Here is a 480,487-nt window from a genome sequence, read left to right on the forward strand (position 1 = left end):
AGGAAAGTCATCAGGATGTACCTGGTAACTCAAGCGATGTGGTGGATGCCGTTGCTTTTGATGAATTTGTCAGGGACAAAGCCTTTGTCCTGGCTTCCCTGGTGGCTCAGAGGTAAAGAATCTGCTGCAATGCAAGAGAGGCAGTTTCAGTCCCTGGGTCGGGAAGATCCCCTGGAGGAGGGAATGCAACCCACTCCAGGATTCTTGCCTGGGAAATCCCATGGACAGAGGAGCCTGGTGCGCTACAGTCCATGGGGTGGCAAAAAGACACAACTGAGCAACTAAACAGCAACAATGAGAGCATTTGTCCATTAATCATTAAAAAGTCTAAACCGAGATAACATCTTGGCAGTTAATCACTCAAAATGAGGATCTGGACTTTAGAGTCTGATGTGCCATTCATGTGAAATTACAGAGATCTGTGTCAGAAGACTGCCTACCTTTTGCGGGGAGAGCATCCTCCCATTTTCTCTTCTGAGCCTGTTTTCAGCTCTTGAACTTATCTCCCCAACGCTCTTCACCAGCTGTCTAGAATGTGTGTCCCTGTGTCCTTTCTGATGAAATGTCATGAGCTGCCTTTTGACCTTCAGCATTTCCCAACCTCGGCACCAAAAAGGCTTTCCTTTGTTCAAGGTAACACAGTCGTCTCTTTCCTGAAGTCTGATGTCTGGTTGTCTTCCTCTGAGCCCAGAAAATGTATTTCTCTCACCCCTTCCACTCTGATTTTGAGTTTGTGGACTTGAGAGTGATGTCAGGGCAACCAGCAAAGGAACCAGGAATCAGAAGAAGTGAAAACGCAGAGATGGTCTCCAGGGCAGTTCTGGGCAGGTGGCTGCATTCAGCTTTCCCTCCTATTCCTGAAACTTCCTCATTCCTTTCCGCCTCTCAAACCTCCTAGTGTATCAAGGCCGAGTTCCCTCACTCTCTTATAGGGCTTACGGGAGGTCCCACGTGGACCCTGCTGGGTTAAAATTTCTAAGAACAAAGAGGACACGTTTGGTCTTGTCATCACTTCCCCAGCATCTAGCACTATACCTGGAAATCGTCAGACACAAAAAAATAAAGTCGATGGCTTTGGATGAATGGTTGGATTGGAGGTGCTTTGCCCATCTCAAGCAACTGTGAATCATTATGAACAGCAGAAAGGGAAAGAGTCATTCTCCTCAAAACACACACTGTCTGTACCATGTGCGTAGTCGCTCAGTCGTGTCCAACTCTTTGCGACCCCATGGACTCTAGCCCGCCAAGCTCCTCTGTCCATGGAGATTTTCCAAGCCAGAATACTGGAGTGGGTTGCTATGCCCTCCTCCAGTGGATCCTCCCAACCCAGGGACCGAACCCACATCGCCCCCATTGTAGGCAGATTCTTTATCATCTGGGCCACCAGGGAAGCCCCATCTATACCACATAACTCAGCAATTAAAGCGCACCAAGTGCTCATTTGACAGCGCACAGGATCATCATGCTTGTTTCCATGTCACTTGGATGGAGATTCTAACTCATCTGACTTATTCAGAGGGAAGGATAATTGCAAATGACAGTGTCCGCAATGACCTCACCCAAAGTGTACAGTGGATCTCTGTGTTCTGGAATTAGTGAGCACCGATGTCAGATAAGCTTTCCATTTTCCTTCTCTTGTTTTATGGTTTTAGTAGTAGTATCAGGACTTCCCTGGTGGCACATGGGTAAGAATCCACCTGCCCAGGAGAGGACACCAGTTCGATCCCTGGTCTGGGAAGATTCCACATGCTGGGGAGCAACAGAGCCCTTGTGCAACGACTACTGAGCCTGAGCACTAGAGCCGAGGAGCCACAGCTACTGAGGCCCGTGGCCCCTGGAGCCGGTGCTCCGCAATAGGAGAGACCACTGCAGTGGGAAGCTTGCACACTGCAGTGAACAGTAGCTCTCACTCACCGCAACTAGAGAAAGCCCTAGCAACAGCCACGTGCAACCAACAGTAATACATGAATTACTAAAAAGTTATAACTCTATTATTATTTAAATATATATTATCTGTTGGTCTCCATGGCGTCATCCTGTAAGACCGTGCACGCTGGGTGTGATAGAATAATGATCCCCACCAAAGGCGTCCGCATCCCCAGAACCTGTTCTGTTACGTGGGGATGGGAGAACGAAGGTTGCCGATGGGAGTAAATTGCTAATCAGCTGGCTTTAAGACACAGGAAGTTATTACGGATTACCCCGGTGGCCCAACCTGGTCACTCAGGTCCTTTAAAAGTGGAAGAAGGAGGCAGAAGCCTCAGTGTCCTGGTGGGTCAGTGGAGAGAAGCTTGCCTGGCCAGTGCTGCCTTTGGAGAAGGAAGGGGCCACAAGCCAGGGAGAGTGAGCACCCTCAATAAATCAGAATCGACCAGCAATCAAATTCTCTCCTAGAGCCTCCAGGAGAAACACAGCCCTGCCAACACCTTGACTTTGGCCCAATAAGACACTTTTTGGAGTTTTGATCCCCAGAACTGCAAGAAAATACATCTGTGTTGTAAGCCACTGCGTGTCTGGTCATTTGTTACAGCAGAGCCATGGGACGCTAGCACACTGTGGGTGAATAAGACAGAGAAGAAGGGGCACAGACTTTACCATCTATCAAAACAGGCACAACGAAAGCACTTCTTTTTCTCTTTTTGTCCATTTGTGCGTAGTTTTTCCTCTCCCATCATTCCTCAGCACAGACTGGGAATTAGGATTTTTCAGAATTCAGTACAGAGTGACATCACACGATAGAAAGTAGCCAGGAAACAGTGATGGGCTAGAAACACACCTGCGTGTGCTAAGTCGCTTCAGTCTTGTCCAACTCTGTGACCCCAGGGACTGTAGCCAGCCAGGCTCCCCTGTCCATGGGATTTTTCAGGCATGAATACTGGAATAGGTTGCCATGCCCTCCTCCAGGGGATCTTCCTGACCCAGGGATTGAACCGTCATCTCTAATGTCTCCTGCATTGGCAGATGGCTCCTTACTCCTAGCACCACCTGGGAAACACACGGTGGAAAGCAAACCCATTCTGTTCTTCAGTGAAACAAACTGAACTGGTGTTTTTCCAGGAAATTTTTGATAACAAGGGAAAGCTGGCAACCTGAAATAGAATAATGTAACGATGCTCTCCTGTTGCCTAGCAGTTTGGAGTCAGGAGACCTTGAGGGAGCTTGGGTCTTCAGTGCAGGGCTCATGGCGGGGGTGGGGAGTGCCCTGGACAGGTGCTCCATTAGTTTCCAGCTCTTCGCCCACTGGTCTTCAGCAGAGCTGATAACACGTAACTGAGTCTGACAGATGTGACTTTCTGCTCATCTCTCCTTCTGTTTGCAGATACGTGCAGGAACAGAGGACATCAGAAGGTGGGCAGGGGAGGACAGGGAAGGGAAGTGATAAGCCCAGGCTATTTTAAAACTTTGGTAATTGGTGCTGGGTGGTCAAGAAGAGGCACGCATTTTAGGTAACATCGACACATAAGAGAGACCTTTTTCCCAAAGGGAGAAAGAATTATTAGCAAACTCAGGGTTTCCTGGAAACTTAAACAAGTTTCACTTGTCTTTTCCAAGCATTCGTTCATGAGCCCAGGCCCTTTTTCTGAAATGAAAGCTGATGCAACTCAAACACACTTATGGACACCTATCTGTTCACAACTTTACTGTTAGCGACCACCTGGGGTGGTTGGAAGGGTTACCTGACTTAGTGTCTGCAGAGCGTTCAGACAGTGCCAGGCACATGGAGGCATTGTGAGGGTATTACTGGCCACGATTGTCAAATCAAAGTAAACCGCCTTATTTAGAACCTGAGACAAAAGTAGTGCATGGCTCTTTCTGTCTCTTCCCATCTATGCAGTGACACACCAGGGCTTAAGGAACGCTTTGGAGGGTCCAAGTCAGATTTGTGCAACTTCACAGCCCAAGAGAAGTCACTGGAGCTAAGTAAGCTAAGTCCCTCAAGGAGGTGGGGCAGTGGAGGGTTAGGGTCTCACTGATCAGCCTGGCTCAGCCACTAGTGACGTCACATCCGGGAGCCCGTGGCCAAGGGGGGACTTCCATGCGTGTGTCTCTACAAGGTGCACAGCCTGCAAGGGGGCCGGCTCTGGTCCTGAGAAACATCTGTTGAGTGAATGAGAGAATGAGCAGGGCGAGCAACACACACACACACACACACACACACACACCCAGCCTCCATGCCCCATTCTGGAAAAATAAGAAGAATGAACCTTAATCATTTCTACAGACCATCTCAGTGCCTTCTTACTAATTGCTTTTTAAAAAAAGATCAGTAGTCTTTCAGAGGGAAGGTTATTGAAAATTAATAGGGGAATCTGTGCTTACAGAGTGAAAGCACATGAAAACAAGGTCACCAGCGCCTGTTACTCTCTCGACTGCCTCTTCCTTTAGCTTTCAGACTTTAGGGGACAGCCCGTGACAATGAGTGATGTATTAAAATAATGATGACTATTTTAGGTCAGGCTCCCCCAGGGACAGATCTGAGGTGGAGACGGGCATGTAGGAAGGATTCTGTGCAGTGATCTCAAACCCACACCCAGGGGAGTAAAAAAAGCAGGACTTGGGAGAGGAAGGAGCTGGACTGCGGAGCGGTCAGACAAAGGGCCTGTCCATCCGGAGTCCCCGGCATGACCCCTCCGGCCGGAGGAGGGCCACAGCCTTGGGGGAGGTGGCTTTCCTTGATTGAGGACAGTTGCCAGGCAGGGACCAGCCACCCCCGCAGGGGCTCTGGGAACGAACGTCCGAGTCCTTGTGTTGGTCATCTGAGGCTGCGTGACGCATCACCGCACCTAGCGTGCTAGCCCAGCACACATTCAGTGTCCCCCTGTCTCCAGCCTCCCCGGCTTCTCCGGGAAGGGTCCCACAGGCCTGGGCAGGGCCACGTTTCCACCTGGAGCTCCCCCGGGGAAGAAACCACCGTCAACACCCTGCAAGTCGGTGGCGGAGTTCCCTTCCCCGGAGCTGTACGGCAAAGGGCCTGATTTTCGCTGGCTGTTCTAGAGCCCACCCTCAGTCCTCGAGGCTGCCTGCAGGGCCAAGAGGCGGCCCGGGGTCCTTACCATGGGGGCCCCTCGCACGCTGCCAGGTCCTTCCTGGAGTCTCCAGGGAGCCTCTGCATTCAAGGGCATTAACTTGGTTAAGTTAGCCTCACCCTCTCGGTTAACTCAAAACCTACTGACATGGGAGCTTAATTATATCTCAACATCCCTTGCCTTTTGCTATCCTATGGGCTAGAAGCAAGCTCGAAGGCCCTCCTACACTCCAGGGGAGGGGTGTGTGCGGAGGGCATACAGTTCATGGGGTGGGAGCCCTGGAAACCACCCTGGGGTCTGGCTGCCACAGTCCTGACAGGATGGTTCGCTATTTACCCATTATAAAAACTCACACTGTAGAAGTCCATCAACAAGATTCTCCCAGGGCCAAGTGGCTTCAGAGTTTAGACACAGTTTGCAGGCAGTCTTTGCTCCTAGGGGTCCTTACAGCCCACAGATATGGTCTGGAGGGCTCCGTGGCAGCAGGGGATGATATTAACCAAATCTGTATCTTCCAGTGGGAAAGTTCCACCTGCTTGGGCACTGGTGTAAACCTCAGCACTTTAAGGAATCCCACGCCTGCCTGTGGGGTGACGCTGAGCTGTGTTTACACTGAGAGGGGGACGTTAGACTCCCCAGTCTGAATTTTCCGCTGAGTGTCTAACTACCTCCCAGTGGCCGGCCTGTTGGGGGAAGTCATGGCCAAGTTTGCTTATAAAAGTCAACAGGGATGTGTTCCCTTGGTCAAGTGAAAGTGGCAAGGGATTTCAGAAGAAAAAAAAATCTTCCTTAAACTGTATAAAATCAGAGTTATAAAAATAATTTGTGGGTAGGTTGCATTTACAAGTTTTTATGTTTTAACAGAAGCGGAGTGGAGGGAAACAAAATAATCGATCTGAAGATGCAGGACAGAGCCTGCAGGAACCCTGGCCTACAGCGAGAGCGGCGGGCCCGCCATCCTGGTGTGGGGCCAACCCCAGCCTCCGGCAGACCGAAGTGGAGGAAACCGTTCCAGGTGGGAGGAGAGCTGTGTGCTTAGCTCTCTGTGTATCTCATTGTCACCTCATCATCATTTACTGCTCCCAGCCAAGCGCAATACCTGGTTTCCTGCACAGTGGCCTGTGAGTCTGCAAACCCTGGACTGTAGCCCGCCAGGCTCCTCTGTCCATGGGACTGTTCAGGCAAGAATACTGGAGGGAGTTGCCATTTCCTCCTCCAGGGGATCTTCCCAACCCAAGGATCAAACCCACGTGTCTTATGTCTCCTGCATTGGCAGTGGGTTCTTTACCACTGCACCACCTGGGAAGCCCCCAAAACAACACTTTCTCATCCTCATTTTACAGAGGGGAAAACTATCTTTGCCTTCTTGTGGTTCAAATTTCACTGAAGGCCACAATAATCCAAGAATCTACAGATCTAAGAGGCATGGTGAACTCTAATCAGAAAAACATAAATAAAACTGCACTAAAGCATATCGGAATTGAAATTCTGAAAAACTGTGGGAAAAAAAGACAATTTTAAAGGCTGTCAAAGAAAAAAAAGATGAATTATGGGAAGAGTGAGGAAGAGAAGAATTAAAACAGACGTTTTGTCAGAGGCTGTGCAAATCGGAAGACAATGGGGCGACACCTCTCAAATTCTGGAAGAAAAACCTGTCAAACTAGAATCCTGTATCTAGTGAAAACATTCTTCAAAAATAAAGACAAAATTTTTTCAGACAAAAAACAAAAAAGTAAAGACTGTCACCAGCAGACCTATGATACAAAAAAAAAAAAAAGTTGCAGGAAGTTTCACAGTTTTAGTGCAAGAAAAGGAAGCTTTTCAGGGAGAAGAGAGATGACGCCAGGTGAAAGCTCAGATCCACAAGAAGGAAAGTGCGCCCTAAAGATGGGAAGGTTTGGGGGAACATGAAAGGGCTTTTTTCCTTGTTTTCATGTTTCTTTAAACTCTCTCTGTTCCAGAAAGTGGAGCCAATGCTGTTACTTCTCTTCCCAAGTCTGTCCCACCAGACCAGACCCACTCCGTGCCCCTTGCCTCTCACAGCCTCCCACTATCCTTAAACAACTACTGGACGTCCCTCGTGGTCCAGCAGTTAAGACTGCGAGCTTCCACTGCAGGGGGCGTGGGTTCGATCCCTGGTCAGGGAACTAAGATCCTGCATGCCGAGTGGGGCAGCCAAAACAAAACAAAAACTGTAAAACAAAAGACACTCCCTCCTGATGAGTGTCTGCCTCAACCCAGAGCTTCCCTGGTGGCTCAGACGGTAAAGAATCTGCCTGCAGTGCAGAACCCTGGTTCAGGAGGATCCCCTGGAGAAGGGAATGGCAACCCACCCCAGTATTCTTGCCTGGAGAATGCTGAGGACGGACTATGGGGTCACATGTCTGAGCGACTAACAGTACCCTAACTGCTTTTTCTCCCAGCATTTCCCTGAAACTCTCACCTCCTTAACCGCGTCTGCTCGGACCCCTCTCCAGCCTCAGCTCCCATCCTGGTCTCCTTGTCATCCTTTAAATCATTGCAGCCCTTCGGGTTCCTCGGAAACCCCGAGCCTGTTTCCACCTCCCACGCCTGCTAGTCCTGCACTGGACACTCTTCCCCCAGGTACGTGCCTTCTGATGTGACTGTTGGATTAAGAGAGAGATGGTCTCAACCTTCCCCTCAAAATCAGCGGCTCCTCCCCTGCCTCCATCCCCACCTCCATCACCACCGTCACTTGCTCTTCTGTCACTCTGGTCAGTTTCCCAGGAAGATGGAAACTAGGAGGGAGCTGGTTGCAGTAACAGAGATGTTTGTGTCTTTGTTTTCCAAGAGCCAGGGAGCCATTTAGCACAGAAATGGGGACCTCTGCTTGGGAGGCCAAGGAAGGCCCCGCAGAGAGGAAGTCAAGCGGGCGTTTCTCATGGGGTGACGGGGAGGGTGCAGCCACTGACACCTCTCCTCTGAGAAATGCATTTTATTGGAGACTAGTTGGTTTACACTGTTGTGTTAATTCCTTCTGTACAGCAAAGTGACTCAGTTATACATCTAAATGCTTTCTCATATTCTCTTCTGCCATGTTTTATCCCAGGACATCGAATACAGTTCCCTGCGCTGTGCAGTAGGACCTTGCTGTTTATCCAGCCTGTAGATACTAGCTTGTATCTGCTAACCCCAGACTCCAGCCAAGACAACAGGGAAGGGGCTACAGCTCAGGGCAGCCGTGGGGAGGGGTGAGGGGAGCAGCGTGCGGGAGGACAGACCCCGGGGAGCTGGAAGCCGGGAAGTGTTCTTGACTTGGGAGCACTCTGCTGGGAATCAGGGCAGAACATCCAGGTGAGGGCCCAGGAGACGGTGCCAACACGCTACCAGGACAGCCTCCAGAGATGGAAAAGGTGACAGCCGAGCCAGGTGAGGCAGAAATTCTGGCATGTCCATGGCAGGCGGTGCAGACAAGGTTAAACGCCCAGAGGGGTGGGCGCAGTGGAGTGGATGCACCGTATGAGGCTGAGGGTGGGCTCCACCAGCTGTCCCCACCCCGAGGCCCAGCTGCCCTCGGGGTCAGGGCTGACTCTGCAGAGGACACTGCCGCAGCACTGGGCTCTCCCCCAGGAAAGGGGACGAGAGGACACAGGGACAGCAGAGGCCGCTTTCCAGCATGTCATCTGTAGAAGCGGGTGGAGACAATTATCACGGGGGGGTGGGGTCAGAGAGGAGCTGGAGGGCCTGGCCCATGGGGAGTTAGCAGGATAGTCATGGGCCCTCAGGGAGAAGGAAATGGCAACCCACTCCAGTATTCTTGCCTGGAAAATCCTGTGGACAGAGGAGCCTGGAGGGCTGTTGTCCATGGGGTCGCACAGAGTCGGACACGACTGAAGCAACTTAGCATGCATGCATGCTTTGGAGAAGGAAATGGCAACCCACTCCAGTATTCTTGCCTGGAGAATCCCAGGGACGGCAGAGCCTGGTGGGCTGCTGCCTATGGGGTCTCACAGAGTCAGACACGACTGAAGCGACTTAGCAGCACCAGCAGCATGGGCCTTAGAGGCAAAACAGACGCGTCACATCTGCGTGATCAAAGACACCCGGGGTGGACGCGCTGGAGGTTCAGGGCCAGGCCCCATTCTGCTCTGTTTCCAGAGTGGATCCAGGTTTGGGGTCCAGAGTCCAGGGACTGCAGGAGAGTCTTGGTCCCCAGGAGGAGGAGGGGAAGAGAGGAAGGGAGGAAAGTCTGCAACAGGCGGCAAGTGTAAGGAGATGGCTTCCCAAGTCTTCCCCCAAAGAGCCGCGGTCATTTGCATGGGTGACTGGCCACTGAGCAAAGTCAAATACTCAAACGCTTTGGGGACCATTAGACACGGATCCAAACTGATGTTATAGAGCCACAAATCAATGTCACGTCTATCTGCCTTAATCAGGACTCCAAAAAGGGAGTCCTGGCCTAAGCCCGGCTCACAGTAGGTCTGTGATCACCGCAGATCACCCCTGGTACCCCTTCTCCCCATCTCTGAATGTCTAACTGGGTTGGACATACTTGGAGGCTGTCACACCATCCACATGGGCCCTTGGCCTGTGGGCTAAGAGCTATCACAGCGGATGAAGCCAAGCGGTGCCCCTGACATCACCGCCCCTCCCCTCGCCAAGAGTGCCAGTCTCTATAAAGGGCCGGGCCATAAATGTTTTAGGCTTTGGAGCCAAGAAGCAATGTCCTCAATTCTTCAAGCAACCAGTCTCCCCAAAAACCTAATAGTCTATTTTTCCACTTTACACTTAAAAATGTAAGAATCACTCTTAGATCACAAAACCAGACAGCGGGCGGAAGACACCGGGGTGTGGTGTCTGCCCAGTCCTCCATTTTTAGAGCAAGTTGAGTGGATGGTGAGAGCCCCCAGGAGGTGCAGCGCAGTACAGTTCTTTCTTTGGGTCACGCAGTCCCCAGGACAGTGGATTGTTAAATGTTGGACACCTCTGATCTGTATTTACTTTTTTTTTTCCAAATGAAAGCAGAACAAACCTGTTTAGCCTGGGAATCCAGTTCCTTCCTTAAAGTGCATGCAAAGTTCTGTGTGCATGTGTGTTTTTCTGTGAGAGGCCCAGGAGTGGCTTTCTTCACATGTTCAAGTTTCTGTAAGCCTGATGGTCCGTGTGCTCCACTGCTTGGGCCCCTGCCCCGGGGGTTGGAGGCTGGAAGCTGCCTAGCTATCCCGGCGAGGACCCGCCATCAACAAAAGGCCTCTGGGCTGCCACCAGCTCCGGAGGGCTTCGGGCTTCCGAGGGGTGCAGGGGAAAACCGCCCCAATCGATGGAGTGAATAGTTCAATATCTCATTTTGCTTCTGAGGCAGTAAAATAAATAAATAAGAACCTGGCTGGAAGTTGAAACCGTCTGTGTTCAGTTGCTTCTCGGAGGCCGAGTTGATGGGCTTTAATAGCCTCAGTCGGCACAGGACACAGGCAGACTGGCCCAGCAGTGTGCCCTCTGTTTCCTAGGTAACCGAACTTGAAATAAGATGATGGCTGGAACTGGGTACCGAATCAATTCGCTGGAGGTATAAATGCGGGGAAGGCAAACTTCACATGAAACTGCAGACTGCATTGTTCAATTTACTATCCCTTCAGCTGCTGTATATCTTCCTCTCATTTACCTCCCACCTGGCTCACCTACCCCCTTCCTTTCTGCCTAGACCTTCCCCCTCCAAAGGAAAACCCAAGTTTCAATCTTTCTGTTATCATCAGGATGCTTCTTTTCCAGGCTGTCATTAGGGGAGGATCAGGCGAAAAGAGCTAAAGGCAGAAGCACTTGGGCTAAGTTCTTGTGTGTGATGAGCCTCAGCGGTGGGGTCCCGGCCAAAACAATGATCTAGGAATTGCCCCCATGAGAAGCTGGGTATGAAGACATTGTTCCAGGACGTACTTCACAGGGAGGAAAATTCCCAAGTATTCTGGCAGATGAATCAGCAGTTCTTAGACATTGCCTGGCTTCAGCCTCAGGGACACCAGCTACCACGCTGGCTAGATCAAGGGTGGGGTGAACATCAGGAAGACCCTGCCTGGCACACTGTACCACTGCTCTGTGAGCGTCACCCTAGAGTGTGACTGCCTCATGACTGCTGTGGCCCTTCTATTCAGCCACGGGCTTGGTGAAGCAGCGCATGAGATGCTTGTGAACAAATGAACGAGCGAGTGAGTGAACGGATTTATTCTAACGGAGATCGTGGTGAGAACCCCTCGGCCCACACAGAGTCCTTGGGGTTTTATTTTCTCATCTTTTGTTCACTTTGAGTCCTTACTTCCCAAATTCGCAAAGGAGGGAGAAACTTCCCCCACTCCCAAGCCCAGAGTGCCCCAAGGAGAAAGCCCCCAAGTCTGACACATAATGGCATTCCTTTAGGGCTTGCCAATTAAGCTGCACTGATCATCATGCAAAATAATCAGATGCTATTTTAGAATCAGTTTTAGGCTTCTACTTTTTATACTGTCATTGTAATAATTCAAGAAGCTTTCATTGAGTGTATCAGGATAGGCAGGCATCAGCTAACTTTCTCTCTGCTGCTGCTAAGTCGCTTCAGTCGTGTCAGACTCTGTGCGACCCCGTGGACTGTAGCCCACCAGGCTCCGCCGTCCCTGGGATTCTCCAGGCAAGAGTAGTGGAGTGGGGTGCCATTGCCTTCTCCAACTTTCTCTCTAAAGGGTCAAAGATTAAATAGTAAATATTTTCTGCCTCCTGGGTCATGCAACCTCTGTCAGAACTCTTCCCCAAAGTCACTGCAGCATGAAAGCAGCTGTATGTATGTGTAATGGATGTATATGAATGTGCGAAGCTGTGTTACAATAAAACTTTACTTATAAACACAAGTGGAGGGCCAGATTCAACCCAGGAGCAATCGTTTTCCAAACCAAGAGCTAGGCTGGGTTCTAATAACAAACACCAGCAAATCTCAGAGGCTGAGAACACTGAAAGACTATTTCCTTTCATGTTGCATGTCTAGGATGGGCTGGTGGTGGGGCGGGCTTTGTTGCAAGGTTCCTTTACCCCATCTCAAAACACTTCCATCTCCACGGGGGTGCTTCAGTGTCTTCAGGGCAGAAGAAGTAGGCCTTAGCCAGGAAGGACGTGCATCATCTTTACTCTCACATGCTGCTCTGGAGCTCATCACCCCACCATGCCTGAATTCAAAGGTGTGGAGGACTGCAGTCTGAAATTAGAAAAGAACTGCCTGTTGGAGAATCAGAGTAATACTGACCACACGGTGCATTAGGGATGTGCAAAGCCCTGGTTGAGAGAAGAAAGGGATGACAAGCAGGCCTCTGCCTGACGGTGGGACAGCTATGCCCGCGCACACAGCAGGGAAGCGGGGGTGATGGGGAGAGGGGTCTGCTGTCTCTTTAGCTGAAAACACTATACTCCTCCAGTCTAATGGGCAGCTACACAACATATGACAAGGCTGTCAGGGTGGGTGTTCTAATTACTGACACTTCAGCGCTAAGTCACTTCAGTCATGTCCGACCCTTTACTATCCCACGGAGTGTAGCCCACCAGGCTCCTCTGTCCATGGGATTCTCCGGGCAAGAACACTGGGGTGGGTTGCTGTGCCCTCCTCCAGGGGATCTTTCTGACCCAGGGATGGACCCGCATCTCTTATGTGTTATGTCTTGTGCATTGGCAGGCTGGTTCTTTACCACTGAGCCGCCTGGGAAGACACTTCCAGCGGGCATGGAAAGTTTGGATGATCTAGGGTCTGGCAAAGGATGCCACCCCCACTCCATCAGTGCCTCCAGCCTGTGTCTGGACAGAGAGACGTGGGCCTACAGGGGAGGAGCAGGGAGGACAGGAGAGAAGAAAGCCCACCTAGCCTTCCCCGCAGAAATCATGGTGCAAATTTTAAAAATGATCAAATTAAAAATGACCTGGGAAATTGTAGAAGATTTCAAAGGATAGACATTTAGCCCGAGCAAAGTTTACACGATGTCAGCCACAGGCCCCAGTGAGACCTTCTTTTGATCATCACATGTAAATTTGGGGGGATTGTAGTCCAATTCATTGCCTCAGTCAGGAAAGAGCTAGAACTGGGAAAGTCTGGCGTGAGGCTGTCGGTGAAAAGAGAAGAAAAGAGACAAAAGCGCAGGGCAGGGCCCTGTCCATCGCTGCCTCCAGGCCTGGAGACAGGAGGCCCCACCAGCCTGCCAAGGGCCAGAGAACTCCCGACACCAAGAGCAGCCTGAGCCTCAAGGCAAACGCAGCCTCGAGGCGCGCGGCTTACCTGCCTAGTGAAACAATCCATATTGTCAGCTCCCAAGAATGCTTGCCTGCTCCCCAGAGACTTGCAAGAATTAATTAATACTAAATGCTTGTCAAGCCCTTTGCCAATGTTAAGGATTTGTTTCATGTGAAAGGTTAGAGTAAGCACAAATAGAAGCGTCTGGCTTTATTTTGTAAATACTCTGAGGATGAGCAGAAATGAACTTGCCCGTGGCAAGCAGAAGTGAGAGCCTCTGCTGTACAGAAGGGTCATCTCCACACCACACAGAAGGCAGGTCACACACCTGCCTGGACACAGTCAGGTACCTAATGAGTATATGATATATACTATGGAATTGCATCAACGGGTAGTTGCATGGCTAAAGACAAGGACCTTGTTAATTCCTCCAAGAAACACCTTTGATGTCCACAGTAAGCTCTAAGCGCATGTTGAGAACGACAGAGGGCAGGAGGAGGGGGTGACAGAGAATGAGACGGCTGGATGGCATCATCCACTCAATGGGCCTAAGTTTGAGCAAACTCCAGGAGACAGAGAAGGACAGGGAAGCCTGACGTGCTGCAGTCCATGGAGTCGCAAAAAGTGGGACTCGACTGAGTGACTGAACAACATCAGTTCAGTTCAGTTCAGTTCAGTCGCTCAGTCGTATCTGACTCTTTGCAACCCCATGAACCGCAGCACGCCAGGCCTCCCTGTCCATCACCAACTCCCGGAGTCCAAGCAAAGTCCTGTCCATAGAGTTGGTGATGCCATCCAACCATCTCATCCTCTGTCGTCCCTTTCTCCTCCTGCCTTCAATCTTTCCCAGCATCAGGGTCTTTTCAAATGAGTCAGCTCTTCGCATCAGGTGGCCAAAGTATTGGAGTTTCAGCTTCAACATCAGTCTTTCCAATGAACATTCAAGACTGATTTCCTTTTAGGATGGACTGGTTGGATCTCCTTGCAGTCCAAGGGACTCTCAAGCGTCTTCTCCAACACCACAGTTCAAAAGCATCAATTCTTTGGCACTCAGTTTTCTTTATAGTCCAACTCTCGCATCCATACGTGACTACTGGAAAAACCATAGCCTTCACTAGACAGACCTTTGTTAAGAGCATGTGACCATTTCTTGGGATGACGGTGGAACACCTGGATTGTTAACACAAGGTAATGGAGGGTTGCCTGTTGTCCAGAGGAGGCTCAGGGGCAATGGGGCCTTACCTGGAGCCAGTCAAGCTGCAAGTCTGAGCGAACAGCCCCCAAGTCTTCCCTGGCTTCTGACGCCACCTTCAAGGACAGGAGCTTTCCAAAGCGACCCATACTGTCAACAGGTCACTGGAAGGGCTCACCGCACTCACCAGAAACTGTCACCCTCACAACTACAGTTTGCTGTAGGGAAAAGACTGCAACCAGACAGACACACCCAAGGAAGAGCTGGGGTCCCAAACACAAGGCCTCCACTGTCCTCAGAATTCCCACCCTCTTGTTAACAGCATCAGCATGTGACAGTCTGCATCAGATATCCCAGCCTGGGAAGCTCACCTGTTACGAAGGCAAAAGCAATGGACCAGCGGCGCCCGAGGTTGAACCCCAGTCCAGTTCCCCTCTCTGCGGAGCTGGGGCTGGTATCACTTGGCCTGAGGGTCGTGAGCCACTCGCATGGTCACGTGAGGTCCAAGGAGCTAGCGGTGAACAACAAAGACTCTCTAATCAGGCAGGGAGGTGACCTCCCAGGAGCCAGAGACAAAGGTCAGGTTTCTTTGTGGAGGACCAATTCCTTGCCAACCAGCTCCCAGGGAGAGCAAGGATCTCTGCGTGGGAAGCGTGCTGGGGGCAGAGGTCTAAGCAGCGGGGCCCAAGAAGCCTGAGGGGAAATGATTATGCCCCAGATGGCAAGTCAGGATTGTCCATTTATGCTCTTCATGACTACATCCTCTCTGCGGAACAGACATGGGGCTGGTGGGGAGAGAATGTTCTAGAAAGAAGCCACTGCCAGTCACGTACCCTAATGCTGGAGCACGTTCATGGACCAGCAGGGGAGCCACGGCCATGAAGTGGAGAGAGTGGAAGGGACGGAGGCGGGGAGAGGACGCGGGAAGTCGGAGCTCGGGGATGGCCTCGCCGTCTCCTCCACGCAGGGAGAAGCCGCGCAGGTGTGTGCAGAGGAGCAGCATGAAGTCCAGTTTTCCAAAGGCCACTCTGTGCTGAGTGTTGGGACAGACTCAGGGAAAAGGTTCAGAGAGGGGAGCGCCCCAAGAAAGCTTTGCAATGTTCCACACGTGAGATGAGCGTGCCCTGGGCCAGGGCACAAGCAGAGGCGGAGTTCTGCATCAGCTGTGAAGGTGGGGCTGTCAGAATTTGCCCCTACAGGGGATCCAGGGCTTAAAGACCAAAGGCAAGAAGAGCAGGTCAGTCCAAACTACATGCAGGAGAAATGCGAAGACGTGAGAGAACACTCAGGATGTGTTTCTAAGTGGAAAGGCATGCTGTGGATCAGCAGGCCCAAATGGTTCCATTTTCGGAAAAAGGAAAAGACATGTGTGGATACAAATGCGAGAAGGCTGTCAGCTGAACTGTCCCCTTGAGAGGGCTTATGATAGCGTTTACTTTTCCTTTTCCCTATTTTTAATTTCTACATTTCCCAATATGTACAGACATGGCTCCTTAACTAGGAAAAATAAAGCAAGTCATTTCAATCATTTTATCCCTGCGACCATCACTACAGAACCCTCCTCCAGGTCAATCCTTGACTCTCTCTGTGGTCCTGATGGTAATTAAAGCTACTAAAGGTGCTATAGTTTCAAAGAGAGAAGACGTAAAGAGGTGGAAATCTCTGCTTTATTTCCCAGAAACCATCTCGGGCAGCAGAGGGTCCATGCCTCGTGAACTCAGAGGAAGCAGACGCTCGGGAAAGTGTTAGTGGTAATTCGTACCAAATTGTCTAACACACAGGAAGTGCCCAGAGTGTTATCCAGAATGACCTGGCATGACATCTTCTGTACCCACTTCTCTGTTGACGGACATTTAGATTGCTTTCATGTCCTGGCTACTGTGAATAGTGCTGCTGTGAACACTGGGGCTCATGGATCTTTTTTAATTATGTTTTTTTCTGGATATGTGCCCAGTAGCGGGAGTGCTGGGTCATATGCTAGCTGTATTTTTAGTCGTTTAAGGAAACTCCATACTGTTTTTCATAGTGGCTGTGTCAATTGAGTGCATGAGGGTTCCCTTTTCTCCACCCTCTGCAGTGTTATGGACACCAAGGAGTAAAGGGGAGGGTGGGAGAACTTGGGAGATTGGGATTGACACATGTATACTGTTGGTCCTGTATATAAAGTAGATAAATAATGAGAACCGCTGTATAGCACAGGGAACTCTATTTAATGCTCCGCGGGGACCTGAATGGGAGGGAAGTCCAAGAGCGAGGGGACTCATGTACACGTGTGGCTGACTCGTTTGCTGTGCAGGAGAAATAATTCAGTGCTGCACAGCAACTATACTCCAATAACAATTAATTTGGAAAAGAGTCACTGGGGACACCTATCGGCTCTGGCTTGCTGTTGAGGGTCTGTCTCCTGCGCTGTTAGAAGAGGTAGCACGTACAGGTGGGGAGAAGGAGGAAATGCCGTGTGCAGCTCAGACCCTGAGTGTCTCAGGTGAGCGAGAAGGATGGAAGGACGTGCTGGGATTATGCTGCCTGGAGGTTGCAGAAGCTGACCTCAATCCTAAAAAAAGAAAGGGGCAGGTGAAGGCAGGCACAGAGGAGAGGAGAAAGTTCCAGATTAAACAAAGGGCTTGTTCTCTTTACAGCTGTTCAGTGCACGGCGACAGCTTCTCCGGAGAAACCCCCTGAGGAACACTCAAGCCCCCTCTTCACAGGAAGCTCCATCACTTCTGGTGCTTGGGCGTGGCTCACCCAGCCGCCTCGTCTATGGAAATGTTCCTATCTCCCTAAAATGAAACCTTAATAGAGTTAGGATTATTTAACTAATCCTCTCCTTTGAAATGAATAGTGAAAACGGAAACCTTTAAATGATGTGCTCGAGGTTATTTATGTGTTTAAGAAATGAGTTTCTTCCGCATAATAATTTTAGCCGTGCAGGTCTCACAGTTAATGACTAAATGAATGGCTCCCACTTTCGGTTTTGGTAAATATTCCTCACCCCATCATCGTTTACTCTCTTAGGGGAGCCGTAGGCTGCGCCCTAAACTCAGTGCGGAGAATTGGTTCAAGTTTCTTGGATGCAATATTTAGCAGAAACTGCCTATCACATCCTTTAGAGGAGATCATGGATTTTTCTCCTTTTCTGGAAAGTCTGCAACTATGACAGTCACGAAATGAGCGCTGTATCCTCTGCGCCCGGCTCTACTCCAGTTCTCAAATTGTGCAGATCTAGACATCGCCACGAGGCTGATTCTCTCCCATCCTGTAAATGCCCAGCCTTCATCACCGCCTTCACTAGAGAAGGAAGCGATCCCCTGGTCTAGGACAGGGCACCTCCCCAGGCCTGAGTGGGCGCAGCTGACTGCAAACTGAGTCCGCGCCCCTGACCTGGCAGGTGTGTTGCCAGCTCACAAGGCCTCAATTTCAGACTTCTCCCTCCGCAGCAAAGCGCCGTCTGCAACCACTGCAGAAGTCAGCCCTGGAGTCCACGCTGTGCCCACATGTCCTGGAGGAGGTGCTCTGCTGTGAGTCCTGGAGGGTGGCCGGCACCACAGCTCTTCCCCAAGCTCAAGCTGCCATGATGAGGGGCTTCCCAGGTGGCTCGGGGGCAAGAATCCACCTGCCAACGCAGGGGTGCAGGAGACGCAGGTCGGATCCCTGGGTTTGAAAGATTGCACGTGCCACAGGGCAACGATGCACGTGACACCGAGCCTGAGCTCCAAAGCCCAGGAGCCGCAGCTACTGAAGGCTGCCTGGAGCCTGCGCCCTGCCGCAGGGAAAACCCACTGCAAGGAGAAGCTCACGCGCTGCAACTAGAGAGTGACCCCCACTCAGCACAACTAGAGAAAAGCCCACACAGCAGTGAAGACCCAGCACAGCCAAAAACAAACAAATGGATAAAAATTTTAAAAATAATTCAAAAAGAAAAGTTACATTATTTTAGAAAAGAAAAGACTCTGTGATGGGAAGATTGCACCCTCCCCCGACCCAAATGCCTCCCTCTGGCCCTGGACCGTCTTCTGGATTTTTCCCGAAGCACCCATCTCCCTCTAGTTTACCAAACGTGAGCTTCTTGTGTCTTGCTCCACAACTGTCTCCCTCCCTACAGTGTGAGCTCTGGGGCAGGCGCTTTGCCCTGTTTTGTACTAGCTGGGCAAGTGGACCTCAATAAATACGTAGTGAGGAATAACTCAAGTGCCCCCAGAGTCTAGGAGAGCACCTGGATCATGACAGATACTCGAGAGACCATTGCTGAATGCCCGAGGGGCCTGTGGGTTTACACGCGTCGTGGCAGTTAATCCTACACGACAAAGAAACTGAGACGCCAGAGGTTCTGCAGGTTCCTCGGGGCGCTGTGAGCGGGGAACGGTGGAGAGGGGACGCGCACTTAGCTCTGCGTGCCTGCTAAGTCGCTTCAGTCGTGTCTGACTCTGTGTGATCCCATGGACTGTAGACCACCAGGCTCCTCGGTCTGTGGAATTCTCTAGGCAAGAACACTGGAGTGAGTTGTCATGATCTCCAGGAGATCTTCCTGACCCAGGGGTCGAACCCACCTCTCCTGTGGCTCCTGCATTGCAGGCGGATTCTCTACCACTGAGCCACCGGGGCAGCCCCTAACATAGCTCTATCTAGTGCCAAACCTCTTGCAACGATGCGAAACTGAATAGGATTATTTACTGTGGAAACAGACTATTGAGAATGCAGAGATTTATTGATATAAACATGCACATTTTAATTACAGCTTGTAAAGATGAGTAGCTTAGAGACAAAAAATCTAATATTTGGCCCCAGTTCTCCTTTGGACTTACCTGTTTATCCTTGGATTGCTTCTCCGTTTGCTTCTGCATCATCAACATGTATTTTAAAATATTTATTGTGCATCTATTTTGTGTCGAGCGCTGTTCTATGCATAGAATACACCCAGTGAACAAAAAACCGTCCTGTCCTTGTGAAGTGCACCGCCTTGCAGGGGAGAGAGAGAATATTATGAGTATGAGAAGAAAAGGACATTGCGCAACATGTTAGAAAGGGCTAACTACGGAGAGGAAAATTAAGATGAGCAGGAAAGCGGGGCAAGAGCGCCTGGAAGAGTGTAGGGACCACGGCTCAATGTGCAGGGGAAGCCAAGAGGGAGGGGCCCGCACCAAGGCCTGAAGGGTGGCGCCTGGCACATCCAGGGATGCAGGAGGCCGGGGTGGCTGCTCCAGGGGTCCAGGGCAGCAGTGAGAGATGGGGCCGGAAGTGATCGGGGCCGGATGCGCTAGGGAAGACCTCTGCCTCTTCCCGGGGGCAGCGAGGAGCCCACTGGATGGTTTCAGAAGAGCTGCCCCACCACAGACTTTCGTCTCAATAGGATCCTCTGTGTCTGTGTTGAAAGGAGGCTCCAGGGGACACAGATTGGGGCAGGAAGGTCAGGTCAGAGGCTCCACGTGAACCCAGGCAAGAGCCAATAGTGGCTCGAAATAGACCAGGAGCAATTGAAGTGGAAAGGGCCCTCCGAACTCTCTCTAACATACCAATTATTTGTACCTTCAAGCCTGAAGCCATGCGGCTGCTTCTCTGTCTCTCTTTTTGGTTAACTTTTATTGAAAAGTGTGTAAGTTCTCCGTGTACAGTTTGATAAATCTTCTCAGAAAGAACACACTTACCACCCTGATGGGAATCTCAGAGCCCTCACTGTGTCTCCTCCTAGTTCCCACCTTCTTCTCCAAAAGTAAGCAGCCTTGAACAGTGTAGATAAGGGTTTTTTTGGGGGGGGAAGGGTTGGGAGGTTGATGTGGACCATTTTTAAATTTGTTATTAAATTTGTTACAATATTGCTTCTCTTTTGTGTTTTGGCTTTGGGGCCTTGAGGCATGTGGGATCTTAGCTTCCCCATCAAACCCACACCCCTTGAACTGGAAGGTGAAGTCTTAACCACTGGACTGCCAAGGAAGTCCCCAGTTTTTTGTCTAATTTATATGACTATGGAGGAACTATACGAGTCTCTTATGTCTGGCTTGTTTTTTTCAGTGACATTTCAGTGTACAGCAATGGCTGGTTCATTTCATCAGATTTCTAGCCATTCTATTTTCACCATTGACTATTTTCACCATTTTACTCTATTTTCTTTATTACTAGTCACTGTTATTTAAAATTCACATCTGATGCACTTGCATATCTGCTAGCAGCAGGTCTTTTTCTATTATCTATTTTTGCTCTTTGGGCTGGATACCAGTATTGTGCTTGGAAACTTGTAAGGACTGTGAATGATGTCATTTTTCCTGAAAGGATTTATTTGTGTTTCTTGCAAACAGAGCACTTTAATCTAATCTGTGATTGAGCTGATCCAGAACATGGTTTCAACCTCAGAGGCTGGTTCATTTCTCACTCGCCCTTATTGCTGGGGTTCCACCTGCCAGCCAGGGTGTCCTTCAAGGACCCCTCGTCATGCGTAGACGCTGAATCCAAAGTTCTGTCCTCCCAGTACTACCAGACTGCTGAAATCTCCGTTGAGCTTCTCAGCCTCAGAGTAGCCACTTCCTGCTTATCTTCACAGCTTTTTTACTGCAAATAAATTGGCCAATAGCTCAAGAGAAAAATAGCAGAGCACACCAGGCTCGTCTCCTTGCTGTTCTGAGGGTCTGAGAACCCTGTGGTCACTTCCTCTGTCCCAGGATGCCACCTGGAATGTATAGGCTGAGCAGCTGGCAAGAAGACAGGAAGGAACAAGTGGAAACTCCAGAAGGTGACCCCACACCCTCAGATAAGACAGCAAATCTCTACGGAATGGCTGAGATCAGTGCTACCCTCGGGAGTCTAGTGAACACAGTAAAATTTGCTGTCCTACCCCATTCAATTCATCTGTCATGGTTTCTGCAAAAATCAGATGGATTTTCACGGATGCATACTCAGTTGCTAAGGTGTGTTTGATCCTTTGCAACCCCGTGGACGATAGCCTGTCAGTCTCTTCTGCCCATGTATGGGATTTCCCAGGCAGGAAAACTGGAGTCAGTTGCCACTTCCTTCTTCAGGGGCTCTTCCTGACCCAGGGATCAAACCTAAGTCTCCAGCGGCTCCTGCATTTATTTTTCATAGTTTATGTAATTATTTGTCTAGGCTTTGCCAGCTCTTAGTTGTGGCATGTGGGGTCTAGTTCCCTGACCAGGGATCGAACCCAAGACCCCTGCATCAAGAGCTCACTACCAGGGAAGTCCGAGCAGGTGGGCTATCACTTTATCGCTGAGACCCCAGGGAAGCCCTGGATTTTCATGAATGACGGTAGATTACCAAAAATTTACCCAATGAGTAGTCCCAACTGTAGCTGCTGAATTAGAGCTGGTATCTAATCTAAACCAGAACAGATCAAACACAGCCTTTGGTACTTGGGTTGCGACTATCCATCTGGCAGTGAGTTCTTTTAAAACCTTCCGAGGAGAGACAGCCAAAAGCAGCTGCATTACATCAAAGGACAGAAGTGCAGGCTCACTGCTCTACCCCAAGGGCACACTCACTCTTCTGCCCTCTGTCGTCTTGACAGTCCCCAGAATACCATGCTGGTCTACTGTGCTTCTGGCATCATGCTAATTGGAAGGGCAGACAGGAAGTGGTGAGGGCTTTGGAGGCTAGAGTAAAACACACGTGTGTCAGAACATAACAATTCTTTAAGCTTCCCAAGTCCTGCCATACTGTTGAAGATCTAAGAGGTCGGTGCCTCTTACGGGGATGCCCTCTAAGATAAATGATTACCCCAGATAAAATGGTCCATGGCTTGGGGACACTTTGGATTTAGGGGGCAGCCTGTATTGCACTTGATACTATTTCCTGAGTGCTGGGCTTGAGTGAGGCCCACGGTATAAGGGGCTCTCCAGAAATTCTAGGTTTCAGTGTAGCCTATCCTGCTACTGAGGCCACATTATTGATCAGATCCATCAGTCCCAGACGTATCCAGAGTAGAATAAGATGCTGTCGGGGACCTTAGACAAGCCCTGGGAGGAGATTGGCAGTGCAGAATATCGAGGGTTCTAGACCGAGGTCATGGCCATTCCATTTCAGGGACTATTTACTGTGAAAACACTCCTATTTAAAAACCAGGGAAAAGCCTGGCAGATTCACAACGACAGTTGCTGACTCCGTGTGTTGGCAGGTGGGACCCCCAGGCGGCTGCGGACTGTTTGGGGCCACTCGGGACCAGTTTTCAAAACAGCCTTTCCCTGGACATCTCATCGTCCTACCTCATGTCTCCAGACCTTGAGCAATTATTACAATGGAAGAAGCCAGTTATTTCAAGACACCAAGCAGATGATGTGACCAAAGGAAATCTGCATCATGTTTAACTCCATGTGACTATCCCTGCCACTCCATTTATGCAGACGCTTGGCTTTGGTACTGGAGGAAATGTCTACCTTATGAAAAGATCTCCAAGAGGTTTGTCTCATTCTCCTTGGGCTGTGAAAAAGATCAGTCCTAGATGTAATGATGTTTATCAGAGTATGTATCTAAAGAGACTAACTGATGAAGCTAAGAATTTGAAAAGCCTCAATCATCCAAACATTATAGCTTTCCCTGAAGCTGGTGATGGTTGTCTGTCTTGCTATGGAATATGGAGGTGAAAAGTCTCTGAATGACTTAATAGAAGAACAAAATAAAGATAGCGATAGCCAAGATTCTTTTCCAGCAGCCATAGTTTTAAACGTTGCTTTGAACATGGCAAGACAGTTAAAGCATCCACACCAAGATAAGAAATTGCTCCGTGGATATATAAAGTCTTCAAATGTTGTTATTAAAGGTGACTTTGAAACAATTAAAATCTGTGATGTAGGAGTCTCTCTACCATTGGATGAAAACATGACTGAGACTGCCCCTGAGACCTGTATCATTGGCACTGAGCCTTGGAGACCTAAGGAGGCTCTGGAGGAGGATGGTATTATTACCAATGAGGCAGACATATTTGCCTTTGGCCTTGCTCAGCGGGAAATAATGACTTTGTCTACTCCACATGTCAATCTTCCAGATGATGATGATGATGAAACTTTTGACGATAGTGACTTTGATGATGACACGTACTATGCCCCTTTGGGAACAAGGCCACCTATTATCAGGGAAGAACTGGGTGAAACGTACCGGAGAGGTATTGAGCTCGTCTCCCTGGGCACCAATGAAGATCTACAGGCCGTCCTTCGGCCACGCACACTGTGCAGGCTTCAGAAATGATGTCCTGTGGTCAGCTCATACCCGTGGCTACTGGAGCCGCGAGTATGGCTCACTCACACAGCGGTTCTGTTTACCATGATGCATTTGTGTAGCCATTAGGATGATCCATAATTATTAGATGGAAGTGGCCTATTTCAGGACCATAGATAGCACCTTAGTAACATCTGAACAACTGTTTCTACTACAAAGGTATTTCATGCATGCTTATAATAAGCATTTGAGATTGTAGAGTTTTCTATAAAGTTTAAGAAACTTTCAAAAATTTGAACTTTATGTAGATTTTAAAAGAGTGCTATAAAACTGATTTCTAACATTAATTTGGATCGAGTGACTATTTGATGATCTTTCTCAGATGTTCTCTATTTTAATGGATCTACTGAAATTAGCACTTTGTGTATTACAGAATAAGTCTACGTTTGCTTACCTTTTAAAACAAACCTTTTGCTGGCCTTTCTTGACTGATGTGCATATTAAATACGGTTGCTGAGAACAGAGACCCTGGGATAAGGCTCATAAAAAGTAGTTCCCTGGGTATATCCAAACAGTTTTGGTTACGGCTCATCTTGTTCTAGAGCTTTGGTTTTTGCTTTAATTTGTTGAATGTATGTTCTGTACTGGTATCTTTAATACTTTCATTTACTGATCTGTATCTTAAGCATACCACAGTATTGGTATGAAAGTAAAACCCTAAAAGGACAATACAGAATAAAGGACTTGTCAGTTACCCATTATCCTGTTTTGTACTCCACTGAATTGAGTGTTGTCATTAAACTTACTGAGTGAAAGTTAAAAAAAAATAGAAAACAAAACAGCTCCTGGACTTCCCTGGCAGTTCAGTGGTTAAAACTCCATGCTCCCAAGGCAGTGGGCAGAGGTGGAAGGGTGGGGGGTGGGGGTGGGTGGTGAGGGGGTGTGTGTGTGTGTGTGTGTGTGTGTGTGTGCACAGCTTCAGTTCCTGGTCGGGGAACTCAGATTATGCATACTGTGTGGTACAGCAACAAACATTAATAATAATTATTCATTTTAAAAATTAAGAAATTTTTAATAATAACAATAAAGATAGATTTTGAATTTTAAAAAAATTAAAAGAAACTAGGAAGAACTTGAAAAAAATTTTTTAAATAAAAACCAGCTACTGAAGTGATGATAGATAACAGAAATGAAGCTGAAAATGGAACATCAAGTGCTTATATGACCAGAACTGCTCATCACGAGCAGGACATCATCACATCCACCAAGTCAGGCATCTGATGGAAACAATACATTTAGGATCAGTCCCGAGCAAGTCCAGAGGGCACAGGGGGTCTCAGGGCTCCACATCACCTCCCTGCGTTGTCCTGACACTTCCCTCAGCTTTATTACAATGCGGGGGGCGGGTTCTGCATGATTCACTGGTGAAGGTGGGGAAACACAGCTTCTTCCTGCTTCGCAGATGGATCAGTTCCCATCACAGTGCTGGCTGGCAGTGGACCGCTGGCAACACTGTGGCTTTGTCAGGGGCGGCCCTAGGGACAATAGTGAGGGGAGACCTTTCCAGAAGGTCCTGAGAACATATGTTCACAGTGTCTGTATACACACGCACACACACACATGCACACGCACACACGCACGCACACGCACGCACATGCACACACACGCGCACACACGCACATGCACACACAGGCACACGAACGCAACACACACACACTCACACACACACACACACGCGCACGCACACACGCACATGCACACACACGCACATGCACACACGCACACACACACACTCACGCACACACACGCACACACGCACATGCACACACAGGCACACGAACGCAACACACACACACTCACACACGCACACACACGCGCACGCACACACGCACATGCACACACACGCACACGCACACTCACACACGCACACACACGCACTCACGCACACACACACACACGCACACACACATGCATGCACACAGACACGCACATACACACACACGCACACACATGCGACTATAAGGAAAATATCACTGTAGTCACACAGGAGAAGCTGGCTCTCTGGATCACAAAAAACATTATCAAGACATCCGCGGTGGCTGAGAGACTAGTTACAAGTCAAAGATTAGAGAGGAAAAAGCCTCTGAAGTACATAAATAGCCTGATGAACTCAAACATACTCAATGTCTGGAGAATCACAAGACAGAGTCAGTTTCTTTCTCATCTACAGAGTGAAGGGGTTTGCATGGACGAACCCCATATATGTGCCTTGTGCAACTTCAAGGTTCTGGGAGACAGTTTGAAAGCCTGAGCCAATCCACCTCTTTCTTCCAAAAATGTCTCCAGTCCATCCATCTCTGGCAGGGAAGAACTGTCCACGTTACTAACACCCCCAGAGAAGAGGACCGGTCCAGCTTCCCAGTCACCACGGTGCTCTACCATTTTGACACAAGTGGATATTGCTTTAAGGCTCTCCAGTCCCTTGGACTGAAGGAGATCCAACCAGTCCATTCTAAAGGAGATCAATCCTGGGTGTTCATTGGAAGGACTGACGCTAAAGCTGAAACTGCAATCCTTTGGCCACCTCATGCGACGAGTTGACTCACTGGAAAAGACTCTGATGCTGGGAAAGGTTGGGGGCGGGAGGAGAAGGGGACGACCGAGAATGAGATGGCTGGATGGCATCACCGACTCGATGGACATGAGTTTGAGTGAACTCCGGGAGTTGGTGATGGACAGGGAGGCCTGGTGTGCTGTGATTCATGGGGTCGCGGAGAGTCGGACACGATGAGCGACTGAACTGAACAGAACTGAACTGCAGATGAATCCACATTCTTCTTCTCCTAGCCTCAGGGGAAACAGGAAGAAGTTGCCTTCATTTCACCATGTCCTTTTACATCCCTCAGGGTATAACAGTTTTTATATTCGATTGGGATACGATTAAGGGGAATTAAAAGAGCCTGAGAATACATGTATAGTGCAATTCTTATTTGTGTAAGTTGTTCATTAAATTTGTTTGCCTCCCCAAGTAGATATATAGAACTGAGCAATGATATTTTTTTCTTATTATTAAAGGTTAGATTATGTCCCTCTCCAAAAAATCTGTGTTGGAGTCTGAACCCCGAATGCCTGGGAATGTGACTTTATTTGGACACAGGTAGTGAAGATGAAGTCATAGAGCAGTAGAGTGGGGGGCTACGTCATATTCCAGGATGACTGGTGCCTTTATATCCCACGTGGAGACAGAGGCACACCGGGAGGAGCCATCTGATGATGGAGGCAGAGACGGAAGGTATTCAGCTACAAGTCCAGGGATGCCAAGGAACAGGACAGCCACCGGAAGCTAGAGGAGGCGCCTGCCGGTACCTTGATTCTGGATTTCGAGGCTCCAGAACTGTGAGACGATACGTGTCTTTTTTTAAGCCGTTTGTACGCAGTCCTTTGTTATGGCAGCCCTAGGAAACTAATGCGCTTGTATTAATGGTTTCTCTTTGATCAAGTCTCTAACATGTATTGATCAGAATAAAAGTGTGTCTCCATGATTGACCCATTTCTTCTCTTTTTTGAGAGACTTTGGAAGCTTCTGAATTAAGAGGCTATTTTCAGGAATAGTAACCTAAGTTTCAGTTTTGGCTATATTTAATTCTAATTTATAAATCAGTAGCACTTCTCCCAAAAAGATCTGTCCTAAATCCATCTGAAATTCAAAGGGGCACTGATTTCAAACAACTCACTACCTCCACAGTCCTTAATAGACATACAATTCTCTCTAAGAAAAGCAGAGCATTATTCTAAAATTAAAATCACCACTAAAGCTGGGTGACAGAATTCCTTTATGTGGGCCTCTGCAGGCCTGGCTATGCCAGACTTAATTAAGGGGTTTTATTTGCATCAATAAATTATTATCCAAGGTAAAATAAAAGTTATTCGATTTGTTCACACTCAATTTCGTTTAGGTGTACAATTAGTGGTTTAAGTCTATTGCAAAATAATTCAGCCAAGAAATCAATTTTAGCACCTACCAAAAGCCCAACCAAGCTATAATTACAATCTTCTAAATGCTAATTGTGTACAGTTTGGGATAGGAAGTACAGATATATATCATCTTACTGTTTACCACCAAAAATCATACTTGCATAAAACATGGGAGAATTATCTTTGTGATTTATGACCCTCCATAGGCTAGGGTGTTCATTTTATAGCCGTTTCTGGACTGGTCTGGGTAAATAACCTACTGCTTTCTGTGGCTGTCTGTGTGGCTTTTATTCTTCTTCAGCTGTTGGACGTTAAAGAGGGTTGAAGCAGTGGGGACCGGAGACCACAGTGGGAGCTGGGACCTCAGGGCAGAGTCTGGGTTTATGGGGGCTTCTGCTACCTGGATGCTATTGGATGCTCAATCCAATAAGAGGACAGGCCATCAGCTGGGGGGTGAGGGACTAATGGACAGACTGATGAAAACGAAGCTTGTTGCCTAATGGGAAACTAAATACTGCTCCAGGGAGGCTGCAAGGTGACCACCCCTGACAAAGAACCAGGAAAACGTGTAACAACATTCAACAGGCTGTTCTGAGAGCCTTGGTGGCCTCTAAAGCATTCTGCATCTAAAAATTCTGCATGGGATACTGGGACCAATTGAAGAATGCAAAGGCAGGACACGTCTGAGTTGGGCTGTGCTGTTTTGATCATATTCTCTTCCCATCTGCCAAAACCACAGTCCCTGTGACAAGGACGCTCGCATGCGTCCGGCAGGCCCGACACTGGTCTCCCTCCCTGGGAGGTGGATTAGCAAGTGACTGTCACTGCCACGCCTGCCAGGGAGCTGAAAAAGGACTGAGGGTGGGAGAAGCTGGCTGGTTCAGCCAGGGCCCCACAGCTCCTCCGGTACCACATTCTGACACGACGAATGTTTCGCATTTCACAGAGAATGGCGATGTCACAGCAAACACACGTTCATTTTTCTATTTATTAATAAGAGTTATTTTGTATAGTGCTCATGTCCCACAGTGTCTTCTTGCCTGGGACTGTGGAGGGAAGCCTTTTAATGTCTTAGCATGTAAAGAACTGTTGTCAGGACGCCCCCGGGAGTACAGTGGTTAGGAATCTATCTGCCAGTCCAGGGGACAGATTGAACCCTGGATGGGTTCAGTCCCTGGTCCAGGGAAGGTCCCACATGCTGCAGAGCAACTAAGCCTGTGTACCACAACTACTGTGGGCCACGTGCCCAGAGCCCATGCTCTGCAGCAGCAGAAGCCATGCAATGAGACGCCTTCGCACGGCAGTGAAGACCCAGCACAACTAAAAACAAACAAAAATTAAAAAAAGAACTGTGCTCCTGAGCACAGGGCTGGGGGTGTGCCTGTTCACACAGCCCAGCCTCCCTCTGGAGAAATGGGTGTATGTTCTCTGGGCCACCTTCATTCTAAGAACACCTACGAGACTCTCCAAGGGGCCCAGGTGTTGAAAGTCAAGCAAGGGTTGATTCAGAGAATGATGGTGGGGGAGGTGGAACAGGTGGAGGTGACGAGGCTGGAGGATGTCATCGTCCCCTGACCGTGACTTGCTCACGGAGAAAGCCATATGATGCTGGCATTAAGTTTGAGGGGAGATGGTGACAAATGCGGTGTGTCCAAAGCGGTGGGCAGTTAGGAAAGAGTCCTTGCGAGGAGGTGATGAAGGACCTGGGGGTGGCGACGGTGGATTGAAGAAATCTCGAGGAGGCATCATACCTTGATCCTCCTAGGCCGAGGATCTGTGAAGAAAGAGGCAGACATTTGATGGAAGCGTGGGGCAGAGTGAGATCACTGGAAAAGAATACCAGGCAGGAAAGTTCACCTTGGTTTAAGAAAAATCATCCTAACAATTACAGCGGACAGTGATGATCTATGGAATTTTTTATCCTTGGCTGGAGTTATATAAGCAATGATTGGATAGCTGTCCAAAAGAGCGTCATTTGGCTCAAACAAATGGCCTTGGGTGTCTTCTGGAATCTAAGTGCCTACACCTCTAGGAATAGGGTCTTGGCTCCCTGGTTTCATTATTCCTTGGTATCTGCTAGAGATCTCTCCACAGTACAGTAATCCTTTTTATCTCCTATGATCTCAGGGCCACTTAGAATATCATTTCTTTGGCTAACTCCTTGGCTCTGAAAAGCTATGCCAAAACCCGAAGGAATTGTGATGTGCTATTGGTAAATCTCTATAAATTGCTGATCTATTTCTTATCTTAGTATTTCAGAGTTGGTAGGCATTCAATAGAGTTTTGATGGGTAAATGAATGAATGAATTAATGCATGAGTGTGAGCATTACTTAGCTAACTTTGAAAACAGTATTCCAGGCTTCAAGGACAGAAGAAGAGGGGAAGAGTCCAGATAATCTTTTGAATCTTTTAAAGCAGATGTAAGTTAGAAATTAATTAGTAACAATTGCTCATGACTTAAAAAAAATACTCATAGCATTTTAGTTTTTACTCTTCAGATAGAAAATTTCTTTAAAATGATTTTTTAGTCCATAAAAATATATGCATACATTACACTAAGTGGTGAAATATAAAAGCATTTCCTGTATTTTTTAAAAAAATTTTTGGGGGAGGGCCACATTGCTTGTCACATGAGCTCTTAGTTCCCAAACCTGTGCCCGCTGCAACAGACGAGCAGAGTTGTTGCTCTGCTCAACTGCTGGTTATTGTTCGGTTGCTAAGTTGTGTCTGACTCTTTGTAGCTCCGCTGACTCCAGCACACCAGGCCTCCCTGTCCCATCACCAACTCCCCAACTTTACTCAAACTCATGTCCATTGAGTCAGTGATGCCATCCAACCATCTCATCCTCTGTCACCCCCTTCCCCTCTTGCCTTCAATCTTTTCCAGCAACAGTAATTTAAACTTTCATTTATTGGTCATAAAAAAATCAAACGATAAAAATAGAATAAAAAAACAAATACAGATTTATAACCACCAAAATGATCTCTTCCTACTTTGACCTTGCTAAATCTTTTTTGACTGTCACTGCTCTCATGACTGAACAGCATGTAAACAGAAGTCTTGAGCTCACAGACTCCCTCGTGAGCTCACAGGCCGCCTGGTCAGCTGCCTCCTGGTCAGCTCCATCTGCTCTCAGGGGGCAGGGGTACTTTTGGGAGTTGCACTTCCTCTCCCGTCTTTACACAGAGCTTCCTCCTGGAGAAGCAAAGCAAAGCAAACCTCGCTCTTCTTGGCCATAATCTTCTCTATAACCTCTCTCGTTAAAGACTCAACCTGGGCGAAGCACTGCTGCTAAGTCACTTCAGTTGTGTCCGACTCTGTGTGACCCCATAGACGGCAGCCCAGGAGGCTCCCCCATCCCTGGGATTCTCCAGGAAAGAACACTGGAGTGGGTTGCCATTTACAGTGGATTCTTTTTAATAAAGAATTTAAATCAAATTGAAGCTTTTTATCATGCTTCCCTCAGAGCTCAGTTGGTAAAGAACCCACCTGCAATACAGGAGACCCCAGTTCGATCCCTGGGTTGGGAAGATGCCCTGGAGAAGGGATAGGCTACCCGCTCCAGTATTCTTGGGCTTCGCTGGTGGCTCAGCTGGTAAAGAATCTGCCTGCAATGTGGGAGACCTGGGTTCGATCCTTGTGTTGGTAAGATCCCCTGGAGAAGGGAAAGGCTACCCACTCCAGTATTCTGGCCTGGAGAATTCCATGGACTGTATATTCCATGGGGTCACAAAGAGTCAGACACGACTGAATGACTTCCACTTCACATATTAAATAATTATGAACAAAAATATGTGTGGGGTCAGAAAAGGCATAAATAATAAAATAGGCATATATATACACACACATTTATACAGAATGGACTACTACTCAGCTATAAAAAAGAATTTTAAAAAAGAATGCCATTTGCAGCAACATGGATGGACCCAGTAATTATCATACTAAGTGAAGTCAGAGAGAGAAACACAAATATTGCATGATATCACTTACATGTGGAATCTAAAAAATTATGCAGATGAACTCATATACAAAACAGAAATAGACTCACAGACGTAGTAAATAAACTTATGGTCATCAAAGGGGAAAGATGGGGGAGAGATAAATTAGGAGTTTGGGGTTAACATACACACTTTACAATCTATTTCATAATAGATAACCAACAAGAACCTACCGCATAGCACAGGGAACTCTACTCGATATTTTGTAATAACCTATAATGGAGAAGAATATGAAAAAGGACAGATTATATATAGATATATATGTATAACTGAAGCCTGGCATGCCGCAGTCCATGGGGTCACAGAGTCGGACATGACTGAGCGACTAAACAATAACTGAACCACTTAGCTGTACACCTGAAAAAAACATTGTAAATCAACTATATTGTGGTAAAAAATGAAGACTCAAAATAAAGACAAGTATGACCTATTAAAAAAAAGAAGAAAATAGGCACATCGATTGAGCAGTCTGACAGGTTCAGTCATCCAAGAGCTCCCTGGGTATGTCTGGCACCTTCAACACAGGTGTCAACAAAAGAAAAGTAAAATGTGACTTGAAACCAGTGTAACCAAGGTGAGATATGAAATCGAACGCAGGGAACGTCAGGCTTCCCTGGTGGCTCAGATGGTAAAGCCTCTGCCTGCAATACAGGAGACTCAGGTTCAATCCCTGCATCAGAAAGACCCCCTGGAAAAGGGAATGGCAACCTACTCCAGTATTCTTGCCTGGTAAATCCCATGGACAGGGGAGCCTGGTAGGCTACAGTTCATTGGGTCGAAAAGAGTTGACTAACACACAGAGAATATCTACTATAATTTCATGATTAATATTTCCATACATTTAAAATATATATATATATACGACGTGAAATAGGACTTCAGTTTCTTCTCTGCCATTCTGCAAGGCTGAACCAAGACAAGATAGGTTTCTGACTTTGTAGCATAAGCTGGAAAATGAAAGGGAAAGGGAAGTTTATTTAGTACCAATCCAGAGCCAAAAATCATGCTTCAAATTTTACAGCATCTTCCCAACAACCAAATAAGTATTATTATCCCATTTTATCTATTGTTTTGTTTATCTATTGCTGAATAAACTACTCTAAAACTTAGCTTAAGCCGACAGCTTGCTATTCTTATCCCTCGCCCTTCTGTGGGTCATAAACTTGGATCACAAAAGGCAGGGCAAAGATAAACAGTCTGCACTCTGGTCTGTACTCTGGGGCCTCAGTGGGAATGTCTGGAAGGCCGGGGGCTGTCTGGGCCTCTCTCTCTGTCCCAGCCCCTTCACGGGGGGCTTCTTCCCAACATGATCACCTCAGGCCAGGCGAGTATCTACAAAGGGCTTGGGGGCGCCAAGAGATGAGGCAGCTGCTGCCGCGCCTCTTAGGGCCGAGCTCGGGCCAGCAGAGGACCACCGCCTCAGCCAGGCCGACCTAGGGCTAGCCCACGCTGAGAGCGAGAAAGCAGGAGGCGCCTCACAAGGACCCCGGGCCTGTGGTCCATCCCCAGATGAAAAGGCGAACGGCAGCGGGAGGCAGCGGAGCCAGGACTCAAACAGGATTTCACCAGTTATCACCCCCTGGGGCCCACTCATGATCCCATCTGCGCGTAAGGATCCAAGGGTGTCCTGCAAGGTGACCTCTAAAGCCGTGTTCTTTATGTCTCAGCAACTCTTCCAAGCTCCAGACCTCTATCTCCAAACATGAAGTGCATGTATCCGTTCAAATGCCGCAGCAAAACTCAGACTCAAGTTTTTGTTGTTTGCTGGCTCAGTCGCGTCTGACTCTTTGCGACCCCATAGACAGCAGCATGCGTCCTCCCTGTCCTTCACTATGTCCTGTAGTTTGCTCAAACTCGTGTCCATTGAGTCGGTGATGCCATGCCACCATCTCATCCTCTATTGTCCCCTTCTCCTCCCACCTTCAATCTTTCCCAGAATCAGGGTCTTTTCTAATGAGTCAGCTCTTCGCATCAGGTGGCCAAAGGATTGGCGTTTCAGCTTCAACATCAGTCCTTCCAGTGAACATTCAGAGGTGATCTTCTTTAGGATGGACTGGTAGGATCTCCATGCAGTCCAAGGGACTCTCAGGAGTCTTCTCTAGCACCACAGTTCAAAAGCATCAATTCTCTGGTGCTCAGTCTTCTTTATTGTCTAACTTTCCCATCCATACATGACTACTGAAAAACCATATCTTTGACTAGATGGACCTTTGTTGGCAAAATGAGGTCCCAGATTCAGAAGCAGACATGAATTCTGGCCCCATCACAGGGTCCCCTCCACCCCAAACAAGCAGCCCCTGACGTCCCCCCAGTCTGGCTGGCTCAGCACCTCATGGGGACTCTGTCCCTGCTGTCACTCTTCCCTGGGTCCGCTGTCAGTCACCTGGGTGCCAGCCTTCAAGGCTGCGGGAGGACCTTGCCCACCGGCCTCTCCAGCCTCCCTCCCCACCCCAGGCTCACCCCACCCCTGCCACACTGCCCTGCTGCTCCTCCAAGCCCTATGCCCCGCCTTCAGGTCTCTGCCCAAACACCATCTCCGCAGAGGGCCCGCCCCCTGAGAAGAGCACCTCCGCTCCACCCCAGCTTGTGTCACTCCATCCATCCTTCACTTCCTGATGTGGCAATATCTGTTTATTCGCTTCTTTACTTACTGTCCCTGCTCTTGGCTGGAACAGCGCTGCTCAGTAGAAATACAACATGAGCCTCATACGTAATCTTCCAGTTAACAGTCGCCACACGTCAAAGGGCAGAAGGAAGCAGGTGAGATCAACTTCAGTGATACATTTTATTTAGCCCCAGACACCCAGAATGTTAGATTTCCAACACGTAACCAATAGGGAAAAGTTTTCATGAAGTCCTTTCCAGCTTTGGTCTCTGGTGCATGGACAGTGCTTCTCGTGGAGATGACCCACGTGTCAAGGGCTCCGCAGCCACGTGAGGGCAGCTGGAGGATATGAACAGCACGGAGCAACGCCTTCTTCTCCTGCTCACCTCCCACGTGTCAGCCTGGAAGGCCGACACCTCGCGTGCATTTGCTGATGGCCTGTGCGGATGTGGACATGGGCACAACAGACGGCACACGGCCCTTGCTTTTGACCTTCCTCCCCCTCCCCTGCCCGGTTCCTCCTCACCTCGCGTGTGGCACCCGTCAGCCCCCACAGGTGTGGCCAGCAGCCACTCTTTTCCAGCCTGGGATGCTCTACCCCAATCAGTAGTTCCAGAGGCCAAGAGAAAGAGGCTCTGAAAGTCACAGAGCTGACAGCCAACCACCTGGGAAGCTGCAGGCAAGTTTTCAGACATCTGTGATTATTTTCCTCTCTGTAAAATGGAGTTTATCTGTAACTCTAGCCCCAGCCACTGTCAGAATAAAAATAAAGCAACGTGATTAGAACAATTAAAAAAAAAAAACAGTTAAAGGGCTTGAATAAACATTTCTCCAAAGAAGACATGAAAATAACCAGCAAGTACAAGAGAAGATGCTCGACGTCACTAAACATCAGGAAAATGCAAATCAAGATCACCATGAATTACCACTCACATCCACCAGGAAGGCTTTTATCAGAAAAGATAGAAGGTAGCGGGTGTTGGTGAGGATGTGCCGAGGGCAAACCCTTGTGCAGTGGTGGTAGGAATGTAAAATGGTGCAGGCCGTGGGAAATGGTACAGCAGTCCTTCAAAAAATTAAAATAGAATCACCTACGATTCAACAATGACCCTTCTGGGTACAGACACAAAGGAAGTGAAAGTAGAGCTCTGACTGTTGCACACACATGTCTATAGCAGCATTATTCACAACAGCCAAAAGGTGGACACAACCCGCTGATGGATGGACGGATACACAAAATGTGGTCTGTGTGAACCAGGGTACTTTGTTCAGTTTTGGAAATTCTGGAACATGCTACAAAGTGGATGAAACCAAAGGCATGCTCAGTGCAATGAGCCAATCAGTAAAAGGCCAATATTACGTGAGTTGCCTAAACAGCCAAGCTCATAGAGGCAGGAAGAACAGTGGTTGCCAGGGGCTGAGATTGGGGGAACAGGCGCGAAGTGTTGAATGCAGTCAGAGTTTCCGTTTGAGGCGAGGACAAATGTTTGTGGATGGATGGTGGTGACGGTTGCAGAACAACAAGGATGTCCTTAATTGAGCAGACGTGTGCGCTGAAAAAGGATTAAGATGGAAAACTGTGTCTACTTTATCACGACAACAAAAAGTAAAGCAATGCCAGTGAAAGCGCTCTGTTGGGTGTAATACTTACACAAATGTCAGGTGCATTATCCCTAATGGTCCGCACCCACCTGCTCACCCACACTCCCGGGCATCTCTGAGATCCCAGCAACAGTCGCTAAAGCGACGTGGCGAGCCCCCGCCCCCACGAAGTACTGCGCCTGCTCTGCCTGCCCCCCTGCAGCGGCGCAGAGCCGGCCGTTTCGCCTGAAGATGTCTCTGAAGCTGTGCCAGTCTGAATAGTTTCAACGCGACAGATCGTGGAGCGGGATGCACAAAGCACAGTGCGGAGGCGCGTGCGCTGCGCTCACGGGTTTGTGTTTAGAAGACGACGGTGTTATTTTTAAAGCCGGCAAACGCTGGTTCCACCTGCTGGCTTCTTTGGGCGACCCGGTGTGTGTGCGCCTTCTCTACCTGCTTTGGAGTCGGCGTCCGCGAGCTGCTTGTCCCCCGACCGCCTGCGCACGGCGGATGCGGCGAAAACAGAACCCACAGCACGTAGCCTGCGGGCCCGAAACCCGCGCCCCTCCCCGCCGTGGACGCAGGAGCTGAGCGAAGCAATAAGGCCTAATAACCTCCCCCGTCCTCCTAATTGCTTTCTTCTCCTGACAAAGAACCGCACCAGCAGCTCGGGCAGCCCTCAGGGAAATCTCAGCTTGTTATGAGGCTGGTGGGCAATCCTTTCATCACCGTGAAACGCTGGCAGTTTGTGTCAACAAATCCAATTTCAGTCAATCAATAGACAACCCGCCTCCCGGCTCCGTCCTCCCTGCTGGCGGGGCTGACACAGGCCCCCCGCTCCTTCCACCCCTGCCCCAGGGGCCCCGCAGGAAGGACACCCAGCAGGGTGCCCAGGCAGCCCGCCACAGCCACGGATGGTCCCTCCGTCAGGAGCGCAGCCAAGTGCCAGCTTCACGCAGACGGACCCGGTACCAGCTTGGACTGTGCCACTGCTGGCCGCCCGGCCTTGGACGAGTCTTCACCTCTCTGAACGCTTGTTTCTAAAGTGACATGAGGCCAGGGCTGGACAGTGGGGAGAGGAAGCTTTACGATGCGCACGAGCCACTTAGCCGGCCTCCGGCCTGCAGTAAGTAAAAAGCCAGAGAGGCCTTGATGATCTGCCAGGTCTTTAGCCAAACAGGGCAATAAATGGGAGCTACTGAGGGCTTTACAACCGTCATTAGCACCTTCATCACCACCGCTGTCACCTTGAGGATTGGACGGAAAACAGCTCAGGAACCTCGTGTGGCTCTCCTTCAGCTGTTAGTCAGTGAAGGTTCACTTTGCAAAGATGTTCAGGACGCCGTCAGTGTTTGCAAGAAGAAACAGCCAGACTGCAGTGTCCTCATCAGGGGCCTGGTGTCTGCAGCTAGAGGGGCCTTAAGGCGGCTGCCCCATCACACGGCAGAACACCCGGCAGGACCCAGGTCCTGAGAGCAGGCCCAGCGGGGGCGCCCTGAGATCTCTGCGTCTTCCCTGTGGAGCTGGAGGGAACAAAGGCCTCCCCATGAGGAGCCCTCCCCCTGTAGGGGAGACCCCAAATTTTTAGGTCTTTGGGGACTAGAGGCCCTTGCTGGGCAACAAAGAGTTAATCCCACTCTGTTTCATTTTGTGCCAGGCGGGGTGGCTGTCACACCTCCTAGACTGGGGGTGACACGCCATTGCCTGAGCCCGTGAATTCCTGAGACGAGAAGCCTTCAGAACGAGGTGCAGGGATGGGAACCGACGGGGCTTCCCACGGGGTCCAGGAGCCTGTCATTTCCAACTAACCGGGGAGATGGGCGACCCTCCAGCAGGAAACAGAACAAGTAGCTGGACTGCATCTTGCTGGCGACGCTGCTGCTACTGGTGTGTCTAATTGGGAAGGGAAAGAGTAACTGGAGGCGAGGTTTTCAGCCACAGGATGCCCTGATATTGACAGACTTCCTGCCCCGAGGCAGGCATGGTGAGACTCACGGATCCCTTCCTTTTATGCATCACAATCACCCCGCAAGGCAGGTATATTTACCGCTTTTGTTAAATGAGGATGCTGAGGCCCAGATGTCACCAGAGAGCTCGGGGACCTGGCTCAGAGCAGGTGTCCAGTAACAGGAGTGTGACCGGGGCTTGCCCGGGTCACAGTCGGCAGGGACAGTCAACCGCAGGCTCCAAAGGTCCAAGCCGTTCCTGATGGCATTCTGTTCTTTCCCGACGCGATTGTTCCTGGCAGGGAGGACTTCATTGGGAATGGGTTTGGGCTCCTGGGAAACAGTTCCAGGTGGGGAAACAAAAGCTTTTTCTAGGGAAATCTGCCTTTAGAAGAGCAGCCAGGCCGCTTCATGCAGCCCGAGGGCAGGTCCCTCTGAACACGACAGCAGTCCTGGGTATTGGGAGGAGACAGTCAAAGATACTGAATGAAAGACCCCACGCCAGTAAACTGTGAGTTATGTTTGCTCTGACATTGCACTTTCTCACGCGACAGGGAGTCCTCAAAATGTCTGATTCTTTTCTAAAATTTTCATTATATTGACAGTGAAAAAAAAATTAAAAAACAAGAGACTTCCCTGGAGGTCCAGGGGTTAAGACTCCGCACTTTCACTGCAGGGGGCGTGGGTTCAATCTTTAGTTGGGGACTAAGATCCCACATGCCGCATGGTGCAGCCAAGATGATTAATAAATGAGTGAAGATATTGGGACAATTGGCTATATCCATCATAAATTCCTACTTTAGTACATTTCAAAAATAAGTCTCATATGGATTACAGACAGAAACAAAATCAAAACTAGGTAAGTATTAAAGAAGAGAAAAAGAAACGAGAAAAACCACAGAGCCATGTATGATGGGGAAAGTTTGAGACGGGCACACATGGAGGGAATATTCACAGCGCCTAACAATCTAATTGCTGGAGGGAAACGGACATACAAATCTGGGTTTCCAAGCACACTGCCCCTTGAGTTCAAACGAGCATGTGAAACTACCTCGGAAGCCCTCAGTGAAGCCCCTGAACCATGCACAGCTCAGCAGGCCTGAAACCGGAGGCGCTGTTGGCCACGCCCACCATGGAGAACGTGGCCTGCAGGCTCCTCTTGGGTTGGTGCATCATCGTCCCCACAGCTTCTCCAACCGGACCTGTGGAATTCCCGCCAGACCCCCCTCCCTGGTTTAGCAGGTCGATTCGCTGCTCTGTTGTCCTCTTACCTCCATCACCGCCCCTGGCATCTCTTTATTCTTCTGTGCCAGCTTCTAAACCAACCTCCCTGACTGCAGACTCACCCTCCTCTACCCATCTGTGGGTCCTGGGCGACCTCTCCAAAGCCCAAACTTGACCATGGCATGCCCCTCCTTACCACAGTCCATCACCCACCAGCACTGAAGAATCTGGAGCCTAAGCTCCTTGCACAGTATGAGAACTTGCCTGATCACCAGAGATGGACAACCCGGACCTGCCTCCTGAGACTGCATGGTCTCAGCAAAGAAGCAACACTGTGAGGGTTCACCCTATTGTCAGCTCGGCTAGGGCCGGTGTGTTGGTTTGCTCAGGCTGTCATACAAAGTACCACAGGCTGGCCAGCTTCTAGAGGCTGGGGTCCAAGGTCAAGGTGGCAGCAGGACGGGTTTCTCCTGAGGCTTCTCTCCTTGGGGAGCAGACAGCCACCTTCTGGCTGTGTCCTCACATGCTCACCCCTTTGGACACCTGCTGTCCCTCTGCATGTCCTGATCTCCCCTTCTCCTAAGGACATCAGTCAGACTGGATCAGGATGCATCCTAGCAAGCTCATTTTAACTTCATTACCTCTTTAAAGATACTATTATCAAATGCCATCATATTCTAAGATATTCTAAGAGTTCAATGTAAAAGTTTAGAGGGGACACAACTCAGCCCATAAATGCCATGGTACCCACTGTCGGGTCAAACAACAACCTGGACACTGCTGTGAAGGTATTTTTTAGATGCAGATAAAATTTAAACCAGTGGGCTTTGAGCAAAACATAATACCCTCCATTATATGGGTGGACCTCGTCCAGTCAGTTGAGGGCAGCAAAAGAACAGATTGAGTGTGGTGCCCTGAAGACGTGGGATTTCTGCCTCCAGACTGGCTTTGGACTCGAGCTGCAGCGTCAACTGTTTCCTAGATCTGCAGATTTCAGATTTTTCAGTCTTCACAACTGTGTGAGATAATTCTTTAAAACAAATATCTCTTTACAGATAGATACATACCCTATTAGTTCTATTTCTCTGGAGAACCCTGATTAACACAATCATAAACTCCAAAAGTTACCAAATAACATATAAAAACGTTTGTCCAGAGGAGGCAATTTCAGACTGATACCTGGTTTCCAAAATCATCAGGGACCAGCCTTCTTTATCTTACTATCCCCTAATCCTAGTGTGCTACCTCATGGGTCAAGCTGGCTGCTTGAGTTCCAGATATCACATCTCCATTCTAGCCTGCCAGAGAGTGGAAGGTACATAACAGGGCACACTTCCCTTTAAGAATATTTTCTTGCAGCTGAAGCTGAACTTCCTATTGGCCAGAGCTTACTCATATCTAGCTGGAAGGGGAACTAGGAAGGTAGTCTTTATTCCAGAATACGTGTGCCCAGCTAAAATCAGAAGGTGTTGTATAATGGTAGAAAGCAGGAGTGGATGCTGCATTGCACCACAATACCACATCTGCTGCTGCTGCTAAGTCACTTCAGTCGTGTCCGACTCTGTGTGACCACATCTGCAACAAGTGCCAAATGATGGGTGCCAATACGAATGAGTTACTGAGAAATTGCTGCTGCTTCTGCTAAGTCACTTCAGTCGTGTCCGACTCTGCGTGACCCCATAGACGGAAGCCCACCAGGCTCCCCCGTCCCTGGGATTCTCCAGGCAAGAACACTGGAGTGGGTTGCCATTTCCTTCTCCAGTGTGTGAAAGTGAAAAGTGAAAGTGAAGTCGCTCAGCCACGTCAGACTCGTAGCGACCCCATGGACTGCAACCCACCAGGCTCCCCCGTACATGGGATTTTCTAGGCAAGAGTACTGGAGTGGCTTGCCATTGCCTTCTCCGACTGAGAAATTGCTGCTGCTAAGTCACTTCAGTCGTATCCGACTCTGTGTGACCCCATAGACGGAAGCCCACCAGGCTCCCCCATCCCTGGGATTCTCCAGGCAAGAACACTGGAGTGGGTTGCCATTTCCTAGAGAAATTAGGAGGCGCTTAATGTCAACCTGGGCTGCATAGTGGAAAGGGCTACCTTTGAAGGAAGGGTTAATCCGCCCAAGGAAGAAAACATCGCAGCACCCTTGCCCCAGGGTGAGCATGAAAAATCACCGTGATAGCATGGCAACCCAGGAGTCTGTGATGTGAGGCCAGGGCTGGAAGGCAGGCTCTCTCTGCCACTGGCTTGCAAGCGGCAGCTGCCAGCTAACGATGGCCAGGCTGACAGGCTATCGGGGCCCACGGCCAAGGGCATCGCGACCTTTCCAGCACCCCTGGTCCTCGCTGAAGCCGCGGAAGGCTGGGGCTGAGGGGCGGGGCCAGGCAGCTGCAGCCATCTCCTCAGGCCCAGCCAGCCAATGAGCTGCCTCGCTGATGCTGTAATGCTCCAACTCGGCATTTCATTGGCCGGCTGTCTTTCTGGGGCTCAAACTATTTCTTTTCTTTTTTTTCTTTTTTAGAAATTGAAAGTGGGCATAAACAAAATTACAGAGGAGAGGGGCTGACTTGAGTCCAGATGGGTGGACGGAGTGCAGTGTTGTTTGTGAGGACAGAAGGCTCTGCTCCCAGGCACTCACTTGACTTCTGGGTCGGGGGAGGGATTACTCGCATATTATTTAGGTTTTGGTTTTATACAATTCACATTTCTTACTGTAGCATCGCTCGGAGCTTTTAATACACCAAAAGGCGCTGTGAAGTTTTACAGGGATATGCCTTTCTCACGCTTGGATGGTCTCAGAACCTTTTTTTCCCAGAGCGTGGGGACTCAGCGTTCCACAGACACACTCTAGAAAACGCTCCTACCGGATGGATGCTCCAGAAATCCAGCTTGTCAGGCACGCTCCAGGGTCCCCTCATATGCACCCTGAGGTCTCCTTATCAGTTAATTGAGGGTTAACTCAGTTAATTGGTTAATTGAGGGTTGTGATGTCACAGGAAATCAGCAGCTGCCCTGGTCACCCGTAGCCCCAGCTGGAGGGGGAAGCCTCCCAGCCTGCCCTTTGCGCCCTGATGTGAATCCCAGGTGCCCAGGCTCCCAGTCAGCCCGCAGTGACCGAGGCCCTTCTCAGCACCAGCATCCTTGGGTGAGAAGATAGGTTCTGCCTTCAAAGTGTCTCAGGTGAGAAAACCCGGGCAGAGAATTAAGCAGGTCTCTGCAATACAGCTGCAGGATATAAGGGTGTAAGTCATACCAGGTACGGTGGCGGCTCGAAAGAAGGGAGCGACAGCTTCGCTCTGGGGGAGTGGGGGGGTGGGGGAGGGAGGTGGCACCAAGGAGGAAGGCGGGAGAAGCTGGAGACGCATTTGGCCTTGAGCTTGTCAGATGAAACCCACACACGGCCCAGGGCCTCTAAAGTGTTCTCATCCCAGGGAAGCAGGTCTGGAGTCTGCCAATCAGGCTTGTGGGACAAGGACCTGTCTCACCCTCACCCTGGGAGTTACCGATGCCGTGTCTGGGCAGAGGGTCAGCAAGTCCAGGCTGCTGTCGGTGCCCCAGCCAAGCTCACCCCTGGCCTCCAGACTGCAGCTCCTACTTGATGTCACAGACAGAGTTTCGGTCAGGCGATGGCCACGTGGTCAGAGGCCACCAGGCCCCCAGCCCCAAGCTGGGTTAAGCACATTGCATGGGGCGTGGGGGAGAAGGGTATGGGCGTGGGAGTTGCTAGCGTGTTGGGTATCCCTGCAGCTGCGGTTGGGACGGAAGCGGTCAGAGAAGGTGGAATGCAGATGGGGCCATGAGGAGACAGTGGGGAGAGGAGGAGACAGGAGAGGGCAGCTGGCCCTGGGCCAGGGAGTGCCCTGTGACCGGGGCAGGGGCAGGGGGGAGCTTACATCACGTTCCCAGCTCCCCCTTACTGCCTGCGTGACCTTGGGTGGCATCTCTGCTCCTGACCAGCGCATTTACCTGCAAGAGGAGGTGGGGAGGTTAGCGGTGATCTCAGCGCCCCTCCTCCTCAGAGTCACAGCATCCTCTTTTCTGGATGGTCCTGCACCAACTGCGGCCACTGACCAGGAGTGGGAAGACGGGTGCAGATGGCATGGCAGCGCTGGTGGAGTGGGCAGGGCGACTCCAGAGGGGTGCAGCCGCCCACCCTCCCTCGGGTTGGCCGCCTCCTACCTGCTGAGCCCCCAGGACCCAGAGAGTAATGGAATCGCCTCCTCTGATGCCCAATCGGTCCTGCAGCAGCTTCTGCAGGCGTCCCCCCGCCTCCCCTCCCCGTTCCACCGCTGGCAGCAGTTCAGAGGGAAAATAAGCTCCCTGCCCTCAAGGTGAAGCCAGGCTGCAGCGTCAGCCCAGGACAGCGGCCAGCTGCGTCCTCCAGGTGCGGCAGGTCTGGAGGAAACCTCGATCGTTCCTCCGCCCCGCCGAATCTGAGTAGAAGCTCCAGGAGCAGCCTTTGCTTCTCGTTTGACGCGGTGCCCTGTCCTGCAGTTGTTTCCAAACTGGATTTAGCCGAGAACCCTTTCTTTACATGCAGTCTTACGAGGAAGTGTAAGCAACGCATTATTCAATAATTCTTTATTGAAATAAGGGCACCTTAAGTGCAGTGTTGAGAACGCGGTCCCCACTGAGGTCAAAACAGACTTGCTCCCTGCCTCAGAAGCCCCCCAGGTGGCTGGAGGTACAGCCTTGTACATACCTGCTCTGTGGTCCTTAGTGAAGAGACCTATACATTTGGGGGCAATCAGGAGTTCATAAGCAAGGGCAGATCCAGTCAAAGCCAAGGAGACGGTACATTGAGGCAGAAGAGAGAGGAAGGGCTCCATGTGGTCAGCACAGCGCTGGGACACCCCCTGGGCAGACAGTGCGATCTGAGCACAGATCTTGGGAAATTCCTATTCTTCCATCCAGCAGCTCCCCATCCACAATGTGATAGACTTGCTGAGAAAAGCAAGTCTAACTCAGCTGACAGAGGCCCTCTCTGCTGATTCAAATTTCGTTTTCAGAGAACCTGGCTGCCCACGGACTGAGCCCCGCTCTTGGAACCCTTTAAAGGCCAAGTGTGTGCTGATGAGATGCCGTGAACTTCTCTGAGTCCCCGCACGGCTCAGGGATTCTATTTCACACCAAAGTCTGCGTCTATGATGTTTTCATTTGTGAATGTGAAAACTGAGGTGGAGGTGAATACTGATGTACCCCAAGGCCCCTCTCGGCTACTTAATTCAACAGGGCCTGGGATTCTGGAGATTCTGACGCTCCAGTTTGCCTGAAATTTCAAGTGGTTCCCCAGAAGCTGACCTGAGATGAGGAGGGTGTGACGGTGACTCCTTGGGCAGGGGAGGGGGAAGCATGAAACAGGTGCAGATAGCACGGCCCCGGGCTCGCAGGTGACCGGCTCATCCACCTGAGAGGTGGGGACCAGGAGCCCTCCATCTGCCTGTCGGGAGTGAAGGGCTGTCTCAGATGGAGGAGCATCCCAGGTGTTTCCTGCTCTCCAGACACCCGCCATGTCCTTGACCGTGCTCGGTATCTCGGAGAAGATAGAAGCCACCATTTCTCACCATTCCATCAGCAGTGGGGTCTGATCTTTTGACACCCCAAACCAGCCTTTAAGGGTCATCATCTCCTAGAACTGGCTCCCTGGGGTAATGACGGGGACCATCAATGAGCCATCACGGGCCACAGTTACTTGGAAATGAACGTCTTCTCAGTAACTGTGCTACTGGTAACAGCAACGACAAGGACAACGGCGTGGCTGGGACCGGCCTGCTGCCGCCACGTGCCTGTTCTCCTCCTGGCACACGGCGGTTTTCTATTCCAGCTCCCTTGGATCTCGGAAGGTCCCAGTCCACCACAAGGAATCTGTGTCTGGGTCTAGATAGTGAAAGCAGATATGACATTCCCTTAGATACCTTCAGGCTTCCCTGATGGCTCAGCTGGTAAAGAATCCACCTGCAAGGCAGAAGACCCCAGTTCGATTCCTGAGCTGGGAAGATCCACTGGAGAAAGGATAGGCTACCCACTCCAGTATTGTTGGGCTTCCCTTGTGGCTCAGCTGGTACTCTTGCCTGGAAAATCCCATGGATGGAGGAGCCTGCTGGGCTGTAGTCCATGGGGTCGCTAAGAGTCGGACACGACTGAGCGACTTCCCTTTCACTTTTCACTTCCATGCATTGGAGAAGGAAATGGCAACCCACTCCGGTGTTCTTGCCTGGAGAATCCCAGGGATGGGGGAGCCTGGTGGGCTGCCGTCTATGGGGTCACACAGAGTCAGACACGACTGAAGCGACTTAGCAGCTTAGCAGCAACGTGGGAGATCTGGGTTTGATCCCTGGGTTGGGATGATCCCCTGGATACCTTCAAGGCCGCCAGTTGAAGATCCTGGCGCCACAAAATGGAAGGCCCCGAGGAATCCTTGAGTCCTTGGGTCGCGGGAGAGCTGGCTGAGCAGAGTCATCTACGTTGGACTCTGTGTTGGTGAAAAATAAATGTTTATTAAGGCGAGGTGGTGCTGTTTTAGTTGCTAAGTTGTGACCGACTCTTGCTACCCCATGGACTGTAGCCCGCCAGTCTCCTCTGTCCAAGGGATTTTCCAGGCAAGAATACTGGAGTGGGTTGCCATTCCTTCTCTAGGGGATCTTTCCAGCCCAGAGATACAATCTGCATCTCCTGCATTGCAGGCGGTCTCCTGCGTTGCAGGCATGGAGATGTTCAATTTGTTAGCGGTTAGCTTGACCTCTTACAATGAACAGTGATGACCACAGAAGCAACAGCCCGTTGGGTAGTTATCACTATTTTCATTTTGTAGGTGAGAAAATTGAGGCTCAAAATGGTTCAGCAGTTAGCAAATGGCAGAGCTGGGACTCAAGTCTGTTTTTAGGCCCTCGCCTGGGCTCGTTGTTACGTAAAACTTAGCGTGGACTTTGACGCTTCCCCACTTGCAGGCACTGATGGGACAGAGGGGAGAAGGACTCCCTGGGTCCCTTGGGTGGAATCTGGGTTGGGGAGGAAGGACACAGAACAGGGAGGCCCCCCAGCATCAGGAGCTGAGTTCTGGGCACTCACAACTTTGCTAAGGGCTTCCCCCACCTGCTCATATTGGGTCTGGTCCCCAGCGATCTCACTCTGATAAAGCTGTTTCTTCATTATACACTGGGTTTCCCAGTTGGTAAAGAATCTGCCTGCAATGCAGGAGACCCCAGTTCGATTCCTGGGTGGGGAAGATCCCCTGGAGAAGGGAAAGGCTGCCCACGCCAGTATTCCTGGGCTTCCCTTGTGGCTCAGATGATAAAGAGTCTGCCTGCAATGTGGGAGACCTGGGTTTGATCCCTGGATTGGGAAGACCCCCTGGAGGAGGGAAGGGCTGCCCACGCCAGTATTCTGCACTGGAGACGCCCATGGACGGTAGAGCCCTGGGGTCGCAAAGAGCCAGACACGACTGACTACACTCATTTGTCTCTTGTGACACCAGTGCCTACTTGCTCCTGAAAAGAAGAAATGAGATTCTCAAAGGGGCAAACCCTGAATCCCCAGCCCGTGCCCTCAGCTCCAAGCAGAGCAAGCAGGAACCTCTTGTTCAGTGTGGGCCCCTTGGTTGCCTTCTGTTCTGCCTTAGTAACAAAATCTGATCTTGCTCATCCTCATCCAAGTCCTCTGGGGAAATCTAGACCATCGCCTTTACCAGGGGTGAGAGTCCATGGCCTTGGCTGGAAAGCCAGTGTGTTGGAAGGATCTGTCCCGACAAACGATTGTTTTAGGCTTGAGTGTCGGGTGCCGTTTTGACCAACGGACCTAAGCAGGAAATCCGCTGAGGAAGCCTTTGGGCTTGGAGTCTGTGTATTGTGCCTTACAAGTGTTCCTAAAAGCAGTCTTCTTGGGTCCATCAGGAGAACAATCAATGAGGATAATCCAAAATACTTTGGATGGCAGAGTAGAAAGAAGGAAATAACCTGGGTCGCTGAGACATTGGTGAGCTGGTGAGTTAACCGGCCCCAGAGCGGCTGTCCGCCTGGACTCACCGTGTTAGATGATAAGCCACTTCGCTGTTGAGGTCCTGGTGAATCAGGGTTTCTGTTGCTTGCACCCATCTGCACCTCAGTGGATCCAGCTGATGTCTTGTCACAGACTCCATCCAGAAGAGCGCATGTGAGCTTCTGACTCTCCCAGCCTCTGGCTCAGCGGGCTCTGGGATAGACTGTTAGCTTACATGCCCAACCCTCATCTGTAATGAACTCCTGCCCATTTCCCTTACTCAGGGGTCCACTGGTCTTACCCCCACCTGGTAAACGGAGTCTCTGCTGAATTACAACACGACAGGCCCTCCAGTCCACACCTGGTCACCCAGCCGTCCGTGTGGCTATGAGCAGAAGAAGGACATCGAGAACCATGAGTCCTGACAACGCCGTGTACACGGATGGTGAGTGTTTTCTTGCGTTTCCATAGGTAAGGAACAGGAAGGAAGAGAAAATAGGCTCATTTTTTCTAACATTGATTAATTCACACGAGGTCACATTTTACACCATTTTAATTAACTTTCACTGAGTTCATGTTCAAAATGGGGAAAAGGGTTTATTAAAATAAGTCACAAGAACCCTAGGTATAACAGCATGGGGTATTTAAATAGGATAGGAAATTGGAAATCTTTCCCTTCTGCTCTGATGCAGGGAGGGGTTTTGTGAACTCCTAACTTTTCTCAAATATATCCCCTTTGCAAATGATGGAAAGAAATACACTTACAGGCAGCGACTCCTCCAAGAAGCCCTTCCCAAGGTTTCTCACCCCTGATGGTCCCCTTTCTCAGCCACTGGGTAGGACCCCTTCCTAGTTAACACCCTGGAAACCTCTGTCTCACAGCCTCTACATTATCCTGACATTAATTGTTTACTTCTTTATTTCTCCCACAATACTGTGAGGTTTTTGAGGGTAAGACTTTGTCTTCCAGCAGGACACCTGGCATAGCGTAGGTGCCTAGTACAGGTTTATGAATGAAAGGAAGGAATGAAAACCAAGAAATTTTTCCTGGCCTTCATTTCAGTTCAACAAAGGACAAACGTGTCTATTTTGCACTGTGTAAAATGGAAGTGAAAGGGGCAGGTCCATTCACGTAGTGTCCCGAGGCTGCAGGATCTGCTGGACATGCAGAGGGACCGGTGGGGCGCAGCTGGCGGCCATTCCCTGACAGGGGGCCTCGGGGTGAGTGTGCGTTCGTGTGCTTCACACACCTAGAAATACAGGAGCTGGCCCTAAAGCTGCCCAGTGGCACACCTGTGCTAATCTGGGCCAGGGAAGGGCGTGGTTGCTGCCAGAGATATTTTTGTTCCATGTTTTGGCTCCTTGGCTTCTCCCCAGATTAAGCAAAAGCATGTCTCTTGGCTGGGCTGACACTGACTCTCCAGGCACCTGCCCATCTAACTCAGGAGGCCTCCACCACTCGTCATTTCCCAGGTGACGCTTTATCCCAGGAGTTCTCGTTGAGCGTGTCGTTGTGTCTGGTCACACATCCAGTCCCCGCAGGACTCCACGTCCTCCTTGGTGGCCCCTTTGTGTCCTGTCCCTTTGTCCAGTAGCCTCTGTCCTCTTCATTCCAGCCCCCAGTGGGATGACCATGCCTGTCCTCACTTGGCAAACTAGCATGAAATGAACTGGAGGAAAAGTGACTGTGTTATGATGTTTCAAGAGGAGGCTTTGTAGCTGGGAAGGTTTGAGGCTGAATTTCCCCACGCTTAGACGGACCTCCCTGTTGAAATTTGTAAGTACTTGTGTGACTTCTGAGAAAATCTGATATTCAGATTGCTAAATGTAGAGTCAAACACTACTCATACCACAAAAGGATTCTCCCGTTTTCAAAAGAATTGTTCTCACAGCACTCTTACAAATCAATAATAGAGCAGCCAAACAAAAATGAACAAAACATTTGATCAAGCTTTTCCTTTAAAAGTTTATCTAAGTGGCTGGTAGCATAGAAAAGTATGCTCCATGGCATTAGTCATCATGCAAACACAAATTAAAACCATAATCTAATATCAACAGACACCCACCAGCATGACTAAAACGAAAGGCACAGGGAATAGCAAGTGTTGATGGAGGTACAGAGTGACTGAGATTCCCAGTCGCTGCTCGTGAGATGGGGGATTGGTGTAGCCTCTACAGAAAGCTGACAGCATTTGTAAAACCGAAAGTATGCATAACCTCTGACTCAAAGATTCCACCCAACAGAAATGCACATATATATCCACTGACACGCATATTAGGATGTGCCTGTAAGCGCTATTTGTGGTAGAATAAATCTGGTCATTATAAAAATGCCAGTCAGTGGTTGATACGCAGTGATAGAGTCGCATGATGGAATATTCTACAGCAATGAAAACTAACCCACAACTGCATGCAACAACATGGATGAAATTTACAAACAGAAGGCAAGCCAAAGAAGGCAGACAAAAAGTGTGTAAGTTATACGAATCCCTTCAAATAAGGTGAAACCTGGCCACATTAGCCTGAGTTCCTAGAAGTCAGGACAGAGGTTGTCCTGGGGGGTAAGTGAATGGAGGGTTCATAGGGAGGGCTCTTCGCAGGTGTGGCGTTTGTTATATATGAACTTCTCAGGATGTATATGTGTGCACTCAGTCGTGTCTGACTCTCTGTGACCCCGTGGACTGTAGCCCGCCAGGCTCCTCTGTCCTTGGGATTCTCCAGGCAAGAATACTGGAGTGGGTTGACATGTCTTTCCCCAGGGGATCTTCCTGACCCAGGGATCTAAATCTCTTGCATCTCCTGCCTTGGCAGGTGGATTCTTTACCACTGCACCACTTGGGAAGTTCTTTTTTACACTTTAATTAAAAAAAAAAAAAAAACCTTTCTTGGAGTATGATTCAATTTATAAAATTTCCATGTCACATGGAACTTTCTAGAATCACGTTTCATCCAGTGTGAAATGCACCCCGGATGTGCAGTTGCTTTGAGCATCGTTCCTCCCACCCTGTGTTCACTTACTCACTGTCCCTGCAGGACAGGGAATGAGCTAGGATTCAGGGAGCACTTCCATTTGGGGGCCTTGGATCCTGTGCTTCTCGTATCATCCATGATACAAGATGGCATGTCCACGGCATGTCCGCCGGCTGGGTTTCATACTCCTTCCTCTCCACCGCAGCCCTTCCTCAATGCCCAGCTGACCAGAAGATTCTTCAGAAGATACAGTGCTGAGTTGCAGAGGATTCCTTATCCCTCTGACTCAGTCATGGAACAAGTTCAGAGACCGGTGCCCATCCTGTAGGAAGCAAGCATTTATTATGTGCCTGGAATCGCCTCCACACGCTCCCTCAGCCACACCCATTTTACAGAGGAGGAAACTGAGAAGCGTCACTCAAAAGGCCTCATCCTGTGACGTGATGCACTGGCCTCCAGATCCGGCCGGCCTCCGGCACCTGCACCCTGCCTGCTGTTTCCGAGAGAAGCTTGGCTCTGGGGTTTTCCTTGCCCTGACTGGCTCCCTTCCTTGTGCAAATAACGACAGATCACTGCCAGCCTGCCATCCGTGGGGTGTTCTGTTCTCATCCCCTTCGCCCCCAGGGGCTGGGGACCACTCTCAGGACATGCCTACACCTGCTGGAGGCCCTGTCTCCCCCCAGACCCCGGGGAGGGGGCGCCGAGAGCGGCTCGGCAAGCTCTGGGCCTGCTTGTTCTCTCTCTGCCAGAGAGAGAGGGAGCCCCGGAGCTTGGCCTGCCTCTCTGCAGTGGGTGGAGCAGGCAGCCAGCAGGCGCCTGCCCCGGGGAGGGTCTGCTCTGGGTGCCCAGCCTGCAGATGCTACCAGACTGCCCGGGTCACAGCCCGCGTTGGCTGTCCATGTCCCCCGGGTGGCCCGATGGCAGGGTCCATGGCACAGCCCGGCTGTCCAGAGTGTCCGCCCTGCCTGTCACAGCACCCCCTCTACAGATGTAAAGCCGCCCTGGAATGAACCAGGGGAGCCTCGGTCCTGCCTGGGGATGTGATCACAGCTCAGCTTCAGGGAACGAGCCACCGGCCCTCAGTTCACCCCAAATCCTTCGCTTCAGCCTCGAGCTGGGATTTTCCCAGGCTTGCTCGTCCAGACCCTAGGGGAGCACACTGACCTCCCCACACTGCCCCGGTGTTGTAACGGAAACAGCAAACTGACACGTCTGAGAGGCGCGTGGGCACCCGTGATCTCTGTGCCCGGGGCTCCCCCCAGCCCGTGACCACTTTCTGCACTTGGCATGCCTACCTCATCCTCGGAGGAAAAACTCCCGTGGGATCCCAGCAGGAGTCGCAGAGTTTCAGCTCAAACGGCCGGAACCTCAGAGGCGTCCGCGGCTCATTTTCCCAAAACGAGCCCAGAGAAGCTCAGTGACTAGCCCAGCGTCGCCCAGTCTGGGGTTTCGTCTGGGCGGTCCTGACCCCCCACCTCGCGGATCCGGGAGATGGAGCTCAGCGCCTGCTAGCCTGGGACCCTCAGGGGCCAGAGACCCCTCCCCAGCCCCGCCTCCTCCTGAGCGGACAGGCTTCCCCTCGCCAGGGATGCGCTTGGCCCCTGATGTCCACACAGCGTTGATCATCCAGGGCCTGCTTCTCTGCTCAGAAAAACTGGCCTCTCTGCCAACCCCACCCAGTGGGCCTGGGTTAGGAAGCAGCTCCAGCAAGGGCCACCAACAGAGCAGGTGGGACCAGGGGCTCGGCTTTTCCTGGAGGCACACAGCCCGGGGAAGAGTTGTTCAAACCACAGGGACAACAAGCTCAGGAGGTCACCACTGCAGCCAGCAAAGCCCGTCCTTCACCAACCAGCAGCCTCCCTAAATGGAAGCTCCCCACATTCTGGCCCCCAGAATGGGAGGGAGGCGAGTGGGCCATGATCCGGTGGGAGGGGTCTCCTCTGAGGAGGAGATTCAAGGCGGGTCCAGGAGGGGGTTGGTCCATGTGGAGGGTTCAGTTCAGTTCAGTTCAGTCACTCAGTCGTGTCCGACTCTCTGTGACCCCATGAATCACAGCATGCCAGGCCTCCCTGTCCATCACCAACTCCCGGAGTTCACTCAAACTCATGTCCGCAGAGTCGGTGATGCCATCTAGCCATCTCATTCTCTGTCGTCCCCTTCTCCTCCCGCCCCCAACCTTTCCCAGCATCAGAGTCTTTTCCAGTGAGTCAACTCATCGCATGAGGTGGCCAAAGTATTGCAGTTTCAGCTTTAGCATCAGTCCTTCCAATGAACTCCCAGGATTGATCTCCTTTAGAATGGACTGGTTGGATCTCCTTGCAGTCCAAGGGACTCTCAAGAGTCTTCTCCAACACCACAGTGCAAAAGCATCAATTCTTTGGCACTCAGCTTTCTTCACAGTCCAACTCTCACATCCATACATGACCACGGTACTTACCGTCAAATCCAAACCTGTCAATCTTAGAGGAAATCAGTCCTGAATATTCATTGGAGGGACTGATGCTGAAACTGAAGCTCCAATACTTTGGCCACCTGATGGGAAGAGCTGACTCATTAGAGAAGACCCCAGTGCAGGGAAAGATTGAGGGCAGGAGGAGAAGGGGACGACAGAGGATGAGATGGTTGGATGGCATCACCGACTCAATGGACATGACGTTGAGCAAGCTCTGGGAGATAGATGGTGGAGGACGGGAGTCTGGCGTGCTGCAGTCCCTGGGGTTGCAAAGAGTTGGACACGACTGAGCTACTGAACAACGACAAGTTTTAGGAAGCAAATACAAATATCATCTGGCCTCAAGTGAAGCCAGGCAGGCCTGTGAATCAGCTCAGAGAAATTCTCACGACAAACTCGGGTACCAGTCCCACCCTTCAAACTGGGGCTCAGAGCGCCCTCCCTGGCACCCAGCTCAGGGCCTCCAGCCGCAGAGCCCCCCCACCCCACGCAGGACCGGGTTGACACCTCGAGTGCACCCAAACACTGCAGCTGTTAAATCACCACGGGCCCCGACAGCCCAGTGAGCCCACCCGTGGGAAACTGAGGCCTGGGACGCGGCCACAAAGCCGGGGAGAGGCCGCGGCCAGGGTCCGAGCCTCCCGGCCGAGGCTCAGCCCCGCGGTTCTGACGGCCGAGCGGAACCTCTGCCCGGGCCCCCTGTGCGTCCCGAGTGGCACTGAGGAGCCCTGGAGCCCGCCCCGGCCCGCCGCCCTCACTCCCGCTCAGCTGGTTCAGCAGCTTCGCGCTGCTCCTTTCAGGTTTTAAATTTTTTCCCCCTCCCATTTTTTTTTTTTTTGCTCCCTCTGAGAGGCAAACGTTTGAACAAAGATGTGATGCTGGAATGAGGCATTAATTTCAATAGTCACTTAAAAGAAATTGCCGGGGAAACATCTCATTTTCCCATTAAGAGCCGTGGAGCCCAGGCCTCTGGCGGCTCTGCCCAGCGCCCGCTCCAGGCCCCGACCCCCTCTGCCCTCCCCCCTCCCAGCATCATAACCTGCAGGCGACGTCTCACTCCCTGCCCTGGAAGGACGCCCTGGGCTCCATGTGGCTCCCGACGGCAAATGCTCCTCTGGGGAAGCCTCCCTGGAGGGGGGGCCCCGGCAGACAGACAGGGCGTCTTCCTAGGAGTGCAGAGCAGGCGCTAACTGTCTTCACATCTCGGGGACCACTCAGGGTGGGGGATGCTGGGGGGGCAGCGGGCACACGACTGAGGTCCCTCCTTGACGGTGGGAAGTGGCTGGGGTCAGAAAAGGGTTTCCAGCCTCCCTGCAGCCCCCACACCACAGGGCCAGGAGGAGGACACGCCTTCCCAGACCTTGCCTGGGTGGCGGGTCACCTGTGGTGCCCGAGGTTGATAGGTGTGGTGACATGAGAGAATGATGGTGTGTCTTTCTCTCCAAACCCGGAGGGATGTCTGGAGCCCTCCTCCCGCCACCCTGCAGGCCCGGGACTGCCTGAGGCGGAACCAGAGGCTGAGAAGGGGGTCTGGTCCTCCCTCAGGGTCCCGTCTCCCCACGTGATGACCACCGACCGCTTGCTTCCCCGATGCCCAGCTCTCCCCCAGCTCTATTCCTGCAGGCCCCGTTCTCTGCTGTCAGCTAACCTCCCATCAACAAATACCTGTGAGACACTCCACCCAGGGCTCTTTCTCTCTTATAAAGAGCAATTGTTATTAATTAACAAACTTATCTATACCTATTTTTAATGTTATATAGGGACTTCCCTTGTAGCACAGTTGGTAAAGAATCTGCCTGCAATCCAGGGGGCCTGGGTTCAATTCCTGGGACAGGAAGATCCCCTGGAGAAGGGAATGGCCACCCACTCCAGTGTTCTTGCCTGGAGAATCCCATGGACAGAGGAGCCTAGTGGGCTACAGTCCATGGGGTTCAAGAGTCAGGCACGGCGACTTAGCGACTAAACCACCATCACCACCAATGTTATATAAAAATTATTATGATTAGAAATTAGAGCTGAGGGGTGTGGCGCCCTCCAGTATGTGACCCGTGTCCACAGGCTTGAGTCCGTCTACCACGTGTGGAGACCGTGTGTGGGACCCACCACAGCCCCGGGTTTCAGAGGAAGGGCTGAAGCCCAGAGACTCGGTCCTGTCTCCTGAGGTCCCACAGCCGAGCTCTGAGGATCTGAACCTAGCTTCTCTCCGCCCCAGTGCCCGAACGCTTGACCTGGTGGCCTGGACTGTCCATCCAGCCCTCAAGACTCAAGGGAGTCTATCTCCAGGGAGGGCGCCTGAAGCCTGGCGGGAAGGTGCTCGGGACCGGGGGACCCATGAGGCCCGTGTGGATCTGTGGTTGCGGACCCCGGCGGTCCCCTCTAAGTCTCACCTAAATGAGGAGAGATGAGGGGACCATGGCCACTATGGAAAACGGGACGAAGCGTCCTCAGAAAGTTAAGAATGGAGCTTTTGTGTGTTAACACAAATGCCTGTTCCCTATGCACAGTGAGGTCGAACAGGCCTAAAGGGGGTTTGGAGCAGAGAAAGGTTTATTGCAGGCCTGTGTAAGGAGACAGGTGGGCCAAGCCCTAAAAGGACCCAAACTCCTGGAAGGGTTTCAGCAAAGCACTTCTAAAAGCCAGGTGAGGGGGTCGAGTCACGGGGTCTGTGACCATCTCATACACAAGTCTCTGATGGGCTGATGGCACGTGGCAGGTGGTGTCACAGGGTGAACCGTATCAGTCCTTAGGCTCCAGGACACCTGGGGCTCCGTGCTCAAGGTCAGCAGCTAACAACTTCCGTTTGGTGGTGGTGGTGGGGTTACATCTGCAAAACCGCTCAGCAAATGCGCCTCAAATGCTATTGTCCGGGGGCTTCAGAGAGGTGGTAAAGCAGAGGGTGTGGGGAGGCTCTGCCTCACCCTTTCCCGAAGGTGCCACGGGGGCCCTGCTTGGTTGCAATGGAACATCACTCAGCCTTGAAAAGGGGAGGCTGCTCCCATTTGCAGTAGCTTGAATGAACCTGGAGGACATTACACTTGGTGAAACAAGCAGACACAGAAACACAAAGTGAGGTGTGGGCTCTGACGCGGCCCAACGTACAGAAGCAGAGAAGCTTGGAAACAGGAGCTGGTAAAGGAGACAACACTTCGTTTATGCCGGATGAGCAAGTTCTGGGGATGCAGAGGGCAGCGGGGTGACCTTGGGGAACACAGTGGTGTACTGTGTGCTTGAAGTGTGCCAAGAGGGCAGGTCTCGAGTGTTCTCATCCAAAGAAACAAAGCAAAGGAAACGGTGACCGAGGTCAGGTCATGGGTACGTTAGCTCGTTGACTTGTGGGGATAGCTTGTGTGTTCTGTGTGTGGTCAGTCACTTCAGTGTGTCTGACTCTTTGCGACCCCATGGACGGTAGCCCTCCAGGTTCCTCTGTCCATGGAATTCTCCAGGCAAGAACACTCGAGTGGGTTGCCATGCCCTCCTCCAGGGGATCTTTCTGACCCAGGGATGGAACCCCAGTCTTCCTGCATTGGCAGGAGGATTCTTTACCACTGAGCCATCTGGGAAGCCATAGAAGGGTCCTAAGAACCACAAAACTGCAGGCGAAGGCAGAGGCCATCTATAGCCCCAAGAGATGGGGGAGGGGGAACCCGGCCATTTTCTCCAACATCAGGCCCTATCTCTTTGCTTACTTTCAATATCAGTAAAATAATTTCAGGCTTGCACCCCAGTATGATTTATAAATTCTACAGATGTGCCCCTGAGCTAATGAAAACATCACAAAGCAGACAAGAAGGGCAACATTTTAAAGGAAGAACAGAGAACTCCACCTCGATTTCTGATGCTTTCTCCCTGCATGCCCTGAGGTCCCAGGCTGGCACCTCTGAGGGGGTGGGCACAGCTTATGGACCCTGGTGGGAAACCCCGTGGGGGCCAGCAGGAAGCTGGGGGCTGAGTGCAGGGCGGGAGGGGGGCAGCCCACAAGACAGGCCCTTCCCCGCAGGAGGCTGGAGGGTGAGGCTTCGAAAGCACGGACTTTAGGGTCAGACGGAAGCAGGTTCTGAGCTCAGCTCCACCTCTGAGGAGCCACATGGCCTAGGAGATGACCTTCCTCTCCGAGCCTCGGCTTCCTGACTTAAACGAGGGAGACAGACCTCTGCTCAGAACTGATGAGGCGCTGGCAGCAGGGCATGGCACATGTGGGCACACAGGTGTGCAAGGAGCCCTCTGCCCCACCCTGCATGGGTATCTAGAAATCAGTCCCAAGTGCTCAGTTGCTTCAGTCTTGTCTGACTCTTTGTGACCCCATGGACTGTAGCCTGCCAGGCTCCTCTGTCCAAGGGATTCTCCAGGCAAGAATACTAGAGTAGGTTGCCATTCCCTCCTCCAGGGGATCTTCCCGACCCAGGGCTCGAACCTGCGTCTCTGACGTCTCCTGTAATGACAGGTGGGTTCTTTACCACTAGTGCCACCTGGGAAGCCCAGTCAGTCCTGGGGATGAATCTAAACAGGAGAAGACGGCCTGGGAGCAAAGCCCCCAAGGTTCCCTTTGACTCTTGGGCACACCTTCCTGCGCAACCCCATGAGAGGGGAAGGCTTCCCACAAAGCAGGAGCCCCTCTGGGTGGAAAGAAGTCCGTGAGTACACACGTTGCTTTGGTTTACCTCTTCTTTCGGCATCTTCCCAGTTTTTTTATTTCCACAAGTGCCTGTAAGTCTCTTTGGCAACTTAGAAAGCAGAGTAGACCCAGAAAAACAAGCCAGGAGCAGCAGAAATTAATTTTTGGCCTGAATAGTGCAGTGGAGGTGTGCTGTCTCCAAGTCAAGGCTGTTTCTCCTGATCCACACCAGCCCCCGGGGCCCCAGGCTGCCGCCCCCACCGTGGGGAAGTCATGTGCCCCCTCCTGAAGGAGCAGTGCTGGGGGGTCAGAGCCGCTCACCAGCTGGAATGACCTCTGACCTCTGACCTTGCCCGGAGTGGCCCAGGGACTGTGGCCTGGGACACAGCGTTTCAGGAGAGCACTCCAGGACTCCACAATACCCACTCCAGGACTTGGGTATTGCCAGATACCCAAGCAGGCAGTCCCAGGACTGTCCCCCCTGGGAGAACTGCTTTCCAGCTGGCACCAAATCAAACCTGTATTTCGGCAGGGGATGGGGGGGCGGGGGGAGCTATGGGGCTGTGATGATGGAGAAGGGATGCAGGGGACGCAGCCCAGGCGGAGGAAGGGTGGCTGCTTGGCCTGGACTGCTCCCCAGGAACTGGAGCCCTGTTCTCGCTCCCATCCTCCCCCCCAGAGCTCTCCACGGGCAAGTGTTAGGCTCCGCTGGGCTGTAGCAGGCATACTGACGGGTGACCCAGCAGGCTTCGAGGACGCCTCCCTGGTGCCAGCCTGGACTGCAGAGACCTTAGGGGAGCGGGTGCTGGCCTAGACACCCCTAGTGACCCGTGCTCTCTGCCAGCCGCCTGCAGCGGCCTTTCGCCCCTGCCTTCCTTGCTGCCCACCTGACCCCCACCCCAGCGAAAGGCTCTCAGCCCCCAGTACCATCCTCCTGGCACTTTCAGCCCAAAGTTGCATAAGCTTTTGCTCTCTCCGCCACCCTCCCGCCCCGCTTGGCCTGCCGGCTCTGCTCCAGCCGCTGTGAGGACGGGAGGAATTCATCTGCAGAGGACAAGCTCAAGTCTCTGGTGGAAAACAAATGTATGTACCGCAGTAAATGGGAGCAGCTTAAAAAAAAAAAAAAGAGCACAAAATCCATCGGGGACCCCGTTGCCATAGGAACTGGTGTTACAGCTTGCTTCCGATAATTAATGGAGGGCTTTGCTATTCCGGTCTTCTTGAAACTTCGCTCTCCTGGTGCTGCACTGCAGCGTGTGGCAGCCTCCCCATTCATAAATGTTTCATCGACCCGCGGACATCGCGGCCGCTCTGCTGAATCCCGGGTCGGCTTCTCTCAGCTTCTCTCTCTCCCTCCGCCTCCTGCGTCTGTTTGCCGCCTGGCGTCCTCTGCCTCTAAGCTGGAGGGGCAGCATTCCCGCCCTGGTTTTCAGAGCCCGGCCTCCGCGCCCTGGGCCAGGTCTTCCTCGGGGTCTCCGGCCTCCCTCCCCTGTGGCCTCAGTCAGCTGGGGCCTTGCAGCCGCCTTGCTTTCTCCCTGAGGCCGCCCTGGGGCTCTGGCCCTGCTGTGAGCTGGCTGAGCTCAGGTTTCTGCTCAGTGCGGAGTCCGCCTGCCTTGCAGGGTTTGAGAGAGACCCCTGCCCCCAGCTCTGCTGGCCCAGATATGCTCAGATGTTGGTCCCCTGGGCAGGGGAGCTGGCCCCGGTTTTCATCTGGATGAAATAACATCCAAGGATTTTTCTCCTCCTGGATGCCCTAGACAGCAGTGGGAACTCTCTGGAAGGCGTGGCACAGGGGAGGGCCCTTCACAGGCAAGTGTGGAAGAGGTGGCCCCCCTCCCGGGGACCCCGCAGGGCACTGCTGACCGGAGGAGTCCCGGACTGGAGTCAGGCACACCAGGGTCCGATCACGCACATCACGGGTGGAGACCAGGCTCGGGGTCGCCGTCCCCTCCATCCTGCGCACCCCGGGAGCATAAGGGCCCCATTAGCAGGTGCCTTCAGCTCCACGAGCCCTGCTCGGGAGGAGGAACTGTGCTGGGTGGACGGGGGCCCTGTTCCTCCAGTTCAGGCAGCCACAATGCGGAGACAGAGCCATCCCAGTGGTGACCCGGGGTACTCCCCAGCCTCCCAGGGTTCTAGACTTGGCTCTCGCTCCCCAAGAGGATAAGCCCAGCACCGTCTCTGCCCCTCTGCCCTCAGAACCGCCCTGGGAGCCTTGTTCTTGGAGAGCACCTGCCCTCCAGGCCTGATTTCCACACCTGCCACGTGTCCCCGGTAAATGAGTCATGCACTTGTCTGGTCCAAACCTCCCCTAACAGGGATCCAGCTGGTCACGCCAGTGACAGTGACTGAAAGGGCAGCCGAGGCCCCCCCGGAGGCGGAGGCCGCCTAGCCCTGCAGGGCGTTCACCCTGTGCAAGGCGCGTTCACCCTGTGCAAGGCACGTTCCAGTCGGAGGGCTCTGCACATGGGCACAGGGGGCGGCTCGGAGGGCCTTCCCGGCCCCTGTGCGTGTGAGTGGGACGGCTGGGGTGTGGGCTCAGCTCCTGCCGAAAGCGCTCTTCCCCTCGGAAGGGAACCAGGGCGCTTTCTCCCTGGGGAGTGGTGCAGAGGGCCTCAGGTCTGGATTCAAGTCTTTGCTTCTGGGATTTTTGTCCTTAGACCTCAGCTGCTTCACCTCTTAGCGAATGCAAATTTGGTTGAACATGGACCCCGTTGCCCACACTGGCCAGCGGCAGGTCAGACAATGATTCCTTAAATCCAGAACACTCTATGCAGTTTCCAGGGGTTTCCACCCCGTCACCTGACAACACCCCAGGACACAGACACCCCTTAGCGAATGCAAACGCCTACCGTCTCTGCATCCTGGAGTGTTTTCAGGTCAGACTGGGTGGAAACCCCTGGAAACTGCATAGAGTGTTCTGGATTTAAGGAATCATCGTCTGACCTGCCGCTGGCCAGTGCGGGCAACAGGATTCGTGTTCAACCAAATGCGACTGGCAGAGAAGTCAAGATGCAGGGCGTAAGGACCTACTGTACAGCACAGGGAACTCAACTCTCTGTAATGACCTGGATGGGAAAAGAATCTAAACATATAGACACGTAACTGATTCGCTTTGCTGTAAGAAGAATCTAACACAGCATTATCAATCAGCTATACTCCGACAGAGCTGATTCCTGACCAAGGATGGAACTCATGTCTCCTGCATTGGCAAGAGGATTCTCTACCACTGCACCACCTGGGAAGCCCAAAATGCTGATAAAGATTAATTAAAAAGACACAGGGTGGTTGGTGGCGGCGGCCATCTGTGCCCACCCCCATGTCACAGATGCGGCCATTCTTTGGGGTGGTATGAGGCGTGTCTGAGTGGCTTCCAAAACGACCGATGTTTTGACGTTAAATTTAAATATATAAACTTGTAAGCTTCTCATCAAAGTTCCCCGGGAAAGGGAGCTTTAGTTTTGGTGTCTCTTTGTAGCAGACCATTAATGATGCTATTTAAACCCCTGGGTCTATGGGTGGACCCTCTGGGCTAGAATCCCATGGCATTCATTCCTCAGCAGAGATCCCTGCTTGCTTTGACAGTGCCAGGCTGGCCCAGGGACTGCCTGTGTGTGCGAGAGGAGAGCGGGCCCAGAGGTAGGGGGTGCAGAGCTGCACAGGGCTGCCCCCTCCACGTGGACAACTCTCTTTGCTTCCGCTCCATGCGCCCCTCTCGGCGCCCCCAGACGGCACGCCACAACAGTGCCCCTTCACACACAGGCACCTCCAAGTCGGGGAGTTAACAGTTTGGAGAAACCCGTTAGAAGCAACAGCCAGCGTTGCAAAGCTGGCAACGGGCTAGGGCTCTTTTTTTGCCTTTCCCCGTTTTAACTGTTAAAATCCATCTCCGACATCGCACACGCGGATGAAATCAACAGTCTCTTATCAGATCCCAAATCTGTCAGCCAGAGTCTACCAGCAGCCTGGAGCCAGAAGCCTGTTCACACGTGTGACTTGAGCTGAACAGGGGCTGGGATGACATCGCAGGCAGCTCTGCTCTGGCACCCGCCATCCCCAACACTTGCTCACTTGGAGCCCAGGAGGCAGGCCGCGGGCCTCCGTCTCCTCCCTGGGCTTCCAGGTGCCCGTGGGACCAGCGAACAAACGCATTCCTCCGCTCACGCCCTGTCGCACAAAACCTGGTGTCCTTGATGGTGGGGGCCCGGGGCACTGGAGCCTGACCAGGTAGAGGGGATTCACCCTGCCCAGCCCTGGCCCAGCGATTTCAGGGCAGGGGGCTCTGCTCCCAGGCAGGGTGGGCAGCTCCCAGAGGACCGGGCCCTGGACACATACCACTGCACTTCTGTCCAAGATGTCTGCCCCCACGACATCTGCTGGAAAGAAACAAAAGATTTCACAGAATATAAGTTTCCCGAGGACAGGTTTGCAGTTAATCCATCTACGGATTCCCAGGTCTGGCACAAGACCAATATTAATAAGAACCATTCACTGGGCATCTCCTTAGTGCCAGGCACTTGACATCATCTTGTGAGTGTTAACGTATTTTTTTTAAGCTCATGAAATTAAGAAAACTTCCTGAGATAGCGAAAATGGCAAAGCCCCTGTGTGTTTCCCAGGACTCTTACGACAATGATGGATGAACGGACACGTGGAACGAATGGCTGAAGGGGTGAGTGAAGTCTTTCTTCCTGTTAACCAGTTGCTGCGTCTACCTTTCAGAAGATGAGGGGCGAGCGTGGCACAGGGAGGCGCCCACAGCTGTGTGATGAAGGTGGGGCCACCAGCCCCACCCAGGTGAGGAGGCCGAACCCTCACGGGCACAGGAGCAGAAGCCCCCTCCTCCCTGCAGCCCTCATGCCTGAACCCCAGCCCCCAGCTGCTGAGACTGAGCTGCCCCGGGCTCTGCACCCGCGCCCAGGAAAGCCAGCCTGCGGGCAGGATGGGGTGGCCTGGTCAGGCGGGCAGGGCGAGGCCCGGACCCACGGCCTTTGCGCTCGTCTGGTCTGTAGATGCTGGGACGAGGCCCACCCGCAGGGCGCGCGCGTGCGTAGTCACTGCAGTCGTGTCTGACTCTGTGGCTCCAAGGACTGCAGCCCGTCAGGCTCCTCTGCCCACGGGGCTCTCCAGGCAGGAAGACTGGAGTGGGATGCCATGCCCTCCTCCAGGGGATCTTCTCAACCTAGGGATCAGACCTGCATCTCTTATGTCTCCTGCGTTGGCAGGCGGGTTCTTTACTGGGAAGCCCATTCATATCAGGGGGAGGTGATCTGCTCTACTCAGTCTACCAGTTCAAGGGCAAATCTCATCTAGAAACACCCTCCAGACACACCTAGAATAAGTGACCAACTATCTGGGCCCCCATGCCTCAGTCAGGTTGACTCCACACAGACAATTAGCCACCCCCGATTCACAAGTCCTACAGGCTCCTAGGACTTTGAGTGTCTGCAGCTGGCCTCCACGCCTCCCCTCTGCCTGCCACCCCTTCTCCTGCCAGTCCCCCAAGCGAGGACCAGGCATCACACCTCTCACCCTCAATCCACACGGCTCAGCCTCCGAGCCGCGTGGAGTCCACCTCCGGAAACGCCTTCCGAGTCCTCTCCCAGCCCACCCCCACAGTGCCTGCCTGGCCCTGGGCTCCGTCAGGTGCCTGAGTCTCGCCAGCTGCCTGGTTGTCTTCTCCACCCTCCAGACTTTTCCCCCTTTATGTCCTTCTGAGATGTCGCGCCTGGCCTGGTGCCTATGGTGGTGGTTTACTTGCTGTTCAGTCGCTAAGTGGTGTCCGACTTTCTGCGACCCCATAGACTACAGCATGTCAGGCTTCCCCGTCCTCCACTATCTCCTGGAGTTTCTGGAGTTCACGTCCATTGAGTCAGTGACGCCGTCCAACCATCTCATCCTCTGCCGACCCCTCCTCCTTTGGCCTCCAATCTTTCCCAGCATCAGGGTCTTTTCCAATGAGTTGGCCCGTCACATCTGGTGGCCCAAGTCTTGAAGATTTAGCTTCAGCATCAGTCCTTCCAATGAATATTCAGGGTTGATTTTCTCTCTTTACATATAAACTTACATATTTATATATACATTTAAAGCGTTTCCCCTAAAATCTAGAGTAGATGCATATATGTCCAGCACCACGAATCCTGAAATGACATTTTCCTTTCTCCCAAGATTCTTCTTCATGGATCAAAAATTAACCCAGGCAATAGTCCCAGTTATTGCTTCCTCGTTCACTCACATTTCAATTTCATCACTAATTCAAAACTTATCTGAAGGTGTTGTGAAATATTTAAGATGTACACAATGTATGTAGAATAAACTCAATGCACTACTCTGCATCCACCATCTGATTGAAGAAATAAAACACTGCCTAGACATTTGAACAACCATTCACAGCATCAGCTCCCCATGAACAGGTGACCTGTGAAATCAGACCTTGCAACCAGTGTTCTTTGCTGTATATAGTTACTGCATATACATTCTTCCCTACAGAGGATGTGGTACCACTTTCATGTTTTATTTTTAACATAAATGGATCTCAGTATATGTCATCTCCAGCAACTTGCTTTCCTTATTCAACACTACATTTTTGAAATCCAAGAATGTTAATACATAGCACACTGGCTCTTGCATTTTTCGTGGCTGCATAGTGCTCTGCACCCAAATATATCACAATCTGTGAATCCGTTGTTCTACTGATGAGCGCTTAAAGAAACGCTGCTATGAACCTTCTAGGACAGATCTTCCTCCATCTTTCATTGTGGTCCATCATCTTAACAGATTTTCTAACGTTAAACCAGCTTTGGATTTCTGGGAGAAACCCAACTTGCTCAAAATGTCTTTAGTTTTACAAAGTACTGAATTTGGTAGGAGGCCCTCAGTCAGTCGTAGGTGGCAGGTGAAAAAAAAGTGAAGTGCTAGTTCCATTGTGTCTGACCGTGTGACCTCATGGACTGCAGCCCGCCAGGCTCCTCTGTCCACAGGATTTCCCAGGCAAGAACACTGGAGCGGGTTGCCATGCCCTTCTCCAGGGGACCTTCCTGGGTGGCAGCTGGCCTGTCCCAAAGTCAGGACCATTGCTGTAGGGCCTGGGGTAACTTCGGTGGGCAGCGTGATCGACTCTTCCTGACTGCTCCAGGCACCCGACCTACACCTCCTGCTGAGCTCCCACCTCCTGTGGCTGCACTCCCCCAGTTGCAGGCCCCCAGCCGACGTCTGCTCCCCTTGTGGAGCTGAGTAAGATGGCAGCTGCCAGATGGAGGCCCCGCCCAGCTGGGTCATTGCCAGGTGGTGGGCCTGCCTCTCCTCCTGTCCCTTACCTGAGACTTGGCCATCTGCTCCAAGAGCCTAAATCCACCCAGGGTCCACGCTCACCCCTATGGCAGCAGGAGAGAATGCCACCGACACACCAGGTGGTGGAGGTTAATAGTGGACAATCAGCTTGAGACAGAGACACCGGTCACATATTACTGACAGAGGATGGCACATTGGGTGGGAAGCACAGCTTCTTTATGACGTTGCAAGGCTTTTGTTTTTTGACCTTGCCCTGCAGCAGGTAGGATCTTTGTTTCCCTACCAGGGATCAACCCAGGCCCCCTGCACTGGAAGCGCAGAGTCTCAACCATTGGACTATACAGGAAGCCCCTGATTTTTTTGGCAGCGTCCCCATGGCACGTGGGACCTTAGTTTGCTGGCAGGAGATCAAACACATGTCCCCTCTTGGAAGGGCAAAATCTTAGCCACTGGACCACCAGGGAAGGCTGGAGGATGCTAGGACCTTTAAGGGAGGTAATTTGGTATATATATATTTTTAAGGGAGGTAATTTGGTATATATATATTTTTAAGGGAGGTAATTTGGTATATATATATTTTTTAAGGGAGGTAATTTGGCAGAGGGCTATTTTAAGATGCGGAGAAGGCAATGGCAAGCCACTCCAGTACTCTTGCCTAGAAAATCCCATGGATGGTTGAGCCTGGTGGGCTGCAGTCCATGGGGTCGCTAAGAGTCGGACACGACTGAGCGACTTCACTTTCACTTTTCACTTTCACACACTAGAGAAGGAAATGGCAACCCACTCCAGTGTTCTTGCCTGGAGAATCCCAGGGACTGGGGAGCCTGGTGGGCTTCCGTCTATGGGGTCACACAGAGTCGGACACGACTGAAGTGACTTAGCAGCAGTAGCAGCATTTTAAGATGAGGGGGAAGAGGAGAGAGCTTAGTGGGGAAGGGGTCTCCGGACCTGCCTCTTCAGCGCCTCTGCTTTCTTCAAGCAAGGCAGCAGCCCTCGGGGAAGCATGCGGCGGGGTCTGCCTCGGCCATCGCGGGCGCTCCTTCCGGCTTTGTTATCCGTGGAAACCCCAAACACCCGGGGAGAGGGGATTCCGAGCACCTCGAAGAAACGTAAGTGACCACGCAGGCTTAAGAGAGGGGCCTGCCCACTTCCGCCACCGCCACGCAGGCCGGCCTCTCCGGGAGGGCGACTCCCTGGCTTTGCAGGATCCTCGGGCCCCGGCGCCCCGCCGGGCCTCCGCGCGGCCGGGGTGTGCACGCCCTCGGGCAGGTGGCCGGCTGCTCTCCCGCCGTACACCCGCCGGGAGGGGAGGGCCCGGGGCGGCGCAGCCACACAGCCCGTGCGCCCGCGCGCGAGCTCAGGCTCGGGAAGCACTGGGGACACCGGGACACGGAAGGCCATCCGCTCTGCAGGCACGAGGCGCGCCCGCCACCCCTGGGGGAGCGGCGAGCTCTGCCCTCCGGGCCGTGTCGGCCCACAGCTCCCCGCGGGCTGGGCCGGCGAGCGGCTGCAGACAGCAGGGGACCCCGGGGGAGGCAGCGGCCACCGGAGCGCCTGGCGCACACGCGGCACCTGGAGTCGCAGGACCCCCCAGGCTGCCTCTTAAGGCCGGAAAAGGTCAGCGGCCAGAAGGGTGCCGGGAGCTTCCGAGCTCCCTGCCAGCGGCGGAGCCACGCGCGCCCGGCCCCGAGCATCGCCAGGGGAGCCCGTCCGGCGGCAGCGGGTCATCGCGGGGTCGGACGAGTGGGGTGAGCCTCCTGTTCCCAATTTCTCCCTGGAGTAATCACCGTCCGTCATGCCTGTGTACGCTTCCCATCGGGACAGGGGCATTCGACGCGCCACGGGCCGCATGTCATTAGACGCGGCAGAGCACGCCCGGGGAAAATGGAATAAATTCACCGCAGAGAAAAGATCAAACGGCGAAGTCGCACAGAAACAGGAACGAACCAGAGGGTTCTCTGTGCTGTCCCTGGTGCCGAGTCCTCAGGTTCGCGGTTAAGTTGTCTTTTAGAGACGTTTTCATTTCTCCCCCCTTTTAAACTAGTCCTCTCCAACCATCCAGCACAGATTCAGAACCATTAACCCGGAAAAGAGGCAGGGAAAGGGAAGGTCACCTTATCAACAGCAGCCTTCCAGCGGCTGCCGGCCCCTGCCCAGAGGACCTGATTCCCGCGTTCCTTTACTGCTCAGGGGCCCAGTCAGTCAGCATCCCAGCGGGAGGAAGCTGGAGAAAGACAGCACCAACACCCCTGGCTTCGTGGGGCCATCTCTGCCTGACACAAGCCCTGCTTCTCCCTCAGGATTTCTAAATCCGCTTTTGGTGGTCGGTTGCAAATCTGTGTTCCCCCCGTTTTACCCTCAAGTCTCTGTCTGGATCATCAGAAATGATTTTGTTTATAAAACTGCACCCTTTGACCCAGAAGTTCCCACCTGGGAATCTAGCTGAATGAACTAATCCCCAGGATACAGAAAGCTGTGGACCTGAAGATGTTCACTGCAGCGTGTGTTATACTGGTGGCAGGTGGACAGTGGCTTGTCTGTGAAATAGCCGATGATTAGGCAATGCGTGCTTGCGATGGGATGGTGAGATTCTCTGCGTGTCTTACTTCCTGCTGAAATGGCGCCGTGGTTTCCAATAGGGGTCCCAGGGGATTCCTGGGGTGCCTCAGTGAGGGGCAGTCTGGGAGCTGCTGTGAACACATCACAGAGCGAAGTGAAAATCCCCACATTCCCCCAGTGACGCTGTGAGGGCTATCAAAAATGTTAAGTTCCTTTGCTTTGGGCAGAAATTAAATCAACCCAGGGTGGTAATAAGGGTTATCTCTTGTAGATCAGAGGCTCTGGCTGACAGTTTTGTGTATCTTTGATTAATTTTAAAAATGAGAAAATGAATAAATTATTGCTTGGTAAATGCACTTGTTTGGTAGATGAGAATCTCTTAAAACATGGGGTCCTGGGGGCAAAAAATCACAAATTAGTTTCTTGGTGGTAAAATTCATGAAAGTGTCAGCCTGCTCGGCAAATGAAGTCCCTTCATTCCTCCCATGAAGGAGCGACTTGTCGTGCGGGCCTGGGATTCTGAGGGTTCTCAGATGGGAACCCTCACTGAGGCACCCCCCAGGACCCCTACTGGGATCCATGACCTGGGATTCCGACCCATGATGGTGGGAGGTGAGAGATGCGTGTCTTCCAGGGGAGGCCATGCAGTCCCATCTCTGCCAGCATCTCAGCATCATTGGTGGCAAGAGGCCCTGCAAGCGACAAGGCCCAGGACAGCTGTGTCCCTCCAGGGTCCTCTCCTGCTGTCTTTCCGGCTCACAGATGGATGCCATCATCGGCTGTCTTCATCAGCTGGGCTGGCCAGGCCCCGGGAGCATCCTCTCTCTTTCCAGCCTCCTGTCCATGCAGCCTTGTCCTCCCCACAGCCGGCTCTTGGAAGGACTGTAGCTGGCTCCTCCTGGCAGCCCCCCTCTGCTTCTCTGGCCAGCTTCTCAGGTCACGGATATGTTCTTCTGCACTTTTCCTGCAGAGCTGTGGCCACATCACTCCTTGGCAGTGAAGGCAGCCATGGCTCCTGCCCTTTCAGGTCCATCCCTCACCAGCCTTCTGGAAACCTGGGCCCAGGCATGTGCAGCCTACCCGGTGGGGCTGGCTATGCCCTGCCTCCGAGCCTTTGGGGCTTCCGTAACTGCTTTCCTGACATTTGGCTTGGAAAAGTGACAAAGGGCTTTGTGTTTTGATTTCTGGTGACATGCAGTGCTCCTGACAGCAAACGCGTTAAGTCCCAGGGAACCAGGATGCTGGGTTCCTATGTGGCTTTGAACCAGTACGTCCACCTGTCTGGAAAGCACGGTTGCCATCCACTGAATCATGAATTAGAGACACACAAAAGTGAGTTATCTAGAGGGCTTCCCTGGGAGCTCAGATGGGAAAGAATCTGCCTCCAATATGGGAGACCTGGGTTCAGTCCCTGGGTTAGGAAGATCCTCTGGAGGAGAGCATGGAAACCCACTCTGGTATTCCTGCCTGGAAAATTCCATGAGCAGAGGAGCCTAGACGGCTATAATCCATGGGGCCGCAAAGAATCAGACATGACTGAGCACACACACTCAAAGGACTAAAAAACACCAGAGAAGCAGGCACCCAGCAGTGATAAGAATACTTGGTGAAGAGCCAGCTCCAGAGGGACACGGAGCCCCAGGTCACAAATACCAGCGCCCCTGCCCGATGAATCCACCAGTGCTGTCGCCACCCTTCTGGACAAACATCCAGACAGGAGGTTTGGAGGGGCGGGCCCACCTAGGAGCCCTGGGAACCTCTAAGCTGAGCGGTTTCCTGCATACACAGGGGCGGCCCCGGCTGCCTCTCAGCCTGGCCTCTTAGCGCCCTGCTCAGTGTGGACTCCAGGCTTTAGTATAACTAGTTCTCCGGCAGAGACTAGCTGTCCTTCACCCGGCCCTTCACTACGCACCTCCTAATGCCCTTGCTCAGCAAGAAGGCGGCAACATCCAGGAGGAGACATCTAGAAACGACGCTGGGCCTGGAACCAAGAGAAGTGGATTCTCGGCTGGGCCCTGCGAGCTCTGGTGGCCAAGTAGCTGGCTGACTTTGGGCCAGTCTGGGTGACTCTGTGGTTTGCCTATGAAATACCATCTCCCACTCTCCTTATCTATGTTTATTTATTTTTTGGTAGCATCTTTTTTCCTACAATAGAGGCTAGAAATGACAGACACTTCCTTTCCCAAGTCTTGAAGCTGGACTGTGGACGTGTGACCCAATCCTGGCCAATGAGACTTGAAGGGAAGGCAGTTTTCTCTATGAGAAAAGGAAACTTGCGAAGGGAAACAGATCTCTCGCCGCCTCCATCTCTTCTGTTGGAGGGCGTGTGGAGACGTGCTGCTCCGTGGTCCTGCAGCCATACTGTAACCATGAGGGGACATCGCCCATCTGCTGCAGCTGGCAGAGCAGAAGGAAGAGCGTGGGGTCTCAGTGAAGCACTGGGCCAGTGAACCCGCCCTGCCTCCTCCAGACTCACGGTTCTGTGAGGTAACTGTCTAAGCCAGTCTGCACTGGTCATCCCTCCATGAAGTACAGAAGTCATTTTACTGCTCTGGGCCTCAGCAAGTCATCCTTAAAATGGGGCCACCGGACAAATGATCTCTAAGTTCCCTTTGAGTCTAGATCTTCTAGGATACCGCCCTGTGCCACATTTTCCCAGACCCCGCGGTCACTTTAGTTGGGAGGGTGGCCCTCTCTGAACCCACAGCCGGCTCTTCTTCCACTGTCTGCTTACCCGGCTGCATGCGAACAGCTTCCCATACACGGGGTCACGTCATCCCTACAACACTGAGCGCAGGTTTGCCCCGAGAGATTAAGAGGTTACGGACCCCGTGTTTGAGCTTGCCTCTGCCTGAGGACAAAGCTCACGTTTTCAACCATTGTGCTAAACCACCTGTCTTCTTGAAAACATGCTTGAAGCGACCCCATTCAACAGTATTTTTCAGGCCCCGAGGCCCACACGTGGCATCAGTCCGGGAGTTAACAGGCTCTCCTGGCCTGGGCTGAGCTGAAGCGAGTATCATCGGGAGCCTGCTGGAGGGGCTGGCACAAAGGAGGAGAGGCCGGTCATCTGAGCGCCCGGCCCACCCTGCGCCCGCAGAGCAAGGCCTCAGAGACTCTAGCCCCGAGGCGCCCTGCGGGGAGGCAGCCTGCTTCCCCTCCTGTGCTGCTGGTGGGGCCGGAGGGGCTTCAGGAGCCAGGAGGAGGCTGGGCCGCCCGCCCAGTCTGGCCCAAGAAGGAACCGCCACACAGTGACAGGAGCGCTGACTGCAGTCCTCGCCAGGGAGGGGCCCTTTGCCAGGCGCTGTGCCCTCATCTAAGGGGTCAGCCCGTGAACAGGCCTGGCGTGTTTCCCTCCGGCGAGCCTGTGGCTTCATTCTCATCGTCTGGGTCTGAATTAATCCAGGCAGGAGCGGCCTCTTCCAGAAGGCTGGGCAGGGGGCAGGGAGGGGAGGAGGGAGGGGGAGGCGGGGAGCGGGGTGCAGACGTGGGTGGCTGGTGGTACCGGGCGGCTCAGACACGTGGTCCAGAAGGACCGAGGGATGGGCTGCGGTCCTCACAGCACCCGCTGGAAGCGGCTGATGACAGGCAGGGAGGTTGCCTCATGGGGTCAGATTCTCAGCGGGGCCATGTGTTACCCTCCCCCGTGGGAGAGAGGTGTGCAGGCACCTTGTTGCTCCGGCACCCCCTCCCCTCTCCCCAACTTCCTGGAGAGCTGCGACCCCCGCCTCAAGCGTGACCCTCCCCACAGTCCCAGAGCCCCTCCTACGCCCACCTCTCTGCCTGCCCCCCGGCTCTGAGCTGCCGTCCCCTCGGTGGAGCTGTGGCTGCTCACCCGGTCGTGAGATGCGGCCCGCGTCGGCTGTCTCATCTTCATTGTGGCCTAATGTATCTGTGGCGCAAGGCGCAGATCTTAAAGCATCCAGTCAGAGGAGTTTTGACAAATGCACCGTCTGTGTAACCTGCGTGCCAATCCAGACGGAGACGATTCCCATCACTCAAATCCCCACGGGCCGCCCCCAGTCAGTCTCTCCCCAGCTGCAGGCCGCCTCGGGTCTGCTTTCTGCGGCCATGGACGAGCCCTGTCTGCTCACAGCTTCACAGATGCATTTCCCTGGTGACCAACAACGTTGAGCCTTTCCGTCTTATCGGTCATTTATAAATGTTTCTGTGAAGTGCTTGTTCTTTTTTTATTTTTAGTTTTTTAATTATCAAATTGTAGGAAATCTTTATGCATTTTACAAAAGACTTTTTATAGAAATTATTCCTAAATTGTAGTAAATCTTTGTGTATTCTGGACAAAAATTTCTTTGTTGAATGTATGTGTCACAAATTTTTCTCCCAATCTGTGGGTTTCCTATTCACTTTTTTTTTTAACTCTTCATTTTGTGTTTGAGTAGAGGGACTGATGCTAAAGCTGAAACTCCAATACTTTGGCCACCTCATGCGATGAGTTGACCCACTGGAAAAGACTCTAATGCTGGGAAGGATTGGGGGCAGGAGAAGGGGACGACAGAGGATGAGATGGCTGGATGGCATCACCGACTCGATGGACGTGAGTTTGAGTGAACTCCGGGAGTTGGTGATGGACAGGGAGGCCTGGCGTGCTGTGATTCATGGGGTTGCAGAGAGTCGGACACGACTGAGCGACTGAACTGAACTGAACTGAACTGAGAGCTCATTAACAATGCTGTGATGGTTTCAGGTGAACAGTGAAAAGGCTCGGCCATACACATACATGGAGCCATTCTCCCGCCAACTCCCCTCCTGTCCAGGCCACCACGTAACCTTGAGCAGAGCTCCCTGTGCTGTTCAGGCGGTCCTTGATGGTGACCCATTTTAAACACCGCAGTGTGTGCATGTCCACCCCAAACTCCCTAGCTGTCGCTTCCTGCAGCTCCGCCCTCCTGGTGACTGTAGGCTCGTCCTCTAAGTCTGCGAGCCCGTGTTTTGTAGGTAAGTTCATCTGCGTCGTTTCTTCTTAGACTCCACACATAGGGGGCGTCACAGGGCACCTTTCCTCTGCCCGACTCACCCCACTCAGTATAACACTCTCTAGTCACAGGGCACCTTTCCTCTGCCCGACTCACCCCACTCAGTATGACACTCTCTAGTCACAGGGCGCCTTTCCTCTGCCCGACTCACCCCACTCGGTATGACACTCTCTAGTCACAGGGCGCCTTTCCTCTGCCCGACTCACCCCACTCGGTATGACACTGTCTAGTCACAGGGCGCCTTTCCTCTGCCCGACTCACCCCACTCGGTATGACACTGTCTAGTCACAGGGCGCCTTTCCTCTGCCCGACTCACCCCACTCGGTATGACACTCTCTAGTCACAGGGCGCCTTTCCTCTGCCCGACTCACCCCACTCGGTATGACACTCTCTAGTCACAGGGCGCCTTTCCTCTGCCCGACTCACCCCACTCGGTATGACACTCTCTAGTCACAGGGCGCCTTTCCTCTGCCCGACTCACCCCACTCGGTATGACACTGTCTAGTCACAGGGCGCCTTTCCTCTGCCCGACTCACCCCACTCGGTATGACACTGTCTAGTCACAGGGCGCCTTTCCTCTGCCCGACTCACCCCACTCGGTATGACACTGTCTAGTCACAGGGCGCCTTTCCTCTGCCCGACTCACCCCACTCGGTATGACACTCTCTAGTCACAGGGCGCCTTTCCTCTGCCCGACTCACCCCACTCGGTATGACACTCTCTAGTCACAGGGCGCCTTTTCTCTGCCCGACTCACCCCACTCGGTATGACACTCTCTAGTCACAGGGCGCCTTTCCTCTGCCCGACTCACCCCACTCGGTATGACACTGTCTAGTCACAGGGCGCCTTTCCTCTGCCCGACTCACCCCACTCGGTATGACACTGTCTAGTCACAGGGCGCCTTTCCTCTGCCCGACTCACCCCACTCGGTATGACACTGTCTAGTCACAGGGCGCCTTTCCTCTGCCCGACTCACCCCACTCGGTATGACACTCTCTAGTCACAGGGCGCCTTTCCTCTGCCCGACTCACCCCACTCAGTATGACACTCTCTCGTCACAGGGCGCCTTTCCTCTGCCCGACTCACCCCACTCAGTATGACACTCTCTAGTCACAGGGCGCCTTTCCTCTGCCCGACTCACCCCACTCGGTATGACACTCTCTCGTCACAGGGCGCCTTTCCTCTGCCCGACTCACCCCACTCAGTATGACACTGTCTAGTCACAGGGCGCCTTTCCTCTGCCCGACTCACCCCACTCAGTATGACACTGTCTAGTCACAGGGCGCCTTTCCTCTGCCCGACTCACCCCACTCGGTATGACACTGTCTAGTCACAGGGCGCCTTTCCTCTGCCCGACTCACCCCACTCGGTATGACACTGTCTAGTCACAGGGCGCCTTTCCTCTGCCCGACTCACCCCACTCGGTATGACACTGTCTAGTCACAGGGCGCCTTTCCTCTGCCCGACTCACCCCACTCGGTATGACACTGTCTAGTCACAGGGCGCCTTTCCTCTGCCCGACTCACCCCACTCGGTATGACACTGTCTAGTCACAGGGCGCCTTTCCTCTGCCCGACTCACCCCACTCAGTATGACACTGTCTAGTCACAGGGCGCCTTTCCTCTGCCCGACTCACCCCACTCGGTATGACACTGTCTAGTCACAGGGCGCCTTTCCTCTGCCCGACTCACCCCACTCGGTATGACACTGTCTAGTCACAGGGCGCCTTTCCTCTGCCCGACTCACCCCACTCGGTATGACACTGTCTAGTCACAGGGCGCCTTTCCTCTGCCCGACTCACCCCACTCGGTATGACACTGTCTAGTCACAGGGCGCCTTTCCTCTGCCCGACTCACCCCACTCGGAATGACACTGTCTAGTCACAGGGCGCCTTTCCTCTGCCCGACTCACCCCACTCGGTATGACACTGTCTAGTCACAGGGCGCCTTTCCTCTGCCCGACTCACCCCACTCGGTATGACACTCTCTAGTCACAGGGCGCCTTTCCTCTGCCCGACTCACCCCACTCGGTATGACACTCTCTAGTCACAGGGCGCCTTTCCTCTGCCCGACTCACCCCACTCAGTATGACACTCTCTAGTCACAGGGCGCCTTTCCTCTGCCCGACTCACCCCACTCGGTATGACACTCTCTCGTCACAGGGCGCCTTTCCTCTGCCCGACTCACCCCACTCAGTATGACACTCTCTAGTCACAGGGCGCCTTTCCTCTGCCCGACTCACCCCACTCGGAATGACACTCTCTCGTCACAGGGCGCCTTTCCTCTGCCCGACTCACCCCACTCGGTATGACACTCTCTAGTCACAGGGCGCCTTTCCTCTGCCCGACTCACCCCACTCGGTATGACACTCTCTAGTCACAGGGCGCCTTTCCTCTGCCCGACTCACCCCACTCGGTATGACACTCTCTAGTCACAGGGCGCCTTTCCTCTGCCCGACTCACCCCACTCAGTATGACACTCTCTAGTCACAGGGCGCCTTTCCTCTGCCCGACTCACCCCACTCAGTATGACACTCTCTAGTCACAGGGCGCCTTTCCTCTGCCCGACTCACCCCACTCAGTATGACACTCTCTCGTCACAGGGCGCCTTTCCTCTGCCCGACTCACCCCACTCAGTATGACACTCTCTCGTCACAGGGCGCCTTTCCTCTGCCCGACTCACCCCACTCAGTATGACACTCTCTAGTCACAGGGCGCCTTTCCTCTGCCCGACTCACCCCACTCAGTATGACACTCTCTAGTCACAGGGCGCCTTTCCTCTGCCCGACTCACCCCACTCGGAATGACACTGTCTAGTCACAGGGCGCCTTTCCTCTGCCCGACTCACCCCACTCGGTATGACACTGTCTAGTCACAGGGCGCCTTTCCTCTGCCCGACTCACCCCACTCGGTATGACACTGTCTAGTCACAGGGCGCCTTTCCTCTGCCCGACTCACCCCACTCGGTATGACACTGTCTAGTCACAGGGCGCCTTTCCTCTGCCCGACTCACCCCACTCAGTATGACACTCTCTAGTCACAGGGCGCCTTTCCTCTGCCCGACTCACCCCACTCAGTATGACACTCTCTCGTCACAGGGCGCCTTTCCTCTGCCCGACTCACCCCACTCAGTATGACACTCTCTAGTCACAGGGCGCCTTTCCTCTGCCCGACTCACCCCACTCAGTATGACACTCTCTCGTCACAGGGCGCCTTTCCTCTGCCCGACTCACCCCACTCAGTATGACACTCTCTAGTCACAGGGCGCCTTTCCTCTGCCCGACTCACCCCACTCAGTATGACACTCTCTAGTCACAGGGCGCCTTTCCTCTGCCCGACTCACCCCACTCAGTATGACACTCTCTAGTCACAGGGCGCCTTTCCTCTGCCCGACTCACCCCACTCAGTATGACACTGTCTAGTCACAGGGCGCCTTTCCTCTGCCCGACTCACCCCACTCGGTATGACACTGTCTAGTCACAGGGCGCCTTTCCTCTGCCCGACTCACCCCACTCGGTATGACACTGTCTAGTCACAGGGCGCCTTTCCTCTGCCCGACTCACCCCACTCGGTATGACACTCTCTAGTCACAGGGCGCCTTTCCTCTGCCCGACTCACCCCACTCGGTATGACAGTCTCTAGTCACAGGGAGCCTTTCCTCTGCCCGACTCACCCCACTCAGTATGACAGTCTCTAGTCACAGGGCGCCTTTCCTCTGCCCGACTCACCCCACTCAGTATGACACTGTCTAGTCACAGGGCGCCTTTCCTCTGCCCGACTCACCCCACTCAGTATGACACTCTCTAGTCACAGGGCGCCTTTCCTCTGCCCGACTCACCCCACTCAGTATGACACTCTCTAGTCACAGGGCGCCTTTCCTCTGCCCGACTCACCCCACTCAGTATGACACTCTCTCGTCACAGGGCGCCTTTCCTCTGCCCGACTCACCCCACTCAGTATGACACTCTCTAGTCACAGGGCGCCTTTCCTCTGCCCGACTCACCCCACTCGGTATGACACTGTCTAGTCACAGGGCGCCTTTCCTCTGCCCGACTCACCCCACTCAGTATGACACTCTCTAGTCACAGGGCGCCTTTCCTCTGCCCGACTCACCCCACTCAGTATGACAGTCTCTAGGCCCGTCCATTCCTATTCATTTTCCTAATGACGTATTTCAAACAGTAAATGTTTTAAATCTTGAAAAAGCCCAGCGTATCAGTTTTTTCTTTGCTAGCTCTTTCTGTGACCTCTCTAGGAAGTCACTGCCTACCCAATGTCACAAGAACAATCCCTTACGTTTCCTTCTTTAAGCTCAATGACAAGTTTTTGCCTTTTATATTTAGGCCTATGTTCCATCTTGAATTCATTTTTGTGTGAAGTGTCGAATTGGGCTTGAGATGATTTTCTTTTTAAATAATGTCTTTAAGTTTTTTTTTGAAAATTATTTTTTGGCTGCAGCATGCAGGATTCTAGTTCCTTGACCAGGAATCGAACCTGCAGTGGAAGTGTGGATTCTCAACCACTGGAGCTCCAGGGAAGTCCCCCTTTCTCTTTTTTCTTTTTTTTATCATGGAGAACCAGTTGCTCTCGCAATACCTGTTGAAAAGACTTTCCTTTTTCCATTGACTTGCTTGTCATCCTAGTTGTTTCTTATTAAGCAAAGATGACTTCAAACGAGCCACTCAGTAGACAGAAGCCATTAAAAACACATTTCAAAATGTGCTCTGTAACAGTGCCAGGCTCACATGCCTGCCCATGAAAGCCCTTCCTGTCTGGGAGAAAAAGGCGATGACCCAGCTGAGCCCTGGCCCTGGGTGCCCGTCCTGCCCACGGACGCCAGCAACCCGGGGTACAGCTGGGACCTGGCTGGACGTGTGGCTTTAGAGCGGAGCCTGCTGATTACACCGATCCCCTTCTCTGATGAATCCTTGTGGTTTAGCCAGGTTCACGCGCCCTCCTTGCGGCCTCCTGTCTGGCTCAGTGTGACCTGGTCACCCCGCGTCCTTTGGAAGCACATACACACCAAGCCCTCTTTAAGGCTCGTGTCCAAACAGACAACAGGAGCAAATGCTGGCTTGCACTTGAGCAGCGGAGACCGTGGAGGGCGCACCCCTCATCCTAGGCCTGAGGCTGCAGAGGGCAAGGCGTGGCCACTGCGTTCTCATCCGCTGTCTGGTGTTGACAGACACAGGGCCTGGCGGGAAGACCGCGGGCTTTGGTCTTACAGAGGGGGGCCTGGAGTTCCAGCTCTGCTCCCCGCCGCCCGGAGGACCCTGGGCCTGTCCCTGGCCTCGTGGTCTCAGCTCCCTGGGTGACGCACCATGGTCCCTGCTCTGCGAAGGAGGGGCGGGCCCCCCAGGGGGTGTGGCCATGGCACTGGCAGGTCAGCACGCTGCACGAAGTCATCTGTCCCCAAGGTGCAGATGACGGTCATCTCAGGGATTACCTTTTCTTTCTTCTTTTTCCTTCCTCACAATTCTCCTTTTTCACTCCCATGAAGAAGTCAGCAGCTGGGCGTCCCCCCGTGCCCCTGGTGGGCAGGCCCACCTTTGGCAGGAGCGCTGACACCCTGAGCAGACTGAGGGGATCGCACAAGCTCCCGGGGCTGAGGTCTCGTGGAAACGGGAGCAGAAGGGACCTGGCACCCCATTTTGCTGCAAGTTCTGAATCTGGGGGCAGCAGGCTTGGCTGAGGCCTCCCCCTGCCTGGCGTGTTCCTGGTTAAGGCCCCTCAAAAGAGGGATGACTATGAGATTTGAGAGGAACCTTCAGGAAGCCCTCTGTAAGACCCGCCCGACTCCCTGTCGCCTCAAATGTCAGCCCTCCATGCCCCCGCGCAGTGCCTGGCTGCAGACATCTCTGAGCTCTGGTGGTTAGCCAATGAGCAGCGCCATGTTTTCTGAGCGTTACCCCCTCAGCTGGTTTGGGGGGAGCATTTCCATGAATGCCTAAGTGGTTTAGGGGCTCAAAGGGGTCCCAGGCCGGGTCAGGAATGTCTGCAAGCAAAGGCCCCGGAGGAAAGATCAGCAGCCCCGCAGGGCACTGTGCGCGTCCGCTCCAGGTCCCCGCCCGTGTGTGGCCTGCACTGGATTCCCCTGAAAGTCACGGGAGGTGCCCCCGGACAACAGGGCAAAATGACACTGGGCTGTGCCTCCCGCTGGAGCACCTGCCCGCCCCACCGCCAGCCGCAAACGGGCGCGCTCATCAGATATTTATCAGCCTCCAGCATCACGCCGGGGAGGGAATCTGATTAGGAAAACTGGTCAGGAGTGGGGCAGGCAGACTACAGAAGTGCGTGGAAACGGGGAGATGCCAAAGCGCCACAGTCCCCATAAAGGTTGTCTTGGAAGCAGAGGCTGCCGGTCAGAAAACAAAAGCTCCCGGGCTTCCAGGACGGGTCCCACCAGGTCAGGGCCTCCCAGCCCTCCGGCTTCTCCCTGGGGACAGGAGGCAACTCCACCCAGGCCCTGGGGCCAGAGGCTGGGCTCGAAGCTCTGTGAAAAGGAAAGACAATCCTGTCCTCTCCCTCCGCCTGCCTCCGAGGAGCTCCTGCCCTTTGCGGGAGAGAAGGAGGGAGATGGGCTGGGAGCCGATGCAGGAAAGCTTCCGGGCTCTGCAGTCTGTCCGTCGGTTTGGCTTCACTCACTCCGGGGTGGGAAGAGCCTGTCAGGCAAGAAATCATGTCTGGTGTTTACACTTTAGCGGACGCCAGGGACCGATTAAGCACCCGCGCGCCCACGGGCAAAGCATTTCTAAAAGGAGTGGAAGGGCACTCTCGCCTTTCTGTGCCTCCCCCGCTTCTCCCAAATAAAAGACAAACGTGCACAGGTTCTGAGAGCAATGCTTTATTTTCCGAGAGTCCTGGAACCGACCCGTTTATCGCAGGACGACGATGCCTCAGTCCACAGACGGATCCTCCTCTCCTTCACTCAGACACCCTGGAGCGCCTGGGAAGCACCACACCCAGGAAGCGGGGCCTCAAAACCTGCCCTCGACGCCCAGCTGCCGCACGGCCGCCTCCTGCACGGCCTGGTGGATGCCCCCGACCTCTCTCTGCGACAGCGTGCGCTCCATGTGGCGGTAGGTGATGCGGTAGCAGTGGCTGGTCCTGTGGGTCCTGGAGGCCGGGAGAGAAAGGTGGTGAGCGCGGACCAGTGTGTGAGCGCGGCCGGTGTGAGTGTGTGAGCGCGGGCAGATGTGAGTGTGTGAGTGCAGGCAGGTGTGAGTGTGTAAGTGCAGGCAGGTGTGTGAGCACAGGCAGGTGTGAGTGTGGGCAGGTGTAAATGTGTGAGTGTGGACAGGTGAGTGTGTGAGCGTGGGGAGGTGTGAGTGTGTGAGCTTGGGCAGGTGTGTGAGTGTGGGCAGGTGTGAGTGTGGGAGCGCAGGCAGGTGTGAGTGTGTGAGTGTGGGCAGGTGTGAGTGTGTGAGTGTGGACAGGTGTGAGTGTGTGAGTGTGGGCAGGTGTGAGTGTGGGAGCGTGGGCAGGTATGAGTGTGAGTGTGGACAGGTGTGAGTGTGTGAGCGTGGGGAGGTGTGAGTGTGTGAGCTTGGGCAGGTGTGTGAGTGTGGGCAGGTGTGAGTGTGTGAGTGTGGACAGGTGTGAGAGTGTGGACAGGTGTGAGTGTGTGAGTGTGGGCAGGTGTGAGTGTGGGAGCGTGGGCAGGTATGAGTGTGAGTGTGGACAGGTGTGAGTGTGTGAGCGTGGGGAGGTGTGAGTGTGTGAGCTTGGGCAGGTGTGTGAGCGTGGGCAGGTATGAGTGTGAGTGTGGGCAGGTGTGAGTGTGTGAGCTTGGGCAGGTGTGTGAGCATGGGCAGGTATGAGTGTGAGTGTGGGCAGGTGTGAGTGTGGGAGCGTGGGCAGGTATGAGTGTGAGTGTGGCAGGTGTGAGTGTGGACAGGTGTGAATGTGTGAGTGCAGGCAGGTGTGAGTGTGTGAGTGTGGGCAGGTGTGAGTGTGTGAGTGTGGACAGGTGTGAGTGTGTCAGCGTGGGGAGGTGTGAGTGTGTGAGCTTGGGCAGGTGTGTGAGCATGGGCAGGTATGAGTGTGAGTGTGGGCAGGTGTGAGTGTGGACAGGTGTGAGTGTGTGAGTGCAGGCAGGTGTGAGTGTGTGAGTGCAGGCATGTGTGAGTGTGTGAGTGTGGGCAGGTGTGATTGTGAGTGCAGGCAGGTGTGAGTGTGTGAACGTGGGCAGGTGTGTGAGTGTGGACAGGTGTGTGTGTGAGCGCGGGCAGGTGTGAGTGTGTGAGTGCAGGCAGGTGTGTGTGAGTGCAGGCAGGTGTGTGAGTGTGTGAGTGCAGGCAGGTGTGAGTGTGTGAGTGCGGGCACGTGTGTGAGTGTGGACAGGTGTGAGTGTGGGCAGGCGTGCCACCTGAGGGAGCAGCAGGCTTTCCTGGAGAATGAGTCAGAGCTGGTGGGGCCGGGGTTCCCCGGGGGACTCTGACCAGCAGAGCAGGTTAGGAACCTGCGGGCCATGGGCAGCACACAGCCGATGGTGTCCTCCCCGTGTTGTACAGACAAGTCACCGATCCCTGCCTGCACCAGGCGGCTGCAGGACACCGCGAGGCGGATCGCGAGAGCACGTCTGCAGCGCAGCAGTTGCCGACCCTCGAGTGCCCAACACCTCAGCAGGGAGGCCTGGGCACCAGCTGGCAAGCCTGGGCTTCCCTCCCCTCCCAGGACACCTCTCTCTCCTGAAGCTAAGCCACCAAATCCCTCCTCTTAAGCCCTGGCTGGGCCAGCCCTGCCATCCCCACTGCAGGTGACAAAGCTGGAGTGACGAGTGGCCCTGGGCAGGGCCCGGGGACGTCAGCCCGGCACCACGTCCCACATGCCCTCAGCCCAGACCCTTGAGCCAAGGGCCTCTGGTGGGGTGGCCACTCCACCCCCGGCTGGTGGGGACATCAAATCATGCAGCCGCTGAGTAAAGAGCCAGAGGAACCTCCAAGGGTCACACATCGATGGTCCTTCAAACGCTGAAATGCACTGTCAGCCTACGGTCCAGTGACTCCTCCCTGGGTACATGCTCAAGAGAAACGAAAGCATGTGTCCACACACGAACTTGCGTGTGAATGTTCAGAGCAGCATCAGTCACGCCAGCCCCAAAGTGGAAACGACCCAAGGGCCCTTCATCTGGTGGGTAAACACTCTACCCCCGCGTGGAGTATTACTCAGCCATGAAGAGAGAGAATGTTCTAGCGCTACGAGCCAGACGAACCTGAACACACTGTGCTTTAGTGAAAGACGCCGGGCACGAAGGTCACACGTTATACTATTCCATCTAATGAAATGTCCAGAACAGGCAAGTCCACACGGACGGAAAGCAGATTCCTGACAGCCCCGGGCTCGGGGGTGCAGCTGGGCAATGGAGTGACCACTAAGGGGGTCTGGGTATCTGCTGAGGGTAATGGAATGTCTGGAGTGAGATGGTGGTGACGATTATAAAAACTGCTAAGCTGAACCAGAGAAGGCAATGGCACCCCACCCCAGTACTCTTGCCTGGAGAATCCCATGGATGGAGGAGCCTGGTGGGCTGCAGTCCATGGGATCGCTAAGAGTCAGACACGACTGAGCGACTTCACTTTCACTTTTCACTTTCATGCATTGGAGAAGGAGATGGCAACCCACTCCAGTATTCTTGCCTGGAGAATCCCAGGGACAGAGGAGCCTGTTGGGCTGCCATCTATGGGGTCGCACAGAGTCGGACACGACTGACGCAACTTAGCAGCAGCAGCAACTAAGCTGAACACTTTAAATGGGTGTACGATGTCTGAATCACGTCTTAATAAAGCTGTTCTACCAGAAGCAGAGACTCACCCTGTGGGCCGTGGGCGGACCGGTGCCGATGCTGTGCGCTCCTGGCGGGCTGCACACTCTGCTCTTCTGGTGCCCAGAGTAGTGTCTGGCATACAGCAGGCACTGCATAAAAGCTGCTGAATGAACGCCCGTACAATCACCGGACCCTGGGTCTGCCGTCTGCGTTCAGGCTTCGTGGGGGGCGGGCCAGCCTCGCCCTGCCTGCTCGGTCTCCCTGCCCGAGTTCTTCTCCTCCCTCCTCCCACCCCTGCCTCTAACGGTGATGCTGTCAGCATCCCGAGGGGATGGCAGAGGGGAGGGAGGGTCAACACGGGGCGCCCCAAGCTCTCAGCCCACAGGAGCCTCATCTCCACTGTGCTTCCAGGTTCCTGGAGCACAAAAGCCTTTGCGGAGCCCTCGGGGGACCACAGGCCACAGTACCTGAGGCAGAGGCTGTGTGCGGGCTGCAGGAGGCTCCCGGGCAGGCCTCGCAGTGGGGCTGGAGGGGCAAGGCCCGAACTGCCCGGGTCCCCAAGCAGCCGCGTCCCTGCAGAGGTGGAGCCCAGCTGAGCCCCGCTGGACAGCCTCTCATGGCCGCTGGGGGCTCCTGGGTCCAGGGATCTGAGACACGGGGGGGTTCTAGGGGAGGGTCAGTTAGTTAAGGAGGAGAAAAATGGCAGAGAAACTGCGGGCTGCAAACATTTACTAAAATAGGCATGGCGACGGGACCTGGGCCAAGGCTGTCAGCAGATGGGGCGCCAGCGAGGTCAGAGGACAGTCTCCTGCAGGGAGGTGGGTCTCTGAGGCCTGTGTGGGGCCTGTCTTCCTCCTCCCTCCCCGACCACACAGGCCCCGCAAGCCCGGAGGCCTCGAGCCGGCACCTCGTTTCCAGGCTACGACACACGTCCTGACTCCCAGCTTCTCCTCCATCGACGGGGCAACAGTGGACTCTGACGACCTATCCCGACCGGGCAGAAGGCGCCGGGACCTGGAAACCCTCAAGATTCATGAGCGCAAGGTGGAGGTGTCCTCAGGACACTGTCACTGCATTTTTCCAGGGCTCACGCAGCCTGTCTCAACTGGAATGCACCCACCAGGCTGAGATTCCCCCCAAAGGCAAGTGGGGAGAGTCTCACCTCCTTGCTCCTGAGTGCCTCCAACAAGGCCCCTGTACGGGTTCTTGGGCTTCAAACAGCTTTTATAAAGCACTGTGAGGAGCTGGCTGTAATGAATCATGAACATATGGGTTAATTTTAAAAATTGAAAGAAGCAGTATTTGGCAAAATAGTTGGCGATAATCCAGTAGATTCAACTGAAAACCAACCAGGTTTGCCTTTTCCTAGCGTCACTGCTGAGACAGAGAAAGGAGTGCCTTTTGTCTGTTTCCCAGAGACTTGCATTCGGAGCTTTCAGACGGCGGACGCACCTGGTCCTCCTCTCACTGGCAGGGAGACCTGGGCCTTGTCTGAGTGCAGGACGGAATCTCCCACCCCCGAGGAGTGGTCCAGCCTCGAAGACCACGGAGCTGAAGGGCCTGCACGGCTCGGCGTGGAGCAGTTGAGAAGATGGAGTCCCCAGACAGGGAGGGACGCCTGGAAGGGCCAGCCCCAAAGGTCTGGGTAGGGCCTCTCTGATTCTTCTACATCCTCTTAACGTGGCCTCTTTCAGCCCCAAAGCTTTTCCTAATCTTTCACCCGCCATGGCTCCCCATCAGAGAAACAGAGCAGCAGACACGGATGCAGAGCCTCTTACACACCGGGCGCCGTGCTCAGCCCTTTACATCCACGTCAGCATCACGGCCCCCACGGCCCCACTGGGGAGACCACACCACTGTCCCGACACACAAACAAGGAGGCAGAGAGGGCACAAGTCGCTGGGCCACATCCACACAGTGAGTCAGGGCTGGACGCGAAGCCAGGCAAGGATGCACAACAGGGCAGTGTCTCCTCAACAAGTTAAACAGAACTACCGTGGGACCAAGTACCCAGAACTACCATGGGAGCCGGGTACACAGAGCTACCGTGTGACCCGGGTACACAGAATTACCGTGTGAGCTGGGTACACGGAATTACCAGGTGAGCTGAGTACACAGAGCTGCCATGTGACCCTGGTACCCAGAGCTACCGTGTGAGCTGGGTACACAGAATTACCATGTGAGCTGGGTACACAGAGGTGCCACGTGTACCCCACTCCTGGGTGCACACCCCGGAGAACAGAGGCTCCCAGAGACATACCAGTGGCTCCCAGAGGAGAGGAGGTGGGGAGGGCAAGGCAGAGAAGGGGGATGGAAGGAGTAGACTGCTGGACATAAACAAGCGGGGAGGCTGGAACCTCTGGTACAGGGGAAACAGCCAATATTTTATAATCACTTTGTATGAAGCACGATCTACCAGAAACACTGAACTGCTGTGATGCACCCCTGAAACTAATATCATGTTGTAAATCAACAATCCGTCAGTGGAAAGAAGGCGCCGTGAAGCTCACCGCTGCTCTCCAGGGGACGGTGTGCTGTCCAGGTGGACTCTGAGGAACAGGGTCACCAGGCTTCCCTGGACAGGAAGGACGGTGGGGCAGACCACCTCCATCACCCACCGCGGGGGGGACCCAGCCGCCCACACAGGCTCCAGACTGGAGGTCAAGTCCTTCCGGGATGCAGATGACAGACGAAACGTCTGCCTGTCCGTCGGGGAGGAGGGCAGCTCCTTCACATTCTCGGTGGTGCGCTGGGCGCTGCCCAGAACAGGTCAGCGCACACACGGGGCCCACGGACACCTCCACCTGCAGGGCTGCTCCCACAGTAAGAGGCAGTGTGACCCCAGACTCACTCCTGGCTCAAGTGACGCCGAAGCCCAGCCTGACAGCCACACAGCAGACCCCTCGCCCCACTGGGAGGCTCAGGAGAGGGAACGGTGCGGTGGGAACGGGATCAGGGAGGAGACGGGGCATGAGGCAGAGAGAACCCGGACCTGCAGCTGGAGCCCTGCCTCCGCTCCCTCCCCCCACCCTCTGCGGTCCATGGGATGCGGTGTGACAGTGACACGTGCCTCCTGGGCTGGTCTGCTAGTGTGGGACCCACAAACGCTGAGGAGACCCTGATGGCCCCGGGCAGTCTGCCCCACCCCTGACTCGTGCTGATGGGGAAAGAAGGGCTGACAGGGAGGGGATGGGGCATGATCGCCCCGGGGGCCCAGCTGGAAAGACTGGTGAGGAGTGGGCTGGGAGTCAGGGAGAGACAAGAATTACCGCTTAGGACTGGACACGATTTAAACAAGTGCTCTGCTTGGATTGATCCTTTGATCATTATGTAGTTTCCTTCTTTGTCTCGTTTCACAGCCTTTGTTTTAAAGTCTATTTTATCTGATATGAGTATTGCTACTCCTGCTTTCTTTTGGTCTCTATTTGCATGGACTATCTTTTTCCAGCCCTTCACTTTCAGTCTGTATGCGTCCCTCGTTTTGAGGTGGGTCTCTTGTAGACAACATATATGGGGGTTTTGTTTTTGTATCCATTCAGCCAGCCTTTGTCTTTTGGTTGGGGCATTCAACCCATTTACGTTTAAGGTAATTATTGAAAAGTAGGATCCCGTAGCCATTTTCTTTATTGCTTTGGGTTCAAGTTTATACACTCTTTCTGTGATTCCTGTCTATAGAAGATCCTTTAGCATTTGTTGGAGAGCTGGTTTGGTGATGCTGAATTCCCTCAGCTTTTGCTTGTCTGTAAAGCTTTTGATTTCTCCTTCATATTTAAATGAGATCCTTGCTGGGTATAGTAATCTGGGCTGTAGGTTATTTTCTTTCATCACTTTAAGTATATCTTGCCACTCCCTTCTGGCCTGAAGAGTCTCTGTTGAAAGATCAGCTGTTATCCTTATGGGAATCCCCTTGAGTGTTATTTGCTGCTTTTCCCTTGCTGCTTTTAATATTTGTTCTTTGTGTTTGATCTTTGTTAATTTGATTAATATGTGTCTTGGAGTATTTTGCCTTGGGTTTATCCTGTTGGGGACTCTCTGGATTTCTTGGACTTGGGTGATTATTTCCAAGAAGAAGATATAACAATTATAAATATTTATGCACCTAACATAGGAGCACCGCAATATGTAAGACAATTACTAACAAGTATGAAAGGGGAAATTAACAATAACACAATAATAGTGGGAGATTTTAACACCCCACTTACATCTATGGATAGATCAACTAAACAGAAAATTAACAAGGAAACACAATCTTTAAATGATATAATAGAAGAGTTAGACCTAATAGATATCTATAGGACATTTCATCCCAAAACAATGAATTTCACCTTTTTCTCAAGCGCACACGGAACCTTTTCCAGGATAGATCACATCCTGGGACATAAATCTAGCCTTGGCAAATTCAAAAAAATTGAAATCATTCCAAGCATCTTTTCTGACCACAATGCAGTAAGATTAGATCTCAATTACAGGAGAATAACTGTTAAAAGTGCCAACATATGGAGACTGAACAACACGCTGCTGAATAATGAACTAATCATAGAAGAAATCAAAAGAGACATCAAAATATGCATAGAAATGAATGAAAATGAAAACACAACAACCCAAAACCTCTGGGACACTGTAAAAGCAGTGCTAAGGGGGAAGTTCATAGCAATACAGGCACACCTCAAGAAACAAGAAAAAAGTCAACTAAATAACCCAACTCTACATCTAAAGCAACTAGAAAAGGAAGAAATGAAGAACCCCAGGGTCAGTAGAAGGAAAGAAATCATAAAAATTAGGGCAGAGATAAATGCAAAAGAAACAAAAGAGACCATAGCAAAAATCAACAAAGCCAAAAGCTGGTTCTTTGAGAAGGTGAATAAAATTGACAAACCACTAGCCAGACTCATCAAGAAACAAAGGGAGAAGAACCAAATCAATAAAATTAGAAATGAAAATGGAGAGATCATAACTGACAACACAGAAATACAAAGGATTATTAGAGAATACTATCAGCAATTATATGGCAATAAAATGAATAACCTGGAAGAAATGGACAAATTCCTAGAAAAGTACAACTTTCCAAAACTGAACCAGGAAGAAATAGAAAATCTGAACAAACCCATCACAAGCACGGAAATTGAAACTGTAATCAAAAATCTCCCAGCAAACAAAAGCCCAGGTCCAGACGGCTTCACAGCTGAATTCTACCAAAAATTTAGAGAAGAGCTAACACCTATTCTACTCAAACTCTTCCAGAAAATAGCTGAGGAAGGGAAGCTTCCAAACTCATTCTATGAGGCCACCATCACCCTAATCCCAAAACCTGGTAAAGACCCCACAAAAAAAGAAAACTATAGGCCAATATCACTGATGAACATAGATGCAAAAATCCTTAACAAAATTCTAGCAATCAGAATCCAACAACACATTAAGAAGATCATACATCATGACCAAGTGGGCTTTATCCCAGGAATGCAAGGATTCTTCAATATCCGCAAATCAATCAACGTAATACACCACATTAACAAACTGAAAAATAAAAATCATATGATTATCTCAATAGATGCAGAGAAAGCCTTCGACAAAATTCAACACCCATTTATGATAAAAACCCTCCAGAAAGTGGGAATAAAAGGGACATATCTCAACATAATAAAAGCTATATATGACAAACCCACAGCAAACATTATCCTCAATGGTGAAATACTGAAAGCATTTCCCCTAAAGTCAGGAACAAGACAAGGGTGCCCACTCTCACCACTACTATTCAACATAGTTCTGGAAGTTTTGGCCACAGCAATCAGAGCAGAAAAAGACATAAAAGGAATACAAATTGGAAAAGAAGAAGTAAAGCTTTCACTGTTCGCTGATGACATGATCCTCTACACAGAAAACCCTAAAGACTCTACCAGAAAACTACTAGAGCTAATCAATGATTACAGCAAAGTTGCAGGATATAAAATCAACACACAGAAATCCCTTGCATTCCTATACACTAATAATGAGAAAATAGAAAGAGAAATTAAGGAAACTATTCCATTCACTGTTGCAATGAAAACAATAAAATACTTAGGAATATATCTACCTAAGGAAACAAAAGATTTGTACATAGAAAACTATAAAACACTAGTGAAAGTAATCAAAGAGGACATGAATAGATGGAGAAATATACCGTGTTCGTGGATTGGAAGAATAAATATTGTAAAAATGAGTATACTACCCAAAGTAATTTATACATTCAATGCAATCCCTATCAAGCTACCAACAATATTTTTCACAGAACTAGAACAAATAATCTCACAATTTGTATGGAAATACAAAAAACCTCGAATAGCCAAAGCAATCTTGAGGAAGAAGAATGGAACTGGGGGAATTAACCTGCCGGACTTCAGGCTCTATTACAAAGCCACAGTCATCAAGACAGTATGGTACTGGCATAAAGACAGAAATATAGATCAATGGAACAAAATAGAAAGCCCAGAGATAAACCCACGCTCCTATGGACACCTTATCTTCGACAAAGGAGGCAAGAATATAAAATGGAGAAAAGACAGTCTCTTTAACAAGTGGTGCTGGGAAAACTGGTCAGCCACTTGTAAAAGAATGAAACTAGAACACTTCCTAACACCATACACCAAAATAAACTCAAAATGGATTAAAGATCTAAATGTAAGACCAGAAACTATAAAACTCCTAGAGGAGAACGTAGGCAAAACACTCTCCGACATAAATCACAGCAGGATCCTCCAAGACCCACCTCCCAGAATATTGGAAATAAAAGCAAAAATAAACAAATGGGACCTAATTAAAATCAAAAGCTTCTGCACAGCAAAGGAAACTCTAAGCAAGGTGAGAAGACAACCTTCAGAATGGGAGACAATAATAGCAAATGAAGCAACTGATAAAGGATTAATCTCCAAATTATACAAGCAGCTCCTGCAGCTTAATTCCAGAAAACTAAGTGACCCAATCAAAAAATGGGCCAAAGAACTAAACAGACATTTCTCCAAAGAAGACATAAAGATGGCTAATAAACACATGAAAAAATGCTCAACATCCCTCATCATCAGAGAAATGCAAATCAAAACCACAATGAGATACCATTTCACACCAGTCAGAATGGCTGCTATCCAAAAGTCTACATGCAATAAGTGCTGGAGAGGGTGTGGAGAGAAGGGAACCCTCTTACACTGTTGGTGGGAATGCAAACTAGTACAGCCACTATGGAGAACAGTGTGGAGATTCCTCAGAAAACTGGAAATAGAACTGCCATATGATCCAGCGATCGCACTCCTGGGCATACACACTGAGGAAACCAGAATTGAAAGAGACACATGTACTCCAATGTTCATTGCAGCACTGTTTATAATAGCCAGGACATGGAAGCAACCTAGATGTCCATCTGCAGATGAATGGATAAGAAAGCTTTGGTACATATACACAATGGAGTATTTCTCAGCCATCAAAAAGAATGCATTTGAATCAGTTTTAATGAGGTGGATGAAATTGGAGCCAATTATACAGAGTGAAGTAAGCCAGAAAGAAGAACATCAATACCGTATATTAACGTATATATATGGAATTTAGAAAAATGGTAACCTGAACCCTGTATAAGAGACTGCAAAAGAGACATAGGCATTTAGAACAGTCTTTGGGACTCTGTGGGAGAGGGTGAAGGTGGAATGATTGGAGAGAATGGAATTGTAGCATGTATATTATCATAAGTGACCAGTCCAGGTTCGACGCATAAATTTTCCTCTGTTCAAAAAAAAAATAAATAAATAAACAAGTGCTCTGCACACTAAGCAAACCACAGTCCCCTCCCTGTCTCCCTCTCCGACCTTCACTATATTAAAAAAGCCAAAGGGGAGAGGAGAAATGAAATCCTGGTCACAAGACCTCGGGTCCAGGGACTGTGTGCCTGGCTGCTAATGAACTGCTCTGGGCTTTCTGGGGACAGAGGTTTTGCGGGTTTAATGCAAGAAAGCACCCAGGCCCCCGCCCCGGCCATGTGACCTCCCGGGGGTGGGCTGGACCAAGCGATGGCTGGCTCACCCCGGCTCTGCATCCCAGGGGACAGTGTGGGCAACAGGGCCGTCCTGAGCTCCCGTCCGCCGCTGTCTGCCACGCCTCCCCGCGTCACGGGCTTTGCGTGTCGCTCACGCCTCAGGCTCAGGCGGTTGGGCCTGCTGCTCCCGGGGGCCACTCTGGATGTGCCCCCGTGTTCACATGTGGATGTCACCGCCTTGCATGGCCGCTGCAGTGGCAGTTTCTTCCCACAGGGATTTCTGTTCCTTGGAGTCATTCACCAGAAACCAGCCAGATGGTTCTTCTGACAGTCACTGCCTGGCGAACCAAACTCCACTCCAGGCCCTGATGGAGGCAGGGGGAGCTGGGAGAGAGACTCGCTTCCAGAGCGGCCCCCGCCCCGGGCCCCAGCACCCCCGGCTCCCTGCACGCCAGCAGATGAAGAGGTCCTCGGAGATGTAGGCTTTGCCGGCAAGGCGAGCCGCTTCACATCAGATACTTGTTAAGTCCTCAGGGAGGCGTCAGCTCCCCCTAGTCCCCGCCCACTTTATTCTCAAGGATCCTGGAAACCTCCCTGCATCTTCTGCGGGTGGGGGTGTTGTCTCACGCCACTAGGTCAGGAGGAGGAGACTCTGCCCTGGCCTTCCGGGGTGGGGGCCAGAGTCCTCGGTCTCCACTGCACGTTCTGAAGAAAGCAAGTACTCTGGTGAAGTTTCCTAAGAGCCTCTCTCATCGGGAGGCAGACGGGGGCAGCTCGGCCCAGCCCTTCCGCTCCCCCGGGCTGGGTCTCGGGCCAGCTCATCGCTGATCTAGGCTCTCACTCTAAGACGCAGATCACGGGCTCATGGGGTTTCTGAAGGACCGAATGACGATAATATGTGTCACGTGTTCCGCACGGTTCGGGCCAGCTGACAGCTGGTCTTATTCCTCGTGTGCCCAAAGATTCTGCAGCCTCAGTTGGGGCCACAGAGGAAGGCCGCAAAGACCTCGGACGAGTCACTGGAGCTTCAGCCCCCTCACCTGTACAAACGGATCCTGAGAGGACACGCGCTGCAGCCGGGGGGAGCTGGGAGGCGTTCTGGTCGGTGAAACGGGGCAGACGCAGACGGTCAGAGGCTACACAGCTCCGCTCCCACGAGGTCCCGAAGACTCAGTGTTCAGGGCGGGCAGGGCTCCACTGAGCAAAGGAGGCGGACGGTGGTGACGGCTGCACCAGAGTGTGACGGCGTCAGTGCCACCGAGGCACGGCGACCGGTAACTTTCAGGCTCTGCGATTTCAGCACCACGGACGCTTCCTTCTGAGGAGAGTTGGCCCGACCACCTAGTTGACTATTGCTAGAAGTGGAAATCGGGAACTCAGATTTATACTGAAAACAGATAAATCGAAAACAGTGATGAAAAACCCCACCTGGCCCCCGCTCAGCAGGGGCAGGACCATCCTGAGAGAATGGTGTGCTTGGCGCCCCTGCCCAGGCGGTTCAGCTTCTTTGGCGTCACTAACTTAGCAACCAGGCTGCCCTGCCTCTCGCACAAGTGGTCTCGAAGCTCGCCGTGCCATCACAGAGTTTACCATATTTGAAAAACTCTTTGCGACATTTCTGTTGTCTTCCAAGCCATCCTCCTACATTTCTAACAAACTTGAAGTAACGTCTCATGTGGCACAGATTTCCAAAGCTCCGTGCTCTTCCTTTGTGGGGAAAATTTGGAAGAGGTTTTCTTTTCCTCCCCAGCTGCGTCTGCCCAGCCCAAGTCGACACAGCTAACTTTAACTCCAGGCTGGTACGTCGTGGCTTCCCGAATGAGCTGTCACCCCAGCGGAGGAGTCAGGTCACAAAACAGAAGATCTTTGGTAGGTGACGTACTACATTTTCAACTCAGCTAGTTGACCTGCAGTGATAAACCCTGCGCTGGGGCAGAAACTGCAGGAGATACAGAATGGGGATAGCGCGCTTCATCAACACATAACTGCTCACGCAGTGGCCGTTCTGTGCATGCCACAGCAACAGGTGAGAAGACGCACCCCAAAACAAGGCACACAAGGAGGGAGATTACCACCCGTGTGGGGGCTGAGACGGGGCTGCATGGCGTGGGCGCCCCCAGGACAAGGCTGTGAGCACTGTTAGACGCGTGACACAGGCTGCAGGTGGCTGCGGGGTGAGAACAGACTGGCCGGGAGCTGAACTCACACGCAGATCGTAACCACGGGCGGCATTTGGCAGGTGGAGGCAAGGACCCTCTTCTAGGTGGTGAACGACACACGTGTCACTGGTGGGCGTGTTCACTACGTCTCCTCTTTTGTTTCAACAAGGACGCTGCGTGTATGCTCCAGGTATAAGCGGTCCAACGGGGAGCCGTCCGGAGGCTGCCTGATCTGCGGGGAGGTGGCTTTAAAACTCTGGCTAAGAAGCTTCAGGGCTTCCCTAATGGTTCAGATGGGAAAGAATCTGCCTGCAATGCAGGAGACGTGGGTTTGATCCCTGAGTTGGGAAGCTCTCCTGGAGAAGGAAATGGCAACTCACTCTGGTATTCTTGCCTGGAGCATCCCATGGACAGAGGAGCCTGGCAGGCTCACGGGGTTGCAAAGAATCACATACGACTTGGCAACTAAACAACAAAGAACCCTCAACTGAAAGTATTCAGCAGTCAACTGAAACCAGAGTTCAGGATTGGGTGCCTAAGGAAGCCCATGAAAGGTGGGTGGCTCCTTGCTCCTGGCAGTTTCACCTGCATCTAGAGGTTGTTAAACTAGCTTTTACAGCCCCCCACAACGGAGGGACTAGCTTTTACAGCCCCCAGAAACGGAGGATTCCAGAGGTATAACACTATATAAAAACCACGACACCCGTCTGAATTATGAGCCACCCAACCAAGGAGTGTGTGGTGGAGCTCCCTGTGAGTGTGCATGTCCTACAGCTTTTATTTCTTTAATGAGTCCTGGAGGAAATGGGCTAATTATGTTAAAAAACTCAGTGACTAGTTAATTACAAAGGAAGCACACGTTAGTAAAGAGAAATTTATACATATGTCCGTGATTTATGGTTATTTTGCAAATGCTTTTGAGAAGAGACCCTCTGGGTCCAACAGTCGCGTCATCCCTCGACAAACAGTGAGAGGCCGAGGGTGAGAGCAGCCAGACAGGGCCTCGGCTGGGAGGACAGGCCTCCTCTGGACATAGGCTCTAGGCTGGAATAGGGCAGGGAGGGCTGGTTAAACACCCATCATCTGAGCAGTGTGTTTCATGGGATCACGGGATCCAGCATCAGGGACAGTGGCGGCTTCGTGGTCCAGGGCGGAGTGCTCGCTGCAGACCCTTGTGATGATTGCTTCCGGGGCAGCCCACCCAGGAAGCCACAGCACAGGCTGAGCGGGACCTCGCCCCACGGCGAGCTGGCAAGGGCTCCCTGGCTCTCCTTGCTGGCCCTGCGTCTACCCCAGTCCTTCTCCCCCACGACAGCCCTGCTGGCCCCTCAGCTCACTGTCAGCAGCAAAGCAGTCTGGTGGTCTTGGTGGGGACCAGTGGCGGTCAGAGTGACGAAGGGCCTTGGGGGAAGTGCCTGTGATGTAACCCTCTGCCCGGGAGGTGAGACACTTGTCTGTCTCTCCGCGCCACTCATTCACTCTCTCATTCGTTCAACAAAAGAAATGAACGTCCACCACGTGACATGCATTCTGCTGGGTACTCAAAATGACCACCCCAGACGTCTACTCCCCTGAGACGCTGATAGGAGGAAACACACTGACACAAAGTTGTCCTAGAAGCTTGTATGACTTAGGTATGGAAAAACATTTTAAATTCCAAATATTGACAAGATTGACGAAAGCTCTGGGCCTTGGCATCACATACCTTTTAAAAAACTGCAGGCACTTTGTCAATAGTAACAGTAGCAGCGATGAGAAAGTTGGCAGTTATAAAGCTGTGCAGCTTCTAGAACCTCACGCCCACACGACATCACTGGCTATGACCACGTGGCAGTCCTGAGAGGTGGACACTGTCGCCTCTGCTTGCAGAGCGGGGCCAGGCCTGCAGAGACAGCGCGAGCGGGTGGGGGCCGAGGCTGGAACCCCACCCCCTTCCCCTGCATTAAACTTGGCTCATCTTCCCTCCTAGACGCACTCTGCCGGGCTGTTGACATCCACTGCAGTCACCGCTGGCTGCTTTTCAAAAGGGATATCCCACCAACAGATGAACTACAGGATGCCTTCTGAAATGTGACTAGGACTTTATCACAAAAAGGAAAGAACTGATTTGTTAGTAAATATTATGCAGAGGAGAAAGCGTAGGAAGTACGAAGAAGGAAAGGGCAAAGGAGAAAGAAAAACACTTTGAAGGGAAGAAGGGTCTATTGAGCATACAGTGCTAGGCCCTTGAATATTCCACTCTATCTTTGCCCCGCAGAGCAAATAAGGATTTAAAAAAAGCCAGAATGAGGGAAAGCATACGGTTGACGAAGGCAAAGTCAGACCTGGAAAACACGGAACGCATGAGCAGGTGGTGAGCTGAATGAATGAAGATGTAAATCTGGTTTAGAGCAGCCACGGGGGAAGAGCCTGAGCAGTCCCAAGGTTCTCACTGCCCGAGGGGAGAAGAGATCGCAGCGGTTCGGACAAGGAAATCCACCCCAGAGAAAAGCCTAGGTGGGCTCCATACACGCAGTTTCAGGTGAGTAATCATTAGGATTTCTGGGTGACTTAGCATGCCTGGCTGCAAGATCTCCTTTAATTCTCATCACAGTCCCATCGTAATGGGGATTTCCCCCCCTATTTTGCAGGTGAGAAAACTACAGCTCAGAGAGGCTCCACATGCCTTCCCAGATCGCTGGAGCCGCAGGTGACAGCGGTGGGACTCCAGCTGCCTCCAGAGCTATGCTTTTAGTCCTGGCTCGCCGCCCGACTGTGGCCAGTGTCTCAGCTATGTTGCTCTTTCAAGGCGGCTGTGGGTTTCATGAGCCTATTCCCTTGATGAAACTTCAGAGAGTATCTCTAAAATGTACTTCCAAAAAAAAAAGCAATTTTGTCTGGGGCCATGGAGGTGGGTCCGCTCAAGTGCACAGCATTTTTTTTTTTTTGGTGTTCTGGCCATCTCTGCTACGTGCATAAATCTGTTGACCTCTCCAGCTCTCAATAAAACCAAAGTAATGCTGTTTGCTCCCAACTAGTCCCTCGGTCAGGAAAAATGGAAGTCATGTGAGCAAAGCATGGTCAGCAACTTGGAAGAAAGTACTAATAAAGGAAAAGTCAGAGTCAATAAACCATATCAAAATGTAATTGAGTTGTGGCTGTCCATTTTCAAACTCAAGGGAAAAAAATGTTCTTTTCTTGATATTTTCTTACTTCAAAAGAAGAAAAAAAAAGACATTGAGTTACATTTCTGGTGTACAGGAGAAAAACATACTCCATTTTCCAAGTTGAATTCTGCTCCTTATAAACGTTTAGGTGAGATTCAGTAAGACTGCTCAGGAGTCAATTTCAAAGGCAAAGTGTCAACAAGACACTTCCTTCGTGGGCTTGAGGTCCAATCTGACACTGCCACGCCTTGAGGAAAGTACCGTGTGGGCCGACATCTTCCGGCTCCCTTCCTTCATGCTGAGCTTTTTTTTTACTGGGCAAAGGGCTGAGTGTTGGGCACTGAGGTGGGCACAGTGCTGGCTTTGGACAGATTGCTGGAACAGGTGGTCAGAGAGTTAAGTCTGTCCCTTTCTCTTCCACAATCTGTTCCATGTACGACAATTAGCTTAGAATAAGATAGCACGGAGCCAAGAAGAGTCCAGAATGATGGTGAAATAAGATAAACTAAAGATCCTCCTGCAACATACTCCTAGATTTGCGAATAACACTTAAGAACATCGATAGCTGAGTAGATTATGAAAGCAAGGGGAAATCTCCAGGTACAAAAAATAAAGAAAAAAAAAAAAAGCTGAAATAATACGTGTCTAGAACTTGTGCTGCCCAGAGGAGGGAGCAGAATCAGCTACTGTAACCCAGAGTTCAGATTTTAATGGCTACCTGAGAACGGGAGATGGAGGCTTTGGTCCACATGAAATAAGAAATTGGACTTGAAACCCCCACACAAAGCTGGAACTCTAAAGGGCTGTATCCCTGACATGACAGTAGATGAGGAGATGCTGCAGATCTTCAAGCTGAGCCATCAGCACAAAACTGGTCCTGGAATGATGCTCCCTGTAGGATCCCTAGACTACTTGGCAGAAGACAACGCAGAACAGCCCTGGAAAAAATGGTGGCCACACGGGATCACTTCAGGAAAGGCCCCAGTGACCATAATCTCAGTCGGGAAACACAGAGCACGTGAGGAGACAGCCCAGAACATGCCAGTCACTAGACAAACAACACAGAAGAACTAGTATCCCGAGAGTTTCAAACACAGGAACAGTCCAAAAAGTGTTTCTGGTGATTAAAAGTTAAACATTTAAAAATACTTAAAGACATGCAAGATATGAAAGAGCATTATAAGTAACAGCAGATTTGAAAAAGTCCAACATGATAATAGAAAATGTATAGAATAAAAATATAGGTATAACTGTAACAGGAGTGGAAGGGCGAAACGACAGACTAGATACAACTAAATGCACAATTAAACAGGAAGACGGGTGCGTGGCCTGTTTAGAGCGCAGCAGGGAAGCACAGGGCCTCCCCCGAGGGCTCAGACAGGAAAGAACCCGCCTGCAGCGCGGGAGACCGGGGTTCCATCCCTGGGTTGGGAAGATCCCCTGAGGAGGGCATGGCAGCCCGCTCCAGGATGCGAGCCTGGAGAATCCCATGGACAGAGGAGCCTGGCAGGCTGGAGCGCACGGGGTCGCAGAGTCAGACACCCCGAGCAACTAACCACAGCACAACAGGGAGGGAAGTGAGAAATGAGAATCCCGGCGAACGTAAGGAGATCAGGTGAGTGTGAGTCCCGGAGGGAGAACCGAGGACAAGGACGGGATGTCTGAAAAGACAAGGGCTGGGGAATTTCCAGAAATGATGAACTCCTCAGACTCAGGAAGCACGATGAGTTCCGAATGGGATTAAAAAAAAAATGCCCTAAGCGCACAATAATGCAACTGCAGAACACTCCAGACCAAGAGAGGACCTTCACGGCAACCAGCAAGGAAAGGAGAAAACTCACGCAGGAGCGATTCAAGACACGGGCAGCTTCTCAGTGGCTCCAAAGAAGTCAGGCGGTGATGGAATCACATCAACCAAACCTGGACCCACACAGTCACACCCAGCTAAGCTGTCATTCTGCAGTAACGGCAACAGGAAAGCACTTTCAAAGTGAGGCAGAACGAGAAAAGTTACCACTCAACACCCGCAAGGAAAGCCCTATGAATGGTATCGTCCAGGAAGAAAACCGAACCCAAAAAGAAGTGACGCAAGAAGCCAGCAGCAATCACAGGGTGGCTCAGATCATCGACGAGTGAAAACCAGGTTCACTCTCCGGCAGAACCGCTTACAGGGGCTGGCCTCGGAGGCCCCTCTTTTCCAGGGGTGGTCTCCATCTTGGATGCTGTTCCAGATGCCCTCAGTTGGGGTAAATAACTCAGGAAAGCTGACCTTCGGTTTTGGTTGTTACCATCAGTCCCGGGCTTCCCACAGAACCTTACCACTCACGAAACACGTGGTGAGTCAGGCCCGCAGAGGGACTGAGAGACCCGCTCTCATTCTGGCAAGTTCCTGACTCTCTCTGATCCTAGCGTTTGACACCAAGTAGGGCTAATAAAACACGGGCTTCCCAGGTGGGTCAGTGGTTAAAAAAAAAAAAAAACTGTCTGCCAGTGTAGGAGAAGCCAGAGACGCAGGCTCCATCCCTGGGTTGGGAAGATCCCTTGGAGGAGGAAATGGCCACCCACTCCAGTAGTCCTGCTTGAAGAATCCCATGGACAGAGGAGCCTGGGGGGCTGCAGTCTATGGGGGCGCAAAGAGTCGGACACGACTGGGCGCCTGAGAACCCAACACAAATAGATTTATGAGATAAGAACACAACGTAATGCCTGGTACAAGATGAATACTCAATAAAAGATAGCATTTACTATAGTTAGTATTAGCGTTATAAGCCTTGGTAATTAATTTGTTTATTGAGCAGGGCATACATTTATTTAGGTTAATAAAGTTATGTGTCCCCCAATTTACTTAAAAAGAAAAAAAAACAAACAAGGGCATTGATATTAGCTGTGACGTACTGGGCGCCAGGCACTCAGCCGCGTCCATTCACCCTTGTGCCGTCCCGGTCCGTGAGGACCCCCACCGGCCCACACCTGAGCAGCCTCTCCATCAGCACCGCCAGGGCGTGGGTTCGGTCTGGACCGCCCACTCGTATTCAAACTGTAGGGAAGAGGCTGGTGGGTCTTTCTCTGAAACACTGTGGTGACTGTGCTTGACTTGGAAGACATATCCTGCTTGGTTCTGTTTTTTTAAAAACCACTCTCTGCAGTTATCTCGGGGCACAGGAAAAATCAAAACACGGCAGAGAGAAGTGCCAGGGCCGCGGTGCCCTTCTCGGCAGACGGGACGCAGCCGTGAAATTCACGTGCATGGTAACACGGGGAGGCGGCGCCCAGGTTACGGACGGCCCGTTGCCGTGGCCGATCATTTCACAATTCACTAAAATATGCTCATTCACTCGGCCTGAAGGTGTGGACCCAGGCCTGTTCCAACGACAAAAACAGCAACTCACGAAACACGGGCAAGTGTCCATCAGAAGAGCTGTAGAGGGACCTCGCGCCCGTGGGCAGAGGCGGGCAGCGCTCTGCGCTGGGACGGAGGCCCCAGTGTAATCCTGGGCCCCTGAGCACAGTGCCAGAGGGAGCCCCTTTCTTCCCCCTCAAGAGAGGGCCCCCCCAAAGCAGAGCCACCCGCTTTTTCCAGTGTCTGTGAGAGTGGCCGATTCATAACGTTTTCACGCCTGCGTTTTCTCTCTCTCCTTCCCTCCGGCCAGCCTCCTGTCTCTGAATCAAGACAGAAGAGATTTCGAGTGCTGAGGGTCTCACCAAGGAGACCCTGAGAGCTCAGGGCCAAGTATGGAGTCTGGGAGCCCGAGGGGCTGTATGGCTCTCCGCCTCACTGCCCTGCCAGCTGGAGCAGAGTCTGTAGGGACCATGGCGGGGCTACAAGTGTAGGCCCATAGATGGGTGTCAGGAGACCCGGGTCCCCGAAGCATAACCGTTCCCTAAGTACCCGGGTAACCCCAAGCAAGCAAGCACCTTCTTGTCTCTGGGCCTCGGTTCCTGCCCGGAACCTCTGGCTGCTCTAATCATGAGTGTCCCAGGGCGTTCTGTGTCAATCGCTGGCGGAGGACAGAGAAAAGCAGGGACCCTGGGCCAAACAGGCTCCTAACCCACCAGGGCCCCTGGTCCCCCATGCCGGTGCACGCACGCTGGCCGCGGTAATCAAGGGTGACAAGCGGGCAGACCCCGGCCTGGGCGATGCGGCTGGGGGCGGCGTCTGCAGCCAGACTTGACTACAGCCGCTCGGAGGAAGGAGCTGCAAAGCTGCTAATTGGATTCGGCAAGTTGCTGAGTCACTGTCGGGCGAGATCAAGTACCTCTGCGAAGACAGGAGGCCCGGCCTGTCAGCGGCTGAGAACATCTCCTTCGTGATGAAAAAGAACAGGGGTGTGCAGAGCGGCGCCTGGGAGGAGCTTTCACAATTTACGAGGAGTAATTAAAATCTAACAGGCCACAATTAGAAAGCACCCACCACAACCTTATTTTGCCATTTGTCTTTTAATTAAATACGCCCCGGGACTTAGCTTTAGTGCAGAGATTTCGATGGGGATCGGGTAGAAACCACGGAACTGGAGCCTGATGTGCTGGCTGCCATGTCTTCTTGGAGGAGGAGGGTGGGGAGAAGCAGAAGTGTTTCATGTGAGTCGCAGCCCACCCCCTCCCGGGACCTCTGCACAGCAGAGCGGAGGAATCAGGCGAGCCTGACCCTTCACGAAACCACCTCTTCCCAGATAGGAGTGTGTGTGTGTGTGTGTGCGCGCGTGTGTGTGTGCGCGTGTGCGTTCATGTGTGAGCCCTCGGTCGTATCTGACTCTTTGCAACCCCGTGTCCTGTAGCCCACTGGTCTCTGTTCAGGGATTCTCCAGGCAAGAATACTGCAGTGGGTTGCCATGCCCTCCTCCAGGGGATCTTCCCAACTGAGGGATGGAACCTGCGTCTCCAACATCTCTTGCATTGGCAGGCGGGTTCCTTACCACTAGCGCCACTAGTAGTAACAGTCATGTCTTAAATGATCTTGTCTTCCTTCCAGGCAGGAGAAGGATGTCACCAAGAAGCCCCTCCAGGTGTTCATCAGCAAGCCCACAGCTCCGCCAGTGCTCACAGCATCCCTGCCTCTCTCTTCCATCCTCCCTCCCATCTAAGGCTAAGCCCGGCATGGCGACGGCTGTTCCCCTGCCTTCAAACTCCGGGGACCTTCCCTCTGTGTGCCCCATTCACAAATTCCTACTCATTCCTTGGGTTTCTGCTTGGAAGCTCCTCCCTTGAGAAGCTCTCCCTGGCATCCCTGTGCTGGTGGGCTGTGACACCCATCACTTGTCTGTGCACGCCCCCCAACGCCCCCAGAAGGCAGGGTTCCTTGCCAAGTGCCGGACACTGGCACAAGGCTTGGTCCATGGCAGCAGCTCAGCAGACGCCTGCCGAGTGGCAGAGAGCAGACTCCCTTGGAGGGCGGCAGGGGCGGGCAGGAAGGAGGCCTGCAGCCTCCTGACCACGCCCCAGCCTCACCAGCCAAGTCAGGCTGCTGCCTCGAGGCTGGACCCCTTCCCTGAAGACCCAGGCCTGAGTCGGTGCTATCTGCAAAGAGCTTTGTTTTGAAAAAACTAAGAGCGCTGGGCCACCCACCTTCCTTGGCTGGGGACTCTGAGTGGCCGGAGTTCATGACCAGGACCCAGAAAGCTGCCATCTGGAACCGCACCAAGTGTGCCTGGACGGCCGGCGGGCAGACAAGGACCCGCGCGGTCAAACAGAAACTGGATACCGCTGGTGTGGAAGACGAGTGCGTGTGTGCATGTGTGTGCACGTGTGTGCATGCGTGCGTGCGTGTGTGCATGCGTGCGTGCGTGTGTGTTTCCTTGCCGGTGCCATTGTCTCTGTTTGCAAGGGTGGGCCTGACTTCTAGAAGAACGCCTGCTCGGCTCTGGGCTGCCCTCCGCAGTGAAACAGCCAACTACCTGCTGGCTGCCTGGGAGTTTAAACAGCAAATATTACAGATTACTTAGTAATTAAAATAATGAAAGGAATCATCAGAGCTGAAAGACATTTTTCTTTTTTTTGGTCTGTTTAAACTGAAGACTAAGTAAGGGTTAAAGTCTGAACCAGAGACACACATCCTGACGGATTCGCTCCTAATTGCAGGGCAGGCCAGCTGGAGCCTGGGCCACATCACAGGCTTTGGGGCTCCTTTCAAGGGTGAGCCGCTCCCAGGGTTCCCCTCTGACTCCACCACACAGGGTCACAGAGGGCTCCCTTTGGTATAAAAGACCCCTTGATTTATTTCTTCTCTTATGGCAGCGATGTACATTCTGCGCTTTCTTCAAACAGGTCTTTTTATTCCACTGTCTTTGAGAAAAGCTAATAAAGAATCAATTACAAGAGATACACACAAATAGAAACTGGTATTTATCTAGGCGGGATGTCTGCTGAAAAGTAAAAGAGACCCTTAAACCACAGGCACACACAGTGAAGCGTGTCTACATAAGACCTCCTACCGCAGACGTGAGCACGTCCGCCTCTCAAAGGAAAGGCTCGTCCCTGCCCGACGGAAGGGAAAACGGCAAGGGGCGAGGCTGTGGGTGGGGGGCAGTTATCTCATGGATGACTAAGAGAGACAGCCGTGGACCCACTCCTAACTTAGGATTTCCAGGAAATTGCTGGGGAGGCCATTTTTTTCCCCTAAGAATTTGGCATCACATGAGCTAGAAAGTAGAACAGGGCTAATAATAACTTCATCATCACTGTAGCCTTGATTCAGAACTTTATTATTTTTTTTAATGGTTCTGTTCTAAGGATACCATCTTGTGGGTCTATTTGTGGGTGTTAACTGTGGCATAAACGTTACAGATCATGACATAAACAGCACTGCTTTTCCTGAAGGGTGCCAGACGCTGCAGATGAAGGTAACGGGGTGACCAGGCCGGGGAGAATGACCAAGATCACCATGACCAGTTCTTTGTCACCAACGCCTGAAGGCAAAGGAGAAGGGGGGCGCAGAGGATGAGATGGTTGGATGGCATCGCCGACACGGTGGACGTGGACCTGAGCCGACTCTGGGAGAGGGTGGAGGACAGAGGAGCCTGGCCTGCTGCAGTCCACGGGGCTGCAGAACGTCAGCCACGACTTGGTGACTGCACAGCGTCACCAGCACCAGTGTCCAATGAGCAGATCCAAACAGACCCTGGCTGGGAGGGCTTCTTTGCGGTCGTCCGCCGCACTGCACATTTATGCTGTCACCACTTACTTGTATTTAGCAATAAAAAGGTAAAGCGTTTTCGTGTGCTGCCCCCCTAGAGGGTTCTGTGTGGAAACCACAGCACCCGCCTGGAGCTCCTGGGCCACCTCTGGAGGAGCCACTGAGCACACACGCTGAGCAGAGCACAGATGGAGAGGCTGCTCTCGGCCCTGGAAAGGGAGCGCCTTCCCAACAGAAAGCCCGTCGGGAGCTGGGAGCGGAGGGGGACCCGGGGAAGGAGATCAGGCCGAGGACTTGGACAGAACTGGGTTTGAATCCGAGTTCTGCCACTTCGTGGCCACGTGCCCCGGTGAAGCTACTTAAGCCCCAAAGCCTGTGCATCTCACCTGTTGACAGAGACTCTAAGAGCGGCTCTCACAGAGCACGGCTGTCATGGTGACTCAATGCCACATCGGTCCGGCCTGCCAGGACACGGCTGGCCATGGGGACCACAGTCCCCAGGGCAAAGGGACTCACAGCACACAGCAAGCGCAGGGTCAGGCTGTCCCGGTAAGAGCGGGGTGGGCGAGGCGGCTGGCCCATAGCTGGTCTGGTTTCTCTGCCTCTTGCTCAGCCCTGCTCTCCCTCAGCCCCAGGCTGTGGTCCCCAGGCCAGGGAAGCATTGTCCGGGGTGTCTCTCAGGAGTGTCCCTTCCGCTGCCTGCCACCGTCCCCTGTGGGTTGCGGGCCCCAGGTGGGTCACTGCCCACATGAAGCCGCTTCCTGTCACTGTCGGTGCCGGGAGCTGACTGGTCAGAAGGAAGAGATGAAACGGCCGTCAGCAGCTGAGAGCGGCCGCTGGGTTCAGTGCCCAGATGTAAGCGTGGCAGGATGGCGAGGAGAGATGCGTGCATACACAGGACGCGCCTGGCAGGGATCAGCCCTCGAGGAACGGAGTCCACCATCACTGGCAGTGGCCTACATGACAGATATTTATTAAATGCTTCCTGATAAATACATTGGCTTTTCACTTCCTCAAAGGACAGGGAGACAGCCGGCTTCAGGCTCAGTACAATTTCAGAGGCTGCTTTCCCGGCCTCCGCTCACCTCCTCTCCCAGCTCCTCCAGACCGCAGCATCTACCAACCATGACCCTGACCCAGCCTCCCGAACTCGGAGGCAACCTCAGCACGGCAAGGGTGAGCTTTCGGGCACGGCATTAGAAACACGGTTTTGTTCTGAGCGAGGTCTGTCACTGATGAAACGCTCCCATGAAACTTTGACGGGGTCATTAGAGAGCATGGCTTTCACCTTCTAATATTCAAGCTGTTTGTACAGTGGCGAAGAGACAACAGAGCCAGAGGCATTGATTCAGTGGCCCCGTAAATCAATACCAGCGCCATCGCCTTTCAGCCGCCGTAGGAAAGCTACGCGTGAGCTTGGGCCCATCTGCAGCCCTCTGGGCCTGTGGTCAGTGTCCCCCACAGGGGCCGTCGCTGGGGACTTCGGCATCGGGGTTGGGATGGACGGAAGGAGGCCTCCACAGTTTCCTATGTGGCAGAGCAGTTTGAAGGCTGACTGTCACCAATCAGACGGTCCCGTCAAGAGAGCTTCAGAGATGAGTGACAGGGAGGTTCAGGGGTGCACAAGTGGCGACTGGGCAAGATACTGGATCACTGAGGAACTGCCCTCAGGTTCCCAGAGGCTGCATTATAGCTGGGAGCATCTGCAGAGCTCAGACTAGACCCGGCCTACAGGGCGGCGCACTCAGGGTTCTACTCGTCTCTCGAGTCACATGCCATGTTCCCGCCCTGTAATCTAACACACACCCCCAGCCTGAGCACACACAGACACTCGCACACCTGCAGGCACCTCACGGGACGTCAGGCACAAGCGTGATTTCTCTGTGTAGCTCTGGGACCCATGTCTCTGCAGGATCTGAGCTTCTCTCCGCATCTCCCTCACAGACCGTGACACTTCTGTTTCAAGGAACCTTTATGGGACAGGACGTTTACCTGTTTACAATACTATTCCCAGGTCCCCTTTCCTGGTTTTCAGTACCCTCAAACACATCTTCTTCTTTGCAGACACTTAAAAAGTGACAGGCAAGCAGGGAAGAGAAAGTGGTGAAGGTTACGAAGGGTAAGAAAAGGCCCTCAACCAGCTGAACAAGGCCGGAAACAAAACAAAACAACGAAAGGAAAATTCTGCCAGACAAAAACCAAGAGGAAACTTTGTACCGACAAAAAAAAAAATCTCCAACTCTTCCAAAGGCTTCCACCAGCAAAGTTCACTGAACTTCACGCTTAGATGGTTAGGCATATAATGAGGAAAAGTGAAATGTACTAAATAAAAAACAACCTGCTACAGTTTTTGAGAACTGTCATCTCTTTTCCCCACTCGGCCCTGAGAATAAGTGACTTGGTTCTTCATTAGAAGCTATGTTTAGAATCAAAGGGATGAGAGATCTGGGGAGGCGTCAATGCAGGAAGAAGGAACAAAGTCAGGGACGGGCAATGATTAAAGGCCACACTGCGGGGGGCGGACAGCTGTGCTACCAGGGTCCGCAGGAAAGGAGCCCAGTCGCTCCGTGAGCATTGTGGTAACAGATCCTAGGAGGAGATTCAGGGTTCGGCAGACCTGGAGTTCCAGGCACACTTTGGGGAAAAGCTCACTCCGATGGACCCCTTCATCTTAGACCCAGAAGAGGAGGGGTTGTCTTTCCCAAGGCCGCACGGACACAGAAACTTCAGAGGAACAAGTCGGCAACCAAGGCTGAGTTTAGAAACGGACACAGAGGGGACGTCCCGGGGACCTGGGGATCCGGAGGTCCCTGCGACCAGGGAGAGGTCAGTCCTCAAGGCTGCTGTCTGGGAGGTGAAGGGCAAGGGAGGGAGGGAATGGGGGCCCTGGGGACACCGCTGGGCAGTGTCCAGGCCTCAAGACTTCACCTGTGCGATGAGCCGAGTACTCGGTATAGCTGTTGCGAGGATAAACACAGCTGGAAGTGGCTGAGCCAGAAGTCAGGATTCTTGGGTGTTTCCTTTTTTGATTTGTGCTCAGATCTCAAGGGCATCACGCTGAGTGAGAAGAGCCAATCACGAAAGGTCATATACTGAGTGATTCCACTCCTATAATATTCTTAAAGTGACAAAATGACAGAGATGAAAAATGGCAGCAATACAGAGATGAGCGGGGCAGGGGCAGGGTGGTGGGAGGAGGAGGCGGCGTGACTACAGAGGACACGGGAGCGGGTCTTCACGACGGCATCGTTCGGCAGGAGACCAGGCAGTGCACACACCCGTCTGCACACACACCTCACACGTGTGCACACGCACGCCTGTACCCTCTGCTCGGCTTCCCGGGAGCCGTCGTACAGTCATCCTTCAACAGAATAAAGGCACGTTCAGCAACCTGGATGGGCCTAGAGATTATCATGCTAAGTGCAGTGAGTCAGGCAGAGATAAACACCATATAAGATCACGTATAGGTAGAACCTCATCTACAACTCAGATGAACTTGTCTATGGAACAGAAACAGCTCCACAGACACAGAGAACAGACTTGTGGCTGCCAGTGTGGAGGGGGTGGGGATGGACAGATTGGGAGTTTGGGGCACGCAGATGCAAATTATATGTAGGATGATAAGCAGCAAGGCCCTACTGCAGAGCACAGGGACCTAAATTCCATATCCTATGATAAACCATAGTGGAAAAATATGAAAAAGTATATATGTGTGTGTGAGTACAACTGAGTCACTTTATTATACAGCAGAAACAACACTGTAAGTCAACTATATTTCAATAAAAAATAAATTACAGTGATCTTTCCAACAACCGCAGAGCCCTAACTTCCTCAGCGCTGGAGATTCCTGCGCTAGAGGTAAGGGCTCTCACCCACGTCTCACCGCTCCCTTTTTCGCTGAGGCCATCTTTCACTGCATCTAAATCCGGGGCACCAGAGTGTTTAAAACCACACTAAGCGAGCGCAGAGACGGAACCGGAAGCCACACAGCCCACCCTGCTTCCCAGTGTTAGATTCTGATGGCTCAAGGTTGCCTGCGCTGCAGGTGGTCGCCCCACGCGGCCCACAAGAATGGAGACAGGTCTGAGCATCACACACACAACACTGTCCCCGCAGAGCTCGGGGCTCAGGCCCTGAGACTTTGCACCGAGGACCCGCTCACCTGCGGCTGTGGCTGATGGTGGCTCTATCAGCGCCCACGCCGCACTGGCTGTTCAGTGTTAGAACATGACCCCTAGGTCTCACAAGACTGCAGTGCATATTCTAGAGGATGAGAACAGAAACCAAAAAGCAAAACAAGTGCACGACACTCTGATCAAAGTTTTATACTTTTAGGAGTCTTGAAACTTGAATTTTTTTTTTTCCTAAATGCAGGGACCTGTGATGAGTATTTTGAATTTAACTGTTAGAAAGGAATCTGTGACTAGCTTCGTGACTTGTAAGTAACTCTTCTTGCTGTTACCATATGGTGTTTCCTTTAATAAAAACATTTTGCAGAAATAATGATAAAAAAAATCACTTTAAGCTTTTAAAAAAGTTAGATGTTTCTGGCAATAAAAACATTCCTTGTGATTACGTAGATGACTTTGTATCTGATAAGCAGGAAGGAGTCTGTTCTCCTCCTCACTTTACTTCTAAGTAAAAGTGATGTGCTGCTCTGTGTCATTCATCCTAAGACAGTTTCTGAGCATCTTCTTATTCGGTGGGCTCTCTCCAGATGTTAGGAATGGACACTTGAGGATCCAGTTCTGTTCACGGAGGGTCCATTTCCTTTGCCTGTTCGCAGCAGAACAACATACTCTGTATCTGCAGAGATTGCAGCCTCAACTGTGTGTCAGTTCTGATGAGTTCAGCGTCATGCTGCACGAAAAGCTGACCTGGTCAAGGCATTCAATACTTCCAGAGGCGCAAGGCAAGGGGACAAACCTAGACAGTGTATTATAAAGCACAGACATCACTTTGCCAACAAATGTCTATATATGGTCAAAGCTATGGTCTTTCCAGTAGTCATGTGCGAATGTGAGAGTTGGACCATAGAGAAGGCCGAGCGCCAAAGGATTGATGCTTTAGAAATGTGGTGCTGGAGAAGACTCTTGAGAGTCCCTTGGACTGCAAGGAGATCCAACCAGCCCATCCTAAAGGAAGTCAATCCTGAATATTCATTGGAAGGACTGATGCTGAAGCTCCAATACTTTGGCCACCTGATGTGAAGAGCTGACACTTGGAAAAGACCCTGATGCTGGGAAGGATTGAGGGTGGGAGGAGAAGGGGACAACAGAGGGTGAGATGGTTGGACGGCATCCCTGACTCAACGGACCTGAGTCTGAGCAAACTCCAGGAGACAGTGAAGGACAGGGAGGCCTGGCGAGCTGCAGTCCACGGCGTCACAGAGTCAGACACGACGGAGAGGCTGAACAACCACAAAGGCCTAAGGAGCAGTCAAGGAAGCCAAGGGGTCAGGACCCCTTTTCCTTCGGCCCCACCATCCTTAACAAGTTATCGTCACAAGGTGGGCCCCAGGCCTCACTGCAGACAGAGGGTAGTAAAAGGCCACAGGGGCATACTGGGCAAAAAGCCTTCTGGAAACAGCACCCAGAAACTTCCGCTTATTGTTATTGGTCAGAACTGGTTGACTGGTCACTGCTGGGCCAAGAAGGACAGCCGACCACTCGCACTACCGCAGAAAGGATGAGGGGCTGTCCCCCTCCCTGGAGGGTCTCATCTCCGAAGTGAGGTCTATTTCCTGCTTCCTCCGTGGCCTTCTAGAATCCCTGGGAGACCGCTTCTCAGTGCATGTATAAGAGGCTTTGGTTGCTCAAGTTTCCTTATAAGAAGCTAGTGAATATGTGATCTTCCTTCACATGAGCTTGATTGTATTGCTAATGAGTGGTAGCTAGGAGGTTTGATTTCATTTCCTTACATTAATTCACAGGGCAAAGTGAAAGTGGAGTGGATTTAAATCAATGTCTTCACCCCGAGTCGTCGGGCTTAGTGCGGAAGGAGGGAGGGAGGAAGCAGCCGACGTACTAATGGGAACCATACAGACAGGAAAGAGAAGAGTGAGCCGGGGTACACACTACCGTATTTATACATCACAGAGAGCCAGCAGTGGGTTGCTTTGCTGTGCATTTTACCATCACTCTTTTTAATTTTTTTGCCTCCTCTTACACTCTAATGTGGTGTTGGAGAAGACTCTTGAGAGTCGCTTGGACTGCAAGGAGATCCAACCAGTCCATTCTAAAGGAGATCAGTCCTGGGTGTTCATTGGAAGGACTGATGCTGAAGCTGAAACTGCAATACTTTGGCCACCTCATGCGACAAGTTGACTCACTGGAAAAGACTCTGATGCTGGGAGGGATTGGGGGTGGGAGGAGACGGGGACGACAGAGAATGAGATGGCTGGATGGCATCACCGACTCGATGGACATGAGTTTGAGTGAACTCCGGGAGTTGGTGATGGACAGAGAGGCCTGGCGTGCTGTGATTCATGGGGTTGCAAGGAGTTGGACACGACTGAGTGACTGAACTGAACTGAACTGAACACTGAAAACATAAATCCTAGGTCTTCCTAAGAATGCCTGGGGCCTGTTTTGACAAGGTTCATGTACAAGAAACATAAACAAATGTTCCTGTACCATGGGCTTCATTATGAATTTTACTCATTACAGTCCATGAAAAATCAAATGTCCAAATGGCTGAGCGTGAGGTGGGCAGACAAGCTCTCCTTATACCAGAAAATCTATAAGGAAGAGAAATGGTTATGTCTCAGATAGGCGGATGGTGAGGCATGCCTACTTGTGCTACCTGCTTTACTGAAACTTGAACCCGAGTCATCGCCTCCTGACAAATCTGAACCCTGTGTGGACATAGCTGCGAACCTACCCTACCTGGAGCCTGACGGAAGCTCCATGACCAATCACAGGTGACACCTGGGAGGCAACAGACTCACACAGAGCCCCATCTTTCTGCGCTCACCACCACTCTCAGACCACACTCCCCTCTGGACTGAACGACGGAGATCCCAGCAGCTGTGACGGCTTGAAATGAACAAGAGTTGAATTCATGCTGCGTTATCACTAAGGATCTGTACTCATCTCGGTCACAAATATCCAAGGGTTTGTTCGCTCTCGTTGTTTAGTAGATAAGTCACATCTGACTCTTTGCGACCCCACGGACTTGCAGCCTGCCAGGCTCCTCTGTCCATGGGATTTCCCAGGCAAGAATACTGAAGTAAACAAATAAACCTTGAGGCTAAATTGGCAATATGTTTCTAGCTTTTGTTTCAACACAATTATTATCAGTTGGGCTTTCTGCATTTTAATATAATCCATCAATTATAAAATCCACAGGTCCAGCTGATGAGTCTTGGAATAAATGTGGACTGAATCTTCTATGAAGATGCTTGGCCCACGGGGTTGGCCTTTGTAAAAAGAAAAGTCAGCAGTTGGGAAAAACCCCATGTTTTTGGAACAACACTCCCTCCCCACGTTTTAGGCCATGGTCGTACAAAGGTTAAAGAAAACATGCCAAGAATCTCCCTGCTATAATCTGAAATGGGCCAGGACTCACTTCACTTAAGACTGGAAATTGGAACCCACGTGACCGACACAGCTTCAATTTCCTCTGCTGAAAACCAGATCCCATTTTCACTGGTGGGTATTTCATTCATCTCTGCTTTTTTGGTTTTTTAATTACATCGCAGAAAGTGCTACTATAATTTCCTCCCTCAGTAACGACAGCATTATTCATCAAGAAGCTTTTAATTCTATACAGCAATTGCTGCTCTTCAAAAATCTGATTTCAATCTCTGCAGAGGCAGAAGGGTATGATTTTTTGACCCGAGGGTTAATTATCTGCAAATAAGTTAAAAATCGCACAAAACCTCATCTTGGGAAAAGGGAATCCAGGCATGACCTTTCAGGCTCCCTGTCTTGCTGTTAGAGGGTGTGGTGTGCAACTGGCTGGGCACCCATGCCCGGAGGGTCCCTTGTCTGTCCTGCCAACCTCTGCCCTGCCAGTGAGGGTGGCAGGGCCTCCATCTGGGCTTATCTTCAGAGCCCAGGATCGGCACACAGGAGGAACTTGATAAATGTTAGCAGAAGTGACCTGAATTTAAGGGACAGTGAATATTCATTTAAAAAAAAAAGTGTCTAAAAAGGCCCTATTTCTGGACAAAGATAAGGAGAGAAACAGAGAGGAGACTCACTGGGGACCGTCCGGGGACTGGTGATGGGGCTGAGGGGCCTGGTCGTCCCGCGGGAGGGAAGTGGGACCCGTGAGACCCCGTCTCTCCCCTCCCCACTGGGCCTCCGGGAACGCGCACTCCTACCCCCAGCTTCTCAAGCTCTCTCCCAGGGGTCTCGACACTCACTTATTCCTTTATTTTAATTTGGAAGCTTTTCTGAACACGAGCACACCTGATGCGGGAACTAGGAGGAGCAGGCTGGAGGCAGGCAAGGCCCGCGATAGCTGACGCCGGGGGGCCGGGTACCCCCTCTCGCCTGGCCCGGCAGGAGCCCATCCGACCCCCAGTGCTCCTCGGGGCTGAACTCCGGGTGGTCCCCGCCCTCCGAGGTGCCCGGTGCTGACCGGTGAGCTGTGCTGTTACGTGGCTTCAGGTCCAGCACATGAGACTGGAAGGATGTTCCTGGAGAAGCCATGCAGAGTGGGCGCAGAGGGCATAGTGTGGGTGAGGCTGGAACCCCAGGCACACGCGATTCATGGGCGGACTCTGCCAGCCTGTCTCAGGGATGGGGGCGCAGGACCCCAGGAGGAGGGCAGGAGTGGAGGCGCTGAGGGTCTGTAGGGCCGGGGGACACAGGACCCGGGACACGATCAGTTACGCTGGGGCCCGGAGAAGGGCCAGGTCCCCACCAATGTTAATAAAGGCTGAGGCCCGAGAGGGACCCGGGAAGCCCTTTCTCACGATTTTCAGTTATCAATGAGAAAGGACGTCTGAGAAGCCAGACACCGAACAGTGCGCCCCCGATCGCAAGCTCTCCGGCCTCGGATGGATTTCACTGCAGAGGGGCCGTGAGCTCCAGGTACACGGCATTTCCGGTTCTGCCCCCTGCCCCACCCCAACACAACGTGACCCACGAAGGACGTGCAGGAGATCAAGGGCAGGGAGGGGGAAGCTGGCCCTTAAAAATCAGGCTCCACGTGCGGGAGGACTGAGCTGAGGGCAGGGGGGAAGGGGGCGCACATGGGGTCCGCACACACAGCAGAGAGGGGGCTGCAGGCAGTGGGGCGCAGGATGGGGGAGGGGAACACAGAGAGGGAGCCCCTGCCTCTGAGCGGTGCTCCATCCCACAAGGGCGCTGGCATTCTGGATTTGCTTAAATGTCCCAGGTGTGTCAGCGGGCCGTCTGGCATGGTTAGCCCGCGGGGGCAGGCGAGGGTGGTGTTCTCGGGGCCACCCTGCGGGGATCCAGACCCGCTGAGCAGCTGTGTGATGTGGGCCAAGGGAGTCAGCCTCGCTGGGCTTCCGTTTCCCCCTCCACCTCCGGGGGCTGCGAGATCTGAGTGAAGCTCGGGGACCATAAGCACACGATGAAGGGACTAACTCCACGGTGAGGGGGGTCGGTTACTGGGAACGAGGGAACCGTTCGCTGAGACTGGAAAAGCCGGGGCTGGGCTCCTGACCGCCAAGGCCACCCACCCTGGTCTGACGCGCCCTCTGCAGACAGACTATCACCTCTGCTCCATCCCTGCCTGCCAGGCCCACCTGAGAAGGTACAGCCCACCCACCTTCCGCCCGGACACTTCCTCCTGTCTCTCAGCCACCGGGATGCTGCGTTCTGGGAATCTCACCACCACGTCTCTGACCTGCTGCCTCCTGGGCCCCTCGCCTCCCCGTCCTCCAAGCCCTCACCTGCTCCCACGTCGCCCCGGGCAGGTGAACGAGTGAAAAAGCAACACGCAGATCTAAGAGCCAAGAATGACACTCCTGTTGGAAAGGGGAGGGGGCCACCCTGGCACGGTTCCGGGGGGGCAGTGGTTCCTCCCGGGGGAACGCGTCTGCAGATGCTGCGGGCTGTCCCGGCCTGGTGGGAGGCAGTGTGCAAGGCCCCGGCACCCAGTGGGTGGACACCCTCCAGAGCACCAGCCGGCCCCACAGTAAAGAATGATCTGGTCCAAATGTCAGCACCCCGAGGTGGAGAAGACTGGCTTCAGGCTGGCCAAAGTCAGTCCCTTGGGAAACAGGCGTTTTGAGAGGAAGAGAAGGAAATCAGGGAGTCATTTCATCCTTGGACACTTGTGCTTCAAATACAAGCAGATGAAGATGGGGAAGCCTGGAGCTTAGAAGAGGGAGGACAGAGGCCCCTGTGAGGGACCCAGGCCCCCGCCCCCTGGAGGAAGAACAGGGCTCTGAACCCACAGGAACCCAAGCACCATGGGAGATCCCAAAACGTTCCAAGGAGAAAAAGGAGAAGGAGCACAGACGCCAGCTTTGGAAACACCAAGCGTTGGATGCATGTTGCCTTTTCCGAACAACTGTCTCTGCTGAGACCGCGTGCCTCCCCCGCCTGCCCGCCTTGGGCCCTGAGATGCCCCCGCTAGCCTCCTCGTCCACCCCCGCTCTCTGCCACGTCCAGGCCCAGCCCTGGGGCTGGGCTCTGGGAGCCCTCTGGGCCAGGCTGGAGCTTGGTGGGCTCCACAGGGGCTCAGGCAGCCTGGCCCCCTGCCCTGCCCTCAGGAGGGCCCAGGACAGTGGGGCTCTGGGGGCCCTGTGCTCACCTGCACAGTCCATTCACGAGAGGAAGCCGAGTCGGCACATGCCCCAGACCAAGTCCACCCCAGCCACACAGGCCCGCCCATTCTCGTGGCCAGAAGACTGACGCCACCTGGGACCCCAGGCCCGCTTTGCTTAAGTGCCCTTTGCAGCTGAGCTGTGAGATGCAGGAGTCACCGCCGTCTGCAGCGCAAGTGGGCACCATGGACCTGAGAGCCGTCGCGCCCACCGCCAGCTCCCTGTGCGGCTCGGGCTGGGCGCTGGCTGGGTGCCATCAGAAGCGTGCCACCTGGGGCTACAGACCAAGGGCCCTTTGAACCGCCTTCGGAAGTCAGTGGGGAGAGAGGTGGTGAGCCCAAGTGGGCTCAGGGAGGTTCTGCGTGGGACAGCTTCAGCACAGCAGGCTCAGAACCTCTATGAAGCTGCATGGCAGCCAGGGGAAGTGGAAAATCCTACCAAAAAGCACAACTCCCAGGGGGCGAGCACTTGGTATCTACTGGGGAAACCCACCCACTGGGAGCTCGGAACCTGGACTTGACACCAAGCCTCCGTATCCTTCCTCTGGCTGGGCCTCCCCTCCGGTCCAGGGCGTGCTTTCCGACTGAAGCCACCTCTCTGCCAGCTGCGGCTGTCCATGGCGCACACTGTTTTTCCTGTCACTTTACTGCAGGCAGAGAATCATGTGAGCACAGCCTCAGCTTTGCCAACAGCAAAAAATCATTTTGAAGAAGGCATCCTTTCTAGATGAGCAAAATTATTCTTCCCTCCCCGGCATGAATAAACAGTCATTGCAGCTTTAGCAAACCTTGCTTCAAAAATAGGCATGGAAGGAAAAAAAAAAAAAGCAAACAATCCAATAAAGCTGTAGTGCTCTAAAATCCACAGTCCCCCTCCAAACGTCACGGTGTGAAAGCACCAGGTCCCTTTAAGCACATCAGCAGGCGATACTAGACCATCTCTGCCTCTGAGACTATTGAAACAAACCTGAATTCCTGGGCGGAACTGCCGGCCAGGCATGATTTCTCTATTGACGTTCCTCATGAAGCCACCCCTGTGGCTGGCAACTCCTCCTACTGTGCAGGGCTAATGAAGGAGGCAGGCGCTGCTGATGAAACATCAATGACCAGTGTGCAAACCCCCGAGGGCCCCTTCAGCTCATCAAGGCCCATCAGCCCACCGCTCACCCACCTCCCACTTCAGACGCTTGGTCACTCAGCATCCGTTAAGGGCCCAGCGTGAGCTAAGCTCTGAGCGGGCTTTCACCCACCGTGGGGCCCCTTGGGCAGTCCACGCACCTGATGCCTTTGTCTCTGCTCGGGCAGACCAACCTTGGCCCTAGGGCAGGAAGCTCACCGAGAATCACCCTCTCTGGACGTCCCCCTGTACAACACATCCCAGCGCTGAGGACACAGGGCCACGAGCATCACACAGAAGCAGGGACGAAGCGGGCAGCTGAACGCTTCCACCTGTTCAGAGCCACTTTCTGATCACACGGACAACTGTCCTGCCTTCACCCACGTGGAGCTGGGGACCACGGAGGATGAGGTGAGAGACGCGCGGAGGCCCCCCTCATTCCAGATGACGCCCTGCACTGCGTGCTCCAGACTTGGCTGCAGCCCACGTCACAGAGCCTGACTCCAGAAGGTCCCCGATGCGCTTTCTTCACCATTACCCGAAACCCCCAGGGTAGCATCTCCACCCTTTAGATAGACAGCCCCTGACCTGGTTTTCATTCTGGCTGCTCAGTACTGTGCCATGACCTCTGAAAAGTGATAATGAATACAAATGAAACCACAACCACGGTGAAATAGGTATAAACAAAACATTCCAGGGACCAGGGGGGAGAGAGCGCCCCTGGCAGAGGAGTGGGCCTAAGCTCTGGGGACGGTGGCCGGGGAGCTGACCCCGGGATGCTGGCTCTGTCCAGTGAAACCCCCGATGGTGAACATGACCCCACCGCCCACCAGCTCAGCGGCAGCGGCCCCTGCGTTTACGAGCAACTTCCTGGGTGCCGAGTGCTGGGGTCGTGCTTTTCCTACTACAACAGTCCACCAACCGAGGTCATGTTAGTCCCATTTTCCAGATGGTAAAAATGAGGCTCTAGAAGGCTGAGAGTCTTCCCCAAGGCCACGCCATCCGCACGTGATGGCGGCAGACAGAGCTGGAACGGGCATCGTGCTTGTTTAACCGAGCCCATCACTGAGACCGTCTAGAGGATGCGGCATGTTCATCCCGTGCCCAGTGACCCCGGAAGCCCGCTCTGCCAGGGCCGGAGTCCCCGGGGAGTGCTGTCTGCTGCTGAGAGCTGGTGCGGGAATTTCCAAAGTAGAGAAGGCGCTGTGTTCTGGGGCTGAAGAGAGGGCCGTGGGGTCCCGGGCTTTCTTTTCACTGTCGAGGTTCCCATCCCACCCTGACTGAGGCCTCTGATCTCTCCGGAAACAACAGCTCCCTCATTCTGCTTTAAAACTTTTTAAATGTTGTTTTAAAACTGCAGAAACATCACAGGGAAGCAGCTGGCTCAGACTCCACCTTCGCAGGCGTGCAGCCCTGCGTCTGCCCCTCCCTGTGGCCCGCGCTCATCTGCACTCCCAGTCTTACCGGGGAATGACGGTTCTGTGTGTGCAACCTTAGGTTTGGTTTCATTTAACGTGACTGTCGGAACATTTGCCTTTTTGCTGCTGTCTTCACAGCTATCATCTAGGTGGTGGGCTCCAGCCCTCAACGAGGTGTCCCCGGCACAGGGCCTGCCGGCTCGGGAGGGGACGCTTGAAACTCCTTCCCCAAGTCCACGTGCAAACATCCATGCCACACTGTGACTAAGGGGTTCCAGCGTGATTAACCCAAGTGGGGATTAAGAAAGATTTTAAAAAGAAACAAAAGCCGAGTTTCTATTTGTGTTTCAACTGCAGGGGAGGAGGAGGAGGAGGTGAGAACCTGGAACAGGTGTCACGGGGGATGGTGGGGTGGGGGCACCGGGGGGGTTGCAGACCCAGCCCTTGAGAGGCTGGAGGGCCCTACTGCCCTACTGTGACAGTCACCTAACGGCTCAGACTCACCCACCTTCCTTCTGGTCAGTGTTCCTGAAATAACGACCACGACCGCAATGAACACAAGAGAGCATGGCTACAGTGCTTTTCACACGCCAGGTACTGTTCCAAGAGCTTCACACCATCAACTCATCCAGTCTTCAAAGTTCACAGTATTATTGTTCCTGTTTGACACATGTGGAAACTGAGGCCTGGAGTTAGCCAGGATTGAACCCTGGCAGCAGGAGGAGAGACCTTGCTTGGAGCCAATAAGTGCTTCAAAACTCAGACCTTATTTTCCTCCCCAATCTCTTTTCTCATCTCTTGTCGATCATCAGGTTCAGTCCCGATCGTCGGCCTGGCACGTGTGGCCCCACACAGCTTCCTGGCAAGCTCTGTTCTCCCCACGCGTCCCCTTCAACCTGCCCAACTCTGGGCGTGAGGCCCCGGGGTCACTATTCTCAGGCACCAGTGCTTAGCATCTGTCCCCGGGCGCTGGCCTGGGAGGCCCCCGCCCCCAGTTCCAGCTTTCACCTGCTTTCCTGTTCCAGAAGCTTCCTTCCCAGAAACTCAGCACTCCCAACCCTCGACTCTGAACATTTCTAGTCCATTGGAAACTTGTAAGACAAAGAGAAAACCTCCCTGCCTTGGGCGTGGCCCACCCAGTAAGACAGGCCTCCCTTCAGTCACCTAGGCCCTGCCTTTAGTGTCACTGAAACCATCCACAGAGTCCCCTGACATTCCTCCCTCTCGTCCGTTCCATACACAGCCCATCTCCCCTGCTGCCTCTTGCTCGCAAATCACCTTCGCTCAGCGCCTCCTAAACCCCACCCTCGCACCCTTCTTACCCACGCTGCTGCAGAGGTAGCCTCCCGACGGGGCAAGGTGATGGGTCACCCCAGGAACTGCTGTGCTGGGAGGCGGCTATGGGGCGCCCCAGGTAGGGGGGGTGCTAGGGCCACCCTGGTCTCTGATGGCTCTCAGCCCTGCGCCAACCCCTTCCTTACAGGAGAGATAATCACGATGGTGTGATCACTCACCTGGAGCCAGACAACCTGGAATGTGAAGTCAAGTGGGCCTTAGAGAGCATCACTACGAACAAAGCTAGTGGAGGTGATGGAATTCCAGTTGAGCTATTTCAAATCCTGAAAAATTATGCTGTGAAAGTGCTGCACTCAATATGCCCGCAAATTTGGAAAACTCAGCAGTGGCCACAGGACTGGAAAAGGTCAGTCTTCATTCCAATCCCAAAGAAAGGCAATGCCAAAGAATGCTCAAACTACCGCAGAATTGCACTCGTCTCACACGCTAGTAAAGTCATGCTCAAAATTCTCCAGGCCAGGCTTCAGCAATATGTGAACCGTGAACGTTCAGATGTTCAAGCAGGTTTTAGAAAAGGCAGAGGAACCAGAGATCAAATTGCCAACATCCGCTGGATCATGGAGAAAGCGAGAGAGTTCCAGAAAAACATCTATTTCTGCTTCATTGACTATGCCAAAGCCTTTGACTGTGTGGATCACAATAAACTGTGGAACATTCTGAAAGAGATGGGAATCCCAGACCACCTGACTTGCCTCTTGAGAAACCTGTATGCAGGTCAGGAAGCAACAGTTAGAACTGGACATGGAACAACTGGTTCCAAATAGGAAAAGGAGTACGTCAAGGTTGTATATTGTCACCCTGCTTATTTAACTTCTATGCAGAGTACATCATGAAGAACGCTGGGCTGGAAGAAGCACAAGCTGGAATCAAGATTGCTGGGAGAAATATCAATAACCTCAGATATGCAGATGACACCACCCTTATGGCAGAAAGTGAAGAGGAACTCAAAAGCCTCTTGATGAAAGTGAAAGAGGAGAGTGAAAAGGTTGGCTTGAAGCTCAACATTCAGAAAACAAAGATCATGGCATCTGGTCCCATCACTTCATGGGAAATAGATAGGGAAACAGTGTCAGACTTTATTTTTTTGGGCTCCAAAATCATTGCAGATGCTGATTGCAGCCAGGAAATTAAAAGACGCTTACTCCTTGGAAGGAAGGTTATGACCAACCTAGATAGCATATTGAAAAGCAGAGACATTACTTTGCCAACAAAGGTCCGTCTAGTCAAGGCTATGGTTTTTCCCGTGGTCATGTATGGATATGAGAGTTGGACTGTGAAGAAAGCTGATCGCCGAAGAATTGATGCTTTTGAACTGTGGTGCTGGAGAATACTCTTGAGAGTCCCCTGGACTGCAAGGAGATCCAACCAGTCCATTCTAAAGGAGATCAGTCCTGGGTGTTCATTGGAAGGACTGATGCTAAAGCTGAAACTGCAATACTTTGGCCAACTCATGCGTCGACTTGACTCACTGGAAAAGAGTCTGATGCTAGGAAGAATTGGGGGTGGGAGGAGATGGGGACGACAGAGAATGAGGTGGCTGGATGGCATCACCGACTCGATGGACATGAGTTTGAGTGAACTCCGGGAGTTGGTGATGGACAGGGAGGCCTGGCATGCTGTGATTCATGGGGTCGCAAAGAGTCGGACACGACTGAGCGACTGAACTGAACAGGAGGGTCTTAGTTCTGCAAGCCGCCTGGTTGGGCAGATTCAAAACTCCTATGGGAGAACTGAGGTCGTGCAGTAGCAGAAGACCCCTGAAATTCAACAGGGTGGCCTGGCGCGGTCTGCCAAGCCTCCCACCCCACCCGCCTCTGCCGGCTCCCAGCTGTGCCGGGGCCTGGGCCCCTCACCACTGGGACCATCTGCTGCTGCGGTGGCTGCTAAACTTTGTTTCAAGCCACATCTTGGCCCAAAGCCCAAAGCCTCCTTTCAGGAAGAGAGCATGCAGCTTCCCAATTTCATATATATATGTATATATATATTTTACTGCTTGTTCAAAGAACAATAAGATAAAAATATCACCTCAGGCAAAGAGAATTAAATTCAAACATTCTTAAGAATAGATTCAACAACCTTTTCCTCAAAAAACAAAACAAAATAACAAACATGCTTCATTCTTGGTTTCCCCCAGCTTCATAAAGAACGAACAAAAGGAAAGAAATGGGGAGAATTTATAGGAAAGGGAATTTTTGCACGTCCTTCACAGGTGACTGGGAGCCTGGGAACCAGCACGTCCGCCGTTGTTCTATTCTGCCTCCTTAGTGAGTCTAAGAGAGGGATTCTGCCCCCGGCCCACGTTATGGATGAAGACCCCGACGAGCCTGGAGGGCTGGCGGTGTCTGCCTGGCTGGCAGAGCACAAGGCACGGGTTGGAATCCAGGCAGCCTCAGCCCAGGACCCAGGCTCCTAGCCAGACGCTGTGTCCATTTCTGCACAGCTGTCGTCAGAACTCGAAGCGCTGCCTTTCGGTTTGTAAAGAAAGGAAAGAGGTGTCAGACATGTTTCTTTTCCACGTTCATCTTCCTTTTATATCAAACCCCAGGAGCACACACCTGGGTCAGCTGTGATCCACGGCTCCACGGATTCATGACACACTCTTAGAAGGGTCCACCCGGGGCTGCCCTTAACCTGGGAAGATTCAGATACTTAATACTACTTAATTAAGACTAAGATACCAATACTTTGGCCACCTGATGTGAAGAACCGACTCATTGAAAAAGACGCTGATGTTAGGAAAGACTGAAGGCAGGAGGAGAAGGGGATGACAGAGGATGAGACGGTTGGATGGGATCACCAATAGGATGGACATGACTTTGAGTAAGCTCCGGGAGTTGGTGATGGACAGGGAAGCCTGGCGTGCTGCAGTCCATGGTGTCACAAAGAGTTGGATATGACTGAGCAAATGAACTGAACTGAACCGAACCTGGGAAATCCCATAGACAGAGGAGCCTGGCAGGCTACAGTCCACGGGGTGGCAAAGAGTCGGACGCGAGCGAGCGACTGACCCACCACCACCACCAGACAAGACTGTACACACCCAGGACCCCACCACTCAAGGTCGGAACCGCAACCCTGACGAGCACCCATGTCCCCAGGCGGACTCTAAGCGGCCCTCCTGACCCCCGGGCCGAGGTCATTGTCCCACGGCTTCCTTTTCAGGCAGGCTCATCACAAACTGTAATATTGTTAGAAGCGATTTTTCCCTTTACAGACAGGATCACGCTGTGTGTGATCTGTGGGACTTTTTCCACTCACGTTCAGAGTTTTTACAGCTAGGGTTAGTGTTAGGACTTCAAATCCAGCTGTACTCACGCACCGGTGAAGACGCAACCTCCTGCGGGCGGTACTGGGGCCAGCACCTTGTTTCTGGGCCTGGTGGGCTCTGAGTCCTCCCTGACCCAAGGATACAGTCCTTCTCCTCACCTTGGTTCTAAGGCCCAATCCGCTGGGGCTCCTTGGCCGCATTCCTAACCACCCCCTCCCCAGATGAACTCCTACGCTCACACCGGGTCCTCTGCCTCTTGAACATTCCAGCTTTGGAGGCTGAGTGGACTGTCCCACTCTGCCTGCCGGAAGTTTCAGCCAAAAGGTACCTTCTCTGAGAAGCCTCTTGTAACCGTCCGACCTAAATGAGCCCCTTCGTCACATGGCCCTGCTTTTTGCTGCTGACAGCATGAGTCTCATTTGGGGTTTATTATGTCTTCCTCCTCCACGAAAAAAAGGCCTTGCGGAGGTCAGCTGTGTATCTGGTGCAGACTCTGGGGAGTCCCTGAGACTCTTTCAGGAGCTCACAAGGACAACAAAAAAAGCACTTTCACTGCATGAGACTTTCTACGCGCTTTCTACCGTGCTGACATTTACTGTTTGTTTAGTTTTGGCTGTGGTGGGTCTTCGTTGCTGTTCAGGCTACTCTCTAGTTGCAGTGTATGAGCTTCTCATTTTGGGGGCTTCTCTTGTTGTGAAGCATGGGTCTATAGGGTACATGATAATCACGATGGTATGATTACTCACCTAGAGCCAGATATCCTGGAATGCGAAGTCAAGTGGGCCTTAGGAAGCATCACTACGAACAAAGCTAGTGGAGGTGATGGAACTCCAGTTGAGCTATTTCAAATCCTCAAAGACGATGCTGCGAAAGTGCTGCACTCAATATGCCAGCAAATTTGGAAAACTCAGCAGTGGCCACAGGACTGGAAAAGGTCAGTTTGCATTCCAATCCCAAAGAAAGGCAATGCCAAAGAATGCTCAAACTACCACACAATTGCACTCATCTCACACACTAGTAAAGTAATGCTCAATATTCTCCAAGCCAGGCTTTAGCAATATGTGAACTGTGAACTTCCAGATGTTCAAGCTGATGTTCCTCTGTCAAGAAAAGGCAGAGGAACCAGAGATCAAATCGCCAACATCTGCTGGAACATCAAAAAAGCAAGAGTTCCAGAAAAACATCCACTTCTGCTTTATTGACTATGCCGAAGCCTTTGACTGTGTGGATCACAATAAACTGTGGAACATTCTGAAAGAGATGGGAATACCAGACCTCTTGAGAAGTCTGTATGCAGGTCAGGAAGCAATGGTTAGAACTGGACATGGAACAACAGACCGGTTACAAACAGGGCAAGGAGTACATCAAGGCTGTATACTGTCATCCTGCTTATTTAACTTATATGCAGAGTACATCATGAGGAACCCTGGGCTGGATGAAGCACAAACTGGAATCAAGATTGCCGGGAGAAATATCAATAACCTCAGATATGCAGATGACACCACCCTTATGGCAGAAAGTGAAGAGGAACTAAAAAGCCTCTTGATGAAAGTGAAAGAGGAAAGTGAAAAAGTTGGCTTAAAGCTCAACATTCAGAAAACTAAGATCATGGCATCTGGTCCCATCAGTTTATGGCAAATAGATGGGGAAACAGTGGGAACGGAGACAGACACTATTTTTTTGGGCTTCAAGATCACTGCAGATGGTGACTGCAGCCATGAAATTAAGACACTTACTCCTTGGAAGAAAAGCTAAGACCAACCTAGACAGCATATGAAAAAGCAGAGACGTGACTTTGCCAACAAAGGTCCATCTAGTTAAGGCTATGGTTTTTTTCCAGTAGTCATGTATGGATGTGAGAGTTGGACTATAAAGAAAGCTGAATGCCAAAGAATTGATGCTTTCGAACTGTGGTGTTGGAGAAGACTCTTGAGAGTCCCTTGGACTGCAAAGAGATCCAACCAGTCCATTCTAAAGGAAATCAGTCCTGAATATTCACTGGGAGGACTGATGCTAAAGCTGAAACTCCAACAGTCTGGCCACCTAATGTGAAGAGCTGACTCATTTGAAAAGACCCTGATGCTGAGAAAGACTGAGGGCAGGAGGAGAAGGGGATGACAAAGGATGCGATGGTTGGATGGCATCACCAACTCAATGGACATGAGTTTGAGCAAGCTCCGGGAGTTGGTAATGGACAGGGAGGCCTGGCGTGCTGCAGTCCTTGGGGTTGCAAAGAGTCGGACACGACTGAGTGACTGAACTGAACTGATAGGGTACCTAGCTCAATAGTTGTGGCTCCCGGGCTCTAGAGCACAGGCTCAATAGCTGTGGTGCAAAGTCTTAATTGTGGCATGTGGATCCTCCCAGATCAGGGATCGAACCTGTGTCTCTTGCATCGGCAGATGATTTCTTTACCACTGAGCTACCAGGTAAGCCCGTGTGTAGACATTTAAAACATCGGTGCAAAGGCACATGAGGAGAAGACTCCTTGTGCCTTAACACAGACCCCAGGAGCAGCATCAACTATGCTGGTGTTCACGGAAGGTTTCACCATCTCACACTTGCAGGAAAAACCTCAATCTGGCTCCATGGAAGCTTCACCTTTATTGACTCTGTCCCCCCCGGGCGCACCAGGCTTGTGTACTCTGTGCGACTGTTCGGGGACACGGAGCATTCCTGCTACAAGCTGACGCACATGGGTTGTCTCGAGGAAAAGCACTTCTGTGACTGAGCTGCAGGCACTTTTCTTCCTGGAAAAGCGCTTTCAGGTGAGAGAACTGCAGACAGATGATGGTGGGATTTTCTCAGAAAATGAACGCAGTGAGCCTGCTGCTTCAAGAACTGACTTTTTTTTTTTTTTTTGCCAAAGATAAACTGCAAGCTTGCAAGTGAAAATCTGAATTTTGGATAACTTATTTCTGCCAATGCCTCCCAACACTTAAGATGTTTCTGACGAGATCTGTGGTGATATTAGTGAATGTGATGTTTTTTGATCTTGGATAATGAAAGGTGTCAACTTGGAAGCAGCTGCATAACTCAGTGAACTGATATTTTCCAACTGCCTCTCGTAACTGTCAAAAAGCCATGCGTGGGTGAAAGAGCCATTAGACTGTGAGACAGACTGATGGATTTTAACATAACTAATAAAGAAGTTCCTCGGTAGGGGTTCTGATCCCTCAGTGCAGCTAACTTTTAAGGAACTACTATTGTTGACTTTTGGCGTAATATCAAAGAAGACAATCCATGATTTTTTCAAAAGGAGATTAAAACACATCTCTCTTTTTCAACAGTGTATCTGTGGCAAAGTCGAATCCTTCACATACTTCACCCAAAACAAGTGAGGGCACCAGACTGAATACGGAAGCTGACACAAGAAGCCAGCTCTCTCTGCTAAGGCGGGGACACGAAAGAGATTCGATAAGAATGTAATCCGGGAATCCCCTGGCGGCCCAGCGGTTAGGAATCAGAGCTTCACTGCCGTGGGCCCAGGTTTGATCCCTGGTCAGGGAACGAAGATCCCGTAAGTCCCATGGCTCAGCCAAAAAACAAAACAGAAAAAGAAAATATGTAAACCACTGAGATTCCTTTCATTAAAATTTTCAGTTATTTTTCATACACGTGTGATTTTTGTGAACATGTAATGGTTTAATGATAATGTCTAAATGAATTCAGACATAAATTTAAGAATGTCTTAATTACTTAAAATATGACATTTAAAATTTTAACATGTGTGTGTGCATGTACAACCTTGGCAAGGCATTAACTTCTTTGAACTTCAGTTTTCTTAAATGTAAAACAGGGGTAACTACAGGTTCATATGGATGACATGAGGGCCATACATTTACTGCACAGCACGTGGCGCAGTGCAGGAACATATAAAACACTCAGGAAACAGTGGACTTTTATTCTCAACTACTGCCTGTTTTCCCTTCATATCAGCCCTTTCAGGAGCATCTAGCTCTTCAGCGTCTCCCTCAGAAACCACAGCGATGACGGACACTGAGTAGATGCCCACAGAACCTTCCTGACTTTTCCAGATGCTTCCTCAGCTCTGTCCTTCTTACTCTGAGTATAGAAGAAGAGTGGAGAAGAGACTTGTACGACACTGTATGATATCTCTCACGTGCAATTTAAAAACAACTTAAAAACAATGCAACACAGAAACAAACTCAGGTTTAGGGACTTCCCTGGTGGCTCACTGATAAAGAACCTGCCTGCCAATGCAGGAGATGTGGGTTTGATCCTGGGTCAGGATGATCCCCTGGAGGAGGAAATGGCAACCCACTCCAGTGTTCTTGCCTGGAGAATCCCATGGACAGGGGAGCTTGGCAGGCTACAGTCCATGGGGGTCGCAGAGTCAGACATGGCTTAGCAACTGCACAGATATTGTCTGATTCTCCTTAAGGAGCTTATCCTTCCAAGGGTTCTATTCTCGGTAAGTGAGGGAGTCAGTTTTCTATTTAGCTTCAGGTTACAGAAGAGGATTTAAGAAGAGCAGCTAGAGATGTAAGGAAACCAATTTCAGCTACATCGGTCAACTCCATGCTGGAAGGCTGACCCCCCCACCAGATGGCCACAGTCACGGGGAGAGCAAAGGAGAGAGGCCCCCAGGTGAACCTCCGATCCCTTTCTTGGGAGGTGCCTCTGGTGTTCAGCTGTGCCCAGCCCAGGGGCGGCTGCGTCCCGCTGCTCCCGTTAACCCTGGACTCTTCACCAGCACGGCGTCTGCCCTGGATCCCGCTCCTACGTCCCCGCAAACCACCTCCTAGATCAGCAAAGGGCTCTGGCTCCTTTTCAGTCACAAAGAGCTCTGCATGAACCGAAATCAGTAAAGCTGCGATAAATATTTTATAAATGGCACTCTGGAGCGCCTTTCAGACACACACGCACACAATGGGATTCATCCGCTCACATGCGCTCTCGGCACAGGGTGGCAGCCGTTTTCTCCCATTAGAGTTTGCTCCAAAACAGATCTGAAATTTTTGTTTGGTTGTACTGCGATGTATCAACTGCACGAGGCGATCAGCCAAGGAGAGACTGAAACATGTGGACTCAGCTGCAGGGCTTTGAAAGATAGGGCAGAACAAGACAGAGGTGAGCTCTTATGCTCTGTTCTCTGGGGCTGCCACTCGGCTGGGCAGGAGCCGTGCCCGAACTCTGCACCCTGGGGGGCAGGGCCAAAGGGCTGCCCCGTCTCTGCAGGGCTGACATGCTTTTAAACTCTGATCATCCCATCCATCCCAGGAAGGAGGACCTGGCATTGTGTTTCTCTATGTGTGTATATATATAATTTTATTTATTTATTTGATTTTGGGCTGTGCTGAGTGTTCGCTGCTGTGAGGGCTCTTTTCGAGTAGCAGAGAGCCGGGACTACCCTCGAGCTGTGGTGCTCCTTTCCCATTGCGGAGGCTTCTCTTTCTGCCCGCCATGGGTTCTAGGCGTGCGGGCTTCAGTAGTCACGGCGCGTGGGCTCAGGACTCGGCGGGTCCCCGGCTCTGGAGCACAGGCTCAGTAGTTGCTGCGCACAGGCTTAGTTGTTTTGAGGCACGTGGGATCTTCCTGGACCAGGGATGGAACCCGTATCTCCTGTACTGGCAGGCGGACTCTTTACCACTGAGCCACCAGGGGCGTCCCCTGGCATTGTGTTTTTAAAGCTCCACCAGGGGAGGTGACACAGACCTTCCCAGAGAGGCGGCGAGTGGGCACTGGATCAGAGGTGGGTTACAGGGTCCACTCGGGGAAGCACCAAGGGTCCGAGGACCCTGGGAGCAGGGGAGGCCAAGAGCCCGTGCCTACGGAGCGTCTTCTGGTGTGGAGGGACCTTCCTGGGGGAGCTCAGGGATGCAGGGTGGAATGAACATCCAGAGCGGAAACTTCTAGAGCCTGATGAAGCAGTATCACGCCCAGCTCTGCAGAGTAGACAGCACGCAACACACACCAAGGGTGTTCCATTAAAGCGCAGAACCATGACCAATAAAAAGCTCTTGCTAGAACACTCTAAGCATTCCAGTCAGCCTTTATTTCCTCGTGTTATCTTAAAGCTGACGTCAAGCTAACCGCGCTCTGCTTTTCATTTATCTCACTTAACGACTTTTCTTCCTCATTTCTACTGCTCTTTTAGGGACGGTGCCAGAGGAAATGAGACACCAAAGTCCTGCCAGGACCAGACGTGTCGGGTCTTGACGCCAGTGCTTAAATAACTGTCTGCACAGAAAGAACAGACTTGTCATTGCCAAGGGGGAGGGGGTTGGGAAGGGAAGGATTGGGAGTTTGGGAGGAGCAGATGCAATTATATAAAGGCTGGATAAACAACAAGGTCCTACTGTAGAGCACAGGGAACCATAGTCAGTGTCCTGGAATAAACTGTAGTGGAAAACAGTATGAGAACCAATGTACACATCTGTGTAAAAGAGTCACTCAGCCATACAGCAGAAATAAATACAACATTGTAAATCAACCACATGTCAATAAAATAAAATTTTTTTAAAATGCTGCAAAGAACCCATCATTCTGGTTCCAAAAAGGTCATGAGATGCCTCCATTCTGCATCCCCCACCAGATGCTGCTGTGTGGGCATGCAGTGTCTGGTCCCCAGAGCCCAGCTCGAGGTGCATGCAACTCCACGTTCACAGTCATGCTCCGTATTCACAAGAAGAGGTGACTGACACTAACCCCGGCTTCCCAGGTGGCACTGGTGGTAAAGAATCTGCCTGTCGTGCAGGAGACATGGGAGATATGGGTTCAGTCCCTGGGTCGGGAAGATACCCTGGAGAAGGAAATGGCAACCCCCTCCAGTATTCTTGCCTGGAGAATCCCACGAACAGAGGAGCCTGGAGGGCTACAGCCTATGGGGTCGCAGAGTCGGACACATCTGAGCACACAGCACACACACTAACCCTGGGCCTTCCTAGAGCTGGGAATAGGTGGGCGGGAGCAGGTCACCCTGATGGATGAGAGGACCCCAGGCTCTGGCACCAGGTCCCCCCGGCCAACACCCCCGCAGTTGGCCACAGGCCGGCGGCCCACCTGTCTGCCTCGGCCACCTAGTCCCAGGGAGCCTCCTGGCCTTCACTGCAGGCTTCGCTGCAGGCCTCTCAGGCCCTGGATCTCATTTAACGTTCATGGAAAAAGAGCAATTGCCGCTTGCTGGGCCCATATACGTCTTGTTGAAAATGCACACCTTGCTCAAGCAGAAGCAGGAAGTAGTGTGTTCATCCTCTTCCGAAGCCATTTGAGAAGGAAAACACTCCACCCAGGGGAGTGGGGACTCTACCCATGGGAGGAGCACTCCGCCCATGGGAGCAGGGACCCCGCCCACGGGAGGAGAGACCCCGCCCACAGGAGCAGAGACTCCGCCCACAGGAACGGGGACTCCACCCACGGGAGCGGGGACTCCGCCCATGGGAGCGGGGTCTCTGCCCGGAGCCCCACAGAGGCTGGCGTCAGCGGACCCTGCAGGCGCCTGTGTGTCTGACATCTCACTTCCTTGGGAAGGGTATCAGAAACTTGGAGGGTCTTTATTTGAAAATCTGTGTCCCCCACCACAGGTGCAGTGAGCAGTGGGAATCTTGACAGCAGATTACCATGGCTACTGCAGCAAAAATTTTAAAAAGATCCCTCCGTTTGTAACCCCAAAAGTTAAATAAATGAAATCAAGCACATTCTTTGCATTACCTACTCTAGATCTGACGTTGAGTAAAAAATAGAACAAAGAAGGAAGCAGGGTAAAACAACCTTCTGTCTGGGGACATCAAGTTTGAAATTCTATTAGTCTGGGAAATACTTTACATGTACAGTTTAGTAAATGGGTGGATTTGTATCCCTGTGACTTGCAGTCATGGCATCTTCAAAAGGGAAATTCAGGCGTGGTGCCCTGCGCCCTCTCCAGTAGTGTACAGAGGCCTGGTGACTGCTGGGAGCGGGTGGAAACTGTACTTTCTCAAAAGCACAGGGTACATTTGGGCGTCAGAGGTCAGTCTGGCACAGTTGAGTAGAAGTGGCCCTGGGAAGGTTTGGGGAGGCCCCAAAGGTGGCCGTGAAGGTCACCTGGGTTCCTGCACAGGTGTTCCTGCACATCTGCCGCACAACATGGATACCTGGGAGCTCTAAGAGTCTTGGTGCAAGACCTGCCTCCATACCTGGAAACCTAGCAATTCTTCTTTCAATCTCTCTGGGTAATTCAAATGTGCTACCGAGTGTGAGAACCAGGGCCACGGTTAAGAGCTTTTCAAACTTCAGCGTGCACACGAATCTCCTGGGATTGTGTGAAGATGCGGATTCTGATTCAGTCGGTCTGGGGTTGGGCCTCAGAGCTGCATTTTAACAAGACCCAGGGATGCTGCCCCGGCCGGAGGACTGGTTTACACAGTGGAACCAGAGACGGAAACCACACAAATTTCTGTGTACAGGGGTGACATCATCAAAGCTGAGCTTTGCAAAGATGAACCAAACAGCCCTGGGCATAAGCAGACTCAAAGCGGCGGCAAGGAGTAGGGGATTAGGAAGGAAGCGGCTGAGAGGGGGTCGGACAAGTCAGAATGGATCCTCCAGACAAGGCTCTCCCTGTCTTACTCAGTACCGCCCTGCAGGGGCTGCTGTTCCAGGGTGCACTTGTGAAAAGCTCTACTAGGCACTCAAAGACCACGAAAATCGAGTCTACTTTACTATATTTAAAACAGATAGCCAACAAGGACCTACCGTATAGCACAGGGAATGTGGCTCAATAATGTATAATAACCTGAAGGGGAAAATAATTTGAAAAAAGAACAGATGCTTGTACGGGTATTGAATTATCACTTTGCCATACACCTGTAACTAACACATCATTGGAAATCTAACTATACACCAATATAAAATAAAATTAAAAAATTGAATGCTATTGGTAATATCCCATACTTAGGGGAAAAAAAACAAAGAGTCTACTTCAGTGTGCGGTCCTTCCCCGAGGTCTGAGGAACCAAAACACAGTGTGGGGAGGAGAGCCAGAGTTTCGTGAGCAGACTGTGCTGCCCCGCGCCCACCCCTTCCCCTCTCCTTCCAGGCACGTGGGGGCACTGCTCTGCCCGCCCTCTTGCAGTGACCATGTGTCTGCAATGTGGACAGGCAGACAGGTAGATGGAGTGAGAAATACACTCCTGGTAACTGGTGTTTTGGGGATTATCTGCCAGTGCAGACTTGACCTGGCTAATCTTGACTGATAAGGGGCTTCCCAGGTGGCTCAGTGGTAAAGAAGCCATCTGCCAATGCAGGAGATGCAGGAGGCTTGGGTTCAATCCCTGGGTTGGGAAGATCTCCTGGAGGAGGAAATGGCAACCCATTCCAGTATTCCTGCCTGAGAAATCCCGTGCACAGAGGAGCCTGGCGGGCTACAGTCCATGGGGTCGCAAAGAGTCAGACGTGACTGAGTGACTTGGCATGCACGCAGTCTCGACTGATACACTGACCGATGGCTTTCCTCCCCGGGGACCAGTCTCAGGAGGCTGGTAGAGGTGATCGGAGGCTCCCAGTGGCTGGCGAGCCTGCTGATGAGCTGCCCGAGTTCCAGTGAGGCTGGGAGTGTGGTCCTGGTGACTCGCGGGACCCACGGGGCTTCGGGGGACGCTTCACAAGGCCCACGTCTCAGAAGGGGCTCCTCAGCCCCGGAAGTGCTCCTTGTGACTAAGATGCTTCTATAGGAAGTACTCCTGGCCGGGGGCTGTCTCTTCTCCCTCAGCCCCGCATGGTGGCGGGGCAGGCCCAGACACTGTTACTTGGTTCCCGCCTCTGCTCTCTGCTTCGTCCAGACTCCTTCCAAGCCTCTTTTCCACACCCAGAGTTTTAACTAAAGAGGGTGACACAAATCTGTTGTTAAGAAGGTTCAAATGATATCAGATGATTTTTTAATTAAAAAAATAAGTGTTGCTTTTAAGCTGAGCTGTAGTTGGAGATTCTTCCCCGAACTCTCACTTCACACCCAGCCAAAGACAGTTCAGAGGCCCCCGATGTCACTCGGCCAAGCCTTGCCCGAAATTAGATATTTGAAGGCTGCAAATGAATGTAAAACAGGTCGCACAGTATGAAAATAAAGACCTGAAAGCACTTCAAAGGCCAGTCAACTCCCCGTTTATCTCACGGCTTTGCCTTTGTTTACTGAAAGTCAGACCAGCTTCTCAAGTGAATAATGAGCAGTGTCCTAGGAAAATACTCAGGAAGTAGAAAGAGTACCGCATGGGGCACTCGACAAATATTTTTAAATTCAATTAATGAATAAACGAACCCAGATTTCTCATTTGCAGGATGGACTTAGATGTCTTTTCATCTCTACAGTTTTTGCAATGTTGCTTCAAGACTCCCTCTCGCGGGAAATGTGAGCCTGTCTTGGCTGGAAATTGGAGTACTTTTCAAAGACCGCTTTTAGTTCTTCTCTCAAACAGACACCCTTTAACTCTCTACCCATCAGTCAGCTTCCTTCACCTCTCATGAAAGTTTCAAAAAAATCTCAAGATTCACTCTAATCAGTCTTCAGTCCAGTTTGTTTAGACGTAATCTTGGAATTGTTCTCTGGGTCTAAATTTATAGCCCAAGGGTTTCCCCAATGGCTCAGCAGGTAAAGAATCTGTCTGCAATGCAGGACACACAGCTTCCATCCCTGAGCTGGGAAGAGCCCCTGACGGAGGGAATGGCAGCCCACTCCAATGTTCTTGCCCGGAGAATCCCATGGACAGAGGGGCCTGGTGGGCCACAGTTCATGGGGTCAAAAAAAGTCAGACACGACGGAGCACTGCCTGGTCACAGTAAAAAAGCCTGTGTGCATGCACGCTAAGTCACTTTAGTCGTGTCCAACTCTTTGCAACCCCGTGGACTGTAGACCACCAGGCTCCTCTGTCCTTGGGATTCTCCAGGCAAGAATACTGGAGTGGGATGCCATGCCCTCCTCCGGGAGATCTTCCCAACCCAGGGATCAAACTCATGTCTCTTATTTCTCCTGCATGGCTGGCAGATTCTTTACAGCTGAGCCACCTGGGAAGCCCCAAAATAAAGCCAATGTGAGATTACAGTTTTTTTCTTTGAGTTAACTGGTATTTTCCAAATTTTGACAATAACTGTGCCACTTTAGCTGACAGGAAAACATGGCATTGATGTACACAGATGGTGGAGTCCCTTCCCTGTTCACCAGAAACTATCATCGTATTGTTAATTGGCTATACAAAATAAAAAGTTCCAAAGACAAAATTAAAAATAAAATGCATGGCATTAGATGACAACTCAGAAAGTGTCTTTCCTCCCCAAATCTTTTTTCCTATTTCTACTGGGCTGAAAAACTCATCTAGGCAGAGACTTATCCCCCAAGAGATTCTAGTCAATTCTAAAATTTTTATTACCTTCACTGTTTGCTAAGTCATTGATACCTGTTCTCGATGGTGGGGTAAGTTCTGTCAACAGGGGCTGATCCATTTATATAGGCTGTTTCTGGCAAAGGGAGCCCTAATAAATGAATGTCTTCCACCCTGGGTTTTAAAATTAGTTTTATTATAAAAATAATATATGCTCATAGTAAAAAAAAATTAAATTATACAGAAGGGGGTTATGAACTGAAGAACAGAAGATATCCCCAATTCCAGTGCCCTGCTGCAGAGCCAACACTGGGTTGCAACTTCCTTTGTATCTTTTTAGATGTTTTCGAGGCATAGAGAAGTCTATGAAAGTGAAAGTGTGAAGATGTTAGTCGCTCAGTCATGTCCAACTCCTTGAGACCCCATGGACTGTAGCCCGCCAGGCGCCTCTGTCCATCGATTTCCTAGGCAAGGATACTGGAATGGGTTGCCATTTCCCTCTCCAAGATAAGTATACATTTCTATTCAAAACAGAACATGGGATAATCATCTACAGAATTATGCAAACTTGGTTCTTTCAATACATCCTGGTCATCTCTTCTTATTGGTGGATGAAATAACGATGACTAGCTTTCTGTATAACTCATCAGTCATCCATGGAAGAACACTTTGACGTTAACATGAAACGGCAATACACACGACACAGGCACACATCTTTGAATACTTATATTAAGATATTTATGGGATAGATAAAGTCTGGATCAAAGGGAGTGTGTATTTTAAATTTTGATAGATATTGTGGAACTGCCTTCCAGAAGAACTGTACCAATTTGCATTTCCACAAATAGCACAGATGAAAGCACCTATCACCCCGCGTACATTTGACAGCATGGAGTATTACCAACTTTAAAAAAATCTTTGCCAATGCAACCGACGATAAAGCATAACTTGCAGATATTAACTCGTACTTCTCTAACCATGAGCGAGGCTGGAACACTCGCCCTTGGAGCCATCAGCCGCCTTATGAAGACGTGACAGAGCCGAGGCCACTGGCAAGGCCTGTCCGGCCACACGGAGAGGATGTGTGCCCAAACCCCAGAGATCCCGCGGGAGCCTCTGCCAGACCCCAGAGGTAAGATGCCTCACCGCACCTTCGGTGCATCCTCCCTGACTGCGCCCTGACGCTGTGGGACAGGGACACGGCTGCGCCAACAAGGAGAGCACGCTCAGCAGAGTGGGCTGGGGGCACTCTGCTACACGGCTGTAGATGGCTAGGCGAGCCCGAGATGCCTAGATGGTGATTCTAGGTCCACTGAAAAACGGGCCGTCTTGCAACTTGCTCAGGATAAATGACTCCCCAGGGCGCTGCCGCTCGTCTGCAGGACTGATGCAAACAGACAAGCCACGTTGCCCGGGAATGTCCTGCTAACAGCCTCACCTCACCCCGGAAGCAGCGGTTTCCCTTTCCTCCCAGCCTAAAAGCTGACTGACAAAGCCTTGTAAATCATCAGGCTGCTCAGAGATTAGCGGTGAAGGGGCAGATCTGGCAAGGGCTTTCCAAAAGGAAAATAAAATATTTACATCATCTTGCAAGTCACTCTTCAAAGGCTGCATTTTTCTCTTTCATCGGTTTTTCTCTGACAGCACTTGACAATTGCCTCTGCAGCTGTGAAAGCTTCAACCCATTCATCCTGAGAACGCTGAAGATGAGTGCACACTGGACTGCCGTGTGGAAGGCTAGCAGGCTGTGTGCGAGTGTGTCCAAAGATTGCAACAATGACTGACCATTATCGTTAAAATTTATTTTGCAAAACAAATACAACACTAATTCTCTGATAGAGGGTTCAATGTGGGGATGAGGTTCAGGAGACATAGTACTGATTAACCTGAGTTTCTAAGGATCCTCCTTTCTGGCGGCAAAAGAATGGGGACCACAGGATAAGGCATTAGAATGACCCAACACTTGGGATGGTCAGCAACTAGCTGAGGGGTCTGAGGACAGTATCATCAATGTGGTTTCAGAACAGCGCATTCTGAACACCTGGACCAGAACCCAAGGGAGGGATGCACAAAAGCCACGCACACACCTCACCCTACAGGTTCACCTGGCACAGATTCGGTATGTTGGTACACACACATTTTCACGTCGGCGTCTATTACGTAAACTTGGGAGGAGGTATATTATAAACACAGTTTAGCATTCCTCTCCTAAGGCTGGTTAGCAGTAAATAGAGTCAATTTTCTAACCTTCAAGCATGATGTTTCTGAAGCCCGTTAGCTTCTGCAGGTAGGTTTTACCTCCCTCCCAGGTTTTCAAAAATCTTGCTTTCAAAGTGAATTCTGAACATGACTGCACAACACCCAGCTCAGGGTGTGCTGGCAAGTGAGAGCTTAGCTCCTGTTTTTGATGGCTAGAAAAGGAAAGTGGCTAGTTGCTATTTTAAAAGCTGGAGTTGAGATCGGTTTTAAGTGGGATAAAAGGTTCATGGAAGCCAAGACAGTTCTCACCAGCAAGAGCAAACCTGTGGGGTTTGTGCAGACGTGTCCTGAGGGTCCACTGTGGTCCAGGCATCATGTCACCATTTTCCATGTGAGGGAGCAGAAAGCGGCCCGACCGTCTGCTGGGTGACACGGTGGGGGCTGGATTCTAAGGGTCTGAGACCTAACTAACATCCTGTCTGAATTAGTTTCCATTCTTCTGGCTCTGTTCTGAAGGTTTTCTCACCCAAAACCCAGGAAAATACTGCCAAGATAACTAGACTTGAATAGTAAGAGACGCAATGCAACGCGAGCCTTTTCCGGGCAGCCTTTGGACGCGGCGTCACTCTGGTGCCGGGGACCCCCGTCGAGGCCGGTCCGGGAGAGGGTGCGGCCTCCTGTACTCAGTACAGCCCTGCAACCAGAGCCTCAGACACTCTCTCACTTCAGTCTGAATTTAGAAGGAGCTCCCTGGTCCGGAGAGCCTAAACCTGGTCCTCAGACCTTGTTGGTGTCGTTCAGTTGCTAGGCCGAGTCCGACTCTGTGACCCCATGTCCTCAAACTAAGTTCTTCCTATTCTCTGCAGGGCGGAGTCCACCGAGCTTCGGGAAATGTCTTTCCTTCCGTGGTGCTCACAGGTCAAGGTCAGCTACCTGGGGAGGACAGCCTCCCCATTGCAACAGCGACTTGCAGGATGTCACCGTGAAGCCTGCAGACCTGCAGGGTTACAGTCTGGATGGCTGGGGGGGCGGTCAGATAGGACAGTGTGAAGCTGGCCACTGGCCCTGCAGCCCAGATGGGGACCAGGGATGGAGGAGAGGGCAGGGAGGCGTCTCAGACCCCTCACCTGACTCCCAAGTAATGAATCTTTTATGCAAAAGCAATTATATCCAAGAGGAAACACATTCTTTCTCTGAACTAGCAGAAATGAAGCAACTATTGATTGGCTTTGTCCCTAAATGACAGGACCAGGTCTCCTGTGCTCTCAGCCTCCTTTGTGGGTGAGGGGAAGGTCCACCTCGCTCCACTGTGGCCCTGCCTCCACGTGGCTGGCTGCGGGCACACGCATGTCTTCTTGGGTCACAGACCTCCCTGAATCTCCCGGGATCTAGGTGATGCATTCTGAGTTTCTCCACTTAGGGAAGAAAAATTATAAAAGGAGATTGATCTCCGGTTCCACTTAATCTTTTTCTAACTGCTGCAGGAAAGCACACACGAGTCCCCTCGCTGGCCGGGGACCTGGCAGTCTGAAGGACTGGAAGCTGAATCGAGGACCAGGTGTCAAAGGAACTGCTCTTCATAGAGCCTTTCCGCCGACCTCACAGATTCTCGCTGGCGAGATGGTGTAGATGAGCACCCCCAATGTCCTTTCAGATCCATTCTACCTCTCCATTCTGTGTGTGAGTTGTCTCCTTAGGTGATGAGTCCTGGGCCTGTTTAATATGGCCTTCGAGAGGGAGAAGGACTTCCCTGGTGGCTCAAATGGTAAAGAATCCACCTGCAATGCAGGAGTCCCGGGTTAGATCCCTGGATCGGGAAGATCCCCTCAAGAAGGAAATGGCAACCCACTCTAGTATTCTTGCCTGGAGAATCCCATGGACGGAGGAACCTGGTGGGCTACAGTCCATGGGGTCGCAAAGAGTCGGACATGACTGAGCGACTAACACTTTAACTTTTTGAGAGGAAGCGAGGACAGAAGCCTGCCGACCCGCAGGGGCCAGGAGGGGAGAGGCTGGTGTCCTGTGTCGGCTTCTTGTGTCCCTCAGTCCAGGTGAGTACGGGGGAAGCGTCTCCGGAAACAAGGCTGGCATCGCTGTCCCTGGAGGGCGGTGGTGATGAAGACAACCCAGCCCGAGGTGGCAGGAATCCTTAGAGAACAAAATGCAAACCTGACTTCCGGATCCCCAGGGACTCATGAGATCCGCCTTGCTTTGCTCTCCGAGGGGACCCTGTGCTGGTTCTGAGCGGCAGTGCCTGGCGAGGCTCCTGATGGGAGGATGGCAGGGCTGGCACGGGCCCAGCAGGGCTGCGGGCTGTGCGGGCTCTGCAGCAGAGCTGGCATCGGGGTGACTCTCCAGTGTGTTCCCACACATGCTCTGGGCCACGACTCCAGACACGAGAGCTCACTGCACAGGACAGCGGGGGGAAGGGTGGCACCATTGCCTGCCTGCACTGGATGGGAAGCGGCTCACCACACTCTACAAGGCGGGTGGGGCAGAGCGCAGGAGTCGGCAATTAGGGAGACAGAACCACGTGCCCGGGATGGAACTGCTGCCTCAGAGGACCTGTGGACTAGGCTCGGTTCTCCAGTTGCAGAGCAAGGGCTTAGCTGCCCCGAGGCATGCGGGATCTTCCTCTACCAGGGACTGAACCCACATCACCTGCACTGGAAGGCAGATTCTGAAAGTTCACTGGACGATCAGGAAAGTCCCTCTGGTGACAGATCTGAGGATGAATTCCACCACCCCTACCTTATATTTCTTTAGGAGTCCACATATTATATACCCACATTTAAAAAATGAATACATGGGCCCAGCCCAGTGTCTGGCATATGGTGAGAGCTCAGTAAACATTCACTGCAGAATTAAAGGACTTCCCAGGTGGCGCTGGTGGTAAAGAATCCAGCCTGCCAAGGCAGGAGACATAAACAACTTGGGTTCGATCCCTGGGTCAAAAAGATCCCCTGGAGAAGGGCACAGCAACCTGCTCCAGTATTCTTGCCTGGAGAGCCCCATGGATGGAGGAGCCTGGCGGGCTACAGTCCATAGGGTTGCAAAGAGTTGGACATGGCTGAAGCAACTTAGCATGCACACACAGAGAATTTGAGAAAAAAAAAAAAAACCCTATCATCTGCCATCAAATTAATCATTTTCACTTCTCCACGCTCCCTCTGTTTGCTTTCAATATGAGTAATATGTTTTTACACTGCTGTAACCATAAATAGGTATTAATTTGTTTTCTGCCTTTCACAGCGTGTTTTGATGTTGCAGCCTAGTGTGTGGTGTCTAATGACTGTGTAATATTCCGTCAAGGGGTCTGTCTTCTCTGAATCAAGGTAGGATTGGGTCTGTTATTTGAGCAGAACCCAAACCTCGCCAACCAGGGCAGAGTAAAACCACGCGGTGGGCTGTCTGCAAGCAGCCCGAGCTCTGACTATCGTCTGGGTTGACTACAGCACCCTGTACTGTCCTTGGAAAACTCCAAATCATTTCACAAACTGTTTATGAAAGGATGACGTCAACCACTGACCAGACGTAAGCAGCCTCAGGAAAAAACCACCGACGGAGGGGGAATCAGAGGCAGAGCAAAGGGACAGCTGACATCGACCTGAAAAGACGTTAATAAAGGCACCAGCCAGAAAACAGTCAGTTCTCAGCAGACGGATCAGGCAGTCAGGGGCCGAGCACACGCCGTGTGTCCTAGGATTTTCCCGTCTTGCATTGGTTAAAACGCTTATGAGATGCCACAACCAGAGTGCAGTTTTCTTCTTTTTCCTCCTTAGCTGACTTTTCCTCCCCTGTATACAAGGGAGGAAAAATAATCTGGGAAACAGGGGCAAATGTACAGAAGAAAGTGAAAACTGCCTGCAGTCCTGAGAGCCCGGGACGGCACGGGTGCAGTGTGTTTGCTCACCACCCCCTTCCGCCCATGTTCATACGACGACACTTAGGTCACAGCCCCCCACCCTCAACACCCACAGTTAGACGGTGAACCCCTGCACCCGTGTCGGAAATGATTCTTTAAGATGTTTTCAGTTCAGTTCAGTCGCTCAGTCATGTCCGACTCTTTGCGACCCCGTGAACCACAGCACGCCAGGCCTCCCTGTCACAGTTCACTGTTGGGATTAGAGACGCGTGACCCATTGGTTTCCTCATTGGTAACAGGAGGCTGCCTCATTCAGGGCGCTCCTCGGTTCTCTCTTAGAAGTGACAGGGCCGAAGTCTCTGAGTGTTTCTCAGCTGTATCCACCAGCACAGATCGGAAGCCGCAGAACCGCGGCGTCAGGGTGTGGGCGCCTCAACACTGAGCCACAAGGCAGAACACACTCATTCCTGGAGCTCTACACGCGCGCCCAGCCCTGCACCAGCCTAGTCACATCATTATTGTTTTCATTTGTTTTAACTGTGGGTGAAAAATGAAATCATTATTTTAAATTGCATTTCGTTGATTGCTGGAGAGGCTGAACTTTTAAATTTTGTTTTCCGGCTATACGTTTAGATAAACTGCTAAGTGAACTGTTTTCTACTGAACTGTCCATTTTTCTATTAAAGCTAGAGAATTTTTTTTCACTGGTTGCGCCACTATAATCTTACTTTGTGAAAGCTAAAAAACATTTACATACATTTAAAATGCAACTCTGCAAAAGGAAAAAAAAAAAGCTTGGAAACAAGGTTAGAAGGGAACACAATAAAACGCTAACCGGGCTAGGCATTAGGTGGAAGCAGGACCATCAAAAGAGGACAGTGAGCCATGCTCGGCGCTGACGAAGGCGGTGGACGGGACCGGCGCGCGGGGCCGGAGCTCAGGTGTGTGCGGCCGCACGGGGCGGGGCGTCTCTTTATTCTGATTCACCGCGATCCGCACTTCACGCTCCCTGGACCACCCCCATCCCTGATACAGACACCCACGAGGCACCCTCCGCTATTTGACCCCGGGGATAAAGAACAAAGGCTGGACGACTGCATGACTCAGGGTCACAGTTTTATTTCATCGAATAAATACAACGTCGTGCTACTTTCTGCTGACAGCAAAGCGATTCCGTTTACACACATATACGTCCCCTTTCAGCTGCTTCTCCTCTACAGTTAATCACAGGACAGTGAGCGGAGCTCCCCGCGCTGTGCAGCAGGACCTCGTTTACCCATCCTGCATGGAACCGTCTGCATCTGCCCAGCCTCAGCCCCCACACAAGCCCGCCTTCGGGAACCAGAAGTCCGTTCTCTCTGTGAGCCTGCCTCTGGTCTGTGTGTGCCGTCAGCTCTGTTCTGTAGATAGGTTCATCTCCGTCCTGTGTTAGATTCCACACAGACATGCCGTCATGCCGTATCTGTCTTCCTCCACCTGGCTTCCTTCCCGTGGTATGATCATCTCTGGGTCCAGCTGTGCTGCTGCCAACAGTATTCATTCTTTTCTCACGACTGAGTAACAGTCCACCGTCTGTATGAGCCACATCCTCTTCATCCATTCATCTGCTGGTGGACGTCTACCTTGTTTCCATGTCTTGGTTGTGAAAAGTGTTGCTATGGACGTTGGTGTACACGTATGTTTTTGAATTACAGCAGTTTTGCCTGCATATATACACCCAGGAGCGGGACTGCTGGGATCATGTGGCGATTTTGTATTCCACTTTCTGGTGGTGGTTTAGTCGCTAAGTCCTGTCCAACTCTTTGCGAGCCCATGGACTGTATGTAGACTGCCAGATTTTGCTGTCCACGGGATTCTCCAGCCAAGAACACTGGAGTGGGTTGCCATTTCCTTCTCCAAGGGATCTTCCTGACCCAGGGATCAAACACGGGTCTCGTGGATTCTTTACCAGCTGAACCACGGGAGAAGCCTCCATACTGCTCTTCACAGTGGTCTGGGCCTCTCTTACCGTCAGGGTTGCAGTCCTGACGAAGCATCTCCTTGCCAGAAGGGCAGTGGGCTGCATCCAACTTTGCTATATCAGCAAAACACCCAAGGATACCCTGGTGCTCTGACCACATGGTGGGTTTACAGACATCCCTGGGCCTCAGCAGCAAGCTGCACTTCAACAGAGCTGGCTGAAATTAGATTTTCACTATATAGCAGAAAGAAACAAGGGCTATCAACCTGTACCTGGATGCAGCGATTTCCACATTGGGTTAGCAGATAAAATTTAGCTTTAGAGGCAGAACAACTCTTTAATCTGCAAAACCAGGTGAATGAATTCTTTATGATGAAAAGTGAGGCCCTGAGGATGGGGATGCTGAAGAACAGACAGGGAGGCCGTTCACATGGTGAAGGAAAGGATCCCGCAGGGCTGGAGCGAAGGAAGCGACTTGTGGGGGCTTCCTGGGGTGAGGCCCAAGAGGTGGGTGTTTGGGGAAGAGAGGCCCAGAGCGGGAGCCAGGACACAAGGCTGGGTTTCCCCCAAGGAGACCGGAGCTTCCTAGTGTCACCCAGGAGACAAGACGGGGGTGGCCAGGGACTGACTTGGTCGGCGACTCGCCCTGATGACCTGCCACGACCGCAGGGCCCAGGCTCAGCTTTAGTCTCCTTTCCATCACGTCCCACCTTTTGCACACGTGTTCGTGCCATTGAGGGCGTCCTGGGGAACAGACAGGCACCAAGGCGGGGAAGCAACGGCCTGCAGTGTGGCGGGACAGGGTAGGGGTGACGGAGGGGGCCCAGGAACAAGCGTTCGGGGCTGGAGGAGACGGCAGGACATCACGGCCCTGTGAACCCTGCAGAGACCCTCAGTGGGGCGGCCGGACTTTCGGACTGTGCTTGGACTTTCCTAAAAAAGGGGAGAGAAGGCTCCTGACCTGAGGGCACATTTAGCTCCGAAGACATCAGTTCCTGAGGCCGAGGATCACTCATTTCGAGGTCCTAGGTTTAAAGTCTTACAGGCACAGTGTCTCCAGATCGAGGGTGTCGCCCCTTGCAAAGCATAGCATGAAGGAGCAGGAGGTACAAGGCCCGCCAGTCACCCATTTTCCAGCTTCAACGGAAGGCCAGCGGCCGCCGGGAGTCTCTTCACCAGCGGACGACCCTGTGAGATGGTTTTCTGAGGACAGGCCTCTGGCAGGATAGCCCGGCGCCCAGCTCTCCCTTCCAGCCCCAGAGCCGCGGGTGTCAGACGCTCCTCTGATCAGAAGGGCGTGCTTCTGGGTCGAGGCAAGACCGCAGCTCGAGTCGCCGGGGAGCAGATGCAGCAGACGAACACTTGGGAGCACCTGGCATCGTGCCGTCTGGCAGTTTCAGAGACGCTCTTGGGAGTTCCGTGCAAGAGTGGGGGGACTGGGGCTGGAGGCAGACCCTCCCGACACCCTCTGTGTGGCTCCCAAACCCCAGCGAGCACACCCGCTCCGGCCCCTCACCCCTCTTCACATCTTCTGCGTTTCTCAGGGATCAGGGGACAGATGTGGCTGAGGCTTCAGGGGCCCGAAACGGTGCAGATGGTGTCCAGGCAATGCTTGGGTCACAAACGGTGGCTGGGGTGACGTGACCCAGAGGACATCCAGGCGGGGCTCAGGGTGCCGATTTCCCAGCAGATCTTAAGCAAGAGGGTGCTGCCGAGGCCGAGGGCTGACCCTGCAACCCCCTTTCCGTACCAGCCTCCAGGTTCCCCATCCCACCGCACCCCTCCTCCCGAGTCTACAGAGGACCCTGACCTTCAGAAACAGAGGGAGGCGCTCTTTAAAACAAGTGCATCCGCCCGGGCCTACCAAAGAGGGTTTTTCTGCCAGAAAGTCCTTTATCTGAACAGCGATCTTGGGAAACTGGGTCAGGCGCAGAGAGGGGAGGGGATGTCGCAGGCTGGGAGGGACGCACGTGCAGAGAAGGTGTCTTCAGGAACAAGATTTTTGACACGGTTTCTCCATGTTTATTCACCTTGTCTGAAGGCGTATTTGTCATTGCCCCTCAGGACACTGCTCTGGTGGAGTCCGCATCTCCAGCTCTGCCAATGAGCTCGCCCTCTGCTCAGGCAAGGCCCGACTCCCAGGGCCTCGCGCACCTGTCTCCCAGTTCCCTCCCTGCACATCGCACCGCCCGCTTCTGCCATCTTCACCGCCATCTGAACCCAGACTCACAGCTGCTGCCAGGCTTAGCTGCCTGGCTGACAGGTTCCTTCACTCAGTCACTCTACACACACTTGCTGCACGCCTGCTCTGAGCCGGGAGTGAGAAACAACCCTGCCCCCGGAAACTGCACGATCAAGTGGGTAAAATAAGACGTGCAAACAACCTTTTCAAACGTGTGCGAGGCAAAAGGAGAAAGCAGGAGGAAAGCTTCTTGAAAGGAGCTGGGAGGAGAGGACGCAGGGAAGCTGAACACGGACCTTGCTTTTTGGTTCTCTAATGGACTAGTCCTTTCTAACTACGTTTGTTTGATTCTCAGCACTTATTCCAAGTCTGTATTTAAAAAAAGGAAAGCAGGACACACAGCTTGATAAAGGATTTGTTTTGATTCACAAAATTTTGTAAAGGTTTTACTAAGATACTAATACTTCTAATTGAAAGAATAACAGTTTATGAAGCCAATCATGAACAATCTTAGGTATGTGGGTACTTTAAATATACAGAATGCCTCTGAATTTGAGATGGATTTTTAAAACACTTGCTTGGTCACTCTTAAAGTAAAGCAGGGCAAAACAAACAGTTCTGACAGTAATAACCATCTCTCGGTTGTTCCAGGAATGGCCATACTCTGCGGTTTTCTCAAATGGAATTTTCTCTGTAGGTAGATATTGAGACAACACTTAAGTTGGCACAGATCCGTCTATATTGACTTCGGGAAGCAGCAAATATCACGGGACAACACAAGAGTGAGGGAGGGAACCCTGGAGTCGTGATCCCCAAGGCAAAATGGGGCAGAGCAACACTTAGGATCGACTGTAAGGACTTTCCCTGACTAATATACAATACAAACACAGAAGCTTCCGGTTATTAAGTCTGGGAGCATTTAATACATGAGTAAACAGAATGAGATTTTCATATTCAAAATATGGCTCCATACAAACATTTTCAAACCACTTTGAACCTTTTCTATATAAAACCCTATTTGCAACCGTTTACTGTATTATTACAAAGCACACAACTTACAGTCTACCTCAGTGTGACATTATAGATGTCTTTATGGCTAAATGTTGCTCTCTGCGCTACTTTTATTAGGATGCTATTGAGAATTTAAGCAGGTCGCAAACTAGGGCACCAGGGGCATGTACAATAAAATATGCTGTTAGTCTCATATATAAATGCATGCTTCTATGTTTCCAGTCTGATATGTATGCTGTTGTTTATATTTAACAAATGCAAAATCCAACTGAATGCCTAAGGGCTCCCCTGTTCATCTAATGCTCTGTTCAAGTGGGTAGCCTTGATAACCAAAGCCGACAGACATCTTTAAATACCATCAGGGGGACTTCCCTGGTGGTCCGGTGGTTAAGCATCAGCTTTCCAATGCAGGGGATGTGGGTTTGATCCCTGGTTGGAAAACTAAGATCCCACCTGCCACTAGGCCGCGAAGGCTACAGGCCCACAGCAAGGAGCCAGAGCAGCCAAAATAAATACAGACTCGCCATCAGGGGGTTTTTCGTGTATACTTAGAGGCAGTGTTTAAACGTTCTTTTGTGCAAACTTGAGTCAGGCTGTTTTAACTGCTATTATTTATCTATTAACCAAACTTATTAATAATAGTTATCTCTAATTTGTTCTTTAAGTCACTCCTTTATTCAATAAAGTGGTGGAATTTCCCGAAGGTGGGAGAAAAAGAATGATTTCACCATAGTTTCAGTGTAGCCTATGCCACAGTTATGACCAAGATGTGGCTCCATATGGGCAAGAGGTGATTAAGAAGACATATTCTTGACAGCATAAAGGAAAGGAGAAATTTACCTTTCTGCATGGCACATTAAACCAACAGAAAACACGACGAAAACAAGATACCTTCTGTAGAGCGTTTATGAATTAGTCCACGTTACTTTATTTACCTGTGCCTTTTCACTCTAATTTGTCGAAGGTGAGCTCTTCTTTCAAGGTTTTTTAAGTTACTCTTTCAAAATAAAATAGGAGCAACTTGAGAACACAAATCCAAAACAAAGATGCACGGTGTAATTACTGGGTAATGTTCCTCCTACACATGCTCTATGATTTATCCTCGTTTAACATGTCTCTTTGGCACCGTTTGGTACCTGTGGAGTGTCAGGTAACATATTTTCTGACTAAACGGGTGCTGAAGACAATACTACGCTGATCCCAAAACACCTCGTGCAACTGTGTATGGCCTTCTCACCTAGCAGGTGTGCAGTGAAAAGCAGTATACTTTCTCTGCCTCCTAAAATTGTCACCCCTCCCCAGAGCCTCTTCCTTTTTTAAAGGTTTTACTTTATTTTAGGTGGTGCTGGGTCTTTGCTGCGGCAGAGCCTCTTCCTTTGAAGACAGCCAGGTGGACCAAGGACACATAATAACGTAAATCCTTGTGAAGACAGACAGCAGGCATGCTGGTGCCACTTGCTACCTCGTACCGGTCATCCGTTTGTCCGTCCATCCATCCATCTGTCCGTCCATCCGTTCATCCCTTCGTCCGTCCATCCATCCTCCTACCTACCTACCTATGTGTGTATATACAGATGTGCTATACTATTATGGACTCAATGGGTCAATAAATATGCAAGTTTATTAAACAACGTCTTCATCAAATATTGATTGACCACCTACATTGTGCCAGGTACTGTTTTTCATCACCTGTCACCCCCCCGCCAAACAAGTTAGAAAACACTGCTGCAGTTCTTCATAATAGCTGGAAATCTTAGGTAAAAAGTACCACAAATTAAAAGGAGTAAAAAGAGAGCGGGGCTTTGGCTCCAGCCCCGCCACCAGCTTCTTCCAGGGACTTCGGGCATTTCCCTTTGATGGTGTTGAGTTCAGCTTTTTCTTTTGAATAATGAAGAAACCGAAGCACATGCTCTCTTTTAAAGAATTCCTCGGAGTACAAAATGCCACAAACATGGAAGCATTTTATAATGTTGGAAACAGGAAAAGTAACACTTCTCCCAGAAAAACTTAGGGATACTGATCTCAATTAAGTGAAAATCATTCCAATTTGAGAAAAACATGTATCGTGCCTTCTAACTTCCAGTTAGAATCTCAGCCTAGGTAAAAAGAAGTCAGGCATTCCCAGAGCTCTTGTGAAGAAAACAAGCTTAGATGGCCATAAACGTTTCCTAAGTGCTGCTGCTGCTGCTAAGTCACTTCAGTCGTGTCCGACTCTGTGTGACCCCATAGACAGAAGCCCACCAGGCTCCCCCGTCCCTGGGATTCTCCAGGCAAGAATACTGGAGTGGGTTGCCATTTCCTTCTCCAATGTGTGAAAGTGAAGTCGCTCAGTCGTGTCCGACCCTTAGCAACCCCACGGACTGCAGCCTACCAGGCTCCTCCGTCCACGGGATTTTCTAGGCAAGAGCACTGGAGTGGCGTGCCATTCCTAAGTGCAGCAGGCCATAAAATGCACCTGTGAAGGCATTACTTCTTGCCTGCGGTTGTGGGGTACGTGGAGGGTGAGCAACATTTCCCAGCTCCTAGTCTACTGTCTCAGTGTGTTTGCATGCCCTCCAAGGGGCAACAAACAGTGTTCGCCGTGGTCTGTGGAAGATAATTAGAACCAACATTTGAACAACAGTTGCTGTTCAGTCACTCAGTCATGTCCGACTCTTTGCGAGCCCGTGGACTGCAGCACTCCAGGCCTCCCTGTCCATCACCAACCCCAGGAGCTCACTCAAACTCATGTCCATCAAGTCGGTGATGCCATCCAGCCATCTCATCCTCCGTCACCCCCTTCTTCTCCTGCCCTCAGTCTTTCCCAGCATCAGTCTTTTATCAAGGGACCATTTCTGACCAGTAGGCTTTCTTCTTAACATTTCTATCAAACATAACCTTAATAGGAGGTTAACTTTATGAGAATACCCACAATGGAGAAAATTTGGGCTGTTACCAATGTTAGGTTTAGATGCAAAGAAAATACAATGATCAACACAGAACACTTCCTCTGTTTTGTGAATTCATGACATCTACGTTCCTATTTTTTCTTTCCTTCTTTTGGAAAAGGATGCACTGCCTGAAAATAGTTATCTTTAAACTGACCCAAAAAAGGACATATCTTCAGGATAAATGGTTTCTAACTCAGTGCTGGAATATAACACACAATAGGTCTTTGGCTGGACCACCCACTCTTGAAAAGTCTAACTTCAACATTTCGCTTAGTATTTGGTTGACTAAAAAAAAAAAAAAAAAAAAATCACATGATTGATTCATATAAATGATTTTCAATGAAAATAAATACATAAGGGAAAAAAAAACGTTAAAGGCTACCACAGTCCTATGATCCAGAGACAAGCAGAGTTAACATCTTGTGGTATATCCTTCTACTCTTCTGGAAGGTAGGTGTACATTATATATACATATCTCCATCTATCCCCATAGGCATAATCCATCCCATACTCCCACATATCCAAGTGTCCAGAGAGCTCATGTTGGCACCCCTGACTCTCTGCGCACATCTGTCTACAAGGCACCCTCTTCTGGAAATCTCATCTCCCATAAATCTGAGTTTATTGGCAACAGGCATCGTCGGCACTGCAGTGAAGCCCTTCTGCTTCCTGGAGAGCATCCGAGCTCCTGATCTCTGCTCTCACTTCCCAAGAGCTGGTACAGGTCCAGCCGACAGCAGTGCAGCCGGATTCTGCGCACACGCAGTACAGGGTTCCTTCCTGCCCAAACCCCACTTTGAGAATAAACCACAGCAACTACACTTGGCTGACACAGATCTCCATGCTTCCCCACACCCTCACAACCTTGGGTGGTCTGGCCCAAACCCATGCCCCCGGCAAGGCAGGAAGGAACCAACCATGTGGGGACCCAGTCCTGATGGCAGAAGGGGCAGGCGAGGGCTGCAGGCAGTACAAGCTCTCCTCAAGTCCACAAACTCGCTGACCCTTCAGACACCTGCCCAATGAGCATAGGGCATGGCTCTTGCTTCAAGGAAGCTGGCTGGGAACAGACACACGTGGTTAGAATCGACGTGGGAAGTGCAGGCTGCTGCCTTCATTGGCTCTGTCTCCCCAGGTTCCTCTAGGAGGGTGTGTGCAGGCTAAGTCGCTCAGTTGTGTCCGGCTCTTTGAGACTCTATGGACTGTAGCCCGCCAGGCTCCTCTGTCCATGCGATTCTCCAGGCAAGAATACTGAAGTGGGTTGCCATGCCCTTCTCCAGGGGATCTTCCCAATCCAAGAATCGAACCTGCATCTTTTACGTCTCCTGCATTGGCAGGCAGATTCTTTACCACAAGTGCCACCTGGGAAGCTCTCTCAAGGGTAGGGACCACATGGATTTGATCTTTTGTCTCTCCTCAGTGGGACACTAAGTTTGGGGCTCATGAAAGGTGCTCATGAAACTCCAATATTTTGACCACCTGATGTGAAGAACTGACTCATATGAAAAGACCCTGATGCTGGGAAAGATTGAAGGCAGGAGGAGAAGGGAATGACAGAGGATGAGATGGTTGGATGGTATCACCAACTCAATGCACATGAGTTTTGAGAAAACTCCAGGAGTTGGTGACGGACAGGGAGACTTGGCATGCTGCAGTCCATGGGGTGGCAGAGTCGGACACGACTGAGCGAGTGAACTGAACTGAAAGGTGCTGGGCACTTGGCTGGTGGCCTGGCTTGATATCAGGCTGCAGTGGTGGAGGAAATACACCTGTCCAGCTGTGTTCTCCACAGGTCTTCAGTTATGCTAATTACACACTTTTCCCTAACAAATAGTGAGGAATCCTGTGGGTGGGGCTTTTCAGGCGGCTCGGTGGTAAAGAATGCCATGTCAATGCAGGAGATCTGGGTGTGATCCGTGGGGCAAGATCCCCTGGAGGAGATGGAAACCCACTCCAGGATTCTCGCCTGGGAAATCCCATGGGTAGAGAAGCCTGGTGGGTTACAGTCTGTGGGTCACAAAACAGACACACTTGGGCGACTAAACAACAATTCTGTGGGTGACAGGGGGAAGGTCCCTCTCATCCCATTACTGTCATCATGCAAAAGGGTTTCTACTCCAAAGGCAAAATATGGTGTCGCCAAACTCCAGGGAAGAACAGAGAGGAACACGTTGTCCATGGCAACCAGGCTTAGCCTCCATCATGAATCACTGTGGCCTCATTCTGACAGGTCCAGTTACAGCCTAGCCCCGATCACACCAAGCAGTGACTCAGCTACGATGAGGCTTCAGATGCTATTTTTAAGGAGGAGGGGGAGGCAGGGGGAGGAAGGAGACACAGAAAGGCTTCATGATGCCTTCCTGAATTTTAATAGCCTAAACTAAATCTCCACTTTGACACTTGGAGACATTAACCTGCCCCTGAAGTTATGTAACCTCTACAGTTTACTTTTTATATCACAGCTTGCTCATTCAATTCACAAATGACTGCCATGATGAAAATCTGATTGAAATGGATAAGGGGAGTTTTCAGAAGAGTCGGGGCCTAAGGGAAGCAACTTGTGGTGCAGAGGACGGAGCCCGAGCTGGACGGTCAGACGCTTGGACTTTGGAAGCTGAGTCCGGGGATCTGAAGGGCCCGGATGTGCCCACGGTGGGTGGTGGGGCAGCAGTGCTGGGGGGTCCCAGGGTGAGCATCGGGGCACGGTGAGTGTGTCTGCCCTGCTAACTGTGCACCTGGATTTGGTGACGGAAGCTGTCCCGACCTCGGGGATCCTGTGTCCGACCCCACGGACCTCAGTGCTGTCTGCTCACTCCCGCTCCAGGCCCTGCTCCCCACGGTGGCTTTGCTGCTCCGTAACCACCTTGGAGCAGCCAGGATACCCACTATCAGCTCACCGACACCTCCCTGACTTCTTCCAGCTGCGCTGCCCCTTGAGCTGTTAGAACAGCGCAAGTGTATCCAGAGTAGACACGTGACATTTCTGTGAAAATGCAAGACGGTGCTCTCCTCATGGTCAGAATTTTGTCCCCTCGGCTGTCGGAGTCCCTGGCCACCGGCAGCAATTCTTAACTTTTGTTCTGGACACAGGTCGATGGTCCCCAAGGCCCCTAGCTGACGCTGGAGCGGTTTCTGCTGAGAGGATCCCTCGCCCTCTCTGGTGTGGAGCCAGCGGGCAGCGGGGTGGGGGGGACACCTCTCCTGGGGTCAACTTTGCTCCAGACAGCGCTCACCCGGTGAACATCCTGCAGTGGCCAAACCGACCTCTGAAGACACACGTGCGGCTCTTTAAAGAACGCTTGTTTCCAGGGCAAACCTTCTCCGGGCTGCGAGGCCGGGGAAGACAGCTCCCGGGGTGTGGAGAGGAAAGCAGGACCCGTGCAAGCAGGATTAACCCCGCTACCGGGACCGTCCGACGGCGACCCTGGACGTGGGCTTCTTCCTGCAGCTGGGTGAGGGGGTCTGGACCCAAACGGAGGGCATCCCCGGCCGAGCGGACGTCCCTCTCTGGCCCCTGGCGAGGCCCCGGCCTGGACCGTTCGCCCCCCCGCCCAGCGCGGTCCCGGAAGCGCGGTCCCGGAAGCGCGGACCCGGAAGCGCGGTCCCGGAAGCCTCCACTGCTTTTCCGAGGAGCTCGTGGACGCGGACACTTCCTCCTCATCCTCCTCCTCAGCTGCTGGCCGGCAGCGGGCCCCAAGCTAGTTAAAAGTAACCATAATAGACATGAGGCAAACGAATTATATTTAACTCTCACCGCCACCTCAGGGATTGTCTCGAGACGGGAATAATTTTAGCTTCTGCTCCATAAGTCCCCAGCTGAGGCAGAAAGTAATTACCTCAGGATTCACCATGAGGCGCTCAGTGACACAAGGTATGTATTCCAGTGGGTGAACGTTCAGATTTCTTACACAGTCAGGCACGGAGAATACGGTCCTGGGTGGGCACAACAAGGCCAGGAAAAATAAAGATGTTCCAGCACATACAAATCCAGTGACGTCACCTGACTTTGGGGCTTCGTTAAGAACTAGTGACAGTCATGGAGGGTCCTGGTGGAACTTCGCACTGTCAGGACAGGGCCTGCTGTGCAACGTAAATCCTGAATGTCATATGTCAGACAGTCGGCTTTCCCAGAGAAGAAGCTGCATGGCAACACTTGAAAAGTGTGCTTTAAAAAAAAAAAAAAGTAATTGCCCTTTATTAAAAAGCAGAGACATCGCTTTGTTGACAAAGGTCTGTATAGTCAAAGTTATGGGTTTTCCAGTAGTCATGTACAGATGTGAGAGCTGGACCACAAAGAAGGCTGAGCACTGAAGAATTGATGCTTTCTAACTGTGGTGCTGGAGAAGACTCTTGAGAGTCCCTTGGACTGCAAGGCGATCAAATCAGTCAATTCTAAAGAAAATTAACCCTGAATATTCATTGGAAGGACTGATGCTGAAGCTGAAGCTCCAATATTTCGGCCACCTGATGTGAAGAGCTGACTCAATGGAAAAGACCCTGAGGCTGAGAAAGATTGAAGGCAGGAAAAGAAGGGGAAGACAGAGGATGAGATGGTTAGATAGCATCACCAACTCAATGGACATGAATTTAAGCAAACTCCGGGAGAGAGTGAAGGACAGGGAAGCTGGGAGTGCTGTATAGTCCATGGGGCTGCCAAGAGTCAGACACGACTTAGCAAGTAAACTGCGACAACAAACGGCTTCAGCGCCGGGCATGTGATCAGAAACCAAGCTTATCTGTTAAAGCGGCTGCTTATTCACTCAGCAGCATCTGTGAGCGGGCAGTGTGTGTTTCTGGAAGTACCTACGAGTAATAACAACTTGTCCAAAATGCCGTTCCTCTCAGGCACTCTGAAATTCTACACTCCATTTATTCTGAATACTCTCCCCATGTGCAACACGCTCATTTGGCCACTCGTGCCCTGTGTGTTCATGATGAGTCAGCTGAGGATCCAGCATGGCAGGGATGAAGAGCCTAAGATAGGGCCTCTGCGCTCCGGAAGCGGGTGAGGAGACAGCCCTGACGACTTCCTGCGTCTGGTCTCTGCCCTGATGAGCGAGGGGTGACCTTCCAGCACAACGGCAGCCGTTGGCCCTGGTCTACGTCCTTTGAGGGGAGACGCCTGAACAGGACCTGACAGGTGACTGCACCACCCACTGCTGCCGAACCCCTCAGGCCCTTTGCACACACGTGCTCAGGGCATCACGTCCCGCGGGTGGGCGCCCGCCTCCGCTTCACGCCACAGTTAACTTGGACACAGATCTCTGCTGCTTCGTGGTTTTACATCTCGCCTCGCTCCACAGAGGATTTAGAGAGGCTTACAAAAGAAACTACACCATAAAATAATGCTGAAATATGAAGAAAAATAAAGAATCCATGTGGGGGTGGGATGCGACCGACACGTTCCTCAAGCCAGACTCACTTCTGCCCACTCCTTCCCTGCCACCTTCACAGGAATCTCGCAGGCAGACCAGAGGGCGTGGGCCTGGGGTGAGGTGGCAGCCCCTCTCCCCTTTGCTACCCCAAGCGGGGCTTGGGGTTGTTGGATGCTTTGCCCAGCTGGGTGCCACCCTGGCAGCCCCTCCTGTCCTGTGTGGACCAGGAGCCGTGACGAGCAGGAGTGACAGTTGAAATACCATGAGAGGCAGAGCAACGCGATCTGCTAGGCGCTCTGAGCTGACGCCCACCCATCCATCCATCCGAGATCACAGAGAAGGAGGAGGGGAATTAACGTTTGTGTTTTTTTCAGTGACTGTGCTAAGTACCTTATATTTATTATTTAAAACACAGTTCTCCTGAAAACACTATGCAGTATTACCATCCCCATTTTTACAAGTAAAAACACTGAGGCCAAGAGAAATTAAATAACTTGCTCAAAGTACATAGCAACTGAGAGGTAAAAAAGCTAGAATTCGAACTTGGATTTGTCTTCAAAGCTGTAGATTTTTGCTTCAGCTGTTGCTTCATTTAAAAAAAACAACAAAAAACCGATTAAACATTTTGCCTGAATCAAGCAGCAAAAACCAACCTAAAAAAGTCAACCATTCATTTAAATAAGCTTTAGCAATTCTTTTCCCACTGGTTTCTCTGATCATCTGGCTGAAATGCCTGATTGACCAGCTATTGCAACATCATGGAGAATCCTAACGGTGTGCCAGGCATCTACCTAGCTTTCTCAAAGGTAGACCCAGGCTTGAATCTGTATAATATTATGGATGTTAGCAGCTGCTGTCCAACAGTACAAGAGTGAAAATAAATATTTGCCTATGTGGCTGCATATACAATACATATAAAACAAAATTAAATTCATATATAAGTCATTAGCATTCATAAGTAAAACTCAACATAAGTGAAGCTGCTAATAAACTCCATCTCATTCCTTGGGGTGGGGAGGAGGCCAAATTTAAAAACCTCTCATCTTTTCAGGCTTTCTGTTTATTTTGAGTGTACAGAGACTTCTGGAAGAGTGGAGCTGAGCAGGCAGAATGATGGGCATTGAAGGCACATTGCCATGGATGGTAAAGTGGATGTTGGTGCAGGGGAGGTGGGGCGGCACTGCGAGAAAGCTCAGCACCCCCAGAAACTTGCACAGTGCTGGTGTAATCACCCACTGAGGTCAGAAGTGCTTCTCTGGCTCTAAGCGTTGGTCAGCAGCAGCCGAAGTATTTGAAGATGAGAAAGCATGAGCCTCCACCAACCCAGTCAAGTCCGGTGTGGCCAGAAAGAAAGGGAGACCAGAAGGCCAGCATCTCCCTCTCTGCTCCCTGGGCCTCTGCTTCCCCTTCTAGAGAGATGGTTCTACAAGCTCGTTTGGTGCTGAGATTTTCCATAAATCTGTGGGTTCAGCTGCTGGCGCCACAACTGGTATTGGTAGTTTCCTTTTAAGGGGCTCTCTCTAATGTCAAATGATACCTCTTTCTCTCCCCTGAATTTGGTCTTGTTGGACACAGTCTTAATCACATCTTAATTATTTTGTTTCTTGGTCTATATTTGTATCTCTAGTATCTAGCATTGCATACACCTGGTACATGGCAAATCTGAACTGCACACTAAATATTGATTAAAATTTCCTCTCTTTTCCACTGGCAAGGGTCCTGCAGAGCCTGGTACCATACAGGATAGAATTCCACACTGTTCTTGGGGGTCAGCCTGGTTGCTCTCCTGTGATGAAGGGTCTCACAAAGCGCATACAGATGCCACCTCTTCTAACTCAGCACACATCCCTGCAGTGGCCATGATCAGCCAGTGCTAACTGAGCACATTGATGTGCCCTGCTCTGTATAACAAGCACAGATATTTGAAAATGGTATATCTCTCATAATGGGTCAATATCCAAAAAATATAAAGAAGTCATGCAATTCAATAGCAAAAAACCCCCCAAATAACCTAATTGAAAAGTGGGCAAAGAATCTGAATAGATATTTCTCCAAAGAAGACATATGAAAAGTCAAGAGGCTCGTGAAAGATGCTCAACATCACTGGTCATTAAGTAAATGCAAATTAATATCACAGCGAACTATCAGCTCCCTCCTATGAGAATGGCCATCATCAGACAGGTACTGGAGAACAAACACTGGCATGGGTGTGGAGAACAGTATGGAGGATACTCAAAAAAATTAAAATTAGAACTACCATATGATCCAGCAATTCCGTTTCTGGGAATATATCCAAAGGCAATGAAAACACTAACTCAAAAAGATATTCGCACCCCCATGGTCACTGCAGTGTTATTTATAACAGGCAAGACATGGGAACTACCTAGATGTCCATGATGAATCAATGGGTAAACAGGTATTTGTCGTGTGTGTGTGTGTATAAATATATAATGATACACTAAGGAAATGGTAACCCACTCCAGTATTCTTGCCTGGAGAATCCCATGGACGGAGAAGCCTGGTAGGCTACAGTCCACAGGGTCGCAGAGAGTCAGACACGACTGAGCGACTGAACGGAACAGAACGGATGCTCAGTCACTCAGTCGTGTCTGATTCTGCAACCTCATGGACTGTAGCCCACCAGACTCCACTGTCCATGGAATTTTCCAGGCAAGAATACTGGACTAGGTTGCCATTTCCTATTCCAGGCAATCCTCCTGACCCAGGATTGAACCTATGTCTCCTGCAATGGCGGGCGGATTCTTTACCACTGAATTACCTGGGAAGCCCATAATAATACATTATTCAGCCAAAAAAATGAGAAAATCCTACCATTTGCAACACATGGATGGACTTTGGCGGCATTACATTAAGTGAAATAGTGAGACAGGAAAAGACAAATGCTCTATGATCTAACTCACATATGGTATTAAAAACAACCCCCTCCCCAACAGACAAACGCACAGAAAAAGAGATCAGAATTGCAGTTATTACAGGTGAGGGATGCGGGAGGGGCATTGGAGGAAGGCGGCCAAAAGGAACAAACTTCCAATTAAAGGATAAATAAGTACCTGGGCTGTAATGGACAACGTGACTATAGCTAACACAGCTCTATGATGCATAAGAAAGTCATCAAGAGATTAGATCCCAGGAGTTCTCATCACAAAAAGAACATTTCCCCCCTTCTCTCCTTTATTTTCTTTTTATTGAATCCATAAGAGGAGACGGATGTTAACTGAACCTATTGTGGTCATCATTTCACAGTATGTGTAAATCAAACCCCGTGCTTGTACATCTGAAACTTGGACAGCAATGGATGATACTTATTTAAACAAAGAGCCACCAGTTTTTTTTCCCCCCAGTTATGTTGCTCTTCATAAGAAACATATATTCTAAGCCAGGGAAACTGCTGGACCATTGGTGGAACACACCGTTGCTGTCCCAGGGCCCTGCACCCTGTGGCCACAGGGTGATCTGGGTATCAGGAAGCACCCAGGACTGAGAGCTCAGTTCAGCTCAGGGAGTCAGTAAACTCCAGAGCCTTTTCCAGGACAGCTCCCCAGGCCTTCTGTGGCTACCAACGCCCCCTCCACCCGCAGGCCCAGATACGCCTCTCCACTCTGGGCCTTTTCAGCGCCAACACCGCCACAGCTCCAGCCATCTCCTCTCCCAGTCCCCCTGACTGCCGCATCACCAGCTCCCTCCACTGAGAAGAGTGGAACGCCACGGAAAGAAGGTGGAGGCCAAGACGTCACCTAGAAGTGGGTCTGCGACTAGCCTGTCATTTACACATTTGAGTTCTGCCAGGGTCTGTTTTGTGAAAGCATCAGATAGCCATACGAGACAGGTAAACCTCAAAGGGGATTGTTAAAAGGAAGAGACACAATCTCCACCAGCTTTCCAAATGGCGAAGTGCATTTCAGCCCCTTATGCTCTAGGAAGTGTGTGCAATGTACTTCTCTCTCTCCCAGGTCACTGAGATGCCTGCCCTACACTGTTTCCGGCTCAGACACCCTAATGCAAGGGGAAAATGGATACAATGGAAATGGAACTTGCAGTCTAATCGTCGAGTAGATAGAAGCCACCTCATGCATACATACCCACTCCCCTGTATCTCCTTGATGTCCCTGTCTCAAATCTCTCAGGAGTGTGTGAGGACTAACTCTCCAGGAAATCCTTTCTGCTTTGAAGACAAGCTGTGTTATGTCCTGTCCACCAAGTCTGCCCAGTCAGCACCCTCTGGGCCTTCTCCTCGCTGGGTCCTGGGGGCCTCATGCATCGCAGGGTGCCACCAGCCCCCACCCACCCCTAGAGAGGGCCAAAAGGACCACCACCCCATATACACCCACTACATCTCTCCCATCACACTGCGATGGTGTCCAAGATGGGCCGCTGGTCAGCATCGTAGCCAGCGGAGCCTTGGGCAAGCACAGTCTCTGACCACCCGGCACCTGCTTTTTTCGAGTGGGAAAGGATGACAAGAAATCCTGTCTTAACCAACAGTGAAGATGTCTTTGAAATGATGTGAGGGAAGCTGGAGACCGATGTGGCGTGGCGTTGCACCAGGTCCTGCCCTGCAGCTCTCAAGGAAAGACGTGTCCAGCCCCGTGGTTCACCCTTAGGCCACTTGCTCCGTCACAAACAGCCCCCATCGCTGGAGGCTCTCCGAATGCAGCTGAAATCAACCTTTTGTAACTCTCACAAGAGTCTTAGTCCTGTCTGTGAACAGGCATACTCCCTTTTCATCATGAACCGTCTCTTTAAAACAACATAAAACTAAAAGCCAACAGCGTCATGTGTGCAAGGACACAGGAAGCTGCGGGAGCACAGGCAAGATCAAACTGATACAGCAGCACCTTTGTGAAACCAGCTAAAGTGCTGTGAAAACAAGACCTTGCCAACCTTTTCCCTGTCCACTGGCCCTTGAACTACTGAGGACAGACCGACAGGAATCTCCAGATCAGTTATAAAATTCAACAAGCGTGTATGCAGTAAGTGGCTGCTCGGAGGAAGGTCCTGCGTTAGTGCTAATGGCACAGATGGAGGTTCCCACCCTCGGCATCTCATATTCTAGTGAGAGAAGAAGATGCGTGTAGAGTAACACATAACACAACGTCCATTTCAAAGAGCTCTGTGCTTGGACTCGTGGGTTACTTTGTGCTTTAGTGGCGCCAGTGGTAAAGAAGCTGCCTGCCAGTTCAGGAGACGTAAGAGACGTGGGTTCGATCTCTGGGTCGGGAAGATCCCCCTGGAGAAGGAAATGGCAACCCCGCTCCAGTATTCTTGCCTGGAGAATCCCATGGACTGAAGAGCCTGGTGGGCCACGGTCTGTGGGGTCTCAAAGAGTCGGACACGACTGAAGTGACTCGGCACTCGTGGTTTTGAGATGGCGCTTTTTATGTCTTAATTATTCATTTAAAACAGAAGTGGAGGAAATGCAGGGAAGTCAGTTTTGGGATGTGGATACAGCAGGCGAGTCACTGGTACGAAAGCCCGGAGGAACGAGCAGACTGGTGAAGGTACGAGTCCACGCCCCAGGCCCAGGGCTCAGCTCCAGGTGGGAGAGGAAGAGCTTGGATCCCTCAGCACAAGGCTGGCGGCCTCGAGGGCCGGGCCAGCAGAGGACACCTTCTAGGTGGCGCTGAACTGACGGACTGGCAGGGGGATGGGGGTGGGGTGGGGTGGTCTACTTGGCTCCCAGCCACTCAGAGAGTCTGCTCCCAGCCACTCAGAGAGTCTTTGATTTCCAGCCCTTTCTCTCCTCTTCCTAAGCAGGAGAGCTCCTATTTGCAGCATAAAATTAGCATAGAGATGAAACCGTTTCAGGGGACACAGACTGAATTGACACAGCAGACATTACATTTTTCATTTCTCAAATGAAAAAGTTTTCCTTTTTCTTTAAAGCCCAAGACTGCCGCTTAATTTGTGTTTGGACTGCTGAGCGCGGCTGAAGGAGGCGGGGGAAGCTGGCAGCCCGGGTCTGCCCTGGGCCCTGCAGGGCCCCGCCCGGGCGGCATGGACAGTCCAGGCTCCGCGCCTCCAGCAGACATGCTGGCAGCCTGAGGGTGAACCGCAGTGCTGGACGCATCTTTCCTCGACAGCTGCAGGGCAGGACCTGGTCCAACGCCACGCCACATTGGTCTCCAGCTTCCCTCACATCGTTTCAAAGGCATCTTCACTGTTGGTTAAGACAGGATTTCGTGTCATCCTTTCCCACTCAAAAAAGGGGTTCTGAGTAGCTAGGCTGAGATGGAAGCCAGCCCCGCCCCTTCTTCCATACCAGCTCTGCTCCTTTTTAGGATTTCTCACATCCCTCCGCTCTGCCCTCCCGAGCGCTGCAGTTCTCTCCATTTTTTCTTCAGTGGATTGCTTCTGATCTCATCGGAAAACATTCTCTGAGTCATTAACAGTACAAGACGGTAAAGAAAGCTGTCCGCCGGTGGTCCCAAAGGCAGTCCCTCTTCAGTGTCAGTGTCAAGGCCCTTCAATTAAGAGAGCAGACAGCGGCCCGGAATAATACCGGGTCTCTGCAGCAAACGAGTCCATCCAAACAGACTTGGGAGGAATGTTCTCTTAAAAGTTCAATCATCTGATTCCTCTGTTGAAAAGGGCTGAAAAAGAATGCTTTTATCTGTACCAAGCTGAAAGAAGACACACCCTTGTATTCAAGAGCCCCACCCTCCAGGGGAGAGGGGGTTGTTTTTTATTTTTGAAGTGAACCATTTTTTTAATTTATTGAATTTATTACAATATCACTTCTGCTTTATGTTTTTGGTTTTTTTGCCATGAGGCATGTTGGATCTTATCTCCCTGACCAGGAATTGAACCTGCGCCCTCTACGTTGTCGGGGGTGGGGGGTGGGGGGGGCAGTGAAGTTTTAACCACGGACCACCAGGGAAGTCCCAAGGGAGCTGTTTTCAATGCAAAGGGAACAAGTATTGCTTATTACAAACATGGGAGAAGCGAAATCAACATTCATACCATATACAATCTTACTACTGTGAATTAACATTTAGACATTGTGAAAAACTCTACAATCGCCTACTTTTTGAGGTGCATGTGATGAGCACCGAGTGTCTGCTGAACGAATTGACAGTGGAGGCAGCGACGATCCCAGCCTTCTGAGTGCCCAGTGCAGGAGGGAACACCATCTAATCGCAGCTAGAATCTGCTACGTGCTGACCCTGTGCCATTGTTCTAAGAGCTCTGTGTGAATTAATTCTTTTACTCCTTACGATAATCATGTAAGATGGGTAGGCCTAGGTCTGTTTTATAGAGAAGTAAACCGGGGCGCAGGGAAGTTATAATCTGCCTAAGGCCACACGTGGCAGCAAAGGGCAGGTCCTTCTTATTCCAAGCCAGGAGGCCTGACCCGAGAATCTCCCTCTTGACCACTGCTGCTGCTGCTAAGTCGCTTCAGTCGTGTCCAAACTCTGTGCGACCCCACAGTTGGCAGTCCACCAGGCTCCTCTGTCCCTGGGATTCTCCAGGCAAAAACACTTTGAGTGGGCTGCCATTTCCTTCTCCAATGCATGAAAGTGAAAAGTGAAAATGAAGTCATGTCCAACTCTTAGCAACCCCATGGACTGTAGCCTACCAGGCTCCTCCGTCTGTGGGATTTTCCAGGCAAGAGTACTGGAGTGGGTTGCCATTTCCTTCATGCCAATTATATGTTGCTAGCTTCTCACGGAAGGACCTAAAAAATGACTACTTGGCGTTGCTTACTCAGGCGATTATAATTTCGATGAATAGCTCGAAGGAGAATTGTGTCTCAACCACTGGACCACCGGGCAAGTCCCTGTCTTTTACACACAGGAATTAATCCAGAGATACTTCTCCCGGAGTTAGTTCAAATGGTAAATGCCATAAACGGGTGGGCGAACGCCAGGTCCCTCTCTGCTCCATCCTGGGGAAGCCTGGGAGGCTCCTTCTAGACACGAGAGGCCACGTGCAGCTGCGGGAGCTGGTGGTCTGGGTAGGAACCCCGACACTGGTGTCGGGTGAGCTCAACACACAGCACAAAGGGTGATTGTCATCTTTCATGAGTTACATTCTGCTGTTCACCGGGAAGGCGCCGCAAGACTCAAGTAATAATACGCACAGAGAACAGCGGTAACGACTGTGAGCAGCGCATCGGGAGGATGAGGAAACACAGCACGCGACGAACACAAGCGGCAACAAAGAAGCGGCAGAGCAGAGGAGACTGGGAGACGTCACGAATTCAAAACCCGGCTGAGGCCCGCACGGGAGGAAGTCAACAGAGCTACAATGGCCGAGATTCACGCCAGAGAGAAACCCACACAGGAAAATAAGAGCAAAACAAACAAAAAAAGACCGTCTCCTTTCCTTTCCCTTTCAACGTAACATACCTTTTCGTGTAGGTGAACATACTAATGTCTCAAGGGCTTGGCAGCGGGTTTCCCGGGGAAGGAAGCAGGCTGGGATTGCCAGCACCGGGGGGCCACAAAGGACCTGTGCCCGAGCCCAGCTCCTAGGCACCCCCCTCGGACCACCTGTGCAGCTGCCTGCTCCCACCTCCACACGGTTTCAGATGCTCCCCAGTGTTCTCAGCTCCCCCCGACTCAACCTCCCCATCACTCATCTCAGGACGGTCCTCCCACCTGCGTCACAGAGCAGCTGCTCATTCATGTATATACACACACGCACGCATGTGCACACGGACACGCACATACGCACACACACACATGCACGAGTTGACATTCCAGTCCCCACGTCTCCTCTGAGATTTAGACTTTTCCAGCTCACTCAAGCCTGTGCAACATGCTGACCTCAGCATCTCAGGTGAATCTCAAGGTCAGCGCCCAAACTTCAGCTTTGGCCAGTCCTGTCCTGTCATCCACACCTGCCAACCCTGCACATCGTGGTACACAGGGTACCATCCCCCATAACCTCAGACTCAATCAAGGGGCAGGTTCTGGAGATTCTGGTTCCTATTAATCTTGGGATGTCCACGTCCCTCATTCCCTCGGCCGCAAGCTCGGTTCCCAGCTACGGCAGCCACCTCCTCCCGCCCTGGGGTCCCTCCTCCCCCTGGTCTGGGGTCCCACCTCCTCCTCTTGGCCTGGGGTCCCTCCTCCCCCTGGCCTGGGGTCCCTCCTCCCCCTGGCCTGGGGTCCCTCCTCCCCCTGGTCTGGGGTCCCACCTCCTCCTCCTGGCCCGGGGTCCCTCCTCCCCCTGGCCTGGGGTCCCTCCTCCCCCTGGCCTGGGGTCCCACCTCCTCCTGGTCTGGGGTCCCTCCTCCTCCTCCTGGCCCGGGGTCCCTCCTCCCCCTGGCCTGGGGTCCCTCCTCCTCCTCCTGGCCTGGGGTCCCTCCTTCCCCTGGCCTGCGGTCCCACCTCCTCCTGGCCCTGGGGTCCGTCCTCCTCCCAGTCCTCCCTCTGCAGGGCAGCCTGGGTACTTCCTTCTGAACACGATGACCAATCACCTAGCAGGGTTTGGTTACTTAACAGACTCCAGGCTTTCCTGCTGCTCTCAGACGTGGCTTCCCTCACCACCTCCCCAGCCTTGTTACCACGTCCCCTCTGGTCCAGCCACACGGCCTCCCCGGGGCCCCCGTGTCCCTTCCAGAGCCTTGCTGGAGCTGCCTCAGCTCTGCACGGTCTCCGCCTCCCTCCCCTCGATTCCAGCGCTCAGCTGTGCTTCAAGCACCATGTTGTAACGCTTCTCCCAGCTGTCATGTCACATTCATACGTGTGATTATTTGATTAAAGTCAGCTTCTCCAGCTGATCTAGACCATAAGCTCTTGGAGCACATCAGCCATGTCTGTCTGCTTCCCACAGTCTCTGCAGCGTGTGCGCACAGTAGGCATTCAACTGAACTGGCAAAGGAATGAGCGAACTAGAGGAGCAGAGGGCGGCCGACCGAGCAGCAGCCAGGGCCAGGCTGAGAGGGCGTGCCCTCTCTAGACGGGTCCTTGCAGTTCTGAGCACAGGGCAGGTCCACCAGCCGGCCCTCCTCCAGACCACTCACTCCAGACACGCCTCAACCGAGGAGGAAGAAAGGGAAGGAGAAGGCAGTAAGTCCGACAGGATTTCCAGCCTAGTGTAAGGTGTAACTGCCCCCGAGAGGGAACGTTTTAAAGTCTGCTCCATGAACTAGCGCACGGCACGCCTGTGAACACCTTGGGAGGATTCAGCAGGACTGAAGTGTCCTTGAGGCACTGTGTCATTCTCAGTGACATCACAGCTCCTTAGACACATCTCTGTTCCCGGTTCCTCCACATGCCTGTCTCCTTCAACTAGACGATGAATCACTTGACGGCAAGGACCTGATTTTCCCCCGCGGGCATGTGGCAGCGAAGTGAGGCTGGTGCCCAGCACAGCGCAGGCACCGGGAGTGTTCTTTGACGAATGACAAGGAAGAAACGATTGGGTAAGTGGACAGACGGGAGTGAGAAACAAAGCTGCCTACTCGACAGCTGCGTTGAGGGGCTGAAACAGCATCTACGGGGTGACCGCGTGACCCCGACCCGGGGCACGTCGGTGGAGAGGACGCGGACAGCTCAGTTCTGGAATTACCTGTTTACCTGACCGTCACCTCTCTAAGCTGTGTGCTCCCTGAGGATGGCAGGGCTTTCAGCTTTTGTGCTGAGTAGACGTGATTTTATCTGTCTTTGTGCTGAGTGGCTGTGAGTGATCACAGCCCCTTTAATTTAGTTACTAAATGAATCCAAGTCCAGTCCCAGCTCCTGGACTAACTATCAGGGTTAGTACTGGCTGGAAAAGCCTTATCTTTTGGGCTCTAAGGCCTCAAGGGTAAAACGCTACAGTAGGATGACATGATCGCTCTACCTCGAGCATCTAATGAATCTGTTATCAACTGTCCGAACAAGTGGAGAAGGGCCGGGGACAGCCTGGGCCTAAGCAAGTGTACTGACCACAGTGAATCACAAGCTACTTTAGAAATCTTGCCCACTGCCAATCCTAGTAGGCACTGCTCCCAAGGATCAGGGTAAAAGAACAACTGTACCCTAATATGGGCAATCTGCATGGAAGTCTCCTGATACACTGCAAACCATTATCAGGATCAATTATAAAACAGGGGTGAGCATCGGCGCCAAGTAACTTGGCAGCTCAGGGGGCAGTAATTCAAGTGAAAAAAACCCCGATCTGAAGTTGGATGTGAACATATATAAAATATTGCCATAACCAGCATCTCTGAGAAGGATGAGTAAGCAATGTGACATGAATTTAAAATTATCTAATAACCTGGTTTTATCTTAGGGGAGGAAATGTTTGATTTCTCCCGAAATGCATCTCTTGAAAATTTGTGGCAGAAATTCCAGTCATGTATTTGGCTAACAATGTATCTATCTCAATCTGGAAAAACTGAGCTCTTTAATGCAAAATTCTTGGCAACTTCCCTCCAGTTTATACAATGTAAATGCCACCTTGGCTCTGACAACAAAACATGTACTAAGCACTTGTCAAAGAAGCAAGCGTACAGCAGAGAACTACTGAAGCGAAATGCAGTTAAATGTCTCAGACCCCAGCACAGTGCTCACCCCCTTCAAGTGCCCACCTTTTATGCTTTTTTGGTTTTTAATTACTGGGGACAAAAATCTTTCAAAAATGCATTAATGCTTCCAGTCCCTGCAGAGTAAGAACTTAGCAACAGTAATAATCACCCATGTTTGCGTGCATGGTAAGTCGCTTCAGTCATGTCTGACTCTTTGCCACCCCATGGACTGTAGCCCGCCAGGCTCCTCTGTCAATGGGATTCTCCACGCAAGAATCCTGCAGTGGGTTGCCATGTCGTTCTCCAGGGGATCTTCCCAACCCAGGGATCGAACGCGCGTCTCTTATGTCTCCTGAATTGGCAGGTGGGTTCTTGACCCCTAGCGCCACCTGGGAAGCCCAACCACCCATGTTTACTGAGTGCTTATTTTGTGCCAGGCTCCCTCATAGGTGCTTCCACGTGTTAATCTACGTGACCGTCAGAGCAGCGCTGAGGCAGGCACTGTTGACGTTCATTCCTCATCTCTCAGGTGCAGACGCTGATGCACAGAGATATTCCCGGGGCGCCCCGGCTCGTAAGCAGTGACACGCAGATCTGAGCTCCGGCAGCCCACCTCCAAACCCACCTTCTTAACCACAGTTTGACACGACGCCTGCTGAGCTACTGATCACAAGGTAAACTTTTACTGAACACCAACAGCTATACACAACTGTGAACATCACACTTTGAAAATGGCCATGCTCGCTTTCAGTATTCTCCGGTTTTAAAAAAGGTTAATGCAGTTCAGGCTTCGTGCAGCACCAGAACCTCATTTCCAAGCGCCAAGGACTCTCAAACAACACAACTGCAGGGCCAGCTCTACTGAAGCCACTTATCCGATCTTCATGGTGAAAAGCTCCGGGTCCCAGGGAGCTTCTGTCAGGAGGGCAGATATTGAAAGGGTTCCCACATCCGATCTCCCGCGCCATTGCCTCTTCTGAGCTTGACTGGGAGACCTCACCAGTGCAGCCAAGTGGAAACAGCCTTTCACGGCCCCAGGCAGCCCTGCACTCGTGTGCAGCAGGGGGACCTAAGTTCTGGGCCCTCCTTAGACAAAGGCTCTCATCTCAAAAGATGCATCAGTTCTTCGACCGATTCATCGATATATACACCTTGACATTAGGCTTCCCTGGTGGCTCAGCTGGTAAAGAATCCACCTGCAATTCAGAAGACTCGGGTTTGATCCCTGGGTTGGGAAGGTCCCCTGGAGAAGGACATGGCAACCCACTCTAGTATTCTTGGAGACGGACTATTGTTCATGGGGTCTCAAAGAGTTGGACACGATCGAAGCAACTGAGATGTATGTGGATATACACAGATGCATGCCTGGATTGACTAATAGCAGGCCTTCCCTATCTCTGAAGCAAGAAGAGACAAAAATACAATGCATGTTCAATAAGCGGCATATGGCCTGCTTTATAAATATACATGTTTAGTCTCTCTCCTGCACACACACAAACCTAAACCCTGCCTCTCAGGGTGGTGGCCTCTTGCCCTAGTTTGAGGGGCCCCAACAGAAGCTGTTTGGACCTTCGGGGCCACCATCTCCTTACAGATTGGGGGAAGCCTGTCCATTCCCACCAGTCAGGAAGCACCCTGGACACTAGATCCTCGCATGCAGTGAGGTGTTTTTAACGCCCTTCCCACTGAGGCCAGAGGTTCCTCTAACCATGCCGGCTATACCCTGGGTCCGGCCACCACTGCCCCAGTCCAGATGCCCCATGAGGCCCAAAGGCATTAACAAGCACAGATCGGAAGCCTCTGTCCAGAGTCCCCCACTGTCCTCTTCTTTGCTGGACATCAGTGGCAGACAGTCAAAGGGCTGATGGGTGGCTGGACGACTTGAGGAAAGTAGTCAGTCAACACGGCCATGCAGTGACTTTTATACATGAGGGGAGCCTTGAAAGAAAAAGGAAAATTAACACTTACCGAATTCCTAGGAAGAGGGAACTATTTTATAACAGTCTTGCAGGTCTTCCTTTCTGAAATTTGGTTGTTATTTTTATCTGCACATATTTGAAGTGCCAAATAATTCTGCAGGCTTGTTGTGAAAGGCAGCGGCCCCTAGTTCACTCCTCCGGTGGGTTCCTGGAGTCTGCAGCTCTCATGCTTCATCAGCTCCCAAATTTACATTGCTGACATGTCCCCCACCCCCGCCCCATTCACCTGGTCCTTGATTAATTTATGCCTAAAAGAAAAAAAAACCAAAACCCCCAAACTCTTTACTGTTACTGTCAGAACATCCTGAGAGGTAACCAAGGCTAATGCGTGTGTTCAATCTGCCACCTTCAATCGAAAGTCTATTAACCTTATTTCTTAGGAAAGGTGACTGATGCACCAGGAAAGGGTGAGTCATGTGTGGTTGACGGACCCGGGCCCCTGCAGGAGAGCTCGCCACATCCCCCGAGGAGCACGGGGCCCCTGTGCTCGACACCTGTCCCCTGACATTGGCAGCAGCATGCAGACCGCCAGCCCGGGGAGATCCAGCTGACTCTCTGGTCTCCTGTCACCACTTCCCATTCCACGCCTGGTCCTGAAAGCCCTCACTGTCGCCCCCGCATCCTGCCCACCGCCAGGCTCTGCCCTCTGCCCTCAGTAAGCAGGGGCTGCTAACAGGCAATGGTTCCAATGGTGGGGGCGGGGGACTCGCCGAATAGTAAGGATGCTGACTGTAGCCTCTCCCAGCGATCAAGACTTCTGGGAATTCAAAAAAACGCCTTCTCAGAAAATGCCTGAGAAGACATTTTAATTTTTTTTTTTAACCAAACCAAAAAGGCAGGAGAGGGACACTTTCAGGTCTCATCACCAACGGTCATCACTGATCAACCCCAGACCCCGTGTGATGACCTTGTTCTGCGGGTCTCAAGCAGGTCAAGCCTTTCTCTATGGCAAGTGGCTATGAGCACAGGCTCTAGAGTCACACAGCCTGGTGTTCAGATCTCAGCTCTGTCACTTCTTATTCGTGTGGACTTTGGGCAAGTTATGTAAGTTCTCCAAGCCTGGATTTCTCATCCATAACACGGTACTAGTAACAGTCATGCGTACGCTTTATGGAGATGCTGTTGGTTTAAATGAGACAGTGCATGTTACACGTTAATTATAATATCTAGCAGTGCAAAGTGCATACAGACTAGCTCATATTTTATTTTTCCTGCTATCACCACATTCAAGAGATGTTTATGCACAAGGGGAAAATGTAACTACATATGACAACTGATGTGAACTGGTCTTACTATGGTGAACATTCTACAATATATACCAACATCGGATCATTGTTGTGTTATGCCTGAGACTAACATAATGTTATATGTCAAGTGAAGTGAAGTGAATACCTGCCGGGAGCCAGCGAGGGAAATCCTACCCGTGGCAAAGGTCAATTGGGGAAGAGGCCTGACAGGCAAACGCTAATCAGGACTCGAGGAACCCCCCTGCACTTACCTGAGCATCTACCCCAAAGAAAACCGGAGTCTGACTGCCTTACTATCTTACGCCTCTTACCAAGTCCTCTAATACTTACAGGGGCTTCCCCCCAACCACCTTTCTCTGAAAACATTAATTCAGAGCTGTAGTTTAAAAGTTCTCCTTGGCTTAATAGGAGTGTTCCAATCCAAGCCCCTCTGATAGCTTTCTAACTTGCATGACAAGTTTGTCCGGGCTCTTACAACTATGAGTGTGACTGTTTATAGCCTCCCAGCCATGCAAGGACAGAAAGCCTAATATTCTAAAATATAGGAATCTGTTGAAGAAGTTAAAATCATTAGAATAGTACTAAAAAAGATTTCATTGTTGAATCAATGCTTGCTGCAAAGTTTCCTCTATCTACTGTATCCTTGGAAATATATTAATCACATATAGAGAATATAAGTAGTAGCCTTTGATTTAACCACATCAGATCTTAAGTTAATAAATTCCTTTCTTGTAGCTCACTATACCTTTGCCTTATAGGAATGTAACTTTGTCATGTGTCTAGCACCTGACTTTAGGAAAATCATCTTAAAAGAATATAAGACTTTTTCTAGCTAACTAACCTTTGAAGGCAATGGCAAGCCACTCCAGTACTCTTGCCTAGAAAATCCCATGGATGGAGGAGCCTGGTAGGCTGCAGTCCGTGGGGTCGCTAAGGGTCGGACACGACTGAGCGACTTCACTTTCCCTTTTCACTTTCACACATTGGAGAAGGAAATGGCAACCCACTCCAGTGTTCTTGCCTGGAGAATCCCAGGGACAGGGGAGCCTGGTGGGCTTCCATCTATGGGGTCACACAGAGTCGGACACGACTGAAGTGACTTAGCAGCAGCAGCAACCTTTGTTAGGAGAGAGGGCCATAAACTGTTAGCAGGCCCCCTGGCCAGAAGATGATGTAAACCACCCAAAACTTTTGTATATCACGAGACATACAAAAATGAGCCCTGATCCTCATAAGGGTCAAGACTGCTGACCCCACATGATTTTGGCGTGACTCTATACCTCTCTTTCTCTATTTTTTATGTGCACAACTTAGGGTATAAAAGCAGCACTGGAAAATAAAGTTTTGGGCCTTGCTCACTGAAGCTTGGTCTCCCCGTGTCGTTCTTTCTCTTTTTCCGTCCTTTTCTCTATTCTCCTTTTTCTGGTTGAGATCCTTGGAGCGCTGGGCCCTCTGAGTTTACTTATCTGCCTGGGCTTCTAAGACCCACTCGAGGGGGTGCCCTGGTGGGGTACCTCCAGTGATTCGAGAGGGCGCCTGCGGCCTACGTAAACAGAGCAAACCCCGTGCTGGGGTTTTATTGGTTTCCAGCGTAAACCAAGGAATCATCAGCCCCTGTCTCTCTCTCTCTCTCTCTGACACCAACGCTGTTCATCCCGAGGATACCCTGGGCCATATCGAGGCTAGTCCCCGATAAATACCTCAATTAAAAAAAACATTTATGCCACAAATTTCCTGAAGACTTATCAAAGCATCAGCTACGTTTAGAGTAGAGCTACGCTTTACAAAAAAAAAACTTGTCCGGCTGCACTGGGCCTCAGTTGCAGCACTTGGGCTCTTTAGTTGCAGCATGTGAGATCGAACCCGGGCCCTCTGCATGGAGAACATGGAGTCTTAGCTGCTGGATAGCCAGGGAAGTCCCGAGGGTTGTGTTAGACTTTGTGGAAGATACAAGAATGAGCAAAACTCAGCTCTCTCTTCAAATGGCCAGGTGCCAGGTGGGGTGAACGGCACAGGTATCCCATACGGCGTTAGCCAGGAAGGGAGCTGGGAAGCCGGCAGGCACAGCTCGGGCCCCACAGGGAGTCTCAGGTCCCCGGAGGCTGGCCTTCATGTTCCTAGGCCGTTTCCAACCACTCAAATCTCCCAAATGATGTGTCCTAGGGACAGAAACTTTGGTTATGTAAGAGCATGAGATGATGCAAACCACTTGAAGGATACCGGAGATAAATGATCTATTTATATTTTTATGCTGAAGACATAAATAGAAGAAAAAAAAACACACAGCACCCAAAGAAACATTCCCTAAAATAGATGGAGAGCATGGTTGAGAAATGAATGCACAGAACAAACAGATGCTAACTACATACCTTTCCACATCAGCCAGAGCTCCGCAGGACTTGTTAATTCAAGGAGACTTACCGAGCACCACCGCAACAACAGCAATTGACCCTCTGACAAACTGGGACACGGTGCGCTCTGGCGGTTTTTTAAGACATTTTGTAATAAGGCTGTTTAAACGGAATAATGAGGTGCTCCGAAATCCCAGCCCCAACTATAAACCCACAGACATCATGGATCTATAGCACAGTGTTATTTTATGCAGCACGTATCCCCTCAGCAGGGATGGGCTGGTACCCACTGAGTGCCAGGGGCCGTGTGGGCCCAGGGACAGAGCAGGACAGGACCAAGATCTCATCCCCAAAGTGAGACCTCCGTGTTAGTTTGGACACTAAATGTGCTAATGAAGACCGTTTCCATATAACAACCAACAAAATGCCATAAAGAAAATTTTTAAATGGTAATGGACCTGAATGATACACCTCAAATAGAGTCAGGTAAAGAAAAACCCCAAAATCTAACCTAAAAGGATTTGAATTCTTTGAGGGGCAGAGAGACAGAAAAAAGAGAGAGGGGGCTCGGGGGAAGGGTGAAGTCAAACATTAAGAAAGTATCAGAAGTAGGTGAGGGAGGCCTGGCCCTCGTAAGGCAGGGACCCCCGCTGGCAACCCCAACCCCTGCTCCCGCACTGCAGCCTGTGGATGACCCCCTGACTGGGAGGGAAGGCGGGTCCTGACGCAGAACCCCCCGCCAAGAAGAGCCTCCCCAGACGGCTGTGACCTGAACCCAGGCTGTCTGGCTCCCCATTTCAAGCTCTTAACCATCAGCTCACGAGTTAACTGCAGGAGTGGCTGAAAGGTGGGGGCGGGGGGACCCCGGCAGTCTGTTCGGGTCACACGTGGCTGTCGGGATGCACGGGGCACCGTCCTCAGTGATTCCGTGGAGGCTGGAGCGCACGCCTGTACCCGACACCTCCCCACCCACCCCTCCCACGGGGAAACGTCAGACTTCACCCTGAACCCACTTCTGTTCTGTTGGATTCATGTGTCCTGCCTCAGGTACAGGGACCAGCTTCTCGACCGTTCTGAACGCAGGAGGTGGTGATCTGGGTGAGTGGGACAGAATGGTCCATGTTTCCCACGGTGATACAGAAATCAGAGGTGATCAATCAAGTGCTGAAAGGGCTAACCCTAGTCAGCACGCGCGCAGGCCAGGCTGGTGAACGGACGCACGCTCTGTCTTTCCTACCTGTGACAATTCCATTTTATTTTGAGGATTATGTTAAATTTCAAATACTCTTTCTCATCTTCTTGGTTTACTTTGAACCAAGGCAGTCAACCAATACACTCTGATGATACGGTAAGCGCCAAACACTCTCCTAAGGGTACAAAGATGAATAGTGTCAGTCGCTCGGTGTCCGACTCTTTGCGACCCCATGGACTGTAGCCCGCCAGGCTCCTCTGTCCAGGGGATTCTCCAGGAAAGAATACTGCAGTGGGTTGTCATTCTCTTCTCTCCAGGGGATCCTCCCAACCCAACCTGTGGATCACACCCAGGTCTCCTTCATTGCAGGCAGATTCTTTACTGTCTGAGCTGCCATGGGTGAAGAAGAAGCCCTTGGTCCCGACCAGCAAGGAGGAAAGAAGAGGTGGGACCAGAGTCCTGCTTGAAATGGGATGAGGGTGAAGACCCTCCTGTGTAAAAGAGCAGCTCCCTGTACCCTTCCTACTGTAGGCGGGGAGCAGAGCAAACCAAAGTACGTCGGGGTCCGTGTCTTCACTGTGCGGTGCCTGCCTCTCAAACTGGCCCGCGCCGACCACAAGCAGAGGACATGTGGAGGCTCCCTCGCCTCCCCCAAGGCACCGCTGCGGAACATGTTTACAGGGGCCAGGAACACCGTACCGAGTTTAGTAAACACACTCATAATGCAGCCCCGCCCAGGTATTCTTCTTAAAGACTTCCTCTTTCCTAGAGCAGAGGCACACTGGAAAGGCTCGAGTGGACAGGGAGACAGAAGACCCCACCTCCACTTCAAAGCCAGGGAGTGGGTTCTCAGGGTTCGGGGACGTGTCCAGGGTCACACGCCTGGTGACGGCTGGGCCCCTGCAGCCAGCCATGTCCGTCACTAACCTAAGTCTCCTCGCGACGTTGTAGTCCCCATTTGAAGGGCGGCAGGGGACACATTCTGAGGACAGCAAGAGGCCGTGGGAGGAAGAGTGACATTAAAAGTCAGAATGAAGGGCATCAAGCAACTCCAAGAAAACCTTCCTGCTTTTCCCCCTGTCCCCCCGCCGCTGCTCTACATGAGAACTGCCCCTGAGCTCAGTCTACCAGACCTCGAGTCTTCCACGTGAAACCCCAGGTGGACCTGAGGACAGGACAGCCTCCTTGCACCAACCTATTCCCGACCCTCCTTCAGCTGGCGTAAAAAACGTGCAAAGGTGCCTCACGCTTCAGATGAAGTGTGAACAGATCAAAGACCACGGGGCACTAAAAATGAGAGTGCAGAACAGGCTCTTTGTGGCACTGTGTGGTTTGTTAATCCTACAGCCGACGGTAGCGTATGAGGCCAGGCAATTAATTCCAATATTTCACACGTGCTGATTTTTTCAAGCCTCAGATCAATTCTATGCAGCCCCCTGTGCCAGACGCACATTTGCCGAGACAAAGGGCTGATCTGACTGGACCAAATCCCCCGGGGTCTCAGGGCCCCTCCGACTTGAAAGCCTCCGCGCTTGCCAGCTTCTTTTCTGCTGCAGGCTCACACCCGTGGAGGAGGCGTCAGAGGACGGTGAAGAAGGAAAGTGACCGCCTGGCCCTGAACAAAAGGCGCGTCTGCCGCCCGACTGGGACCCTGGTCCCGCAGGGAAGGACCGGCAAAGCGGGCCGGAGCGAGGGGCCGTGTGGGGTCCCTGGAGGAGCCTGATCCACCCCCCTCCTCCCCTGGGGCTTCCTAATTGCTTTACACGGTCCTCCTCCGAGGTGATATTCAAATCAACCCCACAGCTCAGGTTCCTTTGCTTATGGCTCTAATTGAATAAATCTAACATATCAACAGATGCACTGGCCCAAAGCCTTGGCCAGATTCCTCCTTGGACGCTAACAGCCTATTCTGGCTGTTTCAGCTGAGCCTGCAAGCAGGGAGGGGCACCCCGGGCAGCCCCCGTCTACATGTGTATAGTATGTGTATATATGTGGTTAGAGGGCAGCCCCCATCTACACGTGTATAGTATGTGCATATATGTTATATAGAGGGCAGCACCCTTGTCCTACACCAGAGGCTGAATGACTGCCCTCCGCTGTCTCAGTGGTTGTTAATATTTACTCATGGGTGAAAGGTCTGCAGGAGAATCTGAGAAGAACTGAAGCGTCTTCGAAGGTGGGGAGGGTACCTTAGCCAAGTCGGTTCTTAATGCAAAGATGTTCAGAAAGGGGCTCTTCTGTGCCTAAACATACACTGGTTCAGAATCCAAAGAGCTGAGTCAGTGGAGTCTGTTGAGTCTGTTTTCATTAAGATGACCTGAGTTTGCAGCTATTCCCACTGGTAAACATATTCAGGGAACCACACTAAAATAAACCTGTCATTCATTTGAGCTTCTCTCAGTCCTTTTGCAGAGGGTAAAAATTTTTAAAACTGTATCATTACCTACTGGGAGTAGGAATGCAGGTCATCACGTGAGTAAGCCATTGACGCTGGGTTTAAAACTGGAAGATCAGACCCTGGTGCCTCCAAACTCCTCTCTGGGGAGGATGCTGCCTGGAGAGCGTGCTTTCAAGGGAATCATGTGGCTGAACAGCCAAGATTACAAGGGCCAGCCTGCAACATCCTGCCAGCCATCTGAGAGCAGGGCTAAAGCGCACGGCCGGCCCCTCTCAGGGGAGGGAAGGGGCAGCCACGGGGGGCTGTGCTGTGACCACAGGGCCGAGGGCTCCAGTCTCGCTGACCAACGGGGACAACCTTCTCTCCCCAGGCAACCTTCTCTTCTCGGCCCCATGGTCCGACTCTCGTCATAAAGGTTTCTGTTTCCCCCCGTGTCTGTATTTTCATGATACTTTCCTCACATATCCTTTTTAAATTTTTTTTTATTTGGACCATTTTTTTTAAGTCTTTTATTGAATTTGTTACTATATTGCTTCTGTTTTATAGGTTTTTGATTTTTGGCCATGAGGCCTGTGGGATCTTAGCTTCCCAAACAGGGCTCGAAACCGCACCCCTGCACCGGAAGGGCAAAGTCTTAACCATCAGACCCCAGGGAAGCCCCTCATCACACGTTCTTGAGAGTCTAGGAACTCGTTCCCATGCAGCAAGCACTGGGGTCACAGACCTCCCCTTGCCTGGACAGATCCTCCGGAGCCCTCGCCGCTTCAGTGACCCCGCCACCCGCTGGCCCTCCCCATCTCTTGCTGTGCCCTCCTTTCCCAGGCAGAATCGTTCCTAGTCTTTGACTTCCCTTCCCAGGCCCCTGGGTCCCTTCTTGGACTAACGAAGCCCAGGTTCAACTACTGCGTGGGCTAGAGTCTGCACCTGGCCGTCTGTGCTGAAAACTGAGCCCTGGCCACCAGGGCATGGGGCGAGAAGGGGGCTTAGCGGCCCACGCGCTTGTCTGCTGCCAGGACAAACGCTGTCACTGGAGCCAGCCGGTCGCCCCGCCTTCGCGTGGCAGGGTGCCCCGCGGCCATCTTCCACGCTGCCCCAAAGAGCGGGCATGTGTTCACTGGCAGGGGGGACGGGTGAACGGAGGTCAGCACCCCTACCTGGGGCACGAGCTTATGACACAGCCCTCAACCTGGGCGTTTCAGCGCCTGAGTGAGGTCTTCCCTTCTTACCTTCCTTGTCTGCTCCTCTGATCTCACATCTTGCTTCTAATCAGAGCCCAGAGGGAACACATGTACGGTAATTACTCCTGAGCACGCTGTGGAAGCACCCATTGATTAGAAATCATTTTCAGAGGGAACGCTGTAACACAAGAGTTTTGATCAAAGCCGGATTATTACTTTGGTTCTTTGTCTCACCCATGGACACTTGCTCCCTCCTCCTGGAAGAAAATTTGTGTGTGCGTGAACGTAGATCATAAGGGAGCTGAGAGTTCTTAGAGTGGAGCTATTTGTTTCGCTCATTAGTCTAAAATAAATATTTCTCTAAAAAGCCACTCATCAAGCCTTTTTCCCCTAAAGCCCATGTTCTGAGCTCATAACGGCATTGCCTTCAGTACTATCTCCCTGGGAGGAAGTCAGGCTCAGGTTGAGATGCTCTGTGCTGCAGGGCGAGACCCAAGCAGGGTCAGAGTGAACGCGCTTGTCCAGGCTGCTGAGAGCGACTGTCACAAGGATGCAGAGAGCCCTCTGAAGACGTGACGGAGCCGTGGGGGGTTTGGGGTACCCAGTGCGTTTACCCGTGGGCCCATCTTCCTGTGCTGGCCTCTTCAATGACGAGCACCTGCACGGTCCAGTGCCTTCAAGAACTGGCTTCTTTTAAGTGGTTCACAACTGTGCAAATTTACTCTCTTCTCTTGCCCTGGAGGGCAGGCCTCCAAGGTCGGCAACAGAAGCGGAGGAAGGTGCAAAGGAGGAAGTTCTATTTTTTTTTTTTTTTGACATTTAAAAAATCCTCTTCCATTCTTCCTGAGGTGCTAGGTTAGATTCAACATGCAGGGGCAAAGGCAGGATATATTATAAATCAACTCTCAGTGACTGCTTTAGATGGGGAAGGAATGACTTCAGATATTCCAAAAGGCTTTTAAAGTGAAAATACTTCGTTCAGAGTAAGAGTTTTATCTTGGAGTAAACCATCCTTAGCCCTTACTCCGATTAATCAGAAAGCTTAAACAACGGACAAATTATTTTTTAAAAAGTCATATGAGGGATTTATGTGATTCAGAAGCATATTATACATGGATTGTCCTGGATCAATTATAGCTCCAACTTTAGCCTATACTGTTCTTCATTTACCATTTCCTATACAGGTGTCTAGGAGAAGGCAATGGCAAGCCACTCCAGTACTCTTGCCCAGAAAATCCCATGGATGGAGGAGCCTGGTAGGCTGCAGTCCGTGGGATCGCTAAGGGTCGGACACGACTGAGCGACTTCACTTTCACTTTTCACTTTCACACATTGGAGAAGGAAATGGCAACCCACTCCAGTGTTCTTGCCTGGAGAATCCCAGGGATGGGGGAGCCTGGTGGGCTTCCGTCTATGGGGTCACACAGAGTCGGACACAACTGAAGTGACCCAGCAGCAGCAGCAGCAGCATACAGGTGTCTAAAGTATGTATTTTATATATGTGTGTGTTATAGTCTGGGCTTCCCTGGTGGCTCAGATGGTAAAGAACCTGGCTGCAATGTAAGACACGGGTTCGATCCCTGGGTCAGGAAGACCCCTGGAGGAGGGCATGGCAACCCACTCCAGAATTCTTGCCTGGAGAATCTCATGGACAGAGGAGCCTGCCGGGCTACAGCCATGGGGTCGCAAACAGTCGGACATGATTGAATTGACTTAGCATGCACGCTTCATGGTGGGAAGGGGGAGAGACTGCCAACACCCCGATTTGATTTGGTTTTTCTGCAAGATATGAAGCAATGCAAGAGCTGCTGTGTCTCCTTTAAGCCCTGGCATGACCACCCAACAGCTGTGTGACCTCAAGCCAGTGACTTAAACTCTCCAAGCCTCAACCCTCCCACTGTACCAGCATATAAAACAATAGCTCATACAGAACAAAGTACTCATAACCCCGGCATCTGCATGCACGTGCGCACACCCACCCACCCACACACACACACTCTCACTCTAATTAAATTGCGCAGTAGAATTATAAGAAGAACAGACTTGAAGGACACACAGTCATGAAAAAGATCAACATTATCTTTGGGATATAACCTTTAAAAACTCAGTCCACGAGTGAAGCGGATAGCAGTAAAATGGAGCATGACTTCTTTTTTTTTTTAAAAAAGGATTATTCAGAAACCCACCAGATGATTTGAGAGCTGATTAGAGACAAGTTATCTGAGGGAAGTACATGACCCTCCAGCAGTCTGCTCAGAACAAGGGGAAGAAACCAAATGAGGCTTCAGGGACCCCTGTTGTAGCCCGACGGCCAGCCCGCAGCAGCAGACAGCGGTGGAGGCGCCACGCACGGCAATGATGGTGAGTGACAGGCTGGTCCTCAGAGACCCTGCCTGACGGTCAGTGAAACCCACAAGTCCACAGACACCTTCTCACGACCCTACACCTCATAGGCACCATTCTCACTGACCCATCTGCAAATAAAGAACCAGATGTCCAGAAAAGAAGAGAGGGAAGTTAGGTCTGATACCCAATTTACAACATAACGTGACCTTTCCCAGGCACCCCAGATCTTCCTACAGGCACTTGTGCAAATGGCTGGATGAACTCCGAGCCAGTTCACTCTACCTAAGCAAGAAGAACCAACCTACTCTGTATTCCTGAAAATCCCCAAAGATACTCGAATACGCCTGATTGGGATTCCCAGGTGAGAATAAACCTTCGCAAGTGCTCTAAATGCAGAGTACAACCATTATAATATTTCATGTGCAAATTCCAATAATGACTGAGAACAATACAAGCATGCCTGCAATAGGATAACATGCCCACGACAGGACAGGAGACAGACAGACAGAGCGCCAGCCCCTGGGAACTAACTCGTCCACAGCCACACAAGGCTGAAGGACATGTGTTAAAATTAAAAATTCAATCATTCTGCTTTTGTAAAAAAAAAAGCTGGATGTGCTTCTATGAACCTTTCAATTTTAGGCTTTTATGTTTCTTTCCTCACGGTAGATTTATGACACCAGGTTTTCAGATGATGAACCAGTGGCTTGTACAGATAAGAGAGAAGGCGGGCGAGAATGCAGGTGAGAACAATGGCGTGCTCCCTAGGGAGACGTCGTGAGGAAGCGGGGTTCCACCCCGTGGCGCATGGCTCCGCAGGCAGCCTCACCGCTGCACGTGCTGCCCAGGGAGGCCCCAGCGTCCCCGGCACCCTGGGTCCCTGCATGAGTTGCCCGTTCACGCCGCAGGGAATTGTATAAATTGGTCAAACAATAGACGTGTAAAATAGACATCTAATGGTTGATGTGCTCTGGAGACTACTTTATCATGAAATAGATTTTAGAACACCAATAGAGGATGGCAGAATCGTGCCACCTCCTAAAAATGACCAGTCTCCCTTGTTTCATGAACGCTGACAGCAACGATCTTTCAGTCATCGACATCACCAGATTGGCTGCGCACTGAATCCCAAATCAGAAAACAAAGTGTTGGAATGAAGACTCTACAGGATCCACTTCTGGCCTGAATTTCACCTGAGTAACACAGACGCTGGGCCTGCTCCAGAATGGAAATCTCATCAGATACTGCCTCACAAACAGATGCGCTGGCTGCAAGGTCCGGCATTCCTTCCCATTTTCTCTATCAATAACGTCACACCACCTACATCCTAGAGCATTTATTGTGCTCAGGAAAAAAAGAATACTGCAACTTCTTCTTACGGTGTTAAAAAAATTCCTTCTCAGATCTCAAAGCCCATCACACGTTTTCTTCTTTCATAATATCCTCAAATTTCTTTCCTGGTCTTCCAACCCAAAACAGTTCGACTTTACGAAGGCAGCTTTGTCGTTCATTTTCATCAAGCAGCCAGGTGTCCCTTATGAGCATGAGCCTAACTACACACATAACACAACACACAAACTGTAAAATGGGAAGCGCTGCCGTTCGTGGTGTGTAGTCAGTGCTTACTTCCAGTTACAATGGGTTTCTCCCAGCAGAAAAGCTAGCACTAGGATTTCGCCACCACCGCCAACAGTAGTTAAAGCTATATACGTACGAGCCAGCCCCTGCAAAGGAACTTGTATGTTAGGTTCTGACGTTAATTCTGTTTTCAAGGCAAACTCAGAGAGAGAGAGCAATTAAAGCCCCACTGGCGACAAAGCCAAGACCTGAACTCAGGGCAGCTGTGAGGGCCCGCGTGCTGCTCCGTGAGGCCCGCCGGCCCCCTGGGACCCGCGGTCCACTCCTCCCGGGACACGTCAAGAAATGAGACGGAATATGACACAGCCACATCCTGTATCTGGTGCAGGCCGACCAAGCTCCAGGACCTATGAGCAGTTCTCAGGAGGGCGCCCCTCCGCTCACATCCACTGGGGACTGCTTGAACCTGCTTTTCCACCAAACACTCCCATGTGATACTTAACAGAAACGGTTGCCTTCTCTTTACTGGGGGACAGGTGGAAAGGCTGATTTTAAAAACATAATGCAAAGGCCCAACTGATAAACAAATATAAAAGTTTAAAATTGTTAATACCGCTTCTTTCAAACTTGAGTGTTCAAGTTTACTGATGATAAAGAAGCAAAACCTCCTTCTAACTACAATTATTAGCCGCTCAAGGCAGCATATCAACAGACCATAATAGCTATTTTTCACAGTTGCTTATGAGAGTCTCAGCACGACTGAATGTAATCTTAATTACACAAATCTGCCTTTATGAGTACAATAACTGCCTTGCCATTTTTACACTGTGGCATGAGCTAAAAGAAAAAAAAATCCCCCTTGTATTGCAATAAGCAGAAAATCTATTTAGTAAGTAAAAGTATTGTTAAAAATAGTATAACAGTATGATTACAATATATCAATGTGTAAAGTGGGTCCTACGTTCCAGTCGGACTTTACCCTGCACCTGATTCAGCCACTGGGCAAGCAGAGCGGCCTGCAGGGGGACGTCCAGGCAGGAAGGGGGACTCCATGCCAGGGGTGGGCGTGAAGGAGGTGTTACCACCACCCCTGGGGGACCCCGCTGAAACCTCTAAGACACATCTGTTTCCTTAGGAACACTTGCTCTGCTTCGAAGGTTGGAGGGACCTTGAATTTTGGTTTCCTACTATTAGGATTTTTTCATCTTGAATATCTGTATTGATCTCCTTTACTTAAACAAGGCCAAGAATAGCTTCTGTTCAGACTAGACTTCTCCAGGGCTTGGTCTGTTTAATACTGCCAGCTATATTCCTGCGGCAGACATGAAATGACATGATTTGGGATTCATACTTAAGTAGGTTTTCTTGCCGGAGGAATCCTGAAAGGAAGAGGTTCAATATATAGGTATCCATTGATTGAATCTAGGTCAAAAAAATCACATCCTAAATATAACCGAGTCTTCTCTGCTTTCCCTGTCACATGTCCCTCCCACTTCTGTCCTCGCGGCCGCTCACTGTCGGACAGCTGTTTCGGGTTTGGCAGGTGAGTGGAGGTGTGCGGTTGACTTCCAGAACCCTGTCCCCCACGTGGACCCGCCGCCATCCGGAGGAGGCCACCCACATGGGGTGTGCAGACCCCTGCTGCACAGACGCCCCTGGAAGGACATGAGACCGGGAGGAGTGTTTCCTTCCGGTGCCATTTCAAGAAATGCTGATCAAAGTATCATTTAAATTCTAAATCCTGCTCATATGCGTAGGTCCTAGTTTTCAGGCCATCCCCTTTCCTGAGCTGAATACACTGACTGCCCCCCTTTAAATGAACCTGAGGAGGCTTGTGTTTGGAGGACCCCCCGGTGCCGGGTGGCGGGTTGCTAACCACCAGGTCCCTACAGCCTCTGCTTTCGGAGCAGCTCCTCCAGCGGCCTCACTCAATCCTTTAAGTGAACCAAGCAGGGAAGGAAGACAAACGGGGGGTGATGGGAAAGGGGACCTTCCTGCAGCACTGCTTCAGGGGAGCGGCCAGGCGCCCGCTGCGAAGGGCGGGGCCAGGGGCGGGGCACAGCGGGTTCCCTGCGGTCCGTCCCCCAGCCCCTGGTTCCCTCTGTGGTCCGTCCCCCAGCCCCTGGTTCCCTCTGTGGTCCGTCCCCCAGCCCCTGGTTCCCTCTGTGGTCCATCCCCCAGCCCCTGGTTCCCTCTGTGGTCCGTCCCCCAGCCCCTGGTTCCCTCTGTGGTCCGTCCCCCAGCCCCTGGTTCACCCTCAGCCCCTGGTTCTCTGTGGTCTGAAAGGTTTCTGAACCGCCCCTTCACTTGCATCCCCAGCATCTGAGTCACAAGAGGCCCTAGGATGGGGACACCCTTGCCTGCACCGCGCTGCCCTGGGGCGTCCTTGTCTCCTTCATGGGACTCTCAGGACATTCTACCTTGCTCTCTCCTCACTAGACCCAGATCAAATTCCTTCGATGATAACACCCTCTCTGACTCCAAACTACACCTGGACAAATGATCACAGTGACGCTGCTGCTGCTGCTGCTAAGTCGCTTTCAGTTCAGTTCAGTTGCTCAGTCGTGTCTGACTCTTTGCGACCCCATGAACCACAGCACGCCAGGCCTCCCTGTCCATCACCAACTCCCGGAGTTCACTCAAACTCATGTCCATGAAGTCGGTGATGCCATCAGCCATCTCATTCTCTGTCGTCCCCGTCTCCTCCCGCACCCAATCCTTCCCAGCATCAGAATCTTTTCCAGTGAGTCAACTCGTCGCATGAGGTGGCCAAAGTACTGCAGTTTCCGCTTTAGCATCAGTCCTTCCAATGAACACCCAGGATTGATCTCCTTTAGAATGGACTGGTTGGATCTCCTTGCAGTCCAAGGGACTCTCAAGAGTCTTCTCCAACACCACAGTTCAAAAGCATCAATTCTTCGGCGATCAGCTTTCTTCACAGTCCAACTCTCACATCCATATGTGACCACTGGAAAAACCATAGCCTTGACTAGACAGACCTTGGTTGGCAAAGTAATGTTTCTGCTTTTTAATATGCTATCTAGGTTGGTCATAAAAAGTCGTGTCCAACTCTCTGTGACCCCACAGATGGCAGCCCACCAGGCTCCCCCATCCCTGGGATTCTCCAGGCAAGAACACTGGAGTGGGTTGCCATTTCCTTCTCCAATGCATGAAAGTGAAAAGTGAAAGTGAAGTCGCTCAGTCGTGTCTGACTCTTCGTGACCGCATGGACTGCAGCCCTCCAGGCTCCCCCGTCCATGGGATTCTCCAGGCAGAAGCACTGGAGTGGGCTGCCATCACCTTCTCCACACAGTGATGCTATGGACTACTAAAACGAAGCGAAACAAACAGAGACAGAAGCTCCCCAAAAGCCCGGCTGCTCCCCCTGGGTTTTCTAACCCTACCGTTCCCCGTGTCCCCCTACGCCTTGCGTCTCAGACTCTGCCCTGTTCTGGACTCAGAACCAGACTCTACCTCTGAGAGGGGGACCTGCAGGAGCCCTGGGCCAGCAGCACCCAGCAGAACACGCAGACAGTCCTGCAAGGATTCTGCCCCAGCATCTGGGCTCCCACCCCAGGAGAGGCCTCCACGCTCCCCCGGGGCAGCCTGAGCTGGGCTCCCCTCCATACCTGGCTGGATGGCTGTCCCAAAGCCCGGCTCTGCTGTGACCACTGGTCTGCCCTGCTGCACGCCTCCACCTGCTCCTGACTGCCGGGCCCGCTACCAACACCCCAAAGGCAGACGCCCAGACGGCGGGACCACTGGGCCCACCTGTGCCCATCACCGGTCCTTCCCCCTGGAGGGTTCCCTCCTCCCATAGGTGGCTGCCCCCTGCCTTCCTTGGTGCATCCTCCTGACTGCTGCTGGAGCCTCAGATTGACCAAGTTGAGGAAAACAAGTCTCCAGGAGACACTGGAGTCAGCTGCCTGGAACCACCCTAGCCGGCAAGTCTCAGCCCAGTCCAGGGTGATACTGGAGCCCAGAGGCGCTGGGGGCACAAGAGGCTTGATGGTTTTTCAGGAGGCTGACCAGGTGAGGCCCAGGTCTGTGGGGCGTCTCTGCTGCTCGGAGATCTGAAGTTTTGACAACTGACTCAAAAAGGTCTCACCAGTGTATCGCGGAGACTTCTTTACAAACACAGATCCATCCTTAGAGACTCAGCTCCTAACTCTCTAGTGAGGATAAGGGTGTGGTGATGCTCTGTACAATTCTGAGGCTGCATTTGGATTCACGCTCCTCGTGGTCGCCAGGACAACATCACCGGCTCTGAGGACCATGGCACATGGGGCCCGAGTCTCCAAAAGTGAGGTGACAGACAAAGGGACTGGCAGTGGGGGGGCGGGGGAGGGCCGACTGCCACCGCGGCCCCTGGGCATTTTATCTGGGTGTCAGCCAGTGGAAAGAAGTGACCTTGTGAACTGAGATAACAAGTTTAAAGACCCAGCGACGGAAAGCCTTTCTCATAACTGCCCCCCATGACGGGGGAGGGGGAGTTCTGCTCCTCTTTCCACCCCTGCGAGCAAGACTGAGACCCCCTGTCCGCACACACGCTGCCCTGGGTGCATGTCTTAACGGGCGACCCTCTGATCACTACTGTGGGGGTCAGACTGGGCACCGCCAACGGTGTGGGGCACCCTTACCTGCGTCGTGGAAAGAGAGCATTCAGTCTGCACGCTTCCAAAGAGGTGCACAAGGTGCCGGGCACAGACACTGCTGGAAAACTCCCTGAAAAGTGCCAGCGGCAAGTTCCGGGGGAGAGAGGGCCTTCCTGGTTAGTTTCCACAAGGGCGCGGGGTGGTGGGGCAGGCGGCTGGGGATGGGACGCCGCTGGCCAGGCTCCTGACCCCGGCCCCGCCTCCCCGGCGTCCAGGAGGCACTCGGGTCCCGCCCTGCTGCATGCACGGCTGTTCCTGGGGGGTCAGGCCAGCCTGCAGGTGAGCCCCAAGAGTCCTTCCACAAACGGCGAGGTCCTGGGGGACGCGGCGCAAGAGGGAGGTGTGGGGACTGAACCAACGGTGTTCTATAGGGTCTCCCGCTGGGGGCCAACGGGGCTGCTCTGTGATGGCGACAGAATGCACCCCTCTCCGGCTGCTTTAGAAAGAAGGCTTGGGGACGGAGGGGAGGGAAGGGAAGGGATCGGGGAAAAGAAATGCCAGGCTAAAAATAGTTTTCTTAGAACTGCTTTCCGGGCTGTCTGAGCCACAACAATAGACGATCTTCTACTCCTGCCACCAGCCTTGCAATAAAAACGAGGGAAGGGCGAGCAGCCAGCGGAGTTCTAAGGCCGTCTCCTTGGCACTGCACACTGACTATTTCAAGGGGACGCGTCTTCTGACACGCTCCCCCAAGATTAGCTGGAGCGGGCTGCTCACTGCCGGCCCATATTTAAGTTCCGGTAACTACGCTTACTTGGCTCTGTCTCTAGAAAGACGACCAGAGAGGTCAGCCCCCCACTGGCACTGCCCGCAGCATCACCTTGGCATATAGCCCGGAGACCAGTCCTGTGGACAACGGAGCCCGGCCTGCCAGCACCCACGCCACTGGACGAAGTATTTGTTTTGTTTTTTTTTTTCTTTCTGATTAAAAATTTACTCTTCAAGTTGCGGGAAGACCAGGCTCCATTTCAGAACGACATGCTATGTGAATGCTCATTCTCTTCTCTCTAGAATCACAGCTTCATCATCTGGACCGACCCAAACCTGAGCGGACTCGCTGCACGGAGGTCATCCTCTGTCTTAAGGTAACAAGATGGGTTGACTGTGGAAGTTACTGGTTGATACTCGACCACCTAGCAATTATTTTAGAACGCGGCGGTTTTCAAAGCATGTCACAAAGACGGGCTCATTGTGTGTTTGTGGCAACCGCTGAAAGACGGTATCCGAGCTCTCAAGTGGGCAGAGGAGGAGACTGCGGCCTGGCAGCCCAGGACCAGGTATCAGGACGCAGAGGTGGGAACGAGGGAGCCCGACTCCCAGCTCTTTCCGCCAGACCACACGGCCTCACCTTCCAATGCCATAAACCACCTCTGGTCACGGAGTAAAAGCCCCTCTAGGGAGGGAGGGTGGGTAGGCACCCGCCAGCCACGAGGCAGTGAGCCTCCCTCCACCCCTGGGAACACGGGGGGCGTGTGGAGGGAGCCACGGGGCCCTGGGCCCCCACGGAGTCTGCATCAGTGGGCCGGCAGGTGAAGACTAGAACGCGAGCCAGCAGCCGGGGCAAGCAGGGAGTCCGGCAGGTGGAGGCGGCTGGGGAGGAGCAGGGGAGGGGAGGACCGGGAGGACGGCAGTGTCCCTGTGCCGGTTCCGAAACCGTGCAGTGAGCCCCTCTGCTGCGGATGCTCCTGCCTGGAAGCGGGGCCAGGTGGTTTAGGGCGGCCCCCCGATTAGGCCAACAATAGGTTCTCGAACCAACGGCGGCTTGTCCACAGGCTGCTCAGACCCCAGGGAGCGGCCGGGTGCGCGGGGCTCTGCCCGGCACGTGGGGTGACGGTTTGCTCAGTGAGCCCGCCTCCCCTCAGAACTGGTGCTGGTATCAAAGACAGGATGGGATGGAAGAGCCTTGGGCTGAGGCGCGAGGGGCGGAGAGCGACGGTGTGTTTAACTGTGGGAGGCGCTGAGATGCGGAGGGTCTCTGGCCTCAGACCTGCCTTGGTCTGAGCAGCCTTCAGCCCTGACTCAGGCGGACCCGGAATAAATCCCTTTGTCCTGAGCAGTCACCATGAGGGACTCTGTCCTGACCACCAAGCAGCCTAACAACCCAGAGGTGTTTTCACAGAAGCTGAAGGTCTCCACTAAAGGAGGCTGACTCGCATTAATCGGGACTGGGGGGGCATGTCACTCACAAGATGTGAAAGGGAGGCCCGGCTCAGCCCTCAAGCTCGTGCAAAGAGCTGGTTCCGAAAACCCAATGCATTCAAATATGAGGGACAAGAAGCAATCAGACGCACACCACTGATGCACCAACTAAAACACAGGAAGGGAGAAAAAGGGAAACGGCAGGAAAACTTACTGATGGGAAGTCAGAAGAATGCTGCCGCGGGGTCACATGAAACTTCTGGCCAAGTATTCTGCAGTGAATTTTAAAAAACCAAATGAAGCAATTTACCTAAGAAGGAAAAGTCACAAAGCAGAAATGACTCCAGGAAGAGACAGGAAGAAAACAGGGAGAACTGAAACACGAGCTTGAAGAACTCAGAAAAGCTGGGCGTGGGGCAGAATAAGTGAATGTGGGCAAGAAAAGGCCACAGAAGACGGGGTGGGGGGGAGGTAACGGTGGGGGGGCACCCAAGACCAAGGTGGAAGAGAGAGAGTTTCCAAACGTCAGAGGGAAAACGAGCAGCCTGGGGCGCCAACAAAGGAGCGCTGGAGAGCACCTGCGGACCCCCGAGGGCAGGGTCAGGAGAGATCCTTGCTGATGCGATGCAAGAAAACTGTCCTGAGACCCAGGAGGCAGCGAACCTTGATCAGAGGGAGACAAGCGTTCACACAGTAGCAAGCGCAGGTCACAACCGAGTGGGATCCTGACACGGTTATTAGACTTTGAAGACAGAATAGGAAGAACAGAAAAAGAGATCAAGCCTGGCCTCGGACGTCTTTATATCAACTTCAACTTGAGAAGACACCTGAGCAACATTTACGAGGCGCTGCTCCCCTCCAGAGTGGGTGAGCCAAGGACCTTGTATCCAACCAAGCTGCCAGTTAAGTGCTGACATAAACGGAGACACAGTGCTGAACATGCAGGGGCTTCGGAATACTGCCTCCCCCAGCCCTTGAGCAAACTTCTAGACGCACACAGAACTCCCAGGGCGTAATACGGGTCTTGGCGTGTGGCACGTGCTTCATAAACGTTCACTGAGACACTAACAAAACAGCCTTCCCGCCACAAACTGCTCTTTCGGCTTCGTTTCCTCGGTACCCGGAATATGAGGGTAAGAAATCGCTTCCCAAAACAACACCGGAAAACTTCAAGGTCTTTAAAACCTTCTGTTTCATATCCTTTGTTTACTAAGGCAGGAAAGATGAAAACCGCATCTTAGAAAGACTTTCAGAAAGTACTGATATAAAAGAGTTTTCTGATATGCTGAAGGTTCGCTATAAACTCAAGTCACATTTGTCTCTTAGACACTACATTGCAGCAAAATTCTATTACATACACCCACATGCCATTTGTCACATAGAAACAAAAAAGGATAAGCCAGAGAGGGTTTTTTTTCTTTTACTTACTTTGGATGTTCAAACTTGTCTATAAGATCAACTTTTTCCACCAGGTCTCCTCCAATTGTTCGGACTAAGTCATAGAAATCGTTCTCTGAGTAATTCTCACGAGGTAGCCAGAAGGAGATGTCGTTGATCACAGCAGGGTATTTGCTGAAAGGCTAACGAAACGAGAGAAGAAAAGACAGACTGATTTGTTAGTTGGATGTCAGTGCTTGAGTGTTTTCAGGGCAAGTTTCACCTGGGCTAGTTAGAAAATGCTGGCAAGACATTGCCCCAGCACTTGAACGTTCAGGAACAAAACGGACTTAAAAGATAAGTCAGTATCCAAAGTTAGCAAGTTCCACTGTGAATATTATAGATCCTTATCACATTCATGTGTAACGTTACCATATATTATATTTATATTGCCATTAATGTTCAATTTAGTATAAAGCAATTTGAATACATCATACTTCAATATTTTTTTTCCATTTGAAAACTAGAGGAGAAAAGTTCACATCCAATTAATGCGCAATTCATTAACTTCCTGTGATACTTTCAGGAAGCCACTTTAATAGAGAAATAAGTAAGGGCCTGTCAGAATTGATATTTCAATTAGTAATGTCATTATTTGTTAGTATTTCTAATTATTAAGGGAATACTTCTAATTGTTAATTATGTAGGATGTTATTTTTCAAATTATGCTTCTAAGGCTGTGATAGACACAAACGTAGCCATTCCTGCATTTTATCCCCCTTTTCCTAGTTCATTAGGGGTCACTAACTGGTTCACAGTATTGGATACATATTTAAAATCAGGTATTTTAAGAAGTTATCACATGTGTTTACACGGCTTAAACATGTACATCACAAATACATATCTATGTGTGACTCATATACACACACACATATGCATAGACAGTCGTGATGGAAGCCTGTAAGTTACTTCCACAATAAAAAAGGTCTTAAATGCTTCATTATATACCTATGAAATCTACGCAACTAAGGAAATAACTACTGAAGCTATAAATCTGTTAGAAGAACAAGTTTATAAACTGATTTACACTAAGCCTGCTATCTCTATAAACCCCCTGATGAATCACTGATTAGAAAAAGTATAAAACTTTTTAAATAGAAAAACCTCTGAAGAACCACATACTCAAATATAAATGATCTCAACTTGCAATATCAACAAAGCTGTCAGACAAAAGCACCGGTTCGGAACACACATTTCAAACGCACATAATAAAGCTACCATCCAGGTGCTCCTGACAAAGTACCACTGCTCCTGAAAAACATCTTGTTCTTTTCAGAGCTGAGATGCTGTGATAAACAATCTGCAGGTTAAGATAACAATGCGAGGTGAAGGGAGGTGGCTGGTTACACCGTGCTTTTCCTTTGGATGGTACCCTTTTGCCACTTTCAAGGAACATGGGAATTTAGGGGAATTAGTTAGGAGGCAGGGGTTGCCAGGAATAAGCATGAAATCTCTTCCACGACAGACAGGGGAGGCGGCACTGGTCTCAGGAGTCCAAGAACCACAGTCAACATGACAGCAGCCAGAGGGTAAGACACTACAAAATAGAGGGCTTATGTTACCGTAAATACAGGTGTTAAACCATGGAGGAAAACCCAGACCCTTGTATTGCAAACCTAGTTCACGCTAACAAGAGGCAGCAAGTTTAAAGCCGCGACGGCAGGTGTCTTGCGAGCTTGGCAAGTGTAGAAGCCGAGGCTTTCGCAGCTCCTGACGGCGGACCCTCTCTCTCTTGCCTCTCTTCCTGCAGATGAACATCGTTTCTTTTCTCTCCAGTGAAAGCATGTGGGAGGCAGACTTCAGAACTGACCTGGCTGAGGCATGCCCACGGAAACCATCTGATGAGGCTGAGGCTGCAGGTTCACTGTGTCTCCGCCCAGCTGTGCCCGTTGGCAGCGAGGACGAGCCTGCCGTCGGGCAGAGCTGCTTCTGCACCGGGAATCCGTCTTTTCTTCCCAGGCGCGCGGACACTTTCTTCTTGATCTTGGAGGTTCTAATGAGGCTGGGCCCGCACTCGTCTTGGTTTATTCTGTCCAGGACTCAGCGTGCACCTTCACCCAAATGGTTCACACCTCCATCCATGTCGGAAAGTTCCAGCCACAACTCCTGTTTTTCTCTTCCGGAACCCCAGTGCTCCACGTGGCGGGGCTTCTCAACCTACCTTCTGTTTCTCTTACCTGACTGACTGCAGGTTTTTAATCTTTGCGTATTTGTGCTCTGTGCTGGGTGTAATTCTGTAGTCACAGCCTCTGAGAGATTCATTCTCCTTTCAACCAACTTCTGGTCTCATCTGTCTCTTGTTTTATCTCTATTTCAGTGAGCCTATTATTCATTCCTGATATTTCTAATTTCTTTTCCCCGTAAGTATTTACACTTTGCTTTTTGCCTTTTATGCAAATTTCCTCTTCTACGTCATGGTCTTGAAGAACTTGAAAGCCTCTTGATGGAAGTGAAAGAGGAGAGTGAAAAGTTTGGCTTGAAGCTCAACATTCAGAAAACTAAGATCATGGCATCTGGTCCCATCACTTCATGGGAAATAGATGGAAACAGTGGAAACAGTGGCTGACTTTATTTTTTGGGGCTCCAAAATCACTGCAGATGCTGATTGCAGCCATGAAATTAAAAGACGCTTACTCCTTGGAAGGAAAGTTATGACCAACCTAGACAGCATATTAAAAAGCAGAGACATTACTTTGTCAGCAAAGGTCCGTCTAGTCAAGGCTATGGTTTTTCCAGTGGTCATGTATGGATGTGAGAGTTGGACTATAAAGAAAGCTGAGTACCAAAGAATTGATGCTTTTGAACTGTGGTGCTAGAGAAGACTCTTGAGAGTCCTTTGGAGTGCAAGGAGATCCAATCAGTCCATCCTAAAGGAGATCAGTCCTGGGTGTTCATTGGAAGGACTGATGTTGAAGCTGAAACTCCAATACTTTGGCCACCTCATGCGAAGAGCTGACTCATTTGAAAAGACCCTGATGCTGGGAAAGATTGAAGGCGGGAGGAGAAGGGGACAACAGAGGATGAGATGGCTGGATGGCATCACAGACTCAATGGACATGAGTTTGAGTGAACTCTGGGAGTTGGTGGTGATGGACAGGGAGGCCTGGCGTGCTGCAGTCCATGGGGTCACAAAGAGTCGGACACGACTGAGCAACTGAACTGATCTCTTTGAGGACCCTGGACGTGCGGGAGGGACCCCGAGGGGCTGGCGCCTCCACAGTCTCTGGAGGAACAGCAGTCGAACCCCGAGGCGGCTTCACTGAGCTTTGCAGCCGAGTGTCAGGCCTCGGTCTTGGCCCTGCTGGGTGTGCTCACACGTCTGAGGAGACTCACCTCACAGTTTCCTCATCTCTCAGACGGAGATGGTGCCTGCATGAGCAAACTGCAGTGAAGACACGAAGTAACACTCGCGAGGCACAGCCTTCATCGTTTTCTTGCCCAGCTCAGCAGACGCACACCTGTGACAGCTCTCCGAGACCCCGTTGCTCAAGGGACTGGGGTAGGGGAGGGGGTGGTGGTTCAGTCACTCAGTCGTGTCTGACTCTTGCGACCCTGTGGATCGCCCATCAGGCTCCTCTGTCCATGGGATTCCCCAGGCAAGGATGCTGGAGTGGGTTGCCAGTAGGGGAGGGGCTTGTCTAAAGAGGGAGATTTTGGTTCAATGGGGCTCCCCGGCCCTAACTGGCCCCTTGCTCCAGGCTCGCCCTGCCAATACGCAAAATATAAATGTCTCCACGTACCTGCTAAGGTAAAAACCTCACAGGTGCCTTTCCCATTACCCGCGATGAAGTCAACATCCTCCAGCCCTGTAACTGCTCAGGAACACTGTCTGTTAAGGCCACTTTACCCGTCCACGGCAATGCAGCCTGGCGCAGCAGTGTTTTACCCACGGAATCGGTTTCTACCCCAACACCTTCCTCTCGACTGAACCGCCCGCCTGTCTCCTAGTGTTGCTCAAGGAGGGCACAGGTTACCTTCCCCACAGGGAAGGTCTTCTGCTCTGCTGCTGCTGCTAAGTCGCGTCAGTCGTGTCCCACTCTGTGCGACCCCATAGACGGCAGTCCACCAGGCTCCCCCATCCCTGGGATTCTGCAGGCAAGAACACTGGAGTGGGTTGCCATTTCCTCCTCCAGTGCATGAAGGAGGAAAGTGAAAGTGAAGGGGCTCAGTTGTGTCGGACTCTCCGTGACACCGTGGACTGCAGCCCGCCAGGCCCTCCGTCCCTGGGCTTCTCCAGGCAGCAGCCCTGGAGCGGGTGCCGGTGCCTTCTGCTGCAGGCAGTGACTATTCATTCAGCCTCTGGCTTCCTCCCTTTAGGCAAAGCTAGTGTGATTTTTTTCCCCTGTTTAAAGATTATTCTGACAGTCGTTCTAACAGGGACAGGCCCGCGTCCCCGTCAGCTTGCCACAGTTCTGGAATTGCCACGGTGATGTCCACTGGGCTTCCACCTCGGCCACGTGTGGGCAAAGTTCACCCTGTGCGGTTCGCCCTGGGCTCAGCATCTCCTCCGAGAACACAGCCCTGGCCCTCGGTTTTGATGGTGATCACGATCCCGATGTGCCGCCCATGGGTGCCGGGCACCAGGGAGGGCGCCGGCGCTTTCTGTGGACCACCTCACTGACAGACGGCGTGCTCCCGGGATGCAGCCACCTTTCCTGTTCCCAAGGTGTCCACGGGGACACTGTGGCCGACAGACCTTAGCTGACATGCTCAAGGTCAACGAGCCGGTGAGCAGCAGGGCCAAGGTCAAACGCAAGGCCAGTCTGTGCTCTTAACCACAGGCTGCAAGGCCTCCTCTTAAAACAAGGGTTTCGCAGGAAGCAGCTCAGCTCCTCAGTACTGTTGCCAGAAGCAGTCTGTTCAGCCCAATTAATAACTGTGTAAATAAGACCAAAGCTAACATGTATCCCTATGGTGCCGTCCATGACATTTCCTTTTCAAATGACTCATTTAGCTTTTCGATTAATTATCTCGACTTACAAGCACTTCCAGTCTGTTTACTGTCTATGTGACTGTGATCTTATCTAAATGAACTTAAAAACCAGTCTTTCCCATCAAACAGTATGCATTACCCATGACTTCACATTCAAATGACAGCCTCACTTTAACTCCGTCTACTCCAATAAAGCCTTCTTGAATTTGGCTGCCAGGTTTGCTGCTTGACAAACTCAGGTTGTTCTCACTCAGGGCTCCATGCTGCCTTCATGTTTACAGATTTTGTCGCTTTGTTCCAACAGTTTGTTTTTGATTCTGACTTAATTTCGCCGAGCGCCAAAACACACCGTGCTGGTCAGAGGGAGGCCTGGCTCCCACTCGGGAACTTTCGTTCTGTGACTTCACCGAGAAGCCACATGAGTTCTAAGCATGCTTCCAACCTTTAAGGAAGCCTCCCAAGTTTGTTCTTGTCTTTTGACAGAATTTCAGTTAGATGTGAAGACTCGCAGGAAACAAAAAATTTCCACAAGGAAATCACATGGAACAATGCAACATTTCTGGCAAAATGTGGATTGGATTAATTTACCATGTTTCTAAATCATGGCCCCCAACTATCCACTGACGTCCTTAGAAGCAGAAACAGGATCTGAGGTCTTTTGAATCCTCTCCCATCTACTTTCAAGCTTAAGAATTCTTTACTTGGGACTTCCCTGGGGGTCCAATGGTTAAGAATCCACCTGCCAATGCAGGGGACATGGGTTTGATCCCTGATCTGGGAAGATCCCACACGCCGTGGACAGCAAAGCCCGTGTGCCACAGCTATGAAGCCCCCAGGCCCTAGAGAAGCCACTGCAATGAGAAGCAGCTAGAGAGCAGTGTCCGCTCGCCACAGCGAGAGAAAGCCCTTGCGCAGCTTCCAGTACAGTCAAAATAAACACAAAAATTTACAAAATATATTTATTTAAAATACATCAAACACCGCCAAGCATGAGAAAACAGGATGGCTTCCGCCACGGCGGGTGGGCAGGTGGGAGCACAGCACTGCACGCGGCCCATGCCCTCTGTGGGACACAGGGGACCCAGGGCAAGGTGCCAGGGCCCTGCCTGAACATGGTGGGTCTTAGCTTAAGAAACAAGGGCAGAAAGGAAGCCCCAGGAATCTCTGTTCAAGTGCGATTTCGTCTACGCTTCTGGTTAAAGCGCTGCGGCGCGAGGGGCCTGCAGCCCAGACCACTCCCTCTGAGCGGGGGAGTGCTGGCAGAAAAGACAAGTACTGAGACCAAAAGGGCATCTTTCAGGGGAGAGGGAACATCTCTAAAACTGACTGTGAGGACGGTCACGCATCTCCGTGAATGTGCTAACCACCACCGAACTGCACAGGTAAATGGGGAAATTGCATAGGACGCAGATTACATCTTCATAAAATTGCTGTGAAGACAATAAAGACCATTATGAAGACAATAAATATATTGCTATGAATCGATAAACGCACCAAGGGAAGAAAGAAGGGCCTCTAGAATGGAAAGCTTCCATCTCCTATTCAGTCTATTTCCTCTTCGGAACTTGTCAAGACACCATTTCTTAAACTCACGTCTGTTTCCTTCTGGTTGTGGGGAGCAGGGGCTGCTCTCCGTCGTGACACACGGACTTCTCGTTGCCGGGGCTTTGCTGCTCCGAGTCACGTGGGATCTCTCTGGATCAGGGACTGAACCTGTGTCTCCTGCACTGATAGGCGGATTCTTTACCACTGAGCCACCAGGGAAGACCCGTGAACTATTTTCAGGTTAAAAGACTGAGCCTTTCCACGCCAGCACTACTTCTGAATTCTAGCTGGCCCTCTCAGAGAAGGTTTGCACAGTCATTTAAATCTCCCACTAAATTTCTCGTCTTATCTTCATGGTCTTACATCATCACTGTGTTTTAAGTGAGGTCACATACAGTTTAATGATGACGACTGTTTGCAGGTAACCATGTTCACCAGGGGATGGATACTTCCCTTCCATACACCTCAGATAAGTGAATGGGGGCTACAGATTGAAAAAAGAAAAGGACATAATGGGAAACTAGGTGTGTTAACCCTCGCCCCGCTTTTAACCTGAAAACAGCGTGAGCTCCAGGCACAGCCTGGCTGGCCTGCTCCCAGCGCCGGTTTCATCTCAAGTCACCCCCCGTCCTGCAAGTCCCCGTTCTTATAGGGCTGGATGCTGGGAGGGGCGGGAGCTGGGACTTGACCTGGTTCACACAGAGCTGGCCTTCAGACTACTCCAGTGTTCAGAGGAAAGTGAGCAAAACGGAAACCAACCTTCACCTCTTGAGACATCTGACTCGCAGCGGCTGGTCCAAAACTGAGTAGGGTCACGCTCTGGGCCCTTCGCAGGCAGACGCCCTTGGACCGGACCTCCTCCTGCCCCTCCTCTCCCGCCACACGCAGGTGTTGGTATTTCTGCCCGATCCCCTAAGGCCAAAGACCCAGCCCAGGGCAGACCCCCACCCTGTGTCTGCGTTTGAGGCTTTGCTCTCCATCCTATTTGACTATAGAAACGTCCAGAGGGGGTGCATTTGGGCAAATGACCTCTGAAAACATTTACTGATTTGGTTTTTCCAGAAAACAGCCTAATATTAACTCTTGGCAGAAACAGATATGGAACAAAAAGCTAACTGTGAGGACCTAAATTTTTCAGAGAAAACCTGGCAGCTGCTCTGGGCGGGCGGGCGGGTGGGGTGGGGGTGTGTGTTGGGGGGCTGGGAGAAGCAGGGAATGGGATGGGGTGGGAAGAAGACCCCAAGATACAAAAAAACTGGGGGCTTCCTGGGGATCTATGGTGTTATACTTCCTAGGTGAACTGCTGCTGCTGCTAAGTCATTTCAGTCGTGTCCGACTCTGTGTGACCCCATAGACGGCAGCCCACCAGGCTCCCCCGTCCCTGGGATTCTCCAGGCAAGAACACTGGAGTGGGTTGCCATTTCCTTCTCCAATGCATGAAAGGGAAAAGTGAAAGGGAAGTCGCTCAGTCGTGTCCGAGTCTTAGCGACCCCATGGACTGCAGCCTACCAGGCTCCTCCGTCCATGGGATTTTCCAGGCAAGAGTACTGGAGTGGGGTGCCACTGCCTTCTCCCCTAGGTGAACATTACTGTCCAAATATTAGATACAAAGAAAATGAAGGAAAAAATGGTCTCAATTTTAGTCATTTACCCAGAAAATCATGTTAAGCGGAAAACAAGGGCCACAGTTTATGCCTCCACATTTTAAATAGTTTCTTCTCTATTTAAAATAAAATCCCACCTGTTAATATTAGATTCTATTTCAGTAACAAAAACAATGAGTTCAACTTCCTCACATTAGGGAGAAATGTGAAGCATTATTTTCTTCGGCACCAAATCCATGCGAGTCGAACATTGTTTACAGCACAGTGCCCAGGGCAGGTGTGACGGACGCCTTAATTCCGGGTACGTGGACGGTGAACGCGGTCCTGATGGATGAGCCCTGTGCCCCGTTTACAGCGCAGTGCCCAGGGCAGGTGTGACGGATGCCTTAATTCCGGGTACGTGGACGGTGAACACGGTTCTGATGGATGAGCCCTGTGCCCATTTACAGCTCAGTGCCCAGGGCAGGTGTGACGGACACCTTAGTTCCGGGTATGTGGACGGTGAACACGGTCCTGATGGACGAGCCCTGTGCCCATTTACAGCGCAGTGCCCAGGGCAGGTGTGACGGACACCTTAGTTCCGGGTATGTGGACGGTGAACGCGGTCCTGATGGACGAGCCCTGTGCCCATTTACAGCTCAGTGCCCAGGGCAGGTGTGACGGACACCTTAGTTCCGGGTACGTGGACGGTGAACGCGGTCCTGATGGAGGCGACCCGTGCCCAACTCAGGTGCAAGCTGGCAGAAGGTGTGCTGGGCTGGAGCCGGGGGAGAAGACGGCCAGTGTTGAGCAGCTGCCCACTCTGGCTACTCAGGCACAGAGAGGAAACATTCCAAGCTCAGTATCGACGAATTTCCCTTCCGAAAAGTGAACAGAACACTCCACACACTGGGTCAGCCACAAAGGCAACTTTGGGATTGCTTCTCTCCTCCCCACACCATCCTGCGCAGGACACGGGGTTTTCCACGCGCACGCGACCGTCCTCACCGTGGGGCCGGCTGTGCGGGGTGGCCCAGTCAGCGTGGACGGGGCGCAGCTAACACGCAGAGGTGTGGACACGGTGCCCGCGGCTCCCCAGCCTCTAACCCACCAGCAAGTCACACCTTGCCACGCGGGGCCCCCCTGAGGGCCCCCTGGGCTGCTCTGAGCAGCCTGACTCCCCCGTGAACTGGGGCACCACCCGCCTCAGCCTCCGCAGACGCTGCTGTCGGACAGCAGGCACAGTCTCACCCCATCGAATTATTACGCAGATCAAATGGGATGATATAGATTAAAAGTCCTTATAAACTACAGAATACTATAGAAGGCAACGTATGATTAATTATCCCTTTCTTTTTGTTTTATAAGTTTTAACAAAATTCATCAGATGAACAACCTAATAATGGTTACCACTGAGCTGGGGTCCACCGCGCGCCAGGCAGTCCCCTCGAATCTTCACACGAAGCCTAGGGGCCATCACTCTACTGCGACAGCCTGGCTCTGTCCCCGACTAGTTTTGGTGACTTGGGGGGGTTCCTTTAACTCCTGGTCCCCCATTTTCAAAAGCTACCCTTCCACTGACAGAGAAAATCTAGAGGGACGGTTCCTACCTACTTAGTGCTGGGGGCGAAGGAGCAAAGTGACGGAGGTGTTAGATCAGCAGACGACCCGCCGGGCAGGCATCTCGGAGGCGGGCGCGGGGCTGACTGCACACTGGCCACCCAGCCAGCCCTGCACATCCCGGCAGAGGACGGCCCAGGCCGGGACCCAGGACTGGCGGGGTGCGTAGCCTGGCCCGGGGACTCTCACTCTGGCTGGCTGGGACTGGAGCCCCTCACCGATGGGAGCCTGGGGGCACCGCCCAGCAAGAGTCTCCTCTCAGAACTCTGGGGGCTCCACAGAGCGTCAGTGAACCACGCTCTGGCCTCAAGCACGAGGCACAGGCCACACACGCATCACCGCACTGTGGCTCCTGCGCAGCTCAGCCACCTTCAAACACAGGGTGCTTCCAGAGACAGCGGCCACCTTAACCGGGGAATAAAAGGCCCGTCAGCCCTCTGCCCCCACCCTCTGCCCCCACCTCCAGAGCCAGAGGTCCACATGTATGTCAGTGTTTGCCTCGCAGTTCACATACGATCATGCATCAGTCACCAGAAGGTGTTAAAACATACACTGTATGTCACTTAACAAACTGGTGGATAAAGACTATCGTACCCCTTTAGAAACGAAAATCCTGAGGCGTGGAAACTTAAGGGGTGAGCTCAAGGTCACGATAACCGAGGCCTGTATGTGGGCAGCCCACCCTGCTAAGAGCTCGTGAACTCAGGGCAGCAGGGAGGCTGGACCTGGTGGATGCTGCAAATCTCTCAAGGCTTCACGGGAATGTTTGTGGGGTGTTGGGGCCTGAAGGGGCTGCTCAGAGCCCAGGCCCTCACTAACCGCAGATTCTAGACCCGCACTCAACTCCCTGCTTCGCGCTTACCAGAAATAATGCCAAATAAATGCATTAAGAAACCAATTTAACTTACTAAAAGAGTAGATCCTGAAAGTACTCATCACGAGGAAAACTATTTTTCTTTCTCTTTTTTGTATCTGTATGACAGACATTAACTAAACTTACTGTGGCAACCAGTTCACTATGTATATATATAAACAAATCAAATCATTATGCTGTATGTCTTGAACCTATATTGTCGATTACATCCCAGTGAAACTGAGAAACAATCTTTATCCCTGCAGGAAAAATACTATGATCATAGCCATCGTGACCTACACGCAATGAATGGATGCCTATACTCCAACTCGCAAACAAAAACAAATGAAAATAAAAGCGCTCCATGGTCCAGTAAGTTGGGGACATGTGAGCTTCGCGTTTCTTATAGTAAGTCATCGCAGAACCTTTAAAACACTAACAGGCTTTGTGACTCTCCCAGTGACTGAAGCCACGTCCCTGAATTTAGTTATCAAATCTTTGGCCAGAAACACACCATGGATCACGGTGATGCAGGAAGGACAGGTCCTGGAGCCACAGGAACGGAAACTGAAAATTAAGGGCTGAACAATATAGGTTTTGTAACCAAATAACGTGTGTGAACCTGATACTTTCGGAAAATATTTCATTTACAGAAATCTCCCGGGCTTGTGGTCTCACCTTTCCTCACTCACCTGAAGTCTCCGCAATGAAAACATATCCTGTTCTTCTGCATCTGTTTACCTGCAATGTTATCCCCCTCCACTCACAGCAGAAAGACAACCAAACACTCCTGCATGCAGGGGTACTCTGACACTTCCTGCTCTACACACTCCTCACTTTGACCTCTGTGAGACAGAAACCACTGCATCCCCATTTTACAGAGGAAGAAAATGAAGACCAAGGGTTAGACGCATTGACAGACGTCACAGAGCTACTAGGCAGGTGCCAGAACACGAATCCACTATTTCCCAGAAACACATCAAGTGCTGCCCGATGCTAAAGGTCCTGATTGGACCCTAGGCGCGCCTGGTACAGTTTTTAACTTAAGTTTTCACAGTTGTTTTAAATGCATCCTGCTTCCTTATTTATCAGTCATTTGAAGGTTAGTCTTCTCACCATGTCATACAGCATATGTTTTTGATTAACCCCATTCCGCAGCCACGGTGGCTGCAGTGAGGCTGAGTCTTACTATGATTAAAAGTGCTTTATGACATCAAGGAGCCAATCCTAAAAGGACCAACAGCCTTTAAAAAAATAGTAATAATACAGGTGATTTTCATTTTTATTCTACAAAAAAATATTTTCCCCACAAAACTCTGCTTTCTTTTTATACCTAGTTTTCGTTAAAGATCCTGAGGTACCGTGATTTGGAAGGAGAAAGAATATTGGAAGAGGGCTATTACAATAATAAAAAATAATGCATTTTCCTTTCTGCAGCTGCCTCTTGTCATTTAGTTTCCATGTAACCTAATTCTTATTCTGATCAGAGGAGAAGGAGCTGAAACCAGGTTTTTATTAACACCATCGATATCCACCCGCGCTCAGGCACGCGCACACACAGAGTCCTCTGCTTCTAATTACGCACTGTACACAGGAGCCTCCCTGGCTGCAGTCCACACAGGTGATGAATAAAGTAGCTTTTGTTTCCAGAGATTTACTTCAAACACCTCTTCATTAAATGCTATTTGGAGGCAGATGCGTATTTGTGGAAGGTTAAAGAAAAAACAGGCTGACAAAATAGTCATCTAGGAAATGTACCAATGCAGACCCCTAGACAGCCTTGTTCCAAAGGACACACTCAAAACACACACACACACACACATATGCACACACACCAGGGAGGAAGAAGAAATTACAAAAAGGCCTTGCACATCTCTTTTAAAATATATGACATTCCTCTGCAGAGAGTAATAAGCACATGAAGATGCAGCTGGAAAATGAATGGCGGCTGTCTGCTTGTTTGTTTAGATGGTGGTGATGGGTGTGGGGCGGTGCCAAGTCTTCCACAGCCTGGCGAAGCCTGTTGTTTGACTGGGCTCCGGACAGCAGAAGGAAGAGCGGAGAGGAGAATGCTGCCCTGAGGGGAAGCGCAGCCCCGTCCCGCCCCTTCTCGCTGGGGCCCTCACCTGCGCTCCGGGCAGGGGTGGGGGTGCGGCAAAGCGGCAGGGCCAGGCCGGAGCTGCTCCGAAACGGAGTGAGCGATGTCTCCTGGGAAAAGCCATCTTCCTGCTTTTGAACTCCGTCACAAATCGCATGAAAAACTACTTAACTAAGGCAGAAGCATTATTTCCTCAAAAGTCCGCACATTCAGGGACACAAAAGAGAACCCATCCGACAGAGGTGCCCCCAGTGGAAACAGCCACCTGTGGCGAAGGCCAGGACGGCCCGCGGGGTCACCATGCACCCTCCCTGGCAGCAGGGACCAGACTCGCTGCACTCAGCCCGGCTCCGGAGCCAGTAGCCCTGGGCCGGTTACACGTCCTTTCTGGGCCTTGGTTTCTTCATCTGTAATATGGGGATAATTAGTAGTATCTGTGGAAGAGGTTTTCTGTAAAGTACGTAACAGGGCCTGGAAGCATGACAGAAGGCTCTGTTAAACAGTCTCCTTGTAAATACAGGAGACAGGGAGCTGGATTTTGTTGCTGAACAATCTGATTTAATATGGCATCCACATTTTGGTGGAAGAGTGTAAAGCTGTCATGCAAATGAAATCCCTTGGAAGCAGAGCTGACTTCACGTTGTAAGTGGGGAAACTGAGGCAGCCGGCGCACGGAGGCTCCTTCTGCAAGGCCCACCTCATGCTTCCCCCAGCAGCACCCACCATGGGTGCCGGATAAACACTGTGGCCCAAACGGACTCTTGCAAGATCCGAGACTTCCCCTGGGAACACAACGTTGCTTATTCTGACTCCATTCCTTTTACAGGTTTTAATTGCTGAGAAAGAACAGTGATACATTTGGGATGCAGAACCATTTCATTTTCACAATGTCTCTTTTTCAAGCATGGGCTTCCCAGATGATACAGTGGTAAAGAATCTGTCTGCCAATGCAGGAAATGTGGGTTCCATCCCTGGGTCAGGAAGATTCCCTGGAGAAGAAAATGGAAAACCACTCCATATTGTTGCCTGGAAAACCTTATGGACAGAGAAGGCTGGCAGGCTACAGTCCAAGAAGTTGCAAAGAGTCAGTCACGACTGAGCACTCACGTGCAAATACTCCTTCAAGCCTGGGGATTCGGTACCAGGCACAGGGAACATTCCTTCATGGATGAGATGCATGTTTAGAGCATCCAGTGATGAACCCAGGAGGGCTGGAAAACCCCTGACTCCGTGGCACATTTAAAGCCTGAGAGGCCTTGGTGAGCCCACCTGTCACACGCCTCTCATGCCTTCGCTGGTTACCCTGCCTTGAAAAAATGAGAGCCTTCAAAAATGAACGAGCACGTTCCATCACAGAACCTGTGAGGCTGTGTCTCCTGTGTTAACACTGACATCAGGAACTTTGCCATTTCATGCCTCGCATTTCAGCACAAAGGACCATCCTATTTTGGTAAAAGATTGTCCAAAGAAATGTTTTTAAACTTTGGTAAAGGTCATATTTTTTCATGGATGGAGCCTGGGTAAAAGCTCAACTCACTGTGGAGGGCTTTACATCAGCCACACACACGAGCCAGGGACTATCTCTAGCAATACCCTGCCAAAGGTGGTCAGACCAAACACAGGGAATGGCTATCACTGCCTTTTCTAACCACCTTCCCTGGCCAAAGCCACTTCATAAGCTTCAACCTAAGAGCCGTATAGCTTAGGACAAATTGCTAAATTCCCCAAATCTCCGGTTCTCCATCTGTAAAGTGGGGATATTCTTAATACTTCCTTTATGATGTTATCATAAACATTATAGAACGTTATTAAAAAGTATTATTAAAAAATATTAAAAAGCAGAGACATCACTTTGCTAACAAAGGTCCATCGAGTCAAAGCTATGGTTTTTCCTATAGTCATGTATGGATGTGAGAGTTGGACCATAAAGACGGCTGAGCACAGAGGAACTGCAAGGGAATGCTTTTGAACTGTGGTGTTGGAGAAGAGTCTTGAGAGTCCCTTAGACTGCAAGGAGATCAAAGAAATCCATCCTAAAGAAAATCAACCCTGAATATTCATTGGAAGGACTGATGCTGAAGCTGAAGCTCCAATACTCTGGCCACCTGATGGGAAGAACTGACTCTTCGGAAAAGACCCTGATGCTGGGAAAGACTGAAGGCAGGCGGAGAAGGTGTACCAGAGGATGAGGTGCTTGGATGGTATCACCGACTCAATGGACGTGAGCCTGAGCAAACTCCAAGAGATAGTGAAGGACAGGGAAGCAGGGTCGCGGAGTCGGACGTGACTTACGGACTGAACAGCAACAAGAGAAGATTTATGAAGTGGACTCAGCGCTGGCACTGTGGGTGCGCGGGCGCTTCATGAAGGGGCTCGGTGTGTGCAGCGATGGTGCTTGCCTCTGGTCCAGATGCTGACCCACAGGAGCGCAGCCGGATGGGAGCACCTTCCTGTGGGCCGGGTAACAGTCTCGGGAAACAGGAGCCCAGCCACGTGCACAGCACCACACCTGAGGCCGCCCTCCTCCTCCCATCAACTGCCGTTCATGGAGCCGCAGTTTCCACAGGGCAGCCGACAGCGGGAGGAGGGTCCAGAGTGCAGAGCACCCAGGCCCAGCCCCTCGCACACGGAGCTGGGAGCCGGACCGCCTGCAGGACGCCTGCACGGAGCCCCAGGGACGCAGATCCACCACAGGCTGGCTGCTACTCCAGCGGCCACGCCAGCAGGAGAGACACGTGACTGTGTTGTTTTTTCTCGTCTTTTTTTTTTTTTAATAAAAAGCACACTATAGTAGAAAGACCTTCCACTTTTCCGCTCACTATGGTCTCCCCTCCCTTCTCCATTTCTGTTTCATTGTGTTTCCCGATTTAACTTCTTCTGTATTCCTAGTTGAGAGAGCATGTGCAAGTTCGGGAAGCATTTCTCGCCCCCCACCCCGAGGCAGGAGCCACCCCCGTGCTGGCCACGAACCAGACACTCGGTAAACGGACAGCGAATGTGGACGCCGCACGTCCAGTCAGGATGATGGCCCCTCTTCCCCGTCTTTCTGAACGGAGCAGCACGTGAAGGCTGCAAATGCCTTTCTTTGCCTGGGTCCCATCCACTCTGCCAAGTGGCTGTGATCCCAAGAACCTGAAAATTTTATGCCCACAGAGGGTTAACTTCCTGGAACCCGTGAGGACAAAACTTCCCCGACAGTTCTGTGTATCCTGCGTACTAATCAAAAGTGGGTTTTGGCCAACTGTTCTCCGCTGTTTGCACATCTTGACAGATACTCCATATACCTATGAATCTTAACAGAGACATACCAGCTCTCCATGTGGAAGCGAGAGGGCTGCCTGGACCCAAAGGGTGAGGTCCCCTTCCCGAGGACGGCTTCCTGCACCATCGCAGCCTGACTGATGGGCTCCAGAAGCACAGAGTCAACTTGTATCCCGAGAGCCTGTCCAGCACCAGCCCTGTACACACAGGGACGTTTCAGGCAAGGTCTCAGTCACACCTGTCATGCAAGCCAGGGGGATATCATGCCCATTTCACAGATGAGGAAACTGAGGTTTAGAAAGAACAAGTATCTGACTGTAGTGCCACATGGCGGACGATGCTGCTAGCCGTTTGGGTGTCTGGGCTTTAGATGGGCAAAGCTGGCGGCACAGGGCTGCCCGGTTTCTGGCAGTGGCCTTCCTGGAGACCGGATCACAGTGTGGTGCAAACACCTTGAAGCCTAAATTTCTTCAAATGAACTCTACCCGTTTTTACCTGTGGGTATTAAGTTACAGTAAAAAACAAAAAAAAAGGCAGATGAAATCAACAGCAGAAAAAAAAAAGAAAGCAAAAGAAAGATAGGGAAGCTAGGGTGAGGAGTGGATCCTCAACGGGAAGGCATTGCTTTTTTAAATGCTATTTTATTTAATAGATGTGGAGGTGTATTCGTGTCATCTGTGAGTGATAGTGTTGCCATGGTGATTACTTACACGTTTCCAGAAAAGAAATAACCATGGCGAAATCGATAGTGCCCCGACAAGACACACAGTGCTGTTCACAGAGAATCAGATCCTCCACACAGGAGGAAGGGGATGTTCAGATGGGTAAAGAAGAAACACGGCCTTGGGGAAAAACAACTCCTTCCTCCTGCCAAACCCAGAGAGATGTGGCACTCAAACTGCATTGTTTTTCCTTTTTGTGGGCAGAGTCATTGGACTAAAATGTAACAGTTATCCAAATCAAAAGATTTTGGTACATTTAACTTGAAGTAGATAGAACCAAGAAAAAACACAGGTTCTATCCCTGGGTTGGGAAGAGCCCAGAGAGGAGGAAACAGTGACCCACTCCGGTACTCCTGCCTGGAGAGCTCCATGGATAGAGCAGCCTGGTGGGCTACAGTCCATCAGGTCACAAAGAACCGGACACGACTCGGCAATTAAACAACAACAAACATGGCGGGAAAAGAAGGGTTTTTCTACAGCACTGACCATGCCTGTTTGCTGTTTAATCCACTCACAGTTACTGATACAATGAAGTGAAGTGAAGTGAAGCCGCTCAGTCGTGTCCGACTCTCTGTGACCCCGTGGACTGTAGCCTACCAGGCTCCTCCGTCCATGGGATTTTCCAGGAAGGAGTACTGGAGCGGGGTGCCATTTCCTTCTCCAGGGGATCTTCCCGACCCAGGGATTGAACCCGGGTCTCCCACATTGCAGGCAGACGCTTTATCGTCTGAGCCACCAGGGAAGTCCTACTGAACAGCTGGGATCTACTGAACAGTAAGGTATGCCAGGCACTGTGCTAACTGAGGCCATGACAGGTGTTTAAACTGACCGATCCTCACAACACGGTCCCCCAATGCTGAGAAGACTCAGAGGTGGCGAGGAGGGCGGGGTGGCGGGGGAGACTCGTGCTAGACGGCCTCGGCCTTTTCCAGGGATAAAGCGGGGCTGTTTGTCAAAGGCTGGAGTGGGGGGGGGAGGCTGTGGGACAACCCAGGATCCCGACGAGAGCCCGCATGTGTGAGGAGGGCCATCCAGGCCTGACATTTACACGCATGCTCAACATGGAACCGTGTTCGGTCAGCAAAGAGGCGAGTCTGGGGCTCACGCGGAATCGGGCCTGGCCGGGCAGGGCACAGAAATGAGAGGGTCGGGAACGGGGGTGATGGTGAGAATGCAGGGGCAGGCTGGGCTTCCCGGAGCAAAAAGTACCGGCGTGGGCAGGGACAGCAGGCTAGGCCCAAGACGGGGGGCAGGGGAGGCCCTGGCTTGGAGCCCCCCAAGGCGTAGCCACCAGCCAGCCTCCCTGGAGCTTCCCGATCACTGTCTGTGCTATGACGGGCCATGGTTCTCCACGAGCCTCATGAGCCCTCCTTCTCTATAGGGTCGGGCAATCTTTTCCATTAAATTATCTATTATTATCTAACAGCTAGGTAAGCCTGTAGATTGTGATTCCTAGGTGGCTCAGTGGTAAAGAACCCGCCTGCCAATGCAGGAGAGACATGGGTTTGATCCCTGGGTCGGGAAGATCCCCTGGAGAAGGGCATGGCAACCCACTCCAGTATTCTTGCCTGGAAAATCCCAGGGACAGAGGAGCCTGGTGGGCCACAGTCCATGCAGTCACCAAGAGTCGGATACGACTGAGTGACCGAGCACACACAAGCATGTAAATCGTTTTTGAAATTCAGGTGTCATGCCCAAACGTCGTCATCGAGGTATGAATGAAGTCCGACCTAAAGGAAACCAGCCTGTGTCTCGATGGACGCAGGCGCACCAGGCAGGGGTCCACCCGTTCCTACGGCTCCTCCTCTGATCACGATCAACTAATTAGTCAAGAAATCACGTTCGAGGCTCCACCTCACCTGCTGGGTGCCCGAGTTCAATTTGCACACTAATGGGTGTGTATTTGCCTTTAATAGATGCAGCGCATGAACGTAAGCATAATAAATGAATAACTATTTAAGTGTGAAGTTACCACCTTCATGAAAAATCTGACAATGAAACAGCCGGTGAATCTGTTGGCTTCCTCTGTACCAGGAAATCAAGTGGACCACCGGGGAAAGGATAAATGAGAATGGTTTCAGAGCGGCATGGTAACAGAGGCGACGCTTTCAGAAAGAAAGGTAGAGGCTGGTGCACTCTGGCGTGGAGCTGTGGCGTTGTGCACAGAGGCAGGGCCGCTGCGGATGCCCGGCCTGATGCCAGGAGCCCGTCAGTCATCCTTCTCGCTCCCGTTCTAGAATTGATTAAATACTCAGGTGCTCTCTTCTGCAGTCCCGTTGAAGCTCCACACCCAGAGACGTGGCTTTCTTTGAGGCTGAACCAAGCGAGTAATGAGGTGTGTTTTTCCATTCTCTTTTTTTCTTTCCAAAGGTTAAATGGTGCAGTGCAATTTTCTGTGATGCAGGTGTGCAGCGAACAAGGTGATAATTGGAAAACTGGGTGAAAAGGAAAAATCCTATAAAATTAGAAACCTGCAGGATCTGGGAAAGAGGGAAACTGAATTACCTCTAGAAGATGAAGAAGCTAAGGTGATACAAAGCTAAAGATGCAAACTGAAGCCCACAGGAGTGACAAAAGGAGACGCGAGGGCTGCTAACATTCCGCTGGGAGGCAGAGGGCACACCCGAACACTCAGGACTGCTGAAGATGTAGACAAACGGCCCAGGCCAACCTTCAGGATCACCTCCTCATGTCCTCACACTTTCAACAAGATAAACACTTTAGGAAGATCTTCCAAATATTCAAATGTGGATAGCATTTACTAGAATATTTGATTTTCATTTTTTTTTCCCTCCCATTTTTCAGTCTTGGTCAGGAAAAAATATTTTTTTTTTCTCCTTAAGATACAGAAATGTTCCAGAAGAGATCTCTAAAACCTTCCAACAACCGTGATTTCCCGCCCCTTCCCCACTTTTGTAATGATGTCACGTTAGTTTTCGGGGATGACCCGCGTTTATATGAAACTGTTCTCAAGCAAGGTCCAAGAGCCGGAAGCATCTGCAGAGTGACGCCAGCAGTGCGCCAGCGGAGCAGACACTGAAGAAGGATGGCGGCCTGGCCCCGTGCTCCCTCACCCCGCCTCCTCGTTAGTGTGGTCCTCTGGTCGGAGGAAGCTTCGCCCGCGTCCTACTTGTTGGCCTCTGCACAGCGTCTTCTTTCCATCAACTCCCCCACACCAGTGCTGGACTCGCTCACCAGCCACATCTTGCTGGTAACAACATGCCCGCTCCACCGCGCCCTGCCCTGGACCATCCACCCTCTGAGAACTCAGCCCCGATTCACCCTCCCCAATAAACACCTGGCTCCCAACTTCTCCTCCTTCCTGCCTCAGCCTAAGTGGTCACCTGGATACAGCCATACCTGCTACCATCCCCGAGGACCTGTCTGTGCCAATTAAAACAAAACAATGGTAAAGACGCCAACAAAAAACCAGAGCTTGAAAGGGGACATCAGTGAATCCTGAGTTCAAATGTTTACTCAGGTACACTCTGCAGGTCTGGTTTGTTTTTTTTCTGTTTTCCATCTACTGAGCTCTAAAGGCAAGACACATGGGGATCACTCTCTTTCTCACTTATCTTTACCTAAAGTGTGTGAACACCCAGTGTGCCCAGGTCAGCAGGAGTCTGCCTGTGTAGCTGGAAGCACAGTGAACAAACCCCCTCAACTCTCAAAGGGCGTGAATCTCAATTCAGATGACAAACCACATGGTCACCCCATGTGGTCACCCCAAGGCCTTTCAGTTCTGTCTCCTAAAATGTCTCGGGCCCGAACCTGACCTTCTAGTCTCGCCACTGCTGCCCCCTCCCACGTCCCCCGTTTCTTCCGCAGCCTGAGCGAGGGCTGGAGGGGACCCCTGGCCTCCTGGCTCCCACCCCTGCGTCATTCTTCAGAACATTGATCATGTAAAGTGGAAATATGATGATGACTGTTAGCTGCCTTCCAGAGAAAACTCAGCCTGCCCTCATCCACACGCCCCTCGATCTCAGAGCACCCCACACACACCGAACACGCGGAGCAGAGCCGCAGCGGCCGGCGGGGTCGTGCCTCCAGACGCGCCCCTGGTCAGAGGCCGGGGCCCATCTTCCTCGAAGCCCCTCACCTGTTCACGTCCCCCCCAGCGCCCGCGCTGCCCCAGGACGGGGCGGCTCCGCACCCCGGGCGTCAGGCACAGGGGGCCTCTGCACCGAGAGCTGATGATGTCCCCGTGCTGGGACAATCCTGTCCCGTTTCCCGCACTTCAACCGCGGCCTCAGCCCGCAGCAGGGAGGCGCCTCCCGCCGTGGGCACCACGCAGCGCGGACGGGCCGCTTCCTCCTCGCTTCGCGGACCACCCACCTGGGATGAGAACCGCGTATGAAGAGGGACGCGCGGAGAGAAAAGGCCGGAGAGAGGCAGAGACAGCGCGGCTGGAGAGGGGCAGCGAGGCGGGGAAGGGCCGGCGCGCGCACGGCGCCCAGAGGCCGCGCGAGGCTGCACCGGCCAGGACGAGGGCCGCCTGCGCCCGGGACGGAGCGGGGGACGGGGCCAACCGCCACCCCCAGCCGGGGAGGGCGGCCACGCGGGCGGAGCGGGGCCCTCACGCCTGCGGGACGGCAGGAGGAGCGGGCAGGACGGAGCGGGGCCCGGGGCCAACCACTGCCCCCACCCGGGGAGGGCGGCCACGCGGCGGGAACCTGCCCCCGAGGCTCGCCACCAAGAAGTCATCTGGAGAGCAGAGGGTCTGCAGAGACGGGGGCTGGGGCCCCTCCCGCAAAGCCGTGCTACCGTCTTCTCCTGGCTCCTCTGGATCTCAGAATCCAGACTCCGTTTCGAGAGATTTCAACCACCTGGCGGGGCTTCTCTGAGGGACAAGGGCCCAGGTGCGGTCACGATCTCTTCCACAACAGACACTCCCCACCCCCCCGGGCAAAATTAAGTCCTAACGAGTGCCAGGAGGAGCAGTGCCCTCTGAGGTGGGCGGAGGAGATACGGAAATCTAACCGTCACCCATCACAGACCTCGAGAGTGGCCGGCAGCACTTCTGTCACCTGGGCCGGGATGAGGGACCCAGCAGCCCTTGGGACACTGGCCCGAGGCGAAAGAAATGGTCAACGGGCACGTGGAAAGACGCTGAACATCACAGATCATTAGGGAAACGCATCAAAAACACACCGAGGTACAACTTCACGCCTACTGGGATGGCTGCTATACTGAAAGAGACAGAAGATTATAATTTCTGGCAAAGAAGGGAAATTGGAACTGTGCTCTGTTGGTGGGACTGTAACATGGCGCAGCCGTGGTGGGAAGCAGTGTGACGGTTCATCAAAAGACCTAAAAAGAGAATTACTCTATGATCCAGCAATCCCACGTCCGGGGAAAAGAGTTCCCAAGAGAACTGAAAGCGGGGTCTTGGAGGGATAACGATATCCCTGTGTTTATAGTGGGATGCTTCCACAACAGTCAGAGGGTGGGGGCAACTCAACTATCCAGCCACAGATGAAGGACCAGGCAGAACACGCCACAAAAAGATGCATACAGAGGAAGTCCCTACAGTGACCAGTTCGCGAGAAAGACAATGAAGTGGGTTCCGAGGGCTGTGGGGTAGGGGATGGTGGTTGTTTAGTCACTCAGTCCTGTCTGACTCTTGTGATCCCCTGGACTGGAGCCCACCAGGCTCCTCCGTCCATGGGATTCTCCAGGCAAGAATACTGCAGTGGGTTGCCATGCCCTCCTCCAGGGGATCTTCCCGACCCAGGGATTGGACCCAGGTCTCCTGCATTGGCAGGTAGGTTCTTTACCATCTGAGCCCCCAGGGAAGCCCTCAAAATATACTAAAGCGCTTGTAAATTTTGAGTCATTTATGATAAAAACTCTTAGCAAACTAGAAATAGAAGGAAATATTCCTAATTTGATAAAAAAAAAAAAAGCTTCACAAAAAAACCTACAGCAATCACTTTAAATAAATACTTATTCACAAACTTTCAAGATCAGACATTTAATTAGGCTTTAATTTTACATCACCACAGTTCATTTGGTTCAATCTCCCCAATTCAATCTACTCCAATAAGAATCAAAGGATCATTCACGGCAAAGTGACTGTTTCAAAGTCAGTAGCTGATAAATTGCCTTTTCCACTTAGATCTGCAAACCCCTGCAACTCATTTTTGAATAATTAGGAGTCTGGGGTCGAGTTTCATTTTTCTTCCCATATGGATTCTCCATTATCCGTGCTTCGTTTGCACAGACGTCGCCTCCTCCTGCGGGTTCTATAGTGCAGGCCGTGTCAGGAGGCCAGAAATAATACAAAGCTGTGTTTCGGGGCTCCCGACTGCCTTTCACAGGCCTCTGTGTCTGCCTTGCCTTGGGTCCACACTCTGACAATTACTGTTAAAAAGACTTGACATCAGAGAAGCAAGCCCTTCAACTTAGTTATTCAGCTGTTTTGGGTTCTCTGCACTGCAATACAAATTACAGAATATGCTCATCAAATTCCTCATTAAATCTCCCTACATTTCTGCTTCTTTATTTAAAATTTCATTTTTAAATTTTCTATAGAAGAATAGTTGATTTACAATGTTGCATTAGTTCCAGGTGAAATTCACAGCAAAGTGAATTTCTATTTTTTAGCTACTGTGGCTGTCCAGTGTCATTTTGAAGCAATCTTACAAACTAGTTTTATATATATATATGCAAACTGCAATAATAACCTGAGGATGGCAAACATCAAACCAAAGTCAGAGGTCACCTCTGGGGAAGAAAGCCAGAAAGGGGTCCATCAGGGAGGCATGGGTGTGTCAAATGCATTTCGAATGCTTTTCTTCTTTACAAGGATCTGTGGTAAATCCCAGCATATTTGCTGGGTGGAGGGTACAAGTTCTATGTTACTAAAAAGACAAATCAGAAAAATAAATGTTTGTATGTTTAGAAGATTTCATAATTTTCAAAAATGAATACAGATAAATACACCGTAGCTACTTGGTCCCCATCCACTGATTAAACAGGAGCTCACACTCTGCCGAACGGACTCTACAAGAGTCATCTATTTATCATCCACTGTCCCTGGTCGTGAATTACAGTCTCTGATTATACAGGGAGGCCCTTGAGAAAATAATTTCTTCCCTCAAATGGAAAGAAAACATTTGATTCATTACTCAGCCAAGTGATAGAAGGAATAATTAAGCTATCCACGATATAAATGAACGCTTATGTTAACCATCCTTCATTTTCAAGATCACAAGATTATACGTACAAAACACCAACCGAAGTGCATGGTTGGGAAAAAAAAAAAAAGCTGTGTGATAATGCAATCACAAAGTAATTCTCATTTCTCAGTCTAAATACAGGCTGACTTTAAGTTACAGATGAACCCAAACGCTTCCCTCATCCTCTGAATAGCTGAGTTATTCAGTTACTCGGTTCAGTTCACCACTAACTGAAAGTGTGAAGCGTTCTGTTTCTCCTTTCATTCAGGACGAGGCAAATTAGACACACACAGCAATACACTTACCTTTCATGACTAATAACTTAGCAAGGTAAATTACTTCAGTTTTATTCGGTCCCCAGAACATTAACAAAAACCTTGAGCTTTCCACCTGAACTGACTCTGGCATTCCGATGATCGCTCCGAGAGGCTCATCCCAGGCTGAGTCCCTTGAGGTCGGCAGTCCAGCCTTCTCCCTTTGGCCACTGTAAGTTAACTCAGGTGCACGTGCCCGGGGGACCCGGATTTCTACACCATTTCAAACAGAGAAAATCACATCCCATGGCCACATCCTGTCCACGCCTCCCATGCCACTGACGTAGGAAAACAGGCACAGCCAGGTCCAGGCAAGGGAGCATTATGGCTTCCCAGGTGGCTCAGATGGTAGAGAGTCTGACTGCAGGTTCGATCCCTGGGACAGGAAGATGCCCCAAAGAAGCGAATGGCAACCCACTCCAGTATTCCTGCCCTGGTGGGCTACAATCCATGCTTAAGGTAAGACTGAGACCCCCTTAATTTGGATTCCCCAGTGGTTCGAGTGGTAAAGAATCTGCCTGCAATGCAAGAGATTCAAAAGATGCAAGTTTGATCCCTGGGTTGGGAAGATAGCCCCTGGAGGAGGAAATGACAGCCCACTCCGGTATTCTTCCCTGGAAAATCCCAAGGACAGAGGAGCCTGGCGGGTTGTAGTCCATGTGATCATAAAGAGCTGGACACGACTGAGCATATATGCACCCAGTGGTGTCTATAAACAGGAAGCTGTTGTACATCTTCATCGGGTTAACGGCCAGAAAGTTGTAACAAGGACGCTGAACGTGTGTGCATATAAAGGTCACACAACAGTCCAATCTATACCAGAAGATCTGAGGACTTCACTCTTACTGTTTTAAAAGTGCGTTAAATAAGGAAGAAATGTGTGGTGGCTGCCCTCTTTTCTGCTTTCACAAAGATAAAAAGCAGTGATAAATCCACAAGCCTCTGACGACACAGGCCCAGGAACTGACACAGGGTCACAATCCAACAGGACTCAACAGACCGAGGGTCCGTGAAACATCCTCACACCACAAGGCGGGCAGAGCAAGGTGGAGATGGAAACTGCGGGCCGGAGGGACCCACGGTCATGAAGGGACCGTGGCTGCTTCGCCCACAGTGGCTGTGGAGGTCGGGACAACAGGAGTACCAGTTAACACGGACGAGATGCTCACTGGGCACTTGCTCACGGGGATGAAGGCTTTACATAAATGCACCAGGACGGTTCCCACGGCAAACGGGTCCATCCTCCTGCCCGACCATCAACAGTGACTACAGGGCACAAACAAACGGTCCTGTGGCTGGTCATCTTCCCACTTCTATGATTTTCTATAACTTTCTTCTAGGATAAAGATCCTCCTTCCTGCAGAAGAAAAATATTTATGTGCTTTTTTTTTTTTTTAGTGGCGAGATGGAAAAAATTACACAGGGAAACAGTGGGAAGAAAAATGAGATCCACTAATTTCACCGCAACAGTGAAGCTGATGGATTCTCACAGCTGGATTTATCTGGGAACAGAGTGAGAAACACCGCACAATCCTGCACTGAGTCTCTACCAGACCACGTCTATGGTGACGACAGAGACTCCGGACCGAGGGGCTACTCCAAGTCCCGGGGGTCAGCAAGTAATCGCAGGCTCAAGTCCTGATACAATTCTGCAGAGACGTGGAAGGATTCTGAGAATTAACTAGAAATACAGGATTAAAAAAGGATGAAAATTTTGATCCCTGCCTATACTGGTCAGTATTAGCAAACCTCTGCCGTCACCTGTGTGCAGCCCTTCACTGCACTTCATATTATTTATAATTTTGCTGTTTAGTCGCTGAGTCATGTCTGATTCTTTTGCAACCCCATGGACTGCAGCCCGCCAGTCTCCTCTGTCCATGAGATTTCCCAGGCAAGAATACTGGAATGGGTTGCCATTTCCTTCTCCAGGGGATCTCTCCAACCCAGGGATGGAACCCGTGTCTTTTGCACTGCAGGTGTCTTTATCACTGAGGCATGGGGGAAGCCATCTCTTGATAAATCTGTTTCCTTCTCTAGATTGAAAACAGCTTGAAGTCAGAAACTGTCCATTTCATCTCATTGACTCCAGAGCGGTGCTTCATCTAGGAAACAAGATTTCACCAGCTCAGTGTTAGGAGCTCCTGGAGTTGGCTTTAGTGAAAATCCCAGCTCTGTCACTTGCTACCAGAGTTCTTGGGGCTGAGTTCCTTGTTGGCTCCAAGGCTCAAGTTTCATTGTCCATACAATGGGTTCATAGACTTCACCCCCATCAGATTGTGAAGAATGAAAGCTATGATACAGGCAAAATCTCTGGTCCCATGACTTGTACCCAGCACTCAACAAATGACAAGTGTTATAAAGCACTAAATAAAATAATGCAAAGACTACAGGGCACCGAACCATGACCACGGAAAGACACAAAATAAGGGAAAACGGCCAACCTTGGCTGTAAGAAACTCCCAGTCCTCACAGAGCAGAGTGCTTGCAGCTGATGCCTGGTACCCCAGGGACACCACCGACCGACAGATGGCTTCCCAGGAGTCTAACTACAACCGACCTTAGAGACGACGGGCAACAGGAGACCCACCCTCACTGTCGCTGAACGGCTGGTGTCGACCAGTGCTTCGTGCCTTCAGGCTCAGCCTCACCATCGTGTGTAATCACGTTACACGTTCTTCTTCAGACAGGACAATGTCATTAAGTGATAAAGGAGTCCCTATTTCCTTCACGTATAGACCCACGACCGCTCCACACAAATGGTCAGAAACTGCTCACACTTTCATATTACTTACACCTAACAACAAAATCTCTATTCTATCTGAAGCAAGCAATTTGCCTTGATGGAAATAGAACAGATAAAGGAACTTCCCTGGTGGTCCAGTGGCTAAGACTCTGCGCTCCCAAGGGAGGGGGGCCCAGGTTCAATCCCTGGTCAGGGAACTAGAGCCCACACGCCACAGCTGAAGACCCCACGTGCCACAACTAAGGCCCGGTGCAGCCAAACGAACAAACAAATAATACTTTGTTTAAAAAAAGAAAAGTGTATGTGATGGGCTGAATGACAACCCCCAAAGATGTCCACTTCCTCATCCAAGGAACCCGTGCATCTGTTAGCTGACACTCAAACACTACTTCAAGGGTGTGATGAAGAAAACATCCTAATGTGTGGAGATAAGCTTGTCGCAAGGGCCCTTGTGAGAAGACAACTGTGCAGAGGGAAAGCAGAGCGGCCACACGGGGCAGGAAAGGGAGGACGTGGTGTGACGCCGTCAGGGTCGAGGATCGCGGTCGGCCCGGAAGCTGACCCAGGCAGGAGAAGGGGTGGGTCTCCCCTGGAGCCTCCAGGGGCACCGGCCCCGCTGCCCCTGAGCCTGAGCCCGGAAGACTGACTGTGCATTCCTGACCTCAGGGGCTGTAAAATAAGAGAGACACGTGCCTTGAAGCTGCTAGCTTTGTGGTAATTTGTAACGTTAGCCACTGGAAACTGACACAATAGTCAATAGATACTAACTATAAGGGAGTTGTTAGGAAGTAGCTCTCTGATCTATAATTCACAAGGCATTTTACAGAGATCTATTGTCTCAGCTATCAAATCCTAACAGCCCCGCCCTCCTCCACCAGAAGTTAAGTTTCTTACACAAACTTACAGAGACACAAAATCCAATTCAACTCCTGGTTATGACAAAGGGATCTGGCTTCACTGCCTTTGCTGCCTGTCCGGGGAGAGGGTAAGGCTTCCTGAGGATACACGTTGCCAACATTTAAAAACTCAGATGAGTGAAGAAGCAGGAAAATGTGACCCATAACTAAGATGAAAAGACTAAAAGGAAACCAACAGAGAGCCGAAAGCTTGGAAATAACAGACCAAGACTTAAAAATCACCATCATGAACAGGCTGAAGAATTTAAGGGAAACTGTACAAAATGGATGAAGACATGGAGAATTTCGTCAGTCACAAGGATGCAAGTAGAAACTAGAGAAATGATGAGTACAAAGCTGGAGTGAAAACCCGCTGGAGGGGCGTAGTGGTTGCGTGGATACAACAGAGAAGACAGGAAACCCAAAGGTAAGACGAGAAACACTGCCTGCGATAAAGCACACAGTGGGAAAACAAAGTCGATAATAAAAAGCGCACCCTGGGCATCAGAGTTCTGCAGCACAAACCCAAACGGGCTGACACACATGCAGCCACAGCCTGAAAAGCAAAGAAAGAAAGAATTGTTGGAAGAGACGTGAGGCTTTTCAAAAAGGGTCAAAAAGCACTAATTCAACACACTGAAGCCCCAAGCAAGATAACAGACAGAAAGCCACACACAGGTCAACCCGCCAAAAACCAAAGTGAAAAGATCGAGGCAATGAAATGACACATTTTAAAGAACTAAGAGGAAAAAATAAAGCAGGCACAAATATTGGCAACCTGGACACCTATATCCATGGAAAATATTACTAAAGTAAAATAAAGATGAAAAAGGCATTTCCAAATAAAAGCCGGGAAAATCCATGCCACACTACGAGAAACGGTAAAGGAAGTCCTTCAGGCTTACAGAAAATGATTACTGAGAAAAATCATGAAGGGCAGTGAGGAATGGGCAAATATCAAGGAAAATGCGGTTTTAAATTTCTGTGAAGGACAATGTCTATTTGAAGCAAATAGAGCAATGTACTGTGGGATTATAATATACAGAGAAATAAAATATGACAGTAATAATACAGGAAAAAGAAAGAGTAAATAGAATTACAGTATTGTAACATTAAATGTTTCATGGAGTTATAATACTCTTTGGTTACTCATGGTAAAGTTGATGAATTAATTATGCATATTGCAATCTAGAATAACCACTTAAAATATAAAATTGAGAAACTAAACAGCAATAGAGTAATAAAATATAAGACAAAAACAAACAACCCCCGCACAAAATCTCAATTTCCAAATAAAGAAAAAGAACAGAAAAGGAAAATGGATAAGAATTAAAGAGATAATAAAAATAAACCGCAAGAATATCCCATGTAATATACTGAGGGTAACCAAGAGTCAACACGCCAATTAAATATGGGTTTACAAAAAGACCCAGCTGTTTACAAGAGACATGCTTTTAGTATAAAGACAGAAACTGAAAATAAAATGATGAAAAAACTGTACACTTCAAACACTAATCATAAGAAAGTCAATGCATCTAGATTAGCATAAAAAAACCCAAAAAAATTGAACTGTGAAAGTATCATCAGTGATAAAGATGGATATTTCATGATAAGCAGACATTAATGAAGCCCAAAGTTGGTTCCCTGCTCAGACTAACAGGCTTGATAAATCTCCTTTTATCAGTATACAATTTTAGAAGGTCCCTGGATCTCCTGTGTGTTTATGAATCTCTATTGAAAGCTCTTTCCAAAGTCACATTACCTTTAAACGCACTGATTCCCTTATGGCACTCACAGGACTCCCGCCGTTGCTCACCTGGAACGTCACCTTCTGGTTGATGTCCTGCACGCGGAACTGCCTCAGGAAGCGCTCGTCCTCACTCCAAAAGAGGCGGATGTCAGGGATGTCGTAGAGGATCATGGCCAACCGCTCCAGCCCCAGCCCAAAGGCCCAGCCGATCCGGTCCTGAGCTCCTGCTGCAGTGGGGAGAGGAGAAAAGACAGAGGGTTAAAGGGCACGAGGGGCCAAAGGTCCCTCCCACTCCTGACACCCAGACAGGACCTCAGTGGGTGCCGAGCAGAGGCAAGGTGCGTTTACACAGTAAATGTTTATCACGAGCTTATAAAAAACGTCTATCCAAAAATGAGTATGTACTGTGATACCACTCTTCAATATGTGGACAAATAAGGGTTGTAATGTAAAAAAAATAAAATGTGATGTTCAAAGATTATAAGCTTAGCGGTTTTAAAATATGTTTAAAACATGTTTCTGAATTGTCTTTGCAAATAAAAAATAATACAGATAGGTGGAATATTAACGTTGCTCTGTGAGTTAGACTTTTTCCTTAATTATTAAATCCTTTATATTTTATTATAAAAATTTTGGCTAAAACCAACCATCCGAGCCCAGCATTTATTTGCAGCTGGGTTTAGTGTCCTTGAGTCTGTTTCCCACGCAGCAGTTTTTAGTTCTTGGCTTTTGCTCCTTGCATTCATTGCCCTCACCGGCTTCCTTACCCACTGAAACTTTCCTAGAGCAAGATAAGAACGACACACAGTCCCTAACGGTAGGTAAGAAAAACAATCTCATTATTCAGACAGGCAAAAAGTATGAAGATATGCACAAAAAGGCAGAAAAAAAACGATTCTTAAGCAAATGAAAAGCTTACTTAAGAAAAACAGAAGTGCACCAAGTACCATTTTTTACTTACCAGACTGGCAAAAATAAAAATATTTCACCGCATATTTGACACCAAAGGCAAGGGAAACCACGACCTTTCATGTGCTGAGAGCAGGCACACGTGTGGGCTTTTCACCCCCAGACCTAAGGAGCACCACACTGTTGCCATCCTCAGAATTACAGACACACCACCCTGCCACTTTCACTACGAGGCTGTTCCCTACACAGCGGAAGTTTATAAGGCTGTCTACTGGAGCGCTGTTTATAACAAGACAATAAACAACCCAAGTGTCCATGAATAGGAAGCTGGTTGAATAAACCTCCTATATCCACACAGTGGAATCTTATGGCTAGAAAAAAAAAAAAGCAGTAGCCGTCTGTCCTTTCAGGGGAAGTAACTGGGCGAGTGGCGGGCAGACTTTTATATATGCCTTTTATACAATGCGTGAGAAGAAACATTTCAGATGAGAATTTTCATGGCTGAATGAAATAATTTATTTATTCTGGGGAGGTTATAAGAACAAAGGGCCTCCCAGGGGGAGCTAGTGGTAAAGAACCCACCTGTTAAGAGAGGCAGGTTCAATCCCTGGGTCAGGAAGATGCCCTGGAGGAGGGCATGGTAACCCACTCCAGGATTCTTGCCTGGAGAATCCCACGGACAGAGGAGCATGCATCATATTTGAAAGGTAACCAAGAGATGAATTTAGGAAGATCACTATATACAAAAACCCAGGGTGAGTGTGACTCGGGGGCCTCCTGGCTGCCAGTGCAGACAGGCCTGAGAGGACCCCAGACGCAGGCCAGCGAGGGGCCATCCATCAGCACCTGAAACCGCAGCACCTTGTACCTGGACGCTCAAGGACGAGGCCCTCATGCAGCCTCCAGCTTCCTCCACTGCCCACCACCTCTGACTCTCACAGTCATTCCTACTGCAAAGTCTGCTGCTGACGGTCAATCACCAGGAAGGGCTGCAAGGGAGGACGTCTATGGGCTGAACTGCATCAAATTCTACTTTTGAAACACTCTGCTTTGGTCCCATTGAGATCTGCCTCTTCTGAATTGCACCCCTGCAAAATGGCAACCCACTCTAGGATTCTTGCCTGGAGAACCCCATGGACAGGGGAGAATGGCGGGCTGCAGTCCATAGGGTCTCAAGACTTGGACATGACTGAGCAACTGAACCAGTGCCACTGAGCTGTCTGGCCCATCACACTCGGAAGGTGCCAGGAGCTCCTTGTCGAGAGTGCTGGTCACTAGGTCACTGAGTCGTGCCTACGAGTCTTCATGAAATAAACTGATCTCAGGTCTGAGAAAATGGGAACAGGAAAAGCTTCTTTTCTTTTCCCGAACAACGATCGTTTTCAGTGTGAGGGTATCTCGACTTTACCTAACTGATCCTAAGTCACTCCTCACTCCGCCCCGTGGAAGCGTACAGCCATCCTTATGGGTCACCTTTGAGAACGGTGACGCGGCTCTGTGCGTCTCTTGTCCCAGTTCTATTTTCCTATCCTTACATCCTCTTCGTCCTGATCATCTGAACGACTTATTCTACCCTCCTGTACATACTTTTACACAGCACCTCAAATTCTTTACGGAAGAAAGAGCGCCGTAACTAACCAGGCACTCGGAGGTGCCGTCATCCGGGCAGGTCTAATTCTCAGGCCTTTGGCACTCCTCGGTGGGAATTTGTTGCCAGGTCCTCCTGGGCTGACAGGGTTTTAAGGCAGTATTTTTTTCCCTTTTTCCCTACAGTCCAGACCTGGAGGGTTCCAGTAAACGAGAATCTCTGGAGCAGAAAACTGACTGGAAAGAAGTACCCTCAGTTAAACAGAACGTTCCAGATGGGAGGCAATGAGGTGTCCTCCTCCTCCTCTTCCTGCTTTTGAACTTCCCATCTCCAAACTCTTATCTCACGTGATTCGGTTTTATACAGAAGCTGGCCTTCTTAGAAGGATTTTCAGCAACTAATCCCCGTACCCTGCTCTGTTCTCTTCAGAGAATACCAGCTTCTAAGACTCCACAACTGTTCACGATTGTTGCATTTACTGTCTGCTGTCAGACTGGGCAGCATCTGACCCGCGGGCTGGGGACCGGCGCTGGCCTCCGTCACTGACCCCCTGGAGGGGCTGAACCAGCTCCCCGCGCATGCACAAGGGCTCACACACGGGGAGGAAGGGAGTGAGCGGCAGGAAGGCGGGGCGCAGAGATTTTTTTCCACTTTTGAGCTTATTGCCTCCATTTAAACGGGTCATATTAGGAAGAATTTCATACTTAAAAATGAAGTTGTTGATACAGGCAGTGACTTTAAATTTAAATCCGTGAGAGTTTATCTATCACAGTATGAGGTGGTATGCGAGATGCTGTTTCTGAAAAGACACCTCAGAAAGAAGCGAACTGGGGCACAAAAGAAGGAGTAACAGGAAAACGGAAGGCCCTGTCCCCGCTCCCGCCTTCTTCACCACCCCTGGCCTCGTCCAGACAGGCCAGCGGCAGGCCTGGGCCACAGCTTCCGGGGCCCAGCATCCGAGCTGCTTCCGCTCCAGCCCCCCGCCTTCCATCTCACTTTCTCCCCGGTGACTGAACCCTGCACCCCACCGTCTCCTCTCATAGGCTGTGTTGCTGCAAAAGTGAAAACTGTGTTGGTCGCTCCGTCACATCTGACTCTTTGTGACCCCATGGACTGCAGCCTGCCAGGCTCCTCTGTCCGTGGGATTCTCCAGGCAGGAACACTGCAGTGAGTTGCCATGCCCTCCTTCAGGGAATCTCAGGGATCGAACCCAGGTTTCCTGCATTGCAGGCAGATTCTTTATCATCTGAGCCACCTGGCAAAGCCCAGAGTCAAATTAAAACTTTTAACCATTACATACTGGAAAAATATTTTTATTATATTAAGTACTTCCCTGTCAATAGGGGCTGATTTCTAGGAATTCTTTGTCTCAATGAACCAACGCTTTCCCAAAATAACTGTGACAAGAAACGCTGAAATAACCTAGCAATTAGCATTCATATTTTATAGAACTTTACCAGTCACAAAATACTTCACCTCTATTATCTTGATTCTGATCCTCACAACGACCCTATAGGGGATGTCAGACTGGTATTCTTAGCTATGTTTAAAAAATAAACACCACTTTAGCAAGATCACAGACACTGGGACTCAAATCTATCTTTTTTTTAAACTTCAAGTATATATCCAATGAAACATTAACTTCAAGAGGCTCTGTTCAAAGTATTTCAAAACATCAGAGAGTTCTGTTCCACTCATGTTTATGTTTGTGTGCTTTTTGCTTTGTAACTGCTAGTATCCTGATGGACTTAGTCAGTACTTATTCCATGAAAGCTACTAAAATGTTTGCATAAGCAGCTGCTTAAATATATCAGCAGGCTTTGCTGAAGGCTTTTCGTCACTCTGAGCGTGCCTTTCACAGTGGTCCTGACCAGGACACACGAGGCCTGCAGCGTGAGCTGACGGGGCTTGTGCGGAGCAATGGTTGGGGACAAAAAGTCTCCACTGCCCTTGACTGTTAGTTGTGAAGTCGGCCACACAGGGGAAAAAGCCCACAGCATCCCAGTGTGACACATGCGTCCACCTCTTTGAAGAGAACTTTACCACGGATGGGAACAGACTCTGACTAGCCTCTCCAGGCCATGAAAACCTTGTTCCTTCATGCGATCTGAGCTGGGCTGGATTCTAGTCAACATTGTAATGGAAGCTTTCTTGTTTAGTGGGTCATTTACGATGTTGAATTGGTCTCTGCTGCATAGCACAGTGAATTGGCTGCGTGCACACATACACCCGCTCTGGTTTTTGGACCTCCTTCCCATTTCGGTCACCACAGAGCGTGGAGTAGCGTTCCCTGAGCTGTATGTACACAGGGGCCCATTAGCTCTCATTAGCCATTTTTGGTGCAAATGCTGGCCAGCAGTGCCTGAACCAATGCCCCATGGTTGTGTCCAGCCAGAATTCTCCTTATCACGCCTCCAGTTTCCTTTAGGGACCTATGTCCTAAAAATCCACATCCTTCCAACAAGGGGGAAACACATGGCAGCAGAAACGTGAAACGGAGTTGAGCTGACCAAGATGACGACAGTACGGGGTAGTCTAGAACCTTCTGAAAATATAAAGGGAACAGTCATGCCTTGCTTAGCATTTATGAAGAGTTAAAAACTAAAGAACAGCTCTAATTCTTTGGCCACCTGATGTGAAGAGCCGACTCATTGGAAAAGACCCCGATGCTGGGAAAGACTGAGGGCAGGAGGAGAAGAGGGTGATACAGGATGAGATGGTTGGATGGCATCACCGACTCAGCTGACGTGAGTTTAAGCAAACTCCGAGAGATGGCAGAGGACAGAGGAGGTTGGCCTGCTGCAGTCCATAGGGACACAAAGAACTGGACTCAACCTAGGGACTAAACAAACAACAAAAATCTAAATATATTGACTGGAGTATAATCACCTGAGGACTCATCCTACCTCCCATATCTCCCTTTGACTGGCCACCAAAATATAGCAATTTTATCCTTTAACCTTTTCCCTTCCATTTCAATCAAAGGTGCTAGAACTCAGGAGAATTAAGTACTGCTGTGCAGCGCATTGCCAACAAAGGCTTTCAGTGAGCAAACACTGGTCCTCTTAACAGTTTACTAGCTTTGCTCATCTTCCATTTTTGAGACAGAAGTTGCTTTTCTTTGATTGCTGTTATTCTGTTTTGAATTGCCTGAATTACACACAGAACTTCAGGTAACAATATAATTCCAAAATCTGTATGGGAGACTTTTTAAAAACCGAATCACACTTTACATGCACTAAGATGATCATCAATTATAATCACTTTCATCTAAATGGGGATTCTTCATACACCAAGTTTCAGAACGTGATTGACCCACGTCCATAACGGGTACTCAAGGAAGCCTGTTGAACTCTATGCAGAATGGTCAGGGCTGGGACATGCTTCTACCTACTCCACAGATATTGTTAAGGTGCATTATTAATAAGAGCCATCAAAACTTGGCCACAGGCAACAAGTCACCTAGAACTGAGATGTCTTTCAGGAAGGAAGGAGCAGAAATGGAGACTGTAACCCCCGGGAGCCCAAATGATGGGAGGGAGGCGGCCTCGGGGACAGGCCTTCAGGATGGCGGGCCAGCGCCAGCCTGCCCACAGATCCCACAGGCTCTGTGGCTCTGACACCACTGACCATGAGTCAGACGCACAGCGCAGGCGCCAAGGCGGGAGAGTAACACGGCCCAGGCCCGGTTGCCAGGGGGAAGCCCCGTGGGAGAGTGTTCCCTTCCTTCCGAGTGTGGCGCACATGCTAAGTCCCATCTGTCGCATCCGACCTGTGACCCCAGGGGCTGTAGCCGCCCCCCCCCGCCCCCCGCCAGGCTCCTCTGTCCATGGGATTCTCCAGGCGGTAATACTGGAAGGGGTTGCCATGCCCTTCTCCAGAGGATCTTCCCGACCCAGGGATCGAACCCATGTCTCCCCCACTTCAGGCGGGTTCTTCATCACTGAGCCACCCAGGAAGCCCTTTAAACATTCCATCCCCTCATTGAAACTCCTGGAGAATTAACTTGGGTGCACTTATCTATTCCCTTCTGTTACAGAGCCGAGGAATAACCCTTCCTGCCTTCTAGTCTGAAACACTGCACCTTTGCCTCCATTAGAAAGATGGCGTTCCAAAATAAAAGCTAATAGTGCTCTATTTCTTGTCACACTGTTATAATTTTTTAACCGTGAAAGGAACTTAATTTAGAGTAAGTAATGCCACTGTCACTTAAATATACGAATGATAAAAGAAACGTCAGCAGCTCTAATTCCATAATTCCCGAGTAACGACAATTAATGGAACCCTCTTTCCTGGTGGGAGTTGTTTTCGGCAGTAGATAAAGGAGCCACTGAGCCTTTTAAGATTTACTCTCATAATCAAATTACATCTCTCTTCATCATTATCTGAAACATAATTAAAAGATGACATATAAAACAAACTAAAAATCAAACAGGACTCCATCCCCGGAGGAAACGCTGAGAAGCACCTCTCTGCCTCCATGAGACTGGCTGGAAACTCGCGGCCCTGACGTCAGCTGTGTCCCGCACCTGTCCACCCGCGGCATCCGCCTCCCCCGTCAGCACACGAGAGCTGGATGAGCTCATCACTGGCTGTGACTGGGTAGATATTAACTGGGTCGGAGAAGGCAATGGCACCCACTCCAGTGCTCCTGCCTGGAAACTCCCATGGACGGAGGAGCCTAGTAGCCTAGTAGTCCATGGGGTCGCAAAGAGTCGGACACGACTGAGCAACTTCACTTTCACTTTTCACTTTCCTGCATTGGAGCAGGAAATGGCAACCCACTCCAGTGTTCTTGCCTGGAGAATCCCAGGGACGGGGGAGCCTGGTGGGCTTCCGTCTATGGGGTCGCACAGAGTCGGACACAACTGAAGCGACGTAGCAGCAGCAGCATTAATTGGGTCGTTTTACTGCTGTGGGTGTGTTCTCTGACCTTTCCAAAAAGAGAACGAATCAATAGGGGTATCTTATAAAGACGCTATTTCCTCCCTCGGCTTGCTCCCACAGTCTACAGTTTACAGAGTGGCCTGCCTGTGGTCTCCACGGCGGGAGACCACCTCTTTAGTGAACATCTACACCCAGAGAAGAGGCAGCCTCCAAGGCAGGCCCGAACACTCAGTTTAGTTGCCTTCAGGACCTCTAGGCTGACGCCAAGCTGTTTCTTTTTGGCCGTGCAGCTAGCGGGATTAGTCCTCTGAGAAAAAAAAAAGGTCAGCATTCGGATGCTGGCCACTCCTGGAAGCCACCACGGCCGCGCTCCAGCTCTCCGGTGACAGAAGCCCTCTCCCGGCCTCGCCTCGCTTCCCCCCTCCCCGCCCAGCGCTCCCCTCCCCTGCCCCCGCTCCCCCGTCACCCCCCTTCCAGCTCCCACCCCTGCACCCCGTTCCGCGCCCAGGGAGGGAGGCAGCGTTAAGCTGGACGGAAGACGGAAGCTGTGCCATCGGACTGGACTGCCCTTGAAAATGACCAAGAAGGCTGAGATCTGCTTGAAACCTCATCCTGGACGAGGAGGAAGATTAGACAAAGTGCTGAAGGCAGTGGTGTGGAAAACAAAACCGTCTGAGGGTTTACCCCACTGAGTCCAGCTCAGCGACGGCCCTGTTATAAGCGGTTCACTTGTCCTTCCTTCTTCCTCCCCTCAGGCAAACGGCCTCCCACGGTTCTCGGCCTCCCATTGCCACCCCCCACCAGACCTGCGCGTGCCTTCTCTGCCTCTAGGTAACACAGAAATAGTTGAAATATTCAAGTATTTTATTCTGGACCCCAAAGAGAGTAGCGTACAATATTAAACGGAATGAAAGAGATGGGGAATAGAACAAGGAAATAGGAGCAGGGGAATTAAATGTGCCCGATGATGCCCTTCTTCTTCCCAAGGGATCCGAGGCATTTTTAGCCATTTGGCTACAAAATCTGAGCGATAAAAGCAGATGGAGGGGGAACTTAAATGGACATGGGAACAGGGCTGGATAAAAATAAGCTATCGGTTGGCATAGCTAAAAACACAGTCCCACGGGTGTAAGCACATGGGAGTTCTGTAACATAATGTGGGAATCAGACCAAATCGGTAGACAGAACGATGACACAGATTGTCCCTTTCATTAGCAAGCCGGCCGGTCACGTCCAGGCCAGTAAGAAGGGTGTCCACGGGGTGGACGCTATGTGGAAACTAAGCCCTGAGTCATCCTCTGCTCCCTGGACCCACCTGCATAGCCTGGGAGCCACATGACCGAGCTCTGGCCCCTGGAACCGAAGTGGACGGAAGCGAGACCCCCACACTCCTTGGAGACCCTCCAGCTCTCTGCTCCCCTGCTGTGGGGGCCCTGGGGGCCACACATTCCAAATGGCATTGCTATGGACGGAGGACTCCACGGAGGTCTCTCTCTGACAGTGGATTAAACCACTAAGATTTCAGGAGGGCCTCTGTTAGCTCAGCACAGCCCCAGTCTATCCTGACAATTAATCAGCCCTGACTTTCTGATGAGAGAGGAATCTGGACTCACCGAAGAGCAATATAACCTCTAAGTGGCACCAAACTCTGGGGATCAATGCCACTTTTCCTTGTCCAACAAAAATAATTTTGCTAGCTCAGTATAAACATTTCAAATAAACTCTGAAGGAGATTTATATAGAGCCCACTACTTATAAACTGTTACTAAGAAAATGGTGTTCCTTCACTGTCCAAGGGCTTCCCTGGTGGCTCATCGGTAAAGAACCTGCCTGCCAATGCAGGAGACATAAGAGACACAGGTTCGTTCCCGGGGTCTCGAAGATTCCCCCGGAGAAGGGAATGGCACCCCACTCTAATATGTTTGCTGCAGAATCCCATGGACAAAAGGAGCCTGGCGGGCGACAGGCCGTGGGGCTGCAGAGTCAGATGACTGAGCGACTGAGCAAAGTGTGTAATGGTTCAGTAAACAAGAAATTGCTAAAAGAAAAAAAAACCTCAAAAGTCTAAGGAACTTAGCACTAAAACAGGTGACCCAGAGAGGATGGAAAACCAGAGACCCTGGTCAGAGAACTAAGAGCCCACATGCAAAAAAAAAAAAAAATACAAAGGGAAAGAACGGATTTCTAAGAACTCCCAAGAATACGTTTTTGTTTTTCGTAAAGTAGTACAGCCTTTAAGAACCCGAGCTTGCATCTGATGTGATTCCATCAGGAGAGGAGCAGGTGCGTGGCCATCACTCTTGCTGGTAAACAGCATCTGTCAAACGTAAGCCCACCCTGACTCCCTTGGGGGCAGCGGCCAAATCCATCACTCAGTGACCAATCAGAATCCAAGAGGACAGTCAAATATTCTGGGTCACTAGCACGTGAATCCGTCGACATTTCCTCATTTTCAGTTTTAATACATCTGTCATGAATTTTTAATCGACGGTTTACTTCCTTGGGGAGCTCGATTTCTTTGCAAACTTATCCTCTTTGTGCAGTCTTTTCCCAGGAACTCCAGAGATAATTCGAAAAAGCACGGCTTCATCATTTCTCACTCGTCCAACTGGCAGATGCTGCAGCCCGACAATCAGAGCCACAGACAAGAAGGCGGGCAGACGCAGGCACCCCCCAGCCGCCAGGCCTCTCTCTCATGTCATTTCATGAGCTGGTGTTGTGAACAGAGAACCTACCGTATTATTCTCTGGACTCTGTAGAATGCTTGAAAGTTTTCTTAATAATAATTTTCAAAATGTGCCCTTCAAGGACGGGGCAGAACTGGTCACATCTATCACCTGCTGCCAAATACAGAGGAGGAACTGTGCGATTTGGTCTAAAGGCAAGAGACATGAGTACTGCTGTAACGGGGCAGCTTTGAGCTGGACCAGGCTGTCCCCAACAGGAGCCAGAGCCGAGGGAAGCATGACTCTCTGGACATGGGGGACTGCCATGGCTCGCCTGCAACGCCTGCACTCAGGCATTACAAACCCCAACAAAGACCCTCTTAAAGAGGGGCAGCAGCAGCACCGCGCCAGGAGGCTTCGTCTCTGCACTGACCAGGATCCTCAGATTCCGCCTACCCTTGGGGGCGGCAGGGTCATGGGGCACATCTCTGTCTTTGGTCAAGAGGAACTGTCGCCACCTCCTCCCAAAACTGCTAACAGCTGGGCATCGTGGGGACCTGGCCAGGGCTCTTTGACAGGAAGACCCCAACAGTGGTCACTCCAACAGGAAGCAAAACTGAATTTTAAGAAAGTCACCTGGGTGACGTTATAGCGTCTGAGCTTGAATTCGATCTTCTGATCTCATTGGCTTATTCGAAGCAACACGGGAAAACCATGAACAGACAAATCATCCACTTTCTCAAAGGAACTCAGGGTGGAGACCACACCAGATCCATCCAGTGAGATGTAACAGAATAAACCCCACTGTGGGGTCAACTAAAGCTGAAAACACAAGGGGACCCCTATTCTATTTCGTCACTTTTTAAAACGACACGGGGACCCGGCTCAGAGTGCCACGTGGTCTTTGAGAGCACAGCAGAGAAAAAGGGAGACTTGTGATACACGTCAGCTCCCCTACTATATACCTCCTTCCTGGGCCCTGGGCACAGAACTGATGCAGAAATTTCCACGTCCAAGCTTCACCCAGCAAACAGCATCCAAAATCACCACCCCCTCTCCAACCAATCTACATGTTGAAAGCTCTTCCTTCAAACTCTCCGAACCCTGCTTCTAACATGTTACCCCTTCCCTTTGGACAAGCTTCTGGAAAGGGCAGCTGACATTCACAGAGTCCAGTCTTCAGCCCCCGTCAACACCTCGGTATGATCAAGTTGAATAGCACTGTGGCCTCTACACACCGTTCTATCAGGACTAACCTTCGCAAAAACCAACACCAACAGGAACCCGACTTGCCAAAGTCAAAGCTCCCTCCTGGGACTTAGTCCAGGCTGCTATAACAAAGTACCAGAGACCGGTGGTTACGAGACATTAAAAACTCCCTTCTCATGGCTCTGGAGGTGGGGCCGCCCAGGGCAAGGCCCCCGCCTGTCCAGGGGTCCCGCTCTGGGGTGTCCTTCCGCTCCGGGGGCCAACACTGCCTCCCGTCCTCCCCACCCCCCAGGCCTCCGGGTCATTACACAGAATCCCACTGTTTTCTTGCCACCTGGGCACTCCCAGTCCTGTCTCTCCAGGCCCAGCCTCTTGCTGGAGCTTCAGTTCCATCAACCCAAGCACCTCCCGACGCACCGCAGCCAATCACATCAACCTGCATGCACTGTCACCCTCCCCAGTGCAGAGCCTGCTTCTCCAAATTGGAAAGCCTCAGCCTGTGATACAACCACCCCACCAGTCACCCAAGACAGAGGCCCAGCAGTCCCCCCAGACTCCTTGTTCCGAACTCCAGCTGCTGACCTCTGTCGTTACTGCCACTGCCCGCACACAGCCCCTCTCTGGCCCTCTGGGTACGGCAGTCCCCGCCACCTGGCGAGTAACCCAGCCTCCAGCTGAGAGCCAGCACAGCACCATCCACTCGTTGCTGTCTAGTCACTCAGTCGTGTCCGACTCTCTGCGACCCCGTGGACTGCAGCCCCCCAGGCTCCTCTGTCTGTGGGATTCTCCAGGCAAGAGCACTGGAATGGGTTGCCTTGCCCTACTCCAGGGGGTCTTCCCCATCCAGGGATCAAACCCACATCTCTTGCATTGGCAGGTGGACTCGGAGCCAACGGAGAGGCCCCATCAACCACATGCACACACGACCAACCGTGACTCTGCCAGGCAAAGCCCTCCAGCTTCAACAGAGAAAGGCTAGGCTGACCAGAGAGCAACACCCAAGCCACCCCCCAAGCCCCCGTCCATCAGCAACTCCAGCCACTCCCTCCTTCACAAGCTCCGACCCAGAACAGCCTCATCCAATAGAAACAGACCGCGGGCACGTTCCAGTGCCCCACTGAAAACAGGGCGGGGGGGGGGGTGGAACACAGGTGACACTAACTATATTAACATACTTAACCTAATATGTCTAAAATACTCACTTCACCATGTAATCAGCATTTTTTAAGTTAGAAGTTATTTTTTCTAGGTATTCGATAAGAATTTAAGAGACAACAGAGTACAATCTTATAGACTCAGTTTGCAATACTGGTAATCCACTTTCTTGTGATTTTTTCTTTTGCATTATTAGATATTTGGTTTTAAACTTTTTATTCTGTATTGGAATACAGCTGACTAACAATGCTGTGATACTTTCAGGTAGACAGTGAAGGGACCCAGCAACTCCGGCCACGTCTTCCTTCACAAGCTATGCCCTAGAACAGCCTCATCCAACAGAAACAGAATACAGGCCATGCAGGCGGTTTAAATTTTCTAGTAGCCACATTGAAAACGGCAGGGCAGGGGGAGGTGGAATTAATTAATATACTTAACCTGCTATATCTAAAATATTTATTTCACCATGTAATCAATAATTTTTTAAGTATTCATGAGATAGGTTACGTTTGTTTTTGAACTAAGTATTTGAAACCATGGTAAATATTTCACACTGAAAGGAATCTCCGTTTGAATTGCATTCCACATGCATGACAGCTACACGTGGCCAGTGGCTGCTACACTGGACAGGACAGCACCAGTTTCAACAAGAAAGCTTGACTCTTTTCCCCATGTGCCATGCTCCTGCAAAGTTAACTATGTTAATTTTCTGGGATTCAGCTCAGATGCCCCTTCCTACCTCCCAAGCTATGCCAAGCACAGAGTCACTTCCATTAACTGTTGGGCCAGCCACCATCCCACTTCCCAAAGCACACTGAACTCATCTGCACACATCTGTCTCCAAGGCTAGAGTACTAGTTCCCCCAGAGCAAAAGCCTACCAGGTCTACTCATCGTCATATGCCGAGCACCCGGCCAAATGATTATGCATAGCAGCAGACAATTAAATCTTCGCTGAATTAAACTGATTCAGAGTAGTACATGTACCAATGAAATCAGGGTTGTATGTTTAAATTCTGGGTTTAAAACTCTGAGTGAATATTTTATATCCTTGGTTAACAAAAAAGAATGCAAAGACAGACTGCAAACATACTCAATCTATTTCAGCGCAGAGCCTGGTGGTGAAAACATTTACCTGTGGTAGACCGTGAGTAGAATAAAGAAATTTAAACATTGAAGTTGTAAGGGATCGTGGTATGAGCTAATTATTTCAGATATGAAAAGAGGTGAAATAATTTAAATGGCAAATACAAATGTACACAACTGACGGAGGTGGAGCTGGCGCCACAACCTGGGTCCCTGCAGTTTTCCATCGCACAGCTTGGCTTGCGTGGCTGTGTCAACAAGTCACGGTAATCAAATAAAATTTGTCGTTAAAGTTCATGTAGAATTTGAGAAAGCCTGTACAATTGAGAATCTAGCTGTTTGTTATTACTGCTGTCAACTCCTTTCCAGGCCACACAGCAGAGAACAGACTGCTCAGCAAACACTGCCCCTGGGCTCCTCCTGGTCCCAACACCCTCCCTCGAGTCAAGGACGGGTTCTCATCCACAAAGTGTGGGAGGGGCACACGTAGCTCAGGGGTGCGGTGTCTAGGAGGCGGGGCACCACCTCCAGGCTCCTCTCCCCGACCCTGCAGCCAGTGTGGAGATGGCCTGGCACAGGCTGGGAGGGTCTGCGACACTGAGCTACCAAACAGAAGTGTCAGTCCACGAAGGCAAGACATGAACTCTGCTGCTGCTGCTGCTGCTGCTGCTGCTGCTAAGTCGCTTCAGCTGTGTCCAACTGTGCGACCCCATAGACGGCAGCCCACCAGGCTTTCCTGTCCCTGGGATTCTCCAGGCAACAACACTAGAGTGGGTTGCCATGTCCTTCTCCAGTGCATGAAAGTGAAAAGTGAAAGTGAAGTTGTTTAGTCATGTCCGACTCTTAGCGACCCCATGGACCGCAGCCGACCAGGCTCCTCCGTCCATGGGATTTTCCAGGCAAGAGTACTAGAATGGGGTGCCATTTGCCTTCTCCAGACACGAACTCTGCTTGTGCTGAATTACCCAGATTCTTAGGGTGTTTCTCAGTGGCAGCAGCTCATGCCTAATTACCCTGAATAATATCCAACAGAAAACTAAATTACAGATCTAGGAGCCTGTGCCTTGAAATTGAGTGCTTCGGCAAATGTAATTAACATTATTCTAAATTACTGAAAGGGCTTCCCAGGTGGCGCTAGTGGTAAAGAACCCACCTGCCAATGCACGTAGCCATAACAGACTCCGGTTTGATCCCTGGGTTGCGAAGATCCCCTGGAGGAGGGCACGGCAACCCACTCCAGTGTTCTCGCCTGCAGCATCCCACGGACGGAGGAGTCTGCTGGGCTTTAGTTCTAAGGTTGCAAAGAGTCGGACACGACTGAAGCAACTTGGCACTGAGCGCTAAATTACTAAATGTGAATCCACTTTAAAGTATTCTCTGCTACTATTTTTATTTTACGATGACACAATAAACTAACCTTAAATGAAGACATATCAGGTGTAAGATATGGTTAGAGACACACAATTGTCAACGTGGGAAACACAAAAACCCACTGCTGGATCAGGATCTTAGCACCAATTACTGTATCCAAAACAGGCCATAAACATTCTCTTGAAGTGGCTACATCAGCCAAGGTCACCGTCTGGGGCTAGGACCAGGGGTGTTCTTTCCATACAGGCTATCACTCCACAAGGAATTCATATCGGCAAAAGTGTCATGGAATGTCAAGGGGGGGTTTGGCGGGAGAATTAACGAAGTACAGTTTGAATTACAGTTTGTAATCCCTTTGTGCATGAAGGGATGTCAGTGCAAGACTGTATCAAAACATTTGGAAAGAGTTGAGAGTTGGCACCAAATTTCAGGGAAAACACTCTTCGCCATGCAGAGCTGCTCACAGCAATATGCAGTCATTTTGCAAACCGAACGCATGATTACCTTGTGTTTCAGCCAGAAGAGCTTCAGCCAATTGTAGGGTGAATACTCTGAATGTCTGAATTTTTACATTCACACTGAAAAACTTTTAGACACTTAGAACAGATTTTCAGAGATGTTTAGACTTTTAAATGCCACCAACCCTTTCTAAACAATGGCCTGAACTAGGTAATCCCCCAATACTATTACAGAACAGGAGCTTCCCAGGTAGGTCAGTGGTAAAGAGTCCACCTGCAATGCAGGAGACACGAGTTCAATCTCTGGGTCAGGAAGATTCCCTGGAGAAGGAAACAGCAACCCACTCCAGTATTCCTGCCTGGGAAATCCCAAGGACAGAGGAGTCTGGTGGGGGTCCATGGGGGTCAGAAAAGAGTTGGACATGACTTAGCAACTAACAACAAAACATTACAGAATAACTATGCAAAGAAGGCTACGCATATCTCTGAGATGACCCAGATTGGTGTCTTTTTAATGTTCCTCTGAAGTACATTTCCTTCCATTAAAAATGTGTATTTGGTTGGAAAGAATTTCATTATAATTCACACAATTTGTTTTAACTAGATGGTTGGCAGATTACTTGTGCTTCATTTAAGAGTTTGGCTGAGTATTTGTGAATCTGTAATACACAGAATTTTCTAAAAATCAAAACATATCTGGGGCATTCCTAGATTTTCATTACCTCTTTTTAAGTTTTTTTTCCTATTTTGCTTTCCTGTAAGCATCTTCCCATCTGTAACGTGGGAGATGAGAGATGATCAAATGAAGAGAGAAAATTTTTCATCACATCTGACCTATTGATAGATCTTTACAAATCTAAAATACACCTCACAGAATCATCTCTTCTTGACTCTCAGCATCTGTAATGGTTCAGAAAGCCTTCCCCATCCTGGGGATTCGGAGGGACCTGACTGGGGGCCAAGTGACGACTCAGACAGCAAAGAGCCCCAAGGACTCAGTGTGCGCTCACTCTGGCCGAGAGCTGCTGAAACGGAGCTTCAGCTGAGCTGCTTCCTAAACGGGAGTTAGCGTGAGGATCGCCATCATTCTCGTCATCCTGGCCAACCCACTGCCTCCCTAGACAGACAGAAGAGGCTCTCAAAAGAAAAGCTGGAGGCGTGACTTTCATTCCTCCCAAGGCTTGCGGAGAACCCTGAACGACAGGGGGCAGCTTCAGGGGCTTGTGGGATGAAGCAGGAGACCTCTTTCCACGCAGGTATGTTCATTCATCAACACTTTTTGCAGATGTTCATCCAACAATTTTCAGATACGTCTACATGAACGATCCAGCCCTATTATTTTCATAAGGGTATGTTAGGAGACTTTCCCAAGTGCTTTGCCAGAATCCAAATATGCTTTATCTACGGCCTTTTTCAGCTTACCCACACAGTCGGAGAAGGCAATGGCAAGCCACTCCAGTACTCTTGCCTAGAAAATCCCATGGATGGAGGAGCCTGGTAGGCTGCAGTCCATGGGGTCGCTAAGGGTCGGACACGACTGAGCGACTTCACTTTCACTTTTCACTTTCACACATTGGAGAAGGAAATGGCAACCCACTCCGGTGTTCTTGCCTGGAGAATCCCAGGGACGGGGGAGCCTGGTGGGCTTCCGTCTATGGGGTCACACAGAGTCGGACACGACTGAAGTGACTCAGCAGTACACAGTCATGAGGGGCTTCCCTGGTGGCTCAGAGGGTAAATAATCTGCCTGCCAATGCCAGAGACTTAGGTGTGATCCCTGGGTCAAGGAAGAGCCCCTAGAGAAGGCTTTGTCAACTCACTCCAGTATTCTTGCCTGGAGATTTCCATGGACAGAAGATCCTGGCAGGCTACAGTCCACGGGGTCAAAAAGCATTGGACGCGACTTAGGGACTAAACACCACCACCACAGTCAAGCAACCGCAACAGGCCATCAGAATAGGGGGGTTAGCACTCTGACTTTCCAGACTCAGAAACCCACCGAGCAGGAAAAGGGATTTCAGGTTGCTTACATAACCAGGAGGTCCACGGGTGACCTGGCTTCTGATCCGGCTGGACACAGGTCACACAACTAATTAGAGGCAGAGCCAGCACTAGAATTTGCTTCTGCTCCTCTGACTCCCAGGCAATTCCAGTTTCATTATGTGCTGCTACCTTCAGGCACCTCAATCAATATCAGTTGAATTAAAGCAAAATGAAACGAGGCGGGCCTGTCTCCGCCCTGGGGTTGCTAATAGGTTATTCCAACTCTACCTCTCAAGACCTACACAGCTCAGGATCCTGGGGGAAACTGGAAGGGGCCTGCGGGCTTCCCCGCGGAGGACAGAGTCATTGCCATGTGCTTGCTTCATCTCATTGTGTCCCTGGCAAGGAAGGGATCTGTCCAGCGATCAAGTGTCCCTCCACTTATGCTACAAACACGATCCAGCATTTCCTGGGTCACAGAGGCTGTGCTGGGTGTTTGGGATGCGAATGTGCTGAGGACCCTGACATGAGCAGATAAAGGAGGCCCAGTAAGTGTGCATGGGCTTCACGTGGCCAGTCTTTTAACGTCAAAGCTGGAAGAGATGAGACGCGTGTGAGTCCAGACTCGACGGCCTAGAGAGGCTCCTCCAGACAAACAGGACGGAGAAAAGCGCACGCAGGGCCTCCGCCAGCGTCTCCTCCAAACACGTCTGCAGACGCTGCCTGGCCTGGGAAACGAGTCTCCTCTCTGTTTTCCTCTGATTCCATGACTTGTAATTGAGTTTCTTGTCAGTTTGTGTATTCTATTCTACTTTGTAGATAGGGTATTATTTTTTAATTGGAACTGTTCTTAGAGTTAGTTGGGAAAGTGGCCTGTTTGTGATTAATTAGTTTTTCGATTATTTTGTGTTTAAGAGCCTGGAGGCCTTTAGGCATATGCACCTGAAAATTAAAATTTATTAACGTTTAACATAATGAAATCAAAATGATTTTGTGTAATGTCATGATTTATATTTTGGGGGAAAGTTATTAAAATGTAATTTATAGGCCTTTCCCCCCAGCATAACTGCTTTCACCCTCCTCGTTTTCCTTGGCAAGAAAAATCCCAAGGTTTCCGAAGTCTCTTCCGAGTAAAACAAGCTGCACCTCGGCTGTCACCGTTCTTTCTCATTACTGTCCCCATCACTCCACTTTTCCTCTGATTCGCTGCTTCTGACCAGCAAGTGTGGCCACGCAGGGTGGGCACACGGATACAGTCACCGCCGTGCCTCCTGCCCCGTGTCTCAGTCCCTCGGAGCCTGGGAGGCCGGGGGGACAGCTGTGTCCCAGGGGCGCCTGCCTTCAGAGCCCCTGGGAGGAGGACACGAAGCAGGGGACTCACTTTGACGGTCGGCCCTGAACACACCAGAAGGAAGCCCGCCTGGAGGGAGGGCTCCTGGGCGCTGGCCCGCCATGACAAGGCACAGGCAGCCGCCCCTTTTCACCCGGATGCCATTCCGTGAGTTCAGCCAACTGGCGGTGTCCCCTCCTCACACGGCCTCGGGAGCAGGGCTGGGAGCCCGCTCCCCCATGAGGTCAGGCTCTGCTCTGCCATCCACAGGCCCATTCGACTCGGATGCGTGACTGGGTGGCCTCCCCGGCACGGGGGTCACCGAGCTGAGACAGGCTTGGGCCCTGCGCTCCGGCGGCTCGAGTTCCTCCGTCTTTTCCACGGAGCGTGAGACTCCGTGCCCGCTGCTCTGGGGGCCGGGGAGAACCTCACACGAAGGGGACAGCAGGCTGCCCCGAGGCAAAGGCAGGTAGAGAGGCAGAGCCGGCCAGCCCGAGGGGGACAGACGGCCCTGGTCCACGGCTGCAAGACGCACACAGGCGGGCAGGCCAGCGTCAGGCTGGGAGCGGGCAAAGTGACTGGGGGGACCTCTCTCCAGTGCCCACCTCCCAGAGCCGCCGCCCCTGAAAACAGAGCGGGGAACTTTCACACCTGAGATAACCTCAGAATCATTAAAAAAAAAAAAGGATGAAATGAGGCACAATCTTTGTTCAAAAAGAGAGAAAATCCACCTACCCCGCTGATCCCTGCCTCCCTCCTCCACCCTCATAAGACTCCCCAGGTCCTGCTCCTCCCTGCCGTCTTCCTGGCGGTGATCTCCGGCATCCCCGGCCTGCAGGCCTCACGAGATGCAAAGCTAAAAGTACAGTCAGCACCGCCCAGCAGAGCTCCACGGGACATTAGAAAACAAGATGGGGCGACATCACATATTTTGAGTAAAAGAGAAACAAACCAGAAGCCGCGTGTATATATAAACACACAGGGATACGCATACGCTGGGTGCAGGTTATATACAGATGCAGTGCTGTGGATGCTTTTCTTCCCAATAACCCGTTTTCCTAACCACAGTGCGCCACGGCGGGTACCCAAGTAAAGCAGCCACCCGCTTTCGCAGGAGGACGGCCCTGCTGCCCTGCCCACTATCCGTCTGTCCCCCTGCCTCCAGCCCCGGCGCCGAGCTTGACTCATTACCCTCCCGACACCCCTGCCGTGCTCATCAGCTCCTCCCCGGAAAGTCAGTCACCTGGGAGTTCCAAGGGCCCCTCGCCTCAGCCTTGAGAACCCACGACCCTCCCCGCCCCCTCCAGCCCGTCCCCCATGTTCTGAGCCGCTCTGTTCCTCTGCCGTCTCCTGGGTCTCCCCTCCGTGTCCAGAGACAGCCCTCAGCATCTGACGTGCCTCCCCAGAGATCACTGAGTGCTGAGCGGGGCCACTGGACAACACGTTGATTCAGAGTCAGCTCTGATTACAGTTTTCACCTCCCTCTGAAAGCTGTTACGATTATTCCCTGAAAACCCGAGCCAGCTCCCAGCTTCTGTCTCAGCCTGCCAATTACTCATTCTTGTCTGGGAAATTTCACGTCTAACCACTTTTTAAACATAAATGAAAGTACTGAAAATTAATAGCTGGAAGAAGAGATGAAAAGGAGCATGCTTCAAACTAATTTTTAGCCACTACAAGTTAGAGGGAGTCCAAACGTTAGTCTTTGGGGGAAAAAAAGAGAAGAGCTTCCGTTTTCACGAATTGGTACGAGACACACCAATGAGATGACACGTCAGACCCTAGATGGGCCCTGGACACAAACATCGGAGTCGCGTGTCCAGTCTGTAGGTCGACATTAGCTGGCAGGACCACACTCAACAAGGAGAGAGCTGGTCGGGCCCGGCACGGGGACGTAACCGCTAAGGTGTTGGATGCCATCCCGTTTTTGCTGCCAAATTCTGCAAACTGTCTTTGAAAGGCTGAGAGCCTGCACGCACAGAGAAGGTAGGTGACAGAGGGGCTGGAGAGGCCAGGTGTCTGTGAGAACCAGTTTGCACAAAGATCTGAAACCCCGACCAGCACTGTGCATGCACCCGAACATGCAAACCCAGAGGACAGTGATCCCAGGTGGAAACGTCAAAGCTGCAGACGGCAGACACACACCCAGGAAGGGGGGCAGCCTTTCAGCCTCTCTCTGTGGAGAACTCGGCTTCCCGAGCCGCACTCAGGCTTTACTGTCACAGGCAGGCCTCCCTGCTAGCCTCTCGTGTGCCGCCTGTCAGCGGTTCTCCACCGAGCTGCTTTCACACCTGCCTAAATGACCAACCCGGCCGCAGATGGCTGTTCTCACCATCGCCACGTCTGGGAGCAACATCTGCTCTGTCCCCCAGAGCAGAGCCTTCCCAGGCCCAAAGCATCAGGAGCAATGTGATCAACAAGCATGAAGCATCCCACCTGCCGTATGCGCACGCTGGTCTCTGGCCGTCGGCCCTTCAGGCGGCGGTGGGGGTGCGAGAGACCAGCCCGGGAAGCCCGCTCACGGAGCCTGACAAGCGCATGGGGTGATGGCTCACAGTACTGCAGGCACTACATGGCACGGCCGCGCGGGAGGCTGGCAGCCAGGGGTCGGCGCGTGTCTACCTGGCCCTACCCCAGGCTCTCACCCTCCAGCGACCATCCGATCACTGGCGTCCACCCATCTCGAGAGTTGAGGTCCAGGCTTTGGTTCAGGTTCATGGTGGGGAGCTCTCCTTCCAGCGGGCCTGTGTTGCCATCTGCAGAGAAATTTCCAGGAGGGCAATTCTCCCAGCCCCCTTGCTCTGCCCATCACTGAGATATTGGGGAGGAGTAAGCTCCCGGTTGGTCCTCATTCCTGGAGGAGTGAAGTCGTTCAGTCGTGTCTGACCCTTTGCGACCCCATGGACTGTAGCCTACCAGGCTCCTCCATCTGTGGGATTTTCTAGGCAAGAGTACTGGAGTAGGTTGCCATTTCCTTCTCCAGGGGATCTTCCTGACCCAGGGATTGAACCCAGGTCTCCCTCACTGAGGGGCAGACGTTTTACCGTCTGAGCCACCAGGGAAGTTCCTATTCCTGGAGGAGGCAGACCTCAGATGCTGGAAATCTGCTTTTTCCTGTGCTTCTGCTTCAGCCAGAGGAGAGAGGACACCTGTTATGCTGATTCTGCGGTGCCCTTAGGAGGTGAGGAGGGCGGAGCAAGAGGTGATTGGGCCCCCGGACGGAGAGGCGGTCGGGGAGAAATCAAGTGAACCTTCTGCTCCTCCATCTGCTCCGGTGTCTTATTCTCAACTTGCTTTAAGCTCAGGAGCGTAAGATATGGCTCTTCCGGGTGCAACTGAGAGCGATTAAAACTAGAATTTACAACAGTAAGAGGCTGATTTATTATGAGAATGTTCAGGGGACCGGGGGAACCTGAGAGGAGCCTCAGGGAAACATCCCCCCAGGAGGTTAAATGCGACCCTGCCTCGCCTTCGGCATCCGCTTCCTTCTTCCCATCTCGTCTGCCTGCTGCCTCTCTAGTCCGAAGTAGGAGACTAGGTCGTCCTCGGCTCCGCGGGTCCTCAGCGCACAGCCTCAGGCACTGAGCAGGGTCTGGACCACTTGTTGTCTAAGACAGAGTCCTGGGCACACATCTGCACGGCCCACCCCGGCCGGGGCCTGCTGGCAGCTGCCTGGGATGGAGGGGTGCTCGCGGGGGATGGAGGTGCATGTCCTCGGTGGAATGAAGCAGGCGGGGCAGGGCTGGGCTCTGGGGACCATGCTGGAGACCCCGAGAGCCGCCCCCTAAGTTGCTGGGTAGAGGCTGCAGTCACTGGATAAGCTGCAGGCAGATGTGAACCCCAACGGGCACCAGCACAGGCCCGCCCGGCCCAGCCCAGCTTGTTTTAATGCAACTGGTAATGGTGCTTTAGCCACAGAGTCGTGTCCGACTCTGTGTGACCCCGTGGACTGCAGCTCGCCAGGCTCCTCTGTCCATGGGGTTCTGCAGGCAAGAACACTGGAGTGGGCTGTCGTCTCCTCCTCCAGGGGATCTTCCCAATCCAGAGATCAAATCTGCATCTCCTGCACTGCAGGTGGATTCTTTATGACTGAGCCACCAGGATAGCCCTTTGCAACAAGTAATAACAACACTTCACTTTAAAAATGAGCAGCTGGAGACAATGTGATTTTGGAAGGCATGAGGCCAAAACTGGGACTGTCTTGAGCAAATGGACACGTGCTTGGGTTACCCATCGTGAATGGCTCTGATAAGAAAATGGGATTAAACAGCTGAAAATCAGGCAGCACTTGCTAATTAATAGGGCCTGTCCTTCGGGGGACTATTTCCTTCAGCTTTCTCAGTCCAGAGCTGGGGGACCCCTCCCTGAGCCTCTGAGGCTTAACCCGAGATTCAGACTCGAGACCCTGCGATGTTTCTATCACACCCACATGTCGGCTGGGTCCCCAACAACCCCACACCCTTGCTTCCATGATGGGGCCCAGTTTTCCTGGGTGAACTAACCCTGCATATACTTATCACTGGCACCCCCTCCCCACCCAGTTCCCAAGAAAGTGCAAGGCAAGACCTATCCTCCCTGTCACGGGGGTTTGGTTACAGCATCACTGGGACAGAAAATGCTCCAGTTCAGGTCACTCCAGGCGCTCCACCGTGGAGCGTCCAGAGCCACCCTGCCTCCTGCCCCTCTGGAGGGCTCACTGGCTCTACAAATGACTCAGTGTCCTTTTAAGGCTTTCTTACCTCACCCCCTTCCTACAGTAACATTTAAGACCACCAGAGTGGGGTCCTTACAGCTTGACTGCTAGGCGCTGAGCCCAGGCCTGCCTGACCCAGGAGTCTGCACCCTGACCGCAGGGGCACGTGTCTCCCGGTCGCCCGGGTGCCAGCAGGCCTGCTCTGCCCCACGCGGGGAAGCCACCGGGAGGATCCGCTCGGCCTGGCCTCGAGGCACCCCTCCCCCGCCCGCTCTCTGCGGCTCAGCCGCCCCGACGTCCCCTGGCTGGCCCCAGAGACAGCTTCCAGGGAGCCGCCATCCTCCTCAAACCGTGCGTAGCCCGCAGCCTGCTTCAGCGAGACCACAGGCGTCGGAGAGAAATAGGCTCTCAGTGGAGACGCTGCGGCCTCTACATCGCCTCTTTCTCAAGACATGGAGGAAAGCACAGCTGTGGGGCAGCCAGGGTCTCTCTCCGCACCACACGCACCCTCCCCGGCCAGAGAAAGGGGAGGTTCAGGCGGGAGGCACAGCTGAGCGGGACAGGCTCACGTTCTGGCTCACGTTCCCGTCTGGCTTGTTGAAACGCCGTCCAGGGCAGAAGTGCTGGCACGAAGGATCGGGTGAAAACTGCATCTTCATAAAACGCCGTGTCTGCAGAGGACACTGGCCCCGGCGGGGCGGCCTCGGCCTGGCGTCTGCGGCGTCTGCCCCCGCCAGAATCCCCACCGCTGCAGCGGGAAGAGGGAGAGGAGCCGTCCACGGGGAGAGCTGGGGGCCAAGGCCAGCGGGCAGGAGGTCCCGCCAGAGCAGCGCCCAGCGGTTCAGGAGCGAGTGACGGCCTCCTGATCCAGGCTTGGTCTTTCAAAGGGCAACGAGGGAGCTCACGGGGTACGCGGGCGCCGGAAGCGGCGCGCGGCTCTGCACCAGGTTTCTGTTTCTGCACACGGTGATGTCACCGCGCCAGGGACCCGGACAGGGAGCAAGGATCCTGAAGCCAAAGCGCGCGGACGCCGGGGACTCGACGGGGAACCCAGGGCCTATGGATTTCCTCTACGTGCCGAACTAAAGGGCAGCGATCATCACTACCAACCCACCGACCTCCCTCATCTAGTGGATGAGCAGGTGGAGCCCAGAGAGGGGAAACGCCTGCTCCAAGGTCACACCCAGTCACTGGCAGATGGGAGATTAGAAATCAACCTTCCTGGGCCTTCTTGGGGGTCCAGAGGTAAAGAATTCGCCTGCCAGTGCAGGGGACACAGGTCTGACCCCTGATCCGGGAGGATCCCACATGCCACGGGGCAACTGAGTTGTGTGCCAAACTACAGAGCCTGTGCCTCCCAACAAGAGAAGCCACTCCAATGAGAAGCCCACACGCCGCAACTAGAGAGAAGCTCGCAAAGCAGTGAAGACTCAGCACAGCAAGAAATAAATACGTGAGTAACATTACATATTAAAAAAAACCAACCTTCTCACTCCACTCCTGCCCACTCTTTGCTTTTCTCGCACTGCCCTAATTCACGGGAGATGGAGCTGAAGAATCCCGGGTACAGACACATCTCAGGGAGCAGACACAGCTGCAGACACGCAGCCTGACTTGCTCCACCTCTTTCTGCCCCCAAGATGTGTGACTCGGAAAAAAGGTGTTTGCTCCAACCTCTCAGGCCTCGCTCACAGAACCAGGTTGGAAGTCAGCCAGTGACGGGCTGGGTCAGCCGTGATGTGATGACCACGTCCAAAATGCCAGCCTCCAGGCTCATTCGTGTTCCTGGTTCTCCTGATTTCATGGGGAGACCCCCCTGCTCACCCCAGCCATCATACCCTTGTCTTCATGCTGCTGACCTGCTGTGAAAAGGCTGGGACTCAGCCTCCAAAGGGGCTGCGTGCTGGCGGTATTGGAGGGGACCAGCTCCGAGGAGGCCGGCAGGGGTTAGTAGCAGCCGAGATAAGATCAACGCTATTCTCTGGAGGAACTGCACACAAAAGCAATGCATGGATCCCAGTCCTCATTCAACAATCACTCAGACACCACGGACTGAGTGGCTGGTATGGGTGGGTCCCTCCGCTGTTGGGGACACAGAGGTGAACAGAGTCCCTCCTGGCTCCGTCTGAAATCTGGAGAAGACACGACGGGGTGAAGGTCCTCAGCCTGATGAGAAGTAACAGCAGTCCCGTCAGGCTTCTCACTGTCAAGAACCTAACTTGGCTAATCCGACTCTGACCTTGGCATTCCTGATCCCCTGCGGGTGCTCTTGAGCCAGAACTAAGAAATGAAATAGCCAAAGGCCTGGCGATGAGAACAGGAGGAGAGAAAGGATGAGCCTGAAAAGTCTCCCAAATAAACATGACTTCCCAGACAACCTAGAATGATTTTATCATCAGAGAAGATTGTATTTCCAGTAGAGAACTCTAAAATCTGAAAGAAATTAATCATTTCTTATCCTCTAAGATTTGTCCCAGATTCTGTTCAGTGAAACAGCAGGTAACTTCAAATTGCCTAAGTCAACAAATATTTAAGTCCTAAACAACCCCAGAGAGACCCCCTTACCCCTTGGAGTGCCTGACACAGGCAGTCAAGGAGATGTGTCTGGAGGATTTTTATCCCTCTCAAAACGGGCTCCAGGGCTGTATAATCAGCTATAAGATCCCTACATTATAGCATCTGGGGAAAGGGGACTGAAAGTGTTTATTCACAATGGCTGATAGTCACTCAGCTGTGTCCAACTCTGCAACCCCATGGACTGTAGCCCAGCAGGCTCCTCTGTCCATGGGATTCTCCAGGCAAGAACACTGGAGTGCCATTTCCCAACTGGATTCCCAAGCCAGTACTGGGTTGCCATGTCCTTGTCCAGGGCATCTTCCCAACGCAGGGGCTGAACCTGTATCTCGTGTGTCTCCAGTACTCGCAGGCGGATTCTTCACCACTGAGTCACTCAGGTGGCCCCGTTTATCTACAATACAAAACACTTCATTGGCTTCAGACGCTCCAGCTCCTGTCACAAAGATTAATGAATACTTATTTGGGGTGGAGGAAAATAAATTAAGGAATCACAATTTTAAAGCAGATATTTTCTAAAATTCTACCTCACCCTCACTAAGGGTGAGGAAACCACCCACATTTATAGGTCTCGATCAGAACGACGTTGAGGAAGACATTTTAAATACATTTAGGAAATGAAGGGACTTCCCTGTTGTTCAAACGGTAAAGAAACTGCCTGCGATGCAGGAGACCAGGGTTCGATCCCTTGGTCAGGAAGATCCCCTGGAGAAGGGAATGGCAACCCACTCCAGGATTCTTGCCTGGAGAATCCCATGGACAGAGGAGCCTGGTGGGCTACAGTTCGTGGGGGCACAGAGAGTTGGACACGACTGAGCGACTAACACACACACACACAGGAAACGAAGACGCGTATTCATGTTCAGAGCTGACGTCTCACTGATCATGGTAATAGTTACAACGGGCTTAACACTGAGGGAGGGAAATAAGGCTTGGTGAAACATGTTGGCTTCTACTATTAAGAAAAGAGCACAATGTTCCTCTCACTCCTTTTTCTGACATTTAATCCAAGACAGTCAGTGAGTCCACGTACTGTCTAGCTTGTCCCTTGTCTCACATTAAGAATTTCGTCCTCAACAGGCCTGGAAAAAAAGATCCGCCCTTGAGAGATGCTCAGAGAGGCAGGACGGGGCCCCGTGCCTGCTCCACGCCAGCATCCTGACGGCCTGTTTCCACTGAATTCCGATCACGTGGGGCTGGGTCTTACTTACCCCCCGACGGGTTGAATTGTGCCCTCCCTCCATTCATATGGTGGGGTCCTGGCCGCAGGACCCCAGAGTGTTTGGAGGTGAGGTCTTCACAGAGGTTACGAGGTGAAATGAGATCCCTGAGGTGGACTCTGAGTCCACTGGTGTCCCAGTGAGATGAGGACACAGATACACGCAGAGAAGACCCTGGGAGAGTCACAGGGAGGAGGTGCACCTTCCAGCCAAGGAGAGAGGCCTCAGGAGAAAGCAGCCCTGCGACACCTTGACCTCGGCCATCCGGCCTTCAGACTGAGAGGGACGACATTCCCGTGACCCTGTCTAGTCTGTGGGGCTCCGTTAGGGCAGCCGGAGTGGACTGATACAGCCCCGTCTCCTCTATGCTGTGCACAAGCGCCCAGCTTTTAGGCAGAACAAATTCACCAGCTTCCCAAAACTCTTCCTCGCTGTGCTGACAAAATATCCTGGACGCTGAACATCTCATGAGGCCTGACTTCTAATGATCTCAGACTGACTCCCAGAACACCACCAGAGAAGTCATCATCGAAAAACATCCAGGACACAGGGACCCAGCGGAGCACCCCGGCCTGCCCCAGATCGGCCAGGAAGGCACGTCTCAACACCGAGGGTCAGAGAGAAGGGAACACCCTCTCACTCCGAGGTGGAGAGAAGAGACAGTCTGAGGTTGCACGGCGAAGTCACTGCAGAGTCAGGAGAGGAATCAGCTGGCGGAGGGGGGGATTTCTAACAGAAAAGCAGGTCACAGTAATTTGACAGGGAGGGGGTGTCCATCGATGATTTTAACAAAATGAGTTTTCTCCAACATGGAGACAGGAGTGGAAGGAACTGAACATTAGACCAGAAGAGGGTTTGCCGACATTTGAAGAAAAAAGGAAAAAAAAAAACAAAACACCTTTAATTCTTGCAGGAAAGACACTGGAGAGATCTTGAGAGAAACACAGAAGTCTTCAGGCCAAATGCTGTTTAGTCACTAAGTCATGTCCGACTCTGCAGCCGCAAGGACTGGAGCCTGCCAGGCTCCTCTGTCTGTGGGATTCCTGCTAAACACTGTGGTGCCAAAGAAACAAAGGACGTGCTGGGTATGAAAGAAGAAGGATTCTGGTTGCCTCCCAGTAAGTCACAGGAGCCCCAGGAGCAAACTCCCTCTTTATAGGCATTTTCACACGATTCCAGTTGTTATCTCATTAAACTAAAAAGACGTTTACTTTCTTCTTTTCGGTATGTTTGAGCTGAATTTACTGCTCTATGTTACCTACTTAAAAGTCGACAGGCGATCAAAAGGTGAAATTATTGATAAAGCATGAAAGTTAGAGGTCATCTCTTCCAACTGCTTATCTGAAAACCGACTAGCAATTGTCACGACTTAAAAAGGCACTAGAGGGTGACGGGCCATGAGGCCTTTGCTGGCCGGAGTCCTTTGTTTCATTTCTTCTGGGCACCCTGGCCCCTTCCCCTGCAGGTCTGTGTCCTGGGCTTTTGCTACCGAATCAATTCTATGTCTAGCCCACTGCAATACACAGACAGACCGAGTCCCTAACTCTAGGCCTTGCTGGTTAAAGTCAAAAGGACGAAACCTAAATGTTTCTGAGAATCTCCCTTCTTCCTTCATGTATTCATTGCACATCTGCTGGGTGTGAACAGTGTGCCAGGGACGGATCCAGACACCGACGCTATGATGGTGAAAAGAGAGAGAAGTTCCTCGTCGCGGCAGAGCTTAGAGTCTAACTGGTGCGCCACACAGCCGCGTGAGGGTTTAAGGGAAAGGGACACCAAACTGAAGGGGTGATTCACTGCTTGGAGAGGACCTCACCAGGCTGCAGGAGTTTAACAGGCTCGCCAGCCTCGTCCTGGAGAGCCTTCCAGCCCTGAACTCTGGGCAGCCAGTCAATTAGGGCTGATACGTGGGTTGTAATCTATTTACTGTTCCTGCTGCAAGCATGAGAATTTAAACAGCAAGCTCTAGCAGGTTCCAAACAGTTCTGTGTGGGTTTCTGCTCTGGATCACTTCACCTGAGAAGACAATTCGTGTGGATGAAGCCAATTTCAAGGACATGAACCGCCACTTCCCTGTCAGGGGTTTAATTGTGGATGAAACTTAACAGATGGTCTTCTGATCCAAACAAAAGAGCAGAGTTGGAACAGATAACCCAGAAGCTTAAGGGTTTATGTTCCATTAGGAGCCTTTGGCCTGAAGAGCAGGCTTCCATTTCTCTTCCTACCTCTAGTTCTTTCTTTGCACCTTTCGCGTTTCTGTTAGACTAGACCCCAGAAGCGTCAGCAGAACAGAGGCTGTGTTCGCGTTTCCAATGCACTTTTAATTATAGGAAACAGTTGGCAAAATATCAAAACCCCATGTACAATTTCTTCTGGTTCCACTGGGAGCACAAAGGTTTGCCGAGAGAGGAAAAACAGAGACGACATAATAAAGTGAGAGAGCTACGAGAACGCGGAAAAGGACAGAAAAGACGAGCCGTGGGCAGACAAGAGCGACAAAGTGACACCTTCCAGCGGCCGCCCTGCTGCTGCTGCTGCTGACTCACTTCAGTCGTGTCCGACTCTGTGCGACCCCATAGACGGCAGCCCACCAGGCTCCTCCATAGCGGCCGCCCCACCTCGGATCAAAAGCTAGAAATGTACATCCTAATACAAGGTGGCCACAGTTTTCCGTGGGCTTAATCTGCGTTCACATTTCTGACCTCCACAGAGTGCATAGTTGGAAAAAGACTTATTATTTGAGAGGGAAGAAAACGAGGCGATGCGGGGGGAGGGAAAATGACAAAGTCTGTCTCTCCTCCAACCTCTGGCGCCCAGATGCATCACCTCCCACAGCCGGTCATTTTCGGAGGTGTGATCCCAAGGGAGGAACAGTCACTCCTGAAACAGACCAACAGGATTACAAGGGTCACCTAGAAGGAAAAGACTGATCTGAACCACGAGGAGGCATGCAACAAGCTATTTTCCACTGCCTTCTCCTCACCTCGTTTTCTTTGGACAAGACTATCAGGACACCTTGAACACTTGAGTTCTAGAGGTTGGGGGGGGTGGGGGGAGAAGGACACTGATAGAGCCTCTCTGTGAGACTGTGCTTGAAATTCTCATCAATCGTGTGACCATGGGCGTGCAACATGGCAAAGGAGACACTGGGGAAGTAAACAAGGCTGGCATGCAAGAGGGACGAGAGTGGGGATGCCCGGAGTCTGAGGACGGGCAGAGAGGAGGAGCAGCAGGTGTGAACTTGACCTTGGTTTGCCCGTCCACAAGGGCCACCCTCTCCAACAGGGGAAATGTGTCTCCACTTTGCTCCCAGTGACAACAGGAAGATCAGGGCTGAGGACGTGCCAAGGGCACGGGGACACAGTGGGCCATCAAAAGTGGAGCTCCCTGAGACTTGAAGGAGGAGACTCTCTGGTGGCTGTGGACCCCTGAAATCACACTGACAGAGGATCAGAGGCTGACAGTGGACTTACTCCACAAAGATACACAAAATGATGACATCCTTAAAGGACAGGACAGAAGTGGGTTTGCTGTGTCCAGCGCAGTGACCACCCTGCTATGGTCACTTGGCAGATCACATAAGCAGAGGCTGCAGGGAGAGACAGCAAATGGGTCGAGCAACACAGCATTGATCAAGTGAGAAAAAATTATCTTTTTAAGCTACATTAATTGGGACTCCGATTACGTAACAAAGGCATTGAAATAATCAAATTACGTAACATTTCGTAATCACCAAAAAAGAAGAAGAGGCAGCCAACGCGTTCCTGAAGTGAACATGAGCAACGTGGGTCAGTGCTCAGATGAAGAGTGCTGAGTCACAAGAATCAGACAGGACAGAGTCCAGCGCAGCCCCGTCCCTCTAAGCTCTGACCGTTTGTGGAGGCGATAGGCAAGACTAAATAGTACAAGAACCTTGAGCTTACCTCCTCCCACAAACACACCCAAGTCATAACTCACAGCTGGATCACCGTCGATAAAAAGACTTAACTACCAGAAGACATTCTTCAGCCAAAGACATGGCATCTGTCGACCTCTGACTCCAGCAGCCTCGCCTTCTGCAGCAAGGATGGACGTGGGCACGGAAACCTGGTGCGTTAGTTCTCTGTGTGTTCCCGCATCTCGCACGCTCTGGAACGCCGCTGCCCTATCCTGGCCCCTGGGAACTCCTACTGGCCATTCAAACTTCAGTCCCAATGTTACCCTTCAGGAAGCCTTCCCTGGCAGCCCCAGGCAGGACCAGCCATGTGCTCCCGGAAGCTGCCTCCGTGCTTTGCATGAGCCTTTCCTGCTGATTCAAAGTCACCAATGTGGGAACCACCCTCCACCACGTCTGCCTCTCGCCTGGGAGCTCCTGGATGACATGATTTCTGGATTATTCACTTTCATACATGTGCCCAGAACACAGGCTTGATAAATACCAGATGCAGAGCAAACAAACTCAAGTTCACAGGAAACACGCCAAGCGTCATGCAGCACTCACAGACCCAGTACAATGCTTAACATATAGCAGATACTCAGTACATATTTGCTGATATGAGAGGTCCGTCTAGTCGAGGCTACGGTTTTTCCAGGAGTCATGTATGGATGTAAGAGTTAGACCATACAGAAGGCTGAGCACCAAAGAATTGATGCTTTTGAACTGTGGTGTTGGAGAAGACTCTTGAGAGTCCCTTGGACTGCAAGGAGATCAAACCAGTCCGTCCTAAAGGAAATCAATCCTGAATATTCACTGGAAGGACTGATGCTAAAGCAGAAGGTCCAATACTTTGGCCACCTGATTTGAAGAGCTGACATTGGAAAGACCCTGATGGCTGGGAAAGATTGAGGGCAGGAGAAGAAGAGGGCAGCAAAGGATGAGATGGTTAGATGGCATCATCAACTCACTAGACACAAGTTTTAGCAAGCTCCAGGGGATAGCGAAGGACAGGGAAGCCGGGTGTGCTGCAGTCCGTGGGGTCACAGAGAGTTGAACATGACGGAGTGACTGAACACCAACAATGATTCCACTGCTGGTAGAATTAGAAATCTGTGTTTAACAAAAAGCCGTGAGATGTTCATTTAAACAAGACTAGCAGTAAATAGCAATTTTGTAATAATGTTTGCAGAATAGATTTTACTTTTTTGGAGTCTAACTTTTAGGTCATCTCTTAATATAGGAAAGTCAGGATATATGCGATCTTATTAAATCTTTACAACAACTTCATGAGGTGGATGTTATGAAAATTCTGCTAACCTGACTGAGGATCGCTCTACTAGAATCCCTTACTATTTTTAACCTGATTTTGAAGGGTTAAGAAGAATAACATTCATCTCCTGACATCCAGAAAGTACAAAAGCAGTGAGTGTTAGAGGGACAAGTCAGAAACAAGATAAGATTATGATGGAAACAAAAATTAGGGATGATTATAAAATATGAATCAGGTAATTAAAATGATGAACGTTGCACATGTGTGTAGAAATGAAGCAGATGCTGGGAGAAAGAATTCTAAGGGCACAGAAGGAATCCTGCAACACAGAAGCACACCTCTTGGGAACCGGCAAGAGACAAGGAGAAGTGATTAATGACATTGAAGAAATCTGAGTGGTGGCTAGAGAATTAGCTTCAGGGGTGCCTGATTATTAACTCAAGGTCACTTCCGAAAAAAAGACAGGGGGATTGAGAATTTAAGGCTAAGCACAGTCAAATACTGTTAAAAAAAAAAAATTACAGCAATTCTGCTCAGAAACAAGGGCACAGGCCATGACTGGGAAGGATCCTCAACTCCTGTGGAGACAGTACAACAGATCTGCAGGGCAGAATACAATTTTCAAGAAGGCAAAAGACCCCTATATTTAAATGTGCAAAAGTAGGAAGAGACACTTCACAAATGGCAATATTTTTAAAAACACAAATAATTTGACCTTAAAAAAAAAAAGAATGATGCCCAGTATCACTAGTTGTCAGAGAGATGCAAATTAAAATCACAACGAGGTACCACAAGACACCTGTAAGAACCCCTAGTTAAAAACACTGATGATACCCCCAAGCCAATCAGTGGCACTAGTCCGGTCAGCCTCGGTGACCTCAGGGAGGCAGACCGCTGGCCTGGTGGGAGGCAGAAGGACCGGGGGCCTTGCTCCGGGTGTCGGGTTTGTGGCCGACAGGGTTGCCTGGGAGAAGGCTGCTAAACTGCGCTGCTGCATCGCTGGCAGGGAGCAACCCCTCACAATGCTGGAACTGCGGCAGCCTGGGAGGCCCATCACGGGGGACGGGCTCTTCTGCCCTCAGTCCCACGCTGCAGCCCCCTGACCCAACTCGAGACTACTTCAGCCTCACGGACTCAACCGCTCCTTCGGAGCCGACACAGAGACGCTCCAGCAAAGACACCGGCAGCTGAGCGCCTTGCCCACCCAGGGTTCTTCAGCCAGAGGTCCCAGCTGAGCAGAAAGAACTGACCGACGATGTGAGCCGAGCTTTTGAAAGAGATGACTTTGAAAAGGCCAAGGAACTCTTGACAAAGATGAGATACTTTTCAAATGTTGAAGAAGAGATTACGCTAAAGAAGATTCCCCTCTAATGGTTGCTAATTTTTAAGTTTTAACAATAAAGTTCTTATCGATTTAAAGAAAACCAACGCTGACGATGTCAAATGCTGCTCAGGAGGTGGAGGTACTAGAACCCTCACTGTATCCACTGCTGTGTAACGAACGAGCTCAAAGCCCACTGGCTCGAAACAACAAACATTAATACTTTCACAGCTTCCGATGGCTCGGAGTCTAACAGCAGTTTAAGTGAGCACTTCTGACTCTGGGTCTCCCATGATGCTGAGTCAAGGTCTCCAAGGCTGCAGTCACCTGGAGGTATCCCTGAGCCAGAAAATGTGATTCCAAGCTAGCTCACAGAGCTGTTAACAGGAGGCATCGGTTTCTAATTGGGGGCTGGCCAGAGGCCTCAGCTCCTCATCTCATGGGTGTCTGAAGGGCCTGCTTATAACCCTGGCTTCCAACCAATCAAGAAGCAACTGAACTTCACAACCTAAGCTCAGAAGTAAGGTCCCTCATTTCTGCTGTGTTCTACACTCAAACCAACCCTGACACAACACGGGAGAAGACCACACACAGGCGTGAGCCCCAGAAGGCAGGGATTTCTGGGGGGCCACTGTGCAGGCCGGCTATCACCGTCATACATGGGAACACACCTGGTACAATCACTTTGGGAAATAACACAGCAGACTCTTGTAAAGGTAAACATAAGTTACCCTTCTCTCACTTCCAGCCCTGTCTGTTCAAGAGAACCGTACACACACATCCACGCAAAGTTGTGTGTGGGTGTTCACAGCAGCATCACACGTGACAGACCCACACTGGATGCAGGCCAGACGCTGACAAGTTGGTGAACAGACAGACAAGCTGCGATAAACCCACTCCAGGGAATACTACTTGGCAATTGTAGAGAATAGAAGATCCTGAACTAATAAATGTTCAACATGGATGAACCTCAAACGCTAAATGAGGGAAAGCAAACAAACACAAAAGTCTATGTATTGTTTGAGTCCACTGACACGACATGCTTGAAAAGCCAAAGCTATCATGACAGTGACCACTCAGTGACTGCTCGAGGCTGGAATGGGGATGGAAGACAATTTCAAGTCGCATAAGGAAGTCTTTCAAGGGGGGAAACTTTCTATGTTCTGCCTACCGAGGTTACATGATTATATATACTTTTCAAAACTCAGCAAACTACACACTTGAAATGGATGTTTCATTTTATGTAAAATAACACCTTAATAAAAAGTATTATCATATGTGCATAACAATATTATATGCTTCTCAACGCCCAAGAAAGCAGAAGTCTATGAAAAGTACAAAATTTCATAAGCTACTTTTTCAGTTATATGTTCACTGTACATAAAATGCAAAAGCACTTTCACATGCCAGCGATGACTAATGAGAAAATCAGCAGGCCTCTCTGGGGACCAAGGCAACCGAGCATTCTGAGAAAAGACGATGAAGGCTGGAACCAGAAGTAACAGCAGCCAGGGACTTCCCTGGTGGTCCGGTGGTTAAGACTCCATGCTCCCGCAAGGAGCATGGGTTCGATCCTTGGTCAGAGAACTAAGGTCCCATATGCCACATGGCACTGCCAAGAAAAAGAAAAAAAAGTAGAAGTAACAGCCGTCGAAGAGAGAAGGAAACAGACCGAGCTGTGTCACCCGGGCTGAGACGACCGGACCCGCCAAATGACTGCAGGTGGAGGACCACGAGAGAAGACCTTCCTGTCTGAAACCCCGGCAGGCGAGGCGCAGACAGCTTCCCCCTAAAAGACGTCCTTATGCCCCGTGAGATTGCCTCCCGTCCACTTCATCCTCGGGGAGGCGGGAACGGCAGCAGGAGTGCCCGACGGGCTCTGTAAACACTAAAGAAGGTCTCCGGGGGTGTTTATGCCTCGGTACCAGCGCTCGAAATCCGTCGGTCCTTCTAGAGCTGGTTGGTGCCACTACTGCCCTGATTCCGTTTTACCCACCAAGCGTTAGGGATTGATCCTGATAAAGTCCGTTCCAGGACTGAGAGACTGAATCACTGTGTCAAACCTGCTTCCTGAGCCTGTCAGTCCAGACTCCTTGGTTCTGGAAATTTCAGCTCCTTGCCTAAGGGTCAGTCACTAACTGCTCCAGCCCCTGCACTGAGGCCCTGCTTTCTGGATTCCACCCATCAGCACTTCCTCACCCCGTGCACCCAGGGCAGAGACGCCACCTCTGGCCCCTGAGGCCAGCAAGGTCCCAGCAGGGCCCCTCTTGGTCTCACCAGACATCCGCTCCCCTCGAAAAGGAATCGCCCGTGCGGTGGCCCAGCGACCCAGACCCCCACACAGGGCTGCACGTCCCAGAGGGAAACGGGACACCTTGATGTGCAAACTGAGAACCAAAAACCGAGAACGCCTCCTCTAAGCTCTGCTGCGTCAGCCAAGCCCTTCCAGGTGTGCAGCTCATGCTAACTCCTCTGAAGAATCACCAGCATCCCTGATGCGACCAACCGGGATCCAGCCACTGCATGTCTGCTGGCACGGGGCCCTCCTGGGATGCTAACAGCATGATGCACGCGCGCACACACACACACACCCACGTGATCACTGATCATCTGGGATTACTAACAGTACTGCCATTATCAGCTGATATCAGCTGGTAATGACCATGACCTCTGATCCATGGGGACAGAGGCAGATCCCCGCAGGAAAGGGCTGACTCTCAGCGGCACATCCACACGGTCACGTGATGGATCCGGGGCTGACAGGTGCCCATGGGGAGTGGGCGTGAAAAGCCTGCAGCCCCCGGGCTGGCCTCCTGACGTCACGCTGGGCTCGGGGCTCTGGATGAGAGGAGACTCGAGCCCTGACGGAGCGCCGACCGACACGGTATCACTGCGCTCCCTCATAAGCCAAAGTAAAACAGTGACTAACGACAATTCTGATTGTGGGGCACTGGCCCCTGCAGCTAACCTGCGTCTCCACCCCATCACTAAGCTCAACAGATATGTAGCGTGGATTTTTCACACAGTTACTATAGGAGGACCATCAATGGGAACAGAAGGTTAAGTTGAAGACAAGTCAGAGGAATGACAGACAAGAAATTCAGGGCCCACAGGACTTCCCCTGCATTGGGCAACTATTATCCAAATGTAGGATCACACTTCATGAATGTCCCGTAAAAAGAATGATGACCCTTCTTCTAGATAAAACTTCTGAAGTGAAGCTTTGTCAGACTGAATAATAACGCACCGTAGCTGAGCTGTAGTATTAGCAGTGAGCTCGAGTGTGGCCAGGCCTGCACTAGGAGTTCAGATTCGCTGACTCTTCACCGCGTCCTTGGGAGAGGTGAGCTCTTCTTTTCCCCATTCTACGGGTGCACGAACAGAGGCGCGGAAAGATTCAACAACTCGTCTCGGACCATCAGGCTGGTTAGCGGCAAAGTTGGGGACTGCCCAAATTCTAGAAGAGGGCTGCCCCTAGAGCTTTCCGTGTTCTGGGGATACTCTTGTCCTCCTGCCCAGTTCCGCTGCCACCAGGCGCAGATGGAGACGGGGTACCTGGAATGTGTCTGACGTTAGTGGGAACTGAATTTCCATTTTAATTAAACTGTCCATGGCCCCAGGCAGCGAGCAGCTACCAGGCCAGACTGGACCGAGCAGGTCAGGAGCAGGGGTCATGACATTTGGCCGGGGTCTGTTTCAGCATAATCAAGAGCTAAGGATGTGCTTTGTATTTTTAAAGGTTTTTTAGAAAAGCAGCAGCAGCAACAGCACACAAAACCTACAGTGCTGACGGCCGGCCCTTTCTAGGACGAGTCAGCGGTCCCTAGCCCTGCGCCGCCCTCTCAACTACAGTCACTGCCCCAAGAAAAGAGACTGCAAAACCCGCTTCCCAGTTTAAATCCTGACAGTGTGAGGACGACATTAAAAACCACATCACGTGAGCACTTTCCTATTTCCATTCTGGTGTGTAAGTGATCCGAGCCCGAGCAAAGGCAAAGATGCTGACCAAGATCTGGGCTGATTAATTTCTGCACAGTCAGCCCCCAAAATAACGCCTCGCATTTACAGCCAGCTTCTGCATTCGTTATCTCGTGTTTTACTGAAAACAGGCTCCGGAGCGAGGAAGTCCATTTCATAGAGGAGAACACGGAGACACATAACGGGACCCAGTGCTGCCTGGAAGGAGCGGTAGTTCCGAGTCTACGAACCAAGACGCCGGGAGAAGCTGCAGAAGACGCCTCGGCAAGAGACCCCTTTGCGCCCACTGACTGCCCCCCGATTCTTCCGGGGGTTGTGTTCAAGCCTTTCGTGTTTTGTGTCCTTTCTTTATGCTCTATGTGGAGTCATCTGATAAGGCAGCTGACAGCTTCACGTGGCTCCTTCAATTTGAGCTAATTAGAACCGAACGGTACTAAAAATCTAGTTCTCAGTTACGTTCAGGTGCAGCTTCAGTTCGAGGCCACGTGTGGCCAGTGGCCACCATACTGAACAGGACAGAGGACATTCCCATTGCTGCTGAAAATTCTGGTCGACGGTGCTGTGGTCTAAACCCTGTATTCACACAACCCTGGCCAAGCGGATATGAGATGGGGGGACCGTGCTTCCTCCGACTCCTGACGGCTCCCACGGCCCAGGGCCACCACCAGGGACCACCCCAGCGGCTTCCAGCAGTGACTCCCCCTTCACGGCCCCCCAGGCTGAACTCCCCGGGATCACTTCCTGAACACTTCCCTCCATGGGCCCCCTTCGCTCATCTCACAACTGATCACTTACTCTTGCGCCAGGAAGTTTTACTCAGCAACGTAAACCTCCAAACCAGCAGGCCTCTGTGTAGCTTTGTGTTCCTCAGGTTACTTCCTTTATCGCACCAAGAACCTAGCTTGGTGAAACCGTACTCACCAACCCCGAGCCAGCACCGACCATGAGGTCCTGCTGCAGGTTTTACTTACCGCTAGGAGATGCTGCCACAATAGTCAGGAGATGACAGCGGTTGTGAGACAAAGGCTGACTTCAGAAACACGAAAACGTGGAGGAGAAGACCCAGAATGTTTGAAAATGTGGCATTTATCTCCCATCTGGTTCCAAAACAGACTTAACAGGCCTTTGAGACAGGTAGGATTATTCACATTTACCAATTAAAGAAATGGAGGCTTATCAATACCGTTCTTCTGGATTCCATATGTATATGTTAATATACAATTATTTGTTTGCCTCTTTCTGACGTACTTTACCCTGTATAACAGGCTCTAGGTTCATCCACCTCACTAGAATTGACTCGAATTCATTCTTTTTATGGCTGAGTACTATTGTGTTGTGTGGCTTCCCCAGTGACTCAGTGGTAAAGAATCTGCCCGCCAGTGTGGAAGATGATCGAGACACAGGTTCAGTCCCTGGGTGGGGAAGATCCCCTGGAGGAGCACATGGCAGCCCACTCCAGTGTTCTTGCCTGGAGAATCCCATGGACAGAGGAGCCTGGCAGGTCTCAGTCTGTAGGGTGGCAAAGACTCAGACACGACTGGAGCGACTGAGCACAGCACACACAGCACAGTCTACCACGTGTTCTTTACCGAAGGAGTGGAGACGCGAGTCCAGAGAACGGACCTGTGGACCCGGCGCGGCAGGGAGCGGGTGGGATGAACGGAGAGGGTAGTATTCACAGACACGCACCAGCGTGTGCCGAGTGGGCGGCTGGTGAGAAGCTGTGTGCAGCCAGGGAACCCAGCCTGGCCCTGTGATGGCCTGGGGGAGGGCCGGGAGGCTCGACAGGGAGGGGAACATGTGTCACCACGGCTGGCTTGCATTGTACGGCAGAAACTAACACAACATTGTAAAAATTAAAAGACAAAAAACAAAGTTAGAGTGTGGCTGCACAGCCCCACTCACGTGCTACAGAGCTGTACACGTTACGCGGTGAACTGTCCGGAATGTGAACTCATCTCATTTAGAAAGAAAAAGAAACGGAGGCTCCTCAGGAAGACGGCCTGGGTTTCCCTGGCGCCTCCCTCTCCACGTCCTGAGGCCGCCTCCTCGCTCGCAAGGCAGGACCTTCGGTCCAGGACGCGGTGTGACCTTGTTCCCACTGGGAGGGAAGCTGCAAGGACAGCCTTCCGGGAGCGGCCACGAACCCCTGCCCTTCTCACACTCAGACCAGAGGAGCAGGAGGCCGGCCCTGAGGGCTGCATCTCCAGCTGGGAAAATGCAGGAGGGCGAGGGCGGCCGGGGAAGCGGGTCAGGAAGCAGGGGAGCGTTTTCAAGAGAGCCCGCCACGCCATGATGTGTACCAACACACACTCAAACTCCCAGTGGAAGATGGCCGCGCCCACTGAAGCGGCCAGTGAGAAAGGGGGGAGCAGGTCCCGGACGAGCCGCGCCCCGCTAACCCAGCAGGCAAGACCAGGTGCCAAAAGATGGTGGAGCTGGCGCATGGAGGCCGCATCACGGTTTTGCCACATGTGGAATCTTAATTCCCCAACCTGGGGTTGAACCTGTACCCTCTGCACTGGAAGACAGGGTCTCAACACTGTGCCACCAGGCAAGTCCAGCTTAGCCTTCTTTTGAGGAGTCAACTGAACGGGTACATACTCTGGCTGCTGACGACCAATGGTCAGAGTCCCCTTCCCGGCCTGAAGCTGAACAGTAAAGAGCTCAGGGGGACTCAAGCAACAGGAAGAAGGGAAAGAAACCGAGGTCGTAATTACAGCTGGCACCCTGCTTACGACTGACAGCTTGCGGTGCCCCAGGCCTTTTATTCCCCCTCAGACAGCAGGCAGCCTTAAGACAGCAGGCAGCCTTAACGAGCTAATATAATAAAGAGGGGCAGGGGCTGGGCGCTTGTGAAGCTGGCACTTCCCTCCCCCGTGACTGCCCCCTCCCCCTGCTTATTAGCACAGAGGCCTGGCACAGCCACCACATCACCAGGTGGCACCCGGGCAATGCACGCAGGGCTCCCCCGGGCTCTGGAGGCAGGTGGTACCCGACCCAAACAGAGATGACAGGGACATGCTGGTGCCAGAACATTTTTCTTCCCAGGGCCTAGAGATTGAACTGAGAGGGAGGTGCAAGACGTGCAGAGGGGCCCGACTGCCTCTTCCGGCTGCCAGGAAATGCCGTGCCGCAGGCTACCTGCAGAGGAGAATTTTTTAAAGTGTGCTTTCATTTTTAATTTTGCAAAATGGATTCTGCCAACAGACTAGTACATGCACACACACAACACAATGCTGTTTTCAGTTTTCCAGTCCTCTATAGAGGCTGCAGAAAGTCTACTCTATAGAACCATTAAAAAAAAAACCCTCAAATTCACCATATAGTTAAACCTGTTTAAAGAATAAACATTTCAATCAGTAAGACGATACTGATTTGGGAGCTTTGTTTTAGGTACAAGTGGCAGCAGAGACTGTAATTTCGGGATGGGCTGGGGTGGCAGAGAGCCAGGAAGGGCGAACCAAGGGCGGGGCTTTTCCCAGATCGTCAACAATCTCCAAAGATCTCTTCTGAAGTAGTGTCATTTCTTTGCGTCAAAGGGTTTTATCCCAAAGTTCTGTACCTCACCGTGCAATGAAATATTTTTACTTAACACATTCAAACAGACACACCACTTGGTAATCTCTGAATTCTGGGGCATCTCAGGCAAGAGAGAGGATTCCCTGCAATGACCCACACGGCCTCTCAGAGCTAAGGCTTTTCTGGAACCCCACACGCTGCTTCCATCGCACCATCGACATTTTTCAACAGCTTTGTCATCCCGGTGGTTGCTCGTCGTGACCCCATGGACTGTAGTCCACGGGGCTCCTCTGTCCACGGGGCTCCTCTGTCCACGGGGCTCTGCAAGGAAGAGTACTGGAATGCGTAGCCATCCCCTTCTGCAGGGGATTTTCCTGACCCAGGGATCAAACCTGGGTCTCCCGCATCGCAGGCAGATTCTTTCACCATCTGAGCCACCAGGGAAGCCTCTTGTCATACGTTAACTCACACCGGATTTGTGACAAGTTGCGTCTCCCACGTCTCCTCATGCTGGAGCTGTACAAGTCTTTTTTTTAACCTATTTTAAAGGCTTTCTACTTATCTTTCCTATTTCTCACCCTGATATTTTGGGCACATTATTTTAGACTATCAAGATTTTCTTGACGCAAGATCAAGTCACTAATCATATCAGCTGTTGCTCCCAGCCTTGTGTCAACTGCTGACTTGATAAACACATCTTCATCAAAGTCGCTGATAAAAAGCGGGCGCAAAACAAGTCTGAAGGCAGAGCTTGGCCTGGCTCCACCATAGATCTTCCTGCAGGTCCACAGTAAGCCGATAATCCACACCTAGAAAGATCTATCCACATAAACATAAATCTAGGTGAAGCCCGACCCACCGCGCTCCACGGCACTCACAAGGGCCGCTGGGGACATTTCGCCTCATGCCTTGGACATCCACACACACACACGGTCCTTCGTGGGCTCTGTCAGCTGTTAGATGGGTGTGGGCACTAAGGCCAGCGGGAGGGGGCAGAGCTTCCAGCCAAGCCCAGCAGCACCAAGGCCTGGACAACCTGGTCCCAGCCATCGAGACATCCCCAACCCAAACAATAGTTAATAATCATACCCTCCTTTTCCCCCAGAACTTCACCCTCTCTACATCAGAGGATGATAATCTGTTGGTTTATATACCTTATTTTTGCATATTGGTGGATTAAAAACCTGAGGTTAAGTCAACAGAAATAAATTAAACACAAAACCTGAATTCAACTTTTAAAATACACACCTCAAACAGTGAAAGCCTACAATATGAGCCCTTGGCAATGGCCACTTCACCGCCTGGTTGAACTGCTGTCCCGGCAAGGGGACCTGAGCTGGATCTCAGGGGGCCCGTCCCCAGGGCCACCAGGAGACGCAGTGAGCCCTGTCGTCTGACTTCCAGGAGCTTCACCCGCCATCCTGTGATCCGAGGGCATGGCCTGGAGCCCCTGCTGGAGGCGGGGCTTCCTTCTGCACCAGCCGTCTCTTGTCCTTTAGTCACCTGGTCCCTCCTTTAGGGGCGGGTGTGGGGGCCTAGGCTGCTACAGACAAGAAAACTCAATACAGGGTGGGTGGGTGCCTGTGTGTGTGCATGCGTGTGCCTCTTGCGTGTGCTTGCTCACTGCAGTGAGGAGGGAGATTGGAGAGAGCAGACACGGTCCGTGGTCCTCCCAGCCATCCTTCCCGGCCCTGTTCCTCAGGAGCGGAGGCTGCACTGGGACGGGTGGATCACGATGGCGATCCAATGCCCACCTGAGGTTACCAGACCCAGGTGCAGCTGTGTAGGTGTCAGCTTAACTGTTTTAAAGCTGTTAAGTTAACCTTTAAAATTAAGCTGTAAGACAGTCAACACTATGAGCTCAAACCAGAATGACGTTTTCTTTACTCTTCTGGAATTTTATACAAAGGACACCATCTGAACCGGGTCACTGCACTGGGCTTTGGCAGTTGCTTGGGCTGAGACTTATCATGCAGAGACTTGGGCTGTAACAGCATCTGCTACAAGAGGTGATGACTTTCCTAGATAGAGTTGCAAAAGCAGAACGGAGGGAAGCACCCCTGCTGAGTGACCACGGGTCGGCGCGGCTGTGCACACAGGCAGGGGAGGGGACACAAGCAGGGAGCCCCGGCCACGGTCCACGGCAGTGAGCCACTCAGGGCCGGGGTGGAGGGACGGCAACTGCAGGCTGGGAAATAGGTCAACAGGACAAGAGCGGCGGCCCGAACGGTGAGAAAGAGGTGGGCCTGCAAAGCCCAAGGGGAAGAGTGCCGGAGGTGAGGAGAGCAACATCAGGCACCCCTGCGCTCACAACAGCCAAGACAGCGCAACAACCTACATGTCCGGCGGCCAAGGAACGGGAAAAGACAATGTGGCACGTGGCGCAATGGAGTGCTACTCAGCCATGAAAAAGAACAGAGTGCTGCCACCTGCAGCCACACGGACGGACCCACAGATTCTCACACTAAGTAAAGTACAGCAGAAAGAGAACGACAACACCATGTGATACCACTTTGGTGTGGAATCTAAAATATGAAACAGATGAACCTATCTGTGAAGCTGAAACAGAACCAGAAACATGGAGACCAGCCTAGTGGTTGCCAAGGAGGAAGGGCGTAGACGGTGGGACGAAGAGGGAGCTCGAGGCGGGCAGACACAAGCTGTTACAGACAGAATGGGTGACCAACAGGGGCCCGCGGTAGAGCACAGGGAACTACAGTCAAAATCCTGTGATAAACCTTCACGGGAAAGAAAACCTTTAAACAGTGTTTGCAGGTAAAGCCGAGTAACTGCTGCACAGCAGAAACTAACACGAAGTCAACTTTACTTCGATTAAAAAATACCGAGATATACATAAAAGAGAAAGGCCAGCCTGCTCAGAAGCCAGAGACCGCCGTAGCCACAGTGCAGGAGGGAGGAGAGAGTGGCCGAGGGAGCCAGAGCCGCGGGAAGGGGCCACAAGGACAAGGCCCCGGAGGCCCTGGAGAGCAGCTGCTCCTCTGCTGCAGCAGCGCGAGAAGCGCGCAGAGTGTGGCCAGGAGAGGGGGCTGGTCTGAACACACGTGCTTCATGAACTGTCCTCTGCTGTGCCTCAATTCACAGGCTCGGAGGTGAAGCACAAACTCCTTGGCTGAGCATCTAAGGTCCTCCACCGTTCAGCTCCAACAGCTGTCTCCACGTCACACACTCAGATGAGATTCTGTTCCCCCGTTACGCCTCCCGTTCCTCCTGAGCCGGACGACAAACACACGTGCACAACCCTAGACCACGGTTCTCTTCAAGGCCACATATCCAACCCAACAGCAAGACAAATGCCATGAAACTGTCCAATACGTGGGGAGAAGTCATTTCTCCCACCTGCTAAGAATCACATCACTTCGCCCAGTGCCTTCCTCTGGAGGCACTTGTCGACCTCTACCTTGCATGTGGCTTTTTGAAATGAGATTACAGAAACGAGATGGCAGCTCGAGAAGTGTGCAGTTACTCTAGTTTGGTAATGATTAGGAATACTTCATGAATGAAGTGTTCTTCTACTTTTATATTAATTCCTGGCAGAACTGAAGGGCTATTAGGAGGCTGACAGGGGAGGATCCCGAGGTTTCCAAATGGTCCACAGTGAGACTGGGTTTCTTGGTTGATGCTGTAAAAAGTGGTGATGCCAGCTATCAGGGAAGCTGGCTTCCAAGGGCATCTAACAGAACGGCACCTGTGCTGTGCCACCCACACAGTCACATCTTTGCTGATTACCTTGTTGTACACGGCTGCCCACGCCACACAAAGACCCTCCATCTTAACAGGCCTGGGTAGATCAGGCTAAAAAATACAAGTAACGAAGGTAATGGAATTCTCCAGGCAAGAATACTGGAGTGGGTACCCATTCCCTTCTCCAGGGGATCTGGAGGGACCGACCCAGGATTCTAATCCAAATCTCCTGCATTGCAGGCAGATTCTTTACCGTCAGGGAATCCCAGACGTCTGGGCTTCCCTGACGGTGCAGTGGTTAAGAATCTGCCTGGCAATGCAAGGGACATGGGTTCAGTCCCTGGCCTGCGAAGATCCCACATGCCTCAGAGCAAGTAAGCCTGTGCGCTACAACTACTGAGCTCCTGTACCCTAGAGCCCGTGGCCCGCAACAAGAGAAGACACGGCAAGGAGAAGCCTGCACCGCGACAGAAGTCCCGCTCACCGCAACTAGAGGAAGCCTGGACACAGCAACAAAAACCACCATGCTGCTGCTGCTAAGTCGCTTCAGTCGTGCCCGACTCTGTGTGACCCCATAGATGGAAGCCCACCAGGCTCCCCCGTCCCTCCCAGGCAAGAACACTGGAGGGGGTTGCCATTTCCTTCTCCAATGTGTGAAAGTGAAAAGTCTAGTGAAGTCGCTCAGTCGTGTCCGACTCTTAGCGACCCCATGGACTACAGCCTACCAGGCTCCTCCATCCATGGGATTTTCTAGGCAAGAGTACTGGAGTGGCTAAAACCCACCATAGTAAGACATAAAAAAATTAATCTTTAAGAAAAAAAACACTCAGAGTCTTCTGCAAAATTCACTTTGAACAAGCAATGGACTGAAGACGCCGAAGGAAGACTGAAAGGAGAAACAGCGTGTCTGCACGTGTAATCCCTGCCTTCTGGAGCCTTAGTCGCCCTGTCATGAACGAGGAGGGGGATAGTCTTAACTTACGTGTATGCACAACGGACGTCAGTTACAAAGCACAAGGCTCTGCTCATGCGGTTTGTGTCACCAGCCCCCTGGCATTGTTTAAATGCAAAAACTGCATTGCTTAAATGCAGAAATATGAGTCCCACCAGAAGTAACATCTAAAACAAAATATAATAGTACACACTAGTTAAAAATAATCCCACGTGTGAACGTATCTATGGGCTACGAGCATTACAGTATATGCAATATTAACATTATTTTTTTTGTGCAAAAAACTCTGTATGTGCCAAATCTGTATTTGTATTGGACAAATTTATATGTGCTCCTCTCATTTAACAAAAATGTGCGCCTGTGCGTGTGTGCTCTTATTTCTTCCACCCAAATAAACAAGCAGATTGACATCACAAGGCTTCTTTTTCGCTGAGGCAGACTATCGAGCAAACAAATATTTATTCTGGGTTACTCAGCTGTGATACATAAGGGGATTCATGACATGCTACGTCTGGTGCCTGCTTAGCTTTTACGAGATAATTGCATCTCCGATCACCTAGGACATCGCCTTAAATGCAGAGACCTGATTTTAAAATTTAAAAAACATGGAATGGGCAGAATTTAATCAGTCATGCCTCCATAAAATCACGGGGCAATATAAATAAATGGGCAATAGAAAGGCGCAATAAAGCAGGATTAATCAAATTGTGATTAATTCGGGATCAGATGAACCCCAGTGCCAGCTGCACCAGGCCCCTTGTGTGGCCGTTATTCCCTCCTGCTCCTTCTCCCAGCCCTTCCTCCTCCTTCGCTTCTGCTCTCACCCTGAGGGCACCCTCCTCCTCCGTGGATAAACCTGCGGGAGAGTTAATTGTCACATACACGGGTTTAATCACACTGTCCATCACATCTGGGGGCCCTGCCGGTAGCGATCCGTGACTAATTGTTGTGGTAATTTTTCAATCATTAACAGCAGCACATATGCTGCAGACAAATCCCAAGGTGCCTGCTAAGCCCCGGTGACAGGCGGCTCGCGGGTTCCAGGAGGGCCGGCACACGCCTGGCCCCGCTAAGCCCCATCAGTCACGTACCGTCATTAGTACACACGGAGCCCCAGGATGTGTCCGGCTGCCAGGAGGCCCCAGGGGCCCGAGCGTGCCCACCTATTCTTTGAAAGAGGAAGATGGGGGTTGGGGGAGAAGGAAATTAAAACTCCACGTGGGACAAGAGGCCGAGAGCCTACTCTAAATTTCCCTGTTTCTCATTCATTTTGGGCGGGCTCCAGTGAGTGGTCTTTCTTGGAGTTTCAGCAGCAGGAGCGGTCTCCATGGCAACCACGGTGCTCACTAGGCTCGCACAGCAGCTTCAGTTCTCTGGTGCGTGGATGTTGGGCGGGGTCTCGGGCACACTGGTGGGACCACCCCACTCCGGGGGACGCTCCTGCTGACTGAAGCCCCCTCTGATCACTGCAGCTTGTGAGCCGACAGGATCACATGGAGTCTGAGCTGCCCACACGGGTCCCGTGAATGCTGTTTAGTTTTCATTTCCCCTTTCCTAAGGCTCTTTGTTGGCTAAGAGCAAAGGGCCACTGGCATAACTATCTTAGGGAAAAAAAAGACTCAAAATAGACGGTAGAACAGGGCATTCTACTCAGTATTCGATAATAACCTACGGGGGGAAACAATCTGAAAAGAATGCAAAGAAATGGAGATATCTGGGACAGGGAGGCCTGGCGTGCTGCAGTCCACGGGGTCGCAAAGAGTCGGACACGATTGAGCGACTGAACTCAACTGACTCTTTTTCAGATTCAGTTATAACTGAATCGCTTTGCTGTACACTTGAAACTAAAACAACACTGTAAATCAACTATCCCCCAATATAAAATAAAATTTAAATTAAACTTTAAATTCTAGAAACAGGCGGTACAGATAACGTTGTGGGTATCGATCTACCGGAGGCATTCATCTCATATATCTTGCGTGAAACGAGTAATCAGGAGGAAATCAAATCTCCTCTGAGTTTTCCCTTTGGCTCTTCCTCGACGCAGGAATGTTTGGGATATTGGCCAGAGCAGGGAAAAGCCAGAGAAGGATTTTTGAGCTGTGACTGAAATTCTGACTGTTCCTATGGAGTCTCAGGAAATTCCCTCTGTACCTCGTTTCCCCAAGATTCAAATAAGACCTGCTTATCTTGGGTACTTAGCAGTGGATCACTGCACAAGGTCTCGGCAAGACTTAATTAGTCTGTGCCATTCATTTTTAGCTCCTCAGATGAGAGCTGTTTGTGCGGCTCTACTGCGGGAAACGAGAGGCCGGGCGCCCTCTGCTGCTGCTTCTGGGTCAGCCTCTGGGTATCTGCAACCCGCCACCCGCTGGGCGCACTCACTGTTCCCAGGCATCCCGACACTGGCCAGGAAGGCATTCCCTGGTAGGAGCAGGAAGGCAGGTGCAAGGGAGGAGGAAGAGAAAACAGACAGCAGGCTGACTGCGGCCAGTGGAGCATCTCCCACCGAGGCGGCTGCTCAGAGCAGGGTGAGAAAGGTCTGTGCGAGTCCAGAGCGCCCAGCGCTGTGGCAGCAACACACACCGACGGACAGGCAGGGACAACGGAGGAGAACGACGGGGTTTCACTGACCCATCTGTTTGGAGAAAAGTCACAGGGACAGAGAACCTCGTTTTTCTTAGATTTTAATAACATTCACATTCGCTCCTGAATTTGTTTCTAGGTTTAGTTTGAACAGCTTCCCTGGTGGCTCAGCGGTCAAGAATCTGACTGCCATGCAGGAGACGTGGGTTCAATTCCTGGTCTGGGAAGATCCCCTGGAGAAGGAAATGGCAACCCACTCCAGCATTCTTGCCTGGAAAATCCCATGGACAGAGGAGCCTGGTGGGCTACAGTCCATGGGGTCACAAAGAGTCGGACACAACTTAGCGACTAAACAACAAAAGCCATCAGGAAGCTTAGAGTCTAATTTATAGCCTAATTTGCATCAGCTGTTGGTTAATGCTCCCCTGCATTTCTCCATTTCGTTTGAACAAAGCCAGAACCACACATCGTAACACTCCATGAACAAAGCCATTTTTGAACCTAGATGTTCTCATCAGCTCTCACCATGAATAAAAAATTATGCAGATCAAAAAGAAAACCATCTGACATGATTATTTTTCCTCCATTCTGTAAATAATGACCTTTTAATAACATTTGAACACCTGGTCAGTGTGGAGCTGACGTTGGACAGCAACTTTCTTTTAATAAAGAAATTCTGCTTCTTTATTGGAAATTAACTATTCTTGAAAGATGCTGGTAATGATAGTAATAATAACAATACAGTAAATAAAAATGCATTCAAGCCTAAAATGCACTGAACTCTCGCTGTGTCAGAAAAAGTTCTGAGTGGTCCACCTGAGATATTCTTCAATCACTGTAACTCTTCAAGGTCAGGACCGATACTACTGCCACCTCTGAGTTAGGGGGACAAGGCACACAGGGAATAAGCAGCTCGTCGTCGACACTGTCAGACAACGGACAAGTGGCGGAGCCGGGACTCAGACCCAGGCCCCTGGCACCCTAAACCCACCAGGCTCACCAGTAAACTGCGCTGAAGGACACAGCAGAATCAAATCCCCAAGCTGTTCAGCTTCAACAAAAGCGGCAATCATGAAAGCTGTGTTCAGCCTCTGTATCTCCTCCTCCAAACCCAGACCTTGTCTTGTTAGAAGCCAAGACCACGTGTTTTTCCATCGCCTTTAATCTTTTCAGGGGACACTGTCACTTCACCTTGAACTGAGTCAGTGTCCCTGACGGAAACCCACCCAGAGGACACCAGGGCCGGCGTTCAGAACCCAGCGGAGTGAGTGGCTGTGTGGCCGCGGCCGCCAGCACTGGGTCCTGACCCGCCGTGTGCGCAGAGGCCTTCTCTGGGCCCTGAGCAGTGGTCTAGGGAGAAGGGCAAGGACGTGTCCAGGGGCAGGATCGGCCTCTCATCGCCCCTGAGTCTGTCCAGCTGATGTGGGGGGGCACAGAGCAGAGGAGACTCGGAGACGGGGAGCAGGGTTGCAGCCGGGCCAGGAAGGGAACTCGTGGGCCCATGGCGGGTGAGGATGGGGAGGCCCATGGTGGGGACGGGGGGGGACCCACGGGGGTGAGGATGAGATCCTATGGGGGGTGAGGGTGGGGGGCCCTTACTGCAGGGCTGCCACCCGGCGCCCCCAGGAGCGGTCAGACTGCAGGTGGCAATGGCGGAGGACAGGTTCCAGTAAGACCATTGCATCAAGGGCTCATGTCAGTCTCTGGCCCTTTTCAAGGACCCAAATCCCATCGGACTCAAAACGGCTGTGCTGTGTTCAATCGTGTCCGAGTCTTTTCAACCCCATGGACTGCAGCCTGTCAGGCTCCTCTGTCCGGGGGACTCTCCAGGCAAGAATACTGGAGCGGGTTGCCATTTCCTCCTCCAGGGGATCTTCTCGACCCAGGGATTGAACCCGCATCTCTTGCGTCTACTCATTGGCAGGCGGGTTCTTTAGCACGGCGCCACTTGAGAAGAAGCCTCAGAATGACTAGCCTCCAGCAAACTGAGATGGTCGGGAAGACATACTTTTCACATTTTCCCTGCCACACTAGCTGGAGAGGGGGTTATGAGATAACCACGACAAATGTGCACCTACATCTGTAACCACACACACAAATTCCAGAGACAGAAACCCTGAACTCCCACCCTCCTGAGCGCCACAGCCCGCGCACAGGACGCCCTCCCCTCCGCCCTCCTCCCCAGGAGTCCTCCCTCCTTTCTCACTACTCCTCCGGCCCATCTAAGACCAGGCGCCCCCTGCAGCATCCCGGGCAGTCCGCTCATACAAGCACGTGACTAATGTACGACCTGCATTAGTCGAAATGAAATGGTTTATGGATCACACAGGGCATCTGCGATAGGAAAAAGCTGAAAGATCAAACTCTAGTATTTATGATTGCACGATTATGTTTTATGAGTGAAGTGGCCCCCTTTGAAACGGATTTAAAGATTCCTGGTCAAACTGTATTTTAGAAAATGAGGATTCTTTCTGTAATGTTATAGATTATCCTTAAATAGTTCTCTCTTCAACTACAAATCGTTTGAGGAGACTATGAAAGGGAATACAGTTATCATAAGATACAACCTTACTTCACCATCACACAAATTCTCCTTTCATTATATGGCTAATTTTTTTCCCTGTTACCAGCCAGGGGGGAAAAAAAAGATCTAATTGGCATGCTCTGAAATACTGAGTTAACTCCGTACTACAGACATGCAGCATCTCACAGTTGAAGCTTTCTGTTTTGCAATGCACTGCAGGATGAGCAATACCATGTAGAAGAGCACCAGCCTTGACGCTGCTGCCCCAAGGGCCTCCACGACACGACAGCTCTTGAAAGAGTTTACCCTGATGTGTTTGACATCGCCCGGAAATCCTGGGTTGAGAATACCCCTGCCTCTCTGCCAAGAACGGATAAGATGCCCCTTCCGGTCCCTTCTGGCTCTGACGTTGGGTGGCTGTAGGTTTTTACTCCTGGCCTCACTCTCTCTGGGGGCTCAGACGGTAAAGAATCTGCCGGCAATGCAGGAGACCCAGGTTCGATCCCTGGGGAAGGAAGATCCCCTGGAGAAGGAAATGGTGACCCACTCCAGTATTCTTGCCTGGGAAATCACGTGGACAGAGGAGCCTGGTGGGCTACAGTCCTTGGGGTCACAAAGAGTCAGACACGACTTAGTGACTAACGAACAACAAAAATATAGAGAAATAAGCAAAGACAACTGCATAAAAAGCTGTGTAGGATAGCGAAGAGACTCCTGGTTTGCTACTGCGCCTGTGGATGGCAATTAGCTCATCACGATCTCCCAGTGAGAGCAGTGACCTAGCCCCAGCCACGCTCTAACTACGGGGACCTTTGGGAGACTGGAAGAGCACCTGTTCAGATCATTGAAAAGTGAGAGTGTTAGTCACTCAGGCTCCTCTGTCCATGGGATTCTCCAGGCAAGAATACCCATGCTCTCCTCCAGGGGATGTTCCTGACCCAGGAATCAAACCTGGGTTGACTGCATGGCAGGGTGATTCTTTACCTTCTGAGCCACCAGGAGGGTGGGGCAGAGCTGGCCAAATCCTCTCATTTCATATCATACAGTTAAAGGAGAGACTAAAGTGGAAAGAAATCAAGAAGCAGCAACATGGGTGTGTTACTTGAAGATGGAGCAGCTGTCAGGAACCTGACTGCTTCCGAGGGAGGACGCGGGGACGCAGTGTGGAGGGGCAGGGGTGGAGATGCTGGGGGTTTGTCCTCATCCTGGTTCAGCTATCTGACCCCAAACTACGCAGTGAATAACCTTTAATAAAAAGAAAAATCTTCAAAAGGAGGAAAAGGAAGCAGTCTGGACTCGCCCACCACTCCACGGCTGAGGCCCAGCGGGTACAGATCCATGTGACCCGTGCCCTGGGCCCTGGGGACAGATAGCAGCTCTGGGCCCACCAGCATGGGCAGCACGCCCTGGGTGCTTCCCCCTCACTCTCCCGCCCAGATAGCCAGCCGGGTCACCGCAAATCAAAAGCACAAAAGAAAGACAAGTTCAAATAAAACTGTAGTTACAGTGATAGGAAAAGATCAGATACAAAAGTGACATTTCAGAATACCGGGGGGTCAAATTAAAAATCATACATCGGGTTTTAGAGAGAAAGAATCTGAAATAAGTTGGAGGCAATCACTAGCAACAGTCTCTATCTAAAAACAGCTGTGAAAAGATCAGCGTTCTGAGCTAAAGGTTAATTAGCTTGCCTAAATTCAAATTTGCTTCTCAAGTATCCAAGAGTCATGGTTTCCAGAAATACAGAGAACTGATTTCTTCTTCTTGGAAGCAGAGCAGGTCTGAGGAACGGCTCGGACAACGGCCTGCAGAGAGGCATGCGTCCCTGCAGGCTGTTCTCATGGACCCATTTCCAGCGGTTCTGTGAGCCTTCATGTGTGGGGCAGTCAATGCGGAAGTTTTACAAAGCAACATATCCAGCTCAACAATTCCATTCAGTCAAATGAATATATTTGATCCTTTAATTTTTAATCTAACGCAGCTGAGGGAACAAAAGGATAAGAGCCACAACCAGCGCCTCTGTTAACATTTATCTTCGGGGTAGAACTGTGCCTTTTATACAGGCATGGTGCTTCTCCCCACAACAGATAAATTTGCGCTTGCCTGAGCGAAATTTCATTCTTCCCGCAATCAAACTGCTACCAGCATGTTTGCGAACACTATAAATCTGCCCGTGTTGATTCTTAAAATGAAAAATACCATGGGAAATAAATAATCCTTTACTCCCTGCCCTTCTCAGGAATAAGACACCACAGACATTCTGACTAGGCAGAAGACACAGTGAAAATGTTCCCTGTTGGCAGACTCTGGGTGGAGCGGCAGCTTCAGCGGACCTGCTGGGTCACAGAACTGTCCCAGGCTGACGGGCATGACCCCCACGTGGAAAAGAAGATCCCCACAGTACGCTGCTGGTAACTCGCAATTACTAGCAGTTATTTGGGAGAGGGGAGAAATTCAGATCGCATCCAGCTCTCTGCATTTGTGGGTTTCTGTGCATTTCAGACTATGAAGGGCGGTGGTCCAGCCAGTCAGAAAGTACTCCCTACCAGAGGGTAGGGCTCCAGGGCCCCAGGCATCAGAGAGAGCGTGCTCCCTGCCCAGAGAGTGGGGCTCCTGGGCCCCGAGCATCAGAGTGTGCTCCCTGCCCAGAGGGTAAGGGTCCAGGGCCCCGGGCAGGAAGGCTAGCCACAGTCAGAGAGACAGTGCTCCCTGCCCTGAGAGCAGGGCTCCTGGGCCCCAGGCATCAAAGAGTGCTCCCTGCCCAGAGGGTAGGGCTCCAGGACCCTGGGCAGGAAGGCCAGCTTTGCCCGCCTGGGCTCCCTGCCTCTCTGCACAGCCACAGGTATTATAGACACAGCAGGGCAAAGCCCTCTCCAGCTTGGGCAGCCCTCATTCGCCATGCTCAGGAAGGATTACACCCAGACAGACCCAAGGAGCGGGAGGCTGAGTCGGGCCAAACCAGGGCTGAGGGAAGGGCCCCAGGGGCCCGGGGATGGGTGCAGATGCACAAGCCGTGCCTGGAGCTGAGTGGTTTGCACCGGGCGGCCGCAGGCAGAGTACCTACGACAGCCACGCGGAGGCCACGGCAGAGGACCCGAGCCTCTCTCCATTGTGACACGGGGGCTTCGCTGGCACCAGAGCAAGCACCATCAGCATCGGGGAGCTTTTCTGCAGGCCGAGCTCAGTCTGCAGAGCAGATGAGCGCAAGAGGCTGGAAACGCTCGTACGTGGAGGGAGAGGCCTGGAAGCCCTGAAAACCACAACGTTCTTCCACCACTCTAGGAGACACCCCCAATGTCCGGTGTTTGCTGAGACGCCCATGCATGAGTTTTTTAAATTTTTCTTTGACTCTTTTCCCTTCCTTCTTACAGGAAGGAAAACCATAGGCTTATTTCCACCTCTCAAATCCAACTCTCCAAGAATTCGATTCTATTTATTTCAGGTCATTAAATTTTCATCACGTCCAGGAACCGGGTGCTTCAAGGGATTAAAAAATAAATAAATAAAACGCACACAGGCCCTGCTGAAAAGGAGCTCAGATCTAGAAGGTTAAACACAAAAGACACCGGGAGGTAAACTCCGGGGCAAACGGGAGGAGAACCGGTCACGGCGCGCTCCGCAACCCGTCCTGCGGGTCGGGGAGCCCGGTGAGCCGCAGAGGGGCCGCGCACAGCGGCCAACCCTGCCCTGGACGGTGCGGACAGTGCAGGGGGACGGGGGCGGAGCGGGAGGCGGCGGCTCCGGGGCCCGAGCCTCAGAGAGAGCCGTCGAGCCGACTGTGCCTCGCGGCCACGCCTGGTTGGGGGGACACCGGCCGGCAGGGGGAGCCTGGAGCTGTGAGCGGCCAGGGGAAGGGGGCTCGCGCCCGCCCCCGTGACCACAGGCAGGGAGGGAAGGGCGAGGACAGTGGCTGGAGGCCCGGCTGGCAAAGCGCGTGTTCACGGTCTGCAGGGCGGGAGGGGGGATCCCAGAGCACTTCTGTGCCACGACTAGGGCTTAAACCAGCGGCAGGAAGACTCGGGACACGGCCGGGGGGCCGCTCAGCTTCCCCCCACCTCCCTTGCTGTGAGCCAGAACGCTGGGCAGGACGTGGGGACGGACGGGGCAGGGAGCAGGACGAGGGCCACCCAGTCCTCACTGCAGACCCTCGCTTCCGGCCGTGAGAGGCGGCCCCTCGGCCCGGGGATCAGGTGTCCACTGGTCATCGCAGGATGGGGCCGGCTCTCCAGCCCTGCTGCCCGGGGGCCCTCCCACCGCCCCAGGCCCCACTCCCAGCCACAGCCCTCCCATCACACAGAGGAGCTGGAGCCGACTCCACCTTCAAATGCCCGGAACACGGGCCGTGGCGGGGCCGGAGGGCTGGCTGGGCTGTGCTCTGCAGTACCCCGAGGGCCTGGGAGAGTGACTGGCACACAGTAGGGGCGCGACAGACATTCGTTCAATAAACAAAGCTGAGACTGTGAATAACCTTAAATGTCCTCTTAGGCTCTTCCTCTGATAGACGAGGACACGGAGGTGCCCCAGCACCCCCTGGAGGAGCTCAGGTCAGCACTGAGAGCACAATCACCCCCGGTCTCTGGACGCTGAGGGTGAAGGTCTTGACACTGTCCCACCTGTCATCCCCAGTTTTCCGCTTTTTCAACGCCTTATAATTGAGAGCAATGAGATTAGAAAGCAGCAGTTTACAGACCGAACCTCCGCGACACAGAACATTAAGGTAATGAACAGGGAGCTGGATGGGGAGACATTCTAATCTCAGGCCAGTGAAAGGGGAGCAGCGTTTTGTGCTCCTACGGCTGCGCTGCCTAGAATTTCTGCGATTGCCTCCGTCACTCTGCTTTGAAACTGCTCTGTAAACCACATCAGAGGTTCCTCAACTACCTCCCTCACCGCCGGCCCTCCCTGCTGGCTCCCTGGGGACCAGCACGTACCCAAGCTTCAAAATGCTTCCCTTGGTACCCAATGTGTATATATTTTTGAAAGGCAACAAATAGAGACTTGTGTCACCTTTGGAGTGGCTTTTTGGAATCTTCTACAGAGATTCAAAATCAAAAAGCTGCTTGGGAACCATCTGCAGAGTAAGGAATAAATAACGAATAAGCAATAACCAAGAGAGTCTTCGGTGAAGACCGGAGAAGGGAACCTCTTGATGGCACCACTTGAAAGTACCTGTGATCTGGCTCCACACCAGGCACTGCGAGAGGCTGGGGATGTTGGGCCGTGTTCTTGTGTTGCCTACAGCCTTGGGGAAGGGCTGAGTCAGGGACACAATTACCACTGGTCCGTTGCCATGGTGACACGGATGCTCGCGAGGACCAGTAAGTACACAGGTGTGTCCCATGGGGTCCTCTGCTAGGCCAGGCTGGTCCCAGCAGAAGGGCGGGCACACGGAAGAACTGAGGGGCCAGGGAGGCAGGAACACCAGGGGCCACGGGGATGGGCTTGGTGGGAGCAGAGGGGCGGCCGGGACCTGAGCCCAGCAGGACTTCACCCTCCAAGCATCGAAAATCCAAAGATTACCAAGAGATTATAACGACGAAGACCTGACTGTTAAACGATCATCTCTCAAAAGACAAGTGTCCGTGCTTTCAGAACGGGACCAACCACTTGAAATAGAAGGACGTAAACTAGGACATGAGGACGGCTGGCACAGCATTTAGGAGAGATGCAGAAGAGTGTGTCCAGGCACCCAGGGAACGGAGGGTGTCCTTGGTAACCCCAAGGCACTGGCTGACCTAACAGGCACACTTCTATGCCAAAACAAACTGGGGAGCAGGATGCCTCTAGAGACGCACCAAAACTCAAAATGTGTTGAAAGAATTAACTAATGACTGAATTCCCAATCTACTGCCTAAACTGAATAATAAAAACATCGAGGCTATCACAAACAAATCACTCCTTCTACCCAGACTCCCCGTGGCACCCCCAGCCCACACCAGCCTTTCCATCAGCTGAACTGACAGACATCCTTGGAGGTCTCAGCCTATGGCCTGGAACACACTTTCCACGTATTTACACCTAGGCTGCCCACTGGGACTGTGAGCTCCTCAGGGAATTCCCACACACGTGTACCCCCCGGGGTACCACGTGACATGCCCTGCACTGCGGGGGCTTGCCAGTGTGGACTTGTCAAGTGGCCAGCTGGTAAAAGACAGAAAAGGGGATTTGGCAGTAATCTGTGGATCTGGGTTAGAGAGATCTTTCACAACTAACTTCACTGTATGTTAAGCAAAGCAAAACACATCACACCAGAAGGAAAAAAGACCAAAGGATGTTAAAAAAAAAAAAAAAAAAAAAACCATGAAATTCAAGTGTGTTAAAGACATCACGCCTCACAGGAGTGGGGGTATTTTCTCACAGCTCTCCGTGCCCAGAATATTGTGCTTTCCATTAAAAAAAAAAAAAATGGGCCAGCCTTTGTCTCTCAGATATTATACTATGGACTGTGTTAATTACCTGTGTTTCCCACGTGCCTTTCACCGTTAGGCAGCAGGAGCCAGATCTATGTCTCCTTACAGCAACGGAGACAAACGTGTGTTTCCTTGTCCCAACCCAAGCCCAGCTTTCTCAGTTTCCTATTCTGGTTTTCTTCTGCCATTTTCTCCCTCGGATTTTTAACCAGATGCATCTCTTTCTATAAAAGTCACTATTATCTCCCAGCCTTTGTAGAACTGTTATGAATAAACCTAAACAATCAAATAATTAGGCACAGGTTGCTTCAGCGTCCCACGATTTACTCTGCTGTAGAAACTTTGGTCATGGTTTCTCAAACCAAGGCAGCTGACCCTCAGATAACGTGATTTTCAACTGAACCTACACAGAAGGGCCTCCCCACCACCCACAAGAGCAGCCGGGGGCGGCGTGATGCGGGGTACGTCTGGCGCCTGCCCTGCTCTGCTGCTTCCCCCGGCTCCTCCACTCTGCGTGACGCCGTCTCCTTCGAGCGTCTCGGGGCCGTCAGCTCTGCTTCCTCCAGCCTCCAGAATCCATTTCCTCCCTGGATTTCTGCTGCTGCAGATGTAACTAACACTCACATTTCTCTCCGAGGACTGGAAGACACTCCCGGCCAACTCACTGCCTCCCATCCCCACTCCATCCAATCCATCTTTCAGTCCACATGTGGGGAAACTGCACCAAAATGCATTCCTCCATCCACGTGTTCGACATCTACTGATGTGTGAGTCGCTCAGTCGTGTCTGACTCTTTGTGACCCGCTGGACTGTAGCCCTGCAGGTTCCTCTCCACGGGATTCTCCAGGCAAGAAGACTGGACTGGGTTGCCATTTCCTCCTCCAGGGGATCTTCCCAATCCAGGGATGGAACCCGGGTTTTCAGCATTGCAGGCGGATTCTTTACCGTCTGAGCCCCCAGGGGAGCCCAGATGTCTACTGAGCCCCTCCTGAAGGTGAGGCGTGTGTGAAGCCCAGCGACCGAGAGGCAAAGAAACAGCAGCTCAGGAACAGTGTGGAGGCACAGCTGGACCCAACCTCCGCCCGAGGCCACGCGAGCACCGGGAGCCCTGGACAGAGCGCACGGCACCTCTGGTTCCCTGCAGGGGAGAGCAGGGCGAGAGGGGGCCAGAGGGGCAGCCAAGGCCGGTCAGGAAGGACCTGAGGGGCCACCAAGTTCTCCACGGGACCAAGGCAACGCTGGAAGCCTCCAGCGTCCCTGTCCCCCCATGGCCCCATCTACCCTCCCGATCATTCCGCTTCCAATCCCGCGCCATGCCCTGTGCCTGCGCCTCAGGGACACCAAGCACCTGGGCCCTCGACCTGAGCTGAACCGTCCTGATTCCATCACAGACACCTGTGCCCGCTGAAAACCTGCAGAGCATCTGCTCAATACCTGTGACACTGCAGCCGCTCACGAGGACAAACTCACAATGGTTCCTACCCTCAAGGAGGTTAGGGTCTCAGGGAGAAACTGGCAAACTGAATAACTATCAGGCAGACTCCGAATAGATTCCACATACAGTGGATTCCACTGTATTAATCATGGACAGCGTTAGCCTTCACTTGGCTCCTCTTAATTCTAAGAACAATCTAGCAGGAATGCGTAGCTCATAGGAGCCCAATACCCTGGAGACAGATGTGGTCCACACCCCGAAACACAGGGTCAGGGCCGCAGGTTGACGAGGGCCCACTGGTCATTTCTCCACGGATTATAAAAGAAGACGGGGAGCTCGAGAGCCCCAACTCTTATAACAGTTCAAGAATCAGCACACTGACTTCCTTGAGAATTAAATAGGAAGCAGAGCATGTGTCGCGGAGACCGGAATAATTGAATTTTCATGAAACGCAACGTAATGTTTGTTCATTCTATGTAAACACATACAGATTGCGCGTAAGGCTAGATTAATTCCTTCAAAGCACACCGGATTTCCACAAACATAATGAAGCTGCCTCTGGTAATAAAGCCTTAGAAGTCAACATCTGAAGACATTTTCATTTATTTCACTATACCTGAAGTGCCAGGATAAACACGAGATGAAAATATAGGACTTTTATATGCAAATTAATCGAAGAGTAACTTTTCTAGGAAATAGACAAAAAGCTCAGAATGAAAGTAAACTCTGAATGCAGATTTAGGAACAGCAGTGACCCAGAAAGTTCTGACGGCGCCTCCGATCACACCGAAAATACAACATGACTGTTGGGGAGCAAAACTCGTCCCAAGGCCTTCCTGAAGGGGAGCTGAGGCGGACAAAGCGAGGGCAGTGGAGACCACCTTCGAGGAGAATCCCTGGGAGCTCCTCAGAAAAGCGCAGAAACAGTGGAAGAGGCGGCCGAGAAGACCCGTGGAGTGACTGCTCGAACAAGGCCACGTCTACCCTGGAGACCACTGGACCGCCAGGTCCCCTTCTAGAGACGAATCCCGCAGAGAGACCGGCGCACGGATCGATTCACTCAAACACCGCTGCGGACGGCAAGCTCAGAAACAACACAGGGTGTGCCTGTCAGCTCAGCACCGGTGACACACAGAATGCCTCACACACGTGGTGGAGACAGACTCTCCAACATAGAGAGACCTCCAGAAGCTTACTGACGTGGGGGGAAAATGTAAAAAAATACTGCGTGGCACACCACCTTTATTAAGAAGGAAAGAAAAAGAACGTGTATTTGCATCTGCATTAAACAGTGGAAGGACCTGGGAATCCTCAGCCGGTCCGGTGTGGGGACTCGGTGCTGCCACTGCCCGGGGCCCAGGTTCAAATCCTGGTCAGGGAACTAAGATCCCACAAGCCTCAAGGTGTGGCCAAAAAAAAACCAAAAAGAAACTGCTGCTGCTGCTAAGTCATGTCAGTCATGTCCGACTCTGTGAGACCCCATAGACGGCAGCCCACCAGGCTCCCCCGTCCCTGGGATTCTCCAGGCAAGAACACTGGAGTGGATTGCCATTTCCTTCTCCAATGCACAAAAGTGAAAGTGAAGTCGCTCAGTCATGTCCGACTCCTAGCGACCCCATGGACTGCAGCCCACCAGGCTCCTCCGTCCATGGGATTCTCCAGACAAGAGTACTGAAGTGGGGTGCCACTGCCTTCTCCCAAAGAAGGATCCAAATAGAAAAAGGAAAATAAAAGTGAAGTCAGCAGAAGGGAGAAGACACGCAGACAGAGAGTCACACTCAAGCAAGGAAGCGACCTAGAAATATACTCACATCATGAATGGACGGCCGTCTCCTACGCGTCTTCCCCTCAGCCCAAGGACGTCCCCTGGCCACAGTGACCCCAGCCTGAAGCCCACCCTCCCTAACCTGTAAGCCAAGGCTATCACCCCCGGGCCCCTCTGGACCCACACCCACACCTTCCCCCCAGTCACACCGCAGGGTTGTCCTCAGAGATCCCCCCCTTCAGAAGCCCTGTGACCTGCCGCCCTCTGCGAGAAGGCCTGACGCGTCTCTATCCTGGCAGAGTCCTGGGCAGCCTTCAGTATCAAGGTCGGACGGCAGCTCTGCGGGGTACAGGACCCCCGGCAGCCCTGGCTGCCAGGCCCCCGCCCCCGGCCTGATGACCCACCTGGTCCAGGGTCTGCTTGGAACTGGACCCCTTGTTAGACCTATCGCTCTTCGAAGCCAGTGGGGCTGTCATCCATCTACACTTGCCAAGCACCTAGCGTCCCAACAGATGCTCCCTGCCTCCCTCGCCCTTGTCTCCAAAAACAAGTGATGAATGCTTTGCCCTCCTGGGGAACAAGCGCCTTCACCTAACACATTCTGCTTGTCTGAATAAGGTCCTCAAGGTGACAGCGTTACTAGTCACAAATGGGTCCGGGCCCTCACGCAGACCTGCGTCTGCTTCTCTACCGCACACCCCTCAAACCACCTGATCACACGGGCCTGAGCCCTCCTGTGCGAGGGAAGCAGACTGGACGACACCGGTGGTCCCTAACCTTTCCAAGTCACGGAGGCCTGGGAGCATCTAGTGTCTTCCTCTGCACCCAGCCCAGAAAGAAACCGCCCTTACACAAGCGGCTGCAGGTGCCAACTGCAACTTCAGGAGACTCACAGAATGACGCCTGGAATCGTTTCCAACTTAACTACTCTCCGAAAGACAGAAGGCGTACGGTAAGAGGAGAAAGGATCTAACACCTTTTGACCGTTTACTGAACACCAGACACGTGGCTGGGGCTTCCCAGGTTGCTCAGTGGGTAAAGAATCTGCCTGCCAGTGCAAGAGACACAGGAGACATGGGTTCGATCCCTGGGTCAGGAAGATCCCCTGGAGGAGGAAATGACTACCTACTCCAGCGTTCTTGCCTGGAGAATCCCACGGACAGAGGAGCCTGGGGGACTACAGTCCATGTGACGTGACTGAGCGACTGAGCCCAAGATGCTGGGCTGCGCACGTTGTACCCACGGGCTCATCTGTTCCGTCCCAGACCAGTGAGGTGAATGTTGCTCCTCTCATCTTCTAAATCAGGCACTGGGATGCAGGGGCGGTGAGGGATAAACGGATTTGTCAGTGAAAGTCCCTCTTTCTGGTCTGAAGCTCCCGGTATTTTCTGCAGGGACACGTACACCCTCCCCGTCGTGGTCGAGGGAAGAGTCGGCCGCAGCCAGGAAGCCCCAGAAGGAGGGAGACTTTTCTGCCCTCCCAGGTCCTCCCCACGTCACTCTTCCAGCACCACCAAGATAGGACGCAGGAGGGACGTGCAACCAACGAGATGCTCTCATGGCCAGGCCCCTCCACGCAGGCACGGAAATCACCAGCCACAGCCAAGGAGGACGGGCCCTGATGGCACGAGCCAGTGACACGGCCACAGACCTCGAGAAAGGAAGAGCCCACTGACCCCTGCGGGTCTGACCTCGGAGGCGCAGGTCTCTGTTCCCCAGGACCCTGCAGACCCCCTCCTGCATGTGGTCATGCCACTCCCTGTCAGGAAGCAGACAGACCTGGGCGCAGGGAGAAGTCGGGGAGGGCCACCAAGGGGAGCCTGAGCCACCGTCCGGAGCCCCCAGCACGTGCGCGTCCTCTCGGAGGGAATCCAGGTTCTGTAGGGCTGGCGGCCCATAGCATCCAGAAGAGCACTCTCTAAAACAGGAGTAAAAGTTCAGCTCTTTAACCTCCGAGGAGATCTGCCTTCTCTTCAAACCTCCAAGATGCAGGAAGGAGATAAGCTGGCTACTAAGGTAACTGAAGGTGCCAAGGCAGGGGCGGCGGGGGCGAGCGAGGGCACTGGGACCCCCCGCGGTCCTCTGGAGGGCGCACACCGGTGGGCACACCGGAGGTCAGGGTGTTGACGACGCCCGGGAAAGCTGCACACGGGACCTGCCGCCCCCGAGAGCGCGCCCTCTTCACCACACCGAGGCCAGGCCCTGGGCACACGGACCTGGAGGGGACTCCCAGACCCGCTGCCTGGGGCCCCTCCCGCCCCCGGCGCCGTCACACTCCGTCCAGACCGTGCACCCCGTCTCCTACCGTCGAAGCTGCGTTTCTTGGACTCACTCTCAACACTGCTTCAACCTTTCAATCACGTGCTCCCCCGAGGTGAGATGGAAGGTCCTTGTCTTACCCTCCACGCCCTTCCAGGGCGGACCTTGGCCTCCACGTGGTGCCCGGCCGGGGTTCTCCCAGCGCTCCGCGCTCACCTGTCTCTGCAGAACCTGCACTGCGGCCGCCCACCCTGTGTGTCCTGCACAGGCCCGGCTCTTTGCCCGGAAAGATCCCCTCCTCACTGCGCCGTCACAGAGCCGGCTCCCCTTCACAGCTCAGGCCAGCGTCACGGCCCCGAGGAAGCCTTGCCTGTCTCTCGAGGACCCGCCCCCTCCTCCGACTGTCACCACAGCCCCAGGGATGCAGCTCGCAACCAGCCGTCCCTGCCACCGGACTGGGCGCCCCTCGGAGGCGGAAACCCCTCTGTGTCCGCGGCCCCTCGCGTGGCGCCTACTAGACCAATACTTCACAGACGTGTTTTGAAGGAGCAGACGGAGAAGGGACAGGCTGATCTAATACCTGGAAGCATCCAATAATGGGTTTTGAGAGCTTTCCCCTCGTAATGCCTTCAAAACCCACAAACCCTCCATTTCTAGGACTCTGCAGACAAATAGCCTAAAATATCAAATGAATGTGCTAAATTATGAATGTTGATATTGGCTGCTTCCCTTCACATTGAAGGCACTCCTCAAGGTAAAACTGAAGAAGAATTATCTCACCATGCTTCGTCATTACTGACCCAAACCACACCGCTGCAGGCCTCAGAGTTCACGGTCAACCCAGCAGCCGACAGACAAGTGTCACTCCAGGTGTCCTGGGGACACAGCCTACAGAAGAGACCCTCTCCTGGCAGGACTCTGAGTCCCGTAGGCCTGGGTTCTGCTCACTTGCCCAGCTCAGAGACACTGTCCACTAGACAGACACACGGCTTTTCCAAGACACACTGTTCCACACTTCGCTGAGTATCAAGTCTTCTTTTTCCTGTGTTTTGCTGTTCAGCCACTCAGTCGTGTCCAACTCATGGACTGTAGCCGGTCAGGCTCCTCCGTCCATGGAATTTCCCAGGTTAGAGGACTGGAGTGGGTTGCCATGTCCTTTTCCTTTTTCCTATGAAACACCTAATAATATGAGCATTCTAAGTCATACGGTCTGAGAGATGCTACGCTTGGCCAACTCCTGAATTACGTCCATTAAAAACACAGTTTGAGAATCTGGCCTAAACTTTTGCTTAACAGAGTCACTTCCTTTTATCCATGGGCATATCAATATGGCTGCTGCACGAAGGCACTGGTTCCAGCCTAAAATGCAGAAACGAATCTTGAAAAAAATACCTTAGCAGATTGTGTTTATCCCCACGGTGCCATAAATAATTCCTAAACTTCCAAATTGCCTCTTTGCAGAGGAGAAAATTGCGCCGTCGAGTAGCAGCACATCACTGCCTGCCTGCAAAGCCGCAGTGACTCTAGGAAGCAAGGGGCTCATAAATAGTTTAAATAAAATTCAATTAGAGGAGCATCCTTTTTAAAAATTTTTTGACAGTCTTAGAGAGTTTCTTTAAAGGGTCTGGGGAAGAGACCTGATTAACCAACCAGAGATAACAAAAGCCAGTGCTATGCAATTTTCAATTGTTGTTTAGTCGCTAAGTCCTGTCTGACTCTGCGATTCCAAGGACTGCAGTGCCCCAGGCTTCCCTGTCCTTCACTATCTCCCAGAGTTTGCTCAAACTCATGTTCATTGAGTGGGTGATGCCATCCAACCATCTCATCCTCTGTGGCCTCCTTCTCCTTTTGTGTTCAATCCTTCCCAGCATTGGGGTCTTTTCCAATGAGTCGGCTCTTGGCATGAGATAGCCAAAATATTGAAGCTTCAAGTTCAGCATCAGTCCTTCTAGTGAATATTCAGGGTTGATTTCCTTTAAATTTGGCGGGTTTGATCTCCTTGCTGTCCAAGGGACTCTCAAGAGTCTTCTCCAGCCCCACAGTCTGAGACCATCAGTCCTTCAGTGCAGTTTTCCATGTGGTGTTTTAAAACAAAACACATTGCCCTGTGGGTTGTATTAGTACTACACACCTCTGGCTTGTTTCAAGGTCAAAGTTATTAAAGTTAGTCGCACAGTCATGTCTGACTCTTTGCAACCCCATAGACTGTAGCCAGCCCGGCTCCTCTGTCCATGAGATTCTCCAGGCAGGAGTACTGGACTGGGTTACCATTTCCTTCTCCAGGGGATTTTCCCATCCCAGGGATCGAACCTGGGTCTCCTGCACTGCAGGCAGATTCTTTACCAACTGAGCCACTAGGGAAGCCAACTGGCTTGTTTAGGAGACCAAATAACGGGATCCAAGAGCTAAATGGAAACCTGGAGGTTATAAGACCCTTATTCTATAGATGAAGAAATGGAGACCCCTCAGGACTGGCCCAGGATTTCCACCACAACACACGGCAGGGCCTCAAAAGGGTTGAACATAGAAAATTAAGTCCGCGCTGATGGAGGCAGGACAGCTGCCTTATATCTGCTAAATATCCAAGACCTCAGACGATGAAAATAAGACACGGGGCAGAGTCTCTGCTTTCCAGAAGTCTCCTGTGGATAGAAATGATGCCATGGATGGTATGGAACATATACTACAGCTGCAAAAACATCAGAAACACATATACAAACTACAGCTTGGATCAAGTTACCAAAATATTTGCTTTTGTTACAATAGCAGAAACATTGCAAGGGATGGCATGGATTCTAAGCAGGGTCAGGAAACACTGCAAAATACACAAGGAAACACATCAAATTCTGTGCACGCGGTGTACCTGGAGTGCTCCAGCAAGCTCCACGCTACACCTCCTGGTCAAACGAGGGCGTCCCAGAGCCAGGCTTCCAAACACCAGAAGTGCCGCCGAGGGCGGGACCCAGCCTGGCAGCATCAGCAGAGAGAAGGAAGGTGCTCGAGCGTCGCTCAGGACTCAGAAGCCCACACGGAAAGTGCGAACGACCCAGCGATGACATCAGAGACTGAAACCACCAGCATCAGCGTGACAAGCAGACGGGTTATCTTTACAGAACTTGTCAATCACTCGCGGTCCCTGACGGAGGGACTTTTTGGGAGAAAGATGTTATAGAAAGAAACCTAAAGCTACTCAAGTAAAAACTGCAGACGCTCCATTTGTGAGAGAGCGACTTAAAGAAAGGAAGGAAAGCCACAGCCTAGAGGATACAATTGTAATTATAAAAGTGACAAATAGCCTTGAAAATAAATGAATTCCTACCAATCAATTAAAAACAAAGAGAAAAATGAGCCCCACCTAAAATGAGCAAAAGAAAAACTGTATGTGTCAAACATATTAAAATGTGACCAACCTCAATGGCAGTTGCGTGGAAACAAGACCACAGTGAGAGACTATTCTGAACTCACCAGACTGGCCAAATAAACTGAACCAAGTCACAGGCTAGAGAGGGTGTGGAGCAACAGGGACTTCTGTGGAAATCGGCCCAACTCCTCTGGGCAGCAACCTGCTGACACCAGCAAAGCTGAGACGCTGAGGGCTGCCCTGGTGGCTCAGGGGGAAAGAGAGTGCCTGCAATGTGGGAGCTGCAGGGAGACGCAGGTTCAACTCCTGGGTGTGGAAGATCCCCCGGAGAAGGACATAGCAACCCACTGCAGGATTCTTGTCTGGAGAGTCCCATGGACAGAGGAGTCTGGCGACCTACAGTCCATGGGGCTGCAAAGAGTAGGGCACTGCTGAAGCAAGTTGGCACGCACACGAGATGTTCAGAAGTGCGGGCTCAGCAATCCCACAGCTAAATAAAATAAAACTCTAGGAAACTCTTAGTTTTATACATGCAAGATAGACAAAAAAACGTGCACTAGTAGCATTTGAAGCAGCAACAACAAAAAAAGAATTGCAAACAGTCAAAGTCCATTAAAGAACGGATGAATAAACTACGGCACGTTCACCCACTAGAATCCGAGCAGTGAAAAGTGAATGAAGCTCCAGAGAGCAAACAGACGAGCATCACAGCACCGCATCGAGAGCCACCGTCCTCGGGGGGAACCGCAGGGGAGGACGGGCAGCCTGACTCCACTTGTAAAGCACAAAAGCCGGGGAAGGCTCACTCGTTTACGAAATGCAGAGAAAATCAAGGTGACAAGACAAGATTCAGAACAGTGAATGCTCATGGGGCGGGGGAAGTGCTAACCGGGAGGGGACACACGGGCGCTTCAACCTGTATGGTGTCCCAACTCTTGAGCTGAGTGATGGACCCTGGACTGGCTGATACAGTGAAGGCCTAGAAGACAGAGAGGCAGAGACAGGAGAGGGGCAGATAAAGTATCAGGATGAAGTCTTCCAGGAAAGGATAACTTTAAGGAAAAAGTTATTTTTTAATTAGGGAGACTTGAGCACGTCATGGCAGAGAGTAAAGAATGGACAGAGGGGGAGCAAAGTCGGACTCACACGGCCCGATTTCAAGACCGACTACAAAGCTAACGTGAGCAAAACGGTCGTGGACGTCGGACTGCCCTGGTGGCCCAGTGGTTGAGAATCCGCCTACCAATGCAGGAGACATGGGTTTGTTCCCTGGTCCAGGAAGATCCCACATGCTGCAGGGCAACTAGGCCTGTGAGCCCCAACTACCGAGCGCGTGAGCTACAGCCTCTGCTCGGCAGCAGAGAGGCCCGCACGTGGTGACTAGACAGTAGCCTTGCTCTCCAACTAGAGAAAGCCTGCCCACAGCAACGAAGACCCCATGCAGGCAAAAATAAACAAATAATAACATAAGGACATGAGGATGGGAACACAGGCCGCAGAACAGAACTCAGAGTCCAGAGATACACGCAAATGTCTACGGTCAGCTGACTCTGGACAGCGGGGCGGAGACCCCTCAGTGAACGGCGCTGCCTGTTAGACCCCCACTGGCCTACCCGATGGCCAGGGCTCCCTCCTCACACACCCCAGCACCACCCATGAACGGCACATGAGTTTAAGCTCTGAAGACACAGTTTCATCTTCCTGACCTCAGGCCGAGTTTTACCCAGAAAGGTCACCTCTCACCATTTTCTGTGTCTTCCGGCTTGTCTGTCACAGAGCCTCATGCAGACAAGGTGCCAAGTACAGCAGCACCACGTCTGCTCACGTCTGACACAGGGATACTCGGTCTCGGTCTGTGCCACCTGGGAGCTCACCAACTTAGATCAGTAACACTGCCTGATACAACGGTGTGCGGGAGCTTAGAGACTGTCTACCAGAGAGAGGGACAGACTGGAAACAGGGTCTCACCTAGACAAGCATCAGGTGTGTCAACTGCGCGTCCAGGCAAAGATCAAGGACATGCCCCCTTGCGAACGGGAAGCTTACTTATGCATTTATGCTGGTATGCTCACGTCACACTGCAGAGCAGCCCAAAGTGATCGGAGGTTACCTTCTACCCTGCGTGTAACCAGGACAAGGGCTTGGCATCATCTTCCCCGACACAACCCCCCCAACTCTGCCCACTGTACCTCTGTTACAAACACGCACCACATGGCACTCTAACCATTTACGTCTGGGTGTGCTGTGTTGTTTTCAACAGCCAGGACAACGCTTTTGGGCTTCTCTACAGCCTTAGAAGTAATTCAAGAAATATTTTACAAACAAATGAACAAAAGAATGATTGTTTAAAACTAGAAACCGTTCATGTGCATATTTATAAGGTTTTTCCCCCCAAAGAGTCAAGTTTTAAATTTTAATGAAGAGGTAAAGAAAGTGGTTCCGTTTTTTAAAAAAAGTTATTTCCCAGGACGGAGCCTTTTTTTCCTCCCTGGCCTGCGTACAGTCTTCTAAATCTTTCAATAAATGGTAAATTCCTTTTAGGCATGATGACAGCCTATGGTCACCCAGTGATGTTTTCTGTGTTCCTGATCCATATTCTAAGATCATGGCATCCGATCCCATCACATCATGGCAGATAGATAGGTTAACAGTGGAAAAAGTGTCAGACTTTATTTTTTGGGGCTCCAAAATCACTACAGATGGTGACTGCAGCCATGAAATTAAAAGACACTTACTCCTTGGAAGGAAAGTTATGACCACCCTAGACAGCATATTAAAAACCAGAGACATTACTTTGCCAACACAGGTCCATCTAGTCAAAGCTATGATTTTTCCAGTGGTCATATATGGATGTGAGAGTTGGACTATAAAGAAAACTTAGTGCCGAAGAATTGATGCTTCTGAACTGTGGTGTTGGAGAAGACTCTTGAGAGTCCCTTGGACTGCAAGGAGATCCAACCAGTACATCCTAAAGGAGATCAGTCCTGGGTATTCACTGGAAGGACTGATGTTGAAGCTGAAACTCCAATACTTTGGCCACTTGATGCGAAGAACTAATTCATTGGAAAAGACCCTGATGCTGGGAAAGATTGAAGGCGGGAGGAGAAGGGGACAACAGAGAATGAGATGGTTGGATGACATCATCGACTCGATGGACATGGGTTTGGGTAAACTCTGGGAGCTGGTGATGGACAAGGAGGCCTGGCGTGCTGCGGTTCATGGGGTCGCAAAGAGTCGGACACGACTGAGCGACTGAACTGAAATGATCCATATAGTACCTGGAAAGACGGCAGCCTGAGTCAGCCCAAAGGGAGATAAGTGTGTAGTATTTGGACACATGACTCACTGCTGTCTTCAAAACATCTCCTCGAGGGAAAAACAAGGAAGTCATCAGGACAGCAGTCGCCGCCCACGTCACAATTATCCGATCTCAGCGGTTGGAAAGCAGTGGTGAAGGTGCTGTAACTTAAGGGAGAAGAAATAAAATTCTCTCGGCTATCCGGAAGAGCCTTATCTTGTTCTGTGCCCAGGAACACACAGTCAACTGATATGTGTCGTAAAGTGTTTTCACTGCCTGTTCAAACTAGCAATCTCATCTTATGCTTTTAATTAAATGCACTTGATCACAGAGATAACCCACGTGGGGACAGGGTTCCTCTGCAAGAGTAATAAATAACCACAGAACAAACAGAGCTTTGTCTGCTGTTGCTTCGGCTGGTTCCAGCTCTTCATTCTATGTTCAGCAGAATCATTTATTTGAAAGGACTTCTAGCCACTTCAAAATCATGTAATTTACTACTCAGGTAGCAGACACAGTAACTGACTACTGTCAGCAAGATCTGGGCAAGGGGTGCTGCCAGCGATTCAAGCCTGATCACCTTTCGGAGGGTCCAGAAGAGGGAGAGTAACAGCATCCACCCGGAGCTTTGCTGGCAAGGCCAAATGGAAGCCAGCCTCCAGGCATTCCGTGAGCTGCGGGCACACGGTCGGGCTCCGCTGACACCTGCTAGTGTCACCGCCCCGTCAACCTCTTCAGTCACCACGTGTTTCAGCATTAAGCAGCACCTCAAGGAAAGCCATGACCAACCTAGATGGCGTATTAAAAAGCAGAATCATCACTTTGCCAACAAAGGTCCGTCTAGTAAAAGCTATGGTTTTTCCAGTGGTCACGTATGGATGTGAGAGCTGGACTATAAAGAACGCTGAGCACCAAAGAATTGATGCTTCTGAACTGGGGTGCTGGAGAAGACTCTTGAGAATCCCTTGGACTGCAAGGAGATCCAACCAGTCCATCCCAAAGCAGATCAACCCTGAATATTCATTGGGAGGACTGATACTGACGCTCCAATACTTTGGCCACCTGATGCTGACTCCTTGGAAAACACCCTGACGCTGGGAAAGATTGAAGGCAGGAGGAGAAGGGGATGACAGAGGATGAGATGGTTGGATGGCATCACTGACTCGATAGACATGAGTCTGAGCAAGCTCCGGGAGACAGTGAAGGACAGGGAAGCCTGGAGTGCTGCAGTCCACGAGGCTGCAGAGAGTCAGACAAGGTTTAGTGACTGAAGAACAGCTGTACGAGCCATGAAGATGGCGACTGTGACGAGCGATTTTAGCATTGCGTGGAACTTCTCTTTTTAAAGGCTGGGGGTGGGGGGGGTGGGGGAAAGGCCACAGAAAGGACAGTAAGAATGGCAAAGTGAGCGGAGGCAATGTGAGCAGAGCCAGCCAGCCCCGTGCCACGCCACAGGGACTCAGAAAACAGAAAGCTGGCGGTACTTGCTCATGCCGTCTGTGGTTAGTGACCGCCGGGCACACAGTTTAAGGGTTATGACTACAGATGTCAAAACACGTGCCCGACTGACAACATGGAGCAGAGCTCTGTCATAATAACTTCAAGTTCAAACAGAAAAGTCCTCACAGAATTTCCTTTATAAAAGCTTCTCTTCTGCCTTTTCTTTAGTCTCTCTCGCAAAGCATTTAAACTTTATGTGTGCATTTCCCAGCAACCGAAAGCACCGCCCCCCGCCCCGCCCGCCCTGTGACTCTGGCAGACACATTTGCATCTCAGGTGTCTTGTTTCTTTTTCTTTTCTTTTTCTACTTTGCCATTTCCTCCAAGAATCACCTAACAGGGACTGATCTAATTGTAGAACAGTGGTGTCATTAATGTACAATAATGACTTGGAAACCTGTTTCAGAGACTACATTCAGCCAATTACTGTGCGAATAAACCTCATAAAAACCTATCGAGGATACTGGCAACGTACGAGGAAGTGACACCGGATTCGTAACTAAGCCTCCCTGACTTGCGTTCTGAGAGCTGGCCCCTGACACCAGATGCCCCCGGGAGGAAGCCTAGGATCCAGAAAATCTTTGGTCTGAAAAACAAAGCAAAACAAACAAAGGCACCTTTTTTTGTTTTCTGAAGTTAGTTCCTACTCAGGAAGAGATCGCAGCTCACATGTCTGCTCCCAGTGCTGTGTGCTTTCCACTAAGATGCGCATCTTTGCTTCTCCTGTTTCTTACTGCTTCCAATCTTCTTTCTCCCTCTAGTTATTCACAACATCTAGCGTCACGGATCGGAGAAGGCACTGGCACGCCACTCCAGTACTCTTGCCTGGAAAATCCCATGGATGGAGGAGCCTGGTAGGCTGCAGTCCGTGGAGTCGCTAAGGGTCGGACACGACTGAGCGACTTCACTTTCACTTTTCACTTTCACACATTAGAGAAGGAAATAGCAACCCACTCCAGTGTTCTTGCCTGGAGAATCCCAGGGACGGGGGAGCCTGGTGGGCTTCCGTCTATGGGGTCACAGAGTCGGACACAACTGATGTGACTCAGCAGCAGCAGCAGCATCACGGATACTAAGATCACAGACGAAATCTAGTTCTCCCTGACCAGAAACTGTCTCCATGACATGCTGGGCAGCCTCTGGTTAAACTTTTCTGACTAAGGGGGCTCACTGTTAATAAGTGGCTCTTACCATTTGGAAAAAAAAAAACCCTGTTTAATAATATCAGAGATGCACTTTTACTGGCTATGTGCTAGAGCCTGTGCTCAGCTCGCCTCCACTAACCGTCAGAACGAAACTTGGGAGGGAGGCGTCTCTGTGCTCATTTTAACTATGAGAAAAGGGAGACTGGCGGGTTAGACAATGCTGAGGAAGACACGGCTGCTGGGGACAGCACTCCTGCTGCTTCAGACACCGCCCCGCCTCCCCACGTTCACTCTCAGGCCTTCCGCTGCCACCTCTCTGCTCCCTCTTCCCCAGGAAAGACCTTCAAACGTTGGCGAACCATCCAAGAAGCGTGTGGCCCAGAGCTGGGCTCTCCTGTGAGCCTTGCCTGGCTGAGTGGAGAGGAACTGGCTGGGTCTGAGCCCAGCGCGGCCCCACGGCCCAGGCCAGGCAGCGCCAACACCCCGTCTCCCGTCTCCCTCCACCCTCATTCTCTCAACCCTGGACCTTAACCGAGGGTCCATCCTCAGCCCTGAGTCCCATGGGAGGCCTGTGACCAGCCTGAGCCAGAGCCGCCTCACTCCCTGGCCACAGAGGGCACGTCCTTCTACATGGGGAGGGGGCTTGGGGGGCGGTGGAGACCGTCAGCATCAGCCGCGCTCCTTCTCCTGCCCATTCAGGGACCCTCCTGCCCTGATGCCCAATCTTAGCCAACTTCTCCTGGAAGATTCACAATGTGATAAAGGACTTTTAAACTTAATTTCTGAGAGTTACTTAAAAAAAAATTCACAGCTCTGAAATTAAGTTTAGAAATAATTTTTTTGTGGGGAGGAGGTGAGGTTGGACCTTGCGGCTTATGGGATCCTAGTTCCCTGACCCGAGGCTCTTGGCAGTGAGAGCAAGGAGTCCTAACCAGTGGACCCCTGGAGAATTTTGAGAAATAATCATTTTCATGAAACAATGGTCCTACAGAGAAGAGCTGGAAAGATCCTTCTCAAGTTCTAGAGTCCAGGGAGAATTTCACCAGAGCCCCCATTTCCCACTCCCTACCCCAGCATCGGGTGGCGCAGCCAACAGCGAGGGTCGAGGAGAAACCAGCAAACACGAGAGGCCTGCATGTCTCACTGTGTCCTGAGCACTGACGGAGCACCTGCTGGACCAGGGCACCGATCCAGACGCAGTGGGAGCCAGAAAGGGATGACAGGCTGGCTTTGCTCCTAAACAGTCTGGAAGACAGACAGCTCTCATGGGACACACCTCAAAGGCTTGTGGGCGAGTCCAAAGCAGCCGATCAACAAACACGACATCGAAAGCGCAAACCCAACCCTGACAAGGAAGAACTCCAAGCCCACGAAGCCGCTGCAGAATTAGGCAAGAGAGGTGGTACTCTCCCAGAGGGCAGCGCAATAAAGTCCAGAGGGCGATGCAAGCACAGAGGCTGGGCAGAGAGCCCTGCAAATGTGGACGCAGACAGCACGTGCGTGAGGCTCCCTGGGAAGAGGGCCCCTCAGGAGAGCCTGTGCCCACACGCTGGGTCCTCCCGTACCTGAGTTTACCAGCTGCTGCTCCATCACCCCGCAGCCCAGAACCTCCAGCCATTCCCCGTGGAAGTTGATCTCCATCTCGAAGGAGGGATGAGTGAAAGGGAAGTAGCAGTCCACCCATCTGATGTCCAGTCCTGCAAAGACGCCGGAGAAAAACAAAGAGCGTTACAGGCGGTCTCGCTTTTCCCGTGATCAAACATGCTGATGAAGATTAGCTGATGACACCAAAAGACTATTTTCTGAGTAAAATAAATAGCAGATAAATTAATTTGCAACACTTTAGGGGGAGGCAATACATCTTAAAACTTGTGAAAAACTGAGCATGTCTTTCCCCATATGAGAAACACTTTGTGTAGTTCCAGAACCCTCTGAAAGCCAATCAATCACCCGTCAACCCTGTGGCCACCTGGCAGAGGGGAGAATTAGGTCAAGATCACAGGAACAGGGGCTTCCCAGATAGGTTAGCGGTAAAGAACCCACCTGCCAATGCAGGAGACACAAAACATGCATGAGATGCGAGTTTGACCCCTGGGTCGGGAAGACCCCCTGGAGGAGGAAATGGCAACCCACTCCGGTATTCTTGCCTGGAGAATCCCACGGACAGAGGAGCCTGGCGGCCTACAGACCACAGGGTCGCAAACAGTCGGACACGACTGAAGCGACTTAGCGTGCACGCACGGGAAAGCAGGTCACTCTGCTAGTTTCTATAAAAGCAAGCAACATCTAAATCAGACCCACGGCCCTCTAAACTGCATCTGGACCAAGCGGCAGACAGGCCTTTTTCCACATTTCTCAACACTGCTCCGCTCTAATAGCTTTCTTAAAAAAATTTTTTGAGTAAGTAATATATTCACAGGATTCAAAATCGAAACACTGTAAAAAGAATACATTTCCCTGTATAAACAAGGTATCATGGAAAAAATTCTAAGTTTGTGAGGTGACTAGAGTTAGGTAAACTTACTGTGGCGATCCTTCTGCAATATATACCTACATCCAATCATCACATCGTATACTAATTCAATGTTCTATGTCAGTTACATCAATCAAACTGAAATAAAAATAAGGCATTGTTTACAAGTCTCACTGGCATACCGGTTCCTGGCTCCTCTGCCCCTTGAATCCCGCTTGGTAAACCTCCAGGGTTTCCTTTTTATTAACACACATGAGCAAACACACACACACACCTCTCATTTCCCTCCTTTCCTACACAGAAACACCACGCCATCCCACACCACGCTGCTCTCACACAATGACACGGAGGCCCACCCTCCACCCTCCGAGTCTGGCCCCAGAGACGTGGGTGGGCCCCCCGTGCGCACACAGAGCAACCAGATGCGTGAATGAATCCAGCTCCACCACCGCAAGCCGAGGGGCCTCAGGCAAGTTCCTTCAGTTCTCCCTGCCTCAGTCTTGGTCAAAGTAAGAACAACATTCATCTTGCAGTGTTTTGGTAACAATTTATTAAGTGTGTAATGGCAAGCCACTCCAGTGCTATTGCCTAGAAAATCCCATGGATGGAGGAGCCTGGTAGGCTGCAGTCCGTGGGGTCGCTAAGGGTCGGACACGACTGAGCGACTTCACTTTCACTTTTCACTTTCCACTTTCACACATTGGAGAAGGAAATGGCAACCCACTCCAGTGTTCTTGCCTGGAGAATCCCAGGGACGGGGGAGCCTGGTGGGCTTCCATCTATGGGGTCACACAGAGTCGGACACGACTGAAGTGACTTAGCAGCAGTAGCAGCAGCATTAAGTGTGTAAAAAACTTAAACTCTCAATGGGTGATTTTCGACAGGCAGGTCATTGCAAATCAGACCACGATCCAAACTCTCTCTCGGGTTTTCATAAAAACATGAAGCAAAAGAAACACTCCTAAAGTGCACGCTGAGGTCCCTGACGTCCATCGCTTGGTCACTGCAGCGCTACACGAGATGGTTCACGGGCCTCCTTCAATTCAGCCTTCACGCTGAGGACAGGCGGCCGTGAACACAGCACGATCATCACCCCTGCTCCCGTCTCACAGATGCAGGAGCTGTGCCGGCTCACACTTCTCCTCGACGTTTACAGTTAGAAAACACTGAGAAGGGAATTCTGCACCAGACGGCGGGCAGCACGGCCCTCCGCTGCCCTCCCCTGGGCAGACCGTGGAGACGGACCCCGCTTGGCTTCCAGGCCAAGGGCCCCCAGCCAAGAGCGCACCATCGGCCTCCTGTTCCACACGCACCATGACAGGTATAACAGAACAGAGAAAACTGCAAAGGCCAGGCTGTGATCAAAGATGAGAGGAAAACGTCCCCTGGCCAGAAACAGGCCAGAAAAGCAAAGGGGCAGAGAGGGCCAAGCTCTGCGTTGCTGGGCTCGGGGTCTGCAATCGGGAGAGACGCCAGGAGCTCACCACCTGCAGGAACACGCGCTACTGGCTTGGGATCTGAGCGAGGCCAGAGGCCTGCGGGCAGACGCTGGGACAGCAGGGGCCCCGTGCTGGCGAGAGGAGGGGGACCAAAGCCATCACCAAGCATGCCTGGGCCTGCGGCTCTGAGGAGCAGTAGGCTTGGAGAGAGCCGGGCCCCGGGGGCAAGACCAGCTGCGCCCCCACTCAGGGCTGTGACTCATCTGAGAGGCCCCCAAACCTCTGCTGGACCGAAGATCTGGAGAGCTCGGGGCCCTGGGGCCGGTGTGCAGCCCCCCAAGAACTGGGGAGCGGCGGGCTGGGGGGGGAGGGGGAGGGTTGGAGATGGGGACTGGGGGGCCAAAAGGCTAGGCTTTCAGGTGCCGGCCACAGCTAGCCTTTGGATGCGGACAGTCCTGGGAAGGGTGTGCTCTTGGGCAAGGAGCCCCCGCTGCGGTTGCTCCGAGACAGACACGACTTGCCCACAGCCGGGACGGGCAGCGGGGAGCGCGTCTCATGGACAACGCCGGGCCAGCTGGGCTCTGAAAGAGAGACGTGACTCGCCCACAGCAACGCATCTAGCCAGCAGCAGGGGATCACAGTCCATCTCTCTTTCAGATGCGTTCATCTAAAGTGTGCCGGGAGGCCAACGCTTCCTACAGGGAACTGTCAGCCTTCAGCAGGGAGACAGGCTGGAAGCCCAGAAGGACAGAAAGTAAGACCAGAATGTGGGATCCTCCACCTCATCTGCTCTTAAAGAAACAATCTGCGGAGGGAGACAATTTAGCAAGGTTAAAATATGTCAGTGAGCTCCATGAGCATAAAAGCTGTCTGCAGGTTATCTTCTCTCTTTCCAATTCTAAACAGATAACCTCTCTTATAACAGCCTTAGGATGCTGGTGCAATTGAAATGTTAGCAGAAAATAATCAACTGCTTTGGTGAGTGGGGGAAAAAAAGACAACCCTGAAACTAAAGCAGCTATAATAACAACAAATTCCCACAAGGAACTAGTGTGTTGTAATTTTTAATTTTGCTTTTCAAGAACAAAGGAATACAACACTAATAATTTGAAAGAGTAAAAAACTTGGACCATAGAAACAAATGAAAAAAAGAGTTGCTGAATAATTCTGAGGCCTGCCCAGGCAGTTCCTGTTCATTAGCTGATTAAAGAAGGACTGAATTTGAAGTTTCTAAGTAATCTTTGGTACCTGAAATGTACCTAAATGTGCTGTCATGGGCAGGGCTTTATCCAGAGCAGCCACAGGGGAGTCAGAGGTACAGAGTTGGGGGCAACACCCAGGAGGAGGCCCCATTTTTTTTAACATCATGGCTTTTGGAAACATCAGTGTCAGAAATATTATTGAAATGGCTTCTTTCTCTCCTTTCAAAAAAGCTAACATCTAACACAGGTTTGGAAGTCAAAATCAGAGGACTCAAAGTGAAAGTGTCAATCACTCAGTCGTGTCCAATTCTTTGCGACCCCATGGACTGTAGCCCACTGGGCTCCTCTGTCCATGGGATTTCCCAAGCAAGAATACTGGAGTTGGTAGCTATTCCATTCTCCAGGGGATCCTCTCAACCCAAGGATCAAACTTGGACCTCCTGCATTGCAAGAAGATTCTTGACTGTCTGAGCCACCCAGAAAGCCCAAGAAGGCTCAAACGAGGCCTCAGGTTACTCCCCAGCCGTGTGGTTACTTGGTGCTCCACTGCTCCGTGTCCAGGTTCCCGAGCCTGAAAACTGTACAGTACAGTCACACCTACATCACAGATGCAGGTCAGAACAAAGAAAGTCCTTGTGAGAGCTTAATGCAGCATCTGACACTGTCAACTACCACCGCTTCCTGCCATCATCACTGCTCCAGCTATTATTGCTGTAAACCAGGGGCCCCAACCTCCAGGTGAGGATCGGTACCTCCCGTCAGATGAGTGGCAGCATTAGATTAGAAATAAAGCACGCAATAGATGTGATGCGTTTGCATCATCCCCAAACCATCCCCCGGCCTCGCCCACTCCATGGAAAAACTGTCTTCCACAAAACACGTCCCCAGTACCAAAAAGCCTGGGGACTGACGCTCTAAAAGACGTCCAGATGGCTTGTACCCAGAAGGTTTGCTGAGACATTTTTCAGCAACTAGCACCCTTACCCCAAAACAACTAAATGACCCCCTGAAGCGCGTGAAGTCAGCGCGTGGCACATCCCTTCAGCCAGGTCCCAGGGAGCTGTGAACACTCACCCACTTGAGCGCCATGAGGGCACGCAGCCCGCCTCCTATAACACAGCCCCTCACCCTTCAAGTTCAAAGCGTGAGCCTGGCGGGGGCGCCTCTCCTCCCCCGAGAAGCAGCTCAGCGGATGATACAAACGCCCCAACACCCCTTCAGCGATACCCCACAAAGGTGCACCGGGCTGGGCAAGGCTGGGCGGACGAGGCATGCAGGAGGATTTTTGGGGTGTTCAGCAACTGTGTGAATGGGGTTAAGGATGATCGCGTGGCTGGAAGGAAAGAAAAAATAAAAGGCTTTTTCACAGGCCGACTTTAGTGCCAGGGACAAGATGTACTCTCTGAGAAGGTGGATACTTTACTTTATTGCCTCTACTATTCTGCTGACTCTGGTCTCATGAACAAAAAAGTAAGTGTGAAGATTTATGAAATAGTAACTCCGATCTGTACTGAAACCTAAAACCTAAAGGTCTAAGCCGGTAGCATTTTAAAAAGAAAGCAAATGTTTGCCTGAAACAGAGATGCTGCAACTTCATTGCTGTTTCAAAACTAGAGATTCTTAATTCTTGGCCATGGGCATGAGAAGTGTATGAGGAAACTCATATACTGCAGGGAACGGTCTTTTATAAGGAAAACAGCTACCTGGACACTTGCACCTCAATGCTCAGTTCTGAAAGCTATTCACATAAAAACGTAAAGAATAACGAGACAAAGGAAAGTTCAAGACTGCGCTCAGAGGAGTGAATGTCCTCAGGACCCCTGGGAACGTCTTTATAACACATACAAGGTCTGGCAGTGTGCACGCCTGTTTAATTACCTGCTGGAGCCCAGAAGGACTTTAAGGGCACCATCAATGCCAGTCTGAGCTGCTGCGCTGTTGTCAGGCATAAAGTTACATCTCATCTTATCAGGCAAAACAAAGAGAAGCCAATGTAACTATTGTTCTCTCTGATTGTATGGCCCCATTTTGATTGCCTTCATTTTGCTGCCCTTCCTTATTCCTTTTTTTTTTTTTCATATTTACACATGCATTTAGTATCTTCTTAAAGGGCACTGTTCGCATATGTTATCTCACTTTATCCTCATGGGAAACAGTACTATTTATTATCTTGAGCCTTAAAAATACTAAGAGCCTTAAAAAGCACTAAGGGACCAGTTCAAGATTTCAGAGCAAGTAGAGGAAAGAGACCTTAAATGTAATTTTTCTGGTTCCATGCAGCCATCTCCAAGTAGAGATATTTTCTTCTTTTTTTTTCTTCTTTTCAGTCCTTCACATGGTCCAGCTCGATGCTTGCTCTCAGTGACTAAGGCAGCTCAGACGTCCCCACTGAGAGCTCTCCTAGCTGGACCCCGGAGGAGCCGCCTTTCCTGTGCGTTCCCATGACACTCAGGCCTTCCCGAGAGGACTTCACACTCTCAGCTGCTCAAAGACTGGGACTGTGTCTCATGTACCCAATACTGGAACGCCCGCAGCGTGGTGGAAATCCAGCAAAGTGAAAGCCACCCGAGGGAGTTCAGAGGAGCGCAGCAGAGGCGGCTCCCCTGAGTCCAGCACAGACTCCAGGAGGGTTCCTGGCTGGAGGACACCGGAGGCGAAATCAGAGGATAAGTGAGAACTACCTAGGTGGAGGGGCCGGGAGAGTAAGCAAGGGGAGGGGGAATGGAAACTAACAAAGAAGTAGGAGGAACACAAACGCCAACTGCGACAGAAAGGAAGCCCCCCTCCAGCTCAGAACCACTCGGCTCTCCGCGTAACTGCAAGGCAGCTTCTAAACCTCACAAGGGGCTTCCTTGGTGGCTCAGCGGTCAAGAATCCGAAGTCACCTGCTAAGTACAGGAGGCACAGGTCCAATCCCTGGCTTGGGTTGGGAAGATCCCTGGAGGAAGAAATGGCAACCTACTCCAGTATTTTTGCTGGGAAATCCCATGGACAGAGGAGCCTGGCGGCCTACCGTCCAAGGGGTTGAAAAGAGTTAAGACACAACTTAGCAACTAAACAACAACAAATCTCACAAATGGGGGGTCATTTGATGATAGGAATGTGTAGCAAGACATAAATAAGGAGGGCTTAAAACCAGTTTTCTTCATAGGTTGACAACAGAAAAACTGAGATGATCCTGAATTTTCCTGTAAATCAACTTGAGACAGACTACTATCTCCCTAAAATGTTAGACGTGCTGCTGTTCAGTCGCTTAGTCGTGTCCGACTCTGTGCGACCCCATAGACGGCAGCCGACCAGTCTCCACCGTCCCTGGGATTCTCCAGGCAAGAACACTGGAGTGGCTTGCCATTGCCTTCTCCTGAGACAGACTACTATGTCCCTAAAATGTTAGACGTGCTGCTGTTCAGTCGCTTAGTCGTGTCCGACTCTGTGAAACCCCATTCACTGCATGTAGCACACCAGGCTTCCCCGTCCTTCACCATCTCCTGGAGCTCGCTCAGACTCATGTCCATTGAGCCGGTGATGCCATCCAACATCTCATTCTCTGTCGTCCCCGTCTCCTCCCGCCTTCAATCTTTCCCAGAATCAGGGTCTTTTCCAATGAGTCAGTTCTCTGCATCAGCAACCAAAGTATTGGAGCTTCAGCTTCACATCAGTCATTCCAATTCAGGGTTGATTTCCGTGAGGATGGACTGGTTGCATTTCCTTGTATCCAAGGAGATGTTAGAATTCCTTCTACCATTACTTGCCTTGAAAATGCCCTGAATAGCACAATCCATCTCCCTAAATTATTCCAGTGTTAACTGGATTATATTACTGCTAAAAATATCACACTTCCTACCTTTTATCAGGAAAGTAAAGAGAAGCTGGCTATAAAAAGCTTTTTGCATCAGCAATCTCTATCTGAAACCTGCCTCACAATTACATTATGCCATTTTAACACGAAATATTCCAAACAAAGAGACAGACAGAGAAAACAGCAAACGTCTACACACTCGCTATTCAGTTTTATCAAATCCTCACATTTTGTCGTAATGAATTTCATTTCCTTTTGTTTTATTTGAACCCTAGGAACACACTTGAGAGCCTGGTTTGGACCTTCTCTGCGATGCCAGTCTCTGCCTCCTAGAAAAAGACACTAGCGTGGAACTGACGTACTTTTTAAAAAGGTCTGTATATACACAATATATGGGGTTACTAGTGGTTTCTTAAATAGTACATGAGCAGTCAAGATATTCGAAGAAACCCTGGTATAACAGGGAAGCAAAGGCTTAATAAATCATAACAAGAATCTTTGTAAACACACATCTGAGTTCACACATAAGCAGGGAAATCGAGAGGCTGGGAACATGAGGCACACGAGAGTAGTGAGTGGCCCGGTTCCCCGGAGGGCAGAGTCGCAGATGCCCGAACAAGCCCAGACGCGCACCACAGGCTGTCTGCTTACACCTATGTCGACACATACAACTGCTGGATTTTCCAGTTTTTTCACATATGAAAAATGACAAAGGATTGCTCAGGTAGTTTTCATTTGCTTCTCCTGATTACTAATCAGAGTGAGCATCTCTTCACACATTCAAGAGTCATTCTAATAATAACTACATCATCTGTTGCCTTCACGGTCACCCCCTTTCTCTCATAGGTTGATTTTTCCTTGTTTATTTGGAAGAGTTATTTATGAAACCAAATGTTTATTTGACAAATCAGTATTATCCTATTAGAATGGCTAAAATTTAAACGCCTGGCCAACTCGCAGCACAAGGAGTTTTCATATACTACTGGACAGTTTAGCGGCTTCTTAGAAAGTTAAAATTCACCTGCCAAACGATCCAACCATTGTACTTCTGGGTACTTAACAAAAAGAAATGAAGGCATTAGTCCAGACAAAGACGTGTGCGTGAATATGCACAGATTCACCTGTAACAGCAAAAAACTGGGGACAGCCCAAATGTCTCTCAGTGGATGGACAGATAACTACAGAACTGCTCATCAAGAAAAAAGGAATCAACTAGTGACATTACGCTACAACACGGATCAATCTGCAAATAATCGTACTAAGTGAAATACGCCGGCAGGAGGGGTGGGGAGAATACGCATTACAGGACTCACCGTATAAACCTAGGAGCAGCAAACTGAACGGCAGTGACAGAAAGTAGATCCTTTCTGGGCTGAGGAGACAAAGGAAATGCAAGAAGGAGATTCCACCAGGCATCAGCGGGACCTGGGGGGTGAGGGACCCACACGTCACCTGACGCTCCGAGCGGTTTGAGGGACCCACCCGTTACCTGACGCTCCGAGCGGTTTGAGGGACCCACCCGTTACCTGACGCTCCGAGCGGTTTGAGGGACCCACCCGTTACCTGACGCTCCGAGAGGTTTGAGGGACCCACCCGTTACCTGACGCTCCGAGCGGTTTGAGGGACCCACCCGTTACCTGACGCTCCGAGCGGTTTGAGGGACCCACCCGTTACCTGACGCTCCGAGAGGTTTGAGGGACCCACCCGTTACCTGACGCTCCGAGCGGTTTCACGGGCGTACACAAACGTCGAGACTCAAAAATTGTGTAAGTATGTTGTTTATTGTACATAAACTTAGCTGATTATACACTCTAGATACACGTAGTTTACTTTTTGTCAATCACACTTTGACAAAGTTGTTCTTTTAAAAAGCTCACAAGAGTACGAGAATAAAAGAGGATCCTAACCATGTAGGGCTTCTGTTTTCTAAACGTTTTAAAAATGCAGATCCCAGGGGTTTCCCTGGTGGCTCAGTGGTAAAGAGTCCGCCTGCCTCTGTAGGACGCACGGGTTTGATCCCTGATCTGGGAAGATGCCACCTGCTGCGGGAGCAACTGAGCCCACGGGCTGCAACTAACTACTGAGCCCCTGAGCCCGAGAGCCTGCGCTCCACAACAAAGGAAGTCATGGCGGTGAGGAGCCACTGCTCACCACGCTAGAGAAAGCCCGCACGGCGACAAAGGCCCGGCAGGGCCGGCAGCAAAGGAACAAATAAAATCTTTTTTAAAAAGTAGGTCGTAATTAAGGAACAAGCTCCCCTCTTCTTTACGTCTTTATACAAACAGACAAAAATATCATCTCAAGTAAATCAGAAAGAGTTGGAGGGGAAAGGGAAACATTAAAATTTCTTAGAGAAAGAATGAAGGGCAAGTGATTAAAGTTAGAATCCACATCTTAAAAACACTGTTCTCCCTCCAGGAAACTGTTGGTATTTTGCTGCTGACAGCGGTGATCAGTACGTCAGAATGTAAAATCTTCCGCTGGGCTCGCTCACACAGGTAAGAATCCTGCCCATCGATCAAGGCTGACCAATGATAATATATTAATATTCCGACATTAATCAGCCTGTTCACTTCCCCTCCATTGATGAGACTGACCTCAATTCATTACCATTATTAACAAAAGCTGTGCTCATTTTTCTTTCTCCAGCTAATTCCATTTTCATATCCTCCTGCTCCTCACATGGAATGAACCAGGAAATCCATAAGCTCTATCTCACTGAGGACTGAAACCATTAACTGCAACTTACACCAAAAACCCTAGACACAGGTAGGCTTAATGATTTCAGGAAGATGATAACTATTGAATATTTAAGCCCCCAAAGACAAAGGCATTTAGTACCTACCGTCTCCAAAGATATGTGTCATAAGCCGGGTGAGTGTTTGCTTAAGGTCAAACTCGACGAGCTTCGTGGCCTCCAGCGTATGTGTCTCTTGTTTATGGGCAGAGCGGGAACTCTCTTCAAAAAGCTGCAGGTTTTCTCCATCTTTTATGCCAGCAAATAGCTGTAAACCAAGAGGAATAATGCAAATAAATAAAAACAGTATCTTCGCCCGTCTACATCAAAATCCACAATGTGGAAATGAAACTCAGGAAGTCTTACATCAGTGAACGTACTGAAACTGGCATTCATTCGGTATCAGCGCTGAACAAGGCCCTGTGCCGCGTAGTGGACAGACTTTAGGGAATTAAAGACACCGTTCTGACCGCGCTGATGGCCTCTCTCCCTTTTGCACCAACGTGTTCACATGTGATTTCCTTACAAGACACGTGGCCGTCCACGCTACTGGAAATACCAGTGAACCAGGTTTTCACTGTCCCTACAACGTGACCTGAGATCCGGTGAGAAAGGACAGTCTAGGCACGAAGCCCTGTGAAGCCCTCAGAGGCTGGATGCGCCCTGGACTTGTTGCCCTGTGACCCCAACGGCCAGGACAAGGCTGGAAACGTGTTTCTACCATTTACTGTCCAGTAAGCTACAAATGTTCAGGCTTCCCTGGTGGCTCAGCTGGTAAAGAATCCGCCTGCAATGTGGGAGACCTGGGTTCAATCCCTGGGTTGGGAAGATCCCCTGGAGAAGGGAATGGCTACCCACTCCACTACTCTGGCCTGGAGAATTCCATGGACATGTATAGTCCATGGGGTCGCAAAGAGTCGGACACGACTGACAGACTTTCACTTTCAAACTCCAAAAAATGATACAGGAGCTAAGCTTCAGGTAGTGGTTCAAAAGTGGGGATGAAGAGAGACTTTATGATAATTAAATAAAATAAGGCGGAACCACAGAATCCCTGGCACATTGCAATGACTAAATACATTGCCTTCACAATCACCAATCACTAATCACAGCTGTCATCAGTCTGAAGCTGCTTAACCACTAAATAAAGTGCTCCAGTCTTTAACAACAAAGCATGTCTTCGCCTGCTAGGGAGACAGACTCAAGGTGGAGGTAACTAAGCACGAGTTGAGGAGGGGGACAGAAGATGGGAACTAGAGAGGAACCAGGGGACCTAAAACCAGCACGAGAAGGAGGGAGTGTTCCAATCCTAAGAGTGTTCTGGTGGATCTGATCAAACGTTTGCTCGATTTGAAACTACCATTTTCAAAAGGCACGGTTACAATGGAAGAGCAAAGGGCAAAAGAAAGTAAAAGATTTTTTTTTGGCCATTAGGTACAGAGGTGTAAAAGAAACAAAACAAAGTCTAGGGTGTGACAAAATAAAACAAACCTGAAAAATTACAGGCTTTATAAAACCATTCCCCACCTCCCTCTAAAACAAAAAATTCCACTAAAGATTCTGCACTTTGCTACACTAACAGAAGAGGGCACCAGAGAGCTGCAAAACCTTCTATACAAGCAAAAATCCACAAAAAGGAAAAGAAATAATTCTACAGAACTATAGAAAATTACCACAAAAGAACTAAAATATTTTAAAAACCATTCAGAACAGCTCAACTGATGACTCTCTTCCCCAAAAAGAAGAAAACCAAGAAGCAGAAGAAAAGTATAGCATGATACTTGAAAATGAAATTAAATGTGCTCAAACGAGCATTTGGGGATATAAATAATTGCTTGATGTTTAGAACAAACATGAACAAAAAACAGAGAATTGTGAACTTAAGGAAGAAACAGAAGGGAAAAAATATCATCTCAGGACTAAACCCTAAATTACAAGACACACAAGGAATAAGAGATTCAATGAAGACTTAGCGAGAAGACCTGAAGAAAAACAGGGAAATAACCACGAAAATGACAAAGAGACAAGAGTCAGAGAGAAGGTGGCAGAAATGGAAGACAGGCAAAGAAGAAGTGACATTTATATAACTGGAGTTGGTGAGAGGGGAAAAGCAGAACGGTGGCGCAGGATAACTGTGCACATGTACAGCGGTGCCTGAAGGACCAAATGAAAGGCGGATCCAGCAGCAGAGCGAGACCCCAGTGGCGAAACGGCCACAGGGCCTCCAGGCAGAAAGAGCTACCGGCTTAGAAAGGCAAAGCCACCTGCCAAGCCACCTGCCCAGCGTCAAACTTCCAAAACAGCACAGAAACAAGGCAACAGTGAAGCCACATATTCAAACAACTCAGTAACAAAAAATACATGGACCATTCAGCAACGCGGGGCTTTCAGTACCAAATCCATAGGAAAAGCTTCAAACATACGAAAGCATAGGGAATTCCTCATTCATGAACTCTTTTTTCTATATGTCATGACAAAATAGAAACAGTGTAACCCAAAAGTGGAAGAGAGAGTGACAGTGGAATAAACTCATTGGTTTAATGGCTGAAAACTCCATAGAAAAATGGGAGAAATACACGAACAGATAATTCACCAAAAAAAAAAAGAAAATGACCCTTAAACCTGTGAAAAGCTATTCAGACAGAGAAATGCAAAATAAAACAACAATGACACATTGTTTTTCAGCTATTGCATTGGTGGAAATTAAAAAGCAAGACAATGATCTTTTGGTGAGGCTTGGGAAAAGATGAACGCTCACACACTGCTGATGGAAGTGAAAACTGGTGGGACCATTCTGGAGGTAAATTTGGCAATATCCAACAAAACTACATTTGCATTCATCTGACCGAGTTCTCCTACTTCTGGCTATTTACCCGGAATACACCTGCAGAATTAATATATACATAACAATGTTTTCACTGTAGCATTATTTAAAATTGCAAAGTACTGAAAAACAAAGAAATGCCCACACGGTAAAAGAGAGAGAGGTTAAATAAACTATGGTCTATCCATATAGTACTCCATACTTTGGCCAGCTGATGGAAGAAGTGACTCACTGGAAAAGACCCCGATGCTAGGCAAGATTGAGGGCCAGGAGAAGGGGACGACAGAGGATGAGATGGTTGGATGGCATCACCGACTCAATGGACGTGAGTTTTAGCAACTGGGAGTTGGTGATGGACAGGGAGGCCTGGCGTGCTGCAGTCCACGGGGTCACAAAGTCGGACATGACCGAGCAACTGAACTGACTGATCCATACAGTGGAGTACTTAAGAGACACAATATTAATTAAAATATGAGGATGACCACTCTGAAATGATATGTGGTCTATCATAAAATTCCACCCTACTAGAACTATCAAGCCCCACTACATGGAAAAAGCAATCTTACTGTAGTACTTTTCATGCAAGAAAGAAGAGAAAATAATACGATATACATGAATCTGAGAATTCCCTGGCAGTCCAGTTGTTAGGACTCTGCACTTTCACCACCAAGGGTCCGGGTTCGATCCCTGATTGGGGAACTAAGATCCCACAAGCCACTTGGTGTGGCCAAAATATATTTAAATAAATACATTCCATATAAGTGAACATATATAATATCTATATAATGAACCTGTTCGTCCGCATAAGACAAAAATAAACAAACAGCATAGGAATGATGAAATAGAGACGAGACTGACTGCCTACTGGAAAGCAGAATGGAACAGGCTGCAGAACGAGGAGACCTGGGAACAGCGGAATGAAGAGGAGGCGGTGGGAAGCGGGCAGACACAGGAGGGACCCTTTTTTAAGTAAGACTGTTTATGCAGTTCTGGCTTTTGGAATCACATGAATAGTTTACTACTTTCAAAAAACTAACATCTACAGTGTCTGCAATGTATAGCTAGAACAAAGAAAATACTCATACAATACAGACTAAAATTTGGAAAATTCTGAAAGAAGGAAAAGCAGCAGTTCATGATACCATCAGCATAATACAGCACAGGAGAAAAAACAGCAACATGTAAACAAGCCAGCTCTTACTTCTAGGGGAAATGTAACACTGGAGCTGGAAGCGACATGAGAGGGCAGCCGAGCCAACCTCCAATACGGGAACGGACTCGGGAGAGGTGGACACCCAGGGAGGCTGAGACCACTGAGCCAAGCGATCACCACGCAAGGACTAAGCCACTCGTCTCACCCTTGATTCCAGGGAGCTTGAAGTGGCTGCCTTTCACTTGGCTTTCTGTTTGAGAGACATCCGCGGGCAATAAAACTGAATTAGATTTCCATTAACTGTACACAACAGGCCGTGCCATTTGTTTTTCCACTAGGATTTCTTCTATTTCCCTGACATTTTCTTAAGTGTCCTTGCAGAAGCCTCAGTGACCCAGAATACAAATTCCACCCCTACTAGAACTGCTTACAGAAGCCAGGGCAGGTAGTTCACAAATGAGAAAAGAATAGGTGCCAGAAATTAATTCTTATCAGGCTTAAGAATAAAAATGGATTGCAAAAGCCAATTAAATTTGAAATTTAGAGAGCCAAAGGATTTTTGCAAAATGGCCCAGATCTTAAACATACATTTAAAACACAAATAAAAAGGCAAATGGTCAGAAGAATAACATACATCTATGCAAAATCCAATGGGCAGCCAAGGATAAATGGGGCTTGAATGACAGCAAAATTCCAGGCAGTTATTTAGGGCTGCCCTGTGGTTCCCAAGGCAGCCAGTTTTCTATTCGACCATTTAAAATTATGCATTGATCACTGGTTGAATCCATACAGTCCACCTGATATATTAATGCGAACATCCCCCCGCCCCCGCCCTGCCTCTGAATTCCTGGGCAGATGCAATGACCCTGTAACTGACTTTACTGCTGTTGGGGAGTGGACTGCCATTGGCTAACAGTTACTGCTGGTTTACTAATTTGCTACCTTTCTGCGGGCTTACCTTATTACTTTAGGGGTTCATTTCATTCTCACAATCCTGTTCTTTCCCCCATTTCTCATATAAGAAACTTGAGACTTTGAGAAGTTAACCGGCCATTGGCAGACAGCAAGTGATTAAGCGTGAAGTGAACCCACACTCTGGCCCCTGATCCCATCTTCCTGGCTCCACTCTTATCCCCTGACAGCACACATGTGATCATCAGCTTGGCTTAGGTCAGAGGGCCTATGGTTAGACGGATGGGACGAAGGAGTGGACAGAAGGCTTGAGCAGAGAGGCAGAGTGGTGGCTTGACACGGTGATGCGGCGGTGGGCACCTTCCATGAAACAGTTGACAGTTTATCCCAACTAAATCATTCTTGTTGCACAAGGGCCAATTAATCCTTCAAAGAACGAAAACAACAAGTTTGCTTTCTGAGTGTCTTCCAGTGCGCACGTGCTTCAGCGTGCCGGGTTCTTTGAGGAGGCCGCTCTGGAACCGCGCGTGAGCTACCACGATGCTGCCCCAGCAACAGGGAAGCGCGTGGTGGAGGCCATGTGGAGGTCAAGGGCACCGCCAGGCACAGGGAGGCTGGTGACCCTGTGGCTCCTATCACAACACCAGTGCCTGACACGGGGTATCTCAGCCTGCCCTCCTCATCCAAGGAAGGGAGGGAAGCAAAGGAAAAAGCGGGAGAAACGAGGAAAAGAAATGCTTCGAGAGCTTAGACAAAGCAGTAATCCTCATGCAGGTGGGAAAGAGGAAGAGACGCTGCTCAAACCCAGGGGTGGTCAGGAGAAACCCTCCGGGAGGAAGAGACGTGAGTTAGTCATGTTGCTCACTGTACGAAACTGAAGGATGACAGAGCCTAGAATAACCAAAATAACACCCGATTTCAAGGAGTCCCCGTGTGGCGGGGGGCTCTGAACACACAAGGGCCCTCAAGGAAACCCACGGAGGCTGCGCTAGGCACGTGGGACGCCCAAGAGCACACGCAGCACTGCATCTCAGCTTGACCGTGGTGCCAAGGAAATCACCCCACCTCTCCTGCTGCGGTGGCTGAGCCCAGGAAACATGCTGGGAGCTGTCCCCATGCCACAGAGAGGAAAGAATTGGGCTCTTCAGACCCACCTTCAATGAAAAAATAAAATGAAACGCACACCCTCCCCTGATGGCTGCAGGTGTCACTAACGCCCCGCAGTGACACTGTCCTCACCGCTCTCACCTGGAAACCCCACACACACACGTCTCCGGGACCTCTGACCTCTGCCTGGCTCTCTCTGCTCAGTAAGCGTGGTCCATTCTCTTTACACAACGGCCCTCAAGCCCAACAAGACACCCTCCATTCCGTCTCCTGCCGCGACCGCCCTTCTCTTTGCAGTTAGACTGGCTGCTCTTCCGTGGTTCTCTTCTCGGCTTCCTCTCCTTCCTCCCTGTCGTTAAGTATTTCTACTCCGCAGGCCTCTTTTTCAGCTTGTACCCATCTTGCTCTGAAGACTCGGCCTGAGATGGGCGCAGCCAAGCCACCACCCACGACGGAGCCTGCGTCTGCGTCTCCACCCCACAGACAGACGTGCCTGCCCGCCGGACACACGCACCGGCAGAACCTCTGCCCAAACGTGCCCCCAGTCCACTAGCTCTCCGGACCCCACCCCAAACACTCTCCTCCTGTGACCCCTGACTCTGGGAATGGTGCCAAGACAGCAGCCCAGGCGGCCTTTTCAGCTGTTTTTCCTTTCCCTTCACCTCCCCATATGCAGCCACCAAACCCAGTAAATCCCGCATTGCCCCTCGAGTCTCCCCTTTCCAATCTGCTGTCCCCGCTGTCATCTGGGGGCTTTGAGCCGCCTTGGTTCTTAGATGATTATAAATAATCCAGTCTCCTCAAGACCAGTCTTGCCCTAACCCTGCTCCATTTCCACCAGCTATTTGGCAGATTTTTCTAAACTGCTAAACCGGTGACATCCTTTTTTTTTTTTGCATTGGTTGCTTCTTTATTTTTAATTGGAGGATGATTGCTTTAGAATTTTGTGTTGCTTTCTGCCATACGTCACCATGAATCAGCCGTAGGTGTGCATATGTCCCTCCCTCCTGAGCCTCCCTCCCACCCCTCTAGGTTGTCTCAGAGCGCAGGCTGAGCCCCCTGCGTCACACAGCAGATCCCCACGGGCTCTGCCTCCTACACGTGGTGTGTATGTTTCCACGCAGCTCTCCTGAGTCGTCCCGGCCTCTCCTTCCCCAGCGTCCACAAGCCTGTTCTCTGTGTCTGCAGATGCCACTCCTCTTATGCTTAAAAACTAAAACTGAAGACTCCTCACTCTTTTGAAACCAATGCTCAAACTCCAAAAAGCTGCATGGAAGGCCCTCCACCACCAGCGCACAGCTCTCTGTCCGTCTCCCTTCCCCACCGCTCCTCCGCCCCGGCGGCTCCACGAGACACGCTCCAGGACCCATCACAGCCCGCGTCCTCCCGCCTTCCTGTCTGCTGCTGGTGCTCCTTGGAGCACCGCGCCCGCCCCTCCTGGAGAGCTTCAAGCCCCCCGCTGAGATGCCTCGTGAGCCTTCTCTGACTACTCCAGGGATGCAGGTCTCCTTCTGCGCTGTGGCCGTGTCTCTCTCCCACTCTGACCTGAGGGTGTGGACCATCTAGTTTACCTGACTCTCTCGCGAACCTGTCCACAAAGGCCAGGACCTTACAATCCTGTTTAGGAGGGGCTTCACATGGTATCCGATCTATGCCCAGTTCGGCTCAACCCAAACCCGTCACGGCCCAGACCAGCTCTGAGCCCCAGGCACAGGCCATTCACCTGGAGAGGGACAGATAAAGCCGGGATTCTGATGAATACAGTCTCCTCTACCTGGCAGCCCCACTGCTTATTAATTCTTGGCTCACGGATGGAGAAATATCTAAGAATCACTTCTAAAAATAAGCACGATCACATATCTTGCCATAGGGACTCCCAAGCCTTCCTGTCCCCTGAATGCAGCAGGAAAAATTCAATTACGCTATTCAAATCCAACTTAAGCATCTCAGCAAATATTAAGTATTCAAATCACTGTAGAGGGAGGATTGGGATGTCTTAGTGAGATGAACAGACAGACGTATTAAAGGGATAGCAGGCTCATCCAAGTGGATTTCGGCTGCTAATTTCCACAGTTTTTAATTTCTTTAAACAACTGGGCCCCAAGCGAGATCTTCATTATTTGGGAAACTCGTGAGTGAAAGGGCCCCGTCAAGTACAGCTCCGTCCTGGGGTTTCTGTGGGAAGTCCGTTCCTGCTCTAGCTAATTGACACTGAATCGGGTTTGTCATTCCCCAGATTTCTGGAGGCACACCACATGCCGATTAATCAAGGTGCGGAGCTGAGCGCAGGGGAGGGGACGCGGCGAGGCGGCCCCGCGGAGGGCGCGCTGCACCTTCCGCAGCTGCACGGCGCCCTCTCCCGGCCGCCAGGCTGGTGCCAGGGCGGTAACGGGAGCAGACGCAGACGCGGGACGGTCAGCAAAAGCACCTTGGAGGCAGAGAAGCTTCTTCCGCCAGGCAGTGGGACCCAGCACCGGCTGCCGGCGCCACGAGGCCTGGAAGCTAAAGCTCCAGCTGGTTTCCGCCCCAGCTTTCTCGGGAGCCCCCACCCTAGACCTCCACGCGCACACTCAGACAGGCCCGCCCAGGAGGACGCGGCCTTTCCAAACCTCCCCTCACTCCAGCCTCCAAGAGCGACGATTCAGGCTGAACCTATCCGAGAGGTGGTTCGGTTCCAGGCGGACGCGGGTTCCCAAGATGCCAGCATCACGAAGAGCCTGGGGACAGCGCGTCGTGCCCCTCCCTGGAGGCATGCCCCTGGCACGCGGGAGGCTGGCTCTGCAGAAACGTGGTCAGCGCCATCAGCCAGCGGCCCGCCTCCTGGGGCTTCATCATCAAGGACGGTGGACTCGGACACGTCTGGAGGAGGCTATCTGTCTGCGCCTTTCTCTCTCGGGCTCTCCTAGGGGCTCCAGTGGGAGAAGCGTGTGTGTGCTCAGTTGTGTCTGACTCCGGGCTACCCGGCGGACTGTAGCCCGCCAGGCTTCTCTGTCCATGGGATTCTCCAGGCAAGAACGCTGGAGTGGGGTGCCATTTCCTTAGGAAGACTTAGTAGCTACATTAATATTCTCCAAGCTCTGGGCTATAAGAGAACACATCAGGGACTTTGAAATGTCAAAGCAGGAAAGTTACCTACAAACTAAATGAGAGCTTAGATGTCTGGATGCGTTGAGGCAAAAAACAACGATAACAACAACCAAAAAAACACCCTGTCCCAGCATGAACCGGTTCTCATGACAACCATCATCTAACAGAGGAGAAAACGCCACCCATGGCGGGGCCCGCGAAAATCGTGCTCTCCGGTCTGCCCCAGCTGCGGTGACAGGTAAGGCAGGGAAGGAGACTGCATTTTCCTCTTCAGGTGGCTAGACAGCTCCTTCATGATGTCAGCAGCGGGCGAAACGTAACAGGACCAAGCAAGGCTCCGTCTAAATTCTACCGCCTCCCCTCAAGGAAGGCGACATAAGACATGACTAACGAGTCCATAGAAAAAAAGGCAGGGGCTTAAAAAAAGAAAGTACGTCAGACCTAAAAAGTAGGTCCCACGCGATTACTGATTCATGCTGATGATACACAGGTAGACGACACTTAACCAGCATCTCTGTTTAAGACAAATATGGCGGGGGACAGACACCTGCTGAGCACAGCCCACTCGGGCTTTCCAGCCACACTCAGCAGTGGTCCTGTGTCCACGAAGGACCATGAAGGAAACTGAGGCTCAGAGTGGCCCAGGAGCTCGTCTCAGGCCACAGACAGTGAGGTGCAGGGTCAGGACTGGACTCCCCACACCGGTGTCGTTTTCGGGTCACAGGCAGTGCTCCCAGAATCACTTCCTGCGCCTGATGCCGAGGCCCAGAGACATGACCCAAAAGCTCAGTCCTCGACTCAGCCCTGAAGGGGAGAAGTGCGTGGTTGCACACTTCTAACACTCTCGTCTAAGTAGAAGCACACTTTCATGCATTTTCTAGTACTTGACTAAGTGTACGAGGAGTTTCGGAAATGCGGCGTCCGCAGAACACAGCTGAAGAGTTATCAGGATTTCCTGGAGGCATGTGGGGTCCACTACAGAGTCAGGCCGGCCAGGAGCGTGACGGTTCATTCTGGGCCGCGGGGTCACCAGGTGTTTGGCTAAACATTATTTCTGGGTGTTTCCATGAACCTGTCTCTAGATAAGATTAACATCTGAATCAGCTGACAGAACACAGCAGACGGCCCTCCCCGTGTGAGTGGGCTTCATTCCGTCTGCTGAAGATCTGAATAGAATAAAGGCTAAGAAAGAATTCTTTCCCTCTGCCTGCCTGTCTCTGAGCTGGGACACTGGTCTCCTCCTGCCTTCAGACTTGGATTCAGACTGAAGCTCTCCCGCCAGTTCTCCTTGGTCTGGACTTCTCTGCCTCCAAGAGCAAATGAGCCACTTCCTTATAATTAATCTCTTTGTGTAAACCATCTTATGTCATCTCCCTCTCTCTGCATACACACACACCCACACCCATTCTATTGGTTCTGCTCCTCTGCAAACTCGTGCTTTATGCAAATGGCCAACATCTGACAGCCCTGGAACACCACGAGAAGGAAACAACCCCTGCGTCTCCAGCGGTGCGTAGTTGGTTGTGGATTCCGAGCGCTGGTGGAAACTTTCAACAAAAAATCATTATCGGTTGTATTTTTATTTTATGGATGACTTTATTGTAGGTTATTTAATAAAGACTACAGCCTATATTAACACATAATGGAATAAACATTAACAGCTAGATAATAAAATTATATTTAAGACATTGTAGTTCAAATAAGAATAATTTACACCACTATTGCCAAAACTGATGAATACATATTCTACACGGACGCAAAGCCAGATTCCCCCAAAGTGAGACGTGATCGCTACCACAGAGTTCTCTCTGCACTGAAAAGGTTAAAGAGTTGAGACAGCTCCACCAAGGAGTCTTTCACCTTCTCTAAGAGTCCAAGTCCTAAAAATACTGAGATCACCCTGGAGGTAGAAACCCAAATTCCCTCTGAAAATCCATCTCTCACTCAAGATCCTTTTATGAGAGTTGTTTGTTCCATGTTCCATTTGTCTGGTGTAACCCTTCCCTGTTTGAAGCCTGGGTCATGAACCTTAACACGTATGACAAATGACTGAACCCCCAAATGTAATAGGCCTCCAGGATTCACCTTTCCTTGGATGAGCGGTAAGACCTGCTGCCTACAAGATCCATACTCTCAGCTTTGTACCTGAGTCCAATCACCAGGGCCTCACCAGCTTTCTAAACACAGAACTACTTCCACTTTTTGGATCTGGAATGTTCCCTGCCCCACGACAGAGGCTCTCAGATTTGCACAGAAATTGTCCCTTTGGCATCCCCCAAATACACTCACCCCACCCTCCAGTCCTAGGCGGCCTCTGACCCCTTAACTCCTGACTTCAACTCAATCCTCAAATCAACCCGATGGCTAACACCTGGTCATTCCCAAGTTAGGCGCATTCTCTGCCCTCCTACGGCTAAGTTAACTCTAACTAGTCTGCCCATGAAATCCACCACCAAACAATCCCAGCCCAGCAACATGGTCCAAGAGAAATATTACAGAAACAGCAGAAGTGGGAAGAGAGAATTATTACAAGAATAGAAAACAGGTTTTTTCTAACTTGCTACAGACTTAGGCTGGAGATTAGCAACACGGAGACTGAAATGGCTCCTTAGACACTGACTTCTAATTTCACCATCCAATCCAGGGGCCCACAACACCCCTTAGACTGTATACAAAGCACATGTGTATTTGTGGAGGTTGTCCAATCTCTCATCAGTCTCAAATGGTAAAACAAGGAGGTCAGAAACCCCTGCTCTGATGAAACGCTATCAGTGAGAAACAACATTGTATAAAGTTTCAATAAAGCTGAAAGCCCTGAATATTCACTGGAAGGACAGACGCTGAAGCCCAAGCTCCAGTAATTGGGGCACCTGACGAGAAGAGGATGAGATGGTTGGATGGCATCGCCAACTCAATGGACACAAATCTGAGCAGACTCCAGGTTACAGTGGAGGACAGGGGAGGCTGGAATGCTGCAGTTCATGGGGTCACAAAGAGTTGGGCAGAGCTTAGCGTCTGAACAGCAACATGCTGAGAAAAAGCACTGTGTTTAGATGACATATCTAGTTGAAGAAAACTCTATCTTCCAAACCCATTCATATGGACAAGTTTATGACTTCACTGAGACCTACTCCAGGCTGAGTTAAGAGGATGACACGAAAAAGATTCCAGGGCCAAGCCTCAGCGAGAGGAGATTTAAATACCGAGGAAAAGGCATGCTGCTGGCTAAATGGCGGGTGCCACCCTTCACCTTTCCAAGGGCACATTCAGCGTCTGGCTGTACAGTCTGACGGGACGCGAGTGTCAGGTGCTGCTGGCCCCTCGGAGGCCGGCAAAGAACCCCCCTTCTGTGCCCACCCCACCTGCGCCCACCAAGCTGAGGACGTGAAATCACACCACCAGCCACACAATAGCTCTCAGGAATGTGCGGCAGGCCAAGAAATGTGGTTTCTAGCGAGGTGTGAAGTCTACTGTGAAAGAGCATAATATCACTGTGGAAGTATTTCTGCTGCTTCCGCACAATACTTGAGCTGGTACAAAAAATACTGTTTCTGTAATTATGCAGATGCAGTAAAGCCGAGTGAGGCCCCTGCTGGTCTCCAACAGCAAGTGGGGAACAGACATGGCAATGACTGTCCTGAGACCCTGGAGGAACGAGAAGAAGACCTGATTCTCTCTGGATGCTGCTGGTGCAGGCGCATGGGCTTGGACCCTTCAAACCACCCTCCGTCCTTCACACATTCCATGCACTAAGGACCAGTAACTGGAGGACTTCTCCACTACCGAAATTATACTCAGAAATCCTGAGCTAGCATCAAGGACAAATGGTTTTGCCTCCTTAAATGTGACTTTCCCCAGCCACTCCTGTATTGGGTGAATAACAGCCTGCCTCCCTGAAGCCTTCTAGACACTCAGGAGAGGGAGCAAGCTGACTCTGCCAGTTATCAATTCATTGCCTCTTGACAATCCAGTCCTTCATTGACTGATCCGCGAAAACTGAGTTGGGCTCTTAAAGCATTTGTCCTTTGCCAGCTGGCGCAGTGTTAAGCTCAGTCAGTAGAGACCGCTGAGATGCTGTGAGGAGTTTTGTGCTGAAACCTCGGGCCTCGCCCCACCCCGCCTCCCAGCCCCCAACTGTCTCCCCCAGCATCCGTGTCAGGCAGTGTCAAAGCACAGGGCTTCCTGCAAGGCACCTTCCCTGAAATGGCTTCCCCTGGCACCCCAGAAAGCAGATATCCAGTCACTTCCAGAGTGCAGACATCCAGTTAATTCCATCAGCATGAAACCACTACACCATCCAGGGAGCCATAGCTGGGGCCAGGGGTGGGTGATGATAGCGGGTGGGGGTCTCCTTTGGGGGCTCAGCCCCAGACTGGGGGCGGCCGCTGCTCCTGGATCCGTCACTTCCGTGCTCTCCGGGGCTCTCTTCTTATTTGCCAGCCCCTCACCGCCCAGTTCCGTGTGTTACACTTCATAATTCTGTATGTTAAGCTTTCCGTGATCGAGTCACAGTCAGCCTCTGCCTTGCAGTCCAGCCCTGCCCTCCCTGGGAAGCCTGGGGCAGGAGAAACAGCTCTGGGAGTGAAAAGTGGACGGTGACCCACCGGGTTCTTGACACTGTGCGCTGCCATCCTTGACAGGGTGGACGTCTGGAGAGCGAGGGAGGCCTCTGAGTGCTTCGTCCACCGGCTGCTACTCGGTGCAGGACCCTGGGCTAGAGACAGGACCAGGCACAGGAAGAAAGAGCGACCTTCAAGGCACTGACTGGCCAGCTGGGGAAACCAGACATGAAGAAACCCTCGGTTCTGGGCAGTAAGTGCTGAGAGCTCCCCGAGGTCAAGAGCAGTAGGCCAGGGGTCAGCATTGGGACCTCAGGCTAAGAGGCCATCATTCCTACCTTGTCACGCGTGTGTGCTAAGTCACTCCAGTCGTGTCCGACTCTTTGCGACCCCATGGACTGTAGCCCACCAGGATCCTCTGTCCATGGGATTCTCCAGGCAAGAACAATGGAGTGGGTTGCCAGGCCCTCCTCCAGGGGTCTTCCCGATCCAGGGATTGAACCTGGGTCTTTTATGTCTCCTGCACTGGCGTCACCTGGGAAGCAAGAACTAATTCTCTGACGGGCTCAGTGCCACAGAAAACAGAGTCTGGGTCGCTTTAAGTGGGTCTCCAAGCCCCAATCCGTCCTCCAGCGACCAACCGTTACCCGAGTTCAGTGTGTGATGGGGGCCTGGCTGTGACCAGCTGCCTTCTGCTTCACTGTCAAGAGATACACCTAAGTAAATATTTGAGTAGAGAAAAAGAATTTAAAAAAAAGAAAAGCCATTTCAGCTTACGTGTCTCCTCTGACAGGGGGAGTCCTTCCTCTAAAAGATTTTCAAGAAGAGATTAGGGAAACATGGTGACTATAATCTATCAAGGCCAAATGAAAACTCCTTCAATAAAGCCCCTCCGCATGAGGCTATTAGGGAAACCCAATAACCACATGGTGGAGGATAAAACCTGTCGTTCACTGACAGACAGCACAGCGATTCGGGGCGGGGGGGTGGCGGGGAGAGCAGGGATAAAGAGGCTGCCCTTGGCTCGCGGTGCAAGTGACGGCGGGGGAGCCCGGCAAAGCCGCCCAGGAACAGGAGGGCGCTAATGAACCATCTGTAAGGTGGGAGAGAGCATCAAAGCGAGGAAAATGGAATTTTCTGATGATGAACGACAGAGGTTTTCTAACAAGGGTGGACCACGATGGACGCTAAATGAAGGATGCCCACTCCACCAGAAGCAAGTCATTGCAGACAAGTGCGTGGCTACAGAGGGGCCCCGACCTGCCCTCCTACAGGGGAAATGGGGAGCCACAGGGCAGGTGGGGACTTTAAAACGGCAGGTGGGGACTTCCCTGGTGGTCCAGTGGTTAAGACTCCTTGCCGCCACTGCAGGGAGCACAGGTTTGGTCCCTAGCCGGGGAACTAAGGTCCCACATGCTGCATGGCATGGCAAAAAAAAAAAGCTTTAAAAAAATAAAAGGGGGGCTGGGATGGAATCTGAGCTTGACACTGAGATCGTAATGAAGTAGTATATAGCAATAACGGTGGTCAAAATTATATCAAAAGCTTACTTCTCTGTATATCTTCATTCATGTCTTCTATGAAAAACATGCCCCTTTGTTTCTATGTGAATATTCATGAATTACATAATTATAAAATATTTACAACTTCTCTATAACACCTTAAGACTTAAAGTTTTGTATTCCATAGACCAGCAAAAACTTCAAAAAAAGTCAAGGCACTAAGAAAAGGTTGGCAACAATTTATTTTGCCAAAACAGGAAAAATTTTTTAATACTATGACCATCACTTCATAAAAGAAAGAACATGTTGACACTCAGGAAGGTAACAAGGGAATCACCTTAGGACCGGCGAGGCCTTTAAAGTGAATAAACATACTTTTACAAGACTTGCTCCTTTGCTCGTCAATTTTAAATTTGCCTGCGAGATCAACAAAAACTTGGTCATGAACCAGGACTGTTAATACACTCAGGTTTGAGAACTACGAGCCAAGAAAACAAAGGCAAGAAAAATATACACACTCTGAAAATGAAAAGAAAGTCACAGGAAGGGAGGGAGGAAGGCAGCATTTAGAATTTCTTTGACAAGAATGAAGACAGAACTGGCAGGAAGGAAGGCTCACGTGAACCGTCCATGGCTGTCAGGAGTGTATGTAACAGAAAGACCCTGGATAACACTGACCAAGGGAAGGCATCAAAGCAGGGCAGGGACCCAGAGGAAACCAAGCCTCTGCAGCCAAGAGTGCAGGGTAAACCCCAGAATGTCTGCCCCCCGCCGCCCCCGACCCCGAGCACTCGCTGGCCCTCCGCACAGGGCACTGCCTGAGAGACAGCACAGGCGTTTCCAGAGACCAGCGGAAAGTGAAGCTTCCTTGAGTGCTGGTCCAGGCACATTCCTCTGAATTAGTATATTTAAATCAGATTAAAGAGACACAGGGATCATATGGGTTCCCTCTGGTGGTTCTGGCAACTACAGGGAATCTGCTATTTTTTACAAAAGAGACGTCTCAAGAAAAGTTTTGAGAACATTTGGTTTCGAAGCTATGGAACAGTGGCTCTCAAACGTGTTGGTCTCACAGACCCTTCTGTGCGCTCCAGAAACCCATGACATCTCCATGCATTTGCAAACGATGGCGGCACCTGCCGCCGCCACTCACCCTGCCTACAGCTCATGGAGGGAAACCTCCATCTTGATTTGGGTGCTTATCCTTCCCATGTACTTTTTCACACCTACCTGCATAGTTATGGAACCAAACAAACTGTGTGGCTGAGGTGTGCGTTGCGTGGGGAGAGAGGAAGAGCTGAGAAGCAAGCGAAACACGGACGGACAGACGGACAGACAGGCAGCACGGACTAAGCACACGCTGAGCGCACTGTTGGGCACTGCTGGGCACATCTTGAAAGAGCCGTTAAAAAGACGGCCTCGTTTAGTATCACTCATAATTTATCTGTCGCTCTCAACGTTTTATTAAAACCTCATCTAAGCTGACATAGGTACACCTCGCTTATTTAAGTTGATCGCTATAAAGTACTCAATGTACAAATATAGCCCATTGTCCCTTTTTTTTTTTTAACACTTAAAAGAAAAATGCCAGATCATAAAGAACACTGCTGCTGCTGCTAAGTCGCTTCAGTCATGTCCAGTTCTGTGCGACCCAAGAGACGGCAGCCCACCAGGCTCCCCCATCCCTGGGAGTCTCCAGGCAAGAACACTGGAGTGGGTTTTGCCATTTCCTTCTCCAATGCAGGAAAGTGAAAAGTGAAAGTGAAGTAGCTCAGTCATATCAGACTCTTCACGACCCCATGGACTGCAGCCCACCAGGCTCCTCTGTCCATGGGATTTTCCAGGCAAAAGTACTGGAGTGGGGTGCCATCGCCTTCTCCACATAGAGAACATAATAAAAAAGAAAAACTACCAAATAACTCTACAAAGTGGTGGCAACTACATGCACTCCACATAGCAGGGCGTAAGATTCATGGTTCCTCTGTGCTTTGTCACTAAGTCATGTCCGACTGTTTGCGGCCCCATGGACTGTAGCCCGCCAGGCTCCTCTGTCCATGGGATTCTCCACACAAGAATGCTGGAGTGGGTTGCCATGCCCTCCTCCAGGGGACTTCCCTGACCCAGGGATCGAACCAGCATCTTCTGCAACTCCTGCACTGCAGGCAGATTCTTAACACTGAGCCACCGGGGAAGCCCATAAACAGTGTATGTCATTCTAAATAATATTAAGCACATACCCTGTGCTCACCACTCACATCCATTTTCAGAAAAGAGAATAGTATTATAACAAAAACTCTGCAGCCCCTTGCTGATTACAATCCCCTGCCACTCCTTGTGCAGGTAATGACAAACTTAATGTTTAAATTATTTCTTTGCTTTCCAGAACTTTTCCACATGTGCATGAACCCCTAAATAATATATCAGGTTAGTTCTGCCCATGACTTAAGTGTTACACAAATGCAATCAGAATATCTAAGCTTTGATAACTCTCTTTGCCTAATGCTACTTTCTATATTCATTCATCTTGACGTATTTGGTTGTGACTTACTCATTCTCACAGACATATGAATGCCATACCAGATCCATAGTGCTATGAACATTCTCATCCACCTGCTGATGTAAGCACGCATGATGCATCTAAAATATAGGCTTGGGAGCCTGGGCTCCAGGCGTGGGTTTTAAACACCCTCAGAGCCTTCTCACTGCCTCACATGTCCGACAACTCTTGGTATGTCAGATTTCCCCCTACTGGATTGTGTCACACTGAGGCCTTTAAACTGATCAACACAAATCCTCTGTTAGTTACATGTGGAGCAGATTCCCCACCCAGCCCACTGCTTGTCTTTTAACTTTGTTTAAGAATTCTTTTATTAGACATAAGTATTACCTTAAGAGTCAACTTAAAACATTTTTTTCCATTAAGGATTCCTCTCTTTTAGGAATTCTCAGTTCAGGAGGCTGTACTCTACCCCCAAAGTCATATCGGTAATGTCTTGTGTTTTCCTCCTAAGTCTGGAAGACTTTCTATTCACAGATGGATTGTGAAACCATTTAGAGTTGAATTCTGCATGTGCTGAGAGGCAGAGAGTGAGTTTTTTTCCTCTATGGAAAACTAAGAGCAATTCCTGTGGAATCCACATCTCCCCACTTATTTAAAATCGGTTCCACTTTATAGTGAAAAGAAATTCCCAAAGAGGAGGAGAGGTCTTTGAGAGCTCTCCATTTGACCACACTTGTGCCAACACGAAACCATCCTAACGACCAGAGCGTGGTGAGTCTGGGTGCTTGGCAAGGCACAGTCCCTTACACTGGCGTGCTTATGTTTCTCCTGGCTATTTGTAAACTTGCTCTTCCTACAAATAGGAAAAATGGTTCTTCAGCTTCTCTAAAATATGCTTTTATTAGATTTATGCTGAATTTATAGATCAGTTCTGGGAGAGCTACCATCGTCATGAATCTGTGATCACGGTATGCCGGTTCTCCGTCTCTTCCGTTATGTCTTTCGATCATACCTGATGTTACCTACAAGTACCCTGAACATCTTCTGCAACAGTGATAGATGCTTCATAGTTGTAGGCGATGTTATGAATGAAATCTTTATTTCATTATATTTTCTAACTGGTTATAACCTATAGATAAGAAACAGATTCTTGGATGTATCGTCTTTGTACCCACAGCTTTGTTGGTCTAATTAGTGCTAATAATGGATCTGGTCATTCTAGTCAACTTCCTGGGTAGCCCATCATGCCATCTACAAATAAAGCAGCTTTAGCTCATGTTTCCCAAAGCTCAGACTTGCTTTTCTCTTTCTGCTTTACCGCATAAGCTAGGACCTCCCACACAATGATGAACAGTGATGGCAACAGTGCCTCCTACACAGTCATGGCAAATAACCCCGAACTGTTGCTAATTTGATAGAAGTGTTTATAATGATTCACCACTAATTACGATGTATGCTGTGAGTGCTTGACAAATACCATTTATCATGTTACGGAAGTTCCCTTCTGTTCCTAGCTTGCTAAAAGTTTTTATCATAAGATATTAATGCCGTCAAATGCTTTTTTAAAGTCCTAAAACATTAAATGCCATCAACTTGTTTCCCTACAGCCATTACGGTGAGCACACGCTTTTCATTAATAATTGCACCGCTGCCTTACGTCAGTCAGTGTGGTGCAATGCAGTGCACGCACAGTGGCCACGTGGAAGGCCACAACACGCCAGTGAACTAAATCTGCAAACGGCTCCTGTAACAGTTTTGTACCTGTTCATGAAAACTGAGAATAATCTATGTTCATAGAGATGAAACCTCTAATGTTGTCTTTTATACCTAATTTGCTGTTAACAAGTCTAATACGAAATGACCTTGATATGTTCATCTTTTTCTATTTTTTGAGAAGGACTACAAGACTTCCAAATTTTATAAAACCTTACAATAAGATCACCTCTGCCAGCTCTGCTTTTAGTGATGCTTCGTAAGGCCCTCTTGACTTCACACTCCAGGATTTCTGGCTCTGGGTGAGTGGCCGTCACACTCCGGGTTTCTGGCTCTGGGTGAGTGACCATCACACTCCGGGTTTCTGGCTCTGGGTGAGTGACCATCACACTCCAGGATTTCTGGCTCTGGGTGAGTGACCATCACAATCCAGGATTTCTGGCTCTGGGTGAGTGGCCGTCACACTCCGGGTTTCTGGCTCTGGGTGAGTGACCATCACACTCCAGGATTTCTGGCTCTGGGTGAGTGACCATCACACTCCAGGATTTCTGGCTCTGGGTGAGTGACCATCACACTCCAGGATTTCTGGCTCTGGGTGAGTGACCATCACACTCCGGGTTTCTGGCTCTGGGTGAGTGACCATCACACTCCGGGTTTCTGGCTCTGGATGAGTGACCATCACACTCCAGGATTTCTGGCTCTGGGTGAGTGACCATCACACTCCGGGTTTCTGGCTCTGGGTGAGTGACCATCACACTCCGGGTTTCTGGCTCTAGGTGAGTGACCATCACACTCCGGGTTTCTGGCTCTGGGTGAGTGGCCATCACACTCCAGGATTTCTGGCTCTGGGTGAGTGACCATCACACTCCAGGATTTCTGGCTCTGGGTGAGTGGCCGCACCACTGTGAATGTCCAGGTCATGAGGCTCTGGGTGAGTGACCGCACCACTGTGACTGTCCAGGTCATGAGGCTCTGGGTGAGTGGCCGTACCACTGTGACTGTCCAGGTCATGAGGCTCTGGGTGAGTGGCCGCACCACTGTGACTGTCCAGGTCATGAGGCTCTGGGTGAGTGGCCGTACCACTGTGACTGTCCAGGTCATGAGGCTCTGGGTGAGTGGCCGCGCCACTGTGACTGTCCAGGTCATGAGGCTCTGGGTGAGTGACCGTCACACTCCGGGTTTCCGGCTCTGGGTGAGTGGCCGCGCCACTGTGACTATCCAGGTCATGAGGCTCTGGGTGAGTGGCCACGCCACTGTGACTGTCCAGGTCGTGAGGCTCTGGGTGAGTGGCCGCGCCACTGTGACTGTCCAGGTCGTGAGGCTCTGGGTGAGTGGCCGCGCCACTGTGACTGTCCAGGTCGTGAGGCTCTGGGTGAGTGGCCGCGCCACTGTGACTGTCCAGGTCGTGAGGCTCTGGGTGAGTGGCCGCGCCACTGTGACTGTCCAGGTCGTGAGGCTCTGGGTGAGTGGCCGCGCCACTGTGACTGTCCAGGTCGTGAGGCTCTGGGTGAGTGGCCGCGCCACTGTGACTGTCCAGGTCGTGAGGCTCTGGGTGAGTGGCCGTCACACTCCGGGTTTCTGGCTCTGGGTGAGTGACCATCACACTCCAGGATTCCGGCTCTGGGTGAGTGGCCGCACCACTGTGACTGTCCAGGTCGTGAGGCTCTGGGTGAGTGGCCGTCACACTCCGAGTTTCTGGCTCTGGGTTAGTGACCATCACACTCCAGGATTTCTGGCTCTGGGTGAGTGACCGCACCACTGTGACTGTCCAGGTCGTGAGGCTCTGGGTGAGTGGCCGCACCACTGTGACTGTCCAGGTCATGAGGCTCTGGGTGAGTGGCCGTCACACTCCTGGTTTCTGGCTCTGGGTGAGTGGCCGCACCACTGTGACAGTCCAGGATTCCGGCTCTGGGTGAGTGGCCGCGCCACTGTGACTGTCCAGGTCATGAGGCTCTGGGTAAGTGGCCGCACCACTGTGACTGTCCAGGTCGTGAGGCTCTGGGTGAGTGGCCGCACCACTGTGACTGTCCAGGTCATGAGGCTCTGGGTGAGTGGCCGCGCCACTGTGACTGTCCAGGTCATGAGGCTCTGGGTGAGTGACCGTCACACTCCGGGTTTCTGGCTCTGGGTGAGTGGCCGCACCACTTTGACTGTCCAGGTCATGAGGCTCTGGGTGAGTGACCGTCACACTCCAGGTCATGAGGCTCTGGGTGAGTGACCGTCACACTCCAGGTCATGAGGCTCTGGGTGAGTGACCGTCACACTCCGGGTTTCTGGCTCTGGGTGAGTGGCCGCACCACTGTGACTGTCCAGGATTTCTGGCTCTGGGTGAGTGGCCGCACCACTGTGACTGTCCAGGTCGTGAGGCTCTGGGTGAGTGACCGTCACACTCCGGGTTTCTGGCTCTGGGTGAGTGGCCGCACCACTGTGACTGTCCAGGATTTCTGGCTCTGGGTGAGTGGCCGCACCACTGTGACTGTCCAGGTCGTGAGGCTCTGGGTGAGTGACCGTCACACTCCGGGTTTCTGGCTCTGGGTGAGTGGCCGCACCACTGTGACTGTCCAGGATTTCTGGCTCTGGGTGAGTGGCCGCACCACTGTGACTGTCCAGGTCGTGAGGCTCTGGGTGAGTGACCACACCACTGTGACTGTCCAGGTCATGAAGACGTTTTTCGTCCGGTTCCTCTGTGCATTTTCACCGCCTCTTCTGAATCTCTTCTGCTTCTCTGAGGTCCTTACTGTCTCTGTCCTTTATCATGGCCCCTCCTTGCATGAAATGTTCCCTTGATATCTCCAATTTTCTCAAAGAGATCTCTGGCTCCAGGTGAATCAATGGACTGGTTCTAAATTGGGAAAGGAGTACGTCAAGGCTGTACACTGTCATCCTGCTTATTTAACTTATTGGCAGAGTATATCATGCAAAATGCCAGAGTAGATGAAGCACAAGCTGGAATCAAGACTGCCAAGAGAAATAACAACAACCTCGATATGAAGAGGACACCACTCTAAGGACAGACAGTGAAGAAGAACCAAAGAGGCTCTTCACGAGGGTGAAGAGGAGAGCGAAAAAGATGACTTAAAACTCAACATTCAAAAAACAAAGATCGTGGCATCTGGTCTCATAATCTCATGGCAAATAGATGGGGAAACAGTGACGAATTTTATTTTCTTGGGCTCCAAAATTACTGTGGACGGTGACTGCGGTCATGAAATTAAAAGATGCTTGCTACTTGGAAGAAAAGCTATGGCAAACCTAGACAGCATATTAAACAATAGAGACATTACTTTACTGACAAAGGTCCATCTAGTCAGAGCTATGGTTTTTCCAGTAGTCACAGATGGATGTGAGAGTTGGACCATAAAGAAGGCTAAGCGCCAAAGAATTGATGGTTTTGAACTCTGGTGTTGGAGAAGACTCTTACGAGACCTTGGACTGCAAGCAAATCAAATCAGTCAATCCTAAAGGAAATCAACTCTGAATATACATCGGAAGAACTGATGTGAAGATGAAGTTCTAATATTTTGGGCACCTGATGTGAAGAGCCGACTCATTGGAAAAGACCCTGATGCTGGGAAAGATTGAAAGCAAGAAGAGAAGGGGTAGGCAGAGGATGAGATAGTTGGGCATCACCGACTCAACGGACATGAATCGGAGCAAACTCCCAGGAGGACAGGGGAGCCTGGCAGGCTGTGTCCATGGGGTCGCAGAGAGCTGAACACAACTCAACGACTGAAAGATCATCTGAGAATAGTGGAAGCAGGGCTGTTAATTCTACTGAATATAACGTATGCTCATGCCCCAGCGTGTGGTATTTCTGGCCTCCTGCTACTTTTTCATCTTAACTGCTATCTTTCCCACGAAACCAGGAACCTTGTCATGACCGTCTGATACCATCTCTCTCTCTCTGATACCTTCTCGCAGCATTGGATCCCAGTTCATGTTAAGAAAAAAAAATTTTTTTTGATTGACAGACTGACTGATCCCTGACTGATCCCTGAAGTGTTTTCCTTCAGTCTTTTTCTTTAAACTTTTATCAGGAAAATTTCAAACATACGCAAAAATTGAGAGGATAATGATTCTTCATGTATCCAGCACCTGGCTTCAGTCATTGACAATTCATGACCCATCTTGTTACATTCATCCCCAAATGCCTGTCCCCCATTATTTTGAAGAAAATCCATCATTTGGTTCACAGTATTTCAATATGTATCTCTGAGAGAGAATGACTGTATAAAAATATAATATCACTGTCAGACCTCAAAAACTAAAACTAAAGAACTCCTGAAACTCAAATGTTCAGCTAGTGTTCAAGTTCCCAACAGTCTCACATTATTTTTTCTCTTGAAAGAGGCTTTCCCTTGATAGGATCTGCATGTTGTGATTTGATTGAGATCTGTTTGTTTGTTTTAACCTATAGGCACCAGCTATTGTTTTTTCCTTGCTTTTATTTGAAGAAAGGGAATCATTTATCCTGAAGGGCAGTGCTTCTCACACTGTCTGTGGCAGAGACAGTTTTAGGTTTCTCATCGGTCTGGAACTGACACCCAGGTGCTGCGCAAACCACCTCCCCCCGCAGACTGCACGCACAGAGCTACCAGGAGCAGCGAGGAAGGCCTGGAGCAGACTGCGTGCAGACCCACAGACGCCCCTGGACAGCAGCCTCGAGTGTGGCCGCCTCTCACTTCTCGTCACTCTCTGGCTCCTGTGCTTCTTTCACTAGGCAGATCTCACCGTGAGCGGCAGTGTTACAGAGTTTCCCCAGGCTGGATTTTGTTCGTTGCATCCACGCGGTGCAGTCTCTCTCTCCTCTGTATTTCCATAAACGTGACTGTTAGATCTAGCAGGCTGCGCTGATATCGGCCCAGTTCTTTCTGACAGGACTTTTTACAGGGGGCCTTGTGTTCTCTCAACAGGAGACACGCACGTCTGGCTGCCCCCCTTCTGTGATGGCAGTGGTCACGGTGACCAGGGCCACCCCCAGAATCATAAAGTGACGACCTTCACCACACTGGAGCAGTCTGAAGTCAGTGCTTTCGTTGCTAGTTAGTGATAAGTAGCTTTTGATAACTCTAATAATTTCTCTTTAACCCATGGACCTACAGCTGTGGATTTTTAGATAGCCAGGGACAGGGAAAGCTTTACTATTCTTTTCTCACTGCCTTCCACATCAACTACATTGCAGCCAGGCATAATTCTAATAATGTTATTGGGTCTCTGACATTTATTTACAATTTCAACTGTCAACTAGTACATGGACAACTTATTTTACGTTTTTCCACGTGACTGTATACCTCTAAGACTTGGGTATAGAATTTATGTGTGTGTGTGTGTGTCTGTCTGTCTGCACAAACAAAAACACATATACACAGTTACAGAATTTTAAAAACAAGCAAATCAAGCATGTTAATCATATTTTTCAGATTTGCTATCTTTACTCATTTTGTCTGCTTAACTCGTCAATCTTTGATTGAAGTCATTTAAAACCTACTATCATGATGAACTTTCCAAACTTTGATTTCTTCAGTTTTGGTTTCTGTATTACGGCTATGATGTCGGGGACATTAAAATTCCTAAGTCATAAAGCATCTTGGTCCATGTGTTATCCCTCTTTATTCATAGTTACGATTTTTTCCACATATTCTATTTTATCTAATATTAATAACTGATTTACCAGCTTTGTTTCTGCTTGCTCCATATACCTTTTTATTGACCTTTACTTTCAACCTCTGGTGATTCTGTTTCAGGATTCTCTGACTGAAAAATGTCCAATCTGATAATGGATGTCTTTAAATTGGTACATTTAACACATTTAAACTTGTGAATACTGATACATTTTACCTTTTCTGAAACACAAAAGGGTTTTATTCACAACTAATAGTTACATAACGTACATCCACTTCTATGCTTATTCTTGTTTCCTTTACCCCACATCTGTCGATTCACCTCTCTTCTTCCTGAAATACACCACGCAGTGAATAAAATAATGATTACCAAGATTATGAAATCACAGGAAAACTTGAAAGAATGACCATACAGTTTTTTAAATTATATACGTAGCATGACTACAATGTTTGGGGAAAAAAAACCCTATCCAGAGAGCAATACAGTGAAAGAAGGAAAAAAGTCTTCTCTGATTGTTAAGGTTAGATCAGACTTGGTACCAGCTGAGCTCAGGAACCCACAAAACACCAGTCCTCCTTCCGTAACACTGTTCCTGGAACTAAAGCCCCGGCTGGGTCATGAGCAACTCCTCCGTGAAAAGCAACAGGACGCGGCAGAACGGGTGACGCTCAGGGTTTACTCTGCCACCAGCTGGCGGGGCGGCCCTGGGCGAGTCACTGAACCTGCTGGGGCCTCAGACCTCCCGTGGCTGCAGTGGAAGTAACCTGCCTCACAGGGTTTTATGACGAGGAGCAAATGAAACAAGGCACGTGGAGCTGCCTTCCCATATTAGGTACATACGTGTGCGTGTGTGCGTGTAGTCTTTCTGACTACAAGGCAGAACACACAGTCACATCATCCCAAGACAGCCATGCCTGCCCCCCGCTAACCTGGCCTGGACCTCGCAGAAGTGTGAACCAAGAAGAGGTTAATTCCCTCTCCACCCGTTTCCCACCTTCTAAGGGAGCCTGGGTTCTTCCTCCATTCAAACACCAGCGTGCGTCTCACAGCCTCCACTGCCATTTCCACGGCTCGCAGGCTCACTAACCAGTGGGCACTGTCCTTTCTCAACTGTGTAAGGTGATAAACTGGGCTGAGCGCCTGCCGCTGCCGTGACCTGGACACCTGCTCCCTGACGTCACACCTCTGCTGGCTCATTAACTGCAGGTGACGTTCTATCACTCGGTCATACTCCCCGGACTTTGACCTTTGTGTTTCCTAACAAATCTGGATCCTTATGACAGTAATTACCCTTAACGTAGGAAACAGTCAGCTTTCCCAAGTAGAAAAGTGCTCATCTCAGCAGTTCTGCGATCAAGCATAGGTGGACTTTTGTGCAAAGCTAATACCTATTTCTGCATTTTCACAGATTCCCAGGAAGGGTTGAGCACCCTGAGAAAGTGGTCTCCTACAACGTGATTCATTTAACACAACAAGTGATGATTACTTATCAGACTAAGGAGCCAACACCGTTCCTGCTCATATCCAACAACTCAAGGAGCCAACACTGTTCCTGCTCAGTCAACAACCCAAGAGCCGACACCGTCCCTGCTCACTCCAACAACCCGCTGACCTGATGCTTTGCAGGAGGGAGTTTTGTTGATAATTATTCCTCCTGTTTCAGTGAACACGTCTGTAAGAAGCACGAAGGGAATAACGTATTTCCTGCGCCTCATTAATTCCATTTGTTTCTTACATAAAAACAGAGATGGTTTAAAAATGTTAGTGAGCTCTTTCCCTGCCGCCGCGGAGCTGCGCGGAGGCGGAGGCTCGGGTGCATTCAAGATTCGGCTCCACCCGTAACCCACCGCCATAGCCGAGGAAGGCATCACTGCTGGAGGTGTAATGGACGTTAATACTGCTCTGCAAGAGGTGCTGAAGACCGCCCTCATCCACGATGGCTTAGCACGTGGAATTCGCGAAGCTGCGAAAGCTTTAGACAAGTACATGTATCAGTCTCAATACTGTGGGGTGTTGGAACCGGAGCAAAACTGCAGCCGAGGGAAGAAAGCGTGAAGTTCATGGTGTTAGCGCAAAAGTTCTGAATAACATCCGTTCTACAGGAAACATAGGAAAAGGTGCCAAGCCCATCTATGTGTGCTTGCATCCAACTGTGATGAGCCTATGTATGTCAAGTTGGTGGAGGCCCTTTGTGCTGAGCATCAAATCAACCTGATTAAGGTTGATGACAACAAGAAACTAGGGGAATGGGCTCAGTTCAGTTCAGTTCAGTCACTCAGTCGTGTCCGACTCTCCGCGACCCCATGAATCATAGCACGCCAGGCCTCCCTGTCCATCACCAACTCCCGGAGTTCACTCAAACTCATGTCCACCAAGTCGGTGATGCCATCCAGCCATCTCATTCTCGGTCGTCCCCTTCTCCTCCCGCCCCCAACCTTTCCCAGCATCAGAGTCTTTTCCAGTGAGTCAACTCATCGCATGAGGTGGCCAAAGGATTGCAGTTTCAGCTTTAGCATCAGTCCCTCCAATGAACATCCAGGATTGATCTCCTCTAGAATGGACTGGTTGGATCTCCTTGCAGTACAAGGGACTCTCAAGAGTCTTCTCCAACACCACAGTTCAAAAGCATCGATTCTTCGGCGATCAGCCTTCTTCACAGTCCAACTCTCACATCCATACATGACCACAGGAAAAACCATTGCCTTGACTAGACGGACCTTGGTTGGCAAAGTAATGTCTCTGCTTTTTAATATACTATCAAGGTTGGTCATAACTTTCCTTCCAAGGAGCAAGCGTCTTTTAATTTCATGGCTGTAATCAGTGTCTGCAGTGATTTTGGAGCCCAAAAAAATAAAGTCTGACACTGTTTCCACTGTTTTTCCATCTATTTCCCATGAAGTGATGGGACCAGATGCAATGATCTTTGTTTTCTGAATGTTGAGCTTCAAGCCAACCTTTTCACTCTCCTCTTTCACTTTCATCAAGAGGCTTTTGAGTTCCTCTTCACTTTCTGCCATAAGGGTGGTGTCATCTGCATATCTGAGGTTATTGATATTTCTTCCGGCAGTCTTGATTCCAGCTTGTGCTTCTTCCAGCCCAGCGTTCTTCATGATGTACTCTGCATATAAGTTAAATAAGCAAGGTGACAATATACAACCTTGACGTACTCCTTTTCCTATTTGGAACCAGTCTGTTGTTCCATGTCCAGTTCTAACTGTTGCTTCCTGACCTGCATACAGGTTTCTCAAGAGGCAGGTCAGGTGGTCTGGGATTCCCATCTCTTTCAGAATGTTCCACAGTTTATTGTGATCGACACAGTCAAAGGCTTTGGCATAGTCAATGAAGCAGAAATAGTAGGCCTCTGTAAAATTGACAGAGAGGGAAAACCCCGTAAAGTGGTTGGTTGCAGTTGTGTGGTGGTTAAGGACTATGGCAAAGAATCTCAGGCCAAGGATGTCATCGAGGAGTACTTCAAAGGCAAGAAATGATGAAATAAAAAACTGAGTTTTTGTTTTCCAAAAAATAAAATAAAATAAAAAAATAAAAATGTTAGTGAAAGACAGGTGACATTGCACTCTTTTAGGAAACAGACTCAACCTTTCAGGAATTTTTGTAAATTGTAAAAAAAAAAAAAAAAAGATTAGCACAACATGTTAGGATGCCAGCTGCCAGATGCGAGGAGTTGGGTGCTTTTGAGAATGACCAGAATATCAGATTTCCCGATTAAAAAAGCTCTCCGAACCCAAACACATACTTTGGGAATAGAACAGCGAAGCCCTCTCACAGAGAAACACACACAGCAGCCACAAGTGCTGTAGCAGGGGACCCTGAGGAAAGAGCTTGCGGGCAAGAAGGCACCTTACAGTCTCAGCCACGAGAGCGCCAGTGCCCTGGGCTACCTAAGGAATCCACTGGTGCCCAACACCATGTGCGGGTAATTAACCTCTGCTCACTGGGGACTGGAGCAACCCAACCACAGGCCTCAGCCCTGCATCTCCAGCCCTCCGCCATGGAGGGTAAGTGTGAGCCACTGACTACTCACCCATCAGGAGAAACGCAGAGGCAGGCACATGGGGACGGGAAGGCAAAAGTCAGACAAGGGGCAGCAGAGGCCTGCCAGATCCTGCGTTACTAACAGAGCACACTGGAAAGGGCCTGCACCAAGGAGGCCATCAGGACAGATGACGCAGGGACGCCCAGGAAGCCCCGGAGCCCCGCGCGGCTCGGCTGGGACCAACCGGGCGTCCCTCCGCGGGGAGACCACGCGGTCGCCCCAGCCCCGCCCACCCCGCAGGGCCCGGCTCACCTGGTGGCGGGAGAAGAGGCGCACGCCCTCCAGCTGGTGGAACACGGGGTAGTGCTGGGCGTCGATCTGGTCGCGCCGGTACACGTCGCCCACCACCAGGAAGGCGTCCAGCCCCGCGCGCAGCAGGTCCCACTGGTGCGCCGACGTGTGCGCGCGCAGCATGTGCGTGGCGTTCAGGTAGAAGTTGTCGCCCTTCTTCCGGCTGGGGTGGCCGGCCGGGACGAGCAGGCTGTCGAAGTTCTGCCAGGTGGTGACCACCGGGGAGAGGTCGTCGTACACGGAGAAGCGGCCCGCGTGGCGCGCGTAGAAGTGCTGCTTCACCCGCTCCTTGAGCAGCCAGAGCGGATGCTGTGGCTGGTTGTGCAGGTTCCGGCCCACCTTGGACAGGACCTTGCGGCTCAGGTTGCTGAAGTCGTCCTGGGGGTAGGACTTGCCCAGCAGCTCCACCGCGCGGCCCGGGGCTCCCGTGGCGGCGGGCCTCGGGCCCAAGGGCTGATGCTCGTGGCCCCCGCAGATGCCACTGGCCTTCCGGGCCAGGTGGGCAGGCACCTGGCCGACTCTCCTGAGAGCCCAGCAGACCATGGCGGCAGCTTCCTTCACAGGTTCTGGAAAGAGGACACACACAGCAGAGTCACCTCTCACCCGGGGAGAGTCGGTCTCCCACCAGCACACCCCCCACCTCCACATCAAGAGAATCATGAACGTCATGTTTGGATCCCCAATCTCGAGGTGTCCTTCCCTGGACACTCAAGACAATGACATTGAAGAAAATGTCCTTTATTCATGTCATGTCATGTCCTGGATCCCTCACATGGAACAAACCTACGGATGTGACGACCTCCTTTTATTCTGACTCCATTCGGGGCCCATGACTTCCATGGGCCCTGAAGGATGGAGGGAGGCTTGAACTGCCATCCCCCCACTCCATCCTCACAATCACCAAGTTCTGCTCACTTCTGCCAAAAGGTGACTTCCGGATTAGTTCACCTAAGATGACATGAACAACACTTTTTTTTTTGGATGTTTCAAATAAAATACACCAATTTAGGTAATGGTTATTTTTATGTAATTTTTTTAAAAATAGAAGTGAAAAACTTAACGAAATATTACACAGAGTGACAGACCACACCAGTGGACAGCTGGAACTATTTTTATAGATGCAAATCTTTCCTATCTTCACATCTGGTCATGTCACTTCCACTTAATACCATCGCAGGATCCCATCAATGACACGTCTGCTTGGTAAAAGAGCAGGTTTCCACTGCACACCCACGGGAAACCAGGAGCAGGGCTGTCCTCACCCAGGGCAGAGAGACACAGAACAGTTGGGACACAGAGAGTGGCCAGATCTTTTTCCTAATGCCCACGATTTAACAAGAGGACCAGACTTCACAGCTGAAGTCATGCTGCAGTCACCTTGCACAGGCTGGGTGCATCAAACATGAGGTGACAAAGAGCCGGTGGAGAGGCCCAAACCCTAAGGTGCTAGGAGCATCAAGACAACACCGGAAATTTCTGGATGCTCTCGCTGGCCCACGAGCAGGTTTAAACGGACTTGGGGATCTCGGGCATGACAAGCTTTAGATGTCAAATCCCTACAGCGGTAAAAACAATTGCCATGAACTTAAATCAGCCAAATCCATCTTCTAAACCTTGGCATTGTTACCACTGAGTTACTATCAAGCCCGCAGGTACGTGGGTTATTTGACTTCTAGGCTCTACCTACTACCAAGGAAGCACATGACTTCACGACAGTAACGCATTAGAAGGGAACGACATTGCTCCAAGTGACCATCCGGAGCACACCGGGGGTGCACCCCGGCATCAGAGCCCACCCGGATTACGGAGCTGAGAACACCCAGCTCCTAATTAAATGCCTGAGCATCTGTGAGGTGGCTTATTAGACGCCGGGCGTAGACCTGGTGTCTGAGATAGCCGTCACGTTAGAGGTTTCCACGGAACCAGAAGCTCTCTGGATTTGTTCATTTTTGGCACTGTTTTGTCAGAGTTGTTGCAGAAAGTATTTTTGGCTGAGCTTCCGTGGAAATCTGTCTTCCCCGCCACAGTGCTCAGTGGCTTGTCACCGCCACAGATAAAATTTTAAATATGCTTGAGCCGCCTTATGCATCTCAGCACTCAGTCATGCTGGCGGGTTGGCAGCGACCCGGCTCAGCGCCCTTGGGAGACACAAGAAAGCCTCTTCCCTCCAAAGGCGTGTGCTGTCACCATGCTCAGGAGCCTTCTGGGGAAGGTGTTACCACTGCACACAGCCTTTGACTGCTTTTGGCCCTCGGGCTTCTCACAGAAAACAGTACCTATTTCCTAGGAAAAGACCTTGTTCATAATGTACTTAATTCACTGCCAGTACATAAGACACAGTATAAGTCAAAGGTTAAAAATGGCCCATTAAAGGTTAAAAAAAAAAAAGAACCCAGACTGCTGAAAACCAGTCACCCACTGAGAACAGAGAACGCAGGAGGAATTCTGGATTTCGCCCAAATGATTTCCATGCGTGTGTCTGCGGCTGGCGCGACCTGGGCCGTGCTGGAGTTAAGTACAGGTGACAGAGCCACAGTATCAAATTCCACATTCATCCAACTTATTGACTGCGCTGGCGGATCCGCTTCTGGCAGAAGGAGAGCCATGTGGCACAGCCTCTCCTTTAGTGACATGAAACCCTTCGATGCCCCGCCTCCAGGTTCATGGTCAAACCTGACTGTGGCCCGGAGTCAGTGACAGGCACCGCGTGGTGTTGACTGATCAGCCTCGTTTCCAGCATGAGCAGCTGCAGAAAGAGCGGTTTCAAGGCTGAGCTCTTTTGGGCTTCAGAACGTGAAGAATCTGTTAATTCTACTGTGTAATCAGTTTCATTTACTGTGTAATGACTGCACACTCATTTGTTGGGGGACATAAAACTCCATGGTCACCGGGCTCCTTGACAGATGTCACAATGTTGAGTAGGCAAATGTCCAAAATACTTTTTGCAAGAAACTGAAAAGTAAGGCTGTGAGCAACTTTTGGCAGGAAAGAGCTCTCAAGAGGGGGCCCCTGTTTGTCTTGTCACTAACCTGAAACCAGACACCCCCCTGTTCTATTCATCTCCAGCCTGAGCACACCTTTCAGATCTCTGGACCACATAACACCTTGCCTAACCTGCTGGCACGGCATTGTGTGGTCCAGAGAAATCAACCCTGAATATTCACTGGAAGGACTGATGCTGAAGCTCCAATACTTTGGCTACCTGATGCAAAGAACCTATTGGTTCTTTTCAATAGATCAGAGGAATAGAAATGAAAACTAAGTCATTAACAGGTGACCAGATTGCTTCCCTAGCATCCCCTTCAGTAATCTCTCGAACAAACTATGAGAACAAGCTAACATCTAAAGAAAAAAATCACAAGAAGTCCACAAGCTGGCACACCAGCCTAACCCCCAAATCTCAGTGATTAGCTGAGATGACTTCTTCAGTTTTTCCCTTTAAAAACTCTCATGGCTGGGCAGAAAATTCACATATGGCTTCGGAGGGATCCAACCACCTTTCCAGCCTCCCGTTGCCTTCCTTCTCAGGACAAATAACATGTTTCACTATCTCAGGCACCTATGTGTTAGGGAATGACCTTTGGGTACTTCCAGAAATAGCATTTTCTTTAATTTTGATATATTAATATTGACATATTAACAGGCTTATTGGAATTTTAATTACATGGCAAAACAGTAAATGGGTTCAATTAAAGTGTTTTCACCCCTCTTATCTCATAAGTGATGTTACTCAGAAGGAAACTGTAATAAAATAGTGTAGAGAAATAAAACACATCATGTTATGTTAGTATAATTGATGCTTTTGAACTGTGGTGCTGGAGAAGACTCTTAAGAGTCCCTTGGACTGCAAGGAGATCAAACCAGTCCATCCTAAAGGAAATCAACCTGAATATTCATTGGAAGGACTGATGCTGACGCTGAAGCTCCAATAGTTTGGCCACTTGATGCAAAGAACCAACTCATTGGAAAAGACCCTGATGCTGGGAAAGATTGAAGGCAGGAGGAGAAGGGGGTATCAGAGGATGAGATGGTTGGATGGCATCACTGACTCAATGCACATGAGTTTGAGCAAACTCCAGGAGACAAAGAAGGACAGGGAAGCCTGGCGGGCTGCCGTCCACGGGGCTGCAAAGAGTCGGACACGAGTGAGCGACGGAACGACTACTAGTGTTAGCAGAGGCGAGTTCTGAATTCATGAAAATCTGTATCGAAACATTTACACATTTTAGAGACACAGACAAGATTGGGTTACAATGTTCATATGACCCACACCGAAGGGTTAGAGAAGCCAAGAATACAGCTCAAACTTTTCAAATACAGCGAAGATCCTACCAAAAGGTCACCAGGACCCAGCCACAGTTCCATCCCCAGGAGAGGAAAACCAGAAGGGAAAGGCCATGTGCAAATGAAGTCTGTCCCCGGGGACAAAGCCACACATTCCCAGGACAGCTCCACCCGGAGAATAATGGGGGGCTATTCGGGGAGGGGTTTTATGCAACACACGAAGAATAAAATCACAAAGAGTCCAGGAGAGATGTGCAGAAAGACAAGAAGATACTGTTTGTACAGATTCTAGAATCCACTGGGCAACAGGAAAACTTATCTCCTGCTGGCTTGGTTGAAGCCAACAGAAATAGAGTCACACTTCTCATGCCAAATGAACCTGCTGCTACTGCTAAGTCACTTCAGTCGTGTCCGACTCTGTGCGACCCCATAGAAGGCAGCCCACCAGGCTCCCCCGTCCCTGGGATTCTCCAGGCAAGAACACTGGAGTGGGTTGCCATTTCCTTCTCCAAGGCATGAAAGTGAAAAGTGAAAGTGAAGTCACTCAGTTGTGTCCGACTTGAGACCCCATGGAGTGCGGCCTACCAGGCTCCTCCATCCATGGGATTTTCCAGGCAGGAGTACTGGAGTGGGGTGCCATTGCCTTCTCCAAATGAACCTACTGGTAAGTAACTATCTGCGGACATGGACATGTCTCCCTCTAGCAAATAGCCAATATAGGGTCAGGTGGGCACAGCGTTTGGATATCATCAACTTGCAGTAACACGAAACGCCCAGGAGAAGGTCTGAACACACAGCTGCACTAAGAGCGCCCCGTACTCCTTCCGTGAGCTCTGTCTGTTTGGACACAATGACGATTTTCCCCGCATCTAGTGTGCCCAGTTCCTAGATGTCATCATGGGCGCTGGTGCAACAAACTTGATTTTCTACTTCAGGCCCTCTAACACCAGACAGCATGAAGTATATAAACTCTTTCCTCTGAAGATTCACCATCAAGGTGTGTTTTTCCGATGGATTCTGGAGCATGTAAGCGGCACAAGGGAAGCCCTCAAGGCAGAAAGAGAAGGCTCCGCCACACAGGCGGGTCTGCAGCTCGGAAACACCAGCCGCCCTTTACCATTCACAAATGCTCTTACCTCGCCAGAACAAATGAATGCAATCCTTACCTCAAATAACTATCTATCCACCACTGATTTCAGCAACATACTTAAGGTGTGGCTTAAAGCCACCAGCAAGAAAGTGGCACTGGACTCTGCTGCCTGGGGCGCCTGGCTTCCTCGGGCTGGCAGAGGCCCAGCTGCTCCATAAAGGAGTGCACACTTGTAAAGACAATTACACAAGAGCTTGGCAGCTCACTCAGAGGGCAGGCCCAAGGAGAGGCAGCGCCCAGGCACGCAGATCAGAGCGCCCCACACCCCTGGATACCATGGCCTTCGTATGTGATAGGCACCTTGTGTGTAGATAATGTCTTTTATTAAAATTAAGTCTAAGGGAGGAGAATAAAGGAGCAACGAAGGCAATTCTAAACACAATGGTTATCTGAATACACAAGGCCGCGTTCCCATTCAGGAGAGATGTCTTTTCATCACTGTAATTCAGTGGAGAAATGACTAGCAATACCATTCTTTGCACATAAATGCCGTGTTTTCAAGAATGAGAGACTGCAAAGTGTTCTGCCATGCTGGAAACTTAATTATTCAAAAACAGAGGAGTCCTCAAGAGAAAAGTATTTTGTGATGGACACAGACAAGTGGAAAAACACAACTTCTGAAAGGTTTTTTAAAACACACACACACACACCCCTGGACTCAGTTCCAAGAAAAATCAGTTTTGCTGTCACAAGTCAAAAGGTGAAAATCTGTAATTAAACGAGTACATGAGGGAATGACTGCAGACAAAAGACCCAGAAAAATTAACTTAAAGCCTGGTTAGTAAGTATCTAAAGATGCTACCATGTTTGGAATGGCAGCTGAACTCCCAACCACTCCTTCACAAATTTTCACTTGAGAAAAATATCAGTTAAAATTAAGTTCATGTTACTAGTACCCATTAGTGTGAATACTTTCTTAAGTATGCCAGGGGAAAAAAATTCTTCTCAATGCATATAAAACACACACTGTAAAACAAACATACCAAACTCATCCTTAATGCTCTTCAGAGTCTTATCAAAGTCAAATGAAACATCAAAACTGCTAGTTAATCTCAACTTAGTTCAACCAACTAGTCGTAATTTATTTTCGTCTTTAATGAAAGGTATTTAGAGTAGTTCCACATGATACACATTTGGAGAATGACAGCATAATTCATTATCCACTAAATTCAGCATTGAAATAAAATGTAATAACTCTACATGAACAGAACAGTCTTAAAATTAAAAAAATACTTAGCTAATGAAAAAGACTAATGTGTTCACCCAGAAATAACTAGCAAGCTGAATGGCTATGGCAAGTAAAATGAAAACTTGTTTTAGATCAACTCACTAAACTGCATATTAAAAACTATTTTAGGTAATTAGAAATAATACTGTTACACAGAAGACATGGCCTCCAGGTTAAAAATCCTTCTCTCCTAAATATTCTAAATAAACTGATCTCATCTAAGAGCCTCCAAATAAAGTCGCTGCGTACAAAATCCCGGAGTCTTGGCGAGAGTGGAGGAAAAAGTCTTTGCCAGTTCTTAGCTCCATGATTACTGTTTTGTCTGCTTCTGTATTTTTTTAATTTTATTTTTAATTGGGGGATAATGATGTTACAATCATGCGTTGGTCTCTGCCATACATCACCATGAACCAGCCACAGGCATACATGTGTGCCCTCCCTCCCCAGCCTACCCCTCTCAGCTGTCAGAGAGCGCCAACTTTGGGCTCCCTGTGTCACACAAAAAATCCCCACTGGCCGTCCTCCTTCACATGGTAAACGGTTATGTTTCAGTGCTGCTCCTCTCTCAAATCATCCCACCTTCTCTCCCCTGCTGGATTTCCCTTTTTATATTTTCCTGAAGTAGAGTTGATAGCTCCGTAATTATCAGGTAGACGCTAACAGCCTGAAACATTTCTCATCCTACAAATGGCGGCTGGGTGTCGCCCGTTCTCTGCAGCCTTTCCTTTCTTCCTCTCTGGCTCCTCTTCCCAGCGCTAGGACAGACAGACCCTGCTGGGCCGGCCCGCGCGATCCTCCTGACCCAAAGCAGCACCAGGCTCAGCGCCAGGCTGACCGGACTCGCCGGATCCCAGGCTGCCCCTGACCTTCCCATTGCTCGTCCTCTCCTGATAAATGCCAGCCAACCTCACTTTTTGCAACAGACACAGTCCTGGTAAGTTCCTTATGAGTTTTCTTTTCAAACCGAAACACAGCTTCCTGTTGACATGGCCCGTAACCCCAGAGATGCTCCCCCTCTGTGACACCAGGTCTGATCCTTCACAGTCTGCGCACACAGAGCAGACCCATCCCTTCCTTCTTCCTGAGCAGCCCACGAAGCCCTCACTGCACCCACCCATCAGGACGCGGGCCCATCTCTTGGATGTTAAGCTCTTGAAGAAACAGGACGATGTTTCTGTCCTTTAAAAAGAACCTCTTCCCAGGTCAAAGGAGCAAGCCCCACTAGGAATACCCATGTTCAGTTCAGTTCAGTTCAGTTGCTCATCGTGTCCGACACTCTGCGACCCCATGAATCACAGCACGCCAGGCCTCCCTGTCCATCACCAACTCCTGGAGTTCACTCAAACTCATGTCCACAGAGTCGGTGACGCCATCCAGCCATCTCATCCTCTGTCGTCCCCGTCTCCTCCTGCCCCCAATCCCTCCCAGCATCAGAGTCTTTTCCAGTGAGTCAACTCGTTGCATGAGGTGGCCAAAGTGTTGGAGTTTCAGCTTTAGCATCAGTCCTTCCAATGAACACCCAGGATTGATCTCCTTTAGAATGGACTGGTTGGATCTCCTTGCAGTCCAAGGGACTGTTAGGTACTTCCAAATTGCTGTTTCACTGAGAAGAGACACCATCCGTTAACTCACAGTGATACCGCAACTGCTCCATCCTCTCCCTCCAGCAGACCTAATGAAAATAATCAAAGCACACCACTGAGGTTTCTCAGCGAGTCATTCACAAGGACGGAAATCAAGCAGCACTCCTTAATTCTTATTTCAGAGAAGGTAGCCACACACCTGCTAGATCACGCCTGAACACCACATCGAGAGGGAGAGTGAGACTGAGGTCCACGTATCGGCTTCCGTCAGCCCTGAGCAGCCCTAACCACTCCTGATCATTCTGGGCTCTCTGCTAAACCCCCTGGAAACACAGATCTGCATTCTTCTGTAAGTTTTGTAAGTTTTAAGGATTAGCTAGTACGTGAAAGCATTTAATTCAAGTTGCAAGATACCTGAATCGTTAAAACAATGAAAATAATGCACAGTCAATTCCCGTGACTCGCAGCAGTTCTGATCTAGAACTTCTCTGAGTGCACGGACTCAGTGGGTGCTGATCACGGCTCCTAGGGAAAAAAACAGTGCCAGTCGGAGTCCCTGAGGCCAATTTCAGGACTGTGGCAGCTTGTGTCTTAGCCACAGGCTGGTCGTCGTGGAGCTGACTTCTTCCAGCTGGTGGGGGAAGGATCCACAGGATCCATAGGACAGCTCCCAGGATGTGGCTCAGAATGTTACCTAAAGCCCGGGAGGAGGAACTCAAGCTCCCTGACACTGCTCAGGGACTAAACGGTTATCATTTGGTCTCCTCTGACTGCTTTCCTTTGCTTCTGCATTGTCTCCATCTCTGATGGAACTTATTCTTTGGCTAAAGCTTGTCCAGAGACCAAAAGCAGGCTGAGGACCTGGGGGGAAAGGACCATAGGCTCTGCTCTGTTTCACAATCATGCAAAGAAACACACACCAACAGAAAAGCACCGCTGGGGTGGAAATGAGTTTTATCTACACGAGCGTTGTGAGCCTGAGGACCAAAGCACCGCTACCTCTTTTGGGAATGGCTCGGAAAAACATGCAGAGTGGTGCCTCCTATGTCCGCCCAGAGAAATGAACACCAGGAAGGATACTGAAGACTGGCCAGTTACACGTGCTCCCTCTCTGGACGAGAGGCCTGGGTCCAGCTGGGGGAGAGACTCCCAGGTCATCCCGGGGCCAGCGGGAGGCGGGCCCGGCCTCAGGGCCACAGCTCACTCTTCCACACGGCCACATTCCGCCACAGTCTCAGCACCCTGGAGGCTCTTTAATGAGATTTCCTGGTTGTTTTGGTGACAAAGTATTTGAAAAATAAGGTCTGTGCTTCACAGGACAACACGCTTCAGAACAGAAGCGCGTTTTCTTCCCTGGCTGCCTATGAAGGGTAATAGGCCTATTTTCTGATTTTGACATTTATTTGAAATTCAGATTCTATTGTATAACCTAATACAAGCTGTGAAGATAATTAATATAAATGTGAAAACCTCAGGGTGAAGCAGGAGAAGGGAGGAAAAGGAACATTCTTAAAGTTCAAGCCGCTTTCCTGTGCTGCTTTAGGCATTTAATTGTCTGCCTGTCTCAAATACAAAATTCAAGCATGAAGCTGAATTCCTCTCCTCTCCACTTCCCGATCACCTGTCTGAACACAGAACACGTGGGCTCGTCTGCGCCAGTGTGTCTGAGGCACTGCGGGCCCAATGCAACTGAAAGGAACCCCACGCTGACCTTGCAGCGGAGAGGTCAAGGTGCCCCCTTACTTAACAAATTACATTTATTTAATGTACACCGCCCCTGATGAACATACTCATGTAAATTAGCAGTTTTGCAACCTCGGCAGTCCTGGGTCTTTCTTTGCTATTGTTCAGGTGCTAAGTCATGTCTGACTCTTTGCAACCCCGTGGACTGCAGTACGCCAGGCCTCCCTGTCCATCACCAACTCCCGGAGTTTACTCAAATTCATGTCCACTGAGTCAGTGATATCAACCAGCCATCTCATTCTCTGTCGTCCCCTTCTCCTCCTGTCTTCAATCTTTCCCAGCATCAGGGTCTTCTTCAGTGAGTCAGCTCTTCACATCATGTGGCCAAAGTATTGGAGCTTCAGCTTTAGCATCAGTCCTTCCAATCAGTATTCAGAGTTGATCTCCTTTAGGATTGATTGGTTTGATCTCCTTGCAGTCCAAGGGACTCTCAAGGGTCTTCTCCTGCACAATTCTAAAGTATCAATTCTTCAGCCCTCAACCTTCTTTATGGTCCAACTCTCACATCCATACATGATTACTGGAAAAACCACAGCTTTTCTGCTATCTTTAAAATATCAAAATAGCAATTTGCCTTACAGATTTTCCACCTTTACAACAGATCAAAGAGAAAAATGTCTAAAAGTTGCTCATTGTTTTACTAACACCTCTTGCAAAAGGTCTGGTGGAAGAACAGATGAATAACAGAATAATCATGACATTATTATGACTAGTGTTTAAGTCACTGAGCACTTCACCGATGTCACCTCATCTAGTCATCAGCACAATTTAAGATTGATATTTTGTAGAAAAGGAAAATGAGGCTGTACAGGTACATCAAAAACAGGGTCCTGATGAAAGTCAGCGCCCAGATCAAACCCAAGGTCCACTGCTGCTCACAGCCGGTGGCCAATGTATTGCAGCTTCAGCATCAGTCCTTCCAGGGAATATTCAGGGTTGGCTTCCTTTAGGATGGACTGGTTTGATCTCCTTACTGTCAAGGGACTCTCAAAAGTCTTCTCTAGCACCACAGTTTGAGAGCATCAGTTTTTCAGCGCTCAGCTTTCTTTATGGTCCAACTCTCCAACTTTACAAATGATCCCCAGGACTTCCCTGGTCCAGTGGTTAAGACTCCAACCTTCCAATTCAAGGGGTGTGGATTTGATCCTCAGTCTGGGAACTAAGACCCCACATGCCACAAAGCATGACCAAGAAAATATAAAAATAAAATAAAGTACATTAAAAAACAAAGATAATCCCCATGTTCATTTGAAAAAATAAAACAAGTGACAGAAGCTAGGAATTTTTTGAAAAATTAATAGGAAAACTAATAATAAAAAGAACTGACAGAGCAAATACATTCAGAGATATTTAAAAACTTAATATATATTCTCATTAATCAAGATAGAAATGGCTCACATAAGAAATAGTGTTAAAAAACTAAGTATTTGGGAGAAAAATGATCTAATCTTCCCTTCATCTAACGTGCCAAAATAAGACGAGAGAAAGTTCTGTAATGTTTTAGGAGGTTTTTTTTTTTTAAGAAAACAGAAGAAATATGAGTAATTCTTCAACTGATCTGGGGTTAGGAATGACTGTTTTACATGGAAATAAAAGAAACAAATGATACATATGTTTGACCCATGAAAATGTAAGAGTGTGTGTGTGTGTGTGTTGTGTGTATGCGCACTTAATCACTAGTGTCCAATTCTTTGTGACCCCAGGGACCGTAGCCCGCCAGGCTTCTCTGTCCGTGGGATTTTTCAGGAAAGAATACAGAGCAGGTTGCCAGGTTGCCAAGTTCTCCAGGGGAACTTCCTGATCCAGGAATCGAACCTGAGTGTCCTGTGTTTCCTGCACTGTAGGTGGATTCTTTACCCACTAAGCCATCTTTGGATGTTTACAAGTATCAGAAAATTTGCAAGGTTAAAAAACAGTTGGGAAACATTTCTGCACGGAGTGACAGAGTCAGCCGCTGTTTACTTGAGCTCTTTGAAATGCTGACGGTCTTTTCGAGTCTGACACCACATAAATAGCTCTGCGCATCATTTTAAATACAGATCTGGGAAACGCAAGCATATATTTTATTTCAAAAACAAATCTGGGCTTTTGAAAACAGTTTATTTGCCCACAGATTTATGAGTTGCCATACACGTGAAGAAATATCTTTGGTTTTAGAAACGCTTTGAAGACTCCCAGCTTCCAGTTACACCAGAATGAAATAAAGTCTCTCTGACTTTTAAAAACCATCAACTGCCAGATCTTTGTTCTTTCAGAGAAAAAGCCCGTCTTATTTTATAACTCTAGAATGATATATAATATTTAGAACTAAGATACTTTTTCCTCCACTATGAGCTTTCTTACTAAGAACTACCTTATCTTTTGGGTTGTTTTAATCTCAAAGGAAATAGTATCTGATAAATAATGTCAGATGAAAAAAATGCACAACCTGAGAGTTATGAGTTTTCATCTGGAGCAAAATGAGCCCAGGAGACAGCCTCTCCCGATAGATCTGAGAAACTCCTCCAAAGAGGTGGGGGGAAGGCAGTCAGTATATCTGTAATTCTGGTAAAGGGGGTATAGGCAATGAAACACGTATTTTTGCAGAACATTACTGCTAGTCACGGGGCTTCCCAGGTGGCGCTAGTGGTAAAGAACCTGCCTGCCAATGCAGGAGACCTAAGAAATGAAGGTTCAATCCCTGGGCTGGAAGATCCCCTGAAGGGGGCGCATAGCAATCCACTCCAGTATTCCTGCCTGGGAAATTGTATGGACAGGGGAGCCTGGCGGGCTACAGACCACTGGGTCGCAAAGAGTCGGACACGACTGAAGTGATTTAGCATGCACGCACACACTGCTAGTCATGAGGAACAGGTGTCTGCAGTCATTTTGGTGCTTTTCTAGACACTGAGCTGCAAGAACTGGGCTCATGCAATCTTCTCCTGAAAATATCAAACTATCTGAAGGCCTGTTCTTCCAGTTTTTCCTGGAGCAGAGTGCCTGGTTCCTGATCGCCACCCTGCGCTACTTTCAGGGGGTGTTGAAGGTCAGGGCTACAGGGGCCAGTGACTGCATTCTTACAGAACTGGATGGTAAAGTGACAATTTTTAGTCGGCAATGAAAATAAAATGATATAGGGGAAAAGGGTGAAAGTGAATGGTTCAATTACATCTATGCCTCTGTAATTTTTCCTATGAAGCCTCGCAGGAGCTCTGTACTGGAGCGGTAGGCCCACTGCTTCCTGAAGTCTGTGCTAGAAAGACACTCAGCCAGCGGGAGCAGCAACGCTGAGTTCAGCACCTTCTGAACAACAACCTCTCCTGCCTCTCTCTTCTCTGCAAAAGGCAAAACACTTGCCCCAAAGTATGAAAAGAATGGAGTTACATGCACAGGCGCCCTCTGTCGACGACTCTCACTGTAGGTAAAATTACTACCACTTACCACTTGACAATGGCACTAAATAAAGGAGTCTGTGTTTATTTATATGAATGGGCGCTCGGTAGCTCAGTCGAGTCAGACTCTTTTGGAATGTAGCCCACCAGACTCCCCTGTCCATGGGATTCTCCAGGCAAGAATACTGGAGTGGGTTGCCATTTCCTACTCCAGGGGATCTTCCCAGACCAGGGATAGACCCCACATCACTTAGGTCTCCTGCACTGGCAGGCTGGTTCTTTACCACTGAGCCATTTGCTGGGAGGGACTGGGGGCGGGAGGAGACGGGGATGACAGAGGATGAGGTGGCTGGATGGCATCACCAACTCAATGGACATGAGTTTGAGTGAACTCCGGGAGTTGGTGATGGACAGGGAGGCCTGGCGTGCTGTGATTCATGGGGTCGCAGAGTCGGACACGACTGAGCGACTGATTGAGCAACTGAACTGAACTGTGTTTATTTACCAAATGTTACATTTTTTTAACGTTCTACTTTGTTACATATGTTTTCTTTGATGACGGACCACACAATTCCTCCATAAACTTAAATCTCTAATGTCAATAGTGAAAAACTAATTCATGACACCTCTACACACTGAATCACCTAATATAATTATATGTCGCCCAACAGCACTGCTGAAATATTATAGAAAAAAGATTTATTCATAATTTCCAATTGATCAGAAACATGTTAATTTTCAGCTAAGAATATCTGCTCAGAAGAAGAAAGGTTTGAAATCGTTTCTATCTGAACGACATCTGTGCATTTAATTAAATCACTTATGGATTTTTTTAATACTGGTTAAAAAAAAAATAACATCATTACCTAACAGCAGGACACAAAGATTAAAAACACATCTATGTCCTATGAGCACAGCCCACCAAACCAGGAAGCCGCAACACTCAGAAGAAACATGGACACAAAGCACCACCCGTGACCGCCCGCGGGTCACCAGGGTTCTCTTCTCCATGTCATCCCCCTCCCCTCGGCAGGGCTTCCAGGAGAACACCTGTCCCTCTCCAGCCTTGGTCGTCACAGAGGGTCAGGTGGAGCAGAACTGAAATGGACAAGGAGGCTGGCTGCAAGTGTGCAAGTCACTGACAGTCCCCCGAGGCGAGGACGCAGAACGGGACGCGGGAATTCCTGACAAGCACACCTGGCAGTCACTCGCGCCGGGGACCAGGGCTTTCACAGGTCAGAGGCCACAACAGATGGCCACGTGCCTGAGAAGCCGGATCCCATCCCAGCGGCTTCACGGAAAGCACGGACCCGTGATGGACATCCTCAAACGGCAGTATCAGATCCTAACCTTAGAGTCAGAAAGCCTACACCCTGACACCAGGCTTGGACACACCGGGAGCTCCATGGTGGTGGCCAAGTTTCCACACCACAAGAGGGCACGGCTTATGGGTTGAGGCTGCGAAGTCTGACTCAATAACTGCTTTTCCCTGGGGAGACACATACAGCTTTTAGTTTTTTTAGTTTTTTTCCTCTGATATTAAGTGATTCACAATCACTTTATGTTAAAAAAATAAACATGAAAACGCAGACAAGAACAAAGAAAAACATTACTTCTTAACTTTATCTTTTAAACCAACCCACCAGAAATATGAACTATTTCATCTTTCGACCATCTCTTCGTGAGGACCCGGATCCCCAGGTGAGGCTGAGCTGGGGGACGGGACATCCGCTGTTCTTCGCCACCAGAACTTCCTAGTGTAAAGTCCTGGCGTCCTCACCCGGCTCCACCACGGCCCCCACTCAACTTCATTTACTGAAGACGCGCAGTTAGATCTGGAACCATGCTAAGCTCTTTACACACATTATCTCACCTACTGTTCTTAAGTCAACAGACTTGGGAATAAGTCTGTACTATCAGACTTTTAAAAAATTTATCTGATATTTTTCATAGAAAAATTATAATAATAACGTTGAAATGTTATGAAAAGATAAGCAGTGAAGAGTAAACTCCACTGCCACCTCGACCTCCATACAAGCGAGTTTCCATGCCATAGAGCTGTGTGCACCCACACACACGCCCCCTGCAGACCTAACTTTACACACGTTGGCATCTGTTCTGCACCTTGATCTCGTCAGTGAAGAATTTACAGGGAAGGCGCGTGTGGACCTACTTCATTCTTTTAGCCAGTGCAGTCTTTCATCATATGAGTGTCCCAAAACCTATTTAGCCATTTCCCTATTGAATATTTAACCTTTTCCAATATTTTGCTAAAATGAATAAATCTATAAAGAATGTCCTTGTACGCATAGGGTTGCATATACATAACAGCATTTTCAGGACAAACTCCTAAAAGCTGGACTACAAGGCCAAACGGTTTACGTGTCTTGAACAGAGAGGGCCGATTGGATCTCCCAGTGGGAGTACCCATTTGTGGCAGCCCCACAAATGATGTGCAAGTGTCAGGCCCCCTGTACCCCTCGTGACACAGTGCCTGACCAAACCCCATGCTGCCAGCAAGTTTACTAAAATGAAGTCACACTGAATCATTTGTAAAGGGGTTTCTTTTTAACTCCCACTTTGTGTAAAATACTGTTGACCAAATAGTTGTCCCTGACATCAAAGACCTTAAAATACATGAAGCTGGAGCACCTCGGTATTGAGTTACACAGAGAAACACACTGACAAGGGAGTGTATCGTTGACGAGAGGATGGCCAGAGTCCCGCAGAGGTGCAGGAGGAGGGGCCAACGCAGAGAACGAGGGGCGCGTGTCCACAGAAGAGGCCAGACCCCGAGGGGACGGTCAGTGGTGGACACCTTAAATCTGGAGAGCCAGAAAGGACCAGGGAAGGCACAGCAGAGGGCACACAGATCGGATGAGCGCAGGCCGAGTTCAAAGTCACACCAGACGTGCCGGTGCTGTGCTGCTGGTCTAACAGCTCGCTAGGCACGGCTCAAAATACTAAGTGGCTAAGTCAGACAAGTGACCCCACGGACTGTGGCCCACCAGGCTCCCCTGTCCGTAGGATTCTCCAGGCAAGGACACTGGAGTGGGTTGCCATTCTCTTCTCCAGGGGATCTTCCCCACTCAGGGATCAAACAGAGGTCTCCCACATTGCAGTTTTTTTTTTCTTTTTTTTACCATCTGAGCCACCAGGAAAGCCCCCATGTGAAGAAAAACAGTAGCCAAATAGCACAGCTTCAGAAGTGACAGCTGCCAATAAGAATTTCTAAAAATCAATTATAAGCAGAGACCAGCAATTCAGAAAGGCACCCTCCTCTGCTCTAGATGATGAGATCCTTGGATAAAGGCTCAGCGCCTAGGGAGGCCTGACTCTGCTCACACATTCTCTAGACTCACCCTAGGACCCTCATGAAACACCTACTTAACAAGATCGTGCTGCTCAAAGTAACTAGATCAAAAGCAACACTACAGCATCACCACGTCATGTTCTGTAACCTTCCGAGAACTGCAGTTTAGTCTTTGCAAGACAGATACCAACAAAAACGAGAGCTTTGAAAGAAAAAAGTCCTGGGTTCAAATTCTAAACCTATCTTTACTAGCAAGTCATTTGATCTCTTTAAACCACAGTTTTGTCATCTGAAAAATGGTTATAAATACTATGCAAAGTGAGATAACAGCATACAGACATACAAATATATATTTGTATACATATATATATATATATGTAAACCCAGGGAAGCCAGGAGGGCGCCTGGCACGCAGTGCGTGAGCCATTCTTTTTTGTTTAAGCAACATCAAAGTATAGAGCTCTGGGGGTTCCTGGGAGTTCCAGTGTTTCAGATTCTGAGCTTCCGCCACAGAGGGTGCGGGTCTGATCCCTGGTTGGGGAACTAAGATCCCGCGTGCAGTGTGGTGTAGCCTAAAAGAAAAAAAGTACATAGCATCACTTAAATATTGGTTCTTCACAGGCACATGGCTTAGTTTTCTTTCATTTCACTGACAGGATTCCAGACAATTAAAAAAAAGTAGAATGGTACATTTTAGAAGTTACTGATACAAAAAAAAAGGTGTTTTGGATGAAATTTTAAAAATCGTTATCAGAAACTCAATGTTAGTACAGCATTCTTCATTTGGCCTATAATTGTGAGAGCGACTCAATTCAGAATCAGTCACTTTACTGAAAGAAAGCAAGAGTCTAGATCTGCTGTCACTGCTGAGCCACTGTGGTCTTTCAGTTCAGTTCAGTTCAGTCGCTCAGTCGTGTCTGTCTTACCCCCTTGTAATAACTGGGAGCACCCTTCCCTGAGGGCACTGACCCCCCTGCCATTCATGCTAGGGGCTCAGGCATGACCACAGGGGCAGGACGGGGATAAACGGTGTTGAAATCACACAATAGGGCCCTTGTTCCCTTCACTCCCTCTCTGACCCTAAAGCATCTTACACCCAGTGGAACACAGGTGTGTGCCCTTCAGGAGCAAGGAGAGGAGGTGACTCTGGGAGAGCATGCGTGTAAATAAAGCCCTGTTGGGCTCACCTGAGCTCAGCTACTTTCGGTCCGTCATCAATTATCAAAACCTGCCAGAAACTGCTAGGGGAGCATCTTCCAAATCTCACATACATAAATCTGCAGGTTGCCTAACATTCCACACGTCCCAATTAGCCTTTCATGCTCTGCTCGTTTCTACTTTATAACCGTAAACTTCTTCCTATTGATTCTCAGCACTTCATATTGGCAGGAAACCTCTGCCAACCTAGTATAAAGTCATGCATTTATGCAGAGCTTTTAATTAAGTCCTTCTGGAACCTCCTGGGCATCCTGATGAGGAGCAGGCAGCACCCTCCTGGGGGGGGGGGGGGCGTGGGGGGGGCAGTTTTCTGTGCATTCCCGGCCCCGCCCAGGGCTCACGGCACCGTGACTGCTCACGGACCTTCGGTAACCAGAGCAAAGCGGCCCAGGGCTTGATTTCCGGCTCACGAATTTCCCAAAACTAACCTGGAGGCTGACAAGTCATGCTACCTCTCAGGACTTTTATTTCTTCTCTGAAAAATGGGGGTGAGGAATGCCCATTTCACAGTTTCTGTCAAAACTTGAAATAATGTAAAGTCACTGCAGAAGAGCTGGCACATAAGGGTTGATGAAACTGCACGTGATTTTCACTGAACCACCCAGACATCCTGACACGAGTTACACAGTAACAGCAGACAACAGGTTCAGAGCAACGTCCCCTTTAAGACCGGGAACTACTGGTTGGTCCAAAAGTTCATCCCGGTTTTTCCTTAAGATGTGAAACCCACAACATCTTACAGAAAAACTTGAACAAACTTTTTGGCCAACACAATATATAGTGGGGTAGTACCAGGCCCTGAGAAGCAGCCAGTGTTCTCTGAATTGGCCTGGACCCCTATGGTATGTGGACTTTCCAGGTGGTGCTAGTGGTAAAGAATTCACCTGGCAATGCGGGGAGATGCAAGAAACGCAGGTTTGATCCCTGAGATGGGAAGATTCCCTGAAGGAGGAAATGGTAACCCACTCCAGTATTCTTGCCTGGGAAATCATGTGGACAGAAGAGCCTGGTAGGCTACAGTCCATGGGGTCGCAAAGAGTCACACATGACTGAGCAACGAAACCACCAACCACGTATGACCGGCAAATCCTAAGGGGCAGAGCAGGAATAGCATAGAGGGCTGGATGTGGGGAAAGCAGAGACATTTAAATGTTCCCAGAAGACAGGCAACATGGCTCTGCTCTGGTTAACCTCTCATTCTGAGTATCTGCGTACAAAGCACTTTAAAATGACAACTCTGCAGTCTAATAAACATACTTTGAAAAAGGAGACATTAAAACACAGACCGCCATGATTAATTCAACCAAACAATACAAGAGAAAAAATTAAATGTTTTATCCAAAGGCTACCTGAAAACTTCAGAGTTCCTAATAAATGATGGACCCCAAAGTATTTGGCAATCTTTAATAAGATGATCAACCAATAGTACTGACCTAGTAATACATTTGTACAGTCCTTTAGAAGTTACAGAGTACATATGTTCACATGCTCACATGTTCTAACTACTCAAATCGAACGATCCCATCAGAGTTAATGAATGAAGATATCTCTGGGGAAGCCTGCAGGCATAGTCCAAAGAGGTCTGTTAATGAACATAAAATTTCTTTGATGCCACATGTTTCTGATTTTCTTCTAATCCACAATATCCTTGTACCTGTTGTAACCAGGCCTACATATGATAAAATCTCCATAAAAATCCCTAAGTGATGGGGTTCGGAGAGTGTTCAGGTGGTGAGCACACCGAGGTGCTGGGAGGGTGGAGGGGCCCTGCGCTCCCACCCGGCCCCCGGCCCACTCATCCTCCTAGGTAGCTCTTCCGCTCAGCTCTTCCTGAATTATATCTTTCATCATAAACCCGTAAACCCCTAAGTAAAGCACTTTCTGCGTTCTGTGAGCCAATCTAGCAAATTGCTGAACCTGAGGAGGGCACTGTGGAAACCAAAGGTTTCCACCTGGGTGGTGAAAGGTATAGGTGCGGACCCGGATGGTGAGTGACTAGCATCTGAAGGAGGGGGGAGGCCGGTGAGACTGAGTCCTTTACCTACAGGGTTTGCGCTAACGTTGGGTAGTCAGTACAGAATTTAATTGTAGGACACCCAGCTGGTGTCTGGAAAATTTGAAAGGAAAAAAAAAATGCATTTGGTATCAAAAATGTTATGACCAAAAACAGCTCACAGGCAACAGCCAATTAAGAGAGTTCTTCTAGGTGGTCACAACTTTGAAGCATCAACGCTGGGAGAAACTGAATAAGGCGGAGTACGTGACTGATTTCGGAAATCAGTATCCTCCAGAAACTTAAACACACTGCACTAGCTGGCCGATCTCAGATTATGAAAGTTAACTTCTACCAGCCTGTTTGTGAGTTGGCTGGCCAGGATGGCCCCATGCAGATGTTCATGAGTTATGAGAGGAAATGAAAAAGTGTTCCTCTGGACAACATGTCGAGACCCCTGTTCTAGAGTCTGTTTGTTCTGTCCAGGATAAACATCCTTTCAGTCACCAGCGCAGCAACTCGGGCTTCCCCTGGGGCTAAGTGCAAGCCCTCTGTGCAGTGAGTTACATCTCGGGGACACCAGCCCGCGAAGCACCCCACTGACAGTCACACAAAATAAATGGAGCCATACTGAGCAATCGTGGATGAAGGTAACTGTCACATCGAAAAAGCACACGCATCGTCATAACACACTGGCAAGCAGTCAATTCTCACCAAGTGTACCTGGGAAGTCACATTTCCAGTCCCTCCCTCACACTGAGTGTTGTTTTTTCATCTCTGCCAATCTGATGCTTAGAAATGCATGCTTTTATATTCATTTCGCCAGTTACTAGTGACGTTTATAATGTCTTCACTTTTTTTATTAAATTTCAGACTTCTTCCCTTGAACTGGCAATTCTTGACATTTTACTACCACAGTGATGACTGTGTTACAGTGAATTCACCCAACATGTATACTGCATGTATTAGAAATATCTGGTCATCTGCCTTTCATCTTTCTCACAGTGTTTAATAAGAAAAATATTGTGGATAATTTGGAATATTTTATCAAAAAGCATGAGTCATGATAGGCAACTTGGTAAACAACTGGACATTTGGTTTTACTTCTAACTTGAAAATGTGTGCAAAATAGTTCTACCTGACACGGCTCTTTTAGAATCTGTTGCCTGAGCTGTAGGAAGGTAATGTGTCCCATGATAAACCACCAGAAATGCTTGTGGCCCCCAATCTTTAGCAACGAAGTGATCCTCATGTTTGCAGGGTAAACTGCTTAACTTCGCCCCTGCCCAGGGGGCAGGAAGAGCAGCTGGGCTCACACCAGGCCCCGCGAGTCCCCACGAGCCCCTCGAGGCCCCGTGAGCCCCGCGAGGCCCCACCCGCTGCTGGATGGCAGACCCGTCAGGTGCACTCAGCGTCAGGAAGCAAAATTAACAACGCGTCACTCTGGCGATTCCCCTAGCTTGGGTATAAAAGGTGGAAATAGATTTGTTTTAGAGGCTCTGGCCCGCAGTATGTCAGCAAATCCTCACCCCTGTGACAGAGGGGAAAATTTAAAACACCCCCAGAGCTCCCAGCTTTTGGGGAGATGAGATGTCCCAAAGGACTTGACATGCTACGAATCTATGAAGCAGCCAAGCCACACAGAAACGTTATTAACAAAACTAAAAATGAATATCATGAGAGGTGGAAGCCGTTTTTGATAAATGCTCCAGTTTCTCGAGCTCTGCGCCTGTGAGCTGCAGCAAAGACAAGGACCCAGGTGTTTGCAGCGCTGCTGACACGCCTTCCTGCGGCAGGACGGCTTGTCTCTCAACAGGGCGGTCTAAGGAGGCAGGGAAGGAACAAGGGAACTCCTGATGTGCTCCAGGTGGAGAGCCTATCGATGCTCCTTGCACTGTGCCCGCAGCCTCAGCACACATCTTCCCAGCACTCCAGGGCCGCCAGCCAAGCCCAGAAAGGCAGGGGGAAGGCTGCATTCCAGCCTTCGTTTCATCCAAGTGTTAGGGCCAACAGCCACGTGTTCTCCAAAACTCTCTGTACACAGTTAATCAGGCACCTATGATCTGGCTCCCAGAACGTGTGCTCTTCACACGTTGGCAAATGGAAATTCATTTCACCAAAATTATACAAACGTCCTTTCACTAACGTTCAAAAAACAAGAAACAGAGCAAGAACTGAGAAGGGGAAGAAAAGGCGGCTGAGAGGTGGGAGGTCCACCGTCGCACGTAACAGCAGAGCAGAACTGTGACGAGCACTTGGGTGGAAAGCCAGTCTCTTCTTCCCTGCAATTATCCCTGAAAAGAGCAGTGACTGACGGGTAAGGGAAGAGAAGGGTGGAACAGATTATAAATTAATTGGGAGAGAGACTAAATCCCAGAGGTAAATGGCCTATCAGTTTCAAGCAGGTAAAGGGTATATGCGTTATCCTCACTCTTTTCTGAATAAATTCACAGCCCTGAAGAGCAGGAGCTGCTGTCACTGCAGGACTGGGGGCCGGTGGGAAAAGTCCTCGGCGAGGCCAGCTTCCTGCCAGCTCCTCCCTAAGGCTCAGCAGTAATGAGCCCATCACCAAACTGGTCATTCCGCGCTATTCTCCCAGGGAGCCGGCAGAAAATCCTGGAAGGAATCCGGATGAGAGCAGCTTTCCACCCTAAATATTCATAACAGAAACTCACAGTAAAAAGTATATGACTTGTACGTGTAACTTGCTACGTGTATAATCCGGAGCATAAGGGGAGCAGGAGGAAGTCTTTTGAGCATCTATGAAATCAAAATGGAGAAGCAGCCCCATCTTTGTAGAGCTAAACCTTGGTATCCCTCTTGGGCAGAGCAGGGCAATTCCAAGACGGCATGAAAGATACGCTGAGTGCAACACCGTCCTGTCCACCAGAACTATACCAGCTTCAAGGACCCAGTGGGGCTTTAAAATAATACAAGTTAAAAGGGAAAACATACACACAGACAAAAAAAAACTTTCTTCAGAGGGATAATATTACAGATTGGAGGGAAAAGTTCCAGAATTTTCACATCTTATGATGTGAATTTCCTCTACTCTTCTAGATTCTTCTGGCTGGTCTAAGAATTAAAGTAATTAAATGAAACAGATTAATAGGGGAAAAAAAAAAGACAATCAAAAGTTTGACAGCATGGAATATGCTAGAGACCCAGGAAAACTGAGTAACTGAACAAAATGGATAAAGCCCTCCCCTGAAATGCCACTTTGAGCCAAAGACAAAGGAGGCTGTTCGGGACAGTGGTTTGGGATGTCAAAGGGGAGAACAGCAGTGGACATGGAGCTAGGAAAGCAGGCGACTGGTAAATCAGCAATTGCTGGGCCAGGCACAGACCAAGGGACAGAGTGGACTCTAATCTCGGGCATTTTCTGCACCAGCTGGACCCTGGGACCTATCTATTAACATCCAAGTGCCTTTCTTGTGTCCTACAGAACATCTGGAAAGCACGGAGTTCATGCACCTGAAACCTTCCCAGCTCGAGTTTACCTTCTGGGCGGACCAGGGAGGCAGGTGGAGTGAGCCATCTGCCTCTGCTGCCCTAGAGCTTCCCCCGGGCACTGTGCCTTTCCAGTGAACACAGGGCTGTTTCCACCACACTCAGGGCACCGGGCTCCAGGCTCCACGCGCTCCCGCCGGGTGCTCTCTGCTCTGTAAGGGCACGGGGTGCCAAGGGTCTCTGCCCCCCCTTCCCTGCCTTCCCCTCCTCCCATTGGCCCACTTCACCCTTCTCCGCCCCCCAACATCCCCCCTCCCCAGGCTGGGTTCGGGGCTCAGCCTCTACACCTGTCTGCACCATACACCAATAAGAGTGAAGTCGCTCAGTCGTGTCCGACTCTTTGTGACCCCATAGACTGTAGCCTACCAGGCTCTTCTGTCCATGGGATTTTCCAGGCAATAGTACTGGAGTGGCTTGCCATTTCCTTCTCCAGGGGATCGTCCCAACCCAGGGCTCGAACCCAGGTCTCCCACATTGTAGACAGACGCTTTATCATCTGAGCCACCAAGGGACAAATTAACAATAAAGAGATGCTTCTCTATGACTTGCTGGGTTCTGGGCACATAATAAACACATGTGAATGACTCTCCAACCAGTTACTGCCCCTGGAGGACAAGGGGCATACTCTATTCACCTTTCCAGCTCTCGCACCATTCGAGCACACGGTAGCTGCCCCACAAATACGGTTGTTTAACAAATACTTCTTACCCGTATTTCCATACCCAGATCCTAACATTCCATCAGAGTCAAAATATTAAGACTTGGATAAATGAACTTGCACGTGAACAGAGGACCGGCCCGGGGGAGGGGCTGGTCCAGTTTAAGGTGGGTTTGCAGAGACAGCAGGTGGTCAGCCCGAAGGCCTCGCTCCCCGTCTGCTCTCCAGCTCGTGAGGAGGCCAGAGGAGCCACCGCCCTCCTGTTGGGACTGGACCAGGCTCCTCCTGAAGCTGGGGCTCTGGCCCTTGTGTGCTCCAGGCCTGGAGGGCACAGCCCCTCGGGCTGGACAGGCTCCGCCCAGGCTCAGCGATTCCAGCACTCTGGACAGCTCCATTTTCCTCCAAGTGTCAGGGGTAGAGTTTGGGATCAGGACCCTGTCCCGCGTGTGCAGAGGACTCGGGGGCCTGCAGACAAGCTGACTCACAAGGAGCTCTGAAGAGCTCTGCCCACCGTGGCTGCGGTCTCATCTCTCCCATGGCTGGACTGTCGAGAGACACAGGGTCACAACCAGAGGCCACAGCCTGAGGCCACAGCCCGGGAGGCTGCAGAGCCCGAGGTTTAGGGCACAAGCTCACAGGCCGGGGAAGGACGCAGCTGTGGTGGGTGGGCTGAGGGCGGGGTCTTCCCGTGGACGATGCAGCCCTCCAGCTGGGCGGTCCTGTGGTCCAGGAGCCCAGGGGGTCATCACTGGTCAGGCTCAGGCCATCAGTGAGTCCTGGACCGTTCCCACGTGCAGCCCACGCACAGCACTGACGCAGTCTGCCGGTCCCTGTGGTTGGGGAGGGAAGTGTCTCCACGTAAGGTTCCAGTCCCTCCTCAGGGTCCCTCATGATTTCCTCTAACATGCCTCTCACCTGGGTTCAGGGTCAGGAGGTGATCAGGCAGGTTTCCACTCTCTATGAACACAAAGGAAAAAAATCGGATATTCCGCTCAACATCTGCTCATGCAGCCCTTTGAAACCCAGCTCTCTGACCAACTAGCTGTGGCCTTGAGCAAGTAACATAACCTCTGTGGGCATGTAAACGAGAGGAATCACTAAGATCCTCTCCCATAATGTAAGTCCTGGGTCTCTGAGACTATTGGGGAAACAGTCACTGTGGTAAAATCAACAGCGCATGAAGAGGAAACTGACAACGTGGTTTGTCTGTGTGACGGAACAGAGAACACACCTGGAAGGAAAGGGAAAAGAAGGTGCCCGGCCCGCTGATGAGGGTGAACACGCTGGAAGCCACTGTCAGCCGTCTTTGCTGCTGAGGTCAACATCTGAAAGCAGGAGGCCCGGCTTCAGGCCCCGAGGACGCCGCCCCCTGGTGGCCGCACACCAGGCCTGCCCAGCGGACACCACCTGGTGGGATCTGCCCAGGCCTCCTCCTCTTCAGCGGCCCTGGTCCAGCAGGGGGGCGAGCATCGCCCCACGACCAGGAGGAGTGTCTCCCAGGCGCCAGTCACGTCAAACAGCTTCAGGATACCGGGGTGATTCAAGGCCTCAGGCCCTGGAGGCTGGAGAAGCTCTGTGGGCTCTTCATTTAAAAGAATGAAGAAAAAAACATTTAAAGAAGAATAAGAAAAAAAAAATAGTAGAGGAGGAGAAAAACAACAAAGGTACTGGCTGTCAGTCTGGTGAGCTTGCTTTCTTATTGTGAGGACAGGACTGTGGCCACCCAAGCTCTTCACGGGTCGCCCTCTCAATCTTTTTGGTCTGATACTGTGTTGTTTTGGTGGCTTTACAGTCTTGTTTACAGTGTTCAAACCTTCAAGCATCTACGCATGTTTCCGGTGTGTCGCTTATGACCTGTTATTTGAATGTACCATTTACTCACAGGAAAACCACTCTCAGCACAGACCTGGCTTCAGAAAAGCAGCTGATCCATTGAGCCCCTCACCCTCGATGAACCTGGGAGCAGCATGTCTGACCTCTGACATCTCTCTGGCTGCTTCCCTTACAGGGATCTTCTCTCTACAAATAACGTCTAAAAGCAGGTGTCGGCCAACAAAGATATGGCTCCGTCAGCCAGTTAGGGCGGCCAGTGAGGCTTCTGGAGAGCCACCAGCACCGCTTCCTGTGAGGAGGCCTCGCAGGACGACAGACTGATCCTCAGCAGCGCACACTGCCTTCTGCCACGCGACTCACTGCTGACACCACGCCAGGCGGCAGGAGGGAAACGACCTCGTTTAAACGACGCAGGCTCCTATCTGGCCGTTTTTCATGGCCACTCGCCTCTGAGCACACACACACAACCAGCCCACCACGACAGCGTCGGGGATTCTGATGCCCGCTGTTCCCCGATTCTTTAAAAGCCAGCCTCCTCCTCAGAAATCAAGCAGAAAATTCAACTCAAAATAACGCCATTTAAAAATCCATACTATTATGTTAACATCAACATATCTTGATGCTTTGGGAAGTATGTTTTCTTGCTGGTTATGTCATTCTTCCTTTGCAAGATGGGGGAGCGGAACCACTGCAAATCCTTCCTGCGCAGGTCTTACCACGTTTCAGACGTGCGTTCTCCTTTCCAGACTGCGTTATGACCATCTCTCTTTGTTCCTTTTTCTTGCTGAAGTGAATTTCCCACTTCCCTCTATGATTTTTGGCTTGAAAATTCATCTATTTACCTAGGTAAATCTATAGTGAATTTCATTACAGATAACTTATGACTTTAGAACCGTATTAATGGCCCCAGACCAAGACGTCACACACAGGGTTAGACCTCACCAGGCGGCTCTGCAGGCTCTGCGAGCACGGAAAGACGTGGGACAGCTTTACGCAAAAGTTACAGCAGAGGCCAAAGGCCAGGCGGCACCTAGTAAAGGTGACAGCATCCAGCGTTCTGTGGCAGTGAGGGGGTCTTAATGCGTAATGACGCCGGCCCGAGACCCTCAGAGCAAGATTAGCTGATTAAATAACATCCAGGTGGGCTGTTTCTTTTGCCAAAAGATTATTCTTGAAATCCGAGCCATGTGAACTAACTTTAACCACTCTACTGGTTAAAGTCCTTCAGTTCAGTTCAGTTCAGTCGCTCAGTCGTGTCTGACTCTTCGCGACCCCGTGGACCACAGCACGCCAGGCCTCCCTGTCCATCACCAACTCCCGGAGTTCACTCAAACTCATGTCCATTGAGTCGGTGATGCCATCCAACCGTCTCATCCTCTGTTCTCCCCTTCTTCTGCCTTCAATCTTTCCCAGCATCAGGGTCTTTTCAAATGAGTCAGCTCTTTGCTGACTCCAAACTATTGGAGTTTAAGCTTTAGCATCAGTCCTTCCAATGCATATTCGGGACTGATCTCCTTTAGGATGGACTGGTTGGATCTCCTTGAGGTCCAAGGGACTCTCAAGAGTCTTCTCCAGCACCACAGTTCAAAAGCATCAATTCTTCGGCGCTCAGCTTTCTTTATAGTCCAACTCTCACATCTATACATGACCACTAGAAAAACCATAGCCTTGACTAGACGGACCTTTGCTGGTGAAGTAATGTCTCTGTTTTTTAATATGCTATCTAGGTTGTCCTTCAGTGGCTTCTTAATACCAGAAACAGTCTACGGATAAAATCCATATGCCACGTATCATTATAAGGCTTGGAGGCACCCAAGTTTTGCTACACACTGAGATGTGGGAAGCTTGACACCTCCCAATGCCCCAGCAGAGCCCACACCCATGGAGTCACAAGCCTGGTGGTAACAGTCAGTCTGCAGGCACCACCACCCTCCCAACACACACACACACACACACACACAGACCCACTCACACTCCCCACCCCAAACCCAGAACCCTCAGATTGGGGGTTAGAGGCCACGCCTTCGAGCTCTCTGGCAGCTTGCTCCTCCCCCGTTACACCACAGGAGGCCCAGTGCTGGGTTTGCTCTTGAGCTCCAGTTTCCCCACTAACCCCAAGGCCACGGGAGCAGGGCCAACAGGGACAGACTTCACTGCCCAACACTGGCCTCCAGCACTCACAGCACTTGCAACACACTGGGCACCCAATTTCTTATCAGGTCCAGGCCCGCTGTTGTTCAGTTGTTAAGTCACGTCCGACTCTGTAACCCCATGGACTGCAGCATGCCACTTCCTTGTTCTTCACTATCTCCCGGAGTTTGTTCAAACTCAAGTCCATTGCACTGGTGATGGCCTCCAACCACCTCATCCTCTGCAGGACCTTCTGCTCCTGCCCTCAACCTTCCCCAGCATCAGGGTCTTTTCCAGTGAGTCTCTTCGCATCAGGTAGCCAAAGTATTGGAGCTTCAGCATCAGTCCTTCTGATGAACACAAAGGGTTGATTTTCTTTAGGATGGACTGGTTTGATCTCCTTGCTGGAGTCCAGGCTGGACCCCTTTAGAAGTGATAAATCAACCATGGGCACTGTGCTCTTGAAAATCTTGAGTGACAGCTCTTTAGGAAGTAGCAGCCCAGTATAGGGAGCAGGAAGAAGGAGCCCCTCGCTTCTGAGCCCATCCAGGGAATAACTCAGTTTTTCAAAGCCCTCCTCGGTCAGCACATTCCCAGCGGCTGCAGGCATGGGACTGATCTTTAAGCTATGATTGCCCTCGGCTCTACCTGCGGGGTCACTGTAAGACTCTGCACCATGGCTAGCGTCTTTTCTAAGCTGGCAACATTGTCCTCAGATGCCAAACAGCTAAGTCCTCAGGCGATAAAAACATCTCCCATTTGCTGCTTCCCAGGGCTGCTACGAAGTGTGAGGGGAGTGCACAGGAAACTCACCTCAAACACACACACACTCCATGGAGAAAAGCCATGAGACTCATTACAGATCAACAGTAAGCAAAGCCCAGAAGACACGCTGCTTGGCATTGTAATATACTGTAGCTTCAGGGCAGACGGATATTATGAGTGAAACTGCTGTGCTTTAATTCAAAAGGCAACTTTGGAAGGACTGCAGTGTCACTCAGAATCTGAACTGCTTCCGGAAGATGGTCCCAAGTTGTCTGCTTGTGTCTAAATTACCTACAGGCTTTAGACTCTGTACACGTAGAAGTGTTCACAAGAAGTCAAAGAGCTTTACACGCCCAAATTTGGTTTGTGGATGAATATGTATGTATAATGCATAAAACCCAAAAAAACATTCACTAGAGCCAATGATGCAAGCAAAGTTATTTCTACTAACTTGCACCTCCAAACAAATCCACAGTGGGTAAATCGCAGGAAGCCACATTGAAGAGATCACATCAACACGGATTAAAGATGCATCGCACTTCCGGGAGCACGCAGTCTGCGGTGGGCTCTGGTCTCCCACTCCCGTCAGCTGGACCCCAGCCCCGCGTACCCATCACCTAACAGACTCGAGGTTCTCCCTCACCCTCCGTGCCCAGCCTGAAAAAGAGGCTCACGGTCCTCTCCTTAGCTGACTAAGCCGCCATGGTCAAAAGCTGAGATAGTTTCAATCTTAGAGAGTTCCCCAAATCTAAAAAGGACAGCAGAGAAATAAGTGGATCTGAGTTTAACACAACAACCTACAGATAAAGAAAACTCTGAATAAATTATTCTTTCCCTTGGTAACATTTATCAGGGTTGCATACATGTGCACACGCTTTAACACACAGAAGTTAAAAGGGAAAGAGGGCGCTCTAGTCTCAAATACAGAAAACCCTGCTGTTAAAAACGGTAACCCCCGGGGGCAGCAGCGCTATTTCACTGGGGGGAAGGACGAGCCTCTGGTCCCCACGTTAACAGAACAAGCATACATTTCAATCTAGGCCGATCAACAAAAGATTAAATTTCTGTAAAGGAAATTACACAGTAACAAGGAAAAACATATGTGATACATAAAAGAAAAAGGTGAGACTTTCATAAAGAGGCTAATAAGAACCACATAAAAATTACACAGCAGAAAGGAATGAAAGAAAACTTTAATATCCTGAGTGGTCGGCATTCGGATGGAAGGAACTTGAATAAGTTTTCTCTCCTTTCAGTTTCTCCTTATTATCTACATTTTTGAGAAGTTTCAAGTTCCTGTCATAGAAACAACTAAGCCTGTTCAGACAGAGTAAAAAGGTGCTGACCTCAGCACGTCACAGCGAAACACCCCGGGCAGGCCAGCCCCACTCCTGACTGCTCTGAGCTGAGTACCCAGGTCAGCAGCTCCTGCACAGAGGGTAGGGTGGCGCTGGTCTCCAGGGGTGTGGAGACAAATCGCCCTGACGGAGGACCCCGTGCTCTCCCAGGGAGGAAGGGGTGGACACACTGAGCCAGCACCACAGAGCTCGTCAGTCACACCCAGGGCTCCCAAGTTACAGAAACTGAGGAAAAGCTCTCTTGAAATGTAAACACCCACCAATCCCAAACCCAAGCTCCAGGAGCTAGGACCGCTCAGAACTCGCCAGGTGAACGCCGTCCGAGCCCATCGGCGCACCGCTCAAGTCCCCGGGCGGACCCCACGGGGCTGCTGCGGGAGCCCGCGCCTGACGGCACTCCTGCATTGTGTCCTTGAGTCTCCTCCGACACCTCGGGGGCTTCCTGTCCAGTAAAGCCTGAGCCTCAGCAGGTCAGTGCCGGGGAGGGGTGGGAGCTGCAGGGGGAGCAGGGCTAGGGGAGGGGAGCAGAGCACCCCCCACAGGGCCTCTGCTCTCAGGCTGCAGGGTCACTGCCCCCTGACGACCTTCAGTGTCTGCTCGGTGCGTGTGGACCATGCTGAGACTTCTGCAAGGATCGCGGCTGTGGTCAATGCACACTCAGATCACGCACCACAACTGACATGGACCAGTCTTCCCTTGCAAAAGAAAGAGGAGCTCATATTCAAACTCAAGAGACCCCATGACACTCTAATTTGGTCCTGAAGTGAGTTTTGATTCTGCATTCTCTCTCGGCTCTCAGGACAAATCTCTCGGCCTGTGCTACTCTGGAGCCCAGGCTGACCTCTGCGTCAAGGTCACAAGCTTCACACACATATCTGCACAGCCACAGGGAGGGGAAATGCGGGGGCACAGCAAAGAGCACCCCAAATACACGTCAGGTGAGGGGAAGGTGGGGTGGAAGAGGCTGGACTGGGAGCCGGGAGAGGCAGCTCTGAGCACCCAGCTGCCATCCACCCGGGGTGCCCCCGGGGAGGACACGCAGCCTTACCGGTTCGGCTTCCCCACCCATCTAACGAGCAGGTCCTGCCAGGCGCCTGGGAGGTGAACAGACACGCGTCTACGGTCTTTTCCAGCATTACCTCCCCTAAATTTCTCAGCTCAACATCAAGTTCCTACACCCCGAGAGCACTGGCTGCAGGTTCTGCGCGCCGGGCCCGCCACCTGCCTGCCGGGCTTCAGAAAACCTCCCGGGACCACGGAGACGGAGGGCTGACGTCCCTCAGGCACCCGTTCACACGTTCATTCACCAGTCAGAAGGCACAAAACCATGGCCGGCACGCACAACACACAACCCGTCAGGGAAGGGACAGAAAGACAAGCGACGTCAAAAGGTCCAGTCTCTAGCTGAAGGCACTAAATGCTTACGATCCAATGGGAAATGCAAACAATTGAAGAAAATTGCAATGACACAGACCTAGAACAAACTGCTAATGAATCACAGTACCTTTCCCACAAAGCCTAGACGGAACCCCAAGATCCTGAGTTCAGCCCTTCCCTGAAGCATCCTGAAGACTGCTCAGCAGTGAGCTCTGCAGCCAGGTTAGCTTTGCTCCTGAGCACGAGCTCGGGTGCTGCCTGGGCTCTCCCCTCCTGTTTCCCAAAGCTCCTCAAAGTCCACCTTTACCCCCAAACCATCAGGCATTCCTGAAAAGCAGGGGGCCAATCAGAACCTCATCACAATGGCTAAGCGCACTTGACAATTCACCTTTGCCAACTTTTTTAAAATTTCAAATTCCAGGGAAATAGAAAATGTATATATACCTGCTTAACTCCAAGTCTGCGTGCGCACATATGCTAAGTACCTTCAGTCGTGTCCGACTCTGTACGACCCCATGGACTGTAGCCCACCAGGCTCCTCTATCCAAGGGATTCTCCAGGAGGGAACACTGGAGTGAATTGCCATGCCCTCCTCCAAGGGATCTTTCTGACCCAGGGTTCGAACCCGAGCCTCCTGCAACTCCTGCACTGCAGGCAGACTCTTTACAACTGAGCCACCTGGGAAGCCCAACTCCATGTCTACCACGCTCTGTATTAACTCTGAACTACACTACTTATGGAAGTGAAAGTCGCTTAGTCGTGTCCAACTCTTTGCGGCCCCATGGAGTCCATGGAGTTCTCCAGGCCAGAATACTGGAGTGGGTAGTCTTTCCCTTCTCCAGGGGATCTTCCCAACCCAGGGATCGAACCCGGGTCTCTGGCACTGCAGGCGGATTCTTTACCAGCTGAGCCAAGATTGTAGTTAGACGGTAAAGCATCTGCCGACAATGCCAGAGACCCGGGTTCGATCCCTGGGTTTAGAAGATCCCCTGGAAAAGGAAATGTCAACCCACTCCAGTATTCCTGCCTGGAAAATCCCATGGACTTAGGAGCCTGGCCGGCTACAGTCCATGGGGCCACAAAGAGTCGGACGGACACGACTGAGAGACTTCACTTTCACACAACTGATATGGGAACTGGACACCAAGCATATTCCTACTAAGAACAATACATAATGGCACTGAGGCTTAAATCAGTGCACATACAAACCAGAAAGATTTACACACACACACAGAGCACATGCCCACACGCGCACAAATGCGCACACGCGCGTACCCACACCCCTCCTCTCCTGCCGTGAGAGGCTGCACTCCTAATCCCGGCTGGCCATCTGGGAAACAAACGACTCTGTGATGGCCCTGCAAATTGGTTCCACTCCTCTGGAAAGCAATCTGGCGGTATGTTTTAGAAGCCATAAAAACTGTTCCTATCCTCTGACCTAGTTAGTCATACTACTAGGGACTCTATCATAAGAAACTAATTGAAAATATGGAAATCACTACATGCATGAAGATGTGCCTTGTGGTGTTATTAACAGCCATGAGAAGTGGGAGCAAGGCACCTGTCAACAACAGTCAGGACCTGGTGGTGTGGAATCACAGCAGAATGTTATGCAAACATTAAAATGGGAAAGACGGAGCCTGCAGAGCAGTAAGAGGAAATGCAGCTGGGAAACAACCCGCACAACCATGTAAAAACCACCGGAGGAAAAAACGTTAACCGCCTGTAATCACTGCTTCAGCGCCGCAAATGGGCTGTTGCCTCCTGTTCTGTTTCTCGGCTTTCTGTGATCCATCGTTCAAAGACAATCTTTCTAATAACGAATGCAAGCCTTGATCATGTGGACAAGCCCAGGTCAGCGAGCCTGCTGCCACCTTCCGCGGGGACTGGGGTGGGGGCTGCACGGCGCGGCCCGGGAGAGCCCCCGCCGCCCTCGCGCACCTGCCAGCAACGCGGGAAATACGAGCGGCGCCCATCTGCTAAGCCCAGTCAATCCCCTACATTACGAGCGCCATGAGGCCGAGGACTCCCCAGGCTCGCCGCGTGCGCTGCCAGCCTAGTTATCTGTTTACCAGATTTATAGGGGGTCACACGGGGCTCTTCGATCATTTATTGAAAGGAAGTAAGCTCAGATTTTCACATCTGGAGCAAAGAGGGATGACTGTGCCCAGAAACGCATCATCATAAAAGTAGGAGGGGAGAGAAACCACCTGTCACCTCTGCTGAGGCAGAGAATGGGGGACACAGTGGGTGCGGCCACACAGGCGTCTACGAAACCCACCAGAGCTCTCAGCTTGGGGGATGAAACTGCCCTCTGATGCAGTGACCCGGAGCCGGCAGAGAAATCTGGGCCAGCACATCCCTGCCCTTCCTCTGCGTTCCCGAAGTCAAGGCTCTGCAGGGGGAGTAAGACGAGCGCCGATGACCACTGGCGCCAAGTTAGGAACAGAGAGACGGCTTCCGTGAGGACAGGACCACCACCTTCCAACAAAGAAGAGTCCGGTGGGTGAGAGCGAGCCCTGCTAACAAGGACGCTGGAGAAGACAGTTCTGTAGCTTTTATAACGAGAAAAATCTTAATTAGAGGCCAAAGAATGAGGTGCTCAAGAGAAATGACAGCAACAACTCATACCTGGACCGTACCATTTAAAACCATCTGTGACGCTCTTCAAAAATCCCCATGACCAGGGCGCACGCCAGGCCAGTGACTAAAGGTGGACTGCGGTGCAGACCACAGCTGGGAGCTGCCAGATTCAGGACAATTCTGCAGACACTGTCCAGAGAAGAGTCGGCTTGAGCGTGACTGTGGGCCCTCTGTCTACACCTCCACCAGCTACGATGGTAGATCAGTCACTCACCCCCGGCCTGGGAGGGGCTCGGGGCCGCACACACACAGCTCCCCACCACACATACACCACTCAAACGCAGCACAGGAGAGGTCACCCACCCAGAGGGCCTGCCCGGAGGAGCAGGGTGCAGAATCCCTCAGTTGGCGTTTGCAGGGGGCACCTCCCTGGCAGCACCATGGGGGGCTGCACGCCCAGGCCAAGTCGGAAGCTGACCCTCAGCCCCCGCTAAGCCAGCATCCCCCAGGGAACGAGCTTGTTTCAGGATGCCACCAGGCCCCACAAGACCTAGTCTGTGAGGGACGATGCAGATGCTCTTAGCAAACTAGCAAATCACACACAAGGATCGAAGGAACGGACACATTTCCAGGCTGCCGCTCCTGTGCTGACAAAGACAGAAAAGTCACTTTCTCTGAGTTTTTTTTTCAAGTCCTCAGTGTTTACCACTGATCTGTTCCAAGTCCCCTTCCCCCCATTTAAATTCAGCTTAGATAGTTTTATTTAGTCTTATTGGAAAGCAAACTTCTGGCAAGGGTAGGTGGAGCAGAGATATATACAAAACTTCGGCAGGATCAATTTGCATTTATTCAAAGCATTTACAGGCAAAATTTGACCCAGGAATTTAAATAAAATCAAACATCTTGCATACATCCTGTAAGATAGTTTAAATAAGAGAGCATTCTACAGGATCAATTTAGAAAGGCAGGAAACACACATAAAGAGATTAAAGCTAAGATGTTGAACAACATGAGCCGTGTGGGCAGACGGCCTGGGTTTGAACCCGTGCACAATGCCCTGAACCACGTCTCCGAGCCTCTGCACCTTCTCTTGTGTTTGCATCAGCGGTTCTAGAGGCAGACCATCAGACGGGCAGGCTCAGATTCAGGTCTGCACGTGAGCGGTGCAAGCACACGTAACCTCCCCGCCCCTACCCCCCACCCGTGACACTGAAACAAGAAATGGACCGGCCTCTGATCGGGAGAAACCAGAACCCTCGCATACAGCTGATGGGAATGGACAGCGGCGCAGCAGCTGTAGCAAACAGTCTGGAGGTCCCTAAAAATGTCAAACACAGAATTACCGTAGGGTCCAGCAATTCCACGTCTGGGACCATACCCCAGAGAGCTGTGAGCAGCGAGAGGGACAGATATTTGCACATCCGTGGTCACAGCAGTATGTTCACAACAGCCAAAACGGGAAAGCATCCCAAATGTCCGTCAACACAGTCATGGACAGAACGCAGTACACGCCCACCGTGAAGTATTGCTCACCCTTAAAAAGGACGTGAACTCTGACACGCTCTGACGTGGGTGAACCTTGAAGACAGCTATGCCAAGTGAAATAAGCCAGTTACGGAAAGACAAAACGCTATATGATTTCATGTGTCTGAGTACGCACGGAAACAGGGAGAATGGCGGTTGCTAGGGGCCGCAGAGGAGGGTTGGGGAGTTAGGAGTTCAGTGAGGACGGAGGTTGGTACTGCACGTAATATGCCAGCAAATCTGGAAAAGCCAGCAGTGGCCACAGGACTGGAAAAGTCAGTCTTCGTTCCAATCCCAAAGAAAGGCAATGCCAAACAGTGTTCAAACTGCCGCAGAATTATACTAATCTCACATGCTAGCAAAGTCATGCTCAAAATTCTTCAAGCAAGGCTTCAACAGTACGTGAACTGAGAACATCGAGATGCTCAAGTTGGATTTAGAAAAGGCAGAGGAACCGGAGATCAAATCACCAACATCTGTGGGCTCATAGAAAAAGCAAGAGTATTCTAGAAAATCACCTACTTCTGCTTTATTGACTATGCTAAAACCTTTGTGTTGATCACAACAAACTGTGGAAAATTCTTAAAAGGATGGGAATACCAGACCACCTTACCTGCCTCCTGAGCAATCTGTATGCAAGTCAAGAAGCAACAGTTAGAACCAGACATGGAACAACGGACTGGTTCCAAATTGGAAAAGGAGTACGTCAAAGCTGTATACGCTCACCATTATTTAACTTACATGCACAGTACATCATGAGAAATGCCAGGCCGGAGGAAGCACAAGCTGGAATCAAGACTGCCAGGAGAAATATCAATAACCTCAGATATGCAGATGACACCACCCTTACAGCAGAAAGCGAAGAGGAACTAAAGAGCCTCTTGATGAAAATGAAAGAGGAAAGGGAAAAAGCTGGCTTAAAACTCAACATTCAAAAAACTAAGATCATAACATCTGCTCACAGCACTTCATGGCAAATAGATGGGGAAACAAAGGAAAAAGTGACAGAATATTCTCTTGGGCTCCAAAACCACTGCAGGTGGTGACTGCAGCCATGAAATTAAAAGACACTTGCTCCTTGGAAGAAAAGCTATGACCAACCTTGACAGCATATTAAAAAGCAAAGACATTACTTTGCTGGCAAAGGTACGTCTAGTCAAGGCTATGGTTTTTCCAGTGGTCATATATGGATGTGAGAGTTGAACCATAAAGTAAACTGAGCACCAAAGAATTGATGCTTTTGAACTGTGGTGTTGGAGAAGACTCTTGAGAGGCCCTTGGACTGCAAGGAGATCCAACCAGTCCAACGTAAAGGAAATCAGTCCTGAATATTCATTGGACAGAGTGATGCTGAAGCTGAAGCTCCAATACCTGGGCCACCTGATGCGAAGAACCGACTCACTGGAAAAAACCCTGATGCTGGGAAAGACTGAGGGCAGGAGAAGGGGGCGACAGAGGGTGAGATGGTTGGATGGCATCACCAACTTGATGGACATCAGTTTGAGCAAGCTTCAGAGTTGGTGATGGACAGGGAAGCCTGGCTTTCTGCAGCCCATGGGGTCACAGAGTCAGATGTGACTGAGCGACTGAACTGAACTGATAGGTTCTGTTTGGGGAAATGAAAAAGTTCTGAGTTGGATGGTGGTGAAAGTTTGCCCAATAATGTGAATGTACTTAGTGCACATTTAAAAATGTTAAAGATAGTAATTTTTGTCTTATACATTTTATCATAATCTAAAAAAGAAATGAGATAGACTAGCCGCTAACTGGTAGATCTGCTGGGAGGACTGGCCATCCACGAAGCATTTAGCACGCCGGGCACAGGGCGGTCCTCCATGAATACGAGCTGCTGCTAAGTCGTTTCAGTCGTGTCCGACTCTGTGCGACTCCGCAGACGGCAGCCCACCAGGCTCCTCTGTCCCTGGGGTTCTCCAGGCAAGAATACTGGAGTGGGAGTCAGAACGGCTGCTATCCAAAAGTCTACAAGCAATAAATGCTGGAGAGGGTGTGGAGAGAAGGGAACCCTCTTACACTGTTGGTGGGAATGCAAACTAGTACAGCCACTATGGAGAACAGTGTGGAGATTCCTCAAAAAACTGGAAATAGAACTGCCTTATGATCTAGCAATTGCACTCCTGGGCATACACACCGAGGAAACCAGAATTGAAAGAGACACATGTACTCCAATGTTCATCGCAGCACTGTTTATAATAGCCAGGACATGGAAGCAACCTAGATGTCCATCTGCAGACGAATGGATAAGAAAGCTTTGTACATATACACAATGGAGTATTACTCAGCCATTAAAAGGAATGCACTTGAATCAGTTCTAATGAGGTGGATGAAACTGGAGCCTATTATACAGAGTGAAGTAAGCCAGAAAGAAAAACACCAATACAATATACTAACGCATATATATGGAATTTAGAAAGATGCAAATGATAACCCTGTATACGAGACAGCAAGAGACACAGATGTATAGATCAGTCTTTGGGACTCTGTGGGAGAGGGTGAGGGTGGGATGATTTGGGAGAATGGCATTGAAACATGTATATTATCATATGTGAAACGAATCGCCAGTTCAGGGTCGATGCATGTTACAGGATGCTCGGGCCTGGCATGCGGGGATGACCCAGAGGGAGGATAAGGGGAGGAGGGAGGTGGGAGGGGGGTTCGGGAAGGGGAACTCATGTACACCCGGGGCGGATTCATGTCAATGTATGGCAAAACCAACCAATATAATATTGTAAAATAATTAGCTTCCAATAAAAAATAAATTAAAAAGATTAAAAATAATAATAATACTGGAGTAGGTTGCCATTTCCTGCTCCAAATACGAACTACTCTCTTCCTTCCCTGTCTCTGGAGCACCCCCTTCAGGCCCCACTTCGGGTTCTGCAGAAACACATGCTCAGTGACTAGACTCTGACCCCCCCGCCCCCAGAGCTGTACACCTTGTGCAGTGAGGCAGCTCCGGCCCTGCGCTGCATTCCAGGGCAGATGCTCTGGCGTTGGGACAAACCCACTGCCATCGGATGAAGATGAAGAAACCACCTAATTTCTGCAGTCTTCATGCATAGAGCTATAGTTTGTGAATAATTTTGCCTCAAAAATAGGTTCACAGGTTGATGCTAGCACACAGGTCTGATAGTGAAGAAGAGAGAAAAGAAATCACCCTGATATTCATAAAAATTCTTTCTCCTTTAATCATAATCAAGACGATTTTTCTTTGCTTCATCATTTAAAAGTCACTTCATTATGAAAACTTTCAAGCATATACCAAGGTAGAGGCTTAACTAGCCCCTGTGTATCCCGCGCTTAGTAGCCAACTTTAACCTCTCTGACCACCTGAGACTCAACATCCTCCCCCAAAAGGCTAGAATAAAAGCACCAGGACGGTTACATTGAAGCGATGTTCAGTCCTAACAATCCTTATTATCATCATTACTACTTCACTCTTAGTTCTGTTTTGGTATCTTCTCACCTGCTTTCCTTCTTTTTCTTTGAAACTACAAATAATTGCAATACTTACCAGGCCAGGGTTATTGTGAGGATATAACCAACACGAAAGTGAGAGCTTGGTGTCTGACATGTGAGACACTCCTGAGAAATTTTACTTCACACACACACACCCTTCTCTGCTCTCCATCTTCTCCTCCCTTCTGAAACACCAGTCCTTGCTCCCCCTGCGCCTCTGCTAAGCCAGGGATCCCAAACACAAATGCCTGACCACAAATCCACTCACCTGCTTCTGCTGCTGCTAAGTTGCTTCAGTCGTGTCCGACTCTGTGCAACCCCATAGACAGCAGCCCACCAGGCTCCCCCGTCCCTGGGATTCTCCAGGCAAGAACACTGGAGTAGGTTGCCATTTCCTTCTCCAATGCATGAAAGTGAAAAGTGAAAGTGAACTTGCTCAGTCATGTCCGACTCTTTGCGACCCCATGGACTGCAGCCCACCAGGCTTCTCCATCCATGGGATTCTCCAGGCAGGAGTACTGGAATGGGATGCCATTGCCTTCTGCATCCACTCACCTAGAAGACCCCAAATATGAAGATAAATCCAGAAAGTGGATAAACTGAGCTGAAAAATACATTTAACATTTAGGGTCAGGGTTCAGAGATAGGAACCTCTTGAGGTTCATTACTGCTCAGATTCTCGGTCGTATCCAACTCTTTGCAACCCCGTGACCTGCAGCCCGCTAGGCTCCTCTGTCCATGGGATTCCCCAAGCAAGAATATTGGGGTGGGTAGCCATTTCCCCCTCCAGGGGGTCTTCCAGGCCCAGGGAGCGAACCCACATCTCTTACATCTCCTGCATTGGCAGGTGGGTTCCTTACCACTGCACCACCTGGGAAGCGCAACATACTAGCCACTAAATTAAAAAACATGCCCAATCAAGTGCTTGTATGTTACTTAACAGAAAAACCCGGCTGGACACAACACTGCAGAGCAGCACAAACGGGGCCTCCTATGCAGGTCGCGTCTGTGTGTGCGCTTGTATTTTAAACATTAAACCCTTTTTTGATGATTCAGGGAGTTTTATATGCTGATGAGATTCATTTCCTTGCAGTACTTTTCGCCAGTGGCACACCTGCCACCTCTAATTTGTTTTAAAAGGAATTCTAATCACCCAATCAATCATGCTCTTGACCTTCAGCCTTCACGGTCACTCCACTGTGGTCAAAGCTGGCTCTAAAAGTTCATGTTCTAACAGCGCTGTTGTCCTCAAGCTCCAAATCGTCCATGACAGGAATATAATTTGCCCCAACCCTCCGGTAGAGGCAAAAATATCACCTGAAGTTTCTAATTCATCTTCTACCGAGATTCTTTAAGTAAGAGTGAATGTCTAAGATATTATTAAGTAATAACTTTTCCTCCACTGGGGTTTAAAGACTTATAAATCATCCAAGTCTTTACGCAGTGAAATCCGGTCTCTTCATTACAAAATTCAACAGCTCATTTTTGCTTTTAAATAACTTTTCTTTCTGCAGAGACATTGTGACCAAGTAACAATCCTTCCAAACGCCCCCGCCCCTCCGAGCACACAGTCCGAGCAGCACGGGCGGCCACCATCGGCTGTGAAGAGGTGTCCGCGTCTGCCCCCTGCCCTCCTTGTCCCCACCCTCCCTCCAGGCCACGAGGCTCCCCAGGTGGCACACGGCCAGAGCACACCTGTGATGCAGCCGGGACCACCAGGGAAACCTGAGGAGTGACCGCAAACAGAAGCAGGCACACCGAGTGGAGAAGCGGGCTTGGGGTGGGTGAAGAATTGCGGTCATTTCAGACCCGCTATTGGAGGGGCTGGCAGGACAAGCAGATGGACACGTTCAGTGATGTTCACATCGGTGACGAAGTCACAGGGCGAAGGAGCGGGTCAGGGGAGGTGGCCTGGGGGGATGGAGAGACCACCCGCAGAGGGAGGAGAGCTCAGCTCTGAGCATCAGCGAAGCTAGGACAGGAGAGCAGCACTTCAAGGAGGCAACTGCAAACACCACAGCTAAACTGCAGAGGGCTAAATGAGGGGACAGGGAGCTTAACCACTATAAAGCTCTGCATCTGCGGGAAGCTGTTCCAGTGATGAGTAAGACACGCACGTAAAACGATATGCAACAACCCCAAAAGAAAGGCACACAGACAGAAAGCACTGAGGGAACACTATTCCAAGGCCACGGCGGGTGGTGGGCGGCTGCCGTGCACAGAATCAGGGTGGGAGGCCCAGCCCACTCACTGACCCCGTGCTCAAAGAGTCAAATGACCGGCCCCCAGGTGCTCAGAAGGCACTTGCCGAAATACAACACTCGCTCTTCATGGAGACAAACTCTTAAAACAGGAACAGATGACAACTGCCTTAATAAGACACCAATACATCCACCAAAACTCTGGAACAGATGACAACTGCCTTAATAAGACACCAATACATCCACCAAAACTCTGGAACAGATGACAACTGCCTTAATAAGATACCAATACATCCACCAAAACTCTGGAACAGATGACAACTGCCTTAATAAGACACCAATACATCCACCAAAACTCTGGAACAGATGACAACTGCCTTAATAAGACACCAATACACCCACCAAAACTCTGGGACTGTCATGTGAGAAACCCTGTGAGAAGTCCAAAAAGTCCAACTCCCGAATAGAGAGATGGCGACCAGAGAGTGACACAAAATTCCCCTGAAAGGAATCAGAAGTACCTCTGAAAGTTATAGAACGATGTTCAAACTCAAAGAAATGCAAATTAAAATGACAATTAGATTTTTTAAAATCTAAAGATTGGGGAAGAACGTGTCGATATCATATTACAAGGGTCTAAGAAACGGGCATTGACGGTAAAACATCTATACAAGAAAGTTTGACAACATATTGACATTTAAAAGGCACATATTTAACTCAACAATCCCACTTACAGTAAATTAAAGATTCACTTCTTGCATGGGTACATGATGCACGAACAAGCATATTGACTAAACAATCTTAAGAGCCAAAGACAAGAAATACATTTCCATGAATTGGGGACTGTGTGCCTAGTCCCTCAGTCGTGTCCAACTCTTTGTGACCCCAGGGACTATACAGTCCATGGAATTCTCCAGGCCAGAATACTGGAGTGGGTAGCCTTTCCCTTCGCCAGTGGATCTTCCTGACCCAGGAATTGAACCGGGGTCTTACTGCACTGCAAGCGCATTCTTTACAAACTGAGCTATCAGGGAAGCCCTAATTGAGGACTAGCTAAATAAACCAAGAACAAGCCAGCTCACCCTGTTCTGACATAGGGTATCTCCAAAATATATTATTAAATGATAAAGACGAAGAGGTGTTCATTGGCTGTGCACGGTAACTACCATTTTTCAACAGGAAGATACACATAGCTTGTGCATTAACACATGTGTATAAGGAAGTGCAGATGTGGTAGGAACCGAGGGACTCGAACAGGAAAGCCTGCTGTTCAGCACAGGAACCTGTGCCTTTGATTTCACACGATGTGCATTACAACCTGGGGACCTTAGACCACTCCTGACCTCCCGCCCTCCCCTCCAGCCAATCGGCAGGGCCTCGGAACCGTCTCTACCATCTCGATTTTCCAGGCGAGAGCACTGCAGTGGGCGCCGTCGCCTTCTCCGGAACTCCCTCCTGCACCCCGTCAATTCAGGTGTGTCCAGTGGTCACAGTGATGTTACACTAAAGTGTGTTAGTCACTCGGTCGTGTCCGACTCTCTGTGGATCTCATGGACACAAAGGCTCCTCTGTCCATGAGATTCTCCAGGCCAGAATACTGGAATGGGTTGCCATTCCCTCCTCCAGGGGATCTTCCGACCCAGAGATCGAACCCAGGTCTCCTGCATTGTAGGCAAATTGTAAGCATTATACTAAGGTAGGAGGTATTAAAAATACTAAGTGACTGTTTTTGGTTCTTTTTGCCTTTCTCAGTGGAGACTGGTAAAAAGTTTGGAATCCCAAGCACATGACAATACATATACAAGGAAGTCCATCTCACCATCTGTCACTAAAACGTCATTTTCTAGAGTTACTGTTTTCTTAAATGAGTGAGATGATCTTTCTCGAGGTGAGCGTGTAAGGTTAGTGATGGCTGGGAGCAGGGACTAAAGCAGCTAATTTCGGGTCCTTAATGAGAAGTGTCTGCCCTTTCCCAGTGTGAGGCAATTATGCATTAGGTAGGCCAAGGTCATCTTAAACGAGGTGATTCCTGGAGACACATAGACATTAGTATTACATATTAGTTTGGACAATAAGTTATGGAAAAGAATTCTAAAACTCATCAAATTCATAGAAATAAAACAGTTGTTCCCGGGGCCAGGGGGAGAGGAGAGTGGGCAGTCAGGGTTCAACAGGGTCAGGGAAGATGAAACAGTTCTAGCAACAGGATGGCAGTGATGATAAACGCGCCAATGCCACTGAACTGCACACTGTGAAATGGCTAAGATGGTAAACTTTATTACGTAAATATATATAAACACAGGTTTTTAAATCCACCATGAAACATGAATTTCAAACATTTTATTTTTAATAAGCAAAAGATGCAACTACCAGTTCTTTTTATTTCTCATATCAAAACCTAAGACAATACAAAGCATCAATATAGACAATACAGACAAAGGTGTAATATAGACAAATAAGTCAATATAGACAAAGTGTAAATCTCATGGCTCTAATACAGTAATTATTAAAGTTTATCTTGATAATTCTCTTTTTAACCCTACAGTCACTTGGAAAGTACTAACATAAAAAATTTAATCTGCCAATTCTCCTTCTTTTTAATCCCACTCTTCACTTACAAAGCTTTTGGCCTTCAAGGTCAGGAGCAGACCATATAGTCAGAAAGCAAGTCTTACGTAAGGACCAGCTGACGGTGTGGTTAGCCCAGAAGACGGGGATGCAGGGAACTCAGCCCTTGTGCCTAAAGGATCCTCCCACAAACTAAAGCCGGAAGGGCTCTGGACTACAGATAAAATGCAATTAAAATATTAAAAATTTAAAAAATAAAGACTGGACGCAAAGTGCAACGATAATCCTAACTCATGGACGGCCACTGAGGACACAGGATCTTCTGCTTCTCAAACAGAGACCATAAAACACACCTGTCAGGAACTGTAAAATGAGCTGCATACAGCGCTGCCGTGAGCAGGCCTTTTCAAAGGCTGTGGAGATTACCTGTGCTCAATGGGTTCACAGTCAATGGTAATGTTATTCAAGGTTAGAAGCTAATAAAATCACATCTTCTAGACTGTATAGTAGCAGCTAAACTACACAGGGCTACGTAAACACCAGGGCTTCCCTGGGGGCTCAGATGGTAAAGAATCCCCCCGCAATGCAAGAGACCTGGTTCAATCCCTGAGTGAGGAAGATCCCCTGGAGAAGGAAATGGCAACCCACTCCAGTATTCTCACCTGGGCAATCCCACGGAGAGAGAAGGCTGGCGGGCTACAGTCCACAGGGTCACAAAGAGTGGGACGCGACTTCGACTGAGTAAGTAACACTTTCACGTCAAATTAAAGTTAAAACTTCAGCTCCTGAGCTGCACGAGTCACATTTCCAGTGCTCAAGAGCACATGTGGGTGGCGGCTGCCACAGTGGATGAGGCAGACAGAAACACTTCCCTGAGCATCTCCTGGACAAGAGCTGCGCTGGGCACTAAGGGCCGTTTCCTGAAGCGCCCACAGCAGCTTCCGCACACTCAGCTCACACGCGTGTGCTCAGCTCCGGCTATGTGACAGGCACTGCCAGTTGTCCAGCACGGCAGTGAGTGAAACTAACAGTTTAAGCAGGAGATAAAGAGAAACCCCAAGAGACAAATGGAGACATGATTTTTAGTTACAGGTGAGCAGCCGGGGAGGGCTGGCTGAAGAAGTCACCTTGAAGCCAAGATTAGAAAGATAAGCCACGTAAGAGGACACTTTCCAAACAGGGGCTGAAGAACCCATGTGCTCAGATGGGAGGGGGTCTGCACATTCCAGCAACTGCTTTTCGTTCCTTCTGCAGCTGTCTCATCAGACCCAAAACACCAAGCAAAGCAGTGAACTGACACCCAAAGCTATTCCGGGGGCAAGTTAGACAGCAGTCCACACGTGATCCTCAGCCGTTCCTCTTCCTCTAAATCACCTGCCTTTCTGAGGGCAGGCACAGAGGCAATAAATTTTGTTACTTCTTAGCAGAGGAAAGGGGGCTAAGTGAGGCTCCTGAGTGACCCTGTGCCGTAACAGGCTGTGTCCACATGGGCACTGGAGACACCTCCATCTCAGGCTGAGCAGCATCCACGTGGCAGAGCTGTCAGCGTTCCCGCCGGGGGCCGACCGCTCACCCTGACCTCGAGCTGCAAGACCCAGCTGCCAAGATGACCCTCGCTGGGTGGGGGACCTTTCCCAGGCGGCGGGCACCTCTGCCCGGTCACTGACCCCCAGACGGCCCGATGCTGGGGGCTGCACACACCCTCCAGGCTTCGGAACGTCTCTGCCCAATCACAGTGGCCCCACACATGTCTCTGCCCAATCACAGAGACCCCACACATGTCTCTGCCCAATCACAGTGGCCCCACACGTCTCTGCCCAATCACAGTGGCCCCACACATGTCTCTGCCCAATCACAGTGGCCCCACACACGTCTCTGCCCAATCACAGTGGCCCCACACGTCTCTGCCCAATCACAGTGGCCCCACACATGTCTCTGCCCAATCACAGTGGCCCCATCACACACCGCGTCATTCTCCTGCCTTCACTTCTTTCTCTTCCTTCGCAACCAAGTGGCCGTGCCCTGCACAGTCCAGGCATCGTCACAGGGGCTCAAGGGGGCCTGCAGGACGCTCGCCCGGGGCCTCTACACAGAGCCCGCTGGGGCGCCCGCGACATCCGGGAGAGCAGAGTCTGGTCTCCCCTGGTCCAGCCAGAGCCACCCACCAGGAAGCCTTTCCCACCCCAGTCACGCTGGGGACAGAACAGAACCTCCACTGTGGGATAAGCTGCAACGCTGAGACTGGGGGGAAGGCTGCATTCTCACACCAGATTAAGAGTCAAATGTGGACATTATGCTTATCATGTCAGGTTTTGATTTTTCTGTCTTAATGAAGAAAAGGCCAAGAACAGAACTAACTAAACAGAAAACCCCAGTGAGGTTCAGCAGTTACGGAGATAGTGTTAAGGAAGGTACTGTTTGTTCACACATGCCCTAACACCCACCGGAAGGGACATTTCTACCCAAACATACATCAGTAGTTAAAATTAGGTTTCTTTCAAAGTATGCCATTAACATTTTGGATAAAACTTGGTAAAAAAAAAAACACAAAACTTCATTTTCCTTTATTTTGCAGAAAGCATAAGGTACTGATGTTAGAATATTATGTGAATGTAACACAAAAAAACGAAACAAAAAACCTATGCCCCTGTCAGACCTAGCTCACTCACAGCAACGATCTGTGTGCACAATCCCCCGCACGCCGCTTCTCCAGAAAACCAAAACAGAGCGTCTCAGCTCAGACACCGCGGACCTGGTAGTTCATAAGCTACAAACATTCACCGCTTAGTTCTGGAGGCTAGAAAGGCCAAGACCGAGCTGCCCACAGATTGGTGCCAGATGAGAGCACACTTCTAGGGTCACAGGCGGAGTCCTCACACAACGGGCGGGGTAGGGGGGCTCCCTGTGGTCCCTTTTATAAGGACACTCATCTCATCCTGGGGGCTCCGCTCTCATGACCTAAGCACCTCCCCAAGGCCCACCTCCTAACACAGCACATGGGGTTGAGGATCTCAACATATTTATTGGAGCTGGGGGGCGATGGGGAATGGGTGGGGGACTACCGCTGACAGGGATGGAACAGGATCTTATACAGGGAGCTGCAGAAGTCCCAGTAGGGGATTATAGAGAGGGAAACCGAGGGAGCTTTGGGAGACCACTGTAAGCTAATGATAGCGGGAGAAAGCCTCTCGTAACATCCAGAACAAAGTAGGCTTGCTTAACTACAGAGCGTGACATATGCCCCAGGTCATTAAGTGAAAGGAAAAATGTTACCACCCTTCTGCTGATTTGAGTAAGTGCTATGACCTTCCTAGTATGACCTCATAGAGTCAGACACGCTCCAGCCCAACGTGAAGGAGGAACTCAACACATAGTCTTCTCCCCTCCCCGACTGTCCCTGGATTATAAAAATGCAGCCCACTCAACCCTCAGGGCGGAGCCCCCTCAGCGGGCCCCTTACATCTCTCAGGAGAAACCTGTATTAATAAATCTACTGCTTGCCTGTCACTTTGCCTCTCCCTGAATTCCTTTTGCGCTGAGACAAAAAGAACCTGAGCGTCAGTAAGCCCAGACACCAGGTGAGTGATTACAATTAAAAGGGTCAGAGTCCCAACACGAGGTGCAGAGTTTCACAACCGTTCAACTTAGGCACAAACTCATGAGAAGACGTTCTTGGTCTTGGCACTGTCCCCAGAGGTAGGGAGAGCACAGCTCATCTCCTGTCTGCTTTGGACTGAAGAGAGGAGGTAAGCAGGAAAAGGTGATCAGGTCAGAGGTCACACACCCGGGGCAGAGTATGGCTAACCTTTGACCTTCCAGGGTTATGGTCATTACTGCACCCATTTAGGGATCTACTATCACAGTTGAAAACGGGTCAAAAATTGATGGCTGCTTACTTGAAGTTAATTACACACAAAGTATAACTTTGGAGAAAGTCGTCTTCAAGAGTTAGGCTTCTTGTACAAACAGAGCAAGATGTAAGATACCACACAAGTTACCTACTCTGCTCAGCTTCCTTAGTTTATTCTGTGCGGCGATCCACAGTGGGCTGGGCACAAGGACAAGCCTTAAAGTGAGGGTGAAAACTGACAATGTGATATTGGGATTTTATTGAAAAAAAATTTAAATAATGCTACGCACAGGGAAAACACCAGTGCTCTTCCAAGTTATGAATAAATTACAAAATATTTTTAAAGTCCAAAAACATCATTCAAATCTTAAACACATTCACTTCTAAACATGGGATTTCTGATAATCTGCCATTACAGAAAAACAAATTTTAGCTTCGGTACTGCCAGCACCCTTTACATCCTGGACAGGTTATTTGGGAGATCATCTGATTTTAAGAACAAACATTTAAAGCATCTGGGAGTTGGTGGTCCTTCAGCAAGTTTCACTGCGCCTTTCTTGCTTCTGATCCAATACCTTTCTGGCAAATCAAAAAAAAAAAAAAATGCTTGCTGTAACTAAAAATTACCTACAGCCACTCTCTAGGATTTTATTAGTCTTTTAAAGCAATGATGTTCAACACAATGGCAAATTATTTCAAATAAAATTATAAAAGTATTTTTTGTGAAACTGGGAAGTTCTCACTTCCCTAAACTCAGTTAACTCCTTGTACTAAGAGGTGACTAGACTACCCAAACAAACTAAACTTTATATATTTATTTGGAAAGTTTTCTTTGACTTTCCAAAGACTTTATTTGGAAAGTTTTCTTTCACAACAGTTAAAGTCAGTTAGATATGTTAATTGTATATAGTAATGAAACTGCAATACTTTGGCCACCTCATGCGACGAGTTGACTCACTGGAAAAGACTCTGATGGGGAAAGGTTGGGGGCGGGAGGAGAAAGGGACGACGGAGAATGAGATGGCTGGATGGCATCACCGACTCTGTGGACATGAGTTTGAGTGTACTCCGGGAGTTGGTGATGGACAGGGAGGCCTGGCGTGCTATAATTCATGGGGTCGCAGAGAGTCGGACACGACTGAGCGACTGAACTGAACTGAATGATTAATTTGCTTGATAATGAGACAAATAACTGCATATTGTAATAATTATTCCAATTTCATTTTCTACATGAAGGCAAAATACAATAAGATAATGCAATCCCCACTGTTTTAAAACAAGCCCAAATAATGTTCATGTTTTTTCTTCTGACTTTGATAGCTTTCTCTGTGAGTGAAGTCGCTCAGTTGTGTCCGACTCTTTGCAACCCCATGGACTGTAGCTTACCAGGCTCCTCGGTCCATGGCATTCTCCAGGCAAGAGTACTGGAGTGGGTTGCCATTTCCTTCTCCAGGTGATCTTCCTGACCCAGGGACCAAACCCGGGTCTCCTGCACTGTAGGCAGACACTTTACCATCTGAGCCACCCTTCTCTATCCGTACCTTGCACTAACATGTAGTTTTCCCAGATGCCAGGCTCCTAATTTATATCATCAGCACTCAACTGTGCTATCACAGTAAGGAAAAACAGCTCTGGATCTTCTTCTATGATAATGTATGAGTCCTGTGGTCTTGAATCATTTGAGTAACAACAAAGGAGTTTGAGCAGACTCCGGGAGTTGGTGATGAGGGAAGCCTGGTGCGCTGCAGTCCACGTCCAACAGGACTGAGCGACTGAACTGAAAGGATACGCTCTAAGTGTCAGAACTGCTTTCAATTAACCCAAAGCAAGGCATGCCCATGACTGATCACCCTGCAGAAGTAACAGGGGTTTGGCTACTCTGTAAAAAGCTTTATTTTGAGCCTCAGAGACATATGAGACATAACAAAAATCAAATGGGAAGCGTAAGAGGATTTTAATAAAAGTGTTTTCTCTTCCATGCCTTTTGAAAAATGCCATTATAACAGGTAGCATGATAAACACAAGTTATATGTGGATATGCAAGGACCCTAGGTTTCAAGTACCCTAAAGTGTCTGCCCTTAAAGTTCCTGAAAACACGAGGCTGCTGTGAAATTGACTCAGAGTGACTTCAAAATGAGATAAAGGAAACAAAGCCATAAACAGCGTGGTGGGAGAAAGAGAGATGTGAACGGAGACTTGTCTCTCTCGTGTATCACCCCCGCACCGTGTTGGAGGAGAGAACTCTGGCTGCCCCCACCGCTGGCTACAGACACAGAGATGCCAAACCCGAGACGAGCGGTTTGCAAACACTGTAAGTAGAACCAGCGGAGGCTTCCCCGCGCCGGGCTCTACGTTCCAGGATGAGAGCAAACCGCATCCTCCCGGATAACAAGGGGAGTCAGGAAAGTTGGCGTCTTCAGAGAAAGGAGAGGACTTAGCTGGGAAGAGCTTCAGGAGGAGACTTGCTCCGCTTCTGGCCTGGGGGGCGCACACGGTCCCAACAGACTCCGTAACCCCCAAGCCCCCGGCTCCAGCCCAGGCCGCCCGGTGCCGCCGTCCCATCAGACCACAGCGGCCCGCGGGCGTACGCGGAGCTGACCGCCCGCCGCCGCCCGCGCGCACTCACCCGCCGCTCCCGGGGAACGCGAGGCCGCCCGGGGTGGGGGGCGCGGGGCTCCTCGGCGCGGGGCTCCTCCGCGCGGCGCTCACCGACGCCTGGGCGCCGCCATCTTGCCCAGGAAGCGGGCCTCGCGCCGGAGGCCCCCGGGCGGGCGGGCGCCCTCGGCGGAGCCGGAGCGCCGAGGAGCCCCGCGCGGCGGCCCCGCGGCCCCGCACGCCCGCGGCGGCCCGTCCCGCGCGGCCCGGCCCCGCTCCCCGCTCCCCGCCCCCGGCGCCAGCTGAGTCGGCGCCCGCACAGCCCGCACGGCGGCTCAGGCGGCGCCGCGGACAGCCCGAGCGGAGGGGCGGGCCCTCGGTAACCTGGCGACGCGGAGCCTCGGCCGCCCCCGCCCGCGCCCGGCCTCCAGCCGACCCCCGCCTGCGCCGCGAGGAAGCGCGGCCCGCCGTCCGGCCCCGGCCGCTCCGCGCGCTCCGAGGGGGCTGCCCCGCGGGACCCCGGGGTTGGGGCGGCCGCTGGATCGCCTCGCGCAGGCACCGCCCCCTTAGCTGTCCGGAGCCCGCCTGCGCCGCGCCGCGCGGCCCGAGCCCCTGGAGGCGGAGACCCCCGTCCGGCCCGCGGCCGGGGCGCCCCGAGCCCGAGCGCCCTGAGGCGGGAGTGGGCCGCGCCCGGCGCGCAGTCCGGCCCGCGCTTCCCGCGGCGGCGGCGGCTTCGCGGGCCGAGCTTAAACGCGGGGCCTCGGGGAGAGGACCCCCTGCGTGCTGCGCGCACGATGGCGGCGTGCAGCCGCGCGCAGGTGCTGGACCTGTACCGCGCGATGCTGCGGGAGAGCAAGCGCTTCAGCGCCTACAACTACCGGTGAGCGGGGCCGGGGGGCTCGTCGCTTGCCCGGAAGCCCGGCCCTCTGCTCGGGGCCCTCCGGGAGGGGCGCTCTCTGCCTCCAGGCGTTCCTGCCAGCCTGCCGCGCCGGTGGGAACGCCTCGGGGTGTCGGCAGCCTGGCCCGTAGAAGCGCCCCGAAGGAGCCACGGCCCACGGCCGGAGGCCGTCTCTAGCCGTCCCTTCACCTCCGAGGCGTCTTCCTTAGCCCGTCCGCTCGCCAGGGTGCGTTCTGCTGCTGTTCTCGGCCATGGGCCGGGGTTTGTGAGCAGGACTCGCAGGGAACGGTAAACCGAGAAAGCTGTGCCCCCAGGAGCCGAAACGTTCCAGACGGGAGCCAGCTTTCAGGATCTCAGCAGCGGGGGAAGGAGAGACTAAGCTCGTCCATCCTGAGTGGAGCGCACAGCTTTCACACGCCTGCCCCACTCATGTCTGCTCTTGAGTTCCTTTTTCTCTTTAGACGTCTTTTGTCTACTTCAGAGCATCTTCTGTCTTTTTCTGCTTCTTTATAACCTCTGACACACCACGAATGTATGTACCTTATGGGTTTTCTGTCTGCATCTTTGTGGATTTGGTATCTTCTGCAAACTACCTGGTCCTCTGAGTTTCAGCCATATTCCCAATCAAGGATTTGATAAGAACTGCTCTTCTCTTCACACCTGGCCTCACCTTCCATGACTGAGCAGCCGGAGGACTGGGTTTCCTTGCAGCAGAATCTGGGATCCCTGGAGCAGGCTTGGTTGGGTAGCTGCCCCACGCTGGGTGGATGAGCTGGCAGACGCTGAGGGGTAGACCCAGTGCAGCTTGGTTACCAGACAGACACTAAACCCAAGCAGTGACTTCCTAATTTTTAGACACTTGCATCGAAAAGGTACTCATCCTGTACCTTTGAGAATGTTTAGGTCATACAAATGAGGTCCTATCCAACTGGTCAGGTGGTTAATTAAAAAAACAAAACATTTCTGAGAGTGTATTGTTTCATTTAATGACTTTGGCTTTGGAAGCTAAGGTTCGTAAACAGTAGATAATACTGTTAGAATTTTAAACAAAAAGTTAACCCATGCTTAGTACCAAGAACTTAACCAAGTCTATTGAAGGAGCCAACAAAATATGCCTGTAAATCAGGTGAACCTTTTTCACCACAGTCAGGAAGAAAAATTTGTAATTTACTTAAAATAAACAAGAACTGCAGGAAATTCACTCGGCGCTGTACTCTGTAGGCAGAAAGTGGAAATTACTGGTAACTGTATTTACAGAATATTGGTTCACATTATACTTGGAGTAATCCTTTTGAGCTAAACTTATATTATCCACATGTAAATACATTGTCCAGAGGAGCCTGGTAATCACTTTACACTGTTTGCTGCAGTCGTGTACCTACACCCTGAGAGTCCCACCATTATGTCCTGAGATAATAAATGGGTTATAGAATATGTCCTTGTTTTGTATTGATACTAAGGCTGTGGCTTGTGGATTTCAAGGATCACCCGTCCCCTGAACTCTCTCTCTCTGGCCTGCCCTTTAACCACTTCTGTCTTGAGCTCCCCTGCTTTCTTTGAGTTTCAGCCAGTGTAACTGTGGACAGGTTTTCCTTGTTCTCTTCACTCCACATTCCCCACAGGTCCACCCATGTCCTGCTGCTACTGTCTTTGACTTCAGGGCTTCCAGGCACTCCCCAGACTGCTTTGCCCAGTACTGTAGTCCCTGGAGATAGCAAGATAAGAGCATGGGGCTCTGCAAAGCACCCACTGTCAGCGGCCTTTTGACGGGTCTATGTTGGACACAGTGTAGAATCACTCTCACAAACTGGTGAGTGCTGTGGCAGGCCCGCACGGGGTGATAAAGCGCTTCCCAGAAGACAGCTCAGGATCAGAGGCACGAAGCATCCTGGTGCGCTCAGGTGACACCACCGAGCAGAATTCTGCTGGAGAGTCACGTGAGCTTCTGGGGTGACGGAGGCGGCACTGGGGTCGGGAAGCGCCATGCTGAGGAGCCGAGACGTCTTTCTCAGCTACCAGGCGGCCAGTAGAGCGCTTCATGCCGGAAAGTGTCCCAGCCAGGCTGCGCTTGAGCTGGACCGTGCTGGCACCAGTGGGAGGATGACTGTGAGGGCCGGACCCGAGGACCCCAAAGGAGGGTTGGTTACAGCGGTGCTGAGGAGAGATCAGGGCCCTTCTGAGGGGCTGAGGAGCAGAAGATACAAGGAAAGATACGTTTGATTAATAATTAGAAGGTAAAGCTGTTAGGCCTCGATGAATTATTGGATTCAGGAATAAAGAGGAGAATCCAAGCAGAGTCTGAAATACCACCCATGTTACTAGGTTAAGTGAGACGCAGAGAGTCAGTGTAAAAGCTGACTAATTAACTAATTAGTACCATTAACTAATTTAAGAAATGCAGAAATAGCTGGTCTTAAGGATCTGAAACTTGCTCAGTCGTGTCCAACTCTTTGTGACCCAATGAACTATACAGTCCGTGGAATTCTCCAGGCCAGAATACTGGAGTGGGTAGCCATTTCCTTCTCCAAGGGGTCTTCCTAACCCAGGGATCGAACCCAGGTCTCCCGCATTGCAGACAGATTCTTGACCATCTGAGCCACCAGGGAAGCCCAAGAATACTGGAGTGGGTAGCCTTTCCCTTCTCCAGCAGATCTTCCCGATCCAGGAATTGAATTGGGGTCTCCTGCATTGCAGGTGGATTCTTTACCAGCTGAGCTACCAGAGACTTTTGAGTTCGTTTTGAGGACTTGAGTAAATGTCACTGCGGGGTGGGGGGGGGGGTCCCCAGGTCCCTAGCAGAGGCAGGTATTCTCAGGAGCCTAAAGCTCAGGAGCAACCAGGCCTGGCGTTGCCATCACCACACTTGCTGTGTGACGCTGGGCAAGTCACTGCACGTCTCTGCTCTTCAGTTTCTTAATCCAGAAGGTGGAGGTAATGACTTATCTGTGTCACAGGAAACGAGGTTTAAGTGAATGAATACATGTCAAGTACTCAGAATTGTGCCTGGCGCAGAGTAGGCGCCGAGTAAGTCCAGGTATTATCATAAGTGGGATTAGAAACCTTGATATTTGGTAACATTTCCAGGAAGAGTATTCAGAGCAGTGGTTCTCAGCCAGGGCCAGTTTTATTCAGCCATGTCTGGAGACGTTTTTGGTTGTCACAACGTGGGCAGAAGGATGCTACTGGCCTCTAGTAGTTAGCCGCCAGAGGTCCCGCGGGTGACAGTGGCCCACAGAAAGAGTTCTGGCCCTGAATGTCAGCCGTACCAAGATGGTGGTGAGAAAATTAGTGGGCTTAGGATGTGGTTCTAGAGAATATAAAAATTTAAGGTGTTGGCTGAAGAAGAGCCCCTGCAAGGAGGCAGAGAAATCGCAGTCTAAGAACATGGTTCTGAACTTAACTGGGAATCTTTTACATCCTTAAATGTTCCTCAGGGCCTTGAAAGCCTTGCTTATGTGGGGCATAGTTATCAGTATTTTTATTAGAAAGTAAAATTGAAACATTTTAAAGCATTTATTTTGAGTACTGTTCCTGGGGCTCCTGAGGCAAGAATACTGGAGTGGTTTGCCGTTCCCTCTCCATTTCCAAGTAAACAGATAAACCTCAGTGTGCTAGTCGCTTCAGTTGTGTCCAACTCTGTGACTCCATGGACTGCAGCCCACCAGGGTCCTCTGTCCATGGGGTTCTCCAAGCAAGAATACTGGAGTGGGTTGCCATGCCACTCCTCCAGGGGTTCTTCCCAACCCAGGATTTGAACCCAAGTCTCTTACGTCTCCTGCATTGGCAGGCGGGTTCTTGACCACTAGCGCCACCTGGGAAACCCATTGCACACTAACATAAATAACACCTTTATGAAGAATAGCTGTTTTTCTCCCCCCCCCAAAAAAAAACAAAAAACCCAGTGATGAGAGTTTTGCTCTTTGACACATTTTGCAAGTCTCTTTAGTGTTTGGCTTTAGTGGAAGACATCTGGGCTCTGTATTAGCTTACACCTAGAGCTTATGTCACACATAGCCTAATCTCTGGGAAATTCCTCTGTCCACTTAACAGAGAATCAGGCTGGAAAAGGCAAATACCTGCTTGAAACAATAAAAAATTCCTTTTCCTGATGGATCTCCTAAAAGATCTCTAAGGCCCCAGTGGTCCCTGGGCTGCTCTTGGATGACTGCTGAAGTGTCTGAGAAGCAGGAAGCAGGCAGACAGCAGTGTCGCCGGAGTCAGGGATGGGGGCAGCAGGCCACTTGCTGTAACAAGGTCCAATAGATGAAGAGAGAGGTGTCCCCAGCATAGAGACCTCCGGAGACCTTTCCCAGAGCAGCATATGAAGTGGTGAGGACACAGCCCAGGGTGGGGCGCTGAGAAGTGAACCAGAAGGAAGTAACCCATCGCCCTGAGTGTAGACCAGCCCCCCGTCCCCAGGAAGCCTGCCTGGCTGACATGCGAGTGTGGGAACTGCTAGAGAAAGGCCACACGCAAGTGACAAACCCCGCCTCTGCTGGCGCAGGTGGCGGCCTGGTCACTGAGGGGGAGGAACGCGCCCTTTGCCATCAGAGAAGGAGGTGGATTGGGGTTGGAATGTAGGAGGACGTGAAGTTGAGGCGATTGGTGCCATGCTGGCAGCCTGTTTCTGGGTAACAGGGAAGGAACTCAGCGGTGTGTTCTCATTAATTACGTGCACCACGCTACTTGTCTCTGCCGTTTGTCCCTTGAATCCAGAAATTCCATCTTATCTCTGCATTCCTAGTGCTTAGCACAATACCTCCCTGCTCAATGCTTATAAATACTTGTTCAAAAGCAGGGGAAATTGTATTCAGAGGTAATTTTTATCAGCCATTCCGCCCTACGGATAAAAAATGTATATTGCTGTAAATGTGAGAGACGCAAGAGTAATACTGAAATGCTTACCCACTGAGTGTCGGAACTCCTTACTTCTCACTGAGCGATTGAGTTTCTATTATACTTGGTGCGTGCTGAGTGTTGTGTCGGCAGCTGCAAATCAGAATGAGCCTTACGTTAAGGGTAGAGTGGTGAGTGGTGTCAGAAGTATGAGCCACCTTGAAAGCAGATCTCATCAAGAATGCTTTTCCTGAGAAATCTTATGTGCAAGTCAAAAAGCAACAGTTAGTACCAGACATGGAACAACAGACCTGTTCCAAATCGGGAAAGGAGTACATCAAGGCTGTATATTGTCACCCTGCTTATTTAACTTATATGCAGAGTACATCATGAGAAATGCTGGGCTAGATGAAGCACAAGCTGGAATCAAGATTGCAGGGAGAAATATCAATAACCTCAGATATGCAGATGACACCACCCTTATGGCAGAAAGTGAAGAAGAACGAAAAAGCCTCTTGATGAAAGTGAAAGAGGAGAGTGAAAAATTTGGCTTAAAACAACATTCAGAAAACTAAGATCATGGCATCTAGTCCCATCACTTCATGGCAAATAGATGGGGAAACAGTGGAAACAGTGACAGACTTTATTTCCTTGGGCTCCAAAATCATTGCAGATGGTGACTGCAGCCATGAAATTAAAAGACACTTTGCTCCTTGGAAGAAAAGCTATGACCAACCTAGACAGCATATTAAAAAGCAGAGACATTACTTTGCCAACCAAGGTCCATCTAGTGAAAGCTATGGTTTTTCCAGTAGTCATGTATGGATGTGAGAGTTGGACAATAAAGAAGGCTGAGTGCCAAAGAATTGATGCTTTTGAAGTATGGTGTTGGAGAAGACTCTTGAGAGGTCCTTGGACTGCAAGGAAATCCAACCGGTCCATCCTAAAGGAAATCAGTCCTGAATATTCATTGGAAGGACTGATGCTGAAGCTGAAACTCCAGTACTTTGGCCACCTGATGCCAAGAACTGACTCATTGGAAAAGACCTTGTTGCTGGGAATGATTGAAGGCCGGAGGAGAAGGGGATAACAGAGGATGAGATGGCTGGATCACATCACTGACTTGATAGAAATGAATTTGATTAAGCTCCAGGAGTTGGTGATTTACAGGGAGGCCTGGCGTGTTACAGTCCATGGGGTCGCAAAGAGTCAGACACAACTGAACTGAACAGGAAGCCTTCACAAGGTGCTTAAGTCAGTTGGGGTTACCCTTCTCACAAAAGGTTCAGAGCATGAGGCTGCTTAAGCTGATTCAGCAGCTAGGTGATGTCAAGGTGTCTTGAGTCTCAGGTTTCCACTCATGCTTATGCCTGATGGTTGCAAACAGCTGTTAAAGCTCCAGATCTATCCTTATTCAAAGCGAGACAGAGGAGCAGCACCAGCGGGACTTGGATGGGCTTTCCCTTCCATTAGGAGAGTGTCAACTCTCCCAGAAACTTTCCAGCAGACTTCTGGTTGTCTTATTGACCAGAACTCGGTTACATTGCTACACTAGCTGAGCAGGGGCTGCGGAGCTAGGTTGCAGCTCATCCAGCCTCTGCAGCAGAAGGTAACAAAGAAAAAAGCACCGGAGTGACTGCTGGCTCAGCCTGCAGCCGGCATCTGCGTGGATGGGGTGTGTGGATGGGAGCGACCAGCTCTCCAGGTGCCCACGGCAAGGCGCAGGGAGCCAGGTGCAGATGGTGCTGGCAAGCCCTGGCCAGGACTCTGTCCCGGATGGGCTCGTGCTAAAGAGCTAAGAGAACTCGCCGGTGAGCAGCGGAAGGGGTCTGAGAGAAAGGTGAGGCCTGGACGGTGGGCAGCGGGTGGGGCCGCAGCGGTCAGGATGGAATGGGGGCTGGAAAGTTCCAGGCCTCTGCTTTCCCACGACTCCAACTCCCTACAGCCTGGGCGTCCTCTGACGCGGCCTCCAGAAGCCTTAGAAACCTCAACCCGCAGACACTTATTTTCATTTTCTTACAACTGCAGCAGCTAAACAGGCTCTCTGGTCTCCCTACGGCTGAATTACTAACTGGTGATACGTGTCTGAATTACTGCTGCACGACCGACTGCAGCAGTCTGGTGAAGGGACGAGATGATGGCCCCCAGTTAGGAGTCTGGTTTCTGTTTGAAGTGGGAGCTGAGCACCTGGAACCGTGACCTTGTCGAGGAGTCAGGCCCCCGGCAGAGGGGTGCGCTCCCACGTTTCTGCGCTCATTGTTGAGGCTCGTTTTACGCTGGCAGCCTCTCCTGCTGCATCTGTCCCTGGTCGCTGACTGATGGAGAAGTGAATAGCACCGGTCCAGCGTGGGATGTCAACCCGGAGCACCTTTCCCCTTCTGCAATGGACCAGCCACACTAGAGAACGTAGGGCCAAGTGTCCCTTCACCCCAGAACATGGGGTGTTCCCTGAGGACCCAGAGCATGGACGTGACTGCACCAGGGCCTGGGGGAGACGGAAGACCAACTCCAGGCGGCCCTGCTGTTACAGGATATTCTCGTGATAGGCGTGTGACGGGGACGCAGGGAGCAGCTCAGGAAACTCAGGGAGGAAACATGCAAGTTGAGGTAATGCCCTGACACTGCAGATTTGCGATGTTAGAGCACCGCACAGATGCTGTGCAGACGGCATTGTGGTCGTTTCAGCCCTCTCTGCCTAACTGCCCATCCAGTTTGCCTTATGTGCCTCTTCTCCTTTAGAAACTTAAAACCCTTAAATACGTTCTTCATTTCAATAAGTGGAACTCCATCCAGCCCCCCTACCAGGAAAATCTTTGCTTTGTCCTCAGACTAAAACATGCCTTTAACCAGAAGTTGCCGATACGTGAGAAATTCCATTCTCTTGTTCTTTTTCACCTTTTATCCCTTAACTCAGTTTAGAGCCACACAGACCAGATGTCACTTGGGACGGCTGTCAGTCTAGGAAACAGTGAAATGTTGTATTTTGCTTCCTGGCATTCTCAATGACAAGATTATTAGGATTTTTCCTCCCTGGTATAAAGTTTTCCCTCTTTTTAAGTCATGAAATGCCTGTTTATATTGTGAGGATTCGGACATATGGTAGAACTCTGTTCTACTGTATCAGATTTTTTATATATAAAAAATTAGTTCTGACTACAGTAAAATGTGGAATAAGCCATATGTCTCTATGAAAACAGCTTTAACTTTTTATTGGCTCTGCAAGAACACAGAAGGTGGGGAGAGATACAAGACAAAAAAGACTACTATTACATTTTCTGATTTCTTCCCAAATTAAGCCTTCACTGTGATCTCAGTTAATACCGATGGGCCCTTTGATGAAACTGTCGGCTGACCCCTCCCTCTCACAGGCCCCATAGAACTCCAGCCAGTTTACTTGTGCCTAAGAAAAGCAATTTCGCGGACTTTTGAAAGATGGATTGTTCACCATCATTAATTACACTTGGAATCCTCCCCCGTCCAATTCTTTTTCTCTTATAGCTGCTAAGTTCTGCCACATTGAGTGATGATGGTTTTGAAAAGTAAGAAAAAATTGTCTAGTTAACTTAGGGAAGAATACATTTAAGATATTCAGCAGCCTAAATTTGGAGAGAAGTGTTAAAAAGAATCATTAGATCAATGTCGTTGCTGATTTATAAGTTTCCAAGTTGCGCTTCCTCTATTTATACTTAACCAAAGGGGCTTCCCTGGTGGCTCAGTTGGTAAAGAATCCATCTGCAATTCAGGATACCTGGGTTAGATCACTGGGTTGGGAAGATCCCCTGGGGAAGGCATGGCAGTCCACTCCAGTATTCTTGCCTGCAAAATCCCCATGAACAGAGAAGCCTGGCGGGCTACAGTCCATGGGATCACAAAGAGTTGGACATGACCAAGCAAATAAGTACAGTGGCCCCTAAAACCGTTTTAAAAACTGATTCGAATACGTAAAATTCAGGAGCATGAAATAGTTGTTATTATTTTAAAATATTAGGAGAGAATCAGGGCCAAGGGAAAATAAAGGTAGAGAATATGACAAAGTGAGGTGTAAAGCTAGACCACAAAATGCAATTATAAGTCAATAGGACTTCCTTAAAGTCTCTTTAAATTAATCTGTTTTGCAGTAGGGTGGTACTTTTTTTTAATGCAAAGTGTGCTTACAGGCTCTGTCAGGAAGCTGCTGTAGTGGACGTTACAGGGAATCACGTTTCACAGCCTGCGTCAGCAGCTGTGTGTCTACTTGTGGATGCAAGGTGCTTCTTGTCCCGGTACTTCTCTGTGGCCCCCTTCCTGACTGCCTGAATCCCACTTCATCAGCTGGTAGATGTCTGTATATGCCTTAGCATTTATTGTCTCAGCTAACTGGTACCTAGCCAATTTAGGAAAATTCTAACCTTTAGAAACCAAATGAAGCGATAAAATTAGATAAATTGCATGAACCAACCTGTGAATTTCTAGATTTAGCAGGAGTCAGCTAAATTAATGTGTGTCCTCCTGGCTTTTGTCTGGATTAATAGTAGGAATACCCTGAATAGGGTTCCTTCAGAGAAGGCAATGGCACCCCACTCCAGTACTCTTGCCTGGAGAAACCCATGGACGGAGGAGCCTGGTAGGCTACAGCCCATGTGGTTGCTAAGAGTTGGACACGACTGAGCGACTTCTCTTTCACTTTTCAGTTTCATGCACTGGAGAAGGAAATGGCACCCCACTCCAGTATTCTTGCCTGGAGAATCCCAGGGGCAGAGGAGCCTGTTGGGCTGCTGTCTATGGGGTTGCACAGAGTCGGACTCAACTGACGCGACTCAGCAGCAGCAGCAGCTGACCTCTACCACCCTTGTTTTAAGAAGCAGATTTAAAATGGCCAAAGTTGAGACATGATACGTCACTGTGACGTTCTGATTATCTGTTTGACTTCATAGCAACTGGTTATTACAGTTCTATTTGAAAGAGTATTTTTTTGTTGTTTTTAAACTCAGGGAGTTTGGGATTAAAAGCAAACAGCTCACAGAAATGATCTTTCACGACAAATAAAGGATAAATGAAAGTCATGTGACTCAATGCTAGGGCTTCCCCCAGCCCTGTGTTTCTTTCCCAAATACGGTGGATCCTGAACTGATTTTTGCTTTAAGCATTGTTTTCAGTGTTCTGAATGACAACCATGAGCAAGGCGATGTTCACTTAGAAAGACTCCCAGGCTTTGAATCAAGAAACCTTGGTTCAGGTTTGAGGTCAACTAGCTCTCAGCTCTGTGCATTTGCTCCCTGGCACATCATTCCAAAGGCGCAGGCTGCAGAACCTTCTGGCTGAATGTTGGGGTCCAGAATCCCTTCTGCAGGTAGATCCAAGTAAACCAGTGACTACACGTGTGCGTGCTCAGTCACTTCAGTCATGCCCGACCCTATGTGACCCCATGGACTGCTTCCCACCAGGCTCTTCTGTCCATGGGACTCTCCAGGCAAGAATACTGGAGTGGGTTGCTATGCCACTCCAGTACTACTGCAGTTATCTGTTAAACTGGTAGACCAGCTGCCAGACGTTTTCAGTTCATAGTCGCTAGCGGTCATTCAGTGAGCTCAGTTAAACCGTGGAGCCACACGCTGCTCCAGGTGCTTCCGCGCCATCCAGAGACCTGTCACCATAGTGCGTGGTCTCTGACGAGGTCGGCGTGAGTCTTCGGCAGCCGCTGACTGGGGACCCACCGTGTGTCAGCCCCTGGGCTCCTGCGGAAGTGCAGAGACAGACAGCATGCCATCTTCCCAGGAGGGGCCTGTGGTTCCGTTCACAGAGTAATGCACTCCCTGAAAGAAAAGAAAAAGGAAGTGTAGTCGCTCGGTCGTGTCTGACTCTCTGCGACCCCGTGGACTGCAGCCTCCAGACTCCTCTGTCCATGGAATTCTCTCACTGAGGATTCTGTGAAGACGCAGAGGCAGTGCCGCGATAGAGCATGAACAGCGCGTTGTGGGGGCAGACAGGAGGGGCGACACGGCCTGCCCCAGCAGGGCCAGAGGCTAGGAGACGGACAGCTGCTGCCCTGCGCCGTCAGGGTTCTGCAGGGCTCCGCTGGGGGAGGGAGGCTGAAGCAGTGGGGATGGACCCACAGGCCAGTGTAGTTGGTGTTGAGTGCGTGGAGCTGCCAGCGGTGTGGTGTCCCCCTGGGGGCGGTGGGAACAGGGGAGGGGCACAGGGCCTCAGGGGCCCCGCCGGGATGCTGGACGCCGTCCTCGGCAGTGGACAGCCACGCAAGCGTCTGAACAGACCACAGACCACCCAAAGCAGAAGGAGGCGAAAGACGTGGAGGCCGGTTGGAGGTGGGTTACGCAGTGAATGATGCTGAGGGCTGGCTGCAGCCGTGGTGAGAGCAGAGGAGGGGAGGCCAGTCTTGAGATCCACTGAGGATTTGCCAGACTTGGGGACTGGTTGAACACGCTGGCTTAGGGAGAACGACTTAACCTTCAGTCAGGAGAATGTAACTGGAAGAAGTTGTTGGAAACGAGACATCACATCTCAGAGACGGACGGTGCCTCCCGGGTGTGAGGACCACGTTCTCTGCGAGCGTCTTTGGTGCAGGGTGGCTGCCTCAGAAGCTCTTCTGCACGGTTCAGGCTTAGTTTCAAAGCATCTCTTTGGTCGCAGGTGTTAATCTGCATGTTCGTCACACTTTTCTGCTCCAGTTATGTACCTTTATACACTAACATTGCTAATTTCCCAGTTAATCAGTCCTTGGTGTTCAATTAGTTGACTCTTTTTTTCCAGAGTAATTATTTGTTTTCTTTACTACTTGGCTGTTACTCTCACTGGATGTCATTAATGTATCTATTAGCCTTATATTTATTCTTTTGTTCCTGGGATAATTTTTTGAGTAGATTTAATATCCCCTCCATTTGGTCTTATTTATTCCAAGTTAGTTATATGATCAGTTCATTATAATGATAAATATTGCTCTGTAGCACAGTTATTCATTTAATGCTCTCGTGTATTTCTTTTTGTCTGCCCATGTTTTAAGGATAAATACAAATATTTTCCCCATATAATTATCCCTTCCCTACATCTAATCCCTAGAAGTGGAGGTGTGTTCACCAAAAATCGCTTGCACTGATACAAGCAGCTCTTAAAATCCTTTTTCCTCTTTATTAAGAAGCAAAATGCTAAATTAAATGAGAAAAGAATTCCTTACAGCCAAACTGGAGCCAGAAAAAGCCACTGACCCTCTGTCCTGGTCTAACTGTGTCTCCTGCATTGATTCGACAAGTCTTCCTGGAGGCCCCACTGCCCTGTGCGTGAGTTCAGAGCTCTGCGTCCCTCCCTCCCAGACTGAGCAAGCTCGGCCTTCAGTACAGGTGGTCTCCAGGCTAGGGAACACTGAAGTGGTGATCATGCTTTTAGCGGCAACTTGATGCTTCAGCACCAGACTTGAACGCCCAAAGGAAGGAAAGCCCTAGTGGGCATATACCTCATCAGACAGCCTCCTGGCAGGGGCATCACACAAGGGCTCTGCCCACGGTGGGCCCCAGAATTCTTCCAGTGAGCCCAGGTTCCCCATCTGGGGTCAGTATCTCAAAGCCAGACTGCCCACTGTCCTGTGCAGTAGGGCTCAGACCACTTCAGGGGAGGAAAACCTTACTTCTTGTGCTCTGTGTCTGGAGCCTGCAAATTAAAAAGACTAACAGGAGGGAACGTACACATTTTATTTCATGTTAATATTTTTATATAACATGGAGGATGCCTCATAAAAAAGTGACAACCCCAAAAAAGCAGTTAGACTTAAGGTTTATATACCATATATCATTTTTACAAAGGGCCATAAATTGTGGAACGGTGACGAGACAAAGGATTTGGGCATCTAAGCACAGGATGTTACTGGAAATTGGCTAGAAAATACATCGGGGAAACTGACAGGAGACAAGGATTATTTGGGTGTGGTTTGTGCAGACTCATCTCAGCCTCAGCTCCCCATGTCTGCTGTTAAGAATGTTCTTTCCTTCCTGATACCAGAAGGACACCTTTCTCATGGGAAGCTTTTGCCCCACTTCTGGCAGAAAGGACAGGACAGAGTGCTTCCCGCATCTGCTGTTTCTCCGTTGCCTTCAGCTCAAGATAACCCAGTGCCAGGGTGGCGTATCTGTGAGTGGAACATCCTGCTCCCCGTCATCACAACTTGACTTTGGACTTGGCTGTGGTGGGGAATGTACTGACAGTCTCCACTGTAGCTGATGGAACTCATGCCTCTGAGGTCAGCTGAGGCACCTCTGAGGCTGCGTTGCTGGAGGGTTGGAGGAGGTACAAGCGCAGCAGGTGTCCTGGATCCGTGAGCTGCTGTGAGGGGAGGGTCTGTAAAGAGCCTATGATGAATGGGCAGGACTTGCCCGTGGAAACTGTCAGCGCAGCGCCTGACGGGGCTCCCCAGGGAGAAGTTTCGTCTTGGTCAGCATTTCCCAAAATGTATCGGGAGTTAGTGGGGCAGGGAGACTCTGAAGGGGCCCCGGTGCCCCGCTCTGCTTTCTCACGTCTGCGGGTCTCTTTGCTTTAATGTGCAGGTGCTCCACGCGGCTTTCCACAGCCACACGGTGCGTGCCGGGAGGCGAGGGTCCACAGGTCACATCCGATTCCCACTCACCTGAGGCTCTCGAAGGCACTCAAGGCAGCAGGAGGGCTCCCCCAATCTGCCAAGTCACCCTTCTCTGCCTGCACTGTTGATCATACACAAGATTGCCCTACTTCTCAGAAGCCTATACTTTGCAGAAGAATGCAATGAGCAGAGCTTCCGCGCTGTGCCCCTGTGTATTGACCATGGGCTTCTCCCTCTGTGTTCATCCACTGACAATTCTTTAAGTGTTTTGGTAAATGCAGTTTATCACACTTGTGTGGCTTTTGATGCAAGGTGGACATTTTGAATATTTTAGTAGGTAAAGAAGCTGGAACTCCTCTGAGTGAGTCTGCCCTACGTTAAAATGTCTGTTGCATACCCACTGAGAATGTGCCCTTTGTTGGTTCTGGACGGGGTTGTTGGATCGAGGAATTACAGACAGTAATGAGGCCACAAACCACCTTGCTCTGAGCGCTTAAGTATATTGAAAAGCTGGCCTTGGATTTAAGCCAAGTAATAAAAGTTTCATGCACCTCAGAAGGAAAGCATGTTGCAGATTTCTGCTCCCGAGGTTATTGCCGCTGAAATGCCAGTGGTCGGGAGTAAGCCCTTCTGACTTTCCCAGTTAGACCCAGTGTCTGCACATTGTGGCCCACATCCAGAGAGCAGGGAGCTGGACCTTGGGCCTAGGCAGTTAGCGGAAGAATGTCGGATGCTGAGGCAGAAACCGTGAAGGGCTGTGTCAGCCGTGCAGCACTGTGCTCTCCGGCAGGGCTTCACACCTCTGTCACCTCTGCGTCTTCTAACCAGGGATGCTCTTACGTGACCGGGCATGCTCTGACTTGGCCAGGAAGAGGCAGCACCTTTGAGAATGGCCCAGAAGCTCTAAGCAATAACCGTGACATGGTTGGTTACAGGGACAGCCTGTGGCCAGGATCCTTCAGCCACACCGTGGCCCAAAGGGAGAGGAGTGTGCCCACAGCTGAAGACTCCCAGGGCCAGCTGGGGCAGAATGAGGAGAGATGGGTTTATGTTCAGCATCAGGGCTGGCTTTTCAGCTGCATTTTGGGTTTGACCGATTATGTATACTCTTTGTTTTGGTAGGTACATGCCAAGTGTCATTCTATTATTATTCAGTCACTGTTAATATAAATAGTAGTGAAATAGTAATAACTTGTAAATGCAGATGTTTGCTCAGTTTTCTTCAGATTTGTAAATAAAATTAAATCTTAACACAAAAATACCCAAACACCTACTAGATGATTCACAGAGATGCCATGGAAATAAATTATGTAATACATGAAAATATTTTGACCTACTTGAAAGAAAGATGCAATAGGAGGTCTCCTGCCTTGCAAACAGATTCTTTACCATCTGAGCCACCAGGGAAGCCAGTTACAGGCTATTTGTACTATAAACGGCCAAGCCAGCAAACATCTCAAGGCAAAACAGCCCTCGGGTCAGGATAGCCATGCCCCTGCAACAGTGCAGGGTCTTCCATGCCCATGTGGCCTGTGACATCCCGGGAGACACAGAGGTTAACTGCATCTTTAAATTCATAGAATTTTAGACCAGACAGAATGTTAGAGATGCATCTTCTCTATGAACAGCAAAATTAAACCTTGCCGAAGGGTGAAAGTGCTTCTGGATTTTGTGAGTAAAGCCAGGGAGGGATGTGATTTCTGTGCCTCTTGCATAAACTTACATATAGAGGTCAGAGTCCTTTAACGCCTGGTAGGTAAAGTAAAGTTAGCTCGTGGCCTCCCTGTGCTGGACTCACTCCTTATTCAGGGATGGAGGGAACCCAGGCCCAGCTGGTCCCTCAAGGTGCTTTCAAAGCCAGGATGCTCCTGGGATGCTCACCACGATATTGACCTTCCTTCCCAGCCATGAATTCTGAGTCCCGAGACCATCCATATTTACCTCCTGGTTTCACAGATGATTACTATATCTCTGGAACATTTTTAAGTAGCCTTTTTTTTTTCCTTCTGAATAACCCAGCCAGTATTCTGCTACTTCCCGCATTCTAGGAAGGGGGAGTGAGTACCACTCTGCACTTCTCCGCCCTGTAAATTATCCTCCATGATGTGTTGAGCACAGGCTCGGTGACTTACGTGTGTCCCCTGTCCTCTTCGTCCTGGCTCCCTTATCCTTGCTGGCGAGTAATGGCAGGAGGAAAGGACAGCAGAAACAAAATCACTTTGTTTGGCTTCGTTTTAGCAGCACTGTTAGAAGACTTTAATGAAGACACTTGAGTTTAGACCACGAGCAATTGTTCTATTTCTGTTGTTTACTAGAGGAATTTCTATGTTCATGCTTTATTTTCTCCCCAAAAGTGGAAAATCCAGAAGTAATTGAATATTCTACCATAGATAGTTACTCTTCTTTAAATCATTTAAAGGCCCTGTCTTACATTGGCACGGTTCACAGTATAATTTTAAAGTAAAATTTTAAAACTTGTATTCTCTAGTTTTCTAACGTTTAGCTCTTATTACACAATGAAAGCTTGAGTTTGCCTTTTTGGTACAAGGTCAAGCTCGTGTCTGGTACATGAGAGGGTCACGGGGGAAGAAGGCAGGAAATCCCGTCCCTGCCCATGATACTTTGAAAAGAAGCATGGCCAGTTCCATGAGGAGAGGGCTGGTAGGTGTGACGGCAGTTAGTGCTCGAGTGGTGCCTTGGTTGTCCCCCCACAGGGGTGTTTGCAGGACTCCACAGATAAAGGACAGTTGGTCCCTCACCCCTCTTGGTCCAGGATCAGGTGAGAAGGGCACTGTGGGTCCAAGCTCTCCAAGTCCAGCTTGCAGGGCACCGCACTATCCATGCAGCCGTGTCTAAAACCCAGAAGCAGGGAGGTGCACCTCTCTGCCACGGTGCTAGATGGCATTTTAGAGGTGGCCTTTAGTTTGATCAGTTGGTTTACATTCTGGAAAATCTTGTTTGCAGCAAAATGTCAGTGGCAATGAGGATAGATCCAAGTGGTAACTAGAAGTTTAATTTTGATGAATTGTAGGTTAAAGATCCTAAATGTTTTTACACATCAGAAGGAAAGCCTGGACAGAAATACTCCTGAACTTTTCCTCGAGGGCCCGAAGTGACATCTGCTGCAGGCCGAAGGTGCCTTTCTTTCTTTCCATTGTTTGTGGAGGGATTTTTGTTTGTTTTGTGTCTGTGTTTTTCTGGGTGCTTTTTGGCATGCCCCTGCGAGGCCTGTGGGATCTTAGGTCCCCTGTATCGAAAGCATGGAGCCCTAACCACTGGACCACCAGGGAAGGTTTTTTTTTTTAAGATGTTACCTTTTAATAAAAATCTCCATAGAACTGTACCTAAAATCTGCAGTTGTGTAAAAATGGTTTTTAGATCATAACATTTTGAGTACACTTTTTCTTGGATGTACATAATTTTCGTATTTAATATTTAATGCTTATTATAAGCCATAAATTTACCGTAATTTCTTTGATTGTTTATTATTGGATATTTAGATAAGGGTTTGAATAAGTGGATTAAGTAGGAGGTTGGCCGGAGTCCTCAGAACTGGGCTTTCAGAAGTCTATGACCATGGGGGGAAGGAATTCCCAGCACCGTCTCTTTTGCGCCCTTCTGTTACACTCACCTGTCAGAACTGCAGCCGTGGGTTTACTAACACATCTGTCTTTTCCATAACCACACGTGGGCAACTGAATTCGGCTGGAGAAAAGTCACCCACTTTGGCAGACTGGCCCACTGTACTGGGTGTAGCCCAGTCCACGGGCCTTCTCGTTGGACAGCGAGTACTGGAAGCCTGCCCCAGCTCTCCGTTTCTGAAATAATTGTTTTAAACCCCGCTGCTCAAGCTTCCAATCCTCCTCACTCTTTGTTCCCTTATAGTTTTGCTTTCTGATGTATACTTCAGAAGTCATAACGTTAAAGAACAAACTCAGTTGTCTTAGCTAATTTCATTGGGTTGTTTTTTTTTTTTCACTTTTCATTGCTTTGGCATGTTTTAAAAATAATTTGTCTCTTATTTTCCTATGGGATATTACTGCCTTTCTGAAATGTTAGGAAGTATTTCTAATTTATTAAACTCTGCTTTTGCTTTATTAATAAGCTGGGTGAGCCATTAATTTTCATCTGAGTATGGCTTTGACTACATTCCAAAGATTCTGTGCATTGACTTTTTCAGTATTTTTGAAATATTTCCTTATTTTGTGGCAATTTTTGTTTTCCTTCTCCCAGTTGTTACTCGCAAGCGTGTTTGCAACCATCCGGGTGCTTCTTCCTGTGTGCTCTGCGGTGCAGTCACTGTCCATGCCGACGTGTTCTTGCTGAACTTACTCATGGCCGGCATCCGGGTGCTTCTTCCTGTGTGCTCTGCGGTGCAGTCACTGTCCATGCCGACGTGTTCTTGCTGAAGTTACTCATGGCCGGCATCCGGGTGCTTCTTCCTGTGTGCTCTGCGGTGCAGTCACTGTCCATGCCGACGTGTTCTTGCCTGCTCGCTCCAGTGGGGCCCTTCCCAGGCTTCGTCTTGTCTTCTCTAGGACGAGTGGCGTTCCTGTGTCCTCCCTGCTTGTCTCATCTTGCCTGCCTCGGCACCTTGCCTGTTTTTGAATACTGGCACCATGTCTCCCGGGCTGTGTCCCAGGCTAGCTTCTCTCCCGGTTCTGCAGCTGTCCTCAGAGCAGACTTAACTCCCCTGCCGTCTTGCCTCATCCTTCTTTGTCAAGGGTGTTCAGGTTTATTACCAGCTTGGACCTTCTCATCGGAGATCCAAAACCACGCTTCTGGTAGCCTGCTGGACACATGTGCCTTGTCATCCCTGCATGGCCTTAAAAAGTCCTCGCAGAACCTTTGTTGTTACCTGTTAATACTGAGCACTCCCTTCCTCTTTTCCTCGGGGCACTGCTTCAGTTTAATCCCCTGTGGCACACGTCTCCTGGCTACATGTATTTGTCTCAGTATATTTCCTTCCCCAATCTCTTCTCTCACAGATTGAACCTTCTCTGATTTTTCTTTATTATGGTAAATTACCAGAACTTTAAATTATTAATAAATAATAATTATTATAATAATTTAGAGAGCGGGGTGTCCCTGGTGGCTTAGTGATAAAGAATCCACATGCCAACGCAGGAGACGTGGGTTCCATCCCTGATCCGGGAAGCTCCCACATGTCACAGGGCAACGAAGCCCATGCACGACAGCTACTGAGCCTGTGCTGTAGAGCCTGGAAGCCGCAACTGCTGCAGCCTGTGCCCTGGAGCCTGCTTTCTGCAGCAAGAGAAGTCATTGCAGGGAGAAGCCCACGCACTGCAACTCGGCAGCAGTCCCTGCTCACCGCACCTAGAGAAGAGCTCACACGGTAACGAAGACCCAGCACAGCCAAAAATAAATTTTAAAAAAAATTTAAATTTAGCATAAACTCCAGTAATCAAAAGTAATTTGAAACATGGTATCTCTTTGTGTTTTTTCTGCATGTAACATAATTGAGATCATCCTGAATATAGACTTAATGTCTTTCATTTCAGAAAACTTAACATCAGAGAGTAAAGCTAGATTCCATATTCAACAGCTTCCACCAAAATTAATCCCAAAAAGATCAAAGAGGTAAACATAAAAAGATAGACCAAAAAAGTTCTCAGGAATACATGGGTGCATGTTTGTTGTGATCTCACAGTAGAGAAGACGTGTGCCTATGATGTATAACCAGAAGTCATAATATAAAAAGTGGCACACTTGGCGGAACGGAACACTTGTACATGACAAAGCACACAAACATAAAGTCAGAGGGCAGTCCAGAGAGAACTTCACGACTCATCCCAAAGGGGTGGTTTCCTCAGCACCATCTTACAAATCAATCAGAAAGATCACTCAGCTAAGAAAAGGCAGAGAACAGCAACAGACACGAATGGCTTTAAGCTTGTGAAAAACTGGCCGGCAGCACTCATAACAAGCAAAATATAATGTAAAGTGAAATGAGAGACCGTCTTTCACCTGTCAGGTCAGCAGAGATCAGAAAGTTTGACAGCGCGCTTTGGCGGTGGTGCTGGAAACAAGCAGTGTACATGTTGCTGGTGGAAGCGTGGGCTCGCCCCTCTGTGGAGAGAACTTGGGTGGCATTTCATTAAAACCGCAGATAGACGTGTCCTTTGCCTCCCCTCCTCCATGTCTGAGTCGACCACACATACACACATGCGCGTGATGCTGCAGGAAACAAGGGTGTTGACTGACATAGCGAGATTGGAAACACCCTGAGTACCCTTTCGTCAGAAGGTGGAAGCCGTTACTCTGTGTGCCTCCATGGACTGTACAGGCCAGAATACTGGAGTGGGTGGCGCTTCCCTTCTCCAGGGGATCTTCCCAACCCAGGGATCGAACCCAGGTCTCCCTCACTGCAGGCAGATTCTTTCCCAGCTGAGCCAGGGAAGTAAGAGGCCCGCTAATGGTGGGTCTCTGTGCTGTGGGTCAGCTCGTTTGTACTGACAGGAAATGATTGCTCAGATGTATTTTGGTTCGGGAATTAAAGGGGCACAGTGTGTTTAGAGCTCCACTGTTGTGAAGAGGAATATCCACGTGGAGGGTGTACTTCGAACCCAGTGTCTTCAGGCTTCACGGGATCCTGCATCTAAGGGAGCAGAGTGTCGGGGGCTGGAGACTGCACACTCTCCTCACACCTACCTCTGACTTTGGTACCTGTGACTTCAAGGTTCTGGAAGCATCTCTGTTAAAAGCTGCATGATGTCATGCTTCATGCAGCCGCTTCTCTGTTGTTGAACATTTATGGTGGTTTCTATTTTTAATGTTTATACATGGTTCTGTAGTGAATATCTTTCTGTGTACAGCCTCGTTATTTCTACAGGCTGTTTCTACAGGATCACTAAGTAGAATTAGCGGATAAAGGCTTATGAACGTTATTATAGATTATGATGCCCTTTTCCCCACAGGAAGTGTAGTTCATATCCCACCATCAAGCGGTACATGCCCTTTAAAAAAAAAATCTGCTAATTTGAAGGACAGGAGATTCTGCCCTGTTTAAATGTAGGCTTCTTTGATTATAGCTGAGACGGCTGCTGCTGCTGCTAAGTCGCTTCAGTCGTGTCCGACTCTGTGCGACCCCATAGACAGCAGCCCACCAGGCTCCTCTGTCCCTGGGATTCTCCAGGCAAGAACTGGAGTGGGTTGCCATTTCCTTCTCCAGTGCATGAAAAGTGAAGGTGAAGTCGCTCAGTCGTATCCGACTGTTAGCGACCCCATGGACTGTAGCCTACCAGGCTCCTCCGTCCATGGGATTTCCCAGGCAGGAGTCCTGGAGTGGGATGCCATTGCCTTCTCCAGCTGAGGCTGAGGCCCCATGTACTCATGTCACGCTTCTCTCTGAGTTAGTCACTCTAGGCTCCTTTGTGAATTATTGGTGCATACCCCTCGCTCATTCACTGCGGTCCTTCTCTCCTACTTGATTTACATGTGCTGCGGATGTTAAGCTTTTGTCTTATTTGTTACTAACTTGGTTAGGTCTTTACAGAGTTAGCCAAGAAATCAGCCTGGAGAAGGGCACTCCCCGTGTGGAGAAATAGCAGGCTGGCCGTCAGGAAACTCCAGGTCTCCCCGTGAGGCAGGAGTCGGTGGTTCCCCCTGGACCTGGTGCTTGGCGGGGTGGGATCAAGGAACAGGGACACCCCGTCCGTGCTAATGCACTTGACCCTTATGGGAACAGTAAACCAGCAGGGGAAGCGTGTCATGGGTCACTTGCAGCTTCCCCCCAAGACTGAGAGCCTTTGGTCTCCAGAGTGGCTGTTCTGACAGTAACTTTACCTCCGCAGTCCGTTTCCTCCTCATTGGTCAGCATCCTCCTCCTTGAAATAATGAAGCTCAGTGGTTCCACTCACACTTACTGCTTATGTCAATAGCTCTCTCCCTCATAATGCTCTCAGCCACTTTTCCTAAGGCTTGCTTGGCACTTGGACTATTTGTAGCAAGACTTGAAGTACCATTGGGAGACGAGATGATCTTTCTGCTCTTTGTGATGCCAGTCAGTTTTTGTTTTTTTAAATGCCTTGGCGGAAGAATAGCAACTTGGCTTATAGCAGGTACAGTTGAAAATCAGATTCTGTTCAGCTGTTTGCAGAACCTAGTTCTACCACTTACTGGGCATTTGATCTTGGCCATTTTTATTATTATTATTATTACCTCTGAGTTGTAGTTTGTGCGTATTAAGTCAGATAATGCATATCCCATTCTGAGCACAGTCTCCTGTGCCTGGTCCCTGGGCCATACATCCTAGATTCATAGATGTTATTTCTTCTCCCTTTGGACCCTCAATACAGTTCGGCAAATGACTAGAAAACAGCAGTTTTCTTTGCAGATTTCTGAAAATAAAAATCTGAGGTTGTACTTACCTGTGTTGCATTGTTACCAGCTTAAAGTTATTTTTTTATCCTTTCTGGAAATATTTTTCCTCTGACCTTGGAGTTCAGGGTTTTATAAGTAAATATCTTGGCATAGTTGTCTGGTTATTAAACCTCCATGAACCCTCTTAATTTATTTTTATCACTTCTGAGACGTTTTCTTCCATTACAACTTAAATTACCTACTCTGTCCAGTTTGTCCATGCATGCTGTTCGTGGACTCTAAAGCATCTTGGTGTCATCTCCGCTCTCAGCTGTGATGGGATCCCAGTATGGACCACGCGTATTACGGTCCACAGGAGGAGGAAACACCCCTCACAGGAGGGGTGAGGTTGGAGAGCTGACCACAGGGCGGCACCCGTCACCATCTCAGTGCCCACGTGCCCGTACGGCACCTGGCTGCACCTCAGTCCTCGCTTGCCCCTGCACATTGAGGGTCAGTTGTCCATGTCAGTGGAGGGAAGCCAGACACGAACAGCTCTGAGGAGCCTGTAACCTGAGGAGTGTTTTCTGCAGTTCCGTGTGACTTGTCCAGAGTCGATTCACCTCCCTAAATCTGTTTGCTCAGTCATCCCAGCATAGGAATGGTTGGGCCTGTGCCCAGAGCGGCGAGCAAAGGTGATTCTCCCCAGGGGCCCAGCAGACGGCTGTCCCAGGGAAACTCTTGTGAGTTCATTTAAAAGCATTGTTTCAGACACACTGACACATTTTCCTCTTTTTCCCTAAATTCATTTAGAACTTATGCCATCAGGAGGATAAGAGACGCCTTCAGAGAAAACAAGAATGTGAAGGATCCTGTAGAAATCCAAGCCCTGGTGAATACAGCCAAAAGAAACCTGGGCATAATCCGTCGGCAGGTAAGATGGCCAAGGGCGTTGAGCTTTCACACGTCCCCCGTGAGTGGGTGTCACAGCTTTGGCGTTTGTGAGTCACACCCGGGATCACGAGACTCTCTTCCTCTTGCTCGTGTGGACAGAGACGAGCTGTCCTGTCACTGAATCAAGGGGTGCGCGAAGGAAGTGGTAGCTGTTCAAATTCCCAGAGCACACGGCCTCTGGGGAAGCTGGGTTCCCACATTGTACTAGATGATGGTGCTTTAAGTATGGGAGAATTTTTTAAAATTTCATCTTTGTTAGATGCATTACACATTGATACCTGGACATATGTCAAAGAGTATAAATATATTCTACTTTTCCCAGTATTTTAAGATCATAATTCAAGACCGTGCTGCCCTTTTCCTGAAGACGGCATTCCTGGCGATGAAGCTGAGTTTTGTTGCCACGTGGCAGTGTGTCTGCAGGTGTGAAACAGCTGTGTAGGCCCCAACCCCACCAGGACCCTGCGAGGGTTTTGTTTCCTCTTGCGGAAGAGCCAGCGGTGGCCTTGCCTCTCGCTCTGCTCTTTCTTGCGAGGTGGGCGGGGCCTCTGCCGCAGCCTGGCCTCCGGGTGGGGTGACGTGTCCTTGCCTCTGCAGAATTAATCAGGCACCAAAGGCTGGGCGGCCTGTTGTCGGCTGGTTTTCTCACCCTCTGAGAAGCCCTCCTTTCCGCTGTTTTTCTCTAATTCAGCCTTAGTCCCACCGTTTCTGCTTCCGTTTGCTTTCCGCTCTTCCTCGCAGTGAGTTTGTTTAGCTGTGGAAGGACACCCTTATTTTCCTGAGACCCGCGAGTGTGTTAGAGGGGCACCTTGAGCGTCGTCAGGAGATCCCGGCCTGGCTGACATTATGTCGTATCGTGAGTTGTGACGTGTATCGGGATATATATTTACATCTCTGACCCTTCTTCATGCCTGACTCTAAACCATTCATAAAGGAAGCAGTATTAAGAGCTGGTTTTCCTCTTTTGTCAAGGTTAATAGTCTTGTTGTGTTGCCTGCATCATAGAACAATCCCTTCTGTAATAACCTTTCAGATTCTGATGGCTCTCCTTGAGTTCTGCAGTTGGCTAGGAGTAGAATAACTCGGCCGTTTTAAAGAAATGGTCTTTAAAGGCATGAAGAGATGATAGGATCGTCAGAAAAAGAAGCTGGTCTGCAGATTTCCAAGGATGCCAATAGTGGCAGAGAAGTGAGTTGCCCTTTTGAAAACTCTAGAAGGATGGCCTTCCCGAAGCATCGGTGGGGGAGTTTTATGGGATCCTTTAGCACCAGAACTTGGGAAAACAAGCAGCCTTCATCCTTATTTTGCATAAATTCAGGAAGATGCAGCTTTTGGCATTTTCCCACACAGAGGTTGGCAAAGCAGAATGGTTTTCTCTTTTACTGTAAAGTGGCTCAGAGTAGGAACTGCTAAGAAAAGGGACCTATACATAACCTTGCCACCATTTCTTCTGTTGTATAATTGTCTGTGTCACTTCTCAATTTGAAATGCTTTATTTTTTTTAAAAAATGGATAGACTGGCTCTCACCAGACATGCCCAGTGAATCCGCACAAACCAGTTTCAAACCCTGGGGCCCCGGGCCGGGCCCTCCCCAGGACAGCCTGCCAGCTGCGCGGCTCCTGATGGGGGCGGGCACAGGGCTCCCCTGTTAACCGGCGGAGCAGTGGGGGCCTCCCTGTCGCGTCAAGACTGCCGAACCCCAGCGTCACGTTGGCCGGAGTTACCTTAGGAGAAGCCGGCGACTCCCTGAGCCGCCTCTCGCCGAGCTGGCCGGGCCGACCTCGGCGTAAACGCGGCGGTGCCTGCATGTCTCCGCGCTGCGCTGTGCTGGCGCGGCCCGCCTCGCCCCGGCCCATGCTGGCTCCCCGCAGGCTGCAGGGTGAGCCCCTAGAAGGAGAGTCGGAGCAGGCGACGCGCCGGCCCGCCGTCCGGGGACCCTCGCGGAGGCCGGCGCCCCGGGGGCCAGCCGGCGCGGCCTCGGCGCGGGCGCGCTGCTCCATCAGGAGGGCCAGCCCGGCCCCTCGCGGAGGCCTCTCACTCGGGGCTGCGGGCCGTGGCCCTCGTCCAGGGTGTGCACCGTCTCGCCGGCCGCCCAATCCCGCGGGGTCGTCAGATGGTCCGCGGGAGGAGGGAGCGGATCCGGTGACCTGAGACCGTCCCCCTGGAGAGAGCCCGGCCTCTTCCCTGCCGCCGGGCGCGCACCTCCGAGAGGCAGCTCTCAGCAGAGCGGCCGGCCTCCTGCCCCGTCCTCGCAGAGGGCCTCAGCTCTGACGCTGATGACGCCCCTGGCGCCCGGTGAGAGCCTGCAGTTTTTACCGAAGGCTCCGAGGAAAGACTTCTGGTTGTCTAGGCACAGAGAATGCAAGCGAGAAGGCTGGGTGCCCTGTCTCGGGGGCGCCCGGACAGACACGCACTCGGCTCTCGCTTCCTAAGGGCAGACTCAGAAGTTCCAGGACGTGGCTCCTGCGTCAGGAGAAACGGAGGGATCAAGATACTTTCAAGGCCTCTCCCAGTCTTGTTCCCCAGACACTTAAGGACCGCATCGTCCCAGCCCGTCCTGTCCGCAGAGGTCATCCTTCATGTGCCAAGACGTTTGGTCTTCACGTGGCCACCCCAGGGATTCCAGCAGCATCAGCAGGTCACACCGGCCTTCCTCACAGCTCCTAGGGGTGACTCTCCTTCCCCACAGCCCCTAGGGGTGACTCTCACCGCAGGAGGCGTGTGCAGGGCGAGTTCCCTCTGCACGAGTGCGTCAGGCTCCTTACCCTCACTGTCTGTAACTGCGGCCCACGAACTGCAAGCCGGCCGGCCGCCACTTCTTCTTTGTGTGGACACACTGTTGTGGACCACCTCTCCCCTAACCCCAGGCCCCTCTCTCCCCTAACCCCAGGCCCCTCTCTCCCCACCACCTCTCCCCTAACCCCAGGCCCCTCTCTCCCCACCACCTCTCCCCTTAACACCAGGCTCCCCACTCTCTCCATCTGCCTGTGTCCCCTCATGTCCCATAACAGCACAGACATTCACCCACTTTTCTATAAACTCTGTTTCCAGATAGAATGGTTCCGTGAAGACAGCTTGAGCCTGGCAGCTCATATGAGTTCTTCCTCTGCTGAAAGCAGGTTCTGGACCAGCCCCCGCCAAACCTGGCTTCCCTGTCCGCTTCCTAGGTGGGGTCAGAAAAGTGGGGGAAGCCCTTTGTGTGGGTGCCAGCAGCGCCGGGAGGGTGCGCGGAAGCCAGCCGATGAGGGGCCCGGGCGCACAGCTCTCACGGTCTGGGCCGTGGAGGAGTGATGGAGAGTGTTCCACCCGAGACGCCAGCAGGGATCTGAGTGGTTCACGCCAGAAAGAGAAGCAAGAGCGCCCACCAGACTCTGCTTTCATTCGTGTTCTCTTCTCCGTGTTGCTATTCTGACCATGTATTCTTTCTGATCCCTCTGTATCAGGCATTTGTTAGACTGTCATCACCCCCAAGTTAGCGCTCCGCCCTTGCCATGCCCTTAGGACTGTGAGCAGCCTTAGCCAGCCTTCTTTTCTGCGGCTGTTTGCTATACTGCGCAGCCTACGGGGACTGCGGTGCCCAGCCTGGGGAGCTCACAGAGACTGTGAGAAACCACAGAGAAAGCATCTCCCAGCATTCTGAAGCAGAGGTCTGTCCCTGGCTTGATAGCCCTTGCCTGTGGGAGAAGTGGCAGAAGGAGCCCCTCCCGCAGCACTAGCTGAGCAGGGCCCGCGCCCCTGTTTCTGTACTTGGACGCAATTTACTTGAGTCACGATTATGGCTTCATGAGAATCCAGCTGAATCTTAAGTGTGTAGCACCTTTTTGTTCAAACCTGGTGAAAACTAAAATGTCTGTGCCAAGCTTGGGGGTACGTGCAGCTGTGTGCAGCTCTCGGCGTTCACCAGCGGGTCCCCTGGGAAGGTGATCCTTCAGCTCTGCTGGACTCAGAGCCGAGCTGGCCGACAGGTTCCCAGCCCCTCACCTGCACGTGTAGGCTGGCGATTGAGCACTGGACTTACTTCCAAAGGATGTTTGCTTACTGCACCAGTGATGCGGTAATCATGTGTCCAGCTCAGCAGGGTTTATGTAACTTCAGTATTGAGATGAGGAAATATATTGTTAACTCTAGGCTGTAGTTACACCCTGAGAAGGTCGGCTGGATATCGTGTCTTCTAATTCTGGAAAACAGGATGTTGGAGTTATACCATTATTGTCAGCAGCTTTTTAGTGATGACAAGATTCCATCCCATGTTAGCTGTTCATGTTCTTTAATGAAGCAATTCGAATAGTGGCTGTAGCAGACCGAGAACTGTGAGCCTGCTGTGTGTGCGATTCCGGAAGGACACTGCACAACCGTTGAAGGACCAGGAAGGGGGCTGATGAGATGCGTAGCAGCCTGCGTGTCGACCCGCGTGTCATCCCGCAGAGGCCTGAGAAGGGAGGCGTTTCATCCACAGGTCTCATGGGGAAACCGGCAGTGCACTATCCCTGTCTTCTGGTTCACTTTTAGCTGAAGACTGTTCTGGTGGTTTCAGGGGAATCTCTCAAGTTCACTTGGCAGTCGTTTTGATGGAGGAGAGGAAAGTCATCTGTAGATGAGGGGCATTTAAAATACACGGAAAGAGTTACACGTCATTCACAGTATCCAAGAGGTAGAAGCGGCCCAAATTCCCACTGACGGATGGATAAACAACAAAACGTAGCGTTCACGTGCAGGGGATTATTATTCAGTCTTAAAAAGAAGGAGACTGACACAGGCTGCGACGTGTATGGGCTGCACGCCTGCGCTCAGTGCACTAAGCCAGACCCAGAAGGACCTGATTCCCCTTGTATGAGAGTCCCCACGGGGTCAGGTGCAGAGACAGGGAGGAGGCTGGTGGCGGCAGCCAGGGGCTGGGGGGTGGAAAGGGGAGTTAGTGTTTAAATGGGTGTAGTCTCAGCTCTTCAGGGTAAAAAAGTTCTAGAGATGTGTTTTACAACAATATGAATGTACTTAACACTGTTGAATTACTAACATACACTTAAAATTAGTCAAGATGGTAACTTCTTAATTTTTTTCACAATAAAAAATTCTCTCTTCTCCTAAAGAAGAATTTTATAACCAGTCATCAATTTTTCTTAGTTGAGAAAAATAAAATGAAGTATTTCAGACACTGACTGATATCTGAGGGGCCTTCAGAGCTTGAACTCCAAGCCTTCAGTTTCTTGTCTATAAAATCGAAGGATCATCCTATAGCGCCGAGGCTCCTTCCAGTTACGAAGTGCCGTGGTTCAACATTTCACTTCAGTATCTGTCCCGTATCTGCAGAAGCTGCTGATACATTTCAGGGTAAATTACTGTGTGCTCAGCTTTCCTTGACCATTTTTCACCAAAAGCTTAACTCTGCAGAGTTTAGGTTCCAGGTGAGCAAAGTTGAAAGCCAGCCATGTATTTGTGCCGTCATAAATTCCAAAAACTTCTCCTGATCTGAACTTTCCACTAAAGAGAAAGTAAAGAAAAAAAACTGGATTGTTTTCTTAGTGTTGCTTGCACCTCTGCTGCTGACCTTCCTTTCCGGTAAAGACACATCACTGGTCCTGAATCATATTTTTGAGGAGGACGTTCTCCTTCAACGAAAATGGCAGCAGCAGGTGAGGAGCAGTAACGCGCTCGCCCACAGGCTGGAGAAGGATGGGCGTGCTCCCCCCAGGGTCCGCCATAGGTTTGGTGCTACATTCTGTTTGACCCCTCTCTGCTCCCTGGCTGATGTCTCAGGGACTTTGATCCCACTTTGCCAGACAAATCACACACACTGCATTTTAGCAATTCCAGGCCCACCGTTTGTTTCCCTACTTGTCAAACATCCATTCTGTGCCATATAATTATGAATTGATTTTGTAAGTTTTTTAGAGGCAGAGTTGGGATGGAATTAAGAGGTCCATCAGAACCTCACAGAAGTTCTTTCTGACTTTGACCTTCTGGAGGGAAGCCAGTTCTCTCCGTTCTAGATAGAATCTGTTCACTCGTCTCACGGAACAGAATGTGGAGTTCATAGGGGTAGCCCAGGGGTACTTTACCCTGTGCTTCTATAGATAAACTAAAATTAGATCAAAAGTTCAGTCTACATATTAAAAAAAACAAAACAGTGAAGCAGTCAGAGGCAACGGAGACATATATACTCTGTCTTAGACTTGAATAAAGTCCTCCAGAAGTCCACATGAACTTATATGCAATGACCAGAATTGCCCCCTAAGTGGACCCTGTGTCTTTGGATAGGTGAACTGTTTCTATAGGGATGAAAGTTTCCCCAGCCTGCTGAGAAGGTTTCAGAAAGCAGAGCAGTGAGAGGCTTGTTTAGTTTTATAGTTCAGCCCATGTATGACATTTATTTTTTCAGCCTGTTCAGCATATAGTTCCTCTGCAGCTTTAAAAAAAAAAAAGACTTATTCATGCAGGAATTTAAACCAGTGTCCTGCTTTTTCTAGAAATGCCTCAAGTCTGGGGCCATAGTGTTTCCCTACAGTTGGCATTCTTCTAGAACAAATGCCTCTAGTTGGAAATCACTCATCAAACTCCCTTCACTCCTCCAAGGCTGACATGCACAGAACAAGACTCCACGTCCTTTTAGAGGGAACCTGTCTAACTCCTGCCTTTTTTACGGACTGATGCTAAAGCTGAAGCTGCAATACTTTGGCCACCTCATGCGACGAGCTGACTCACTGGAAAAGACTCTGATGCTGGGAAGGGTTGGGGGCGGGAGGAGAAGGGGACGACCGAGAATGAGATGGCTGGATGGCATCACCGACTCTGTGGACATGGGTTTGAGTGAACTCCGGGAGTTGGTGATGGACAGGGAAGCCTGGCGTGCTGTGATTCATGGGGTCTCAAAGAGTCGGACACGACTGAGCGACTGAACTGAACTGAATGGCTTTTCTGCACCCATGCATGTGTGGACTCACAGGAGCTCACAGCAGTGCTGTTTGGAGAAAACTGCGGCATGAGTCTCCTTCGGGAATTTTTATCTTGTTGTCTGACCTTCTCCCGTCTAGTCTAGCCGATGAGGCTCCTAGTCTAGTCGGCCAAACCTGCTGACTCTTGAATTCCACGAGAAGCTGTTTCGTTGTGAAGCACCTTAAGTGCTAACACTTAAGTGCTAGCACCTTAAGTGCCAACTAACAACTCTGGAGCAGAAAGGACGTTGACCTCACAGGCAGGAGGTGGACGGGCTCATCTCCGCTCTGCCAGTAACCGACTGTGGGCCCTGGGCGCAGGGAGAGGGCTGCCTTGGGTCCTGCGTCTGTGGGGGGTTGGCTTTACCGGTGAAGGTGGTGGTGGTGGGTGCTCGTCACCAGCGTGGGTTCGTCACACCTCCCTGGACACTGACGCCGTGTCTCACACAAGCGCTTAGAATGCCCCCCAGCAGCCTTGTGAGAAAGGCACTGTTACCCTCCCGTGTTTGATGCGGAAGTTCAGACGGGGTGTGTGTGGCTAGTTCTCCTGGGGACACTGAGGAGGAGGACGGCCCTTGGCTGTTCGGGCAGTTCTCAGAAGAGGGGTCACGCGGGGGCCTCATCTCCTCCAAAGGTAAAGGGCCGCGGGGGTGGGAGGAGGCGGCCCTGCCCCTGTAGGCTGTGAGCAGCTGATCCCTGGGGCTGGTCTCCTTGCTCACTCTCAGAAAACTCTCGCCTGTCTGCCTTCGAAAGGAAAGAGCGGCACAGAGCCCCGGCGGGCAGGGTCGAGGGCGGCCTCCTGCTCTCCGGTCTGGGCCCGCGGCCCCCTCGGGCTTCCCGCGCGGCTGCCCTGCCGGCCTCCCGCGGAGCCCACGGTCCTCGCCACCGTGGTGGTCCGTTCGCGCCGTGCTCGCACCAAGGCTCCCCCGAAGCCCACGGGGCACGGTGCCCCCTCGCCGAGCAAGGGGCAGCGGGGCCGCTTACGCCGCCCTGTTTCTGTCCTGGGTCCCCCAGGCGGCGGCGAGCTGACGACCCGGCGCGAGTGCAGGAGCCGGTCCTTGCTCAGCGCTGGGCGCCTGCCTCTGGTGGGTGGGCCTGCGTCTGTGTGCAGGGCGTTTCACCAACGATCACACACAGGCACGTGTCTGCCACTTCACTCAGGCATAACTAGGAGTCGCGGGGAAGAGGAGAGGCTTCGAGCAAGACATACCTGAATTCAAATCCTCACCGTTATCACCCGCTCTCCCTCGGTCAGGGTATCTAATCACTCTTAAGACTTGATCGTCACTCAGCGTGTCTTCTGAAGCCCAGGGAGTGCCATTCATAAGTGAAGGCTGGTCTTGTCCCTGCTGCGTATTTGAAATGCCAGAACCAAGGGATGTGTCAGAAATGCTCTCTCGTCCCCAAACCTGGTAATTAAGGCTGTCATTTCATACATTGGTCAGTTATAAATAATTGAAAGGCTCTACAAGGTCTCTGAAATGGGGCCCTGTAATGATCTTAGCTTTATTCAGTAATGCTGGTGTGCAGTTTAAGTCAGTCTTTTACATAGATTTTTTTTCTTCAGGCATGTCCACTTCATAGAGCTGAACAAGTGCTTCTCTTTTCCTTGTCCCCCATCTTGCCTCCTTAATGTTGTAAAAACCACCAGCCCGAAGTCACATAGAATCCCCTTCAGTTCAGTTCAGTCGCTCAGTCGTGTCCAACTCTTTGCGGCCCCATGGACTGCAGCACGCCAGGCCTCCCTGTCCATCACCAACTCCCAGAGTCCACCCAAACCCATGTCCATCAAGTTGATGATGCCATCCAACCATCTCACCCTATGTCATCCCCTCCTCCTCCTGCCCTCAATCTTTCCCAGCAATGAGTCAACTCTTCACATCAGGTGGCCAAAGTATTGGAGTTTCAACTTCAACATCAGTCCTTCCAATGAATATTCAAGACTGATTTACTTTAGGTTAGACTGGTTTGATCTCCTTGCAGTCCAAGGGACTCTCAAGAGTCTTCTCCAACACCACAGTTCAAAGCATTAATTCTTCAGTGCTCAGTTTTCTTTATAGTCCAACTCTCACATACATACATGACCACTGGAAAAACCATAGCTTTGACTAGACGGACCTTTATTGGCAAAGTAATGTCTCTGCTTTTTAATATGCTGACTAGGTTGGTCATAACTTTGCTTCCAAGGAGCAAGCATCTTTTAATTTCATGGCTATAGTCACCATCTGCAATGATTTTGGAACCCAAGAAAATAAAGTTTTCCACTGTTTGCCCATCTGTTTGCCATGAAGTGATGGGACCAGATGCCATGGTCTTAGTTTTCTGAATGTTGAGTTTTAAGCCAACTTTTTCTCTCTCCCTTTTCACTTTCATCAAGACGCTTTTTAGTTCCTCTTCACTTTCTGCCATAAAAGTGGTGTCATCTGCATGTCTGAGGTTATTGATATTTCTCCCAGCAATCTTGATTCCAGCTTGTGCTTCATCCAGCCGAGTGTTTCTTATGATGTATTCTGAATGTAAGTTAAATAACCAGGGTGACAATATACAGCCTTGATGTGCTCCCTTCCCAATTTGGACCCAGTCTGTTGTTCCATGTCCAGTTCTAACTGTTGCTTCCTGACCTGCATACAGATTTCTCAAGAGGCAGGTCAGGTGGTCTGGTATTCCCATCTCTTTCAGAATTTTCCAGAGTTTGTTGTGATCCACACAAAGGCTTTGGCATAGTCAATAAAGCAGAAGTAGATGTTTTTCTGGAACTCTGTTGCTTTTTCGATAATCCAACGGATGTTGGCAGTTTGATCTCTGGTTCCTCTGCCTCTTCTAAAACCAGCTCGAACATCTGGAAGTTCACGGTTAATATATTGCTGAAGCCTGGCTTGGAGAATTTTGAGCATGACTTTACTAGCATGTGAGATGAGTGCAGTTGTGCGGTAGTTTGAGCATTCTTTGGCATTCCCTTTCTAGTCTGTCAAAACCCGAGGCAGCATCACCAGCAAGTCCACGAGCCGGTGGGCTTGGTCTGGAAAAGGTGAAGAATCGGGTGCCTCGCTTTCCAAGGCCCTAACCGCACAGGAGCTGCTTCTGTGACTGCTCTCGATGACACAGCTTGTCGGGGCTGTTAGTCTGCACTCACTAGCCAAGCGTGTCTCCTGCACAGACGTGGATGCGCCCTCGGAGCTCAGTGCACACCCGTCTCTGCACGCGGGCCAGCCTGCTCCTGACCGTGTGTACTGCAGACGGCCGTCGAGGCCAGCTTGCTCCCGCTGGCGTGCAGGGGCGCAAGGCCCCCTTTCACGCCTGCTGTTTTCTGATTCTGACAGTAGTTGATGGTGATAGTTAGATCCTGCAAGCATGCCTGTGAGCACTGGATGTTGACCACGCTGAGGCTGGTCACGGACCCTCTGGAATTACTGAACTGACTGGAAACAGCTTGGCTGCCAGGTGTCACAAGCAGCCTTTCACGTTGACGTGGGCCGTGGCTGGCGGCCTGGCTATGTAACGGTGGTTCCCACTGTCGGCTGCGGCCTCGGGGCCAAGTCCAGAAAAGCCCTCAGCTACGCTCGCAGAAGCTTTTAACACCCAGCGATGGCAGGGACGTGGTGTGGATCATGGCGGCTTTTGGGGACCCGTGAGCTGTGACAGAAGCCGCCCTTCACGCAGATGACAGCCTGCAGATGCCTCGTCACTAGAGAGACACCCTTCACTGGACCGGACAGGCCTCCAGGAGGAATGGGATGAGGGGGGAGCCTGGAAGAGAGAGCACAATCCTCTGTCTGGCTCTGATCCCGGAGTGTCTCAGCCGAGCAGGCGCAGCAGGCGCATTTTCAGTATCAGCTGTTGTTTAAAAGTTTGCAGCTGTCCCTGTAGCTGTCCATGTTCTTCTTGCCGTGATCGCATAATGGTTAGTACTCTGCATTGTGTGGAGCTGTCCGTGCTTTTCTTAATAATTAAGTGCTTTTCTTACTGAAAACATTTTTTAAAGGGAGCCCATATTTCCCTCTAGGCCTGCTGGGCAGTTTAGAGAGCCATTAGGCAGCGACGTGGCCACTGGCAGGGGTCCCACTCCCTGGTGGCCGGCCGCTCCCCTGCTGATGGACTGCTCTGTCAGGTAGGCAGAAGTGACCCCCTCTGCCAGGACAAGAAGATCCAGCAAGAGCCAGAGCAGTGGCACGTTGCCCCGCCCATGGGAGACACCGCAGTCCCGGTTTGGTTTCAGATCCTGGCCATGCAGGAGGCGCGGCTGTGGGTCCGCGTCCACGCCTTCTCCGCGTGCGCGCCCAAGCCTTCATTTGTGCACACGGCCTCAGTGTCATGCCGGTCGGACCCTCCCGAGTGCGCCTCCTTGACCTGGCCTCGCGTCCAGTGTGGAAAGGCCTCTGTTTCCTGGCCGCCCGCCTTCCCCGGTCCTCCGGGGCTTCGAGGTATATTGACGGGCGTTGCTCTAGCTGCCCGTGTCAGAGCTCTTCGGGAGCCTCATCAGTCTGGTGCTTCTCTAATTGACATCAATAATGCGTTTGCATCTGTCAATACTCCCTAATTGCCAGGTTATAAACAGTGGAGCTTCTGTGATAAGTCATGCCCACAGCTATCTTCAGACATTAGGGCTTAAGGCTCCTGTCAATATTTTGATGTGCTATAAATTGTTTCTATGAGGATTTAGTGTCACCATGTGAAATCCAGTTGCAGAGGCAGACAATTCCAGTGAAAAAACAGGAATACTGTCTGCCAGGCCCGTGCATTGCACTCCCGTAAAACCGCATAGAGTCACTGTGCCTGTGAACGCTGATGAGTCCCCGAGGGCGACGTGCGTGCCAGGGCCCTGCCCAAGGAAGGGAGTTGGGCCAAACGGTGGCAGATATTCACAGGAAGGAGGACGTATTATCAGCTTGTTTTCCTGAAGAGGAAGCTTGCTCGAAGTCAGATGGTGACTTTAAGGCTGGGTCTCACCCCCAGGGCTGGTGGCATCCATGGCTGGACTCTTGACCTTTTAGGGACCAGCTCGACCAAACCCAAAGAGGGAGACCCAGTGTCAGAGCACCAACTCCATGGTGTCTGTTACACAGCTGGAGGCTCCGGGATGTCTGGCTTGGGAAAAGATGAGTGTGGAGGCTCCAGCAGTGTGTTCCCCTGTCACCTGCGGAAGCATTAGCCCTGGGGTCTGTGCATCCAGCAGTCTCTGACCTGGCGGGAGGCACCGCTGTGACCCGCAGCCATGCCGTCCCCAGGAATACCCAGGTCAGCCGCCAGCCGCTGCCCTTGGGCAGGTCACTAGGCCGCTGTTCATGCTCGTGTCCTCAGTCACGACGGGAGTGACGGCCATACCTGCTTAGTGAGGCTGTTGAGGGTTCATTGAGTTAATGCAGAAAAGTGCTTCCGATGGTATTGGGCGTGTGGGGTGTGTGTTACAGGGTTTGCTGCAGTTTCAGTGTAAAGCCAGACTAGGTGTGCAGAAGAGGGCTCTAAAAACCGTTCAATCTTTGTCCATTATTTCTGCATCTCTTTATGTACTAGGCACTGTTCCAGACACTAGAATGCAGCAATAAATGATGATAAATAAGACAGATCCTATCCCTGCCCCTACCCCCATGAAGCTCTGTGTCAGAGAGAGGGGAAGTTACCCTGTGAGTCGGTGAAACCCCCATTCAGCACATGAACAGGCCACGCTGAGAGGTGAGACCCCAGCCCTTCCCTTGAGACCGCTGAAGACGTCCCGGCAGAGGCCGGCTGAGGTCCTTGTGAGCAAGGGCTCCTCCTGGGGGCTTTCACAGTGTTCCTCACGTCCCTCTGCAAAAGAAGGTTAGCTGAACCTGCCTCATATGGCAGCACTGGAGCGCGTGTCGGTAATTTTAAAACAAAGATACATTAAGGCTGCATGCATGAGCATCTTTTGCTAGTGACGTTAACACTTAAAAGGTTAAGATCTCCCACCAGAACCTGTCCCCAAACAGCCGAGGCCATTACATCTGAAGGCCAGGCCTCGTCCTTGGCCCCTGACCTGTCTTGTTCAGGTGGAAGTGATGCCCTTTAGATGTCGTTCATTTAAAGGCCTGTGGGAAGCGAACTCCTATTCCCTCAGCAAAGGAAACAGACCATGTCTGAGAGGTACACATATCACTCGTGGCCTGTGAAGTCTCGGGCTTCCATGAGCTCTGCATTTTGACTGAAGTGACTTCTTGATTTATTAGTGTTGGGGCGGGGGGTGGGAATCAACACTCCTCTGTATGTTAGAATCCTCACTCTAATCTCATAACACCTGTGGTACTTGCTGACAGCATGGATGATGCTTGCAGATTTAACTTTGAAAGGTTCACTGTGCACCTTCTAAGTGTGCACTCCACTCAGCTGCCAGGGTAGGCGCCTAAGACAGCTCAACACGGGCTGACGTTAAAACTCGTCCCTCGGGCGTGTTTTTTCTGAATGAACAGTAGCGTATCACTCTTCTCTGGATGGTTTTCTCCTTTAAACAATTACTTTACTTGAACTTGAGCAGCTTATGTAAAAGAATGAATATTTTGCCCTTTACTTAATTTCACCAACGTTGACATTAGGTTGCAGACGTAACCCTGCCTCTGCAGATGTCAGCCGGTGTCTTCTCAGGACAAGGACATGTGTCTGCCGTCTCAGGGTACTGTTTTCACACCTCAGATCTGAGCATCAGCGAGTGCTGGCTGACTCACAGTCCGTTTTCACACCTCCAGCCGCCCCACCTTCGTAACTGCCTCTGAGCCAGAACCCATTCAGGACTGAAGAGGTGTAGTCACATCCCTTAAGTCTTCTTTGATGTGGAAGAGAGCCTCTCCCTTTTTTTCCCAACTTTCGTGATATTGGCATATTTAGTCTAGACTATTCCCTGTCTGAATCAGTCAGTGACTCTCTGTTGTTACACTTGGGACAGACCCTTCGGCAGGAACCCTGAGTGGGTGATAAGGCTTCTCCCTTTCCAGCCATCAGTAGCCCACGATGCTGGTGGGACCGTTACTGGTTTGTGCTCAGTTTGACCCTTTGTTAAAGTGGAGGCGAGATATTTCCTGACAAACATCCCATTTCTCTTCGTGATTAAGAAATAAACGGTTCCCCATCAGCCTTTCACCCAGTAGTTTCCAGACCCATTAGCGCACCTTGTCTGAATCAATTATTACGTTGTGGTTGCACAATGGTGCCTTGTCTAATCCTCTTATAGCCTCTTCGGCTGCTCCATATCACTCGGGGGCCCTTTTTAACAACCATAAGCCTCAATTACAGTCAGGTATGTTTCTCACTCATCTGTGAGTCTCCCGATTTAGCAAACGCGTGATCTTAGCCCAGGACTCAGACAGCTCCCTACTGACCCACTCCAGGGGTTTATCTTGGAGTCAGGCTCCGCCCCGGGTGTTACATGGCTCCACTGTTGCTCCCGGAGGCCTGGGGGTCGGCCTGACGTCAGAAGGACCTCAAGTGGCCTCCGTGAACTGCCTGTCGGCAGCTGTTCAACCTGCCTGGAACCCAGAGGTGAACGAAGCGGACACGCAGCCTTCGTGGGGATCACAGCCACGCTCGGGGCTTCCGGCCTCTTCACCTGAGGTTTGGTCAGCATCTCACGTGACTTGGGTCTCTTTTGCCTCATGATTTCTTTTTATGGCTCCCAGTATTTTATGTTAGAGCTTACCATGATGTGTTTATTTTATCTCCCAAATATTGAAAATTATTTGGTTTCCCTTTTCTCCCTCTCCTGTTAGAGACTTTGTGGCTCTAAAAACCTTCACGTACGTTCCTGGCTGTTTTCTTAAAACAAACTTCTAAAATTAAGATTATCGGGTCAAAGTGTGCCCATGTTTTTAGGATATAAACATAGTGCCTTATATCTGGTATCACCCCCAGAAATGTGCCCGCCTCAAACAGACAGAGTTCCCTGGGTTTCGGGGAGCCGCGGGCCGGGGCTCCGAAGCTTCGGTCCGCACGGCCGAAGCCCGACGCTTCTGCGGGACGCCTCCCCACGTGGCTCTCTGAGGCCCCTCTGGCCCCTCAGTCTGCGGTTTCAGGCGCGCTTTAACCCGGATGAGTCCCTGTGAGACAGCGAAGGGTTTTTCCGTTATCTGTCGATCAGGTGTGTGTGGCCGCACCGTGGCGCTTCACTCTTCAGGGGCAGGGTTGGGGTGTCTCCCGTGCATCATCCGCCCCTGCAGCTCCTCTGCCGCCTCAGCACACGGGGAGCCCTCCCCCACAGCCGGTCGTTCACACGTTTGTTCTCCTGGAGGCTAAACAGGAGCGACCCTAGGGGGACGGCAGTTTTAGAATTGCACTTGGGGTTTGAATTTCCCTTCTTAGAGGCACATCGGCCCGGTTGTGGTGATGTGTTTATAGTTAGACCTGTGACTGACCAAGCCGCAGCTCTGAGCCAGCTTCTCCACGTGGGCCTGGAGGTCAGCGTGACGAGGGGCCCTGGATGTTGCTCTTGAGACTCCAGCCCAGGAACCTCCTCCGGCAGGGATGGCAGCCCAGACAGGTTTTTTTTATCTTTCTTTCAGCTGGGAAAGAACATCCGTTCCGTTCCGTCGCTCAGTCGTGTCTGACTCTTTGCGACCCCGTGGACTGTAGCCTACCAGGCTTCTCCGTCCATGGGATTCTCCAGGCAAGAATACTGGAGTGGGTTCCCATTTCCTTCTCCAGGGGATCTTCTGGACCCAGGGATCGAACCCAGGTCTCCCACATTGGAGGCAGACGCTTTAACCTCTGAGCCAAGAACATATTTGCCAGTAAGTTCTTTTTATTGAGGAAAAGATGGGGATTTTGAGGTCACTGAAACCCACAGCTGTCCTTCTGCCTCGCCGCTAAGACATCAGCTTACGCTGTCTGCTTCATTTGTCCCAAGTACTCATTGTTGGGCGGCTGAGATGTGGCACAGAGATTTTTTTTTTTTTTTTTTGTAAACTGAATTATGTCGCAGGAAAGAGTCTGACCCAAAATGCTTCCAAAGGTGTCAGAGGAAGGGGACTAATTCCAAAATGATGTTTTCTGACATCTGATGTTTCCAGTCACGTGAGAAGTGGTCATGTTATCGTGCTGTGTTTACATGCAAATGTGTGTTTACGTGTGTATATTCAGCTTGGAGGGGGGTAATTTTAAAAACATCTACTTCTGCTTCATCAACTACGCTAAAGCCTTTGACTGTGTAGGTCACAGGAAACTGTGGGAAATTCTTCAAGAGACAGGAGTCCCAGACCACCTCACCTCTCTCCTAGAAGCCTGTATGCGAGTCAAGAAGCAACAGTTAGAACCAGTCATGGAACAACAGACTGCTTCAGAATTGGGAAAGGAGTACGACGAGGCTGTATATCGTCAGCCTGTTCATTTAACTTACATGCAGGGGCTTTCCTGGTGGCTCAGTGGTAAAGAATCTTAGTGCCAATGCAGGAGACATGGGTTTGATCCCTGGGTTGGAAAGATCCCATGGAGAAGGAAATGGCAACCCACTCCAGTATTCTTGCCTGGGAAATCCCATGGACAGAGAAGCCTGGCAGGCTACAGTCCATGGGGTCACAAAAGAGTTGGACGCAACTTAGTAGCTATAAAACAACAACAAACAATACATCCTGCAAAATGCTGAGCTGAATGAATCACAAGCTGGAATCAAGATTGCCAGGAGAAACATCAACAACCTCAGATATGCAGATGATACGACTCTGATTGCAGAAAACAAAGAGCAACTAAAAGTCCTCTTGACGAAGGTGAAAGAGGAGAATGAAAAAGCTGGCTTGAAACTCAGCCTTAAAAAAATGAAGATCATGGCATCCTTGGCATCCTACCCCTTCACTTCATGGCAAACAGAAGGGGAAAAAGTGGAGATGGTGACAGATTTTATATTGTTGGGCTCCAAAATCACTTCAGTCAGTAACTGTAGCCATGAAATTAAAAGACACTTGCTCCTTGGAAGAAAAGCTATGGCAAACCTAGGTGGCGTATGAAAAGGCAGAGACATTACTTGGCTGACAAAGGTCTATAGTCAAAGCTGTTTTTTCCAGTAGTCACATACGGATGTGAGGGTTGGACCATTAAGAAGGCTGAGCACCAGAGAATTGATGGTTTCAAATTGTGGTGCCAAAAAAGACTCTTGAGAGTCCCTTGGACTGCAAGGAGATCAAACCAATCAATCCTAAAGGAAATCAACCCTGAGTATTCGTTGGAAAGATAGATGCTGAAGCTGAAGCTCCAATACTTGGCCAGCTGATGCAAAGAGCTGACTCATTGGAAAAGACCCTGATGCTGGGAAGAATTGAGGGCAGGAGAAGGGGACGACAGAGGGTGAAATGGTTGGATGGCATCACCAACTCGATGGACGTGAGTGTGAGCAAACGCTGGGGAATAGTGGAGGACAGAGGAGCCTGGCCTGCTGCAGTCAGTGGGGTTGCAAAGAGTCGGACGTGACTTAGGGACTGAATGACAACTTTAATTAAATAGCATTCAATTAAATTCTAAGTGTCAGAGGCTGTCAGAGCCTTCACATTCAGCTGATCATCGCTCATTAAGATGGTTCAGAACAGGGCCGTCACTACTACAGGTACCAAATGACTTTTCTTCTAAACGGACTTTCCCTAGCATCACACTGCACTGAGGCTCATCTATATACAAGGAAAGCATTTAACGTCAAAGCTGTTTGAGAGTGTTGAGGATTTGTAGTTTGAGCCAAACTGTTAAAAGCTCAAGGAAATCAATCATTTTGCATCAACTCAGAAATTTATTGCAACTCCAACATACTTATTCCATGTGCTTAGCATAATGCTTCATAATTCCAAGATAAACTCAGAACTGATTCCAGAAAACCCTATGAAAAAATTAAAGCAAGGAAGAGTGGGCTCCCTCTGTGTGGAATCTGAGGCAGGTTATAATCCGCACAGGCGCCTGGACTCAGGTCTGGTTCTGCCCTAACTCGCTGAGGACCTCGGGGAGAGGACGTCACCTCTTTGCCTCTGTCTAGTCAGCAGCGATGTCAGTATCCGTCTGCTTTTCTAGCCCAGGAAAAACGTTCTCTGGGTCAGAGCAGCTTCTGTTGTGTAAAGAATTATTGAACACGGTAGCACTCTAATGAAAACGCCTCGGTCTGGGGACAACAGTGATTAGATTCATAGATTAAATGAAGCACGTGTTGATTTCTTAGGTGATTTAGCCATCTCTGTGCGTTTTTTTTTTTCTTTTTTGTGCTTTTTGAGCTCTCTGTGCTGTCACCACTAACCGTCGTAGAAAAATTTAGTATCTTTTTAAGAAATGTGATCATCAACAGAACTGAGTTACAAGCAGCACTTCGGTTGGCTCTGTCCAAGGTACCATCAGAGCACAATGCCAAGAACTTCACAGTTGACATAAATTCACGTAAAAATATAGGGGTTCATTGATCCTCCCATGGCTGTGATTGAGAAGGAAAGACTGTTCAAGGCAGAGATCTGCTTTCAAATCCTAGGTTGTGATCTTAGGCTCGCTGCTTAATTTCTTTGAGACTCAGTAAAAAGGAGGCTGTTGAGATGGGGATAGGATAATAATGTTGTATAGTCTAAAAGTCCACAGTCAGGTGATAATTACATGTAATAGGGCACTGGAAAAGTGTAATGTGGAAGGTTTCTAATACTGATAATAAATCACATTTTTTGAGCACTTGCTTTGTACCAGGCTCTGTGCTAAATGATTTACCTGCACCTTTTCAGCCAATACTGCGAGATGAGGAAACTGCCTTTTAGGGCAGTTCATTAACATACCCACTGTGGCCCTGCCCTCCTAAGTCAGGGAGGCAGGCAGAGAGCCTGTAGATAGGATTTTCATGACCATGTGTTAAAAAGGGGGAACACGAAGCATCTTGTGACTTAATGGCTAGAAAACTTGGAGGGGGTTTCGGTTTTATTTTCTTTTTTGAAATTTATATTAATTCACTTTTCTTTTTTTTTAATGTTTATTTATTTATGTGTTTGGCTGTGCCGTGTCTTAGCTATGACATGTGGGATCTAGTTCTCTGACCAGGGGTGGAGCCCAGTCCGCCTGCATTGGAAACGCAGAGTCTTAGCCCCTGGACCACCAGGGAAGTCCCCTACCTTTCATTTTTTCAATCAAGGTAATGCATTTTCCAGATAAGACAAAGGCAAAAAGAAAGTTGCTCTCCTCGCCCTGCTCTCCTGGCTATAACTCTGACTTTGCGCGTGTGATTCCAGCGCCGCCTTCCAGAATTTCCTGTGCGTTTGAGGCGGTGTGTCACTTGTGTGTGCGCGCTTTGTAACTACTGATGGCATTCCACAGTGTGACCGTGGCGTCATCTATCTGGCCCCTGACTGCTTACATGACATTGGTCTCAGCTTTTTGCCATTATGAGCAGGGCCAGAGTAGACATCCTACGTAGCACCTCCGTCTTTATTTAGGACAAAGTCTGAGGGAGTGAGCCTTGAAAACACGGAACCCCCATCCTCATCTTCCCAGCAGCTGACCATTCCAGAAGCCTGTCCTCACCCTCACCCTTCAGCCCTGAGGACATCAGGTGTTTTCATCTTTATCAATCCAGTTTGTAAAAGACAGTAAGTATCTCTTTAGTTATGGGCCAGCCGAAGGGTATTTTATGTGTTAACCATTTACTTCTCTTCTGTAGTGATCAGTGTTATTTATTTTTGTGTTTGTCACGAATACATGTTTCCCCTTTCATCATTTGCTTTTTACTTTGTTCACCACTTGTTTATTCAGAAGAGTTTAATGTCTGTCGTTACCTTCTGCCTCAGCGCCCCTGCGTCTGCGTCATGCTGAATTCCCAACCCAGGAGTATAAACATTCTATACTTTCTTCTGGCGCTTCTGTAGATGCTTTTTTATTTTTAACTTTTGATGTGCTGAGGATTTATCTTGGCCTAAAAATGGACTTTTTCCAGAATGGTAACCCCTTATCCCGGTACTGTTTACTGAAGAAGTAGACATTTCTGTCTTCGTGGAACTTGTCAGGCAAGCAGATCCTCCGAGCCTCCCTTTACCTGGTGAAGAAGCAGTTACGGCCCTGCTTTGGCTCAGGCCTCATGTCCTTCCCGGGAGCCTGCTGCCTCGGGCCTCGCCGTGCAAGACAGTCCATCCTGCCGCCTCCAGAACACCCTGCATGCCCTGCCTCCTCCCGCAGCTCTCACAGCTCCACCTGGACCCCAGCTGTCTGGAGCAGCTCATCCAGAGCCCCGGGTCGCTCACTGCCCGGAGACCCCGTCCGCCCGCCCTCATCCGAGCGCCTCAGCGCGTCTGACCCTGTGACCGTGCTCCAAGGGCGCTCGTCCTCAGAGCCCCTGCCCCTCCTCCTTCCTGCAGCCCGCTTCCCTGGGATCACCGCCGCCCCTGACCCCTGAGGACCACTCCCAGGTGTGTCTTCAGCGGTCACACCCTTCTGCGCAGACAGTGCAGTGAGGGCCCTGCTGTGAGCCCTGAGCCGCTGCTCTCCAGCCTGGGGCCTTGGGAGCTGCTGCCTGTCTCCCAGCCTCCTTGAGGCTCTGCCTCTCCTGCTGGACCTTGGGTTCCGGTGGGGACTGGAAATAGCATGTTTTATATTAGACTAGAGTTTGCCTTACTGAGGGCTCTCTCTGTGTCGAGTATGAGACTGCGGACTTTGTATGGCTCGTCTCTGACAAAGGAGTTATGTGTTTGGATTCACTTTTTATTTCGACCCAGAGCAATCTGAGCCAAAATCCACCCCTTCCCAGTATCTGTTGATCTGTCTCCAGAACTCTGTAAAAAGGAGGCTGTGTCCTCAGGAATCCTCTTTGAGGCCATTCTCCCTGCCGGGCCCCTTGCCCTCCACCACGCCAGCTACCCGGCTCAGTTAGCGCCCTCATGCCAGATTCTCCCAGGCCCTAGGAACTCAAGGTAGTCAGACAGAGACAGATCCTGTGCTGGCGGGGGGACTGTTGTAATGAGGGGCACGTGGCAGAGGCGGGTGCGGGGGACAAAGCTCCAGGAAGCGCCAGCCTAGGAGCGCGTGGGTGCTGCCCGGGGAGGCCCCGGGCACCCATGCAGGGCAGGGGTCAGAGACGAGCCAGGGTGCCAGGAGCGCGCCTTCCGCACGTGCGCTCTGTCCCGAGGGCGGGCCCTGAGGCCCAGCTGAGCCAGGACAGGGCTGTGGCTGTTCGCTGGCACCCAGGCAGCTTCCTGACGCCCTCTGAAAGCACCTGGCAGCAACGGCTGTCTCTTTACCGTGAGAACTTGAGCTCCTGGTCCACGGTGCATGCCCAGCGGGGCTGGTGGGCAAACAAGTGTGTATTAATAGAATGCAGGGGATGTGATTCAAGGGTCTCCTTTTCCTTAAAAAAAAAAAAAGCAGGAACTCAAGAATTAATTATACATTGTTTATTTTCTTTACAGAATCAGACCCATTTTCCAAACACCAGATGGCTTAATTTTTTAAAATAGTAATAAGGTTGATCCTTATAAAATATAAGCAAGTCCTTTTGGTTTTTGCAGGGTTTTTACAGTAGCTCCACAGAGTAAAATCAAGCCTTAATAGAAGCAGGAACACCAGGTTGTCTAATATCTGTTGGCTTCTAAGAGGGAAAAATAAAAATAAAGCTTTTTTTTTCCTTTCAAGAAAAAAAGGAAAGTGGAGAGACTATCCAGTTATAACTTTGACCCCTTTATGGTAAAAAACCACTCACATCCTGCTTTAGTCTTCGAAATTTGCTTATTTTAATGCGCTGCCTCTACAGTGTGGACATTTAAGAGCGTATATGCAAGGATCTCCCTGGTAGTCCAGTGGTTCAGACATCTCACTCCCCACGCAGGGGCACAGGTTTGATCCCCGGTCAGCGGGGCTAAGATCCCACATGTCACACAGCCAAATAAAGTACTCAAATTAAAAAAAAAAGAGAGGCTACACACGAAAGCGTCTGTCTTCAATGCAGGCCGGTCTGGGGACAAAGACAGTGGTGAGATCACCCCCTTAGTCCCTCTGTGAACACTTCTGATGTAAATGTAAGACTTTTGGCTCTAATTATTCTTAACAACTCAAGCAGAGCTTTAAACAAGATCCAGGCTTTCTTAGTCGCCAGATTTGTTTTCCTGCCTCCTGTTTATTTCTCCCTTCGTAGTCAGAAGACGAGAAATGACCGATTCTAACCACACACTTCTCCAGCACCACAGTTCAAAAGCATCAATTCTTCGGCGATCAGCTTTCTTCACAGTCCAACTCTCACATCCATACATGACCACGGGAAAAACCATAGCCTTGACTAGACGGACCTTTGTTGGCAAAGTAATGTCTCTGCTTTTTAATATACTATCAAGCTTAGTTGACTCACTGGAAAAGACTCTGATGCTGGGAAAGGTTGGGGGCGGGAGGAGAAGGGGTCGACAGAGAATGAGATGGCTGGATGGCATCACCAACTCTATGGACATGAGTTTGAGTAAACTCTGGGAGTTGGTGATGGACAGGGAGGCCTGGCATGCTGTGATTCATGGGGTCACAGAGAGTCGGACACGACTGAGTGACTGAACTGAACTGAACCACACACTTGATTTAGCAGCTCTGAAGAGGGAGTGTGTGTGGGGGGTAGGGGTGGGGGGACGCGAGCTCTGGCACGCAGCTCGGAACAGAAGGCTCTACGGGCCGAGCAGGGTCACTGCAGCACCCAGGATCTCTCAGCGGCGTCACAGTGGTACACGCTGGCCCCTTGTTTTCTTTTTCCTTTTGGCTACACCAAGCAGCATGTGGGATCTTAGCTCCCCAACCAAGAATTGAACCTGCGCCCCTTAAACTGGAAGCGTAGAGACGTAACCATTGGACCATCAGGACGTCCCTGTCGATCTTTGGATAGGAAACTTTTCTTTATGATAGTTCCAAATATAGTAATAATAACTAATAATAATAATCGCTACCTTTTGTTCTGCTTCTTACATACCTGTGTGGCCTGTTTTCACTAAGGCTGAAAGGGAGCGGTGCATGCCACCCACAGCTGAACATCAAGCCCCCAGCCCTGCAGCAGTGAGGGTGCTGTCTGGGTGGGACGCATGGGGAGCCCTCATCCATGCATCCTGGGGAAGGGGGCCTGCAGAGCAGCACATCGGATGCTCTCTTGGCTGCAGCCATTAGCCCTTAGGCCCCGGATTTCCAGCGGGAGGCCCAGTTCACGGACGCCTTTCTGAACCGGTCCACGTGTAGACCGAGCCAGGGGGGAGAAGCCTCCATGCTGAACTAACGCGCGTCCCAGGCGCTCACCCTTCAGGTCGAAGATGTACACTTTCATTATAGTTTCTATAACTGTGTGTGGCAAATACCAGATTATAAAAATATAACATGCAGACTAAATCTTTCTACAATAAAAATCTCTATAACAGAACATTCCCCACTGTCGGGTTATGGCCTCCTTGAAAACTAATGCCTTTTAACTAAAGAATATAGACGGCCCATCGATGGGGGCAGAGGGCTACCTGACTAGTAATTTAAGGGATCACTCAGCCACGCTGGTTACTGAGCTGTGCGCATGATCGAAAGAACCTAAACCGAGATTTCTCAGCAGGGCCACATCCCTATACACGCGCTCAAGCTTGTAGCTCTGAGCAAGACATCCTGGACAAACCTGTGGCTCCAGCCACACTTCCGACACAAGGGATGTGCAGGGCACGGCTGTAAAGGAGGGAGCCTTTAATATCCAGGGCTTACGGCCACGGACAAGTATATTCTCAGTTTGGTCATCACTTCATTAATCTTACACATCCAGTAATTGAAACTTGAAAATGGGTTTTTGCAAAACATTTGCACATTGATTAAAAGCTAAATTATATTTCCTCAACCAAATTAAAAACCACTTTTCAATCTCATATAGGGGCTTCTCTTAAATTCTCCAAACACCTTAAAAAGTCGCAAACACAACACAGAAAATAGTCCTTACAGAGCCAGTTACTATGCTTACCACAGTTACTAAACCTGTTATAAAATATCAACGGTTTTGGTTTAACTCAAACCTGTTATAAAATATCAACGGTTTTGGTTTAACTCAAATCTTCATTGTTTCTACACAACATCCTAGGGTTTCCAAATGTCCCATTAATTAGCACCTTTCTTAGTTTTAATAATAGAAACAGTACCCTGCCCTTCAGGGTACTGGTCACCGAGCCGAGCTGCCCTGCTGTGGGTGAAGTTCACTTGTTGCTTTGGTGCAGCTGTGTGAGTGTGTGTGTGTGTCTGTTGCTTTGCTCGGTGGGAATGCTGTTAGCACCGGGGAACCAAGAGGACCCACGTGAAGCAAGAAATGTCCTCTGGGAGACGCCGGCCTGCCTGGTATTGTCTGGGATCATCCAGCAAGCAGGAAAAATGCAGGCCTAGAGCTCCAAGGCCTCGGGGCAGGAGGCCTGAGTTTGGAAGGCGTCTGAGAAGAGGTGAAACCCTGAGGCTGGGCCGTGCTGCCTCAGGGGAGCAGGCGGAGCCTGGGGGAGAGTCCGGTGGGTGTGACGTGTGCCTGTGTCCACACTCAGAGCAGCACGAGGCCTCCGGGAGGCGACGGCGGGAAGCCACTCAGCGTTGCAGGAGCAGCTTCGCAGGAGGGGAGGGGACGGGCAGGGCAGGCGAGGGCCAGGGGCAGAGGCACCGAGTCGGAGGAGAAGGCGGGCAGTGAGGGCAGAAGGGGCCGTGCCGCCGTTCGAGGATCTGGGGAACAGGAGACAGGTCCCTCCAGGGTTTCTGTGAGGATACAAGGGTTTTATTGTGTTTGCTGACGAGCAGGAGGGAGCCAGTGCAGGAGAAAGCGTCGGCTGCACACGGAAGAGGAGAAGGGACTGAACGGAGCGGGGCCTTGGAGCAGCCAGGGGAAGCCTGCTTTCCTGAAGGGGCCTCACATGCTGCTGGAGAAGCGGGAGACTAGGGTGGACCAAAAGACGTGCAGGACAATTCCGAGGCAGAGAAGAAGCTGAGGCTCACGTGTTCTTTTTCCTACTTTGCCATTCGTCTTAAAAAAAAAAGCATAATTATGTGGGCAATACCAAAGAATGTTCAAACTACTGCACAATTGCACTCATCTCACACGCTAGCAAAGTAATGCTCGAAATTCTCCAAGCTAGACTTCAACAGCACGTGAACCAAGAACTTCCAGATGTTCAAGCTGGATTTAGAAAAGGCAGAGGAACCAGAGATCAAATTGCCAACATCCATTGGATCGTCAAAAAAGCTAGAGAATTTCAGAAAGACATCCCCTTCTGTTTCATTGACTACACTGAAGCCTTTGACTGCACAGATCACAACAAACTGTGGGAAATTCTTAGAGAAATGGGAATACCAGACCACCTTACCCGTCTCCTGAGAAACCTGTATGCAGGTTAAGAAGCAACAGTTAGAACTGGACTTGGAACAACGGACTGGTTCAACATTGGAGAAGGAGTTTGTCAAGGTTGTATGTTGTCACCTTGCTTATTTAACTTATATGCAGAGGTGACTCAGACAGTAAAGAATCCACCTGCAATGTGGGAGACCTGGGTTTGATCCCTGGGTTGGGAAGATCCCCTGGAGGAGAGCATGGCAGCCCACTCCAGTATTCTTGTCTGGAGAATCCCCTTGAACGGAGGAGCCTGGTGGGCTACAGTCCATGAGGTTGCAAAGAGTTGGACACGACTGAGCGACTAAGCACAGCAGCAGAGGACATCGTGTGGAATGCCAGGCTGGGTGAAGCACAGGCTGGAATCAAGATTGCCGGGAGGAACGTCAGTAACCTCGGAGATGCAGGTGACACCACCCTTAGGGCAGGAAGGGAGGAGGAACTGAAGAGCCTCTTGATGAAGGTGAAAGAGGAGGGGGAAGAAGCTGGCTTAAAGCTCAACATTCAGAAAACTAAGATCGTGGCATCCAGTCCCATCACTTCATGGCAAATAGATGGGGAAACAATGGACACAGTGACAGACTTTATTTTCTTGGGCTCCAAAATCACTGTAGATGGTGACTGCAGCCATGAAATTAAAAGACGCTTACTCTTTGGACGAAAAGCAATGACAAATCTAGACAGTGTATTGAAAAGCAGAGACATTACTTTGTCACCTACAAAGATCCATATAATTAAAGCTATGGTTTTTCCAGTAGTCGTGTATGGATGTGAGAGCTGGACAATAAAAAAGGCTGAGCACCAAAGAATTAATGCCTTCGCACTGTGGTGCTGGAGAGACTCTTGAGAGTCCCTTGGACAGCACGAAGATCAAACCAGTCCATCCGAAAGGAAATCAACCGTGAATGTTCATTGGAAGGACTGATGCTGAAGCTGAAATTCCAGTACTTTGGCCACCTGATGCGGAGTGCTGACTAATTTGAAAAGACCGTGATGCTGGGAAAGATTGAAGGCGGGAGGAGAAGGGGACAACAGGATGAGATGGTTGGAAGGCATTGCCAACTCATTGGACATGAGTTTGAGCAAACTCTGGGAGACCGTGAAGGACAGGGAGGCCTGGCGCGCTGCAGTCCACGGGGCAGCAAAGAGTTGGACACAACTGAGCAACAATGCAGTGCTGATGTGACAACGTCAACGGTTTCTTTTACACTTTTGTTTTTCTTCGCATGAAAACTCACCTTCAGATCAGTTCAGTTCAGTTCAGTCGCTCAGTCATGTCCGACTCTCCGCGACCCCATGAATCGCAGCATGCCAGGCCTCCCTGTCCATCACCAACTCCCGGAGTTCACTCAAACTCATGTCCACAGAGTCCATCATTCATCTTAACTGGTCCCAATTCTTTCAAAAATTTTAAAAGCAGATCTCCCTGTGCACAGTTTGGATTGTAGGACCATGATGAGATGCTTGAGAAAAGTTGGGAAGGCTCTGTTATCGTAGATTGAGAGGCTATGAGGGGGTGCGTTAAAAACAGGTTCGAGGATAACTGCAGGGATGACAGATTTGATGTCAGATAGCACACTTCGGGATCAGAAAGGAAGGAGGTTGGTGCCGTCTTCCCCAGGCTGGGCTCGGCAGTGAGGGCGGCAGGTGAAGCGGGGGCTGCCCACGCTGGCATCACCTCGGTGACCGGTCACCAGCCTCCGTCTGGGCGGAGCAGCCCTGAGGTGGGAGCGCAGCTGGGCGTGGGAACAGAAGGGGCCGGTCAGCAGGGGGCTGCAGTGAAGATGGAAGGCCAGCTCGGGGTGACGGAGGAGGAAAGCAGGAGGGGCCTGCATCGGGCCTGGGGGCAGAGGACGCCAGGGAGACAGGTTAGAGTGGGGTGTGTGTGAGCCAGGCACTGCCAGGCCTGCAGATCCCCACAGGGGAGCGAGGGGACAGGGAAGCCAAGCGGGCCCCCTGGACAGCGCAGAGGGCAGTCGGGACGCAGGCACAGCTCTGGGAGGAAGTCGGGATTGTCCCCCTGTACTCCTGCCCCACAGTACGCGGTGCCACTGGGAAGTGGGCTGACCTGGCACCATAAACCTCACGGGGCAGAGCTTCCGGGGCTCTGGGCCCACCGGTCCTTAGAGCCATGAGTAGCTGTCTGCTGGAAGACCCTAGCTTTCTCAGATTAACCCAGTAAGCAACTCTGCTTACGTTGCTGAATCGTCATTTGTGGCTTTGTGTTGAGACTTAGCTTGTGTGTCTCTACCTAAGAACCTGTGCTGTGAGGCTGGTGGTAAAGGAAACCAGTGAGCCTGTGTGGCTGGCATGATAAGACTTCATCTGGTGTAGTCACATGTCCTGTGATTAAGCGCAGTAAGAAATTAATGGTCCGCAGAGCCATAGCCAGCAGCGTGCCGCAAGTACGGTGCAGCACAGTGTGATAAAATTCACCTTGCACGGCTGTTCTTCCAAAAATTTAAACCTGGAAATACCTTACAATCTAGCAATTCCACTTCTGCTTCTGTGCCCAGAAGACTTGAGAGCAGAGACTAGAAAAGCTGTTCATGCCCATGTTCATAGCACCATCCTTCGCAATAGCCAAAAGGTGGAAAGTTTAAATGATAAATTTTAGGTATAACCACAATTTTATAAAAATAGAATAAATTCTTCTAAATAAATGGTATAAACGGTAGATTTTACATATGTTCTATCACAATAAAGGAAAAACCAACTTAGATCCTGACTGTGAGCTACCAAGGGCTTTTCACTCCTTTTTATTTTCAATTATGCATTTAATTCTTACTGAGAAAAAAAACCAAGAAGATCAAGATCTGTTTATCATTTCTAAATCACGAGTGTATAACCGTGGACGCATGCATGTGTGTATCCACAGATGAAAATACACGCTTTATTCCGCTTCGCACAGCACCTGTGAGCTGCCGGTAACCAACTCCTTGAGGAAAAGGAATTCTGTTTTAACCCTTTGCATCAGGAAGCTACAACCAGAGGAAGCTCTCTTAGCTCCACCCATTTGATTCATTTCTTCTCTTCCTTCTGGGTCAGAAAAGGTAACTACAGGAAGCCTCTTAAAGCCAGGACACCATGTAAATGCAAGGCAGGCAGATAGGCCTCCGGGGCCAAAGGCAGAGGCAGCGACCTCACCCTTCTGCTGGGAAAACACTCTGAAAAGGAAACCTCCACTTCAGCCATCACCTTTCAGTCACGCTGGTCATCCCCACGCAGTTCCCGGGCGCTAGTCCGCCCGGCCGCACCCTCAGAGCCGCCGCGCCTGCTGTCGGAAGCTCCGCCTTTTGAGGAAGTTCCTTGGAGGGATCCTGAACGGCGTTGCTCTGGAATGACTCGCCCTGGGGGGGCCTATTCACTCCACTAAGCTTCCTTCTGCAGAACTGCCTTCAGTTCCAGTTTCCCAGGCTCCTGAGAAGATTGAGTAGTGTCTCGGCTTCTTTCTTCATCCTTAACTCTGAATCACTTAACTGTTCCCAAAAGGTAAATCTGCCCTCAGAGGATGACTCTGTGCCGACAAAGACGATATGCAGAAGCGCCCTGAGCTAACTCATTCAGTAAACACTGAGCGCCTGCTGTTGCCAAGTATCCTGCTGGACACCAGGGACAGGCGATGAGACACTTCCCATCCTCGCTTCAAGCTGCTGATTATCTTAGCGGAAGACAGATGTTCTCACAAACCATTAACTATGCAGTGAACAGCGGTGGCGGGTGTGGTCGAGCAGGGGCCCAGGAGAGGAGTGGCTCTCAGAAGGGTTTTGAACAGAGACATCGGCCCAGAATGCATTATCCTCTCCCCGAATGACAGTCCTAAGGAAGGTGTGAGAACGCTTCACTTCCTGACAGTCACTTCCCGTCTCTGACCTGCATGCGTGCTCAGTCTTGTCTGACACATCGCAACCCCATGGACTGTAGTCCAACAGGCTCCTCTGTCCATGGGATTCTCCAGTCAAGAGTACTGGAGTGGGTTGCCATTTCCTTCTCCAGGCGATCTTCCCAGCCCAGGGATATAACCAGCGTCTCCTGCATTGCAGGTGGATTCTTCACCCCTGAGCCACCTGGGAAGCCCCATCTGACCTGGGATATTTGCGATAATAGGGAACAGATAACTGCTCTCATGGGATGACCTGGCCTTGAGCCCCACAGACTGATCAAAGAAGATGCATTACAGCATCTTAGAGCTCTAGCTGGATTTTATATTTCTGTTAGTCATTTAAATAACTGGGTGCCATAAGGACGTGTTGGACAGCTGTGGCTAAAACAACTGAAGAAAAGACTTAATATATTCCTTAAGTCAGAACAGTAGGGCAGAAACAGCATGCCCTAGCAAGACTACACAGAAGGCTGGGTCTTGAGGTAAACTTAACAAGCGTCCTTCACTCGGATGGTAACTTGGCACCAGAGAGCTTGTGTATCCCCGAATCGTTCTCTTAAAGAGGCAGGTGGGGGACTTCCTGGGTGGTCCAGTGGTTAAGGCTCCAGGCTCCCAATGCAGGGGCACGGGTTTGATCCCATTTTGGGGATCTCACGTGCCACACAGCGCAGCTTTAAAAAAAAAAAAAAAAACGATGGTTGGTGCTTAAAAGGAGTCATTTTGGAGAACAGGACAAGGGCTTTGTGGTCAGGTGGTTTAGTTCCAAGCAAAGACACGCTTCACTGGAAAAACTTCTTTCTCATCTCCTTAAGAACACATCAGCTATGCCATTTAGGGAAAGCTGTAAGAAGGTGTATTAACTCTCAGAGAAATATGAAGTTGAAAAATTTCCAAACTCCCCTGAAAATGCTACTGAAATTGGCATTTCAGGAGCGGCCACACCTGTCAGGCACACAGCTCTCCGGCACACGAAGGCGTGGAGATCTCGGAAGTCCTCCTGCAGTTGTCAAATTAACACTTTTACACGTTTCTCCTTCGTGTTGCCATTCTCAAGGTCTGCACACATTTGTGGCATTTACACAGTAGGGGATATTTAAGATAGTTTCCAGTAACCCTAAACAAGATGAGTGCTGCTGCAGTGTTTCATCTGCAGCGCTGAAAAGCATGTGCCCGTGCACAGCCCCCGGATGTGATCGTGTGAAGGGCAGCTGGGGAAACATGCAGGAGGTTCCAGGCATCACCCCTCTGCCCCCGCACCTATGCAGACCAAGCCATTCTCCCCCCGCTGGGAATCTGAGATCCGTATTCAGACCAGGCCTCTGAGCCACTGTGAGATAGGTAATCACCTGACGTCATCCTTGTTTTCAGCATGAAGATGGAAATCTCGTTTTCAGGAGAAAATCTGTCAGGTCATAACATAAGCGAACTTCCTCTGGTGCTTCGGCACTCTGGCACAGAACAGCCAGGATCGGTTTCTAAACCACACTGCTTCGGGTGAAGACAGAACACCACCCGGTTAACCTTCCCATCGGTTCCTGAGGAGAGAGGGACACAGCAGACTGTTGAGTGTTCAGTTTAAAATCCGGGATGTAGCTCAGAACCCACCAGAGGCTCGCTGACAGTCAGGCCTGCAGCACAGAGGAAGCCGTGGCAGAGATCTCCCAAGCGGTCCCCAGGCCCCGTTCCCAAGATCTGTGGCCGTCACCAGAGCTTACCTGTGGAAAACAGCCACCATTCCGTCTGCTCACAGCTCCTGCAAATGATGTGTCTGCCGCGTGACGCCAGCCCCAGCGGGAAAGGTTAAACAGCTGGGGATGGCGCAGGTGGCTGGACGTGGGCTCACCTGGAGGCTTCTTCCCGGCCGGGAGCGGCCACGCCCCTTACACAGAACAGCCCCCTGTGGGCTTGCCACCAGGCCGGGCGCCCTGGCTCCACTTCTTCTGCTGTGCTCAGAGTCGCAGAGAACAGGACACGGCGGCCTGGCCTCTGAGGACCTCACCTCACAAGTCCGCCGGCCTCCATTGGGCACAAGTTCAGATTCAAGCGACAGGGACACGCCCTGCCCCCAGTTCTTAGTGACAGGCGTGTCACAGAATCGGGGGTCTTGTTTTAAAACAACCCCAGGCCTGTGGATCAGCCTTGTGTCCTGGAGTCCTCGGAAGAATTGTATTCTAATTGTCTGAACCGCCCAGCTCTAGACAGAGAGCCCGGAGCTCCACCTGCACCTCGCAGGCTCAGGCAGAGACGAGAAGGCTGCATTGGTGAAACATTCAGGCAGCAGGCTCCTTGGCTGGCTGGGGAGCTGGTACCTTTTGAGGGACAGCTGTTAGTTCCAGGTAAAGGTGCCATGAAGTCTGTATTTTCAGATCCTCCCATTTGAATAGGAAATTGTTTTTTTTCATGTTGATTCACCCTATTTTAAACACATGCTGTGGGCCGGCTGAACCCTTCCGCGGCATCTAATTTTGACCTGTGGATCCTCCAGGTTCTGGCTTGTGCTCCTGTCTGCACTGGCTGTGAACCTCTCATAAAGGCCCAGAGCTCGCGGGACAAGGCGGTACCCAAGGTCACACATCACATCACGCACAGAGGTCGCACTGGGTTCTGCAGTGCCCCTCTTTCAGACACTGCGACCTTGACACAGTGGTTGCAGAGCCTCTGGCTGAGGGTGTGGGTCCTTCTCCGTGAGCAGGAGGCCACCTTCCTCTGCCTCGGTCAGCGGTGCACGGCCGCACCCAGGGTGGGAGCTCAGCGTGCAGTGTTCGTGACCCCAGTTGGCTGAGGAGCACAGCGTGCTGGATGAAACTGAAGGGGGAGGATGGGCTCGTGTTTCGTATTCTCAGCTCTTCTCAGTATTTCAGTTCAGTTCAGTTCAGTTCAGTTCAGTTCAGTCGCTCAGTCGTGTCCGACTCTCCGCGACCCCATGAATCACAGCACGCCAGGCCTCCCTGTCCATCACCAACTCCCGGAGTTCACTCAAACTCATGTCCACAGAGTCGGTGATGCCATCCAGCCATCTCATTCTCCGTCGTCCCCTTCTCCTCCCGCCCCCAACCTTTCCCAGCATCAGAGTCTTTTCCAGTGAGTCAACTCGTCTCATGAGGTGGCCAAAGTATTGGAGTTTCAGCTTTAGCATCAGTCCCTCCAGTGAACATCCAGGATTGATCTCCTTTAGAATGGACTGGTTGGATCTCCTTGCAGTATAAGGGACTCTCAAGAGTCTTCTCCAACACCACAGTTCAAAAGCATCGATTCTTCGGCGATCAGCTTTCTTCACAGTCCAACTCTCACATCCATACATGACCACGGGAAAAACCATTGCCTTGACTAGACGGACCTTGGTCGGCAAAGTAATGTCTCTGCTTTTTAATATACTATCAAGGTTGGTCATAACTTTCCTTCCAAGGAGCAAGCGTCTTTTAATTTCATGGCTGCAATCAGCATCTGCAGTGATTTTGGAGCCCAAAAAAACAAAGTCTGACACTGTTTCCACTGTTTTTCCATCTATTTCCCATGAAGTGATGGGACCAGATGCCATGATCTTTGTTTTCTGAATGTTGAGCTTCAAGCCAACCTTTTCACTCTCCTCTTTCACTTTCATCAAGAGGCTTTTGAGTTCCTCTTCACTTTCTGCCATAAGGGTAGTGTCATCTGCATATCTGAGGTTATTGATATTTCTCCCAGCAATCTTGATTCCAGCTTGTGCTATTTGGTGGAATTTAAACTTGTCCTGAGCATATCTGTTTGAAATAGGGTCAGGAGACATACACGGATATTTATGTGTATACTAAAGGTTCGTATTTGGGACCTTATAATGACTAATTATCACTATAATGACAAGTTTTAAAGTGTAGGAAAAGAGACCAAGAAAAAGTTTCAGGACTCTCAAGCTGAAGTTTTGTTTCTCTTCCCGCCGTCCTTGAAGCAATATCATTGGCTGAGTTTCTAGATGACCCCCTCCCTCCCCCCAGAAGAGGTGGTCTAGGGGCACTGGCCACACAGCGTGAAGCGCACAGACCACCTTCCTTTTCATTTTTGTGACTTGGGTTTGTGGCAGCTGCCCTGTGCAGGGTGAGTCTTTCGGGTTCCAGGCACAGGGGGAGATGGATATCCTCCTCCTCTTAACGACAGCACCTGATTTTAAAGGGGACACTGCCCTTCGTGCCTTGGCCGGGGCCCTGGAGCAGGTGAGATTGGCTGTTGTACCCTTGCTGGTGGTAAAATTTTAATGATTGTTTTCAATCTGCTGTAGGGCTTTCCTTCTTCCCCGCAAAGATGGTGAGGTCTAAACACAGACAGCTGCTTGTGGGAGACTTTATTTCTCCTTTGGCCTCCCTTTTACAAGAGAGAGAAAAGCATAGAAATCAGAGCGACTCTCCCCTGGAAATCCTCGGGTCTGACAGTAGAGCTCCTGTGCAGGGCGTCGGGCCTCCTGGGTCCCAGGTCTCCTCTTACGGACCCTGGCGGCAGCCACGCGGCTTCCTCTCTGGACCCCCACACGCCCCCACCTCGGCACACATCCTTCCATCTGTAGTTTCTGTATCAGTTCACTGGCCTCCTTACTTCATGGAACCCGGGCCTGATGGGTTTCAAGAGCTAGTGCCTTGCTTTGCGATCTGCCTCTTCACCAGATGGATTTCTCTTTGGCGTATGTCTTTAAATGTGAGACCTGCACTCAGAAAAACTGACCATGGAAGGTGACTAGCCCACAGTAAGCACTCAGTAAAGAGTAAATTTTTAAATTAAAAAAGCTTGAAATAGCTGTGGGTTTCCCAGTAGTCATGTACGGATGTGAAAATTGGACCACAAAGAAGGCTGAGCGCCAAAGAATTGATGCTTTCGAATCGTGGTGCTGGAGAAGGCTCTTGAGAGTCCCTTGGACTGCAAGGAGATCCAACCAGTCCATCCTAAAGGAAATCAACCCTGAATATTCATTGGCAGGACTGATGCTGAAGCTCCGATACTTTGACCACCTGATGTGAAGAGCCAACTCCCTGGAAAAGATGCTGATGCTGGAAAAGGTTGAAGGCAGGAGGAGAAGGGGATGACAGAGGATGAGATGGTTGGATGGCATCACTGACTCAATAGACATGAGTTTGAGCAGGCTCCGGGAGAGGGTGAAGGACAAGCAAGCCTGGCGTGCTGCACTCCATGGGGTCACAAAGAATTGGACATGACTTAGCAACTAAACAACAACAAAATATGGTATATAATTGAAGGGAAGGGTTATAGTTATTAAGATCACTTGTAACTCTCAAGTGCAACGTCTGTGATGCCGCTGGCTGTTTGTGTTCTGTGGCTGATTCAGACCTGTGGTGCCCCAGCCCTCCCCGCCTGCTGACCCGACAGTGCTCCGCAGCGATGGGAACCCTGGGCCAGCTCGGGGGGCGTCTCAGAGGCCCTTGCAGAAGAAGGTTCCAGCTCTCTGAGCAACGCCTAGGAGAGCATAGCTACACGAAGAGCATGTGGCAGTGTTGGTACTTCTAACTGCTGTGCGGTATTAAAAAAACACGTAGTGGCACAAATCACCAGAAATTTCATTACGTCTCTGGCAAATTCATATTGAAAGAAAGGACAGATGGTTGAAAACAGCCATAAACTATTCCATTACATGTCTGTGCACACCATTAGACAGTCGTTAGAGGTGCTGTTAATGGGTCAGACTCACCTGGGGAGTCGTGTGTCTGTAATGCACATTAAAACAATGATGCTTCTGGTGTTTTTAATGTAATCAGGGCCAAAGACAAACATGTCTTCCCGTGTAATTAGAAAACAGATTTATGGACAGTGGAGGAGCTGCTGTGCGGGCGGCTCCAGTCATCTGGGAGGTGATCGCGTGATCTAACACCGAGGAGGGGGGTGTCACGGGGCTGCAACCCGGGAGCTCTCAGAGGCAGTGCACGGAGCATTATCGATACGCTCCGGGGAGATGGGGAAGGGGGCCAAGGATTATTTCTGAAGACCATCAAAAGCCCATTTTTTAAAACCATCAATAAGGAACCACTTTGAGAACTATGAGTAAGTGGTTTGGTCCTCGCACGGGCCTCAGCGCGTCCGTGAGAACTGACACAGGCGTCAGCGTTTGGACTCTGTGAGCACGAGTGATTGTGGTGCGTATGCTGTGTCTGAGTGGCAGTCTCGGCGTATCTGTGAGATGCCGGGGAGCCTTGTAGACCAGGTGCGGCCCCGGGGTGTGGTCCCCACCCTGCAGAGCGGGACGCGCAGCCCTGTGGGTCCCAGTGTCAGCGTCCCAGGGTGATCAGTGCTTGGGGAGCGAGGCTTCCTTAGGGCACCCCACACTGAGAAACAGGAGGGGGCCGTGGAATGGATCCTGTCTCAGCAAAGGACCAGGGGGGTGGGTGGGGCTGGGACCCCTGCTCTGGGGGTCCGGGCCTCCTCTGGCTCCGCGTGTCTGCCCGTGCCATCCCTTAGCACTTCCTTTCTCTGCGCCCTCTGAGTGTGCTGCCCTTCAGACCTGCTCCTCCCCACAGGGCCAGCCCGAGCATCAGCCTGCTTTCCCAGAACATGGGAGGGCTGGGGGTGTAACACATTTTCACCTGTCACGTTTTCCACCCGCTGCCAACCTGCGGCTTCCAGGTGGGCCTGCACTCACACAGTCGGTGGGTCGCCAGAGCCCCTCGGGGAGTGGGCAGGCGTGACTTTCCTGTAGTACGTGACTTGGAGCTGCTGGTGCTGGCAGGGGTCCTGGCTGGGGGTCCTCACAGGACATGGGCAGGCTCCGTCCCAGGGGGGCGTGGTGCTTTGTGCGTCCTGGACGCAAGGCTGACCGTGTCTCAGTAAGGTCCCCTCCATGGTCCCGTAAGCAAAGGGCCTCTCCTCTGGTGACACAGCAGAGTGAGGGTGGGATTATAAATGAAAAATGAAAGTGGGATCTGTTGGGCTCACAAGCAACCGTGAGCATTTACTCATTTGAGATAACTTTACTTATGCAGATATATGTGAGATTGAATCCAGAAGTCAAATATATTTAGTTCTCAAAAAAAACAGAAAAATATTCCAACAAAGACAAGCCCAGAACCAGATGACTTCTCTGGTGAATTTCACCCTGCCCTTTAAAAGAACTAAGTAAAGTAACGGAGAAGGCAATGGCAAGCCACTCCAGTACTCTTGCCTGGAAAATCCCATGGATGGAGGAGCCTGGTAGGCTGCAGTCCGTGGGGTCGCTAAGGGTCGGACACGACTGAGCGACTTCACTTCACTTTAAAAGAAGGGCATTAAAAGAAGAATTAATGCCAGTCCTTCTCAAACTCTTCCCAAAATTTGAAGAAGACAGACACTCCCAAGTTCATTTTACAAGACCAGTGTTACTCTGATACCGAAGCCAGGTGAGGATATCGGTTCATCAGACCAACACCCCTGGTGAACGTGAACGTGAAGATTCTCATTAAAATGCTCGCAAACCAAATTCAGCAGCACATTGAAAGGGTCATTCACCATGATCAAGTGGAATCTTTCAAGGATGCAAGGATGGTTCACCATATACCATCCAATCAATGTGATACCTCACATTACTATTAACAGAAAAAAAGGAAAAAAACATCTTCATGTCAAGAAACACAGAAAAAGCATTTAACAAAACTCAGCATCTGTTCATGATAAAAATTTAACAAATTAGGCGTAGAAGGAACACACTTCAGCGTGATAAGACACATGTGATAAGCCCTCTGTGAACGTCACACTCAGTGGAGAAAGTTTGAAATCTCTTCCTTTACGATCAGGAGCAAGACAAGGGTGCCCACTCGCACCATCCTTTCCAACCCAGCAGTAGAAACCCTCGCCAGTACAACCACAATGACGCTTTGCCCGTAAACTTCTCAGCATGTCTCCTAAGAACACCTGGGCTTCCCGGGTGGCTCAGATGGTAAACAGTCTGCCTGTAGTACAGGAGACTGGGGTTCGATCCCTGGGTCGGGAAGAGCCCCTGGAGAAGGCAATGGCAACCCACTCCAGTACTCTTGCCTGGAAAATCCCGTGGATGGAGGAGCCTGGTAGCAAAGAAGCCTGGTACAGCCCTTGCGGTAGCAAAGAGTCAGACACGACTGAGCAACTTCACTTTCCTAAGAATGCGCACATTCTCCGCCATAGGCACAGTGCCAGCGTCACAGCTGAGACGGTTACCGAGGACGCAGCAAGGGCGGGACCACAGCCAGGACCACGCTCCGCCAACCCCTCCCTCCCCTCCGTTCAGGATCCAGGATCAGGTCCCGGCTGGGACCCCAGCGCCCTCTGCCCCTCCCCTGCTTCCTGTGGTCTTCATGAGGCCGAGCCTGCCGTCTTGCACGGCGTCCTGCAGTCTGAACTCTTCATGCTCCTGCTGAGGTCCAGGGAAGCAGCTCCCTCGGGAAGGCTGTGTGCTCTCGTCTCCCCACCTCCGGGCGGGGCCCACACCGGGGGCTTGTCCTGCTCTCGGGGCCGCTGTGCTCGTCTGTCTGAGCCCCTTCTTCCTGTAGTGAGGCAGTGGTACCTGAGCCTCAGGAGGTGGCTTCCTGTCCTGCAGCCCCTTTGGATGCCGAGGCCCCTGTGTGAGGTCGCCTGCATCAGCGGTCACACAGGCGCTCTCTGGACGACCTGGCCCCCCCCTCGCTTTCTGAGCGTCACCGCAGACTCTGATTCTTCCACACTCATGGCACCATGGCGTGACCACCGCGTCCTGGGCACTCCCACGGCCCTGCCCCTGTCGGCGGGAGCCCTGTCTGGCCAGGCACCCCCGCCAGTGATGGGCACCCACTGCTCTCTGGGCACAGCCTTGCTCTCTGACATGGGAACACGGCACGATTATTAACACCTGTTATTTTTTTATCCATGACTCTGTCTTATCAGGAGGGCCAGCTATTTCTGAAAGGCAAACAAAAACTATATGCTCCATTCATAGCTAAAAATAAAAAACGCAATGTATTTCTCCAGCAATGGATGTCTGGATCAAAGCCCAGCAACTAATAACCCAAATAGACAGGCCCTTCCTCTCAGGGAAGAGTAGGCCATTAAGAAACCTCTGACTCGGCATTGCTAGCGTGTGACAAGCATCTCCCAGGACGGCAGAGAAAGACGGGTGAGGTGTGTGTGTAACTCGGGATACAGGACGCTCACCAACGACGCTCTGGTAAGATCCACTGCGTGCCCAGGGCCGTGCGGGTAGATATCAGAGGACAGGAGGCCCGCTGGAAAGGAGGATCAAGCCAGGACCGGGCAGTGTTCTTACTAGTGTCAGAGGAATAAGCAGGGAGGAGGGAGTACAGGGTGGGGGCGAGTTTTTCCCCGACAGCTGTGTGTGTGTTGCTGCAGGCCTGGCGCAGACCCTCCTAACACAGCGAGCTGGCTGTCTCCGGGGGTGGGGGGTGCAGAGGGACAGGGGAGGAGGAACTTCAAGAAGCTCTGAAGGTCAGACCCGCACTTGCCTCCCCCGCGCCTCAGTCTGGTCTGGGGTTGATGAACCCGGCGTGCATCCTGACGGGCCATTTCTGGGGTAAGAGAACTTTTTCTCTCCCTTCCTCAGTCTGACCGGTAACCTGGGACACAGCGGGCAAGCAGGAGACCCCACTTGCTACGCCGCCCCAGGTCAGCAGAGGTGAGAGAACCCCTTGAAGGGGAATGAGGAGCAGCTGCGCGATTGTTCTGAAAGTGAACAGCTGTTCAGCTTGAAAACTGACCCAGAAAAGCACCACACGGCTTTTGAAACAACCATTTCCTGCCTCAGTGCCACACGGTTGAGTCACAAGACGATTCACCTGGGTAACGTCCGTGCTTTTTAGTGAAGCTTTTAAGCATTTAACGTGGCTTGAGAAGTTTTTCCACAGACAGCTTTCAGCACCATTACAAACCTCTGTGCAGTGATGGGGTTGTGTTGCTTTCTTTTAAAGTCCTTATTTGTGTTTTTCTTTTCAGTATGTTAGCAAAGGTCAACAAAACATTCTTTAGGTTGCTCTTTCATAGCACTTGATATTATAGCATATGAGAATTTGTTTTCTTCCATGATATGATATAAAGATTGCTTATTTTTATTGAAACTTGAATTATAATTGTATTATCATTTTATAATTTAAAAAACTAAATTTTGTCCATCTAGCCTTTCAGCTCACTGCCTTTGTTAACAATTTCAGCTTTTTCCGTAATTCTCAGTTTCATTTTAAATTTTCACTTAGTGGATTATAGAAATGTGAGCCTCAATCACAGGAGCATATTCAATAGCATATTTTCTGGGTATAATAGGTTCAAAGAAACCAAGCTAGCATTTGTTGCCAGTTCTGGGGAAATTTTGTTACATCATAACTAAAAATGAATGTCCTGGGATTCTGTACTTGATCCACCAATTAGTATTGACATAAAACTAAAGGAAAACAAATTAGGGCAACCAGACGTTAGCACAGCTAATCTGCAGCACGACAGCTAAGGGGCTCCTCGCTGATGCTGTTCACTCTTTGCGATATGACATCACCTCTTCGTAAAACAGACACGGACGCACACTTGTGGTCCTGGTAGAGCCAGTGCCAAATCCCTGAAAGGGTTGGAGTAGTAAACCGTCACGTGAGCGGGAGGTGGTGGTGCCTCGAGCTTCTTATTTCTCCATTTTTACATCCAAGATAAAGGTAAAGAAAGTGCTTCTAACTGGATGCTTATGGAGTTCGGCGTGATTAAATGTCCAGGGAGTTCCCTGGTGGCCTAGCGGTTAGGATTCCAGGCTTTTGCTGATGTGGCCTGGGTTCAGCCCCTGGTCAGAGAACTGAGAGTCCACAAGATTCACGAAACGGCCAAAAAAAAAAAGAAACATAGAAATGCCCCCAAAGTACTGCATTTAGACTGATTGCCACGTTTGAAAGCTTCTGTAGAGCAAACCGGCAGTAACAGTGCTGTGGGTCAGCTGAGCCTCAGCGTCCAGAAGAAAGAACTCCCTTTAGATTGTTCTCGTAAAGGCTCTGGGAGTGGGGAGGGGGAAGTATTCAACGGGGAATAATGTTGGTTGGAGCACATGTGCGTGTGTCTGGACAGTGCCGTGGTGTGAGAGTGCAGCGCCGTGTATTTGCACCTGCTCTGTATGCATGCCCAGTCGCGTCCAACTCTGTGACCCCGTGGACTGCAGCCCGCCAGGCTCCTGTGTCCGTGGGATTCTCCAGGCAGGAACCCTGCAGTGGACTGCCATGCCCTCCTCCAGGGGATCCTCCCGACCCAGGCATCGAACCCATGTCTCTAGCGTCTCCTGCATTGGCAGGCGGACTCTTTTACCACTGCGCCACCTGGGAAGTCCCAGGTTTATCTACTGAAAATGTCTTAACTGAGAGCCCAGGTCAATAGAAGGAATCTTAGCAGAGGCCCTCCGTGCCCCCTGCCGTCACCCTGCCCCACCAGGATCGCCAGCACCCTGCCTCATCACGTGGAGTGGCTTACCTGCTTCTTCACCTTCCGTAATGGACTCTAGCTAGTCTTGCCCAATATTGCTTGAGATCTATTCATGCTATGGCATTCCGGTGTGGATGGCTCCTCCTCCAGGTTGTTTGTTTGTTTCTTTTAATCACTTGTGAAGGCAGCACAAAATGTGTTTTATCATTTCCACCACTGATGAACATTTGGGCCATTTCCAGGGCGTTTTGACGCACTTGTCTGTAGGGGCATGGTCACTCCGGGGGTGGAATTGCCAGCTGATAGGTTTGAGTGTGTTCATCTGTAAAAGATATTGTCAGGCATCCTCAGTGGATGCACCAAATTGCACTGCCTCCGTCGGCAACATATATTCCAGTGGTTTTTCTCTACAGAACTTGCCGTTTTTGCGTTTTTTTCATTTTAACCATTCCAGTGGCTACAGAAACTTCCATTTTAATTTCTCTAATGACTCATGAAGATGAGTACCTTCATGTGTGTTTTTCCATGAGGGACATTTCATGTTTACAGATTGGAATACCCAATATTATAAAGCTGTTGGTGTTCTTCAAATTCATATATAGAAGTGATACATTCCCAATCGTATTGCTGCTGCTGCTGCTAAGTCACTTCAGTCGTGTCAGACTCTGTATGACCCCATAGACGGAAGCCCACCAGGCTCCCCGATCCCTGGGATTCTCCAGGCAAGAACACTGGAGTGGGTTGCCATTTCCTCCTCCAATGTGTGTTACTAGCAGTATTTTTTTTTATTTTTTTTGTAGAAACTGAGATAGTTCATTGACTATGCCAAAGCCTTTGACTGTGTGGATCACAATAAACTGTGGAAAATTCTGAAAGAGATGGGAATCCCAGACCACTTGACCTGCCTCTTGAGAAACCTGTATGCAGGTCAGGAAGCAACAGTCAGAACTGTACATGGAACAACAGACTGGTTCCAAATAGGAAAAGGAGTGCGTCAAGGCTATATATTGTCACCCTGCTTATTTAACTTCTATGCAGAGTACATCATGAGGAACGCTGGGCTGGAAGAAGCACAAGCTGGAATCAAGATTGCTGGGAGAAATATCAATAACCTCAGATATGCAGATGACACCACCCTTATGGCAGAAAGTGAAGAGGAACTCAAAAGCCTCTTGATGAAAGTGAAAGAGGAGAGTGAAAAGGTTGGCTTGAAGCTCAACATTCAGAAAACAAAGATCATGGCATCTGGTACCATCACTTCATGGGAAATAGATGGGGAAACAGTGGAAAGAGTGTCAGACTTCATTTTTTTGGTCTCCAAAATCACTGCAGATGCTGATTGCAGCCATGAAATTAAAAGACGCTTACTCCTTGGAAGGAAAGTTATGACCAACATTGATAATATATTGAAAAGCAGAGACATGACTTTGCCAACAAAGGTCCATCTAGTCAAGGCTATGGTTTTTCCCGTGGTCATGTATGGATATGAGAGTTGGACTGTGAAGAAAGCTGATCGCCGAAGAATTGATGCTTTTGAACTGTGGTGCTGGAGAAGACTCTTGAGAGTCCCTTGTACCGCAAGGAGATCCAGCCAGTCCATTCTAAAGGAGATCAATCCTGGATGTTCATTGGAAGGACTGATGCTGAAGCTGCAATACTTTGGCCACCTCATGCGACGAGTTGACTCACTGGAAAAGACTCTGATGCTGGGAAAGGTTGAGGGCGGGAGGAGAAGGGGACGACCGAGAATGAGATGCTGGATGGCATCACCGACTCTGTGGACATGAGTTTGAGTGAACTCCAGGAGTTGGTAATGGACAGGGAGGCCTGGCGTGTTGTGATTCATGGGGTCGCAGAGAGTCGGACTCGACTGAGCGACTGAACTGAACTGAACTGGAGATAGTCATTTAAAAATTCACATGGAAATGCAGAAGACCAGAGAAAGCTAATGCATACATAAAGAAAAAGAACGGGGATATTTCCACCACCCACGTAAAACCTTTTCTGAAGCTCTGTTAGTTGAGATAGTTTGGCATTGGTACACGGCTAGGCTAACTGATCAGTGGACCAGAGCAGAGTCCAGGAGACCCACCAACAGTCACCGGACTCTCGGCAGAGATGTGGCTGCAGAGCACTGGCCTTCCCGGTCGGCGGTGTTCAGTCTGTGGGCGGCTGTTTGGAGGGTCAAGTGTCTTGACCTCTTCCCCATTCACGCATAAAAGTGGATTGTAGATGTAAGTGGGAAAGGAAAAAACAAGTTTTAGAGAAAGAACAAGAACAAGATTCAACTGAGTAAATTTTGGTGATCGTACTGCCCTTTTTGAAGAACTCCTGAATCAGGCAGCATTCCGTGTAGGCAAGAGGAAGAGCCCCAGGGAGCTGTGCAGAATGAGGGGCTGGCCCAGGCCGGGGCGGGACTGGGGGCGGCAGTGTAGTCTGCAGGGCCCCTCTCCTTCAGGGCCCATGAGCTAATGACCACTGATCAGGTGATTCCTGATGGGCTGGTTCAAGATTCCATTTCCGGGAGAGGCAGAAACGATGATTAAGTCTCAGTTTGGTGACCTGTGGCTTGGCACAGTCAACTCCATACGGGACCTGTCATCTGGTTTTCAACAGAGGAAAACAAAACATCTGCATTCCTTCGAAACAGGCAAAGATTTCTTAAATAGGACACAAAAAGTGTGAGCCGTTAAAGAAAAGAAAAAAAAGCATGGGGCTAAAACCGTGGCATCAAGAGCAACAGTAAGAGAATAGCAGAGCAGAACCGGAGAAAACGTCTGAAAAGACCGTCAAGGACTGGGACCAGCCTTTACAAAGGGCGCAGAATGCGAGCATTCGCTTCGCAGAAGGTGGGACCCAGGTGGCAGGTTGGCGGGGGGCCCCTTTGGGCGGGGGTTCTCTCTACTCTTAACAAGAGTCTGTAGTCACTCACATTCAGACGCCTCTTCAGTGCCGACAGCCCGCGGTAGTTCACCTGTGGAGCCCAGTGCCGTGTGTGCTTACAGCACCCACACCGCCCTCTGCCTGTTACTGTTTTAGGCGCATGGTGTTTTGATGCCATGGGCATGTAAACAGGCAGGATCTAAAGGATGCGACAGCAGGAGACACCAGATGGCTTCACACTTACTTATAACCCTAAAGAAAAATTATCTTTTCCATTAGCATGAAATGTGAGCAAACAGATGCCCCCTGCCGCCTGCTCCCCAGCTCTAACTCACCCCACTGCACACGCACACACGCACGCACACATGCGCACGCACACACACCCCAGGCTCACCACTGCTGGTCACTCGCATCATCTTTAGGGACATAACAGAAGGACACATCAGTGGCGGGATAGATGGAGTGAGGAGGCCTGCCGTGTGCTCTGCTTGGAAATGTTTTAAGTTACAATTTAATGGTTGTTTTTTTAGGTAAACACAGTAGGGTGTGACCTTGACACAGGACCTTCTGCTCTAATTCACACTGACAAGGCAGAATCTATGGACTCGTGATGCCTGGGTCCCATGCAGCCTGGCCCCCAGGAGCCCCCTGGGTGTACTGATGGGCCGACCAGCCTGGGGTCCCTGCGGTCCTGAGTCAGGGCACAGTTAGCCTGAAGCTTCTGGACTCTGTTTGGGCTTGACTGGGGAGGAGTCGGGGGCCCTTGTTCTAAAGGGCAGCTCCTCTCCAGGGAGGACGTGGCCCAGGGAATGACAGGGGGTGCTTGCAGACTTCATGTCCAGCAGGATTCTCTCCCTTCCTAAGAGCTGGCCCAGCAGAGAGGCTCCGGGCCTCGACGTCTCCTGAGTGCACACATCTGTCTGTCCTCTGTCCTGCCCGCCGCCATCACGCGGATGGAGTCGTGACCATCACCCGGGCGGGTTAGCCCTGTGACAGCACCCAGCCCCTCAGCACCTCCCTGTGAGACACTGCTGGTGGTGGCTGTTCTGATGTTTATTTTTTAAATTCCGTTGTGAATACTACCATCCTCTAATGGAAATGCATCACTAAAATTTTTACATAATTCATGCAGCTTTTGTAACTGCTCTTCTCAGTGATTAACATCTTATTTGCTTTCCTCTTCAGTAACCAAAAATAATTGATGTGGTATATTCTAGTATTTCATATTACACTGCTTTAACTGATTTCAAAAGTTTTTCCAAATGCTGACCACTAAGGATATTTTTATACTTATCTACTAAGCTATTTGAAAGTGAGAGTCTTTCACAGTCGTGTTCGACTCTGTGCAGTTCAACCCCACGGACTGTGGCCCGCCAGGCTCCTCTGTCGATGGGGATTCTCCAGGCAAGAACACTGGAGTGGGTTGCCATCTCTTTCTCCAGGGAGTCTTCCTGACCCAGGGATCAAACTGGAGTCTCCTGAATTGCAGGAGGATTCTTGTCTGAGCCACCAGGGAAGCCTAGATGGCTCAGTGGGTAAAGCATCTCCCTGCAGTGCAGGAAACACAGGAGATGTGGGTTCAGCTCCTGAGTCGGGAAGATCCCCTGGAGAATGAAATGGCAACCCTCTCCAGTATTCTTGCCTGGAGAATCCCATGGACAGAGGAGCCTGGCAGGTTACAGTCCATGGAGTCACACTGAGTCGGACACACTGGAGGGACTGAGCACAGTAAGCTATTTGAACTTGTTAAGTGCTGGGGAGAGAAGAGTCTGACACCATTGAGCGCACACACACGTACACACAAATACACATGTGTGCATGCGTGTGTGTGTACAGATGGATGGATGGAGGGATGGACAGATACAAAGTAAAAGCTTTGGGCTAGCAAGGACTGCTTTCCCTTCCTTCTCTGAGTCTTCCCCAGGAATGAACGGAGTGGGGCACACTCTGTGTTGCTGCTGACTTGGGGTTCAGGGTGGCTCCCCTCTTCGGGGACCCGCACCCCTTTCCACCAGGAGCCACGGCAGCGGCTGGGCCCCAGCCAGGCCCCTCTCACCAGCAGCTTCGCTTACGAGCCTGATTTAAATCCAGCCATGACCCGACTCTGCTCAGGCTCCGCTAAGATGGAGAGAGGCCTCAGTTTTAAATGAGAACAAACGAGATCTTGTCTCCTGAAGAAAAGCGGGAGCAGCTGCCTGTGGCGTTTCCTTAAGTGGATTAATATGTTGATCTTGGGGCGAACAGGAGCTATCCCTCACGGTTTCGTGATTAAGCCAGGTGAAATGAAAAGCAAATCTCACTGCTAAACACTGCCTCTGGGAATTTAGCTGTGTTATTTCTATTTTACAGTAACCTGCAGGATTTCTTTAGTTAAAGCAGACTCTTGTAAATATAAAATCTCAGTATTCTTTAAAAATAAACAAACTGTAGACACCATTTACTTGCTTCCTGTTTGCAGAGCTCCCACCAAGAACACTTAATAATGTTAACTGGCTGTGAATGTCTAATCATGTGAGAAATTGTTGCTGTGTCTGTACTTTCTTAAGAGAAGGAAGCGGCAGCCTGAGCCTGGTAATAAAGCACCAATTATCAGAGCTCTGCATCTTAGTCCTCAGCAGATTCCCAAGTCCTTATTCCCTTAAATGTTTGTTTTTAAAGGGAAATTATCAGTCGTAAAATGGTTAACTTTTGCCATACTAGTTTATTCTTGAAGATTCATGGAAAGATGCTTTTCCATATTGCAGACTTTCATTCAATATCTATTTGTAAGTGAGGGAATATCCACATGATTTTAAGAGCACGCAAGAATGCTTTCTCTGTTTTGTAAGGGTTGGAAACTCGGAACCGACAACTCTGGCTGTTTACCTGAGTTTGAGGGGAGAGCTCTGGAAGGCGGATTGGGCATTACCTTACTGTTACTCATCAGGTGGAATTCAAAATGCCAGAAGGGTGCTTTTTTTTCTGTCTCTGGAAAAGGTGGAATCAGGCTGGGCAGGAGATGAGGCAAAGCCTATAACCTGCCGTGGTGTCCCCTGTGGCGGAAGGCCCCTACCGCTGAGCTGGCTGTGTGGGGAAGCGCAGGCACCCCCGGCAGGCGTGAGTGCTCTTCCCGAGGGGACCCAGATGTCTCCCTGTGTGGAGCCCTTCCTGTCTGCAGGAAACAGATGGGACGAGGTGCCGCTGCGTGGAGCGGACGGGAGCGGTGGGGGTTTATTCTGAGGACACCCAGGGAGACGACCCCTCTGGGCCGCGAGCACCCACTGTCCCCTTCCCACCTCCTCACTGCCCGCCGCGTGTTCTTTCTGCTGCCCCGAGGCTAACTAGAGTCCCTATTCAAACAATTGCTCGGATCTCTTCCATTCGGATGTCCCGTCCTTACGGGCAGAGTCCCTGCCCCTTGCCTCGCAGAGGCCTGGGGTCCCAGCCCCTCCCCAGGCACTCCGCTGCTCCAGGGGCTCGCCAGCCACGGCAGAGACGGGGTCGGGGCCTTGTCCTGAGAGGACAGCCTTCCCCTTCAGAGCTGGTGGCCGCACACCTGGTATCTTGGACGTGAGAAGGATTATTCATTGTCTGCCTTCACCTCCTGTTTTGGCAGACACTGCCCAAGATAGGGAGAAGGCAATGGCAAGCCACTCCAGTACTCTTGCCTAGAAAATCCCATGGATGGAGGAGCCTGGTGGGCTGCAGTCTGTGAGGTCGCTAAGGGTCAGACGCGACTGACTGACCTCAGTTTCACTTTTCACTTTCACACATTGGAGAAGGAAATGGCAACCCACTCCAGTGTTCTTGCCTGGAGAGTCCCAGAGACGGGGGAGCCTGGTGGGCTTCCATCTATGGGGTCACACAGAGTCGGACACGACTGAAGTGACTTAGCAGCAGCAGCAGCAGCAGCAGCCCAAGACAGACGATATCCTACAGAGCTCAGTGTTGGGTGACCGAGGTTGTAAACCTGCATGGTCGCCTGCGGAGAGCATCTGATCTGCCTAACCTGCTTCCAGAGACATCTGAGACCTTGCCCTCTGCCCCGTCCTTCAGCCACAGAGCTCACTGGGGCTTGTTCCTCAGGGAGCGTGTGAGAGGCCTGAAGCACAGCCAGCCTGAGGGCTGCACCAACCCAGGACCTCTGCTCAGTGCTTTCCAGTTTTCCAAGTGCACCACCACCCCCGCATGCAATCCTAGACAGCATATTAAAAAACAGTGACATCACTTTGCCAACAAGGTCCGTATAGTCCAAGCTGTGGTTTTTCCAGTAGACCTGTATGGATATGAGAATTGAACCATAAAGAAGGCTGAGCGCCAAAAATTAATGCTTTCGAACTATAGTGCGGGAGGGACTCTTGAGATTGCCTCGGAGGAGATCAAACCAGTCAATCTTAAAGGAAGTCAAACCTGAATATTCATTGGAAGGACTGATGCTGAAGCTCCAATACTTCGGCCACCTGATGCGCAGAGCCGGCTCATTGGAAAAGACCTGATGCTGGGAAAGACTGAGGACAGGAGGAGAAGGGGCAACAGAGGATGAGATGGTTGGATGGCATCACCGACTCAAAGGACATGAGTTTGAGCAGACTCCAGGAGATAGTGAAGGGCAGGGACGCCTTGCTTGCTGCAGTCCACGGGGTTGCAAAGGGTCAAAGACACAGCTGAGCGACTGAACAACGCATGCACTATCACTTTAACCCCGGAGTGGCTAGGACAGGCTTACTCACCCTTCGCTGCCGGGAAAACAGACCTAACACTGAACAGCAAGTAATGGCAGAGCCAGTATTAGAATCCCCGTTTCCTGGAAGGTTGCAAGACATCCTGGTGTAAGATCACTAAGTGATAGGTGTGTGCGTGGCTTCCCCGCTTCCCGCCCCGCCCCGCACACACCTGTGTAGACTCAGCTGTTGGAAAATGGCAGAATTTATCAGCGTCAGTCATCTGTCCTGTGTGTGTGTCCCTGGCAGCTGAGAAATTAAAAGCCTCGTGAAGACACAGCCCGAAAACCTGTGGTGTGTGTCTCCAGTGTTGTCAGCAATCGGTCCAACGGCAGGCAACGCAGGGTCCTCTGATTCTGACCGGAAAAGGCTTTCTGGATCCCTCTTCCTCCTTCCAGCCATCCTCTGAGAGTGACATCGTAAACACGCCCAGGCCTGGGGTGACGGGACCTGCACTGTGAAGCCCCCTGCCTGACACTCAGTATGCAGTTCGGGCTGTTACTGCAGTTGTGAATCAGATTTTTCAGCCTGAAGAGTGAGGTGCTCGAGTTGTTTCCTGATGTTTCCTGTACATGCCGCGTGGTCTCAGGTCCTCCACTCAGCTCTCTCTAAGTCACCTCCTTTGTAACCTCCCTTCCCATCCCAGCCAGGGCTTGGGGACTAGGGAGGCGGGTGTCGGGATGGATTAAAATCCTCCCTTACCTCCCCGCCATCTGCAGGCGTTGTATGACATCCCTCCTGCCGCCTAACTCTGCTCAGCTGCACTTCTGTGTTAACTTAATAGGCTAATGTTTTATGAACTTGTGAGACTGAACGTATGGCGTGTGATCAGGATTTTTGATACTTGATGGGGGTGTGGACATTCAGCAGAAGCCACTGAAGACTTCCAGACGGACGGTGATTCAAATTAGTGGCTCAAAGACTTAGACTATCTCATTTGCAGAATTTTTTTCCACTGATTATTCTATGACTTAGGCAAAAATTCAGCACACCGTTTATGATCACATTTATCAGGCAATCTTCTGTGCAGAATTTAAGAAACAGCCAGTGATTTAGAATCAAGAGTGTTTTCTGTGGCTGTATAGAGGGTGTTCTCAGGCTTAATTGCTGCAATTAAGTGTTTTCATCTGGGATATTCTACTTCTGAGGAGCAAGCTCTCTGTTTTCTCTTTTGGAATTATCAGGGTTTTCCTTTGGTGTCTTTTTGTATTTCTTTTTAACCAAAGACGATCCAGTAGGATGTACTTTTTTTATATAATAGATTAGAAGGATGAAGGGTTATTAAAAACCAGCTCCACTCCCTTGTTTAGTCCGTCACACCGGGTGCTGCGATGCTAACTACAGGTGCATTGTCAGATTACAAGTTGTTCTTTTCCTGTGGATGATTCCCCGAGCAGCATTAGTTATTTGGGTGGTTGACATCCTCCTAAGAAATACTTCCGGCATCTCCTGCCTCCCAGTGATGTCGTTAGGGGAACGCGGTGGATGGAGGAGCTCAGAGCTGAGTGTGCAGGTCTGTTGACTTGCATGTTGACCTCAGGCAAGTCACTCATTTTCTCTGGCTTTTGGCGGCCTCGTCTATAAAGCGAGGTTGAGTTCGTGACTTATTTCTAAAGTCCACTTATTCTCATACCCAGTGATTTGCGTTGACAAGAGTATTACAGTCACATGGCCATTCACTCAGTCAGCATGTGTGTGTCACCCTCTGTGTGCGGTGCTGGTCCAGCCGCCACGGGGACCCCAGCCGTGCGTCACCAAAGGCCTGCCCTCCTGCAGGAGCCCTCCATCCAGGGGGCGGAAATAGCACACAGGTAATTCTCAGAGGAAGTGAAGGTGAAAGCAGAATTAAGAAGGACAAGCGAAGATAAACTTGTGTTTAGTTAGTCTCTGGGTGTGCCCTAGGGGCTCATCCTGTGAGGTTTTATAAACAAAGGCTCAGAGGTTGTGCAGCTAGAGTACCCGGCCAGGATTTAGAAACAACTTTTTGTGATTTCAGAGCCCATGCTTTTCCAATGTCAGTTGACATCACCCACAGCTTGCGAGTCACCCACAGCTGGGAGCCTCCTCCGGAGGTGCTGGCACAGCCACACACACGGTGGGGTAGACAGCTGTGGCCCAGGCCTGCCTCTCAGCGCCCGTCCTGCCCCGCCCGCAAGAAGGGGAAGCGGCTGAGAGTCAGCAAGGGTCGGGGAGGCTTCTGTGCGTGAAGGCTGACTGGCTTGTTCACAGGTATCCTAGAGCTACTGACATGCTTTTAAGGGATGGATGTTTTACTTGTAGGAAATCATTTACAGGAACAACCAACTTAGTACTGTGATGAGCTGGTAAGATGACCTATCCTTGAAATGGCTCATATGCTGCTTGTGCGTGTGTGAGTGTGTTTGCACACATGCAGACACTCGCATTGCACATATGATTTATCAGGTTTTTACATTTACAAATGTTTGTGTTTAATTTTAGGGGAACATTGACTCCAAATTTTCGGTCATCTCGTAGTCTCACTCTTCCAGTCATAGCTTAGGGGACAGGAGGGAGCTTATTTGAGCTCTGACCACTCACCAGGTGTGTTCTGAGATCCAGGAAGCCTTCTGATGCCCTGATCACCACAGTAGTGGAAGCCTTCGGGGCTGTATTTTTCCCATGAGACATACGAAGGTTTTTGGATTGCTCTTCCCACCACCCTCAGCACACCTGCTGATCCTGGGATAGCCAGTAGCCAAAGAGATCAGCTGAATCCAGCAGCTGAGGTGGTCCTTGCAGTTTCTGGTTCTCTCCTCCCTGCCCCGACGAAGGACACTTGGAGAATGTCCAGAAAAGCAGGAAGGACCCAGCAGTGGTTTGAGCTGCGGCTCTGAAACCCAGCATCCAAGAGAGCTGCTGTGACTCGCTATGTGACCTCCTTTAGGCATACTGTCTCTCCCTTGCCTCCGTCTCCGTGTCTGCGGTAACGAACCCCACACCATCCCTGGTGTCTGCGTCCCCGGGACCTGGGAGAACTAATGAGCGGGGCAGTCAGATGCTCCTCATCCAAGTCTTGGACTGCAGGGCCTCTCGTAGGAAAGCTTGTGGCCAAGTGTGTCTTTGTGAGTGTGGTTTCTTCCAGGTCCTCACTTTATTATCCTTGCTTAATACATGCTCATAATATTGCTTCATATCAGCACACTAGCACCTGTTTCTCTGATACTGTGCATATTAATGAAGTTTCACTGAGTTGTTAGGAAGCACTCAGGACTGTACAACTAACAGAAAGCTAAACTGGCAAACCACTACTCACCCAATGGTTTATCTGGGTCAGGAAGATCCCCTGGAGAAAAGGATTTTCTCCACTCCGGTACTCTTGCCTGGAAAATTCCATGGACAGAGGAGTCTGGAGGGCTGTAGACCATAGGGGTCGAAATAATGTCAGCACACGACTTAGCAACTGAACAAATGGCTTATCTGAAATATTGTGTCATCCTGCCACCCTTAAAAGTGTAACAGTTAATATAAAGTTTCAAATTTAAAGCACAGTTTTGTTGTACCAAATAAGCATCATGTCTAAAAAATGAAATTTCATTAAAGGATCTATTCTAGATGATTAAAACATTAAACTTCAGTCGCTCAGTCGTGTCCGACTCTGTGCGAACCCATGAATCACAGCACACCAGGCCTCCCTGCCCATCACCAACTCCCAGAGTTCACTCAGACTCATGTCCATCCAGTCAGTGATGCCATCCAGCCATCTCATTCTCTGTCGTCCCCGTCTCCTCCCACCCCCAATCCCTCCCAGCATCAGACTTTTCCAGTGGGTCAACTCGTCGCATGAGGTGGCCAAAGTATTGCAGCTTCAGCTTTAGCATCAGTCCTTCCAATGAACACCCAGGATTGATCTCCTTTAGAATGGACTGGTTGGATCTCGTTGCGGTACAAGGGACTCTCAAGAGTCTTCTCCAGCACCACAGTTCAAAAGCATCAATTCTTCGGCGATCAGCTTTCTTCACAGTCCACCTCTCACATCCATACATGACCACTGGAATAACCATAGCCTTGACTAGACGGACCTTGGTTGGCAAAGTAATGTCTCTGCTTTTTAATATACTATCAGGGTTGGTCATAACTTTCCTTCCAAGGAGTAAGCGTCTTTTAATTTCATGGCTGCAGTCAGCATCTGCAGTGATTTTGGAGCCCAAAAAAATAAAGTCTGACACTCTTTCCACTGTTTCCCCATCTATTTCCCATGAAGTGATGGGACCAGATGCCATGATCTTTGTTTTCTGAATGTTGAGCTTCAAGCCAACCTTTTCACTCTCCTCTTTCACTTTCAAGAGGCTTTTGAGTTCCTCTTCACTTTCTGCCATAAGGGTGGTGTCATCTGCATATCTGAGGTTACTGATATTTCTCCCAGCAATCTTGATTCCCACTTGTGCTTCTTCCAGCCCAGCATTCCTCATGATGTACTCTGCATATAAGTTAAATAAGCAGGGTGACAATATACAGCCTTGACGTACTCCTTTTCCTATTTGGAACCAGTCTGTTGTTCCATGTACAGTTCTGACTGTTGCTTCCTGACCTGCATACAGGTTTCTCAAGCATCATGTCAAAAAAATGAAATTTCGTTAAAGGATCTATTCTAGATGATTAAAAATTAAACTTAAGCTCCAGAAAAAAAATTCAAAACTCATATTTTAAAGTTGGAAATACAATATAAATGAGGTCATCTTTATACTTACAGATTTAATTAGCAGTTATTACGTATCTTCCATATAAATGGAAAATGATTTCAAGTAAGAGGCTGTCATTTTCAATAATTACTGTTGGGAGAGTTTGCTTGCTGTAAAAAGTGTGTGTGTGTACACACACGTGTGCACATGTGTTCATGTGTATCTGTCTCCTCACTGGGTAAAGTTTCTTGTTTTCCTCAATTGTTCGGTCGCGTCCAACTATGTGTGACCTCATGGACTGGAGCCCACCAGGCTCCTCTGTCCATGGGATTCTTCAGGCAAGAATACCAGAGTGGGTAGCCGTGCCCTCCTCCAAGGGATCTTCCCAATCCAGGGATCGAACCCATATCTCCTGCGTTGCAAGCAGATTCCTTACCACTGGGCCACGAGGAAAGCCCCTGTCAGCGAACGTGACACTTTCTCTTTCCATAACCAATTAGTCTTCCCGTTCTTTCAGCCCGAGGGGTCGTGTCCTGCGTCCGGGACCCTGCGCTTATCACGTGTTCCAGGTGCTACCCGTCGGTCCTGCTAAGCGATCACTTACTCCTCGCCGTCTTTGCCAGCTCGGCGGCCTCAGATAACCACGGCATCTCACAGCTCTGCTTCTTCCGCACGGGTGAATGAGGGTGGCGGTGCCTGTCTCAGGAGAGGGCCTGACCCGCAAGAAAACACACAGGCCTGGTCTTGGTTTCCAGCAAGGTCGAGTCCCCTCAGGGATGGCCTTGCGAAGGGCCCTCGGCACTCCGCGCGGCGTGTTCCTCGTCGGACGTCGGACGCTGTTCACAGACGGCAGGGCCCTTGGGCTGGCAGCAGACAGGTGACGGCCCTCCCGGAGCGAGAGCCCCTCTCCATGTGGGGGAGGCAGGCGTGGGCGGGGTGGGGAGCGCCGCGTGCGCGCAGGCGCACAGAGGGCGGGGGGGGGGCGTGGGGAGCGCCGCGTGCGCGCAGGCGCACAGAGGGCAGGGGGGGTGGGGCGTGGGGAGTGCCGCGTGCGCGTGCACGCAGGCGCACAGAGGGCGGGGGGGGAGGGGCGTGGGGAGCGCCGCGTGCGCGCAGGCGCACAGGGAACGTGTGCCGTCACGTGACGTGCGCACGTGGGCCGGCTGCCGCGAAGGCCGAGTCGGTGGTGGGCGAGCGTTGACCGCGGCGGCGGCGTGTCCGGGATGGAGGCCTGGTCCACACGGGAGCTCCTTCGACGGCTGCGGGTGGTGACGGCAGGAATGGGAGGAGCCAGCACGCGGCTCTGGGGCCCAGAAGGACTCAGCAGCCTCGGAGACGAAGCTCCGGGCGCGGCCCGGCTGCAGCGGAGCCCTGCCCGAGCCCGCGCCGTCGCAGCGCCGAGCGCGGACGGGCTGCCCGCGGGAGGCTGAGCGCCCCTCCTCACCTCCACACGCCCCCTTTTCCTCTCCTGGAAAGTGAGAACCATCTTGTCGCCACTCACGACGAGTGGCTGTCCTTTGCTGCGTTCAAACAGAGACAAAGGCGGGTGGGGCCCGCCTCACAGGGCGGCTGCCGGGCTGCGCTGGCGACCGGGACCGCCCCGCCCCGCCCGGCGCCCGACCCGCCGGTGGCACCTCCTGCCCGCCGGGGCCGGCCCGCCGCACAGGGCCGCTTCCTGCCCGGCCTCCCCGCCAGGCCGCTCGTGCCTGGGCTGGGGCAGGGGTCTCCGGGAAGCACAGGGGAAGCACAGGGGGGAAGCCTGATACCCTGCGTGAGTGTGTGAGAGTGTCTTCCTTATAAACCTGACGCATCGCTCAGACAAGAGCCGCTCTTCTCTCCGTGCGCGAGCCCGGCCAAGGCCGCCCTCTCCTCCGCACACATCGGTTCATGCGGCTGAGCGGGCAGCAAGGGATGGGGAGGCGGGGGACCCGGTGGAGGGCAGGGGGCCTGGACGGGGGCCCCGGCACATCCATGGTCAGCCACTCCGGTGAGGCTGTCACACCAGGCCTCTCCCCCCGGCCCAAGCGTTTCTTCTTGTGGGAATGGAATGGTTCTGGAGAAAGCAATCTGCTGGCAGGGGCTTGGGAATTAGGATTCAGAAGCTTGGAATTGGAGCTCAGCTGCCTGTGGGAAATACACTGTGAATGTTTTATTCAGCAATGCATATATAAGGTTGAGCAGAATGCAAACACATAAATCACTTAAACAATAGCCGTTAAAAACTGCCTCCTAGCATTTCAGAACGGCTGCCCGAGCACTCGCGAAGTCCTGTGTTGCCATCTGCTGCTGGAGCGTGTTATTACACTGCCAGGTCTCACCGGTTGTCCTGGGCCTCTGCGTTCACGCTCAGGCACGGGGTTTTCCTGGGGTGACACGTGTTTGAGGGTTGCACGAGGGACTGCAGCACCTTTAGGACTCTGTGGGGACAGAGCAGAGACGACAGAGCCGGTGTCTTCGCTTGGCTTTTCACCCGGCATAGGCCTCGGTGCTCAGTCGTCCCTAGAATCACAGGGTCCTGGGACCGCATTGGTCTGTCTCACCGCCCGCCACAGTTAACCAGCGTATAACCGCCAAGAAACAGGAAGGGTCAGTGTCTCAGCAGTGGCACCCGCCTGCAAGTCAGCACAGGCTCCCGTGATCCAGGGCGGAGGCCCCTGGCCCCGCAGGAGTCGCTTCCTCCCTGTGTGTAAGCCAGAGGTGAAGGTTACTGGGTCGGTGTTTGACCTCAGTCCAGGATGGCCCCTGCGTCCTGAGTGACGCGCAGCAGCCAGCCCCACGCAGAAGATCTGCAGCACGGCCCTGGGGTCCCGAGCGCTTGACTGTCTCAGGTGCCAGGTAGCCTCCCCGCTGGCCTTCTGGACCTGCAGGGGCACCGCTGAGGTCTCACCTGCCCTGAGACAGTACACGGGGAGTCTCAGCTCCTCAAAGCCTCACGGAGCGCTGGATGGAGACCCTGCCCTGAGACAGTACACGGGGCGTCTCAGCTCCTCGAAGCCTCCCGGAGCGCTGGATGGCAAAGACCGCCAGGGCAGCCGTGCAGTGACCCTGACTCGGGCAGGAATACGGGCAGCCGCGCGGTGACCCAGGCTCCGGCAGGTGGTATACAGCAGCCGCACGGTGATCCAGGCTGGGGCAGGGATACAGCAGCAGCTGGACCGCGGGCTTCACGGTGGTGAGGCGGGCAGGCACAGGGCCGCAACCACGTCCTCCTTCCAGGCTGAGCCGCTGCGGCGTCCCAGGCTTTTACGTCGGGTGTGACTGTGAGCCCCGAAAGATGCTGTCCGTTAGCATTATCTCTTTGAATAACAAGAGAGGTCATGGAGGGAAAGCCATGTTTCACATGGGCAGGGAAAACTACAAAGCAGGCAGGGTTTCCCTTTAACGATTAACTTTCAGAAGGAGAGTGGAGCATTGAGTAGAACCGACGTGAGACTCGTCCTTTTAATAGAAAATGTGGAGCCGCGTAGACCCTGGGTCGCAGCCGCCCCATCCCGGGTCTCTCCCGTTCCTGCAAAGGGCCTGGGCCCTGGACAGTCTTGTTTTCAGTCCCACAAATGTGAAAAATGGTCATTTACTTTTTATAAAGTATAGATTTTTCAGACATGAAAACTCTAGATGCAAAAACTGGAAAGTTCAAAATTAAACTCTGGTAAGATACACATTACAAAGCTTACCATCTAAATTGTTTTTAAGTACACCATGTTAGATTTTTAACAGGTCCTTATGGACTGAATAAGAACCTAAGAAGCAAGGAAGCACCAGGCCTTACGTGCCCACAGCTACAAAGCCAGTTGACACACCAGGGGCTGTTCCTTAGCCAAGTCCACGGTCCAAGAAGGGCCTCGGCCACCTGCTCTGAATACCCGGAACAGCCTGGAGCCTTGCTGCTCTGAGATGCTGAGCTCACGAAACTGCAGGCAGGTATCCTGCAAGGCTGAAGCTTTTGTAGTTTGGACGTACATGTCATGTGCTTATAAATTCCCCTCCCCCCCCACAGATTTTTTATATTTCGTCAAATTTTAAACTTTTTTTTAAAATAAAGTGTAATATTAAACATTATTATATCAAAAGTATGAAAAAACCGGTAGAGGTACGGTTTTAAAATCAAACATTCACTTTTACATAATACTCCTCAGCCCCCAGCGCTGGCTGTGGTTGCTGTAAATACAGCGTGACCTGTGCTGTGAATTGAACTTGGTTTCTGTAGCCTTACTTGGAAGTGTCTTGTTGATCGAAGCTGTAGCCATGACGCAGTAACCCTGTTTATAGAGTCATGCTGACGGGGTGGGTTGAACTTTGCTTCTCCCTGGACCTCGGGCTTGGGCCAGGAGCCCGGATGAGTCAGAGCTGTCAGCAGCTCGGCAGCTGCACCAGTGAGAGCAGCCTTGCCCGCTCCCGCCACCCCAGACCTCTGTCCTCTCACCCTACTGCAGCAGAGACTTTCACGCCTGTTGCCCGCGAGTGTTAACAAGGCGGGAGGTCCAGTTCTGGGCATTAAGGGCCCAGTGTAAGTGCCTGGAGCTTAGTAGGCGTTTGGTGAACGTTCATACTGCTCTTCTCTGGGGGTTACATTCTCAGGCTTTATCTCTAGCAACCACGGAATTTGAAAAAGTTACGATGGATGGTGGTGATGGCTACACAAAAATGTGAACGTGTTTAATGCCACAGAACTGTATGTTTAAAAATGGCTCAAATGGCATATTTATTTTGTGCATATTTTACCACCGTAAAAAAGAAAGTATTGGGTTTGTTTCAAATTCTAGAGCCAGAAAGCTTTTTTGAATGGAATCAGCAGGAAAACTTAAAGTCCTTGTCTTTGAAGGAGACACAACTCACGGCATCGCGAGTGGACCCCGCCTGGGGAGGTGATTTCGATGCCTGGAAAGCACACGCGGCTGACGGGCACACAGCTCACAGCCCCAGGAGGCAGTTAGCTCAGAGAGGGCAGTGAGGAGCAGAGAAGAGGATCCTTGAACAAACAGACATCTGCTTCCGTCTGCAGCCAGCGTTAGTTTGCAATGGCTGTGATTTTTTTGTTTCTTGTTTCCCTTCTAACCTTATTGCCATTTGATTTGCAAATAAAAGTTGTATATATTTAAGCATATGACATGATGTTTTCATACCCACACACACTCTGAGATGACTTTCATAGCCGACCTGACTAAAATCCTACCCGCAAACAGCGCCCTTCTGTGTGTGTGGTGAGAACACCGCGATTTGCTCTTAGCGGGTTGCAAGTGTGCAGAACATCCTTATGAACTGGAGTCGCCATTAGATGGACACCCTTAGGTCTCCCCACAGGTCTCATCTCATCAGTCAGAGTTTGTACCTTTTGATCAGTATCCAGATCCCCTCCCCCATCTGGTAAACACCAGTCACCCTAGTACTCTGTGAGTTTGGCTGTTTTTCATTTCCACATACACGTGAGATCGTACACTATTGTCTTTTGTGTCTGTCCCAGCCCAGTGTCCTACGGGTCCATTCGTGTTTTCACAGATGGAGGGATTTTCTTCTTTTTAAGGGTGAGTAACGTTGCTCTGTGTGTGCGTGCCTGCGCATACACACAGCATTCTCTTTCATCCACTCGTCTTTCGGCAAACACTGGTTGCTTCTGTATCGTGGCTATCAGACGTAGCGCTGCACTGACTGTGGACGTGCAGAGGTCTCTTCAAGGGACTGGTTTCATTTCCCTGGGTGCACACCCAGCGATGGGAATGCTGGATCAGACAGTAGTTCTGTGTTTAATTTTTTGGAACCTCCATACTGATTTTCACGATATCTATACCAGTTTATTATTCCCTTTGTCTCATGGGAAAATGTGAACACATACAAGCAGTAGAGAAAGCAGTATAATACTCTGAGTGCCCATCGCCCTTCCCCTGCCTCGTAATTACATCTGTATGGCCAACTGCATTCTGCGCGTATGCCCACCTATGTTATTTGAGAAAATGTATGTTTTATGTGAAACTATTTTAGTACATACTTGGAAATACAGATTATTTTGTGAAACATAAGTATAATACCATTATTATAATGAACATACTAATAATAATTTCTTAATATCCTCAAGTATGTGTGTTCAGTTGCTCAGTCATGGCCAACTCTGTGTGACCCCATGGACTGTAGCCCACCAGGCTCCTTTGTCCATGGGATTTTCCAGGCAAGAACACTGCAGTGGGTTCCCATTTCCTTCTCTATCAAATATACAGTGTTTAAATTTTTAGATTATCCCACAAATATAATTTTCTTAACTTTTATGTTTGACTTAGGATCCAAATAAGGTTTTGGATAATATGTCTCTTATCTGTGGGTTCACCCATATCTTCCCCCGCACACTCTTGTTTTTCCTTGTCATTTGCTGAAGAAGTAAGTTCTCATGTCTGAGTTTTGCTGGTTGCCTCTTTATTTTGTCATTTATCATAAAATTGATAGTTGGATCTTAACCAACTGGGTCCTTACACTTGGCTAGATGCTAGACTCACCTGGGAAGCTTTAAAAAAAAATTCTGGCATGTGTAGAAATAGTTGGGTGGTTTCTAGATGAAGTTAAACATAAAATCACCTCATCCCCCAGCACTTCCTTCCAGAAAAACTGAAGCAGTTATTTAAACAGAAGCTTGTGCAAAAATGTTCATAGCAGCACCGTTCACAATAGCCAGAAGTCCAGACAGCCCACGTATCCTTCAACTGAAGCAAAGGGCTGGACAAACTAGGATGTGTGCATGCAGCAGAAATCAGCCTTGAGGTCTGCGAGTTCCCAATCATACCTTGAGAACATCACACCAGTGAAAGACGCCAGCACGAAGCCACACACTGTGTGGTTCCGTCCCCTGGAAATAAGATATGGAGACCCGGAGAGGCACGAGGAAACCCGTGGGGCTGGGGGCGGGGGTGGGGCGTGACTGTTGGGGGTGCGAGGCTTCCTGTGATGGGGCGGTGGTGACAAGGTCCCGGGCTGGACGGGGCCGGTGTTGGTTACCGCACGCGCTGACGCTGACGCCAGCGGACTGGCTCACAGGTCACGCTCCCTCCACCTGCCTCAGCCTCTGCAGCCTGCCCTGAGGGGCCGAGGGCACTTCTGTTTGAATGCCGTGGGGCTTCTGCTTAAAATACTAATTACAAGGGACAGAAGCCCTTTCAGAGGATGTGTGCTGGAGGACAGAGATGATGGAGGTTGGTCTTCCCAGCTCCCCTCACCTTTCCAGGCCAGGAGCTGGCCGTCTCCTCCCTGCATTCCCTGACCCTTGAGAGGCTTACTTGGCTCTGATAAAGTAGCGAGGTGTTGTTAGGGGTATATATATATTTGGAAGGGCCATAGGTTTGGAGTCAGAAGACCGGCTGGGTTGGGCTGTGTCAGCTCCGTAGTTCGTGTGCCAGCTGTGAAAGTGTAGGCAGGCCACGGCATTCTTCTGATGCCTTTTAATCACCCGTAAGATGTATGTGTCACGTAGTGACAGGATATTTATAAAAATTAAGGGAGAAACTAAAAAGACATTTTTAATGAAATTATAAAGATGGTTTATCCTTGGAAGGAAAGCTATGAAAACCCTCGACAGCATATTAAAAAGCAGAGACATCGAGTTGCCAGCAAGGGTCCGTCTAGCCAAAGCTATGGTTTTTCCAGGGGTCACATATGGATGTGAGAGTTGGACCATAAAGAAGGCTGAGCACTGAAGAATTGATGCTTTTGAACTGTGGTGTTGGAGAAGACTCTTGAGAGTCCCTTGGACTGCAAGGAGATCCAACCAGTCCATCCTAAAGGAGATCAGTCCTGAATATTCATTGGAAGGACTGATGCTGAAGCTGAAGCTCCAATACTTTGGCCACCTGATGCAAAGAGCCGACTCATTGGAAAAGACCCCTGGGAAAGACTGAGGGCAGGAGGAGAAGGGGACGAGAGGATGAGATGGTCGGATGGCATCACCAACTAAATGGACATGAGTTTGAACAAACCCCAAGAGATAGTGAAGGACAGGGAAGCCTGGCATATTGCAGTCCATGGGGTCACAAAGAGTCAGACACGACTTAATGACTGAACACTAACAACAAAAGGGAGAAGCTCAGCAGTTAAGCCACTCAGCCTGGCACCTGCCCAGTAAATGTGACTTTCCTCGTGATGGATTGTGAAGCAGGGCAGTGGGGGGCACGAGGAGGGTCAAGGTGAGATGCAGAAATGCCCCTGTCCTCACCCTGGGGGTGTCCTGAAGGCCACAGTCACGGAAACCTTGGGGTGAAGCCAGGTCAGTCCTGACCTGCCCCTTGGGGGCCCAGGACTGTGTGAAGGAAAAGCTGTGAGTTCAGGGCAGAGTTGTGAAGCCAGGACCTGTGATGGTTGCCTCTCAATTATGATTTGTATTGTGCTTTTTCTTTTCCACCCAAATTGTATTCTCCAGGTCATTAAATTTTCTTCTACAATGTCATTTTTAATGACTGCACATTGAGGATATGCTTTAAGAGAAAGTGAAGGGCAACTCTCTGGCAACTAAATCAAAAGCCTAATCAAGAGTAAATTAACCTGAGAAATGGAAGACCTTTTAAGATTTTCTTTTGCCAAGTCATTGAATGTCTGGCTCTGTTTTGTTTCGGAGGAATGATATCAGAATTTCCCACTGTAACCTTGTTTTTATGAATTTCTCCTTTCATTTCTAATAGTTTCTGCTTTATATGCTGAGCCATGGTCTTTATCTAGTGCCTACAGGTTTACACTGGCTACATCTTTTTCCTAAATGTTGCTCATTATTCAGTATAGTGTTTTTTAGACTCAACTTTACCTGCCTGGCGTGCTGTGATTCATGGGGTTGCAAAGAGTCGGACACGACTGAGCAACTGAACCGAACTGAACTTACCTGGTCTAAGGTTAATGTAAACTGGTATTCCACCCCCCTCCCCGAGTGTGCCTCTGTGTGTCTTAATTCTTCCCTCGATTTTCAGTCTTTATCAGCTGCCTGTGCTTTTGGAGTCTTGCTGTCTGTCACCGGTGGTCCGGGCGCGTTTCCTGCGGGGGATGACGCGGCTGACTTTGTCCCTGTCACCTCTTCCTGTTGCTCATCTCGGTTTGTTTCCCGTCTTCGCCTCGTTATCTGTGTTCTGGGAACTCTGTCCTCTTCCCTGTTATTTGAAAAAGGATGTCTGGTTTTCCATCAAGACATCCCATCTCCCCGTGTGTTCAGTCACTCAGTCATGTCTGATTCTTCGCAATCCCGTGGACTATAGCCCGCCAGGCTCCTCTGTCCGTGGGATTTCCCAGGCAAGAATAGTGGAGTCGGTTGCCATTTTCTGCTCCAGGGGGTCTTCCCAACCCAGGGATCAACCCCATCCCCGTGCATGCTCACATTTCACAAGTCTGTTCATGTTTCCCCTCTGAGTCTAAGCGCTCTGACCACACTGCCTGCCTTTGGCTGCTCCTAGCAGCGTTGTTACAGGCAGACGTTTGGGTCAGGTGTCTTCTGTCTGGCTCCTAGATTCCCTTGGGTGTATTGTTATTTTCTCTGTCATCTCTCTGGTGTTCGGGTGTGGTCGTTAGCCTGCCCCGCGTGGCTGCAGTTGTGGAGGTTACAGAGGGGCAGAGTCCCTCCCCCAGGGACCCATGCGATAGCAGTGCCAGCAGCTGCCTGTCCTCCGGTGCAGGCTGAGCCGGGCGACCTGGCCTGGGCACCGCGTCTTGCACTGCTGCAGCCGTCCTGCTCTGGGGCAAGTGCAGGCCGGCCCCGGGGAGGAGAGCCCGTGTCCCGGCCCCGCTCAGTGCGGGCGGGCGTCTGCAGCTTGTGGCCCAGCGGCCTGGTGCTCTCCACTGTGGCGTAGGCACGGGCAGGGCTTCCTGATGCCGGCACCCCCAAACAGCGGGGTGTTCGGGGAGCAGGTATGTCACCCACCAGGGCAGCACCTCCCTCGCAGGAGGTTCAGAGGTCTGTGCTGTCAGTCAGGTGGTCTCCCGGTGTCCACTGCAGTGTTCAGCCTGGCTTCGGGGTGGGGAAGAGAGAGGGGAGCCCCATTAATCAGGTGTGCCAGAGTGCATCCACCCAGGGTGTTTGAGGAGGCTCCCGGCCCCGGGAAGGTGCGGCCGTGGCTGGTGGCCGGTCCCACGTCCCTGTGTCTCCCACAGCAGTGCTGGCAGGGTGGGCGCTGAGGGGCACAGGCCGCTGCTGCAGAGAAGGGCGGAGGGATACGTGTGTCCTGACCCGGGGGTGCTGAGCGCGAGAGGCGGGCTGTGGGGACGTGGACACGCTGGTTCCTCCTTCTTCCCTGTCTGCTGTCGCCACCGTTTCTCACGTGAAGCGAGGTGGGCACCTGCTTCCGGGTGTGGCATCCACTCAGGAGCTGCTGGGTATGGGGGGTTGGGGAGACCGCCCCGGGGTGCTGGGTCTCAGGGGCAGTGCCCAGGGCGGGGGGTGGAGAGGGTGGGTGCTCATCCTTTTCTCTGGGGGCACCTGCTCACTCCCGCCTTCTCTGCACCCAGCCGATCACGCCCACACTGGGCCGGCCAGGAGGTGGGCATCCTCACAGCCCGAGCCTTCCGCCGTGCCGGGAGCCCCTCTGGGTTGCGCTCTGGACACCCGGTGCTGTGACCCCGACTCTGGATCCGCTGTGTTCGTCACTCTGGACGTTGTGAGTCTGTTATTGGTGGCCGTCTGAGGTGTCGCCGCCCCGCACCCCAAACCCAGAGTCAGGGACTCGTGACCAAGCGGAGCAGCGCGTGCCCGCGCCCCGTGCGGCCCTTGTTGTCCAGTGCGGCGCAGCGCAGCACCCGGCAGAGCACGGCCCGGCCGCAGGCCTCCAGAAGCCAGCCGTCGCCCAGCTCAGTACTTGTCTTTTTCTCTGACCTTTTCACGTTTGTCTAAAGCGGCTCTTTAATCCGAATCGGTTCACACCGACCCTAGAGAGGGGTCCTGTAGGGATGGCAGAGCATAGAGCGGCCTGACTGCCCGAGGACGCGTGTGGACAGCCTTCCCCGGGCAGGGGGTAAAGGCGCCGGCGGAACCCGCTGGCCGCAGCACCAGCGCTGGCACTTCAGCCGCAGGTCACCTCACCTCGTGGCCGATTGTCGCGCTGCCAGCCTCCTGGCCTGGAGCCCGCGTGCCCTGGGGCCCACCTGCAGGCCCGAGGGGGCAGCATGACCAATGATGGACTTCTCGGGCGGTTTGCCGGGCTGCTGCTGCCACCACCCTGGGGAGGGGCCAGCTCTCGCGCTGACGGGGTCCTGGATTCTGCCCGCTTCCAAGAGGGCTTGGTGAAGCCCTTCCAGCAGCCCTTCCAGTAGCTGCGGGTGCCGACCTGCCACCAGGTGGCTTTCGCCTCACAGAACTTCCCCACCCACCCCAGGGACTCGGGGCCCCTGACCGGCAGATGGTCTGTCTCCAGCTCTGCGCCCGTCCCCAGGGCCGAAGGATGGGGAGTGCGGTGGGCACCGGCCAGCATGCCTCCTACTTCACCCAAACAGCATTCCTCAAGTCTGAACTCTCTGGAGCACCCCCTGGTTCTTGGCTCTGCCCTCTTCTCTGGAGCCCGTCATGGCACTGAGCAGGACCAGGTCACCTCACACGGCTGCGTTTCTTGCAAGAGCACCTAGCCCTGTAGGTGTTGGCTCTGACAAGCAAGTACTGCGTGAACTGTCTGACGGGGTGCAGCATCTGCTGGAGGGCCAGGCTGGGGAAGGTGGCTGTGGGCAAACACTGTCCACCGTGAGCCAGGTAGAAAGACGTGTTTGTTCTGCCAAACCTTCAGACTGTCCAGAGGGTCAGCTGTCAAGCAAATGCACACTTTTGGAAAGTAGTTTTGCAAGATCCATCAAGAGCCATAAAAATATTCATACCTATTTTATAGAAACATTTTATAAGCAAAATCAGAGATACTATAAAAGGTTTATACATGAGAATGGTAACCCCAAGACTCAGCAAAAACTCTGCAAACATTCATCATGAGAATGATTAAATAAATTATGCCTCTTCACAGTGCAGCTTTGTCCATTATTAAAAATATCCTTTCAAAGACTATTTCATGACATAAGAATATAAAGTTAAGTTTTAAAAAGTTATTCCAAATTTAAATATTCTGCATGAATATATATTTTAAATGTTTAAGTGAATAAAAAAACTAGACAAAAAAATGCTAAAATATTAATAGCCACATACTCTAAAACAAGTATTGTGGGACAAAAGGAGATCCCTCTGTCTCTTGTGTGGCTTTGTTTTCAGACTGTCCGTTAATGGCACTTCCCCAGGTGATGGTAATATTGTTTCCACTTATCCTAGGGCATACCTTCTTCTTTTCAGTGACCTTTTTTTTATCAGTTGTTACATAGTCTACAATTAAAATTCACAATATGCATTCACATCAATTAGGATTTGGGGGGGAGGAAGGAACAAGATGGCGGAGGGATAAGACGGCGAGACCACTTTCTCCCCTACAAATTCATCAAAAGAACATTTGAATGCAGAGTAAAGTCCACAAAACAACTTCTGAATACTGGCAGAGGACATCAGGCTCCCAGAAAAGCAGCCCATTGTCTTCTAAAGGAGAGAGAAGAAATCCAGCTCCACCCACCAGAACACCGACATATGCTTCCCTAACCAGGGAACCCGGACAAGTCACCCGTCCAACCCCATACACAGCGAAGAAACTACATAATAAAGAGAACTCCACAAACTGCAAGAAGAGGGAAAGGCCACCCCAAGCAAAGCAATATAAGCAAGATGAAGAGGCAGAGAAATACCCAGCAAGTAAAGGAACAAGATAATTGCCCACCAACACAAACAAAAGAAGAAGATATAGGGAATTTACCTGATAAAGAATTTCAAATTTTGATGGTGAAAATGATTCAAAATCTTGAAAGCAAAATGGAGTTACAGATAAATAACCTGGAGAAAAGGATTGAGAAGATGGAAGAAAGATTTAATAAGGACTTAGAAGAAATAAAAAAGAGTCAATATACAATGAATAATGCAATAGATGAGATCAGAAACACTCTGGAGGGAACAAACAGTAGAATAACAGAGGCAGAAGACAGGATAAGCGAACTAGAAGATAGAATTGTAGAAATAAATGAAACAGAGAGGAAAAAAGAAAAACGAATTAAAAGAAATGAGGACAATATTAGAGACCTCTGGGACAATGTTAAACGCTCCAACATTCGAATCATAGGAGTCCCAGAAGAAGAAGACAAAAAGAAAGACCATGAGAGAATACTTGAGGAGATAATAGTTGAAAACTTCCCTAAAATAGGGAAAGAAATAATCACCCAAGTCCAAGAAACCCAGAGAGTCCCCAACAGGATAAACCCAAGGCAAAATACTCCAAGACACATAGTAATCAAATTAACAAAGATCAAACACAAAGAACAAATATTAAAAGCAGCAAAGGAAAAGCAGCAAATAACACATAAGGGGATTCCCATAAGGATAACAGCTAATCTTTCAACAGAAACTCTTCAGGCCAGAAGGGAGTGGCAAGACATACTTAACGTGATGAAAGAAAATACCCTACAGCCCAGATTACTATACCCAGCAAGGATCTCATTCAAATATGAAGGAGAAATCAAAAGCTTTACAGACAAGCAAAAGCTGAGGGAATTCAGCATCACCAAACCAGCTCTCCAACAAATGCTAAAGGATCTTCTATAGACAGGAAACACAGAAAGAGTGTATAAACTTGAACCCAAAGCAATAAAGAAAATGGCTGTGGGATCGTACTTATCAATAATTACCTTAAACGTAAATGGGTTGAAATTTTCAAAAAGGCTAGGAAACAATTCTCATAGCCATCAATAGTTCAGTGTTGAGTTCATGAATAGTTTTTAAAGTTTGGGACAAACTGTAGTATTTGCTATTTGAAGTACTATTTGTAATTGGCATATTATGATGTAACATTGGTCTTCATTTCCAACTTAAAATGCCTAAAAATGCCTAACAGGTTTTTAGATTTGTGAATTTTAGTTGAAATGTATTTTACGATGTTACTAAACCTGCAGAAATATTGAAATATTTCAGAGAACTTATTCACTGTACATTTATTTTATTTATAAAAGGTATGAACTGTAGAAAGTTTTACTTGTTGGGTCAAATGCTTGTTGCTTCAAATACTTGTTGCATTTGAAGTGCTAGTTACAAGAAAATCAAATACCTTCAATGTATAAATGCTATTAAGTTTTTAAAGGACTCTGGAGTATAAGTAAGTTTGTTTAAAGAAATTTAGTCTGTTCAACTTGAATCAGCTCTGTCAAACATTAATTAAAAGCCTCATTTAAAAAAAATAAAATAAAGATTCAGATGCTCAGGAAAAAAAAATAATGAATATATAGAACTTGTTAAACCAAATAAATAAAAATAATGGAACTTGAAGAAGGTAATAATGAATTATTAGATTAAAGTGTCAGAGCAGGTTATTTGGACAAAAGACAGAAGTTTAACTTAATGATGACTGTACACATAGCATCTTTAATGAGTGTCTCTTGATTTCCTTATATGGAACTTGGATCAAATTGTCCATCACTCTGATCCAATAAGGTAATTTCTCCATTTTTTTGTATTAGTCATTTTAGTAAAAATCTGTTTTAATTAAAATAAATAAAAAGGATTTGGTTTAGTTGTGTATAACAAGAAACCCAAATAACACATTTAAAAATATAGAAATTTATTTTTCTCTCACATGAAAGAAAAGTTGGCAATAAGCTAGTTAAGTTGGCTGGTGGCTCCACAGTCATCAAGAACCCAGGCTCCTGCTTCCTGCCTCTCATCTTCAGTGTGATGAAGCAAACTTACCTCCTAGTGCTAGAATGGCTGCAGGTGCTCCAGCCATCAGGTTACAGTCACCTGCCTCCTCGTCTGTCTCCCCTCGCGGACTCTAAGCTTCCTGAGGGCAGGCTCAGTCTCAGCCTTCTCTGAGCGCAGTCCTGGTACAGGGGGTGCCTGCCACTCATCTGTGTCTTGGCTGGGACTGGGCCGCCCTTCACCCTTCCTCCAGGGCTCGTGGGGGCTTTCACTCAACAGATGCCCCCAGATCATCTCTGCGGCTGAGCCCTCTGATCTCCACTTCCTTCTCTCAACCTCTTGTCAGTGGTCGTAGGACTGGGGGCCCCAGGGCCACAGCATGCCTGGGTCACCTGCCCTGCCTTTGAGGGGCTCCCAGGGAGACCTGGATGGACACAGGCCCTCGAAGCTGGCCCAGGTGGGCTGCCAGGTGGGGACAGCAGGCTTCACAGCATCCCTCTGGCTGCTGCCGGCCGGGGGCACGTTCGGAGGCAGAGCCGGCCCCTCGGGAGGTGGCAGGAAGCCCGTTACCCCGCAGCACACATGTGACTGGCCCAGGGCGCTCACACCCTGGAGGCACCAGCAGTGCTGTGGGTCCAAAGCAGAGGACTGTGAAGATCTGCTGGGAGCCGCCAGGGCTCTCCTACAGACGAGGATGCTGAGACCAGAGGACAGAGTTGGACAGTGAGACAGGCGCGCGCAGAGCCAGGCTTTGCCCGGTGTGGACGAGGCTCACTCACCCTCTCCGGTAAAACTCCATCCTGACGGAAGAACCGGTCCTAAGGGCCGGAAGTCCTGTGGATGCGGAGTCACCGTGCACGAGGCGGCCTGGGTCTCACCAGCTCAGGATAGCTCGCCTCTGGGGCCGTTCCAGGGACGAGAAGGCGTGAATAGGAACCTCCCACTGTCCCTAAAGTGGGGGAACTGGTGGGGGGGCGGGGTACAGTGCCAGGACGTAGCCAAAGCAAAGCCGTGACTGCGCTCTGCCCGCAGCACAGTTTCCAGAACGACACGCGTCCCCACCGACACACTGGAGACGCGCTTTCTGAGTCTTCACAGCTAACAGAGCCCGAGTTCCTGATCTTTGTGTTCTCTTTGCCTCCAGGTCCACATTGGCCAAATATATTCAACCGACAAGCTTGTCATTGAGAATCAAGAGAAGCCCCGGGCCTAGGAGCCGGGACCAGCCTCCAGCAGCAGCGTGGACCACTGGCAGCACCTGTCCTGCTTGCAGCGGGGCCCCCAGCAAACCTCGAGGGGCCTCCGCATCAGCTTTAAATAGCCTCCCTCTGCCTGCCCTCCAGGAACTGATGGACTGAGCGGCGGTCCCCTCTCCTGCAGCCTTAGTGACAGAGGTCGGCTGTCGCCCCAAGCATCAGGATGAAGAGCTGGAGCGCCTCCAGGGAAGGCCGTGTACAATGGCGTCTTGTCCACCCTACCCCTCTCTGTGGCTCCGCAGCACCTGTATAGAGCATTTCCAGACGTGTTTCTCAGTTCTTGACAATAAATAAAAGCATCTCCCTGGCCTTCTCTACCAGACACACATGTCTTCATGATTAACGCACTTTTGTTTCCTGCTAGTGCCGGGCCTGCAGAGGGCAGTGGGGGGCCCAGCAGGGAGGGTCCAGCCCTGAGCTGAGTGACCCTTTGCCAAGGCAAGTCCACACACTGGAAGAGATGCAGGGACGGCGGGGAGCAGGGTGCATCCTACCACTGAGACCCAGGCCCAGCGTGACAGCAGAGGTTCCCTGTGTGGCTACTCACCTGGGGACGGTCCTACAACCCGCTGCTCAGGGTGGTCTCAAGGTGACTGACGTGAGCCCCACTGGGGAGCTTGCTAGAAACACGGAAACTCAAGCCCCACCCCAACCTGTTTTGAATCAGAATCTTCGGTCTGACACACCCCAGGGGGCTCCAGTGTACGCTGAAATGTGCATCCCAAAGCTCACTCACTGAGTCAGAGTCACCTGGAGAGATTGGGGGTTTTTAAAAAAGAAATTTCTCAGCCCTTCATATTCTGACTTGTTAAGTGACAGATGAGGCACAGTGGTTTATTTGTTGTGTTGTTCAGTCGCTCAGTCATGTCCAGTTCTTTGCGACCCCATGGACTGCAGCACGCCAGGCCTCCCTGTCCATCACCAGCTCCTGGAGTTCACCCAAACTCATGTCCACTGAGTCGGTGATGCCACCCAGCCATATCATCCTCTGTCATCCCCTTCTCCTCCTGCCTTCAATCTTTCCCAGCATCAGGGTCTTTTCCAGTGAGTCAGTTCTTCCCATCAGGTGGCCAAAGTATTGGAGCTTCAGCTTCATCATCAGTCCTTCAATGAATATTCAGGACTGATTTCCTTTAGAACTGACTGGTTTGATCTCCCTGCTATTCAAGGAACTCTCAAGAGTCTTCTCCAACACCACAGTTCAAAAGCATCAATTCTTTGGCACTCAGCCTTCTTTATTGTCCAGCTCTCACATATATACATGACTACTGGAAAAACCATAGCTTTGACTGAACTGAGCTTTATCAGCAAAGTAATGTCTCTGCTTTTTAATATGTTATCTAGGTTGGTCATAGCTTTTCTTCCAAGGAGCAAGCATCTTTTAATTTCATGGCTGCAGCCACCTTCTGCAGTCATTTTGGAGCCTAAGAAAATAGTCTGTCGCTGTTTCCACTGTATCCCCATCTATTTGCCATGAAGTGATGGGACCGGATGCCATGATCTTTGTTTTTTGAATGTTGAGTTTTAAGCTAGCTTTTTCACTCTCCTCTTTCACTTTCATCGAGAGGCTCTTTAGTTCTTCTTTGCTCTCTGCCATAAGAGTGGTGTCATCTGCATATCTGAGGTTATTGATATTTCTCCCAATCTTGATTCTGGCTTGTGCTTCATCCAGCCTGGCATTTCTCATGATGGACTCTGCATATAAGTTAAATAAGCAGGGTGACAGTATACAGCCTTGATGTACTCCCTTCTGATTTGGAACCAATCTGTTGTTCCATGTCCGGTTCTAACTGTTGCTTCTTGACCTGTACATAAGCTTCTCAGGAGACAGGTAAAGTGGTCTGGTATTCCCATCTCTATAAGAATTTTCCAGTTTGTTGTGATCCACACAGTCAAAGGCTTTAATGTAGTCAATGAAGCAGAAGTAGATGGCTTTTTGGAATTCCCTTGCTTTTTCTATAATCCAGCAGATGTTGGCAATTTGATCTCTGGTTCCTCTGCCTTCTCTAAATCAGAGGAACCATAGATCAAATCACCAACAATAATTTATAAATTTTACATTTCTCCTGGTCTTTTTAATGTTTAGCCAGTTCAGGAAACTCTGCCCTTTGAGTATGTTACGGGTAGAAACAATATTCATGTGCATTTATCCTTGAAAACACATCAATTCAAAGCAGGAAAAGAAGGAATTACTAGCCTACTTCTGGGGAAGTTGATGAGGGACCCGGACACCAGTTTTTCCTTGCTTATCGCCTCCCTCCATCTGCAGGACTGAATGGTTTTCTTACTCACGTGTTTGGGTTTACAACAGGCTCGGATAAACAGCCGCAGGTCCTAACATCGAGGGACTGTCGCCGCCGCGCCACTGCACCGCTCCCTGTGTCACTTTAATCCTCACAGTCACGGGGTCCTCACCCCCTGGTGAAGGCCGTGTCTGCCCGCCTCGTCTGTGGATGGTAGATGGTGTTGTGACACTGCGTTCAAATGGTCCCAACGTGCGTTCGTGGCGCCTGGCACTAACTGTTCCAGGATGCTCTGGCCCACGAGTACCCGTGAGACCATCCCTGCTCCATCCCGGGTCTGCTCCCCCTGTAAACCCAGATCCTCGCACGTCTTAGGGCCACGGTGTGAGAGCTCCACTCAGCAGATGGTGAACGTGGTGGGAGGCAAACCTCCCCACCGCCCCAGCTGGCTGCCCCGGGGCAGCGTCTCAGCCTGGGTGTGTGGCTCCAGGGCCCGCTCCCCTCTGCCCAGGCAGCGGTGTGGTCGCTCAGGGTGCCGCCAGCAGAGGTCAGCTCTGACGTCACTCCATTAAGGAAACATCCAGAGACTCGCCCCGCCGCGCCCCCTCCCACTGAATTCACTCAGCAACTGGAAAGAGAAGATTCCTGTTTGTTCTCAGGGGTGAGGTGAGCCCTGTCCACAGAGGCTCTGCCACCAAGCGAGTCCCCGCCGTCTCCCTCCACCCACGGCCTCACCCGAGTAGACCAGCGTGCCCCCCGCCCCCCGGGGGGAGGACAAGCACGCACTCCCCACACCAGGGAGCAGGTTCCCTGGGCTGTGCTGGGAGGGCGTCTCCTGGACGCCCCCAGCCATGGACACAACGCGCCTCGATGGACACAGAACCCAGATGATCCAGACTCGACTGAAGACAACCACGGGGACCACGTTTCAACCGTTCTGCCTGTTACTGTGCAGCAGCCTCGCGACAGTGGCCCCTGCGAGACACACGAGCCACGAGAAGAGGCAGGGACACAGCCGGGGAGGTCAGCTCCCCAGAGGACGGAGACGGGTCCCTCGCTGGCGCTCGGTCCTAGGAACCAAGGGAGCAGCCCACGAGGACGTGCCCTCCGCGGATCCCAGGGGTGCGTCTCTGTTACAGAGGATCTGGAGCAAACCCGACCTTGGTAGAGAAAGCAGGCCTTTTCTCTGACCGTTTGCCCTAAGTCTGTGGGCAGGGCTCACCTCACCCCTGAGAACAGAGGATCTTCCCTTTTCAGTCTGTCTGCAGCCCTTAGTAGTCCTGTAGGGAAATTTTCATGAAAATGTCTTCTCCTGTCGAGACCCACATGGGGATTAAGACAGATACTCTTGCGCAGGAGATGCTCAAAGGCAAAGCTTTAAGTCCAAAGACCCTCAGAGGAAAACCCAGAGCAGAGCCCTCCGAGATGAATCTGGGAGGACCGCTGACGCTAACACCAACAGCAGACAAGGCTGGTGTCTTCTTGTCTTGAAGTTAGACCACAAACAACGGTTGACACCAGTGGAGCTGGAACTGCACTTGCTCCCTGACCCCAGCGTCGCTGCGCCCACCCGAGGGCCGTGTCAGGCATCGACGTGCAGGCAGCCCCTCCCCAAGGACCTGGACTTCGGGGGGTCATGGCTCAGCAGGAAAACGGCTTCCTACGAACGACCCGCATCCTTTTCCTTCTGAAGTGATGAGTTTTCCTAGGAAGTTAGAAACCTTTTCGTCAACCAGAAAGTTACAGGGAGCACCTTCTAAATGTCAGTTAAACACTGTGAAAATATTTCAGTAGAACTTCCCTTCAGTTACTGAGTGAATTCGGGTGACTATGTCTGTCTTGAATTCAGAGACAGTTTAATGATAACATAACTGGTTCTAAGTTTTTAAAGGAGTAATTTTTTTTTGCATTTAAAAAATTTATTTATTGAAGCACCATGGACTTAAAATGTTATGTTAGTTTCAAGTGTACAGCATAGTGATTCTTTTTTTTTTTTTTTTAAGATTTGTTCAAAGAGTCTTAGAAAAATGAATTCGTTATTCTGTGGAAGGAGTACTTTCCATTACAAAGCACGTGTAGGATACACGCTCGAGGACTCCAATATTAATGCTCAGAGTCTCACCTTCCACTCACACTTCAACCATGGAGCATATTTAGGATTATTAACTCACCAGATTTTAGCATGTATTTTTACTTCTAAAAACACAGCCTTTCACTTCCTCGTGGGACTCTGCAGACAGAAGCTTGTTCAGAGAGGGAAAATGATGTATCAATAACCCAGGCTGCAAAAATAAATAAAACATTATTCTTTTAAAAAAAAATTTTGGAAGACAGGAACATGGTCTGGTGGGAGGGATGCAGATGGTGGGGAAAAAAATCCAGCCACTGAGGCGGACAGCTGAAGACCGGGGTCTAATTTCATGCTCAGCTCACGAACATCACCTTCATGTTCCAGGGTCCCAGGGGTGAGCAGACCCCTAATGACCTTTCCAGCTCTGAAAGCCTGCAATTCCAGTTAAGTCTAAAGGAAAGAAACCATCCTGCAGACCATCTGAATGCTAGTCTCGTTTTCATTTTTCCTTTGGCCCTACCTTGTGGCTTGCAGCGTCTCAGTTCCCCAACCAGGGTTGAACCCACGCCCTGACAGTGAAAACACCGAGTCCCGACCGCTGGACCACCAGGAATTCCCTGGATGCTAGTTTTTGGCACAATCATCAAGAAATCTTCAAGATCTGTCCCCAGTTTCGTGTGGGACGTGGGTGCTGATTTGGGATTGACTGGGCAGTGAAGCCAGCTGGCCGCCTGCAGAGGCACAGAGAACTCACGGGGGAGGCCCGTGGCCCCTCAGATTCCTCCCCAGCCAGCAGTTCAGAGTCTGAGCCAACAAGTATGTTTCCAGCTTCTTCTACACTGAGCACTTTTTCTCCCTGGCTTCTGCTGCTTCTGCAATTCCTGAACCAGAGTTTGAACCCAGTTGAGAAAGAAAGGGGACATCTGCCTCTTGCTCACCAGCAGTGACTGTCCCCTCGCACGTCTTCGCAGCAGGCACATGGTTCAAAAGAAAGTTCTGAAGGTAGTCGGCAGAGCGCTCAGTTTGGGGTGGAGGCACACAGGGGCTGACACCAGCCAGGGGTCCCCGTCCCCGAGAGTCTGGCTTCATGGACGGGGAGCCCCGCTAAACACCTGGAGAACAGCCAGAAAACCAGCCAGTGCTGGCCTGGGCGCACGAGCAAAAGAACAGGCTGCGCAGAGGGACTCACGGGGATCCTGGGGCTGGAATATCCTAGAGGGTGAAGACTCGGGTCAGGGGGTGGAGCACGTATCAGGAAGGCAGGCACCCCTTGAGTGGGAGCAGAGACAGAACAGGAAGTCCTGGCTGTTCAGCAGCTTCCTGGGCTTCCCAGGAGGCTCGGTGCTAAAGACCCCACCTGCCAATGCAGGAGACATAAGAGACCCGGGTTCAACCCCTGGGTCAGGAAGATCCCCTGGAGGAGGGCATGGCAACCCACTCTAGTACTCTTGCCTGGAGAATCCCATGGACAGAGGAACCTGGTGAGCTACAGTCCATGGGGTCGCAAAGAGTCAGACACGACTTACTGAATAGACTCCACGCTTCCACTGCAGGGGGCGTGGGATCGATCCCTGGTCGGGGAACTAAGATCCCACATGCAGAGTGGCCAAAAAAAATGTTTTTTAAATAGTGTGTTTGGCATGCCACAGACAGCTTCCCTTCAAGCTCTCAACCGTGTAGTTAGGCAAGAATCCTGCCCCTGCTTGGCAGATGTGAACACACTCTCTCTAGGGAAGGGCCATGTTCAAAAGCGCAGGGACAGTGAGGCCAAGCTGTGTCCACTGCCTGCCAGGCTCACCTGGAGCGGGTGCACCGTTTCCACGTCAGGCCACTGCGGGCAGCCCAGCGCCCTTCTCTGCTAGCACCGCGCCTGGCAACGTTTCCCACGCTGCTCAGGAGCGGGTTTTCTTTCTTTAAAAAAAAAAAAAAGTTTAGTGTTGTTATTAACTCTTTATCTGAAGTGGTTTGAAACTCACAAGTATTTGCAGAAAAAGCAGAGAATTCCTGGGTTCACTTCTCATAACTTACCCCAGCGATCGTATCTCCTGTAACCTCGGCTCACTGGCAGAACCGGGAAATCGATGCTCTGACGCTACTGCTGACTCGGGTTCTCCAGCCTCCGCTGAGGTCTCGGGGCCCCCGCGCTGGGGGCCGCGCGGGTATCGCAGGACATCCACAGCATCGCGGGCTCGACCCACTAAGTCCAGAGCTCCCCGCCGCAGTGGTGAGCCCCGAATGCGTTCCCAGACTCAGTGGCGGCTTTCACATTCTTTATTCAAATTAGGACTTTAGGTTCAGCACTTTCCTTCGAGCGTTGCACTTACAGAAATATCCCCATAACAGCGGAGCAGCCCCCAGGAGACTCCCTCCAAATCCCTTAGAGCTGAAGAGGCGTTCACAAACCACAAAGATATAATCATCCTTTCAAAAATCGAGGAGAAACACGGGGGCTGGGTTCGGACTACAGTGGTTCTGAGTTTAAGTAAACAGTATGAAAATCACATTCACAGAAACCTGTTACTCAAGCCAGACACTCCACCGGGCACAGTTCTCAGGCAAATGTCACAACGAAGGTTAATGAGGTTACTTTCACATTATCAGAAGGTACAGTGCAGAATTCCTCACAAGCACATTAAAATATCGTGTCTGGGAGGGTGGGCGACAGAACCACTCGGGCCGCCACAGTTGCAGCTTGGGAGGGCAGGCTGTGCCTCCCCCCACACACACACACACAGTCAGGGTTGTCTTGGACCGAGACTTGCTGCCACCCCTGTGTCAGTCAAAGCTGTCCGGAGCAGCCTCCCTCCCTTGAGAGCTCAGGGCCGAAGTGAGCTGTGTTGCATTTGCAGACCCTGGAGGAACGATGTGTGTATTTGGTGACATTGCAGTGGCCGTGGACTCAGCCACACCGGGCTGAAGTCAGACCATCGCTCACACAAGGGAGCCCCTACGCTGAAGCCAGGACCTGATACCAGCCCATCCCCAGGCTCCACGGTCACATACAGGTAACGGGTCACAGGTATCTGTCCCACAGAGAATGGCGCCGATGGCTTTAGAAACCCTTGGCTTAACAAACTCATCCCTGGAGGTCTCCTGAGCCGCCTGCATGCTGTCGGGTCAGGGCCCCGAGGGCCCTGCCCTGGTCTTCACGGCAGCCTGTGGCCCACCCTGCCCAGGCCAGGGTCTCGGGGCGGGGATGCCCGCCACCCGTGGGCCCAGGCCCCACGTGGCACGTCCTCTCCCTGGCACCAGCTTCTGGCTCCAGGTTGGCGGGTCATGCAGGGCCAGGCAGCCCCCAGCCTCGGAACCCAAGACCTCGCAGCCCATTCTGAAGGTGTTTCCCCGGCCAGAAAAACTAGTCTCTCAGGGCAGTTGCGTCAGTACAGAAATTCAATTTTTTTTTGCTCTTTTAAGATATTTATTTATGAATTTGGCCACGTCTTAGCTGAGAGACTCAGGATCTTTAGTCGTGGCATGTGAGCTCTAGTTCCCCGGCCAGGGATCGAACCCCAGCTCCCTGCATTGGAAGCACAGAGTCTGAGCAACTGGACCACCAAGTAAGTCCCCAGAAAGTCATTAAAAATGACTTAAAAAAACAGGAAAGCCTCAAATGCCATTAACAGACGCACCTCTGGTCAGACGTTTGGGGATGGGAAAATAAGCAGGGGAATCACATATCTAAACATGGGCTGTTTCTGTTTTTTCCTAAAGAACATATTCTCCTCAACCAGGCTGAAAAGGACATACAAAATGGAATTCTCTAAGCCATTTAAAGTGGTTCTGAATGTAAATGCACATTTCTTTTTATGTAATGTAAAAATCAGACAAAACCTAACTTCCTACAAGAGACAGTCCCTGTTTCTCCCTCTTCGGGTGTGAAAAACGCCGATTCAGCTGCCTCAGAACAGCCTCCTGATGTCAGGAGTTCTTCTCCCAGAGCCATCCTGGGAGGCGCTGTACCCACAAACACCGTATAGCCCTGCCAGGCAGCCCCTTTAAGGACCATGAATTTCCCACCACCGTAGCCTCACATGCTCAGGTGGGTCTTTTCTCAACATAACATGTGTAGCTGTTTATAGAAAGGCCTTCTGCAGGACTGCTCAGGAATTCTTCAACCTGGAGGTTAAATGTTTCAAGCTCAGTTCACCAAACACCTGCTTTCAATCTTTACTCCATTCAGAGTTTCAGACCGAGTTTCCCATTTCTGGACACATTAGGAGGCTGCTGGTTCTCCTTGGGCAATGACTTGAGTTAACAAGTTTCAGAGAACCTGAGCAGTGCCAGCGATGCCAATGGTATGGGTAATTACACAAGTCTGATTTCTCCACAAAATGTCTGGAAGTGTCTCTACAGCATCTTTGCTTCACCAGAGATGTTTGTGTATCTGAAGATTTCCGGTTGAAATGACTCTGAACTCCTGACTCCGTAGACTTCCACTCTTCTGTTAGATCCACCAGGTACGTCTCACTATCACAGCTTAACAGCGAGTCCTTGATCTTCGCCATCTCAGAAATCTCCCCGCAGCCCAAAGGTGACTCATTTCTGTCTTTACCAAAAATGTGTGTGTTCACAGAGAGTGAAGCCAAAGAACTAACTCTAACAGGATGCAAATACTACATCAAAAAGATCCAAAGGGCTTCCAGTCCTCGTGAGCCTAAAGTTACAGTGTTTAGCTATCCAGCCACCAGCCTGAGAGGCCTAAAGGACCACGAAGGGCTGCGTCCTGACAGTCCGCTGATCAGCAGAAGGGAGCCTGGAGGAGGACGTGGAAACAGAGCAGGTCACCTGGTGGAATGTGTCCACCCATCACCAGTCCCAAGGAGAAGCGGGGCCGGCCTCTCCTGAAGGGGCTTCAGACACCGGCCCGCATACTGACAGTAAGGCCAGGATGGCCCTGCAGGAGGAAAAGAAGGGTCACTGGGCTGGGCCCAGTTTCCGCTCAGCCCCTTGCCACTGTGACTGCGCAAAGCACACCCCCCATGCTGGCAGACCGTCCAGGCCTGGCGTCACGGGGGCTGGCCGGGCAAAGCTGGACTGTGAACAGCTCACTGTTTGTCAGGGCTGCCTGCTAAGCTACAGCACGCACAGTGCCCGCTTTTAACCTACCAACCCGTGTCCCACGATGTGAGCCAAAAATGCACACCAGTATCGTGATGTCACACAAGAAGACACCTCCCGTTTCTCCCCGAAGGCTGTTCCTTGCACTCCTGGCAAAGCACACATGACGCAGGTCACAACACCCTACACGGCTCCAAGCCACAGGCTCCGAAGAAACAAGCAACTGCGTGGGGAATGAGAAAACTGAGCAAACTAAAATACATAAACACCGCCATGCCAGAGAGCGGAAAAATGGGAAACTCCCAAAATGGTACACCAGGGGTCCAGAGCAAACCTCCACAAACTAAACGAGCAGCAGGCTCTGCATGGCTCAAACCCACAGTATCACCCAGGAGGCCCTCCCCCTGGTCAGGGCAGGAGGGGTACAGCAGGCGGGGGCAGGGCCAGGTGGGGGACACAGGCACCCCATCGGGAGAAGGTTCCCCAGGCCCTGCAGCCGGATTCTGGATGACCACGGCCCACCGCCCCCTGCTGCAGCACGGCTCCCGAGCTGTGGTCCTGCTGTCCGCACAGAGCTGCCTGGTGTCCCCAGAACTCGGCCGGCTTCCAGGTCCAGCAGCCACACCCTGGCTGGGATCCTCAGTTAGATCTTGGTCACCTTGCTTCATAAACCCGGGGGTTATCAGGGGACATTTGTCCGCACGGATGGCTGCGTTTCCAAGCACTGCTCTGATGCTCTGGACACACACTTCACGCAACATCCCCTGACCCGTGGGCCCCTCCTTACCCAAACAGAAGAAACTCGAGTCCCTCTGGTGAAGTCAGGGTCCTCAGCTGAACTGAGCAGGACTTCTAGTTTTTGATCACTAGAGCTGGGTGAGATGTTGAAGCTATTACATTTTCAAGCAGAGTGACCCTCACTTACCAAGTTGTGATAAATATTATCACAAAAATGCCACAGCTACACTGTGGGAATTTAGCTTTGGGGATAAATGTGTGTGTTCGTTCCGTTCGGGAAGTACACTCTTAAACACTTCCTCACGCCCATCAGCACTGCCCCTTCCATTGAGACTTTTCAAAAACAAATCAAAAAAGAGCTATTTTAACGTCCTAACATTTCTTTGCAAAGTGTTTGCTCTCAGTCCACAGTGAAAAGTTGGCACTTTATAAAAATAAGGTTGACATTTAGAAGATGGCCAGTTTTCTGGAGCTTTGAAAGGCTACAACCACGTGCAGAAAGAGTGGGCTATTCACCATATTTTACAGGTCTTTGTAACCTGAGCCTTAGAAGAGCTATCCTCCAAGACGTACGGGAGAGCAAATCCAGGTTCCCTTTCCTAACAGTTCTACTTTACCAAATATAACTCTCAGCATGCAGTTCCCAAACAGAACAGTTTGAAGTTTTTATA

At 50.7% G+C, this 480,487-nt stretch overlaps 3 protein-coding genes and 1 pseudogene across 7 annotated transcripts; 3 read left to right on the forward strand and 1 right to left on the reverse strand.

The window, feature by feature from the left end:
• Window positions 1-22,652: 22,652 nt before the first annotated feature.
• On the forward strand, window positions 22,653-29,119 carry LOC129543050 (lymphokine-activated killer T-cell-originated protein kinase pseudogene; annotated as a pseudogene).
• Window positions 29,120-78,554: 49,435 nt separating this feature from the next.
• Window positions 78,555-377,665, reverse strand: FARS2 (phenylalanyl-tRNA synthetase 2, mitochondrial). Of its 4 annotated transcripts, none has more exons than XM_055406119.2 (8): window positions 377,549-377,665; window positions 327,166-327,770; window positions 297,989-298,148; window positions 287,796-287,927; window positions 240,390-240,461; window positions 214,226-214,386; window positions 184,652-184,803; window positions 78,557-78,859 (listed from the first exon to the last, which is right to left on the reverse strand). In XM_055406119.2, exons 2-8 carry the CDS (start codon window positions 327,745-327,747, stop codon window positions 78,721-78,723), a joined length of 1,398 nt encoding a protein of 465 aa, XP_055262094.2. In that variant the 5' UTR covers window positions 327,748-327,770; window positions 377,549-377,665; the 3' UTR covers window positions 78,557-78,720. The 4 variants fall into 4 exon arrangements, with proteins under 4 accessions (XP_088687408.1, XP_055262094.2, XP_088687406.1 ...); XM_088831279.1 differs by lacking the exon at window positions 78,557-78,859 and adding an exon at window positions 93,014-93,543; XM_088831282.1 differs by lacking the exon at window positions 184,652-184,803 and having other exon boundaries at window positions 78,555-78,859.
• LOC148774230 (small ribosomal subunit protein eS12-like) lies at window positions 324,648-326,406 on the forward strand. Its single transcript, XM_088831283.1, has 3 exons — window positions 324,648-324,841; window positions 324,977-325,119; window positions 326,214-326,406. Exons 1-3 carry the CDS (start codon window positions 324,744-324,746, stop codon window positions 326,345-326,347), a joined length of 375 nt encoding a protein of 124 aa, XP_088687409.1. The 5' UTR covers window positions 324,648-324,743; the 3' UTR covers window positions 326,348-326,406.
• Window positions 377,666-377,922: 257 nt separating the features above from the next.
• Window positions 377,923-470,028, forward strand: LYRM4 (LYR motif containing 4). 2 transcript variants are annotated; one of them, XM_055406123.2, is made up of 4 exons: window positions 377,923-378,397; window positions 400,947-401,067; window positions 454,267-454,626; window positions 469,595-470,028. In XM_055406123.2, exons 1-3 carry the CDS (start codon window positions 378,312-378,314, stop codon window positions 454,339-454,341), a joined length of 282 nt encoding a protein of 93 aa, XP_055262098.1. In that variant the 5' UTR covers window positions 377,923-378,311; the 3' UTR covers window positions 454,342-454,626; window positions 469,595-470,028. The 2 variants fall into 2 exon arrangements, with proteins under 2 accessions (XP_055262098.1, XP_055262097.2); XM_055406122.2 differs by lacking the exon at window positions 454,267-454,626 and having other exon boundaries at window positions 378,171-378,397.
• Window positions 470,029-480,487: the final 10,459 nt, after the last annotated feature.

The sequence above is a fragment of the Moschus berezovskii genome, chromosome 23 (assembly GCF_049115385.1).
Source record: "Moschus berezovskii isolate FMDL1 chromosome 23, NW_MosBer_1.0, whole genome shotgun sequence".
Taxonomy (NCBI): Eukaryota; Metazoa; Chordata; class Mammalia; order Artiodactyla; family Moschidae; genus Moschus; species Moschus berezovskii.

Bases quoted from the DNA above. Each gene is read 5' to 3' on its own strand.
- LYRM4 (XM_055406123.2), top strand. From the start codon at position 378,312: ATGGCGGCGTGCAGCCGCGCGCAGGTGCTGGACCTGTACCGCGCGATG. The intron at 378,398-400,946 runs GTGAGCGGGGCC...AAATTCATTTAG, and splicing joins TTCAGCGCCTACAACTACCG to AACTTATGCCATCAGGAGGA. The intron at 401,068-454,266 runs GTAAGATGGCCA...CCGTTCTTTCAG, and splicing joins TGGGCATAATCCGTCGGCAG to CCCGAGGGGTCGTGTCCTGC.
- LOC148774230 (XM_088831283.1), top strand. From the start codon at position 324,744: ATGGACGTTAATACTGCTCTGCAAGAGGTGCTGAAGACCGCCCTCATC. The intron at 324,842-324,976 runs GTACATGTATCA...ACATAGGAAAAG, and splicing joins GCTGCGAAAGCTTTAGACAA to GTGCCAAGCCCATCTATGTG. The intron at 325,120-326,213 runs GTTCAGTTCAGT...AAGCAGAAATAG, and splicing joins AGGGGAATGGGCTCAGTTCA to TAGGCCTCTGTAAAATTGAC.
- FARS2 (XM_055406119.2), bottom strand. From the start codon at position 327,747: ATGGTCTGCTGGGCTCTCAGGAGAGTCGGCCAGGTGCCTGCCCACCTG. The intron at 298,149-327,165 runs GTGAGCCGGGCC...CTTGGTTTACAG, and splicing joins GCCTCTTCTCCCGCCACCAG to CTATTTGCTGGCATAAAAGA. The intron at 287,928-297,988 runs GTAGGTACTAAA...GCGTCTTTGCAG, and splicing joins GACACATATCTTTGGAGACG to GACTGGACATCAGATGGGTG.